The sequence below is a fragment of the Meriones unguiculatus genome, chromosome 11, assembly GCF_030254825.1.
Source record: "Meriones unguiculatus strain TT.TT164.6M chromosome 11, Bangor_MerUng_6.1, whole genome shotgun sequence".
NCBI lineage: Eukaryota > Metazoa > Chordata > Mammalia > Rodentia > Muridae > Meriones > Meriones unguiculatus.
This window is the reverse complement of record NC_083359.1, coordinates 9220636-9797351: the sequence shown is the minus strand read 5'-3', so window position 1 is coordinate 9797351 and position 576716 is coordinate 9220636. Positions and strand designations below refer to the sequence as shown.

At 44.9% G+C, this 576716-nt stretch overlaps 8 protein-coding genes and 1 long non-coding RNA gene across 21 annotated transcripts; 3 read left to right on the top strand and 6 right to left on the bottom strand.

Moving 5' to 3' along the window:
* Positions 1-15316: 15316 nt before the first annotated feature.
* LOC110549804 (GRB2 related adaptor protein) lies at positions 15317-33082 on the top strand. Of its 2 annotated transcripts, XM_060363574.1 has the most exons (5): positions 15317-15472; positions 21090-21187; positions 25072-25194; positions 30305-30473; positions 32073-33082. In XM_060363574.1, exons 1-5 carry the CDS (start codon positions 15395-15397, stop codon positions 32256-32258), a joined length of 654 nt encoding a protein of 217 aa, XP_060219557.1. In that variant the 5' UTR covers positions 15317-15394; the 3' UTR covers positions 32259-33082. The 2 variants fall into 2 exon arrangements, with proteins under 2 accessions (XP_060219557.1, XP_021494864.1); XM_021639189.2 differs by lacking the exon at positions 25072-25194.
* A 2-nt stretch (positions 33083-33084) lies between these two features.
* Positions 33085-80380, bottom strand: Slc5a10 (solute carrier family 5 member 10). Its single transcript, XM_021639181.2, has 15 exons — positions 80224-80380; positions 75969-76040; positions 75491-75595; positions 75109-75168; positions 74877-74981; positions 69405-69510; positions 69076-69156; positions 67589-67794; positions 64282-64417; positions 38588-38695; positions 36321-36471; positions 34119-34287; positions 33816-34031; positions 33514-33571; positions 33085-33402 (listed from the first exon to the last, which is right to left on the bottom strand). Exons 1-15 carry the CDS (start codon positions 80335-80337, stop codon positions 33296-33298), a joined length of 1794 nt encoding a protein of 597 aa, XP_021494856.2. The 5' UTR covers positions 80338-80380; the 3' UTR covers positions 33085-33295.
* On the top strand, positions 43600-69788 carry Fam83g (family with sequence similarity 83 member G). Its single transcript, XM_021639180.2, has 6 exons — positions 43600-43820; positions 44096-44701; positions 55353-55520; positions 61635-61759; positions 62441-63695; positions 67156-69788. The coding sequence occupies exons 2-6, from the start codon at positions 44177-44179 to the stop codon at positions 67516-67518; spliced, it is 2436 nt and encodes an 811-aa protein (XP_021494855.1). The 5' UTR covers positions 43600-43820; positions 44096-44176; the 3' UTR covers positions 67519-69788.
* Positions 80381-90793: 10413 nt separating the features above from the next.
* Prpsap2 (phosphoribosyl pyrophosphate synthetase associated protein 2) lies at positions 90794-125111 on the bottom strand. 3 transcript variants are annotated; one of them, XM_021639178.2, is made up of 12 exons: positions 124977-125102; positions 119904-119999; positions 119518-119668; positions 118577-118629; positions 115957-116023; positions 112082-112254; positions 108312-108427; positions 104145-104200; positions 97722-97870; positions 96124-96194; positions 92585-92731; positions 90794-91435 (listed from the first exon to the last, which is right to left on the bottom strand). In XM_021639178.2, the coding sequence occupies exons 3-12, from the start codon at positions 119634-119636 to the stop codon at positions 91277-91279; spliced, it is 1110 nt and encodes a 369-aa protein (XP_021494853.1). In that variant the 5' UTR covers positions 119637-119668; positions 119904-119999; positions 124977-125102; the 3' UTR covers positions 90794-91276. The 3 variants fall into 3 exon arrangements, with proteins under 3 accessions (XP_021494853.1, XP_021494854.1, XP_060219556.1); XM_021639179.2 differs by lacking the exon at positions 119904-119999 and having other exon boundaries at positions 124977-125111; XM_060363573.1 differs by lacking the exon at positions 118577-118629.
* A 12798-nt stretch (positions 125112-137909) lies between these two features.
* On the bottom strand, positions 137910-215814 carry Ulk2 (unc-51 like autophagy activating kinase 2). Its single transcript, XM_021639160.2, has 27 exons — positions 215113-215814; positions 213929-214021; positions 211967-212008; positions 207909-207941; positions 206441-206477; positions 200314-200487; positions 199598-199671; positions 196182-196283; positions 195132-195190; positions 193653-193735; positions 191891-191938; positions 190168-190256; positions 180467-180638; positions 171515-171575; positions 166507-166644; positions 161982-162127; positions 159587-159667; positions 157315-157601; positions 156855-157042; positions 156429-156532; positions 149572-149721; positions 146822-147030; positions 144287-144465; positions 143637-143755; positions 143209-143366; positions 141834-141969; positions 137910-140084 (listed from the first exon to the last, which is right to left on the bottom strand). Exons 1-27 carry the CDS (start codon positions 215200-215202, stop codon positions 140026-140028), a joined length of 3111 nt encoding a protein of 1036 aa, XP_021494835.1. The 5' UTR covers positions 215203-215814; the 3' UTR covers positions 137910-140025.
* Positions 215815-222079: 6265 nt separating this feature from the next.
* LOC132646283 (uncharacterized) lies at positions 222080-226708 on the bottom strand. Of its 2 annotated transcripts, none has more exons than XR_009584405.1 (2): positions 225097-226708; positions 222080-222557 (listed from the first exon to the last, which is right to left on the bottom strand). It is a non-coding gene; the product is annotated as an uncharacterized LOC132646283 (long non-coding RNA). The 2 variants fall into 2 exon arrangements; XR_009584404.1 differs by having other exon boundaries at positions 222080-222283.
* Positions 226709-234609: 7901 nt separating this feature from the next.
* Positions 234610-290236, bottom strand: Akap10 (A-kinase anchoring protein 10). Of its 2 annotated transcripts, none has more exons than XM_021639169.2 (15): positions 289950-290236; positions 282817-282864; positions 276946-277128; positions 275874-276422; positions 272731-272829; positions 267410-267494; positions 266510-266633; positions 262788-262924; positions 259524-259668; positions 256077-256250; positions 250756-250865; positions 247083-247165; positions 240399-240451; positions 239710-239805; positions 234610-237606 (listed from the first exon to the last, which is right to left on the bottom strand). In XM_021639169.2, exons 1-15 carry the CDS (start codon positions 290035-290037, stop codon positions 237601-237603), a joined length of 1980 nt encoding a protein of 659 aa, XP_021494844.1. In that variant the 5' UTR covers positions 290038-290236; the 3' UTR covers positions 234610-237600. The 2 variants fall into 2 exon arrangements, with proteins under 2 accessions (XP_021494844.1, XP_060219555.1); XM_060363572.1 differs by lacking the exon at positions 289950-290236 and adding an exon at positions 280105-280221.
* Positions 290237-319460: 29224 nt separating this feature from the next.
* On the top strand, positions 319461-570314 carry Specc1 (sperm antigen with calponin homology and coiled-coil domains 1). 8 transcript variants are annotated; one of them, XM_060363566.1, is made up of 16 exons: positions 319476-319577; positions 360954-361074; positions 384195-384364; positions 395332-395464; positions 465594-467176; positions 479438-479645; positions 483140-483213; positions 483583-483761; positions 496955-497100; positions 498509-498609; positions 504616-504694; positions 508680-508833; positions 513610-513712; positions 550472-550588; positions 556453-556512; positions 566652-570314. In XM_060363566.1, exons 3-16 carry the CDS (start codon positions 384218-384220, stop codon positions 566739-566741), a joined length of 3174 nt encoding a protein of 1057 aa, XP_060219549.1. In that variant the 5' UTR covers positions 319476-319577; positions 360954-361074; positions 384195-384217; the 3' UTR covers positions 566742-570314. The 8 variants fall into 8 exon arrangements, with proteins under 8 accessions (XP_021494847.1, XP_060219549.1, XP_060219551.1 ...); XM_060363567.1 differs by having other exon boundaries at positions 319493-319587; XM_021639172.2 differs by lacking the exon at positions 360954-361074 and having other exon boundaries at positions 319461-319577.
* On the bottom strand, positions 520570-521045 carry LOC110549789 (cytochrome c oxidase subunit 6C-like). Its single transcript, XM_021639161.2, has one exon. It carries the CDS (start codon positions 520934-520936, stop codon positions 520628-520630), a length of 309 nt encoding a protein of 102 aa, XP_021494836.1. The 5' UTR covers positions 520937-521045; the 3' UTR covers positions 520570-520627.
* Positions 570315-576716: the final 6402 nt, after the last annotated feature.

The window sequence follows — 576716 nt, the reverse complement described above, 5'->3', positions numbered from 1 at the left end:
TCTTCTTTCTCTCTTTCTGTGTCTCTCTCCCTCTCCTTCCTTCCTTCCTTCCTTCCTTCCTTCCTTCCTTCCTTCATTCCTTCCGGTAAACGAGATCCTAAGTAGTTTCAGAATTGTGCTGAACAGAAATACAGGCAGATAAAATCAAACCAGAGGACGCAAGAAAGGGAAGAATGCTAAGATACTGGTTCCAAGGGAGTGAAGGTGTATGTTTTGACCATAAACAAAGTTCATAGTTTCATTTGTAAAAGTCTCAGAAAGCTCCAGGCTTCCAACTGAGAAGGGATTGAGGTTAACGCAAAGATCATACATGCTTTTACATAAAGCATGACTCATTGATATTTAAGATACTTATTTGAAAATATCCCTATGAAAAAAGATTATTGTTTCTCTGGGCAATCTCCATAGGAAATTTTGCAATGGTGAGAAATTCTTCTCAGAGGGCAAGAGTCACAGGTGAAGACCCATAGGGGAAAGGCTCTTTTCCTTCCACGTTCCCTTGAGTTTTTGTCTAGCTAGAGGTCTGTCTGTTTTCTCTGAGACTTCCTAGCCTTTGCCCTCTGGTGCTGGGTGTCATTCCTAGGAGGGAGCTGTGAACAGGACAAGACACAGGGACCAGATGCACTGGCTGGAAGCCAGAGGTGGTGAGAGAGCTGAGGAAGCCAGGAGTGGCTAGAGGCTGGGGAAGAAGGCAGGGCTGCATCTCCTAGACAGACCAGCACCACCCCCCAACTTGACTTTCCAGAGAAACAGCCCAGGGAACAGCTTGTGGTATGGTAAGCCACTGTGCTATTGCAAAAATCACAGGAAGCCAGAATGCCCTGAGTCAGAACTGACTGTGAGAGGAGAGCATCATGAGGATGAAGTCAGAGGGAGGGAAGTCACCACCTTCCATTCCAGCAGGAGCCGGGCTGGCCTATGGGGAAGCAGGTTGCCATTTCAATGAGCTTGGAAGCTCCGTAGTCACCAGACTCCGTGACAACCTGTGCAGCAGCCACAGGAGGGGCTTGGCAAAAACATGGCGTCTCTCCGGACAGTTCATCTCAGTCAGCACAAAAGACAATAGGGACAAGTCAGTGGGTGTGGGGTGCTAACAGGGAGACACAGTTGTTTTGTTTTGTTTTAACTGTGTATGTATGGCGTGTGTGAGAGCAGAGGTGTGTGAGTGTTGTAGTGTGTATGTGGAGATCAGAGGGCAATTTTTAGGAGTTGGTTCTCTCCTTCCTCCATGGGTTCTGTGGCTGGAACTCAGCTCATCAGGCTTATGCGTCAATAGCTTTTGGCTGTTGAGCCATCTCACCAGGCCAGATATATAGTTTTGTTTTTTTTTTTTAAATGTGTGTGTAGGTGTACATGTTTGTATGTATACATGTTTGTGCATGCAAGTATTCATGAGCATTCATGTGGAGGCTAGAGGCCAAAGCCTGCTGTTTGTCTTAGCATCTCTCACCTTGCTTCTGCAGGAGGGTATATAATTACTTGTCTCTCTGAGGTGATAAAACACCTAATGAAATCAATGCAGAGAAGCGTTTATTTTGGCTCACGGTCCCAGGGGATACTGTCCGTGATGCTGGGGAAGGCTTGGTGGCAGGAGCGGAGGTGGGCTGCTCACGCCCCCTCCACAGTGAAGAGGCACAGCAATGAGCCTGCTCTCACTTCTTCTGTCTCTTCCTCTGTCTCACCCGGTTCAGAGTTACGGACCATCTGTTGAAAATTAAGTCTTGGGAGCAGAGGACCCATAGACACTATAGACATTACAGACACTACAACGCGTGGGCGAAGTGAAAGTAAGATGGCAAGGCGGCTTTCCTATCAGTGAAGGGGGCACTGCTTTGTTCCGGCAGCGAGCACGCGGGTCAGGAAATGGGCTAGACTCTTATCCGTGATGGTACTCTGTCTTTTCCCCACTGGCTGGGCTCTGACCTCACAGTGTCGGGAGGTTGTTAGTGCTAAGAAGATGAAGGATCCTGGGGAAAGGGCCCCCTGTCCAGTCAAGTTTTGAGAACGCCACAAGACTCTTGTGCAAACGTTTTACAAGCAGGTGGAGGCTACAGAGTCCCATTCCGAAGGTTCCCTTCCTGGGATCAGTCTTTTGATAGAAAGGCCTTGGATTCCTTCAAACAATTTCCCTAGACACCTCAATGAACCCAAACTAGAAAATCCCTCGTAGCAGCCCAGAGACCATCACCAAGGCTACTCCACATCCTGTCGAGTTGACAGTGCCAGCTAGCTGTCACAGTTTGAATTCAACGGTACATTTAGACTGGCTGGCCATCCATCCAGGGATCCTGCCGTATCTGCCTTCTGGGCGCCGGGGTTACAGGCATGTGCCTCTTTGTCTAATAGTTTTACGCAGGCTCTGGGGGCGGAACTCAGGTCCTCGGGCATGCGCTTTACTGACTGAGCCATCTCACCAGCCTAAATTATGTGCCAGGCTCTATGTGAAGTGTGTGTACAACAGTAAACAAACGCGCAAACAAAAGACTAAAACCCTAGTCTTCTGAGGTCCACTTCTGGCAGGCCAGCGTGAGGGCCTCTGCGGATCTGCTCCCCATGAAACTGGGGAGAACCGGGGTACATACTTAAAATCTTAGGGGGTTGCCATCGCCATGACCGGAAGAAAATGAAGATGCAGGGATGTTCCAGCTAGACAAACTCGTGGTAAGTTTAAAATGTCTGCAGTAAAAAAAAAAGCATTAAACCCACCCAAACAGCCTTAAACATTCACATTAGCGGAAACTGGGCAGGATCACCTAACTCATACTGTGTCACCCTTTTGTAATGACGTGTCGATTGTTTGCAGGATTCTGTTGAGGCACCAACAACAAAGCTCACTGTGTGTGGGGTCTCACCTTTGTGACTGTGGGCTGACTGGGAGCAGCTCCGAGAGGGCTTTGGGCAGCAGGTCTCTGGCCCGGAAAGAATCCAAAAGCCCAAACTCACGATGCAGTTTCTACTGGACAGATGTCCCGCTCACATACTGTGAAGCTCTAAACCATTCTAAGTTGGGGACTGTCTGCATTCGGGGGGCTGGGGATGTGCTCAGTAATAAGGCACTTGCCTAGCACTTATGACGTGAGGAGAGGGGAGGGCAGGGAAGGAGGAAGAGGAGGAGGAGGGGGTGGTGGAAGAGGAGCCAAGTATGGACCCCACCACACTCTTCCTTCAGAGAAGGCAGAGTTAATCTGACTCATCTGTGGAGCAGCTTATGACTCAGAGCATTCGAGAAATGGCAGCGAGTGGGACTCAACAGCTGCGTGCAGTCAGGGAAAGGGACAGGGAACCCTGCCCAAAATCACCTGCATCCTGGGCCACTGTGGGTCTACCCAAAGCTGGGCCTGCAGAGGAACGAAAAAATCCACTCACTAAATAAATAAATAAGAAAATAATAATAACATATTCTGGAGGAGGAAATGAACGCCTGGAATTATTGCTCCCACCAAAAATGTTATGAAACACAGAAAACAAAACAACAGGAAAGCCTGACCCAAACACAGACAGCGGAAATTGTTTGTGACTTAGATCAAATGCTCGGTTTTCAGGAACAGAGCTTCACGCAGCCGCTATCCTGGGCATATTGTCAGAACTGAAGGGTTAGTTAGGGAAGCATAAATAAGTTTAGGAGCACACGAAGATGTCTTTTACTGATGGAGAACATCAGTAAAAGAAAAGAACTTGTGTAAAAGAGCCAAGTGGAAATGTGGAGATGAAAATTGCAAATGAAATAAAAACTTGACTTGATGGCTTGTAAGTAGATTTGAACAAGCAAAAGGGAGAACATGTGAATTTAAAAAATTTAAAAATAGAGTGTCTCTGTGTAGCCCTGGCTGTCTTGGAACTGTCTGTAAAAGAGGCTGGCCTGGAACACAGAGATCACCTGCCTCTGTCTCCCAAGTACTGTCATTAAAGGCATGTACCACAACTACCTGGCAAGAACAGGTAAACTTAAGCATAGATTGGTGAGCCAGGAGCAGTGATGCATACTGGGAGTCCTATAGACAGGACAACTGTCAGAGAGAAAGAGAGACAGGCAGACAGGAAGTCATACAGACAGAGACACAAAGAACACAAATAAAGAACAAATGTGTAACACCATTCAAGATATCATCTATCATCCCATCCCTAGTTAAATTACCAGATGAAAGGGTAGAGAAAGGGGAAGGAGAAATAATCAAGAAATAACAACAGACAACTTCCCAAAAGCATTGGAGAAACAATAACCTCTGTATCAGGAATTACAACAAAGTCCAAGAACAACATGAGCTGCAAAGATAAATGTGCTGAAAAATGCTCAAAGTCAGATATGTGAATGCTTGGCCCCCAGCTGGTGGAACTGTTTGGGAAGGTGTGGTTTTGTTGGGCAAGATGAGTCAATGGGGGTGGGCTTTGAGGTTTGGAAAGACTGGGCCCATTCCCAGTCTGTTCTCTCTGTCTTTGTCTCTCTCTCTCTGTCTCCAACTTGTGGATCAGAATGTAAGCTCTCAGCTGTTTCTACTGCAATGCCTCTGCTCTGCCATCGCGAAAGCAAACCCTCTGAAACCATAAGCCCACATTAAATGCTTTCTTTTCTAAGTTGCCTTGGTCATGGTATTTTATCACAGCAATAGAAGTAACTGAGAGGTATATATTTTTCTCCTTCCTCTACTAAATGATGCATATAGCAAGGTAAACATTTGTCATTGTCACGCACACATGCTTGGGACTTAAACTGCGGAAGCCCAGTATATTTGTCAATAATAGCACAGAGGAGGTAGGTAGGAGGAAAGCCACACAGCTAAGGCAATGACATAAGGTGACAACACAGCATTGTATTGCTGAGGTTGTGACACCACCAGAAATAACAATACAAAAAAAAATACAAAAAGAAAAGGGAGTATTATTAAATGTTAATATTTCTAGGCATCACTGGTTGCAAAGAAACCAGTAGGTTAAGATGCAGAAGCAAGTCGAGTATGGTGGCTCATGCCTGTAAGCACCAAGGAGGCAGGAGCAGGTGGCTCTCTGTGTGTTTGAGGCTAGCCTAGTGAGTTCCAGAATAGCCAGGGATGCAGAGTGAGACCCTGTCTCAAAAAAAAAAAAAGAAGCAGAGGCCAGTGAGATGGCCCAGCAGGTTAAGGGGCCAAGCCTGACAGCATGTTTGATTTCTAAGACCCACCTGGTGAAAGGAGAGAACCAACCTGTCCTCTGACCTCCATATGGGTATTTGTGTATGTTGGAGTGTGTGTGTGTGTGTGTATGAATTAAAATATTGTGTTGTTTACATGACAAAGGAAGCCATAATGAATAGTAGAGAGGCAAACACTGAGCCATCTTGGAGACTGAGTAAAGTCTAGACACAGATCAGCTACATCAAGTGCTTGTGTGGTTTGATTTGGGTCTCACGCTGTGGCGCAGGCTTGTCTGGAGCACACGATCCTGGTGCCTCAGTATCCTCAGGGCTGTACCCACACCCAGTTGCATAATATTAAATGCTGATGCGCTCAGCATTACATTCAACCCCAAAGATTGAATGTAAATCAATCCAGCAACACACAGAACAGACTTTAACAGCATTAACAAGCGGGGTTTCGAAGGGCGCACACCCGTAATTCCAGCACTCAGGGAGGCAGAGGCAGGTGCCTTGTTGTGAGTTTGAGGCCAGCCTGGTCTTCAGAGTGAGTTCCAGGACAGCCAAGGCTGCACAGAGAAACCCTGTCTCAAAAAACCAACCAACCAACCAACCACAAAAACAACCAACCAATTTGGGGGGTTTCTTGCACGAATGCAAGGTTGTTTTAGCGTATGAAAATTAATTAATTTAACACATTGTGTTGGTACACTAGAAAGGGAAGGCTGGCCGAGTCACAGAGACGCTGGAAACCAGGGCAGCCTGTGCTCTTTCGGAGAGGTTTTAAGAACAGATGAGAAGGACTGGTAGGGTGGTTCAACAGGTAAAGACTTCTGCTGCTGCCAAGCCTGATGGCCCCAGCGCTCCCTGGGACCTACATGGTGGAAGGAACCAACACCTGCATGCTGTCCTCTGATCTCCCGGGACACATTGTGGCTGGCGTGTGTGTGTGTGTGTGTGTGTGCGCGCACACGCGTGAGAGAGCATATATAAACCAATAAGTAAGTAAGTAATACGTAATAACATTTTTTTAAAAAAGCAAAACAGCAACCATTTTTCTGGTCACAAGAGAAGAGGCATTTAGCAAACATTTTTTTTTTTTTTTTGAAATGATTAAAAGAACTAGAGTTAGAAGTGAATTCCCTCAGCACGACAATGGGCTTTTACAGAAAACCCACAGCGAGCATGCTGGGTGGTAAAAGACCCAGTTTCTTTTCTACAAGTCAAGGAACAGAGTTGCTTCTCACCGGTTCAACATAGTGTCGTGCTTGGAGGGTCAAGCCTGGGCAATTGAACATGAGAAATGAATAACTTTCTGCATCAACATTTAGAAAGACGCCAGATCATCTCCAGCCATAGATGCTATTCATTCACGTCTAGCTAATCCCGAGGCATTCACCGCAGTCATGAGCACTCTCCGTAAGGCCGCAGGCGGCGGGAACCCTGCGCACAGGTCAGGTTTGTTCCCACACACCCACAGTGAGCAATCTGAGTGGGAAAGCAAGAGCGTTCTGTCTGTAAGGGCGAGGATAAGACATTTATGACTCCGTCATAAAAACTTAAACTCTAGAACCTACAAAAAGTGTTAAAGTTCAAGAAGTTTGAGTAACTGGGCCTGACGGCTCAGCTCACAGACAAGAAGGCAAACACTCATCTCTGTCCTTGAGGAAGTTGGGGAGTTGGCTTTAAGATCCTATGGAATTAGGGGCTAGAGGGAGAGCCCAGTCAGTATTGTGCTTGCAGCACAAGGAGGAGGATTAGAGTTTGATCCTGAGGCCCATGTAAAACGCTGGGCCTGGGCAGGGTGTAATCCCAGTGCTGGGAAAGTGGAAGACAGAAGACGCCAGTGAAATCACAGAGGACCCAGAATAGCCACGACAACATGACAGTGAAGCACGATTTTGGAAGACATGCTTTTCCTAATTTTCAAAAGTAACTACAGCTGGCCCTGCCCCTCACCTGGGCAGCCAGCCCTGAGGATGAGATCTTGGGAGAGCTGGCCCCACCATTCATCTGCCATGAGGTGGGGTGGGGGTGATGCCCTCTGCCCACACCCAGCCACCTGCAGCAGCCAGGAGAGCTGACCTTGGGGTCACGAGAGCCGGAGAGCTGGCCCTGCCTCCTCACAGGTTGCAGCACCTGAGAGAGTGGGCCCGAACCTTGACGGGAGGCACAGTGGAGCTGCATCTGTAGTCCCGGATGTGGGTGAGGTGGCCATGAGGGCATGGGAGCAGGAGAGCTGACCCTGCTTCCTGCCGATGGCTGATGTTCACATTGGGTGGCCTGGCTAGGGCAGTGCTGGAGAGCTCGCCCTGGTGGTGTGGACAAGAGAGAGCCAGAGGGCAGCCCAGCTCAGTTAACACCCAGGCCCAGACCAGGGCTCTGAACTGGCCCATCCTAAAATCTATAAATCTATATCACCTATTAGCGGTTGGGACTTGTGAAAGGGCCAGCCTTCCTGTTCCAAAGCTGCGGGATCTCCGTGACACAGAGCAACCTGGGAGGAGTCCCGATGGGGATCCAATATTGGCGGTGTCACAGAAGCCAGAGATCTTAAACCAGACCGACGACTCCTTGCAACGAACATCTGCAAGCGAAGACGTCTGGACAGAGGGATGTGCCGTGGGGCGTAGCGAGACACACTACCGCTCCCGCCACGAGATGTTTTCTATGCTTGGTTTTTTGTTTGTTTGTTTGCTTGTGTGTTTTATTTTCGGGGGTGGGGTGTTTCAAGGGCGAAGGGCAGATACGAGGGGATGAGGAGGTGAGCGGGACCAGGGTGCATGACGTGAGACTCACAGAGGGTCAATAAAACGTTAAAGTGACCGCAGAGCCACAGAAATCAAAGCAGCGTGATGCCAACGCAAGCACGCACACAGTAAGAAACAAGGCGGGAGCCGCTATGGCTGGACCTGGCACACCCCATGACATCTCGTGTGTTGAAGGCTTCGCTGTAGCCCAGGGTGCTGTGTGAGGTGGAAGGAAACTCTGGTAATGGGGACATCCCCATGCTTAAATCCATGTTAAAACCTTTTTATTTTGGTGGGGGGGCTCAAAAGATGGTTCGGTGGTTAAGAGTGGGTCAAGCTCTCAGAGAACCTCAGTCCTGTTCCTAGCACCTTCTACTGCCAGCTCCAGGAGATCCAACTCCCTCTTCTGAATTCCAAGGGCACCTATACACACACACACACACACACACACATACACACACACACACACACACAAATAATTAAAACAAAACAAAATCCTCTCCCTGGGCCAGGGAGATGGCTCAGCGGTAGAAGTACTTGCCCACACCAGCCTGATGACCTGAGCTCAGAGTCCAGGGACTTGTGTAAAAGTCCCTCATGGTGTCCTGTATCCGTAAATCCAGCGCTCCTATGGAAATGAGAGGCAGAGTTAGAACTCTGCTCCCGCCCCCCCAGCCGTTGGGCCAGGTAGTCAGGAATACACAGTGCGTCCAGCTGCAAACAGAGACCCCACTTCAAACAAGGTGGAGCAACCCCTGAGGTTGCTCCTTGACCTGCATGCATGTGCTGTGACACATCTGTGCCCTCACACATGAGTGCATACACACACAAGAACAAACCCTTTTGTTGTTGTTTTTGGAGACAGACTTTCTTCATGTAATAGCCTTGGCTGTCTTGGACTCGCTCTGCAGACCAGGCTGGCCTTGAACTCAGAGATCTGCCTGCCTCTGCCTCCCCAAGTGCTGGAATTACAGGCACGTGCCACCATGCCCAGCTACTAAACCCTTTCTTAAACCCCAGCTTTGCTTCACACTGGCTGAGCCTGAGACCCTTTTCTGCTGAGCAGTCAGAAGCCCTCCAGCTTCCCCTGAGGGAGCCCTCTGACCGGCTTTCTCAGGCCACAGAGGTAGTGTCGTGGAGCTGTGTCTCTGGCTCCAGCTGCTTCTGACATGTCTAGGTTCTTGTCTCGGCCAGAGAATTCAGAGACACTGGGAGATGGTGGTGCACGCCTTTGATCCCAGCACTTGGGGAGGCAGAGGCAGGCAAACTCTGTGAGTTCGAGGCTACAGAGACAGAGCAAGTTCCAGGACAGCCAGGGCTACACAGAGAAACCTTGCCTGAGGAGGAGGGAGATAAATTCAGAGACAAAGTAAGGAATTTAAAGGAGGCACATACCCAAAGGGGGCATGCAGTCTCTCCAGGATCAAGAGGCCTCCTGGGATCCTAGATAGCTCATATTATAAATACATTTTAATGGAGGGAGGAGTATGCATTTAATTTAAGATGGGGAACTCCAAGAAGGGGTAGGGTTTTCCCCAATGGGGTTTGCTCCCCATTTCTATTCTTACATGGGGTTTTCCAGATGAATCATGGGTAAGATGTGCGGTGGAAGCAGGGGTTTTTGTTTTATTCTGTGTTCTTTGGGAGAAATAACCTTGGCTGACCTTGAACTTGCTGTATAGCTAAGGTTGCCCTTGAGCGCCTGGTCCTCCTGCAGCCGCCACCTCCAACTCTTGGGATTACAGGCATGTACCAGGATGCCTGTTTGCTTTGCTTCTCGTTTTTTATTGAGACATTCCATAGTCTCGGGCAGCCCTTGAACTCGCAGTGATGATCCTCTTGCTTCAGCCTCCTGAGTGCTTACTCCAGGGCGTGGCGAGGGTGGGCAGGTGATTTCGAAAGGGTAAAGAGGTAGGGATGGTATTAAAATGAGGCAAAGGGCAGTCAGCAGCCGGAGGCTATGTGGGTCTGAGCCAGCTCTGTGGTTACATCACCTTCCATCTGCCTTTGTGTCTGTGTGCTTGTCTAGCCAAGCTCATGTGTCAGGGGTGCTTCATTTCGTGGTTCCAGAGAGGAAGATGGCAGTCTGGTGTGCCATTTTCTGCTCTCCGTGGTGGTGGAGGGGAGCAGGGTGGGGAAGAGGGAGGTGCTACAAGAAAAGGATGAAGTGTTTGCTTGTTAGTTGCCTGGGAAGGAGAGGGCAGTCTTAGGGCTCTCTTGTGCAGGTATATAGGTGTTTGGGACCTCTTCATGGTCACGTGCCCATTTGTTCTATTCTGGGAGGGGGGTGTTGAGCTGTGACATCACAGGGTCACCGACTAGACCAGCCGGCTTCTGCACATATCTGTTGTCAATAGGCTGGTGCCAAGCTGTCCTGGAGTGACTTCTGGAGCATTTCCTGAAGGATAAGTTAAACCTTTTGTCTTTAAGGCACAGGCCATAGTCAGTTTCATGAAGATTCGGGTTATCGAGTCTGTGGGAGGCAAACTTAAGCCCAGTGCATCATGGAATGGTGGTAACCAGAGGTTTCAGGGCAAAATCCCAGACTCTAGGCAACCTCAACCAATCAGGCTTGGCCACCCATTTCTAATACAACAGTGGAAAACAGATTTATTCACTGTAGTCACATTTGAAAAAGGAGATGAAGAGCCCAGTGGCCTTGTCTGTTTCCAGGAGGCTAAGCAGAGACAGCAAGGGGACAGGAAACAACACCCATGTTAATCACGCAGCCCCAGTCAAGGCGTGATCATCAGTTCAGCTCTGGTTCTGCCAAGTAGAACAAGAAGTCGTTTTTATTCAAGGGGACGGTCATGCGTGGTGGGTAACTGTCCTCCTCTGGGGAGGGGGCATCTACCCTAGCTCACGATTGCTGGGGGCAATCCATTGTATAAGCATGTTCACTAACCAGTCCTGTTGTTCGAGGAATCCAGGGTGACTGTGTGAGAGAGTGGCCACCAGGGAGGGAATGGAAGACAGGAAACAGAGCTCAAGGCAGATGAGTGGATCTGGGCCTGCAGCTCCTACCCTCCTTGATACTCCTGATACCCCCAACCTGTTTCTAAGCTGTGCAAACCAAAGGTTCTACAGTATGTCTCTCTGAGAATTGAGCTGTGTTCAGCCTCCCGTGGATAGCAGATGCTCAGCCCACACGATGTCTTGGCCAACCAGTCGTCCGCCTGGGCTCCCAGCCTTCAACACCTGACTTCTGAGGGGGAAGCATTCTCTGTGTCAGATCGGGGCGGGCAGGTGGATGCAAACCGCCAGCCAGCTTTGTCGTTCCGTGGCTACCAAGCTTCGGCTGACACTGTAGTGGAAAGGGGCAGGTTAACTTCCTGCCACCGTGAGTCTGTGGCAGGTGGGCAAAGGCAGGGAGCAGAGGCAGAGCTCCTGAGGAGGCCCAGGGTGTCACTTGGCCCTTCAGAGCAAGCCCCTCACTCCATGCCGGTCCCCTTCTCTGCTCTTCTCAACCGTTCTCCCCTCCCCCACGACGTCCTTTGTGTGTGTGAGAGAGATAACTGTAGAGCAGCACACATCACACATTTTCACACAGCTTCAGAATACACGTTGTGAGAAGGAGCCAGGCCACTCAAGCCTCCTCCACCTGTTCGCCTGTGCCCACTGATTACATTTTTGGCTTTCCAACTGTCTCCTGCAGCTAGGTTGTCAGACACAGAAATGAATTAGTGAAGCCACATGCCAAATAGCCTCTTCAACAAATGGATCTGGCAAAACTAGATATCCATCTTCAGAACAAAATCAGATCCATATATCTCACCCCACACAAGATCAACTTAAACTGGATCTAAGAACTGGATTTAAAACCTGAAGCGAGGGGCATGGTGACGTCCACCTGTAATCCCAGCACTCGAACGAAGGCAGAGGCAGGCGGATCTCTGTGGGTTCAAGGCCAGCCTGGTCTACAAAGCGAGTCCAGGACAGCCGGGGCTACCAAAGAGAAACCCTGTCTTGAAACAAACAAAAAACAAACAAACAAACAAAACAGCGAGTGCTGAAGACTGAGTCCTGCCAATGTGGCTGCCTTCCCCTGTGAGGAGGCCCGTTTTGCTGGAGTGAGGAGTATGTGGGGAGTGTGGGGTGGGGTGAGGGGTGGAGGGTGAGTGTGGGGGCAGGGCTGTAGTTCCCATCTCTTGCCATAAGGATGTTTATTAGCCCATCCTATCATACAAACAACTGCAAATATTAAACACTGTAAAACCCCAAACTGACGATCACCAATGGGCTAATGCAGCACAGACATTCTCAAAGGAAGACACACAAATGGTCATTAAACATTTTTTTTTTTTTTTTTTTAAATGAGAGGCAGGAGGATCTCTGTGAGTTCCAGGCCAGTCTGGTCTACAGAGTGAATTCCAGGACAGCCGGAACTACATAGTAAGACTCTGTCTGGAAACAAAACAAAGCAAAACAAAAGTTGTTCAACACCACTAGCCGTCAGGGAAATGAGCACTAAAGCTACTTTGCTAATCCCACCTCATCCTATCCCCAACGGTCATCACCACGGAAGCTGGCAGCGGAGCTGGCACGGATGTGGGGAAAGGGGAATCCTTATCGGCTGCTGGAGAGAGTATGCAGCGGTGTGGCCACCAAGGAAACCAGTGTAGAGCTTTCAGAGCTAGGATTAGAACTGCTGTGTGACCCAGCTCCGACCCTCCTGGGCATGTACCTAAAGGACCTTGGCCTCCTACAGAGACACCTGCACATCCGTGTTCACTGAGGCTCTAGAATAGCTAGGAAACAGCATCAGCCTTAGCACTGCGGTGCTCGCACACTGGAAATCTGTTCAGCTGCAAAGAAAACTGAAAGGTTCAGGAAAATAAATGGAGTTAGAGAGTGGGACAGTAAACAAGGCAGCCCAAGCTTGGGAACCAAAAGCTTCATGTTCTCGCCCATATGAGGATCGGAGTTTGTAACGTAGACACGTGCGCAAATGACGGGAAATGTGGGTAAAGCCGAAAACACTAGAAAAGAAGTGAAGAGAGTGTAAAAAGAGGTTCTGAGGAAGGGGGGAGGGGTCGAGTGCAAAGAACACGTGTGATATGAAAGCAGAAAGCGGGGGTTGGAGGAGGGAGAGGGTGGAGATAAAGAAGGAGGGGAATTATCTATAATGCACTTTATTCAACAATGTCACCACGATGCCTGCATTCTGATTGAAAAAAAATGAATTAAATTTTAGAAGTGTCCTTTAAAAATATAAAACTGTGGCTGGGCGCAATGGAGTGCAGCTTTAATCTCAGCACTCTAGTGGCAGAGGCAGGGGGATCTCTGTGAGGCCAGCCTGGTCTGTGCCGTGAGTTCTAGGACAGCCAACGACACATAGGGAAACCTTGCCTTTAAAAATCACACACACACACACACACACACACACACACCCTTTCTGTCTGCTGAAACATTGATGAACGGCCAGGAAGCCAGGACATGATCACAGACTATGAGGACATGAGGATGAGGGGCCAGCTTTAATGGGAGCCCCAAAAAAGGGGCCAAGATTGATTACCGCAGAGATATTTACAGTGATAATTATGACCACGGACAAGAACACGGAGTCAAGAGCCAAACTCCCACGTAGTGAAGAGAACTTATATTTAGCTAGAATCTTGCTGTGTAGCCCAGGCTGGCCCAGGTCTCAATGTTCTCCTGCCTCTGTCTTCTGAGTGCTGCTCTGCCAGGCTAGGAAAATATCTCTCTCGCTGGGTGGTGAGGGCACACACATCTTTAGTCCCAGAGCTAGGGAGGCAGAGACAGGAGAATCTGTGTTTGAGGCTAGCCTGGCTACACAGAGAAACTCTGTCTGCACACACACACACACACACACACACACACACACACACACACACTCACACACACATACACAGTTTTGTCATATATATAATATTTAATATATATTTTTTTGTTTTTTCAAGATAGAGTTTCTCTGTTTAGCCTTGGCTGTCCTAGACTCTCTTTGTAGATCAGGCTGGCTTTGGACTCACAGAGATCCACCTGCCTCTGCCTCCCTGAGTGCTGGGATTACAGGTGTGTGTCATCACGCCCGGTTGAATCTATGTATTTAAAAAGTCTGCCTCTCTTCATTTTTGTGTGTGTGTTTGTGAGTGTTTTGCCTGCATGCACGTCTGTGCACAGCTTTTGTTCTTGGTGCTCACAGGAGCCAGAAGAAGGTAACTGAGTCTCTGGGACTGGAGTTCCAGGTGGCTGTGAGCCACTATGTAGGTGCTGGGAATCAAACCCTGGTCCAGCAGCCAATGCTCTTAACCACTGAGCCATCTCTCCATCTGCTAGGAAAACATCTTCATTAAAAAAAAAACAAAAACAACAACAACAACAAAAAACTGGCTTCACCTGGATCTATCTGGTTCCCATCCAACAGCCTAGGTTCTCTGTCGCTGTCCCGCTGGTTCTCTGTGGGTCCCACTGGAGAGCTCTGGTTCCAAATGCATAGCTGTACCTCTCCCTGCTGCACTTTGCCCTCCAATCCTCACAACATGGCTGTCTGCAGCAATGTCATAACCCTTAACGATCTCACGGAAGAGATTTCGTTGTCATTCCTGCAGACCATAAGCCCCATGTAGCTCAGGCGGTCCCCAATGTTTAAAACAGAACGTGAGCCTTATAAGTGAGGTTTTGACAGGGGAAAAGGAGTTTCCTGGGAGCAGAAGGAGGACGAAGGGTGGCAAGTGGGGAGGGGTAGTGTGCCCACCACAGCGGTTGGAGCCTGGGGTTTGCTTGCAGTGAGCGTGGGGGGACTAAGGGTACTGTGGGGGCCTCGCGGAGTGTGTGAGAGTTGATATGTGGAAGGGTCTTGCACACGGGCTGGAATTTGGGGTTGGTGTGGCAGGTGGTTAGGATCTCGAGAAGTGTCACTAGTGCTCTGGTTAGATTTTTTTTTTTTCAACTTGACACAAGCCAGGGTCATCCTGGAACAGGCAACTTCAGTTGAGAGTTGGCCTGTAGGCAGGCCTGTGGGGGCATTTTCTTGATTAATGATTGGTGTGGGAGAGTCTGGCTCAAGGTGGTTAGTTCCACGCCTGGACAGGTGGTCCTGGGTGTGTAAGAAAGCACGCTGAGCAAGCCATGGGAGCAAGCCAGTAAGCAGCGTTCCTCTGCGGCCCCTACGTCAGTTCCTGCCTCCAGGTTCCCGGCTCTCCTGATAGACTATAACCTGTAAGCCAAACAGCCTTCTCCAAGGTGCTTTTGGTCATGGTGTCATTACAGCAATAGAAGACCTGAACAGGACAAGACACTGGGATGCTGTGAGACAGAGACCAAGCACGGGACGTCTCTGCGCCAGCTGTAGTAGGGACACTGCGACTCCCCCCCAGCCCAAGTGGGTGTGTGAGCACACTCTCCCTGAGCTGTGACACGGTGACATGTCTCTGTTTCCTGTTTCTCCCCCAGCCAGGGCAGTTTCCGGCTCCAGCTTCAAAAGAACAAACACTCAAAACAGAGGAAGTGGTCCACCACTGCAGGAAGCAGGAAGCTGTAGCTGCTGAGTCCAAGGCAGAAGCCCAGGGACAGAGGGATGGAGTCCGTAGCCCTGTACAGCTTTCATGCCACCGAGAGTGACGAGCTGGCCTTCAACAAGGGGGACACGCTCAAGGTACAGGGGGCGGGGGCTGGGCTGAGTGTGCCAACAGGGGTGGCAAGGTTGGAACCAGGATCCAGGAGAGTCCTGGTAGTCTAGGCTGTGAGGAACAGGCTCAGTTTAGCCATCTCTGCTCTCCTCAGTTTCCCCATCTAGGAAATGGGAATAATATTTATTAGTGACTGCGAGAGTTTGAGATAGTTACCACAGTACCTGGTAGGGGTTGCTTCAATACCACAGTTTTCTGGTTTGTTTGTTTTGTTTTTTTAAAGAAGTTTAAAAGACAAGTTTTGAGATGAGTAATAGAATGGGGGAGAGAGAGAATGTGTGTGTGTGAGAAGTGAGAATAAGCAGACACCCTAACCTAACTGGGATAAAATAGCTGGCATTTAAGTGTCCAACATTAATGAGGGGAAAGTGGAAATAGAATGATATGCTGAATCGAAATGGTAGATGGGTGTGTATGTGTGTGTGTGTGTGTGAAATCTCTAGTGGGAATGCCCTTTCTGAGGGTTTGTGCACCACAGGAGAGCCGGGGGCCACTGTCAAGGTTTGGGGAGTGGCCATGCTGGATCATGGGCACTGGGATGCTAATAGCCTGTCCTGTGCCCTCCACAGCCCTCCCGGTGACCTGCCGGAGCCACAGGCACAGGGCTAGGTGGCTTCCACCCTGAGTCCCGGCCCCACAGTTCAAGCACGGAGACAGACTCTTTGAAGCCACCCTGTTCATGGGTCCCAGGCTCAGTTCGGAGTTCTTGGGTGTGGAAGGCCGTATGAGCGAGGCTTGGGGAGGTGATTGTATGTGCGTAGTTTAGCATGAACCAACCTCCTTTGCTTTAAAGTCTCAGGCTTTTCTTTGTTCAGTCCCCCTGGGTGTCTAAAGCTCTAGCTGGAGTTCAAAGGTTAGTATGAGTCTAAAGCAGCCCCATGCTTTGTGCGTTCCTTTCTTCCAGCTAAGGTGCTGGCACTTGTATTTACCTAAGCTTGTGTTGGCCCTGGGTCCTGTGCACACTCAACCGCTTTGGCCTGAGAAGGGCCTAGGGTGGGAGACTCCGTGGGGAATCTAAGCTTAGCTCAGAGCCTTCAGCTACTCTGGAGACCAGCCTGGGGTATATCCTCACACACATTTGAGGCTGGAGGGTAGTTGGAACGCCCAGGCTCAGAGGAACCAGCGAGGTCCCTGGGGTAACCGATGTCAAGAGTGACAGCCTCCTCCTTCACAGACTCCCAAGACAAGCAGGGGTGAGCTCTTTTTTTTTGTCATGTTTTGTTTGTTTTTTTCCAGACAGGGTTTCTCTGTGTAGCCCTGTCTGTTCTGGAACTCACTATGTACGGTCAGGCTGGCCTTGAACTCACAGAGATCCACCTGCTTCTGCCTCCCAAGTGCTGGGATTAAAGGTGTATGCCACTATGCCTGGCTTTAGAGGGCTCCAAGAAATAATATATATGTGTGTGTGTCTACATATATATATATATATATATATATATATAATATAAGTATACACACATATACATATACATACATACACACACACACATATATATATATATATATAGAGAGAGAGAGAGACTATAGTTTTGCTACTGTTGTGAGTCACAATATAAATATCTATGTTTTCCAATGGTCTTAGGTGACCCTGTAAAAGGGTCCGTTCAGCCTTCAAAGGGTCGAGACCTAAAGGTTAAGAACCACTACTCTAGATGAATATCTTGGAAATGTTTAAAAAGCTCTACATTTTTGCACTAAGAACTGGGGGTGGGGGGTGGCACATGCCTTTTTCCCCAGCACTTTGGAGGCAGGGGCAGGTGGACCTCTGTCAGTTTGAGTCCAGCCTGGTCTACAGAGCAAGTTCCTCAACAGCCAGGGCTACACGTAGAGAAATGTGTCTTGAAGGAAAACAAACAAACAAAGAACAGAAGAGAAGAAAATTTGCACAGGCCTGGTGGCATTTCCCTGTGGTTTCAGCACTCCTGATGCCGCTGAAGCGGGAGGATTGCCTGAGCCTAGGAGTTTGCCTGGACGGCACTGGAAATCCTGCCTCCAAAGGAATAAATGAAAAATAAAATAATCTGTTGTATGGCCCAGAAACCCTCTTCATAAGCAGACACTTGTCTTCCACCAGCCTGGACCCTGGAGCATGGGGCAGGCCCTAGGTCCGGGTCTAGAGCCTGGCTAAGCTAACAGCCAGGCAGATAGGATTGCCGCCTTCAGGCAGCTGGTGTTCAGGTGGTGGACACAGCACAACTTAGACACAACCGAAGTGAACCTGAGTGGGTGTGGTGGCACAGCCAACCATCCCAGCACACAGGAGGCCGAGGGCGGAGCCCTACCACTGTGGAAGAACTCAGCGCCAGCCAGGTGGGGGTGGGGGAAAAGCCCATCCTCCGCACCCCAGAGCACCTGGAATCTCTGAGGGGGGCGGAATTGTCAGGGCTGTCCAAGAGCAAAGTCACATTCTTTTATTTGCGTGCTTTCTTCCTTTTCGTAAAGTTAGGCTCATTTGCTCATTGTGTGTGAGTGGAGGCGGGGCGGGTGGCAGGCGCCACAGTGCACTTGGAGAGGTCAGGGAACAAGTCGGTTCTCTCCTGCCACCGTGTGGGGTAATCTCCGGATTTGGACCTGGGTCATCAAGCTCGGCAGCAAGCGCCTTTATCTGCTGAGCCATCTTCCCCGGCCCTCTCTCAGACTGGCCTTGAGTTCACTAAGTAGCCTAGGCTAGCCTCAAACCTGCAGTGATCCTCCTACTTCCCCTCCTCAGTGCTGGAATAGAGGCTCATGCATTGTAACGCCCCCCCCCCCTTTTTTTTTCATCCAGTGCTCAGGATGAACTCAGGACCTTGGGCACAGGAGGCATACACCCCGCCTCTAGGTTGCAGTTCAAGGTCCTTGCACTGGCTGTTCCTGTAACCCTTTTTCTGTCGATTTTAACTCCCCATCCTTTAGACCTGTTTTAGACTGGTGAGGAGACTCCACCAGCTGTCAGCTGCTAGCTGTGATGAACTGGATGGATACACGCTAACGGGCTGAAATGAGTCCATACATTAGAACTATCACACACCCATGCTTCCTCTCACCTCAGTTTGTTGGCACGTTGTGTTCAATATTACTCAGAACCTTCATTCTGAGGCTTTTCGGCATCGCTTTGAATCTGACTCCAGGGCGCTTCCCCACCTCACTGCAGTCTCTCTCTGCTGTCTGTAGCTTGGAAATATTACAGCCACGTGTACCGAAGCCCCGCTTCCTCTCTGGCCAGGGCTACGCTGTGTGCTGGTGCCGGGCCCCTCCGCTGCTGGGCTCCAGTGGGTGTCACCATGTCACGCCAAGTGGTGACAGCCTTCAGGTGGGACACGACTTCCTCTCTGCCACACGCACTCTCTCTGTGTGACTGTCACTCACGCGCATGTACACACACACACACACACACACACACACACACACACAGTTTCTCCTTGATTAGCTTGCTCCAGAGACCCAGATGAATATCTCCTTGGGAAGCCGATGGCACCCATGCACCCTGCACCTGCCCGAGTCCCCCCAGCTCTGCCTGGAATCTGAGCATCTCTCCCTGCCCCCAAGCCTCCCACCCCATCCCCCAAGGTGCAGCGCTCCTCAGTACTGCAGAGAGCAACTGCCTCCAGCAACAGCCAGACCCATGGCCTCCTTCTAAGGAGCTAAAGTTGGGTCCATCTCAGGACTTTTGCCCCGCCTCTTCCCCTTGGACACCATTCTCCCTTATCTTTTCACCATTGCTTGCTTTCTTTTCTTTTCTCTTCTTTCCTTTTCTTTCTTTCGGGGGGTGGAGAACTACAAACAGGATCTAACTATCCCAAACAGACCTGGAACGCCAGGATCTCCTTGCCTCAGCCTTTTAAGTGCTGGGGTGATAGGAATGGGCCACCAAACTAGCTGGGTTCTTTCCTGTAAATTGGGGCACCTTCAGCAAGGCCTTTCTCAGCCACTGTCTGTGCCCTTGTCCAGACAGTGGCTCCCACAGCACTCCTCACTGTTTGACACTGCCGTTTCTTTGTCTCTTGTATTCTTTGACACAGGCTCCTGTCACTCACTGCATCTCTGGGACTCCTTTTGCTGTCTGCACACAGAGGTGCTCAGTAAAGATCTGTTGGTGACTGCATCTGGGGACAGTAGGAAGGCCAGCATTGGGTAGGGATAGGGGAAGGGGGGAGCAGGCAGACAGGCTCTGAAGTGTGTTCTCTGGGAGGTTCCTGCAGCTCCAAAGGTCCAGGCTCCACTGACAGTAAAAATTCAGCCAGGTAGGCACAGAAGCATGCCTGGTCTCAACAGAGAGATGGGCGGAAGCAGAACAGCAGGGGTTAAGGGCACATGATCACGTGGGCACTACAGCATGAGACATTGCATGGCTGGCCACAACCGTTCCCTCTGAACAGACAAGGACGCTGGAGCCACAAATCGCTAGAGACAGCAGAAGTAGCCAGAGTTCCAGCGCACTGGCTAGGACTTCTTTCCCAAGCTCTGGCCACACTGGGGAAGTTTTGGTTCATTTGGGGTGAAAGTGGTCCTAAGCCAGCTACCTGCTTCCGTTTGTCCATCGCCCCTGACCTTTTTCAGCCAGGAAGGAAGGAAGGAAGGACTCAGCCTGGCTTCAGTGCCTCCCAGGGATGGGGGTGGGGGTGCCCAGGTCTGGGCTGAGGCACAAGCCCAGCCTTTTGGCTGCTCCTCACCTACGGATCAGACTTAGGCATGTCTGTCTCGCTGTTTCTATCACCCTGGTGCAGCTCGCTCTGCAGCCTGCTCCTAATCAGAGAAGGGCCTCAGGCCTGGCTCCAGGAACAAAGCAGGAAGAGAGCGGGGTTAAAGCCAGTGGACTGAGGCCCCTAAGACCAGCAAAAGCTCTATACCGACTGCAGGGCAGTCAATGCCACGCTGCACTGGCCAAGTAAGCTCCTTCTCTGAGCCCATTTATAAATCATCACTTGGTGACATCAGCTTCTTCAGGTTGCTCAGAACTGGAGTGACTGAGGGCAAACGTTCCCGGGGATGGAGGGTGCTTTCCACCTTTCAGTGGTTTATCCAGCGATTCTCTGCCCAGTTCTGGCTAGTCCACTTGGGGTGACAGGGCTTGGAAGGTGTCTGTGGGGCCCAAGCGTCTGGGCCAGAACCTGAGAACTGGCTTCATCAGAACACGGGCTATTTTACCTGTTCCCCTATTCCTGATTATCACTGTCACCCTGAACGCTAAATACATGTGACCCAAGATAGCCTGTTAGGGCTCCCTGACCCACCTGGGGGCCTCCAACTTCATGTCCCATCTCAGTGGTCATTGATTGGCTGCTCTGGGCTCCTGCAAACACAGCTCAGTCAAGAGCCAAGGAGACACATCTATTCCCTTTCCCTGGGGTGCCGTGGGGGTCTGGATGGGAGAGCATAGGGGTCAAAGTGCCCCATGCCCTGACCCCGAACCTGCCTGGTCCCAGCTGTCCCACCAGGAGTCCCAGGCCTCCTGTAGATGTCCATCTGCTGGTAGGCAGGCTTGGCCTGTGAGATGCAAAGGGTCCTCCTCCAGAGCTCTGGCCTCTGTGAGAGGCCCAGGAGCTGCTGCAGGCAGGGGGACCTCATCAGGTGGCTAAATGGCCATATTGCTTCTGCCTACAGATCCTGAACATGGAGGATGACCAGAACTGGTACAAGGCCGAGCTCCGAGGAGCCGAGGGTTTTGTTCCCAAGAACTACATCCGTGTAAAGCCACACCCGTGAGTAGTCTCATGCAGCTGGAGGCTATGCAACCCCACCTCGCCTTGCCAGAGCCAAGCCGCTTGGGGTGGTCCTGGGTACAACACACCCCAAGGAGATGGACCCTGGCTGACCGGTCTGGGACAGGGGTGGACTAGGAGCACAGTTTGGCCCAGATGTCTCGGGCCTGGGACCTAGGTCGGGTTCTTAGCAGAGGGCACTCAGTATTGCTTTCAGAAGGTCTGGTGGCTAAACGGGCCTTGTACACCTACTGGATACACTTTAAATGGCATCTGGGACATTGGTCTGGTTCCAGAGAGCCCAACACAGAGACAGGGGGATCAGCACAGTGGGACACAGAAAGGCAGGCAGCATCAAGGTGCCTCTCAGAAGGGGTGGCGATGAGTGGGATGGACGCTGAGGGATATATAGGAGTTGGCTGTGTAGACAAAGGCAATGGATTTTGGCATTTTCAGCAGAAGGTGAAAGAGGGGAGTAAGCCAGAATGAGCCAAGGAGAGCAGTGAGCAGATCTTTAGTCCTGGGACGGGCAGGAAGAGCTCAGGGTGCTGAGCCAAGAGAGCAGGGAGACACGGGGGTGCCAGGCCAGGGGTGGAGCTCAGTCAGCAGGTGGGAGCTGTGCTGTGTGGCTGGGTGGAAGGGAAGGAGGTGCAGGGTGGAGCCCAAAGGGTATTTCCTCTTTGTCTTTTTCTGCTTGTTTTCAAAGCTGCCGCCACCTCCAGCATCCTGTGCCGAGCCTGGCCCTGTCCGGGGTCCCCGTCCCCAGTCCCCGTCCCAAACCCACTCTGCTGGCCTTAATGCCAGGCACCCCCTCACCTGGAAGCAGGAGAAGGAGGACACAGGGGAAGACAGAAAAGCATAGCATGCTGCCTGGGAGCTAGCCAGGCGAAGTCTGGGGCATAAGGAAGAGGTTGGAAGGCTGTAGAGTCCGAACTGCAGAGCAGCCCTGACCCAGGGCCAGGAGGAAAGGGATTGCAAGGGCTGCAGTCCTGGGTCAGGTTGTATGGAGACCTTAAGGAAGGAGGGTCCATTAGGGTGCTCAGAATCAAGGAACCCAAGACCCTGGTAATTGGAGGCAGCTCTAACCCTCCTTGAACCACGCAGGAACATGATCAGGTGCTAGCCAGATCCTAAGAGGCCTGCATCTGGCCCAGTTTGGTAACCTTAGACCCTGCCCTGGCCCAAAACAGCTGAGGAGGTGAAGGCTCTGATTGTGGGGTAGGGGAGAAGGGCTGTAATCCTAGAAGGCTTCTGCCTATGCCCGACCCACTTTCTTCCTGAGGCCCGGGATGTCCTCTGCCTCTGGACCCAGAGACACAGACCCCGTATTCTCAGTGGAGTTGAAGGGTAGTGATTATAGGGCCAGCAAGGTCTCAGGAAAAGCCTAGGTCCCTGGGCCTGAAGGTTAGAATAGAAGTTTGCCAGCGATGACAGAGACAGGTCCAGGGATGTGTGGGAGGTGGGGTATAAAGCATGTTATCACAGCAGCAGGTACAAACACCTTCAGGTTTCTGTGTTCCTACAGCAGCCCAACTTCCCGCCTTTTATAGTCTGTCTGGTAGTGCGTTTAATCCCAGCACTTGGGAGGCAGAGGTAGGCAGAGGCGAAGGCAGACAAATCTCTGTGAGTTCGAGGCTAGCCTGGTCTACAGAGCAAGTTCTAGAACAGCCAAGACTATACAGAGAGACCCTCTTTCAAATAAGCAAACAAACAAAAACAAAAACAAAAAAAAAAAACCCATCTTACAGACCAGCCGAGGCTTAGAGAGATTGAGTTTCTTGTCCAGGATCACTTAGCCTGCAAGACGTAGGCTGAGATTACAGCAAGGTAGTGGAGCCAGCAGAGAAGGACAGAGAGCCTGTGAGAGCAACTCTGTGTGTGAGCGAACCTCAGACTTGTTATGTAGCATCTCAGGAGACCCCAGGCCTCCCTGGCTTTCACACTCCATCTCAGTATAAGACCCAACACAATGTAGTCAAAGACGAAGTGATGAGAACTGAGTGTTAGAACTTCCTCCAACTGTCCTTCAAGCAAGTGAACCCTTTCTCCATAGCTCACAGCCCGCTAGAACCATCATCCATGACCCCATCACCCTAGTGGTCCCACCTCTCACCTTTGCTGCTTGGAGATTATATTAGGATTCTCTAGAGTAACAGAATTTATAGAATCTCTTTCTGATCCAATTAATCTAACAACGGCTGACTATGAATGGAAAGTCCAGTGTCGCTCAGTCCCCAAAGCAGCATGTCTCAGCTGGTCTTCAGTGCATGCTGGAACCCTGAAGAAGTAGGCTCTAATGCCAGTGAAGGAATGGACTCACTAGCGAGGCAAGGAAAAGTAGGCAGAGAGCAAAGCTCTCTTCTTCCATATCCTTATATAGGCTTCCAGCAGGAAGATCAGAGGTGGGTTTTCCCAGCTTGAAAGTTCTGGATTGAAGGAGTGTCTTCCTACCTCAGGGATCTGGCTCAGATACCCCTGATCTTCTGACTTCAAACTGAGCAAAATTCCCTCACAGGCATGCCCTCTATTTTGGGGTTTTAGTTAATTCCAGATGTAGCCAAGTTGACAACCAAGAAGAGCCATCACAGAGACCAAGTTCCTAAGTGTGGAGTTTGGAGTCACATCCAGGCATGGCAGGCAGTTTTCTCAGACTCCTCATTACCCAGAGAATCCCCTCCTGGTCTAGCACACTAGCCAAGGATTCAATAAAATGCCCTGGGGTCAGTGAGCTGAGAGCCACTGGCTGGAAAAGCCCTCAAGGCCCAGCCACAGGAGCTGGCTAGCCCAGCAGACAGCAAGGACCCCAGGAGAGGCTGCTCCTGCCTTGTCAAAGGCTTAGCTGGTGCAGTTCCGTCTGTACCCAGCCTGCTCCTGCCTGGGAGGGGCACAGGGAAGAGGGGCCACTATTATGGATGTCATCCATATTTACTTGCGGTGCTTAGGACAAACATAGCCTTTCACACTCCAGGCCAGCACTTCACCCCTGACCGATACCCCAGCACGACTTTACACTTTAACTGTTTAAAATCGGCCCTGAGACAGTGGTTAAAGGCGCTCGCTGCCTGGTGACTTGAACAGTCCCCAGGCCTCAAATAAATGGTGAAAGGGGAGAACTGGGGCATAAGGAGGAGGTTGGAAGGCTGTAGAGTCCGAACTGCAGAGCAGCCCTGACCCAGGGCCAGGAGGAAAGGGATTGCAAGGGCTGCAGTCCTGGGTCAGGTTGTATGGAGACTTTAAGGAAGGAGGGTCCATTAGGGTGCTCAGAATCAAGGAAAATCAGTCATTGCAAGAATGAGGCTGTCCTCTGGCCTACATATATGTGGTATGTACATTCCTGCACGTTTTTGTGCCCACACAGAAATAAACAAATCATTTTAATGTTAAAAAAAAAATCAAGGCTAGCTGAGCGGTTAATAGTGCATTCTGCTCTTGGAGGGGACCTGTGTCTGGTTTCTAACATCCACATCAGGCAGCTCACAGCCACCTGTAACTCCAGCTCCCGGGGATCTGACACCCTCTTCTTGATCCTCATATACATATATGTATATATGTACACATATATGTATTATATATAATACACATAATTAGAAAAATAGTAAGAATACATTTTTAGAAAGAAAGAATATTCTGCCTCTACCAGGCAGACTGAGGCGTGCCAGCTGGTGGCAGAGCACTGGAGGCTGGTTTTTCTGTCTTGGGTGTGGGTTTGTCTGGCCTGGTAGGAAGCAGCAGGGACAGGTTGCCTCAGCTCTCCTTTGCCTTTGCTACGTGACCTTGATTCCCTTCCCCACTTCTCAATTTCCCCGTGTGTAAAATGGGCACACCGATACCGGGGAGCCAGGGCCAGCCCTGCCACCTGCGGACACGGTCCCCTCTCCCCACAGGTGGTACTCGGGCAGGATTTCTAGGCAGCTGGCCGAAGAAACTCTGATGAAGCGCAACCACCTAGGAGCCTTCCTGATCCGGGAGAGCGAGAGTTCCCCTGGCGAGTTCTCAGTCTCTGTGAAGTGAGCTCCGGGGTCAGGGCTGGGTGGGCCTGGCAGGGCTGATGGCTGGGCAAAGGGCGAGGAAGCAAGCAGTGGTCTGAGCCCTGAAGAGCACAGGGTCGTGCTAAGAGCCGACTGCTGCGGCCTCAGCTGGCAGTCCAAGAGGGCCAGGCTTCCTTGCCTGGTCAGTGAGCCAGCTGTGGAAGGCTTCTTGGTTAGAAGGGGGAGCATGCCCACTTGGGTGCTCAGGAAGTGCTGCCGACAATGTTGTCCGGAGGACAGACCCTGAGGCCAGGTACTTGTAATTCTGGTGCTGTCACATTGTGGCTGTGTGGCACAGGGCTGGTTGTTTAACCTCGCCGAGCCTGTTTCCTCGCAGGCAAAATCAGTCATTGCAAGAATGAATCAGTCTACCTGGGACAGAATGTCGGATTTGCTCCACAGGGAGGGACTCACACCTTGTGGGATAGTGCCTGGCAACACAAGCCAGAGCAGGGTCGTTGGACTGGGGACCATGTGGCCGATTAACACGAACACAGTAGCTCTTCAGCCTGGTACAGCAGACAAGGACCACTGGCAGCGGGGTCAGCCCCTGGCTGCCAACCCTGCCTTCTAAGTCAGGCCAGACTGGCTGGAAGCTGCGGAAACAGCACTAAAGGGGAAAAATGGCTTCACTGTGGTGACAGAAAAGGAAACACGTGCCTGCATCAGGAGGGTACCTGGGGAAGGCTGCTGGGGAAAAATCTTCTGCCTGGTACCCAGGGGAGACTGCTGGGCAAAGGGAGCTGCACTTCAAAGCCCCCAAGGTGGGATGCCCCTTTGTCTCGTGCAAGCACCCCGAAAGCCACGTGGTGGGAGCAGTAGGAGCAAGGTGCGGAGCCTGGCTCACCCCCAGCCGGGGGAGGGAAGCACATGGCAGAGGGTACAAAGCTCAGGACATGCTACTGTGCTAAAGGGAGGTGTGGCCTATATGTGGTTCTTCAAGAATGCTTGCTTCCGGGCCGGGCTTTCCACAACATGCATGCTGGGGATCGGGGAAGTAAGTGAAGACCTTCCTGCTCCTGCGGACTGCTGTCCTTCTCTTCTGCTCTGGTTACCCGGGGAGCTGCAGGGCCCAGCCCACGATGGAGCTACCGCTCTTGGGACACAGCCCTGTGCACCACACGTTTGGTCCCCCGCAGCTGCTCAGGAGCCACCCCAACTGTGCAGCAGCCATTGGCTACTCCAGGAGGGTCCTCCACACCTTCCTCAGTTTTCTTGCCCATCTGACACGGTGCATACACCAGGGTCCTGAGGCTGTCCTGTCCATCCCTGTCTCTTGGCTCCCTACTGGGCACAGCAGGAAGTGGCTCCTAGGGATGATACCTACCAGGAAGATAGCCTGGTAGAAGTGTCCCCGAGTCCCAAGGTCACCTAGCCGAATGGGCACCTAACACAGATTAGGCCTGGACAGAGAAGACACTGTCCTATTACACCCCTCTTGAGTTCTCCACAGACCCAGGCTGCCTTGGCAGCTCTTGGAGGGTTGCCCTGTCCAGCTGCCCTGGGACAGAGGCAGAAGCCAGGAAGCATGATGGGATTTACATAGACCCAGAAGTTTCACCACGGGCAGGTGCAGAAGGAAGTCCAAAAACAGGGGACACGGTCCCAGAGGGGAAAGGGCAGCAGAGGCAGGCCTTGAGCGTGAGTGGAGCCCTGCAGGGGGCTGAGGGTGCTAAGCGCTTGCGACAATCCAGAGGTCGTACAGTGAGGTCTGTTTGATGGTAAGAAGCCTGACTGGAAGGAAAGATGGCAGCGCTCGTGCTCTGGGACAGTTTTTCAGTAGGAGAGCTCAAAGCAATCCTGGCACACACCCCACAAGGCCCTTCCCGAGATGGACCGGCCAGTGCTTACACAGCAGGGAATGCAATTGCACCTGAGGCCACTAGGTGGCTGCCTCCACCCTCGCTTCCTCCTTGCTTGGGCCAGGGATCCTGGATAAGACTAAAATGTGCCCACCGGCTGGCACCTGTCTGCCTAACTTTCCCACATACTCCTATCCAGGCCACTGAAGACTCTTCTGTCATGGCTGATGGGAGATAGTCTCAGTTCAAGGCATCTTGCTTCCTTTCTGGCTATGGGTACCTTGGAGTTAACGCACACTTGTCTTGTCCACCGGACTGGTGCCGCTCTCAACACCTCCTGTGAACCAGGCCCTGTCCCTGGGGTCACCACAAAATAGGACAAAGCTCCTCAGTCCCTGAGCACTGCTAGAGTGATGAAGAGCACATGGTTAGGAGCTAATGGCACCTGGGGAAAAGGAGGCAGGGCTGTGGCTGCCTGATCCCAGTGTGCAGGTAAAGAAACCAACACTGAGAGGGCTGAGAAACTTGTCCAGACAGAACATTTCCTGAGACAAAGACCCAGCAGGGGACTCTTCTGCACCTGGTCCTTTCCAGGTCACCTCTCTTCTCCCTGTGCTGCAGGGAGGACTCTCCCTTGCTCTCCGGTGGACAGAGCAGCGAGGGCCAGACCCGGCCCAGCTGAGCCCCAGATGGGAGGATGGGAGCTTGGGCTCCTGCCCACCCAACCTTGGTTCCCCTCTTTGCTGCTGCTGCTGCTGCTGCTGCTTCCACTAGGCAGGAAAAACTTGCTGAGCGGGACTGGCCTGACTAAGACCTTGAGCTTTCTGAAAGCAAAGACCAGGTTCGGCACAGTCCCCTCTGGGGGTTGGGGTCAGGGTCCCAGAGCACTGCCCAGCAAGGGGTGAGGGCAGTGACCTCCGAAGAGGTGGAGCTAGGTAAAGTGGGAGTGTACCAGGACATACTTCAGACCCCTGGGGTCTGGTCCGCGCTGCCTCCTCTTCAGAGCCCAGCTCTGGGGCTCAGGGGCAGGGTGGGGTCCTGATGAACAGTGTGGGATGGCGACGTAGAGGGACTGATCCCTCTCAGACAGCTCGGCCTTCCTCAGCTGGGAAAGAGGGGCAGCTGCAGGGCAGGTTGTAGAAAAACAAGACATGCCACATACAGTCCAGACTGTCGACACTGTCCGGCCCTGAAGATTTCCCAGCGGACAGGTGGTGGAAAGGTCTAGAACTCTTGGCCCTGTGCCCTGTCCCCCAGTTCTCCCATGGGATCCAAGAGCCTCCCTCTCCAAAATTCTCCAAGCCTCAGGCTCTGAGCTGCTTATGGAAGAACAGGATTTAGGTTTCCGGAACCTGCCCTGCCCCGCCCCACCCCATCTAGTCTTACTGGGTCTCTGTACTCTTAGCCACACCAAGTCACTCTGTGGTTCACAATGACCCCTTCCCATGCAACTACACCTGAGGCCAGAGAGGCGGACCCACTGCTTCCCCCCCACCCCGCCCTTCATCAGCATCTGTATCTTAGCCACTGTGGACAATCTGCTGTCAGCTCAAAAGCAGTTTTGTGTGAGTCCTCTTGGGGACTGTGGTACCTCTGGCAGAAGCCTCCTCTTGTGGAAACTGGCCCTTCCCAAGGCACACAGCAACGCTGTAACTTGCTGGTAGGGCTGGCTCGAGGCCAGGTCACCTGGTGGCTACAGCCCGCATGGAAAAGCCCTCAGTGAAGCCTGTGGCGAGGGGCCCTGGGGTTGGCTCTGTGGTGAGGGCTGAAGGCATAGAGGGCTGGGGGAGGGCGCTCTCAGGGCAGCTCAGTCTCCCCAGTTCTGGGGCCTGTCTCAAGCCTTTGTGAATTTTGTGAGCAGTAAGGCTGTGTAAGGATGCAGGGACCAAAGTTGACCCCTGACCCCTGATGAGGGGTGTGAGATCAGCTCTCCAGAGGGGACACTTTCTCAGGGGCTTGAACATGAGTAGAAAAGCAAGAATTCTTTTCTGCTTGAAGGCCGAGGCCAAGAGAGAGGGTGTTTACGTAGTCTAGGCTGGCCTCAAAGTGGACTCCGGGGTTACAAACCCTGCCAGGGTTACAGGTGGGAGCCAACACCCTCTCCAGGCCTTAGACTGGGCTGGGCAGGGAGCGTCCTGGGATTCCTGAGCTGTCTTCATCCTAAATCTCCACTCTTAACCCTGTGAAGCAGCCCAGCCCCAGGGCTGAGTGAGAAGAGGAGCAGCAGAGGGTGAGGTGGGGCTGCAGAGCTCAGGAGGGGGTTGGTCTCTGCGGATGGCGCAGTCCCGGGAGCAGGTTGCATTTGGAATAATATCTGGGACATAATGTCCCAGTGGGAATGACAACCGCCATGGCCACCACCCGTAATCAATCAGAGAGCTAGCTCCTCTGATGGTCTGTGGGGAGAGGCGGCCCCACCCAGCCACCCTGTGGATTTCTGAACAGGTTGGTGGCTGCACTCAGGCCTCAGTTTCCCTCCTGCGCATCAGGCAGGGAGGCAGGACCAGCCACCCCGTGACAGGAAGGGGGTTTATGGGAATTTTCGATGCCCACTCACTCCCACTAGCAGGCTGTTCGGGTTGTGGGCTAAGCCTGCACAGGTTCCTAAGAGGATGGTCTGCTTTAGTGGGAGTGGAACAGACTTGGCACAGTTTGGTGGCATTAACAAAAAGGCTGAGCAAAGATTTAAAAAGAAAAGGGCCGTTGGCGTCAGAGAGGCCAACGAAGACAAGAAACCAGCTCTTGAGTCTGAAGAGTTGGATTCATCAGGAGGGGAACAACAGCCGGGAAGGCTCTTGAGGAGAAAGGAAGGAGGTGGAAAACCCAAAACACCAGGGTGCCTCTCGCAGGCAGAGTTAGGTGGGAGTCAGGAGGATCTTAGGACTCTGTCCCCAGAGTACTGTGAGGCCTGGGTAGGGGGAGGATGTGCAGGGGAGGAGGGAGAATGCCAAAGCCCTGAGGGCATGCTGAGGAGGTGTGAAAGAGACGCTCTCAGAGGTGCCCAGGGATGACACCAGTCAACACTTTCCAGCTTTCTTCTCCCAGGGAAGTGTTATCCCTCTGAGAAAGCTGAGGTTCAGAGACGTTAAATGACTTGCCTGGAGTCACACGGCTAGGAAGCGGCCTTGCCTGGAGCCCCTAACCCGAATCCCATATTCCGCTGCCGGGATGGCTCCCAGTAGCTCTGCCTCCTTTGACTCTAGAGCTCCCCAGAGCAGGGCCTGACTCCAGGGGGGGGGGGGCGGATCTGAAGTTCTGGGTCTTCCCCTGCTCCCCCCCCCCCGCAGTTATGGCGACCAGGTGCAGCACTTCAAGGTGCTTCGAGAGGCCTCAGGGAAGTACTTCCTGTGGGAAGAGAAGTTCAACTCCCTCAACGAGCTGGTCGACTTCTACAGAACCACCACTATCGCCAAGAGGCGGCAGGTCTTCCTGTGTGACGAGCAGCCACTGCTCAAGGTAAAGACGGGACGGGGAGCCCCGAGTGGGAGGGCTCTCTCCTCACCTTCCCGAAGTTCAGGTCCCCAAAGCGGCATGAGTGTGGTTCCCTAGCGGAGTTAAGCAAGGACGGGGCAGGGCAAGTATAGAAGGTAGGGGACGGTGCAGAAACCCCACCTTGCCAACAGACTGCAGTGTGCAGCAGGTGCTCAATAAATGCTTGTGCACCACTGAGCACCTGCCGAGTCCCACACGCCTAGGTGGGCTGTGCATTCCGATTTGGGTTTTGGTTTGTTCTAGGGCAGGGTATTTCTGTGTAGCCCTGGCTGGCCCGAAATGTGCTATGCACAACAGATTGGCCTTAAAATGCTCCTCCTAGCTCAGCCTCCCAAGTGCTGGGATGAGCCTGGCACTCTGCACTATGACACCCCACCGTTGTTATACAGATGGGGAAACCGAGGCTGAGAGTGAGCCAGTTCACGGGAGGCCCCTCCTGGTCTCTGCTCCCTAAGGAGGGGCGAGCAGTGTGATCCCTCAGGGACACCGCCTGGCTAGGCCCGTGGTGTAGGAGCTCCATCCACCCCTGGCCTTCACAATAACAGCAATTTGCAAGCAGCCAGCCCTTTCATCAGGGAGCCAGGAGCAGCTCTCACTCTCATTAGGGTGACGACACCAGCCGACCGGGTTATTAGAGCAACACGGTGTTTTGCTTAGAGGTCAGGACAAATCAAGACCTGGGCAGATTTGAACTTGAGCGCTGCCGAGAGGGAGGGGAGCATGACTCCAGCCAAGGCCTGGGGAGGGCTGACTCCACACAGTCAGGCTTTGTGTTTTTCTCCTCTTCCTAGATACCCTGAGGGCCACTTCAGCCCTCAGCTGGGCCTGGGTGTTCCCTGTTCATTCAATAGGATGAGCTGAGGGGTTTGCTTTATCAGGAGAGATACGCTGACTTCAGAGACCCCAGTGGTATCCACATGGCTAGAAGCTCCTGGTTTCTGGGACCCAGTGGCCCAAACCTTGGTCCCTCCTGCTCACCACCTAGGCTAGCCCTGCTTGGTAGAAGGGAGGGGCTGAGTTGCTATCTGCTCCCCTGTCCTGGCTCTGCCAGAGCCCTGGGGTTACCCATCGGCAGGGGGCAGGGCGAGCCTCTTCCTTCCTGGGCAGAGCCCACTGATGCTATCGTTTTGAAGTTTCTGCAGGTTCAGCAGATGCAGAGGAGAGGGCCTTTGCTGGGCACAGCAGGTGCCTGGCAAGAGCAGTAGGGAAGATAGTGGCACCAAGGAAGCAGAGATGAACTGCTTCCACACCCACGACCCAGACCTGAGAGCAGGAGCAAAGGTCCCCCTCCCCCAAGCCTGAGGGGGCTGTGCCAGGAAGCATTTCCATGCCTGGCGTCAGTTACCATGTTTGTGTGGGCCCAGAGGTAGGGAATAGGACCCAGAGAGAATCGGGGGCCTAACCAAGTTCCACCGAGGCCAGGACTTAAGTTCCACGAACTCTGTGAGCGGCAGAGGCCCCACAGCCCCCAGCACAAGCCCGATTCTCCCACGGGGCTCCCGGGGACAGAGAGCTCGCTGCCTCCAAAGGTGCCTGATTATTCTGCTTGCTACTCCTCCGCAGCCGCCCCGGGCCTGCTTTGCCCAGGCCCAGTTTGACTTCTCAGCACAGGACCCATCTCAGCTTAGCCTCCGCCGAGGTGACATCGTGGAAGTCGTGGAGCGTGAAGACCCGCACTGGTGGCGGGGCAGGGCCGGCGGGCGCCTGGGCTTCTTCCCACGCAGCTACGTGCAGCCGGTACACCTGTGACCCCACAAGACCAGAGGAGCGATGCTCCGGGCGCAGCTTCTTCACACTAACCAGGACCGGCGTCGGTCACCTCTAGGCTGGGAGCGCAAGCTTCCCCGCTTCCCTCCCGGTGGTCTCCGGGGTTGGTGATGTCACCCGCCACCACCGAGGCCCACCCTCTCCAGATCTGAGGACCAACTGCTACTGGCTGGGGCCCAGCTCGGAGAGTGCTCCCCTTGAGCAGCTGCCTGCCGCCAGTCTTCTAGAGGCCCTTCTTCTGGGAATGTGGCTTAGCCCTGGGCAACCATGATTTTCAGAGTGCAGAGCAGTTCCTCCTACTCCAATAAGACCTCCTGGCCTTACCCCACCAGCCCTGGAATGAGGCGATACAGAGGTGAATCCCATTGGAAGAGGTGCAATAAGGACAGATGCCATGCAGTGGGTTCTCTCCTGTTGGCTATAGGCAGAGACCAGCTTGGAGGCCTGGGCTATGCCATTTGGGGAGGAAGAGCCGGCATTGACTGAACTGAAGTCCAAGGGGGTGGTCCCTGGCCATGGAGGGACTCTGAGCTGCCTCTGCCCAGAGCCAGAGCAACCTTCAGATTTCGAAAACTGAGTCAGATTTGGCAGGGCCTGGCATGGTGAAGGGCTTTAGGGGAGACAGACAGACAGACAGACAGGTTGTCTTTGGTCCCTTGAAGAGCCCAGGCTACAGACACCTGAGGTTCTCCCTGAGTCCAGGGCTGGCCCAAGACCCTTTAAGCTGTGAGCTTGGCATACCCTATGCTTCCAACCTGAACCCACGTATTGAAAATAAAACATTAACCAGTGGACACCTAACAAAATCTTTCTCTCCATATCTGACTTCTTTAGTGCTGTTTTGAAATGATTCTCTGCTACACCGCAGAGCTCCGGGTCTGCTGGCTCAGCCAGACCTTTGGTACTGACTCACTGTATATCTGTAGGCAAATTCTGTTTCCTTGGGCCTCTATGTCCAACCAAGGAAGGAAGGTGGCCTAAGGACTTGAAGCTCCCGCCTTCCCCCCGGGGTGGGGGCATCAGGCGAAATAGGCGTAGAAGAAGATGTTGACACACATGAGGAAGATGGCGTTGAAATTACACACGCGGGTCCAGAAAGCACGTTTCTGGGGTGTTTGGCTGTCGCCTAGGGGAGGTTGAGATAGGACAGTGAGGGATGCAGGCTACACTTGGGTGTCTATACCTTTAGCCCCAGCCTGGGGAGGGGAGAAAAGCAATGCCAGGCTTGCTCACTTACCTGCTTTTGTTCCTAAGGACAGGTTTGGAGCCAGAGTCCACCAGGTGAGGTTTTCAATCTGCAGGGAAGAGGTACAGGACATATGGCAGGATAGAGTGGCCCCGGAGAGGGTGCCAGTCAGTTAAAGGAAGAAGTTACAAAGATAAAGGTCTGGGCAACGAAGGGTTAGGAGTCAGCGGTGAGAATGATTGGAGTCAGAGAGAGAGACAGAGACCTGGGTGTGAGTAGAGTCGGGAATCCGTCAGAGACAGGTCGGGAATGGGGCCTGCAGTCACTAGGGTCGGGAGACAGGGCCGCCTCACCTGTCTTTGCTGAGGCGGCGGGCTCAGCAGGCTCCCAGCGGCCACACCAGCACAGGTGAGGAGGAAGAGAGCAATGGCAAAGTGCAAGTAGTGTGCATTTCGGAGAAGGGCTGGCCGAGTGTCTGCCTGGCCGCAGGGGGGCTCCGGGTGCAGGAATTCCAGGACCAGCCTCAGGGCGCCCAGCAGCAGCCCCGCCATCAGGCCCCAGAAGGCCCCCTGAGGAAAGCGGAGACAGACGAACATCTCAAAGGACTCGCAGGGCACCCTTAAGGGTACCCCAAGGGACCTGTCTGTGCCACCTACCCGCTCATTGGCCCTCCGCCAGAAGATGCCCAGGACGAAGATGGCGGTGACAGGGGGCGCCAGCGAGCTGGTCACTGACTGCATGTAGATGAACAGCTGTCCGCTGTTGGAGCCCTGCAGGACGGGGATCCAGGCCACGCTCACGCCGACGAGCACCACGATGACCAGCCTGCGGGCGGCAGCGGCCAGCCCTGCCTCAGCTCTGCACCTCCCCTGCTCCCCCAAACCTGCCTCTGGTTCCCTCTGCCCGGCTCAGCTCTGGCCACCAGGAACCAAGAGCTCCTGCTCCTTCCTCTGCCACGACTCCCTGCCAGTCGCTCGGCTCTGCTCCTGCCTTCTCCTCTCTGTCTGCCCCCTCTGCAGGCACGCACATGCTTGGGTCCTGCAGTGTTTTCCTGAGCAATTCAGGCCTATGGGGACTGTGAATGACATAGTGGCCCTGGCGTCTGGGCCAGCCTAGTGGGACTTAGACCGCTCGCGGATTGTCTTCCTTCTTGGCGAAAACTGCACCATCCCAGCCAGCACATCCTTGGCTCTCGGCCCTCAGCCCTTGGCGGTTGACCCCCAACCTACCCACTAGCGACCCAGGGGTGCTTCGCTCCTCCAAAGACCTTGTTGGAGGCTCGCGGTGCTTTGGGGGCTGGCCTTGCAAAACAGATCCACCAGGGGCAGTGTGGGTCTGCGGGCCTTGGGGGAAACCCCGAGAGACTAAATATCCTAAACTCCTTAGATAATGAGTTTATTATCCTTAGAGGCAAAGGTGGAGCCCCTCTTCTAGAGCCGGAATCCCACTTGGCTGAGTCCTCTCCTGGAGTGGGCGACCACGACCACGGCATGCAAGACTGAGGGCTGTGTGCAGGTGGGTGGGTCCTCCCCTGGCCTCTCCTCCTGGCCAGGCCGGAGGCAGAGGGTGGCAGGAGGAGGAGGTGCCCCTTTGATTGAGGCTAATTAACCCTTAGACTGGCGCACAGCTGGGCGCGGCGTCTTCAAAGCCAGGTGGCCTCCACCGACACGCCCTCCAGCCCGAGGGTCTAGCAGCTCCTGGGCCTGGTGTGAAGAGTCTCGCCTCCCGCCATCTGCTCAAGCCAGGCTCCTAGATGAGCAGGCCTCTTCCTACAACAGCCTCCAGGGGGCGCGCACACACCCACTCTCTCCCAGGTGGCTGTCGGGGGAGGAAGGGCCTCTGAGACCTCCACGTTGCCCGGCTGGACATAGAACCAAGGCAGGGGGGACAGCAGGGAGGGGAGTAAAGGAGGGGTCATCACTGTGGATTCACAACACACCAACTCGTCTGCCTGTGACAGCTCTCTTGGCTTACAGTGAAAACAGGTATGAAGAGCCTGTTTCTGGGAGGCCAATGAGACAAGAAGCATGAGGGCCACAGGCCAGGCTACTAGGGCTACCACATCCTCAGGCCAGAGAATGGGGCACCCATTTTGGGACAGGGAGGTGTCCAGAGCAGGGCCTAGGAGGTGGGAGTCTGAAGGGACTTCTTTCAAGGAAAAAGCTGTCTCTCAGAGGGACTAGCCTCTGGTCACACAGCAGCCTCAGGGAGGCAGGAGCATACAGGTGGTCAGGAGTCACGTGACCCGGGCTGGTAGATAAGAACTTGCACTACTACAAAGGCCAGAGGCTCGCTGCCTGAGGATGAGCTCATGACATCCCAGTTCCCAGGCAGGTCCCAACAGGGCTCTTCCCACAGAAGCCAGCTGCTGGGAGAGCCCCTGCCCCAGGCCTGGCAGCCCCGCTCCAGGAAGAAGGCTGCAGTTAGCCCTTGATAGCGGGAAGAGAGCAGGCACACTAGGAGACCACTCTCCAATGCTCTGGACAATACCCTTCCCCCCACCCTACCCCCACACAGCCAAGCACTTGGGTAGGGCAGAAGTGTCCTGCAGAGGGCCCAGAAGAAACTGCGGGTCTTCAGAACATCCAGGATGTTGGCCGCCTGAGACTAGGGGCATCCTTGTGGCCTGGGTGTGGCCGATTTGAGAATTAGTTCTGGGATCCATTCAGGGGAGCTGGAGCAAACCAGAAGGCTCAGAAAGATCTCTGGCGTAGCCGGGGAAGCACAGCTTCTGGCCTCTTCCCTCCTTTCTCTGCTTAGCAAAATTCTACACATCCTTTAAAATCCCAAGTCTGGTGAGGACTCCACAGGCAGTTAGTCAGTAGCTCTGAAGAAGCCCCTCCCCGCCCCTCCCATACCTTCCCACCAGCAGCAGCTCCCGCTCTCCTGCGCAGGGCCGCAAGCGCCTCCAGATGTCCATCGTGAAGAGTGTGCTGCTGCTGTTAAAGATGGAGGTCAGCGACGACATGAGTGCAGCCATCATTACGGCTATCATCAGCCCTCGAAGACCTGAGGGCAGAACAGGGTCCCCCCGCTGTGACCCTGCGCTGCTGGGGAGGGGGTGAGGAGGGGGGTGGCAAACTGATGATACTGGAAGTGAGCGGGGACTCCAAGGACAGCCTACGGCTAGGGCTGTGGGAGACTTCTGAAAGGGCTGTGAAGCCTGAATTCCGAAGTAATTACCCAATGGCAGGGCAGGCTGTTCTCAGCCCCGGTGTCTACCTTTCGCAGAGCCTGAGCTGACAAAGCATTTTTTTCCTGCCCTGGCTTCCCTGGAGGGAGGAGGATCCAGTATGCCAGAAAGTGGGGAGCCCAAGACAGCTTCAGAGACAGAGGCAGAATGGTGGGGCGTGGGAAGAAGCAAGGGACCCTTGGCAGGTAGGTCACACCTGGGCAGACAGTGGCCTACTCTCCGGAGCTCCCTTCAACCCCACTTCCTGTACATAGCAAGTCCCAGCAGGCTTGGTGGATTCCTTCCCCTGTCTCTGGGAAAGAGCCTTGGTGGAGGTGAGGGCGTGAGAAATCCACCCTATTTCCTGTGCATGAAGGGTCCCCAGCCTGGCAAGGCAGTGTTTTGGGGAGTCAGGGGCTACAAAGGGCCCCAGGGGCTGTGGTGCTCAGGCTGATCACCTTCTGTGTGTCCCCTCCTCTACAGCACACAGACTCCTTGCCTCTACCTTCCACTCCTAGAAAGGGTGGTGATACAGCCTGACCTCACTTCTACAGTGTGACCTCTAGGCATCCCATGACCTGCTCGGCTCCCTACTCAGGCTGACTAGGATGGCGCACAAAGGAAAGTGGGTTAAGACATGGCTCCCCCAAACATTTCTCTACCTTCCTTGGTGTTTGGGAGGTGGGTTGGTGCTTGTTGCACCCATTTCTCAGGCAGGGAGTTCAAGACCTGGGAAAGGCTGGAGGCCCAACAAGTGTGTGCCAGTGCAAGGCTGAGTCCTTGGCTCAGTCTGGGAGGCACAGCCTGGGGTGGGAGTCCACAGTGTGGCCAGGCCCTGTGCCAGGCAGTGTCCCTGTGTCATTAGGCTTAATCCTGGCAACAGCTCTCAGGATGGGTAGACTCATTATCCCCAATTTATACATGAGGACATCGGGCTCCAAGGAGAGAAGGGATGTGTGCCAAATAACTCCATTGGCACATAGCAGAGCCAAGGTCTGTTCCCAGTATGTGTACCCACATCTGGGGTTGGCCCTATGGGCAGGAAGGAGGGAGGCAAGGAGGAGCCTCAGCATCCAGATGAGGCAAGACTGTAGGGCTCAGAGAGCCAGGCTTACGGTGAGACTTCCTCCAGCCCTACACCATTGCCTCTGCTTGCAAACCTCCTTGGCTGGGGAACTCACCACCCAATACCAGATTAGCAGGGCTACCACAAGAACCACAAGGAAAGCCTAACCCTGCCCCATGGCTCTTCTTACTGGCAACAATAGTCTTTGGGAGCTCATTCTTGTAAATATGGGTGCTGAGGTTCCTGGACTCCTGATCTCAAAGGAATAAGCAGTGGACTTCAGCTTGTGTGTGTCATCCTGGGCCTCAGTTTCCCCATATGAGAAGGTAGTGATAAAACGGTCAAGACATGGCAGTAGGTAGCCTTTCTCCAGAGGTAATATGCATGGTCGGGTCTGTGGCAGCTGACATGCTTGTGACCTTGCAAGGTCACACCTCACTTATCTCTTTTTTTTAAAAGATTGATTGATTTTATGTGTATGTATATTTTCTCTCATGGGTTTATGTGTATCACATGCATGTGCAGGGGCTCTCAGTGGCCAGTAGAGAGGGTCAGATCCACTGGAGCTGGAGTTACAGGTTAGCCTCCATATGGGTATTGGAAACCAAACCCCGGGATCCTCCACAAGAGCAGCAAGTGCTCTTCTTAACCACCAAATCATCCTTCCATCCCTAGGTTCCCCATCTTTAAATGAAGATGAGCCCAGCCGAGCAGCCTGGGGAAGAAGAAAGAGCTGAAACATGGGGCGCCTGGGTTTTTACTTATGGTCACTTCTGGCTGGCCAGCTGGATGGCACAGGGACTCCATACAGGATCCGGAGCAGATTCCCCACAGCTCCAACCCTCGCTCAACAGGATCTTTCAACTGTATATGACATGGGGACTCACCTATGGGCATCAGCTCCATGACCAGCTTTGGGTAGGCAATGTTGGAACAGCCAATCTCAGCCCCACAGGCCCGCAGACACTCGGATGGTACCACACAGCCCACGTCATCTGTGAGAAATAATGCCTGTGTGCGTTGTGCGCGCACACACACACACACACACACACACTCACTCACTCACACACACACATACAGGCCAGACTAGCCTGAGCGGCTGGCTTGGTGGCCCCTCTGAGTCCTTGCCTCAGTTTCCCAGAGTTAGTTCCTGGGGCTCTCATCCCCGGTTGTTCTCTCTGCTGATGCCCCTCTTGCTAGCCTTCATATTGATTGCTATTCTCAACAGCAGGGGTTACTGCTGTTATGTTGTGCCTATGACTCTGTGCAGGGGTTTGTCCCCTCTATGCCCGCCCACCCAACGCCAGCTCAGCCACTCTCCTTAAGATGGGAAGGAGAAGCAGGAGAGCAGAGGCCTGCACCATGCCCACTCAGCAGCTTGTCACCCATAACCTCTGTCCCACACCCCAGCTCCAGGACCATCTTACCTGCTTGTGCTTCTGTGCACACACCCTGCGCTTGAATGCCTCCATACCTCTGCAGACACAGGCCCTCCTCCCTGTGCGGCCACTGTCCTATGAACACCCTCGGCCACCTTTGTTTACCTCCTGCTCCTCCTCTGAGGCTCCTGACTGCCCCCACCTGTCCATCTGCCCAGAGCTCCTGAGGCCCAGGATTAGTTCCTGTTGTTTGTTTACTATGCCACCTTCTTCCATGCCCTGGAGCACCCCAAGGGCAGACACCAGTTTGAATCATCCCAAATTCCAGGCATCGCCCAGCCTAGGGCTGGTCCCAGAGGAGACAGTCTGAACTTTTGCTGAATGAAAGGATGAGTAAGTGAGAGGAGGGAGGAAGGAGGAAAGACTGAGGAGGAGAAGGGAGAAAGGTTCTCAGGAAGAGCCCCTCGCAGTTCTGGCACTTTCTCCTGCCTCCTAACCCAGGGAGTTTTATAGCACCGAAGAAGAAATAATTGCCTGAGACACACCGACCGACCCAGAACAGAGCCTGAGACTCTGTGGAAGGCTCCTGAGACCTCAGGGGCCTGGGACTCAGATTTGCATCCTGGCCCAGCTCTGCCGGTTCTGCCACTGGAGGACCCAACCCTCCTGGGAGGAAGGGACAGCATCCCAGCACATAATGACTCTTAAAGCCAGGTGAGGAGATTCCCCCAAGTTCACTGCGCCTAACCCAGACGCCTCACATGAGCTCTGTCTGCTTCTGGACAGCTGGGCTGGACAGCAGCCCAGGCAGACAGATCACCAAGACAGCCAGCTCTGGGGCAGTTGGAGCCAGCAAGGGTTCTGGCTTCTGTAGTCAGGGGGCTCTTGCTAGGCTCTGGCTTTACCAGGGTACCTGTCCATCCTGCAAGGTGCCATACCAGAGCCTGGAACTACCCCCACAACCCCTTTCCCCATGGCCAAGTCCAGCTTGGTTCCTGGGCACAGGATGTCATATCCCTACCGACCCTTCCATCTACCAGTCTGCCCATGGCCTATCCTGATCAACATCCTGGAAGCTGCCCCCATACTCCACAGGGACTCACAAGGCTGGGACTGTGCCAAGCCGTGACCCCTGGACCACCTTCATTCCCCAAAGCAGGCGGCGCACAGGTGTTCGTGGCAGCTCTGAACCTCTGCATCTGTCGTAACCTTTCCCTCCCCAGACACCCAAGGAACCCAAACTCATTCTTCTGAGCTCACAGATGTTTGGCTTCTCCAGGTCTGGTAGCAATATCCTCCTCAGCACCACTGTTAGCCTGCTCCCCATCACATTATGTGAAGGGGTCCCTGGGAGAATCCTGGGTTTCAGTCACGCCTAGCACAGCCATCATATGGCAAATGCTGCCTAACTTTTTTGACAGACTGAAGGACCTTCTGCTAGGGAAGCTGCCAGATGCACTCGGTGCCTTAAACGGTAACCAAGACCCTCACTGCTTCCCACCAGGCACATCCCAGCCTATCTGGGGAACCAGCCCCGATGCTGATGCTGTCTGGCCAGTAGGTGCTGGGAAAAGGCAGACTGGCCCCAGCTGAGAGTGGGTTTCCCCAGACCCTTGCTGTATGATGCTGAGTGATCCTTTAATGTCTTGAAGGCTGTTTCCTCCCATATAAGACAAAAAAAAAAAACTTAACCTCAACTATCAAACCTTCTGTAAACTTAGCTTAGAACTGGTCATAGATTTTAATGTGAGATATTAACAAGTGATCAAACTTTTGAGGCCTAGATCAAAACTTCTTTGACACTGCAGGGAAAGCATGATCTGTGACTAGTAAAACTGATGAAGTGGCACCATCAAAGTGTACATCCTTGGCTCAACGTGATACCTATAAAGAGGATGAGGAGACATGCAGCAGACCGGGAGCAACCACACACCCTCCACATGGAGAACAAAGGGTGCTAGAAACTCAGCAACAGAAGGGAAGCCATTAAGAAATGGGCAAAGCAGGCTGGAGAGATGGCTCAGAGGTTAAGAGCACTGGCTGTTCTTCCAAAGGTCCTGAGTTCAGTTCCCAGCAACCACATGGAGGCTCACAACCATCTATAATGAGATCTGGTACCCTCTTCTGGCCTGCAGGTGTACATGCGACAGAACACTGAACACATAATAAATAAATAAATCTTAAAAAAAAAAAAGAAAGAAAAAGAAATGGGAGAAGCTACAAACAGAACCTTACTGAAGAGCACACACAGAAGGCACGCAAACGCCTGAGATAATCAATGACTGTCCTGGCTAGTTTTATGTCAACTTGACACAGCTGGAATCACGTGAGAAGAGGAAACAGCCACGGAGAAAATGTCTCTCCATAAGATCAGGCTGTAGACAAGCCTGCAGGGCGTTTTCTTAAGCAGTGATTGATGCAGGAATGGTGAGGCCAGCCCTGGGCTGGTGGGTTTGTGTTCTGTAAGAGCGCAGGCTGAGAAAACTACGGAGAGCAAGACAGCCCACAGCACTCTTCCGTGGCCTCTGCTTCGTTCCTGCTCTCAGGTCCTTGCCTTGAGGCCCTGCCCTGACTTTCCTGGAGAATGGACTGTTACTGTATAAAACAAGCCCTTTTCGTTCCCATGCTATTTGTCCTGGTGTTTCTTCAGAGCAACGGAAACCCCCTGCCGAGACAACAACAAAAGCCATCAAGAGTACAGCCCAATAAGACTCCTGAGGAGAGAGTGCTTGCCTGCCACATGAAAGGCTAGGCTCCATCCCTGGCACTGCAAAATAAAGAAGTAATCACGGTAAATTCCCATACAGGGCCAGAGAGATGGCTCAGCGGCTAAGAGCGCTGTCTGCCCTTCCAGACGTCCTGAGCTCAATTCCCAGCAACCACGTGGTGGCTCACAACCATCTATAATGTGATCTGATGACCTCTCCTGGCAGGTGAAGAGCACATTAAAAAAAAAAAAAAAAAAGACATTTAATTTAGCTGGGCATGGTGGGTCATGCCTGTAATCCCAGCACTAGGGGAGGCAGAGGCAGGCAGATCTCTGTGAGTTCAAGGCCAGCCTGGTCTACAGATGGAGTCCAGGACAGTCAAGGCTGCACAGATCCTATACAGGTATGCAAATGCGTGTGTTGGCTGGATGGAAGACATTCACATTGTTGGTAAGGCTAGAAGATGGCCTGGGGTTCTAGACTGCACTCTGGGAGTTTGTTAATGACACTGCCATTTCCACAGGACCAGGAGAAAATAGCAGCCAGAGTTGGGGCAGGAACCTGGTTGTTTTAGTTCTAATGAGCAAAGTCTCCACAGTGTCACAATTCTGCTATTCCTAGTTGGCCTCAAACCTGCAATCCCGTAATCCTCCTGCCCCAGCATTCCAAGTCCGGGGATTACAAGTGTGCACATCTTGACGGTAATAGTTGTTACATAAATCCATACATGTGACAAGGCTATACACCACTGCCACCACCCCAGCACACAAAAACACACTCAGATACTGGTGAGATCAGATGCACTCTGTGCATAGCACCAAAGAGCTTTCTGGCCAAGACAATCATATCAGATGACATAGTGCTGCCAAAGGTACTAAGAGCTTCCCGGTCACTTTTTACAACTTGTGATTTGACCAAGAGTGGGTGTCCAGCCAGAGGGCCGGTTCCTTCACGAAGCCAGGGACTCTGCAGTGGGAAGAACGAGAGGAAAAACTGAGGGCCACCACTGACCTTCTCTGCTCCTTGGCATATGGGAGGTGAGGGGGGTGGTTCAGGTGTTGGGGCAAGGTGGGTGGGCAGTGGTGGGGAAGGGTGCCAAGCAGGAGCAGGTATGGAACCACAGTGTTGACATGGTGTAAGGCCCGATGTGGATGAGGGCCAAGGGTTAGGGGTGAAGGGCTTGGGCCTGGGGACCAATGCTGAGCATCCCAAGGGTGCTAAGTAGGCCTGGGAGGCAGTGGATGCAGGGTAAGGAGGCCTCACAGGAAATTGGGCAGTGACAACGTGTCTGGAGGGGTACAAGGATACCCTAAGCCAGTCCTCAGTAAAGGAAGGGTCCCCTAGGACTCAAACCAGCTCCACCTTGGCCCAGAGCTGGTGGGTAGGCTGAAAAGACCGCAGGACTGGCTTGGTGCCCCCGAGCAACAAGCTTCAGGAAGGAGCCGTTTGTCTGCAGGACCTAACAGGCTTCGCCAACCTGCACCTGACACGCTGCCCTCAGATGGGGAAAGCATGCTCTCCATCACTGGGGGACACCTAGCCAAGAGCTGAGTCTGAGCACAGCTTGATCCTCTTCAGCCTTCTCTGCCGCAGGGCTCAGGCATGGGGTGTGCACAAGGTCGTGACAGGTGTGATCCCAGCAGGCCTCAGTGTTCCGGACTTATCTGGGCCTGCTCTGTGCACACGGAGTGTGGACACGGGCCTCAGCTCAGCCCACGACCCAAGCTTCCGTCTACAACTGGACAGCTGAGCATCCCACCTGCGAGTCAGAACTGGGTTAGGGCTGGACCAAAATCGCCAGCAGAAGCGGGGGAAGGCGTCCGTGCGGCCCGAGGCAGCAAACTGTCCAGCCTTGCCCCGTCCGTGAGAGATGAATCAGCTTCCGGCCCCGCCCCCGAGACCACACGTGACCCCAGGAGAGGGCGGGGTGGTGGTGGGCGGGACCGCCTTTAGTCACCGGCGGTCTAGCCGGCTGCCACCACCAACGCCTGTACTTCCCCAGGTTGTCCGGCCTGCACGGCGCCACCTGCCAGGTAAGCAAGTCCCTCCTCCGGGCAGGCCTCCGGGTTTGCGAGCTCGACCCGGGCTTGCGCCCCGACTCTTACTCCAGACTGGGACGAGTTCCCTGGCAGCCCCAGCTTATTCCCAGGGTTCCGGGAACCTCAGGCGGATCCCAAGCGCAGAGGCGAACCTCGGCCCTGGACGGCTCCGGCTCCCTCCGCCCCTCCCACACTGCCACGCCCCTCTCCTCCGCCCCGCCCCCTCCCGCCCTCTGACCCGGACCGCGGTCTTCTGCTGGTTCCCTCAGGTGCGCTTCGCAGAGGCGCCGAGGCCCCGGAGCCCGAGAGCGCGGTGGCCGTCGGGCCGCGTCCCCGTAGCGAGGGCCGCCATGGCCTTCTCCCAGGTGCAGTGTCTGGACGACAACCACGTGAACTGGCGTTCCAGCGAGTCGAAGCCCGAGTTCTTCTACAGCGAGGAGCAGCGGCTGGCCCTGGAGGCGCTGGTGGCCCGGGGTCGCGACGCCTTCTACGAGGTGCTGAAGCGCGAGAACATCCGCGACTTTCTGTCGGAGCTGGAGCTCTCGCGTATCGTGGCGGCCATCGAGGTGTACGACCCCGGCTCTGAGGACCCGCGGGGCTCGGGCCGCCGCCCCGAGCTCCAGGACAATGGAGGCGCCGATGCCAGCGAGGAGGCCAGCGCGGCGGGCGGGCCCCCGGCCACGGCCGAGCCGCTGCCCTCGCTGGAGTACTGGCCCCAGAAGTCGGACCGCTCCATCCCGCAGCTGGACCTGGGCTGGCCTGACACCATCGCCTATCGAGGTGTGACCCGGGCCAGCGTCTACATGCAGCCGCCCATTGACGGGCAGCCGCACATTAAGGAGGTGGTGCGCAAGATGGTCAGCCAGGCTCAGAAGGTGAGGCGCCGTGGCGGGACCCCATTCACCCAACATGCGTGGGGACCCAGACGGCCGCGGGACCTCTGACCTCTTCGTTGCCTCCTTCTGCAGGCAGAAGCCAAATGCCCACCCCGTCTAGCAGGTGGCACCAGGCTTCCTGGGTCAAAGGGCTTCTGTGCCCTACTGGAGTGGTTCTGAGCGTCCCGAAGGCAACGCATGAGCTGTGTGGGAGGAATCTGAGCTTTCCCTCACCCATTCTCTCTTGCCTTGCTCTGGCAAGGCAAGAAGCTTGCACACACATACATGAGTTTGCTGGCAGGAGCCGGGGGAGAGGCATGGAGGCTGGTCTGGAGCGCTGAGAAAATCTGCCTGCTTCCTAGCCGTGCTGAGTGGCTGGCAGTAGCTGCTAAGTTTCTCTACGTCCTTTTCTGAGTGCTACAGTGGCAGCTGCTGTCCAGGCCAGGGTGTCTGGGTGAGCTGGGTGCCACCTGTTGAAGAGGTGAGGGTGTCTACTTGGGTTGTAGTTTGCCATTTAGAGGCTTCTCAGGCTTGTGTGGATCCTCTTATCTGGCACCCACTGGGCTGGCTGTACAGTGCCCTGGCCATGGGTGACTGCTCCACACTGACCCACTGACCCACATCTTGAGAAACAGTGGACACTGCTTTCACAGACAGCCAAACAATCCAACACTGGGTGGCCGGGCTGTGAGTGAAGGTGTGTCTGATTTGACAGGGAGGGTAGCCCCACAAGCCGTGTTATATCTGGAGCAGGTCCGGCCTCAGCTGGTAGTGAGAGTGTCTCTAGCTGAGTCTGACCGCTTCACTGTCCGGGTCCACAATGGGGCAGTCAGTGTACAAGGGCAGATGTTCACCCTGGGGACTGTCCTGGCTGAAAGGGCCTGGGGAGCTCTTGGGCGGAGAGACCAGAAGTGGGTCAGCAGCTGAGAGGTGGCGTGGCTCGGGTTTCCAGCAGAGTGGAGGAGGCTCTGTCCACAGCCACTAGCTGAGGGATTCTAGTCTGTAAGTACAAACCGCATCTCTGGCCATTGTGATGATGGAGGATTGGGTGGCAGGAAGTAGGAAGGACTGAATAATCCTCTGGGCACCTGACAGTAGTTGGGAATCTGTTGCCCCTAAAAGGGCCTGGGGTGACTCCCACTTGGGGCAGAGCCCAGTCCCTTGAGAGGAGGACTAAAGGCTCTGGCTGGGGCCTGGCTGCTGTATCCGCATTCTCACAGGAAGGAGGCAGCTTCCACTTTCCAACTTGGCCTGAGAACGGCCACAGGCTCTAATCTTCTGCAGACAGAATGACATAGGGATAGTCCGTGATAGGGACAGATAGGGGTGCCTGGGGCCAAGTTGTACCCTTAGGGTTTCCTGTCCACATCCTTGGGACCATAGCTGAGATGTATCCATTCCTTGCAGACTATAGCTTCTTCGTATGCACCCAGTCCCACTCTTCCAAGGTTACTGATGGCTCCTAAGGTGGCAGCCAGGAAGACACTGATCTCAGTGTGAGCCATATCTGTCTGTGTGGCACCATTGTGGGAGACTTCCTGTCACGGAGAGGCATAGCCCTCTGCTTCCTATACCTAGAGCCTGTTCCCCACAGCAAGGAGTCTTCGAGGGGCCTCAGAGCTGACAGAGGCCATGCCCGTCTCACAGAGATCAAGGTTTGTTCACGCCCCCACTGTGCTGTCTTGGGCTAGGCCCCTCTCCTGTGGACCTGTGTGAGTTCCTGTTCCCCCATCTCCGTCTTCTGGCCCACACAATACGTGGGAAGGCTGTAATAATAGCTTCAGTGGGGTATGAGCACTTTATAATCTCAGGTAGTGTTTATCTGCCTCTTTTTTCACATGTAGAAACCGAGGCCAGACCCATTAGTCGTCCTGCCCAAGGTCACTTAGCCCTGTTGCACTCCAGGACCTACCCTGGAAGTATGGTACCTGGCAGCAGGGCAGTGACAAGCAGGACCTGGGAGGGGCAGCTGACCTGGGTGCCCTGAGTCTTCACCCTCTCATTGCTGCCTCCCAGCTTCCTGGGGCAGGCCCAGACGCCAATGGATGCTGACAGAGCGCTTTGCCCGCCTCCTCCTTGCTCCTCCCTGAAGGAGTTCTTCTGTCTTATCTCTCACCATGAGTCACCTCTTGCCCCTCTGGCCCACCTCCCCTTTTCACCTTTCACCTTGTGCCAGTACTAGGGGAACCCCAGCCTCTTAGGGTCGGGATGGGGGTTTTGCTGATTAGCCCTTTTCCATGGGGGCTTCTGCAGCATGGCTGCAAGCACTGAGTCACTCTTCCAGCAGTCAGCACAACTGACAGACCCTAGGGCAAGGAAATGACACAGCACACACTCAGCTCACGCCACCTCAGTGTTCCTGTCAGGATAATTCTGCTGCATCCTCTCTTCCCTGAAGACTGTTATGATCTGACTAGGAAGACACAGAAGTGTGGGCGCAGGCCCTGGTGCTGCCTCCACTGTGGGATTGGACCAGCCCTGGCTTCTTGATAGGCTTTGGCCATTCTGTGTATGAAGTGGACACAGGCAATGAGGACTGTGGAGGGTCCCTTTGTTCCTACCACCTGCTGCTTGGATCTGAGACTCAGTTATGACAGGGAACAGAACGGTGGGATCCCACACTTGGTTGTATAGCCCTGAGATACCAGCTTATGTTCTCTGAGGCAGCCCCTGCCTGCCCTCTTCCTCTCCTCCCCCAGCCTTAGTCTGGGAGGAGCCTTCCCTGGGCTTCAGCCGCATACCAGGGGCCTGTAGCATCACGCCTGGCCTGGGAGGGATGAGAGCAAGTGTGGCTTCCAGAGGGTGAGGCTGGGTGGGGCTGGGCCTCAGTCAGAGGATCTTCCAGTGCCTACCCTGACAAGGACTAACCCCTTACCAGCCCCAGGGGCATCGTGTGTCATACTTTCCATAAGTTGCTGTGGAGAACACAGAAGGAAGCTGAGGTGTCAGGTGCTAGCCCTCAGCTAGGGCCAAATTTATGTCTTCCAGCCAGGGCTTATGAATGGAGACCCAGAAGTTGTGTTTCTCTCCCAGGGCCACCCAGAGGGAAGAAAGTGGACCAAGTCTCATGATGCCCTATTGACCTCCACATCTTCCTTGTTAGATCCCTGCCTTCATACTCTGGAGTCCTGACTGCTGCTTGGCTCCAGGAGAATAAAGGCAGCTTAATGAGGCATTTATTAAATACCAACTATATGCCAAGTGCTGAAAAGGCACTTTGCCTGCTCTGTGTAATCCTTGCTACAGCTCCATAAAGTAGGTGTTGCCTCTATTGTCCTCAGAAGAAATCCAAGGTTTGGTGGGGCTCAGAGAGCGTGAGCACCTTGCCCAAAGCCTCAGAACTGAGAGCTGGAGGATCTGGGCTGCAGGCTCTGTACAACCACATCCCATAATGGGCCCATTAGGCCTTGCTCCCTGCCTCCTTAGCTTAGGGCAGTGAAAGCATGTTTGTAGGTTCCTGGGCTCCTAGACACTAGGCTGCCAGAGGTGAAGGAAAGCTGGCCATGCTGGGCCTAGAATGGGGAGCCACAGTTATGCCCAGTCTCCCTAGGGAGCATATCCCTCAGCGCTGCAGGCTAGCACTGCAGGCTCGCCCAACACTGGCCTGCATGCCATCCACAGTATTGTAGCAGCATGAGTGCTGTCTACTGCTGCTGTTGCTGTCCGAGTTTGAGCACACCGATTCTGCAGACAACATCCAGCAGCATGCGCCTCAGGATGTGTCCTTTTCATTCGGAGGCACATGACTGCACCAAAATAGCCCCCAACAGAGGCTCCTGTGGGCCAGGAGCTGCTTTCTGCCTGCTGTGGCAGCTCCTGCCTTGGGCCAGGCCGCACCTGCTGGGGTGGGAGCCATCAGATAGCATAATCCCAGGTGTTGGCTCCAGACTTCTCCAGGCTCCCCACCCATGGCAAGCTCCTGCATCTTTTTTTTTTTCTTTTTCTTTCTTTTTGGTTTTTCAAGACAGGGTTTCTCTGTGTAGCCTTGGCTGTCCTGGACTCACTTTGTAGAACAGGTTGGCCTTGAACTCACAGAGATCCACCTGCCTCCTGGAGTGCTGGGATTACAGGCGTGTGCCACAGTGCCTGGCTAAGCTCCTGCATTTTAATGGAGAGCCGAGATGTGCCCCATCTGGAAGGAGCCCCTCTGCTGTTCCAGGAGGGTGCCCTGCCACCTGCTTATATCACAGAAGAGACCAAAGCACAGAATGAGATGGAGCTTTGGGTCTTTGGTGTGCTTGGGCCTGGTTCCATGGAGCTCATGGTCATGTTAGTTTGAAAGGTTACTCTGAAGCTGAAGGTCACCCTTTGGGTTGAGAGAGGCCCTAGATTGTCCACTTGGCCACTACTAGGGTTCACAGCTGACAACCGCTGAACAGGCCCACAGACAGGCTGGTGCCTCCCAGGGTACACTCCATGTGGGGTGTGAGAAGGACGGGCTTCAGTCTCAGGCAGAGTCAGATCCAAGCCCAGTTCTGTTTTGTCTCTGGCAACTCCCGAGAGCTCCTCACTTCTGTCCTGGGCTGACCTCAGTAAGACTGATACCTGCTTGTCAAAGTCCAGGTGAGATTTAAGTGACCATAAGTGAGCACGAGTTGTTCCTCAGCGTGTCATGTGGTCCCACGGTATGCGGTGCCAAGCTGCGTCCAGTAAATACCAGATCTCTTCCCTCACTCCCTCTATCTTCATATCCACCAAGAGACGCATAGGGCACTCTCTCACTGTCACCAACACCCTCCATGATTCTGCAACCCTGTTTTCAGCTTCGCTGAGCCCCTGGAAGGGAGAGAAGGCTGGTCTTCCCGGCGTTCAGGGAGTCTCAGAACAGCACCCACACCCCTGAGCTCTGTTCAGGGCTTGTGGAGTGAGCAGCATGGCTTCTTGTCTGTGACTTGCTGGCTGCAGCCATCCTCTAATTGGCTTTAATGAGGCTTCCTTCTAATAGGTGGGATGTTCCCAAGCAGCAGCTGGGTTTCAGGCTTGGCAAATGACCTTGTCTCCATCCCACCACAGCAAGTAGAGAAACAGTGCTGGAGTCAGTCGAGAAGTGACCCAGGAAGGCAGGGCAGGGCAGGGCAGGGCAGGGCAGGGATGGACAGGCTGCGGCAGGTCTTTTTCAGGATAAGATGGGCCCTTGGAGATGGTGGCATGGAATCAGAGATAGGAAAGATGCATGGTCCTGCCATGGGAGAAGTGTACAGTCCTGGACTGTGACTACATCTCTGGGAAGTGTGACACTCTTTGGTTCCCTTTGTGTGAATGTTGGTGGCCTGCAATTCTTTCTGTGGCTTGGATTAGACCCCTCCACCAAGAGGAGACTCCTTACCCCACTATGAGAACACAAGATAGGCAGGAGGCTCATCTTCCGTCTCCATTCTGTACTGTGACTGAGAGAGGGAAACATCGGGCCCCCACCATGGAGTTGGCACAGCCCCTAGCCTCAGTTTCTTCACCTACACAGGGGTGCTGCTGCAGTGCACAGCCTGCCAGGGATGAAATCCTTGCAGCTTTGTGCCCCAGGCATTATTTCATCTTCAGTTTTGAAAGTTCTCTACTTCTCGGTGGACAGCTTGTTTCCACGTAATGCTCAAAAGATGTTGCTCACCGTCTCCTCTCTCACTGACTCTGGTGGGATTGTCCGCTTGGCTTAGTTCTTCCATATGCAATGGTCTGTTTTCCTTCTGGCTATTCTTGTTTTTGTTTATTTGTTTGTGTTTTTTCCAGACAGGGTTTCTCTGTATAGCTTTGGCTGTCCTGGGCTCACTCTATAGACCAGGCTGGCCTAAAACTTATAGAGATCTGTCTGTCTCTGCCTCTCGGAGTGCTGGGATTACAGGCATGTGCCACTAGGCCCGACTTCTTTCTGGCTATTCTAAAGAGTCTAATTTGCTGATTTTGGGTGATTTGGTTCTGTGTGCTTTGGCGGTTTTCCTCCTGTCTCTTCTGTGTTCATTATTGAGTCTGTGGACTTCCATTCTTATGTGAAGAAGTAAAGTTTAGTGGCTATTTAGTCACCCATGTTTCTAATCCCTCTCACTCCATCCCCTGCAGTTAGCTGAGACTCCAGCTTCCCTCAGTCAGACTTCTTGTAGATTACTATGGGTGCTGATTGCTTCCTGTGTTTCTTCAGTCTCTTTCTACTCTGTGTGACATTTAGATACTTGTTGCTGCCGTGTCTTCAACTTCACTATTCTTCTATGATATCTAACTGACTACTAATGCCAACCCAGAACAGATTTTCATTTAATGTTGGTAGTTTTTTCTTTTTCCATACCTTTCTTTCTCTATTTTGGTAGGGTCTCTCTGCATAGCCCTAGCTTTCCTAGAACTCACTCTGTAGACCAGGCTGTCCTTGAACTCACAGAGATCCTCTTGCCTCTGCCTCCTTCGATTAAAGGTGTGAGCCACTTGGTCCTGCCTCGTCAGTGAGTCTTATTTTCCCATTTCTTTTTCTGTATAGTAATTCTCTACTGAGTACCAGAAACAAAGGATTTTGTGCTATAGGCTGCTGGTGTATGTTTGTTCTTTTAAGTATTTTAGAGCTTTGTTGTAGAATGCAGTAAAGTTTCTTGGAAACAAACACTTTTGGGGAGTTGGGTGTAGGCTGTGGATGGAACCCAGGTTCTCAGCATGCCAGACAAGCCTGTGGCACTGCTATATCAGGCCCCAGCTGAACACTGTGAAGTCTTGCTCTTAGCTCTTGTTAGGATGGAGTAGAACAGGCTGTAGGATAGGAGCGGCCCACTGTCCACACCAAGCCCACAGCTGCTTCACCACATCTGGAATACAGATGCTTTCCCTGCCATCCCTGTCACTTGTCTGCCACTGACAGACATGACCATTTGGAAGAGGGAGTCTAGGCTGTTTACATGTGGCCCTTTGCAGAGGTAAGCCTAAAATTGGTTCAGGACTTCCTTGTCCACTACCTAGGCAGTGTCCTCTTACAGACCATCCCCAGACCTCATGTGTCAGAATGTCTTCTGCCCTAGCTAGGAAGACAGGAGCCTTCCATGGTCCTGTATGAGGACCATCTTTTGCTTTAGCTGCCCCTTTGGGGACTTCTTCCAGCCTTGGATGTTTCCTTCCATGAGTGGGCTCCCTAGATGCCAGCAGATTGCTTGAGGGGCCCTGAAAGCTCTCCAGAGATGGGCAGAATAAGCACATGGCCTTGGAGACGGTCTGCATGGGACACTCAAGGCAGGATGTTTTTGGGAAAGGAATCAGTGGTGTCAGGATTCTCAGGAGAGGTGTGTCAGAGGCTGGTCTAGTACCCCAATAGTATGTTCAGACCAGCTGGTTGCTCACCTGCCCCTCCTCTCTGGCATTTGTGGAGAATCTTGTCCATCTATTGTCCCACAAAAATGCTTTACTCTAAGTGAAGTTTAGAGACACAAGAGGCCTAGAAGAAGCTGCTATGGGTGTTGGGAGCCCTGGGCTGGTGTCAGCACCTGGCAAGGCTGGAGCCTATTAGTCTCTTTGAGGAACAACTACTAAACTGTCTTTCACAGACTCTGTTGACATGGCAGGATGCTCCAGCCAGCTCACATAGGCTCCACTAGGCTGTGAGCAGTGCTCTAGGGTACATTAAGGCAGGCGTTTCAGCAAGGACATCAGAAGGGACAGGCTTTTATAGCTTATCCTCCACCCCATTTCATAGATGTGGAAACTGAGGGGCCTAAGATGGAAGGTGGCTAGTACCAGGCCTTGAACACTGCAGTAGCTCCAGGGGCACACCACATGTATCCCTGAGAGATGAGTGTTCCCTGAGAATTGCCCAGTCAGAACACCCCTTGATGAGCACAGTGTCACAGTGGAGGTAGGACATCCAAACAGGTAATTAGACGGTTGTGAGGCACGGTGCTTCAGGGTCCTCTCTTGTGAGAAGGGGGGAATCTGCTAGTTGCAGCATTTGTGAGTATCTAGAGGAAATGTTAGGAGCATGACAGACATCCTAGGCTGGGAGGAATGTGAAAGGCAGGCACCGGCTTACTTCAGCCTCTGTCACTGACTGCTTCCACAGTTCCCATCTACAGCTATAACTTAACATGTACCAAGAGCTCTCAAGGAACCTTTGTGGCCTGACCATGGACAGACAGGCCAAGATGTGAGGTGCTGTGTAGTGGCGGGAAGCCTTCCCCCAGCACTACCTCACATACCAGAGCACCATGAGCACGTTTATTTCCAACATCATCTTGGACTCTAGGAGCACTAGGCAGCCTTCCCTTTCAGCGTCACCTCATATCCCAGGAGCACTAGGTAGTCCTCCCTTTCAGTATCAGCTCAGATCTCAGGCATACGAGGCAGCCCTTCCTTATCAGTATTAGCTGATAGCTGTGTAGTCTTCCTTTTACCAGCCTAGGCGATAGGGGTAGAATCCAACACCTCAAGAGAGCTAGAGTCAGCCATGGGACCATGTCAGGGATCTACCTTGGGGCATAGGTCCCAACAAGTCCATCTTGGCAGCCTGTGATTTCTGGATTGGGTCCCCTGTCCTGCTGGGGCACATCTCAGTCTGCCACGGTGCCCACAGCTTGGAACCAGCCGTGACAGATCTGGGGTGCAACGTGCTGGAGAACCTCCAGGGAGCAGTGTGCCAGCCAGGTCAGGCCTCTTTCCAGGGCAGTCCGTGAAGCTGTTCGCCTGCTCAGGAGTGGCCTAACCAAGTGGACATTGGGTAAGAGTGGCTTCCAGTCTGTGAGGTCCCAGGCAAGACCTCTGGAGCAGCCACCCCTAGCACACACACTGCCACCCAGAGGCTGTCAGTGTCTTCTGTTGCCTCCTCACTTCCCCAGCAATCTGGCTTTTGCTGAGCCTATGCTAGGTGGGAAGTTCTTGGGTCCTCCCCCATCTCACCTCACCTACCCCACTCTGCAATGCAAAGTGCTTCTTCTTCCAGTGCTGACACTGTCCTCTAGCTTAACCCTGCCAGTATCAGCCTCGTGCCCACTCGCCACCAGACAGCCCCTAAGGGATGATGAGTTGTCCTCTGAAGACTCAGGGATGCCTAGGGCGCAGCCTCCTTTCTCTCTTCATTCTGAGCAGATTAGCACCATCAGGCCCTGATGACCAAGGATTAAAGGAGGACCAGACAAGGGCCCACACTGCTGGGCGTGGGGAGTATTGACTCTGCCTCAACTTTCCTCATGACTTCACCAGCCTCAGTTTGCCCAGCTGTGTGCTGGGATTTCACCTAGCTGCTTGTGAGAGGTTGGAGTGGGGTGTCAGAGGCAAGGCTGCCTGGGACCCCCATCCCTGGGGACCCCCTTGGGTTGGGGTCCTTGATATACATTGCCCTGAGTGTGCTTGCTTCTCATGAATAGAGCCTATTTTGCTGATGAGAAAACAAGAGCCCAGAGTTACTTAATTGTTTAACTTAGGGTCACACAGCAAATCTGCTGCAGGGCCTGTCTAGAGCCTCCTCCTCTTGCTTAGGAGCTTGGACTTTTGTGCCAGATTTGCAGGAGGCAGCAGCAGGAGCCAGAGGCTCAGGAGGAGCCCAAATGGGCCTGTAGGGGCTTAGCCTGGTGAGCTCACTGTGAGTGTGCAGACCTGTCCCCAGTAGGCTCCAGGTGGCCTCATGTTACCCTGTGTGTACAGATCTCACTGAAGGAAGATGCTGAGCTACACTTATGAGCTCAGCCCCTGATAGGCCTGGGTGGATTCCAGCCCTACTGTCACAGTGCTCCAGGGACTTGTGGGACCACTCTCTATAAAGCCCTTAGGCACTGTTAGCCAGTGTGAGGGAAGGGGCGTTGTGGGACCACTCTCTATAAAGCCCTTAGGCACTGTTGTTAGCCAGTGTGAGGGAAGGGACGTTGTGGGACCACTCTCTATAAAGCCCTTAGGCACTGTTAGCCAGTGTGAGGGAAGGGGCGGTAGGGAGCTGGCATCTGAATTCGGAACATCCCTGGTCTGTGACTGTATTCTGCGGGGGGGGGGGGGGGAGGACACAGGTCCTCACTGTGAGTGCTACATCAGTCCTCTGGTTGGCAGGGAACTGAGAACTGAGGCAATTGGTTGCTTGGGCGGACTAGGTGTGGACAGATGTACTTTGACCCTGGAGCCTCACCCTTGGGCTCAGGAGAGTGGAAGTCACTTGTGATGGGCATAGGTGTTGGCAAGAGACCAGAAGAGCACATGCTGATGTGGGTGCTGTTGGGTCCATATGGGTGTCCTGCTGAAGTCCACAACAGCGCAGCACTCAAGGAAGGTCCCAAGTTGGTGGCCATGTCATCTGCTGGCCTCTTCCCCACTGTGGCCACATTTGGTTTGCCTCAGCATCTTCAGGAGTCAGAAAGGGGCATGTGTCTTGAATTTGATTCAGGAGGACGTCAGTGGCAGCTTCCTGGGGCTGAGTCCCTGGCTGTGCTTACTGGACCTTCCTGGTGGCAGCACCAGTCAGTGAATCCTAACCGGGTTGAGGAAGGAGGCCCCAAGGACCAGCTGTACACATGGAACTGTGACAGACCTTACCCCTGATCATGGTTCACCAACCTTCTGCACCCTCCTGACATGTCTGCATTCCTCCCTGCACCTTCCACCGTGAGGACTGCTGGAACTAGGGTTTTCACAGGCTTTTGTGTCATGGGAACCGCAGGGGTGCTGCTCTCCTTGCTGTGCTTGTAAATCACCAGTGTCTTCCTGTTCTCAGGTGATAGCTGTGGTCATGGACATGTTCACTGACGTGGACATCTTCAAGGACCTGCTGGATGCTGGCTTCAGGAGGAAGGTGGCTGTGTACATCATTGTGGATGAGAGTAATGTCAAGTACTTCTTGCACATGTGCGAGCGGGCCCGAATGCACCTGGGGCACCTCAAGGTGAGCTGTCTTCCTTTGCTTGGGCAGCTGGAGGGCAGGAGTCATTCAGCCAGTCAACAAACATTACCTCGTAGACAGCGCCTTATATATATATACCAAACAAGAGTTCAGTCATCCTGGAGCTTTCTGCCAGGTGGTCACACAACTTGAATGCCCTGAGGGATAAGATATTTACTACCTCCAACAGACAGATAAGACAAACACAGATCTTATGCCTTCAACCATGTGCCAGAGTGCCTGCCAGGTACTGTGTTACCCATGCCACATAGTTTCCTGTCTGTCTGCATACCTCTGGTACAGGTGTGTGCTCACTGCATCCACAGGCAGCTCAAACCTCACCTGGGGAGCTCTGACCCCCAAGAAGGCCTTCACTGGGCTAAGCCCCAGTTTGTCGTCAGTTCCACAGGCTGGCATTAGGATCTGGCTCAGACACAGGAAGCACCCTTATGCCAAGGCCAGGGTTGAAGTGGACTTGAGATGCCTGAGCTGTTGTAGGATAAATCCTTTCGGCCAAGGAGGCACATTGGAATGGAGTTGGTAAGAGAAAGCCAATGCCTGGATCTTCAGCTTCCCATTGCTCTGTCTGGGATCTTGTTGCCTGCTGCTCTGGGCTCCAGGATTTCACTGGTCTGATGGGTAGATAAATCGGTGTGGCTAGGCTCTTCCGCTAAGACCCCTAGCATTTGGCGTCTTTCTCAGCTGTTAAGTACAGCACTCACATACACCCGAGTATAGAGAAGTCTACAGAAGCAGCTGGTGCTTTCACAGCATGCTTGCGACTGCTCAACACACTTTCCATGGTTTAACTTCCTTAAACCCCTGACAATTGGATGAGTCTGTCATTCCCATTTTGCAGATGAAGCAGTAGAAGCAGGTGCCAAGTGTCACTGCCAATAAACTAGAAATGAGGGCCAAGTGCCCCAGGCTGGAACACAGATTCCAGATGGTCATCACACAGGGCTGGTGACAGTGGCCGGGCTTGGAACCTATAATTTGTCAGCATTTGTCAAGGCCCCCTGTGGAGCCTTTCAAGTGGGTGTGAGTTCTCTGCTGTGCTACCAGTCTCTAATTTTCAGGGACTTCTTCATGTGGTCTCCAGGTAGGGTGACCCCAAGCCTCACACCTGCCTGCCATGTAATTAGCTCCTGGGAATGGTTCTGGGGTGGCAGACAGCTCATGCCAGAAAGAACCATTGCATAGAAGTTCAGAAAAGGTGACTTGGGACTTGGCTGCCCTGGGGGCCACCAGCAGCTCCAGGAGCTCCAGGAAAGTCTCCACTCCTTGCATTTTCCACACACTGGTGAGGCTTAACATGTATGTCACTCTACCTATCACCCTCATAGGAAAGGCAGACAAGAGCCGGGGCCTGTAGATACTCAGGGGCACCCTCACCCAGGCTGGCTGCTTGGAGAAGCTGACCCCACAGTGTCTGAGGGCCTGTCTCAGTAGAGAATTCTTGGTGGCTGCACAGTCTGGGGTTTTCTGAATTTCAGGACTTGAGAAGCAGTGGAACTTGGCCCTGTTTGTGGCTCTCTGCCTGTGGCTTTATGGGGGTGTCTGAGCCAAGGCACCTGTTCAGACTAGGTTCCCACAAGGAAGATAGGGAAACTGAGGTCTAGGGGAAGATATAACTTGTGCCTAAGAGCAAGCAAAAAATCGGCTTGACGGGGACAGTGCAGACCTGTCTCTCAGAGTTTTCTGGTGCTGCCCATATGGGCTCTCTGCCCACTGCCCAACGTGGACTTGGCACCTAGAGTTGCCTGTGGTGAAACTTCAGGATAGTAGCTGTGTACACACTAAGGCTGAGCAGGTGTGTGGCTGCTAACCCGGGGTTAAGGCAGGGACTGTGGGAGGCCTGTCCCATCCCACTGGTAGTCTGGGTCTGGGCCTGTTTCTGGAGCACTTTCTGTGCTGGTAAACCATGGGCTGCTCTCAGCCACCTACTGCCCTGTCCCAACCCTGCTCCAACCTGCTCAGAGCCAGCAGGCCCAAGTTACAGGGAGCTCTGGCAGGGTCACCTTTGTGACAGTGGGTATCGGGCACCAGACTGGGAAGACACCGACTGCCCTGCACCACACCATAAGCAGGTGTTGGCTCTGGCCTCCACTGCTTATGTGGAAAATGGGCCCATCTCCATGCCTTCCCTCAGGCAGGCCTATTTCTAAAAATAATCTATTTGTTTTGATTTTATGTACATTGGCGTTTTGCCTGCATGTATATCTGTGTGAGTGTGTCATGTCCCCTGGAACTAGAGTTACAGATAGTTGTGAGCCACCATGTGACCATGTGGATGCTGGGAATTGAACCTGGGTCCTCTGGAAGAACAGTCAGTACTCTTAACCACTGAGCTATCTCTCCAGCCCCTGTCAGAGCTATTGTGCAGAGCACAGGAGACTGTGGTGGGCATGCTTGAGACAGAGGTTTCTTTGGCCCTGTGTGGTTAGGGATAATGCTCTTAACATGCCCCAGCTTTGTTCTGAGTGCCAAGTTAGTAGTCTGGTAGAAGGCATCCTCTCCTGCCAGCAGTTATGTTAGTCTTAGGGCTGACCCTGTTCCCAGTCCCCACATAAAGGAATTCATGTACACAGCCTCTTCTAATGTGTGGGCCTCAGCTGCTTCAGGGACCACAGTCTGCTGGCCCCAAAAGCAGTAAGGAAAAGAATCCCCAACATTACAAACGAGCAATGAAAAGAGTACCATGGGCCTTGAAAAGGCCTTATCCCTTTGACTTTATCCCTTCCCAGGCAGTGACTAGGTCATATATGGGGTGACCCTAGTGCTGAGAAGTACCCGTGAACCAGTGGGAGCCAAGCCAGAGCTGTGAAAAACCCATCAGTGCGAAAAGCTCCTTGGCCTGTGCAGGCAAACTGGAAAAACCAGCAGCCACCTGAGCTGACTACATAGCTGACAAGCAAGAAAATACTAACCACTGACAGCCGTGGGAAGGCACATGGTGAGGATGCTTGGCTGGGCCAGCTCTCCAGTCTCCACTGGACCAAAGAAGGGGAGGAGAGGCTCAAAGCTGTGTCCTGCCATGCTTCAGCTGGGATTGTTGGGAGGTTGGGGGGTGGAGGTGGGCTAGGCGCCAGCCGCTATCTTTTCCTAAGTAAGCTCAGGCCCTTCCTTCTATGGTTAGGCCTGGGCCACTGATAGGTAAGGATATACGCCAAGGACTTGTATCTGAGGGCAGAGGGGTCCACCTCACTGCACTGGTCATGAGTCAGGGCACTATTGGCATCAAGTAGGTAAGGCAGGGCTGTTATTAAGCATCACAGTGTCTATGCAGCCGGACGGTGACCTAGCCCATCATGTCAGTCATCCTAGGGGAAGGGCTAGGAGTAATAACACCACAGCCTGGAACATGTGCACATGTGCCTAAGTCCCAGCTCACAAGGGCCTGACTTCCCACCGAATATCATGTCTGTCTTTGAGTCAGGGTCAGAGGTGCTGGGTGAGCTACAGTTCTGCCTCCTACCCCAACACATCTCCTTGCACTTCCTGTGATCCAGGCATGGCTGACTGATGCCTTCACCCCTGCTGAGGTGAGCAGTGTGATCTGCTACATCCTGTTGAAAGACTAAGACTCATCACCTCTCTTGCTAAGTCCTCCAGGCTGGCCACAAGTGTGGCTGACAGTTATGCTTTCCCTGGACAGTCCAGCTATCCCGGATGTGCTGCAAGTTTGTATCCCAGTGTGTCCCCAGTGAGAACTCAATCCCTTCTACAGCTCCCTGCAGGCCACTCAGCCCTCAAGCTGCAGCTAAGGGAGTCGAGGTGCAGAGAGGCCCAGCCAGTGTCTGGCACCATGTCTGGAGTCACATAGTCCAGAGTTTCAGAATGCCTAGGCCGGCTTGATGGAGACCAGCACAGTGTACCCCAGCCCTGTGTCCTCCACAAGCACTGTGGGCCAGAGCAGCCTGACTCACCTCCACTTCCTGTCCTGCCCCACCCAACTCCACTGTGCCTCATGGAGGTCTAAAAGAGTCTAAGGACCCTCCACCCGCCTGCCCATCCCCAACTAGGGGCACCCCAGGACCTGAGACAATGCAGCTTTGTGGGATCCTCCACCTCTGCTCACGCGAGCCCAGACACCTGAGACATTACCTCATCTGGGCCAGGCCCATTGGGTGAGGCTACCAGGAACAGGAGGCAGAGGGTGGGGGGCCTGATGCAAGCCCCTGCCTGCTGCCCAGCCCTAGTGGTAGATGAGCCGATGGGTTCAGTGCCAATCCCCACTATGTAGAAAGGGAAACTACAGCCTAGAAAGGGCTGTTTCACATCACACGGTAGGTCAGTGGCATAACACAGGCCTGCCTCTCACAAGGGTGAGTTGCTCCAAGGTAATGGCTTTCCGAGCCCTTCAGAAAGACAAAGCCAGCAAAGGGTGAGTAGAGACAAACACCAGCAAAAGAAGTGTGCAGGCTGGTTGCCTAGGTGAGGCACATGGCCCCAGCACATAGAGTGTTGGATGGTGAGACCACAGGATGACACAGGTCTGGGCTGTGGTTGGCACAGGTGACAGGGAAGGCTTCTAAGCTCTTTGTTCCAACCTCTGGTCCCTGAGCATGCAGTGTGTTAGGTACAAAGTCACGAGTGCTAATTGTCCTGGACCCTGGCCAGCTTCCTGCTGAGTTGGCTGTCGGCAGGCGGGGCCAGGTGAGCTTGTCCCTGGAAACAACTTATCTGCCTTCTAGGCCGGGCCTGACAACAAGACAATTGTTCACCCCACAGTTGGGTGGACATCATGTTGGGACCCACCCAGGGGCCACCCCTGCAGCTTCTGTGGATAGTACCGTGGGCCACCAGGGGAGTATGAGAAATAGGGAGACTACAGTGGGTGGCACTCGCTCAGGCCACCTCCCTTGTATTCACAGACTTCCCTGTTCTCTGCCTCCTGTGCACCCATTCATTCGTACATCCTCCCCACATGCTAGCTAGTACTGCTTTGGACATACAGGTCTAGCTTGTACTCTCTCTAACCTTCCACGGCTCCCCCTGCCCACGGTCGAAGTCACGTCCAGCTGCGCAGACAGCCTGCTCTTCCACTGCCCAGCCTCTGCATCCTTCCCTTGGGGTGCTTGCTCTCCTACACCAGCCTTTCCTGGGAACCTCCCAGCCCCTACCTTCATTCACTCCTCTGCTTCTGACCATTCCAGGTTGTTGTTTTGACTCATCTGCTTCACTGCCACCTCCACAGTAGCATCCTTGTTCACTGTCATCCTTGTCTGCCACTGAGGGCTGCAGCAGGGGTCAGTGAACAAATGAACATGTGGGCAGTCAATAAACCGGAACCATTGAGTGGGTGAGGGAACAGATAGGCAAGTCACAGCTCAGTCTGACAAATACTGTGTCACCAACCAGTGTCTGAATCCAGGGCTCTGACAAGAATGAGATTCCCACTAGACTCCCATCAGAGGAGTCACTGAGTGGAGCAGCCAGGAAGTCCTGCTGAGAAAGCCAGATGGAGCCTTGGTGCCTACATGTTCTGCTTTGGGAGCCTCCGCAGTCCCTTATGCCTAGATTTCAGTCAGGTTTTCCTTGCCCCCTGGGTCACCTGTATTCAGCACTGGGTCCTGTAGCACCTAGGCCCTGGATGGCTCTGGAGGTGCTGCGCTGACGAGAAAGGCCCTTTATATGTTTAGGACCAAGGGAAGGCCAGCAGTTTGTGGCTCTACTTTCTCTTTGGCCAGGACACTTTCCTTTCTGGGCCTCTGTGAGCTCTTATGGGCTCTGAGTGCCTTCCCCAGCTGGCTCTAAGCCAGGCTATGTGGTAGGAACTGAGGTTGACTCTTTATGAGACCATTCCTGGAGCCAGACTGTGTCCCATCTCCAGAAAAAGAGTTTTCCCTGAGTGCCTTCAAAGGAGCCTGCTCAGCAGGGTCAGTGACATGGGAGAGGCCTGTGGGTAGTCTTCCTGGAAGACCCTGGATGTGAGAGTGTAAGGCCCAGGTTCCGTTCCCCATTAGCCGGCCCCACAGTCCAGATACACTACCCTTCTCCACTTAACACCTCACTCCCTACAAACGGTCTCCGGGCTCTGGGCAGTCTGCCGCCCCTGCCTGTGAAATCAATGCCTGTAGTTGTCTAATTCTGCCTCCCTGTCTCCCGACACAGAATCTCAGGGTACGCAGCAGCGGGGGAACCGAGTTCTTCACACGGTCAGCCACCAAGTTCAAGGGTGTCCTGGCTCAGAAGTTCATGTTTGTGGATGGAGATCGGGCTGTGTGTGGCTCCTACAGGTGATTCTCCTCTGGGACTTGGGGAGGAGTTGCCTCTGGTTCCCAGCCCGTTTCTGCCCTTAATCCCTGCATGTGACACGCTGGTTATTCCAGTTCATTGCTCCCAAAACTGCTGAGCTATGTGCAGGTCTGAGTCCACCCACTGTCTCTGGAGGCAGGCAGGGAAGACTTTTGTCCAAGCAGGCTGTTGTTCTATCCCACACAGTCACTGGCCCAGGGCTAGGGTGGGCTAGGTCATGGTGAATTTGCTCAAGACCTTTGGGAAGTCACTGTAAGAGCCATCTCCAAAGCCAGAGCTAGCTCTGTACTGTCACAAGGCAGGGTAGATTTGCCAGTCACTCCGATCACAGCAAAGATATCAGTGACAGTTCTGGGTGGTTCTTGGTACCCGAGGCTGCAGTGGGCATCATCATGCTGTCTTCATGAGTCCAGTAGAGCCCCAGGGGCTTGCTGGAGAAGAGCCAGACATAGATTCCCAGACTCAGGTTTGATCCCCCTAGCTGCACCCCATCCCAGTGCCACCTATGTTTTTATCCTAGGGCCCAGTGGCCAGTCTGACAAACTCCAGCTGGAGTAGGTATGCACTGTAGATGTCCACTGTCTCTGGGGCCAGGAACACTCCATAGGTCAAGGAAGCACACGTGCCCTGTGCTGACCTCCTGTCTTGCTGTTGTGTTGCAGCTTCACGTGGTCGGCTGCAAGGACGGACCGGAATGTGATCTCTGTGCTGTCTGGGCAGGTGGTCGAGATGTTCGACCGGCAGTTCCAGGAGCTGTACCTCATGTCCCAGAGCGTCAGCCTCAAGGACATCCCCATGGACAAGGAGCCAGAGCCGGAGCCCATTGTGCTGCCGTCTGTGGTGCCCCTAGTACCCACGGGCACCATGGCCAAGAAGCTTGTCAACCCCAAGTATGCACTGGTTAAGGCCAAGAGTGTGGACGAGATTGCCAAGACTTCCTCTGAGAAGCAGGAGGTTGCCAAGCCTGCAGGGCTGCGGGGCCCTGCAGTGGCTGAGCGCCCAGGGGACCTCTCTGAGCTGCTACCACCTGTCCACCCGGGGCTGCTCAACCTGGAGAGGGCTAACATGTTTGAGTACTTGCCCACGTGGGTGGAGCCAGATCCAGAGCCTGGTAGTGACATCCTGGGCTACATCAACATCATCGACCCCAACATCTGGAACCCTCAGCCCAACCAGATGAACCGCATCAAGATCCGTGATACAGCCCACGCCAGCACCCAGCACCAGCTGTGGAAGCAGAGTCAGGGGCTGCGTCCATGCCCAGAACCCTGCCCTCCCCCAGCACCCAGGGAAACCCAGGGTGTGGTCCCAGCCGAAAATGGCTTCCCCCAGGGGAACCCCGAACCACAGGCCCCTGTACCTAAGCCCCGGACAGTCCCTGTGGCGAGTGTACTTGCTCAGGATGGTAGCACTATTGGTTGTGCTTTGGATACCCCAGAAATGGAGACACCCCCAAACGGGATGGACCCCAGACTATCCAGCACAACCAGCCAAAGCCAGGCCCCACTACAGCGACAGTTATCTGTGACCCAGGATGACCCCGATGGCCTGGAGACAGGACTCCCCAATGGGCTCGATGGAGAAGAGGATGATGACGATGACTACGTGACCCTCAGTGACCAGGACAGCCTCTCAGGCAGCTCTGGCCCTGGCCCCCGGCGACCCTCAGTGGCCTCATCCATGTCAGATGAGTACTTTGAAGTGAGGGAGCGGTCAGTACCTCTCCAGAGGCGCCACTCAGAGCAGATGGCCAATGGACCAGGCCACCCACCTCAACGGCAGCTGAGTGCCCCTCATGTAACCCGAGGAACCTTTGGTGGTCCCCTGAGTGGCCCCCTGTGGGCCCAGGGTTCAGGCAGAGAAGACATAGATGCATCAAGGATGCAAGCACAACGCCCCGTGGACAGGCAGGCTCAGGTGGGTCTGGTCCCTCATCCCTAGGTGTTCTGCAATCACCCCAAGAGCCCCAAATGCCCATGTCCTGCGCCATTGTGTCCCTGGCTCAGTGAAGCCCCTTGTTTCAGACAGAGATGAAACAAGATGGGAGACAAATGGGAAAGAGGAGAACCATCATGGGCCATGTGGTTGGCTATTAGTAGGTTGGGGACTCCCAGTGCTAGAGTCTCAAAAAACAAAACTTAAAAACCACACATTTCCACAGTCCCCTAACTCCCACGCACCCAGAGTTACAGGGTCTGATACATCCTACCAGGTGGAAGGTACAGACCCTAGTTTGTAGAGAAGGTGTAATGGGTGGTCACGGAGATGTTCCTTTGCACTCACAGGGTCACGCAGTTATAAGTTCTCCTGTCTGGACCTTATGCTGGACCACCTCCCTGTAGATTCCTTTGTGTTTGTAAGGACAGATCCTCCCTCTTCCATGTTGGGCAACAGCAGATCCCTCCTTTGTCAGCTAGTGGCTTCTGTAGACTAAATCCTTAGAGCCCTGGGTGCCCTGCTGCTGCTGCTGCTGCTGCAGGTGTGGACCCAGAGCCCATCCTACCTGGGAACAGTGCTCGGCTGATCATGCCTGGCATGATCATCAGGCCCATGGGCAGCATCTTCAGGTAGCTGGCTAGAATGGAGCCTGCCTTGGCATGGTTCAGGTTCCGGGCAGACAGGGACCGTTGCACGATGACCTGGGATACAGAGAGAAAGAGGAGGCTGAGCCTTGGGGATACCCATCTCAGCATCTCCTCAGTGGGCCTCATGAGGTGACACAGATAGATGCAGTGTTATCCCTATACTCACCTGAGATGACCAGACAGTGCCAGCGCAGCTGATGCCCACCAGTGTACTCACCCCTTCTGCTGGACTTTTCCCAGAGAAGCATGGGTTCCCTGATGTTTGTCAGAGCCAAAGGGGCCTGGGTATGTTGGATTCACACACATTCACACACACACACACACACACACACCTCCTGGACCCTCCTGACCCTCCTGAACACAGACATCCACATAAATCCTGGGAACAGAAGTTGATAATGACTGTATGACAGGCAGAGTCCTAGGCCCTAGACTCAGGGAAGCCTGCACCTCTGGAGTATTAATGGTTGCTACATGCTGCCTGAGACCACCAGCCCCTCTGAGGACCTTGGGCAGATCCTGATGGCCTCAGTTTCCAGATCTACAGGATGGGGTAGGCACATGAGTAGATGGCATTTGTGTGAGATCCCTCCTAGATCCAATATTTGATTCTGCTGTTAGTTTGAACATTTTTTCTGTTTTTGAGACAGGGAGGGTCTTACTATGTAGCCCAGGATGGCTTGGAACTTAACTTTGTAGCCTGTTCTGGTCTTGAACTCAAAACAATCCCTCTGTCTCAGTCTCCCAAATGGGATTTAAGGTATAGGTCACCACATCTGGATTTGGTTCTGGAGGAAGTGGAAGGTTGGGGTGTATCTCTGTGCCAGTGCCTTGCTGCCTTGTGGGGCCAGCAGAGCCTGTGGGTCCCTGTTTAGAGCAGGGGTTCTGATGGTGTAGCTTCTTCAAGGGGTTATGAAAGTGTAACTCTGGAATGTGTTTTTCCTGCGCTATTCCATTGATTGTCACCTGACTCACAAATAGGAAGTATGCTCGCTTCCTTCATGTGTGTATGCTAACGCTGGTCCTAAGCAGCTGGCCCTGTGACAGATGCTCCTGTTACCCCAGAGTATGTGTGAAATGAGAAAGGGACAGGGGTGACCCTCACTGCCCAGCTTGCTCGTCTCTCCTGGGGAGGCCTACGCTCCCATCCCTGGCTTGGCCACTTCATCTTCCAGGCCTGTGTCTCCTCATCCGAACCACCCAGCTACATATGGCCTCCTTGGCGTAGGAGCAGCTGGGCTTGGCTCCTCCAGGCCCTGGGTAACCAGGCACTTGCTGAAGTTCATAGCTGTTTTCATAGCTGTGGCCATGGCGGAGGATGTTGCTGACCAACAGGAAGACTGTCCACCTCTTGCCACATGTATCAGCTGTGCGCAGAAATCTAGGAGCCTCCTGCACTTACAGGATCCCAGGAGGCATTCCCCTCTGTGCACCCTTCTGCTTTATACCCAGGGACAGTGAGGCCTGGGAGGGTTGATGGCAGAGACCCACCCCTGTGTTTCATTTGCTATGGCCTTTTTTCTTTTCTTTTTCTTTTCTTTTTTCTTTTCTCTTCTCTTCTCTTCTCTTCTCTTCTCTTCTCTTCTCTTCTCTTCTCTTCTCTTTCCTTTCCTTCTCTCTCTCTCTCTCTCTCTCTCTCTCTCTCTCTCGACAGCATCTCATTATGTCACCCTAGTTGACCTGGAACTCTGTAGACCAGACTGTCCTTGAATTCACAGAGATCTCCTTGCCTCTGCCTCCCAAGTGCCAGGGATTAAAGGTGCGTATTACCACGCTCAGCCTTTCTGATGACAAAATGGTCACTACAGGTGGACCTGTAGCTAGGGAGAGGCACGAAGTTCAGCATGTGAGGTAGAGTTCATTGAGACCCTCAGGTGACAGTGAGCTCTATCTCTTAATACCAAGGCCTGGCATCCTATAGCAGACCCAGCCCAAGGTGAGGCAGGGAGTCAGGGCTGGTGCTGTAACTGCCTAGGGTTAGCAGGGACCGTCCTCAGTATCCCTGGTGACCCTTTCTAGGCCTTTTGGGCTCCTTATCTGCACTCATCCAGCCATGAAAGCAGGATGAATGCTGACTCATTGGCCTTCATGGGAAGTGCTTCCAAATGGCACTCTACCCAGAGATGTGGGGCTAGGCTGGGCCTGCCCAGTGGGTAGGGAATAGGTGGCAGGGATTAGGGGCCCATCTACTACCATAGCAGGCCTTCCGGGCTGCCTTTCACCCTCCTGGGTTGGCCTTCAGTCCTCAAAGGAAAAGGCCTGAAAGGCCTGGGCAGGAGGTAAAGGCTACATGAGAGCCTCTGGCATCTGGGGTCCCAGAGGAGTGCAGCCCTGCTTGAGAACCACAGGTTACCAAGCAGAAATGAAGGCCCTGCCTCCAAGTGCCTCTGTCACCTCCTAGTATGAGAAAGCCATGCGAAAAGTTTCTCTGCTTCTCCAGGGCTGCCTACAGCCTTCAGGAGGGGCTGGGCAGGCATTGATCGAAGAGAAGGGAAGTGGCTTGTCTGAGGTCATCTGGAGGATTCATGATCAGGAGAGGTCAGAATTATCTCGGTTCTCATCAGACATCCAGGCAGAAGCACAGCCACCCACAACCTACTCTGGTCCCTCCGTCCATGCACAAACCACAAAGGGAAGAATCATTCTATATTAGAGATGAGGAAACTGAGGCTCTAAGTGGCTAAGCCCTCTGGTGAGTGAAAGCAAACCAGGCTCTGTATAGTCTATACAACAAGAGTCCTGTTAGCCACCCAGCATGCCACCCAAGACTTCACTCTCCTTTATCTCTCCAGGGCCAGCAGTTCCACCGACATGGAGGTACTACCTCAAGGACCTCAGGGCCTCCACGCTTCCGGCCTGCTGCTGATGGTAGCCAGAGCTCTTCCAAGAAAGCAATCCCAGCCACAGCAGGTCCCCACCACTGGCAGCCCAAGGGTAGCCCAACATCCCGAATGCTGCCAGATCCTGGGAGCCCAAGGCCAACCCGAAACACTCGCCTACGAGCGGAGCTCAGGGCCACTGAGGAACGCCCGAGTCCCTTCGGAATCCCATACTCCAAATTGTCCCAGTCAAAGCACCTAAAGGCCAGGGTGGTTGGCAGCCAGTGGGCCCCATCTGACTCCAAGCGTAGGGCCCGAGACCACAAGGAACCCTAGCAGCCCAGATGGACCCCAACCCCGCCCCAGAGGGCAGCAGTTGGGGGAGGTGGGCGATGTTGGCCCTCACCTGGTCAGTGCACCAATACCAGGTGGCCATGATGGTCAGTCCAAAGGTCATCCCAGTCCACGGGAGGTCTCCTGTGGATGGGTCCCGGAACATATGCATGGCGTCTGCTCTCGGCAGGTGGCAGGTGGTATTGGGGATGGTCCTGGAGGGGATGGCCTGGGCATATGCTGCCTCCAGCTGCTCATAACCACCAATCTCGTTGAAAGCTGCAGGGGTGGGTGGAATGGGTTGGTTTTGGGTCGCCCTAACTCCCTGACTCCTACCCTCATCTCACAGATAACTTCATGCGTCAAACTGGAATCTCTACCTCACCTTGCCTGTTCTAGGAAGGGCTGAGGTTAAAAAAAAAAAAGGTGAAACAGAGTATTTTATTTGTATTTAAAATAATATTAAATGAGCATTTTGCACATGGGCCCACAGTGTCCTGTTGGCCAGCAGGAGTCCTGGCTAGTCTTCAGAAGCCTGCTGGCTCAGGCTGGGGTTCTCTGCCAGTCTTTGTACTGGCCCTTCAAGGAGGTGGAAGTGGTTTTCTCGGTATTTGAGTCATCTAGTATTGAAGCCATGACCTGAGCTTTTGAAGGCTGTGGCTTCCAGAGAGCTAAGACACTGCTAGCATTGAGGCCCCCTCCTTCCAAGACACAGGGAAGGGAGGCAGAGGCTCCTCAGAGCCTTACAGAAGGCCTAGCAGGTAGGGCTCAGGCCAGGGGTCTTTCCTCTGAGTCCAGAACGTGTCCTATCTACCTCAGGGTTGGGTGGTGCAAGGCCAAGCTCTGGCCTGGCTGTCTCTGTAGTTCCCTGTCCTCTCATCCAGCTGGTGTCTGGCCATTAGGCCCCTCACATGCAATAGGTTCTGGAGACAGGCTGCTACTCTGGGAGGAGCACACCTGGGTGTAGGGCAGCTTCTGACATCTCCAGGCCCCCATTCCTAGCAGGGTGTGGAGCTGGGAGCCTAGGGTCCAGGCTCTATAGGCCAGGGTCTATTTCACCAGGCATCTGTGAGGAGGCCCAGAGGTGGCCTGTGCCACAGGGTCCCAGGCTCTGAGCTGAGGCTTCATCCTTAAAGCCACCCCCCCTTGAAACCTCTTTCCTCCCTCCCTTCCCTGCTGTCTCCCTCCCAGGGCGTGAGTAGAACGCCCCTGTCTGTTTCTAAACTAGTGTTACCTGTCCAGCATACCTCCTTCCCTGCAGGCTTTTGTCTGGCAGGAGACATCACCTCCTGGGACAGGACTCTGACATGACTTTAAGCACTGGAGGAAACACCTCAGCACTTTTGTGGTCTGCTAATTGTGTGCCTGCCCAGCTGCCTGCTGCGGGACTGCCCAGCCCTGAGGGAGCCTAGTCAGTGCCTCCGCACTGCGCCCCTGTAGGCAGGAGGGGGCAGAGCCCGTCAGCCTAGGATGCCCGCAGTGGGGCAGATAATTGGCCTAACCTTAAGAGCTCCTCAGGGTGCTAGGACAGCCCACCAGCGCCCAGCCCCCAGACCTCACCTTTGACAGCCAGAATGACGGCGCCCACCACCATGATGACCGTCTGCAGCACATCTGTGTATATCACAGTGGCCAGGCCCCCTGCCAGGAACAAGGTGCCGGAATGAGTGCCCCCTCCCTGAGCCAACAGAATCTGATGGGCGTCACTAGAGCTGTTGGTGGGGCTCTGTCCTTGCAGGTGGGTGAGCTGCACCTAAGTACCTAAGCAACCAGTTAGCCAGGCCCCAGCTCCCCACTCACCACCCATGAACTGGCCACTCTCAGGGGGTGCCTGTGCTGCCCATCATCATCCTGGCTCCTTGCCTCTGCTGGGCTGTCAGGATCCGTACCTGCGATGGTGTACAGGGCGGTGATGGCGAGTGTGAGGATGGTGGACAGGTAGAAGTTCCAGCCCAGGCAGATCTGGACAAACAGGGCTCCCGCGTACAGGTCAATCTGGGGAAAGCAGAATTTGGCAGAAGTCAGGTGTTACAGCGAGATACAGGGCTCAGAGCCTGGGTGCTGTACTCACTGGCTTTGTGGCCTGGCCTCATCCATGAGTATGGTTGTTTCAGGGAAGAGGAATAGAGACCCCCCCAACCCCAGCTGTTCACTACCTGGTGGGGTGGCTGAGGGTGGGAGAGAGAACTGGCTGTGGGCAGCTGTGTGTCATGTTCAGATTATGGCAGATGTTACTGTCACAATAAAATTCTAAGTGGCCAGTGCCCACCAGAGAGCAGTGTTGTCATTGAATTTAGCCCCTACCCAGGGGACATTAAAGAGCCCTGTCCCCTCAGTTTCATATGGGACTGTGACAAGGAGGCACCCAACTTGACTCCAGAGACTCAAAGAGATGAATAAGCCTCAGAAACAGCTTCTTATGCTCACCTCCCCTCACACCTCTCCCTGATGCCTCCTTCCTACGGTTAAGAGACCTAGGCATCTGGAACTCTAATCTGGTCTTCCAGGTGACTGCTGATGCTTGCATTTGGGTGTGGGTGTAAAGGGGGCAGGGGGGGGGGGGCAGGGGAGGCAGAGCGTATAGGTAAAGACAAGGGAGAGGACAGCCTTCAGCTTGAGCAGAAATGCATCTCAGAGGAGAAAGTACTCTTGAAAAAGCTGCTTAGTATGACTGAAGAGGCTGAGGCTCAGGGAGGGAAGAGACTTCTCGAAGCCAGGTGCCTTCCGGATGTCTGCACCTGGCATCATCAGGTGAGGCTTGACTAGGAGGAAGGGCGGGTATGGCAGACCTCTGGAGAGCCAGCTATTCCTGGGGTCCCCTTCCTGGATGTGGCCACTCACTCCTAGCACTGTGCGACACCTAGGCCTCAGCTTCTGGCCCCCTGGGCCTGGGACTGTGCCCTCAGTTTCTCATCTTCCAGGCTCCCCATCCTGACCACAACACCACACCTCCTCCATGGTGGTTCTCCTGCCTTTCATGGGAGCACTTGAAAGAGATTGGGGGGCTGATGGCAGAGGTATGGGGTAGGACCCTGCTCATCATCCAGCTGGAGTCTCCTGTCCAAGGGAGACCCAGTGGACACTGGTGAGACCTGCCTGAGCACCTGCTGCCTAGCCTCCATTCCGACCTGTACCAATGGAAGTTAATAGCTGTGGGGACCTAGGGCTGTCCTGTGTCCTGTGTCTTATGCCTCTGGACAGGCCACCTCCCTCCTGGGACACCATGGCCCTTCTCTGTTAAGCAGGGCTCCAGGAGCAAACTTGTTTCCAGCAGCCAGCCAGAAACCCTCAGCCTTCTGTCCCTGCAGCCTCCCTGCCTGTCACTTACTAGCCCAGCATTAAAGGTCCAGAAGATGAGGGCCCTCTCTGGGACTTCCTGTCCTTTGTGCTGCCTTTACTTAGTGGTCTGGGGGAAGCCACAGAGTCTAATCTAATTCCCCCAAACACAGGTGGGGAGATGGAGGCCAAGAGAGTGGAGGAACTTGCCTCTCACAGCAAAACCCCAGAGACAGAGCCGAAAGGACAACATTGGCCATCTTTGTCCTAAAGGAAGGGCCACTCTCAGACCCAAGGCAAGTCAGGCCTCTGCTATTGCTGCAGTGGGTTCTGCCTGGCCCACACTCACCTGATCGCCATGCCCCCAGCCCCAGCCTTCCCCAGCAACACTGCCACACACCCCGCCAAACTCTCTCCACGGCTCCTTGCCGACAGCTGGGTTCTTGAAGCCCAGCTGTCCCCAACGAAGCCCTTACTGCTTTTCCTGCCTTGATAGCGGAGGCATGTTTGTGTGCAGGCACCATCCTGGCTGTCACGTACCTGGTGACTCCCCTAAAGCTCACAGCCCCCAGCAAATGATTGTTAACATGCCTTGCTTAAGGTTCCATGGTCCCAGGAAGCAGTTGAGGCCATCTTTTCCTGCTGCAGGACCCTGGACCTTCAAACTTCTGGGGGAGGAACCCAGTGGCTGGGGTAACACAGGAGGAGTGTGAAGGGGAGGGAGACCCTTGTGGGGGTGGAGGGGAGCTCCATTGGGCTCACAATTCTGAGTTGAGGCACTGTGTTGCCAAAGGAGCTTCACTGTGTCTCCACCCGGTGGAGAGTTGAGGAGGTGAAGAAGGCTTCGGTGACCCAGGCCCCAGGCCCTGGTCTGTGCCCTCTCCTTGCCACCCTTGTCCTTTTTTCTCTCTCATGTTCCTCCATGGAACAGCACAGAATTCCTGGGACCCCTCCAGGGGTCACCTATGTTCCCAATCCAGGGGCGTGCCCATTTTTGTGGGTGCCATGTCGGGTGGGTAAGGCAGCAGAGAAGAGAACCTGCTTGTCCTTGCCATACTCTGCCTTTCACCACCCCCTGCCACTGAGGACTCTTTCCAAATACCCACCCAATTTCCCCTTCCTGCCCCTTGAAAAGCCTTGCAGTCCTGCCTGAGCTTACCTGTGCAAGGAGAAAGCGAGGTGTCTAACCTGCTGGGCAGAGGGCTAGGCTTCCAGGCTCCGAGGCTGGCTCTCCTGTTCCTATTGTCCTCTACGATTGCTTCCTCGCTAGGATCCTGATGTTCTGTCTGTGTAAGGAGTCTGTCTGGAAAGTGCATGTGGGGCTAGCCTGCTCACCCACACCCAAGCACACGGTGGGCACACATCGAGTGGCATGTTTCCCTAGATCAGGGAATGGCACTGAAGCAGGACAAACCCATCCTATCCTGTGGCACTATTTCTCATGGTTGGCAGGACTGAGTCAGGCAGAGGCCATGGTGCCCAACTGATTTACTCTCTAGACCTTCATGAGGGTGTGGGGAGCCAAATCCTGGCTGTTATATCATTCTATTCTAAGGGCACTGTAAGGCACACAATAGCACTGGGCATAGCAATGGAGAGTGAAAATGGGATGGAGAATACACTCTTTTTGTTTGATTTATTCAGACAGGGTCTTACTCTGCAACCCAGGCTGGCCTTGAACTCATAGCAACTTTCCTAGCTCAGCCCTCAGATGCTGGGATTACTCAGCTGTGACTTCCTGAGTCAGTTATTCATGTCCTAGAAAATGTTAAAGGAAGGAAGAAAGGAGAGACAGTAAAAGGAGAGGGGGAGTTTAGACCTGCAGGGACAGGGGTGAAAGGAGAGATTTGAGAGTCCAGAGAGGTGAAGGTGTAGCATGCATTCCTCAGAGAACAGCGTCTGGGGGAGGCCATAGCAAGTGCTGAGGTCCTGAGGCAGAATCCCGCCTGGCGTTTGTGGGAGTGCGTGGAGGCAATATAGCAGTCGCAGTGTGCGACTCTAGGGGAGAGGAGAGGTAAGGTCAGCGAGGTAGCAGGAGCAGTATGATGGATCACCTTGTGGGCCATGGTTAGCCTATAATGAGGGGCATGTGGTATCATGCTTCACTTCCTTATTTTCCAGAGGTTAAATGCCTGGCCCAGAGCCCCACAGTGATGGAACCGCACTCGGACTCTTGGCTCTTGACACAGGTTGTGATTTTCCACACCTGCATGTAGATCAGCACGCTGATGCTCCTGTTTGAATAACAGCAGCAGGAAGGCCCTGTGACCTATGCCTGGACAAGCTGTACAGACAGGCAGGGCGTTCCTAGGCTCTGTGTCTGGGCCTAGTGTGGCCCACGCACTTCAAATAGCTCCACTCCGAAGCCAAGACCCAGGGCGGGCCCTGCCTCTCCCAAACCAAGCGCAGCAATTAGTGCCTCCACCTGATTGCTTGCTCGCTTCCCCTCAGCCTCAGAGGGCAGTTGCCTGGTGCTGAGGCAGGGCCTTGACAGCGACTGCTCCGCGTTTATAGCAGCTACCTCAGAGTCACCCACAAGGCAAGAGTCTGAAGCCACATCCTGGCTGTTGTGGCTCTGACAGAGTCCTGGATCTCAACTGACCTTGGCCTGGCCACCATCACCTTGGTGAAGGAGTCAGCAGCAGCTAGATGAGCTTGCCTCCAAGGCCCCTCCTATGCACTCTGCGTCCCTCTGCCGGAGGAAGTCCTGCCCAGTGGCCCTCCCAGTGTACGGTCTTAGGTGGTGTGAAGTCTTGGATGACTGGCCGCACTGCCTTTTTCCTCCATCCCCAGCTCAGCTGAGAGTTTCTGCAAAGCTGGCCCTGGCCACCTTCTGCTGATAACCCACCAATTCTGGAGCTCTCTGACCTCTCACAGCCTAAGGCTGCAGTCTCCTGTCCTGCCTCTTCCCTCCAGTGCAGTCTATCTACCCCAGAGCCAGATGTGGCACTGGGCTGTTTTTGTGAATGTTAGAACATGCCTGCCAGTGTGCCTCAGTCCCCACCACTTCTCATGGCTGACCTAGCTTCTTCTCACAGGTTCTAACCCAAATGTGTCCCTAGTGATGGCCCCAGACATCTCTGTGGCCCCGTCTCCTTCCTTGGTAACCCCCCCCCGACTATTGCATCCTTTGATCCATTGAGGCCCAGTCCTATCTCTTCCTCATCTGAGCCCCGGGTTTGCCTGTCTTATGTACCTGTACACACCCCACTGCAGAATAGACCCTAGGTAGGCCAGGACCAGGCTTCCTTCACTCTGCCTGGCTTCCAGAAGGTGGGTTTTGGGAGAAAAGGGGTGGAGGTGAGCGAAAGAGTAGGAGAGGGACAGTAAAACTCAAGGCCAGATCCCTCCAGATTGGAACAGGATCCCCAGAGAGAGGAAATCCATCATGATTCTCTGGGAACATCAAGGAAAGACTGTGGTAAGATGTTGCTGATGGCTCGGGAAATAGCATCTACCTCCCCAGGTCCTGAGACCCGGCTACGCTGCCTCCACAGGAGGCAGAGGACTAGGCTGGGCAGGCTCCCTCAGTCACTGGCTTGAGGTCACTGACTCACGCTCAGGCCCCTCTCAGGATCCTGCTGCTGCTGGAGCCTAGGCATTCCCGAGGGATTGTACCAGGCCTCCCACAGCTACTTGGCGTACCCCAAAGCCCACAACCTCAGGTTCCCTGACTATAAAACCAGGCGCTTGACCAGACACTCCCTGAGTTCCTGCTACTCAGACTGGAAGTGAGCGTCCTGCTTTTGACACTCCCAGGGCCACGTCCTAAGAGAAAGTTGTTGACAAGCAGGAGGCCCAGGTGGACTTAGAGCATGGAACTGTCAGCCACCACGAGGCCTTTGGCTCCCTCTACTGGTGAGTCCTGGCTCCCTCTGCATAGCCCAGACCTCATTCCCTACCCTCCGTCCTGCCTAGGTTGCCAGGAGATTCTGCCCAGGTTACCATTTCTCCCTGGCCCTCTGTCTCCCTAGCTGGCACACCCGTAAGTTGTCAGGTGAACTAGCACCTAAGGCCCCTCCCAGGTGCTGTTTCCCCCCAGATGCTGGAAGTTTCCAGGCAGAAGCAGGCGAGGGGCTGCTCACCGATATCTTGGTAAAGACAGACAGCAACAGGGACAGGACAGAGAGGTACATGCGAATGCGCTGGCCACCGAAGCGCCTCTGAATGTATTCAGGCAAAGTGACGATCTGGGGAGCAGAGGGGATGAGGGCTAAGTGAACTCAAAGGGACGAGGTGAGTATCAGGGGTGGGGCTGGAGGTCCTGCCAACTCGAGGAGGGTCCAGCCTCTGCCAGGGCCCCAGGCACAGACTCACCTCTGAAGATATGTAGATAGGTAAAAACACCCATGCCAGCGCCAAAAGCACATACGTGGCCTGTGGGAACAGAGGCATGAGAAGGCTGTGGGCCCAGCTCCCGGAAGCCCCGCCTGAAACACAGCCAAATGTGGCTGCCCCTGGGAGCGCTGGGACTCCCTTGGCCCCTCCTGCCATGCTGTGAGAAGCTGGGTGCTCGGGCCTCCTGTGAACCTCTCTGGACAGGTAGGCTGCCCAGAGCCCCTGTGTCTACGATCGGCTGTGTGTCACAGTGTGGCAGGCCTTGGCTGCCGCACATTGCCACGAGCCACCCTATCTAGAGGTGGTCGGTGTGGCTGTGCCCTCTGCTCCAGCCCCCAACAGGCCATCCTCTGCGACTCACATTCCACTCGAAGCCTGCCACAGCCAGGCCTCCAGCAGCGCCTGAGCCTGCCAGTCCCACAAAGAGGCCAGAGCCCTCACTGCTTGCAAAGAGCGAGGCTCCGATCTGCAGAGGGAAGGAAACTGGTCATTGGGAGCCCATTACATCAGTGCCTCATGACCTGGAAATACCTCCTCCAGCCTGGCATACCCACTTCACATATAAGGAGCCCAGGATCAGGGGTGCAAGTTGGGGTACCCATAGCTAGCCACAGGCTAAGAAAAACAGTTTTTTTCAGACTCAAAAGCTCTTTAACTCAAAACTTCTAGCAGTTTGTCCCTACATAGCCAACCTGGAGTGGGGGCGGGGGTCTCCTCCAACCCAGACTTATTCCATTGAGCTGGTCTCCGACAGGGACCTTGAATAACACTCATGAAGTGACCTCAGGGATGGAGTCAGCCCCGTGGACAAAGGAGAGGTGAGAAGGGGGTGAACTCACCGGCCACCAAGCCATGTCCCGGCCTGCCAGGAAGTAGCCGCTCACTGTGTTCCTGCTGGCTCGACAGGCAGACTGCAAGAACAGCAAAGGGCAGAAGCTTCAACAAAGGTGGGACGCTATGCCCCGCCAAATGCCTTGCATCTCCTCCATACTCTGAGCATAGCAATGCCATGTGATCCACAGAGTGAGGATGTGTACACACACACACACACACACACACACACACACACACACACACACACACAGAATGCTCACAGTAGCATTATCCAAAAGAGCCCAAAGTGGAAACAACTGGAAGTCCACAAACTGATGAACGCGAAAAATGAGGCATATCCATACAATGGAATGTTAATTGAGCAAAGGATCCACAGTTGTCCGGCTCCCAGTTGATTTTCTCTTTCAGAGTTGGGCCGTATTCCTTTCCTAAGACACAATATTCCTATTTGGTCAAGCAAAAGGGATTGGTTTTACGGATAGGATAAAAAAGGCAACAAAAACTCCTAGCGGGCTGCCAACTCCAAAGTGACTGACTGTCCTCCTGAGGCTGAGACTGGAGCAGGGCGGAGAACCCACGGCGTGGGACCCTGGGCTACTTCCCGTTTCCGGTGCCGGGAACGAGTCAGGGGAACTGCACTTCATCCTCCCAGCTGAAGCTGGCCTCATTGTGCAGGCAGTAGTGCCTCTTCAATGTGGTGTCTGGGAAGTGGAAGCTTACTGTGACTGACTCCACCTTTTCCTTCTTTCTTTCTTTCTTCTTTTTTTTTTTTTTTAGAACTGCTGTTTCTATTTTACATGCATACCTGTGCGCCATGTGCATGCCTGGTGCCTTCAGAAGGCAGATGGTGCTGGAGCCTCTGGAACTGGAGTTACAGATGGGTGTGACCCACCATGTGGGTGCTGGGAATTGAACCCAGGTCCCCTGGAAGAGCAGCCAGCGTTCTTAACCTACTGAGCCATCTCTCCAGCCCTCTGATTGACTCCATTTTGACTCTCAACCTGGCCTGTTGGGACTTCTAAAACATATACTCTAAAACAGTGGTCCTTGTCACTTGTTTATTTAACGTCTCCCCGTCCATCAAACCTTAGCATCAGTGGGAATATCTGGTCCAAACTCACTGCTCAGATCTGCTGCTGTAACTTCATGGTCACATGTGTCTCACTTGTGTGTGTGTGTGTGTGTGTGTGAGAGAGAGAGAGAGAGAGAGAGACAGAGAGAGAAAGAGAGAGAGAGAGAGAGAGAGAGAGAGAGAGAGAGGACAAGCTCTGCTCTCAGTCCTCATCTCCCGCTTTGTTGGAGACAGGGTCTCTGGCTGTTCAGCATTGGTAGATTCCAGATTCTCCTACTTGCCTCCCATCTTCCTGACATGGAAGCACTGGTCTCACAGGTGCATGGTTTAAAAGGGTTCTGGTTTTGTTTTATTTGAGACAGGGTCTCTCTGTGTAGCCCTGGCTGACCTGGAACTCACTCCTGGCTGGCCTTGAACTCAAGAGATGCACCTGCATCTGCCCCCTGAGAGCTGTGATTAAAGGCGTGTGCCACAGCCGCCCGGAGGGGTTCTGGGCCCCCTCGTGCTTGCACAGCACGGGCTTTACCTACCCAGCTAAGTCCCCCGCCTGTCACCTCTGCTCATTCCAGCTGATGCTTAGTGCATGGCTACATGCAAATGCTTGAACTTCTAGAAGGGACAGAGACCACAAGTGTGACCTTCAGGAGAACAGCACCAAGATGTGGTCACTTTAGCCAGCACTGGGCTTCATGAACCAAATCAAAGAGGCTGGTAGGGAGTCTGCTCGTTCTAACCAGCGGCCGGCTCCTTCACGCGGGCCTCTGAGCCTCTGCAATCCCTGGCAGTCTAGGTACAGGAAGCACCGGCACCAGGGTGGATTCCTCTGTGCTTCGAGGGCAGGCAGAGAGCCCATTGCATGCTGGGAACTGGTGAGCACAGTTGCTAGAATGCTGCCTAGGTCGGCTGGTAGGGGCTGATGTGCTCTGAGGCCCTCTGCAGGAGGTGGGCTTCAGGGAACTGGCCTCAAGGCAGTGCTGTCCTGGTTTGATCTGGCCCAAAAGGCTGTTTTCCTCGTGCTCCTCCTCAGCGACCTGGGGTCACACCGGTTCTCAGTCAGGAGCCTTTCCTTGTATCTAGAGTCTTCCCAGAGGAGCTTAATCATTTCTAGCTTTTGATTTGGAGCGAGAGAGCCTGGCAACCCTCGTGTTCACTTGAACACTTACAGGCCATGGCAGGTTACTAATTAGCCTCATTTCAGCACTGTCTCTCGGGAAATGGGCAGGGGAGGCATCAGGAATGTCCCCACCATGGAGCAGTCAGTGCACAAACTCCCTGTCATATGTGGCCCGTCCATGTGACTGATTAGCTTAGTAACCCCGAAGGTTACAGGGCTCCACAAAAGGTATAATCCTGAGAAGACAATCCGACATACTGTGAAAATTAGAAAAATGTGACAGAGTGAGAGCATGCAGTTGGAAAAATGGCACGAAAGACACGCTCAATGGAGGGTTGTTAAATTGTCACCTTGTAAACCGTACACACACACACACACACACACACACACACACACACACACCACACCACACACACCACACCCCCACCTAACACACATACCATAGGGCTGGAGAGATGGTTCAGTTGTTAAGAGCATTGACCGCTCTTCCAGCAAATCTGGGCTCAATTCCTAGCACCCACATGGTGGCTCACAATCATCTGTTATTCCAGTTCCAAGGATCTGACATTCTCTTCTGGCCTCAACCAGGGCATCAGCCAATCAATGGGCATCAGCCAGGCATGCACATGGTACACAGACATACATGCAGGCAAAACACCCACACCCATCCACATAAAATGAGACACAAACAAAGCGGGATCTGAAAAGTAAAAAAGGAGAAGAGTTGGGAGCCCAGCTCTGCTGACGGCCACGATGGGCCATTTGTCATTTGGTATCTGATCACATAGTTAACTGTAGTAGTGCTGCCACCACTACCGCCATCACCATCATCGCCACCACTGTGCTGGTGTGGTGGCTGGTATGGGAGGGCCCACACCATTATTGGGGCCACTGTGGGCTACGGATCCTAGGTTCTGTAAGAAAGCAGGCTGAGCAAGCATGGGGATCAAGCCAGGAAGCAGCACCCCTCCCTGGCCTCTGCATCAACTCCTGCCTCCAGGGTCCTGCCCTGCTTGAGTTCCTGCCCTGACTTCCCTCAGTAATAGGTTGTGACCAGAAAGCTATACGATGAAATAAACTCTTTCTTTCCCAAGGTGCTTTTGGTCGTGGTATTTTATCAGAACAATAAAAACTTCAACTAAGACAACCACCACCATCATTCTGCCGCCACCACCTCCACCACCACCACCTCCACCTTCACCTTCACCACCTCCATCGTCACTACCACCAACACCATTACCATCATTAGCACCCTTAAAACATCACCATTGCTATCACCACCATTAACGCCATCAACACCGTGTTCATCAGCACTAACCGCTACCAGTCCTCCTACTACTGCCACTACTCTAGGTCCAACGGTGGCAGCAGGGTTGTGTCATCCCCAGGCCTCTTTGGTAGACATCATCCTGTGAAGCAGATGCTGTCTGAGTGAACATGAGCAGTCTCCCACTCCCCAGGCTCTTATCTTGGGCCAGGATTTATAGAAGGAAAGAAAGGGATGATGGTTCTCCTACAGAGAACCCCTAGGCTCTGAGGCTGAGGCAAGGAATGGCCCTAAACGTGGTGCAATGAGGTGGGCCACGGCTGCTTTGTCCCACTTCCTCCCATTTAGGGGCACCCTAAAGATTGGCATCAAGATCACACTAAGGAGGGCCCACTTCCACTCTGTGGATCCTGGGTAAGTCTAACTAACCCCCGTTGCTTTGGCTTCTTATCCACAGGCAAGCCTGACCTTCCCTGAGGTTGGAGGTGAGGTAGGGATGGGACATGGGGAGGAGTCTGACAACTTCGCAGCAGGACATCTGCTGTCAATAGATCTTTTGCTGGGCCAAATCACCTGTCTGTCTGATCAAGGGAAAAAAAACTAGGTTCAGGAGCTAGTGAGCAGGGCAGGTCTAGCAGGCGCTTTGAGCCCCTGAACACCCTCCCACCTCTGGATTCTTTATCCAAGACTCTGGTACAGTCAGGGAATCACCACAATCCCAGTGTTCAGGCAGTAGGCCACCAAACAAGACCCGTGCTGACACCCAGCTCTGCCCTGAAAGCCCTGAGGGCCACCATAGGTTCTTACCCATATGCCCACAGCTACATTCAAGGCAAAATACACAGCGATGACAATGATGTCCGTGATGCTCAGCTGGGACCCTGGAGCATGAAGGACTTCTGTGGAGTTGTCTGCTGCCATCCTGCTGCAAGCACCACTGGGAGCCCAGGGACTGAGGAGAGGCAAGGTCACCAAGGGCTCTCTGAGCAGAAGTCATTGATCATTAAACCAAGTGAGAAAGTGGCATCTCTAGCCCATGGTGTGGCTGTGTGCCAAGGGACTGCTTCAAAGTGCAGATATATCCCCCTTGGCTCCCCAGTGGCAGGTGAATCTCAGGGGGCAGAAACTAGGGTGATCTGGAGAAGAGAGGGCAGAGGGAAAGGAGCCTTCTTAAACTCTGAATGGGCTGGGAGAAGAAGAGAATGGAATGGCTCTGAAGGGAGCCCCAGTTTGGCTTCCCCTAGATTTAATTTAGTTAAGTATAGAGGAATGGGATGGGATGGTGGCCTTACCTCTTGGAACATGTCCCTGAGGGATAGGTATGTCCCTGGATTCAGTTGGTTGAGTTGAATTCAAGATGGTGGCTCCTTACAATAGCAGGAGTGACCCTATGCAAGCCCTAAGTCCTATCATTCTTTTTCTTTTTTTCTTTTTCTTTCTTTCTTTTTCTTTCTTTCTTTCTTTCTTTCTTTCTTTCTTTCTTTCTTTCTTTTCTTTCTTTCTTTTTTCTTTCTCTCTCTTTTCTTTCCTTTCTCTCCTTCCTTCCTTTCTTTTTCTTTCTTTTCTTTTTCTTTTCAACCAGCAAGACAGACCTGTCTGTACCACTTGGCCACCCATTTACCTACCTCTTCAGCCTGGGCCAATAGTTGTCAAATACCAAGGACCCCTTCCTGTTCTGTAGCTGTTCCCATGTCACGGTCAAAGCCATCATGCAGTGTAGGTGATAGCTTAGTCTAGCTGAGGAAACAAAGGCTGAAGGCTAAGGTCCCCACCATTCAAGCGGCAGAGCTAGGTTCTCCTGCAGATTCAGATGTGGGTCTCGGTATGGTAACCCCACTGTGACTCCACCAAGGCCTTCCACCCACTCAGCAGTGACATTAGTGTGTCATGCTCTGCTCAGTCACTTGGCTCGTGTTCTTTGACACATTTGGAGTTTAACTGCACATGAAACCCAGAAGTGTTATGAGTGAGTGGCTGCTGCCAGGAACACACTGGCCTACAATCCCACCTCGTCTGCTACTTGGCAACACTGAGCAGAGACTAAAGGTTAACTCATCTGTACAGGACATGACTAAGACAGGAAACTGAGTTTCTACTGAGCACAGGCTTCAGCAGGCTTATATGGCTCTGTCTCCACTACACTTGCTGGCAAGCTGGCCTCAGTGGAAATGATTGCCTCTAGTGTCTGTGAACCAAATGCCCATTTGTACCATTCTAAAAGACCCACTGAGTGACTTCCAGATTTATTAAGTGTGGTGGTTTGAATTAGAATGACTTCCATATGCTTATATATCTGAAAGCTTAGTCACTAGGGAGTGGCCCCATTTGAAAAGATTAGAAGGATTGGGAGGTGTGGGCTTGTTGGAGGAAGTGTGTCACTGAGGTTTCAAAAGCCCATGCCAGGCTCAATCTCTCTTCCTCTACTTGTGGATGAGGATGCAGCTCTCAGCTACTGCTCCAGTGCCATGCTTTCTGCCATCTTCCCTGCCATGATGGTAATGGATTGACCCTCTGAAACTGTAAGCAAGCCCCCTAATGAAATGTTTTCTTGTATAAGAGGAGCTTTGGTCACGGTGTCTCTTCACAGTAATAGAACACTAAGACACTGAGCCTATTTCATCAAGATGAGTGGTCGAATCAACAGCCACTGGCACCTCCCCTCAGCAGGAAGTAAGGCACTGATAGATAACGTTGCCCACCTTTAATGAAAGAAAAATTTCAAGAAGAAAACTGATTTTCTAGTTCTATCCTGAAGGATGTGATCATGGGAGAAATGACAGCCCTGCTCCTGTGCCCAGCCATATCCATATTTACACACATGAAACAGGACATAGCAATTCTGGTTCAACTAGCCCAAGAAAGGTGAGGACTCCCCACCTTGTTGAGGAGCTATCTGCTTCTCAGTCCATTTTCTGTTACTACAACCAAATACCATAGACTAGGTAAAGAAAAAAAAAAATTCATGCAGCCCATTGTTCTGGAAACCGGACAAAGGGACACATCGAGAACGGCCTTCTTGTTTGTGGGGGCCCTAAAAGTCCTGAAGCAGGACAGAGAGGCATGTACCCCAGAGTGAACAGACAGCCTTTGAAAACAGACCCACTCTTGTATCTTGATCAGGTAATTACACCCTAATCACCTCTTAAAGTCTCCTCCCTTCTGACTCTGTAGTTTCAGTTTTCACTAAGTGAGATTTGGGGATGTGCTCAAACCATAGAACCATCCATCTGAAGAGGAAGTCCCCGGACTCTTTAGAACCGCTTTCTGAGTCTGTCATCAGTGCGGGGGTTGGGATTGGGACCAGAGCAAAACAAATGTGTAACCAGCACAGGGCATTGGCACCCAGCAAGTGTGAAGCTGCAGAGCACAACCAGGTCAACGGCTGTGGAAGGCCAGAAGCTGCTGCTAGGACTCACCGCAGAGGTGAGCTTAGCCACGTGGGAGCAAAGTACATGATCGCCACAGGTCACTTAGGAATACAGTCTCCTCTGGGTCTTCTCAGAGAGGGGCTGGGGGAGCTTTGGCTTTCTTAACCAAGCTGAGGTTGACTATCTTTTTGGATGAGATTTATTAGAAGCATTATTAACGTCGAACTATTAACACCACCAGGGCTGGCTGCTGCATGGCAGGAGCTCTGAGGACGACTCCCAAGGCAGAGTACAGGTCCCTTTTTACAGGAACATGAAGGGTGAAAGACAGCCCTCATTTTTCATGCACCAGCATGGCCTGGGCATTTCGTAAGACCACATGCAGCCTTTGTCTCTGCTCAGCTGGGCAACCCTCAGTCATGCTGGAAGGCCTCTGGGAGGCAGTTCAGGCTGGTCTAACTTCGGTTTAGAGAAGGCCCAGGAGTGTCTTGGGCAGTGGTGATGAACTCACCAGTCACTCATCAATCCCAGACTGGTGACACTTCCTAGATGACATTGCCACTGCCCACCTGTGTGCAGCATCCACATTTGCTGGGCCCCATGACCTCCTGGTGGCCCTTCTTGCCTGGCTTTCCTTCTGTTTGCTGATCTGGTGGCTGAGCTTTTGGGTGCTCAAGTCCAGGCAGCCACAATCCAGTCCTCATCATCCCCTCATCCCTGCCTCTTCTCAAAAGCTTCAAGGGCTCAGTAGGAAGGAACCCCGGGGGCCAGCTCAGGTCCCTGTCATCCTGATCACTGCACTAATACTTACCAAGTGCTCACTGGACGCCCATGCACTGCCTACCTCGGCACTGCCACCTCTCTGGTGGACGTCACTGTGACCAAACACCTGACAAGAAGCAATGCAGAAATACTTCTTTCAGCTTAGGCTCATGGGAGGGAAAGCATGAGCATGGCATGCTTGTTAGAGGCTGGTCACACTACCCTTCTCTGTCCCCCAGCTCGGCTTCACCTCTCAAGATGGCACTCCCAGCTAACACATGAGCCTGTGGAGAGCACTCCGTATTCAAACCGCAGCATCTGTTACCCAAGGCACAGAGACATTAAGGAACCTGCTGAGGATCACACAGCCTGGGTCCTTCTAACCCAAACCTGGGTGCGTCTATCTACTCACTGCCCTGGACCATCACAGGCTTTCAGTGTAGGTGCGAACAAAGGATCCTGTTGTAATGCTACGCCCTGGAATTTCCCAAGGAGTCTCACGCTGAGTAAAGGAAAAGGCCTGGTGCCAAATAGAAGAGGAAAGAGATACCCCGCCATTCTGACAGCTCATCATAGCCCAGACAATGCAGCAGTGACGGACATAACCACACCTGAAGTAGGATTTAGTTGTGCCTATCTCTTGCTTTCTCTTTGGACCCAAACCTCTGTCAGGCCCTCTGGAAGATGGACTTGGGCCAGAAAGTGTCACAAGTCCTTTTATTCTTCCTCCCAGTGTGGCCACACTAAATATACGCTTTCTACTTTCTCGAGTGTCTGTCATCTTGACCCACAGAAGATAGATGGGTCAAGTAGCTTGTTAGGTCTGTCCAGAATCAACACGACACAGCTGACATTTATGCACGGTGGTGCCTGCCTTTAATCTCAGCACGTGTGAGTCAGAAGGCAGAGGCAGGAGCATCTGAGTGAATTCAAGGCTAGCCTGGTCTAGAAAACAAGCTCCAGGTCAGCAAGGGTCACATAGAGTGCCTGGAGACAACACTGTTTTCATGGAGCTATTTCAAATAAGAATGTTACAATTTCATTAAGTGTCGTGTGAGCTATAGGGCAGGTTGGTGATGATGTGCCCGGCTTTAGTCAATCTACCAGGCAAGCAGAGAAAGGCAGAAGTGTTGATTCAATGCATTGGTCCAGCTGAGGTGGGAGGGCCCGCATGGTGGACAGGGGCTGGAAGTAAGTTATCTACAGCACCTGGGGGCCTGGTAGTCATCTCGAAAGCAAATGGGCCTAAATCTGAGTGGATAAGCTAGTCTTGTTAAAAATGTATTCTTGTTATATGTGCATATAGGATGAGGGGTGGGCTTGTGACAGCACAAACATGGAGGTCAGAGGACAACTTTGTGGTGTGGTTTTGGTTTCCTCTTTCCACCTTCACATGAGTTCCGGGGATCAAATTCGGGCATCAGGCTTGGGTGGGGAGTGCTTTTATCCACCACGCCATCTGACCAGCTCTGGCGATTTCTGTGAATACTTTCTTTCAGGTTGAGTGACTACCAACTATTCATGTTTTATTCTCAACAGTTCCATATATGCTGCCTTGTTTTTCTACTGCCATGAAAACACCACGACCAAGGCAACTCATAAAAGAAAGCATTTATTTGGGATTCCCGGTTCCAGAAGCCTGAGTTCGTGAACATCAGGGCAGGCATGATGCTGGACTAATAGCTGGGAGCTTGCTTCTGTTATTCAGGCATGGGCACGAGGTGGGACACTAACCGGGCCTGGCATGGGCTTTTGAAATCTCAAAGTCCTCCCCCAGGGACACATTTCCTCCAACAAGGCCATCCCATATGTCCTAGTGATTCCTAAATATTCCTCTCACCTCTATATGTGTGCTGTGACATGGCCACCCCCATCATATATACACATATAATAATAATTTTTTAACTAACGTATCCACTCAGACTTGGGCCCCACACAAATGGCTTGTGGCATGACTAACAGCCCCTCAGCTGCTATCGAGGACTTTCTTCCAGCCCTTCTCCACCACACAGGCCCTCCCACCTCAGCTGGACCAACGTATTTACTTGCACCAACTGGGGACTAAGTATTTGGATACATGAGTCTATGGGGGCCGCCCTCATTCACATGACCACACATGTATGGTGTCGAGTCATTTCCACCTCCACTGCCCTCTCCTTGGCCCTTCTTCCCGAGAAACCTCCCTTCAACGCCCGTGTCTTTCTCTGTGTCCCACTGAATTCAGCTGGGGCGGCTTGCAGGAGTGTGGGTGGTGGGTTATTGACCGAAGCACAGGTGCTCATCAGTGGGAACGCCACTGAAGAGGATGACACAGCTCCTTCCTCAGTGCCACCTTCCGGTACTACAAAAGCTGGCGGGGATGGCGCTTCCAGCTCAGTTCCAGCATACTTTCTGCGTTCTGTAACCACATGGTTGGTGACTTCAGCTGTAGTATCTTACTTTTTTCGGGGGAGCCTCTGAGACACTGGGCACCAAGAAACCAGAATTTCCTCAGGAATCTCACACAGAGGGAAGGAAAAGGCTGAAGCTTCGGTAGAGAAGTTGTCCTCCAGAGAGAGGCACACTTGTCAGACCACCGCAGAGGAAAGACTAGAGCCGAGACAAAGAGACATCTTGACCAGGCCTGCAGAGCTGTGTCTAAATCGGAACTCCGGGACCCTGAAGATGGACCGGGGTGGAGGGGGTGTCACTGGACCTCTTGGCTCCTCTTCCCAAAGTAGCCATGTTGAGTACACCTCCTCTCTCTGCTTTTCTAACTGTCCTATTGCAGGTGAGGGGCACAGCCCACGTTGTTGGGGCTGCCAGCAACTTGATCTGACCACATCAGTGTTTCAGCACCACTTTCAGGAAGAGGTGGGTGAGGGGGTGTTTGGTTAACACCTGGTGTCAAAGCCCTTCACTTCTCTGAGGCAGCTTCCTTGTCCCTCAGCCAGGGAGTGGTGAGAGGGCTAATGACGGGATAATGCCTGGCATACAGTGGCTTTCACTTAAGGGTGGTCATTTCCATTCACTTGTCACAGAAGTTAGTAACTTTCTTTGAACTTTTCAGTACAAGTATCAATTACCACCCAAAGGCTAGGTAGGGAGTTGGCTGCTCAACAAAGTTCAGATTCAGATCAAGGCAGACCAGCAAGCAAAGCAAGGCCAGGGGGTACTGCTGGGCACGCTCCAGCTCTGCTGCATGTGTGGTCAAAGAAGGCAGACCTGTGGTATGTCCATCTTAGGGTGAAGTGTTAATATAAGTAACATTCAGAGCCATCGGCATTTTACAGCTCTCACGGCGGGAAGGGGGTGGACACTGAGGTCATTTAAAATTATTTACATTTCTTATGTATTTATTTATATATTGTGTATGTGCATGCTCACGTACTTTCCATGCACGTACGCCATGGCACGAATGCAGCTGGAGGACAATTTGTGGAGGTTAGTTCTCTTTGTCATGTGGGGGCCAAGGATCAAATGCAGTTCATTCGCACCTTCACCCACCAGCCCTCTTGCTGGCTCATTTTTAAGTACACCGTGGACCAACCCAGTAAGAAAACAACTTGCCTAGTAATCAATGGAGAGATATGTAACAGGCTGAGTTATACTGAGAAGGATTACTGAGAATAAGACAGCACAGAGCAACACACCAAGGCTCAAAAAGCATCACAGACAAGGAGGGAGACAAATGCAAAACTGGGAGAAGAGGCGCGGGAGCTGTGAAGCACCATATTCTGGATCTGACAGTTCAGGGCAACCTCGCTTATGAGCTTCATAGCAGCTGCAGTTTTCTGAGCAAAAATCAAGTCAATAAAAACTTAAAAAAAAAAAAACACAACAAAAACAAAAACAACCTGCCTTATGCGCGCTCCCCAATCCAGTGGAAGAGTTGCTTGTCCACTCAAGGGAGAATTCTATTTGTCACTGACTAGTTCCCAACCACCACAAGCCCCACTTAGTGCCTAAGGGGAGCTTAACAACTACTACCTTATTCCTTGTCCAGGAGTCCTTAACTCCCATTAGGGGAGTAGGGATGGCTTGGGGTGATAGAAAGGGCCCACAGATGGGAAGACCTAGGCCCTAGAGTCTAGGGGGGGTTGGATGGGGAACCCATGTAGAAATTGGGAGGTATTTCCACAGTGGGTTCCACTAAACCATCAGGAATTTAATTTGCTCAAATCAAGAAAACTAAAGTGACCTGTTAGGCTGCTCAGTGTGAAACAGGAGTAATAGAAGAGTAGTCAGCTAGGGCCTAGGAAAGGGGGAAGCTGTGAGAAGCCAGCCAGAGGCTTTTCCCTGCTCAAACTTGGGCCTGTAGCTCTAATACAAGAAGAGTTGACTAGGAAGTCATTATCCTATTTTTAGGAAGAGAGAAATCCTAGCACTGGAAGGAACCAGAAGGAGCCAACAGGTCATAGACTGTATCAACCAGAAAAGCCATAAGCCAAATATCAAGGTCAGGCCACATGTCAAAATCCACAGGCTGAGGAAGAAAAGGATCTGCCATAGATCAGGTGAGTCAGTGAAAGCAGGTACAACCAGAGTAAAGTCACAACAGGAAGTCCTATTCACTGGCCACACCGTTATCTACCCCCATAGCTGTACAAGAGGGTTCTGCAGGGCCCAGCCAGGGCAGAGGGGAAGGGCAGGGATGGGTGAGTGTGGCCATGGGCTCCGAGTTTTGGATACAGAAAGTGTAGCTTAGAGAAGTGGATCTGCCCAGCACTCCCATAGGAGTCTCAGGACAGACTTTAAGAATGGTGAATTGGGCAGCTAAGCTGTTGATGACCAATGGTCACCAAAGCCACCTGAGTCAGCGGGTTCTGAGTTCACTGTCTCACACCCAAGAATAAGGGAATTCAGATGTATAAACAGAGTGAATATAAGAAATAACTCACAAGAGTGGGAGAGGCTCCAGGGGACAGCCCAGAGGCCTTTCTGGGTCTTATGGTGGGACCTGGATGAACATAGATCTTCACCAAAACTGGCTACTCTGAGCACATGGAGGGCCAAGCTAGTGAGTAGTCAACATGCCTTATGCTGTTCCCTGGCCCAAGCAGCCAAGTGGAGTTACTTCTCCATCCATGGGACCAACTCAAGACTCATTATGGACTCCACCCTCTCTCACTTTAGTGACTGGGCATGGAGGTGGGGACTTGGAGCAAAGAAATCGAGAGCCAGATGGTGATGTGGTAATGGCTGAACTAGTGTTTTACCTTCTAGTCATCATGGTGTGCAGTGAAACCCTGTATTCTTGATGCTGCAAATACACTGTTTTTAACACATTTGTCAAAAGATAGCATTACAGTCAGTATAAATTGGAAACTAACAGCCCACTTCTCCCACCCCTATGATCATCACCCTCCAACCCTGGACCATCCTAGGTGGGTCTGAATCTCACTAGATAGCCTAGGTTGGCCTTTACCTCTCAACATTCCTGCCTTAGACTCTTGGGCACTGAAATTACAAGCATGTGCCACCTTACAGCCTTTTCCGTTATGGAATTTCAGGGCTCACATCCATGTATGTCTTACTGTGAGTAGAGAAAGCAGTGTGCTTACAAGGCTTCTAGGAAACTGGTTGTAGAGGTCTCCCCTGGGTGGGTAAGTGTGGGGCTTGAGCTAACTGTGCCCGTCCTCCTTCCTGGAACTTTCTACCACACAGGCCCCTCCTGTTGCTCTAGCAGGGGCAGGCACGATGCTTCACACATGGCGTGCCTGAGCGTGGGCACACCTGCACGCCCTCCCTCTTCTGTTACCAGTTGGAGTCAGGGCCGTCCTCGTGTCATCCTATGGGCTCCTCTCGAGAGAACCTCAACCTCATGCTGCCCTGGAGCAGACACTGATGTCTGTGAGTTCTCTACCCACAGGCGACCGCAACCATTACTCTCCTCACGTCTCCTCTTTAAATGTTACTGCCTCATGGATGGCCCCTGGAGGACCGCTACAGCAACCCAGGAACTTCCTACCTGAAGTGCTGGAGAGATCACCCCCTCAAACAGTATCCACAGTGACCTATCCTCCCTTATCAGACAAAGGTGAAGGCCAAAGACCCAGCAGGAACCCACACACCCAAGCTCACTAGGAAGTGTTGTTCTTGTTCAAAGTGAAAGGCCAGTTACTTACTCCATTGCTGTCTAAAGGGAGGAGAAAAGCCACAGAACGGAGGGGCGTCCACAGCTGAAGCTTCCTCAGCATGGTGAGAACTGAGTTCCTGACTACGCTGCAGCTTCCTCACATGGTAACACTGTGTGCCCACAGCTCTTCCAGTAGTTGTCAGGGAGACATGTCACCACACTATCTGTTTGTAAAGACCAGGGGTCCTTCCTTCCAGGATCATAAAGGCAAAGATGTTGTATTTTCAAAGTGGGTTTGAAAACTCACGATTGAACACCTGTTTTTTTTCCTTAGTAAAATGAGGTTAGTAAGAGTGCAGGCCATGTGTGGGCATCAACACTCTGGGCCTAGACCTGCTCCATGCTATAAGGAAGATGGGCAGAATTATAAATTTCAGGGGCTGGAGAGATGGCTCAGTGGTAAAGAGCACCCAGCATGCTTGCAGACGACCTGGTCAGTTCCCAGCACTCACAAGGTGGCTCACAAACCGTCTAACTCCAATTTCAGGAGATCTAATACCCTCTTCTTCTTCTTTTTTTTTTTTTTTTTTTTTAAATTATTTATTTACTATGTATACAGTGTTCTGCCTGCCAGAAGAGGGCATCAGATCTTATAGATGGTTTTGAACCACCATGTGGTTGCTGGGAATTGAACTCAGGACCTCTGGAAGAACAGACAGTGTTCTTAACCTCTGAGCCATCTCTCCAGCCCCCAATACCCTCTTCTCACCTCTGCAGGTACCAGGCATGCATGTGGTGCAGACACACATGCAGATAAAACACACATACACATAAAAATACATCTTTAAACGTCAAAGTCTAAGACAGACAAACCTTAGTCCTACTGGCCCTCTGTGATGCTGCCCACCGCCCAACTTCCTCTCTCAGCATGACTTACTGCATTCTGGTCTGAGAACTGGCTCACGCTAACGAAAGGAGCAGACACTCGGCGAGCACCACTTCTGCTTCAACCAAGCAACTTTGCATCCAGAACTCACAGGGCTTCTGAGCACCTATAAGAGCAGGGACTGCTTCACCAGACAAAGCGCAGTATGCACAGCTCAGAAGCTGATGAGAAACAGCAGCGCAGTAGCTCGGGTCTTCAGTGGCTGTCCATTCCAGCTACAGAACAACTGTCCACATACAGAGATTTAAAAAACAAACACGAGGTTTTATTCGCAGAAAATAAATACAGCCACATACTCTATAAAAGCATTTCTAAAAATGTCATATACTGGAACCAACAGTAGCTTTTTGGTTTTATGACTGTAGGTGGTAGACAGGAGGTCATTTTATTTAATTTTTTTTGAACACTTGGATCAAGCAACTTTTTTAAAAAGGCTGAGCTTACAAATCTCATTCAAGTGAATTTTTTAAAATGGTTACACTAAAAACAATCAGGTTTTAACTTATTTTATTTAAGAGGAGGTCTTTCTGTTATAAAAATTATCCCCCAAACTCACAAAATTTAAACCAACACTAAAAAGTTGGTCCTTGTACCGTCCCAGGAATCAATGAGGAGGGGGTGGGGAGAGGGAGAGAGGGTCAAGTGTACCTAGCCAGGCACAGGCCCTCCCAGATGCATGCTGGGCTTCCCACTTGACCTGTGGGGCTTCTGCCACAGGAGAACTGCTCAGTCATCTAAGCCTATGTTTCTGAAAAGGTAGGACATGGACTCCCCGTTGTGAATGCGGCGGATAGCTTCTGAGAGGATCATGCTGATGTCCACGGTCTTGATCTTGGGGCACTGTAGCTTCTGGATTTCATGTGGGATGGTGTTAGTGACCACCACCTGTGTGTCACAAGAAACAAGAGCATCAGACACCAAGCAGCCTGGGCTGGGGTGTGACTCATGGTAGAGTACCTGCTTGGTGTGTGAAGGTCTGGGTTCAGGGCCAGTACGGCAAACAAACCAAATAGACCAGAAAACAGAACAGAGTAGAGCAGAGCAAAGACAAATCTGGAAACAAGAAACAAAGCCAGCAGTGTCCTGGCTTAGTCTGAAAAAATGTACCACAGCCAAGCCTGAGGCTCGCCCTATGGAAGCCTCTTGTCTTCCACAGCTGTTTCCATCAGGGCAAAGCTGCTCATGCTTTAGGGTCTGATAAGCTCATACCCATTAGAGCAAAGGACACTGACACACGCTGGGGAAGATCTGAGGAACCGGAAACCCTGCTCGCTGCTAGGGGGCTGGAGTCCGGGCCCCCCTTCACAGCTGCAGGGAAACCTGACTCCTGAGAGCGGTCCTCTGACCTCTACATGAGAACCACCTTCATATACACACACCACACACAAAACAGTGGATGAAAAGAAAATTTAAAATATGTAAACAACTCAAGCTTCCAACAACTTAGGAAGAGACATGATGTAGCACATCCCATTACAGAGTATTTTTCAGGCACAGAGACTCACTACACCTTAAAATTATAACCAGTCACAGATAACCACACAGTATGAAATGGGCACACAGGCAAATCCCCAGAGAAATAAAGCAATGAGGGGCTGAGAAGCAGTACGTAGTTAGTGGTTCACAGGGGATGTTTTCTTTTAAATTAGCTGGGCACCCAGCACACAAGTGGAGCATTCTAGCCATCATTGTACCACATACATGAAGAGGGTGAGTGACACAGTGCGTAAGTCATAACTCAGTCAGGCCACACCTCATTCAAATGGTGAATGGTGACTACACAGTCAGTGAAATGCAAGCACAATCATTTTTTTTTTTTAAGACATAGTCTTACTCTGTAGCCCAGACTTATAGTGAGCTCATGGCAAGTCTTCAGGCTTAGCCTCTCCAGTCCTGACATTAAAGGCATGGACTACCCTATTGGCTTACATCTTCTATTCCTTACTAAAATGAGCTTATACTTGTTCTGCTCTGTTGTTAAGGCTGCAGACAGCCAGTACCCAGGTAGCTAGCCCTCACTGCCAGCCCTGCTACCTCATCAATGGCAGACTCTTCAATCAGCCGGGGAGCATCAGAGGACAATAAGCCGTGAGTGGCCATCACAAAGATCTTATATGCGCCTCTTTCCTTCAGGGTCTCTGCTGCAGCAAGAAAGCTGTCCACATCATCAATGATGTCATCCTGTCAAATCAAAGACAGTACAAGAGGCACATCAACACTTGCAAAAACAGGCTGGACAACCAGAAGGAAGGAACTGCTAGGGCATACTATGGCGTCTATGGTTCAGCCTCAGCATGTTCCTGCCCAGGAACCTCTATGGCCCTCCCAGGCTTCTCACACAAGTCACCTCCTGCACAGCACCTAAGCACCTACCACTTGCAGAGCACTTCCCACCAGGCCCAAGGCCCTGGGAGGTAGGGAGGTGTGTAGGATGACTTTGAAATGCACAAGAAAGCTTTTTAGATGCTTCCAACTCTGAGTAATAGAACTAAGGCTTTCCCAAACACTTTTTTACTTCCTGTATGGGCAAATGTGTTGAGTTTGACTTGAGATGGGATCTTATTACACTGTCCAGGGTGTCCTGAAGTGTGGGCTCATGTGATCCTTCCACCTGTCTCCCGAGTACCTGGGAGTACACACAAACACGCCGCTGTGCCTAGCTAAGAAATGCCTTTGAAAAACTTCCAACTATATCTATTTGTGTAAGTGTATGAGTGCATGAGTACCATATCACATGTGTGGAGGTTTGAGGTTAAAAACAGTATAATAAAAGCTGGGCATGGCAGCTTTAATCCTAGCACTCAGAGGTTAGGCAGGTCACACCTCTATGTTCAAGGCCAGCCTGGTCTACAGAGTGAGACCCAGGATATCCAGGACTACGTAGAAAGACCCTGTCTTTAGGGAAAAAAAAAAAATATTTTTTTAAAAATATAATGGACATCAGTCAGTGTGGCAGTTCTTTTCTACTAACTTTTTTGTTTATTCATTCCTGTATTTTTGTACTGTGCGGGTATGCATGCCACAGCATGTACATATTACTACACCATGGTCTAGCAAGACAGAACGTCTTAGGGTTTCTATTGCAGGGATGAAACACCACGACCAAGGCCAGCCTGGGGAGGAAAGGGTTTACTTCAGTTTACACTTCCACAACACAGTCCATCACTGAGGGAGTCAGGGCCGGAACCTGAAAACAGGAGCTGATGCAGAGGCCATGGAGAGGTGCTGCTCACTGGCTTGCATCTCATGATTTGCTCAGCCTGCTTTCTTATAGAATCCAGGACCACCAGCTCCAGGATGGCTCCACCCACCATGAGCTGGGCCCTCCCCATCAGTCACTAATTAAGAAAATGCCCCACAGGCTTGCACACAGGCCAATGTAGTGGGGGCATTTTCTCAGCTGAGGTTCCCTCTTCTAAAATGACTCTAGCCTGTGTCAGGCTGACATAAACACTAGCCAACATATAGAGGAAACATGGCCACGAGCCTGTAAGACCTTCCTGCAAAGTTCTGTGTACCTATAATTACTTCAAAATAAAATGCTGGCTTTTAGGTTTGGGGTTTGTGTATGGTATGTTCGTGTGTTCATGTGTCTGAGTATAGGCAGCCTCTGTGCCAGTCAGAGGGCATCCTCAGGCATCGCTCCTCACATTCTACCTTGTCCGGGACAGGGTCTCTGGATGCTGCAAAGGCTGACTCATGAGCTTCTGGGCACTCTGTCTCTGCCTGAGATTCCAGCTGCACCACCTGGCTCTATGAGAGTTCTGGGATTCAGGTTCAGGTACTCACGTTGTGAGGTAAGCACTCCGAGCCATCTTTCCAGCCCTTTAATTTTTTTTTTTTTATTGTTAAGTGTGCACATGCACACGTGTGGATGTGTATGTACAGGTGCCATGGCATGCATGTGGAGGTCAGAGGACAATCTGTGGCATGACCTCTGAGGACTAGACTTAGGTCTCATCAAGCACCTTTACTTGCTGAACCATCTCGGCTCATTATTGTTTCATTTTTTTAAAATATACGTAAGCTGAGCCTAGGTTTGTAATCCCAGGTACCGGGCAGACTGAGGCAGGAAGACTGTGAGCTAAAGTCCTAACTGAAGGGAAGAAATAGTTCAAGACCAGCTTCAGCAACTCTGCCTCAAAATAAAATGGGCTGAAGATGTAGCTCAACGAGAGACACTTGTCTAGCACACAGAGAGGAAAAAGAAAGCACAGTTCCACTGTGGAGAAAGATTGCAGCTGCTGTGCTGGGTCTGCACCTTCCGCCACTGCACTGTGTCCATGAAACAAACTAACAGGCAGCTTAACTGTAGGACGCCACAGGAGATCCCTGAAAAAGGTACAAGCAAAATCACCAAACAGGAAAAATACAAGACACCAATGATGGGGTGTGGGAGCCTGTTATAACACTTTCAAACGCAGTGACTCCAGCTATCCCCCAGAAACTCGGGTATGGCATACCAGGAAATGGTGCAAGGATGTTCAACGCGGTGTTATTGGGGATTAAGAAAAGAAAGCCGCCCAATGCGGAGAACAGATGCATCAACTGTATGGGATCACAACACTCTCTCTAGCAGTGAAGACCAACGTAGTCTTCACTGCACACCAACCGCACATGACACCACTAGGTGGTTCAGCCCCAGCATGGACCAAAAGTCACCACGTGCACAGACACACTGCATAGAAACACTCAAGTCCTTAGTTTTTAAATGCGTATGAGTGTTTTGCCTGTGTGCATTGGATCCCCTAGAACTAGAGTTACAGACAGTTGTAAGCTGCCAGGTGGGTTCTGGGAACCACACCTGGGTCCTCTGCAGTAACAGCAAATGCTGTTAATCACTGAGCAACCAACCACTCCGGCTCCAATGCCCACATCTTTTTCATCTAGGAACAGCACTCCTGGTGGCCTGTGGAAGACAATCGGGCTAATGACAGCCTCTGGAGGGAGAGAGAAGAGAGCAGGAAAAGCCTGGGGAGGCCCTTGAACTCTGGCCTCATGCTCTCTCCTAGGGGAGCAGTGAGCTGCAGGTGTCTGTCTGATCCACTCATCAGGATACTGTCTAGTTTGCAAGTATGAAATGATGTTTATACGTTTTAGTGTTTGTGGTATTAGGGACCAAACCCAAGCCATCACTGGACGACAACCCTAACTGCCAATCTCTGTTTAAAGTATAATCAACTTTATCCTTTACTTTAACCATAAAAAGTAACTTCTCAAAATATGAAAACAAACAGCTGTACCATAATTCAGGTAACTACATAGACACTAATTTTTTTTCCTCCCGAGACAGGATTTCTCTTTGTAGCCCTGGGTGTCCCGGACTTGCTTTGTAGACCAGGCTGGCCTCTTTGAACTCGGAGCACTGGGACTACAGGCGTGTACCACCACACTCAGCTACTACTTTTTTTCTTAAACTATTACCATTTTTCTGTTGAGGCTGAAGTTAACAAGTTAACAAGGCACCAGCCAACATGATACGTAACTTGGCCATATTACCCATGGTTCTTATGCACACAATTACAAGTCAGTCAATAGAGTGGTAGTGATAACAATAAAGGAGAACTACATACCACAATGATGGCAATCCTTCCTCCGACGTCACCAACAACCGTGATTGGGGGCTTTTCTTTGGGAATCAGCACTGGTCAGAATGAAACACATACCTCAGTGCCTATGCTCAAAGGTAGAACAAAAACTTAAAAGGTTTGAAGTAGTTAGTGTTGCTGGTCATGGAGGCGCACCCCTGGTTATGGTCTAGTACTGTCTGCTTCCCAGTCTGCAGCCATGTGAAAAGTCACTGCCTTAAGCTCCTGCTCCATGCTTCCCTACAGGTACACAATGAAACCTCTGATATTGTAAACCAAACCTTCCTGCCCTTAAGCTGCCTCTGTCATGTATTTCAGCAGAATGACAATAAAGTGATGAATGCACACAGCGAGCCTGCTGTGGTGAATCACAAAAGCAACCAGGCTGGGGCTCTGGTTCAGCAGCTCAAACATTGCCATTAGGAGGACAATCATTAGATTCTGTCATGGTGAACCTGGCAAAAGTTTGAGAGAGCTTTCCAAAAAGATGAAAAGCACTGAGAAAAATTCCTACCATGCACCTTTGGCCTCCATGTGCATGCGTATCTGAAAACATGCTTGAATATGATGTGAACACACACACCAAAGAGAATTCATGGGCTGCAGAGGTGGCTCTGTGGTTAAGAGCACTTGCTGCTCTGCCATAGGACCAGAGTTTGGTTTCCAGCACCCTGATCAGGTGGCTCACAGTATCCTGGGATTCCAGCTCTAGGAGATCTGGTATCTTTTTCTTTCCTTTGAGTACTTGCACATGAGTGGCATACACATACATACACATAAAACCCTTTCTACAAGATGTGCAGGGATAAACACAAAGCAGATAGAGCAGAGACTGAGGGATGCCCAACCAATGCCTGGTCCAACCAAAGACCCACCCTATTGGAGAGTGCCAACTCCTGACACTATGAACAATACTCTGCTAAGCTTGCAGAAAAGAGCCTGACAGAGCTGTCTTCTGAGAGGCTCTACCAAGCAGGGCCTCAAAAGAGATGCTGAGACTCACAGCCAAACATCGGGCTATGTGTAAGGAGTCTTGTGGAAAAGTGGGAAGCAAGAGAAAGGGATCTGGAGGTGACAGGAGCTCCACAAGAAGAACAACAGGGCCAACTAACTGGGGCCCAGAAGGGCTTGCTGAGACTGAAGCATTAACCAAGGACCATGCATGAATGGGATCGAGGCCCCCTACAAAGATGTAGCAGATGGGCAGCTTAGACTTCATGTGGTAAGAGAACCTGGGACTGTGTGGGACGTGGACTCACTTGCTAGCTTTCTGATCACTTTCTGGCAGGACTGCCTTGTCAGGCCACGGGGGAAGAGGACACATTCAGTTCTATGCAACTTGATGAGCTGGGGTGGATGGCAAAGGGAGCTCCCCTTTCCCTCTGAAAAGGGGAGGGGGAGAAGAAAGGATGGAAGGAAGGCAGGAGGGATGGGGCTCCAACAAGGATGTAAATTAAAAAAAAAAGAGGAAAAAATCTAAAATAATAATAATAATAATGATAAAGAGAATTCATACTAAAATATCTCCTCCACAAATCCAAGCATCTCTGAGAACAGTGGCAAAGGTACTTGTGGGCACTTACTTGGGATCTCCAGGCTGGGGTGGATGGCAGCTACACTCCTGACCATGGGTGGGGAGTGCCGACCATCTACCAAGTCAGACTCAGCATCCTGTGCTTCTCCATGGATCACTGCAATTCCCAGACGCAGACGCTCTGCAAAAGACTGTGCCCTGCAAAGAACATCAGATACAAATAAAAACCACAGAGAGCCTTGGCCTGCTAATGTCTGGGCAAGACACTAAAGGACATGAGCAAACCGTCTCTCCCACAGGAGTAATTACAAAAGAGAATGACCGGGGCTGGAGAGATGGCTCAGAGATTAAGAGCACTGGCTGCTCTTCCAAGAGGTCCTGAGTTTAATTCCCAGCAACCACATGGCGGCTCACAACCATCTGTAATGAGATCTGGTGCCCTCTTCTGGAGTATAGACACACATGCAGACAGAACACTGTATTCATAATAAATAAATCTTAAAAAAAAAAAAAGAGAATGACCACCTGGAGATGCTTGTGCACACCTTTGATCTTGGCACTTCAGGTCTACACCTGAAGTGTAGGTGCATCTCTGAGTTTGAGACCAGCCTGGTCTACAGAGTGAGTTCCAGGACAGCCAGGGCTACACAGAAAAATAAAACAAAATATCCTCCCCCAAAACTAACCTCCCCCCCCAATAAAACCCATAAACCAAACCAAAAAAGCCCCACAAAAAACCAAAAACCAAAGCAAAGCAAAACCAAGAGAATGACCACTTCACACTCAGGAAGAGTGCAGAGCCCACAAGTGAGCTCCCGTTGCAGGATATTTGACCCCAAGATTGTGATGTGTAAAAACCCGTGTTGTGGCTCACTCCTAGCACACACCTCTAATCCAAGAGTTTTCTATACACAGGATTTAATAGTTTGTTCAAAAGATTTAGTAACGTTAACCCTAGGTCAAGAGGGCAAACTCCTTACCAGCAGACAGGGATTAAAGAGAAAGGAGGGACTTTGAGTTGAGGGGTATTAAAGATAGCTGGAAAAGAAAGGGCTTTTTTTTTTTGGCTTTTGGTTTTTTTCTTCTGGGATGTGAGCTGGGTAGGAAGGTCAGCTGGGTGCTTTCTTTGTCTCTCTGAGCTAGCAGGCTTTCACCCCAGCATCTGGCTCCTGAGTCTTTAATGGTAAAATCAAGCCACTAGGACTTTGTTTTTAAAAACAACAGAGCTGCTTCCATCAGCCAATCAGAACCTATGTGTTAAGGAACCTCCTTGGAGCTTCCAGTTTTCTTTCTTGCAGTTGCTAATACTTCCCTGAGAATTAACCATATGAAACAAAGTGCATTTGAGCACTCATTGAAGTGTTACATATTAATTCTGTTGTTGTTTTGCTTTGTTTTTTTGAGACAGGGTTTCTCTGGGTAGCCATGACTGTCCTGGAATGCTCTCTCTGTAGACCAGACTGGCCTTGAACTCACAAAGATCTATCTGCCTCTGCCTCCTGAGTTCTGGGATTAAATGCATGTGCCACCACTGTCTGGCTACACATTATTTTTTTAAAAGCTTTATAAAGAATGGGAATAAAAGAAACTTCACGCTTACAACTTCAAGCACACAACTTCACAGCCTCTGAGAGCTCATTATGCATTCATCACGTGTGTGCTCGACAAATACTTTCTTTTAATCTGGTAGATACATGCCCATACTGGCATCAGCTCAGTGAAGACAATAAACTTAAATACCTATTAACACCCAGAAAATATGTGATCCTTTGCAATTTCTCCTTTTGGCCTTGGCAACTACTGATCTGCTTTCTGGCAATAAGCTTAACTTAGTCTACTGAGTCACAGTATACCTTTACTGTCCTACTTTTTTCACTCAAAATACTTTGGAGATTTAGCCATGTTATAGTCTATCAATATATGAATATATTGCTGCTTATATATTTACTTACTGATGGGATATTATGTTGTTTCCATTTCTTCATTTTTAATTTTTTATTAGGAATTTTATTTTTAATTATATATACAGATGTGTTTGTTGTGGTTATGTAGACCAGGCTGTCCCAAAACTCAGAGATCCTGCTGCCTCTGCCTCCCAATCACTGAGCTTAGAGGTGTTAGGGATTAAAGATCCCGCATATATGGAGCCTTTATCTTACAAGCTTACTGAAGTGAATGTACCCTATGTAAGTGATCAAGCCACCTTGTATCCATACCCACTAATGGCTCTTACTTGCGCTATTCAGAACCTAAGTCCCTCTGAATACAGGAAAATTACTGGGAACAGCACCAGTTTTCACCACTGGGATGTCAGCTCTAAATTTTTACAAATCTTTATCTGATGAAAAAGTTCCCTGCTTTTCTTAGTTTGCTTAAGCTAGACTGTCAAATCTTTGAGTCATAGAATCATGTGGCTTCTCCATTTTGTTCCTTAATATGGTGACTGACATTCATAGACCTTTAAAAGCTGTTACATCAACCTCAGGCTCCTGGGATAAGCTCAAAGAGGATGATGTGTTCATCTTTTGCACACTGTTAACTCAGTTTGCTAACATAATGTTTTAGAACTCTACGTCTTTGTTCACGGAGATATCAACTATCAGGGTGATGAAGCCCTCAGAACAAGGTAAATGCACCTGTTGGTGCTTTATAAAGTTAGCATTTACTCTCCCATAAATATGTTTCAGAATCCACCATTTCCGCACCTAGCTGGGTGTGGTAACTTATGTGCACAATCCCAAGCATTGGTAGGCTGAAGCAGGAGGAATGCTTTACGTTCAAGGCCAATGTGGGTTACAGAGAAGGACTCTATCAAATAAAAATGGCTACAGTTTATGTGACTTAAATCATATTTTTAAAATTTGCTTACATGTTTGTCTGTACACCGTGTGTGCAATACCCGAGGAGGCCAGAAGAGGGTGCCGGGTTCCCTGGACTGGAGTTCAGGATGACTCTTAAATCCCTCTTCTGTACTTTTTTAAAGATTTATTTAATTTTACATGTGTAAGTGTTCTGCTTACAGTATGTATGTGCACACATTTGCTTGGTGCTCAGAGGACTTTTGTGAGCTGCCATATGGGTGCTGGGACTAAAACCTGGGTCCTCTAGAAAAAGCAGTCAGTGCTCTTAACTACTGAGCTACCTCTCCAGCTCCAACATCAATCATTTTAAACTCAACACCCGCTTTACAGCACAGAATGTCCACTCTGCCATCTCTTCGTGGAGTTCCTGGATGACCTGGTGTTTAGCAGCTTTTCTGTCTGATTCCTCAGAGGAATCTCTGAGGAAACACCCATTTCTCCTTACAACTACTGTATTTTGAAAGAAACTCTGCTACTCAGTTAATAATGATTACAATTACCACACTTCTGAAGTGTGGTAATTATGAGAAGACCTTCCTTACTCCTGTTTGTCAGATATTAAGATGCCACTTCAGGTTTCTTTTAAAGAATCAGTTTTCCATGCTATGTCACTGTCCTACTTTGCTTTCTGTTGCTATGATAAAGACTATGACCAAAACCAAGTTGGGGAGGAAAAGATTTATTTGGCTTACATTTCCTGATCACAGTCCACCACTGAGAGAAGCCAAGACAGTAACTCAAGCAGAAAACTCAGCAGATAGCTGTTTGCTGGCTTGCTCCCCATACCTAACTCAGGCTGCTTTCTTATACAACTCAGGACCACCTGCCCAATAGTGGCACCCCCACCACCACTGGACTGAACTCTCCCACATTAATCAAGAAAATGTCCCACAGACATGCACACAGGCCAATTTAATGGAGGCAATACTTCAACTGAGGAGTCCTCTTCTCAGGTGTCTCTAGTTTGTGTCAAATTAACAAAAATTACCCAGCACAGTCACATTGTCTTTCAACTTCAAATCCCACCCACTTCCACTCCTTGCTATGTACTTGCCTTACTAGGTCCCCAACCACACAGCATGTCCATCCTGGCTCCTGGGCCAGACTCCTGGGACTTTATGTCTTCCATCCTCTTATCAAGTACACAGGACCCAACAATTCTAGTCTTGCTTTTCCAACACCAGTAACAATTAAAAACAGGCTTTATCTGTAAGCTCACAAGAACAGCTAAAGAGAAACAAGGGGAAGGGAGAGTCTAGACCAACTCATCAGTACCATCTCAGACCCAGAGACTGCACTTAAATGATGTATGAAGAAAAAGGCCAGGAAACAGTTTCCGGGGGGGGGGGGGTAGAAACCTCGCCAGTGGGTTGGTCCTATCAAGAAACAATTTACATTTCTAAGAAAATATGAAGAGCCTTCACAGAAGCAGTAAACAAAAAAGGTGATCTGTATGCGTGTGTCTGAGTTCAGAGCAAAGGGGATGAGTCACAACAGGAAGAATATTTTAATAAAAATTACCAGATACCTCAATATTTATGACTTGGTAATGGGGGCTAGGGTGTGGCTCAGTGGCAGAGAACTTTCTTAGCATGTTTGATGCTGAGTTCCAATATCAAAATAACAGCAACAATAAATTAAAAAGCTGACATCACCTCAGCTGTCCCCAGTAGCCACTGGAGAGGCCAAGCAGACCCACCTGGCCTGTCACAGGTGCCACACAACACACAGAACAGGGTGCTGGGAGAAGGCTAGCCACAGGTCATTTACTTGTGACTGCAAATCTACAAAAGCAGACAGACAGGGGTGTCTGCTTCTGCCCAGGGTCAGTGTAAGGAGAAGGTTCGAGTGATTACCATAATTGTAAACGTGCTACAAAGGCCATGAACTGTGAAAAGACTCCAGTCCTTCCAGATTTTCAGCATCTGCATTGTGTATTCAACTTTTACCAGAGATTGAAAGCATACAGAAAACTGCCTGCCTCCATACTGACTATGGATACACTCGCTTCTTGCCTTGTTTCAGCAAGAGGACTACACTATTTATTACACTGTATTAGTAATTATATAATCTAGAGATGATTTAAAGATCATAGGAGTGGGGCTGGAGAGAGGGCTAAGCAATTAAGAGCACCTGCTGCCCTAATCCAGCTTCAGTTACACATGGAGGCTCACAGCCATCTACAACTCCAGTTCCAGGGCATCTGATGCCCTCTTCTGGCCTCCACAGGAACCAGGCATCCAAGTGGTGGTGGGCATGCAGACAAAATGCTCATATACATAAAATAAAATAAATCTTATAGAGAGAGAGAGAGGGAGGGAGGGAGATCATAGGTGGAGAGCCGGGTGTGGCAGCACGTGTCTTTAGGCCTAGCACTTGGAGACAGAGGCAGGAGGATCTATGTGAGTTTGAGGCCAGCCTGGTTTACATGGTGAGACTCTGTCTCACAACAACATCAAAACAACAAAACCCAAAAAAGATAGGTGGATGTGTATAAGTTACATGGAAAAAACATGTCATTTTTCCATACTGACAGTCCCTGGCCCTTCCATACCACTTTGCTTCTTGTGGCTGTTTTTAGCAACAGGAGCACATTGTTTATTACACTGTATTAGGAATTAGAAATATGTGATCTAGAGACCCAGTGAGCCAAGGTACCTGACTGGAAAGTAATTTTTAAAGAATCTGAATCCTGAATGTGAATTTGTGCTTTTCCTCTCTGGTGCAGTAGTTTTTCTAGAAAGTACTAGTGATTATTAGTATGTGGAAAACCTCTCAACCAAAATCCAGTTTGCAGTAGCTTATCACTAAGCTACCAGTTACCCCTGGCAAAACCTGGCTTGCTCTATAGCCTGTGAGCTGCCTCAGGGTGCTTCTGTCTCATAAATGCCATTTAATGGCACACATGCATTCGGCCTGCCAGCTGGACATGAGTCTCCTAACAAGTCAGTAAGCTCTTTGAACATGAAGCAATAAACAAAGTATGTCAAGTAGAATTTTAAAAAAATTACATTTATTGCCAGGCATGGTGGTATATGCCCTTAATCTCAGTACTCATGAGGCAGAGGCAGGTGGACTTCTGGGAGTTCGAGGCTAACTTGGGTCTACAAAGCAAGTTCTAGGACAGCCAGGGCTATGCAGAGAAACCATGTCTTGAAACAAACAAACCAACAAACAAATAAACAAGGACCGACCTCCCCCAAAACCCATTTAGTTCTTTATTTAATATGGGGTGAGGGTGTATGGAAGTCAAGAGAACAACTAACGGGAAGTGGTTCTCTTTCTATCATTTGGGTCATAGGAATTGAACTCAGGTTAAGCATCAGGCTTGGTGGGAAATGCCTTTCCCCTCTGAGACATCTTATCAAATCCTTTAAGCAGGACTTTACTAAGTGGTCTGGTGATGTGCATGGACACACTAAGTCAGTACTCCTCAGATGACTTTGGTTAGGAAATATGACTGGTAGTCACAGGCTGGGCTTGGAGAACAAAGAGCAAACTAAAGTATCTAGGTAACAGGTAGAGCTGACAGGACACTAACTTAATCCACGGAAGAAAAGGGGCCAGGGGAACCACCGCGGCCTCATCGCAGCAGGATGCAGTCCACCTACCTCTTGGCTGAGGCTGGAGACTTGGCCACGATGACTGCATTCCTATAATCCGGGATCTGTGACAGACAAGAAGAGGCTGAGGATTACTACCCTGTCTCTAAGAGGCTATTCCAACAACCAACACACACCAACGTTCTAACAGACTCAAAAGTATCATCTGGTCACTTAAAGTTTCAGTGACAAAAAAAGTTTAAAAAAAAAAAGTTTAAAGTAAAACCCGCCTTTGGGAAACAAAGATGAAATAATATATTCCAAATGTTCTCTAAAAAGTTAGGAGAGAACGGAGGTGCTCAGTCGGTAAATTGACAGTTGTACCAGCGTGATGAGCTGAGCTTGGCTCCCCAGCACCCACATTGAAAGCTGGATATGGCAGCCTGTGTTTGTAACCCCAGTGCTGGGAGTAGGGTGAGTAAAAAGTGGAGTCAGGCAGATCTCTAAAGGACACTGGCCAGGCAATCAATGAACTCCACGTTCAGTCAGAGACCCTCAAAAAGCAAGGTAACCTGAAGAAGACTCTGGATTCCACACACATGTGCACATACACACATATGCACACAAATGTATACTGCATATACACAAATTAAACAAAGCAAAACAAAAAATTAGCAGAGGCAAACCAGGCGTGGTGGTATGTGCTGTAATTCCAATTACCTAGAAGGCGGGTATGACCCTCTCTCAATAAGCAGACTTTTCATGAATCCCATACTGAATTTCATTTAACAAGCTAATGTCATATTCTAAAATTCTGTCATTCAAACAGGCGATGAACACACTGTAGTCATTCCATGCTGAGGAAAAACATTTGTGAAAGTACTAGCGTCCTTAAAACAAAAAACAAAAAAACGACGTTAAAGCTAGGTGGTGGTGGTAGTGGCATAGGCTGGCCTTTAGTTCCAGGCTGGCCTGGTCTACAGAGTGAGCTCTAGGACAGCCAAGGCTACACAGAAAAACTCTGTCAAAAAAAAAAAAAAAATATATATATATATATATATTCAACCAACCTTGAAACAAACAGGTATTATAGCAACTTTAATCCTAGCATTCAGTGGGCAGAGGCAGGCAGACCTCTGTGAGTTGAGGACAGCCTGGCCTACAAAGTAAGACTTATCTCTCAACAAACAAACAAATACCTAAGAGAAAAACCAAATAATGGAGCAAGGTGAGCTGGCACATATTTATAATCCTAGCACTCAGGAGGTAGAAAAAAGAAGCAGGAGGATCAGGATTTTAAGGCCAGTCTAGGTTACATAAGACTGCCCCCCAAAATAAAAATAAATAAATAAAACAAACCAAACAAAGAAAACCCAAGTACTAAACAATCAGCCACTTCAGGAATCTTTTCAGTATTGAAAAATTAAGTACTCAGTGCTGATGATGAATAGGGAAGATTTTGTCATCATCATGCTTGCATACAGAGAACAGAACCATTTTTAAGCTGAGCAGCAGTTTGCTGTTTCTGATTTCATTCTTTTTTGTTTTGTTTTTTGAGACAGGGTTTCTCTATATAGCCTTGGCTGTCCTGGACTCACTTTGTAGACCAGGTTGGCCTCAAACTCACAGAGATCCGCCTGCCTTTGCCTCCCTGAGTGCTGGGATCTCAGGCTTGTGACACCTCGCTGACTCCATCCTGGCAGCATTTTCAAAATAGTCTTGAAACAACCAATTCGTAAGTGCCATTGTTCTACTTAAGAACATTCCCATTGTTGTTCCTTCACATAACATGACTTTTTTTTTTTTAATTGAATTTTATGTGTAAAGGTGTTCTTTTTCTACATGTATTTCTATGTACCATTTCTTATGCCTGGTACTGCAGAGGTCAGAAAAGGACACTGGATCCCCCAGAACTGGAGGCCGACTCTTGTGATCCACCTTGTGGATGTTGGGAACTGGTTCTGTGGAAAAGCATCCAGTGCTCTTAACTGATGAACTCTCTCTAGCCCCAACACTGTCAAAGGTGGCTGTAGCATCCAAAGGCCGGCTAGACAGCAAGTACTCAGTAACTGGGCAAAAATGCTGACTGGACTTGCATGTAGAGAAAAGACACACCTACCCAATGTTCTCAGGGAAGAAAGCAGAACATGTATTCATTTAGGCACTTTGTTTTAGCCGGAACATTTTCTGAACTGTCTCATGCACTTCTTTGCCTCATCAAATAACATCACACCCTGCCAAGAGACAGTACAACAGCCAACAAAGCCATTAATAAAACCAAAGGACTCTAATAAAAGCAGGCTCATTGTCTCTTCAGAGGGCAAAAGAGGAAGTCTCATAAATACAAAGATCAAGGTTTGATAGATGAGAAAGAACCAAGAAGAAATGTAGCAGGAAGCTATTAGTCCAAATAAGCAGCTTAGGAACTGGCTAATGAGCAAAGCTGGGAGGAGAGAGGTTATTGCCCAAAACTCTGTAAGGATGCAAGTGTTAGACCAAGGCAAGGGCAGTAACTCCAGCCTGGCCTACACAGTAATAAGTTATAGCCAGATACAATGTGAACACTCTCCAGATTGAAGGAGGAGGATTACTGGATTCCCAAAGTTCAAGATCAGCCTAGTTAACAGAACAGAAGCTGATCTCAAAATAAACCAGTAAATAAAACAAACTGAATGAATGATTATTTTTAATTGGTAGTTTTAATGTATCTTACATATAACTCTAAAGAAAACATGCAGATGTTTGATACATCTTTTTCAACAACATTTCTAAATCATTTCACTATGAATGGCTGTGATGGTTATCTTCACTGTCAACCTAAGTGGATTTAGCATCATCACACCATTGGGTGTGTCCTAAGAGTGTCTTCAGAAAGGTCTGACTGAGGAGGAGAGACTCACCCTGAACATGGGTGGCAGTGCTGGACTAGGTCCTGGGCTGAACAAGGAGATCAGGCTGAGCAAAAGGCCTCATCTCTCTGCTTCCCGACTGTATGCACGTCACACTCCTGTCAACCACAACTTCCAGCATGAGGGACAATAACTAACACTGACTTAAGATAAACCCTTCCTTCTTCAGCTGCTTTGTCACAGTGGACAAGGACAGTAACTAATATCGTGCTTTTATTTGTTCATCAAACACCGACCGTCAGACTCTGCCAAAGAGAGGTATCAGCCAAGCAAGGAAAACTATTGGCAAAACAAAAGGACTCTAAAAAACCAGGCCCATGAGGACGGCCTGTATTGTCAACCAGAAAACACGCTTCAGAAATGTCTGAAGTACTGTCCTTATATACAGCAATGAGAAATGAAGCTCTCTGGAAAAGCTACTGCATAGAAACACTGTGTGCACTAAAACAGCTCCTAAAAGCAAAACACCAAAGTGTAGCATAAATTAAAAATGTAAAAGGCTTCTTCTGCTTTTTTGGTTTTTTGAAATAGGGTTTCTCTGTGTAGCCTTGGCTGTCCTGAATTCGATTTGTAGATTAGGCTGGCCTCGAACTCACAGAGATCCACCTGTCTCTATTTCCTGAGTGCTAGGATTAAAGGCATGTGCCACCAAGCCCAGTTGTAAAATGCTTCTTAATTAGCAGATGACAAATGTTCCTAAGACTAACAAATTCTGCAAACTTTTAGGCAAAATCATTGAATGGAATCTGGCTCTGTGTGATCCAACAAAGGGTCAGCTTAAGAAAAACAGATACTACTTTAAAGAGCTGGAGTTTTCCTTCAAAATTAACAAAGGGGGTCTGATGAAATGCAACACTAGTGGGGAAGGCCAGCAAAATGGATGAGAAACATGAAAACTGGATGAAAAAGTCAGCAGTGTGGAACTCATAAGGCAGTAAGTATAAGGAGGGGTGAAGAAGGATGACTGGCAATTAGGAGCACTGCTTGCTCTTCTAGAGCTGTTGGGTGCAATTCTCAGCACCACATGGTAGCATAGAACCATCTGGAACTCCAGTTCTAGATCTGATGCCCTCTTCTGGGCTCTACGCACACCAGGCACACAAATGATGTACATGCATACATGCATGCAAAGCATATAAATGAAAATTTGGGAAAAAAGAGCAGAGCAAAAAAATTTACAGATATAAAGTTTTAGAGACTTGCACTTATGAAGTATAATAGTTCTTTAATCAGAATACATAAAATTTTATTCCTTTAGGAAAAACTCAAATGAAACAGAAACTGTATCATCCCAGAATATTAACATTAAAACTTAGGGATAGCTTACCTCTTCTTGAATATACTGTAACAGGAAGGGGGAGGCTCTTAAATTATCCACTGGGATATTGAAGAAGCCCTGGATTTCCTTCTGGTGTAAATCCATAGTGATAAGATGAGTTAGGCCTTCAAATACAAGCAGGTTAAACATGTCACCAATACCACAGTACTCTACGACACCCGTATAACAGAGAAGGCACAAACACTCTCCTACGGTGAAAGCCTGGCACTGCTATTGTTTATAACTTTAGTAATACCAGACACATGATTTTCACTTCTATTTCAAGTACAGAAGTAGGGGTGGGGAGATGGCTCAACAAATAATTCTTGCAAAGGATGTGAGTTTGGTTGGTAGCACACAACCAGCTATAATTCCAGTTCCAGAGGCGGAGATCCTCTTTTGGCCTCTAGAAACCAATGCCCATGTGCACCACAGCCACACACATACACATAAATAAAATAAGCCCTTTGGCTGAGCAGTTGTGATACATGACTTTAATCCTAGTACTCAGAAAGCAGAGGGAGGTCAATCTCTGAGTTCCAGGCCTGCCTGGTCTACAGAGTAGAGTGAGTTCTAAGACAATTAGGGCTACACAGAGAAACCTTGTCTTGAAAAACCAAAACCAACAAACAAAAAAGCCCATAAACTACAGAGACAGCAGGTATTCTTAAGAAAAAAGTATTTCTGAAAGTATTATTACAGCAGATTTTATCTTCTGGAAGTTTCCTTAGCAGGGATGGCAAAACCCAACATAAGATACCAAGACCCCTTAACCCACACTGTGTCCACAAAGGACACCTGAAATGGTCACCAAAAACAAAACAAAACAAACAAAACAAACAAACAAAAAACAACACCACCCTGTAAAAAACACCCTGTGGGAACATTTAAGAAGTACTACTATCAAACAGAGTTAGATGGTGAACTTGTGTGGTCTTAAGGGAAAGGAGAAAACTTCCAGAAGACTCAGTGAGCTAGCCTGCTTCCTTTGTCCATGCTTGTCAGTGTCTCAGGGGGTTCAGTGGTTAACACTGTCAACTTGACAGGATGTACAGTCACCTAGGAGGTTAAGTCTTGAGACACATTGTGAGGTGTAGCTCTAGCATGCCTGTGAGGGTTATTTTGATTAAACTGGGGCAAGAAGACTCACTTTAAATGTGGGTGACACCACACCCTGGGCTGATGTCTGAGGTTGGTGTTGGCAGAGTCCAGCATTCACCACTCTTTCCTTCCTGACTGCAAATGCAGTACGATGAGTTGCCCCAAGTTCTGATCGCCTTAATACTATGATATGATGGAGTGTACCTCAAACTGTGAGTCAAAATAGGCTTTTTCTCCCTTAAGCTGTTTTTGTTTAGTGTTTTGTCACATCAATAATATAAGTAACTAATACAAGTTCCACATACCCGAGGTTTCTGAAGTTTGGGTTTCTCTGTATAGCGTTGTAGACCAGGCTGACCTTGAACTCAGAGTTCTTCCTGCCTCTGCTTCCCTGAGTGCTAGAATTACAGGCGTTTGCCACTGTGCCCAACTAAGTCTACATATTTTAAAGCTGTGTTTTATTTCTGTTTTCTTTGAAAAGCCACATTGGAATATGTATTCTGTAAGTGTCTGTACGAAGCAGTGACCTAGGGGAGCTTCATTCTTTTGTCTGCATCAACTTCTGTGATACATACTTCTATATTTTTTTTTAAGATTTATTTACTTATTATGTATACAATGTTCTGTCTGCATGTGTACCTGCAGGCCAGAAGAGGGCACCAGATCTCATTATAGATGGTTATGAGCCACCATGTGGTTGCTGGGAATTGAACTCAGGACCTTTGGAAGAGCAGCTGATGCTCTTAACCTCTGAGCCATCTCTCCAGCCCCAATACATACTTCTTATAGTCATATACACTCACAAGTACACACAGGCACAGATATCTGACACAATACAATGATAACTATGAAAGCATTTATAAACAAATACAAAATACTGTGGAATGGACAACCTACAGAACAGGAGAAAATCTTTGCCAGCTACATGTTAGATAGGGGTATTATGTAGAATATAAAGAAATGTACAAATTAAACACCTAAAATAAACAAACAAAATCAATCACAACACAAAAAAAAAAAAACAAAAAAAAAACCCAAAAAACCCTCAAACTGCCGATTAATCAGTAGGTGAGTGAACTTACCAGACAGTTCTCTAACAAAGTCATCCAAATGGCCAACAAATATTTTGCCACGTTTGATATCTTGAACCATCAGGGACACATAAATTAAAACTACTTTGAACTGTATGTGGTGAGGGATGCCTTTAGTCCTTTGAACTTTTTGGGGTGACTTTTCCTTACATTCTGTGTCTGTCTTTTCAACTGTTAATTCTATGGAGATATGTAAGTGCTGGCAGGATTTTGGTATGGGTCATCTCTATGGCCCATTCTATTTGTAAATGTCTGTCCTTCCACACCTGCCCAAAACATGAAGGGCAAGCAGCCCTCTTTGCCTGAAGGCAACCTAAGAGAGGTTTTGGAGTTATCGTACTGCTGACTGGCTATAATAAAGAGGAGTGACCAATATCTAGGGCAGGAAGTACAAGGGTGGGACTTCTGGGCAGAGAGAGGGAGCAGAAGGAGGGCTGCAAGCAGAGACCAGAGAGGAAGGAGACTGTGGTCGGGTTAAGTTAGAAGCTAGCTATGAGTCTGCCCCAGAAAAAGGCCTAAAGCTTTAAACTATACAGAAGTCTCCACATCTTTATAACTGAACCCCTAGCAGAATCCAAGACTGTTGTTTAAGGACAGCCCAGTCTACTTAGTAAGACCGTCTCAAAAACAAAACAAAACAAAACAAAAACAACCAAACAAAAGAGTCTACCCCCACATAACTACTTTGAGATTCTATCTTCCCCAGAATGGCAATGGCACCAAGAAAACAAATAACAATAATTGCTGCCAAGGACACAGGAAAAGAGAAACACTATTCACTCTGGTAGGATTATAAATGATACAGTCACCATAACAAACAATGGGAAGGCTTCAGACAAAATTCAAAAGAGAACTATGAGGGACTGAAGATATGACTTAGGGGTTAAGGGCACTGGCTGGTCCTCCACAGGACTTGGGGTCCCAGTACCCACATGGCAGCTGATAACAGACGTTATTGACAGAAGCTTTTCTTATTACTTCTGCATCTTAGGGATTTGGAAGCAGAATTCTCTACAGTTTTCTAATTGAACCAGTCCCCAGTTTACCTGTGGTATACTTTTCATGATTTCAAATACTCATGGTTCAAAAACACTTAAGGAGAAGCTCCAGTAACAAACAATCAGTAAGTTTAAACCTCATGTTACCAGCAATAATGTGACCAAGTATTGTGTTACCCCTTTCTCTTCCCTCAGGACTGTGTCCTGGTGCTGTATATGCTGCTCAGTGGGGATGTGAAATGTATCATCTCCATACAGCACTGGGGTTTCAGGAAGCTTCTGGGGGACCAGCACATCTCTCCTGGGAAAGGGAGCTTGCTGTATAAACTGTCTTTAAAAGCTGTTTCACTACTTGTACTTTCTTCAGAACTCTAGTCAAGATAATGCTTTGAAATTTCTGAGGTCAAAAAATAAATCTGCTGTGATGGAGCACACCTTCAGTCTCCTCCTCTGGAGGCAGAGACAGACAGCTCTCTAGAAGTTCAAAGCCAGCCTGGTCTACATAGCGAATTCCAGGACAGCCTGGACTACATAGAAAAACCCTGTCTCTATAAACATACAGACAGACAAATCAATCTGCCATTCTTACCAGCTTTGCACATCATGGAAGCCAGCAATTTTGAGACAATGGAGCCCCTCTTCCTCATCTTGCACTGCTTGCTATAAGGAAAGTAGGGGATCACTCCGATGATGCTCTTGGCACATGAGGTCTTACATGCATATATCATGATCAGGAGCTCCATGATGGTGGTGTTCACATCCCTGAAATCCATGGACAGTGTCAGACACTTAGTATGTTACTTAAGACTATAGCAAGGCTATAGCATTAGACTCAAAAAGACAAATCCCTGTTCTCCCAGACCTCCATCAGCTCCTGACCAAATGACCTCTGTTTTCTCACTGAAAGAGACTATCAGAGACTTTCCACACCACAAGCACTCAGCCACTGGGCAGCAGAGGGGATCTTTTCACTATACTCTGAAGTTACACTCTAGTCACCATCCCCTCACCATGCTCTGTGGATGACCAGTGCCGTCCTCATCACTCCTCCTGCCCCTCATTCCTAACAACCTGTGAACTTCTTCCTCATCATCCCAGTTCTTTGGCCCTCTCTTGAGATGTTCTACATCCCCACTCTCCTACCCTTTTTTTTCTCCCATACAACTCAAAAGAAGCTTTGGTCTCCAGAATAGCTCCCCAGCTTTAATCAAAAGCCTCCAACAATGGACTGGCTAAAGCCATGGCTAATCATGTCTTCCTCTTAGCCTTTCTGCCTCCTCTAAGGCAGCCGCTCATCTGTGCCTACAATAGGTGCACAATGTCCCTCTACCTCCTTCCCCTTCTTCTGATTCTTTTCTGGGTTCCCTTGCTTCCTGCCAAAGACACATTCGTCTTTTCTGTCACTCTTCATTTCTCAACTCTGTGAATGCTGGCCCCTCTCACAGTCCTATTTTCAGCCCAAGATCCCCTTCAAAAAGCAATCTAATCAGCTGTTGCTAGGTGTTTCCATCTGAATGTTAAAATCTAACCCATACTAAAGGAACTGCTCTTGCAAAAGCCTACATCATCAGGTAACTTGTGCCCACTGTCTTGCTGCCCATGTTCCTCAGGCTCCTCTGGACAGAGTTTAGAGGTACCTAGACTCCTCCCTTCACACAGCTTTGAATCTCATCACTACTACTACCTCCACTGGGCCTCCTGCTGGAGCCCTCAGTTCACACTCCAAACAGAGCAGCTTGTCTTTAAGGCGGAAGTCAGTGCAAAATCTCAAAGCCCTGCAATGGTTTTGCTCCATCCACAGCCAGGGCCCAGAACTTAAGGGGTACACAGTGGCTTCCAGGCCCCTTGATGATCTGCTCGCATACTCTTCACATCTTGCTCCACTTTACCACATGCTCCACCCACTCACTACTCTCCTCTGCACTGACGTCTGCTTTGTCTGCCCTCTTACTATCATCCCAACTCTCCAACGCTTTTTTTTTTTTTTTAACTTTTAGCAATGTTGAAGATTGAACTTAGGGGCTCTTGAATGGAAGACAATTTCCACCAGTGAGTTATAGCTCTAGCACTCTCCCTTCTGTGGTATATGTCACATAGCACTTACTATTTTATGGTTTACCTGATATCTATCCATCAAATTCTCTGTTTTCTTTGAGAGACAGTCTCACTATGCAGGGAGTGCCAATGTTTTGGCACTGTGACATGAAACTGATGTCTGCAAATGTGTTGGGCTACAGGGCAAATATACCATATGGATGATGCTACTCTTGAACTAATGATCCTCCTGCCTCAGCTCAGAGTGCTGGGATTATAGGCATACATCTGCTTGTCTGCTTTATCATGTTCTCTATGTGTATTCCCTCACTAGATCATCAACTGTTCCAAGCATGAAAGCATTTCACACATGTAACAGGCTCCCAATTATTGGAAAATTCAACAAATATTGTTAATAATTGAATGCCAACATTTAGATGAAAAGGTTCTATTACTATTGAACACGCTTGACCCCAGATGAACCCTAGAAAAGCATTCCTTAAGGAATGGTAAGGAGGGAAATGCGCAATGAGCTGAAAGTTACCCTGAGGCCAGCAAACCAGGAGTGCAAAACAGCTTACTACCATTAACTCGGATAAGCAAACATGACAAGAAAATGTCAGTTAACGGACAGAAGTTTCTGCACTTAAAATCTGTCTTAGGTTTTACTAGCTTAAACTAGTCTGTTCTAAAATGAAGCAAGGGGTGGGTGGTACTACAGTGCAGTGGTACAAGGCTTGACCAACAACAGGAGGCTCTGGGTCTGATTCCTACTACTGTTATTTAACCCATCAGCAAGTCAATCAACCCATACAATGAAGTAGCAGTTGAATGTGACACTTATCAAAGCCCCAGTCTATTTCTTGGCATCTCAGAAAGAGGATCCCGATGTGCAAGTTTTCTGCAACCTAGGCAAGATAGGTTCAATGCACTACATGGAAAGAGAAGGATCTGATTAAAAAAATAAGGAACTGACAAACAGGGACTGCTGACAACAGTCTACGCACAGAGACTAAGTGCCAACATGGCTCCTGATTGCTAGAGCATCTTTACAGGTCCTATCATTAAGAGCCTCTACTGCTTGCTACTTCCCTCATCAAAAGTACAGAAGAAGACGCTGGAGAGTTGGCTCAGTGGTTAAAATCACTTCTTATTTGTGCAGAAAAATCTGGGTTCAATTCCCACCAGCCATGTGACAATGCGCAACCATCTGTTACTCCAGTTCTCGGAGACCTAACATTCTCTTCTGGCCTCTGTAAGCACCACACAGATGTGGGACATGTACATACATGCAGGTGAAATATCCACACAAGTCAAACTAAGTAAATAAATCTTAAAAAAAAAAAAAAAAAAAGGCAAGTAAAAGGATGGCTAAGAACTGTCCCTAACTCCAGTCCCAAAGGACTCAACACCCTCTTTTGGTCTCCACAGGTATCAGGAATGCATGCAGTACAGTTACATATTTGCATGCAAAATATTCATACACATAAAATAAAAACAAATACATCTAAGAAAAACAAAACAAAAAAGTACAGAAAAGGAGATGCAGCTCAGTTGGTAGAGTGCTGATCTTGCACGCACAAAGCCCTGCACTGCACAAATCCTCAGCACTGCATAAAACTGAGAATAGGGGCACATGCCTGTAGTCTCCGAACTCCAGCAGGGGAGGCAGGAGGATCAGCAATTTATCATTCCTGGCTACACAGCAAGTTTGAGGCCAGAGATACATAAGACCCTGTCAAAACAAACCACAAACACCCAAACAAACTAATCCAGAGAAGGGCAGGCACAGTGATACCTGCCTAGGAAGGCCGAGGCAGAGATATCTCTTGGAACTAGGAGCCTTGGGCCGGTCTGGAAACATAGCAAGAGTTTATCAAAACAAAAGAAAGAGACGGAGGGAGAAAGGAACAAAAAGTCAGCAGTTTCACTAGAGAAACTAGCAAAAAAGGACTGCAGAGACGGCTCAGTGAAGAGCACTGGGTCTCCTAGAGTACATGAGTTTATGGTGCTGCTCTGGCTTGGGCTCCACTGGGTCTGGAGGCCGCCACATCGTCTACAAGAATGGCAGGATTCTCATTTTTCAAATGACCATTAAAAGAACAAACAAACAAAACAAACAAAAAACAACAAACAAACACCAAAGCACCAGCTCTTCCAGAGGACCAGGATTCAATTCCCAGAACCCGTATCAAAGCTCACAACTCTTTAACTCCAGTCCCAGGAGATCTGATGCCTTCTTCTGACCTCTGCAGACACCTGGCACACACACAGTACCTGACAGATAAACATGTAGGCAAGACACTCATTGAGGGGAAAAAAAAAAAAAAGACTAGCAAAAGCACACTCGTTCTAAAGCTATCTTCTCCTTTGAGGCCAGATGTTCAGACTCAAACCAGCAGACCCAAGAGGCAATTAGAAATCACTTACTTTGAGACAGTCTGGATGATAAATACATCCTTTCCTCTTACAGACTCTTGAATCTGAACTCTTGTTTCTAAAAGGAAAAGGAGTGAAAAACATAATTCAAAATTTTAAAATATACACCAAGTTCGCATTAATTTCCAACCTTATAAAATACAAAAATTGGGACTACTACCAACAACAAAACTCACTGGCATTAAGTACAGTGCCACAAATCCTACTTTTGAAACAAATCTAGGCTTCCCTCCTCACGTAAGCAGTATCTGCTGTGTCACACTGAGTACAACCAAGAAACGATGTAGTCAGCATCCAAGCAGCATCAACTGAGAACTGAGGCAAAAGCCTAGAATGTTGTGGGATAAGAGAAGACTGGTGAATATCCCTGCTCTTAAGCATCTGTGATTAGCAACAAGGGACAAATCCAGGATGGAACCCTCCACAGGGTAGGTCTGCAACATCACCACAAGAGGGAAAAGGCAGGGTGAAGTAGAGTTCTGTATCAAAAGAGAGACCACATCACCCATCACCTTCTGGGCATGGTGGTGCTTGCCTAGAATTTCAATAAGAAGTTGAGACAGAAGGATAAAGGAGTTGGAAGCTAGCCTGGGCTACAAAGTAAGACTGATTCATAAAACAACAGCAAACAAAAACAAATCAAAAATTAAAAAATAAAACTGAAAAACCCCAATCACTTGAAGCTGGAATCATACAAAACTACCAACAACAAGCCCCCCAAAATTCATAATTATAGCTAATGTGACTGAAATATTCTATTTCATGTGACTGAAGTATTCTATTTATGTCAAGAACTCATGTGGCCAGGATCCATTTAGGGATTAAGTGTCTTGATGTCTGCATCTTACTTTCAGATGTAACATATTTAAATAGCAAAATTATCAAACACACATCAATTTGGCCAGTCATGGTACTATTCTTTCAATTATCTCATATGTTTGAAAGTTTTCATTAAAAATGTCGGCAAGCTGGAGATGTAGCTCAGTGGTAGAATGCCTTGCTCAAGGCTCTGTGTTCCATCTGAGTACCAGCAAAAAAAGAACTGGGGGTGGTGATAACAGCATTTTAACAGCAGCATTCAGGAGGCTAAGGCAAGAGGATCTTCAGGTTGAGACTAACCTGGGTTACATAATTAGTTCAAGGCCAGTTTGGGCTACAAAGTTACAGTTTCTGGCTTCAAAACTAACAAAGTTACTAGAGAAAAATGAGTGTGTGCTTACAAAAAGGTATGATGTGATGCTACAAATGAGCTTTAGAGCCAAGAATCTGGATTTAAATCTTGGTACTGCTACTTATGGGACCTTGTACCTATCTCTGACCCAGGTTTTCAGTATCTATGAACAGTACGGAATACAGAAGTTAGTTCCTCTGCAATAAACCAAGGACTTTCCCTCCCATTACTCCTGAGCGTGGGAGTGAACAAGCCCGCCTTGTCCCACAGCCTGGTCCTCCACAGCTCTCTCCCTCAGCCAGTCTCCTTGAAAAGAACCTCCCCAGATTTCTATCATGCTTTGCCCTGTGCCACCCACCATCTTAGGAAAACTAGGGGAGACGGAGCAGTTGTTTTTTTTTTTTTAATTTTTTATTTAACTTTTATTAATTACACTTTACTCATTTTGTATCCCCCCATAAGCCCCTCCCGGTCCCACCCTCCTGATGGAGCAGTTTTTTAAAGTTTAAATACTAGACAAATTCCTGTAGTGAAAACAGACTGAATGAGTGTTTACTGAGCACCTACTATGTGCCAAAAGATTATGTCCAGTATAGAGATTATCCCACTTATTATTGGCCAAGAACAAGGATTAAAATTTTCATGTCCTTATAAGCTCCCACTACCCCTGCTAGAATACTCATCATTCTTTTTTTTTTTTTTAAGATTTTCTTATTTATTATGTATCCAGTGTTCTTCCTGCATGTGTCCCTGCAGGCCAGAAAGACAGCACCAGATCATTACAGATGGTTGTGAGCCACCATGTGGTTGCTGACATTTGAACTCAGGACCTCCAGAAGAGCAGCCAGTGCTTTTAACCTCTGAGCCATCTCTCCAGCCCAGAATACCCATCATTCTAAAGAAATACCAAAGATTAAACAACATTTCTTGCAACTATTTCCCAGCAACATTTTAAGGCATTAACCCTTGGCTTTAGAGGAAATAAAGAATAAGCAGCTGGGTTAGAGGTACAGATCAGTAGGTAGGCATGCATGAAGTCTTGGGTTCAATAATGCAGCACATATGAGCATGGGTGTGTATGTAATCCTGTGCATGCCCACATACCTACAAACTAAAGGTAGGCACACAGGACTTATGTTACCTACAGCAAAATAACCTCAACCAACAGCTAAACTGACAGGTAGGTACATACTTAGGCAGTATTTATTGAACCAGACCTAAGACCCAGCTGTCAAACCCCTACATGTGGCTTGCACAGGGATATTGCTGTACAGTACTAGTAAGGACTGAAAACTACACTCCTCCATGTGGCCTGCTGATAGCCTGCCTGCTATCAGAACTGACCAGATGACTGAATCTGTCTCACAGTCGAGGATAACTTGATGACCCATTATACCACATTCTGCAAGATCCACAATACATATGTCCAAGGAAGCTCACCTCTGTTAGGTTCCTGGTAAACCTGCACTTTGCCCATCTCCACCCCCAGCCGCCTAGAGAAGAGAAAGGGGGAAAAGCTGAGAAGGCAACAGAACAGACCCAACAACTTTACTACTAAAGATGACTTATAAGTTGACAAAACTTATTCTAATTATGAAATAAATGTTACAGCATAGCTATTTGTTGCCTACCCCTAACCTCCACCCCATGACCACCCAAGGTCTACGCAATCTGGCTGTCCTGCTTCACAGGCCCTCTTCCTAGTGCTCTGTGCCCCACTGCCCACGTTCGCTACAGGCACCAACACTCCCGGCTACGTGCCTCAGGCCTTGGGACTTGTTCTCTCCACATAGAGGGATGGCTCTGCCCCAACCTTCACTGCATGGTTTGAGTCTTTCAACTCTTAGACGCCCCTTGGTTTAAAAGGTGCCTGAGCACCTAAGCTAAGGCAGACCATTCTACCCCATCCCTATGCAGTCGCTGCCTTCTTCCTAGCATTTGTTACCACCTGAAATCACCTAGGTGTTTGTCTTAGCTTGCTTCTTTCTGGCTCCCATATTAAAATGTAAATTACATGAAAAGAAAGCTTTTAACTGGCTTGCTCACCATTAACTCATAACATCTATATCAAGGTTTTATGCATAGCAGATACTTGGTACGTGTTTAAGTGGTTTCTTAAAATTATACTAAACTACAAATTGTACACTATTCTCATACACTGCACACATCCCTGTTTGCTAGACTTAAATCTTTACCTACAGTTGTGCCTACCACACTCCCAAAGAGCTGTGATCACTCACACATGGTAGCCCTGAGTATATTCAGATGACATAGAGGTTAGCTATACCTGCTTTTGAGCTTGATAACCACCGCTACTCTGATTATCTCACTTAAAATATCACATATTGAGTATGGATGTGACTGGTAAAACTGAAACTCACTCAGCAATTTTCTTTGAAAGCTCCATACATGATGAATTGGAATTTGCTGAAAACAACACCAGACCTCCTTTGGTTATGTTCATCTTGGTTTCTAATTCAGGAGGCGCCACACAAAACATCAAAACCTTCTTGGTTTTCCAATTCTCAGAGCCTAGAAGAAAAGTATAGATAAAGGACCACTATATATAAAACACACCTGAGCGGATTTTTTGTTTTTAAATAAAGAATGACTTTAGCAGAAGGAAAATAGTCGCCACCATAACGGTGGCTTTTATCTTAAGGGAGATACAGTATGGGCAAGTACAACCCTTGGATTTTAAGATTGCAAACGGCACCACACAACTCCATTACTTTTCATACCCATTGGGAATAAATAATAAACTTACAAGAAAGGCGGAGCTGAAGAGCTCAGTGTTTTACTGTTTGCTGCTTAAAGTCAATTATGGACAACCTCCTGTTATTCTCTGACAAGAAAATTCTTCCTGGATTAACACAGAAAAATGGCAGAGCCATTAGCAAGGACATGAACTAGCTGATCCTTAAACAAAAATAAATGGCCCAGATCTTTCTATGACACTTGCTCCCCACCCCCACCCTGCAGCTGCTCTGCGTCACAGCTAAAATTCATCTGGGTGCTGGAGGTGGCTCTGGCATGAGCTGCTCTTCCAGGGCACCACATGGGGCTCACAGCCATCTGTCACTCCAGTTCCAGGGGATTCAACACCCTCAGCTGGTTCCTGTGGGTACCAGGCATGCATGTAGACATGTAGGCAAAACATCCATACACATAAATAAAAATTTAATAACAATAATAATTAAAAGACCCATGACAAGGTACGCCTTTAATCCTAGCACTCAGGAGGCAGAGGCAGGAGGATCTCTGTGAGTTCAAGGCCAGCCTAGTCTACAAAATGAGTTCCAAGACAGCTAGGACTACACAGAAATCATGTCTCAAAAGCAACACAAAACAGAACATACATAAAAATTCGTTTTGTTGTATTCCTTCCCCTCAACTGGGACAAGGCTGATCTGCTAATACCATTGTAGGAAAGAAAGCAGTCCAGAAGTGATAGACACGAGCAAGACCTAGCCTCTCTGGGCTAAGAATCCTCCTCTTACAGTAAGAGTGCCAGGTTGGGTTTAAGATGTGACTGTCCAAGCACACACATCCTTCTGTCTTCCCTGTGTTTGCTCAGCTTGGCTAGCTCTTGGGAGGCTGGTTTGGCTATGTGTTGTTCTGATTTAGTGGTTTTTTTATTTTATTATGCAAATTAAAACATTTATTATGCAAAAAACTACAAATACATTTTCCTAGTAAAAACCTAAGACATCACCACTAAGGCTCCTCTTGTACACCTTCCCTGGCAGTAAGGGTTCTTTCCGCTTGACAAACACACTACCTCAGGCCCTTCCTACACATCCAGAACTGGATAAAATATGGAAAAACACATTTGATGTTTCCAGCTCAAAAGAGTATCACTGTGAATATCAGTAATTTGCTTGTTCACCAAACAACTTGAGTTTGGGACAACCTATTCTGTTCTTCCTAACTGCCACCTGGACTTCCACAGTGTGGCGCTGCTGTGGTCAGTACGTCACCATCTATGACACATGCACTGGACACACCCAGTCTTAGGTGGCTCAGTGCAGTCTGACCAGCAGCATAGAAGAGCACATTTGTATCAGAGCTCCCTTTAAAGGATATTCCTAATGGGACGCCCAGGGTTCCAACACAGGCTATAGGGCAATTTCCCTTAAGCCTGCAAGCGATAGACAGAGATGTCTACACAGCCAACCAACTAATGCTGGTAAGGAGTCCACTGGTGTACACTGTAGAAGGTGGCTTGGACCAGAGGTCCACAGATCACTATTCAGTCAAGCCCAGTCCTTCCAAAGATTGCTTTCATAAAACACAACTCATGTGCTTACCAACTTGTGCTTGAGCACAGCCACAAAACCTGGAAAGTTACTGTGTTCCATCTGTAACAGTATTTCATTCCTGGCTTTCAGAGAATGCAGCTGGGCTTCAAAGAATGGGATGGTGGAAAAGAAACACTGCCCCGGCAGGGATGGAGTGATGGCTTGCAAGTTAAGAGTATTTACTGCTCTAGCAGAGGACACAGCTTGGGCTCCCAGCAACCACACAGCAGCTTTGGTTATCTACTAAATTCAGTAAAATACCTGGGCTGGCCACCTTTTACACCCTCTAAAGTTCAAATAAAAAGCGCCTAAATAACAATGTAAGACAATCCTGAGAGGACCTGGAACAGCATAAAGTATTAAGGGATAGGAAGAGCTCCTCCAGGAATCTCCTGAAGCCATCCATCCCTTTTGTGGTTCACACGCACACAGCAGCCTGCCTGCTCTCCTAAGCTCACTCGAGCAACAGCTTCTAAAGTCAAACGCTGACGTAAGGCTTGCCTAGTGTGAAGTGGGCCAAATCCTAATGTCTGCCCACCCTTGAACAGCAGAGGTAGGCAGGGTGTGTGCTTGGAAAAGGCTATCAGAAGGGTCACTGCCACGCTGTTCACCTGGAGGAGTTGCCTCTAGTTCCACTTTCCCTCCTCCTGTCAGAAATTCTAACAGTGTTTGGTTTTTTTTTTTTTTGTTTTGTTTTTTGATACAGGGTCTCCCTATGTAGCCCTGGCTAGCCTGGAACTTACTATGAAGACAAGGCTGGCTTCAGACTTACAGATACCCACCTGCCTCCCAAATGCTGGAATTAAAGTTTGATTGTGCCGCCAAGGCCAGCAGCCTCCCACTGTAATGTGCTTTTTGTCAGGCTCAGCGTCCCTACAGGGCAGGTGCTCATTAACACAAGTTTCAGTGTGAAATGGAGAGTACGGAGAATGCTCTTTCCCCCCATGTGCTCTAATTGCTTTCCTATTTAACCTAAACTTACTCTAGAATATGTGAAAAATATTTATGCGTGGGTGAAAATACATCTTTTCCAGAGAATCTCAAGACCTTTCAAGGAGCAACTCACATTCATCTGAGAGATAACCTGTCAGGTCTCATGAGTCAAGAGGCTTCTCCACACTGAACATCACTTGTTTCAGATGGATTTACTACTTCAAACCATCAGCATTCAACATTCATACTAGAGATGAGGCAGCTTCACAGTGTGTGCTGTTTCCCCTCTAAAGCACCCACTTCTAGAGATGGCTAGAGGAAGACGGCTGTGGGCTTTAGCAACAAGCCTAAGCCACATCTTAGACCTGTATACCTCCCAGACAACAAAGACATAGGCTTGATAATGGCTTCTTCACCAAAACTGAAGGTCCAGGCAGCAGAGGCTCAACCACTGTATCCTGAACAAAGCCTCATTTCAGGTACAATAATTAGCAAATAGAACTGAAAGTCATTTGTTGACAGAAAGTATACAGGAGGTACTTTTATTAGTGATGCCCCTCACTCCAGGAAAAGCTACCTCAGTGGTAGAGCAATTGCTATCATGCACAGAGCCTGGGTTCCAATTCCGGGGGAACGGTAGGGATTACTGGCACTGATGAGCGGGACTGGAAGTGTACCTTAGTAAAAAAAAAAAAAAAAAAGAAAAAAAGTGGATACTTTGTGCTCACACATGGTTTCAGCCACCAACTCTGAAAATAAAAAGTACAGCCAGACAGTGGTTGCGCCTTTAATCCCAGCACTTGGGAGGCAGAGGCAGGCAGATTTCTGAGCTGAGAACCAGGTTTACACAGAGAAACCTTTCCTGAAAAAAAGCAAACAAAATAAATAAATAATAAAGTACAAAATAAAAACAATATTAAGGCCAAGTGGTGGTGATGCAAACCTTAATCCCAGAACTCAGAAGGTAAAGGCAGGCAGATCTCTGAGTTTTTTGAGGCCAGCCAGGGCTGTTACGCACAGAGAAACACTGTCTCAAAATAATAATAATGTTGATAGCTATAGGGCAGAACTAAAACTTCATGACTCTTCCATACTCTGTGGTCCCTGGCATTTTGTGCACCTCCTATCATAGCTGTAAGAATGCTTTCTTATGGCTAATGCTATATTTTCTGAAACTTGTTTTTTGTGTGTGTGTGTGTGTGAGAGAGAGACAACTTGGGGGAAGCAGGAAACAGTTAAAATTATTTTAGAACTGGGTAAGTCGTTGTTTTAATTTTATTTCTTTAATGTGTAAAGGTGTTTTGTCTGCATATATATCTGCACACTACATGTGTGCCTGGTACCGGAAGAGGGTGCAAGATCCTGTGGGTTTGGCGTGAGAGGTGGTTGTGGGCTGCCACATGTGTGGGTGCTGGGACTCAAATCCAGTCAAACAACTAGCACTCTTAACCACTGAGGCAGCTCTCCAGGCCCCACAGCTGGGGAAGTAATTTTAGTAGGAAGACAAGGTTTGCCATTATTTTCCAGATTTTTTTCTGCCTCTTATGACATTAGTCCCTAAAGGGCAGTGCTTGGCAGTAGTCTGTAATACAGAACTGTAATACAGCTCCTTGCATACAACAATAGGTTGTAGACTCTCAGTCACACAGAACATGACTTGGCAACCTGATGAACTCCAGTCAACAGACTCAGACAAATTCTCAGATTTTGAAATGTCTACTGCATACATACCTTATTCAGAAAAAAAAAAAAAGATGCATATTAAATGCCAAAGAAAGAACATAGAACGACAGTTTATGTTGTCAAATTTTGGAATTTATCTGCAAGTTAAAAACAAAACAACTTTGTAGTCCTGTTTGGCTTGGAACTTGCTATGAAGACCAGGCTGGCCAGCTTCGCACGTGAGATCCTCCTACCTGCCTCTGGTATGAAGGGGTGTGCCACTAACCCCACAAACAGCAAGAGTACTCAAGAGCAGAAACAGTGGCTCTATGTTCAACCTCGAAGTAGCGAATGGACAGAACGGTTATCTATGCAAAAATTGGGTGATAACGGTACAAACCAGAGCAGCAAAGGATAAGGACCAGAGAGGTTTTCTATAGTGGGACTCAATAGCATGCCTTCATTGTTCTTATTTGTGCATTTAAAATCTTAAGCACTAGGGCAGGGGATGGCTCGGTGGCAGAACGCTCGCGCAGCCTGCAGCACCTGGTGTTCGGCCCCAGCACCGAGAGAAAAAAACGGAAAGAAACTCTCTAAGACCCTGCAAACTCCCACTTCCTCAGGCCTCATAGCCGGGCTCAGTATTTTCGCATCCCTCCTAAAGGCTAAACACCCACACTGTGCCAATATCAAAATAAGGGGGGAAAAAAAATCCTTATCAACAATGTAAGAGACTGAGGAAAAGCCTTTCCCGGCCGAGTGTCTTAACGCCGCTCCTCGTTTCTCCCACGTCCGAACGGAGCACAATCATCCTTTCCCCGGCCACGGAGGCCGGTCGAGGCGAACACGGAGCTCCGGGCTCGCCCGGGAGCAACCGGAGCCGCGGCTCCCGCCCGGCACCGCGCGGGCTCGCCGTCCGCCCGCCGCGGCTCCCGCCCGCCTACCTGGTCCCGACCCCAGCCCGGCCCGCCGCAGCCTCGGCTGCCGAAGGAAGAGAGCGCAGCGCTCCGCACGGCGTCTTGCAGCAAAATGGCGACTCCGAGCACGAGAACGCCGTCCGAGACTGCGAGGCCGGGGGCGGGGCCTGAGGGCAACTGGCTAGAGGGGGCGTGGTCGCGGAGGGGGCGTGGCCAGGCGAGGCAGGAGGTGTGGCGTAGCAGGAGCTGCCTTTGGCGCTGTGGGCGTGGCCCGCCGGACTAGGCGGGAGAAGTGGCGTGGGCGTGGTCAGACTCGAGAGGCGAGGAAGGAGGCGGGGCCAAGATCAGACACAGCATTTGATTGGGGCTGTGGGCGTGGCCCGCCCAGGGGGTGAGGTGGGGAGAATTGGAGCGTGTTGAAATGTATAGGTTCTGGCTGGGTTCAAGTCTTTACTTACCACGTCTTGCAAGATTGAGAAGTCTCCGCTTTGGCTGTACCCGCGTCTCCTGGGGTCGTGAGGAGTGAGACATCCTCAAACCTCTTCGCATGGTTCTTGGCACACAGTCGATGCTCATTCGCTGTTGACCTTCTTTCCTTACAGAAGAGTGGGCTCTGTGGTTAGGAGTGAATACTACTTTTCTAGAGGACCCGGCTTTGGTTCCCAGCACCAGTGTAAAGCGGCTCACAACAGCTGCAACTCTAGCTCCAAGGGGATCTGATGTCTCTGGCCTCCTCACGTTCATATACCCACACAGAGACATACACACATAATAATTAAAAATAAAAAGTATTGTTTTGAAAGAATTTGTTTTTGAGACAGGTTCTCACTGTGCGTAACCCTGGCTGGCCTGGAACTCACAGAGATCCACCTGTCTCTGCCTCCTGGGTGTTAGGATTAAAAATGTGGCCATCAACCCCAGCAAATTGGTTTCTGTTAATATCATTGCTGAATTCTTTATATCTGAAATATGGTGATCCATTATTATTTATAACACAATAACAAACATGTAGCACATGCCAGGTATCAGCGCATTTTAAACTTGACTTTGTAACTTTCTTTGTTCTGTGAAACTATAAAGAACTTCATTAAACTACTTCTACATTGGAACTAGGAATTTAGGGAAACCCAAATCTAAGTCACTCAAAATGGTCACTCAAAATGGCTCCAGAATAAACTACCTCTTATTTTTCTTAAGATGAAAGTTCTGTTTTTTCTGTCAACAGAGGGCAGAGGAGTAGAGTAATTAGAATGCTTCGGAGCTAGAGGCATCAGGTCTTCACTGACTAATATGTTATTTTACAGGCAAAGAACATAAGCCCTTCAAACTCTGAATTCTAAACTAGGTGAAGCTGATACTTCACAGGTGAGGTCCTTTGATATTCTTCCTGAGAAGTTTCCTGAGACACCTCTCTTGCATGTGATCCTGAGGACATATTAACAAGACTACACTGATGAGTCTTCTACAGGACTTTTAAAAAGTTTTACTTAAATTTGTTATTTAAGTAAACATTAATTAATCAATTAAAAAATTTAACTATTGAGATTATGATGTAATTACATCATTTCTTTCTTCCTTTTCCTCCCTCCAGACCCTCCTAGGTACTCTGCCTTGCTTTCTTTCAATTTCGTGACCTCTTTTCTTAACTGTCCTTACATGTGTGTATTCCTAAAAACATAAATACAACCTCTACAGGAGTTTTGATTGATTGATGATTGACTGGTTGAAACAGGGTCTTGCTGATGGTGGTGGTGCGTGTCTTTAGTCCCAGCACGGGGGTGGGGGGGAGGCAGAGGCCTGCAGATCTATGAGTTCTAGGTCAGCCTGGTCTACAGAGTGAGTTCCAGGACAGCCAGGGCTACAAAAAAAATTTAAAAAAAAAAGAGGGAAGGAAGGAAGGAAGGAAGGAAGGAAGGAAGGAAGGAAGGAAGGAAGGAAGGAAGGGGCATTGAGAGCTAGGGAAGGAGAAAGAGGGAGAATAAGAGGGAGAGGGAGAGAGAGGGAGTATCCAAGACTTAAGTTGGACTTTCTTTATAGCCAAGGATGACCTTCAACCTGTAATCTTTTTTTGGGGGGGGGATTTGCTGGACTTTGGTCTTCCTCACAACGAGGCTTTCAGGACACACCCTCATGGTGTGGAGGTTTGACTCTATCAAAGACTTGTATAGATGAAACTGGCCACTCAGAGGAAGTCATCCCTTTCAGCTCTCTAGTTCGTTCATAAGCTTGGGCAGCCAAGCCAATTGCAGCCTAGAAGCTCTGCACTGGCACTGCAGCTTGCTCTCTTTTCTCACATTCCGGAGCCACCACTGATTCCACACCAGGAAGAAAACCATTAAAGAAAGCTGAAGAGAGGAGGGAAAGGGGTGGAGACGGAGCCCAGCTGAGCTTACCCAGAATTCTGAGGTCAGCCTGCCCTGGACTGCTCCAAAGCCAGTGTGGGCTGGTTTCCAACCCTGTGGACACATAGCTTGGTCTTCCATTCCTGCCCTGAAGACGTGTGCTTCCTTCTGTAGTCCCCTGCCACACCAACTCTTCCTAACACTTTATTTCTGCACAGCTGTTAGTTTTTGAGTCTTCTCTAAACCACTCCCTTCCCAAATAAAACAATCTCTGGCTTGAGCCCAACCTAGTTGCTAATCATTCACATACTGAATAGCCCTTGTTGAAAATGTTTGGGAAGTGTTTTGCATTTCTGATTTTTGTCCTGTGGACTTTGGAGAATCTGCATATACACACACCTTAAGATAAGGCTCAAGTCTAAACATGGAATTTTCTTTTGTACTGTATTACAAATATAATTTTTGTGTGTAAAACAAAATTTCATGGCGTGAAAATTTCCATTTGTGGTGTTACCTCTGTCCTCAAAGTGTTTTTGGGTTTTGGAGCATTTTGGCATAAGGGGATTTGGTCTGTATTTGGACAATGATGGGGTAGATAATCAAACCTCAGCCCCAGGGGAATAGATTCTTCATCTCTCTTGCTAATCACTGTTTCACAGTGCCCAGAAATGCGGAGCACAAATATGTTGCCAACATAAAACACAAAGGCAATGGGATAGTTTCTTCTCATCTGAGCATGAGTGATTCAGTTGCCCTGATTAGCTGGACGTAGAAATGGTTTCATGACCTTTTTATAGTTGCAGAACAAAAGAAAGCCATAAATCAAAGCATTTACTAAACGCACCGTGTGATCGCCAAGTAAGAGGTGACACCAGAGAGGAGAAATCTCTTGTTGGCCTCACATGTTGTGTCATGGTTATTTCAGCTTTTGGCTTGAGGAAGCTGGTGGTCTGCTAAGTTCAGGGCATTGCAAAAGGCTTTCCCGGCAGTGGCAAGGATGTTGTTAAGGAGACTAAAGGGAACCCAAGGTGATTTGCTTCTGTTTTTCCAACATTCCAACTCTCCACAGTCATGAAGTGCTGGTTTGTATCAGTCTTGTAGACCCTTAAAACTACCCGGACCTTTCTCTTGAGAACTTCAGTTCACAGAGCTACAATGTCAAGTGTATGCCCTTCTCTCCATGGAAAAATTACAAAGTTGCTTTACAGTTGCACAACACAAGGCCAGTATTTCAGGAAAGTTAAAAAAAAAAATCCATTCACATAAGCCGGTGCAAGCTGGTTCCTGCCTATCACTGCTCCCAGGATCTCCTGTGAGAGGAATCATCCCTCCTGGTTCCTTTGTGCAAACACAACTGGACATTGTCTTTGTTACTAACTCCCCCATCCACCTTCCCTCTTCAGAACAGAAGCAATCTTTGAGAGAGCTAGTATCAGGTCTCTCAGTATCTTATTCCTGGAGTATGGGCCCTGTTGTTGTGGATCCGTAACAGACATCCATTGTACACTGGCTACCCCATGACAACAGCCCTGGCCACCAACAAGCTGAGAGGGCCTCCGCAACCGCTACTCAATCAAACCAGGAAAAAACTGGGAGCTAAGTATTACTCTGTGGATGAAGGAACCAAGTTTGGGGATACTTTGTAGCTGAGGTAATAAGAAAGGCTCAAGCTGGGCTGGGTTGTGGCTCATCAGCCTAGCATGTAAAAAGCCATGGCTTCCCTCAGAGAGAAGGGCAGCCAGAAAGGGGTAGCAGGGGACTGGTTCTCCCCTAAACACTGTTGAACCCAGGAAAGTATCTGTCACATGACAGAGCCTAGACCAATGATCTTAGGTAGACCTCTTCACTGATCCAAGTCTCCTCCCTGAAAGACAGTTGTTAATGAAGGAGCTGTGTAGGGTGGGATTGACTTGCACTGAAATGGTCACACAGGGGTCCAGGCAACTGGCCTTGGTGACTTTCTGTGTGCTAGGACTGTCCTGCCCATTAGGAAGGAAAACAGGCCTTCTGATTTTCTCCAGGCAGAGGGGGAATATGGCCACTAGTCCACCAGAGGAGTCAGCAGAGGCACCAACCAGCTCACCGATCAAGAGAGCCAAGTTTGTTTTAATTCTTTTATTTACTTATTTTATTGCACGTGCATGAGTTTTTCATGCACATGTGTCCCCCATGTGTACTTGGTGCCTGTGGAGGTCAGAAGGTGTTGGATTCCCTCAATCTGGAGTTACAGATGGTTAGGATCCACCATGCGGGTATCGAGAACCAAACCCTGGTCCTTTGCAAGAGCATCAAGTGCTCTTAACTGTCGAGTCATTTCTCCAAGCCCTTGATTACTGTTTGTGAGCATCAGTGTGTACGGGACACATGTGTATGGAGGTCAGAGGACAGCTTGTGGAGGTCAGCCCACACATACGCTATGTCCCCAGACCAGCCTCAAACACACAGCAGTCCTCGTGGCTACTCTTTTTTTTTTTCTCATGATAATTGATGATTTCATAAAAAAATAAAATAAACGAGAAAAAAAGTAAAATATTTGCCTTATCCCAGGTAGAGAGGTGGTAATCATACTTGGGAGATGAGATTACAGGCTGTGTCTGTCTGTCTGTCTGCCATGTTTGTGCAGGCTCTTGCAGAGTCTGAAAGAGGGCGCCCCGAACCTCTACCACTAGAGTTACAAGCAGCTTTGAGCCACATGATGTGGGTGTCCAGCTACCTTATGAAACTTTCATGCTTACAGTCCTGTGGATGGAAGTATCTTACTGTGCTCACTGTCGCTTGTGTGTGTGTGTGTGTGTGTGTGTGTGTGTGTGTGTGTGTACGTGCTTGGTGCTGAAGAGGGCCTTGTGCATCTAGGATGAGCTCAGGGCTTTACCACTGAGCTACATCCTGAGCTACAGTGGATCTTAAACTTAGCACACATTATAACCATGGATTGTTCAGATAGGATGCTGGGCCCAAATTCTTGGCTCATGTGGCTCCAGCCAAGTGTGAGGATCAGGACTCTGACAGGTCTGTGGAGAGTGTCCTGTGGCATTGGGGATCATACTCCAGGGGCCTCGGTCCTCAAGCTCTGCGTCTAAGGATGGGGAGTGGATGTTGGAGGAGTGTCATACAGTTGTCTCCTGAACGTCCTGTTCCACAGAGGTCCCCAAACTCTGGAAGGCTTTCTTCAAGCCTAGCTTTTGGACTTCTGCTCTGCTCCCATCACATGCATAAAATGACTGCACAACAGCCAGCCCCCTGCTGTGCAGGTCGTTTCTCTCCTGAGTCTGTGCACGAGTGACTCACTCAGCTTAAGATCCACTGTGGGATTTCTTGCACAGTGAGAAAGTCTAAGCAAGTGTTTCTGCTGTCCTGAAACCTTCAGTAGACTGAGTATAACATTACATTTTGTGGGCATTTTATGGAACATTTCTGATTTTTGATCTTGTAGCTTTTTAAAAGGTATCTTTTTTTTTTTTTAAGGTTCAGATTTTTTTCTATGACTTTATTAATCTCCTTGGTATAAGAATCTTTTTTAATTAATTAGAATTTATTCACTTTGTATCCCAGCTATAGCCCCCTTCCTCCCAATCCCACCCTCCTTCCCTCTTCTCCCCCATGCTCCTCTCTCCTAGTCCCAATAGAGGAGAACCTCCTCCCCTTCTATCTGACCCTAGCTTATCAGGTCTCATCAGGACTGGTTGCATCATCTTGTGTGTCCTGGCAAGGCTGCACCCTCCCCCAGGGGGAGGTGAACAAAGAGCCAACCACTGAATTCCTGTCAGAGACTGCCCCTGATCCCTTTACTAGGGCACCCAACTGGCAACTGAGAAGCCTCTGAGCATGGGTCTAGGTCCTCTCCATGCATGGTCCTTGGTTGGAGTATTGGTCAGTGTGGGTCCGGCTGGGCTGCGGTGTTTTAGCTCTGTTGATCTCCTTGTTAAAAGGCTCAGATTTAATGAATAATTTTTAGGTCTCAAAAGAAATGAACTGAGTTATGGGGACATAACTAAAATAAAAAATAAAGCTTTCTCAAGCAGTCATAAATTCTGATCCTGATGCCAAAAGCACTTTGCCATATTAAGTGGGGCCTTCTCCAAGAAGCCAGGAACTGGGCCTGAAGAGTGATTTCCATGTGGAGGAGCACTGGGCTCTTCATGGCACCAAGGGGCAGCTGGGGCCAATGCAGAGGCCGAAGGGAAGGTGGCTTCCCTTCAGGTCTGGGCTTTCTAAAAAGCCATACTGTGGAAGACAATACGCACACAAAAACTGGTCGGGAGAGGCTGAGTTCAGCTACACTAACAAACGAGTCCCAGATTGTTAGCTTACAGTGTATTAGTCAGCTTTCTGTTGCTGTCACACAATGACCTAAAGGAAGAAAAGATGTATTCATGGTTTCAGAGATTTCAGTCCATGGTCGCTGGGCTGTGGTGAAGTGTTGGGGGCACAGAGGTCCTTGCACTCACAGAGAACCAGGAACGTTCATCATGTAGGTGTGTCTCCTCAGTGGAGGAGACACAAATCAAATACTTGCATTCTATCCAGAAAGTTGAAAGTGAAGGTTGTTAATGACCTGGTGATCTCCTCCAAATTCCCCTGGATGGTTATTCCAGATTCTCCCTCCCTAAACCATCACCCATCCTTAGGAAAGATGTCACATGTACATTATGGCCTGCTGACCTCTATGCTATTGGTCAGGGACCACACTAGATTCTAAGCCTTTTAATTGTTGAACCCACCCTCATGGTCACATGTACTTCGTAAAGGATTTTCTGTGTAGTCGCACCTTAAGCTTTATTTTGTACTGGAATTGACTGACTGTTGCCTGGAAACCTCTTCCCAGATTGTACTGTGTTTAAAAAATACTGACAATGAACTGTCAGCTATTAGACTTCCCAAAGTCTGATCCAAGTTGACAAGTCAGTCTGTACCAGGTTTCCATTCTTATCTCTCTGTACTTACCTCTTTGTACTTCCCTGTATGACACCTGCAGGGACCCCTCAGCGAAGCAGTATGTCACACTATGTGGCAGAACAAAGCTGCTTATTTCAGAGTGGCTGGAAAGAGGGAAGGGCTGTACCCAATATCCTTTCAATGGCATACCCCAAAGACCTAACTTCGCCCTACCTGTCTCCATCACCACCATCAGCTAGAGGCCAAGCCTTCAACACATGAGCCTTTTTTTTTGGGGGGGGGACGACTCATATCCATCATAACATACACTACCCACAATAACAACAAAAACTTCCACCTGTGCCTCATGGGGGCATCAGCGGCTTCTGGGCCAAACCCATCACCCATGCTGGAAAGTTCAAGCTGGATGAAGCACACCTTAAATCAGATCCCTTTCCGCAGCAGCAGCAGGAGAACATTTTCACTAACTAAACAGTTAACCAAAAACAGTGAGGGGCTGGAGAAATGGCACGGCGGCTGGGGGCACTGGCATCTCTTGGACAGGACTGGAGTTCAGTTCTCTGCACCCACTTCAGCTGGCTCATACATGCACATGTGAACACTCCCATGCAGATGCACACACATAAGTAAATCTTTTTAGGCAAGAAAGGCTCTTTCTGACCTCTGCAGGTCAACTCCCCCACATATATAAAAATGTGTCTATACAGAAGGGAGGTCAAAGGAAATGGCAGGGATTTAGAAACACATTTGAGTACATCAAGGGCAGAATTGCAAGGCAATGGGATGACAGTTGTAGAGGAGCAACTTTTTGCTTGGTGGGCTTTTGCTTGCTTTTAAGTTAGGCTCTCATTATGTAGCCTCGCCGGCCTCAAAATCATGACAGTTCTGCCTCGGCTTCAACCACTAGCCTGATTGTACTGAATTTCTATTCTGTTTTCAGAGACAACTCCTTGGCTGCACAGAAACCTGATCCTGATTAATGAGGCTGGTTAATGAGGCCCTCCCAACTGAGAGGTGGTGAAGGCTGGGGACTGCTGACCTTCCTTGTACTTGGAATCTACTGAGATAATGTGCAATAACATTTAGCAGTTAAGTCTTCAGCATCTTCCCAACCCATAGCCCAGCTTGTGTGACCCCTGTTCTCTTTTCCAGAATAAATTCTTCAGACTTTGGGCTGGAAAGTGACTCCTGTCATTTCTGTCATGTCTTACCTTTGCAATAGGCTCCCAATTTTTGACTTATGTGTTTATCTCTACTGTGCCCAATTTCAGCAAGAACTCTGCTAGAACAGCTTAGGCAGAAATCCTATCCTTGATATCAGATTCCCCTTGAGATCCAACCACTCTACAGCCTCCTTCACTCTCCTGATAGATGTCTTGCTACCCTGACCTTCTATTAGGTGGGTTTAATGGCTGGCCCTCCTCACCCAAGCTTCTTCTTAGTCACTTCCATCCTTCACCAACACCTGCTCCTGATTTCAAATTCCTATTCAAATTTTCATTGCTTTGAGCTAGAGGCCAGAAGAGGGAATCAGATCCCCTGGAACTGGAGTTACAAGACCTGTGAGTATCCTTAACTGCCGAGTTCTCTCTCCAGCCCCAGTGATCTATTAAAGAAAAAATTGTTGTATATCAATGTGTGTATATGTGTATGTATGCATGCATGTGTGTATAAACACACACTTATGTTTACATGTATGTTGGGTCTCTCCCTGAACCTGAGGCTTGCATTTTCCTGCCTAGGCTGGAAGCCAGCAAGCTCCAGTGGTCCTGTCTTTGCCACCTTTAGATCTGGAATTACAGGCCTGTAGAGGATGCCCAGCTTGTGACGTGGGAGCCGATATCTGCATCCTGGCCCTCATGATTGCTCGGTAAGTGCTCTTAAATATCTGAACATCTCTCTAGGCCCAGGTGGGTCTTGACTTGACTGATGTTCTGTTATAGGAACTCCTTCACGGCAATGCCCGTGCACCTTCCTGTAATGCACAGAACACTTCAGGGTACACTAATTTGCAGTATGACAGGGTCTAGCTGCATTTTGCACATAAATATCCTTTATCCCCTGTAATATTTGGATGAACTATGTTTTCTAGTTCTTTAATGTGTAATGTGTCCTCTTTTGAATGATTTTGACTTGTCAGACTCAACTGACCACAATATTCATGTCCACTTTTGTACATGGCCTCTATCCATCGACTTGAGGCTTCTTCCTTTGTACCAGCACTACTCTTTGGATTACAAACTATTTGTGGTTTTGAAACGCTGTGGGACACTGGAGACCAGATGAAATAACTAATGTTAGTCGGATACACTTTCCATTAAAGAAGTCAAAGGGCTTAAAGAACAACATAAACAATACCCAAAGCCAAGTGCCTAGTGGGGAAGCTGTGGAAAGGTGGCCTTTCTGCAAGAACCAGACCTCTCCAGCAACTGGCCCGGCCATTCTGCATGTGGCTTCAGTGAGCCCTAAATCTGGGCCTTGCTTCAAACAAATGCAAAACCAAGTTATTTTTCACCCTGTCCTAAAACAAAATCAACATAACTTTTATGCTTCACAACACAGGGATCAGAGTTCTTACTCATGACAGGTACTGCTCAAATGACCTCATGCTCAATTTGTCAATTGTTCTCCAACCCTCCAAGGGTCCAACTCTTCCCCTACTTGGTAAGTCAGTTAAGATAGCTGCCCAAAGACACATAGCTGAACTCAGAGAAGAGCTGGTGTGTGGCCAGGGAGACCCCTAAGCTAAGCTGCAGACCTAAGCTGCAAAGACCCTGAAGAAGACGGGGAACGGAGTTTTCAGTACATAGTGTTTAAATTGCCATCTACCCATGCAACAAGCACAGGACTGTGGTCAATGCAGCATGGGGCAGGGGCTGAGAGGTGTACTCAGTTAGCTCAGGCTGAACAACCTCACCTAGGTATCTACTGAAGAATAGTCTCCAGGTCAGCCCAGGCTATGGAGCTCCTGGGAAAGCTGCTAACACATGCTCAATGACAAAGGTCTTTATGGCACAACTGACCCAAAGAAAAACAAAGCAAAACCCACAGCTGGAGAAATGGCTCAGTGTTAAAAGTACATACTGCTCTTGCAGTGGACCCATCCAGGTTCAGCCTCGGAACTCACAATGTTCCGTCACTGCAGTTACAGAGACTCAGTGCCCTCCTCTGGCCTCTATAGGTATTAGGCACTCATGTGGTGCACAGACATACATGCAGGCAAAACACTCACCAAGATAAGCTTAGAAACCCAAACAAAAACCAACCTACTTCTCACAGCATTCTTCCTTGGTACCACAGCAGTGCTTTATGGCCTAATCTCCTGTGCAGCCTTTACTGGGTGCTTCGTGGTCACTGTCGGCATAAGGTTATCCTGTAATTCAAATGCTGATTTCTGTATCCCCCATATCTGGTTGCAAACCTAGTTCTGAGAATGTCTTAAAGTTGTATAAACTCTGCTTCCCAATGGCTCCTCTGAAATGTCAATAAAACAGCTCAGAGCCAATCACTGAGCAGAGGAGGAGGGGTTAAAAGAGGAAGTAGGGAATTCAGCCTGGGGATTGAGCCACAGGAGATGTCCAGGAAGGAGAGCTGGAGCAGGAAAGCTACAAAATTCAAATATCCTGGAGAATACACTGGGAGAAAACCAGATTAGCCTAGAGGGTTAAGAGTAGAGTAATAAGAACTCAGTGGCCGGCTCTTTGACCACCCCCACCCCGATGGGGGAGCAGCTTTGTCAGGCCACAGAGGAGGACAATGTAGCCAGTTCTGATGAAACCTGATAAACTGGAGTCAGATGGAAGAGGAGGAGGACCTCCCCTATCAGTGGACTTGGAGAGGAGCATGAGAGGAGATGAGGGAGGGAGGGTGGGATTAGGAGAGAATGAGGGAGGGGGCTACAGCTGGGATACAAAGTGAATAAACTGTAATTAATATAAAAAAATAAAAATTTTATTAAAAATTTAATTTAAAAATAATAGAGTAATAACTGCTCAGTTCTTGTGTTGTGAAGCTAATTATAAACAAATATATAGTCTCAGTTATATGATAGCTGGGTTAAGAGTGAAACAGAAACCAACAGTTATGAAATTAACTGTTAACAGGTCACCGCGGCACCAAGATCACAGCCTTGTTGCTTTCTCTTGATTCTTTACCAGTTTGGTTTCCTCTCTGGCACAAATCCTATGATTTTTGTCCTGGATCATCACCAGTATCCTACAGGCTCTGCTTTTTAAATGTATTTCTAATTTTTATTTTAGAGACAGTTTTTTTTTTTTTTTCTAACATGCAGCTTTGGCTGTCCCAGAACTCACTCTGCAGACCATGCTGGCCTCGAATGCAGAGATCTACCTGTCCCTGCTTCCCCACCGCTGAGATTAACGGTGGACATCACACCAGGGGGCACTGCATGTATAGGGCCATCACTTCAGATCCAGTTTCCTGATTTACTTGACAAAAACAGTCTTAACTTCTTGATTCCTCACTCGAAGATAATATTCTCACAGGACTTTGTAAAGCCTGAAAGGGACTTGGGAAGGACCTAACAGTCTGCATAGCTGCTGATTCAATGACTCAGAACCCATAAGCAAAGCAGCCAAATGCCATCTAGAGCTGAGTGATGTAGGAGACAAGCTCTCTAGGCAGTAGGTGCTCCTGCCAAGTAGCTGTGCTACACAAGTGTCAGTTAGCACTGCGCACAAAGACAAAGGATGAAGGGAAGTCTGTCTCCTCCACCAGGGTTTCACTACTTGAGTATACAAGCTCAAGTATATTTTCCCCAACTCAGGTTCCTTTTCTTTGTTCTTAAGAGACTGAGATAGGCCATCCCTAATCATAGCACTTCCTGGTTCTTATGCTGGACTGTAGAATAGTTCCTCTCATGGGAAACAGTGAGCACTGTACTATGGAAAATAAGTCATTCATTCATTGAATGTTCCCAAACAAAATAATAAAAGTTAGCCAGTTGTGGTGGCTCATGCCCGTAATCCCAGCACTTGGGGAGGCAGAGGCAAGCGGATTGCTCTGAGTACTAGGCCAGCCTGGTATACAAAGGGAGTCTAGGACAACTAAGGCTACACAGAGAAACTTTGTCTCGAAACAAACAAGAAAAGTAATAAAAGTTGGGTACCAGCAATTTTAAGCACAATATCCCCAAGCAGGCCAGCTGGGTAGAAGAGGAAGCAGCAAAGGAATGAGTTGGAAGGCGAGATGCCATCATTTCTGACACGAAGTGCTGCAGGAAGCTGACCCTGAGCACCCGCTCCATGCAGACGGGAGGTAAGCAACGCAGACACGTCAGATGCATCAGTCTGAGGGACCTACTCTATGCCCTCATCTCTCCTGCATTCAACTCAACTTCCTCTTTTTACCCTTGGAAGACTGAAGCATCAACTAACAAGAGCTTCTCACAAGCTCCTATACCTGGTTCCTGTGAGGCCCATTACTCTTCCTAGTAGAGGAAAGGCCACATAAGAGGGCTGCAGGAGATAATTATGTCAAGAAAGATCTTCAACAGTTGATGGTTAAAGAAAATCCACATAGCAAAAACAAAACAAAATAAACCCCCAAAGAAACAAAGACAAAAAACAATTAGCAAGTTCACTGATAATTCTACTTACATTTGCATGACCAATAATTTTCCAGGTTATAATATGAATATAGGTGCTGACCCATGAATGTGTAAACTTGTCTATTTCCATTTTATCAAACACATGAAATAAAATACAGAAACATAAAGCGTTTATTTATTATTGCTATAATCAAGGCAAAAATCTCTTTAAACAATTAGCCTTGAAAATGGTAGTCTAACCAGAACCATTACACACGAGTTTACAGAGTTCTCTGCTGCTGAGCTGTCACTGCACACCACCTACAAGACATTTGTCATACAAGAAGAGCTTGAGCGTTACAGTACAGTCTCAAAACGTGGCTAGTTCCTCCTGCACACCCTTATCTTCTCCGAACCTGTTCATACAGTATTTTTAAAAAGTGGTAGAAGAGGAGGCTAAATCTACCTACTTAGAAAATGAACTGAGATTAAACAGGCTAATTAAGAGAACATGAAAGAATTCAGTGTAAAAAATTACATAGGACATTTAATCACTAATATAAGGAGGGAGTATAGTGCGTCTGCAGGAGCCTGCATGACAGCCACCACGAGTCTTGAATGCTGGAGCAGGACAAAGGATACTGATGACCAAGTTTCCAACCCATTCTCTAAGGAAGCATCCGGCTTGACAAGCCACTTAATACTAACCCAACTATAACCTAAAAACACTGTCAGTTTTATTTAACCTTAATATACATTTGTACAAGCAATTTAAAAAAGGCTATTACACAATGATTCAGTGAGTTTTAGCTAGTTTGAAGAATAATGCATGCAGTTACAAATGAGAGGTAGAAACACTGTAATAAAGACCTAAAACTACAAACATCTTATAAATAAATGTTCAAATTAACTACTGGAATTTCATACAGATAAATAATGTAAAAGTTACATTACTTTGTCCACCAAGTAAATGAGAACCATGTTTTCTCTGTTAACTTTAATCAGCACACTGAATTAGGTGTGATGCCAAAGAGCTTCTGCGCAGCTATCAGAGTGCAGGTTATTATGTGAAAGGACTGGAAAAAAAAAGGATTAAAACCAGTAAATGGTTTATTCAAGTATTCAAGCAGGTAAGTAAAAGAAATCAAATAATATACAACATAGGAACCGTTCTCGGAGAGATGTTGATGGTGAACTGTCAGGATTAACACTGAGAAGTACATTAGTCTGCAGAGAGCTGCCCATTTTTCTAAGGGAAAACAACCTCATTTCTTACTAATTTCATGTAGAAATTCCACATCACTAACAAGCCTTTATTCATCACTTTGATTTGGCCCTATTGAAATTATCAAGAGTACCTCTTGATTCATGATAGCTTTCTAATACTGCCCAAATAAACTTAGCCTTTAATAAACCTAGGTCACAGGTATCGATGCACATTCTGCATGCACAACAACAACAAAAAAAAATGCAAACAACCAGCAACTCAAAATACCACTGAGAAGATCTGTTGGTGAAGATAACAGGTAAGAAAAATGCAAAGGTTCACATGAATGCAAGTTCCGACCATTTAAAAGTTAAATGGAGATTACACATGAATTCTGAAAAGGGCATATGTATATAATCAAGTAAAATAGTTTAAACAAGTCCATTGTGCCTCAGTTAGTTTTAAACTGCAAAATCCAATACACATTATTTTAATAAATTAGTGCAATATGAAAGATTTTGGAAGATTAATGTATGTCCACATTAGATCAAGTTGAAGGTTTCACAATTCATCCAAGAATCACCTTTTGCTTCTTCTTAAGACTCTTCCTCCTGAGCTGTTTAAAAGCATGCTCAGATTCAGACAACCTTACCCCAAGCCTCAAACTGTCTGGATGAGCTGTATGCTCTCTTGCTTGCATATGCCTTAGCAAAACATGGAATTTCACATATTGCTCAGAGAGCTGAGTGAAGCCACTCGCTTTGTTTCTTGTTTACTTATCCACAAGAATAACTGTACTTATGATGCTAGTTCTAAGGTACATTTATTTGCCAGGTTCAAACTCGAGCCATGTGCAATACTCTTTTGCTTCTGTTTCTATAAAGAAAAAGGAAGGGGGGAGTGACTTCTCCAATAAGGCAGGTTTTCTACAAACATGTAGTAGTTTTGTATTGTTTTTCCTTCTTAAGTTGCTGCTTGTTCTTTGGCAGTCACCGCAGTTTCCTGGGATGGGTGACAGAACCAAGCTGTAATCCCACAAGGATCACCTCACGCTCCCATGCTGATCACAGACGTGCCTGCTGCTCACACAGCTGCAGTGCTGCAGCAGAGTGCCGACAGTCTTCTCTCAATGCTACACTTATCTAGAAATAAAATTTAAATTATATTAATAATAAAACCACCTGTGTTTTCTAACCCAGGGACAGAGAAACTAAGGGGGAAACCATACTTTCACCACCACGGTCCCTGCTCTGTCTTTCTACCAAAGTTAACAGCATGAATATGTGTTTTTTTTTCTCTGTCAGCAACAACTCAGACATGACCTGTAGTTTAGTGCTGTATTGGTAAAATTCAAATTAGCATACTACACAGAAAAGATTCAGATATAACAACTCTCTTGCTCAGAAGTGCAAGTAACTCCAGACTGCCACGGCCATTACACTGTGGCATCGCCATACATTGCAAGAGCAGCTCTTCCTCAGACACCAGGCACTAGGGATACATGTGTCATCATCCTGGCATCCCGTCAGCCTCTGCTCTGTTAGCTACATAAAATCTGTGGTCAAGCCCAGAAAGTTTAAAAGAGTTCTCTTCAGTCATAAAACAATGTCCTCCTCCATTCTTAAATAGGAACTTGACAACAAAATAATGCAATAAAAAAATCTAGAATAAAAGTAATTTATATTCAGCTACTCTAATCCTTACAGCATACAAGGTTTGCACTGTTATCAATATCTTACATAGACTGAGATCACAGATTAATATTTGTTCAAAAATTTTTTTGAGACAGGGTTTCTCAGTGTAGCCATGGCTGTCCTGGACTGGCTCTGTAGTCCACGCTGGCTTTGAACTCACAGAGATCTACCTACCTCTGCCTCCCATGTGCTAGGATTACAGGCATGCACCACTATGCCCGGCCTTTTTTTTTAAGACAGGGTTTCTCCTTGAACCCCTGGCTGTTCTGGAACTCGATATGTATACCAGACTGGCCTCCCAGAGATTTGCCTGATTCTGTCTCCCAAGTACTGGGATTAAAAGTTGTTCAGGTTTTTAAAAGCCAAGATTCATCTCAGGCAGGATGATTCCAAACTCAGAAGACAAACTGCAATTAACTAAATTCAGTACTTCTTTCTAAACCACAAAAGGTATGAACTATAAACATTATCAAGCTCTATCTGCAAGCACAGTACTATCAATACAGCATACCTCAGCCACTGCTACAAAGCGACTGATAAGTGGGCGGTACTCACATACAGCTAGCAGAGAACAACTCAAAGATTTTGGGGAAGAAGAGAGGCAAGAGGAAACAACAAACTGTTTTTGGAAAATATCTCATAATGAGGGTTGGAGAGATGGCTCAGCAGTTAAGAGCACTGGCTGTTCTCCTAGAGGACCTTGATTCAAGTCCTGACACTCACATAGCTGCTCACAACTTCAGCCCCAGGTGATCTGATACCTTTGTCTGGCCTCAGAAGGCACCGAGCATACACCGTGTCACACTTAGACACACACGCAGGCAGAACACCCAAGCACTTAACACTAATGAAATTAAATGCCATAATGATAACCAATTTCTTTTTTTTTTTGTTTTTGTTTTTGTTTTTGTTTTCAAAACAGGATTTTTCTGTGTAGCTCTGGCTGTCCTGGAGCTCCCTCTGTAGAGCAGGCTGGCCTAGAACTCACAGAGATCTGCTTGTCTCTGCCACCCAAGTGCTGGGATTAAAGGTGTGCATCACCACTGCCCAGATGATACCCAATTCTTTAAAAACTAAATAAACAAAGAAAATAAAAAACTATGGCTATCTATTTCTCAGTTTTCTATTTAATAGTCTAGAGCCCAGTTGTGGAAGTGGGACTGGGGACAAGGGAGCACTGCTGTATCAGTGACTTACATTTATGCACATTTTCAACATCTGTGGGGTCCTGCAGGATCTTACTTAGGCCTTCCAAAAGAAGGGCTGCCTTGTGGTAGCGATAAACAATGTCTTCAGTCTGTTGAAACATCTCATCCAGGGCTGCAGATTGAACCTGGAACCAATTAACAAAACGAGAAAATTTGCACCTTCAAGGATATACAAGCCCTAGGGTCAATGCGGCTTTAAAAAAGCATATTAAAAATCAATATAATTTATGAAAGGAAGAAAGACTCTGTAATGTTACAGTTAAATCCAGAAAGGAAAGAAGCAACATAATTCTTACTTTAAAATTCTTACTGTCTTAATGTACTATAATGTGTAGTTTAGAGCAGTAGAATATATTCTTGTCAGTTTACAATTTTTTTGTTTTTTGGTTTTTTGAGACAGGGTTTCTCTGTATAGCCTTAGCTGTCCTAGAACTGGCTCTGTAGACCAGGCTGACCTTGAACTCAGAGATCCGCCTGCCTCTGCCTCCCAAGTGCTGGGATTAAAGGCATGTGCCACTACTGCCCTTTGTCAGTTTATAGTCGAGAGCTATTTCATAAAATTATCTGCTTTAAGCCGGGTGGTGGTGGTGGCGCTCTCCAGACCAGCCTGGTCTTCAGAGTAAGTTCCAGGACAGTCAGGGCTATACAAAGAAACCCTGTCTTGAAAAAAACCTGTTTTGTTTTTAAAAAAAAAACATCCTAAAAAACAAAAACAAAAAATCTATTTTAGTAGCTGTCAAGGTAAAGCCAAGGGTATAGCAACAGCACAACTGCAATTTATTTAAATGGGACAGATCTATTATGTTGAAGAGGTAAAATAACATTAGCTCATAAATTTTCTCTATTTAAATACTTAATAACCCTATGTAATATATATATATATATATGTTATGTATTCCTTAGAGTCAAACAAATGGTGTCTATACTTCAATAAAGTCAGTAAGTTGAGCTCAAACACCTAAATTTTTGTGGATTAACAAAGCAGTATTTTTTCTAAATTTTACAGAGCCAAAATTTCTTAAATAGCAGAAAAGTGTTAATTTAATCTTTAGATAAAACTATATAAGGATGAGAACATAACTTTGTAAATGAAGTTTAAAAGGAAATATAATAAAATTTGTCAAATGTAACAACCATAAACTATAGTAAGTTTATTAAATAAGTTACATTATGTTAAGTACTCCTTAAATGTCAGGAAAGTCCAGTTACTTCATTAGGCAAAAAATCACACCACTTGGGACTTGAGAAGGGATAGGATATAAACTACTAAAGGAACAGATCATTTCAAGTAGGTGTTCAATTCCAAAGACACTTAGAAGGAAATACTGTAGTGTCTTAAAATGCTAAGCCTGGAAAAGATTTACCATTTCCACAGCACAATTATAGATGAGTTTCTCTGCAGTCACACTGTTGATTTCGTCAATAAATCTCTGTTTATCGGAGAAGAAGCGATTCAGCTTTTCTGTAAGTTTCTTGCACATGGTGATGCAGAATTTATATCGTTCATTCAGATTTTTAACCACTGAAACAAAGTTGAAATTGGAATTATCTTTAATTTTCTTCCAGAAATAACATAGCGACACGTGCACCTTTTCTGCTGCTGGGAAGAAAGCGACACTACACGGTCACCGAAGGGAAGGACTGGCAGCCAGAGTCTATGGTCTTTCAGTATGAAAAGACAGGTCCTGCACTTCTGACCTCTTTGTAGCAAGGTACCAATCAGAAACAAAAGATCAGCAGAGGCTCACTGTCGGGACAGGCAGGCACAGAGGCCCGCAGAGCCACACACTACCTTGTTTCACAGCCGTGGACGGGCTCAGTTTCCCAGACTTGATCTGAGCCTTGGCGAGATGCAGGGAAGCTGCCAGCAGCTGTGCTGCCTTCATGTACAACACCAGCTGCTCCACCCGCCTGCACCGGAAGACACAAGCAGAGAATTGTCCTGAACTGACCCACAAGACTCAGCATGCTAAATAGTAGGCTACCATCCAAACAGCTCTTCTAGGAAACTGCATCCTGAACCCCCTTCCCCCAAGACAAGATGCTCCTGTGACTCCCTGGCAGATCTCCACTTCTTAACCCTCCTGCCTTAGTGTCCCAAGTGCTGGGTGGGCACCGCCACCCTGCTCCTGCTTGGCTTTTCAGCATATGTCTAACTCCAAAGGGAGAAGAACTGGTATGGAGAAAGATATCCGAATATTACAGGAACACTGAAATAAAAATCTGTATGACCTCTTGGTCATCAAATATCTTCAGTGGTAAATTTTCAGAGAAAGGTGATGTTAAGGTTGTATAATAAACTCTTGGCTAACATCTCACACAATGAAACAACTCAGGTTTCCTTGCAGCTTTTCAAAGTGAGACATGACTTCTGGCAGGTGTAACAGTGTCCACAAGTTTATAGAAAACAAAGAATCTGGAAGTATGAGAGGAGGCACCTACCCCCAGTCTTTGCTTAGCTGGCTGATCTGGTCCACAACTACACTCTCTTGAATCTGGTACAAGGACACAGCAGACGTGCACAGCTCAGGGTTCCCACCCCTCACTGCTGTCAGGTCCAGCACGCACTCAGTAAACATTAACATCACGTTCAGATGGCGTAAGGTGTCTGTGTGTTCTTGCTGCAAAAGCAAGGTGTTTTATAACATTTTAGATTAATGGCTTAACTGTATTAATACATAGAAGGTTTTCCTATATTATGAATGTTGGAATGACCAAAGAAAACCAATGTTTTTAAAATTTCAGAGAGCTGTTAGAAAATAAATACAATCAAACCAAATATTATGTGTGGATATGTCTGCATGTATTGAAGTACCCACCCAAGTAGGCTACAAACAGAAGTCACTATGCTTTTACCAGAAAAGTAAAAACAAACTAAAGCAAAACATGAATAATTGAATCAATCTATGTAAAACAAAAACATGTGAAAATAGACATCACGAGTGTAAGGCAGGGCTGGAGAGATGGCTCAGTGGTTAAGAGTACTGGCTGTTCTTGCAGAGGACAGGGGTTCAAGTCCCAGCACCTACATGGTGCCTCACAAACACTTGTCACTACAGGTACAAGAGATCTGACCCCTTTCCTGACCCCCATGGACAACAGGCAGAAACATGGTACATAACATAGGCAAAACATTCACATACATTAAATAAAATAAAGTTTTAAAAAGTGAAAGATGACAAGGACAGGTCTGGAGAGATGCTCAGCAGGAAGAAGCACTTGCCATGCAACCCTGAAATCCTGAGCTTAATCTCCAGAGCCCCTGAGAGGGGACAGAAAGAAGGATGGCATCTGTAATCTCAGAACTGTTAAATGAGATGGGAAGTAGAGAGAGGAGAATCATCCGGAAACCCGTGGGCCAGCTATCTTGGAGCATACACTGCTGCAGAAACAAGAGAGATCCTGCTTCAACAGAGACTAGAAACAATCCCAAAAGTTGTTCTCTGACCTCCCATATGACATATGTGTGTCACCACACTCCCATAGACATAATAAATTTAAAAATTAAAAATATTACAAGGACACTTTTAACACTAAATTAAACTTTTTTTAAGACAATGTTCCTCTGTATAGCTCTGGGACTTGATTTGTAGGCAAGGCTGGCCTCAAACTCAGAGATTCACCTACTGCTGCCTGAGTGCTCGGACTAAATGTGTGTGCTACCACCACCCGCCCCTAAAATTATCTATCTATCTATCTATCTATCTATCTATCTATCTATCTATCTATCTATCTATCGAGATAGGGTCTTGCTATGTAATCCCAGCTAGTCTGTAACTTCTATCCTCCTGCTTCACTCTCAATATCAGGATTGACAGCTGTTGCCACCAAGTTCTACATTTCCTTATAGTTCGGTAAGCTTACTGATTTGTTATTTTAGAGAGTTTTAGATCTGGGGATGGTTGGTGATTGGATGCTAATGGTTGTGGTTTACCTCACCAGCCTTACATTTCTGAGACAAGGAGAAAAAAGCACATTTCTAAATGTCTCTAAGCTCCATAACAGCATATTAGACTATATTCACCAATGTATGCAGTGTTATCCTTAAGCTGGGGGTAAGGAACCTCTGGTTCTACATTTGTGCTTAGCATAGGGCAGATGACGTGAAGTATGTTTTATTCCTGTAGAGCTGGATCCACAGAGGAAAAGTACTGATCTATGAATGTAATCATCTAGTCTGCTTAAGCAGGATGTTTCTGTGCTAGTGACAAACCTGGTATTATGGCTAACTGTTACTCTTATTTTTGACATAGGGTCTTATTATATAGTCCAGGCTGACCTCAAACTCAAAATCCTCCTGCCTTGGCTTTCAAGTGCTAAAATTACAGGTATGTGTCACCATGCTGGCATAATTATTTTTTATTTCATAAATTAATACTTTTATTAATTCTTTGAGAATTTCGTATTTTGATATTACCACACATCCTTCCTAAGTCCTCCCAGATCCATTCTCATCTACTTACCTCCAAATCTTCATGTCCACTTTTTAAAAAACAACCTACCAAGTCCAATTTTTGCTGACTCTATGTTCCTGGGTGTGGGCCATCCACTGGCGCTATAGAGACCACATCCTTAAAGAAACGGACTCACCTTTCCCAGAAGCCAAACTGTCCTGGCATTGTTTTTAAATCTATGTTTAGATGCACTATTCTTACCTAATAAAGAGTCTACTGAGGATAAAAAGTTATGCTTCTAGAGAAAAAAAAATTTAATCCTACAAATAGAGTTGGGCATAGGTAATGCACAACAGTAATTTCAGCACTGGTGAATTCAAGGCCAGGCCAGGCTATATACTTTCAGGACATCCAGGGTTATGTAGTAAGACCTTGTTTCAAACAAACAAACAAACAAACAAACAAACAAACATGGGAATTTGAAATTTGAGAAATACTTGATACAGTTTGTTCTTTCATCATCACTGGAACACTCAAATCAGATCAACGATAGATTCACACATCCCTGCAATTTCTTCCCTACCTCCATCAGTGTCTCCTCTGGTAGTTCAGGAGCTTCAAAGGTGATGAGACCCTCTAGGCTGGGTGGTGAAGCACCATAAGGCACGTATCTTAGGCTGGGAGCTGCCTCTGCTCCTGGTGGGGAGGAGCCCAACCCTGGCCCAGGTGGGGAGCCCACATACACTCGGCCACTCGCAGAGCACAAGGAGCCTCCTGAGCTGCTGGACCCCACTACAAAGAAACAATGCACATATCACAGGTCCACAGCTGGCTTGCACACTGCCTTCTCTCATGTACTGAACATAACCCATTTAAGTGACAAAAAAACTACTTAGAGTCTCAGGCTCCTCATTCTATATGAATACACAAACATGTTCATACATATACATATATAAATAAAACAGAATCATCATTTCCAGTTTTCCCACACTCCATTTTAAACAAATTTATGTAACATACAATTTATACACTATTTCTTTCTCCCTAATAGACTTGGTAAGTATAAAAATGCACCTGATGCACAGTAATTCACTAACTTTACATATACAATGTGTATCTGGAATCATTTAAATTGCTGATTTTTTGCATTAAAATTACTACTAAAATCATTTTTAAGTGATTTCTATGTGATAAGTAGTAATGGAAATTTCAAGGTACAAACATTATAAACATTTTTTTTTTCTTCTGAGAAAAGATCTTTTTATATAGCCCTGGCTGTTCTGGAACTCTATAGATCAGGATGGCTTAGAACTCAAGAGACCTGCCTGCCTCTGGTTCCCACGTTCTGGGATTTAAGGTGTGCACCGCTACACCTACTAGTATATTACAGTTCTTCCCAGGAATAGCCACATACCTTTCTCAAGAAGTATTAGGTATGCCCACTAAACCACATCAGTCCTGGGCCTTATTAGCATTTTAAAAATGCTAATATAGGTAGCATTTTTAAAATGATACCAAGTGTCAAATGATACCTGATAGCAAGTGTCTTTAATTCCAGCAATTGGGAGGCAGAGGCAGGTGACTCTGTGTGAGTTTAAAACCAGTCTGGTCTGCATACTCAGATCCTATAAAAAAAAAAAAAGAAAGAGAGAGAGAGAGAGAGAGAGAGAGAGAGAGAGAACAAAAACGGAAGAGGAGATGTGGGAAAGAGAAGTAGAGAAAAGTAGGAAGAGAAAAGAAGAGGAGGAGGAGGAAGGAGATGAAGAAAGTATTAAAATGGTAGTTTTATATTTAGGATTTAAAAGTATTTTATTGTTTTTTTATTTTGTTTGGAGACATGTCTCTCCAGGAAGACCTGGCTGACCTGGAGCTCACTCTGTATGTTTGAATATTTGTAAAACAATACTTTAACTCTACCTTTCATTATCTTATCTTTCTCTTATTAACTTACAAGCACCTGGATTAGCAGTTTATTCAGAACACAAGAACCTAGAGGACACAGAACACAGCACTCACCATTAAGACCATGACCACACAAGTCCACTTTATGTGCACACGAGTGCAGGTGCCTGTAGAGGCCAGAGGGACTGGATCCGCTAGGTCTGACGCTACAGACAGTTCTGAGTGACCATGTGGGTGCTGAAAAGTAACCTTGGTCCTCTGGAAAAGCAGGCAGTGCTCGTAACCGCTGAGCCAGCTCTACAGCTCAGTCAAATACTTTTTATATTTTTAAACTTAGTCGGATGATTTTAAAAAACATAAAATTTAGTACAAACACTGGTTCCTGAAGTACAAAATTAAAAAATAAAAATAAAAAAAAAGAATAAGCCAGATCTGGTGGCATATGCTGTAATACCAATTACTTGGGTAGCTGAGGTAGGAGAATCTCAACTTTGAGGCCAGTCTGGACTACACTGTAAATTCAAGGTCATCCTGGGAAATTTGACAAGACCTCTTTGAAAAAAATCAAAAAGTTAAGAAAATGTGTAAGTGTGTGCGTGCGTGTATGTGTGTGTGTGTGTGCACGAGAGTTGGGTGAGGAACATTAAAGGAAGTCAGGCTAGTTAAGACTAATAGTGAAGATCCTGTCTTTAAAAGCCTGGGGGAAGGACTGGAGAGATTGCTCAGGGTTGTTAAAGAGCACCCACTGCTCTTTCAGGGGACCTAGGTTTGATTACCAGAACCCACACGGCAGCTCATTAGTGTCTGCAATTCTAGGTCCAGAGGATTTGATAACCTTTTCTACCTCCTGTACACAACTCAGACATAAGCTGCACATGTATGCATGCAGGCAAAACAATCATACACATAATTTTAAAGGGAGGCCTATTGAGGGTGTCAAGGCATACACTTCTATTCCCAACACTTGCAAGGTGGATGCCAGATGCAGGAGGATCAGAAGTTCAAGGTTATCCATATGAGAGGGCCTGGGGGAAACTGGGAATGCAGTTCAGTAATTTATCACTTATCTATCATGCGAGAGAGCCTTGGGTTTAATTACAGCACCACAACAGATACGTTAAAAAGGAATTTTCAAATAACTTACTACATGTACTAAAATAAGACATCAGTCTATGAATGAAGGAGCGCACAAACTGGATATGTAGCTTTCTTCATGCAGACATGTGTAAGTATACATAGAGCACACAGTGGTTTTACTTTACAAAGTCCTCCCCAACATGTTACCTCAGTTACTTCTGACATATAACTCTTTAAGGAAGGTAAACAGCTACACTCACTGTACCAGGACGGAGACCGAAGCCTAGAGAAGTGCTTTGTCTAAACTCACTATCAGAACTAGTCAGGTAATGCACTAGAAGAAATGTTTCTCACCTGAGGTGGTTCTTGTTCGGAGGACCATATGTGTACAAGTAGGGGCTGTGGCACTGTGTGGAGGAGACCCCACTGTGAAGAGGACAGCCCTGGCGCTTGCTGCTGCTCCTGCCGGCAATGCCAGCACAACACCACAGGCTCCTGCAGGAGCTACAACAACAAGTTGGCCAGATATTAGATTACATCCATAGTAGTCCTGTATGGTTACAGGTGTCCACCAAGGCTAGACGCGTCAGCATCCCTGGAGTTGGAATCGGAGGCAGCTGTGAGTGCACGTGGATGCTAATAGGCAAACTCGGTCCTCTGAAGAGCCAGAGGCACCTCTCCAGCCCCATTTAATATTACTTTCTAAAATTCTAATATTCACTCTAAAATTAGACTATTCCATATGATATTTTCAGCAAGCATATATTATTTTAGAGGTCAGAGAGATGAGTCAGTATGTGAGAGCACTTGCCACTAAAGCTGATGATCTGAGTTTGAGTCCTACGGTCCTCAGGGTAGAGAACTGCCTCTGGCGAGCCTGCAAGTCCACACACACATATACACATATAAAAAGTTTAAATGTAATTTAAAAGATATTTATTTGTTTGTTTGTTTCAAGACAGGGTTTTTCTGTGTAAACTTGGCTGTCCTGGAACTTCACTCTGTAGACCAGGATGCCCTCAAACTGAGAGGTCCCTCTGCCTCTGCCTCCTGGCACTGGAATTAAAGGTGTGTGCCACCTCTGCATGGCTGATGGGTCCCACTTTTAATCCCAACACTTGGGAGACAGAGGCAGGCAGATCTGTAGGAGTTTGAGACCAGTATGATCCACAGAGTGAATTCCAGGCCAGACAGAGCTACATAGTGAGACGCTGTCTCAGACAAAAAGTCTGTAATAAAAAAAATTTTAGAGTAATACCTCTGTCTCTGTGAATCTTCATACCAAAGCATACTATCCAAAGTTTTAGATAGTTATAAAAGATCTGAATTTCAAGTTATATCTGTTGATAATTGGAAAACTTAGACACTGAGAATTAAAATACAAAGGTAAACAACAAAGATTAGAAAAAGTTTAAACAAAGTTTATCTATGCCTTCAAACTAGACTCTCACATCTGTGAGGAAGTAAGCAAGGGGATAACAGGTGTTGATCAAGCTGGGACTGATAGGTTAAGCTTGGCTTAAATGAAGAGTGCATGAAAAGTCCCCATCTACCAAAGCTTGCAGAATCAGCAAGTTTACTTCAGAGCCTTTTCACACTCAGACATCTAAAAATTACTACCTCTATAGGACCAAATAATAAAGCCAAGTGTTTACAATACAACCCATAAACATGAGAGAAGCCACCTTATGACTGCGGGGAAAAGCTACATAAGCCTCCAGTTTTGCTGGCCTTTACATGACCATAGATTCCTTTTTTTGAAGTTATTTAAGCATAGGAGTGTTTTGTTCAAGTTTCATGTGTCTGGTGCCTATGGAGGCCAGAAGGGCACTGGATCCCCTGTACCTAGAGTTATGAGCAGTTTTGAGCCCCATGTAGGTACTGGAAACTGAACTTGGGTTCTAAGAGCAACAAGCACTCTTAACTACTGAGCCATCTCTCCAGCCTCTATAAATTGCTAATTGTGAAAGACTAGGGTAGCAGCAATGGTATATATACTTTACCTACTATGATAAGGCTGTGAATTCAATTCCTAACATTACAACCTGGTTGCATACTAAGTTTCAGGCCAGCCACAGCTACATAGCAACACAGTGTCGACAAAGAAGAAGAAAGCTGAACACTACATTAAGTCTCCCATTAACTCTGATGCAAATGACCTCTGACTGACGATGCCTAAGAAATGAACAATGTATATGTCAAACACTGCTTTATGTCTTTCCTTATTCTATATCTTAAGCTCCAAGGTTCACTATTTCTTTTTCTTTCTTTTTTTTTTTTTTTTTTTTTGTTTTTTTTTCGAGACAAGCTTTCTTTGTGCAGCCTTGGCTGCCCTGGAACTCACTCTGTAGACTAGGCCTGCCATTGCCCCACCACCATACAGCCAAGGTCAGCTATTTCTAAGAAAGTAACTAAGAGACATAAAATGACAACTTATTAGACACTGTCTTGATTTACAGAGCACAGAACATCCAGTAACTTTAGATAACACTGGAACAGGCATCATCTGGCACAAAAACACAACCTAATCTGGTTCTTTAACTAAAAGTGGAACTAAATTTAATTTGCAAGAAAATAATGTGTTTATTACAAAGACTGGCCTAGAAAAGGAAGGAGAGTTATGAAACCTGGATGCTGACTCAGCACATTGTTTTCCTAATCACCTCACTCTCAGCTTTCCCTTCTCTATATGAACAGTGAGTGATTGTACCGAGTTCCCTAAGATGTAGTTTAAACATTTATTTTATGCATGTGTCCCTGACTGTATTGTATGCATGAACAAACAGAAGGTCATGGAGGTCAGAAGAGGGAGTCAGATCTCCTGGAACTATAGTTACATTTGTGAGCCACCATGATGGGAACCAAGCCTGGGTCCTCTGCATGTGCAGTAAGTGCTCTCAACCACTGAGTCATCTTTCTAGGCCCCATAAGGTACAGATTTGAGGCCAATATCCTTGTCCATCTTCCAAGCTCCATAATTAAACTGATTTCTTTCTCATCAACTACAGTCTGAGTGCTGACTTTTAAGCAGAAAGCCTCCGGATCTAAGTCTAAGAACTCTGAATGAATTACAAAAGGAAATTATTTCAACGTTCATCTTATCTACAGGAGAGCACTACAAATTTAAAGAGCTCATAAATATTCTAGGGAGTAAATGAATAGTAAATAAGTTATAAAGTACATATCATTATGCAAGTTTTAGAAAATGAGGCCAATATTCTTATTTAATGTAATGTCTTCAAGATTTTTATTGTATCATGTATAAAAAGTAACAATGGGGCACCTATATTCTGAGCACTGATGTAGAGGAATTTTAATTTAGAACATGGCTGCTCTGGCAAGAGATCACATCCAAAGATCTTCTAGGTCTGTGTGATCTGGCTGGAATACAAATAAGCCTTTAATCCAGGAGACAGAGGCAGTAAGATCTGAGTTCAAGACCAGCCTGGTATTTCAAGTTTCATATAAAGAAAAGCTTAGATTTGGGCATGGGGTATATATATGCCTTTAATCCCAAACAATGAAGGTAAAGTTAGTTTGTAGAAGGAAGCACCCATGTTTGAAAGTCTAATTGAACGGCAGAAAAAGAAAATGACAAATCAAAGAAAATTTGACAGAATAAGATATACCCAACTCTCATGAATCGAGGAAAGGGAAGCTACTTAATAGGCAATGAAGAGAAAGAGAGCAGGCAGTTTTACCAGGACAGTAATAAAAGAGAGGTTGCAGAGAGAACAAGCTAGATTTGGGTGAAGGTTGAATGAGTCAGAGAAGGAGAAGGAGCCAGTAGATTAGAGCAGATTGCTGGAGTTAGTTTGAGGCCAAGCAGAACAATTCAGGGGCCGAGAGAAAAAAAGCCAGACTGAGTCAGTCAGCTGAGAGAGGAGTTTGAGCCAGAACAGCTGAGTTGAACCAGCCAGCCAGGGCTCCGTAAGAACAAGAAAGGGTGAGCTTACTCAGTAGTAAGTCTTGAGGCTGAAAAACGTCCCAGGCCTACAGTAGATGGTATGGAGGCTAGAAGCTTCCAGGACTAGGCCTAGGTTAGTAGACAGAGGCAGTAGAAGCTTCCAGGACTAGGCCTATGTTAGTAGGCAGAGGCAGTACACTGCCGAAAGAACAGTTAAAACAGGCAAATAAAAGTCCCTTCTACACACCTGAAGAGCAGAGACAAGAGGTTCAGGATTTTAAGGTCATCCTTGGCTACATACAAAAACAATGCCAACAATGTTTCCAAAAACAAAAGTAATTAAGGTGTTTATTAGTGTATTTTAAGACCCAATGATACTATATTTTTTGGAAGGCCTGAAGTTTACCTTATTATCAACAATTTTCATTTCCTCAAACTGAGACTTCATGGTTAAAAAAAGAGAAATGTATAATTTTAAATGTTAACAAAGTTCATATTCAAAAGAAAAAAAAAGAATATAAATTATTGAAATTTATAGCTGGCTAAATATCCTTAAGAAATAAATGTTTCAGCCAGACATGGTGGCTCATGCCTGTAATACAAGCACTCAGTGAAGTAGGCAGATCTCTGTGAGTTCGAGGCCAGCCTACAAAGTGAGTCCAGGACAGCCAAGGGTATACAGAGAAAGCCTGTCTTGAAAAACCAAAAATAAAATAATGTTTCACAACTAATAACTTGGACTGAAATTATAACCATGTTCATGTGGAATTATTATACAAGCTTGTTTATAAAAGAAAACTAAACATAATAGTTGCTGGTCAGATAAGCTGTCTTCAAAAAATTGTCCAAACACCTAGTTACTTAGATCAGCGATTTCTAGATTATTCACATGAAGAGCTCCTTCCTTCACAGACCTGCTCCTCATTAAAACTACGCTGGAAAAAATATTTTCAAATAACCACTTAATAAAATATCTGAAAATTGTTCAGAGTGTACATAAGAAAAGACATATTTGTTCAAATCATCTTAGTAAAACAACTATGTCCAGACTTCACTCATCGGGTTTGAAAGTAATAAATGTAAGTAATTCTGAAGTTTAATTGCTATTCATTCCAGCAGCAGGAAAGAATCACATGTTGTCCAGCCTGAGACACGAAGCATCCCTTTCTCTAGCACATCCTTACTATACATGCTGCACGCTCATCAGCCACTTACTAGTTGTCATTCTTATCAAAGTGCTACGTTGTTAGCGTGCTTCAAGAAACTCTGATGTAAAAAAAAAAAAAAAGAAAAAAAGAAAAAAGAAACTCTGATGTTACTTAACAATGACACCAAATGATAAGAGTAAAGACAATGAAGTAGCCTCAGCTGGCCTGAAACTCATCATGCAAACCACGCTGGGCTCTATCTCCTAAGTGCTAGGATTAAAGGTGTGTGCCACCATGCCAACTGAAGTGGTTTCTTTATGTACCATCTCATACCATCACAGCAAAGTTAAGTACCTGACAACTAAATGTACTTTTTAAGATTAACTGATTGATTATATGCAGTGTTCTGCCTGCCTGTGCACCTGCATGACAGAGGAAGGTACCAGATCTCATTATAGATGGTTGTGAGCCACCATGTGGGTGCTGAGAATTGAAGTTAGAAGAGCAGCAAGTGCTCTTAACATCTGAGCCATCATCTCTCTAGCCCCTGACAACAAAAACAAGGAAGGAAAAAAAAAAAAAAAAAGCACAAGGGATACCACATTTATACAGCTTCTACTCTACTATACTTCTATCACTGTTTTGCTTTATTAGTTAACATTATTAACCTCATACTAGACCTAATTTACAAATCAAACTTTATCATGTATATATAGGAAAAAACCCCACAGTGTATATATATATATATATGGTATTACAGTATCCATGGCTTCAGTTATCTGTGCTCAGTCTTAAAATGAATCTATGGCAAGTAAGGGAGGACGCTGTACAACAGCAGAAATCACATTCACTATAGAGACGAAACAGTGGATACATTTAGCAGAACTAAAGGATCCAGGAACTTAGAGATAAAGCAACAAATTATTCAATCAAAAGAACAGTTAGGTTTTTACTCTCAAAATTTACTGAGTCTTGCCAATTACTTAAGCTAATTAACATATTTTACAAAAATTTTAGACAGGCTCTTTCCACACAGCCCTGGCTGTCCTAGAACTCAGAGATTAACCTGCCTCTGCCTCCTGAGTGCTGGGAGTGCTGGGATTAAAGACATGTGCCACTATGCCCAACTAGCATGTATTTTGTTTAAAAATAAGTACAAATCATAATTTTTCATCTGTGATGTATGTTTACATGGGTTACATGTGTGTGCATACACATGTACCTGGTGTGGAGGCCAAAGGTTGCTGTCCAGTGTCTTCCTCAACTGCTTTCTGTCTAATTCCCTGAGGCAGGGTCTCTCACTGAACCTCAAGTTTGTAAATTCAGTTAGTTAGACAGCTTGAGCCAGGAATCCCTCTGTCTTTGTCTTTGGAGCACCAGAATTACCACAGGCAGCTCCACTCACCTGGCTTTCATGTGGGTACAGAGAATCCAAACCCTGGCCCTCACTCCTGAGCAGCAAACTCTTTCACAAAGAGCACTTGTCCAGCCCTATTTTAGTGACTCAGTGTCTTACTACACATTCCAGCTGGGCTTTGAGCTCACAACCCTCCTGCTTCTGACTATGAAGCACTGGGATTAAGGTTGAGGGGAACCTCACCCAGAAAATAAATTATTCAGTATCACTATAATTTCACTTTTAGGCAAATAATAATATTTGTACCTGCTTACTTGTATACATTGTGTGATGATCAAGTCGGATAATCAGCATTTTTCAAATAATTTCTGTGTTGAGAACCTTCTAATTCTTTTCTCTGGTTATTTTGAAATAGGAAATTAATTGTTAAAGGCTATGGTTAGGTTAACATGCTATAGGACAATGGAATATCTTACTGGCTTTAGCACTAATTTTCTATCTTCCTCCCCATCCTCTAAGGATCTCCAGTCTGTTTTCTCTGTGCGTTATCTTGAGAAAATGTGGTATTTGCCTATTTGTGCCCAAGTTATTTCACTGATCATAATGGCCTCTGGTTACTAAGTAAGACTTGTTTTGATGGATACTGAGAAGAAAGTTGAGATGACAGGACGACCACTATAACTACATAAAAATATATTTGTGTTGTTTTAAGGTGCCAAGCTTGTGACATTTTATATAAAGTAATAAACTATGCATATGCTAACAAATTACCTCTTGACAAGTTAAGAAAATTTCTTACCTATGTCCATTGGTCGTTCTGTATTTAAACTATCCGTGCTGCCCTGGTATCCACCTAAAGGTGTCTTTACTTGTTGGTCTGATAACTTCCCAGTACTGACAGATCTAAAAGGAAATAGTGATGTGACTAGGAAAGAACTCTTCAGAAATGGATGTAAAATGATTCAGGGTATAAATAAACTTCTCTAACCAAAATAAAAGAACTGGTTCAGTCAAGAAACTCAGAAAAAAATAAAAATAATGAAACTCAAAAGAGCTCTATGCACAGTTATAGGAAATACCTGTTTTTTAAAGAAATTTCAAATGAATATGGTTCCTATTATTAACAACATGGCATAAACCACCTACCAAATGAATGTCTCAAGAAAATACACTGATTTAGCGATTAATTTTCACGTTAAAGGCTAAAGAGGGAACAGTCTTTTACCTGCCAAACACTGCCTTGCTCTGCTGTTCAGATCGATGCCTCTCGCTTCCTTGTACTAAGAGGCAATGGGAACATTCCCGAGGGTCATTTCCATCTCTGGACTGACTTTCAGCAGGCCCATGACGAGTAACCAAGGCTAACAGGTTAGAAGACGCTTGTGTTTTGGGGATTTTGAAAGGAGCTGTAGTCTAAAGGAGCATATAATATAGACTAGTTAATATGATGTACAAGATGCTCAGAACTGACACGATAACACGGTACACGGACTTGGAACTTAGATGTGGACTCAAATACTGGCTTTTATTTATAATTTGTGTGAGGTTGGGCTGTTCCTTTAAGCTCTTTAAGACTCAACTTCCTTTTCTGAACAGTAACTGTTCACTAAAATTATAACTATTCTCAGGATGAATGCTTTCATAAAGTACCAGTTCATACACATAAAAGGGCTTAAGAAACACACCTTGGTAGGAGAGCCAATGATTGTTGGTAAAGGAGTTTTAAAGAACCAGTCAGAACTCCGTGGAGAGGACCCCACGTGCTTGGTGGGAGAGGTCCCAAGGCTGCCAGGCCGACTAGGCTGAGGCGAGAAACTGTACCCAGGCCCAGTGTGAGATGGACACACTGGGTCAGAGTGCTGCTTTCTGAGCTTCTGCTTGTTCTGATAGATATCGGTGAGGGTAGGTGCACTCTGCAGTCTAGCACCCAGTAGGAGTGACTGTGGTGCCTGGGTCTGTGGTACTGGAGAACCTAATAACAAAATAAAGGCAACATTAAAACCCACAGAGAAGTGCAGAGATAAAACACAGGAAATGAAGAAGGAGCACTTTGTGCACATGTGCGTGCCATGGCGTGCATGTGGAGGTCAGAGAGCAACCACAGGGGGTGTTTCTTGCCTTCCACCTCTCTGGAGACACACACAGAGGCAGGCAGACAGGCAAATAGGCAGGTAACACTTATACCTATGCCTAGGAGACTAGGCCTCTCTTTCCCACATAAATCATGCTGTTGCCAAGCAAAGGTCACCAAGACATTCTCTTAAGTTTCTTGCAAACCAAACTATTACTAATAACATTTTAAAACACACAAGTGTTCCTGGTGTTCAAAGTATTATCTTCTAAAACAGACACTGAAGCCAGGTTTGGTGGTGCATACTTGTAATCCTATAGTCAGGAGGCTAAAATAGGAAGGGTTTAAAACCACCCTGGGGCTACATAACAAGACCCTGCCTCAAACAAGCAAATAGCTCAATTTAATAGTAAAAATCTCCAAAACCTCCAACAATTACAACATAAAAAAATACAAACTGAAGGCCAAGCATGGTAGCACATGCCTTTAATCCCAGCACTCTGGAGATAAAGACAGAAGGATCTCCGTGAGTTCAAAGCCAGCCTGGTCTTCTACATAGTGAGAGTTCCAAGCCAGCCTGGACTAAATAGAGAAACCCTATTGTTTTGTTTTTTTTTTTAAACAACAACAAATGAACAAAAACAAGTGCAGCTTTTTTTCTGATTCATCTAGTTATTATTTATTTACTTATTTATTCATTCATTCATTTATATAGTGTTGTGTCCGCATGTACACCTGCAGGCCAGAAGAGGGCACCAGATCTCATTATAGATGGTTGTGAGACACCATGTAGTTGCTGGGAATTGAACTCAGGACCTTTGAATGAATAGCCAGTGTTCTTAACCTCTGAGCTATCTCTTTAACCCCTATAATTAAAGCTTTACTACCCATCATAACTGCTTGATTTCATTCCAAACCTGACATTTATTATTAAGAACCTCATTCTACTTTCTAGAGAAATAAACTTAAATAAATAGAAAAGTAAAAATTTGTGGTAAATGTCATGATCAGGAAAAGTTACTTAAATGTTACTTTAAAAAAAAAATTTAAAGCCGAGCATGGTGGGGTGGTACATGCCTGTAATCCCAGTATTCTGGGAGGCAAAGGCAAGCATATCTCTGTGAGTTCAAGGCCAGCCTGGTCTACAAAGCAAGTCCAGGACAGCCAGGGCTACACAAAGAAACCCTGTCTTGAAAAATCAAAATTCAAAAACAAAATAAATAAATAAACAAAAATAAATACAATAAGTTTTTTAATAACATGGGATTTCTCTAATTATTGAGCTCTTTACATGTCCATATGTCCATTCAGTAGAATTTGACTTATAAAAGTATGATTTACATGCACCTTTCTGTCAGGAATACACATTATCTAATACAACAATAAACCCACACGTACACATATTTTTTTAAAAGTTTCTCCTTTTTCTTTCTTTCTCTCTCTTTCTTTCCTTCTTTTCTTCCTTCCTTCTTTCTCTTTCTCTTTCCTTCCTTCCTCTTTCTTTCTCTCTCTCTCTTTCTCTTTCTTTCTTTCTGATGGTCTCTCATTTGCTACAGATCTGAGGATGACCTAGAACTTTTAATTCTCCAGAGTTCTGGAGTTGCAGGCATGGTTTTATGTGGTCCTGAGGACTAAATCCAAGGCTTTGAGCATGATCAGCAAGTACCTTACCAACTGAGTTACACATCCACTCCCTTGGTTTCTTAAGATTAATTATCATAAACATCTATGACTACAGGGAGACACTAGATATATGCTATTAAAAAGCATTAGATCAAAATTCTAAGAAAGTATAGAAGAGGGAATATTTCATATCAATTCTGTTGTTTTGATAAGACTGGAAAAATATAACTCAAATTCACTCATACTAAAATATATTTTCTTACCTGAAGAGTGTCTACTCCTGGCTTCATGGCCTTGAGGATGCCCACAGCAGCACTGACTAAACTGCTCAGGAATGGTACCAACTAGAAATGAACAAAGAATATTATCTAAAACTGAGTAAGGACAGAAACAGGCAACACACACACACAAGCTGCTCAGTCTGTAATGGTTTGCATAATTCTCATTAGCAAAGAGTTGATATACCCAATCAATGTTCTAGGTGCCAGAAAGGCTGAGATTTTAAAAGTATTATATAACAATAAAACAAATAAATGCCCCAAAAGTTAGGTATATAAAGCAGAAGTAGCAGAGTTTGGATAAATGTGGGGCTTGTGAGATTGCAGGATCTGGCTGACTCACAGACCAGCTGGAGTTCTTACGCATTACATCTGTGCTCTGAGGTCAGGCTCCTGAGGGCTGCGACCAACCACGGACAAAGCCAGGTCTGTTGACTAGGTCAAGAAATTCAGTCTGACAAACCAGTGCTTGCGGCTATTCTTGCAGTCTGGATAAAATATTTTAGCCTTTGCTAAAGTCTGAGACTCTTTCCTAATTTCCTTTCCTCTCAAGGCGTCAGATCTGTACCTTGTTCTAAAGCCTTCTATGTTTCCTCTTGACCCTCCCCTTGGCCTTTATAGGTGGTTCCCCAACCAACCTCCTACCTACACAATACTTTTCCATCCACGTCCCTATGAACACAAACTGGCACGAGCAAGGAAGTTTCAAGGTGTTTACGCAGACATAAGACATGTCTGCAAAAGCAGTGAGGTAACAGCTTTAATAAGGTTTGGATCTTGTCTTTGCAGATCCATGCTGCAGTGGCTCCTGCAGGACTGAAGAGAGGCCCAAGAGTTGGTTTGAAAAAAAAAAAAAAAAAAAAGATGGGTTGGAGGGATGGCTCAGAGGTTAAGAGCACTGGTTGCTCTTGCAGAGGTCCTGAGTTAGTTCAAGTCCCAGCAACCACATGGTGGCTCACAACCATCTATAATGAGATCTGGTGCCCTCTTCTGGCGTGCAGGTGTATGTGCAGACAGAACACATTATGTATATTCAATAAATAAATAAATCTTATAAAAATTCCGTTGTTCTATGTGGATGTCAGAACTAGGTGACCTCTATCACTCTCTCTTTTGAGACAGGGTCTCTCCCTGAACCTGGCACTCCCCAGCTGGCCATGGTATCTACTTGCTCTGTCATCGCCCAGTGCTGGGGTTCCAGATACATGCTGCTGTTACATGGGTGTTAAGAGATTCAAAATCAGCTCTTTATGCTTACATAGGAAGCACTTTACCCACTAAGCCAACTTCTCAGCCCCTAAACTTTTAAAAACACATTATCAGCAAGTTCCAACTAGATGCGGCCTTTCTGTACTGTCTCCTTACTGGCTCAGTACTTTTAGGAGATAATACAAACCTGGCTTCTTTTGACTTTCCTTATATATGCTCTGATTTCAGAATTGTGTTTCTTAGTTTCACTTAAAATGCAGTTTATTTTACTTTTGCTATGGTTTCCAGTGCTTTTTTTTGTTTTGTTTTGTTTTTAGAGACAGGGTTTCTTTGTGTAGCCTCAGTTGTACTGAACTCACTCTGTAGACCAGACTGGCCTAGAACTCAGAGATCTGCCTGCCACTGCGTCCCCCAGTCCTGGAATTACAAGTGTGTGCTACAGAACCTGGCTCGTTTTAGGCTTTCTTAAACAACCACCAGGTGGGAAGATCTGGAACAAAGCTACTAATATAGTCCTATTCTGAGCTAGAAAGTTTCTGGTGAATGTGATCCAAAGCTGTATATTTTAATTACTCTTCACTCACCTGAGTATTAAGTAGGTATTTTATGTATTTTAACCCAGGGCTAAAGGTAACATGAGGATGAGGACACTTTTGAGAGAAAAGATACATTATTATATTTCCAACAGTCATCATACAGATTGGAGGGGTTTTGTTGTTGTTGTTGCTGTTGTTTTTGTCCTTTTCTCTCACGTCTCTGTGTCTCTCTTGGTTACTCTTCCTCCTCATTCTTTGAGGCATGGTCTCTCAATCAAATCCAGAAGCCACCAGCTTGCTAGGGGGAAGCAGGAGGAAAATCTCCTTTGTCCAGTCTTACAAGGCTGCAATTACAGGTAGGTTACTACCAAACCCATCAAGCATTTCTGTGGGTTCTGGAATCTGAACTCCAGGCCTCATGCTCGCCTGACAAGCACTTGTTAAGCCATCACCCAGGTTCCAATGCAGAGATTTTTAAGGTGATATTGGGAGTAGGATACAGCACTAAGGATAGAGTATGTCCTATAATCAGCTTAAAAGAGCACCATTATCATGGTACAGTGTTCCCTGAGAATGTGCTCAATCTAATTACAGGGGAAAACGGGTAAAAAATGGCTGCCTTCAATTGTCCTCACCCAAAGGAGATGGTGAGTAAGGCCTGGAGGAACCTATAGAGAGTCTTCGCCCTCCTGTCTGCACTGTGTCTCCTGGTGCAGGGGAACAGGACCCAACACGGAGGAAGCCCATGGGGCTGGTGTTAGACCTTCGTACCACTGCAGATCTGAAAAGAAAAAGAGAATTAATTCCTATCTGACAGGTCCCAGGACACAACTTTCTGTTATTTTTTTCTGATAACTCCTGACAGTATTCCATGTAGTTTTAAAACACACAATACAAAATGGTTACAAGGAACAAAAACAAAAAATCTAAAATGAGCCAGGTGTGCTGGCACATGCCTTTAATTCCAGAATATCGGAGGCTGAGGCAGATGGAATGAATTAGAGGACAACCTGATCTACATAGTGAGTTCTAGGACTACACAATAAGATCTGGTCTCAGGAAAAAAAAAAAAAAAAAGAACACGAATAAGAAGGAGGAAGAGAATAGTGATAGTTTCCCTTCTTCTCTTTTTCTGCCCAACTCTCCACAGTTCTCCAATCTTACCACCATTCTCAGTTTTTGCTGTGTCCTTTCAGAGCTCACTAAAGCCCTGAGTGTGTAACGACATCACCATCAGCTTCCAACCTCTGAGTGAAACATGACATACTAATTATTGTCAGTCTGGACTCAGGTCTAGTCTCTTTTATCCTCTGAAAATCAACTTAGCCTCCAGGTGATTTTTATTAGCTTATATCTCTTGTTTGTATGTAAGCAAAGCTTTTAGATGAAAAAATAGATTATATTTAACCTAATATTACAAAAAGTAAATATATTTTCCAAGAAAGTAAATAAAAGGGAAGCACGGTACTTTACACTTCGGAAACTCTCTAATACCTTGCTTAATAGGAGACACTTGAATTTTCAGAATTACTTCTGCTGTCAAGTTGTTCTACAATATGCTATTTTGGGTGCAGTATGTAAAGATTATCTAAATTTACACAGGTGCATCCTAGAAAAGCAAAAATATCTTGGCAGCCTTTTCAGATAACTGTGATTACTCTTTTTTGACACTAAGCAAGTTGTTTCTAAAGAGTTAGACAAACTGTAAAATGATCCATGAATATTGCACTCTCATTAAAGTTCATTCTTCTGAAAAGTATCAGCACTTTGAATAAACCTTTAATTTGTGCAGCATTCTCCCCCCCCCCTTTGTTGTTGTTGTTTCTCTGTGTAGCGTTGGCTGCCCTGGAATTCACTCTGTAGACCAGGCTGGCCTCAAACCCATGGCCATCCCCCTGCCTCCGCCTCCCAAGTGCTGGGATTAAAGGCGTGGGCCACCACCATTGAGCTATTCTTAACACAGTTTGGACAAGACTGATTCGCTGAATTATGCAGATAATCCAAATGCTGACACATTACACAATATCAAAATGTCACCACTATGGGGCTGGAGAGATGGTTCAGTGGTTAGGAACAGTTTTTGCTCTTGCAGAGGACATGATAGCTCACAACCATCTGCAACTCCAGATCTAGGGGATCAGCACCTTCACTCTCTTCTGACCTCCAAGGGCATCTAGGCATATAAGTGGTGCACAAACATACATGCAGGCAAAACATTCACACACATAAAATAAATCTTAAAAAAAGTCACCAATCAAACAGAAATATGGGAGGAAAACTAACAATACCTGTTGGCATTACAGTGCTGAGTATGTTTTCCAGAGGTCTGGTTTTGTTTGAAACCTCATTATTGGTATTTATCCTCATTGTTTTCTTCCAAGTAGAAACACTTAGTTCATTTCTGACAAAATGGCTGTTCTACTCCCATACCACAGTTTGTCATTCTTTAAAATAAAGAGTGCTCAGTGAAAGGGGGGCTAGTGTGTCTGACAACCTAATCATGCAAGCTTTTCCTAAGGCAACTGTCTAATATACTATAAACATGCTTCGTTAGCATATTGGGTACCTAGCTCCCCCAGGTTGTGATGTTAAAAAAGTAGCTTTTGCTGCTTTGCTGAGGACATTTCCTTTGTATGTGGTGGTAAAGATCATAAATACTAACAGTGCACCTTGATTCTTGTTAAGACACAAGCAAGAGGCGGATATGGTAGCACACACCTGAAATCCCAGCACTCAGAGCCAGGTGGATCTCTGTGAGTTCAAGGCCAGCCTGGTCTACAAAGCAAGTCCAGGGCAGCCAAGGCTACACAGAGAAACCCTGTCTTGAAAAACAAAACCAAACAAAAAGACACAAGCAGTTTTATTTATTTTTGCTTTCTTCACCACCAATGCATACATTAACACAATGAGAAAAGCAAGACATAACCTAGTCTGTAGAGGAATTTTAATTCAGAATATGTCTGTTCTGGCAAGAGATCACATCCAAACAACTTCTAGGTCTGTGTGATCCATCTGGAATACAAAAGCCTTTAATCCAGAAGAAGCAAGCAGATCTTCGTTCAAGGCCAGCCTGGTATAGAGGAAGTAATCAGGTTAAGAAATAAGCTTTGGTCCAAGTGTGGTGGTGCACACCTTTAATCCCAAACAATGAAGGTAAAGTTTGTAGAAGGAAGCACCCATGTTTGAAAGTGATATCTAACTGAGTGGCAGAAAAAAGAAAGTGACAAGTCAGAAAAAAAATTGACAGAATAGGATATGCCCAACTCCCGTGAGAAGAGAGAGGAAAGAGAAGCTACTTAAGGGAGCAACACAGAGAATGAGGAGAAAGGCACCAGAAGATTAGAAAACATGGCTGGAGTTAGTTTGATGCCAAGCAGAGCAATTCCAAGGCCGAGAGAAAAAAAAAGCCAGATTGAGTTAAGTTAGCTGGGAGAAGAGTTTGAGCCAGAAGAGCTGAGTTGAACCAGCCACCTATGAGCTCAGAAAGAACAAGTAAGGGTGAGCTTATTAAGCAGTGAGTCTCAGGGGCTGAACACATTCTAAGGGTAGGTTGGATTGTACCTCGGCTAGAAGCTCCCAGGACTAGACTTCAATGAGCAGACAGGCAGTAATCCTCCAAGGTGCATAAAAGTTCCTTTTACACTGTCTTAATAGGAAAGAAGTTTTGACCTGTGGACTCTATGAAGGGATCCATAACTCACAATTTTCATTTTATATTATACCTTTGAAACTTCTCTGTTTAAGACTTAGCTTCCTTGCTCATTTGGAATAGAAGTTGCATAGCTTTCTTTTTTGTTTGTTTGTTTTTCCAGACAGTGTTTCTCTGTAGCCTTTGCTGTCCTGGAACTCTCTCTGTAGAGTTCACAGAGATCTGCCTGCCTCTGCCTCCTGGCACTAAAGGCATTTGCCGCCACTGCCTAGCTTACATAGCTTTCTATTGTCATAGATGGACTATAATAAATTAGTATGAAAACACTGGTGGACACTTGGCTTATTTATCACCTTTTTGATATCACAACATTTAAGCTATGTCTTATGCAAAGATTGTGTATGAAGGATATGGATCTGACTAAGTATAGATACATTAAGAACAAGTTGCCAGAAATGAAGTGCTATTTCCTCTTTCCATGCTACCTGAATTCTCTGAGATTTAGGCCTCTATGGGATGCAGTGATTCCCACTCTACCAGAATCCTGATCACATGCAATCTTCTGCTCTGAGGAAGTAGGTTTCCATCATCTTTGCTTTCTAGAAACTTAGTGAACTGTGTCACCACTCAACATCTTTTTATTTGCATTCCTGGAGTTGATCTTTACTATCACCTTGGGGAGTTTCAGATATAGAACAAGTACACAACACATAAAAGAATCTGAAGTTAGACACGGTGATGCATGCCTGTAATCCCAGCACTCAGTGGAGCAGAAGCAGGCAGATCTCTTGTGAGTTCCGGGCCAGGCTGGTCTACAAAGAGAGTACAGGACAGCCCAGGCTACACAAAGAAACCCTATCTTGAAAAAAGAAAACAAAAATCTGCTGAAACTGAAATTCTTCTTTCCTTCCTATTTTCACTGCTATGTATTTTAGAATTACCTTAGACTGACAATCTTCCTGCTTTGGTTTAGCAAGTGATTAGATTATAGTCATGAGCCACTATACCAGAAATATTATTTATCAAACAAGTTCTTCTCTCCCCATCCCCACTCCTGGTTTCATTTGAGATAGGGTCATACTATATGGCCCTGGCTGTCCTGGAGCCTGCTATGTAGGCTGTCCTTAAACCCAAGGGATCCCATTTGCCTCTTTTTGTGGGGAATGAAAGGTGTGTGCCACCACAACTGGCTGATTTTGTTGTTGTTCTGTGTTTTAGACAAGAGCTCAGGTAGTTTAGGATGGCCTTCAATAATCTATGTAGTTGAGGATAACTTTGAATTTCTGATCTTCTTGCTTCCATCTCTCAAGGGCTAGGATTACAGGAATGTGCCATGCTGCCTAGTTTACACAGTGTTTGGTCCTGGTAGGCAAGTATTAATAACTGAGCTACATCTGTAATTATATTTTTAGGCAAATACATGTGTGATGTAAAACACAATCTTTGACTGTCAGTAACAACAACAAGAAAAACCTATTAGACAAATAAAAAGAATGAAGAGACTGGCTTACCTTGGAGAACCATGTGGATTTGTGCCAGAGCTAGCAGTGGATATAAGATTCTGCTCTATGCGCTGATAATTCCTTACTTGAGTAGGAACTGGAATTGGTGCTGTTTCACTGTGAGGCGACACAGTAGCTTGACACTGCCTGCCACCATATTAAGAAAGAAACAACAGTCAGACTAATTTTCTTTCAGTTGACCTGTTACTGATACTTAGAAAAAAATCGAGAAAGCCAAGTGATCACTTTTAAATGTAAGAAATAATCCTGTTTAAAAAAAAAAAAAAGAAAGAAAAAAACAGAACACATAGAGCTGAGCATGCATGCACGCACACACACACACACGCATTTAACCCAAATTTGCATCTGTCAAGAACTTTTCTGGCAGTTATAACATGCTGAGGACTAAAAACTGTATCAAAGCTGGGTGTGGTGTACACCTTTAACCCCAGCACCAGGGAGACAGAGGCAAACGGATCTCTGAGGCCCAGGCCAACAACAGAAAAAGAGAAACCTATCTTGAAAAACCATGAAAAAGGAGGGGGTGAGGAGAAGGAAGAAGAGAAAGAAATCTAAAAGAGCTCCGCTACAACAAGAGGAAAAGTTCACCATTTGGGAAAACGGTTTCATCTACTCACATTCTGCTATTCAGTACTATACAAGGAAAAAAGGTTTATGCCAAGTACAGAGCAGGATATTCAAAAGCAAAGATGACTGGAATATTAACATTCCAGTAAGCATTCCCAACTTAAAGATAATTATGGAACTCACAAAGCACACAGCTGGTAGGAGGCCCACATTTAACTATAAGTACTTGGTTTCTTTAACACCTTTTTCCTCTCTTTCCATAAATTCAGAAATAGTAAGCCCTAAAGCACTTTCATTTTTATTGCATTTAGGACTGTACTGAGTTTTAAGATGACTTTACTGATTTTTCTGCCCTTCTATAATTCTAAAAGCCACATGAATCTCACCTCCCAATTACAGTAGAAGGTGACTTCATCATTCAAATGGTTATCGTCTGAAGTCACTTCAGAACTTCTTTTTTTTTTTTCAATGCAGTTTATTCAGGAACCTTGAACAATCATCTGACCCTGGGGAAAGCCAGCCCACAGCTTAAATAGCCTCTGGGTAGCCAACCCAGGCGTGCCACGTGTGCAATGCAGATAGGTCCACATACATGGAAGCAAGCCAGATCCTCAGCCTTAGCCAAATGTGGAGTTGTTCGTGACAGAGAGCACTCACCATCGGGAAGGTGGAAGGCGGAAACCAGCTCCATCTTTAGGGCGCGGCATTACGCAGCTCTCTACAGTTCCCCCTTTTTGTTTTACACGCATCAGGCAAGAGTAGAGGTCTGATCTCTGATATTAGAAATAAATTGGGACTTTGTACTGATGTTCATTTAGGTGTCATCCACCCAAATAGCATCAGACCCGTCCAATACCTTTTTCTCAGAGGCGGGACCTGGGGCATCAACCCGCATGCAATCAGACATGCTCTTCTCTGGGTCCAAAGCGGCTGACCCTGAGTGCAGTGCTTAGCCTCGCATCCTGAGCATAACATTTTAGCTTTTTATGGTAGCCAACCATGCTTGGGGAGACTGTCCTGCTTCAATGGCTGTAAAGGCCTGAATGATCATGGCTGCATTACGCTGTTGTGAGACTCTAATCTTGCATATACACCACAGGCAAACCAAGGAGAACTTCTTAAACCATGTATATTTAAATAAAAACCCACGGATAGCAGAAATATTAGTTACTTTTTCAGTATTAATTCACTTATTATTTCTTACTAATAGAACTCAAAATTGACAACAGCAGTACACTCAGCTAAACAGTATCGTATCTCAGACTTCTTTGTATGTCCATACATCTTTGTTAGCTGATGAGACACAAGTAAAAGTCTTTCTTTCATTTTCCTTATTTCTGCCTAGAATATGGAAATGCTTGCTCCTAATCCTTCCTAAGCAGTCTACCAACTAGAAACCAAACACTCAAACATAAAAGCCTATAGGGGCCATTCTCATTTAAACCAACACAAACCCCTTTTTCATAATCAGGAGCAGGTCAAACTAGGAATTAAAATTACAGGCCTTTACTTGCTGGTCAAAAGAATGGGCTTAGAGAGACATGACATCTACACTGCCAAAAAGTTCATAAAATTACTATCTAGCTGGAAGATTTCTGGTAAAGAAAGGCATACAATTATCCTTTCCCTTAAGAATTAATCCTGGATAGAGAGATAGCTCAGATGTTAAGAGCACTGGCTGCTCTTCCAGAGGTCCTTAGTTCAACTCCCAGCAAATGCAGGCAGAACACTGTATATGTAATAAGTAAATAAATAAAATCTTTGAGAAATAAAGAAAGAGAATTAATCCTGACCTGGCGTTTTTAATCTCAGCTCTCCAAAGGCAGGGGCAGTAGGATCTCTTGTGAGTTTGGGGAGAGCCTGATCTACCTAGTGAGTTCCAGGACCGGTAGGGCTATGTAGAAAGATCCTGTAGATAGACAGACAGACAGACAGAGGGATAGATATATAGAGATAAGGTTTAACCCAAGTGGACTTATCATTCACCTGGACAGGAACATGATACTTTAGAAAGTTTCCTGTTATCCCAAATTATTTTGTTTTTCAAGACAGGGTTTTTCTATGTAGCCCTAGCTGTTCTGGACTCACTTTGTAGACCAGGCTGGTCTTAAATTCACAGAGATCTGCCTGCCTGTGTCTCTGAGTGTCGGGATTAAAGGTGTGTACCACCTTAGCCGGCTCAAACTTTTTTTTTTTTTTAAGGGTAAGTATCTTACTGTATAGTCCTGGCTGGCTACCAAAGTGGTAGAAAGTAAGAACTCACTCTTGCAAATTGTCCTCTGACCTCCATATGTGTGTGTGTGTGTGTGTGTGTGTGTGTGTGTGTGACAGAGATAAATAAATGTTAAAAATAATATAAAGTATATTTTTACAAATCAAAGGAAAGATGGTGCTGCCCTCAGTAATCATGAGCAGACTTCATTAACCAAAAATAATCCTACAGCTCAACAGGTGAATTAATCTCTGAAGCCAACTATCTGCTGCTAACTATTGTAGTCTAGAAACTCTGAAGTTGCAGCAAAACTTTGACTCCTAAATTTCATCCAGCACAGTGATGGAGGTGGGGAAAGTATGAAGGCCTGTACAGATCTCAGCGCTATGGTTCCTTCCCACACTCCAAACATAGGAAGGAATGGCACCCACTCAGGGCATTAGTCACACCAAAAAGTATGATCTGGGGAATTTGGGGGCCCGGCAGTGAGAGAACATATCTAGAAGACAGAATGCATAGCTTAATGTAGCCAGCCAAGGCCTCTGATACATAAAGGTAAGTTACTAAAGTGAAGATGGCTCTGTAGGCACAGACACTTGTGTAGCACAGGCTCAACAGCAGCATAATCCATAAAGAGTCCACAAGAGCTCAACTGAGCTCCCCACCCCCACGACCGGCAGTCCCCCAAGGTCTGAGGGTCCAGAAAGGAACTGCTTTAATGCGTCATCTCTTTTTCTTTGCCTTTTGTGCACTGCCCCCACCCACCTTTTACTACACTTTTAATAGTTTAACATTATTGTAAACCAGGTGTGGTGCTAATCCCAGCATTTGGGGAGGTAGAGGCAGTCTGATCTCTGTGAGTTCAAGGCCAGCCTGGTCTACAAAGTGAGTCCAACAGAGCCAAGGCTACACAGAGAAACCCTGTCTGGAAACAAACAAACAAACAAAAAAGATTAATGTATTAAGAAAGCATTTTATAATTGGGCAGTGGTAGCACACCCTTTAATCGAAGCACTTGGGAGACAGGCAGGTAGATCTCTGAGTTTGAGGACCATCATGTTCTACAAAGTGAGTTCTAAGACAGCTAAGGCTACACAGAGAAACCTTATATAGAAAAACCAAAAACAGAAAGGAAGGAAGCTAGTTTTTTATATTTTCTGCATACATTCAAATTTTGCTCACATACTTTTTATTATTGAACAATGCACATACATACACAAATAAGTAAATAACTTTAAAAATTGTTATTATTATTATTTTTTGTTTGTTTTTATATAACTCTGGCTGTCCTGGAACTCAATCTGTAGACCAGGCGGGCCTCAAACTCATAAGAGATCTGTCTGCCTCTGATTCCCAAGTGCTGGGATTAAAGGCATACACCACTATTCCCAGCCAAAAAGTTTTAAAGAGGGGATTTACTGCCTATAAACTCTTTCTATGCTAAAGGAAAAATGTTTAAGTTGCAACTTAAGGACAGGAGAGCCTTTGGAGATCAGCAAGTAAGACTGGCTTATAAACTGAAAAGACACTAGACAGTAACATAAAGCCACAGAAAACAAATAAAGCTAGGCCTGGTGTGTCAGCACACACCTTTAACCCCAGCACTGGGGAGACAGAGGTGGGAGAATCACGTGATTGTGAGGCCAGCCTGGTTACCCGCTGCAGAGAGAGAAACCCTATCTCAATAAACAAACAAGATAAAAATAAAAAAGAGGGAAAGTCTATAAAGGTACAGGTAAAATGTAGGCAAACATACAATTCTGCATTACAGCAATTTATCAAAATGCTATCTCAAAATGAAAAAAAGTTGTCATGGGCTGGGCATACAGTTCAGTAGGAGTCCTTATGTAGTATGTCTGACATTCTAGGTTCTCAAAACAAGAGAACAACAAACCAAAATCCAAAAACCCTCAAAATAATATGTGTGAATTTTATACACATGAATGTATACATGTGTAAATTGTGAAACAAACTCAAGAATGGAACTTTAATAAGTCACAAAAATAACAAAATGTCAAAAATCTTATTTAAATTAAAATCTGAACTTCTGATCATCCTGCCTCCATCTTCCAGGTGCTGAGATTACAATGGTGTGCCATGGCACTCATTTACGTGGTCCTGCAGTTGAACCTATGCCTCTGTGCATTCTGGTAAAGCATTCTACCAACTGAACATGTCTCCCCCAATATGAAAACTCTTCTGGTAAAATGGACATACCCTCCACACATGAAGAATTCATTTGAAGCGCGTTTGGCTGCAGTCCCCATCGGCATATCATCTGAGAAGGAAACAACCAATCCCATTATATCATATGCTTTAAAGAATGGAAATCTCTTCCAACATGATGATTTAAAAATAATGGAATACAACAAGAATTTATCCCCCATTTGGTGGAGTTGGAAGGGGAGCTGTTTTAGTTTGAGACATGCTCTCTCTACATCTGACTGCCTTGGAACTCTCTCCACAGACCAGGCCTGCCTCAGGCTCATAAATATCTACCTGCCTCTGCCTCCCAAGTACTAGGATTAAAGATGTGTGTGAATATGCCTGGCTAATTCTTATGCTTAAATTTCTTTTTTTTTTTCATTTCTTTTTCATTTAGTTTTTTTATTATTACAATTTATTCACTTTGTATCCCAGCTGTAGCTCCCTCCCTTGTCCCCTTCCAACCCCACCCTCCCTCTCTCAGTCCCCTGATAGGGGAAGTCCTCCTCCCCTTCCCTCTGACCCCAGCCTATCAGGTCTCATCAGGACTGTTGCACTGTCTTCCTCTGTGGCCTGTTTGACCCCTGGGGGAATTCATCAAAGAGCCAACCACAAAGTTCATGTCAGAGACAGCCCATGATCCCCTTGCTAGGGAACCCACTTGGAGACTGAGCTGCCATGGGCTACATCTGAGCAAGGGGTCTAGGTTATCTCCATGCATGATCCTTGATTGGAGTATAGGTCTTTGCAAAGAACCCTGGACCTAGATTTTTTGGTTCTGTTGCTGTCCTTATGGAGCTCCTGTCCCCTCCAGGTTTTTCTATCTCCTCCTTCTTTCATAAGATTCTCTGCACTCTGCCCAAAGTTTGGCTATAAGTCTCAGCATCTGCTTTGATACCCTGCTAGGTAGAATCTTTCAGAGGCCCTCAGTGGTAGGCTCCTGTCATGAGAAACAAGTGAATACAGAAATCTGCACCTAGCTAGAAATAGGCTTGCTTTAAATACAAAAGAATTCCAATCATTTGATTTTATCAATAAAGACTCAGGAGCTAGATGCTGGGGGAAAACTTGCTAGCTCAGAGAGGCATAGAAAGTACCTAGCTGACTTCCTACCCAGAAGGAAAAAGGTCCTTCTTCTTCACACTGTCTTAAATACCCTTCAACTCAATGTCCCTCCTTCCTGTGTTTACTTATGTTCACTCCCTGTCAAGTGGTTGCTTGTTCAGCCTCTTGACCTTGGGTTAACTTCATGTAACCCTGTTTACAATAAACAGGGGGTTCTTGGATTAAAGGTGTGTGCTAGGGCAGAGCCACACAACAAGAAACAGGATTTGTTGTTGTTGTTTTAATTCACAATCCAGGAAAAACAGTGGGATCAAGTGTCCTGCACAACACAAGCTGCAACATTTGACCCACCCATCCCCTCAATAAGTAAACCTACAACTTTGTAAATTGGATCTCACTTGTAGACCAAGTTGGCCTCAATTTACAGAGACCCACCAGTCTCTGCCTCCCAAATGCTGGGATTAAAGAAGTGTGCCACCATGCCCAGCTTTCTGATCTTACTTTTCTCCTTTCTGGCTTTAGACAAATCCACCACTCAAGGTCATAATTTCTCTTGGCTGAATATGAACTGCAGACCTAGGAAAGACCCTCTTGTCTGAGTGTTCAGCATAGGCCATGGCCTTTTTTTCATATGTGCTGCTATGTTCTTCGCTGTTTATCATGTACAAAAACCTTATTTTTAAATCAGGTTCCTTTTCACAGATCACTGAGTGTTGAGTACTATGTTCCCAATATTATTCTGCCCGTGTGCTCTGTGATTTCCTTTTCCTTTTCTCATATTTATGTGTGTTTTGTATGTCGTGTGTGTGGTTCTTGTTTGTTGCTGAGATGTGTCTCATTATGTTGCCCAGACTTGAAAGTCAGACTCAAGAATCCATCTCAAAACATGATCTGCCCTGCCTTTCCTTCCAGCTGCTTCTAGGACTTCGGGCATAACTACACTAAGCTGAGCTTGCTTTTTCAGTGTTGGCTTTTGAGACAGAGTCTCTCGATGGGAATTTTGCAAATAATATATACCACACAATTTTGCACAAAATATATACATCACATTAGATCAGATCTGGTTATAAGACAAAGTGTAGCACAATAGAATATCAGAGCACTCATTCTTTTGTAGAATACCTGTCACATTTCGAATGCCTTGTCGAATAAAACACTGTTTTGTTGTTGCTTTGTTTGTCTGTTTTCAAGACAGGGTTTCACTTGACTGACTTCAAACTCACAGAAATACATTGCTCTTCTAAATATAGTAGGAGATAACACATGTCATCCTCATCTTCTTTTTTGTCGTGTATATAGCAGTTCCACACAGTTCAGAACTCAGGGGTCTGTCACTGTTATACACACTACATCCAGTATCCTATGTCAGTATATGTGATCTTAGGTAACAGTTGACCAAATAATGTATTTTATAAAATAAACCATGCTGCTAATCTATGCTCAAAAAGAAAAGGAAAGTTACAAAAACTCCTGTAAATGATTTTGAAAGGAAACTGATTATTGCAATATTTTGGCAAATCTCAGGTCCAGCTTTCACAAGCATATATCCAAAAATGAAAGAACCTAATATAATAATCTCAGGTAGTTATAAGGATGGCAAGGGAAACTAAATGAAGGCAATAGACAAAGAGTAGTGGAGCAGGGCAGCAGTCTACTTTAAAGACACAAGTAGACCCAGTGTGTAAATAAAGAAATTGGAAGAAGAACAGGAATGTACACTTGAGGCTGGAGAGACAGCTCAGTGATTAAGAACATCTACTGAGGAGCTGGAGAAATGGCTCTGCTGCTCTTCCTGAGATCCTGAGTTCAATTCCCAGCAACTGCATGGTAGCTCACAACCATTTATAATGTGATCTGATGCCCTTTTTAGGATTGGAAATATACATGTAGATAAAGCATGCATATACTTAACTTTGGGGGAAAAAAAAAAGGACATCTACTGCTCTTTCAGAGGACCCAAGCTTGGTGCCCACATCCACATCAGGTGGCTCACAAAGGCCTGTTACATTAGCTTCAGGAGATCCTGGTCAGGCCTCCCCAGGGACTGCATCCATGTGCACAACCTTCTCCCATTCACATATACAAATAATTGAAAATAAAATCTAAAAAAAAAAATTTTACTTTGTTTTTTAACTTTTAAATTAGAAACTATATGCAATTATAAAACAAAATTGAAATAAACAAGAAGTAATCCCTAGATTACTTGATACGTAGGAGCTTAACTACATATCAACTTGGTAACTTAATCAGAGTGGGATGTTATTTCAAATGACTTTAGGCCTCAGTAATTTGTATATCCCTAAAGACAAAAAACTCCCCAAAGAAGATCTCCAATAGCTTTTAATAATTATATTTAAGTCCTATTTATATTGTACTATGTTCACACACTAACATTTTGAAGCTCCACAGAGAAAAGAAAAAAAAGACCCTGCACAGGCAAAAAGAAAATATTACTGGCAAGAAATGTACAAAGACAGGACTTGCTTTGGTGCCATATGCTTGTGCCCCCTCCCCCAATGCACATACACACACTCAAGAAGGTAGGATAATCCTCTTGAGAATCTGCCACAAAAAGGAAAAAAATATTAAGAAAAAAAAAAAAGAAAGAAAGGGAAGGAGGAAGGGAAGAAAATAAAACTAAAGAAAAGAAAATCAGGGGGGCTGGAGAGATGGCTCAGAGGTTAAGAACACCGGCTGTTCTTCCAAAGGTCCTGAGTTCGATTCCCAGCAACCACATGGTGGCTCATACCATCTACAGTGAGAACTGGCGCCCTCTTCTAGTTCTCAAGCACACATGCAGGCAGAACACTGTATATGTAATAAATTAAAGTATAGCTTTAAAAAGAAAAAAAAAAAGAAAAGAAAATCAGAAAGCTGATGGGTAAGATTACATTCTTCCTCATCTACTTGACTGAAGAAGATGGAATGATTAGCTCAGAAATAAATCACTTGACATCATGGAGCCCTAAAAGGCTTCACCTAACTAGCAATACCTATACCTTTCAAAGTTGGACTTAAGGAAAGGTTATCTGAAAACTTATTTTAAAAAGACCTGAGATGGCAGGTTAGCTTAGCAGCTAAGGGTGCTTGCCACCAAGACTGTGGACCTGAGTTCAACACCCAGGATCCACAAGGCAGAAGAAGAGAACCGACTTTTGCAAGTTGTACTCTGACTTTCACAAGAATATACACATGCATAGATTGAAAGGGTTAGGCTAACTTTGTAACCTGTATGTCTTCTAAAGCCTATAGTTTTGAGTTTTAGGTTCAGGTTAAGCTAAAGCCTCTTAGTACCTTTCCAGAGAGTGAAGGAATGTGACCCTATCTATGAGGACAGATATAAAAAGCAAGCAAGCAATGACCTTCACTCAGCAAAAAGAAGGACCAGACCCTTGTCTCTGAGATAGTGTTTCTTAGCAACAAACCCAGACTTCTTCTGAGTAGCTTTTGACCTCCAGCCAAAAGTCTGTAGCCCCTAATCTTCAAGGATGAGCTAACCACCCCCACCTTAAATTGCAGCTGCATCCACACTTGGCAGGACTGGCCAAGCTTGAGCACCTAAGACTAACCAATTATCTTACTTTATAGCTTCCTCATCCAATCCTAAATTGCCAAAACTGCAACTTCAAATTTCCTGCAATTTTTCTTTTAAAAACCTAAAGGCCTTTGTCTGCCACTCTTTGCTGACCGGCAGGGGTGACCCCATTGTGTAATGGTTAATAAACCTCTTGCTTTTGCAATGAGTCATGGTCTGGAGGAGTTTCTGGGAAGGGCGTGATCTTGAACTCCTGAGCTGTGAGACCCCAGGTCTTAACAATATAAAATACAATAAAAAAAAAAAAAACAACTTAATGCAGGGAACGATGGTGCATGCACTTGGTTAAGCAGAGGCAGTCAGATTTCTAACTTTGAGGCAAGCCTGGTCTTCAGAGCTAGTTCCAGGACAGAGATAAACAGAGAAACCCTGTCTTGAAAACAAACAAAAATTGAAGTTAAAACATTGTAAATAATATCATAGTATAGTTAGAATTTTTGATAAATGAGCAGATTATAACTGTTTATGTTACAGAGAAAAAAATATCACTGTGAGAAGATGGTTATGTTTCATTATAATAGCCATTTTGTTAGGCATACCTACCACACAAAATATTCTATACCTTAAACATAACCTAGAATTTATTTCAAAACATACATAGGAAAAATCAGTTGAAGCAGTCTTCTCTCCAGTTTTCTGTAGATAGCAATGTCCGTCTAGAGCTAAGCTGGAGCCTGGGTGTTTATACTGGAGACAGAGTTAAACTGGTACTACAAAATGCCATGAAGAATTAAGAGTGCTACATCTAAAATGATTAACAAAGTAAAGTAACTGAAATTTTATACTATCTCTTGAAACTACAGGCATTTATGATACACTAAAATACTATCAGGATCTTATTTTTATGCGGAAGACCATGTCAGAGTAGCCTTTCACAAAGGAAACAATCCTGAAACGCCACAGCCATTTTTATCACCCAGTACAGACACTGAGGTAAGATAGCTTCTTTCCTTCCTTCCTTTCTCTTTGTTTGTGTGGGGTATCTATCTATCTATCTATCTATCTATCTATCTATCTATCTATCTATCTGAGACAGGGTGTCACTATGTAGCTCTGGCTGTCCTGAAACTTACTGTGTGGACCATGCTGGCCTCTGCCTCTACAGCTCTGGGATTAAAAGTGTGCATCACTATACCTGGCTGAAACATAGCTTTCAAACTGTGCATAGTGGTGCACGCCTTTAATCTCAGTACTTGGGGAAACAGAGGCAGAGGCAGGCAGAGCTCTGAGTTTGAGGCCAGCGTGGTCTACAAAGCCAAGTTCCAGGATAGCTAGGGCTACACAGAGAAACCTGTTACTCCCTCTATCTTTTTGTGGAAAGATTAAGAAAAGGAGAGCTTAAGAAAAGGAGACAATAATTAAAACTGGATTACTTGAGAAATTTAGCTGTTATCTGTGATTATAATACTTCCTGATTTTGTGAAAGATCAGTTTGAGATGGATGCTGTGAAACTTCAGCATGAATGACTTCATTTTGATTGTTTACTGAGCTCTAGAACACAGGGTAGTGTAAAGCAACAGCCTTCTATAATATTTGGCATTTTCATATGAAATTCTTTGTCCTTTCTTTCTTTCTCTTTCAAAATAGGGTTTTTCTCTGTAACCTTGGCTGTCTTGAAACTCACTTTGTAGACCAGGCTGGCCTTGAACTCATAGAGATCTGCCTGCCTCTGCTTCTTGGGCTTAGAGATACGAGCCATCACTACCCAGATAATGTCAGATTTTTAATGATCGAAGTTCTTATTTCATGGTGTGATACTTTGTTTTGCTGTATATTCTTGAGTAGGAGAATTTATGGTGGCTGAAGAGCTTGCTCAGTGATTAAGAACACTAGTTACTCTTTCAGAGGGCCCAGATTCTGTTCCCAGCATTCATATAGTTCACAACCATGCTTAACTCCAGTTCAAGGTGATCTAGTGCCCTTCTCTTGCTTCTGTGAGTGCCAGGCATACATGTGATACATACACATACATGCAGATAGAATTTATAAACATGAAATAGAAATAATAAATCTTAGAATTTTAAGTGTTTGAAAAGGATTATAGGTGTGTGTCACCATGCCCAGCTCATGCCAATTAAGATTTATAAACTGGGCCTGCTGCTAAAACCCATGACTTGAGTCTCCTCCTGGAGACCCATAAGATAGAAGAAGATGAAAATTATTACTTTGATTGCCAGGCATACAGGTACACATACTAAATAAATAATAATCATCAGATCTTTCCATTTATTTGATCTACACATTAATTACAGGTGAAGTTAAATATAAAAAAATAAAATTTTAGAAGGAAACTATTATTATACCATTAAGCAGTACAACAGAGATTACTGGTACAATTTCTTTTGTTGTTGCTTCTGTTTTTGTTTGTTTGTTTGTTTTGAGACAGGTTTCTTTGTGTAGCCTTGGCTGTCCAGGACTCACTTTGTAGACCAGGCTGCCCTCAAACTCACAGAGATCTGCCTGACTTGACACTGACATTTCACAGAGACATATTCTGCACTTACACCTTTTTTTTTTAAAGATTTATTTTATGTATATAAGTGCTCTATCTGCATGTACACCTGCACGCCAGAAGAAGCATCAGATTCCAGTATAGATGGTTGTGAGACACCATGTGGTTGCTGGAATTGAACTCAGGTCCTCTGAAAGAGCAGACAGTGCTCTTAACCACTGAACCATCTCTCCAGCCCCACTGCACTCACGTCTTATAAGGTACCCTATAATACATTTTAAATACTGAAAATGCAGAAACAATCTAGTATAAATCAGAAGGGAAATGGGCAACTTTAGTTGTACTGTAAAACTGAGACATTAAAATAAACTAGTCATAGCTAAGTGGTGGTGGCATATGCCCTTAATCCCAGCCCTCAGGAGGCAGAGGCAGGCACATCTCTGTGAGTTCAAGGCCAGCCTGGTCTACAAAGAGAGTCCAGGACAGTGAAGCCTACACAAAGAAACCCTGTCTCACAAGCAACAACAAACCAAAACCAAAAAACAACCAAAACAGAACAAAACAAAACTAGTTGTATGACTAGACATGCATCCAGGTACGTGTGAACACGAACACACACACACACACACACACACACAACCTATAGAAATAAACACTCTATAACATTTACTTTAACCAAGAAAAGGCAGAAATATCATGTTTTATATGGCTCCAGGTACAATCTGAAGGATTGGAATACTTACAGAAAGAATATATATTCAGGAGACTGAGAAGCACTAAGGGACTTTATATGTACTTGTATTTTCCTGTCTTTAGAAAAGTAGTTTAAAATAAATACAGCAAAATACTGACACATGCAGAAGCAGCATGTCATGGTGGGTAACTTTGAGTTTCTGCTGTAAAATTCTGTTTGAAATATTTCATAAGTTTTAAAGTTTAGTTACTTTTAGTAAAGAAAAACTACTATTCTACAGGATGATATTTAAAGGTAACTCCCTGGATTTTTCAGCACTGATTCTAAACTGCATACATACTTGCTGTGGTCCAAGTTTTCCTTTTCCTTCCAGTTGTTCAGGCTGGGAACTATGCAAATGCAAAGCTACTATAGCGCCTAGAACTAAGCAGGTGACAAGTAACTGAGCACACCTAATGCAGAGCTCTCCTGCACACAGGCAGTATCAAAGCTCCAGTTCCCCTGACCCTGACCCTTCACATCACAGCTGCTTCCCTGTCAACACTTCTGCCTGATTTCTCTTTTCCACGGGTTTTCTGGTACTCTTGACCATTCTACAGAGCTTTGGCTAAGTTTACTTAACTAACCTGGATTCTCTCCCGAAATTACTTCCTACAGATCTAAAGCTAAGTATGGTGGTACATACCCATAGTAATCCCAGGACTCAAGAGGCTGACACAGAGAGATAGAGAGATTTCAAGTCTGATGTCAGCATGGGGAGAATCCTGTCTCTCAGACCAAAAAAAAAAAAAAAAAAAAAAAGAAAGAAAAAAGACTGCTCTAACTCTTAGATTTTTTTTTTTTCCTCAAATGGGTTCTTCCTTTATGTCATCTCTTTAAAGATACTTGCTCATTCTGTTGGTTTCTCTATTTCTTTGTTTGGATGTAAACATACATGAGATTATTCTTTTAAACAGTTTTATTACCTTCAGAATTAAAAAATGCTATCTTATAGAAAATCACTAAGCATATTTTAGAAAAGTAAGTATATATTCTGAGAATTCAGAACAACTAAATATATGCCCATTTGTAAAGGTGACCCACACAAGTTGTAATACAGAGGTTTAAATTTAGTAAATTAAAAAAATATAATGTGTACAAATAGAAAAGATTCTCACATGAGTGGTCTGACGAGATGTTGTGTGGAACCAAAACAAAGTCATCCGTGTCACAAGAAGAGTTCTTGCTACTATTACTGGCAGAGTCTTTGGACACCTGTAGATAGTTAGGAGGAGCCAATGGTGGGGAGGATAAGTTTTCTTCCTGAATATGCTGCATATCTGGAAGGGACTAAAATTAACAACATAAAATTAAAACTGTCCTAATAAGCAAATGCAAGTCAGAATAGCCTAAAGGGTATTTCTTTTATAAATGTGGGAATAAGTTTCCATCTAAGATTGCACACACACACACACACACACACACACACACACACCTCTTTCAAAAATCTTTTAGAAAAGTTTAAAATGTTTGTGAATAGACTTCTGAAATGGTTCCAGAGTGACCCTTAAAAATGTAGCATTTATCACATGTACATATTTAATTTACCTGAAACGTTGCAAAATGTGAGTTTTTCATCATTACAACCTCCCTAGTCTCAGCTCATGGCCTTGCAAAGCAAAATTAAGTATTAACTTAATGACTAAACATAAAATGTCTAGTGACTTTAATACCATACCATGCATAAAAAATTCAAGACATACTGAAGAAAACATTGTACACAAAAAAGCAAAAGAGCATGTTCTGGAAAAGAACAGACATATCAATATGGGTAATGTCTGTTAGGCTACCAGTTTATGCTCACAGGAGGATTTAGACAACTGTACAACTACAGATGTTTCTTTTCATTTGTTGTGTTAGGAGGAGGACGTCATTTGTCTGAGGGAGACAGGACAAGAAGGGAAAAGAAGTATACAGCTACATTTAAAAAACAACTTAGGCATAAGCTGCCATGTTTTGTTTTGTTTTTTTCTTTTTTCTGGCATTTGCCTAGCTCAAAGACTCTGGTGATAATGCTACTGAAAAACTATATGATGGTTCTAAAGCAATTTCATAACTTGTGTTAAGTCTCTGTGATCTTTAATCCTGGTATTTCAGAAAAGGAAATAAACAAAACAATCCTACATCAGTGCTCTTTAAACCCAAGCCTTAGCTCCCCAATTCAGTTCCGCCAAGATTTTAACTCTATCTCTTGAAATAAGTCTCAAAAGCAGTTTAGCACATGTATATATGTGTGTAAGCGTGCACATCTGGGAATGTGTCGAAGGAGTGTGTGCAAGTGCACACGCACCAACAGGCCAAAGGTCAACCTCTGATGCTGTTCCCCAAGAGCCATTCATCGGCTGCTGTCCTGGAACTAACTACATACACCAGATTGGCCTCGAACTTATAGGTGTGAGTTTACGTGGAGACAGGATGGCTAAGATGGTGGGGCCCTGTGCTGCCCGGCACAAGTTGCTGGTGAATGCCTAGCGTGTCCCGAGTGTCCACGGAGCTCTGTCTGCCTCTATCTGAACAGATCTTTACTCTCCACCACCTGCCGGCAGATGCCATGGAGGACAAGGACAGGCAAAGGAAGCTGAAATCTGGCAAGACGAAGCTTGCTTGGTTGCAACAAAGAAAAGCTTAATATGATAGGCAGAATCCCAAGAAGCAGAGGAAGAAGAACAACAAAACTTCAAGCTATTTACAGCTGTAAACAAGATGTATACAGCTTAAATATTGATCAACAGAGTGATGAGACGTCCATAGGTAGTGCTCAGTGGGTAGAATTAGCTGGGAACCCTGATTTTACTAGAATGAGAGCTCATCCCATTGGGGAAATAACGAAGCACAGTCGGGTCTTCTATACTGAACCTGAAGGTGAAATTTCTACCACAGCAGATGACTGCAGCCCAGAGGTAAATAGCTGCAGTTACATGACAAAAACAGAAAAGCCTACACACTTCTTATGGGAAGAAGAAACAGGAAAGCCTACACACTTCTTATGGGAAGAAGAAACAGGAAAGCCTACACACTTCTTACGGGAAGAAGAATTTGGCACTGATGCTTCTTATTCTGAACAAGTTCAGTCCAGTCAGACACATCTTGAGATGATGGAAAATGAGTGGCTGAGAAACAGCATGATATTGAAGAACTATCTCAAGAACTGGAAGAAACACCTTCAGGACAGAAGGGCTGCAGCAGATAACAGAATTTGGAGCTGCCATTAAGTGAAGAGACGGCATCACAGCTCAGCTTATTGCTAACTTGCAACAAGAAGAGAAAAGGATGAGACAATGAGAGAATTTTTAGAGCTGGCAGAACGAAGTCATAAATCACAGATTCAATTCCAGCATGTACAGGCTAATGAAATGGTGAAACAACATTTCACCATTTCAGTGCTAAAGATTCACTGCAGACCAGCAGCAGTGCTAAAGATTCACTGCAGACCAACCAAATAACAGATCCTACTCATCAGCAACAGCTGGAAGAACAAGACCAAGATTATCAGAAAAAAGAGAACTTCAAAATGAAAATTAGTTTTTTCTTACAAGAGAAAATTAAAGTGTATAAAATGTAAAAAGACAGAAAAGTAGAAAACTTAAAAAAGAAATCCAGGACAAGCAGGCAATCACCTAAGCACTGAATACAAGAAAAACAGAAGAGGAAAAAAAAAATTAAAAAAAAAAAAACCTGTTGAGATAGTGAAAAAACAATTGCTGATAGATTATTAGGAGACTTGCAAGAACAGGTTGCAGAAAGGACCACGAGATCAAAAGCATGAAACTATAACTGGCCAACTCTCAGCAAAATGAATGGAAGTGTTGTGAGGAAAGTAAACAGTTAATGAGAACAGTTGAAGAACTACAGAAGAGTAACATTAACGATTTCTGGAAACTGGCACAGTCCAAGGAATGGAACAAGAAACACAATGGAAATTAGAGCAGCCCTAAAGCACAGCTAGATGGGATGTATGGGAAGCAGACAGTGCAAATTAAACAAGAGTTAAAACAAACAAACAAAACAGCACAGGTCTCAGATAGAGGACCTTAAATCCCAGTATAACGGAGAAATAGAGAACTCTTTAAAGTCACATTTGAATACTATAGTCAGTGAAGATCAATTCATGTTGGTGAATGTAGCAATAAATGAACTGAATTACAATATACTCATTCTCAAAATGAAAAACTCAAGGAAGAGCTCAGGGTAGCTTCGGGAGAAAACTCAGCTCTATGGACTCAATTTAAAGATCTTTTAGAAGAATTAAGCTTTAAGAGACCAGGTTCAGAAAGCTAGAAAGACAAGAGATGAACAAGAAAGTAAGCTGAGTGACATGTGTAAGTCCCTTAGCACAGTGAAGACTTGAGAGCCAAGATTGCTGCTGCCTCTGAATCCAGAAAGAAACTTGAGTTAAAGCACGGAGCAGAGGTTACAAATTACAAAATAAAACTCGAAATGCTAGAAAAAGAAAAAATGCTGTACTAGACAGAACGGCGGAATCCCAAGAAGACTAGTTAGAGAGGCTAGGATCACAGTTTCTCTTCAGGAGGAGTTCTTCATGAGGAAAAACTTTCCAAACTAAAAGAAGGTTTAGAAGTTGAATACAGAATAAATATTTAAAAACTTAAAGATAATTTGGGCATTCACTACAAGCATCAGATAGATAGTTTACAAAATGCGAGAAGTAAGAAGATGGGAAACTACGCAGTTTGAAACAGATAACTTGATAACTCAGCAGAATCAATTTTGTAAATTTCAAAGCTAAGAGAGTTACAGGAATACTCTGTTAATTCCAAATCAGAAGAAATGACTCTTCACATCAATGAACTTCAAAAAGAAGTTGAAATTCTCACATAAGAAGGGAAAAAAGTACTCTTGACTAGATAGATAAAAAGTTACAACTTAAAACTGAATTATTGGAGAAATAACTGAAGAAAAAAAAGGATGACCTTCAAGAAAAATGTATACAACTTGAAGCAGAGAATAGCATTCTTCAAGTTAAGAATAAAGTCCTTGAACACATGTTGAAAATTTATACTTGCCAGTGCTATGGTGCATTCAGCACTCCAGAAGGCAGAGGCAGGTGGATTTCTATAAGTTCGAGGACAGACTGGCCTATAAACCAAGTCCAGGTCAGCCAAGGCTACACAGAGAAACCCTGTCTCAAAACAAACAACAACAACAAACCAAAATGTACTTTCTTGCAAACCAAGAAAAAAGATTAATTGCTATACATACTAGCACATGCAAATCAGAAGACCACAGGTGGCAAAAAGAAATAGAGATACTTACAAAGGAAAAGAAGGGCCTCAAACAGCATGCATTCATCTAAATGAAGAGACAGAAAAGCAAAGGAATACATTTTTGTTTGCTGAAAAGAAATCTGAAGTTAACTATCAAGAGCTAAGGAAAGAATATGCTTGCCTTCTCAAGGTAAGAGACAATTTAGAAGACAGCCAAACTAAACAGGCGTTAGAAGATGAAAGTAAGCTTAAAGCTCAAAAAGTAAGCTTCAAGAACTCCAAATTGTGAAGAGGTAGTCCAGTGATGCAGAAGAGAAGAGTTCTGGCTTTGCTGATGAGGGAACTTTCCTATCTGAGCCATTGGAAGTCAGTGAGACTGTTGAAAAAGATACAACAGAACTAATGGAGAATCTGGAAGTAACCAAGCAAGAAAATTTAGAACTCTCAGAGAAACTCTGAACAGTAACAAGAAAAAAACAAAAGCAGCAAAAAAAACAAAAAAACAAAACAAAAAAAAACCTAGGTTATAGGAAAAACAAACAAACAAAAAACCCTGTGAAATTAAATCAACCTATATCCTATAAGGATGTATTAACATCAGAATGGAAGTCAGTGAATCCTTTGCATTGGGGACATGGATTTACTTATATTTCCACAGGAAACAAAAAGCTGTGGATACTATCAAAACTAATAAAGTTCTGAGTTAAACAGGGGAGGTTGTCTGAAAACCTTTGCCACTGACTCAAAAAGAACAAAGATGAGAGAACCTGACCAACCACTGCCTTTCCCTGACAGCCAGAAAAGCCTGGACAAGAAACGTTCCTCACCTAATCACTGATAGGCCAATGAGCAGGACTTTTAAGACAGACTATGCTGCAGGCCTAAGTCAGGGCTGCAATCTAAAGGTTCACAGAGCTGAGAGGAGAAATGAAGAGACTTCAACAAGCACCTCAAACACCAGGTGCTAGAAGATACAACAATCCAGGAGTATAGAAGACTCAGGAAGTGGTACCCAAGTTAGAGGAAAGAAAAGCATATTATCTCAGTTGTGAATATGCTCCTGAGAGATCAACAGAAAGACCACATCAGACACCTGAGAACCCTGGAAAAGACATTGGAAAGAATGGAGAAGCAAAAATCACAACAGTCGCATGGCTGCAGGGAGTGCCCACAGCAGCTTCAAACCTGCATAATTAGTAGCTAAAACAAATGCGGGAGGGATGTACTGTGATTTATCTTGTGTTTCTGGCCCTTTGGGAATTCTAAGCTGTTAGAACTGCTTGACCCTACGACCTTCAGTGTCAGTTACCTCTTGGATTTCTGAGAACAGCAGAGGCTAAGAGAGACTGAGTAAGGTGCAGGGAGAAAGGAGTTTATAAAATAGGGTTAGAGAAGGCAGATGATGCAGAAAAGAGATTGAGCAGAGTGAAAAGAGAAGACGTTGACCCAGGAGACACTGAGCTGAGCAGAAAAGATATAGTTAGGAAACAGTTAAGAGAACCCACAAATAACAAACAAAAAACAAAGTAGCAAAAAAAGACAGAAAGGTACACCATTCATACACCTGCCTCTGCCTCCACCTCCCAAGGGCTAGCACTAAAGGCATGCACCACTGTCTCTGCTCTTGCGCATCAAAAATTTGTTTTGATTTATGTGTATGTGTGCTTATGAATGAATAGTGTGTGCATGTGAGGGCCTGCAGAAGCCAGAAAAGGGTGTCAAATCCTCTGGAGTTAAGAGTTACAGGCAGCCATAAGCTGCCCAGCATGATGCTGGCAATCTAATTCAGATCCTCTGGAAGAGCTGCAAATGCCCTTTACTCTGAACCATCTCTCTAGCTCTCTCACCTTGTTTTGAAACAAGGTCTCTTGCTAGAACCTGTGGCAAATCTCCCTAGTCCAATGTCTTCTTTCTGTGTGTCTCACATACATAATGAAACATTCCCTTGTCACCCCTTTGAACACTCTGAAGGTAATAAAGTGAAAGGAAGATGAAGGACCAACATTGCAAGCATTAACTTATCTGCTCAGCTCTAATTCTACCTGTATTTTGAATTCCATTTCACAACTAGATGAACTAAAAAATAAAAGCTCAGAGGGTTAGGTAAGTTTCCTAATATCACACAATTGTGATAATAGTGAAATTGAGATGTGATCCAAGTACCTTACTCTGTAATTTCTTGCCAGTGACTTAGATGGAAACATTTAATTTCTTTCCCTGCTATTCAAAAGCACCTGCATCTACAAGCACTCTGACCTCCTTTCTTACCTTGTTTGAAATGATGCTTCCCTTGCATCCAAAGCTTATTCTGTATTCCAGAGTATTACTCTTACTCTAGCCTGCTCTGTATTCCATTTTTCCTTATCCTCAAGGTACAGATCAGGTCCTGACATTCTCTCTCTCTCTCTCTCTCTCTCTCTCTCCATAAACATGCTTTTATATAAACATGCTTCAGTTTTGTTTTTTTTTTTTAATCTCAAATCTCTGATTACTACCTTTTCTTTTTCCTTAGACAGAGCCTTAATATGTAGCCCTGGCTGTCCTTGAACTAAGTAGAACAGGGTGTCCTCAAACTCAGAGATCCACCTGCTTCTGCCTCCCAAGTGCTGGGACTAAAGGCATGTGCCACTATGTCCAACTTTTTGGGCTTTTTTGTGTGTTTGTTTGTTTGTTTAGCCCCCTCTTCTTTATTTTCAATTTTGTTTGTGCGGGGGTAGGGATAGAGCTGAGGGCCTGGTGCACACATGCCCAGTGCTCTACACTGAGCTGTAGCCAGACCTTTTCACTTTTAATAATATTTCCTGAAATCATTGATCATCGCTTATTCAAATCTGTCACCTCACACACTCTGAACTTGAGAAATAAGAAGGGCAACAAGCATCTGTTAAAAGTCACACGGTGTAACAATGCAAAACTGTTTTGAAAAACTCTCTCAAAGGAAAGAGAGCCTCCTGGATGTCAGTTCCAGTAGGGCCTTCTGTGAAAATATTTTCCCAGGTTCAGCTAGTCAGACACTTAAAGGCCATTACATCTCTGGTCTAAAGAGTACACTGAAGTTGGCATTATCCATATGGTACTGCTTTTCAGGCATGAATATGCAAGAGTGAATAGGTAATGGAGGTTTTGAGAAAGGTTTAAGAAAGCTGCTGAGGCCCAGGCAATACACAGAAGGATCAGATTCCCTAATGGAGCTCTGTGGCTGTGAATGAAGCCTTTAAGGTAAAGCTCTGATGAAGCCCAGATGATTCCCCCACAAACTCTAGATGAAGAGATGGAACTATAGGGTTTGACATTTGTCCTGATAGTTTCAGCCTTACTTTGGTCCCTTTTTCCTAGGTATCTTCCTGTTTCTCCTTTCTGAAGGGGAATGTTTACCTTGGCCATTATATCTTGGAAGCATCAAACATTTTTCTTCCATTTCACAGGGGCTCACAGTTAAGACTACCTTGAGTCTTAAAGACTTTAGAATAGTGTTTGAACATTAAGACTATGGGGATTTTTAGAGCTGGGTGAAGTGCATTTTGCATTAAGAGATGACCACGAGCCTATGGCAGAATGTTAGGGTTTGAATGTAAAATGTCCCTGATTGGCTAATGCTTCGATATTTGGGCACTAGCTGATGGCACTGTTTTGGGATGCTGTGGAAACTTTTGGAAATGGGGCTTAGCTAACAATGTAGGCCATAGGAATTATCTTATAGGTTATAGCTTGGCCCAAGGTCGTCTCTGCTTCCTGAGCTATACAACTGTGAACAAGTTCTTTCCTGCTGCCACAGCCTTAGGTGATTCTTGCACCATTATCTTTCCCATCAAGACGAACTGTATGGTTTTTAAACTGTGAGCAAAACTAAACCCTTCCTTCCTTCCTTAAGCTTCTTCTTCCAGGAATTTTATCACAACAGCAAGGAAAGTAACTAATATGTCTACTGCTTGGTTCCCCCGCCCCAGACAATACAGGAACATGCATTATTTCTCTCCTCTGAAATTTCCAAATTCATAGACATGTAATGTAAGCCTTATGAACACGTTGCTTTTTCTATTTGGCTTATGTTTGCAGGGTTGTGCAAGAAAAGTTTTTTTTTTTTAACTTTTTAAAATGTCCTTTTTTTTTTTTATTTAGGTGTATGGTGTTTGTCTGTCTAAGATCCATCAGAACTGGAGTTACACAAATCTGTGTACTACCATGTAGCTGTTGGGAATTGAACCCTGGTCTTCTTCAAGAGCTCTTATCCAGTGTTCTTATCCACTGAGCCAACTCTCTAGCCTTCACTTTTTTTTTCTATTTTATTTTTGGGGTGTGTGCATGTGTGCTTATGCCTGTGTGCCCTGTGTGTGTGCATTTGGAGGTTAACGGTTCATCCATCACCTTGGTTTTTGAAGCATGTTCTCTCTAACCCTAGAGCCCACTGTTTTGGTTAGAGTGGCTGTTCCATAAGCCCTTGGGGATCTAACTGTTTCTGAACTGCACTGTGTTGGGGTTATAGGTCCATGTGCCATCATGCCCAGGTTTTATGTGGACGTGGGAAATCTGAACTGAGGTCCTTATGAGTGCACAACCAACCATCTTTCTAGTCCCTTTTAGATGGTTTTAAAATTAAAACCCATTTCTAAGGAATGGGCTCTGCTTCTTATAGCTGTGGGATTGTGTTTCTGAAGAAAATAATATAATAGTTGTCACTGCCTGCAAATTTATTGAATGTTAGGTAAATAGTAAGAGCTTATGCTCTGTAAAAGAGGTAAGCTGCATTCATTTTACATATGAAGAAACAAGCTCAGAGCGATTAAAGCATTTATCCCATTACCATGTCAATATGGGATACAGGAGCTTTCAAGATTCCTTTTAAACTTTTAAGTTGCCTTAGCTGGCTAATAACACAGTTGCCTTCTTTTATGGCTCCCCTATCTTTCTGCCAACAGTCAAAAACTTCATGTCTACTTGGATACTTTGTAAAATACAACTGCTGAAATGAGAGCCCTTAGAGTCCCTTCAGCTGTAAAACATCTCAAGATTATAAGGCTGTCATAGAAACTTGGAGGAAGGGTTGGCCTAACATATAGAAAAGAACTAGGTAGAACAGAATAGAGCGGGAAGAAGAAGTGAACAGACTCAGAGGTCCTCAACGGTCAGGACTTGAACTGGAAAGGACACAGCCATGAAGGGATTAGCCGAGGGACTTCGAAAGACTAAGGGTTGAGTGGCAGGTAGTGGCAGGGCTAGTGACCACAGCGAAGCCAGGGACACCCAGCTCCGAGGCTGTCCCTTCACCCTCAAATCCTATGGAATCTCAACATCTACAGTAGACAGTAATTAGTTATTACTACCTACCTCTAATGAGCATTCTTTGTTTGCATGTACCACTAAATTCCCACCTGGCACAAGAAGGTGGTAGTAATAATCACTGTTGAGAGAAAAAGGGTCTAGAGACACAGCATTTCTTACTGAAATTACACAGCTAACAGAGCAAAGGGCCAAAAGCAGAACTCCTGCTCCAACTCCAATGTCCTTTCTCCTAACCCTCAGCTGCACAGTAAACATACCCACTAAGAGAACAGAAGCTTTAACTCTGAAATCATTTTCAATAAAGCCCAACTCACCGGTGGAGAGGCAAAGCGACAAGATGGTGAGCTGCTACAGGAGCTTCCAGGGACAGGGCCAGCATACACAGGCACTGGGACTGGGCAAGCTGGGGAAGAAAAACAATCAAAAAACCACATCTTTCTATAGTGGGTTATAAGATCTGTCTTTAGTACAAGCTTACAAGCTGCCAAAAAAAAAAAAAAAAAAACCACCTTGTTTTAAACAAAATTTTATATTTACATATTCATTCGTGGTTTCATAAATAGAACAAAAGAATCCAACAAAATATTTAAGAAAAGGGGAAAAAAGAGCAAAGTGGTAGTGTATGCCTTTAATCCCAGCACTTGGGAGGCAAAGGCAGGGAGATCTCTGAGTTCCAGGTCAGCCTGGTCTACAGAGTGAGTTCCAGGACAGCCAGGGCTACACAGAGAAACCCTGTTGGTTACAGAGCAGAGGAAAAAAGAAAAATGACTGGGCAGATGGCTCAAGAAGATAAAGGTACCTGCAGCCAAACCTGACTACCTAAGTTCAATCCCTGGAAACCATATGGTAGAAGGAGTGAACCAACTTGTCCTTAACTTCCTCATGTGTGCACATGCAGGAATACACAAACACAGATGATAAATGAATAAAACGCAAGATTAGTTAAGAGGGTTAGCTTGGTTTCCAGCTCCTGTATCAGCTGCCTCACAAACACCTGTAACTCCAGTTCCAAGGGATCCAATCGATTCTTTTGGACGCCTGGATACCTGCACTCAGGTGCACCTATCCATACACAGGCACAAAGACATACTTTAAAATAACAAAGATAAGTATATTTTATAAAGTTTAATTAAAATAATTAAAAGTTAGCAAAAAATGCAGTAGTTGGGCTAGAGAGATGACTTAGTAGGTTTGATCACCAGGACCCACATGATAGAAGGAGAGTTGATTCCTACAAGCTGTCCTCTGTATGTGAACACATACATACACATCATAAAAACAAATCTAAAATTTTAAATAAAATGCAATAGTTACTGAACCTTTTAAAATTCAAATTAGAAAAAAAATGTTGCATAAACACAATTGCAGATTATAGCTATCTAGGGAATGCTTAAGGAACTTTTGAGCAATACAATAAAAATTAATTTGGTACTCAGAATACTACTTTTTTTTAAATTTTAGATTGAATAGTCTCTGGAAGTAAAAGTGTAAAAATGGAAACTTAGAGCAGGGAGGTGATGGCACATGTCTTTAATACCACTACTAGGGAAGCAGAGGCAGGTGGATCTCTGAGTTTGAGGCCAGCCTAGTCTAAAGAATGAGTTCCAGGTCAGCCAGGGCTACACAGAGAAACCCTGTCTTGAAAACAAACAAACAGGGGCTGGAGAGATGGCTCAGAGGTTAAGAGCACTGGCTGCTCTTCCAGAGGTCCTGAGTTCAATTCCCAGCAACCACATGGTGGCTCACAACCATCTATAATGAGATCTGATGCCCTCTTCTGACCTGTAGGCATACATGTATAAATAATAAATAAATAATAAAAAAAAGAAAACAAACAAACAAAAAAATTAAATTACATGAGTTGGCAAGATGGTTCATCAGCTAAGAGCACTGGCTAGTCTCCCAGAAGACCCACATTCAACACCTATATGGCAGCTCCCAACTGCCTGCAATTCCACACAGACATGCACGCAGGCAGAACACCAATGTACATTAAAAATAAGTGAATCATTAAAAAAGTTAAAAATAGTAACTTACATTTTTTAACTGGAACTTGCTCAAGAAAAGGATGGCTGAAAAATGCTTCTGTAAAGAAACATGAGAACATAACCTTTAGAAAAAACATTTACTAGGGCTAGAGAGCTGTCTCAGCCACTAAAGACTTTATAAGGCTCAAAACTAGAATACATTGAATACTGGAGAAATTAAACAATGAGACCACAAAAGAGGCACAGAGAGATAGAAATGTATCAGAGCAAAAAAGAGATATGGAAAAGTATCTTCGATTCATATGAATATCAGAAATGGTAAATATATGTTAAGATGCTACATAGATATTTTTCTCCTTTCATTCCTTCTACAAGAGACAGAAGTCTGCATAACACAATAGTTAGTACACTGCCTTGTTTTAAATAACATAGCTGCACTGTGTGACAGCTACCGCTCATTACAGAGGGTGAAATGGAATTACAACCGAAAACAATTTTTCTATTAGTGGAATTCAACTATTATTTATGCAAAGTAGACTGTGATAAGATACCCATTATAATCCCTATAGCAACCATTAATAAAATAACTAGATTTTTAAAAATTAATAAAGAACTGTAAGTGGTAACCTGAAAGTACCATGATTGATAACTGTCACCCACTGGCTGACATGTCTAGACTTATCCCCAACCTAGCTCTCTCCCAACATTCAAGTGGTCTCCGACATCAGCACTCAGATACCCAGTGGTTATTGTAAACATAACACGTCTAATCGCAGTTCTTCTGGTCCCAGTTCTTCTGGTCCCGACAGTCCCTTCTATCTACAGCTTTCCCATTTCTGTTACGGGCAGGCCATCCTTTCCAGTTGCTCAGGCCCAAACCCGTGGTCATCCTGAAGTATGTTTCTTATTAAATTATCAGGAATCACTGAAACCCCTACCTCTAGAAAGATCCACCAACTACTTTACATATTCTTCACTGCTATCACCCCAACTTAAGCTACACTCTGCTCTCAAGTGAATTAATTCCTACCTTCTGATTTTCCTGCCATACACAGTCTGTTCTAAGAAATCGCCAGATTGATATTTTCCCCTGCTTAAAACCTTCTGATGATTTTCCATCACATTCTGTCTTCAAGTGGCTTCTTCGTCGGCTCTCAAGCTTTTCATTCATGCTCCCAGCTTAAAGCTTCAATACTGGTTTTTCCCTCTGCCTAAAATTCTCCCCCCACAGACAGCCACACAACACATTTCAGGCTGATTGATTCTTTGTTCATATACGACAGTATACTGCTTTATTTAAAATTTTAGTTCCCCATTCCATATCTCTTCTTCTTTCTATTTTTGCTTAGTACCTAGCACCTTGTAACACAACATACAATTACAGTTTATAATTTATTCATTATCTCTCTTTCCTTCTCTAGATTATATACTACATGAGGACACATGAAGTATATTGACACGTGTTTTACTATTCTATCCTACACTTCTGGTACATAGTAAGCACTTGATAAGTGTTTATTAAAATAGAGAAAGAAAAAAGACAAACAAGCTAAGAAGTGGTTGACGCCTGCAATCCCAGCACTTGGAAGGCAGAGGCAGGAGAACCTCTGTGAGTTCGAGGCCAGCCTGGTGGTCCACAAAGTGAGTTCTAGGACAACCAAAGCTACACAGAGAGACCTTGTCTCAAAAAACAAAAACAAACAAAAGCAAAATGGACTTTTTTCTCTGATATCTCTATGTAATCTATATAATCTTTTCAGCAAACATAAAATTAGAAAATATGCCCAGCTTGACTTGACACTATTACTTACCAAAGTCCATTCTATCCTTTTGATTTCTCTGAAGCAAACCCAAAAGGAGATTAGCCAAGTAAGGTGATGTTTCTCTGGGAATACTAAGTAAAAAACAAATGTAAGTGGTGAGTTTATATGTATTTAACTACATTAGTTTTGCCTTCATTCTGATAAATGAAAATGTATATACACTTTCACAAATATTACATTATAACAAGAAAATATGATAAAACTTCATATGTTCAAGTGAAGAAAAGAAAGCACTACACTAACTGTTGATAATTATCAACAACATGAACAGATCCCTGCCAGTGCAGAACACCGTTATTTACAAGTATCTGCTGGAAGAGAGAGCCTGAGTTTAACACAACTATTAACAGCTGCTATAAAATTCTCTGAAGAAAAAACCTCCTTTAGTTCTGTCTAGAAAAGGGCAAAGCTTAATTAAATACAATTAACAGGGCATACAATTTCTAAAAGCCTGCATTAAAACGGGAAAGCAACTGAAAATGAGGAACAGGAATATAGAAACCATGGACTACAAACTAATAAAAAATACTATGCTAAATAAAAATGAGTCAACTTTATTAATGAAGAGAATAATATAAATTAAGATAGCTAATTGGTCTTCTTCCCTTTGTGATGAAAGGTATTCTATTTACACTGCCACATCAAATAGGAAAGACAATTGAGAGGTACACCTTTTTGTCAGTTCAACAATTCTATTTCTAGCATTTATTCTAAAAAAAAAAAAAAAAGAATACACAGTGGTGTATAATCCTACACACTTTTACTAAAGCCTGCTTGTAGTAAGCAAAAAATGAAAACAATAGGAAAATAAGTAAATAAAATCGAACATTTAATTTTATAAGTCTCTGTGTAGCTACCAAAAAGGATGTACACCCTGCTCAACATCTAAAATACAGAATAAAAAACAAACAAAAGCTAGGCATGACGATCCATTTCTCTAATTTTGTCATTCAGAAGGCTGAACTAAGGTGAGCTTGCAAGTCTGAGCTACCTAGCAATCTAACAAAAAAGAAAGAAAAAACAACTCAAAATGTAATTTATCTTAAACTCTGCATGTGTGCTCGAATGCACACACACATTTTCTCAAGCGTGTGTAAAGAACTCCCAAAAGGAATATTTGGAAAAATACACAATAACTCTTACTATTGCTACAGAATGTCCACAGCCTAGGTAGGAATTTACTTTCTGCTTTATGAACCTGGGTTTGTTTGCCTTCACACAAGTAACACATGTAAGTTATGTGATATCTTCCCTTAAATTTTAAGCCAGGTGGTGGTAGCACACTCCCTTAGTCCCAGCACTTAGGAGGCAGAGGCAGGTGTATCTCTGAGTTCGAGGCCAGCCTGGTCTACAGAGTGAGTTCCAGGACAGCCAGAGCTACACAGAGAAACCCTGTCTCAAAAACAAACAAACAAACAAACAAACAAATAAACCTCAGTGTAGTTTAAATAAAATCCAATCACATACCTAGGCATTAAGCTCCTGTTTTTTTCATAAAACATCCTTAGGTCTTGAGGACTATTAGCCTATTTAAGAAAAAGAAAAAGTTAACTTTCTAAATAGAGAGGAGCAAAACTTCTGAATCCACAACTAGCACTCATGTTCCTACTGTAGAATGTACATGGATGTTGACCCTGAGTGCCATGGACTGCTCATGAATGGATTTCTGGGCACAAAAGACTTACAAAAGCTCTGAGATCACATGCAAATCCTGAGTATCTTGGTACAATATACCTTTTCCAAGGTCAGACCCTCAAAAGAACCTGAAAGAGAACAGCCGCTATTCTGTAGTTCCATGACCTACCCAATAAGTCCATTATCACTGTGTATAATCAAGGTTTGTAGGGACAAACAACACAAGTCTAAGCCAATACTGTCTCCATGGCAGCAGCCCTGCTACAGAAGAGTGGCTGGACTAGTGAACCTGCCTCTACATACAAACCACACTGAAAATGCAAAGCAAGTAATTTGACTGCATTACTAATCCCTTTTTGTACCACGCTGGGCAAATAATTTCATGTTGTTACAATTTTCAGGTTAATTTTAAAAAATTAAAGTTTGAAAATATGAACTTGAGATGCTGGCATATCTTCGGAAAGTCAGCCTCTTACTATGAAAAGGAGATGAGGAAGACAGATCCAAAGTCTTAATAATTATTCCCCTCTCACTCAGACAAGTTTTCTGTGACGCATCAGAACAGCCCCCCCCCCCCTCATCTGATCCCAAACCAGATTAGCAGGAAGAAGTCTGGTCACCATTCCTCACAAGCTGCTAGCCCTGACTACTAGTTTAGAAAACATCTAACAGACTTCATGGCAGTCCAACTACAAAGGGCAAGCAGATAAAAAGGAAAAACAAACACCCTATCCCCCCACAGCATTACCTGTAACAAAATCAAGTAAGTCACAGAGAAGCCTAAAACCTACTACTTTCAAACTATTTTTCATTTTCTAAATAGAAGGCAATTGCAAAACTAGAAGATCCTAGAACTGAGGACATAAGAAAAAGTCAGGCTACCTGAAAAGGTGGTTTTCCAACTAGGCATTGATAGATCACTGTTCCTATGCTCCATAAATCTGCCTTAGCATCATAATGTTGAGACATAATAACCTCAGGAGCCTGTTCACAAAAAGTCAAGAAACATGAACTGTTAGTTGCAGCCTTAATGTATACACACTGATTTACTGCTAATGAATCTCATACTACTAAGTAAAAATGTTAACATACTGTGATATCAACCTTACAGAATGATACTGCAATGAACTTAGAATTACTTTACAATGTTTATATATTATAACAAATACCAAATATAGTAAGAGTATTCAATTAATAAGGAAAAAATATATCAATTACAGGTCAGAAGTTCCCTCAGGGTGAGAGATGAGAACATACTAGAACAAGGGGAAGATACAAAAGAGACTTGGATTGCTCGAATACTTTTTCTTTAAAGAGAGCAAGGCAAAAAAAGAAAAATATTTTGTTTAAATACGGATGGTAGGTACAAATACATGTTACATTATCCCTTATGTTTTATGTAATTTAAAAATCTTTTATAATAATAAAAAACTATAATACAAAAGACAGTAAGAGAAACTATCTTAAAAGCAAAGACAGTCAGGTGTATAGGCACATGTTTGTAATCCTAGCACTTTGGAGGTTGAGGGTTCACAGATTTGAGAGACCCTGACTCATACAAAAATAACAACAAAAACAAAAAGCAATGGCATTTTAAGTGCTTTTTAAAACAATCAAGTATTTTATAAAAACAAAACAAAAACATACCATTGCTGAGCTTAGTGGCACACGCCTTTAATCCCAGCACTCAGGCAGCAGATCTCTGTGAGTTGGAGGCTAGCCTGGTATACACAGCAAGCTCCAGGGCAGCCAAGGTTTCATAAAGAGACCCTGTCTCAAAATAAAACCCACCCCCCTAAAAAAAAAATCAACCAAACAATTGATAAAGAGGTCAACTACACTTAATGTGAAACTATTTTCCATACATAACACTTCTTCCTAGTAAACTTAAATTTTTTCCATTCTTTTCATGTTTGTGGATGTTTTGCCTACATGTATGTCTGTGTGCTACATGCATGCAGTGCCCTCGGAGGCCAGAAAAGTGTATCCGTTCCCTTGGAAATGTAGTTACAGATGGCTGGAAACCACAAGGGGGTGCTGGAAACCGAACCTAGTCCCCTGCGAGAGCAATGAATGCTCCTGATTGTGGAACACCTCCTCTCTCTTTCTGGTAAATTTCTCAACTGAACCTTTTCCCTACCTGTGGTTCAGGTACTTGAACCCAGGGCCCGCACCACTGAGTGGCTATGTTCCCAGATAGCCACCTTTCTGTAATAATCAGCCAAAATACTCTGATCACCGTTAAATTAGTTTCCTTTTCTTTTTGAGACACAGTCTTGCTATCCAAGCACAGGCTTTAACTCTTGATCCTCCTTCCTCCACTTCCTAAGTGGCATATGCCACCAAGCCCTGCCCCTGACCTAATTTCATACTTAAGAGATGCAATTTTTAAAATTTCATTAAAGTATTGAGTTTATTTTATATAAGCAATGAAATTGTCATTTAAAAAGTAAATCTCATTGGGAAAAAAAAACAAAACAAAACAAAACAAAAAAAACCCTAGACCTTGATTACTAGTTCCCTTGATGTCAAAGTAGATTCTAAATGTTTTGTTTTGGCTTTATGAAACAGGGCCTTGTTAATCAGTCCAGGCTGACCTGGGATTCACAATTGTCCTCTTTCAACCTCTTGCAAACATCTGCCAATATTCACAGCTGATTTTACATTAGAGGGTACAAACTTAGACCTGAAACATGCATTTTTTTGTTTTGTTTTGAGACAGAGTCTCACTGTGTCACTACGTCACCCGGGCTGGCCTGTAACTTACTACATAGATTAGGCTGGTCTCAAGCTCACAGAGCTCCAGCTGCTTCTTCTTCCTTACAGGCATATTCATTTATTTAATCTAAGCCTGCAGCTTTATATTTAAGTTATTACATTAAATTATTAAGCTTAATAGTTTACATTAGTTCATAAGTTTCATAACCTACTATACATTATTAAAGGGTAATTAGCTAAGATTATATTTTAGCATAAAGTGTGGAGCTAAAAAAGAAGAATTTCTACAATGTAAGATACTTACTAAGACAAACAGCATGTAAAATACAAGCGTATCTTATAAAGGTATCCCAAAAGGCTCAGATTCTCTTCTGTTGTTTTGTTTTTTGAGATAGGGTTTCTCTGAGTAGCTGTTCTGGAACTCACTCTGTAGACCAGGCTGGCCTGAAACTCAGATCTGCCTGACTCGCCTCCCAAGTGCCAAAGTGCTAAAGGCATGAGCCACTACCAGCTGGCTTCTGTAAGTATTCTTAATTACTGTACATTAAGTATACTATAACAGAATTATATGAAATTTTACTTTCAGTTGAATCTAACAGGGTATAGTGGTTTGAATGAGAAATGTCCCCCACAGGCTCATGTATTTGAATCTTGGTCCCCAGATGATGGCACTTTTGGGGGAAATTATAGAACTTTTACAATGTAGAGCCTTGCTGTAGGAAATATGTCACTGGCAGGGGCGCTGAGGAATTATAGCTTCACCCTACTTCCTGCTTCCTCTTTTTCTCTCCTTCCTTCCTGCCCCCTAACTTCTTGGCATCCTGTCTTCGGACATAATGTGATCAGCCAGCTTCCTGCTCCAGTAGCCATGTTCATCTTGCCATTATGGACTCCCCTCTGGAACCATAAGCCAAAAGAAATTCTCCCATCTATAAGCTACTTTCAGTCATGGTATTTTGTCACAGCAATAACAAAATAACCTATATATAGGGTTTTCTACATAATTGATCTTTAAAAATAAAAAATAAAAATGAAGCCAGTCATGGTGGTACACACCTTTAATCCTAGCATTTAGAAAGCAGAGAGAGAATGGATCTCTGTGAGTTTGAGAGCAGCCTCTTCTACCAAGTAGGTTCTAAGCCATCCAAGGCTATAAAGTGAGCTCGTTTCAAAACAGTAACAACAACAAAATAACAGCAACAAAAAAAGCCACCACCACCACCAAAAGCCCCCCCCAAACAAACAAACAAATAAAGACAGAGAGCTGGAAGAGATAGCTCAGCAGTTAAGAACACTGGTTGATCTTCCAAAATATCCAGAATCAACTTCTAGCACTCATATGGCTTACAACTGTCTGAAACTCTAGTTCTGGAGGTTCTGATACCATCTGTTCTGGCAAACAATCAACCACAATAAAGTAAAAGAATTTTAAAAAGATTCAAAACCCAAATACAAATGTGGAACAACTTTTAAGTCCACCAAGCTAAAGCAAGATGCCTGCGTGATCACATTACTGCTAAAATAATTAGCAACAATATAAACCACTGTTCAGATCAGACACAGAAGGTCTTCTCACTCACCATGTACATTGGGGATCCACACAGTGTCGCTGCCATTGTGTTACTATGTAGGTAACGTGCAAACCCAAAATCAGCTGTTTCACAAAATTAAAAAAAAGATAAAACAACAAATGACAGTTTGCTCACACTTTATGCATATCATAGAACTCTGTAAGACACAGAAGGCACAAAAGAACTGTGAAAATTTTACTGAAAAGTCTCTCCACCAAAGAAAAACAAGGAGCTATCTCAAAAGAAGTTAAGAGTAAGTCTGTACTTTACTAGCTTTTCATGAAGGGTCCTCAATCTTCGCAAATGGAAATACTACTTGTAATATATCATTAAGTAACACAGCTCTCATTAAACATCAATACCACATTTATAATTTGAATTCTCTTTACAAATAAGGTCAAACATGCAAGAGCACTAAAAGCACTCAGCAAGGGCTGAGTAAGATCCTTTGGACATCTGTCTGAGAATCAGAACTGTAGAGTCAGGTTCATAACCTGTACCTATAAGCAGACTATTTCAGTTTCCTTCTCTAGGGAAGCAGACTTTGTGTTTGGCCCTTCTTAGACTTAGGAAAAAGATTCCCATATCTACACAGATCTCAGTGAACTCTAACAATTTCAAAATGACATCTGTAAAAATCTATTAGTCTAACAAATCTAAACTAAAATGATGTAAAAGTACTGTCTCAAAATGTCCTTTCCATGAAGCAAGACATGGTCACTTACCTATTTTGATACGAATACCACTGACATTTGACTTCCTTCTATTGGCGTAAGACAACAAGATATTCTGTGGTTTGAGATCCCTGTGGATTATTCCTTTGCTGTGCAGGATTCGCATGGCTGCTGCAATCTGATGAAGAAACACTCTGATAGTATCTTCACTGAGAGTTCCTTTAGCTGGCAGAAAAGGAGTCACATAAATATTTAAACAGACAAAAATCAAGTATCTTTTCATTCCATTAAGAGAATACAGCTGATAAGGAGAGAATGATATAAATTAAGAAACTAAGATTCACATATTCCTTGTTAAGAACTGAAATCTATAAGAGATAAACAGATTTCTCAAAATAAACAAACAAACAAAATGGTAACTGATCTGTTAAACAGAACTGATTTGCAATTTTGTTTTTGGTGCACACCTATAATCCCAGTGCTCTGGGAGACAGAGGCAGGTAGATCTCTGTGAGTTCAAAGCCAGCCTGTTCTACAAACCTTGGCTGGGACAGCCAAGGTTACATTGAGAAACTTTGTCTATATATATATTTTTTTTTCTTTCTTTCTTTTCAATTTTCACTAGTCAAGGTTCCTATGGTACATCTCTGAACACAAGAGGTGCTCAACAAATGCACATGTCCTTTACAGATCAAAAAAATAACTTCCCTTTCACACTGGTCATACCTAGGAAAAATGTTTAAGATTCATATCAAGCAGCTCATGAACACAAAGTAAAGACAAGGGAAATCCTCATGTGGAACCTACTGCCGTTTGTCAGTAGGGATCTCTGTGTAGTATTGTTTCTTTCCCCTCATAGCTCATGACCACACTACTCCTGCCCCACAAAGAATCTCTCGTAAGTGAAGAGACCTTTAAGAAGTCATGTTTCCACTCTGTAATCATTATTCAGTGACTATCACAGCACATAAAGAGGCTACAGGCTAATAGCATTGTGTGTATGTAGGGCTATCAAAATCCTAGCTCTGCCCCATACATGACTCTGGAAGAAGATCCATCTTCTGCAGAAATCTGATGAGACTGATTTATAAAGTAGCTGTGGTAATGCAAAACTATATACTTGACAGTGGAAATTTCAGAATGGCCTACCATATAATGTACACACAAATATAGTTAAATATGCAAATATAAATTTTCCATAGTAATGGATCTGAATGTCACAAGTGGAATCTCTTGACTCCACATGAAGGATTTAAATCCTTCCTGATGGGCTGGAGAAATGGCTAACTCACAGTTGAGAGTGCTTCCAGCATCAGGTTTAGTTTCCAGCACCCACATCATCTGACCTAAAGCTACCTCTAACTCCAGTTCCAGGGGGATCCAGTGCTCTCTTCTGGCCCCCATGAGCAGCTGCACATATGCGACACACATTCACAAAAACATGTTAAATATTTAAATCCTCTGAGATCATATTTCTGTTCATATAATTCTTACCAATATATTCTATAACTTTTACATTAATTAATGTTATTTTACATTAAAATTTTAAACATATGTAACAAGCAAAATACTATAGTTTTAAAATCATGTCAAGTGATCCTCTATGGTTTAAAATACTTTAATAACTTGTTGACATTATATTCTTAAAGTAATGGTGATAAACACCTTTGATCCCAGCACTTGGGAGGCAGAAGCAGGCAGGTCTGAGTTTGAGGTCGGCCTAGTCTACAGGGCAGGCAGAGCTACACAGAACTTTCCTCTCAAAAACAAAAACATTATGTTCTTAAGATCATCGAATAAAGTCAACTCCATGGCTTAAAATTACTAAATCCTTTTCCTATGAGGGCTGTTCTTATCCTCTCTTCTGGCTTTTGTTTTGTTTTTTGTTTTTGAGACAGGGTCTTCTCCACAGACCCTGGGCTGTCCTGGTATTCACTTTGTAAGACCAGTCATCTGCCCTCAAACTCACTGATCCACTTTGCCTTTGCCTCCCAGTGCTGGGATGGAAGGTGACCGTAAAAAATGTCAAAGTGCTCTAAACATATAAAGTAAGATCTCCTAGATCAGGAACACGTAAGAGTCAAGTAGTGCCTGTGTGGTCCCAGCACTCAGGGAGCAGAGAATAGTAGATCTCTATGAAATTGAGGCCACCCTTGTACAGATACAGTCATTCCCTGTCTCAAAACTAATGAGAATTTGAAGTCTTTAGCCAGAAACAGTAACAGATACTTATAATTCTTGAACTTGGAAAATAAAAGTACAAAGATCATGAGTTCAAGTCCAGTCTCATCTAATAGTGAGTTCAAGGCTAGCTACATAAAACTCTTTAAAAAAAAAAAAAATCTGATCCCAGTACTTGGGAGGCAGAGGTAGGTGGATCTCTGTGACTTTCAAGGCCAGCTTGATTTACACAGTGAGTTCCAGGACAGCCAAACAAGTAGCCCAAGGCAGCTCAGTCTCCAAGTAGATTTCCCAGTAATGGGAACAGGGGCTTTCTCTGATATGAACGCAGTGGCTGGCTCTTTGATCACCTCCCCTTGAGTGGGGGTGGGCAACCTTACCAGGCCACAGAGGAAGACAATGCAGCCAGTCCTGATGAGACCTGATAGGCTAGGGTCAGATGGAAGATGATGAGGAGGACCTTCCCTATCAGTGGAAGGGGGAAGGGGCATGGGAGGAGAAGAGGGAGGGCGGGATTGGGAGGGGATGAAGGAGGGGGCTACAACTGGGATAAAAAGTAAATAAATTGTAATAAATAAAAACATTAAAAAAAATCTAGGGGTGGGGGCTGTGGGCTGTAAAGATGGCTCCACAGTTAAGAGTACTCACTACTCAGCAACTAAAAACAAGGAAATCATGAAATTTGCAGGCAAATGGTGGTAACTAGAAAAGATCATCCTGAGTGAGGTAGCCCAGAAGCAGAGAGACACACATGGTATATACTCACTTATAAGTGGATATTAGACATATAATACAGGATAAACATAATAAAATCTGTAGACCCAAAGAAGCTAAGCAAGAAGGAGGACCCTGGGTAAGATGCTCAATCCTCATTCAGAAAGGCAAACAGGATGGACATCGGAAGTGGGAGAAAACAGGGAACAGGACCAGGAGCCTACCACAGAGGGCCTCTGAAAGACTCTACCCAGCAAGTTACCCATAGCCAAACTTTGGGCAGAGTGCAGAGAACCTTAGGAAAGAAGGGGGAGCTACAAAGACGTGGAGGGCACAGGAGATCCACAAGAAGAGCAACAGAACCAAAAAATCTGGTCCAGGGGTATTTTCTGAGGCTGATACTCCAACGAAGGACCATGCATGGACATAACCTAGAACCCCTGCTCAGATGTAGCCCATGGCAGCTCAGTGTCCAAGTGTGTTCCCTAGTAATGGGAATAGGGACTGTCTCTGACGTGAATTCAGTGGTCTGCTCTTTGATCACCTCCCATTGAGAGGGGAGCAGCCTTACCAGGCCACAGAGGAAGACAATGCAGCCACTCCTGATGAGACCTGATAGGCTAGGGTCAGATGGAAGGGGAGGAGGACCTCCCTTATCAGTGGACTTGGGAGGGGCATGGGAGGAGATGAGGAAGGAAGATGGGATTGGAAAGGGACGAGGGAGGGGGCCACAGCTGGGATACAAAGTGAATAAACTGTAATTAATAAAAATTAATTAATTTTAAAAAAGAGTACTCACACGGGTTACTATTCTAGAGGACTCAGGTTTGATCCCTAAATCCTACTTGGTGTATTAGAACCGTCTCTAACTCCAGTCCCAAGGGATCCAACACTCTCTTCTGGCCTATGGAGGTACTACACACACACACACGGTATGCAAACATACACAAGTAAAACAACCCAATCATACAAAACAATTACGGTAAAAATAAATTTAAAAAAGCTGGAACACATTCTTCCATACACACTTTTTTATCAACACTAAGATATGTGTTACTCTGTGTTAGTGGATAAGTCAAATCAATGTCTGGAGCAGTGGTTCTGTTTTCAACCTTGCTAATGCTGTGGCCCTTCAGGAGAATTCCTCATGTTTTAGTGACCCCCGAACCATAAACTTATTTTCACTGTTACTTCATAACTGTAATTTTGCTACTATTATAAAACATAATGTAAATATCTGACATGCAGGATATCTGATATGTGACCCCAAAAAAAGTCTTGGCCCGATTTGAGAACTGCTGTCCCACAGTCTTACTTTTCTGATATGACACTGTAACAATCGAAATGGACAGCATTTTTCCATTTTACTATTCTACACTATAAAACTTTTTAAACTCTTATTTTTAATCGTGACCCCTGGCTGCTCAATGAAATTAAACATTTTAATCATTTTATTTCTCTTTTGCAAACTGTCACTACATTTTGCATGTATAGCTACTGAGGTCTGTAGTCATTTTACCACTGTGTTTTTGCATATTTTTCACACTGGTCTCAGTATCATTAAAATAAAATACTTTAGAGAGGTACAGTGAATGCTTCTGAATATAATTATGGGTGTGTACATCTGCTTGTGTTTGTATATATAACTGTGCATACATTTGGGGTTCTAAATTTCAAGTGTCATTTAGTACTAAAATCTATCACAAAATAATTTCAGTGTTTTGGTTTTGTGTGTTTGTGTGTGTGTATGTGTGTGTGTTGGTGTTTTGTTTGTTTCTTTTTGTTCCTTTTAGAGACGGGGTTTCTTTATAGTCCTGGCTAGCCAGGAACTCACATGTGCCTCAAACTCAAGAGATCTGCCTGCCTCTGCTTCCCAAGTGCTAGGATCAAAGGTATGCGTCTCCAGCTGCCTGGGGAAATTTCACTATTTTTAATTCCTTGTTACATTACTTTTTTAATTATAAAAATGTTCATGTAAATATATCATTTGACTGATTTTTTTATATTTAATTTTCTGTGTATAGGTACTTTGTTTGCATGCAGGTCTGTGCACCAGGTGCACAGGTGTATGCCTTGTGCATTAGGAGGCCATAAGAGGGCATCAGATTTCCTGAACTGCAGTTAGATGGCTGTGAGCTGCCATGTGGGTGGCAGGAACTAACCCTGGTTCTTCTGGAACAGTAGCAAGTACTCTTAACCACTGAGCCATCATCTCTCATGCTCCACTGACCTGAAGACGATTTTTTTTTTCAAAATTTTATTAGCATATTTTAAATTTAAAATAAAAGTTTAAATGACACTGATGCATTCATGTATGGGCTTTATGTAGTCACTTAGCAGCAAGTCAGGGGAATATAGTCTCTCCTTTTACCATGTGGAACCTTGTTTACTGAGCTCAGCTTGTCAGGCTTGGCAGCTTTACCCACTGGGCTTCTTATTAGCATATATTAATTATACATAATAATGACCTTTTTGCATATGTACATAATGTATTTATGTACCTTATTACCTTACCACTCTCTTCCTTTTCCCAACTTACTCCCCCTTCTACTTTCATGTCTCCTCAAATTTTTTTGGTTTTGTTTTGTTGTTTTTTCAAGGCAGGGTTTCTCTGCGTAGCCCTGGGTTGTCCCGGAACTCATTCTGTAGCCCAGGCTGGCCTCCAACTCATTGAGATCCACCTGCCTCTGCCTCCTGAGTGCTGGAATTAAAGGCGTGCGCCACCACCCAGCTTTCATAAAAAAAAAAAAAAAAGGAACTAACGGCTCATGATGGCAGCCAGCTGGGCCTTTTTAAGGAAAGAAATTCTATTTGGTTTCTTTCCTTCTGGGAAAATCCCCTCCCCTAAACTCCTTCCTCAGTGTCAGAGAAAAAGAAGTCAATACTTGTATGAGTTTAGAAAATAAAATCCAGTTGGTCAGCAAAATAACTACAAGTTCAAACACACAACACGCACAAATATTTGAATGTTTCTACATATTTTAGGACACAGAGTCAGCATTTCAGAAATACCTCTCAGAATTAAACGGACTCCTGTTTACTGAGTATTGACAAATACATGATAAATTTACCTTGCAGGATTAGTGAGATGGTTCAGCAGATAAAGAAGTGTCTGCCACCAAACCTGACAACCTGACTTTGAATTCTGAAATGCACATGGTAGACTGGGACAATCTATGCCACAAATTTTCCTCTGACCACATGTATGCCGTTGTGTGAATACACATACACACACACACACACACACACACACACACACACATAAATGTAATAATAAAATTACCTTGCAAATAATCTGCCAGGTCGCCACCATTGCAATACTGATAAGTAAAAGAAAAAGTAATTAACTTCAAAAGATACTGCTATTGTGATTAAAATAAAGTATTTTATAGCCTTAAAGGTAGTATACTTCTTTAATCCCAGCACCTAAAGGGAGAGGTAAGCAGTCCTCTGTGAGTTCAAGGACAGTCTGGTCTATAAACTGAGTTCTAGGACATATAAGATATACGGTAAAACCTGTCTCAAAACAAAACAAAACAAAAAACCCCAATAACCATTTTGTTTAAAAAAAAAAAAAAAAAAAAGCCAGTTGTGGTGGCGCATGTCTGATCCCAGCACTGGGAAGGCAGAGGAAGTCAGATCTCTGTGAGTTTGAAGCCAGCCTGGTCTACAAAGCCAGTTCAGGACAGCCAGGGCTCTATTACACAGAGAAACCCTGTCTTGAAAACCAAACCAAACAAATAAGAAGGAGGGTCTTTGAGGTAACCCAGAAGGTAAGGATGCCAAGTGTGACTTGAGCTGAATCCCTCATCCCCACATGATGAGGGAGAATGGAGAGAACCAATGCTTGAAAGTCTTCCTCTGGGATGGTGGCACACACCTTTATGGTACACCTCTTTAATCCCAACATTTAGGAAGCAGAGGCGGGAGAATCTGTATAAATTCGAGGCTATCCTAGTCTATATAGTGAGTTCCTGGACCGCCAAGACTAAATAGAGAAGAAAGAAAAAAGAAAGTCTTCCTCAATTCTCCACACCAGTACCTAGCCAGTACCCTCCCCAACATATGGACATATAAGAATAGATAAAAATTTAATTTTTTTCTTTTCTTCCTTTTTTTTTTTTTTTTGAGAAAAGTTCTCTATTATATAGCCATAGCTATCCTAGAACTCTTCCTACATACACCAGGCTAGTCTCAAATTCACAGAAATCTACCTAACTCTGTTGGGATTAGAGGCATGTGCTACCATGCCCAGCCAATAAAATGTAATTTAACTTAAAAATTAACTAAAGTAAGACTATTGGGGGGCTGGAGAGATAGCTCAGTGGTTAACAGCATGGCAGCTCTTCCAGAAGACCCAGGTTCAATTCCCAGCAGCACATGGCAGCTCACAACTGTCTGTAACTCCAGTCCCAGGGGGTCTGACAGACAAACATACAGGCAAAACACCAATGCACATAAAAATAAATCATTTAAAAAAATAATATTGAGCCTAGCACAGTAGCACATGCCTGTAATCCCAGCACTCAAGGAGGCGGAGGCAGAGGCAGGCGGATCTCTGTGAGTTTGAGGCCAGCCTGGTCTACAAAGTTAAGTCCAGGACAGCCAAGGTCACACAGGGAAACCCTGTCTCAAAAAACCAAACCAAAACAAAATAAAAGTCATTTGTAAAATATCATCTTATGAAGTAGAATAAAAATCATTCAATCAACTTTATTAATACTTATTGTCAATACTGGTAGAATACCTACCTCCATCACCAGAAAGACAGAGTTGGGTAATTCCTAGAAAATGAACACAAACATCATAAAAAACTAAACACTAAGTTTAAAAATAGTGAGTTAATCAAATACTTACTGATTATTAAGCTAATAAAGTAAACTCACAAAATTCTTCAGAAAGCGAAATCAAAATTCTCAGGCCTGAGGAGCCTTTTGTTTTTAATCTCACTGCTCTGCTGGGGATGGGAGCCAGGGCTGTGGACACTGTGGCAAGCACCTCTACGCTCTACCTTCAGCTCTGAACTTCTCCACACAGTGTTTTAGCATCTGTTCTGCACGGCCAAATCAAATTCCGCCGACACTCAGGCAGTCAACAAGAAGTTCAGGCACAGTGGCAGAGACATGGGAGAACACGCTCAAGGTCATCAGTATAGCAAGGCCCTGTCTGCAAGCACCAACAAAAAGCATGGCACATGCACCATGCGGGGAGAAAAAGAAGCCTTTATGCGGTCCTCAGGAAAGCACTCCCGCTCTGAAAAGTTTGAGTTGGGTAGCAAATTGCCTATCCTCTTTCCTAACAACAGCATCAAACTCTGGTTTGGGGGGAGTTGTTTGTTTGTTTGTTTAGGACAATCACATCATCAGTAAATGAAATGTCTTATTATATCACACAAACATACATTTAAAGACTCAGGAGGCAGAGGTGGGTGGATCTCTGAGGTCAAGGCCAGCCCAGTCTATAGTTAGTTCTAGGATAGCCAGGGCTACACAGAGAAACCCTGTCTCAAAAAACAAACAAACAAGCAAGATATGTTTAAAGATTTAAGGAAATAATTTGAATTTTTTTTTTACAAAGTGTCACACTTATACACCTTCAAGTCTGCTGCATTAATAATTCAGAGACTAAGTATATGACAATTTTTATTCGATTTTTAAAAAACTGAAATGCTAATTTTGAACTGGCTCTATGGCTTAACATAAGCCAGTGTTGAAATGCTCTAATACTTCAAAGGCAGCAATTAACCACAACAAGATACAAAATTCAAAAAGAACGTGGTCCATGAAAAACAAGAGACACATCACAGAATGGGAGTGACCTGTTCTAGTCAGAAAATGACTTTACATGGTCCACATTATGCCTACCAGAGAACTGGAGAATTAACAGTAAGATTCTGAAAAACCTAAGGCAATTTTACAATTTTAACTCCTGAACTTAATAATATCAACTTTGATATGGGAGTGTACATCATTCACAAAACACTTGCCTGGCATGCCTACATGAGCCCTCTTCTAGCCTCCGCAATTCACCAGGCATGCACATGGTGCACAAACATACGTGCAGGTAAGACATTTGTGCACAGAAAGTAAATATATCCATTTAACCTGTCCAGCACCACCAGTTCCCGTTCCTGTATTCTGATCACGAAAAGCCTTCGCCTTGGTCCTCAAGCTCAATAGCTCAATCATTCTTCCTTTCTGTGGCCTTCACAAGGAAGCTCCTCGGGATGCTTACTTGCTATTCTCTCACCAACTCCTGGTCTAGCCTTCTCACCCATCTGTCAAATCATTTCTTCAGAGAGCCTTCCCCAGCCCCACCCCGATATCCTCATATAGTTCCCTCCTGAGCTCTACAACAGTTTGTCACATGTAGCCTTTGGCCTGCCTACAATTAGTAACTATTTGCTTAATGCCATCTTCCACACTAATCGCAACATCTTCCACTCAAAGCAAGAACTGCTTCTTTGCTTCCCCTTACCACTGTACTCTCTCAAGAGAATACTAACAACAATGAGATTAGCAACAAACACACCAGAAGCAGCAATGGGAAAGTCAGAAAAAAAAAAAAAAAAAAAAAAAAAACCAAAGGGCAAATATAACAAGATGACCCATTTACTAATGATTTATGAGATAATTTCTTTAACCTCAGGTATTTCTCTTCTAAAGAGATTTGTCAAGTATGTGTATAGTGAGGGATGTCCTACTGCTCAAAATAAATGTAAGTTTATTTTATACTGTAGTTCTAGGAGAACAAAATGGGTAATAAACAATTTTCATGCAGCTACCTTGAATTCAAAGATTGATAGCTTGCGTTTTGTTTATATTTCTTCTAATGATAGCTCATTCCACAATCAAAACCTGTACTAAAAAATGTTTTTCATTCTGAGAGAAAAGACATCTAAATAAAAATATTCTGAAAGTAAAATCTGCTCTGCGATTGCCAGGGTTTTCTAACTGCTCTAAGAACGGTGAGGACTCACTAACATTTAACATTTTTTGTACTAGGTACTGACCTGCACCACCCAGCACCCTCTATCCACAGGGTACAAGCGACACAAACAGCTGAGGAGAATGCACATTTCAGCTAGGGATGGTGACATGGAATTTGGTTCTGACTTGAGAATTTGTTTTACCCTTTCTTTCTGTATTGCTTTGGATTTCACAAAGGAGTGACTTATATCTAATCAAGCCAATATTCATATTGTCTGTGCATGGGGGCATACACTACAGACTTTTTCTTGTAGCACAATCATAGTCTATAATCAAAATCTGTATCATTGTTCATGGTATTTGAGCTGGACATCCCAAACCCCAAAGTCAAAGAAATTTTCAGAAGGGATACGTCACTGTCATTTCTGTAAAAGGAAAACCTCAAACATAGGGGAGTTAAGTCTCTTGTGATGTGATAAGCATGTGCATCAGTCCACCCTGCATCTTCCTCACACTGAACACAGCCACCAGGCCTCTAGCACGTAAACAAGGACTTTTAAAAAAGTAGCAGACGCCCTCTAAATGCAGCCAACTACTTCATCAGAAAACTACACTTTTCTCCAAAGTAGATCTCTTGAAAAGATTTCCAAGAATGATTCTGACTACAGTTTGCCTTAAATGACTTTAGACTTTGCCTCAAAAAAAAAAAAAGCAAACAAAAAATGACCTTAGAATCCAGATTTCCTATCTAAATAAAACACAGATCTAGCATATGCCGTGCTGACCATCACACAACCACTCATTCACTCACACACACACTCCATGGTAAATGTGCTTTTTATTAATTTTATTTCCTTCTACTTCTATGATTTACCACGCTGCTTTCATAAGAAAGTTTTAAACTAAGTTTTACGTAGGGCACAACAGTCTTTACACCTACTAAAGAAATGCTAGATTTGATATAAACCACAAGTTAACCTAAAGCAGTACACCCTGACAGCACATTCACAAATATTAATACATTTACTCATGCAACTTATTATTTATTTTAGCCTATTGTTCTATGTTAATTTTAAAAAATTCCTGGAGCTGGCAAGATAGCTCTTAGGGTAAAGGTACTACCAGTAAGCCTAAAAGATAGTCTGATTCCATAGACCCTCTCTGCCTTTCACATGTATGTCATGGTATGCATTCATCAACACACAAATACAATATACACATATAGACACATGAAATAAATAAATGCCATTTTATAAACATATTTCTTTATTTTTAGGTGTATGGGTATTTTGCCTGCATTAATGTCTGTGTGCTATGTGTATGCTGGGTGTCCAGGGAGGCTAGAAGAAGGCAATGGATCTTTTGGGACTGGAGTTACAGACAGTTGTGAGTCTCCATGTGGATGCTGGGAACCAAACCTGGGCCCTCTGCAAGAGCAGTCAGTGCTCTTAACCACTGAGCCATCTGTCTATTCCAAATAAATGTAATTTTAAAAATTAAAAAAAGAAAAAAAAAAAAAAACGGGGCTGGAAAGGTGGCTCAGTGGTTAAGAGCATTATTTGTTCTTCCAGAAGTCCTGAGTTCAATTCCCACATTGTGGCTTACAACCACCTGTAATGGGATCTGATGACCTCTTCTAGTGTATGTGACAACAAAGCACTCATACACATAAAAATAAAGATCACCTCTTTATTAATAAAATTTAAAAAACATTTAAAACATTTTAATATAATTCAAGTTGTATGTCTTTTCAACATGAATTAAGGAAATTTTAAATTTCCATTAAAATTCACTTAACTTCACAGGAAATAAACTTTTTAAAAAAAATTGTTAAAAAAAAAAAAAAACACCAAAAAAATAAAAAACCCAAACTAAAGTACCTGGACATCATAGAGCGCCACAATGTTTTCATGCTGGAGTTCCTGGAAAGAAAAAATTTCACTATTATTGTAGAGTCTGATGATTTTAATATATTCTACTATGCAAATACAACTCACTTCTGTATGCACATATACTACCTGTAGCACATGGCACCTTTACTAACAGCTTAGAACAAGTCAATCCACTACAGAAGAAAATAAATGGGTCTCATCTGACACCTAAGTATTTTTTACCACCATTTTTTTTTTTAACGTTTTGTCTTATTTGTTTATGTGTATGCGTATTCTTGCCTGCTTGTCTGTCTGAGCTCCGTGTGAGAGCAGAGGTCAGAAGGGGTGTCAACGCCCCGGGACTGCAGTTAGGCACAGCTGGCTGTGAACTGCCACGTGGGTGCTAGGAATTGAGCGAGGGCTTCTTGAAAAGGCAGGTACTTCTCCAGTCCCATCACTGTTCACTTCTTACACTTCTAATGAGTATTATTTCGTTTGCCTGACAAATGTCGTAATTAATGTGGGTGCAGACTGTCTATTTAGTCTCCAATTTTTAATGTTTCATATAGTAATAAAGACATAAAATCCCAAAGTGCTTTTAAAAAGCATTTTCTGCATGAAACATAATTCATAGCTTAGAGAATCTTTTTGTGGTCTTTTTTTTAACAATTTATTTAATTTTATGTGCATTAGTGTGAAGATGTCAGATCCCTTGGAATTGGGGATTGGTGTTACAGTTGTGAGCTGCCATGTGGGTGCTGGGAATTGACCCTGGATCCTTTGGAAGAACAGACAGTGCTCTTAACCACTGAGCCATCTCTCCAGGCCCCTCTTTTTGTGATCTTAACTGCTGCACCATTTCTCCCCTCCTAAGAACTGAAATTATTACCAAAAATCCTCCACAGAACATTTTTGAGGAAAGCAAATGCTGAATGAAGTTTCCGTGATCAAATAAGCACATGGGTTAAATAGACCAAATCCAGTAGAAAACTTCCCTTTCTTTAGTGAGCCAAATGTTTGTAACTATACAAATATTCAGTAAACAAAGTTTACCAAATTTATCTGACCATGGACTCTTTTATTTTCTCCCCCTGAAAGCATCTTACTTTGATGATGCTACAGGATGTAAGCTGATTTGGCTCAGCAGTTAAGGTGCTTGCTTCTCTTATGGAGGACCCTGCTTCAATTACCAGAACCAACATGGCAGTCCACAGCTGTCTGTAACTCCAGTCCAAGGGGATCCAACAAACATCTGGTTGCCCTGGGCACCAGGCACGTACAGAGTGTGTATGATACATACATACACATAAAGCAATAAAATAAACACATCAAAAGTAAATAACTATTAAAAAGTTAACTTCCACTTTGGCGATGATGGCACATTCCTTTAATCCCAGCACTCCTGAGGCAGAGACAAGGCAATCTCTGTGTGTTGGAGGCCAGCCTGACTTCAGCGTGAGCTCCAGGACAGCCAGGGCAACCCCAGAATACACAGATAAACCCTGTCTTGAAAAAACTAACTAACTAACTAACCAGATAGATAGATAGATAAAAATAACTTTCTTCTATTTATAAGGAGGAAAAGAAAGACAAGTTCTCTTGCTCCTCCCAAAACACATAAGGGCCTAAGGATAAATGATGTCAACAGAAGAGAATGATATACCAATTGCACCTGCATAGCATTCAAACAACAGCACAATAACTAGAAGAAATCATAATAATTATGATTTAATTAAATTACTTAATTCAGCTAGTCAAAATCAGTCTTCACAAAATCCCTCTGTTTGGCCAAGAGCCCCAAACATCTCTTCTTAAAAATAGCTTCAAAGAAGGCTGCAGAGGCAGAGGCGGCTCAATGGCTATGGGAACTTGACTCTTGCAGAGGACCCACACCCATCTCCGGGAAGTCATGCTCTTTTAACTTAGGGTACCTTTTAACCCAGAGTGTAACAGTACTCTAAAATAGCATACCTTTAAGATTTTTATTTCCTTTCCAAGCAGAATTTGTGATTTTGACAAGTTCTTTTTATTAATACTTTTAATAGCTACTTCCCAATCCGTTTTCTGAAAAGGAAAAACAGTGTTATGCCTGAAAATTATAACACAGAAACGACTTGACAACAATAAAAGCTGGGTAAGTGTAAATATATTTTTAGCAAATTAATGTACATGTAGGACTGGAGAAACCTGATAAATATCCCAAATCTCAAGCTAAAAAAAAAAAATGATTTTATAAATGATACAATAGCCATTAAAAAGTAAATACAAAGACCATCTAGCATCAGTTGAAAAAAAGTTTACAACCACATAGGAGTTAAGGAGAAATGTGTATATAAACTTGGGAAGTGATAGCGTTCAATGAAAAGTTATCTTGGATGGACTACACTGTTTTAATTTTTTAAGTTATTTCATAATGAATGAACAACAGACGACAGTCCCCTTTTAATAGGCCCTCCGGCATCAATCAGAACTAAAGCTTTTTTTTTTTAACTTCCATCCCCAATGTGCCTTCTCAAATTCTTTAGATTCTAAAACCTCCTGTGACCCTACTTGCGAAAGAGCAGTCCTAAAAAAAAACAAAAACAAAAAAAAAGTTGAGGCTTGGACCTGCAACACGTCGTATTATTAGATTAGGGTCTAACTATCTTCCCCACTTGCGTTCGCCTAACTCAAGAAGGTGAGAGACAGCACACGGAGGAACGCGACACCTCCGAGAAAGCCTCAGACTAACGGGAAACTCGCCCGTTTTCCGCTGGGTGTGCGGTCCGCCTTAGAGGGGACAGGCTCGGGAGAGCCTGAGGCGGGGGGAGAAGGGACAAAGGTCCAGCAAGCGGGAAGCAGGACAGGCACACGGGCCCGTGCAAGCCTGGGGGGAGGGGGGGCCAGTCGCCACTCGGGACCCGAGGCTTCTCGGAGCAGCAAGTCCCGGGGCATCCTCCGGTTACCCAGCGCGCCGACAGGGAAGAACTTCAGTGGCCCGGCGCCCGTCGGTAGGTGGAGCTCAGCCCGGCGGCTCCAGCCTCCAAAACAAACCCTGCGACGGTGACAGCCAGCACAAAGGCCGGCCGGGCGGCCCGGGGCGCCCACCCCAACGACCGGGAGCGGGGCGTCGGCTCACCGGCCTGGCACCGGGCCGGCGGGCGGGAGGCGCTCACCTGGCGGTGCCGCCCCCGGAAGACCACGGCGAAGGCCCCGTGTCCCACGAGGTCCCGCTTGCTGTACTCGAAGTCGCCCACCACCTCCATGGCCGCGCCCCCGGGGACATAGAGCGCTCGGGGTGGGGGGCGGCGCGGCGGAGAGCCGGGATCAGCACCGCGGGCCCGAGGGCCCCAAGCGCGCCCGCGGGCGGCGGGACGGGGGCAGCCGCGGCCCCGGGCCCGGACGGACACTCATGCCGAGAGGCCGGAGCGGAAACGGGACAGGCCGCCGCGCGGAGCCGGGGTCAGCGAGGCCCGGGCCCGGGCGCTCCTCATGGCCCGGGGCCGCCTTCGGCCGCGGGGCTCTGGCCGAGCGGCCTGGGCGCTGCCCGACCGGAGGGCACCGCCGCCGTCACTGGGCGTAGCCGGAGCTGCCCGCGCGCCCGGCGGCGGTGCCAGGCCGGGGCCGCGCCATGGCCGCAGGTGCGGCTGCCTCGGCTCGGTGCGCCCCGCGGCGCGGCTGGGTGACGGCCGCCGCCCTGGAACCCGCCGCACGGCCGCGGTGGCGGCTCCTGCCCGCTTCTCGGGAGCGCCCCAACGCACGCGCGCGCGCCGGCCGCTCCACGCCGACTACCGGCCCCGCGCGACGTCAGCGCGTCTGGTGGGACGGCGCGCCCCGGCCCCGCTCCCTCCGCCGAGAAAAGGAGTGCGCGCTGCGGGACGCGGCGCCGGGCACCGGAGGCTGGCCCGCGGTCGCCGAGGCCAGTGGGCGAGAGGGCGAGGCCGCCGCTGCTCAGCTCCCGGCTGCGGGCTCCAAGCCCGGCGCAGGGGACGGGCTGGAGCCTGCCACGCCCTGACCTGAAGCCGGCCCCTAAGGGGCGGGTCTTGAACTCCCGGCCCGGGGAATGCTGATGCCGTGCAGAATCCGAGGGTCCAAAGAAGGCAAAACCTCTTCGGGCTTTCGAATCCCGACGGCCAGCTGCCCCACTGCGCACTGAAGGGACAGCGTCTGGCGGGGACCTGCGCCTTTTGGAGGTCCCTACACCTGTGAGAGGCTCAGAACCTGCTTTCAGAGAAACTGCACTCTACAGTGTGCCTTTCTAAGGAGAACCGCGGTCGCCAGTTGTCCTCAGGCTTTTGTTTTTCTCTCTCCTCTTGTTTCGGTGGCAAATGTTTGTCAACTTTGGCTCAAGGAAGCATTACCAAACCGTGGTAAACAGTCTGTAATGAGTGACCCCATACCTAAGTGTATTTTAAGGTTTGGGGATGCTGCTGTCCAGTTTTGTTTTGTTTTTAAGGTTTTACTTTTATGAGTATGGGTGTTTTGCCTGCATGGGTATTATGTACACCACAGGTGTACTAGGTGCCTGCGGAGGACAGACGAGGGTCGCTCTTAACCACCGAGCCATCTCTCTCCAGCCCTGTGCAGGTCATCTTGACAACCAGGTAGAGACCCTAAAAACCCCTAGCTTTGAGAGGAGTCAGGAATCTGAAAGCAGCAGCAGCAGCTCTTTAGTCCATTGTCCATTGCCAGAACAAAACGCCCCAGGGTTGGCGCTTGATAAAGAAATGAGACCCGTGCAGTTCACAGTTCTGGAGGCTGACACCCCAAACAGCAAAGCACCAGCTCTGACACGTGGCTTCCAGAGAGATCACAAGGCAAAGAACCAGAGTGTGGGAAGGGACCGGTGTTACTCTTTCATAACCACTCACTCTGGAAAGAACTGGTGTCCAGGAGACCTCCATTAATCCCTTTAAGAAAGTTTGTTTTGGCTTGTAGCTCTCATCCACGGTGGAGGGGCTGTATCTGGTGACAGCTTTCTGGATGGCAGGGGAAGTGGTACCAGGCGTCCCAAGGTGAGATTCAGGGCATATTGAGGGGGACCTGAGCAACCTGGAACTTTTTTTCTCTCGGTGTTGAGGATCAAACCCAGGACCTCGCACTTGCTAAGCAACTGCTCTGCCACTGAGTTGTAACTCCAACACCTAACTGCTTTAAAAAAAAAAAAATTGTGTTTATTGTGTGTGTGCTTTTGCAGAGGTCAGAGGATAACTCACAGGGGTCAGTCTTCTCCCTCCACCATGTGGGACCTGGAAATGGAGCTTGGTGACGTGGCAAGCCCCCTTACCCTATCTGGTGAGCCAGCTCACTGACCAACCCCCGCCCCAACCTCTTGGATAGCACAGCTACTCCGAAGGCAACATATTAACCTAGTAATCTCAGGAGTGGATTTGTCTGTTCTTGAGAGCAGAGCCAGAATTACCTCTTAAATACCTGGCCACCCCTCTTCTCAGGGCACTCACATATGCTGCTGTGAGTTCCGGGGGTGGGGGGTGGGGGTGGGGCTAACTATACCCAGCCTGTAGCACCTTCCTTCCTCAGACTCTCAAAATGTGGGGCTTTGGATTTCTGCTCCCACGACTGGTCACTTCTATCCTTACTGCCAAAACTGGTTGTGCTAAACATGAAGTTTAGGAGCCTTAAAAAGCAGAGGTCACATTAAACAACTCTACGCTTGAATTTTTAAAGATTGTGCAGGTTCCTCATGTCACTAAAAGACTGCAGTTTATCTCTAAATGTGAACACACCATAGGATATAGAGCTAATATAAAGGCACCCACTGAATGGCAGGTCTTTGGGAATATGGAAGCTCTGGATTTGGGGACTTGCAGTCTCCTCGTGTATAATTTGGGGATAAGGACAGCCGCTACTTCACTGGACTGTTTAGAAGATTAAATAGCGGGAGCTGGAGAGACCACTCAGTGGTTAAGAATATGTCAGACTCTTGCAAGAAGACCCCAGCTCAGTTCCCAGCACCCACACACCATGTGACTCACAGCTGCCTGTCTTCAGTTCCAGGTGGATCAGTCATGTGCCCTCTTTTGGCCTCTGCAGACACCGGTACACACATGGAACACACAGAGACAAATATGAGGAAATAAACCCAAAGTATAAACTGCTTGGGATTTTATCTAGCACCTACAAAGTACTAAAGATTGTTTAAAAGTATCAAAACCAACTTAATGCGGCACTTCCCCAACACGGACCAGTGCCCTCAGGATTTTCCCTCTCTTTCCCAACCACTCCCTAGATGGTTTTCAAAGGAACTGAGCTTGGGTGTTTTAGCCTCAGGTCGCTAGCGCCACCCAGGGCAGTTAATAGATACCTGGAGAGTTCATGCCTATAAATGCTGCAGAAGCCATCAGCATGAGGTATCTGCACAACCGGAAAGCAATGGGGAGTGTAATAGCACTGCTTGTCAACCTGACAGGCTGTGGAATCACTTTAGACACCAGCGAGGGAGGTTCTTTAGGTTAGATTAACCTCCCTCTGGGCAAACCAGTGAGGGAGTGTTCTGATGAGGTTCATTGATGCCAGGAGACTTGCCCCAAAAAAGAGCATCACTGTTTCCTGGACTTCTTGAAAAGGAGGAAGGCAGCTGAGCAGAAACAGCCATCGTTCTCTGCTTCCTGACTGAGGATGCAAATGCAAGAAAGCGTTTCCATCGCTCCCAGGTCAAGGCTATGGTAGTTCATCATGGTGGGGAGGTCACGGCCGAAGGAGCCCAAGGTAGCTGCTCAGACACCCATGACATCCACACTGCAAGGCAGAAAGCTTGAACTCATATGCTCAGCTTGCTTTCTCATTTTAGTCAGTGCAGGACCCCAAGCCTAGGGGATGAGTCTGACTGTTTTCAGTCTGCCCACATCAATGCCTCAAAGGCAAGCTCAGCAGCCTATCACACAGGTGTTTCCAGAATCTGCCAAGTTGACAGCACCATCCATCTCACATTGCGTTCATCAGGGGATTTTACCACAGCAACAGGAAAAGCAACTAATAGAGGGCTGAGCCAGCAGCATGGCTGGAGTGGGGCTGCTCCCACGGTGTGTGATGGCATCAGGACCACAGGTCACAGAGAAGCTGCTGTGCACCCACAAGTGGTCAGCTTTACTGCTGTGTGCTGAGGTGTTTCCTCTGGTCTCAATACTCTGCAGGCGCAGCACACAGCCTTCTTGCTGGTCACCTAACGCCTTGCGTATACACATCTTTGTCTGGTTTTGTCTTGGGCTACAGTTCACAACCCCATGAAAGTCCTATCAAAGATCCTCCAAACTCCTGTGACAAAAACCCATCAAACAACTTCGAAGGACAGAGATTTACGTTTGGCTTCTGGTTTCTGAGGCTCCAGCCGGTGGTTGGGTGGCTCTGTTGTTTCCGGAGGAGGCAGAGCATTCTGGTGTGTGAAGCAAAGCTTCCTACTCTGTGCATTGAGAAGCACACAGAGAGGAAGGGGCTAGGGACAATCCTCACATCTGTGCTGTGCCTCAAGGGACCTCCTTGCTCCAGCCATCAAGTTCCTATAACTTAATACCTTCAAGTTGTAAAGTCATTGACAGGCCAAGCAATTGATTAGGTCAGAGGTCTTACCATCCTTTCAATGATTAGACCCAGCTGGGGACCAGTCCTTCAACACAGTTGTCTTTAAAGATGCTTGTATAGAATGTCACTAAAGTTATACTCCCACATTAGGACATTTCAAAAGTGTTAACAAGCTGCCTCAGGGTTCAGAATGTGAAGCTATGTCACACCTGTATCCACAGCCACGCACGCGCAGCTGGCATATAGGGTTTGACTTTGAGGCTCATGATGAAAGGGGGGAGGGTGGTAAAAGCAGGAGGAACTTTACCAAGGGACTGTTTGATTAGGACTACGGAGGCAGCAACTGACAAAGGCTGATTGTGATGAAGATAAAAGAAGGTAGCCCGAGAGGCAGCTCAGAAGGTGCGGGTGCTCCAGGCCAAGCCTGCTGGCCCCAATTCAATGCCCTTGAAACCGCAAGGAGGAAGGAAAGGACTGAACTGACTTCTTTAGGTTGCTCTTTGACCCCCACATGCATATGGAGGTCACATGCCCATACACATACATATACTCACACACACAAAATGTGTAAAATGAAAGAAAAAAAGAATGCAGCCAGTTATTGATAGCCTTCGCTCATCTAAGTCTGTTTCTCTCTCCCACCAAATGCTGGTGTAATTCCAGCGTTTGGGAAGCTGAGGCAAAAGGATCAGGAACGAGTTCAAGGCCAGCCTGGTCCACATGATACTCTGGTGCCCGTCCTCCCGCTGCTGGAATTACAGTTGAGAACTGCTATGCCCAGCATAAACAAATGATATTAATTAAAAAAAAAAACAAAACTTCAGATACAGTGTTGGGCATTGTATCTGTAGGGTATGACTTTTCTACTCAGTATGCACAGGACCCTGGGGCAAATCCCTAATGAAGCCCAGTACGGTAGCACACACCTTTAGTCCCAGCACTCAAGAGAGGCAGAGACAGGTGGATCTCTGGTCTCAGCCTGGTCTACACAGTGAGTTCCAGGACTACGTAGAGAAATCCTGTCTCAAATAAACAATAACAAAAAAACACCAAAGCATAAATGAACGAATGATTTGAGGATTTGCTCTCATAGTATGAGTGGCTTATTTTTACTGTTGCCATATTTGTTAGTTCAAAAAGTATCTGTTTCATAAGACATGACAATGTTTTCATAACGGCTTAAATGTTTGCAAACAAAAAAAGAATATTTGCAAACAAATATCGTTGATACATTTAAAAGAGCATATTTCCCAAATAAACTATTTGAAGTATCAAAATTTCTAAACAAAAATTAATGAGACAAAGAAGAAAATGACAGATGGATCTGCAAGGCCCAGAATGAAAGTTTGCTTACCTGAGCCCTGAGCTATGCAGAGACCCCTATGTGAAGCCCCTTTCAACAGCCTGTCTAGGAGGGAAAAACTTCCACCAAGACTTGGATAAGAAGGTGCTTACATTACATTCAGGTCGTAGGACAGGACAGGAAATGACAGCATGCCTCTAGAAACCCCAAACTCCACCCTCAAAGACAGAGAGTTCCAATCTCTGAAGGTCTGAGAATGGCTAATGATCCTTTAAAAGAACTGGGGATAGGGACTGGAAAGATGGCCCAGAGGTTAAGAGCACTGGCTGCTCTTCCAGAGGTCCTGAGTTCAATTCCCAGCAACTGTATGGTGTCCCATGGCATCTATAACGGGGTCTGATGCCCTCTTCTGCCATGCAGATGTACAGGAAGACAGAACACTCATATACATAAATAAATCTTTTTAAAAAACTGGGGATAAAGGGGGGAAGATGTGGTTGGTTTGTCAGGAACAAATGGGTCTATGTGGGGGTGCTGTCACTCAACTGTTCGATCCTGTTTTCAGCTTAAAAATGTTTATTTATAACATGATATTCAAAATGGAACTCAAGGCTGGCACTCTATACATGTGGTCATCTGGGTTCTAGTGCTCAGTAGTCATTACCCTTTCTGGTTTCACTGTGCTGATGGTTGGCAGTCAGACCACAGCCTCCTTTGTACTTCCCTCTCCTTTGAAATATTCCATGCGTGCACAGAGAGGCCTCTCTTTTTGAGACTGTGCATTTCCGTGTTTGTGGTGACCACTAAGATCCACTCCAGTGTGTTTAAAATGGTCTTCTAATTGGCCCTGGAGTTCTATTACAGCTGCTTCACTCCGCGGATATAACTTCAGTGGGTGATGGAAGATGCCGGAGAAACAAACCATGGAAAAATGGATTTTCCTCAAAGTGAAGCTACTTTTAAAACCTGAAAGTCTTAACCCAAAGAAGAGTTGAATAACATGATAGCAGAGACTACAAACTCACTCCAAAGAGGGTTTCACTGAAGGGAAAATATTTTTTCTGTTCTTCTTAGTTTGAGCATTTAATACCGTGTGCTCTGATCATATTAGCCTCCCTTCCCCACCTCTTCCAGATCCACCCTTCACGCCGTCCCTTTACAGCCAGCCAGCAGCTGTCAGCCACCAGTTGTTCCTCTGCTAGAACTAGGACCTCTCCCTACTTCTAGCAGAGGTTGTTCCTCTGCCCACCTCCCCTCTCCATGTCGGGATTTGGTCTCGCTTGGGCTTGCACAGGTCTTTATGTATGCAGCGGCCCTGCTGTGTGCTCACAGCCCCCTGTCCTCTTCTGCAATGATTCTGAGTCTTTGATGGAGGGGCATGACATGTGTGTTCCATTCCGGGCAGAACATTCCGAAGTCTCTTATTCTACATTGGCCAGTTGAGGGTTTCTGTGTTCATCATCATCACGGAGGAGGGTCTTGAGATGCCCTCACCTGAAGTGGAGCTACAGAAGGTAAGAAAGCATTTGAAAGTTAAGTCTGATCAGGGGGCTGGGAATGGTCGTTAAGAACATACGCTGCGCTCAGCGTTAGCACCATCTTCTTTGAAACTCCTGCACCGTGAGAACCAAGTGGCGGAAGAAGCGAATGCGCAGGCTGAAGCGCAAGAGAAGAAAGACGAGGCAGAGGTCCAAGTCAATAGACTTGGCACCACGAAGGCTGCAGAAGTGAAGGATGCTGAAGGCCAGGGCTCTGGTGCAAGTTGTTGGACTGTCTGAGCTGAAGAATAAAAAAAAAAAAAAAAAAAAAAAAGAACATATACTGCTCTTGCAGAGGACCTCAGTTTGTCCAAGCACCTACAACTCCAGCTCTGGAGAGCTAATGTCCTCTTTCGGACTTGTGAGGCATCATGCTCACATGCACATACTGACCCCACCCAACACACAGAAGTGCATACCCTCTCTGAAAAAAAATGTCTACAGTAGAACACTCTCCATTTTAATTTTATTTGTACATTTTGGCTTGGGATATAGGTTTCAAGAGACATCATACCAGTGTCATTTAAAAGAAACACTATTTGTAAGGAGAAAAGAAAGAAAAAAATAACATTTCAAGTAAAAAATAAGCATGTTATTGTTTAAAAAAAAAAAACATCTGGGGGTGAGGGTGGCTCACTCCTTTAATCCCAGCACTTGGAAGAGGCAGGTGGATCTCTGAATTCAAGGCCAGCGTGGGCTACAGATCTAGTTCTAGGACAGACAAGGCTACACAGAGAAACCCTGCCTTGAAAAACAAAACAAACTCAGTTGTCCAGCACTGAGCCCTTCTCCTAATGGCTGGGTGTGGCTGCTGCCTGGTGCTGAAGGCCGGTACTTGCAGCACAACTGTGCAGCAGCTCCATAGGGGAGCCCGGACAGCACATATCTGAGCCTACTGTGCCAACTTGAAAACTTCCAGGGCAGGCTGTAACTTTCCACCATGTCCATTAGTTCACATTAAATGTTTATTTTGTTGTTTTTCTTTCTTCCTTTTTTTTTTTGGGGGGGGGAAGGATCTCTCTATGTAAAGCAGGCAGGCCTCAAACTCCCAGAGATCCACCTGTTTCTGCTTCAGACAGACAGACACACACACACACACACACACACACAACTGTTAAGTAGAGCTTGATGTGGTTGTATACACTTGTAATCCCAGTATTTAGGAGACTGAGGCAGGGGGATTATAAGGTCCAGGCTATACAGAGCTATGTAGCAAGACCCCATCTCAACAACCCCAAAATTTGTTACTTTAATCATAATTTTTTAAAAGACAGATTTCTCTGTTTAACATCCCTGAATGTCCTGAAACTCACTTTATAGACCTCGAACTCATAGAGATCTTCCTGCCTCTGCCTCTGCCTTTGGGATTAAAGGCATGCACCTCCACTGTCCGACATAATCATAAAATTAATGTGGCTAAAAAAAATGATATGTAAAATTTACAATACTCAGATTTAACAAACAGCATTAAGAAGCCAGTTATTTACACTTACCAAACCTTGGCTGGCCTAGACTGAAGCTTAGTGCTTGAGCTCATGTTTCAGAAGGAGGAAACCTTAGATTCCATCCCCAGTTTCACACATGCTTACCACACATACACACATAGACAACACACATGCACATACTACACATACACAGATAAACAGATGCACACATATACGCATATACACTCAAATAACACACATACACACATACATGCACATACCACACACACAAACCCACATATACCCATATACATACACAAATATACATACACTACCACACACATATACACAGCACATATACACAAACATGCACCACCCACCCATATACATACATGCATGCATACATGCATACATACATACATACAATACACACCCACAGGTGCACAAAAGCATGGATTAGTGAGCTGATAGAACAACTCAACCTTCCCTTTAGTCATTTGGCTTTAGTATTCGGCTCCGGCACAATCACCACCACACTTGGCTAGCACAATGGTTTTCAACTTGAATACTGAGGAATTCTGGAGGTCCAAGAAGGTACCAGGGGTTTTATGAAGTCAGATATATTTTCCTACAGTATAGACAGATAAGCTGCTTTTTTTCACTGGGTCAGTATCTGAGATGAGGGTGTGAAAGAAGTGGCTGGTGAAAGTCCTGGCTCCTTGGCAGGACCCTGGGCAGACTGAACTGCAGTGCTCACCATTATATACTTCATGACCACGCCGGGAGAACATACCAGCCCGTTTTTACTGAGATTCTGCTGTACAGCAGCAACAATTACTGAGGTGGGGGAAGTCTTAGCTTTTCCTTTCCTCTCTGGGCCTCTGTGTCACCTTTAGAAAGAGATAATGCAGAGGCTGCCAGTGGCAGAGAGAAAAGTCTGATGACCTAAGAAAATTCTGGTGATAGAATCTGTAAGTCCCAATAATGCTTTTTAAAAAAGATGCTGCTGATCTGGTGGGCATGCCTGTAACCCCAGAACTTGGGAGACTAAAGCAAAACAAGTTTGAGGGCAGCATACACTAAGAGTGAGACATTGTCTCAGAGAAACAAACTGAAAGTAAATCAAGAACAAACATACTCACAAACACAGAGGCTTTTGAACAATCCTATTTCTTTTCTGTTGCTTTGTGCTCCCTAACCCCGTGTGTGTGTGTGTGTGTGTGTGTGTGTGCGTGCGTGTGTGTGTGTGTGCATGTGCGTGCGCGTGCACGCGTGTTGAGGCAAGGTCTCACTATATAGCCTTGGCTCTGTCCTGGAACTTGCTATGTAGACTTAAACTTACAGAGGTCCCCCTACCTCTCTACTTCCTGAGTGCTGGTATCAAAGGTGTCTGTCACCAAGCCAATCTTCTTTCTTCTTTTCTTCTTCCTCTTCCTCTTCTTTTGGTTTTTTGAGACAGGGTTTCTACATATAGCCCTGGCTCCTGGCTCCTGGCTGTGCTGGACTCTTTTTGTAGACCACCATGCCCAACTATAATCTTATTTTCTCTGCATGTATAATCTGCATTTCTCCTAGTGCAGAGCCAGTGGCTAATGAGGATTTATTTATAGTTGTGTAACTGCCAACAGGAGAAACAGTTCCCCTTTTCTTCCCACTGCTGATTCAGTGTCTTAACCCAACTCAAGAGGAAGTACGTGCTCTATCTTCACCTCAGGTTGCAAAGTAGTCTCTTCTGCTTCTTGGGGACTGGGTCCCATCCCTGCCAGAAGTCAGCCACACAATATCCTGTGGACATCCTACTTCTCCATAAGGACAGGGTGTGACCAGCCTCCCATGTAGCAAAACCTACTGGCAACGAGCACGGGCGGCGGGGAAATGGAGAGGGTTACCTTATGCTGAAGTAAGTGGGGCGAGGTGGAGTGTAGTTCTGTGGCAGAATAGTTAGCCTAGGTTGAGGCAACTTGAACCCTGCTGTGAGGTAGTCCTTCAGACATGGGGGGAGGGGCACTGGAGAGGATGGTGGCTCCAGGTTTCTCTGACAAGAGCAGGTCATGGCAGGACCCGGAGGCCGTGGTACACAGACAAGCTCCAGAGGTCCAACTTATTGATTCGTGAGAGAACATTCAACCGTTGAAAAGGTAAACCAGAAGTGTTTGAAAACCCAGTTATCTATTCATTAGATAAAACCCAAAAAGCAAAACACCTTGGCAAACTACAAGCGGGGAGCTCTCTTAACTGGCTTTTGTCACAATCCATAGACTATGGAGTCAGGCTACTAGGGGTGCTAACATGTTCATGGAGCACAACCAATGTAGCATTCTTTCTCCTCTCTCTGTGGATAGGTGTGTAAGTGTCTATGCTCACTCTGTGTGACTGTGTAGGTAGATTCAGAACTTGAGAGGCTGCCTGGGGTCGGGGCGGAGCAGTACAATTTCTCTACCCTTCCCAGCGCTGGAGCGTGCACCTGCAACACTGTATATTCTAGTGAGGGCTCTACCTCTGATCTACCCTCCAGCTCAGATTTGCTTTCAATTTAAGATTGCATTTCAAAAGACTTCCCCCCAGTAATCCGGATGATGCTGTTGCTTAAAACAAAACAAAAACCCTACAAATCCCCTTTGATCCAGGGGGGGGAAGTCGAAGCCGAGACCCTACGGTATCTGGCCTGTTTTCCCTGTCTCCATCACTTTCCTTCTGGTCCGCTTGGCTCCACCTCTGAGCTGTAAGTGGGTTCCTCTCTGGAGACCTTTGCGTGAACCATTCCTTTGAACCAAGGTGTCCTCTGTTTGGGGCGAGCACAATGTCACTTCTTCCAAGGCTCACCTTCCTGGAAGATGTCAACTTGTCAGCAAAGCTAGTCCTGGTCACCTGTTCTAAAATCAAACTCCCACTTTTATGCTTCCCATCCCCCATCCCAGATTTAGCTTTATCCTTAGTACATAAACTGGCTCACATCCATTTATTTCATTCTGCCCTTCTTGGCATTTGGGTTAAGATCAAGTGGACCCTCTACTGTAACCCTTCTCTTGTTTCCGGCTTGCTACCTTCAATACAGAATAAGCTCCCTGCAGAGACAGGCTTAGAAGCTTTGTTCTAGCCTAGATAATGCTGAGTCAGGTCTGCTGGCAATTTCAGCACTTGGGAGGCAGATGCGGGACAACCAGGACTTTGAGGTGCTGTGAAGAGAACATGACCAAGACAACTCCATTGGGGATGGCTTACAGTTTCAGTGGTTTAGTCCATTATCATGGCAGAAAGCATGGCAGCATGCAGGCAGACATGGTGCTGGAGGAGCATCTTGATCCGAAGGCAGCAGGAGGAGGCTGGATCATTTCACACTGGGTATAGCTGGAGATTTTAAGACCTCAGAGTCCCGCCTCCACAGTGACACACTTCCTCTCACAAGGCCACACCTCCTAATAGTGTCACACCTTATGGTCAAGCATTCAAACACAAGAATCTAGGGGTGGGGGGTCATTCCTATTCAAACCACCACAGGTTTGGGCTACATAGTGACTTTGTCACTTTTCACCAAAAAAACAAGACTAAGAGTAAAATCCTAGTGCTTGTCAGGTGAGTGAACACTGTCCAGCAGACCAGGGTGCTTAGAGCAGGTCAGCACATACCCTCAGCCTCCAAAGGCTACAGAGGAAGCAAAGCTTCCAGAGCAATGGAGGCATTGCCTGTGCCACAGCAAACAATATCTTAACCTGTACTTTCCACTGGTCTCATTCTACTTTTAAAGATGTAAAACTCCTGAGAAGTTCATGATAGTCCTTATTTTTATTCTCTAGCCTATTTCTGACTGGCTCATTCTCACTTAACACATTTCAACCTGAAGGACTTGCTGGCTTGGAGAAATGGTCTTTCTCACCAACATTTTAAATTTAAAAAATAGATGTCTTCCTAGTGTGTGTGTTTTTGGGCCCCACACCAGACAGGGCTATCTACACACATAATACATTGCTGGCGACAACCTTGAATTCCTGAGCTCCTGCCCCATCCTCAAGTGTTGGGATAACAGGTATTCCACACTGGACTCATTCTCTCTCTCTTTTTCATAACTTCCTTTCAAATACCGTGACTATTCTTTGATAGTACACTATAATTTGTCCAGGAGTGGTTTCTTAACATTAGTTATAATAGAGGACCCTGAACCAAACCAATCCTCTTTACACACTCTACCGGAATCTACCGGGGAACCCTGAACCTAACTCATACATGTTTTACAGTCTACCCAAATCTACGGGAGCCTCGGACTGAGCCAATAGAGTTCACGCTTTACCCAAATCGACTTTGTACTTTGAACAGAACTTACGCAGGCATGGTTTTCTGTACCACACACTGCTCACTAAGAAGGTTGTGGTACACTAGCTATGCAGACTTTCCGAAATTTGATAAATTATATTATACAACATCTAAAAAATCATATTTGTAAACCAGACCCGAACAGAAATATTTCAAAAGTTATAAAAAACTATGTTCATTGTGATGAACACTAGTTTTCCAAAGTCAGTGGGTTTACTTGGAAAGTCAATTTTCCACCTTCACAATAAATAATGCCACTGTAGTTTCCCCTGATGTGGCAGGTTTTCCTTCATTTTCAAGAAAATGTCTTTTAAATGCCAAGTCTGAATAGCTGGTTTGTAGCTGTCTTGTAAGTAGATTCTGTGACATCAGCCAAGTAATACCAAGAGGACTCCCTGGACACAGGGCATGCAGAAGCGGTCTGTATGCAGACTTCCCTTTCGTCAACATGTTAGAAAACATGCGTTTGATGGCTCTGACAAACAATCCATACTAGCTTCTTGTGAAAAGCTATTAGGGCCTCACAGGCCTCCAGGGAGAGTCTGAGGGATGCTTAGAATCCACAAAAGATGTGCTACGAATGCCTCAACATCAGCATCTCCTTTGGGTAAGACCTTTCCATGTAGCCCAAATCTTTGGTCACAAATCTTTAATCACTTTTTGCCTACGTACGGAATGCTGGGATTTCAGGTGAGCACCACCACACCAGCAGTGGAAGAACATTTTCAAACGTAAACATTGCCTGTGTAAAGGCAGGAGCTATCAGAGTTAACAAGAGAAGCTATCCAGTTTAAAGTTTAGAGATTGTCTTCAACATTAACACAGAACTTGGACTTTCTCCATCCCCTCAATCTTTTGAGCTAGAAAGTGGTAATGTCTACCTCCTGTAGTGACACCTCAAGTGGACTGCTTAAGTCTATGACATCCAGGGCTAGCCTGAAAGTCCAAATGAGAATTTGTTTTTAAATGTTCAAATAAAATAAAATAAAAATTTTAAAAGTGTGTGTGAGAGAGAAAGAGGAAAGAAGGGAGAAAAAAGGAATAGGGGAAGAGAGAAAAATTATGCTTAAAAAAAGCTTAATCAAACCCAATGCTGTGTATGCTAATTAAAATTTCAAATTAAAAATATATATAAAAGAAAAATCAACCCAATCCATATGTTTTTGAAAAATAGTAGTAACTAAAATATTTTTTTTGGTAATAGAGAATGTAGCCTTAGCAAAGCACAAGTGGTCATCATTATTACAAAGAAAAAAAAAAAGCTAAGTATACCGCCGTATGGACAAATGCTCAGAAAAAGATGTTTTCTTCCACTGTTCTTGTTTACACATCTGAGTGGTTCCACCACGAGCTCTAGCCAGTCTAACAAATACACCATAATAATAACAGAATACATAGAAGAATCACATTAAATAACAAGCCAGGCCATACACTGTAACTAGAACACCACACTTGACATATGCATAATCTAGCTTCTACTGGAGCTTGTTTTTAAAAGAGCCACAAAGAAAACATCCAGGACTATCTCTAGCTTTAAAATCTGAATATTCAGATAGTTCTAATGTCTTTCCTCATGTTATTAGCTTTCACTTGATTAACTTACATAGTATTTTGTTTTGTTTTTCTCCAAGACAGGGTCTCACTATGTAGTCCTGACCTGTCCTGGAACCCACATTGTGGACCAGGCTGGCCTTGAACTCACAGAAATCCCCCTGCCTATGCACCCCAAGGGCTGGGATCAAAGGTGTGCGTGACCACATCTGGCGTGTTTATCTAGTGTTATAATGAAAACGAATGTTACAACTTAAATAAAGATCTTTGGTCAGTTTGGAAAAGATTTTAAAAAGTAAACATAAATGTCAACTTTATGAGTACTTAAACTTCTAGAAATAGCAAGCAAATAGCCAGATGTCTATTTATAATAACTAATTTATTTAATTATACATGCTTATTTTAAAATAACAATATATAATACAATAATACAAAATATTGCTTTTCCCCATTCTCACATTGTAAATAACAATTTTCTTCAAGTTCGCCACAAGCATCTTATGAATCAACATCTTCATGATGCCCACAGCTAGTTTCTTGAAGCAGATCTCTCCTTGCACCTAAGGTGTCTGAGATACAGTGCTTTAAAGACACATCTGACACTCCTCCATGGGGTCTGAACCAAGCTGTCGCATTAGAACTGCCCTCCTCAGCCTTCCCTTACCCCGAGGGTGTCTTTGTAATCCACACCACAGAACCACGTGCTTATTGCTTTTGAAATAGTTCTTTGAAAGGTTGGTTTGCAAATGCACTCCTGTAGTAGAGAGGGGGGATGCTGCCCTGAAATGATTGATGACAAACCCCTCTACCCTGCCTTTATAGAAAAGCAGCACCCCTCCCAATCCATCCAGTACAAAAAAGCCACAACTACACAAAACGTGCCTTGCTGAGGCTAGTGTGGGTTCCACAAGCGCGAGGCAGCACGGCATCAGGGAAGGATGTTAGTCAGAGGGCTGTGAGAGCGGTGGGACTAGCTGCTGGGCAGTCATGGATTGTGGTATTTGTTTTTCTTTTCTTTTCTTGGTTTTTGAGACAGGGTTTCTGTGTGTCAACAGAGCCCTGGCTGTCCTGGGCTGGTAGAAGAGGCTGGCCTCAAACTCCCAGAGACCCAACTGGCCCCCTCCCGAGTGCTGGGATTAAAGATGGGTGCCACCTCGCCCATCGACTGTGGTATTTCCTGAGGAGCAAATGGAGCTGTGAAAAAAGCTGGGAGTGGTCTATCCAGAACTTTGGGTGGGGGGAGGGAGGCATCCCTCTATTCCCCTACACTTTGGAGCTGGCCAGACAGTAGAGAAAACAGCCTTCCACGCAGCAAGTGCCTGAATGTGGAGGTCTCACCAGCCAGGACCATGCTGATGCTGAGCCCTGGTCTATTAGAGGGTTTGGGAGCTGTCTGAGAGCATAAGGACTGAGAAAAATGGGATCAAGGGAAAGAGCAATGTGCAGAATGGGCAGATTCTAGAGAATGACTGAGCTGGTCAGAAGGTTGAGTGAAAACGTGAAGAAATCCACCTCATCTACTCCCAACAACTCCTCTCTCTTTCAAAACATACTACGTTGAACGGTCAATACTCCTTAGATTGTAAGGAAGGCAAGGCAGTAAGCCTGTCCAGGGTACTGCTGAACTGCTCAGAACCGGAAGAGCCCTGAAGAGGTATGTGCCAGATCAAGAACTGGAGAGGAACAGAGTGGGGCAAGGGAGAGTGAGATAGAAAGATGGTCATCAAAGGAGAACAGAGAAGGAAGCCTGGGAAGGACATCAGAGGGCAGCCAGAACCAAGGGGCTGAGACAGGAAAAGACTGAGTGGTGTTTGGATGTTCTCAGCTTTGATGAACATCTAGATACTAACTTCTCAGGGAGTCAAGGGTAGGAATTAAATCACACTTCAGTGTGGCATGGCACTTTCAATAACCAGAACAAAAAAATACTTATTTCCCTAGGTGCAGGGACGATTTTTAAGGAAGCGACTCTCGGCACTGTGGTCCTACCCAGACCTACCTAATCAGAAACCCTGGAGGTTTGCTAGAATAGGCAGCCTGTGTGTTAAGTCTCCCTGGAGATTTCATGTGCACATTAAAATTTAAGAATAGTTGCTTTTCAGGCTGGGAATGCAGTCAAGTTGGGAGAATGCCTGCATGCATGTCCAAAGACCTGAGTTTGGCCATCAGCACTACAGAAATGTGTTTGTACTGTCTGGGATGTAAGGGGAGATTAAGGCATTCCTTCCTTCCTTCCTTGCTTCCTTCCTTCCTTCCTTCCTTCCTTCCTTCCCTTCCTTCCTTCCTTCCCTCCCTCCCTCCTTCCTTCCTTCCTTCCCTCCTTCCCTCACCTCTTAAGACAGGGATGTCACAACCCAGCCTGCCCTTGCTGCACAGCTGAGAATGACCTTTAACTCTAGATCTTTCAGTTTCTACCTTCTAAGAGCTGGGATTACAGATACCACACCCAGCTTAAGTTTTCCTTTCTTTTTTTTCTTCTCGAGACAGGGTTTCTCTGTGTAGACCAGGTTGTCCTCAAACTCAGATATCCATATGCCTCTGCCTCCCAAGTGCTGGGATTAAAAGGATATGCTACCACTGCCTAAATTTTTCTTAACCCTTTGAACATCTGCTATACTAGTCAGTGTTAAGTAGTGGCATCTGTTATAGTGGGAAGGCCGCCTGCCAAGCTTGTGATCTGTGCGATCCTGGAGATGCCATTAGCCTTCCAGCTTCAGCTCCACTCATTATCATTAAGAGAGAAAAAAGTACTTACCTTCTAACTATCATAATATTCAGAGACACCGCTTAGTACATGGCAAGTGGTCAACTATGCTGTTTATCGTTATCATTGAAGATGATTCACAAAGGCCATCCATTTTACGGATTCCCAGCTAGGTTTTCCCAAGATCATGTTTTCGATCATGTGCCTGTGGTAAACTTATATTAGTCTTCATGTTTCTAGACTCTAAGAAAGAACATGTCCTAAAGCTCTGCAAAGAGCCTTGAGGTCAAGGTCATACCTACACTCTCTATTCTTTGTCCTGTTTAGAAACAAGTCTTGCTGATCAGACAACAAGCTGTTTATCTGTTCAATATATGACCAAATGCCCCAACTTATAGCCGTTCGGTAAGTAAATGAATGGTATAGTGCCTAGTCCCTGTGGAATGGTGAAAGTGGGAAGGTGTGGAAGAGTGGTGACTCCCAACAGGGCTCTGGGTGCTAGAGGAATTAAATCATGGGTCCAAAAGGCCACCCAAGTTCAAACAAAACAAAAACAACCTAGTACATTTTGTTTACTAGAGCTTGGGGTAAAACCTAGAGCACCAGAGACGCCAAGCAGGCATTCTACCACTGGAAAACATCGAGAACCAGTGTGCTTTAGATGCAACTTTCAACTTCTGCTTCCCTTTTGGTAGAATCTGAACTCTAAGGGTCCTAGAAGTTCATCTTATTTCCTCCCCTATCACCATAAATAGTACTTACAAAAACACTCACCAAACCAGCAGCTAATTAGAAGGAACAAAGGCTGTTCTTTGCCAAAGCAAGCAAAAAAAGAAAAAAAGAAACTTGGGTATTCCCGCTGAACATTGGGGGCTACCACTTGGAACTCTACCAGTCGGAAGGGCCAAATCTTGGCCAGGTGTTTCTTTCAGTTACGAACTATTTTCTTGGTTTGTGCATGTGAATGTAGGAGCACAGATGTGAGGGACCCCCTGCCTCTTGACTTAGAGGGGGCTGTGAGCCACCTGACGGGACAAGAGAAGTATGCACTCTTACTACTAAGCAATCTCTGCAGCAGCTGTTTTCAGTTTTGAGACTGGGTCTTGTCTATGCTGGCTTCAAACTTGTGATCCTTCTGCCTCAGCGTCCTATGTTCTGGGATTATAGGTGTCAGCACACCTGGTGGCTGACCTCTTTCAAAACCGAAAGAGGGGGAATTCTTACTATGATTCATGCAGAGGTCAGTTTGGGATCATTTGGGGACCAGCTTGAAGGCACGTTCAAAAAGTGGTCTTGGAAACCTGAAAAGCTGTTGTTGGAATCCTCTCCTCTCATTCATCCTTGGGAAACAGCTCTTTAACCCACTCCAAGATCACTTCGGATCTTCTACCTGAGCTTCAGTTTCCTTCGGTGTTGCTGTGTCACCGTTAAACAAGGGGCTTAATTAAGTTCCTGTTCAGTTATACAGCATTCTTAGTTATATCAAAGCAGGTCACTTTGCAAGCAACCAGAGATGCATGCGTAAGTCACCAAGGCAAGAAGGCTGGCCTTCCTGTACCTAGGCAGGCCCTCCCTGAACACATACCCTTAGCACCTTTGCTCACCCCAATACCTTAAATGCCCTTTATGGCCTCCCCACCTGTCCAGAGCCCACAGTACCATTCCTCCTACTCTGAGCCACTCCCACCCCTGCCCAAGCAAAGAGGCAGTTCCTCAGAGTCCACCTGTAAAAGACTCGGCGGGGAGGGCAACTATTAATGTGACCCCTCAAGTGGTAGCCATGAAAGGTTTTAGCAAGTAGCTTACTTACTATTTTAAGACTACGTGAAGGTGTGGAGGTGTGGCCTGGTGGGTAGATGTGCTCAGCACCTACAGGTCTCCTGAGTCACCACTTCTCCCCCTTCAAGAGTGTATGGGGCACACACTAGTTGAATGTCTTCTATTTCTGGGCGTGGTATGCAGCTAAGAGTGGGGACTGAGCTCATTCTTAGGCAGAGTTTGGGGAACCCTGAAGAGGTCCTGGCCTAGGAAGCATGAGTTTTGATGGTGACCATCCTGCAACATGCCAGGGGTCTTTCTACATCCTGAATAACTTCTCACTAAGAGGATTGAACATTTTGCATCTTGACAGTACACACAAGATAACAAAGACAAGCTTAGTACAGAGAAATGCTGCTCCAAAATGTCACAGCCATTAAGCATGTGCCAAACACACGGTCACTACGTTTTAGAGTTGTGGTAGTACTTTAACCAAGATCCCTTCTGTTGCATGTACTCACAAGTCACTGCAGGTTCATGTTTTTAAAAAAAAAAAAAAAAAAAAAAAAAGAAAAGAAAATTTCCAGCGGTAGCGCCTGTTATAATCCCAGCATTCGGGGAGGCAGAGGCAAGCGGATTTCTGTGAGTTTGAGGTCAGACTGGTCTACAAAGAGAGTCCAGGACAGCCAAAGCTACAAGGAGAAACCCTGTCTCAAAAAAACACAAAACAAACAAAAAAATCCAGATGCATTCTAAACACACCCTAAGGATGAATGAAGACCAAGGCAAGGATATAGGACTTGACGGAGAACCCAGTGAGGTCCTTGGGCTCGCCAAAGTCTTCTATCTTTCAGGCTTGTTCATCAGGACAGTTTTCCAGGTGATGATCAATATTTCTCCTTCATGCAAAAGCCTTAAACTACAGAATCATCTTCGGGCATTTCAACTAGCACATCCCTGGCATGCTAGAGAAGAGTGAAGACGGTGAAAAGGCCACTGAGGGTGCTGAGTGAGTCTCAACAGTGCCTTTGGGGTCAGTTGCTACATCAGGTGCTCAGTTGGTGATACTGAAACAAACCAGCAAAGAAGCTGGCATGGAGGCTGTGCCTATAATCCCTGAATTTGGGAGGCTGAAACCTTGTCTCAAAAGCTGAAAACAACAGCAATGAAGTTTATAATTGTCTACATACAGTTTAGAGCAAACTCCTCATAAAATATCTATGGAACAAGTCAAAAGCTCCAGCAATATAAACAATTTACATCTCAAAAAAAAATAAATTAATAAAGCCTTAACAAATACTGGAACCCATCCAGGAAAAAAAAAGTTGTTTCCTGTTTCTTTGCTCTTCACTGGACTTGGCTGACACCCAACTTTCATGTTCCTATTTTATAGGAATGATGAAATTCCTATAAGGCAAATTACAGTGCTGTCACTTTCTCATTAGTGGGTTGACCTTTAACAATCTGCTGACGTCAATGGCATGAAATTCAACTGCTTTCTCAGATTTTAAAAACCCTGCCAGGGAATCATTTTGGATCCATTGCATAGAACCTGGAACACAGTGGGGCTCAACTTTAGGTGAATCTTTTGAGGATTTAAAATGAGTACAAGGATCTAACACACAACTGGTCTAATTGTTTTGGGTCCCTCTACTTTTGTATCTCACAGCAGAGAGCAGAAAACAAAACAATCTCAGGCTTGCTCTTTCCTCTTAGACATAGCTTACAAAAACTGACATCTCCAGCTCAGAAACACAAAATGCACACAAAGAAATCACTAGAAAATATTTTAACAAACCCCACTAGCTTAAATATCTGAGAGTATTACAGAATTTTTTACTCTAAAACATGCAGAGGCAAAAGGAATCACTCAGAATCACATTTTACTCTATGACCTTTACATTGCTTTTCACTTAGAAGTTTGAAGCAGTGTGAAATGAATAGAAATACTTTGTGAATAGAACAAAATGAGCCACCACAGCACATACACCAATAAAAACCTCCCCTCTATGACTACATCCAAACACAAGGCTATGTCCAGTAGTGGGTCATGTTCCGGGGTTTTGTAAAGCAAATGGAAATATTAGGAAGATTCAATATATTTCAATAGAAGAGCCATAAATGCCCTGAAAGCAGGAAGTTGACACCATTTTAAATATAATTCATATATATATTTAAAATCAAACACAATTAAATAGAATATGGTTTAAGTACATGAATACTTTAGAATAACAGAGTTGGTACATAGTACCAAAAACTTTTACACAGCCTTTTTGCTCCTTCTGTTGATGAACAGTGTGCCTCTATACAATCAATATTGCAATGAAATAAATTTTCTATTCATTCAAGACTTTCCCAAGGACAGAGGTGATTAATAATTTTATATATATATACAAATATATATATATATATATACATACACACACAAACATATATTCTTTTGCAAGTTCTGAGCAAAAGCATTAACACCTAAGAAAACTTCCTTTCTCTCTAAACTGTCACACACAAGGAAGCACTGGCACCCTGTGGCCGGGGGAGTGTGCTTACCAAATGGTTGGCCCCAGCAACGGCTGGGCCACGGGTGCAAAGCAGAAGGGCAGAGTGAGTCTCCTGCTGTCTGAAGACAGGAAGGGAAAAGGCAACTGCACATTTCCCACTCACAGTGAAGACTTGGGGAGACACTACAGTGAGTGCTTCATTCCCCAGTTTATTAAAAATAAAAATAAAAATAAAATCTGAGAATGTGTTCCAAGTACTACATGGGAAAAACTGGAGTGATAATTTTTTTCCATGTGTATTCTGAAAAGGGAATGAAGCATCTGGAGCATAGTGTTCCTGTTGAGGAATGGGTCTTGACGCTCACAGTAAACTAAATTTGCACTTTGTTACCAGAGGAGGGACTAGCTTTAAGGATATAACATCTCAGGAGTGAGTGAGATGTGGAAACTACGTTCTGTCACCAAAGAGAAGGGTGACATCACTGAGCCTTGCCCATGGCTTATCAGCTTCTTTCTCAATCACTGCCTCTGAAGGAAGACTACACAAGGAGCCGTCGCCTGCTCCACAAGCTGCTGGCCCACACTGCCACTTGGAGCTGCGTGCTCCAGGTAGGACTGACTCACCTGGGAATTTGAGGACAAGAACAAAGCACCTCTGTTTCATGCTTTCTGACACTAAGGGTGGGCTCTGTCGCAAGCATGAGGACCGCACACCGACTCACGTTTCTTGGCCTCACATAGGATGTGGTCCCTGTCTACTCCAGCGGGTAACTCTCTCATAGTGGGTTATGGCCACTGGAAAACTAACTGTGGGGATTTCACCACTGTGTATCTCGTGACTCACTGTGTTACCATCACGTGCACCTATGCCTATATTGAACAACAGCTCTCGGACTGTCTCCCATTCTTTCTTGGAAACAACAGTGATCTAGCAGTGAAAAGAAATGCAGTGCTCCGTTTTCATCGGCTGTGTTGAGGAATCCAACCAAAGGGAAAAGTTCTTATTTTTCAAAATCAGATTTCCTTATCTCTGGTTTTGAGTCATAGCTGGAAAAAAAAAAAAAGGAGAAAACAAAAGAAAAAGGTAAGGTATATTCCTGTAATAAGTGACACATTATCAGCACAGATGAAAAAAACGCCCAGCATATCCACAGCCCTCCCTGTGTGCCAGAGCTTAGGGCACAACTGAAACTCCCTGTGACACAAAGTATTAATTATCCTCAGATATTCCTGAGTTAACAGGAGCTTACAGAAGCTGAGAACCCACTTTTATTTTTCTGTTTGGACAATGGTTAGGAGAATGAATGAAACTATTCTCTCTCTCTCTGTCTCTGTCTGTGTGTGTGTGTGTGTATGCATGTGCACTTGTGTGCACATTGTGTAAAAGCCTTGTTTTTTGAGACAGAGACTCTAGCCGGGAGCTCAGCAATTAGCTAGAGCAGTTATAAACAAATGCCACTGCATCTGGCTTCTTAATGTGGGTTCCAGGATCAAACGCAAGTCCAAAGCACTTCACCAACTGAGCCATCTCTATATTCTATCAATGTTCTCATTAAAAAAAAAAAATTTATGTGCACTGGTGTTTTGCCTACATGTATATCTGTGTAAGGGTGTTGAATCCCCTGGAACTAGAGTTAGATAGTTGTGAGCTGCTACGTGGGTACTGAGAACTGAACCCAAGTCCTCTAGAACAGACAGTGCTTCTAACCACTGAGCCATCTCCCTAGCCCAAAAATTCTCTTTTTTTAATTTTTTGACATGGTACAGGCTGGGAAGCAGTACAGCATTCAGGAGGCCCTGATTCAAGAGGCCTAGCAAGTTCAATTCTCTCTTTCTCCTCCTCTCACCACACACACACTCCCTCCTGCCCTTCTTCCCCTTCTCAATTCTCCTGGTTTCACGTTCTGTTACATACCAGTGCACTGCTGATTCTGAGACAGGAAGTACAAGACACCTCAACACCTCAAAGATAAGGTCTAGTAAGCTCAGTTTCTCTCTCCTTTCTCCCTACACCACACAGACATATGCACATGTTTACTTATCCTAAAAACGAAAAGCAAATGGCAACAAAATACAAGCACACAATACTCAAATGAAAAGCCTGAATCTTAAACATCTGGGTTCCAAAATGGCTTTTAAAACATTTCCTTATCTTCAAACATCTGATCAGAAAGATGATGAAGAATCACACCTTTTAGCTCACTCTTGACCAGTTTAAGTTTGACAAAAATAATCCCCCTCACACAGAGAAGAGTCTGCACTTTAAAGAGGAAGCAGGGCTTCGACCTGAAGCAGCTCAGAGAGAAGTTCACAGTTAAACAAGCTCTGTTCTTGACACTGCTAAGAAGGCCAGCTAACAACCAGCAGGGCAAGATCGATGCTGGACTTTGTCCAATTTAAAAGCATCCACATTGCTGAGGATGCACAGGACACATATAGGTCAGGAAGAACACCCTCCTAGCACGCCTGAGACCTGTGCTTGTTAAAACAAAAGACCCTTGCGGATAAATTTTTCCAAGATTTCTTTTTGCTTAAATGTGAACAGAGTACAGGAGTAGTAGAAAACTTTCACAAAGAATATGAACACAGCTGGGTGTACTGGCTCATGAATGTAACCCTCCTTAGAATGAATTCAAAAGGGGTAGCCTGGGCTACAGAGAGACTCAGGAAAATCACCCAACTTCGACACTGGGAACATGGCTCTGTTGGTGAAGTGGTTACTGTGTAAACGTGAAAGTTTGAGTTCCTATTTCCAGGATCCACATAACAAGCCAGGCACAGCAGAGAGGAGGACCCCAATGAGTTCCAGGTTCAAGCTGGAAAGACAGCTCACTGGATAAAATACTGCCATGTAAGTATGAGAACAGACGTTTGGATCTGCACAACAACGTAAAATAGAATGTAGCAGCAAAAATCTGTAATTCCAGCATGCCCGAGGCAAGATAGAAGGTAGAGACAGGAGAGTTCCTAGAAACACAGGCACCAGATAGCTAACCTGAAATGAAATGAAATGAAGAGGCTCAGAGGTCAAATACCCAGCAGTCATAAAAAGTGGGCACAGGGGACATGCTAGCAAACTCGTTTGGGGGCCAGAGAGGCAAACAAACAAACAACAACAAACGGCTAGGTCAGAACACAGGTAGTCCTCACCTTTGTAGATTTCTCTAATGGTTGATCATAGTGTGCCTGCTGCATAACATCACTCACTATCATTTTCGCAATCTTCCAAGCTAGCTCTTCTTGGGCCTGAAAAAAGTGATTCAAACTGTTGGTAATAACCATTCATTAGGAGGATCAAGATACACATAATCAGTCTTCTGAATATGCTCATCATTTGGATAAAAAGTACCTTCCCATATGTCAAAGAATCTGGGCACCTTTGGCTATGACATACTAGCACGACATTCACTGTCTCACAGGGTCAGCTACCGAGGAGACAACACCATGACTACTTTCCATGTCTGATGGTCAAAAGACTTTAACACTCTCATCTCTCAACGTCCTTAACTATTCCAAAGATAAGCTTCCCCAACTGAACTGACAAAAACAAAACAAAACAAAACCCTCAGCGTTTGTCTCTGCACTAATGAGCTGCTGTGGTGGTGGAAATCTGAGGCTATATTTATGTTTCAGTGGCCAGAGTTTTTCTGGACTGAAGATACTTTTACTGTTAACACAAGGTGCTTATTAAACGCTAAGAGGAGCCTTTCTCGTTACAGCCTGAATAAGAAAGCCAGCGCTGATGTGGTCTGCCGTCAAAGAAGCCACAGGAAGAGAATGTGAGCTTCCTTAGCCAAGCGTAGGCCTCCTGCTTCCATAAGAACATACTGAAGACTTACCTCATCGGTATTTCCTTGCACCCACTTCTTCATAGCTTGTGAGAACATGAATCCTAGTAAACAAAGCCAAAATGAATATGGATTTCAAGCGTAATCTTACATTACAAATATTTTCAGGAGTAACCACTGAGTCCTGCATATTCTTTCCCAGTGTGCTCCCATGAAAAACACCATTAATAAAAACAGCTTATATTGCCTCCATAACAGTATTTATAATAACTCCGTGAAACTTTAAAATGCTTCTGAAGAAACTGGTTCTTTCCTCCACCACATGACAACAAAGGTTGTCAGGTTTGGCCAGATGCCCTTACTCCCTGATCCAGCTCTCAAGCTCTACAAGTTTACTTCTTAAGGTTCAATAACTGAGATGAGCCTAGACTCACCGTTCATAAAAAATACAAAATTCAGATATTTTTCCTCCAGTAATTTTTTATTATTGAAGGTTTTGCTTTAAAAAAAAATTGCCAGGTGGTGGTGGTACACACCTTTAATCTCAGCACTTGGAGGCAGAGGCCAGATGGATGAGGCTAGCCTGTTCTACATAGTGAGTTCCAGGACAGCCAGAGCTACAGAGTAAGTAAACACCCCTCTCAAGAAAACAAAACAACAAAAGAGCCATTTATTTGTTACTATGTGTCTGTGCACATGAGTGCAGGATCCCCTGGAGCTACAGTTACAGGAGGTTTTGAGCCCCATGGGGATGCTGGAAAACAGATTACAGTCTTCCACAAGAACAGGAAGCATTTAACCACTGAGTCATCTCTCGACCTTCCACTTAACGTTTTAAATACTAGTCTGATCATCAATTATGCCAAGCAGAGGCAATAGGTCATAAAAAAATGATTAAAATCTCATGGGGCTGCTGAATTACCTACTTAACACGCTATTCTGTATCTCACCTGTGGACTTACACAGGTGGACAGTCTGCTTTGCTGACAGTCTACTGCTTTCCAGTGCCCAGGTATTTGCCTCCTTCTACCACTTCTTCAAGATAATACTGTCAAACTCCTTCATTAACACATACCCTTTGATGCACCTCATCCCCTCCTATGGCTTTAAACTTCCTCTATGCCAATAATCCAAGAACGTCCTCTTTTGATGCCAAATTTATACTTCTAAATGATCTATAAGCATCTAAGATCTAACATATTCTAACCAAGCTTATTGCCTCCTACCCAACCTTATTTGCTTCTGTCTCTTTTATTTAATACCATATATTTTTTTTTCATTCCAAGAATTCACATTAAAAAAAGTAACCTAAAGCCGGGCGTGGTGGCACACACCTCTAATCTCAGCACTCAGGAGGCAGAGGCAGACAGGTCTCTGTGAGTTTAAAGCTAATCTGGTCTACAAAGCAAGTCCAAGACAGCCAGGGCTATTAAACAGAGAAACCGAAAACCGCCAAACAAACAAACAAAAAACCCTGTAATGTAGGGAGGGGAATACTGTTCAGTGGTAGGATACTTGCCTATTATGCACGAGGATTTTGGGTTCATTACAATACAATAATGTTCAAAAAATAAAATGAAATAAAAAAAAAATCAACACCTCCCAGGCTACCTTCCTCATCACATAAAATTTCACCTTTAGAGTGCAATCTCTTGACTTTCAACCTTCAGTCTTGACTCTTCCTTCCAATTCCTGCTAACATCTTATCTCACTTCATTTCTTTCAAATTTCCCACCAAAGAAATACTTCTGGACAGCAGTCAGCTCTGAAACTCAATACCTACAAGTTAAGGAGTTTAATTTCCTTAATGATGCATAGCAGGACTCTCCCAAAAAGGTGTGTCGGGGTGAACACATGTTCACATCTTTATTATTCCTTCTTGGTATTATTTTAAGATTTATTACTATTGTTGTTTTGAGACAGGGTTTCTCTGTGTATAGCTTTGACTGTCTGGAACATTCTCTGTAGACCAGGCTGGCCTCAATCAGAGGCTTCTGCCTCCCGAATGCTGGGATTAAAGGCATGAGCCACCACACCTGGCTATTTTTTATTATTTTTAAATTGTGTATGTGTGTGCATGTATGTGTACATGCATGTGAGTGCAGGTGTGCACAGAGGCCAGAAGCAACAGATCCCCTGGAGTTGGAGTTATTGATGGCTGAGTCAAACCCTCGACTGCTGGGAACTGAACTGAAGTTCTCTGCAAGAGTAGGAAGTGCTCTTAACTTCTGAGCCATCTTCCAACCCACCCAGTATTTTTTTTTAAATATAACTTCTCAACTTACTTTGTTTGCCTTTAAATAAAAGTTCTCACATTCTCAAAAACCTCTAAGAGACCCACAAGCCTTTTTTTAATTAAAAAAAACTTAATATTAATTATTATTGTTATTACTACTACTACCACTACTACTGAGGGGCAGGGGCATGGTTATGCTTTGACCAGAGAGATCAGAGAGCAAGTCTGTGGAGTTGGCATGAGTCCTGGAGACTGAACTGAGGTTGCCAGGTTTACATGGCAAGCACCTTTACCCACTGAGCCATCTTGCCAGCCTGAGCAACTTTCTCTAAACTAACCAGGGTTTCTAAAGCCAAATCAGAATTACAGGCCAATAAATGACAAAAACCCCGTCCAGCTGTCTTTAGCAAGGAAGGCCGAGGAGAGTGAGCTGAACTATAAAAACTCTCGCCAGCTGCTTCAAGTTCCCTGCCATGAGGGAATGCACCCTTGACTGTGAGACAGAAGGAGCCCTTTCTCCCTTAGTTGCTTTTGTTAAGATTATTTTATGACAGGACACCCAATAATGTGCTAAGTGATTCCTAAAACCACAGTCTCCTTAGCCCCAGTTTCTTCATCTGTAGAAGGGTAAGCAGATACACAGATGCATCAACTAAGAACTGTATGAGCTTGAAACTTCCAGTAAGTACCCACGGTTTAGTTAAGCAATAAGGAAGAACTTCTTTTGAGTATCTGCAGACAAAAAGGTTATGCAGATAAGAAAACATACATGTCCGTGAAAAGGGCAACCAAGCTTAAAAAATGACTTTGTTCTGAAATAAAAAAGATACAGCCAGTAATTTTATCACTCAAATAATCACCAATTAAATTTTAAAAGTCATCTATCAACAAATGTTGATTAATATCTGGTAGGCACAGTTTTAAAAACAAGGAATATATTGTCAAATAAAGATAAGACAACACCCTTGAGTGCTACTGTTGCAGTTACACAAGAGGAAGAAACTACAACAGTAGTGCGGTGGGCAGGAAAAGCTTGTGTGAAGAGATAATGCTGAGATGAGGAGAAGCCAATCACTGTACATAAACCACAGCAGGGCAGCAACCACAAAAGGCCCTGTGAAGGCAACTCCAGCACTGCAAAGGATAACTCAATGAGAGCTTGGCTTGTGAAAAAAAGAATGGTTTACAGTAGCACTGCAAGGGCCAGAAGGGGTGATCACAGGCTACAGTAGGAAGGACAGATTTGATTTCCAGTGCGACAGGGTGCCAGAGGAGGAAGAGCTGGACGATGAGGCAGTGAAGCGCGTACATGCTGGGATTAAAGGGGTGCACCACCACACTGACAATGGACGGCCCTTAAGCAACACTACACACAAATATTTCCTACCAAAATCTGTACTTTCCAGTTTAGAAGACCTGCCATGGAGATTAAGCTGAGTAACATAATTAGAAAAATGTCAGGCATTAATTAGCCTGACATGTTTAACAAGTCAGAGGCCTAATAAAGGAACTAACTCAGAGAAAAACTGATCTGGCGTTTGGCATAGTGCCTAGCACTTAGGATGACGGAAGTATTTTCCGAGTGTAACACATTTAATCTTTATGCTCCTATATCACCAAAAAACAAAACAAACAAAAAAACATGTGGCTTAAAGAGCCATCTTGACAACCAAAGGAAGAAGCAGTGTATACAGATGTGCTTACTCAAAGTGCATAAATTCCTAGTCGTTATTTCATATGCTGTCTTGATTAAAAATTCAGGTAACAGGATGGAGAATTGGATCAGAGGTTACAAGCACCTGTTGCTGTTACAGAGGATCTGGGTTCAGTTCCCAGTACCACATGGTGGTTCACAATCATTTGCAATTCCAATTTCAAAAAACCTGAACCCTCTTCTGCCCACCATGGGCATCAGGCATGCATATGGTACACATACACACATGCAGGCAAAAACAAAAGAAAACAAAAAACCCTCACACACATAAAATAAAACTCCAGTTTAAACAAACAAAAACCATAATTATCTTAATGAACGGAATTGCTAGCAGAGACGAAATCCTGTTGCCTGACCTACCATAACACCAATCAAACTGCTCCCCTACTGTGCACCTAGCTCATAAGCACCACCACTCATCACTTAGGAACTGGCAAGATGCTTCTGCACTTCTTCTCTGAGGCTGCTATGATCTACTTCCAAATGGCTGCCAGAACGATTCCTTCATACAAAAGTCATGTCACGTCACGTCTCTAATCCAACATGCCACGAGTCTCCATCACCCTCTAATCTTTGCAGCTGTCGCCACCACCATCCGCCATTCTCTGCTCATTCTACTCCGCATACCAGCACTGGTCTTGTCCCTTGATCATAAGGTATGGTATGCTCCAATTTAGTCCTCTACTTGTTCCTTCATCTGAGCCCACGCTGGACCGAAACCTCTCTCTTCCTGGAACCTTGGCCCACCCTAAGCCAAAGCTAACCTTCCTGCAGATTACCTTTTAAATACTGCTTCCCACTTCTCTGACAATCCCTTACCTTGCACTTAGCTATGGCTTATAGCTAATTATTAAGCACATGCGTAAACTGTGTTTATCTGTTTACTGTCTCCTCCACTATCACATGAGTTACAGAGCTACATAGAGAAAACAGAGTGCCTGTTCTCTCCTATGTACTGAGGCCACAGGCACAGTAGACACTTCATTACTTTTTAGAATGGATGATATAAAGAGGTTGAATAATTAGGATGAGCAGAGACTAAGGAGAACTCAAAAACTTTTTGGGCTATGGGCGCAGCTCAGTAACAGAACACTGCTTAGCACGTACCAGAAACTTGGTGTGGTCCCCAGCACTGAAAAAAAATGTTTTACATTTTTCTTTATTCTCTATACTCTTTTTGGTGAAACAACTTAGACACCTCTGATGACACAGGAAATAAATGGATAAAGTCAACTAGAAAGCAGACCCTCTGTTCTTTATCGCTTCAGTAACTTTTACACTTTTTCTTTGAAAATGCATATCTGAAAAGAGCAAATCACTCATCAAAATATTTATCTAAATATGACTGCACTAAGAAATCGGGAGACGGCCCAGCATGAAGCACTGGCTGTGGCAGGGTGAGAGCCTGAATCCAACCCAGGACCATGGGACGACCAGGTGTGCTGGTGTGTGCAATCCTAGTGCTCCTATGGTAGAGTGGAGAGGAGGCACAGACACGCACTCACACACTGAACATTACACACACATTAAAAGGAGAAATATGTATCTATAAAATTGCATTTAAACATAGATAAAGCACCAAGGAAGGCGGTGCTTTTAAAAGAAGACTGCAAAAAGAAGACCGCAACATCTCCTACTTTAAACCTAACAGAGCAGGACATTTCCTTTTCACAACATCAGTACCATTTACTCAATACAATACAGTTGATCCAACCACAGTGACAAGCTCTAGATGTTACCTGAATGGATCCACATTTGTTTCCAAAATTTTCCTGGGAGAACCAACTGTTTAGAATTGGATTCAGTCACAAAGAATGCGTGTTTATGAGAAAAAGACTTGAAAGGAACAGCCAGGTGTGATGGTACACACATGCTCTCAGCATTCAAGAGGGCAGAGGCGGAGGTGGACAGATATCTGTGAGTTCCAGTCCAGCTAGGGCTATACAGTAAGACCCTGTCTCAAAAAGAATAAAAGGGGAGGGGGATGCAGAAGGGGGTAGACAGTCAAACTTGAGGGGCTAAAGAGAGGGCTCAGTGGGCAAAGAGCCTGCTGTGTTTAGATTCCCAGAACCCACATGGACGATTGGGTGTAGCAGTGCACATCTGTAACCTCACTGCTGGGGCAGGCGGTGGTGGAGACAGGCTGGGGTGGGCTTGATTAGTCAGGCAGTCTAGCTGAAAGCCAAGTTTCAGGTTTTGTTAGAGACCCTGTTTTAAAACAGTGAAGAAGTGATTAAGGAAAAGATTTCTGCATCAACCTCTGGTTTCCACCCATGCCTGTGTGGGTGAGTGAACTAAAGTACATATACCACACAGACCAAAAAAAAAAAAAAAAAAAAAAAAAAAGAAAAGAAAAATCTTTAGTCTAAATCTTAAGACCTGACCAAGGCACTCTTCTGTTAGAAAAAGGATTTGGATTTCCACTTATTATTTTCCATACACAGTTCACAATAATTTTCAGCAACTGAGGAAATTTAATAAACTAAAGGGTCACACTTAGATAAGCCACAAGGCCATCTTAGACTAGCTGTGTACCTTTAAATGAAAAGGAAAACAACATTTCTCCCACTGCTGTGTTTTCTGTAATGACAAAGTCAAGGTCAATAAAGGAAGAGATTTTGTAGAGGTATGGTACACAAAGTCCACACAGGAAGATCTATCTATAAACACAGTAAAAACCAGGCAGTTACAACCACTTTAAACCTTAAGTAATGCTTTACTTAGAGTTAGTATCTAAGGTGAGCAAAAACTTAATATGAAAACATAAAAAGCTGCTACATACAACCTTTTGATTTCTTCACATCAGGTTCAGGCTCAGACTCTCGGATGAACTGCCCCAAGTCACTGACTCTCCCAAAAGACATCTTCCTAAACAAGACAAAAAGACAAAGATCGTTTCTAAAATTCAGAACATGTTGAATAGCTCATCTAAAGCTCAAAAGCAGAAAGCACAATCCATAACAATTCAAGTTATTCAAAGTGAGGGTTTTTTGAAATAGAACCTCTTTTCATGAGACTAAAAGAATTTATAATTCAATGGAATTCCCTTTAAAATCCCAGAAAGGTTTATGAAATGTAACAGTTGGTGATTCAGTTATAAAATCCACATAGACTAGCCAAGACAATTTTGCAGAAGAAGAAACAAAAAAGTGTGACTTGCTCTACATGGTCGGAATACATGATAAATCTGGGATGACACCACAGCACTGAAGTACAGTGTGTGCTAGCACAGGTGAGGGAGACCCTGGCCTCAGCCCTCAACACTCAAGACAAAACCTAACTGCAACAACCAGCCGGGTGGGTAGTGGTGGCAAACACCTTTAATACCAGCACCCCGGAGGCAGAGGTGGACAGATGGTTCCAGGACAGCCAAGGCTAACCAGAGAAGCCCTGTCTCAAAAAACAAACAAACAAAAAACCCAAACCAAACCAAACCAAAAAAACCTAAAACAACTAACCCAAACCTTCCCCCAAACTCACGAATGAAACCACTGAACAGAACAGAGCATAACAGCAATTATCTCTTAGCAAGCAGTGGAAAGTGTTGTGACAGTTTAACAGTGAAGGGAGAAAACAACACCTCCCCTTCAACAGGAAGGGGAGAAAATAATCACTTGTAAATGATTAGAGGAGACAATAAGCCTATGTGCATTTACTGCAACAAGCTCATTTTTTATTTAAAAAACAAACAACAATTATTTATTCGAAGTTACAAGTTAAAAGAAGAGAAGACTATGTTCCTGGTTCTGTATTTTACTTTGGAAAAGCGATCTTATTTTAGAGATGCTCTTTCTAGGAGTCTCATATGGCATGTATGTACATCAGTACACCAACTGACACAAATGTACTTGCCTTGGAAAAAACTTTACTGGTACTAAAAAAATAAAACTAAAACTAACAATGAAACCATTAAATGTGACAATGAAAAAAACGATGACTTCTCTTTTCTGATCCATTTTATATATTATTTAATATGTTTTTATATGCAAAAAATTAAATGAAACATTTTGCAACTGAGACTAGGTGGGAGTTGTTTGTTTTTTTGGGTTTTGTTTTGTTTTTTTTTGAGACAGGATCTCTATGTGGTCCAGGCTGCCTTGGAACTTGCTATAGAGAGACATCTGCATGAGCCATTATGTTTGACTACCAATTGACTTTCTTAAGTTAGGGTCTAAGAAAACAAGCAATTTCATAAGAGTAAATTTTATCTTCAAGAAAGAGTTCATTTGGACATTGTCCTCTATTTTCTTTTTCTCTTTTTGGATGTATGTGTGTGTACTTGTTCAGTGCATGTGTGTGTGTGTGTTGTGTGCATGCGTAGGCCAGAGGCTGATTTCAGGTGTCTTCTTCAATCATTTTCCACTGTATTTATAATTGTTTTAAATTTGTATCTAATGTATTTATTCATGTAGTTAGGGGGAGCTCATACACCAAAGCACCTACACATAGAACAAAGGAAGGATGACTCATAGAAGTCAGTTCTCTTCTGCCTGTGGGTCTCAGGGACTGAGCTCAGGTGGCTTTTACCCAACGAGCCACATCACTGGCTCATCCACCAAACTTTTTGAGCCAGGCCTTAAACCTGACTGAACCTGGAGCTTGTTGATTCAGTTGGACTAGACAGCCAATGAGCCCAGGGATCCTTCTGCCCTTCCAGTTGGAATATGCAACTCTCCCCATCATGCCTGTTCTCTCATGTAGGCGATGAAGGTCAGACTCAGGTCCACATACTTGCACAGCAAGCACGCTGTCTACCTTATCTAACTATTTATTAATCTATTTATTTTTGTTTTTTCAAGAGAGGGTTTTTCTGTGTAACTGTCCTGGCTGTCCTGGATTCACTTTGTAGACTAGGCTGGCCTCAAACTCATAGTGATCTTCCTCCCTCTTTCTCCCTGAGTACCGGATTAAAGGTGTATGTCACCACAACTGGTTTCTGTCTACCATTTTTAAAAGACCACTATAATCATTAAACATTACTCAAAAGCTACACAGGCAAGATGGCCCAGTAGGTAAAGGTGCTTTTAGGAGCAAGCCTGGAAACCAGAGTTCAAACCCAGATAATGGTGAAAACGACAGAACCAACTCAACAAAGTATTACTCTGACCTCCACACATCTGCACCCATGACATGTGTGCTCACATATACACATCATATAACCACACACACACAATTACTATAAAGTTGGCACAGCCAATGTGCACTTTCATAGACAATGTGATTAATCTTTCTATTTTCCTAAAAGTTTTTTCTAGTCTTCTCAGTCATCCAAATGCCACTGTTAATTTCTGACAGAAGCATTAAATCCCTTCACAAATGCACAGGGTAAGTAATCAAATCTACATCGGCTTATGTGTTGAGTTGCACTTCAAGTAGGGCAATCACACACAAACAGAAATCTACAAGAGTTTATATAGTCAAACACACTTAAGCAAGAAGTCACTTATTTGTGTCTAGTGAAGTTCCATTGTCTTACCATTCTAGACTCAAAAGAATAACCAGTACATTCTCAAACACAAAGAAATACCTCAGTTTCCTAAGTATTAGCTCTATCACATAAGTAATGCTAGCACCTTTTTTACTTTATGTGTATTTTTGCTTTTAAGATCAAGACTTTAAAAACACTAAAATGGCCAGACATGCTGGGACATATCTCTAATCCCAGCATTTGGGAAGCTGAGGCAGGCAGATATCTGTGAACCTGGTCTATGTACTGAATTCTAGGACAGTCAACACTACACAGTGAAAACCCCTTTCAAATTTAAAAAAAAAGGGTCAAATGTGAACTGGATGGACTATGTACAGCAGACAGCCTGGACCGCAGTGCGTGACTAAGATGTCATCCATCAATCTGGAACACAGCAGTGGGAACGGTATGTCGAGATGCACCACGTACGTCCTAGACATTAGACACTGTTTTAAGTTTTTTTCATGTATCACTTCATTTGTGCCCTTAGTAAGTTGCAGTGTTAAATCTGAGTCACTAACAGGTTACGCAGAATACCGAGAAGTAGACAGAACTGAATGAAGCCTTCCAGAGCCTGACTTTAATTTTGTGTGTGTGTTGTGTACGTAAATTTACTGTTCTTATACTTGTGCCTGCTACATGTGTGAGTGCAGCTATACATGTGCCACAGCATGCTTTGGAGGCCAGAGAGAACTATGCTTCCACCATGGTTCTAGAACTGAATGAACACTGGTTCTCTGGGCTTGCTAGTCTCGGAGCCAGGCTTTGTTTTGCTTTGTTTTTGAGACAAGATCTCACTACGTAACCCTGTCTGACCTAGACTTCACAAAGATCCATTTGTCTTGGTCTCAAGAGCTGGGATTAAAGGTGGGCCATACGCCTGGCTTCCTAATATAGAAATTAACTATATTACATGGTATGTGAAAATGCTGGGCATTAAATATTTTCTTAAATTAAAAGATGCTATATTCTACATATAAGTTATGCTTACCCTGCATATGTCCGTTGATATAAAGTTTCTGGATCCAGACTTGCAGCATCCACAATTATTGCTTCATCAAAATTTTTCAAAATTTTAATACTGGCTTTTTTCACACTAGACTACAACAGAAATTATAAAAATTAGTACTATGTTATTAAAAAAGCAACCAGCCCTGAGTTTGGAAGATGAGAGAATAGTATAAAGTTGTTTCAAATATGCTTGTTATTACCCAACTCCTTCACTGAGGAACGCAATGGCAACCATTCTGAAACACTCTTTTGCAGCTACTACGAAAGGAAGAAAGCCCAAGACCAAAATATACAACACACATTTGTACACCAAGTCCAGCTTCCTATGTTGCAATGCGTATGTTATCCTCAGACACCATTTTTCCAATACGTAAAACTCAGCCAACCAGGAATTTATATGTTACCTAATAAACAAAAAGCTCAGTCTTTACTGGGTAAATGAATGCTCTCAATTTTCAGTGAGGCTATGTGACAAAAAAGAAGATAAAGAACCCTACCTACAGTGACTAAATACAGTCAGTTCCCATCTACCATTCTAAAAAAAAAAAAGCCAAAGCAGGTCAGCATTTTCTGAATTACAGAGCTACTGAGATGACTCAGAAATTCAAGCCTTAGAAATGCTGTTATGGATAGGCTCACATTCAAAATGACTTATATTTAATACCAGTCACTGAAGAATTGTTTAAAATACCAAATGGGAAGAGTAAGCTTCATGTCTAGATTAAATAAAATAACTGAACAGACAATATGCTGAGAAAGTCAAAATATGTATTTTAACTAAGAAAGGAACAGTAGCGTATATTAGAGGGACTGTATCACAATTAAGTCACTGTCAGTCAGTGATGCTAAAACTGTCAACTTGCCAAGATCTAGAACTACCTACAAACAAACCAATAAACTCCTAGCAAACCTGGGAGGGATTGTCTAGGTTAGGTTAAATAAGGTGAAAAGTCACCCTGCCATGGGCAGCCCCATTCCAGTGGACAAAGAAAAAAGAAGAAAATAAGGTGAGCTTAAGCATGCAGTGTCTTCCTGACTGTGGATCAACCTAATTTCTCTTTGTTTTATGGGTATGGATGTTTCGCCTGTATATATGCACCACATGCATGCAGTGCAAGAGGTAATCAGAAGAGGGCTTAGGGCGCCCTGGAACTAGAGTTACACACGGCTGTGGAGCCACCACGTGGGTGCTAAGAACTGACCCTGGTGCTTTGGAATAGCAGCAGTGCTCCTAACCACTGAGCCACCCCTCTAGCCTGGTCAACTGGTTTTGACAAGAGTGTTAATTATAAGACAATACAGTGGCAAAAGAACAGAGAGTTTTTGTTTTGGGAAAATGCTGCTGAGACACTGGATATCTAGTGGAAAGAAAATAAGGTTGGGTACTGGACATGATGGTGAAGAGCAGTTAGGTCTCTGAGTTCAAGGCCAGCTTGGTCTACATAGCAAGTTCTAATGCAAGCCACAGCTACATAGTGAGAATTTGTCAAATAGCAATAATAAACAATAATATTCATTATAATTATTTATTATTATATAAATTATATAACTTATTATTTTTATTTCTATAAGGTAAAAGAAAAAGTTAACCATTTATCTTACACCATATACAAAACCATCTTTAATGGGTCAAAAACCTATCATTCTTAGAATAAAGAAACTTGTAAGTCTTCTTTAATTTCGGCTTGGCAATGACTTTGTTTTTGTATGTATGTCTGTGCACATGCTACCTAGCACCCTGATAGGCCAGAAGAGGGTGCTGGATCCCCTGGAACTGGAGATACATACTATTGTGCGCCACCACGCAGGTGCTGGGAACTGAACTTCGGGAAGAGCAGCCACAAAGCCATCTCTCCAGCCCATTTGTTTAAGACAGGACCTCATGCTGAGTGGGGTACTTGCCTCTAATCCCAGCACTTGGTAGGCAGAGGCAGGCAGATCTCTGTGAGTTTGAGGCCAGCCTTGTCTACAAAGCAAGTTTCAAAACAACTAAGGCTGTTACACAGAGAAACCCTGTCTCAAAAAACTAAAAATCTAAAAAAAAAAAAAGACAGGATCTCTCACTATGTATCCTGGAACTCACCATGTAGACCAAGCTGTCCTGGAACTCACAGAAATTGCCTGCCTCTGACTCCTGGATGCCGGGATTAAAGGAATATGCCACCATGCCCTTCTTTACTTTCCCTTAAGGATTTATTTTATTTATTTATGTGTAGGTGTGTAAGGGTACCCAGAGACCAGAAGAAGACACCAGATCCTCAACAGCTGGAACAGCCAGTGTTAAGCTGTCTGATGTGCGTGCTGGGAATCAACTCTGGTCCCCTCCACGACTGAGTGTTCTTAACCACTGAGGCATCTCCACAACACTCAAATTTGGTAGTTCAGCTCTAAGGCAACCCCCTTGAGCCAAGTTCATCACTATCCTCCTCTCTGTCAGCATAGCTGCTGTCCTCATTGAAGGTACAGGTTAATGATTGCTATATGAAATTTATAGAGGGAGAGGGGGTTATTCACAACATCTACAGAAATAAAATTATACTTTATAAAATAAGGAAACTTATCCAAGGCTCAGTATGAAGTTACTTAATAGCAAAGGGAAAACTATGGGAAAATCATAAGTTTTTGTCATTAAGATAGGGACCACTCTACACTTCCTGTGTGCCTTTGTTAAAATCAGTTAACTCAACGTACAGAGTGGCGAGGGAGGGCTCTACCTCCCGAAAACAAGTGACCATCGAGGGTTCATCCCCAAATGTGACATCTGTATCATGACTCAGGAAAGCTTGCAGAAGAGGCACAAAAAGAATGGAAGAGCTAAAGGATGAGGAAGAAAGCTGTAAATGTTGTCTTCCACCCATGACTAGGGTGCTGCACTCCCGAACCCACAGCTGCAGTGGCTATGTGCAAGGCCTGAGCCATCACCATGCCACTGCCGATGGAGAAGAGGCCTCAAAAAGGAGTTGCAAGCGGGTTGAAGAAAGACGTGGAGTCCTGTTTCTCAGCGGAAACCACTGACATATTGCCTTCACTCAAGCAAATAGCCCTCCAATCCATTCTCATGTATGCAGCTGTGATTAAACAGAGTGGATGCAGCAACCAGCAAAAGGACACGAGACTAGGACTTAGGAAGAAGAAAGTATCTGTCAACTGGTCTTCAGTTGATAGACAATAAGTACATAGATGGATAGATTGATTAATTAATTATCTGAGAAGGAATGGAAATGGAGAAAAGAATGGGGCAGAGTATGGTGGTGCATACCTTTAATCCTAACCCTCAGAGGCAGTCAAGTGGGTCAGTGAGTTTGAGGCCAGCCTGGTCTACATAGCCCTGGGCAGACAAGACTATATGGTAATATCCTGTCTCAAAATTTAAAAGACACAACTTTACAAGGAGGGGAGAAATGAGAGGACTCTGAAATGTCAACAGAACACATAAATTTTAAAAATCAGTTACACAATTATTGTCTGTGTCCATGGCTGCATGCAGTGGGGGGTGGGCAACATGTCTCAGTGTGCCTCTGGAGGCCAGAGGAGAACTCGTCAAGCACATTCTTTCCTTCTACCTTTCTGTGGGCTTTGTGACGTGAACTTGGATGGCATAAGTGCCTTTTCAGACTGAACTATCTTCTGGCCCTCAGTTAACTTCTCAATACCTCCTTCTGATTGGCTGTCTTGGGAATATTCTACCTCCTATAAATTTTAGGGAGAATCAGGTAAGGTATGCTGTCCAACATTAAAACAAAAAAGAGTAAGTCATAACACAGCAGTCTAGTTAGAAACAAACCCAAAAGCAGTGAGAAAAACAAACAATGAGACAGCTGGTGAGGTGTAAGCGGTCACCTATGGAGGCTATGACCCACACCTGGAACCCAGAGTGGAAGGTGGGAACTGACTAATTCGAGTTAGCCTCTGGCTTCCACACTCACACTGTGACATGTGTGTGCCGGCACTCTATGCACAAAAGAAATGAAAACAATTTGAGTTTGCTAGTAATAAAATGCTTTTTCATCACTTCCCCTGATGGGACTGTGCTACCAGGCCACAGGGGAAGAAGACGAACTCAGTCCTTATCTTCCCCAGGAAGATGAGCTGGGGTGTCTGGGTAGGAGGGCTTCCTTATTCTGAAGAAAGGAAGGGTGGGGCTGGGAAGGGAGGAGGGAGGGACCTATGATGGAGATGTATATTGATTAATTAATAAAAAAATGTTTGCTACATTATTGAAATTTCTCAAGTTGTAAAAAGAGCTCCTGAGCGATTGATTACTGGACTGAGGAGAGATTAAAGCGCTTGCTATAAAAACCAGCACTCAGGAAGAGGCAGGCAGATCTCTTTGAGTTTGAGGCCAGTTCAGAATAACCAAGGCTATAAAGAGAAACATTGTCTCAAAAACCAAAGGAAGAAATAAATAAATAAAGAGAAAAAAAAAAAAGAAAAGAAAAGAAAAATGTAAGATCCACCCCCAGGACTCGCACTCAACCTGGGCATGGTGGAATGTTACAATCCCAGATGAAGTCCTGAGTGAACACCCTGGGGGAATGTACACCGTTGACATGAACATGACCACATCAAGGAGCCCAGTGCCTCAGGACCATGAGAAGGGTAGTGCCTTCCCTTGGTCCAAGCCCGGATGTTGACAGGTGTATGCAGAATACAACCATGACTGCTGCTTCCTAGGTGACTGCAGCTTAGACTGCTCCCCCAGAGAGGCCCCCTGAGGTTCAGATGTATATGATAAACCCACCTCCCCTTCAGCTGTATATAACAAACATGCTGAATTTCTGGGCTGCTAATGCATCTCCATTGGAGTGCACAGCCCACCCAGCCCAGGTTTTTCTGTGTATGTCACCGTCAACACAGTCAGGTCAATCCAAAAGACATGCAGGTCATGGCATTTGGGGAGGTGGAGACTGGACGATTCCTGGGCACTGCTGGCCAGCCATCCTACCCTGACAGCAAGTCCAGGGCCGGGGAGAGACCCGCTCACCAACACTAAGGTGAATGACTTCTGGGAGTAACAGCCTCTGGCCTCTGCACACTCTTGTGCATGCACACACACATACCTGGCCACTAAAACAAAAAGCCATGCTGTCAAGCAGATGCACAGCTTTAATGAAGAGCGTGAGACTTCATAGTACAGCGTAAGCTTAACCACTGGCAGCCTGACTAGAATTCATAAGCAAGCGGAGTTTATTATCTCGTATCTACTACCTAAAACGCCTGACGACGATCTGCTGCTAGCACGTGAAGGAGAGGCTCGCTGTGCCTCCCTCCCCACTGATGAAGATTGCCATCAGCTAGTACCTGAGCAGCGGCGCCATCGGAACCGCCTGAGTGAGACTCCTCAGGAAGGCAGGCAGAGCCGTGAGCAGCCAGTGCAACATTCCCTCCAAGAAATTCATCTCCCCGAACTGAATGGATGAGGTCATTCAAATATTTATAATAAAGATTGCTGGACAGAAAACCTGGCAAAAAGACCTGAAAGAGGAACAACATTTTAGAGATGAAAATAAAATGCACCTAGTACTTTAAATAGCTTTACCTAAAAGCCTATCATTAACAGCAATATTGGTACTTCTCCCTCTTATACTATATCCTTTTGTATAGTTTTTCACTGCCATTAAACATTTCACAGTGAGAAAACACAGTCTAGTCTTTACCACGCAGTGATTTTAGTTCTGAATTGACAAGAAGTGTGGGCTGGAGAGATGGCTCAGTGGTTAAGAGTTTGAGCGGATTTTGAAAACGACCCGAATTCTATTCTCAGAACCCACATCAAATGGCTCCTAACCACCTGTAGCTCCAGCTCCAGAGAGAGAACACCTCTGACCTCCTTGGGTACCTTCACCCAGGTATACAGACCCACACACAGAGATGAAAGATGATTGATTGCTAAGTTGAATTTCAACCTTCAAAAACATGACGAATGTACCTACCAAAGGGATGGTATCAATTTATATCGCTGGCAGTAGATTATCTGTACCCACACAAGCTTTCTGATGCTCATTTTCTTATCTGTTTCCAAATAACTAATGGCAGCATGTTTTTATGATCACTTAAGAATTATTAATGATGCTAAGTAAGTCCTCATGTTTATCATTTTCACTTTCCATTACAGACTTCCATTACAGCACTTTACTTTCCATTACAGCACTTAACATAACTGCTGATATGCCTGTCTTGTTTTGTTTTGTTTTTTGAGACAGGGTTTCTCTGTGTAGCCTTGGATGTCCTGGACTCACTTTGTAGACCAGGCTGATCTCGAACTCACAGAGATCCACCTGACTCCGCCTCCCTGAGCACTGGGATGACAGGGGCGTGCTAACGTGCCCGGCTTGATATGCCTCTCTATAATTAAAATGTCTTCTCGTAGACCTAAGTTCCAAAGGTCAAAAGCCCCATATGTTTAACTAATATAGAAATACTCAAAAGTATTTGTTGAAGGCTTCATTTCAGATCCTTTGCTCATCCACCTGCTAGGGTCTGCTACTGTAAACTACAGTAACCCTGTTACTGCAGGGTAGGTAGGTATGGTGGCTCGTGTCTATGTAGACTAAGATTATTGTGTAATTCCGATGCTGATCCCACATTACCTGGTTGCAAACCTAGTTCTGAGAATCTCCTGTCTTAATGTTGTATAAACCCTGCTCCCCAATGGTCCCCTGATCAATAAAGCCAATCGCTTAGCAGGGGAGACTTCCTGCCAGCTAGAAGAAGAGTTGGAAGAGGAAGTGGGGGATTCAGCTAGGGGATTCAAGTTTAACTCTTCTCCTTTTCCAATTTAATTATATCTATTGTTGTGCACATGCACGCCTAGTGTATGTGTAAGTAGGTGTCCACGGGCCAAGTCACCTGTGTAAGAGGACAACTTTCAAGGGTCAATTCTCTGCTTCCACCACGTGCTCTGGGAATTGCCTTGTGAACTCTGCCCAGCCCTTCCGTTTGTGTTTACTACGCCAGCGTACCCTGAATATAACCTTCAGGAACCTGGTCTCTATCACCAGTTAATCTCTACTGCCTGGCTGGTGAGCCACAGGGGTTATGTCTCTGCCTCCTGAGCGCACGGGTAATACAAATGTGTCCCACTCAGACCATTTTGAGTACCAGGAATCAAACTCAGGTCTTACAGTATCCCCTAGCCTTAAACATTTTATCTTTCTACCTACCTGAGATTGCAGGCTGAGTGTCACCATACCCAACTATATCTTGTTTTTCTCTATATTTTATTTCTCATTAAAAGTTTATATATTTTTTATATTTCTCAAGACTTGGACTTCCCTTTAAAATCAGAGATTTTTTTTTTTAATCATGAAAGAGTTACTAGCTTGGGTTGTTACTGATACTTTATTACATTATCTCTAGCTTTTTAATAACCTGTCTTTTATACTCTCTTTTAAATTTAGTTTCTTCTTGTGGGGCATGTGGAACTCAGAGACATATTTTGGGTGTCTTCCTCAGTTACCTCTCCACCTTATTTGTTAAGGAGCACCAATGTGCTGGATCCTTCTGTTTCTAGGTCCACAGTGCTAGGATTACAGAAGCCACCTGTCCATACCTGGTTTCTCAAATTATTGAAGGCTAGCCAAGCAGCGGTGGCAAATGCCTTTAATCCCAGAACTCTGGGAGGCAGAAGCAGGTGAATCTCTAAGAGTTCAAGGCCAGCCTGGTCTACAGAGTGAGTTCCAAGACAGCCAGGGCTATACAGGGAAACCCTGTCTTAAAAATAAAATAAATAAACTAAAATAATAAAATCCCAAACACACAAACAAAAAGAGAAAGAAAAGAAAAGAAAAGAAATTACTGAGGATCCTAACTCAAGTTTGACTGAGCTACCTCCTCTGCATCTAAGTTCAGTTTTTGTTTTTTAAGATATGGCACTTTAGAATAGTGCTTAATCAATCTCTTTTTACCTGGATAAGCATGACAAGTTTTAGTGACATAAACTCATGAGTTTGCCCTGGACTTTAGTAAAACTCCTGACAAATCTGTTCTAATTCATTAGAATAAATTATTCATAAATATTAACATTATGAAGTCATTAGTGATATCACAAAAAGTGATCAAAATAAATAAAATCAGTGTTTCAATTTTGATGATCAGTAGGTATTTGCCAAATACTTAGAAATTAATTTTATCTCATACTGATATATAGTAACAGTTAATCTTTTTTTTGATGTACCATTTTTTTTTTTTTATTTTAATCACAGGTCATTCACTTGTATCCTGGCCGTGGTCCCCTCCCTCTTTCCCTCCCAATCCCACCCTCCCTGTCCTCTTCCAAGTCCACTGATAGGGGAGGTCCTCCTCCCTTTCAGTCTGACCCTAGCCTAACAGGTATCTTCAGGACTGGCCGCAATGTCCTTATCTGTGGCCTAGCAAGGCTGCTCCTCCCTCAGGGAAGAAGGGGAGATTAGTGAGCCAGTCACTGAGTTCATGTCAGAAATAATCCTTGTCCTCCATACTAGGGAACCCACTTGGATACTGAGAACAGTTAATATTTTTAATGTGATGGTCATCAATAATCATTTACATCATTACTTCATTTTAACCCTGTGTAACTCTGACATTAGATGAATGAAGTCCAGCGAGAGTCTGGCCACAGCTGACAAAGGGGGCTGATGCACACCAGGTCGAGATTCACAGTCTCTGCTCTGCTGCGCAGCTTCAACTTCCCACTGCTTTGTTACAGTCTGTTTTCAGAGTTCCACAAGTGAAACTTCTCATAGTTTAGTATGTGGAGATCTTGGTTACCTTCTCCATGGTTGTCCAAGCCTGACGTAACGGAGTTGTGAAACAGTTAGGAAGTGGCCCACCTTCCCTGCAGATATTGGATTCAATCTCTAATCGCACAACATCATCAAATCCAAGGGGGTGTGTGGCTTGGAGGGAAAAGTACCTATGGCAGAAAGAGTCACAGTAAAACAAAATTACACACAAGTCTAAGCAGCTGTCTTATTTACACTCTTATCAGACCTTCAACTACAGAACTAGGTAGGAAAAGTGCTGACCGATTCTCACTTCCTCTAGGAAGGAAAGCTGCAACTTTTCACCTGTCTTCCAAAAACACCTTTAGTTGCTACCAAGCCAGCTGCTGCTATTTGCATTGTGAGTCAGGTTATACAGAGGCAAAGAAATCAACCAGCTACATGTACTTAGTGGGTACCTGTTTTCTGTCTAGGACCTAAAAAAAAAGTTTTTAAGAATTTTTCCTAAGACCCGGCCATTTTCCCTGAAAAATATCACCAAAGATCTGTGCACAAGATAATAGTGAGAGTGTACCACCATCCCATGAAGTAGAGTGATAAGCACCTGGGAATCCAAAATGAACAGGACTATAGGTGACGCAGATGAATTTAACTGGAGTAAACTCAAAAGGACCTGCTGATGATTTAGAGCAGAGAGGAAAAAGTAGTTACTGAGAACCCAAAAGAGTCTGAACAGTGGGACATAATGCAACTCGTGTTCAGTCCTCTGATGATAGATATACAAAAGCAGTACAAGCGAGGAAAAGAAAAGTCCACATTCTAGCAGCGGCTGTCTCCATCTATGACAGAAACACGAAAGGGGGGAGGATGTACAAAGGAACCAGGAAGGAACAAGCAGAACACTAGAAAGTCCAACCTGACAACCTTGACAAAACAGCTGCACCAACAGGATGTTTGGAGAATGACTCCCAAGATGAAAATGGGGCTGCCCTGTGCAGTTACTGTGCCCAGCCTGCAATGAATGCGGCTCCAGTATTCAGAAAATGTTCTCTCAGCAGAAAGCACCTTTCCTGTGCCGAGAGCAAGGAGCTGACACGTACTCTTCCATGAGTTCAACTTCCAGGCACTCCCGACCAAACTTCAAATTCACTTCTTCCCATTTCAACAGCCACCACTGTCCTCCCCTAAAACCTCCCACTAACCCACCACAGCAGTGCGCACGGGGCTAACCAGGAAGAATTAGATCTCTTCTACCACCACCTTGCCCTATGACTCTGAGAAACAATGTGCTCCATGAACTAGATTCCTAATCTGATCATTTACCAGAATTATCTAAAATGTTTTCAAAAAAATAAGAATTCCCGAGTCTCCCCCTCAAACCTGCTGAATCAGAATCTAACACACAGCACTGCAAGTGAGTTTGTAACAAGACCCTAGTGGAATTTTTTTTTTTTTTTAAAGATTCAACTTACTTAGGTGTTTGGGTGTTTTGTCTGCAAATATATGTGTATCACATGCGTGCCTAGTCCTTGTATCCCCTGGAGATGGCATTATAGATAGTGTGAACCAAAATGTGGGTGCTGGGAATACAACTTGGGAAGCCCAACGAATGCTCTAACCATTGAGACACCCCTCCAGCCGAATATCACACAGACAGCTTAACGTGACTCTGTGGTCCTGTGTTTAGCATCCACTGGTCTAGATAGTCCTGTCCTTTTCTAACAGCACATAGAAGTCTTGCTTTTATTATCTAATTGTGTGTGTGTTGTCTATGTGAATGTGCTAAATGCATAGGTGCTCCTTGAGCCAGAAGAGGCCGTCACATCCCCTAGAGATGGAAATACACTTATGAGCTGCCTGATTGGGAACAAGAACTGAGTCCTCTGAAGAACAAGTACCCTTAGCTACTGAGTCATCTCTCCAGTCTGTGAAGTTCTTTTAATCCCCAAGTCACACCTTTACATTTGTCTATGGATACAAACAACAAATTTCCTCACAAAAAAATCAAAGACAAATGTAAAGAATGAACCGAATTTTGCCAGGCAACAATACCTGTGATAGCGCTGGCCAGTCTTCTCACTTACCTTAGTAGATGCTTTTAATTCTATTTACAGTAAGATTTTTTTTCCAACTTTTTGTCATTGTAAGAAACTAATAAGAAATTGGCTGGGGTAGCCCAGAGGCAGAGGGCATGCTTAGCATGTACAAGGCCATGGATTCAATTCCCAGCACCAAAGACAAAACCAAAAAAAAATACTGAAAACAAAACAAAACAACAACAAACTAGTGTTTATTATCGATGCAGACTGAAAGTATAATACATCTCTACTCTTTCCAATATGTTACAATAAGCTTAGTGGACTTCCGATTATGTTCTCCAAATACCATTTCTATTATTCAAACCCAAGTTCACTTCGCTTTTCCTTAGGTCCTGGCTCCTAAGCAGAGGCTCTTCTGCTGGGCTCTACACTCTATCTGATCGCAGGCTCCCTTAATGCCACCTTTCTCCACTTTTTAAAACTGTGTCAAGGCTGTTGTTTAATGTTTGAGTTCAAGCTTTTGTTGCCTGGAAAAATTCAATTCCTCTTTCTCTCTTCCTCTTTTCATATGTGGATGTGTGTATGATCCCGTGAGTACAAGCACCAGTGAACACGCGCGTGTATGCACACGGGAAGAGGCCACAGGTTAAGGCTGGGAGTCTCCCCTAACGGCTCACCTACTTTCTGCTTGAGGTGGGGTTTCTGCTTCGTTTTTGGTTTTTATTTTAAGATGACATTCTAAGTATTTTATTATTATTATTATTTGTGTGTGTGGGCATCTTGCCTGCATGTATGTCTATGCATCACATGCAAGCTTGGTGCCTGAAGAGACCAGAAGATGACACTGAGTCCCCTGTAACGAAGTCACAAGTGCTTCTGAGCTGCCATGTGGATGCTGGACATGGAACCCCAGTCTTTAAGAGCAGCAGTGCTCTTAGCAGCTAAGCCATCCAGCCCCAAGAGAGGGCTTCTTACTCAAACACAGAGACATGGCCCTAAGCTTCAATTTACTCTTAAGGAGCCAAAAAAGTTTCTGTCTGCGAAGCCTTTCTGAGCACCACTCTGGTCTTGCTTGCTATATAAAAACCCTCAATTTCTTCAACAGGGACTTCTGTTCTCCCACTGGAGAGCTCTGTGTCTTCCACATGCAAAGCAGCTTTTATGTCCCGTGGGCTCGTTTAACAGTAGAAATGGACTTTGTTCAACGTTATTATCACTGTGTATAGTGAATGCTCAAAACACCTGCTGACATAGTGACCCAGCAAACTCACTTGTCATATAAAATCATGGCATCATTCTGTGCCTCCTGTCCATCATACTGGCCCTTTTTGGCAGCAAGCTGAGACTGGAAATTATCCGCTGCTAACCAGAACTGTAAGATATTCACTGCATCTTCTTTTTCCATGTACTAGGAAGAAAAACACAGAAGAGTGAGACAAGAAGCAGCTCTCTCACCACGTATAATTCACATTGTTAGCACTGAAGTAAAAAGGACCCCTTTACTCCACACCCTTCAGCAACGCATACAAACTTGAGGTAGACAAGTCTTAAATATTCTTTAAGGAGAGACAGGAATAAAGTTAACAAGGACAACAAAAACCCACACTGTGTACATGGAGATGCAAACTTCAGTGCACTGGAATAAAAATTAGACAAATCTGGACTCATACTGCTTCACCAATAATGACAGCGAACTAACTGAATTAATTCTTTCACATCTAGTCACAACTACCATTCCATTAGGATACTCCATGAGGACAAGCTGAACAAATACTGTTTTCAACCATTGGCCAAAAAAAGAAAAAATGAAAAGCAACTCTACTATGTGTTTATCACTTTTGCAAAAAGGCACAATTCAAGCATCTGTTTTGCAAGCGATTCTGGAGACGGTTAAACTAGAACCCACCATAGCAATCTTTATAATAGTCATTTGTTTTTGTTGTTTATTTTGGTTTTTTCGAGATAGGGTTTCTCTGTGTAGCCCTGACTGTCCTGGAACTCTCTCTGTACACGGGGCTTGCCTTGAACGCAGAGATCTGCCTTTTGAGCGCTTAGATCAAAGGTGTGTGGCACCACTGCCTGGCAATGGTTGTTTTTAGTTTTACAACACAAAAAATTTCATTTGCTAAAGCCTAATAAGCAGTTCTATAAAGCTGTATGCCTCACCTGCTGTGGAGGGATAATGCTGCTCCCAGAAGGAATAGGTTATTAAACCAAATCTAGGTGCCAGAGTGGACTATCTTTCTATAAGCTGTTGAGCAGGGAGGCCCCGAGGCCTTCAAAACACACTGCAGCCGTTTGCCCACTAGAACCAGATGGGAAGACTGCACTGCGGAAGGAGTCCCTCTAGTCACATGATAGAGCAAGATCAAGCTCAAGTGGAATGGAAGCGTCTTCCCTGCTGGCTAGCCCTTCTATGCAGCGTGCTGGGAGGGAAGTGTTGCAGTCTTACTTGACTGTCAACTCTGTCCAAGCACTCCTGACCAGCCAGGCAAAATGTGCCCACCGGTACAATAATGTCTGTTATGCAGCAAGTCAGCTTTTTTCTGATTGTATTGGATACCCACTTCAAGGAAAGGAATCCACATTTGGTACTTAGAACCCAATCAAAAGTTCATGGCTAAGAAGGTCACAAACCCTAGTGGGTTTATTGCTATTGTTTTGCTGAACAAATATGATGCACCTGTCAAGCTGCCTTCTAAGTAACATATTCATACACACAGAACAGAGCTTTTGTTAGTTTTGATGAGAGTTGTTGTTTTAAAACAGGTTCTCACTCTGTAGCTTTGGCTGGCCTGGAACTCAAAAAGATCCTCCTGCCTCTGCCTTTCCAGGGCCGGGATTAAAGGCATGAAACACCATGCCTGGCTGAAAAGCTTCTTTTTCTAATGCTCAATGGGGATTACACATACCCCATAAATAACTGTTGAATATGCTAAAAGTTTATAAATGGGCTCTCTGCATCACTCCCTCCATGGCTCAAGGAATATCATGGAGGAAGAGTCAGAAAGACTTTTAGAGCTGGAGGAAGGATGAGTGATCGTGGAACACTGAATTCCAGGTACAACGTGGCTGTTTCCCTATTGAACTCACAGCTGCGGTGATTATTTACAAAGTCTCTACAGACTGGCTCTTTCAACAACCTTGTTGTAGAAAAAAGGGCTCACCGGGCCATAAAGATCCCCAAAGATTTATACAATGTTAGTGATGAATAGTGGAGGGAGACACATTTTCTTCAGTGGTGAAGTCAATGGTAAGGTGTCCATGCTTCTGTAAAAAACCCTAATGAAACTCACTGGGGACAAGTACACACTCATACACAAAAGAGAAAGAAACAACTTGGGGGGCAGTTGGGAAAAGGAAGGGAATTGGGGGGATTGATAACAAGGTATTTGTGTGAATATAATTAAAATATATGACATCTATGAATGCCATAATGAAGCTCATTATTATGTATGATTATATGCTAATGAACTTTTTAAAGACTTCAATAAAATGAATAAAAAATACCACATATATCTCAAAGAGATTGACATATTTATAGTTTGCTTCAAATATTATACTTAAAAATTCTATTAAGTAGCTAAAATAAAAATGGTGAACATAGGAAAGAAAATTTTACTTTTCTTTTTTTCTACTGAAATCTGGCCTGCAATTACAGCAATGGAATGAACTAGTCAGTTCTATGGCTTTCTTATTTAGTGTGTGTGCATGCGTACATGAGGGTACCTGGGTTCAAGTGAGAGCACACGAAAGCTCAGAGACTGACATGAGATATGTTCCTTTACTGCCCACTACCTTACTCTGTGAGACGTGGTTCTCTCACTGAGTGCAAAGCTCAACAACTGATAGACCAAACAGCCAAGGCTCCCTGGAGTCCCCTGTCTCCACTTCCCAATGTTGAGCATGCCAATGTATGCTGCCATGCTCAGCTTTTCACACGGGTTCTCTGGATCTAAACTCACATCCTCATGCTTGTGCAGTGAGAGACCAAAAAATTAAAAATTGGTGGCCATGATTTTGAAGTTTAAGGCCTGAACTAAGGCTGGCTGGATGGGTGAAGTCTAGTAATGCCCTAAGAGGAAGATCTCACCTTACTGCATTCTTTCCCCACCCACTAGAGACACAGTTGCTAGGGAACTGGCCCATCCCCCTAGGGAGGGACACCAGATCATTAAAGGTTTGGGGACCTTCCTATAGCCAATCAATTCAAAATGCAACATCCCCTTTGCATTTCGACCAATAGATGCTTGCCAGGCAGGAATCACCCCTGCTTTGGGCATGCTGGGAAGAACCAGAATCTTTAAATCACCCAACTAACCTGAGCATGGGGCTCTAGGCTCTCAGTCTTTCATCGCTTCATCGGTGGGGTGTGTGAGCCCAAGCTGCAGCTTGTAACTTGTAATAAAAAAAACCTCATGTATTTACAGTGGAGTGTACTCATTCCTGGTCTTTTGGGGTTTGAGAACTGGGCATAACAGCAGCAAGCATTTTATTTACTGAGCTATCTCCCAAGCTCCAATTTATTTATTTCTGAGGAAGGGCCTTGTCTAGCCCAGGTTGTCCTCAAAGTCATTATATAGCAAAGAATGAATGACAAGAGTGCTGGAATTACAGGTTTGCACCACCAAGCTCAGTTTCATGAGGTGCTAGGGACTGAACCCGGAGCTTTGTGCACATTAGAAGAACACTCTGCCAGCTGAGGTATTTCCAGCCTCCAATTCTACGGCTTTAAAATATAAAACAGTTCAAAATATTTTTTTATAATGTATTTTCTTTTAGCATAACTAAAGTGCTTTTTTAAAAAAAATTAGGGTTATTTTACACTGAGCTTTTTCTTTAATCTGATAAACATGCTATTAATTTAAAGTACCCTTGCCATTAAGTACAAACTAAAACAATTGTTTTGAAAATGACGTCATTTTGTTTAGACAGAGCCCCAGCATGGGGCTGGAGTACTCTAGCAGAATATAAAAGAAAATGCAAAATTTACCTCTGAGAAATAAAAGAGGGCTGACTCACAGAAGAGAATGTCAGCCAGGTAAACAGTCCCACTGGTCAGCACTTCAATCTGGTATTTACAGAAATGGTGACTTCGCAGAAACTCACTAAAGTGCCTGCATGTGGACAAAAAGAAAATATTTGAGGAAAAGACCAAGGAAAGAGCACAACTGGAAAAAAAAAAAATACTCTTTCCAAAACTATTCCTAGTAAATCTTTGTTTTTTTTTTAATGGTTTTTTGAGACAGGTTTCCCTGTGTAGCCCTGGCTGTCCTGGCACTCCCGCTGTAGACCGCACTGGCCTCTGCCTCCCCAGTGCTGGGATTAAAGGTGTGCATGCACCACCACGGCCTGGCTCTATTCCCACAAAATCTTAAAGGCCTAGTTTAAGTCTACCTTATTTCCCAAGGTGCTGTTCCTGATCTTTTCAGCTCAATGAGTCTGTGGCTTTCTCCTGATAGTTGCCAAATGCTACCTCATATTACAGTAACCAAAGGACACGGCCTCTTTCTTTTATTAAGCTGTGACTTCCTTCAAGGCAGATACCACAACTATCTGTGGCCCTGTACAAAACATGTAATAAATACTGAGCGAAAGAATGAATACATAGCTTTCTAAAGGTACACAACAATGACCTTAAGTCTGGAGACAGTGCGTTATTATTATTTAGTTATAGAGCATAACCTGAAGGCAAAAACAAATGAGATGCCCGTCTGAAGACATGCATTACTAAATTAACAAATTCTTCGTCACATACTTCAGCCTCAATCACCCCAAATGACTTCATGCAGTGACTTAAATCTTCAGAAGTGCAGTGTTTAGTTGAGTGAAGTCTATTTTCCAACCAGGAGCCAGAATCCCCAGGAATGCTAACGTGACAATATGGACTTACTCATGCTCCATTGCACTAAAGACTACAGCCTGTGCCAGAACGAAACAGCTGGGATCCACCTGGCCATCTTCTCCACAAATCTTTGCTGTGAAAGAAATAGCAGTTGAATTTCTACTAAATTCAAGCTATACCCACTTTAAATCAAATTGGGAAATAATAGTTAAGGCATACACATGAGGTTTCCAATGGAACTAAAAGGTCTGGCAAGATGGCTCAGTTACACTTGCTCCAAACCTGATGATGTGACACAAGTTCAATAACCACATGCATTTGGTAGAAAAAGAGAACCGATTCCCACAGTCATCCAACCTTTACTTTGGCATCTGTACCACCCCCAAATAAATAACTAAATAACCGTGTAAATAAAAGAATGAGAAGAAAATATAGGTAATATCTTGGGAAAGAAAAAAATCTTTTGATGCATATGGAAAACACACCAAAACATTGAACAAGACAAGCATACATTAAATTGCTCCAAAAACAAAATGAAAAGGCAAATAAAATAAATGGGCATAAGACAAGAGATGGATCAGTGGTTGACAGCACATACTGCTCTTCCAGAGGACTCAAATTTGGTTCCCATGTCAGAGATATCATAACCACACATAATTCCAGTCACAGGGGCCATGATGACCTCTTCTGATTCCACAGGTACATGAACTCACATGTACACCCCTCATACACACACACACACACATAATTTAAATTAATAAAATCTTGTTTAAAAGTCAGGACATGGCTGGACAGTGGTGGTGCATGCCTTTGATCCTAGCACTTGGAAAGGAGAAGCAGATGGATCTCTGGGTTCAAAGCCTAGTCTACAGACTGAGTTCTCTAAAGGTTACATACAGAAACCCTGTCTCGAAAAAACAAAAAGTCAGGACTTTATGACAATTAAAAGATTACCATTAATTAATGGCTCACATCCCAAATAACAACTAAACCAAGGACAAGACAGATAATTCCAAAAGAATTAGACACCAACCTGCTTTCTTCTATTTAAAAAACATAACAACAACAAAAAAACCCATAAAATGACTATTATGAAGAGATACATAAACTTTTGAGTTATCAAATGAAGCAAAAGAAATCAGCACAAAACTGCTACAGTGATTATAGATACAACAAATATATATATATACACACACACATATATTAAATTCTTCAGCAATTATACATAAAGATAATATGTAATATATACATATATATATAATAATTATTATAATTATTTAATAGGATATGCCTATGCTAGCTAGGGCAGAGAAAAACTGATGACTCTACTAACAGTAGTGCATCTTCTACAGGGCATTATGGCAGTTTCTATATTAGCTCTTTTTTGGAGATAGGCATATGTAGCCCTGGCTGGTCTGTAATTGTTTGTAGACCAAATTCATAGAGATCCACCTACCCCTGCTTCTGGAAAAACAAAATATGTTTCATCAGCCATGCTATTTAAGAGACTGTGACCTAATGAATTACAGACTTGAAATTTTAGAAGTGGGAGTTATAAAGAGCTCTGACTAATAGATATCACCAGAAAAACTCTCAAACACCCATAGCGGTCAGGCTACAGGAGACTCAAGGGTCAGTCATCCTGATCCTTTATTCACCCTCTCCAGACAATACTCTGCTGCGATATGGATGTGTGTGTGGTCTTTACCAATTTCCTAGCAGTCAGCTTTTAAACTTCTTGGAGTCTCTGGAGTTATGAATCTTTAAAATATGCTTATGAGATAACCAGGAGTCATGAACTCTTAGAAAGCAATCAGAAAGGGGCCTGATCACCAGAATGCCTGGAGCTTATGACCACGGCCTGTGAGACAGCTAGGATTTTCAGTGAAGGGGACTGAAGGCAGGGTAATGACTAACAGCCAATAATCATACTCAGCTATGCTCACAGAATGAACTTTTATTAACATAAGGGACTAAGAAAGAGGAGTTTCACATTAATGATCATACAGACGTGGTGTACATGTGGAAAAAGCATGAAGCTCCATGTTCCTTCTCCTATTTGCCTTGTCCATAGCCTTCCGTTAACCATGGACCTGTATCCCTCCTAAATATCCCTTATAATAAATTAGAAAATATGAATATTCCCCTAGATTCTACAAGCTGCTCCAGCAAACTAATCAAACCCAAGGAGGGTAAGAAGCCCCAACCTTCTTAGAAGCGGGAAGTCCTATGGGACCAAGCACTCAATCTGTAGAATCTGAGGCTATTTCTAGGAAGCCAGTGACAAAACTGAATTGACAACAAAGACATATAAGGAGCATCTACTAGAGAATCATTTGCTTCACTGGTTGTCGATGGAGAAAGCCCACGTACCTGGGGTCACAGACCAGTCTCACAATTGTGAAATCATAGCAAGAGAAACTAAATGTTTCCCCCTCATGCATGTAACACCTCTTCTATTCTCTTTGCTGAGAACTCCACTTCCTACTTCACTGAAAAGGCCAGAGAATGAGATTACGTCCCTTTTCCCCCACAGGGTGCATTTGTTCCCATCACTACAGAAGAACCTTTCTTTCTTAATTATTTTATGTGTCTGAATATCTTGCCTGCATGTCTATAAACGTACTGTGTACATGACTGGTGCTCAAGGAGGCCAGAAGAGGGCCTTGCAACTGGAGTTACAGACAGCTGTCAACAGGCACGCGGGTGCTGAGTGAGAATTGAACTCCTGTCCTCAGTAAGAGCATCAAGTACTCTTTACCACCAAGCCACCCACACTCAGCCCAGATGAACCATTCTTGGTCCTATCTGAGCAACCTTCTACTCCAGCTCTGAAATTCCATCCTTTTTGCCTCTGCAAGGCTTTTCCATCAACTTTTGTTTCACTGCTATCTCATTTCCATTAGCCGCCTGAGGAACACTAAGCACATGCTCTGGTTTAAATGTGATAACAAACTTTAGTGGTTGCAATACATTTACTTTAAAAACGAAGCCAAAGATCTTGCCCCTTGACTTAACACACTTGTCACACCAATATGGCTCAGAAGAACTTTCAATACTTGCTGCTCCATTCTTCCAATTTTCTTTAAATATTTTCTTTTTCCTTTTGGGATGAGGATCTCACTATTTAGCTCTGGCCGTCTTAGAACTCACTACGTAGATCACGCTGGCCTTGAACAGAGAGATCTGCTTGCCTCTGCATCCTGAGTGCTGGGATTAAGGGTCTGTGCCACCATATCCAGCTCTGTAAAGACTCTCAAAATTAAGGTGTTTTTTTTGTTGTTGTTGTTTTGTTTTGTTTTAATTTTCCCTGAGACAGGGTTTCTTGTGCACCATTGCACCTGGCTTAAAATTAAATTTTATCTACAGTCTACTATCACTAAGATGAGGCGTGTATACAGGGCTGCCAAATCCTTTGAATTCTTAGTGTTCATCTTAGTTAGCCACCAGCATCATTTAACATCTTTCTCTCCCTGAAACTATTATTTTAATCTGTCTTCACCGCCCCAACACTGCTCTCAGAGCTGTTCACAGGCACATATAGATCTTCCCCAATTTTTAAAAAAATAATTTATTTTATGTGACTAGGTGTTTTGTCTGCATTTATTTTTGTGTACTACATGCATGCCTGGTGCCCAAGAGGCCAGAGAGGGCACCAAAGCCCTTACAACTGTGAGCCACTGTGTGGGTGCTTGGGATCAAACTCAGGTCCTCTGAAAGAGGAGCAGTGCTTTTATTTTTTGTCCCCTCTTTGGTTTGGTTTTTCAAGAGAGGGTTTCTCTGTGTAGCGGCCCTGGCTGGCCTGGAACTCACAGAGATCCACCTGCGTCTACCTCCCCAGTGCAGGGGTTAAGAGTGTGTGTCACCGTGCCCAGGTAAGAGCAGTTTTCTTTTTAAATTACTTTGATTTCTCTGGGGGGTGGGGGGTGTTTTACATGTGTGCAGGTAACCTCAGAGGCCAGAAGACACAGGGTCCCTGGAGTTGGAGTTACAGGGTACTGAGAACTGAAATGGGGTCTTTTGGTAGAACAGGAAGAGCTCTTAACCACGTAGTCCTTTCTCCAGAGCCTCTTCTCATTTTAAAAGTTTGAGCCAGAGAGAATCCAGCTATTGACATAGTTTTGTCTAAGCGTACATATGTATGATGGAAATACATTTTCGAAATGTTTTTCTCAACAACTCGGAAACACTGATTTTTATAGTCTAGTCTTTTTTGGGGGGTGGGGGAACAGGGATGTGAGGTCATTAAGAGAAGGCTAATGTCAACTTATACAATGAAAATACTGTCACAGAGAGCACAGTGGTTCACACCTTTAATCGCAGCCCTCAGAAGGTAGAGTAGACAGATTGCTGAGTTTAGCCCGGTCTACATAACAAGTACTGGCCTACTAGAGCTACACAGTGAGACCGTTCACAAACACAAAAATGAAACAAAACACAAACAAACCCTCCATGCCATATCCTTGAAAGCACCTAACTTTTCTCAAGCTTCCTCATTTATAAAATAGTAACTGTATTTATCACAGGAGATTCTTATTAAATACATTCATACATGGAAAGTCCTCAGAATAATGTCTGGGACATACAGAGTAGTCAATAAAAATGTTACTGTTGTGCTTGCTACTACTGGTCCCTCTCCAAGAATCTGGGTCAACATACAAGAGAGAAAGTGAGCTAAAATCAGATAAAAGAAAATTACCTTGAAGGGCTAGAGAGATGGTACTTACTGGTCTTGCAGAAGACATAGCTTTAGTTTCCAGCACCCACACTGAGGCTCACAATTGCCGATAACCCCAGTTCCAGGGGATCAAATGCTCTCTTCTGACCTCTGCAGGTGCATACTCAAGCAGACGCGCATGCATACACACACATATGCACACATGGACAGTACACAATCTTCTTAGGGCTGGAGAGATGGTTCAGAAGTTAAGACTACTTGCTGCTCTGGCAGAGAACCTGGGTTTGGTACCCAGCACCTACATGACCATACCCAACTGCCAGTAACTCCAGTTCCAGGAGCCTGACGCTTTGAGTCTGAGCTCTTGCACTCGTGACATACATTAATTCATGCATGCACACGTATATAGACATAAAAATAGTATTTTTTTTTTTTTTGGCTACGTATGGGGACACATGCCTTTAAGCCCAACACTCAGGAGACAGAGGCAAATGGAGCTCTACAAGGCCAGCCTTCTCTTCACAGAGTTCCAGGCTAGCCATGGCTATATAGTGAGACCCTGTCTGAAAAAAACAAACAAAACAAAACAAATTAAAAACCCCAATAATAATGACAATTAAAGAAAAAAAAATCACCTATTCAATAACCAAACTAGCCAGTTCTTTTCCCTATGATTTCAAGCATGACTTACCTATGATGTCATTTCTCATGGCTTCTGTAATTGGTATTGGTTTAGCAGCATCTGGAGATATATATTTGGTAAAAGTATTCACTGCATCTTGTTCTATGCCTGCAAGGGAAGAAGAGGGTAACTTCAAAATCAAAATGCAATTTGGATCACTGAAATGGACTGCATTCAGAACAGCTGGATACCATTACAAGTCAACTTCCACTGTAAAGCTATCCTTTCACTGCATGGTTCGTAGTGCAGAAAAACCTGTCACTTATTTCTTCCACTGTATAAGCCACTAAGCTTCTTAGGTACAATGATGCAAACATGTTCTCTGTGTCTTTTCTCTGGAGTCTCAGCCTAAAGTATCTACACAGTAATATAACCACAGAAGCTCAAAAATCTTTATAAATCTACATTTATAATGTTTGAGACATTTAAACACAGAGTCAAGGAGGAAGCATGGTCTGAACCCAATGAAACTGAGTCTAGAACAGACCATCTCTTCCTTAGTTTGTATTGTCAAGCACTTGTTAGAAAGATGAAAGCAAACGATTTGCTTCATCATAATTGAACTTTGGGAGGTAGATCATCTCTAGAGATTCATGGTTTATTTTAGTTTTCCAGTTCAGAGGAATACAGATATTTAAAGTTCTCTGAATTTCCTCAATGTCTGTTGTAATGTATCCCTTTTCATCTCTAATTTTAATAATTTGGATCTTCTCTCTCTTCTAGTTAATTTGCCCTAAGAACCAACTTTGTTTCATTGATTCTTTGTATTTCTTTTACGGACTTCAGCCCTGACTTTGGTATAAACCTTAACCTTCTCTCCAGCTCTCAGCCCTGATTTTGATCTCTTCCTGTCTACTTGTTTGGGCTATTGAGGATTCTTATTTTTCTGAGACCTTCCTGTGCATCATTAAATTAGAACAAAGTATCACACATGGTGGCTAAGCTTTCCTCTTGGCACTGGCTTCACTGTTCCTCCTAGATGTTGGCATGCTGTATTTTCATTTCCAGAAGTTACTTGTTTGTTTGTTTGTTTATTGGTTTTTTTGAGACAGGGTTTCTCTGTTTAACAGAGCTCTCCCTGGCTTCCGAACAGGCTGGTCTTAATAAAAACTTTCTTCTGAATTTCTCATTTCGCTGTACTTTGACTCAGTGCTGTTCAATTTGTATACTTTCTAGAATTTCTATTGTTGATATTCAGCTTTATCCCATGGAGATCATATAGAATACAAGATGTGAGTCAATTTTCTTACATTTGTTGAGACTTGTTTTGTGTCCTACTTTATGGTTTATTTTGGAGAAAGTTCCATTGGCTGCTTGGAAGAACATGTATTTTTTGGGTGGAATGTTCTATAGATCTAAATGTCCATCAACTGCTGAACGAAGCATGAAGATGTGTACATCTACATAAGAAAAGATTATTCAGCTAATAAGAAAAGTGAAATCTGCCAGTAAATGGATGGAGGAGGAAACAATCATTCTCAGTGAGGTGACCCAGACCGAGAAAGAAAACAGCACATGCAGGCTTTCTGTGATCTGTGGTTATTAGCTTTCAATCTGCATATATGTGTGTTTCATTTGGAATACCCAAATTTCAGAAAATGAATAAGGGGCCATGAGTAAGTGGTGCTTTTAGGGGAGAAGAGATGGAATATAGTGTTTTACGAGGTGTAACAGGAAGGGTTAAACTGGGTGAGTTAAGGAGGGAAGGGCAGAAAAGGGGATAGGGAGAGATGAGCTCCACTAAAGGTCTGTTGAAAAAGTCCTATGGAATACTACTACCTAGAAGCTTCCTAAAAATACATACACACACACAAAGAGTTAAAAGTGAGTTACCCTAAGCCGTCACTGGTGCACTCAGGGAGTGAGAGGCAGAGGCAGGTGAATCTCTGAGAGTTTGAGGCCAGCCTAGTCTACAAAGGGAGTCTAGGACAGCCAAGGCTACACAGAAAGACTCTGTCCTGAAAAAAAAAAAAAAAAAAGAAAAAGAAACAGGGAGGAAGAGGAGGAGGAAGAAAAAAGAAGAAGAGGAGGAAAGGAAGAGGAGGAAGAGGAAGAAGAGGAGGAAGAGGAGGAGGAGGAGGAGGAGGAGGAGGAGGAGGAGGAGGAAGAAGAAGAAGAAGAAGAAGAAGAAGAAGAAGAAGAAGAAGAAGAAGAAGAAGAAGAAGAAAGATAGGATCAAAACTGGAGTAAAGAAAACCAAGAAACTACAAGAAAAAATTTTCAAAAAATAATTGAGTGGCTGACAATGCTAAAATTATGGTCCCACCAGTCTGAAATGCAATCCCTGGAGCCTACCACGGAAGAAGGCAAACCTGAAAACCCTTTTGACCTCCACACACATGATGACATTAACAGGCCCACAACACACATACTTGTACAAAGAGTAAAATAAAATTTTATAAAACTTTAGAAACCTTCCAAGATGAAGTAACACACTAAAATTAGTAACCCAGACCTGTCTTTATAGAGATCCTATAAACTACAAACATCTGAAGCAAGTAACCAACCTTTGAGAAATAGAAGAGAGAAGATAAATAAGAAAGATAAGAAGTCTGGATAATGATAATTCTAAAGAGCAGTAATTCCAAAAGTGAGAACGTGGTACAACTTAACACAATAGGAGAGGGAAAAAATGCTGTTTTCAAAATGTCTGGGTTTAACTCTAGCTCCTCACTCACTAGACAACCTAGGGAAGCAACTTTGTAAACCAGCTTTCTCAGTGGTAAATGGGTTATTAACACCTACTTAACACAGCTGTCATGAAAAATGAAATCTAAATATATACTTAGTGCAGAACTCAAAAAATGGTATCTACCAGCAATCTAAGAAATAAAATGAAGAAAAATTAACCCCTAAGATGCAGTTAGACAGCAGTAAATGAGCGCTGAGACTGGGAAAAGAGCAGCTACTTGGACATGGCCTCGCTTCCAAATGTATAAAAATAGCACACGGCACTGCTGTTCCGGCCAACTGTCTGCACACAGCACCAGCGGCTCAAGACATCCACTGTGCTCCTTTTTCACACCCTAACTCCACTCAACCCCCCAAATCCCCCTAACGTTTAAACCAGAGGAGAAAAGATACTATTCTGACCCTTTCACTCCATGTTTTAAGTTCTGTGTTGTGATGAGACACAGGCAGCACATACTTACTTTTCATTAGTTTTCCTGATATTTCTCGCAATGGAGAAGAGGAACTATTTCTACTGGCTACTGGAAGTCTGGAAGAGGATTCCGGGGTGTCCATGGAAATTTGATGAGTTCCTGTTCTGGCCATTTCAAGATGGAAAGAATGGGCACTGTGGCATTCCTGGGAAAGCAGCAAGTGATTCTGAGTTCTACTACTCAGGTCAATTCCTTCTGACTGAGTCATAAGCAGCGAGGCCGAGCTGGAATCCCCCAACCTCCTGTCAAGAGACTCAGTTACAAATGACACTGTCGTTTCATGTTTTTTAGATGGAGAGACAGGCTCAGCCAGTGAACTCTGCTTCACTGTGTTTAGACTGTGTGCTCTTATTCGGGACCATGTCGTAGAGTGAAAACTTTCAGCATCTATCCAAAATTTCACCAGGTGCTCCATTCTCCGAAGTTCCATAAACTGAAGGAAATATGGGAGGACAACAGGGTCACGCAAGACTTGCTCAAGGGTCTTTGAAAGACTTGATTTGGTCTCTTGAGTTTGATAGTCCAGACAGGATCTTCCTAAAAGACAGACTCAAAGGAATCAGCCATTTGCTAACAACTTCCTATCTAAAGACAGCCCACCAGCTTTTCTAACAGCACAATCAGACCACACTACCAACCTGACTGCTTTCCAAAATGGTCTTCATTCATTTACACCGTTTACAACTAGGAGTGGCCACTTCCCTCAGCCCCACTTAACATTCAAATTAGCAAACTCTGTTCGTATTTCAGTATTTTAACTCAATATTTCAATTTGTATATCCCTGAGGACTAATGACATGAGGAATCTTTTTGTGTGCAATCTTATTAAGTGGTCAAATGCATCTCTCCTGTAAACTGTTCATTTTTTTATTGGTCCTGCCTATTATTTACATGAACACAATACAGCACTTCCTCATTACACTTGCACCTTTTTTTAAATGTATTTTTTTCAAAATATGTCTTTCAATGACATAGAGTTCAGTATCCTATCACTGAAACTTTATGTGTTTTATCATGTCTGTCCTTGATTAGGAGATAACAAGAAGTGGCAGTCACTTACCTAGGTCCCCAAAATGAGCAGCCTCCATGTGGCTTGGCTGTTTCTTAAGTGTTGCTGTCCTGCTACTTGAAAAGGAGTCCATGTTGGCAGAAATGGCATTGATTGCAACATGACTTGGTCCTGCAGCTTCCAGCAAGGCATGATTTTTAGTGCTTTTTTGTGGGGAATGTACAGCTATTGAAGCTATAAAATTTGAAAAAAAAAATGTTTAAAATTAAACACAATTGATGACTTAACACCCATGGCAGGCTTTAAGAAAACTTTAAAAATTTACATTTTCTAATACCTAAGCAACAGTCAAATAATAGTTAAGGGTTTAAAGAGCTAGCTGAGTAGCTGTTCTTCCAAAACACCCAAGTTCAAGCCCAGAACCCCATAAAGACTCACAAACATCTGCAATACCAGTTCCAGTGATCTGGTGCCCTTTTCTGGAGTCTGTGGGGACGAGACACAAACAAGATGCACAGACACACATGTTGCACACAGACAGACACACAAGCAGACCAAACACCCATACACATTAAATAAATAAAATAGGCGCACGCCTTTAATCTCAGCAACTGGGAGGCAGAGGCAGGTGGATCTCAGTGAGTTCAAGGCCAGCCTGGCCAGGGCTTCATAGCCCGCCTCCAAAAAACAAATAAATAGTTAGAGGTTACCAAGCAGTAGCAAAATGGAAAGAAGATACTCTATTATTTATAACTCTCAAAGCACTGCACCAAAATATAACTTAGAGAGATCTTTCTCTGAACACTTTGATCTGAGCTGAGTCTGGTACTCCACAACTGCAATCCCAGCAGGGAGCCAAGTCAGGAAGCAAGTCAGGTTCCAGGTTAGTCTGGACAACAGGGCAAAACTTGTCTCCCAAAAGGGTGAAGTATAAAAATCTAGAAAGCATTATGAAATTCGGTCCTTTTCAATTTCTTAATCTTTGCTTACTTCACAATAAAACTGAAATTTAGGATAAGTTCATGAAAAAAAATCAGAAAAATATTCATTATAATACTTTTTTAACTGAACAACAAAGTTTCTCCACCTAATAAAAGACAATGATGACTGAAGTTTAAGAAACTTAAAAATAAACACTCTTAGGCAGGACATAGTGTCCATGCCTTTACCCCCTTAACTTAAAACTAAGTTGTCTTAGTTTTTATTTCATATTAAATTGAAGAAAGTAAAGCCATTTTAGCAAGGTTATAAACAACAGTTTTGCTGTTTATCTGTTATTTTTGAGACATGGTCTGACTATGTAGGCCAGGCTATCCTCAAACTCACAATCCTCCTTGCTTTAGCCTCAAGAATGTAGGGATTATGGGTATGCACAGGGCCAGCTTTAGATTTAAAAACTTTCATTTGCTAGTATGTATATGAGTACATATGCCACAGTATACACATAGAGATCAGAGGTCAACTTTGTAGAACTGGTTCTTTCCTCCAACTTTATGTAGGTCCCAGGGGATCAAACCTGGGATCTCCAGGCTTGCACAGGTAGCAATTTTAGCTACTGAGCTGTCTCACCACCCCTGGTTAGTTTTCTAATACAGACAATAGCTACATAGAAAATTCTATGTGAGTGGGCTGTTTTTCATGACAGTTTCTCTGTGTAGCCTAGGCTGTCCTGGACTCGCTTTGTAGACCAGGCTGGCCTTGAACTCATGGCAATATGCCTGCCTTGCCTCTGCCTCCCTGAGTACCGGGATTAAAGCATGTGCCACCATGCCCAGCTTTCTAATTATATCTTAATTAGATGTCCATCATAATAAAAACGCTATGAATTCATTTGTGTAGTACTTTTAGGGGCTGAGGAGGTGGTATACCAGTTAGCACTTATTGCTCTTGGAGAAGACCCAGGTTCCCAGCACCCACGTGCTGGCTCACAACCATCTTAGCGCTAGCCCCATACCTTCTCTGGCCTCTATATGTACAATGCACATATATACATGCAGAGAAAACACTCAGTACCCTGCCTCGAATCCACCTGTTCCTTCTTACAGTCTCTTTCTTTGGTCTCCATGGAACTACACTCCCTAATTCATCTTGAATCTGTCCCTGTCACTCTAAAACCTATCTTTTAGATGTCCACTATCAGACTTTCCCTGACTTCTGTTAAGGATGTTCTATGTTTTCTTCTAGAAAGTACATTTATTCTTCTAGAGTAACAGTTTTCAAACTTTAAGCTAAAGCTCTTCTCCCTGCCCCAAATAAATAATACAAATCATACCCCATTATATCTACAAAACCAACAGAAGCAGGCAACAGCTAGGGGGAGCCTCTGCAGAGCCACTGGTGAGCCCCTGACCCGATCTCTCACCTGTCCTTTATCTCTGCTCTGCTCTTCTTTTCTTATTTATTGCTGGGAATTCCTACTCTGGTTTTGCCTCCTTGAGCCATATTTGTCTAAACGTAAAATATCACCTCTTCTAAACCAATTCTCCTTTCTAACTTCCCTGTCTGTTCAAATCCACCAGTCTACAAAGCTCAAAAACTTGGTCTTACTCTTTATCTAATTTTTTCTTTTGTTTGTTTACTTTCTTATTTATTTTCAACAGTAAACTCTTTTTCTATAGTACAAAAGAATTTGAGTCTCCACCTTAAAATCCTTCCAGATTACCCCTTCAAAAATAACAAAACAAAAAACAAACAAACAAACAAACCTTATGGTGTCAGCATTCTATTAAAAGGCCCACACTGGCGCCCTATTTTCTCTGATTCAACTTTTTTCTGTTGTTTTCTTTTCTTTAGGGTCATGGCTCTTTTCAGTTTATTGTATGAAGGAGTTACGCTAGTACAAGTTGAAAGTGGACCCCCAAATGGATAGATTTATAAGATATATTACACAAGATAGGAGCATTTTTTTAAATTGTGACAAGGGACAGAAGGGAAATTCCGCTCCCTGTAAGAAAATCCTCACTTAAGCCTCAGAGAGCAATCAGCACTTAAACGCAGGAACCTTCAGGTCACCATCTTAGCTAGTCTGATCTCTATCAGGAACTGGTATATGCTTTGTAGCTAAACTATTTCTCCATATTCTGGATGCTCAATTTCAGTGCAACGGTAGGCAACAAAGGAAAGTTTCTTAAATGGCTCACTAGTTTCTTTTTATTGTTAATAATGAGCAGTAATGAGTAGTAAGGGTCCTCCTGCCAGTGGAATTCTTACATGGATATGTAATCCTCAGAGCCAGCCGGAAGTAGGTCATCACCTTTATTTGAAGGTTCTGGACAGCAGGAATTTGATACAATCCTTCTCCTCAGTGGAAATGCCTGCTGAAAGCGGCTGCAGAAGAGGGCAGGGGTGGGGGTGGGGGTGGACAGAGGAGCATCAGGAAGCGACTGGGCTGGAGGGAGAGGCAGCTGAGTCCTTGGCAGCGACTCAGTGACTAGGGCCTCTTTACTGGCCTTTATGGCTCTGTATAACCTCATTTCAATCCTTTGGTAAAAATTTCCCTTCTTATCTGAAGGCCCCTTTGCCTCATATATCTATTCAAAAAACTTTAAAGGCCAGCAAGGACAAAAACTAATAATAAAAAAAAAAAAAAAAAGCTTCTCTCTCATTCAAATCCTCAGGCCTTATCATTTCCATGAATTGTTCCCTTTGTCTGCTGACCTTAACTGTTCTGGGCTCCTTGCAATATTTCACTTCAGCTCAGTATGTTAACTCTGGGCAGTAATCGCTACCACTAGAACACCAGGTGCTCCACTGCTTTGACCACGGGTTTTCACTTATGTTTGGGTCTCTGAACAAATCTTCAAGACTGGCATTTCCTCAATTTTATAGGTAAAGGTGAACACATAGAAACGTTAAATACTTTGTCCAGGTCTATAAACTTGGAAAGAGGCACTTCAACAGGCAGAATTCCAGCCCAGGTCACCTAGTCTCATACCTTTGGTTAAAACCTCAGACCCTAAAATTCCTAGGTGTGAAACATATGCAAATGAAGGACTCAAAAGCACTTCCCACTCAATATACGTCAACTGAACGTGTAATTTCCCAGCTGGTTTCTGTGAGGCCAGCCAGGCAGGTGGCAAGCTGAAAACCTTATGGCCATGTGTCTCACGTCTCATATTTAATCAATAACAAACCTCACTCATTTTACCTGCTTGACTTTCAATTTTGTCTTGATCCCTTTATTCCCATCACATGTTCAAGCTACCTGTAAAATTATTTAGCAAATTTTCCTCTCTCCTACCAACCCATGAACCCCATAAAGGCAATATCCAAGTCTTTCACAGTTTCTGTTACAGCCAACTTTTTAAAATACCAACAATTTAAGAAGTACTTTTTAAATGGTGGCCATTACTATTTTTGCTGGTGTACATCTAAGTAGGTCCTGTTTATCAGACTGCAACTTTTACTTTCACCCTTATGTATGTTTGTGTTATGTGCATATGTGTGCATGTTCATACATGCAAACGTGTGTGGGTACACACATGGCAGGGAGTGTTTGTGGAAATAAAAGGAATCAGGAATTAGTTCTCTCTTGCCCAAAGCTGTTTTACCCACTGAGCCTCTCAAGGACCCTCAGAGTGTAAACCTCTTGAAGAACTGTTTCTTTTAATATTTCTGTTATTATCCTAAAATCAAGATCTTAACTGCTAAGCAGAGATTATGAGTATGAAATTTATTTTACTTTATATATTATTTGTGGATTTATTATTGTGGGACAATTTATTTACTTGGTTTTTCTGAGACAGGGTCTAACTACGTAGCACTAGCAGTCCTGACATGTACTATGTAGGCCAGAGTGGCTTCAAACTCAAAGGGCTCTGCCTGCCTCTGTCTCCTGAGTGCTATGATTAAAGGCCTGTTTCACCTTACCCATCTAGCATGAAATTTTTAAATCTCAATTTTAGTTTAGAGAATTATAAACCCACTAGATAACAAAACAAGGACAATCTCCTCACTGTACAAGAATCTGAAGAAAGTTCCATGACTTTCCAAAGTTAAGCTACTAGTATCAGTTTTGAGTGACTGCAGTTCAATGGCATGGAGTTCTAGCCCCTTCCTTCCACCAGTTAGATCTTCATAAGCCTCAGGACCTTTACCAAATGCCAGTAACACCTGTCTTAAAGAGAGAAGTTTAAACTTACCTTAAATTATCAGTATCAATTTTACAGTAAGACTATACAGGCATTTTTTTTTTCTCTAATCTTGCAAATCTTGTAAATGTTACAATTAAACTCTCTGGCGAATTAAGCAGCCAGTAAACACTCAATTCCGGCCATGTTTCATAAAATACTAGCAAAGAAAAATCTAAGTAGCAGTCTGCATAGCTTTACAATGTTATACAATGAATGTTATATGTACTGGCTATGGAAATAACATTCCACTGTAAATTTTCTCATTCTAATCTCAGTACACTAGACATTGAATAAAAAAAGATGGTAACCAAAAAAAAAAAAAAAAAGAGAGATGATAACCAAAAAGAAGCACACTTGAACCCATAAATAAGAACAGTGTGTTAATGTCTACAGTGTACCATAAATAAGCTAAATGAAGACCATTGATCCTAAGTAATACAGTGAATACTGTACTCATTCACATTTCTGAACAGACAGAAACCAGCCTTGTAAATGAGTCTCTCTAGCTGTCACAGCTCAGTGTTTGTTTTACTGGAAAAAGCCAACTAATGAGTGTTAGGGACCAATCAAATGTGTGATTAATAAAAAAGAACCAGTTCACTTTAGGACAGCCAGCAAGTGCTCAGTAAAAGCCTGTTAAAATATACATGTTAAGAAGAGACATAAATCACAATTAATAATAATAATAATGGAGAATGATCACTGTCATCACAAAAGAGGAAATGAAAATCAGAGCACTTACAACCACAAAGCTCAGGCATCACCCTGAATACAAAGGAGAATCACTCACCTTTAATGGACTTGATGTCTGAGGTCTTCTCTTGCTCTTTACCTTTCACTAGAACACAAAAGGGCATCATGACCAACTTCTGCAGTGAAAGAGATCCATTCTATACATTGTCAACATCAGAGACACTTGAATCTAACAGAATGAGTATTCTGAGTTCCAGAACAGCGAATTCTGTGTCCTGGGGGAGGAGTCAGTTCTCAAAAAAATTCTCTGAGAAAATAACCTTTGAACAGCAATCCTTTGGGAGGGCTTCTGAAGAGCCAACCTTCAAAACATCTATATTCAAGTTCTGCCTCTTGCTACTTATCAGCCATGTAATCTTGGACAAGTTATTTTATTTCACTGAATGTTAATTTCCTCAAGTAGTAAAACAGGTCATTAATAAAACTTAGAGGGTTGCTGATGAAAAATAAAATATTTGCAAAAGGCACCTGAAATGAATTTAGGATGAATGTTAATACCACGAGTCACCCCTATGCTGCCCACAAAAAAGGAAAAGACCTCTTGGTTATATGTAACATCTTACTTCTTTTGTACGCCCTCCCTAGCTTTGGGCACAAACATCCCAAACTTACAACCTCAATTCCTAAGCTTAAGGTCTAACAAGTTGTCTCTAAAATGATTACATAATCTTTCCTTTATTACACAAAACAGTGAAAATTCTATAGCAGATAAGCTCACAACAGCAAGAAAGCTGCAAAGCTGCTCTAGGCAAGTGTGGATTCTATTATAAGACCTGACAAGAGGTTATTTTTAATCTTTACTTTTCTTGTGTTTGTCTCAACATTAAATTTCCTTGAACTCATCCTGAGTGGCTTATCAAAGTAAGAAATCTCAGAATGTGCCCAAGTCTCTATGTTCTGAAATACTATTAAAGTTGAAATGTCAGCAGCAAAAAGTAGCTAGCTCTCAAGTAGCTCCCTAACATCAACCCAACAACCTGAATCCCCCGTGCTTGCCAACTCGCCTACGCCAGAACACGCCCTTGCCTTCAGCAAATTTACTTCCAAGCATGTAGGCACCAAAACAGGAATGTAGCCACTGCTGTCAGGACTGTGTGACCGAGTGACCAGTATCTGACAGGAGTCCTCCTGCCTCAGCCTTCTAAGTGCCACGATTGCACCACCCCACCTCGGCCTATGTCTCTTCTGATAGTGAAGCCTGTGCTCGGGAGGGGATGGAATGACAAGATTCTCATTTCTCTTTTTCAATATTATCTTCAAGTCTATCACGACAATCCATATATTTTCACACAGAACTACCCCATAAAAACTAGTTTCTTAAGAGTATGTGTTTGTGTGTGTTCGCATGCACCACCAATTTTTAATCACCGTGATTGTTTCTGTCCTGTCATTTCCTTTGAGAAGTTGATCTCAGAGGTTCGAGCCCACTTCTTGCTGTTGCTGCGGGCTCGTGAAAAGGTAAAACAGGTAGGAAAGTGGTGGAGACCACGTACCTTGTGATAGTCAGGGCCAATATCATTTTTAACGTCACCTGTGTATTTCTAACTTTCAACTTTACAGCTTTGCTCCTTATCTAAGTCCAGACTGATGTAGCTAAGTGTTGGTCCACTTTTTTTTTTTTAAATCTCTGACAGGTTGACTTGAAACTCAACTTGGCCCATGAAGACTTAGCCTCAGGTTTTTAGTATTTACTCCCTCGGAATAACACTTCACTCCATCCTTGAAGCTATCATTCTTGCTCCGTATACCATAAATCAGCAGGTCTCTAAGGGATCTCTCCCAGTACACAACCTAAATTCAGCCAGTGTCATTACCCTTTTGACAACTAACACTGATTGAAGCAGTCACCTCGGTTTAGGCAGGGTGACTAAGGAAGTCCTCTGAGATGTTAACTGAATTTCAGCTTCAATGTAGAGAGGGAGCTAATTTTCTAAGGATGGAGAAAGCAGCAGTGTTTTGCTATCACCTTGCTTATGAAATAACAGGTTAACAGCTGAAAGAAAAAATTCCACACCTACCTCTTATTCTATATCTGCATCTATACATCTATACCTATATTAAAGGCTACAAACTTATTCTGAAAAGGGCCAGAGTATAAATATCTTTTAAACCTTCATTTGGGGTTGGAGAGCTGGTTCAGTGGTTGAGTACTAGCTGCTCTTCCAGAGGACCCAGGTGTGATTTCTAGCATCACATGGTGGCTCACAACTGACTGGAACTCCAGTTACAGGCAATCGAGTCTCTTCTGGTCTCCAGGGCCACAGCCTTTACAAGGTGCATAAACACAAATGCAGGCAAACACTCATACACATTTTTTTATCTCAAAGTTTTATTGTACTTGACACATTGTGTGTGTGTCTATGTCAGTATACATGTGTGGAGCACAATGTTTGTGAGTCCTTTCTCCTTTACTAGGAAGGGACTCCTTTCACTTTCCAGATTCTGAACTCAAGTTGTCAGAGTTGCCCAGCAAGCACTTTGACCTGCTGAGCCATTCCATTAGTCCCAAATTATAACTACTTTAAGTCCAGATGAACTCAGAGGCCTCTGTTTACACTATCAAACACTCAGACATGTCTGTTTCAATAAGACCTTGTTTCAAAAGCTGGTGGTGACTGTGCTGTTGAGATGGCTTAGTGGTCAAGATAATGTGCTGCTCCTCAGAAGACCAGGTTTGCTTTCCAGCACCCACAACGTGGCTCACAGCCATCCACAGCTACGGTTCCAGAGGACCCAACCTCCTCTTCTGACCTCCTAGGACACCAGGCACACACATGATTCACATACATACATGTAAGCAAAACACTCATATACATACTTAAATCTAAAAACAAACCCAAAAATTGGGTGGTGTGGGAGATTTGATGAATGGTCTATAGCTTGTCTCTGGAATAGAGAAATAAACTCCAAAGACTAAAGAGATGGCTTAATCGAATTCCATGAAGTATTTACCACAGAAGTTTGATTAACCTGAATTTGATCCACAGAGCCCATATTAAGGTGGGCGAAGGGAACTGACTCCACAAAGCTGTCTTTATCTTACATGCCCAATTACACCTGTGTACACAGACACACAAATATAAAAATCTCTACATAGAAAGCACAACATGTGAATAAAACAAAATCTGAAATGACTTAGAGGGAAAAAAAAATCTGACCTTAGGATAAAGAATGGTATTTAAAGAAAACAGACTGAAAAGAAGGCTCGGCATAAGAGCACACACTACTGCCTGTCATGTGCTCACCTCCAATCCCAGCACTTGGGCAGAAGCAGGTGGGTCTCTGAGTTCCAGGCCAGTCTGGTCTATAGAGTTCCAGACAGCCAGGGCTACACAGAGAAACCCTGTCTCAAAAAAACAAAACAAAACAAAACAAAAACCCAGTCAGGATCCCACCACTCATGTGGAGAGGCTTGCAACTGACTCTAACTCTAGTTCCAGGAGATCTGACACTCTTCTGCACTCAGGGCACCTGTATCCACCCCCCACACACACACACATATACAAACTCACACAATTTTAATGTAAAGATTTTTAAAAACAAGTTTCTAGAGGAAAAGGGCTCCATCCCAAATGCAGTTTCTGAATGTCCTGGAGTGGGCTGAAATTAGTTCACACATTTGCTGCTCTTGGGTAGGTCCGGCAAATGCAGGCAGGATCTTTGAGCAGCCCTTGGAGGTTGAGGTCACTGCACTGATGAAGGCACTCCCCATTCTGCTTGTGTCTTCTGAGTTTCAGAGTCATGAACTATTCAGCTGGTTAGAAGCGTAAGGCCAAGTGGCCAGGTGTGATAGTTTATGCTCTGGGAACTGTATCTTGGCTTCCCAGTGTACAACCGTGCCTATTAATAACAACATTTCAGAAAGGGAAAGCTGGCAACAGTTAAAATAGCACAGATGAGAACAGAGAAAGCATGGCCATGGTAATTGTTCTAACCACTTTGCATTTATTATCTCAGCCTGGTGATAGATACTCTTGCACAGCTGCATAAAAAGATACCTAATTAAATGACCGTCAACATTAATGTTTGTAAGTAAAAATTAAATAAATAGAAAAATGGGTAAACAAAAATACATATATAAAGGACTTACATAGTTACAATAAATTCTCAGCACCCATATGGTGGCTCACAACGATCTGTCATTCCAATTCTAGAGGACTGGATACCCTCTTCTGGCTCCTCAGGCAAAGGCATACAGAGTGCACATACATACACACAGGCAAAACACCCATACACATGAAATAAAATAAAAAAGCTTCAGTGTTAATTCCTATGAGACATTTCTGTGTGAAAGTAGAAATAAAATGATAGAGATCTAGTAGAAGATACTCTTAAAGACACATGAGAATCTTGTAATTCCATCCCTCCCAGGGCAGGTATACTGGAAGACTGGCCAGGCTGTGCTAAATTCCTGCAATCCCGGTACTCAGAAGCCTGAAACAGGACTGCTGTACATTGAAGGCCAGTAATGGCTACAGGTCAAGTTAATGACCTGAAAACTCAAAAAACAAATAAATACTCAGATACAAAATAAACTCTTAACAAGCCCAAGGAGGCCAGAGGAGGGTACAGAATTCCCTTGACCTGGAGTTACAGATATGTTATAAGCTGCCATGTGGATTCAGAGAACCAGGCCCTGTGCAAGGGCAACATACATCTTAAGGGCTGAGCCACCCCGCAGCCACCTCTTCCTGCTTTATTGTTGTCTTGTTTTTCTTTTTTTAAGATTTATGTATTTATTTATTGTAGGTGAGTGTTCTATCTGCATGTACACCTGCAGGCCAGAAGAGGGCATCAGATCCCTGTATAGATGGTTGTGAACCATCATTTGATTGCTGGGAATTGAACTCAGGCCCTCTGGAAGAGCAGCCAGTGCTCTTAACCTCTGAGCCTGTTTTTTTGTTTTTTTTTCAAGACAGGGTTTCTCTGTGTAACCTTGGCTGTCCTGGACTAACTCTGTACACTAGGCTAGCCTCAAACTCATAGCAATCTGTCTGCCTCTACCTCTCTGGGTGCTGGGATTAAAAGCATGTGCCACCACGACTGGCTCCTTTTCCTGCTTCTAGATTTACCATTTTAAATAAAATGTAACATAACAAACCTTTATCAAGAAAGAAAAAAGTTAAATAATGATGAGGATCTTTGCAAGCAGACTTTTTCAGAAGATAGTTGGTACCTGTTATCCAAATACTACAAGAGGCAGAAGAATGGCCACAAGTTTGAGGGCACCCTGTAAATGCTAAGGTCAGGACTACAAAGCCAGACTGTCTCACCTCCTGCTCCCCAAAATGGTTGTTTCTAGCTTCTCTTGCCACATCCAGTCTCCAAAATTCATGTGGAATAATCTTTTTTTTTTCTTAAGTGCAAGTATTTATTTTGTGAGCATGGACATACCACGGCACCTGTGTGGAGGTCTGGGGACAATCTGCAGGAGTCTCCCAACCCCCTCCACCACTGCGGTCCAGGGGCTCCAACTCAGGTGGTGAGTTAGGCTCCACAGCAAGGCCCTCTTTCTGCTGAGCCATGCAGCTCCAGAATGAGCTTTCTAAGCAAACAACCACACCACTCTTTTACTACCAGGACATCCTCTTCAAAAGTTTTACAATATATTCTCTGTGCGTTTGGACTAAAACTCTCGATAATGTGGTGTCTGCCCCCCTACCTCTCGGAGCCTCAGTCACAGCTGCTGCCTTGCCTTTCCTAAAAGGCACCAGCTCTTTATTCCCAGTACCTACAGTGTCTTTCCTGACCTCTCTACAGTTACATTCTACCCACTAGCCTTATGTTTCAAGGTTATATACTGAGTATGTAACACCCAACCAAAATAGGTTTCTCCTCATAAAGTACGCGCCTTCATTGCACATCTTTAAGTTTGTGAGCATATACACACTTCTAAATTTATTTTTTGCTTATTTATTATCTGCCTACAGCATCAATGAGCTCCATAGGTAGAGACTCTGTCCCGATGATTGTTCAATGACACCCTAGGACAGCGTCTGGCCGACCGGACACTTGACAGTGTTGAATAAACAGACAACAGTCTGTTGTTGTATAACATTAAATTAGTCCCCTTAAAAAAAAACAAAACACCCCGACGTTGTCAAACTAGGTACAGTTACCAACTCCAGAGGCATTAAGATACTCTAATGATAAAGCTTCCTCCCATTTACCAGTTTCATTCATCCATCACCTAGCATCAACCGTCGGCTTCAGTCCTATGAGGCCTTTACGAATCACCTGATTCTCAGCTGGGAGAAAAGTGGGTTAACTGGCTGGCTGTTCCAGGTTACAGAGTTTATGAAAAAAGCTATCATGTGAATGAAGTCTGATTTAGTGTAATGTTTAAAAAAGAAAGAAAAAAGAAAAAAAATGTTTGGTATATCTTCTCTGAAGCAACAAGAATGGACAGATAAAACCAACACCATCTAAAAAGATACACTTGTTCAATTTGTGTATGTATATTTAATGAAATGCAACAACCTTCTCCAGGATCAAAATCACCCTGCCTCTTACTTTAAAACTGAGGAAGCTTTTTTAAAACTGAACATCAGAAATCTAAGTAGCTCATTAATAAAAACAGCAACGATTCCAAGAATTAGTAAACTTGCTAAATCATCAAAAGCAGTAGTCTTCTGAATACGGAACTTCAGTAGTAAGAAATTTTATTTTGGGAATAACAGTGGGGCCCCTTCCGCTCTCCACCCCGGCTCCCCAAAGAGGAAACTAGAAAACAGCGCTACTTAAAGAAACAAGTGTCACGTGGTTTCAGGTATAAGCCCCTCAAAATTCGGAAAAGTCAGACTTCCTATAAGTAAAGGGATTTCCTTGATCTCGATCCACAGCGCGCGCGTGCACCCAGATAACACTCACATACAAACCCCTGGAAACCAAACACACCAGAAAAATCCATCCTTCAGCAAACAAGTTGTTAACTTCTATGGGTTTAAGCGAGCGCTTTAGCCCAGCGCGACAATGCCCCTCCGACCTCGCGCGAGGAAGCCACCTTTCACCCTGCGGAGTCCGGGACAGCACAGCGCTCCGCGGGTGTCGGCGCGAAGGCCGAGCGGCTCACCGAGAGCCCGGCGACCGCCCTGACCAAGCCCTTGCAGGCTGGCCGCCCCACCGCCGCCCGAGGCCCGGCTCGCCCCCCGCCGGCGACCCCTCGGCTACCTTTCCGCCGGAAGAAGGACATGGCGGGGCCCGGGTCGGGGCGGAGGGCGCGGGGGGACTGTCGCGGGGAGGGCCCGGCTCCCCTCATTCAGCAGCTGGCCGGGACTTCCGGGTCCGCAGGAACCGCTGCACTAGCCCGAAAACAGCCCCTTCTTCCGGGTGTGGGCGCCGCCGCCTCCTCGGGATGCCCGGGCAGCTGCTGCCGCCATGTTATCAACAAGCCACCCGCTTAGAGTTCCGGTCCTTCGGCGCGCGGGGCTTCACGGGAGGCCCCGGCCCCGCCCCCTCCTGCGCACCTCCTCCCGCGGGGCCCGGGCGCGCGCCCGCCCAGCCCACGTGACCCGGCGTCCTCGCGTCCCCCAGCCTTTCTTTCCCTGTGGAGCCTCCGGGATGTGTCGGCTTTCGGCTGAGCCTTCTCTTCAGAAAGCCGGGGCCAGCACCGCCGCGCAGCCTTTCCGCGGAATTTTGCTAAACGGTGCGGGCTGACTTGGCAGCTTTACCCTGCCAGGTCTCCCGGGGATGCAGGCGAGCCGGCAGGACGGGGAATCGAGGGCAGTAACCTGCTCTTCTGTGGATGACGCTCCGTCCCTCAGTGACCTCGGGGAGGAAGGAGAAAGAGTGCTAGGCTCATTTTCAGATGAGATCCCTGCAGATGCTCAAAACCCAAAGAGCCAGCAAACTAAAAGCCCCGACAGGGAACCATTTTTCTGTTCTTATTCGAATGCCATCTTCCTATGAATCTTCTGGTTTCCCTCAGCACATACAGCTTCCCCACCTTTAGCGCCCTGGGTGGCTGGTCACTAGGCTGCAGCTTCTGTCAGAAAGGAACCAGGAACTCATAATTTTTGTGTTGGATCACTGGTCTACATGAGACAGAAAAAGAAGCAAGTCCAGAAGAGGGAACTTGCCTGATTAATCCGAGTGTTAAAATAGGAACCAAAGCCTGGAGTCTTAACCGTATTATTAAAGCGGTTTAATAAGTTTGCCAGTTTTGCTTCTTGGCTTGTTTGCTAAAACATGAAAGACCACCAGAGCCAAATTTCTTTAAAAAATTATTTTTTGCTAGGGTACTATACTAAGCCTTCCGCGTTAGTAACAGTCCTTAAGCTTGTTCTTGGTATGGAGGAAACTAGGCACATTCCATCTGCCCAAGGTCATAGCTAACTAGAAGTGAAACCCAGGTTTCAAGGGCAAACCTCTTCCAGGTAAAAACATTTCTAGGAACGCTGGGCAGGAGCAGGAAAGGAGGACAGAGGCTTTGGCTGTCCCGTGTGAGGTAAAGGTGGGTGATTGTCAGCGGGGCAGAGATCTGAGGTGCACTAGGAAATGAACATTGCACTCTGGGAGTAGCCCCAACCCCACTCACCCACCGCCCACCTTTGCGCGGGCAGATGTCATGATGGCACAAAGCCTTTAATGCCCGCATTTGTAAGGCAGAACCAGGTGGATTTCAGAGTTGGGGAATTTTAGGCCAGTCGGGGATATATTGTGAGATCTTGTCTCAAAAAGATAAAAACAACACAAGTTGCTGAAGGAATGGCTTAGCAATTAGGAGCACAGTCAACACTTCCAAGGGCCCCGCTTAGAACATCTGCTCTCTTCTTAGGGAGAATGGGGGAGGGGGGTGCTTATCTTATTCCTTTCCCTCCTGGAGTTCCGGTCTTGGCAGAGATGTTGTATTTGTTGGCTGGTTAGTTGATCAGCGTAGGAAGAACACCAGACAGATGAGTGTGAAATATCCCTTGAATGATCGAAATGCCAAAGGGGTTGAGGATAGGGCCTTGGTTCTCTGAAGACCTCTTACTCATTCTCTCTGTCTAAACATATATCAGTGTTGAGGGAGTGTTTCGATTTAATTCCCAATGTGATTGATACCTTCGAGTCCCTTCTACCAGAAATTCTGGAGTCGCTCTTAGTCTCTGTAAGAAATAGACTGTTCCAGTCCTTTTATGGATAAGCAGGGGGCAATAGGCCTCCTTAGCTGGTGGCTGGTGGTTGCTTGTCACAGAACTAAGATGAAGTTACAGGTAGTCTGCTGCCTCACGGCTCATGGTCAGAAAGGGGGAGGGGCTTGGCTCAAGCCACAAAGTATTCATTAGATATGACTTTGTGTCCTAAACCAATAAAGTGAGGAATTTGGGACGTGGGTAAGTCCAAGCCAATGGAGACAAGGACAGGAATTGGGGGAAATTTAAAAACCACTGCCTTGTACCAAAGCATTGCACCAGCAATTTTTGCCTTTCCTTTTCGCTGGCATCGCTTTCTGTTTCATTTTCTTAGTTTCTTGAATGAATTATTATACTCTTTCTAGACAGCTAGACAAAGCAGTCACCAAATCATAAATGTCATTATTTACTAAGTACTGGTGATGTGCTCTCTCTGTGCCTAACACCTTACAATCAAGACCTCACTTAATCCTTTACATATGCACCTCTCCATTGCCATCACTACTATCTTAAAGAGATCCTGACATCATCATGTCCTGTTTATGGGGGATGGTCTGAAGTTCTTTGTAAAGACCTAAGGATGACAAGGGTAATGAGAAGTAGAGACAGGGAGAAAGAAGGCAGCAGGCCACACCTGTGTAATAAATATCTTAAAGGGGATTGACTAAACTTCAAAGGTTTTGGAGTGGTTAAAATGTTGCATAATAGAACCAAATTATCTTGAACTGTTTTTAGTCCCTTCTAAAGCTATCCATTGCCCACCCCTGGCTTAGCAACTTGTAACTACCAAAACCTTAAAACGTATTCTTAGCAGACTGCCAGCTTCCACGGATGCAAAAGCTGAGAAAGCCATCAGGTAGGTTCTGAAATCTGCAGCAGACCCACCTACAGGTGGGTAAATACTTTGGTTTACAACTTTATTTTGTAACTAATAAAAATCTTGTGTAACCACTTCTAGAAAGGAACATTGTATTTGGGGGGAAAACAGTCTGCATTCCTGGGCCATGATCACTTGAATTTTGCTCCAGGATAAACTCTTACCCCCTTTGATGTGAAAACTGTGCTTTTGGGGAGGACACAGTCCACCTCCAGCTGGTACTCCTGTATCTAGTATTCAAGAACAGGATGCCTTTTGATTACATGCAGAAGATGAGTGATAATAGCTGCCCAGGCGCTTCAGGTGCTTTCTGAATCATAATCATTGTTACAGTTTGGATCTAAACAGGCCACCCAAAGGCTCCAGTTTGAGGCTTGGTCATGAGCCTATGGTGTTACTGAGCAGTGGTGTACACTTTATCAGAGACTACATTAGGTCTCTGGGAGCAAGCCCTCAACCCTTGCCTTTGAGATGGACCTAGGGATCTCTCCAAAAGGATATGTGGCTAAAGGTTAGCGCTATGACCTCTATTAGTCTTTAACTGTTAAGTACTATTGAGAATGGCAATTTGTGATTGGTTTTTATTATAACCGCAGTTAGTTAGTTATCTAGTTAGTTGTTAGTTAGTTAAGCTAAGCTGGAAGAAATGTCAAGAATTCACCCTCTTGTGGCAGTTGACAGGCCTTCCTCTTTTGGGCCTGGCTGCTTGGAGCTGTCAGCCAGGCAGCCCCCTCTTTTGGTAGCCAGCAGAGGGCAGTCCGGCTGTCTTAAGCACTCCACAATCACTTGGGGAAAAATCACTCCAGCCACAAGGGCCGCACAACCACGGCTGCTGGTGAAGGTCTGCCTCCCACTTCAGGAAAACTTGCTGCAGTTAGAACCACTCTAGACAACTTGCACCTACTTCGGAAGGCCTTACTCCCGGCAAGACATGCTTAGGTGAACTGTAGACTGCAGCTTCTTAAATCGTGACCCATATAGGGCCACTTAACTGAACATGGAGGGCTACAGCAAAAGGTTTCTGAATGTACAATGACTAAAAATTAAAAATTAGGGTCTGGAGGGAGGGATAGCCCAGCAGTTCAGAGCATTTGCTGTTTAATCATAAGGAATGAAGCCTGGATCCCCAAGCTAAATAACAAGCTGAGTATCTAGTGAACACCTATATCTGAGATAGGGAGAGTGCTCCTGCTTGCTTGCTTCCAGACTCAGTGTGGAGAACTGCTTGTTGTCAGGCTGCTTTATTATTGAGCTCTCAGTGAAAAACACATTTTCGCCCTGGCCTTCACCTGGAGACAGGATTAGACAAGGTGTGTTGCCAAGTTCACCTCCTTTTGTTTGTGACAGTACGCAGGATGTTTTTGCCAAGTTCACTTCCTTTCCTTTGTGTGAGGATCACACAGACAGGTGGTTGAGGTAAACAAGTTTGATGTCTTGATGACCTTCATTGTATCAAGTGCTTTGCTCTGACTATAAAAAGGGACTGTAGAATAAACCAAGTGCCTAGTTTTCTACCAGAAGCCCTCTCCAACAGATCCCAAGTGTAGGGTCATCTTTTGTTTTTGTTTTTGTTTTTGTTTTTGTTTTTGTTTTTTGTTTCTTTTAATCCTCACTCCCCACTCAATAACTGTTGACTCTGCTGGCCGGCTCTGGCAATTCAGGAAGAGTCTCTGCCTCAAAATCAGTAGAGGAAGACATCTGATGCCCTATTCTGGCCTCTGCAAAAGACTTTGGAAAAGTTGTGTAACACAACAGTGCATGTGTTGACAGAAATATTCTTATCGATTTTTAATTTTAACTGGTCTGTTTGCTCATTTAAAAGTGGACCTGTATGTGTGGGTACAGGTGTGTGTCACATAAGTTTTGTGCAGTCTTGCTTCTGAACAACACAAAACATGATTCATATAGTATGACAGTACTTTCCTACCGTGGAACACCAATAAGTGATGCCTAGATCGATTTTGAACTACAGTGTTCTTTGCTGTACTTATCAAGTTTTCTGATGCTGTAGAAGCACAATGCCTTCACTGTGGAAAACAAAACATTTGATCTTTCCTACCACCATTCCTCAGCATGGAAATATCAAATTAGCATATCTTTAGATTTCACTGTTAGAATGTTTGATTTTCTTGCTTGAATTTCATACGGAGTTATTAACCTTTGATTAGGAGAAGGCCAGAGAAATTCCCAAATTTTCTGAAATAGCTCCAAATATACTGTTGTAGTATGCGTTTAGACAAAGTAGCACTGTCAGCAGTGACAATTATAAAGTCAAAATAGCTCTCGATTCTGATATCCATAATACTTTGTGTCCTACAGTATCCAAAAGTTAGCCAAGATTTAATCCTTTGTGTGAAAATAAACAAGTACACCCTTCTTATTAGTTTTATTAAAGCAGCTTTGCTTTAATTTTAAATGAGTGACAGGATTCTGCTTCTGTCAAATAATTGTTCTCAAATATCTTTCTCTGATTTATTATCTGTTAATATTGTTTTATATGTCTCTTTCATAGCTCGACATAGTTGGAATTGTGCAAATGTTTCTTGGGCAAAACATTTCTTGGTTCATTTTGCTTATCTATTTGACTGGATCAGGCAATGCCCCGGGTGGGTCTGTGAAAGTGTTCCCAGAGACTCAGCATTAGGGCTTTGATTTAACAGATTACTCCCTTGATGGATCAATCATTTTAAGGAATTTTTTTAGTGGTGATGAAAGGTAGGAGGCAGGGTATAGTTGGAGGAAGTATGTCTCTGGGGTCGTGTTTTTGGGGCTGTATATAGCCTCCTGGCTTTCTTCATGTTTCTGTTTGCTGCTGTCTGCCATTGAAGAAGCTTTCCCACACACCTTGGTGTTCTGTCCAAGGACATGAGATAAAAAGAAAGAAAGAAAGAAAGAAAGAAAGAAAGAAAGAAAGAAAGAAAGAAAGAAAAGGAAAAGGAAAAAAAAACAATCCATGAAACACAAGCTAAACAAATCCCTCTCCCTTAGGTTGTTCTATTCAACACTTTGTTTTCAGCGATACCAGCGTGGCTACACATCCATCTGCTGGCATGCATGCTCATGCCAACATACTTACAATACTTGCCATTGTTCACGGAATCCAATTAACATGATGCCCAAAACAATGCTCCAGTGTGCTGTTCTTAAAGAGTGTCCAGGGGCTGGAGAGGTGGCTCAGTGGTTAGGAGCACTGACTGCTCCTCCAGAGGACCCAGGCTCAGTTCCCAGAACCCACTTGTCTAACCCAGAACTCACAACTGTCTAACTCTGGTTCCAGGGGATTGGCACCTTCACACACACATATGTGCAGGCAGAACACCAATGCACGTAAAAAAGTAATAAGTAAGTTAGTTGAAAAAAAGGTGTCCAACCAAGGCTTCTTCAGAACTGCCTTCTGAAGTTCTGTATGGTAGCCACTATCCACCTGTAGCTAGCTATTCAGCACTTGCAGTATGGATGTAGTTCAGATAGCTGTAAGAACACAAATTGTCTTTCTGTGCACTCTAAACAGCAGCTGCCTCTGAGTCATCAGTATTCCTGCAAATAACCCACATCCATACTCCTGTAAGCAACCCCAGTAAACTCATTGGTTCACTACGTTGGACTTTACTTTAATGGTGTTGTCATTGCTTTAATTCCCTAACTGGGCTTGGCAGAATATCAGGAGATGCTCACACCTCCCCAGGGATAACGTCGTGTCACAAGTACGAGGACTCTTTGGCTCCATCTTTCTTTAGCACTGTCCCTCTGCAAACAAGTGCCAGACAGCTAACAACCACAGGTTAGAGTTCAAAGACTTTGGATGAAAAAAATATTACATTCATATTTTTGTGTCAATAACAATGTCTGCTACAAGGAAATGGCTACACAGTGGACTGATGCCTGAACTTGAGTCAGGACTCCGGAGGGCCAAAGCCTTCGCTCTAGGCATAGGACCAAGCAGGTTATCTAGTTACAAGCAGCTGACCGGTCTTGCTTTCCCACACCCTCCATGAAAGATGCTTGAGATCAGAGGCATTTTGGAGTTTGGGTTTATTTTATTTATTTGTTTACTTACTTATTCACTTACTTATTGCAGAGTGGATTTTCCCCTTAATACTTATACCATTTCTAGTGGTTTCGATGAGATGTCAGGCATTTGAACATTTGGTCCCTAACTGACGGTTGGGCAGTTTAGTGAAATGATCCATGTAAGGTAGTTACTAATGACTGTGCTTTTAATTAAACCAATTAAAAGTTCTGCTGAGTCCGATTTTATTGATGGGCTGACCAAGACTAGGCTCACGCCTCTGAAAAGTCTCTTGGTGCCAAAGCTCAGGGGTACAACATTTTTAAAGACAAAACGACAATTACATCAGTGGTGGTAGTGGTGGTGGTGGTGGTGGTGGTAGTGGTGGTGGTGAGGGGGTTTACGTTAGTGAGTTATCTGGTAACATCTGCTTTCATTGCAAGGCTCAGCGGCATCTTCCAGACTCTGCATAATACATTTAGACGATGGTCAAGGTCATGGACAGTCCCTGAAGTGCTGCCAAGGCAGAGGTGGTTGTTGGGGGAGTGGAAGGCTCAGAAGCTAGCAGGCAGCCATAAAGAAGAGTTGGGGCAGATGCCGTTACCTTAGCCATTTCGTTAGGTGGTGTGGACTTGTTGAAAGAACTGTGTCCTTGAAGGTAGCCTTTGAGAGATCATTCAAAGTGTTCACTCTCTTCTGGTTGTGAGTTAGGATGTAAGCTCTCAGCTTGCTGCTCCAGATGCCACATCTGCCACTCTCCAACCATGACAGACTCTTATCCCTCCAGAACCACAAACAAACTCTTCCTTCTCTAGGCTTCCTTGGTCGCGGTGTTTTATCGTAGCAATAGAAAACTAACTAAAACACATATAGTGATATATCTTGGGGATAGAACCCAAGTCTAAACATGAAATTCATTCATGCTTCTTATAACCTTATACACAGAACCTAAGGCCCATTTTAGAGTGCTTTTATGGTGACCAATAACATGAGGTCAGGTGAAGAATTTTCCATTTATGGCATCATGTTAGTTTCTTAAGAGTTTAGGATTTGGGAGCGTTTCTGCCTCTAGATTTTCAGATTAGAGATGCTTAAATTAAATTCTAGATGGCATGGTGGCACACGCTTGTAATCCTGACACTCAGGGAGTCAGAGGCAGGCAAATCTCTGTGAATTGGAGGCCAGCCTGGTCTACAAAGGGAGTCCGGGACAGCCAAGGCTACACAGAGAAACCCTGTCTCAAAAAACAAAACAAACAAACAAAAAAAGTTAATTGTTTCCTTCACTTCTTACACAGAGTTGCCTGATCTTTGATGACTCCATCATCCCCACTGACAGGGAGTAGCACTCTTACTGTCCACTCTCACCAGTGGAGGACTGCCACCATCAAGCCATGCAGGGAGTCTCAGGCTAAGACTGCTCCGGTCTGGCGTAGAAAATCAGTTCTAACTTTCCCTCCTTTAAGCCTTCTTACCTCTTCCTTAACACAACGTCAAGAAAATACTGGAAATACTTTTTTTTTTTTTAATTTCCTCTAGGCCAAATTACATTCCAACAATCTATTAGCAGCTCTGGGTATTCTTTTTTTTTAATTAAATTTTTATTTTTTAAATTAACTACAGTTTATTCACTTTGTATCCCCAGCTCTGGGTATTCTTGCCAGAGAACAGAATCTTGATTTGTGAAAGAAGGCCCCCAAATAAGGGAGCAGGTAAAGTCCTTGGTGGTTTCTAAAGTCTACCCCTGTAAAAGTAACTTTCATTTGCTTGATGTATGTGTTGTTTTGGAGGCTTTACTACCTCCAAATACTAACCTAGGTCTAGTCTTTCTGGCCTCCATACAAACTAATCTATGCCTAGAAAGTTTTCAACCTCTAAGACTTCCTGTTGAATAAGATCACCTTTTCTAGCTCTTTCTGAACTCTTTCTGGCTGGTTCAACTCAGCTGTTGGCTCAAAATTCCTCTCCCAGCTGACTGATTCCAACTGGCTTCTCTCGGCTTCTGACTGAATTGCTCTCCTTGGCCTCATACTGACTTTGGCAAGACGTTCTAATCTTTTGGCTCCTTTTCATATTCTGGCTAACCTGTCTTCACCTAGCATCTAGCTTGTTCTCTCTTCAACCTGTCTCTGTAAAACAACTTTTCCCAGTAAAATTTCCTCTCCCCCCACACCCCATGCTGCTTTCTCTTAAGTCGCCTCTCTTTCCCCTGCTGTTCTCGTGAAAGTTAGGCATACCTGATTCTGTTTCCCTGATTTGTCACTTTGTCTGCCTCTCAATTAGACACCACTTTTAAACATGGGTGCTTCGTTCTACAAACTAACTTTACCTTCATTATTTGTAATTAAAGGTGTGTACTAAGGGTGTGTCTACATTCCAGCCAGTTCACACAGACCTAGAAGGTCTTTGAATGTGATCGAAGCAGCCATGTTGCTGGATTAAAACTTCTTCTACTTACCCTGTACTCAATCCAACTGTAACTGAATACTGGATCTTTGTATTATGGTGAGTGCAAAACCCAAACACATATGTGTGATCATGACATAGAAGAAAGATGTGTCATGTATAGCAGGTAAGGAGAACAACTGAGCTCCTTCCAACGCAATGCTCTTCTCAAACAAAGAAAGCATGAGAGCTTTATTCAGGAAGCCTGTATGTATTCATATAGGAAAGCCCCTTAGGGATGGACCCTCACTGAGCATGCTCAGTGAAAAGAAACTTGATTTAAAGGCCATGATAAAAGGAGAGGTGAAGCTGTACAGTGGTGGTGCACACCTTTAATTCCAGCACTCCAGAGGCAGAGGTAGGTGGATCTCTGTGAGTTTGAGACCAGCCTGGTCTACAAAGTGAATTCCAGGACAGCCAAGGCTACTCAGAGAAACCCTGTCCTGAAAACAAAAGCAAAAAGAGGGGGTGGAGTGGGGATAGAAAGGTTTTGTTTGCTCATTTTTTTTTTCCTGTGTCATGCTTAGAGGTCATGGTGTACATGTTTACAAGCCTAAATCGGTGGCTAGGAATGAATCTGTTCATTCTCTTGCATCACAGAGTTTTAGCTTGGAGGGCTGGCAAGAAAATTCAGTAGGTGTCTCAGCCACTCTTGCTGAGAAAAGACACTATGACTAAGGCAACTCTTATAAAAGAAAGCATTTAATTGGCGGCTTGCTTACAGCTTCAAAGGTTTAGTCCATTGTCCTTATTATCATGGTGGGGTGTAACCTTCCCTACTTTATGAGTTCTTTTTTATTTCCACCCTTCTCCACCACCTTTCTTCTTCCCTTTCAACCCCCTAACACTAGATATAAGAGAAAAAAGAAGAGAGAGGAAAGGAAAAAGATCCCTGAATAAAGTCATCGGTCGAAAAGGGGTGACCTTATCATTAGACTACTTCCTGCTGATTAGGGATGTTGAGTTCCTTGGAGCAAGTTTGATCTTTGCAGTCAGGATATCTCATTTCTTCTTATTGCTGTTTCTTCTTTGCAAACAACTACTAAAAAAACTTCAACTAACAGCAATCAACAACCCCCCTCTCTGGGTCTTAGTATTACATATTATATACCCTCTGAAAACTCCCCAGAATTCCAAACATCACGAAATTGAAAAAAAACTATCTGCAGCTGACAAAATCATTCCCCCACTGGAACACAAGGCAAATCATAGTCAGCTGCTTCGAATCAGGCTCATATCCCCACACCTGGGATTAAAACAAAAACATATTCTTACAATATTTCTATGGTTTTTGTTTGTTTCTTTATTTGTTTTGTTTTGTGAGACAGGGTTTCTCCCTGTAGCCTTGGCTGGCCAAGGCTTTGTAGACCAGGCTGGCCTCAAAATCACAGAGATCTACTTACCTCTGCCTCCCAAGTGCTGGGATTATAGGCATGTGCCACCACGCCCGGTTTCCTTCCTTCCTTTCCTTCTTTCTTTCTTTCTTTCTTTCTTTCTTTCTTTCTTTCTTCCTTCCTTCCTTCCTTCCTTCCTTCCTTCTTTCTTTCTTTCTTTCTTCTTTCCTTCCTTCCTTCCTTCCTCCCTCTCTTTCTTTCTTTCTTCCTTCCTTTCTTCCTCTCTCCTTCCTTCCTTCTTCCCTCCCTCCCCCCTTTCTTTCTTTAGAAGCCAAAATTACAAGTTTCTTACTACAGGGGTGGGGAGCATAGCAGCATGCAGGAAATTGATGGAGCAGTAGCTGAGAGCTCCATCCTGATCCATAGGCAGAGACAATGGGCCTAGGAACTATTGAAACCTCAAAGCTCACCCCCAGTGACACACTTCCTCCAACAAGGCCATGCCTCCTAATCCTTCCAATCCTATCAAAGAGTTACACATCCTGGTAACTAAGTATTCAAATAGATGAGCCTATGGGGACCATTCTTATTCAAACCATCACAGTAAATAAAAATACTTACCACCAAGCCTGATGACTTGAGTTTGATATCTGAAACCCACAAGGTGGAAGGAAAGAAATCTTGCAAGTTGTCCTCTAACCTACAAACACACACACACACACACACACACACACACACACACTAAGTAAGTAAGTAAGTAAATAAATAAATAAATAAATAAATAGAAAAGGACACTTTGAAGATGTATTAGGGGAGCTGAGGAGGTGGCTCAGTGAGTAAAGTACTTGTCAGGCAAGAATGAGAGAGAGAGAGAGAGAGAGACCTGTGTTCAGATTCCAGAACCGGCATGAAGCTGCATGCATGTCTGTGTTCTAGTGACTTGAAGGCAAGATGGGAGCTGAAGACAGGAGGCTCCCTAGAAGCTCACGGGCCAGTTAGCCTGGTATATGCAGAGGCAATGAACAAGAGATCCCATCTAAAACAAGGTAGAAGGTGGTAGCAACGCTGAAAGTTTTCCTGTAACTTCTACATGCACATTGTGGGTTATATACAGCAGCACTTATATACACAAATACACACACACACACACACACACACACACTTCATTAGTTACTTTTCCTGTTGCTTTGGTAAAATTCCCTGACCAATGACCAAAGCAACTGTGCTGGCTTATTTCACATCAACTCGACACAGGCTAGAACCAATTGAGAAGAGGAAGCCTTGGCTGAGAAAATTTGGCCTCTGGGTAAAATTTGGCCTAACATACATTTTTGATTGACGATTGATGTTGGAGGCTCCATGGGCTGGTGGACCTGGGAGCTGTAAGAAACAGGGTGAGCAAGCCATGGGGGATCAAGCCAGTAAGCAGATACTCCTCCATGGATTCTGCATCAGTTCCTGCCTGATGGACTGCCACATGGAAGAGTAAAGAAACAAATCCCTTCCTCCCGAGTTGACTGCAACAGTAAAGCTTGAAGGTATAACTACTTAGAAACTCCTTTTCAAAGAACCTGTGACCATGAGAACGGGTTCTATAGCTAAAGATAAAGATCTAGCCAGGGAGAGTCTGAGACAAACATTCTGGGGGGTTTGAGTCAGGTCTGCCTTAAAAGGTGGGTGAGGTCTACTACAACAGATAGCAAAAAGGTCACCGGGTCATTAACAATACCCTCTCCCAGCTTTCTGAGTGGAAAACATGTGATTTCCCATTTGTGGAATGTGTGTTTAGCATTCCTGGTTCCCCAGTGCTCTGTGGACACAGGGGCCTTTGTGTCCCCAACACGTTCCAACCTCAACTAGCCTAATCAAGATAGTTCCTCACAGCCACGGCCAGAGGGCAGCCGAATCCAGAGAAGCCATCACAGGCATGCCCAGTGGCTGTCTCCTAGGTGACTCGACCCCATCAAGTTAATAATCCATAGTAGCCATCACATATTAGATAACGGGTAGAAGAGTTTGATCATACGGGGGCTTGATCCAGTTAGCATCTAATACAGCCGTTTCTAAGTCAACCTTCATACGTGTTACCCTGGTTTCTCCCACATCATAGTCTTTGATGAACATGGTATGTTCTACCCAGCAGGGACTGACTTCCTTGATCACCTGTCCAGTGCCCCAACTCTGATTATTTACCCAGACATGATCTGAAGGGATTGGGGTCTATTCCAGCAAAGCAAGTAGCAATCTGCATGGCACCTGTGTCTCCTGGAGGACTGGAAAGACTGGAGGAACTGGAAAATTCAGGCTACACAGAGTTCCACTCACTCATCAGCTCTGACCAGGAGCCTGGTTAAGAGCTTCCCTTCTGTCTCTTTTTCAAGTTTTCTGGTATTTCCATTAGATTCTGTGTCTGATAAACCACCAGGATCAATTCTGCAACAACTCTCTAAAGCTTCCAGAGAATTGAGAATGCAAGCCCAAGGGCAGAGCATGTCCTTAGCACAAACAAACTCCCAACTCAATCCTACCTCCCCTACCTAAAAAGAAAGAAAGTGGCTACAGGGGTAATGCGGCTTTCACTATGTGATCGGCAGTTGGCTGCTCTGAGTTTATCATCATCTAGTCTTTCAAAACATCATCACCTCCTACCTGTTAGAACCCACATAACAAAACGCCCAAGACTAATAGTTTACAAATAGCAAAAAGTTATAGCGTGCTGGGGGATTTAGTCTCTGGTGAGAGGAGTCCTTCTAGTGCATAGATGGCAGCTTCTTGTTGTGTCCTTGTGTGGAAAAAGGTAATAGGGTTTCTCCTCCACATTCCCATTCATGAAGGCTCCATGATTGTGACGGAACCACCTCAGAAAGACTCCTTCCTACCTTATAATCCTATTACAGTGGGTACTGGGATTTCGAAGAATGAATTTGGGTTGGGGACACAAATCATTGTACCTCCATAAAGCTGAGTACCCTAGCTGTTATGTGTCTCCAAAGCTTCATTACTCATCGCTGAAGGACTGATTAATTTTGATGTTGCTAATTGTGAGAGGTTATTTGTACCTCTGCTCACTAATCCTAACTTTCTGCTAGTCGTCTTGTTCTTAGATGCTAGTTAGTAAACTTTCCTGTTGTCATGATAAAACACTGTCTGGCCAAAAGCAACTTGGAAAAAAAAAAAAAAGAGTTTATTTCAGCTTATGGTTCCAGAGGGATAGAGTCCATAATGTCAGGAAAAGTATGACATGGTGACAGGAGCAAGATACTGGCTGATCATATTTTTTTTCCATACACAGGAAGTAGAGGAAGGGAGTAGGAAGTAGGGTGACCTTAAACTTTATAAATCATCATTTTCCCCTTCCTTGAATTGCTCACCTACCCACAATAATTCTTAATAAATTTGGATGGCAATTCAGCAATATTCCATTACCATTAGGGCCAGTTCTCAGATGCTAAGTAGCCACTAAAGGGACAGAGAGCGAAGTCTATCCTCATCAACTGTGTACCGCATGCTAGAAATGATCCAAGGAATTTTTCATTTCATTAAATGTAATGGTGCATTTAATTCTCACGACAACCTGGAATGGTAGATGCTATTATTTGCCTCATTTGGAAGATGGAGAAACGAGTCTTCTGAGAGATTAAATAAATTGCCTGAGATCTTGCGGTGGATAAAGGCAGAGCCAAGACTGAAACAGATTTCTCTTGTTTCCAAAACTTTTCTTCATCCCACACTGTATAAAGATTTGACTTGTCGAATGTGATGGTTAGTGAAATCTGTCCACGGGTAAGGTAACCTTGGAGAGTAGCATCTGTAAACAGAAAAACTCAATTATTTTCTACGTAGTGTTGCCTTTAAGAACAGTGTGTTGAGAGGCTGGAGAGATGACTCAGCCCTGATGAGCACTGGCTGCTCTTAACTCTTCCAAAGGACCCAGGTGACAAGCAAATCCCATCACCCACATAGCAGTTCACAACTGTCTATAATTCCAGTTCCAGGGGATCTGACATCCTCACACAGACACACATGGAGGCAGAACACCAATGTAAAAACAAAACAAAACAGAACGGTGTGGGGACTAGAGAGATGGCTCAGAGGTTAAGAGCGCTGGCTGCTCTTCCAGAGGTCCTGAGTTCAGTTCCCAGCAACCACACGGTGGCTCACAACCATCTATAATGAGACCTGGTGCCCTCTGCTGGCATGCAGGTGTACATGCAGGCAGAACACTATACATAATAAATAAATCTTAAAAAAACAAAACAAAACAAAACAAAAACAGTGTGTTGAGTCTGGAGAGATGGTTCAATGGCTATGAGCATTGCTGTTCCTGTAGAGGGTCTGGGTTTGGATCCTAGCACCCACATGCCAATTCACACTGTCTGTAACTAGGGCATCAGTTCTAGGGCATCTGATAACTTCTTCTGACCTCCTCACCAGGCATCCACCTGGTTCACCTACACACATGCAGACAAAACATTCATACACAAAAAAGAACAAGACAAGGAAACAAACATCAAAACACAGTGTTGTAAGTGCCTGGAACAGAACTCCGTTCTCCAGAATGCTTCAGTAACCAGGGCCACCAGGGCTACAGTGTTGCGGTGGCTTTGTTGCTTTTGTTGCTTATGTATATTGAAGATTTATGCCTTGTTACAGTCTGCAGGGTATAGAAGATTAAAGTCTCTTGCTGTCTTAATCCATGCGGACTCGCAGAGGGGACAGAGCCCTCAAGACGGAGCTGTGCTCAGAGGCCTGAGAGAGGAAAGGGAGTGCAACTTAGCCACCACTTGTCCTAATGATAGTGACAATCACAGAGTGGTCTCTTGGCTCCTCTGTCCAGTCTTTTCTCTTTAGGAACTAGCTTAAAGTCCGCCTCCTGTTGCCAGTCCTCCCAGACTTATCCAGCTTCTCCTGGCTCAGTCACTTCTAACCCTTCATATTTAGCACGAGGCGGCTATGGGTTGTTGAACACGTACTGGGTCCAAGGCACCCCTTATGCATTATCTCAAAAATCTCTCATACTCTCGAGAGAAAGGTATTTGAATTCCAATCTTACAGATGGGGAATCTGGGGCTTAGAGCACTATGCCAAGCTCCTACAGCTAATCAGCAGCAGAGCCAGAATTCCAATTTACACCTTAGTGATTCTTAAGTAGGACTTGGCGAATGAAGGCCCTCAGGCCAAACGCAACCCATTCACTGTCTACTCTTGTAAATAAAGTTGTGTTGGAACAAAGCCATATCCATTCATGTCCATTGCTGAGGCTGTTACTCTCAGCTGAATCTGTACTTCTCCAGGGCTGCAGTCTGTCAGTATCAGCTAGGTCGTGCCACTGTAACAAGCAAGTCCAATAGCTCAGTCACTAAAGACTAAAGTCACAATAAGGATTATTTATCATTCATCTTGTACTTCCAACAAAGGTCTATCCGCTAGGGGTTTTTGTTCACTGTGATATCCAAAAAGCAATCACAGGGCTATGACCAACTTCAAAGGTTACTCTAAGGTGGAATTCAAACAAAGCCAAGAAAGGCTTATCTTACCATGACTATGGGAGAAAATAAAGTATATTTGTAAGCAGTTCTGTGGACTGCCATATCTGCTCACGTCCTTCCTTGCCTCATCTAGAGGTCAGAGTGACAATGAAAACCTCTTCTCATACGGAACCATGTGAATTCCTGTAGGCGTTCCTAGAGTCTTCTCTGGCCCCAATAAAGTTTACTAATAAAATTGTATCCTCTTCTCTGGCTGCCACTGTGACTTTCTGCTTTCTTTTTGCAGACAGGATTTTTGTCATGCTTTCTAGGTTGGCCTTGACCTTCTGGGCTCAAGTGATCCTCCTGCCTCAACCTCCTGAGGAGCTAGGTGTACATGTAAGTGGTCACTCTGCCGGGTAGCCACTGCGAACTTAGGACTAATTCCTCTCTGGATATTGTTAATTTTGGTACATTTTGAATAAAGGGATTTTTCAGGGAATAGTTACACCATCCTGAGATGCTTGGGTCTTGGAATCCTGACTAGGGGTTGCAAAAAAAATGCCAGAAGGACAGACATGTAGACCGATGTAGAGAAAAGCTGGGTCAGGTCAGGGGGTGTATATGCTCTGAAGAAGTGGTCCCTACTTCCGCCACAGTGGCACCTACTACCATCTTCACCTGGGTGTGTTTATCCCCCCAGCAGAAGGGATCAGCTAGTGGGAGATCTCCACAGGAAGCTTTCCAAGGCTGTAAGAATCGGGGAACAGGAAGCTGCAGCTGCTAGTTTTGTCCACACTGGTCATGGCTTGCACTCAGGTCCCAGAGGAAAGCTTTGCCATCCATCTGAGCCTCACAGGGCTGGACTCTGCCACTCCAGAGAGACTCCTGAGGTACTCCTGAAGTCCTTGACATGTGTGTGCCTGTGTCAACAGCTCCCTCTGGACTTCACTCACTCTGGGCTTCTCCTGCTCTCTGCAAATGGTGCCTGTTCTTACCTGCATCTCTTCTCACACTTGGCTTTAAGAGACATATTAAAAAGGGAAGTGTGTTGTGTGATATTCTATTCGATCTTGACCAAGGCACTCATTTATTTGTATTTTTACTCTTTGGAACTGACTCTGGAGCTTTGTGTGTGCTGAACAAGCACCCTACTGCTGAGCTATATCCTTAAGACCTTCTCTTCTTCTTCTTCTTCTTCTTCTTCTTCTTCTTCTTCTTTTTCTTCTTCTTCCTCTTCTTTTTTTGTTGTTGTTTTTTTGTTTTGTATATTTAGAGACTCAGTCTTAAGTTGCCCAGCTTGGTGTTGAATTGCTATGTAGCCCAGGCTGGTCTTGAACTATGATCTTCTTGCCTTAACCTCCAGAGAAGCTGACATTCCAGTCCTGTCCCACCCCCAGGCTTGCCTGAGGAACAGCTGGGTCCAGTGCCGAACACCTACAGTCCTTGTTACTTGTGAGGCTGAGTCAAAAAATTCACTGGAGCCCGAGAGTTCATGTCAGCCTGGACCACATGGAGAAACCCTGTTTCTTAAAAAGAGGGGGAAAGTAGGGAAGAAAGAACGGATTGACTATAGTTAAGTGTTTATCGCTTATCAGGCCCCAGACGTATCCTCTATATCCATTTAATCCTCTCACCAATTCCATTGTTATCTTCCAACGCTGGATGCCTGGTGAACCAACAGCCCAACTCCGGAGCTTGGCCGCTGTTCACCCACCCATGCTGTAGAAGAGATTATACTGGGCAGCGGTGGACATGTGACCTGGCCTGCCTGGATCATACTCCACACGAACGTTTCAGCCTGGTTCAGCATCTCGCTGTGAAGAAGAAAGTGTTGCCTCAGAAGTGTTTCGTAAAGATACAAAACTTGATCCATCTTTAAATTATATCGTATTAAGAAACTGAATTCTGGAAGTGTGGTTCTGTGGTTCTGTGGGACCAGAGAGCCAAGGTGACCAGGTCTTTCTTTCCTAGGGCCACGGAGCATCTTTGGACCAAGTCTCCAGCTCAGTGGCCTCAGAGGTCAGTGCCAGGCTGAGTTTGACTCCACTGTGTCCAAGGGTTCCCTGAGAGGTCAAATATGGTCCCAGAGGTCAGTATGGAGTGGGGTTCTGAAGTCTAAGATGCTAAACAACCCTGCATGTCCCAGAGTCTATATTTCTATGGTCCCGGGGGTTACTTTGGGCCTTTGGCTCTAACCATAGCCCCTTGATAGTGGACTGGCTTCAGTGGGTGTGAAGTTTGGTATCCTGCCTTTGGCAGGTTCATAGAATCCAGAGGTGACCAAGCTTTAGACTCCATCTCCTCACCTGGGTGTTTAGTGGGAAGCCCACCGTTGGTCCTGTGTATACATAGACAAGTCAGGGTCACTTCAGCAACACACTGCATGGTCAGAACCTTGTAGCTCAGACCTTGTCGCTGAACTTCGTGCAGATACTACTCTAAGGGGAGCAGAAACCAGAGCTCCCAATGAGCTTGGGAGAAGAAGAAGTCAAAACTTCAGCAGATGTGTAAAACAGGGCAAAGCCAATATATCAGGAATATGACACAGCCAGCCACCAATTGGCCCAACTCCCCTATAAAGGAGCCTAAAATTACAGCGATAGCCAAAATGTCTGAGAAAGAATTCAAAGTCTTACTGTTCAAAAGAAATATGATCATGTAGGAGATTCAAACAGGTGTGTGAGTTAAGGAAATCTATCCAAGATCTTAGACAAGACAGTCTCCAAAGTGAATGAAACAGTTAATAAATTGGTAGCAAAAGTTCAAAATATGGAGCAAAAGTTTAGCAAGGAGATCGAAATAATCTAACTTGAAATGAAGGAAATGGTTTAAAAAAAGAAAGCACACTAGACTCCATTATCAACAGACAAGAGCATGCAGAAGAATGAATTTTAGGGACGAAAGGACAAAATTCAGAAAACAATACAAACATATATAAATATGGAAAAAAAATGGATGTGGAGGGATGCCCCAGTGGTGTAGAACACTAAATGCTTTTCCAGAGGGCCAGGGTTTGATTCCTAGCACCCCTATGGTGGCTCACAACCATCTGTAACTCCGGTTCCAGGGGATCTGGTGCCCTTTTCTGGACTGCATGGGGATGCCGGTGATGAACACGGCTCCTGTTCCAAATGCCAATCTTGGCTACATAGAAGGTCCTTGAGTTGTATAGACTTCGGTTCTGCTTAGTTTTGAGTGTGATATTTTCATTTATTTGCAAGTTTTGTTGACTTTTAGTGTAGTGTAGTGTTTTGTTTTGTTTTGAGACAGTCTCATTATGTATTCTTGGCTGGTCTAGAATTCAGAGATCTGCCTGCCTGGATCCTTTTGGGAGTTTTGTTTTGTTTTTTTAAGCATTAGAGTTTATAAATTTTTAAAGCACGTGTTTGTTCTCTGAGGTTCTGGTTAATCCCATATTAACAGAGACTGACTAAAGGCTAGTGTGCTCATCCGAGCTCTCAGATGCTTGGACAGGCTCGCTCTGTCTCAGAGAGAGTCTGTAATTTAATCAGCTCTTAAAATGTGTCCATGGACTGGAATATTATTAGTTTCCACCAGAAGATATAGATAAAGGCTCTTGTTCAAAACTCTAAGGAATTCTGCTTTATTTAATGAAAAGCCTCTAGCCATGGAGACTCTGAATTTTACAAATGGGGCCTTTAGGTGGCAGCAAAGTCCTGGATCTAAATCTGAGCTGCTGAGTTTATGTTTTGGGAGGGTGGGATGGGGAACGGAGGGTGTGTGTCTATTTGTTTGTTCTCTTTGTTGTTCTTGTTGTTTTATTTGTTTGTGCTTTGAGAGAGAGTCTTACTCTGTGCACCAGGCTGGCCTTGAACTCTTGGTAATCCTCCTGCCTCAGCCTCTCTAGAGTGTTAGGAGTATGAGTATATGCTTCCTGGTCCTCTTAAAAACTGATGATGACAATGAGAGTGTATTTATGTAATAGCTGTGTGTGTATATATATTACATAATATGCATGTTACATAATATATTACATATATATGTTTTGCAAATAGATAAAATTTTGAGTCATCTTTGATGTAAGTCTTTTTTTAATTGAATCACATTACTAATGTATTACTATTTTTTGTTTCTTTTTAAAGATTTATTTCTTTATTATGTATACGATGTTCTGCCTGCATGTACACCTGCAGGCCAGAAGAGGGCACCAGATCTCATTACAGATGGTTATGAGCCACAATGTGGTTTCTGGGAATTGAACTCAGGACCTCTGGAAGAGGAGCCAGTGCTCTTAACCTCTGAGCCATCTCTCCAGCCCCCCTCCCTTTTTTGAGATGGGGTTTCTCTCTGCAGTCTTGGCTGTCTTGGACTTGCTTTGTAGACCAGGCTGATCTCGCACTCACAGAGATCTGCCTGCCTCTGCCTCTCCAGGTGCTGGTATTACAGGCATGCACCACCGCGCCCTGCTTATTGTATTCTGAGGTTTTAGTTCATTCCCATGTGGGCAGAAGTTCTTCCCTAGAGATCTTCAATGATCTAGATACGTATATACACTCCCACATCAATCGTTAATCAAGGAAGTGCCTCACAGGCTTCCCTGTGAGCTAATCCCAATTGAGAGTCCCTTCCAAAATGACTACAGCTTGGTTCTAACCAGGACGTAAATATAATATTGTTAGATATAAATATTGGTACAAATAATAAAACAATAGATTTGATAAATAAATGGATAAAAACAAGTATAAGCTCTGGTATTCTTGAGTAGAAAAATAATTTATCTGAATGACACGAAAGCCATTCGTGAGGGTTCAAAAGTGGTGTTTAGTCTTGGGTGTCCTCAGGTACATGTGTTACATGCTTTGTCCCCAGCTTGGCGCTTTTGGAAGCTGCTGGAGCCTTTGAGGGGCGGGACCCATGGAAAGCATTCCGGTCATTGAGGGGGCGTGCACCAGCCTGTTCCTCTTTTCTTTTGCTTTCTGCACTTTAGGTGAGCAATTTTACCCTTCCGTTCAGATCCAAGCAGAAACGCCAACAGATCATGAACAGACAGCCCCAAAGCAGTGAGCCGGAATCAACTTTTCTTTGTAAGTTGCTTGTCTCAGGTACTTGGCGCAATCAACGACGCACAGGCTCATCAAATAGACCACAGGACCTTCCGGCATAAGCGAGGCGGTGCGGTCCCCGACACTGCCACAAGAGGGCTCTCTAGCAAAATGAGTCACGATTTAGAATTTGCCTCGCCTTTGCGTCGTGCGGTCCAAAACTTCGGCGTGGCATAACCCTTCGACGAAGAAGACGCCACAACCTAGGGCAACAAGAGAGGGATGGTCTCCCTGCTGCAGCCCTAGAAGGGTCAGGACCCACCATGATGCGCTTGCAACAACTCCTGCATGGTCGTTGTCACCGGCCGCAAGGGTGGAGAGCCTCGATCCTGAAGCGCCTTTGAAATGTTGTTACAATTACTGGTATGTGTGTCTGAGGCTGAGTGAACTCACGGGCATCCGCCTGCCTGTGCTGGGATTAAATGAGTGTGCCCCCATCGCCCGGCCCTGGTAGTGCTTCTGATAATTCCTTGATTTGGGGCTAAATTTGACTGCTCACCGTCTTTGCTTTGAATGGGGACACTTCCAGTGTTTCACCAAGGGCTGCGATGCTGCCTGACCACACACCCAGAAACAAAACAAAAGGAAACTTTCTTTCCAACGCTCCTTCCTCTGGAGGAAATTACGAGAGAGAAAGCGTCAGACAAACTAGCAACAGGTGGGATGGCAGTAAGTGCAGAGTGTCTGGTCAGCGGCTGTCATCTAGCTCGGTGACAGTTTTAGCACACGTGGTTTAGCACACGTGGTTCTTACTGACCGACTGGAACTCAGGGCTGAGGGCGTGGGGCTAGGTGGTGGAATGGCTCCAGTTGGCTTCAAACTTGCTGGTATGGGTGGGAATGACCTTGAACTTCCGATCTTCTGGCCTCTACCTCCTAAGTGCTGAGGTTATAGGGGTGCACCCTGTGCCTAGCCTTTTAGCGACTAGCGAGATGGCTTATCAAGGTGACGCTCTTACTGCAGCGCTTGAGGACTTGACTCCCATCCCCGTGAGCGTCAGGTCACCTTGGGGTCCTCCATGCACACAGGGCACAACCACCCACACAATACGGAAGAAAGTAACAATAAAAATTCTTAAAAGACGTATGATAGCTAGATTGCTTGTCTGGCTTAGACATTTTTTTCTTCAGGTGCTGGGTGTGACGGTAAGAGCCTTTAATCCTGGTGCTCAGGAGGCAGAGGCAGGCGGATCTCTGAGTTTAGGCCAGCTTCTTCCATGTAGTGAGGACAGCCATGGATGCAAAGGGAAATTCTGACACACAAGAGCATTTTCCCCTATGTTTGTGAACTCACTTTACATTCTTGAAAGACAAATTAAGCCGGGTAGTGGTGGTAGTGATGCCTTTAATCCCAGCACTCAGGAGACTGAGGCAGGCGAATCTCTGAGTTCCAGGACAGCCAGAGCTACACTGAGAAACCCTGTCTTGGAATTTAGGCAGGGATTTAATACTGTTATTTTATCAAATAACTTTGGGGCACCAAGTTTCCCTCTCCAACAGTCCATAAAAGAAAATAACACCAATTTTCTAATGGTGAGTCAATCTTGGCTTTGTACAATCTGTTTATTCAAAACATATTTGTGGACCTACTATGTACAGCCCTTGTTCATCACACTTGGGATGAGAAAATGAAAATAAAGGGAACACAAAGGTATATGGGAGTAATGCAAAGCTCAGCAGGCTTGTCAGAGAAAGGCAAGGCTAAAGTGAAAAAGCTGTATGAGTTATGCAAGGTGCGTTCTTAATGAAAAAAAAAAAGACAGTCTGCAAGAAGACAAGAATGGTGACTATGTGAAACCATAGCATGCTTATTTACGAAGCAGAACTCCAGGGCATGCACAATAGTGCTAAGAGAGTTTCGATTTTCTAAGATGACATCAGATGTTCAAAATACATCTAAAGATAGAGAAGGCCTAGATGGCGTGATTAACAAAATATTATGCAGGGGATTCTAACCCAGGACAGAAGGGCCTAGCAGGAGAGCAGAGAGAGAGACAAGGACAAATGAGCACCAAAGAATTACAGAAGGATCAAGAGACGCCGGGGAAATTGGATTGGGTTACATCATGCTTTGGAGGACTGCATCACACTTTGAGGACTGCGTCATGTAGGAGGCACAGCTGAGTGGAAGCAGGGAAGGAACCAGACTTGTTAAACATGTGGGCCTATTTTCCCCAAGGGAAGGAAATGAGGCCTGAACCTGGCAGGCTGGAGTGGATGTTGTTTATCAAGCTGGCCATCTTTCCGCTATTCTATGGAGCCATCCTTTCGGAATCCCTCAGAATCCCGAGCATTGTCTAGGCCCTAAGCCTGCCCTTTGCCTCTCAGGGAACAGAACCCGTCCTTATGAAGGAGGTCTCATGTGCTTAGCATCCTCCGTCAATAGGATCCAACTTTATACTTGTTAAAGGGCTCCGCGGGCCTGAGACTGGGGAACTTGGCGCCGGCAGGTTTTTCCTCTCCTCTTCCCACTTCCTTGTTAAACCATTAGGTTACGTTCCTAAAGCTAGCCACCAAGGTCTTTCTCCTGTTTAGCCACTTCCTCATGCCTGACTAAAACACCGGTCCCCTTCTCCGTAAAAACCATTTTTGCAGAGACGCCTGCTGCTGTCTTTGCCTGATCTAGAGGTGGCACCCCCTAACCCCCGCCCATGCCTGTCCCTCCAAGGTAATGCTCTGTGCTGAGAACTTGGTGTCTGGGTGTGTTCTGTGCAGACTCCGAGGCTCCTTCGCTTATTGCAAATCCCTCCTCCTAGGCAGTGCTTACTCAAGTTTCATTCTTCACCTCGCATAGACGGTTTTCCTGTTGGCTGTGACATATGCAGGGCCCCCAAAGTGTCATGCTTTGGAGGCCAGCAATTAAAAGCAAGAATAAAAAAAATGAAGGCTAAAGGTTGGCATGGTGTCACATGCCTGAAATCCTAGCACTCAGGAGGCAGAGGAGGCAGAGGCAGAAGGATCTCCATAATTTTGAGGCCAGCCCGGTCTCCATAATAAGGTCAAGGCCACACAGTAAGACTTAGTCAACAAATGCATAAATTAAAATTAAGCCCTCCAATAAACAAAGAACAAACAAAGACCAAGTTAGGAATGATGGCACTCATCCAAAATTCCAGTATTTAGGAAGCTGAGGCAGGGGAATTAGGAGTTCAAAGTCAGCTTTAGCTACACAATGAGAGAGACAGTATCTCAAAAAATTCCGGACTTGGTATATAGCTCAACGGGAGAGCATTTGCCTAACATGTACAGCTCTTGGGTTTTATCCCATTTACACACACACACATACACACACACACACACACACACCTTTATTTATAAAAATATTTGGCCTCAATACCAAAAAACTCGTCACACTTCCCAGTTCCCAGGATGGGGGCTGGCCGTTTTTAGTCTCCGCACACTCCAAGTCAAGGGATCTTCTGATGGTGAAATAATGAGTCCCAATTACAACTATATCATAGTGAAAACTAATCCAATTCATCCCCAGGTTAAACTGACCTATGCTTTAAAAAATCTACTGCTTGATTCAGTTTGCTGTTGTTTGTTTGTTTTATAAATTTCAAATTGGTATTCAAGTATGGAGTGAGCAATGACTTCCTTGTTGAATAGCTGCTAGTGCCTGGTTCTAGAATTAATATTATGCTTCTGTAATAAAACAAAACAAAACGAAACAAAAACAGACCAGGTGGCTTTTGTTCTCCTTTCATATTAGAACAGGTGTGTGCTATCCTTGTCTAAAGTGTGTGTGTATGAGAGAGAGAGAGAGAGAGAGAGAGAGAGAGAGAGAGTATGTGTTTCAAAGACTCTCCTTGGGCCAGCCTTGTGGTGCACCCCTTACTCCCAGTACTCAAGAGGCAAAGGCAGGTGGACCTCTGAGTTCAAGGTCAGCCTGGTCTACATAGGAAGCTCCAGGCCAGTCAGAGCTGCATACTGAGCACCTGCTAAAACCAAAACAAGGGCCATCGAGATGGCTTGCTGCATAAATGTGCCTGGTACCAAGCCTGACAACCTGTTCGACTCCAGAGACCTACATGATGGAGGGAGAGAACCCACTCCAGCAAGTTGTTTTCTGACCCCCACCTGAATGTGCCTGGTATGCACACATACCACACATAAATAGATACACGTAAAAGCGAAAGGAGACTCCAAGAACTGGTTTTGATGAAGTCGTGCTTTCTTTCAAAGCACGCAGACAGAGCCGGGGAACTAGCCCAGTTGATACGGTTCTTGCCTTGCTGGCACAGACCCGAGCTCCATCCCCAGAACCCATATGAAGAAGTTGGGTGTGGTGGCACCTAGGATCCCAGTGCTGGGAAGGGAGAGACAGGCTGGTTCGTGAGCCTGGCTGCCAATCAGCCTGGCCTACTTGACAAGTGTCAGGCCAGTGAGAGAGATTCTGTGTGAAAAGAAAGATGGATAGCACCTGAGAAACAACACCTGAGGTTGTCCTCCAGCCTTCAAATACACACACACACACACACACACACACACACACACACACACACACATACACACACAAATGTATACCTGCACACATATGTGCTCTTCACATACAGTCATGCACACACAGTTTCCAAGTGCATTTGTGTAAAGTTAAGCAAACTGACCTTTGTAAGCCTTTAAATTTCCCTCCAGTTTCTTCAGGTCCAAACCTCTCAAAACCCAGTTCAAGCTTCAGTAATGTCTGAAGCTAGCCGCACCTCTCTCACACTCTTGTCAAAGTTCTGCTTCTTTGAAGTGCCAACTTTATCGCTCTCTCCTAGTTATTTTATTTTCATTAAAAAAAGAAAACCACATTTGTGTGTGTTGGGCACATTGGTGAATGTCTGTAATCCAGCCCTTGGGCTTTTCTTTTTTGGTGGTGAGACATGTCAGTTCCTGGGAGCACCCCCATTGTACTTTAAAGAAGATGATGGACATTGGAAAACCTCGGAGTTTTTTCAATTGTGTCATGCTAGTGCTGGGTGTGGTGGCACATGCCATTCATCCCAGCACTCAGGGAGGCAGAGGCAGGTGGATTGCTGTGACTTGGAGGCCAGCCTGGTCTGCAAAGTGAGTCCAGGACAGCCTGGGCTACAAAAAGAAACCCTGTCTCAAAAAAAAGGCAAGCTAGCTCCTGGACAAAAACTGCCCTTTCTTCAACTGCAGACAGCATGCTGTCCAAGCTGTGGACAGGCAAGACAGGGAAGAAATTGATTGCTGAGCTTTGCCAAGACAAGGTAGGCAGTCCTTCATAGTTCCTGCTTCACAAGAGTCCATCATATGCTGGGCCTGAAGGCTGAAGATGATGCCCCTACATTGCAGAGAAAATTTCAGTGACTGTCTAGGCAGCCAGCTGTCCTTTCTATAGTTTTGGAAGCTGCTTGCTCTGTACTTCCTGGAAACTCAGGTAATATTTATTCCTTCTCAAGTCTCTGATGGGGTTGAAGACTAGATAGTTATAGTCTCAACATTAAGCTTAAGTTGTTCAGGATTTAAGAAAATGTTTTTAAAAGGTATCTTTGGGTCTAAGTAGATTTTTAGGTTGATAAAGTGCAAGCTATGATAGAAAATTATTTAAGTACAGAATTCTAAACTTACCAAAATAGGACAGATAATAGAGTACTTTTTTTCTAAGTTGCCATTATGAATATAATTGTGACATGATAGCTTTTATAATAGTTTCATACTTGTTCTTATTGCTTATAATTGATTATGATAAGAGAAAGAGCCTTTTATTAGACTGAAAGGGGAAATGTAGAGAAAAATTCTTGTCCACTGTTTGGAAGTGTCAACTGTCAATAAAAAGCTGATGGCCTATTAGCTGAGGTAGGAAATAGGAGGTGGGAGTTCTGGCAGAGAGAGGTGAACTCTGGGATAGAGTCAGAAGGGAGATTTGCCCTGGAATGCAAGGAAGACAGACACATGAAACTGAGGAGAGGTAACCAGCCATTTGGCACATATAGAACAGGATAAATGTTTGAAATAAGTTACGAGTTAGTCTGGGAATAAGCCAAAGCTTATGGCTTAGGCGTTTATTCATAAATAATAAAGTCTCTGAATTGTTATTTTGGGAACAGGGGTGCAGTTACAAGTTACTGTTCGACTCACAGAAGGGCACATGGTGGACCTAATTCAACTCCATGCTTACCGCCCATTTCACTGTCTATCTGGTTGCTGTATAAGAAAAGATTGAGTGGCTTAGACAGGGAGATGATTCTCAAGGGCCTCCAGGTGTTCAAGGTCAAGGCTGACTTGGTGTCTTGTGAAAGTTTATGTCCTGGTTAATTGACAGCAATTTCTTACTATGTCCTCAATGGGGAAGTGGGCAAGAGAACTCTTTTATGAGGGCATTAATCCATTTCCTGAAGTCTGTGCCCCATCACCCCTTAAAGGCTCCACCTGGAAACACTGAACATCATTGTTAGCGATTATCTCACAACATCTGAATGGGGACATAGTCATCCTGTCCAAGCACCCTCCATTCTCACTGCTTTACCTAGAAATACTCCATGCTACCAGGAACTCCTTTCTGGATTGATCTCTTTCTCTCTCTCTCCCCCCCCCCCCGACACACACGCACACACACACTCCTTCTCTCTTCTTTTCTAGAGACAACTGCTTTGACTTCCTTCCCTCTGCGAAAGGAAACCTTCATCTCCCTTCTTTTGGCTTCGCTCATCTTATAGCACAGGGACTGCTGCCATTCTGGCCAGGATTCCTTGCCTTTTCCTTTTTATACATGCACAATCTTCTGAGCAGTCATGCAGTATTAACTTTTCCTGACTGCCCTTCAGTGGTATCCTTTTAATAAATATTTTAACAGACTGAAGTTTCCCCCATCATGAAAACAAAGCAAAACACCAGCAAAGGCGAACCCAAGACACAAACCCTCCTTCCACAGCGTTTCCACCTCTATTACCAGGGCCTCTCTTCCTCTCCCCCTCCCCTCCAAAAGAACTGGCTAAGTTTCATTCTCACTACCTCAAATATGACTCACGAGCCTGCCATGCTGCCCATGCATATTTAACAGTGTAGATGGCATTTATGTTAATAAATATAGAAAATGTTCCTCAGTGCCTGGACGAAACATCCACTCCAATGGGAGGGAGAACCATGCTCAGAGACGTGACAGTCCTGAATGTGATCTTGACCTTGTTTGACTCCAGTGCTTCAGAGAAATCCTAGGAGTGTTGGTGGAGGAGGGCTAAAGCTAGGAGGAGGTCCGGGCCATGGCTTTCAGCCCTAGCACTACAGAAGCTGACGGTGCTGGTCAGAAGCCCTCACTTTAAAAACAATGTCCCGAGAGCTTGTTTGGAGGTTCTAGCAGGGAGTACAGCTGCTTGTGTTGACGCCTGCTTCGAGACGGAGCTGCAGCCATTTTTGTATTTAACATATTCAGCTTCCATTTTGTTTGTAAGGTGATATCAAGTTAAAAAAAAAACAAAACAAACTTTTAAACTTGCTACATACCTGACAATGACAACTCCCACCAGGGGCCCCGGTTAACCTATACTAACAAACCCTGCCAGAGTCGAGCTGACCTTGTATTTCACTATGAGTCAATGGTGTCATAACTCATACGTTGCTGTCTACACACTTGGCTACTCTCTGGCTGCACTCTTGTTATCTATACACCTGGTCGCACTCAGAACGTACTTTGGAGGACCCTCACTTACCTCACCTAGATCCAAACAGCTTTAAGGTTAGCTTATAATACTTTGTCTACTTAGCCAAAAACGTAATACTGCTTTGATATAGCTAGCCAAAATGCATTACTACCCTCCCAGTGTCTTTTATTCAGTTTGGTCTGGATAAAGACTGCCCTAAGAGCAGGTAGACGTCATAGTTAGGCTCCCGAGTCCTCACTATGGCCCTGACGGATCGGCTTGGAAAAGGTGTTCAAATTAGCCATCAATACTTAGCTGAGATCCGTGTCTGAGTGGTCTGTGTGGTACCTCTCGGGCTCTAACTCTTGAATACCCTTCACCTAAACTCTATGCACAGTTTCGTTAGGAACGCACATGGAGCGGTGAAGGAGGAAGGCTTGGCAGGCAGCGGTGGCACACACATTTGATCCCAGCGCTTGGGAGGCAGAGGCAAGCGGATCACTGGTGAACTGGTGGCCAGCTTGGTCTGCAGAGCGGGTTTCAGGACACCCAGGGCTACAACAGAGAAAAGAAGAAGAGCAGTGGTTCATAAGTGCCAAGACGGACTCTCGCTCTCCCAGCGAGATGTTCCATCATCGACTGCCCATCAGTAGAGTTTGAACTGGTGAGCTGACAGGCGATGCCGCAGGAAAGAAACCGCTAGACGTGGACCGAGGCTCCTGGACTACAACTCCCAGGAAGCCACGCGCTGGCGTGCGGGCGCCCCCTGGAGGTGGCTAGTGGGAAGGCGCCGGCGGGACCGCTGGGACCTTCCCTGGAGCATCCGTGAGCGCGGAAAGCCGCGGCAGCTGCAGGCTGCGGCGGCGTGGGAGTCCGGTGCGAGTGAACCACGGCGGGTGAGTCGAGGTGCGGGCCGCTCGGTCACAGGTCTGGGGCACAAGACGCGGGTGCAGGAGTCCTGGCTCGGGGACGCGGGGTGCCCCTCTGGGAAGACTGCTGCGGTCCCGGGTACCCGGGCGGCGGGCAGCGCAGGGACCGCGCTGCAGGTGTGCACGGCAGGTGGCCGGCTCTCCCCTCCAGCCCCGGGTTTGGCGCAGCAGCCCAGCACGGGGGCTGGGTGGCTCGGCCGGCTGTGGCCCTGGGGAGATCCAGCCCCCGGGACAGGTGCGCGCGCGCCGGAGGGACTCGGGGGGCCCCGGGTGTGCGACCACACAGCCGCTGAGTCCCGGTCCTGCCCGGGCGGTCGGCGGGGCTGGGCTGCGGGTCTGCAGGACGCCTAGGAGTGCAGGGAACTGTGCGGATGCTGGTGCGTGTGCCCGCGGTGCGCAGCCTAGCGCGAGCGCAACAGTGCGGCTCTCTCTTTCCTTGATGCCCTTGGAACAACATTAGTTTCCTGTGCTTATTTTCCTTTTTCAACAAGTTTGACACTGAATGACTTAGTTTTGGTTTTGTGGGAGCTGCATATGCCGGCACGCAAGTTTATATAATAAGCAGTATTACGCTTTGGGGGAAAAAATCCCATGAAGGTGCTCTTTCTTGCCCTCTATCGGATGAATTATGTCGGACTGGTTGACACGGGTGTCCATTAGTGACTGCGGTGGCTGGAGGCGAGAGATAAAGTGTTTTTTTTGAGTGAAGTCACGACTGAACCCTTTTGATCAGTTTTTGGCTTCCTAAGATTGGGTTATCTGGTTTCAAACACTGTTATTTGGACGCTTGGGACGGAGACGGAGGGTGGGGACGGGGGATCATCAAAGCTAATACTCCTAGGAAAACGGCTTTGCATGATTAACTCAAAGCCGTCAAGTTTAGCTTTTTGATTGTTTTGAGAGAGGGTCGTGCTAACTGTCTCTGGCTGGCCGGAGCCGCCACACGCGCGGTTATTTTGTTTTCTGTAAGTGTGCTCTGTTCATACCTGTTTCCTCGGAGTTTGAAAGTCGGGGAGAGCTGCGTCCCCAACCCTCACGCTTTTGCACGGCGTGCATTGATATGACCCTGGAGGTTCCCTTCTTTAAAATCTCTGACACATTGTTATTTGGCTGGATTTTCTCGCTAGAATCCTGTAATACTAAATGATGAAATTTTGGAGCTTATGTACGGTGGCTCATGCCTGAAATGTAATCCCAGCACCCCAGGCTGAGGCGAGGGCATGAGTTGGAGGCCAGCCTGTGGCTACCGGGCAAGACCCTGCCTCAAAAAAACGATAATAACAACAAAACGGCATCCGAAGACAAACAAGCAGAAAAACCCAGGCCTCCCCCACAACAGCGGCAAAACAGTACCTAAAATGCACGTTTGGTTTGTTTGGTAGAGCCAAACACTAGCATTTTCTTTAGGGCTGCTGTGAAGTTTTCCTTCTCCCTGTAATTAGGCCTGTGCTGTTTATACTGATCCGTTCCTTGATGTCTGGCAGGAGCTGCCTGCAGACTGCCGTGGCTGCTGCTGGCCTGTTCTAGGAAGCTGACCCAGCATCCAAATACCTGGACGCTTGGGCCCGTGACCACTGACTGTTCGCAGCTGGCTTTCATAATTTTCTTACATGTATATAATGCACTTTGATCACGCCTACCCTTTTCTCTTTTTTTTTTTCATTCACCAGCCAAAAATGTATGATCTTTAATTTTCATGAAACAAGAAAATATGTTTAAAACTTTATATGATGTTCATAGTCTAAGCCTTTCACAGAGTTTAGAATAACCCAAACTTATCATATGAGAAAAATAGCACACAGAATGGAGAAAAATGAATAAATTAAGTTCAACTCAGTTATTATCCATCTCCCCAACTCATACCCAAACTTAAATGAAAGAAATTCTCAACCAATAAAAAAATTATTCAATTTAATAAGTAGGTTCCACTAGTAGCATTTGTCTCATTATCACTGATTAAGGACTGGTAGGAAAACAAAGTTGCAGCTTGTCAAGGCTGTAAAGGATGTCCCAAAATGGTGTTTCCTCCTTAAATAGCCCTGATTATACTAATGTCATTTCAGTCCATATGTTATTACCCTTTTCTCTTTTTAATTAATTAATTTTTAATTATGTAATTAATAAACTGTAATGTTTATTCACTTTGTATCCCAGCTGTAGCCCCTCCTTCATCCCCTCCCAACCTCACCCTCCCTCCCTCTTCTCCTCTCATGCCCCTCCTCCAGTCCACTGATAGGGGAGGTCCTCCTCCCCTTCCCTCTGACCCTAGCCCATCAGATGGTCTCATTAGGACTGGCTGCATTGTCCTCTTCTGTGGCCTGGTAAGGCTTTTTTTCTCTTTTTTTATTGGTCAGGCTTAGTTATGATTGCTTCTTTTCTGAATCCTTTCAAAGAATTGGATTTTGGACTTATTGATCAATGTGACTGATCTGTACCTTCCTATGTTACTAGTTTCTGTTACTAAACTTTGTGATTCTTTCTACTTATTGGAATTTATTGTGTTCACTCTCTGGTATATTTTTAATTGAAAGTGTGAACTCTTTATTAATCATTTGGCCGTTGTGCTAAGCAGGTCCAAGATGTCCAGTTTTGTCATGTGACCTGAGCTGTATTTTTACCTTAACCCTTGGGATAGCATTGCTGTTACTGGCATGGTCTTCTAAGTTGGTGTTCATCACAGTTAGCAAGGCTGATGTTATCTACCTGTCTGTCATCCTCCACAGTCTCCATCCTGGTTTCCGTCACAGACCATCATCTTGGGACCATTTTCCTTCTCCTTTAAAAAGGACACTTTTTAAAATCTCATTCAGTCATGATAAGCTGTGTTGACAATATCTGAGAATACCTTTATTTTCTCTGCATTCTTGGATTTGGATTTTCCCATGTTTCTTTCTTAAACTAATTTTGGAGGGGTGTGTGAGTGTTGCCATTTTTTTTGTAGATGGGAGATTTGAGGATTTCTAGTCTGCCAGATTGCTAAAAGGAAAGTAGAGATAAACAGATACCATTTTGTAGTGTTATGAACCGGGAGTTTGGTGAGTAGCCATGGCTGTCCTGGACTTGCCTTGTACACCAGGCTGCCTGGAACTCACAGAAATTCACCTGCCTCTGCCCCCAAGTCCTGGGATCAAAGGCGTGCGCCACCACACCTGGGTGCTATTGGGTACTGTTTTCAGACACCTGCTTTGCCAGCGTTTATTAACGCTGTTGCCCAACCAATCTCTAGCACGCAGCCATCTTGAAAACCGAAACAGGAAGCACATCAGCCCTCCCTGAGCCGACACAGCTGTTCCTCTGTGTGTCCGTGACTGGATTCTAGGTGCTCTGTGTGGTATTTCACGTGATATGGTTCTTAGGGATTATTTTATGTAGCATGATTTCCTAAAGATGCCGTGTTGAACCAGGTGTCTGTCACAGAGTTCTTCCTATTAAAGTCTGAATCATCATCATCATTCTGTGTATGCCACACTGTGCTTCTCTATTGTTCTAGTCTCGTGTGAGTGGATGCGTGCCGCATTCACGTTAGCACTGTAAATGACCATGGGTCATATCCCTTCATAACCTGTTTTCAATTCTTTTGAAAAATGAATATACATAGAAGCTGGAATTACTTTATTTTTTTTAAAGTTTTTGATAGTTTGTTTCTTTTACATTCCCATTAGCCACATAGTCCTCCCTCTCTCTTGATAGAGCCGTCTTGACAGATACTTTTGTCTCTATATAGACAGCTTTTGTCTTACATTTTATTTATTTCTTGTGTGTATGTGTTTACTTTACAATTCATAACAGTAGCAAAATAACAGGTATGAAGTAGCAACGAAATAATTTTATGGTTTTTGGTCACCACAGCATGAAGATCTGTAAACAGTCACAGCATTTGGAAGGTTGAGAACCGCTGGTGTGTGTGCGTGCGTGTGTGTATGTATGTATGTGCGCGCACGCTCGGGCACACATGTGGCAATCAGCGGACCATAGTCATGGTCAGTTACCTGCTTCTGTTATGTAGGTCCTGGAGATGTACCTCAGGGCAGCAGGGGCAGCAGGCTGTGGTAGGTGCCTTTCTGCACTGGGGCTTCTCACTGGCCTCTGCTTTCATCCACCAATAGTTGTTTGACTATGGATAAGTTGGGTCTTACGGTTCTTCTGTCGCTTATTCTTATTCATTGCCAGTCTCCACCCCTTGTTCTCCCTGCCTGCTTTTTACTTGATTGAGGTTTTGTTTGTTTGTTTGCTTCATTTTGAGACCGAGTCTCACTATGTCAAGGAACTCACCGAGACCCGTAAGGACTGGGAATTAAAGTGCACACTGCTACACCCGGCTGGTTTGAGTTTTTATTCCATTTTTATCTGACTCCAGACTTGAAAGCTAAATAGATTTCTCCACTCTGTACATGGTTAGGCACCCATAGATTTTGTGGCAACTGCTCGCTGAGATGCAAGCAGAGATGCATGTAAACTGTAAGTATGTAGTTCAGTGAGTTTTAGTCATCAGGACCAGCCCTCAAAATCAGAAGCAATTTAGCTTATGCTCTAGAACCTTCTTCATTCCATCAGCATTTTGGGGTAAAGGAGGCATAGCTTCCTTCTGCACCTCAGCAGCAGCCGGAGGAATTCTGGACTTTCAGGGGCCTATCTCAGGTCGAAATCAGCATTCGTGGCTCTGATACTGAAAAATAATTTCAGGATCAGCCCTGGATAGTTTGTTAAAGATATTTTAACATAGGCTTAGGCATGGGTAATAAAGTCAGCCACACCCAGGTGTGGGTGGGGCTTCAGGGAGGAGAGAGCCCAGATCACTGTTTTTCCAAGTCGTCTTGGGATTATGGTGGGTTTGAAGTTACTGTCCTGTCACCACGTGGTTCCTGAGGGACACCTGACAGGATTGCAGTTTGATAAGGTTAAAATCTTGCCCGTGGGGGTGCAGGAAGGCGGCTTGTCTTCACACAAACAAGGCACAGTCCTGTTTGAGAGCCCGGCCTAGCGTCCTGTACGTTCAGGCCTCAGCCTTTGGCAGCATTTGCCACAGCGTTGTTGTTTGTGCTGGGATTCTGGCTTTCCACTGTTGACAGGTTTTCATCGGCCTCCAAGATGACAGGCTCCTTCCTCCTCTTGCAGCCCGCTCAGTGCAGCTTATCCAGAAGGATAGCCGATGTTTTGATTGCTAATACGGTGATTGAGTTTTGCCAGCATTTCTGCTCTTCCTTAGCAGAAACAGATAGTCTGTGCCCTTCCCCACCTGGCTGCTTCCCACCAGCAACACGTCGGTGCGATTTCTCCGTGTTCTTTAGAGAGGATGAGGTAGGTTTGTTTTCACTCTGTTGCTATATTGTCTTTCCCTAGAGAGACACTTATTCACCCTAGCTAGGGCACCAATGATGGACCAAAGCATGATTCCCCCTGAGTCCACCTTGAGGCATCAATGAGTTTATTGGGGTAACTTACAGTGAGGGGTTCCTTTCAGGAGTGTAGGTGACCCCAAAGCAGCTGGACCACTCTAAGCTCTGCCCTGTTATGGATGATGGCCTCATGGATGCTGCTTAATGGATCCCTGCTTTCAATGCTCTTCCCCTTCAAAATCACTGCAGCTTGAGGAGGGCGGGAAGGAGTAACAGGTGGACTCCCCAGTGAGGACCCGTGACCCTCCCTTCCTCCATCTAAACAGCGTGCTGGCATCTCCATTACTGTTACCACAGACCTGGCTATCCCTGCACTATTTTGCTCAGGTGTTGCCATGGCTACCAAGCCATGTTGTTCTCTGTTCCAATATGGCAGGCAGGTGAGCACATTGTGAGCAGAGGAAAAAGGCCTGCTACATATGTGTACACATCCATAAAATAATTAGCCACCCTCCCATGATTGACTTGGGTTGTTTACGGGTTCGGACCATTCCAGGTAGCATTGCGGTGAACATTCCAGTACCTGCCTTCGGTTGGATGAGTACATGCATTTCTGCGTGAAATGGATGGATCTGGGAGTAGGCCTCCCTGTTGTGGTTATGCCAGCAACCCCCACCATCTTCATCTCTCACTATGCTGAAAAACAGTAAATGTACGTGGTCTGGCAGTTTTACGGGCAGCGGTGGGCCAGACACTCACGCTTTTCTGATAGCCCTGGCTGAGCCAACCGGGTTCTTTATTTCCATTCTTTAAACAACAACAACAACAAATATTTGTGACAGTTTATCTACCTGTGCGGCTGTGTGTGGGGAGGTCAGAGGACAACTTGTGGGGGTCAGTTCTCGTCTACCATTGTTGTCCTTGGGATCAAACTCAGGCGGTCAGGCCTAGTGGCCAGTGCCTTTACCCATTAAGCCGTATTATTGCCAGCCCTCATTAAAGACAGCAACAACAAACTATTTGTGTTTTGTTTTATGTCTATGGGTGTTTTGGATGCATGCATGTCTCTGCACCACATGCACACTTGGTGCCCATGGAAGCCAGAAGCAGGCGTTGGCTCCAGGGGACTGGAGTTAGAGATGGTTGCGAGTCACCTCGTGGGGTCTGGGAGTGTACCTTAGTCCCTGGAAGAGCAGTTGGTGCTCTTAACTGTTGAGCCATCTCTCTAGCCCTTGAGCCGGAAGATGGAAGATCAAGCAGAACATGTCAGTATATACTGAGCTGAGCTGAAGCTTCAGGAACAGTGGGAGTCCTCTGCCTTTTTGGCCCTTGACACGCTCACTGAAGGGTCAGGTGATGGTGAGGTTGAGGTAGGGGAGTTGTTTGAGCCCAGGAATTCAAGGCCAGTATGAGCCACATACATTTTCCTGTCCCCCAAATTCAAAGCAGCAGCGACAAAAATACAAAACAACAGAAATCCCCAAACACATGTAGATACACAACCAGACAAATCAAAAACAGAGCAGAAAACCAACAGTATGTGCTGGGAATGTAGCTCAGTTTAGAGGACTGTCTGGCAAGTGGGAAGCCTTGGGTTCCACCCTAGTGTGGGAGATAAACAACCCCAAAGAAATTGTGGTAACTCTGAGTGTTTGTACTCTCGTTTTTGAGACTTTTTTCCTCCATCTGATGAGAAGCCCTAAGTTTCTAAGTTTATTAGTGATATAAACAGTTTAGCTCTTAAATCCTGCTGAGACCCTCTTTGAAACACTATCAAAGGGTCCTTGCTTTCAGATGGTTATATTGTTAACAGTAGTGTTTAAACCTCATTACTGTTGCTTTTCAGAGTTCCTTTGCTTTTTATACATTTGCCTGTGACTTGACCTGTTCTATCACAACACGCACGCATGCGCGCGGGCACACACACACACACACACACACACACACACACACACACACGAGTTTTCATTGGCCTCTTCCTCTTCATTCTGCTCATTTTCTTGTGTGTTTGAAATAGCCTTTCCTTGAACTTTGGATTTCTCAGTAGCTGCTGACTGTGCTTGCTGAGATAAATTATCTTGGCTTCCCCTAACGGTATATACATATCTAAAGCAGGGCTCAAGTGATCATCTGGGTTTGTGGTGACAAAGAGAATACTCTTAGGTTTCCGGATGGGGACTCTGGTAACCCGTGTGAGCTGTGAAAGACCCAGTCTGGGCATTGCCTTCCTTGCCTTCCTTTCACGCTGAGGCCGTTTCTGTCGTGGATTTTGGCTGCTGCCGGCCGGACTTGCGTGGAATCTTGTTCTTCACGCCTTGGTACCTACCGTCCCTGTCAGATTCTGTTACAAAGTGGAGAACACAGACCCAAGGTGTGTGTGTTGAGCAAGAGCTTGCAAGAATTGAAGCACAGACCCAAGTTGTCTCGGGGAGGAATTCAAGCAAGAGCGTCTCCTCTTTGAACTTGATGAGTTTTGCTTCCTTGCCTGTCCCGTGTGCTGGAGCCTCCTCTCGGTATTGCTGGGTTGTTAGATGCTGTGGAGTGAGCTCTTGCTTGGGGTGTACCGTGGGCTGCGGTGACTCAGGCTACGGGGGAAGGTTCCAGCACTCCTAGCCATCCCAGCTGCTGTTTCCTCGTGACTGGGTGGTTGGGTTCTGTCCTTGCCTCTCTTTCTGCATATTTGGAGCCAGGGCGGTGCGAGTGTTTTCCAGTGCCTGACAGCCTCCTCCCGAGCTCACTGTGTGGTTTGGTGGTTTGCCTAGATGGTCTGCTTCTGAGTACTCCTGACATTGCTGGAATACCTGAGGCATTTAAGTTGGCCCCTGGCGCTGTTTCCTGTCTTCTAGGATTATTATTGATTGTTTTTTAAAAAATAATACTTGTTATTCCAGGTGATGTGAAGCCACTTGAAAGGCAGAAATATATGCTTAGTCCATCGTCTTGGTCCAGTCTTTCATCTTGAGTTTATTTCTCCTGGGAGCCAAGGCCACCCGGAGGGTTGGTGATTCACTCACCACAGCTCACAGGACTCTGCATGGCCATACTCAAGCTCAGTAAGAGAAACATTAAAAGGGAAGCCGTGTCTGAGGGAGACCAGGGCCCATTTTCCAAGAGTCTTCGCCCCACAGGTCGTGTACGATGTGCTTAACTCCCCAGCGGGGGCTGTGAAATGGTGTCCACCCCCGAAGCTCACTACACACTCAGTTTTAAGGGAGGGTTTTTCTGGGGATGGGCCACAAAGGCTCCTGTCCCCCACATAACGCACTCCACCCCAGAGGAAAGTTGTATGTCCAGTACAGACCCTTGCCACTGCCATGGTGCAATGTACCTTTAGTCACTGGGAAGCAGAAGCAGCTGGCTCTCTGAGTTTGAGGCCAACCTGGGCTGCAGAGTGAGTTCCAGGACAGTCAAAGGCTACACAGAGAGACCTTGTCTTGAAAAACCAAAAAGGCCCTGAAACAAAAACACTTTTATTAGATAGGATGGCGAGAACTCAGTCCCACGTGCCATCCAAGAGTCAACTTTGCCTTTTATTTCTTAATTTGCATACAGTGTAACAAATTTCCTTATGTTGTTTTATATAGAACTTTGGTCAAAGCTCCCTCCACCCTGCGCCCCTGTCCTAGATTAAACTCTGCTGTCTCCTTATCTCCCTTCGACTTTGATGCCATATTTGTCCTCTAACTCTTGTAACCTCTTCTTTCCCCCCTTCTTCTGGACTCCTTAATAATTTCCTGGTGTTCACCACCCTCCACCCATTCCCAGTACCTATAGAAAAATGGAGAGCTAGGACTCATATGTGAAAGAGAACACATATATGAACACATATATGTCTTTCTGTGCCTGAGTTCCCTCACGTAGCATATTCTCTAGTTCCATCCATTTACCTGCGTGTTTTAAAGTTTCATTTTCCTTCGCAGCTGAATAAAAGTGCACTGCGAACCACGTTTTCATTACCCAGTTGTCAGCTGGTGGACACCTAGGCTGATTCCATTAGAGCAGCAAAGACGTGCAAATGTCTCTGTGGTAGGGTAGAGAGTCCTTGGGGTGTATACCCAGGAGGCATAGCTGGGTTGTACGGTAGGTTCTATTTGTAGTTTTAAAAACACTTTATTGTATGTGCATGTGGGTTTTGCCTGCGTGTATTTCTGTGCACCGTGTTCGTGGCTGGTGATTGTATAGGCCAGAAGGGAGTTTTGGATCGCCTGGAACTGGAATTACAGATGCATGCATTGAACTGAACCCTGGTCCTTTGGGAGAGTAACCAGTGTTCTTAACCACTGAGCCTAAAAACTCCAGCCCCTGTTTTTTGTTTGGTTGGTTGGTTTGTGGTAACTCTCCACACTGATTTGCATAGTGGATGCACCAGCTTGCATTCCTACTAACAGAAGAAAGGAAGGACTCCCATCTTCCTACAGCCTCAGCATCCTTTGCTGTCATTTCTTTTCTATGTTGATTTTTCTGCAAAAATTCTCTCCTATTTTCTTCAAAGAAACATGGACACAGGACACTTGGGAATGGCTTCTGGCACACTCGCTTCGGCAGCAGTATACTGAAAATTGGAAACGACTTCTGGCAGATGATCAAGTGTTTTTCATCCCAAGAAGAGAAAATAATTTGTGACTATTTAGGTGTAAACATTAATACTTACAAATATTAGGGCCTGTGCATAGGTCTGTGGTAGACTATTTACCTCTCCTGTGTGAGGTCCTGTGTTTGATCCCCAGCACAAAAAAAAAAAAAAAAAAAAAAAAAAAAAAAAAGCAAAACAAGACACAAACTATAATAATTAAAGAACGATTTCTTGACTTGGGAAAAAATTCCCTAGTATGCATGCAGAGCGGGGCGGAGCCAGGGTTTAAAATGATCTCCCCCTTTCTTCTCTACTGTCTCTTCAGGAGCATCACCCAGCATAGCAGTCTGAAGCTTTGGTCACCTCTTTTCCACAGTTTGATTGCCCCCAACCCCATCATGGTCTCTACCTGTCCACACTCTGGCCCTGTCTCTGGTCACGTGACGTCTCCTCTTCCCTTCTGTGGTGTATTAGACCTCTCATGTCTGAGTTTGGTTGCTCTCCACACTGGGGATCCTTGAGGACTGGGCAGCAGGTCATACCCGTTGAGGGCTGGGCTGAGCAACTGAGGCTTTCCCTGTGGCCTGGGGTGTATGGAGAAGGAACATCCAGAACCAGCAGCATGCTTGGCAGAGCTGGCACTGGCCTGGGTCAGGGCCTTGGGGGAGCCGTGACTTCAGATCCGGAGAACCCAGCTCTTCCCACCATATGGAGCTGTGGTTATCAGTGCCAAGGCTGCTTTATCTTCAGTCCGCAATGTTGTTGGGATGCTCTGTGCAACATTGTTTGTTCGGCTTTCACTGACTTGGTCCATTGATGATGTCTCTGCTGACCTTGTCCCACGTAAGATGTTGCATTTTTTTCCCCCCTGTGCCCAAGATCTTGCACCTTAACACGCTTGCTTGGCATAAAACATGCCTTGTATAAGACCTCCGGATCCCAAACTTACCTGTCTCTTTATCTTCTGATCCCCTGGTTCTCACAGGACCCTGTGACTGCTGGTCCAGGTCACATAGCTAGTGACACGCCCTGTGTCTTTTTGGCTAACAGTTGGTGCTTACTGATGTCAATTGATAGACGAGCTAGAAGGAAGCAGGAAGCAGTGCCCTCCCGTCCTGTCCCTCGTTCACCATACACCTGATTTTTATTTTGTGCTCAGGATGGTGATTTAAAGCTCAAAGCTGACACTGTCTGCGTAGGTTGTCTGGGTTCTGTCTGCAGCAGGTGGTATAATTAAATGTTTGTGTTTGAAAGGCTCTTTGAGGTCATATAACTTAAGTATGGGCTTAGCTTGTCAAATCATAATTTTTACAAATCAGCATATATTAATTGTACAAAATAGTGGTTTTTCTCCTCCTTCACTCTCACCATTTCTCTTTTGAGGCAGGGGCTTGATATGTTATCCTTGCTAGCCTGGAACTTGCTATGGAGACCAGGCTGGCTTTGAACTCACAGCCTCTCATACTAGTGATGAGTAAAATAGAAAGAAACATTTTGTAAGCTGCTGAACATTTCCCCTTCGTTTACTGCTTCATGTGCTTATGTGCTTACTCTCTCGAGTTCAAACCTGTTTTCTTCGTTTCCTTACCCGCTTCCATGTGGGTGTTCATCCTTCCGATTTACACTTTTGAGTTCTTTATGCCTGACATGCAGGATGCACAATAGTGCTGGGAAACTGTATAGCCTTGCCTGGAAGTCTAAAACAAAAGGGCCCTTTCTCTCACTCTGTACCAGAGTCAACTCAGAATGGATCCAAAGTCCTAAAGTAACCTCATACAAGGACTGTACGTGGAGAGGACCTAAAAATCCCTGCTCAGATGTAGTCCAGAGACTCAGTCTCCAAGTGGGTTCTCTAGTAAGAGGAGCAGGGGCTGTCTCTGACGTGAACTCAGTGGCAGGCTCTCTGATCACCTCCCCCTGGTGGGTGCAGCCTTACCAGGCCACAGAGAAAGACAATGCAGCCAGTCCTGATGAGATCTGATAGGCTAGGGTCAGAGTGAAGGAGAAGAGGACCTCCTTTATCAGTGGACTAGGCGAGGGGTATGGGGGAGAAGAGGGAGGAAGAATGGGGTTGGGAGGAGACGAGGGAGGGGGCCACAGCCTGCATACAAAGTGAATAAATTGTAATAAATAAATAAATAAATAAATAAATTCCTAAAGTAAGACCTGAAACTTCTTTTTTAATTTGCCTTCCATGTGTTGGGAGGTAATACCATCCAGGCCTCCCATGACTTTCTGAACAGGACTATTAACAGTCCAAGGATTTACAAATGGATATCCATCGAATTAAAAAGTTTAGCTAGGCTTTCTGGCACATGCTTTTAATCAGTGGGAGGCAAAGGCAAGCAGATCTCTGTGAGTTCAAGGCCAGGCTGTTCTACGCAGCAAGTGCTTGGACAGCCAGGGCTACATAGAGAGATTCTGTGGATAAAGGGAGAATCCCCTTCCCCACCCCAACCCAAAAGTTTCTGCATAGCAAAAGAATTAACAGAGTGAAGAGTCATCCTACAGGATAGGAGGAAATCTTTGCCCTCTGACCTTTGATGGGATTAATATCAACTTGACTTCCTGTCTCACTGTTCAGTTGCAGTCTCTGTCCCCAGGGATTTCAGACTGCAGACGTGGCAAACAGAATGAATTGTACTCTCCATGGGAAAGCTGAATGAGTCATATTCTCGGTCTTAGCAGTTTTCCGTTTTCCCTCTCTCTCTCTCTTTTTTTTTCTGGTCCTTTCATTCATTGATTCATATGCTTATTTGTTTCATTTTTTCCATCTGCCTCTTCCTTATTCCCATCCAGCTGACATTCTAATGTGTTTCATGTGTACATTTTTGTTGCATATATACTTTAAAAGGTACTATTTTATGTGCATGTATTTTTGTTGTTGTTATTGTTGTTTTATTTTTTTGAGACGCTGAGCGAAACTCACACCATCCTCTTGGGGATTTGTGTGAGAATCGCTGTGGGATTTTGACACAAGAGCAGTGTTGCCTTGTCATGACATATACCTGCAGCTCACCCCTCTGTGTCCATAGGTTGACCTCAAAGGTTCAACCAACTGTGGAAGAAAAACAAAAATCAACCGCCCCCCAAAACACAAAAACCAAAACCTTAAGACATCCTACCTGAGCTGGGCTCAGTGGCGCACACCTGTACTCTCAGCACTTAGGGAGGCAGAGTCAGGCGGATCTCTGGGAGTTCGAGGCCAGCCTGGTCTACAAAGCGAGTACAGGACAGCCAGGGATACTCAGAGAAACCCTGTCTCTGGGGAAGGCGAGGAAGACATTCTGTCTGTACTAAGAATGTACAGCTGTTTCCACTTATCTTTATTCCTTAAACACAACACTGTCTCTACAGCGATGCCTTGTACCAGGGGCAATCAGTAATCTGACACCATTTTACACGAGGATTTGAGCATCTGTGAACTTGGCGTGTGTGCGGTGGGGCAGCCGGGGTGGGGTGTCCCCCGTGGGTACTGAGGGACAACTGTGTGAATGCAGCCGGTTGCCACATTGTTTTCCAGGTGGCCTGCACCATGCTACCTGCCCGGGAGAACACACTAGGATTTTTTTTCTCCTCTTCTGTTGCTAAGGTCAGGGCTATATTTAGTTTGAGCAACCCTTACCTGAGCTGCTTTCCATGTTGGCGTATTTGCATATATGGGAGCTTTCTTGAAGACAGGAGCTAAGTCTTGAAGTTCATGTATGTTTCATGTGTACCTTGTTTTCATCACCCACAAGTGGTTTTCTATATTCTCCCCCCCCCACCCCCGGGTTGGTTTTTTGAGACAGGGTTTCTCTGTGTAGCCTTGGCTGTTCTGGACTCGCTTTGTAGACCAGGCTATCCTCGAACTCCCAGAGACCCACCTGCCTCTGCCTTCCTGAGTGCTGGCATTACAGGCATGTGTCACTGCACCTGGCAAGTTTTCTATGTTCTTAGTGTGTCTGTGTTTTGACTGTGATGTGCCACATAAGGTCAGGGTTGGGATTTTCCATGAATGGTATCATGTCAGTACTCAGAGAGAGAGAGAGAGAGAGAGAGAGAGAGAGAAGAAAGTTTGGATATTGTACTAGGGATGCCTAAACCCTATAATACTCTGCTAATAAATACACAGTAAATACCCACCATGTGGCAGGTGCTGAGATTAACACAGAGGATAAGACACAAAGGCTCTTAAGCTTAACGTCTGGGTCAGGAAACAGATGAGAGAGCAGTTAGTTACAAAGAGGATGAGAAGCCAGGCCAGGGTGAGCACAAGGCCAGGAAGGTAGGAGCTGGGAGCAGGCCATGCCAGATAACGCTTCCCAGAAGCTGCTCTGTGGGGCGGCGTTGGCAGGACACGGCGAGGCCTTTCTTGTACTTCACTTGCAGGGTCCAGTGTGGCTGGGTCCATCCTTCTCAGCTCTTCTCCAGCCTTGCAATTAGTCACTGTTAAATTCCCTCTACTGAACCGCTTCCTCTGAACAGGGTTCAAGAGGACAGCATTGGATGCTGCCTGATGTAGATAAAAACTTTCCCTGTGTGTTCACCGTTCATGTGGAGCACAGACACTGACGTGACTATAACCTGTGTTCATGCAATGCTTGAGAGCTCAGAGTTCCTCAGGGTTTGTGGTCTTGGGGGGGTGGGGATTGGGATGGATGCAAAGGGGACAGTGAGTTGTCAAAAAGCAGGGGTGTGATAGACAGTCCTGACACGGGATCCTGACCTTTACATGTTTGAGCTTGGCTATGACAGCTCTTCTGCTATTAAAATGTGTCACAGAATAAGAAAACACACAGGCATCGAGGCTGTTTATTGAGGAGCAATAACCCCGGTAGGAAGAGCAGAAGCCCGTAAAAGCGAGACACAGGCAAAGTTTCCAGATGACGTGTGCGCCAGGATGGGTTCAGCAGAATATCAAGGAGTCAGAAACCTGGACAACATAGATTCCATTCCAGAAATGGCAGAGTGTTTTTATATTAGGATGCATCTTACTTTAAATAAGAGGGGAGTCTCATAATCGTTTCTGGAGGAGCTCGAAGGTGCTGGATAGAACTTACTCGTCTCATTGCTGGCATCCTCAGCTAGTGGGACTCCCTGTCTTCCTACCCTCTGAGTTCTCAGTGTTCCCACAGCTTTATATTTTCTGTTCTTTCACCTCCATTCTCGTTGCCTTTGTGTAAGGCAGGTTACTCTTAGCCCCTGGTCTAGCCTGCTCTGTTCTTGCGTTTCCACAGGAATGTTCAGTTATCTCAGTACCCGGCATCTTCTGTCCGTAGCAGTTCAGCGCTGCAGCAGGCTCGGGGTACAGAGAAGTAAGACAATGTGCAAGTGGCAAGCTCTGCGCCCTCAGATTCTCTGCCCCCTCAGATTCTCTGCCCCATCCGTTTCTCTTTCCCCTACTCCCCTCTCTCCCCTTTTCTTCCTTTCTCCCCACCTCTCCCTCTGTCTTTCCCACAAATATTTTGTAGGCTCTCTTGTCAGTTCTTTTGGCAAGGCAGCGAGAGGCACCTGTAGGAGTTTGGAATGTTCTAGGAGGGGGAGGCCAGAGTATTTTCTTCCTGATTTTTGCTTTGGACAGTGGTGCTTAGGTGGTCCCAGCTACCGCTGTAGGACCGTGGCATGATCCTCATCACCCGTCTCTCTGTGAGGTCTCACTATGTTGCCCGGCTAACCTGGAATTTGCTATTTAGGCCAGGCTGGCCTAGAACTCAGACATCTGCCCATCTCTGCTTCCTGAGTGCTGGGATTAAAGGCGTGGGCTATCACATGGACCTCTCTCCTCTTAACTCTGTCTTTCTGCACATACAGGTGGTAGAGGGACCCTGCTGTGGCAAGTCTCTGGGTAGCTTGCCATCCTGTTGGCTTCTCGGTCCTTCTCCAGCCTCGCAATTAGTCACTGAGTTAAATTCCCTCTACTGAACCACTTCTTCTGAACAGGGTTCGAGAGGACAGCATTGGATGCTGCCTGATGGAGACAAAAACCCTGTGTGCTCATGATTCATGGGGAAAACAGACACTGAAGTGACTACAATCTGTGTCCGTGCAATGCTCCTTCTTTCTTCTGTATGCGCGCGCACGCGTGTGTATGCATGTGCGCATGCGCGCATACACACTGGTACAGACTCTAGAGGTCAGCCTTAGGTACCATTCCTCAGGTGCTGCCTGCCTTGTTTTTAAGCCCTGCCTCCTCCCAGCCCTAATTGTCCAGACGAGGTCTCTCATTGGCCGGAGGCTTTTTGATTAGATTAGGTTGGCTGGAATCCTGCTGTCTCTATCTCCCCAATACTAGAATTACAAACAAGTGCCACTTAAAAAAAAAAAGAGAGATTTTTAAAAATGTGTTTTAGAGTTAATTTGTTTTATGTGTGTCTGTTTTGCCTGCATGTGTGTATACATACCTGTTGGCCACCTCTCCATCTCTCTGTCACCTGAGCTATTTCTCCAGCCTGTGCCTGTTTAAGTGGGTTTGGAATCAAACCCAGGTCTTCATGCTTGTGTGCTGGGCATTTTACTGATAGAATTATCTTTTTAGCACTCTCTCCCTCTGTTCCTCTCTTTCTATCCCTCTCCCCCTCTGTCTGTCCTCTTCTCCCTTCCTCTTTCTTATCACCTCCCGTCCCACCACACACACACACACACACACACACACACACCTCTGAAAGTAGACTTTACTTTGGGCACAAGAATTGGCCAGACTGAGTCAGGCCAAATGTGGACACAGATGTGTACTGAGGGAAGATGAGGTGATGAGGGAGAAGATTCTAGCTTATAGGAAAACGTGTGTGTGTGTGTGTGTGTTTATTTGTGTATGCATATGGCTTACATACATGCAAGCCATGAAAAGGGGCCTGGAAGTTCTTTCCTATCTCTCACAAGAAGCCAGCTGGCTGACACCTTCATGACAGATTCCTGCCTTCCAGAGTTAGAAGAAAATACGTCTTGATCGCTTTAGTCAGGTCTTGGCGCCCTGTTATGGCTGCCCAGCAAAAGGATAGGTACATCCACGTCCCCACCCCCCACTGCTCTGCCCTCGAAGCTGCTCCTCATTCTATCGCTGTAGATTTCCTTATTGTGGACACGTCCTGTAGATGGAATCATGTTTACGTTCCCATCTGACTGGCTCTTTTCACTTGGCTGAGTGATGGCAGGGCCCGTCCGTGCTGCAGCATGGAGCAGCGTGCCACTGGTTCACTTGGAAAGGTAAGAGTCTGGCATCTGCCTCTGCTGCAGCCCCGGAGCATACCGCCTGTGACTAACTCCGCATCGGTTAGCAGACTTAACCAGACCACTGTAAATACCCACGTTCCTGGATGTCCGCGTATCCTCAACTTGGAGCAGAGGGGCTGTGTCCCATAGGAGCTCTGTATTTAGTCCTTTGAAGACCCGAGGGGCACCTTTTCAACGTGGATATGTCCTTTCACAGTCCCACTAGTAGTGAGTGATGGCGCTGATGTCTGCGTTTCCTCGCTGACGTCCCCAGCTGTACTGGAGGGTGGGCGGGGCTGCGGCATCTAGCCTTCGCTTCGAGAAGGAAGTTGTTGCTTCCTTCTCTCTCTTACCATTATCTTTTTTTCTTTTGAAATGGGGTCTCTCTGTACTGCCAGGCTGGCCTCAAGCTGATGGTTCCCTCACCAGCTGGGTAGCTGGGTAGACACATTACAACACCTGCCTCATTTGGTTTTGGTGTGTACTTCCGTATTTTTCTCACATCCTTACTGGCTGTTTATGTATCTATGATAGAAAACTGTGTATTCCTGTGGGCTTTTGCTGACGTTGGGCTATAGAAACTCTTTACATATTATATGTGTATATTATGCATTAAATATGTTATGCAATATGTTTATATATTTACGTATTATATAAGGGATATTAAGCCCTTATGAAATACATAATTTGCAAGCAATTTTTTTCATTTCTAGTTCTCTTTTGATTCTCCCTCTCTGTCTCTCTCTGTTTGTCTCTTTCCCTCTCTTTCTTTCTGAGACACGGTCTCATTGTGTATGTACTGCGTGCTCTGGCCTGGAGCTCCCCGTGTAGAGTAGACTGGCTTTGAACTCATAGAGACTTGCCTCTGCCTCTCACGTGCTGTGTTTAAAAGTACTACCATGCCTGGCTGTCTTATAATTGTAGCTCCTACAGGTAGTATTTGGTCCAGTTTGAACATGTGTGTACGATGGTTATTCTTGATAACCGATTTGATGAGGTCAACAGAGGCCTACATGAACAATACTTATCTGGGTGCAATGGGGCAGGAATATCCAGAGGCAGGAAGGCTCTGTCGTCATCAGTGGTTTAACTCATTGATGGATTGAAAGTTGGGTGTTTATACTTATGGTCTAGCAAAATCAGTTTCTCTCTCTCTCTCTCTCTATATATATATATATATATATACTCTTGATTTATATATATATATACTCTATATATATACTCTCTCTCTATCTATCTATCTATCTATCTATCTATCTATCTATCTATCTATCTACTCTTGATTCTTCATGGTGACTTCACATGCCAGATGTCTGATATGAGATGTTTTTTATGTGTGAGTATGTATATGAGTGTTTCTCTGTGTACAGGTTCATGTGTGTGTTTATATGTGTGTGTGTGTACATGTGTGGATGCCAGAAGAAAACCACAGGTGTTATCTTCAGGATCACCGTCCACTTCTATTCAGACACTGAACCCGAAGCTCATTTGGCTAGGCTGCCCATTGAGTTCCAAGGATCACCTCCCCACTTCCTCCTTCCCCAGGGCTGGGGTTCCTAGCGGGTACCACCACACCTGGCATGGATTCCAAGGTCAACTCAGATGGTCGTGAGGCAAGATCGTCACCGTCTGAGCTGTCGTCCTGGCTCCTGACTTTCTTAAGTCACAGGAATGATGTGGCTGTGTGCAGCCCAAACCGCATGAAGATGGCCTCCGTGTGTTCTTCTTACACAGTGACTCTGGTTAGCATTTTGGTGGGTTCTCACGAGTCTGTGTTCTGTGTAGAGGCGTGTGTCCTCCTCTCTGTGACCAGTTTCAAGTCCTCCTCTCAGTCTTTCCCTGTAATCTACAACCCCTAGAATCCCTTCTTTTCTCAGAACTTACTTCACCCATGCTGCATGCTTGGAGTAAGACAGCAGACAGCCTGGGACTAGGGGAGGTGGAACGGGGCATCTACAACTGTTTGCCCTTTCAGGGTGGGCTGGTCAGAATGGAGTTGGCATCAGTAAAAACAGAAACTACAGTTGTTGTCTTGGTCCTTGTCTCCAGATCTTGGTAATGCCAGCGGTTCCCTTCTGGATTGTTCCCAGGGACCAAAGACTGGTTTCTGTCAACCTCCCTATCCCAATCTAGCCTTTTTGCTGGGTATGAGGGTTCACTGTCTTCATGGGGGCATGTCTCTTTGCCAAGGCGGTGACTGCCAGGTCAGTGAGGTAAAAGCCGCAATCTCCAGCCACACTCCCCTTGAGACTCTATCCACTGTGGTCAAGGACCATCGGGACATCTCCTTGGAGTAGTCACTGTGCCCTCTGACCTTCACCGGTCTGTCCTTCAAATTCTCAGTCCCACTGCGCCTACTGGCAGAGAGGTAGAGTGGGCTATTACTTTACACTCCAAATCTATAGTTGGTTTCAGCTTGTTTCCAAGTCCCCAGATTAGAGTCAGGAGCAGGGATGAGAAGCGGGAACGGTGGGAGAGAGGGAGTGGGCGTCCATTTTGTTGGCAGGCGCTCCTGATATAGATTGGCCACACACGCTTAGCCAGACCCCGGTGCAGGCTGAATGTTCCAGTCATTTTGTTTTGTTTCTCCCTTTTAAAGAGTTGTATGCATTTTTATTTTATGCGCCTAAGTGTTTTGCCTGCATGTAAATGCACTCCATACATGCGGTGCCCTAGGAGGCCGGAAGCGGGCATCAGACTCCCTGGAACTGGAGTTACAGATGCTGGCGATAAACCATATGGGTGCTGGAAAGTGAACCCTGGTCCTCCTGTGCATGCCAAGTACATTCTCTACCACTGGACATTTTTACCTACTGTGTCATTTGTACAATGTTGAGGTTAACGTCTCTATCTTTGAGCTTTTAAATGACACTCTCGATGTCTTAGATAGTTCTAGGGCTTCCTAAATGACCTCTTCCCTGTCGGATGAGGCTGTCATCTGTCCTTACATGGAATTAGGCCATTTCATCCAAGTCATCGGAGACTTGCAGAGCGGCTTGCTCTGTTCTCTTGTCTTCTGGTACAGAAGGCTTAGCCTTGTGTTTCTCTCCAGTACTGGTAATCTTTATCATTATCTTTTCTCTTTCAGATGTTTTTCAGTTTTATTGGTTATCAAAGGATTAGTACTTTATCTCATTGATTTTCTTTTCTTCAGTTTCATTCACTTTAGTATTTTCTTCCATTTGCTTTGAGTTTATTTTGCTCTTTTTTTTTTTCCAAATTCTTGAGATGGGAGTGGGGATTACTGTTTGATATACCGTCTCTTTTAATGAAAGCATATCTGCGTTGCATATTTCCTCTGTATTGCTTTGGCCGTGCCTCCCCCCCACCCCCACTGGTATGGGGTATCTGAAAATTTTCTTTGAAGTCTGTTTTGTTAGTCACCAACTTAGCTATGTTGCTTTCTTCATGAATAATGCAGGATAAGGCTAGCATTCTTCATTTTCATTCAGTCTCCGACCAAAGATTAAAGTGAGTTTCTTGCTTTCTTTTTTCCCCTTTTTAAATTGTTTAGATTAGCAAGCAAAGTTTTTCCCAGAGTCTTCACTGGTATAAGCTGTTACTCTGTTTCACCCCCCCTCATGTGCTGTCTGCCCCACCCAGCTGCTTTCCCCTCTGCTTTCTTGCTGCTTTGCACCTCCCTCAAGAGTTCTTCCTTCTTTCATGATCTGATTTCTAGTTCACGCTTTGCAAACGCACACACATACCCATATACAGAATTTAAATTCAGTTTCCACATATGAGAGAAAATGTGTTTGTTTAAACATGTTTTTAAATCTCTTGTGCCAAGCTCTGTCTTTTTAGGTCATTTTCATGTACATATACTGACAGTTCACTCTGTCAGTTTCCTTTAATTTGAATATTTGTTGTTGGAGTTTTCATCTTACTATTTTAGTTTTCTTGCCTTCCTATGAACTATTTGGGTTTTTTGTTCATTTGTTTGTTTTGAGACACAGTATCATTATATAGCCCTGGATGGCCTGGAGGTCTCTATGTTGATCAGGCTGCCCTCCAACTCAAGAGATCTGCCAGCTTCTGCCTCCTGAGTGCTGGGATTAAAGTTACCTGGTCCTTGGGCATTTTAAAATTTTATTTGTATGGGTGTTTTGCCTGTATCTGTGCACTGTGTGTGTGCAGTGCCTGCAGAGGCCAGAAGAGGGCGACAAATCTCCTGGTCCTAGAGGTACAGATGGTCTCCGGTCGCTGAGACTCAAACCTGGGTCCTTAGAAAAGCAGCTAGTGTTCTTAAACCATTGAGCCATCTCTCCAGTCTGTACCTAAGTTATTTTGATGGACTCATTACACAGCATGATTAGTAGCTGCTGTGTCTATCTTTCCCTGGCACCGTTATTTTGTTATTTCAGGAAGTGTTGGAATTTCACCTCTGGTTACTTTCTCTATTTATAAAACCAGACATAAGTTTAGAAGAACATCAGAGCTGTGATTTTTCCCTCCCTTCAAGTTTAAATGAGGTTGGAGACTACATTGTGAATACACTGTTCCCTATCGTGTCTTTTTTCCATGTGCTCTTCATTGTTTCCTTCCCACGGAGTGGATTTTTTGTTTTGTTTTTTGTTTGTTACATGTTGGAATATAAGCGACAAGGTCTATGTACTCCCCAGAGCCTTCCCATTCTTTTAGGGTAGGTGCTCTGGCAGTCTACTCTGTTTTCCCTTATCTGAGATAGCCTTGATTTCCCTTTGATTCCTAAAGGACATTTTCACAAGCTCTTAGGGCTCTGGCTTGACGGGCCTTTTCTTTCAACAGTTGAAAAATGCTTTACTTCCTTCCAGCCTGCGGTTTCTGTTGACTGTCTGCCACTAAAGCATTGTTTGGTTGGGTTCCCCCCCCCTTGGTTCAAGCAGGTTTTGTCCTCACTGCTTCCATTTTTTTCTTGTTTTTAGTTACGGTATTCTTGAGTTTTTCAGGGCTCTGACCTCCTTGTCTCCTCTCTCCTGTTCCCTGAGGTCAAGTGTTAGATCTTTATTCTGCTCCCACCTGCCCTTGAGGCTGTTTTTCTCACCTCCTTGTTCCCCTCTCTCATGGCCTCTGTTGTTCATGGTGGATAAGGTCTATACTTATTTTCAAGTTCACTGATCATTTCCTGTGGCTCCCCATTCTTTATGTAGATCATCCTTAGAATTTGGTTACTGCATTCTTCAATTATAAAATTTTCATTTAAAAATACGTTTTTCCCCCTGAGGCTGTTTTTCATTTGTTTGAGTCACACTTGTAGCTATGAGGCATTTTTTTCTTTCTTTCTTTCTTCTTTTTTTTTTTTTTTTTTCTTTTTGAGTCTCACTATGTAGCCTTGGCTGGGGTGGAGCTCATTATGTAGAGCTGAACTCTTAGAGATCTGCTTTGGAAGTGCCGGGATTAAAGAAGTGCATGACCAGACTTAGTCTGAGGCATTTTATGATGGTTATCTCGGGATGTCAGGTCTCTGTGCTCTAAGTTGCTTTTTATTGACTCTCTCTCTCTCTCTCTCTCTTCCAGTTTGGATCTTTCTGGATCTTGGCATGTCTTTTGTCCTTGAAACTTGGACATTTTGAGAGTGAATGGGTTTTCTTTAAGAGAGCAGGCAAGTTTTCCAGTGACATGTCCCACACCTCACCTTGCAGTGTTTTGAACGCGACAGGAGGTTTCAGAGCTTGGTCTTCATCATAGTCCCTGGGAGCCCGGAATGACAGGCAGCCCAATGGTTTTGAGAGTCAGCTTGATCATAGCGTTCCCTTTACGATTAATAACTGAGCCTGTGGGGTGGGGCTTTGCTCTTATGTGAGCATGCTTTTCCACAACCACCATTCAATGGTTTTAGCCTGTCCTGGTGACTATGTGCAAGTTGCAAAATGGTGACTATTTTCCCTGATTCTATACTTTTCTTTACATCCATCAACTAATATTCTGTGAATGACATCCCCTCCTGAGATTTTTTTGTTTTTATCAATATGTATTTAAATAATTTATAATTTATTGTCATTATATTTGTTTTGTTGAAGTTGTCTCAAATTGGCCATGTTGAGCCCTTTCCTTTATTTCATGTTTATCCAACACGACCAGTCCGATCTTTGATAACTTCCTTCCTTCCAGGACTCCCCAAGATGTCAGTGATTTCTTGCATGTATTTCGCCTGGATCAGCTTCTTCCAGTGTTTCCTGATTTCTGTTAGTAAGGGGTGGTTTTAAAGGTATAGTTTTTTTTTTTAATAAGATTTATTTATTTATTATGTATACTGTTCTGTCTGCATGTACACCTGCACACCAGAAGAAGGCATCAGATCCCATTATTGATGGTTGTGAGCCACCAGGTGGCTGCTGGGAATTGAACTCCGGACCTTTGGAAGAGCAGACAGTGCTCTTAACCTCTGAGCCATCTCTCCAGCCCCAAAGGTATAGTTTTAATACTAGGAAAGAAAGTAGGCACTTTAAATGTTGGATTTAAGTAGCAATCCGAGGGTTGGTGAAATGGCTAAGTGGGGAAAGGGACTTGCTGCCAGTCCTGACAACCTGAGTTCAATCTAGTGAACTCACGTGGTGGAAACCCTGCTGTCACCAGCTGTTCTCTGACGTCAACGTGAACACTCTGGCGCAGCACAAGTATGCGTGTAAGCACACGTGTACACGCACACACAGAGTAAAATGCTAAAACCGTTTTTAAAGGGGCAATCCGGTCGTAATTATCATGATTTTCCCCGTAACTTAGGTGTTTGTTTAAAACCATGCAGGTGGGGTTTTAGTAACTTGTATACTTGGATCCCTCCATCCCCAGAAGTTTGTGGGAATCTGGGGGTGCCTTTTCCACATTTATATTCATGGTATTTAGCACTGTTCCTGGAGCACGGGAGACAGGAAAGGCTTATGCTTTATCAGACATGGTGGCACATACCTCTAATGCTAGAATTTAGGAGAGTGAAGCAGGAAGGTAGCCGGGCCACACACCAGCTAAAACACACACAAGCAAAGCAAAACCCAAAACAGAACAAACAAACCAGACTTGCATTTAAATTGTGATGAGTGGATTCTGCCCCATTTATGGTATGTTTGTTTTTCTGTCTCTTTGGTTTCCCTCCAATGCTGTTCCCCACACTGCCTTCTCTCTGTCTCTCTCTTTCTGTCTTTTTGGCACTGGGGAGCCAAAGGTAAGGTTTCGCACGTGGTAAGTACATGCTTCACCACAGACCTACATATTTCAGGCCAGTTATCTTATTCTTCTAATGACTGAGTCAAGGACAGCAAAGTTGCATGGAGATGGTCAGGGGCTGTGGGCAGAGCCCGCCTCTCAGTTCAGTGGGGAGCGTCTCATAGGCTTTAGCATCCTGAAGGAGGCTGTCACAGGCTCTCTTCACCCCAGGGCTGGTGAGGAGGTGTGATGCAGTGCAGTCTGCATGCTTCTTAGGGCAGGGTTCAAACCCCTGCGGCTCAGCTCAGTGGGGAGTGGTATGAGGTGGCAGTCAGCCTCCACGGAGGAGGCATGTCGTTTTCATCTGCTGCTTTATAACTTGAAGACAATCAGTTGTTCAACTTCTTTTCAGCATTTGTCACTTGAAAGAGTGTGACAGCATCCTAAACAAACCATACCAAGACACGATGAGCCATCATGCGGCCATTATCCCCCGTCGTCTGATGGGTGAATGTTGCATGGTCCCCCAATAATATAACCTTTGCATAAAAATAAAGAGAAGGAGTAATGGGAAAGGTGTCTGGCCCCGTGCTGTGCAGTGATTAAAGGAGAGCCAAGCTATGGTGGAGAGCTTAGTCCTTACGACAGCAGCGAGGGGCCTCACTCTCTTCCAGGGGTTGGTTTTTCAGGAAGGAGTTGAAGTGCTATTTACTGAGCATTCCAAATGAAAGGTTGGTCCTGGGCTGAGCCTGGGTCGGAGACTGTGATCACAATGGGACTGTCATGCTGACTTGTTTTCAAGCCCTAAGTGGTTAGGCAGAGGGCACATGACAAGCAGCTTCATTAACAAACTGCATTTGTGAGAAGGGATAGAACCCGTAAGGAAACACCAAATGTCCAGTGCTTCGCCTGTCAAGTACTACGTGTGCATGGGACTATGTGTTCGTGTTTATGTGTGTGCATGGGTGTGTATGTGTCTTTGTGTGTGGGCATGTGTGAATGCGTGTATGTGTGCATGTGTATGTATGTTTACATGCGTGTGCATGTGCAACTCTATTTGTCTTTCTGCTTATCTGTTTCAAGTGTGTACATGGGCATGTATGAGTGTATGAGTGTGTGGGTGCATATGAATGTGTGTGCGTGTATATATGTGTGTAGGCTCATGATCAGGAAGAACATGTTCATTTCGTCACTGCTAGTTTGAACATAAGGTTTAAAGGAAGACTTTGTTTCCTGTCTTAGTCAGGGTTTCTATTACTTCAACGAAACACCATGACCAAAGAGCAAGTTGGGGAGGAAAGGGTTTATTTGACTTACACTTCCAGATCACAATCCGTCTTTGGAAGAGGTCAGGACAGGAACTCAAGCAGGGCAGGGACCTGGAGGCAGGAGCTGATGCAGAGGTCATGGAGGAGTGCTGCTCACTGGCTTTCTTCCCCTGGCTTGCTCAGCCTGCTTTCATATAGAACCCAGGACCATCAGCCTAGGGTTGGCTCCACCCACAATGGGCTCCCCCCCCCCCCCCCCGTCATGAAAATACCCTACGGCTGGATCTCATGGAGGCGGTTCCTCAGCTAAGGCTCCTTGCTCTGTGATGACTCCAGCTTGTGTCAAGCTGACACACAAAACCAGCCAGCACAACTGACCCCTTGTCAACCTGACACACAAACATGTCACTACTAAGCCACAACCCTTACTTTCTTATTTATCCACAAGATCTAAATAACTTTGAAAGTCCCACAGTCTGTACAAATTCAAACACATTAAATTTCCAGTCTCTTTAAAATATCCAATCTCTTTTCAAATCTGAAGTCTTTTACAAGTCAAAGTCAATCAGCTGTGGGTTCCAGTAAAACACTTCCTTACTTCAAGAGAGGAAAATCAGGGCAGAGTCACAACCAAAGCAAAGCAAAACCACACTCCAACGTCCAGTGTCTGGGATCCACTCACAAGCTTTTGGACTTCTCCAAAGGGCCACTTCTCCAGCTCCGCCCTCTGCAGCACACCCAGCTTGTCTTCTAGGCTCTGGCTGCCTTCATCTCACTGCTGCTGCTGTTCTTGGTGGTCGCTCCAAAACGCTGGGGTCTTCTGCCGCAACTCGGCCGCACTTTCACAAACAGCCTCTCATCTTGGTGCCAGGCCTCAACTTCTCTGCGTGGTCCCTTCAATCCTGGGCCTTCAACTGCTGCTGAGGCTGCACCTTCAGCAGTGGCCTCTCCTCGCCTCTCACAGTGCCAGGCATCAGCTGCGCTCCATGACCCCTTCATGCCTTCAACACCAGTACCACCTAGGTGACTCTTACACACTGCCAAGTCCAGCTAACAAAAGGAGGCACAACCTTGGCTTCTCTTTCTCTCTCTCTGCTCTCAGGGAACACTTCCCAGAAGATTTTACCTCAGTGATAACTGGTCTCTCCTTACTCATCACTAATTTCTTAGCTCCAGTTAACCAGCGTCAATTGTCCCAGTAACAAGAAGGTTTCACTTCAGCCGTGGTGATTTCACCTCTGAAGCTACTTGGGAGATTGAGGCAGGAAATCTTGTAGGTTTAGGAGCTTAAAAGCAGTCTAGGGAGAACCCTGTCTCAAGAAGGAAAGAAGGTAATTCCTGCTTGGGGTTAAAAGCACAAACCTCCTCCCAGTTTCTGTCTGTTTTATTTCTATTTCTATTTTTTTTTCATTTATTTGCTTATCGCTTGTGTATGTGTTTGTGGGTGCACACTCGTCATAGTACATGAACAGAGGTTGGAGAACAACTTAGGGAGCTGTTTCTCTCCCTCCACTGTGTGGGTTCTGAGCCTCGGAGTCACGTCCTCAGGCTTGGTGACAAGTGTCTTTATCCACAGAGCCATCGCATCGGCCCACAGTTCTATTCTTTCAGATCTCCTTTCTTCTGCCTGGCCTAAAATTCTTTTTATAGAAAAAACTGCTCATACTAACATAATTGCAAGTTTTTGGGTCAATATGCAGATAGATGGAGCTACTGAGACCTCTCTCAAAAAAAATGATAGATGGATGGATGGATGGATGGTTAAATAGACAGACAGTAGATACTCTTATAGTTCTGCTGATTAGACACAGGGCCTCACACATGCTGGGCTTTTTTTCTCGAGTCAGGCCCTCACAGTGTGGCCCTGGCTGGCTACAAACAGCAGCTGTTCATGTGATCCCCGTTCCTCGTTGTGGTTGGTCTGCCTGCTTTCGCCTCCCAAGTGCTGGGATTAAAGGCAGGCACCACCATGTCCTGCTCTGGCTGTTTTCGATGACTGAATTTCTCACTTTGCCGGTGTCCTGTGACAGACACGTGCTTCTCCTTGGCTGCAGTTATGAACACTACTGCACACACCACCGTGTCTGCATCTGCCCACGCATGTGCTCTGGCAGTGGGAATCATTGTTGAGAGGATATTCAGGGCTTTCCCAGTTGTTTCCCTGACAGATTGACTTTGAGAGACTTCCTCATCTCAGACATCAGACTCAGACTCTCTTTCGTCCCTTCACTAAGCACCACGTCTTCCTGCTTTGCCGCACACGTCAGGACTCTGTATAAAAAATTGAGTGTTCCCTTTTGAAGTTCCCTTCCTGGTGCTACTGTCCTCCGTGTCTCTCCTTTCCGCCTCTAGCTGTTGACTGACAGCTAGTTACTTACTCTGTCTTCTTCTTCCTTGTGTGTATGTGTGTTGTGTGATTGTATGTGTGTGTGGTGGTGTGCACTCAGGTGCATACATGATCTGGAGGCCAGAAGTTGACATCACTTTGGCTGCTCTTCACTTTGTTATTGTTTACATTTTTAAGATTTGCTTTTTACTTTATGTGTATGAGTGTTTTTTTTTGTCTGTGTATGTCTGTGTGCTGTGTGTGTAGGCGGTTTCTGAAGAGGGCTGAGGAGGCCGCTGTAGTCCCTGGAACTGGAGTTATGGATGGTGGCGAGTGAGTTGCTGTGTTGGTGCTGGGAACTGAATCTGGGCCCGCTGCAAGACTGGTGAGAGCGCGCTTACCTGCTGAGCTCTCTTTCCTCGCTCCTTATTGTTTTGAATCTGGAACTCGCCAATTCAACAAGACTGAGCAAGGGGGGGTCTGCATGTCCCACCCTCACTCACCCCCAAGCGCTGTCAGTCAGTCAGTTTAGAGAGATCTGTAACCTGTAATATGTAATCTGGCCGTCAGCCTGTCCATTTCATCTTGTCCTTCGAGGACAGTCTTGGGGTCTGTTGTTAGACTGGAGCCCTTTTTTCCGTTTCATAGTGATTGGCTTTCCTTCTTTGTATTGTCTTGACAAAAGGGAGGGCAGATCAATGCTTTTATTTGCCAGGTGCTGTGGGCACAGGCTTATTATCCCAGCTACCCTGGAAGCAGAGGCAGAGAATCACAGGATCAACACCAGCCTGCGCTATCTAGTGAGAGACTGCTTCATGCTGGGTTTTAGCTGTTATTATTTTTTTTTAAAAGAAATTGCCGGACATGTAACCATAAAATTACAGTTTGTAACGAGTAATATATGATAGTCTGTAAAATTCTGCCTGTTCAGAACAGGACACAGGGAAATGAAGTTCAGCTTCTGTCCTGTTTGCAATCGCTTGGTTCTCATTCCTGGGAAGGGTGAACAAGCAGACAAGAGTGGGGGTGCTCCGCACTCCACTGGTAATGTCTGAGGCCAGCCACACATACTGCCGGGGAGAAATGGGAGGTCAGCTTCCTCACACTTTCAGCAGCCCTGATTGTGATGTAGCCTTGCCACGTGCCAGGCAGAATGACGTGATAACTCGACGCCCTATATTAAAGTGGGTTGGAGGTTGTGCGTGTTGAAGAGCCGCCTGTGTCTTCTGTGGCGTGTCTGTTTGCCGACTTCCGCACATTTTCCTGTCGGTGATTGTGTTCCTTCCTTTGTGTTTGTTGGTGCCCTCAGCACACAGGGGATCAGTTCTGAGTCCGAGGCGAGTAAACGGCGCTTGGCCCTCTTCATCCCACTGTGATCATCTGACTGTGTTTGTGTTCCATAATAAAAGTTCTCCGCTCTGTGGCTCTGGTGTTCTGCTAGTTCTGTGCTTTCTTTTCTCTTTTTCAATCTCTGGTGCTGCTTGGGTCAGCATGATGTAAGGGGGACAGAAGAGGCGTGACAGTGCTGCTCCTGGAAGCCCGCTCTCTCAGCGCTGTCCACTGGTGCTTTTGGACTGTCAGCATTAACTCGGACCGAACTCCTACATGTGATTGGGCCTAATTCTCGGTCTGATCCACTTTTTGTTTATCAATCCATATGCCAGTAAATCTGTTCGCTCCTGTACTGGTGTCAAACTGTCTCTAATTTGGGCTCTTTTGAGGATGGATATCAGGGCCTCACACATGCAAGGCAAATACCCCACCCTAGGCTTAAAATAAAGTTCTTTTGAAGAAAAGCTGTGTTGGAAGGTTCTAGTAACATCTCCACAGTGAGATGTTCTAGATTATTTTTTTTTGTGGGGGAGGGGTCGCACCACCATGCCCAGCCACAGTTGCTCCTTTCTTAAGTTCCGTCTTGAGCATTTCTGTTTCGCTCTTTTAGACTGTGATGTTTATATGAACATTTGTTTTAGTGCCTTTTCCCTCTCTTGATATTTCCACTCATTGAATTCAACAACCATTAAACGATACCTGCCCCATGATAGGCGGCGTTCTGGGTACTGATGTGTGCAGAGAACAAGACAGGTCAGAAGGGTGGGTACCCTAATAAGGGGAACAGGGACTGTTTCTGACATGAACTCAATGGTGGGCTCTTTGACACACACACACCCCTGCCTCAGGGAGGAGCAGCCCTGCTAGGCCACAGAGGAGGACTTTGCAGCCAGTCCTGAAGATACCTGATAAACCAGTGTCAGATGAAAGGGGAGGAGGTTCTCTCCTGTCAGTGGACTTGGAAAGGGGCAGGGAGGAGAGGAGGGTGGAAAGGTGGGGTTGGGAGGGAAAGAGGGAGTGGGATACAGCAGGGATACAAAGTTAACAAACTGTAACTAATATAAAAAAATAAAAATTAAAAAAAAAAAAAGAAGGGGACACACTCTCTCTGAACTCTAGTCTCAGGTTGTAATCAGTGCTGTGGAGAAGTGGAGCATCGTGGGTGTGGTGCCAGAGTGCCCTGGGTCAAGTCTAGCAAGGGGCTGATATAGTTAATCATCAGCTCTTCGTCAGCATCTCACACGTTATCATCAAGGCAGCCCGGGGAGGAAGGAAAAGCCTGGATCCTACTTATCCGAGGACCTGTTATCTCGGGTTATCTACGTGCGCGCAGTGTGGCCTTCGGCAGATTGCTAACCTCGGATCTCAATAGCCCACAGCGGGAGAATCATGTGTAACTCATAGTGACGTGTTAAGAATTCAGTGTGAGGGGCAGAGAGGTGGCTCAGTGGGTAGAGGCAGCTGCACTAAGCCTTGACTCCCAGACTCACATGACAGAAGAGCAGAGCTGATTCCTCCACCCCCGCACTTGTTCGCCGGCATGAGTGTACCCCCTCATGTCGACCACAAATAAATGTAAATACTGTATTTTTTTAAATAATTAACATAAATAATTAACATAATTGACAACATAAGCAAAAAAGAAAAAAAATCCTAGAAGTGTTAGATCTTAATGGTTACTTTATTAATTTTAGCTAAAATATTATGTTTAATTACTTTGTTCAGCAATTTTTAAATAAAAAACTTCTCCATGATTTCTGTAAGTTTAATATCAGGTGGCTAATACGATGTGACACTTTAAACAGCTGTTGATGCCGCTTGTCACTGTGGTAACTGCCAGGCTGGGGAACTGCTGGGTACCAGCATCTTCATATCCGTGAGTCTTCATAGTTCGATGTTCACGTCCTGTTGGCCAGACTTTGGTGCAGTCATGCGCAGCAGAGAGGTGCTACGTTTCTACTGAGCATTGTGTTAGAGCAGGCTTCAGAAGGTTTGGAGGTCACCAAGCGAACTTACATGTACACAGGCAAAGCATCACACATATCAAATAAAAATAAATCTAAAAAAAGATGTGGTAAAAGGAAACGTTGGGCGCTCGGTCATTACGGCATGATGGCTTCCTCTGCTCTTAATCCATCGCCTCTAGGAAGTAAAGTGCCAGGCAGGAAGCTAGGTGTCCCCTTAGCAGCCCGAGAGGGGGGTCTTCCTGGCTGCTGCGTTAGCCATGGTTCTTGAGAATAGAACCAATAGCATGTACATATACACACCACATACACCATATACGGGTGCACACACGCGTTTATTCAGTCGGCTTATGTTGACATGGCAGCGTCGGCTGCCTCACCTGAAAGGTCAACCACCCGGTGGTTGCTCAGTCCACGGGTGAGGTGTCGTAGCACTTGGAGGTCCCGCCGTGGCTCTTTCTCACTGGAGAGGCTGAGAGCCTGCCAGTGACTCAGTGCATGGACCTGTGCGCCTCAGCAGCCCCAGGCTGGCAGCTGAAATCCTGCAGGGCTCCCGGAGAGCTGCTGTTCCTTAGCCAGCAGTGCAAGCCTCGCTCTTCTGTCACGGAAGGAATCAGCCAGTGGCGAGTACGACAGTCAAGTAAGCAAAGGAAGTGAGCAAAGGACACTCGTCTTCCTCTCTGGCTCTTTATCTAGGCTGCTTCCAGAAGGTACTTCCCACACTGGCACTGGTCTCCCCACATTAACTGAGGCAAAAGGGACAATTCTTTAATCGAGGATCCCTTTCCAGATGATTCTAATTCATAGCAAATTAATGTTAAAACAAGCTATAACAGCTGGGACCAGGATCTCCCAGTGGCCAGTTCTGCCTATTGGGCACGTGAGCTTGGATTAATCTTCCAGGTCCAGATGAAGCCCAGGAAAACGCTGAACTTGACCCAGTCAGCAAGGCCTCTGCTGGGATTCTGACCCCCAGCTGTGAGATAATGTATATTTTGTTTTAAGCGGTCAAGCGTTGTGAGCCATTTCTTATGCAGTGATAGGTAACCATTGCAGAGATTGACAAATCTGTCCTCTTAGTCCTGGTGAATTGCACCAATACGTCTTTGCTGTACAAAATCCAACCTGTGGCCAGGTCCTGCTTCTTCCAGAAGGATCTGTTGATATGGCAGGAATCACTGTCTCTCCAAAATCTGCAGTTGGGTTTGAGGCTTGTGAGGGCCATGGGCTTGTCCCGAGGACAGAATTGCCTGGTCTTTTCTGACCAGGGCCTCCTGACTCTCTTGAGGCTTCTGCTTGCCCTCCCCACAGGGAGCTGTGTGGCTGGAGCTGTGCTGTGCTTGGCTCTAGAAACTTGTCCAATTTCCAAGGCTCTTCCCCTCTTTCTTTCTTTGGAATAGAGTTTGCTTTTTTTTCTCCTTCTGACTCTTCTTCAGCAGGTCACAAGAAGCCAGTTTTTAGGCTGCCCTATTACCTGGATGCCTCAACTTTTCAGTATTTAGAATCATACTACAAATCCAGGAGCAAACGTGGCCAAGAAATAAGAGAGAGGGAACAAATGTATTGCCTGCAGCAGGAAGGGAGCCCCCAGGAGTTACCGTCAGAGCAATGCTCTCAAGCAAAGGAAGCGTGGAGATTTTCCTGGAGGCCCCTACACATGTTCATACAGGAAAGCACGTTAGGGGTGACAGCATGCCTGTGCATACTCAGTGTAGGACAGACACGGCTGCATGCTCGTTTTAACATCAGGAACAAGATGGCCGGACAGTGACATGTTTGGAAGGTTGGACATGGCCAGCTGTGCCGTAGGGATGATAGAGGAAGGCCTCGGGTGTGTTCCCTTTTCTCCAAGAAACCTCCAAGAGGTTTCAGGGGAAACAAAAGGAAAAGACTTTTTACATGTGTGTTCTCTTATGGGTGTCTCCTCACTTAGTGGCTTCCAGTACTCTGGTGTATCACTTGGAGATGCATAGAAACGTGTTAGTTGGGAACAGAGTTGATAGAATGAGAGAGAGAGACAGAGACAGACAGACAGAGGACAGAGACAGAGACAGAGAAAGACAGAGATAGAGATACACACACACACACACACACACAGAGTGTATGTGTGTGTTCGTGGGATTTATATTCTAGTTTATAGGCATCGTCCGGGCAACCCAACAATTGTCTCTCATGGAGAGGCTGATGATCTTGTAGTTGCTCATCCATGATGCTGGGTGTCTCAGTAGTACCAATCTCCCACTGAAGGTTGGAGGATTCCTGGAGAAGTGCTGGTCTTCAGTCTGCTTTGGAATCCCGAAGAAGCTGGTTCTAACAGCAGCTTAGGAATGATGCAGCACGGGGAGCCATGAGCTTGCCAGTGAGAGCGAGGGCAAGCAGGCAAGAGCAGTTTCTCTCTTCCATGTCCTGTTATCTGGGCTCCCGTCAGAAGGTACCAACCACATTTAGGGTGTAGCTTCCTGCTTCAGATAATCTGATCGAGAAAATGTCTCACAGGAGTGTCCAGTGGTTTGCAGCTTAGTTGATTCTGGACGCAGTCACAACCAAGGTTAGCCATCATGACCTTTCTGGCACACATTTGAGTTCTGGTCAATAGAGATCTTATACATGCAAAGACCTGTATTCTAATTACTCTCAGTGTGACTTGTATTCATCATCAGACCACACTGTGGTCTTTCTGAACTGGTGTAGTACTACAAAATCAAGAGCTGAAAACAATTTTAACAAACAGGAGCACAGACTAATATGTAAATGCCAGTGAACAAATATTATGACCATATCATTTTAACTGGGCTGTAGACAAATGACCAGTATTTGTAATATTCTTTAAACTTCAAACCTAATAGTTATGTTAACAGTGTAGATGGCCCAGTGGTTAAGATCACCTGCTGCGTGCGCTTTCAGAGGACTTGGGTTCAATTCCCAGTAACCCCATGGGCTGCTCACAAATGTCCGTAACTCCAGTTCTGACACTGGTCTTCTGGATCCCATATGTAATGCATACACACACACACACATGCATATATATCATACATACATGCATACACACATGCATGAATACACACACACACACACACACACACACACACACGCAAAACACCATTCAAATAAAGAACACCAAATAGACACAAAAAGAACGTAGCCACATGGCGGTCCTTTCAAAGAGAGACAAAATTAAGAGACGGAATGCTTGGACAGGGATATGAGGAGAAATGAAGGTTACATGTAATCATATGAAGTTTTTAAGAATAATAAAAAATTTTAAAGAGTATAACAGGATCCCAGTGAATATAACTTTACAACCTAAATATATGAAGTACATGTGAACAAATTTGTTTCTTTGGAACAGAAATTCACATCGTAGTATTTATTATTTATTTATTCATAGTATTTATTAAGACAGACTCTCACTGTGAATCTGAGTATTAGTTACTTTTCTACTGCTGTGATAAAACACCACGACCAAAGCAACTTACAGAAGGAAGGCTTTATTTGGGCCATGGTTCCAGAGGAGCAAGAAGCCATCTTGGCCGGGAAGCAGGCTGCGGGCACATTGGCTGAGCAGCAGCTGAGAGCTCACATTTTGAACCACAGACAGGAAGTGGAGATTTGGGATTTCTGGGATTTTACTCTTCATGGAAGCTTGGTCGTTGGGGTCCAGCACCTGTGATTATTGCCTCTGAGTTTGTGCTTTTTAAGTTTATGGTACTCGTAGACCCACAAGCTGCCTATGCCAGTTTGGGTAGATGATAAGAGATATGCCTTGGGGCTCCTTATGGTTTCAGCTGCTATCTAGTGGTTGACAGCTTAGTCAGTCATTGCTCAGGATCCCTCGCCAGCAAGGCCTGTGAAGGGCTGGGTTTTGCTTTTTAATTATATATGTGTCTGTGTGTCTCTCTGTGTGTGCTTCTCTGTGTGTGTGTGTGTCTGTGTGTGTGTGTGTGTCTGTGTCTCTCTATGTGCGTTTCTGTGTGTGTGTGTGTCTGTGTCTCTCTGTGTGTGTTTCTGTGTGTGTGTGTGTGTGTGTGTGTGTGTGTATGTGTGTGTGTGTCTGTGTGGGGGTAAATTAGGTGCCCGTGGAAAATGGAGGCATTGGATCTCCTGGAAGCTGGTACGAGAGGCAGTTGTGAACCAACAGAACTCGGGTCCATCGGAGAAGCGCTCTGTGCTCTTTTGTGAACTGAGACTTTTTTCCCTAAGATATTGTTTGAAAGTTTTTTCTATTACTGATCATACAGTACTCCCTAGCATGAAGATCACTGATTTTGGTCTCACTTTTTTCGTTTATTCAACAAACACTGGGCAGGTGTGCAGTGTGCGGGGCTCTGAAGCAGGACACAGACTGGGCAGTGTGCGGGGCGCTGTGAAGCAGGGCAGGAGTTTTGTCCCCAGGCTAACATGTGTGTGTGGCTTTCACTCCGCACTTTATTGCTTTTTCTATCTCTCCTGTTTTTCATATCTACTGTGTTTCAGACCCACAAAGTACTTTCAGTCTGTGCCCTCATTTACGATCTTGTTCTCCAGTGTGAACACATAGTAACAACTGTGGCATCGATCCTTTCCATGAGAGTTTAAAAGTTCTATTTTGTTCCATCTTTTTTCAGTTTCGACACACAAAAACATCATTTTGTGAAATTCAAAAAACGCAGGCTGCCGATATGACCCAGTGGTTAAGAGCACTGGTGCTCTTCCAGAGGGCCCAGCTCAATCCCCAGCACCTACATGGCTGCCTCACAACCACCCTCAACTCAGTCACAGGGAATCCAGCAGCCCAGGCATACACATACACAGACACAAAAACACATCTCTGTGTGTATGTGTGTGTCTGTAAACTAACATGATAAATCTTTAAAATAAATAAAAACAATATAGGTCTTTTAAAATCAAATATAGAAACAGTGAAATATGAAACATCTTCAACACGCCCACTCCGCTGACTCCCAAGGGCCACACAAACCAGCTCATCAGAGTGCCTGATGCCTCTGTCTGTCTCTGTCTTTCTCTGTCTGTCTGTCTCTCTTTGAGACGGGATATTACTTTGTAGTACAATTTGGTCTGGGCCTCTTCATGTAGCCCATGATATCTCAAAGTCATGCCTCAGCCTTCTGAGTGCTAGGCTTATTGGTGTGCTTGGCTTAATAACACTTCGATTTCTTTTTTAAAGATTAGCCCATACAACAGTTTTTAAAGTGTGTTATTGCTTTAGCTGAAGCTTATTGGCTATTGGTTAAGCATGAGTCTGTATGCTTGGTAGCCATTTGAACTTTTTGCTTTTATATCCTTTGCCTTTTTTTTTTCCCTGCTGGACTGTTTGTTTCTTCTTGAGTTAATTTTGGTAATCTATGTTTTCATAGAAAATGATCAGTTTGGCTTGGTTTAAAATCTATGTATATAATTATGCCCTCCTCCTTGTTTCTAGTTTGGGTATTTTTTTTTCCTTCCTTGATTAGATTTTTGGGGAGGTAATCTCTTGTTAATCCACTTGAAGCAGCTTGTACTTCTGTTAATCTCCAGGACTGTTTTTAAAATCTCCCTCTGCTTTGTTAATCAGTGCCGAATCCTTGTTCATCTCTGCTCTTTTCTGAAGTCCCTTTCTTCCACATCCACAGGCGTGGAAGCAAAGGTTCAAGCACACCCGCCACAGACTGTCATTCTCTGTCTTTCCTCCAACCCTCCCACCCACCACCACAAACACACCCATAATCCCAGCACTCAAGAGACTGAGCCTGGGGGGGGGGTGGTAAGTGAAAGAAAACCTCCTGACCAACCAGCAAGCACACACAGGTAGTTCCGAATCAGCTAAGACGTGAGGCGTCCAGAGCCAGAGACATTGAGGTGAGACTGTTCCCTTGACTAGCGATAAGGTGGCTTTGAAAATAGTGACTGATCTACGACAACAAGCAGACAGGTTTTCCCCTGAGATAAGAGAACCCCGAGGAAGGTTGACCTTTCATTCCTACCTGGAGACCCGAATAAAAATAAATTAAACAAATAAAAAAACATTGGCGATCTCGTCATACTCATTTTTAAATTCTGTTTTTATTTGGGGTGTTTAGGCCTCTGCCTCCCTTCCACCCTCCCAACCCTAGGTAGGAGAGACCTCTTTAGCGGGGAGAGGGATCGAAGACCCTTTACTTCTCTAGGGCCAGTGGGTCTTTGAAGGATGTACCAGTCTCCATCAAGAGCAAACGCGGCTAGGAGTCTCCTCCAAGCCCCTGCGCCCCTGCGCCCCGAAACGTTTCTTTCGGTCTGTCTGCTCCAAACCACCACACTGTCTCTGGTCTCTCCAAACTGCCGCTAGCCATATGCCAACACCACACTACAAGGCTTGCTCTTTCCGGGTTCCCGTATTTATATCCTCAAAAAGCCCTAGACCAGGCCCCTTCCCATGATGCTTGAGGCGGGCTGTTACCAGCTGTCAAAAGCCACGCCCCACACGAGACAATTATCAGCTGTGGACAACTAAAGCCCAACTAAAACCCCACGCTTGGGATTAAAACAAAGGCCTATTTACATAACAAAGCTGAGTTTACAAAGAAACTAAAACCTCCATTACACGATCCCTGGTTGGTGGATAACCAAACAGGCCACGTTGGTAGAAGGATAAGCTCTTTGAGTTGGAGTCATCAGGGAAGGAGGTGTGTGAGACCAACAGCAGAGTGAAAGAACCAGGAAAGAGGGAGAAGCCAGAGGCTTCAACTCCATGTGAGCCAAAAAACGAGCCAGGCTCCGTTCAGGATGAGTGTGCTAATGGGGCTTGGGCGGGGCGGGGTGGCATCACATATCCTGGATCTTAAGGTCAGGAAGTGTGATGGATGATCGCGTCCCGAGTCAGGCTGAGGATGGGCCCTTGTAGTTTACACTCTTCCCCAGATTAGTTTGACGTCTGTTTTAGAATCCAAAGAAGTAGCTGACCTCCTGTCTCCGAAGCCAGGGACCGAGGCTCAGTGTAGATGGCAGGTGTGCGATGCCAGGAGCAGAGGGTGGCCCCTGCGGGGTGTGAGGACAGAGGAGGGTCTGTTTGTCCTTGGAGGCAAACTCATCTCACACCCCACGTGACCTTTGGAGGTTGTGCTACGTGACCTCAGGGAGTGCACTCGGCTGGCGTTACAGGGACTTGGGTGCTTTTGAAAACTGCAACCCTCCCGACACATGACGACTTGTCTGACTCGTCGGCAGACTCGTTCCTTGCTCCCAGTCATGTATTTAGGGAGAGAGCTGCGCCTACGCGGTGAACCTTGTCTCCTAGCCCTCAAACGTCGGCTTCACTAGCCGTCCCCTGCCCACTGTAATTAGTTCTCTCTGTATAATTTCCTACCATGAAATGTGGTGCTTTAGAATGAAATTAAAGTGATCTGAGGAGATGTTCTGGTTCACAGAGAAGGCAGGTTCCTCTTAGCAGGAACAAGTATAGACAGACATTATAGATCTCCCAGAGGGCAGCATCATATAATTGGATCTTTAAATGTCACCTAAAGTCTCTGGTGTGACAAGGGACCCTGAGACTCTTGTGTGACACTGTTAGGAAAGGGGGAACCCAGAGGTAGGGCATGCCTTAGAGAGGATAAGGAAGCCTCTGACTCCTACTCTTCCTCCATTTTGCATCCTGGCCATGGGAGGGCAGCTCCACCATGCCCCAATTCCTTGTCACAGGCTGGGGAGCCGTGGCCCCACTGACTACGGGTTGAAGCCTCCAAGGGTAAACCTTTCTCTCCTTTAAGTTGATTATCTCAGGTGTTTTGTCATGGTAACGGAAAGTTGTCCAGTGAATGCCATTCCGTACTTTGTCAATTTTCGTATTTTGTTTTGTGTAATCATTGTGACCTGTGGCCCTCAACCTGTGGGTCGTGGCCCCTTCCACGGGGGTTACATATCAGATATCCTGCCTATTGGACATTTACTTTATAGTAGCATATTCATAACAGTGGCAAAATTACAGTTATGAAGTAGCAATGAGAATAATTTTATGGTTGGGGTTCACCACAACATGAGGAACTGTATTAAAGGGTCACAGCGTTTAGGAAGGCTGAGAGACACTGTCTAACCCACTATCTGTTAATAAACGCTGGGTCTGTTTCTGGCTAGATGAAACCTGGGAACTCATGAAGAGTTTAAGGCCCCTCCCCAACTCCGGGTGTATGTCCTGCCATCCCAGAGCTTCCATTCTTCTCCTTCCCCTCTGCTGTCACACAAGAATCACCAGGACACTTTTTTTCTGGCAGTCCTTGTAAAATTAGTCCAACATCTGTTTGCTACTCATTCAGAATCACTTTCCTTTCTTGACTTTGTGCTAGTTATTTTTAGGGTTGATCAATTTATGCTCCAGTAGCAAAACAGAGCGTTTTTAAAGGTTTGGTTTGGGTGAGGATGGAGGGAATTCTTGTCCTTTGGCGATCTGAACCGTGAACTTGGCAGGCTGGGCCGCCGCAGTTCCTTCAGCTGCAGGGCGCTGGTCTGGGCTTGGCCTCCTGGACACTCCCCAGCCTCCAGATTCACGGATGCCTCTGAGTGGCACGATAGTCAGTTTCCTCACTCTGAAAGCGATGCCGGCGCTTGCAGAGGAAATGGACGACGGCTACAATTAAGAAAGCCCTCCTCCGTCTGGTGGGGCTTGCTTTCTGCAGTGTGAGCTGTGGTGTTGTACAAATGGCATCTGCTGCTGCGGGGTCCGTTAAGCAGCATCTTGCCAAAAATACAGCTTTCACTGTTAGGTAATGTTGCTGCTCCCCCTGAGCACTTACATCTTAGCAAGAGGCTAATGTAGTGGGTTAAAAGTCCAGTTGTTTATAAAGAGAGACAGGTAAAATATTAACATTCACTGTTTACACCATATTATTTTTAAGTGCAAATGACCATGAATACTGTCTTCTTGAAGACGTTTTTGGCAAAAAGAAGCAGTATCTATCATTTGTGTATTTTCTTGTTCTAAAGAAAGTAGTTGTCAGATGTGGTGGCACACACCATTAATCCCAGCATTCAGGAGGCAGAAGCGAGAGGATTTCTACCTCTGAGAGTTCGAGGCCAGCCTGGTCTACATAGTGAGTTCCAGGACAGCCAGGGCTACACAGAGAAACCCTGTCTCAAAAAAACAAAGGGGTGGGAGGGGAGAGAGCAGTTATGTCCTATAGATAAAAATATGTAAATACATATTATTTTATAGTGACCCCCAAGTTGTCAAATATTTACTGGAGTGTAGAAAAATTTTTAAAGCCTAAAGAAACTTACAACTTGTGTCACCTTATTAGTCAGTGAGAATCTTTTTTTGTTGTTGTTTTGTTCTTTGGGTTTTTATTTTTTTTTTTTGGTTTTTGTTTTTTGTTTGTTTTGAGACAAGGTTTCTCTGTGTAGCCCTGGCTGTCCTGGAACTCACTCTGTAGGCCAGGTTGGCCTTGAACTGGGGAAAATGCCTCCTGAGGGCTGGGATTACAGGCCTACACACCACCATCCAGCAACACAGAGCTTGAAAACCATTTTCAGTAAGTATAAGTGTGGGTTCTTATCATTTATGATCTGTATTTTCCAAAAATATATAGTCATTGGTCTGTATCACAACTTATTTCCAATATTACCTTTTAAATTAAGAGAGACTTCACTTGCCAAGTAATTCAGAGCTTAAAAAGATCTTCCCCTTTCTTTGTTTCTGATTCCTGAGCAGTGTCCGTCAGACTGTCCACACAGATAGGTTACGCTCTGCTGGAAATGGAACAGTTCCATTTGTGTGTCTTATGTGGCAGCTCACCACTGCCTGTAACTCCAGGTCTGGAGGATCTCTCGCCCTCTTCTGGTCTCTGTGGTCACTAGCACAAGGTGCACAGACACGCTTGCAGGCAAAACACCCATGCTTATGCAAAAGTAAAATAAATATGTATTTTTAAAAGCTCATTATTCACAGCTAAGGGACATTTCCAAAGCGGACATTTCCAAAGTGGGTTGGAAGTCATTAACAGCACTTGTTATTATACGTATTTGTGTGTGAGTGTGTATTTGAATGTGTGTGTAAGTGTGCATATGTATGTGTGAGTGTGCATGCTAACTCTGTGGGGGGCTGGGAATCAGAAGGCGATGCTTCGGATTTGGTTCCTTCCTTCTCCCCTGTGCTCTGGGGGTCCAGCTCAGGTGCCTGTCAAGCGTGGGTGGCCAGCGCCCTTACCTCCTGGCCGCCTTACTGGCTCTGGGATCCTGCTCTTGGAGGATACATCTTGACCCCAGCCCTTCTGTCCTCTGGTTTTCCTAGCTGCCGTGAGGAGCGCTGCTTGGCTGTGCCATACCACAGCACAGAGACAATGACGGGAAGCATCTATGGACTTCTGAAGCTCCGAGCCGGACTAACACATCTAGTGCAGGCGGAGGGCAAGGTGCTGTTTCTGACCATCGCACAAGGGTGAACTATCTGGACACACTGTGATGCGACCAGATAGATTTTAACCTGTTTCATTCATTGTTGTCTATAGTCAAGGTTACCCTGATCATGATCGTTCACACAGCTCTGTGTACATAATCGTTATTTTTGTCACGGCTGTGATAAAATGCCTGATAGAGGCGGCATAAAGGAGGAAGGGCCTGGTTTAGCTCTCCAGAGGTGGGTGCACTAGGAGCTCATAGCTGCCTCTCCGTCTGGTCAAGAGCAGGTGTTAGAGAAAGCTCCAGCTGGAACCAGAATCCAGTGTGACCGCCGAGGACCCACCTCCAAGTGACTCCAGTCAGGCTCCGTGCCCTAAAGGGTTTCAGAGCATCCCAAAGCGTCTGTCACCAGCTGAGGAGCACACGGGCCTCACCCTGGGACGATTACAGGGTTGGCCTGTGACTGTGTCATAGCCTGTAATTGCACCAGTGGGCGACTGCGCCAGAGATTGTGTGTGCATGCATGTTGGTCCCGTCCTGTTGCTGGCCTTGACATTTCGTTTATGGTGGATTCTGCCTCTTTTTCCCAGGCTGTTTTCTTGGTGCTCACCAGCACCGAGTTTCCTGCACATGCTTCCCGCACAGTGCCGCTGCCCCCATCGCTGCAGCTAGCGGCCACGGGGGCTTGTGGAGTAGTGGCAGGGGGCACGCAAGCCAGGTTTTAGGAGGATGGGCATATCATGTGGGAGCTTTCTGAATTAAAAAATTAAGTGTGAACCTATTTATTTTGGATGAAAAAAGCAATCAGAACAGATTCCTGAAGGCCGGGTGGTTCCCGGGCCTCTGAGATCTTTCGAGAGCTTCCTGGTTCCTGACTTCCTGTCAGCCTAGAACTCTCCAGCCAGCAGCTCTCATGGGGACCCTGAGGCTCGAGGGCAGACCCGCTTTGTCTTTTGGTTAGATGTCTCAGGGTATTTTGTGCATGCCGCTGTGGTTTGAAGAAGTTCCCTTTTATTCCTAGCCAGCCAAACATCTTTACACATTTTGGAGAAGTGTAAATAAAGTGCTTGGGACGCAGTCAGAGAGAAATTTGATTTTTGCATCATGTGTGTATGTGAACTTGTAAGTGGGGGGGGAAGGGAGAGCGAGACGGGGGAGAGCGAGAGGCTTGGGGAGCAGGGCCCGCCTGCTTCCTGAGCAGGCCTTGCCCAAGTGCTGCCTGAATGTGGTTTTCCTCTCAGGCAGCCGCTGGCTCAGAATAGTGCAGCGGGGTGTACCGGCTGAGGCCAGCAGCTCCCCGGAGGCGCGAGGAGCCCAGGGCTTCGCAGTAAGTACGGAGCTGGTTGTTATTTAAGGCTGCGGTGGAAGATCTAGGGAGATGGCTTCGTCTAGGGTAGAGGTCCTGCAGCAGCGGCAGCCATCCACTCTTCTGCCGTGCTCGGACTCCAGAAGGCCAACGCTGCACGCCTGCTTTGGGGCCAAACACTCGTTTGATACTCATGTGCTATCTTGGAAGGGAAACAGGCTTCTTGTGGGTCCCTTTTTTTTTTTTTTTTTCCGTCGTGCAAAGTCAGGATGATTCATGCTGAAGTTACTGAGTAAACTTCTGCCGAGAAACCTTCTTCCTGGGTGCTAGTGGCTAGGGATGCCCAGCACACGCCTCATAAGCAAGGTGACTAGAGCTGCCTGGTTCTTTTGGGTAAGGGGAGAAGGCTAAAGTCCTGTGGAGAAAAACCTCCAGCTAGAGGGGTTCTTGGCCTACTGAAGGTTCTAGAGTCCTTTTCTTCCTTGGAGGACATCAGCATTGCTTATCTAGCCGAGGGGTAGATTCTGCTCCAGGGTGCAGAATTTCAAAGTAATGAAAGGACAGTGGCCTTGGCTTTTCTAGGAAGCCCCGAATTCCTTGCTTTCTTCTGTGTCTCAATACTTTGACATATTTTCCAAAGGAGTCTGGATTTTTATTCTTAGTTTCTACTCTGTCTTCTGGGAATGCAGCTGGGGCTTTGATTTTCTTTTCCGGTCCACTCTAACTTTTTTTTTGTTTTGTTTTGTTTTTGGAATCGTTTAGCTCAGCAATGCATGGAGTTCGTATTGTAAGTTGCAAAATGCAGCCTCCCTTCCAGAATGCAAAGGTGAGGGCGTGTTTCTGCAGCTCCTGGATGACTCCTCCTCCAGGTGGCTCCTTTTGTCCCAGTTCAGTTCCATTCTTTTTTCTCTCTGTGTCATATGGGGGTCTTTTTTAGGGTAGCTGGGTTCCAGTTTTCTCAAATCTTCTTTTCACCAAGGGAGTTACTGTCAAGTGCCATCTAGACAGAAACCCCCAAAGGCAGAGGAGAGTGCCAGATGAGCCACACTCAGCTTTCATTTAAAACTCGGGAATTGGAAATGAACTCCTGCATGTAAGCTATCTTAAAAAAAAAAAAAAAAGCTCATTTCAGTTTTATTTTTCAAATGTTAAATGATGAAAGCAATATTTTGGAGTTCTCACCGTGGGACAAGCAAAGCTGTCATGTGTTTTGTGAGCACTATTCCATCCATTCCTTGCCCCTGAGGCTTTGTGGCCTCTACTTCACAAGTGAAGGTGGGAGCAAGGCAAGGTCAGACAGCCAGACAGACAGTGCAGGTGGAATGGGAAGTCTTGCCTTGACTTCCTGGTCCAGCTGGGCTCTGGTACGGCAGCAGAGAGCCATTTAGGTATTGCTTACTGCCTGCCTCCCACCCTTTGAAATTATTTTTGTTTTTTTAAGACCTAGTTTCTTTGTGTAGCCTTGGCTGTCCTGGAACTCACTCTGTAGACGACGTTAAATTAAAACAAACAAACAAAAAAACCAAAAAGCCAGGTATGGTGACTTTGATCCTAGCATTCAGAGCGCAGAGGCAGATAGATCACAGTGAGTTCTAGACCAGCCAGGTCAGTAAGACACTGTCTCAGTAATCAACCAATTGCTCAATTAATTCATTGAAAAAAAATTAAAAAAAAGTTAAAACTAAAGATTAGGTTGTTTTATTTCTTCTCTCTTCTCCCTCTCCTTCTCTCTTGTTCTCCTTCCCACTCTTTTTTCCTCCTACCCTTCCATTATTCCTCCCTTCCTTCTTTTCTTCCTTCCTTCCGTTTCTTGCATTATAACTAATACTTCATTAACTTTCTTTGGTCAAAGAATGTTTCCAGAGTTTATGGGCTGTATCTGTAAATTTGCCAGTGTGGGATCACTGGGTCAAAGGGTGTTCATACGTCCTGTATGTCACAGGCCTGAACAGAGAGCCTAGTGTGATGTGTATGCTGTAGCCCTGAGCTGCTCCAGGCCTGGTGCAGGCTTTTCAGCGGTGCCTGGCATGTGCTTCGGGGTTACTTTCCAACCACTGTGTGGGAGTGTTCGGTGTTAATTTTATCTGTTTGCCCCATGGAGATGACAAGGACTGAGACAGAACATCCTTGCAGCTTGTTTGACTGTGTCTTACAGTCTTGCACCTGTTTGCTGCTGATTTTCATGGGGTCCTAGTGGAATATAGGTAAGGTTAACCTTGGGTGTCAACTTGATTTGACGGAGAATGCTGAAGAGATTCAGAAAGCACACTCAGGGTGTTCTGTGAGGGCTTTTCTACAGAGGTCTAGAGGGCGATTCAGACTTAACCAATGCTTTAATCCAGCCACAGTTTCAGAATTGAGGAGACTTTGGCTTTGGTGGGAAGGTGGGAGGTGGGGCTGGTTAGAGGACTATAGTCCTGAGGTGTGCCTCTGTCAGTCCCCTTCCTGTTACCCTTGCTCTGGTTCCTTCGAGAGAGGGGCAGCCCCTCCCGCAGCCCTCTAACCCAATCATGGACGGAAGCTTTGAAAGAGAGAGACCCTCACTTCCTGAGGCTGTTTCTATCAGGCATTCGATCACAGCTCGATGTCTGTCATGGTTTTGCCAGTTACTTTTCCCAGCTCACAGTTAACCTTCTAAAGGTTTTTCGTGGATCTGGGAAGATGCCAAGAAGGTTAAACGCTGCCTGCATACACTCCAGGGAGCTCACAGCAGCCTGGAACAGTTCTCGGGTATCTGTCACCTTCTTCACCTTCTGGCCTCTGTGGGCACCACAACTCACCCCCACAGGCACCAGAAATGACCCCCTACCCCCATAATATGCATAATTATAACAACACAAATCTTCAAAGTTGAATTTGGTAGATGATTGCTTAGCCATATGCAAGACCCTGGGTTTAATTCCTATAATTTTAATCCCTAAAATCCCTAACGTAAGTAGGAAATAAGTAAAATAAAATGAGCCATTGGGAAAGCACAGAGGCCGTCATTCTGTGTTCTTTTCCACAGTTGAAACTGTTTTGTTTTTTCTGAGCCTTCCCGTCTAAGGTTTTCATTTCCTCCTAGCATTTACTCTGCTGGATGACGTGGAAGGTAGATTCAAGCTGACATTTTAAAACACACTAAACCATTTCCCTAATATTGTTTATAAGTAACCCCATGCTCTCTGATATATTTTTAAAGATTTTTATATCTGCGTATGTGCATGTGTATGGGTGTGTGTGTGTGTGTGTGTGTGTGTGAGTACAGTGGCTGCAAGAGGCCAGAAAAAGGTGTTGCATTCCCTGGTATGGTGATGAGTTGCCTGAGGGAGTTGCTGCTGGGAGTTGAAAGCTCAGCTTCCGCAGCAGCAGGAAGCACTCTCTCCAGCTCTGCTTTTTCATATTTCATGTCTTTTTGTTTGTTTGTTTGGTTTTGGTTTTTTTTGTTTTTTGTTTTTTCAAGACGAGGTTTCTCTGTGTAGCCCTGGCTGTCCTGGAACTCGCTCTGTAGACCAGGCTGACCTCAAACTCAGAGCTCCTCCTGCTTCTGCCTCCTAAATCCTATAACGACTTGGGATAATTGTGTGTGTGTGTGTGTGTGTTGGATTTCTGTCTCTTTAGCATACCACGGTAACTTATTCTTTTGTTATATGTAGGGAGAAAGGAATGTATACAGTAACTGTGTCAAAACAAGGTAGTGTTTTTTGAAGGTGAAGAAATAAAAACTACACTTTCAAACACACACATGTATCCATATATACATGTGTCTGGTGTACATAGGCAGAGTTTGCATGTTATTATATGTATGCATAAATGAGCATTGTGTATACTTTATGGAGTCAAATATGCAGTCCTTTGGGGCTTACAGAAACCTTGTATGTAATCTGGAGACGGGGGAACCGCTGCACCACAGAGGCAGGCGGAGAGAAGCGTGCGGAACACACTTGCTGCAAAGGCTGTTGTATAACGAGGAACTCCCCCGTATCAGAAGAAAAAAAAACAAAAACAAGAAGAAATGGTCAGAGTTTTCAAATGGATGATTCCCAGCGGAATACGGGAGGCCAACAAATACGTGAGGTTCAGTCTCGTAGTCACAGTGGGAGTGCGCATTCAGTGCGATGCGTGGCCATTCGGCAGAACACTGACGGGGATAATGCCAGGGACAGGGCCACGTGGCCTGGAGCCTCAGCAGCACAGCTATCAGGAGCAGAGATCAGTGAAGCGCTTTTGTCTGACCAGTTCACAAAGCGCATTAAAATGCAAACGATGCACACTGCACACCCCGCATTTCTCTCAGAAAACACCTTGGGCTTCTTGATTTAGCTTAGAAAATACCATGGTGGCACAGGCCTGGAACCCCGGCACTCTGGAGCAGGGGCAGGCAGATCTCTGTGAGTTCAAGGGCAGCCTGGTCTACATAGTGAGTTCCAGACCAGTCATCGCTACATAGTGACCCGTCTCAAACAAACAAACAAGGTAAAACCATACATTTTGTGTAGTTGTGCGTGTATGTGTGTGCATGCAGGCTTTTGTGCACAGGCATGCGGAGGCCACGGGTTAACAGCGCTCAGGTTTTTCCCTCAGCTGTGACAGGACCTGTCTGTACCTGGAGCTCATTGATGCGGCTAGCCCAGACAGCTAACAAGTGCCGAGACTGTCATGTCTCCGCCGCCCAGCACCGGGGATCCAGGCACTTGCCACCATGCCTGGGTCCTCATGCTTGTATGATGGGCACTTTAACAACTGAGCATCTTCCCGGCCCCAGACTGTCCATTTTAAAGCAAGACTATATGGTGCGATCAAATCTTGTCAAAATCCCTACTGTTGTGTTAGGAAACATTTTTATAGAAACGTGAGAATTCATTTTTAAAAGCACTAGATGTGCGATGCCAAGTGGCCTGTCATGGCTTTACCTCCGAACAGGGACATAGGCCACTTTCTCTTCGGGTGGGTATACTATAGTGTTGGAATTTCTCATGAGCCTGCATTTGTATATTTATGTAACATAAATAGATAATCAGGAAACTTCTCAGACCCTCGGGTGAGGAGATTCTTGGGGACAGGATCCCAGATGTAGAAACGGGGGGTTGGGAATGGTAGATGACAGATTGTAACAGCAGTGAGCATTTGGGAGGCAGTGGAAGCCTGGGTTAGGTTATAGAAAAGGAAACAAGGAACTCGTTGAGAAAGCTGAACTCTAAGTACCGGAGGACAAGCTACATGTGCCCGGCCAGCCTCTCCCCTGCTCCTTCCCAGTTCCCAGGCTTAATGTGCTACCTACTGAGCTCAGCGGCGCCCCCAGAGCACTGTCTTTTAATCTCTTCGTTTAAAGGCGGCCACCTGAGGTTCGAAATAACCCTACATCCAGTTTCTTAATCTGTTTCCTGTTGCTATAACAGAAGACGGGACGCCGAGTACTTTCTGTATAAAATAGCGGTTTAGCGGGTCTGAGCTCACAGTTTGGGAGGCAGAAGGACAAACTGTGCAGCCCCAGGCGTTCAGCCTCTACGGAGGGCGGGCATTCTAGCTAGATGACAGCATGGTGGACGGCCTCCTGGAGGGAGCTGATGCGTGAGTGTTCTTTTTATAACCATCTGTTCTCGCCTGAACTAGCAGCAGTCCCAGGAGTGCTGTGGTGATTGCTTCTGGAGGGCACCTCCAGCCCCTTGGCTGTCTTTAGTCAGGACCCAACGCTTTCAAATTTACCTTAAAACTCTTTCCTCCCCTCCTTCCTTCCTTCCTTCCATCCTCCTTCTTTCCTTCCCTCCTTACTTATTTCCTTCTTCCTTTGTTCCTTCCTTCCCTCCTTTGTTTCTTCCTTCAGTCCTTCCTTTCTCCTTCCATCCTTCCTTTGGGTTTTCCTAGAGAGGGTCTCACTGTTTAGCCTTGGCTGGCCTGGAACTCAACTTTGTGGACCAGGCTGGTCTTGAACTCACATAAGCCCACCTGCCTCTGCTTCCCTAGTTCTAGGATTAAAGGCCTGCCCCCTCCCCAGCTAGCCTTAGTTTTTTTAAATAAACAAATTGTATTGAGTCCAATTTGTACCCCTTACATATTCCAGCATGGGGCTCTTCACTGGAGCGTAGTTGACTGAGTCTCCTTCCCCCGGGGTCATCAACTGTCTCTACCACTGCTCACAGGGCGGGGTTATGCACACATGCACACACACACACACACACACACACACACACACACACCCGTGAACGTTGACTGGTGCAGGTCTGGTGCTGGGCAACCACAGCAGCCATGAACTTATGAGAGTGGCGGTCCTGTCACATCCCAGAGACTGTTTCTGCCCTCCCCGGTCTCTGGCTCCTAGAGTCTTCCCAAGCCCCTCTTTTGTGGTGATCCCACTTATGAATGGCTGTGCCCTTGCCATTTATCCTCTACACTCATATCAGTTGTTAACTTCTGTGCTAATGGTTATCCACCACAGAGAAATCTCTCTGGTGAGGTCTGAGAGCTGCACTAACATAGAGATGTAAATCTGGAGGGCAGCTTGATGCAGTGTCCACTGAGCAGAACGACTGTGGTGGACTCAGCCCTGGCGGCCCCTGCTTCTTAAAGTTTCCCTTCCTCAATGCTATTAAACTGGGGGCCCAGCTTGCAGCACACAGACCTCTGGAGGACGCTTGCAAACTGTACCTTCTAGCTAAATATGCAGCAGACACTAGTTCATAGTCTTCAGCATCTTGGTCAGGCAGCATCCTGGCCTGGGAAGATAAGGATGTGGTGGAAACACCAATCTGGGGGGTTGTTGCAGTAATCAAAGAAAAATAAGTGTTGGGCTATATATTATTATCATTAGCCCTAAAGTTAGTGTGGCGGTATTATCTAACCCGTTATCACAAATAATAGGACACAGATACCTGTTAGATTTCTAGTTGCCTTATTTACCTTGGGCCGGGCTGCTATTTCATCTACACTGTCTCAGTATCCTCACCATCCATCTCCCAGCCCCCATCCAATGCCATCTGCCTTAATCCTCCTCATCTGGACTACCTTCCATCCATAATCCCATGGTACTTGCTTGTATTCTTCATCTGGGCCTTTTCACACCATTATTGGAGTCCTTCCTCCCAGCCCATGTGGGTTTTTTTAATCCACACTAACCCATCATGGTGTCCTCCTTCCTCCTCTTCCTGTCTGTGTCCCATGATTCTCCGTCCTCCAAAGCCCAAGACTCTTAGCCACGCCTACCCTGTTCTGCCCTGCCCCGGTATAGGGTATTTAATTAACCAATCAGAGATAATGACTTAGGCAGGTTTCCACAACAAGGGTAGGTTTACTTGAGGATGTGTTCTTCCGATCAGGGACAAGATCTTAGGGGCCAGTAATTAACGTCAGACCAAACAACAGGGGGATTGGGCCTTGAAGAAGAAGGGACATATATATTGAAGAGTCATACCAGCAACTCTGAGTGTCTCTGTGAAGACACCCCTGAGATGCTGTGTGGAGGAGTTACAGAAGAGGGGGTCCTTTGGGTATGAAGCCAGGAGGGACTGGAAACTGTGCTGTTCTGGGAGGCTGCTGTAGGGTGTCTGTACCTTTACTGGGGACTCTCCTTGGCCAACATTCAGTCTCTTTTCACCCCGTGTAGTTCTTCCTGTTTCATCTCTTCTTCTGCTCCCGCACCAACATTTCTTCTCCGGGACCGCAGCATTTAGTCATTAATTCCTCTTGTCACCGTTGTCGCCACTGCCCGACACCAGGACTTCTGCAATTCCCTAAAACCAGCTCACATTATTAACAGACGGAAACGCCAAATTACTGTGTGAGAAACAAGGAGGGTGGAATGAAGCCAAATGTAACAATTAAAATGTAGAACGCCCTGTTGGGAAGGCGAAAGGCGGGGCGGGCTAGGTCGCAGAGCCACTGTTTGTAGGAAGGAAGGAAGTGTGTTAGGCTGAGACAGTAACTGATTGTGCTGTCAGTCAATTTGGTAAGAAAGCTGCTGGGGGAATGACAGAAAGAGAGGCTTGAGGATATTTGTTAATTCTGGGTAATTCTGAGAGTGCATGAGGTTAGCTAGTAATGCCTTACAACTTGGAGAGCAGGGGTCCCCACCCCACCGGAGGAAGGTCAGTGTGAAAACCATACCTGGTTGCTGCAGTAACGACCTCCTTGTGAGAAGGAGAAGGGCCTGAAATAGGCAGCTTTGCTTCAGAAAAAGCAGTGTGTGGCCTTTCCCACCTTCTCTAGGGGGATACAGGCAGCAGGGAGGGAGAGAAGGGGAGCTGAAAGGGTGGGATCTTGGGAGATGCTCTTAGATTGTAAGTGTCCTCTGAGTCCAGCATTGTAAGGACCTCTGGGGTACTCAGGCCCCCAAGGCACTGTGGGAAGTCTCCTTTTCTGATGAGTTAAAGAGAGTCCTGGCTCTATATGCTACAGAACCTTGTGGAGACCTTGCGGAGAATGGCCTGTGTGGGGAGACACTGGACCTGCTTTCGCTGCTGTGTGATTTGATGGTCTAGCAGACTATCCATGAGGAAGGCTATGTGCCAGGCCGACGAGGTGGTGAGCCTGGCCCTCCTGAGGTCCACTGGCAGCTCTGCATATCACCTGCTTTCGTCCTTCTTCCTGCCCTGGTGTCTCCTTCCTTCACGCTGCTGTCCCCTAACACCACAGAGGGTGTCACTCAGAGCCATTCCTTCCCTTTTTTGACAGTCTGTGTTTTCTGTTCCCTGTCTTGGACCATGACCCCAGGTGAGAGAGGTGGCACTGCTTTTTGCCTGTTCTTGTGCCCCGAAGCTGCTACGGTGCCTGAGGTACACGAGGTAGTCCTGAAATGCTTGCTAAGCAGCTGAAAGAACGAAGCGGTCTATGGAGCTGTTGTGCTCTTCTAGGATCCAACCGTTCACCTCCCAGTGTAGCACGCCTTTAATCTCAGCGCTCAGAAGGCAGGGGCAGGAGAATCTCTGTGAGTCTGAGGCCATCCTGACCTACAGAGAGAGTTCCAGGACAGCCAGAACTACAGAGAGACCCTGTCTCAAAAATAAAAACAAACACAAACAAACAGCTAAAAACAGAACAATGAAACCCAGAAATGTTAGTTGCTGAAGCACTTGCTTACGTTTTAACCATGTTTTCTTAAAGCGTGCATATTGCTGCTGTTGTTGTGGCATTTATTTATGTATTTATTTGTTTATTTTTTGATTGAGTCTCATGAAGTCTCTGCAAACCTGAAACTCAAGTGATCTGGACAGGGTCATCTTCTGTGGCTTTTAGTTTCCTGGAAGGATCTTTTGAAGAACAGATGCTTGTATTTTATGACTTCTAATCTATAAGGGTTTTTGTTTTAGTTTTCGGTATTTTGAAACAAGGTCTTATGTAGCCCAGGCTGACCTCACTGTGTGGCCAGTGTAACCTTAGACCCTGGTCCTCCCTGTCTCTACCTCCCAGGCACCAGGAGGATCCCACATTTTATTTTACCAATCATGCCTTTGGCCTTAAACCAAAGGAACCTAAGTTTAGCTTGTGGTCACGAGGATTTCCCCTTTTCTTTCGGATATTTTCTAGTCTCAGATTTCTACTCTTAGACTGTGATCCATCTTTAAAGTGTATTTCGGGGCAGAAGCCGGGCTTGGGCAGGGCTGCACCGCCACGGAGGCTGTCCCTCTGGGGAATCTGTGCTGTGGGTGGAGACCTTCCGGGGGTGGGAGAAGGCCTGGGGAGCTTGGGCGCAGGGCACTGTTGGGACCTGTTGTCTAAGGACTGTTCCCAGAGAAGGGAGTTAGGAAGAAAGGATGCAGGGAAGGGAAGTCTGTTGTCCTAGGGTTTAAGTGGCCTTAGGGGAGGCTGGGGTGTGGGTGCTGGTGTCCTTGCAACTGCTATGCTGGGGGTCTGTGTGCCAGGAGGCTGGCAGGAGTGTACAGAAGGGGGCCCGGGCCACAAATGGAACACTCAGTGTCTCCTACTCTGATTTCAAGAAGAGCTGGGTGGTTTTAGGACAGACCCGTGCCCTGCTCCCGGAAGGTCAGCTGTGATTCTCGCATAACAAGCCCACCCTTCGGAAGCAGGGCTGTTCTGTAACTGTCTGTGTCCCCACCACTCTGGGCACAGATCATGTCACTGCTGCTGTGCTTGCTGTTCCCTGTAGAATTACTTCTGAGGACTGTGCAAGGAACGGGTTGCAACCAGGCAATTTGAGGAGCAGCCGACAGAGTCATCCCCTGGTGTGTGGGTTACATGTATTTAAAACACAACCTGAGAAGCACTGGATGCCGGGATAGTGCAGGCACACGGAATAGGGTACTCTGCAGAGCACAGCGGTTGCTTTCATTAGCCAGCTGGCACTCCAGGAAGGTAGCTAAAGCCTGTGGGCTAGAAAAAAAGAGATTCAGGAATGCGAGAGCAAAAAAGAAATAGCTGTGTTGCTGATTTCACTTAATCCGGCAACAATAAAGAAATCCGGGGCTCCCGGTGCAGGTGAGAGTCCGCAGCCACCACCCACAGCCCTAAGCGTGTGTGAGGGCTGGACTTCCACTATTCACCAGGGAATGGTGGGTGTCCTCGCCACCCCAGCACCATGGTGACAGTGTAGCTCTAAGTGCGGTCCCAGGATCCTCTGTAGATCCTCTGTGGAGGCGCCAGCTATATTCTGCCTTCCCTCGCTGTTCCAGGTTGCTCCCAGGAGGGAGCTTAATTACCACACAGGCTCCACAAGGCTTTTGTTCCCACTCAGCGCACTTCCTGGGGTAGCTGCTGTCTCTGTGTCCACTGCACCCAGGGTCTCTGCTGTTCACGGTCCTGAACAGCCTTGAGGACCGCAGATGGGGGCCATCACCAGGCACGTTACCTTCGCCATGATCCTCTGTGGCTTCAAGGTGTTGGAGCCAAGTTGTCGAGGAGTCCCAGAAGGCATGGGGAGCATGGTGGGAGAGCGTTGACTCTCCTGAGGAGACAGCTTCAGTGTCTTGCAACCCAGCTGCTACCTCCCTTTCTAATCCTAGACTGAGTGTGCTCCTAAGAAGCCCTGTAGCCTCACATAGACCTGGACCACAGCATTTTGTGTGGCAGGGGTTCAATTGAGGCCTTCTGTGCTGAGCTCTTCAAGCTTACAGGACCTTGGGCTGTTTTGCTGACTACAGAAATGCCATTGAAGAATCATCTCCACCTGATAGGAAGCCTTCATGAATGTGTCAGACTTCGTGAATGTAGGACTCTGAAGGCATCACGTCAAAGAAATGGTCACCTTGGAGTAGGAGGCAAGAGGAGCCAAAGGCCAGTCCTGTGTCTGAATCTGAAGGGATTATAGCTGGGTACAATGGTGCACACCTATGCTCCCAACATTCCAGATGCAGGAAGACATCTATCTATCTAATCCTATTTATCTATCTATCTATCTAGCCATCCATCTATCTATCTGTCTAAAGACAGTTTGACTGTGTAGCTCTGGTAGCTTGAAATTCACTGCCATTTCCCTTCCTCTGCCTCCTTAGTGCTGGGAGTAAAGGCATGGGCCACCACACCCTGGGAAGGTAGTGATTCTGAGGTCAGCCTGGGCTACAAAGGTGGGATGCTTCTACAGTGTCCTGCTTCCTTGAATTGTGAGGTCTGTCTTGATGTTTTTTGTGAACTTTCCCGTGACCTTGATTTGTGGTGTATCCCGCACGAGGCAGGCATGTGGCATGAGGGCTGCCCATGCTGGGTCTGTGGAACTGGTGTCGGTTTCTCCACTGATGTCTTCCTGTGGCCAGAGAGGCTGTGGGTGTGTGACGCTGTGGAGCTCTGTGAAGTCGGTCGCTATCAAAGTCCCCCAAGCTTCTGAGTCTAAAGCTATACTTCCAGAATGCAGTTATTGGAGCTTTGCAGGGGACAGGTGAGGCCTGTCCAGTTGGCCCTTTTAAGGATACCAAACTGATGGGGCTAGAGAGATGGCTCAGAGGTTAAGAGCCCTGGCTGCTCTTCCAAAGGTCCTGAGGTCAGTTCCCAGCAACCACATGGAGGCTCACAACCATCTATAATAAGATCTGGTGCCCTCTTCTGGCCTGCAGGCACACATGCAGACAGAACACTGTATACATAAAAATAAATAAATCTTAAAAAAAAAAAGATACCAAACTGTGTTGTAGCCATGCTAAACATGTAACAATTATTCCAGAACATATCCAGCTAGCATGCTGCATACATATCTTAAGAGTCCACTGTAAGGAGAAACATTTCGTTCTCAAAAAAAGAAAGTTTCCGTTTTTCCTGTTTCCAGTAGTGAATATTAGATATTAGATACTTTTTCCATGGGGTCAGTAGCTACCTAAGTATACAATTGCAAGTGGAAAAGTAAGGGTCAGGAATCAGTTGTTTGCATTTTTCTATTTTCATTTATGTGTTAATTTTTAATATAAATGCCGGATGTAAAGTGTTGATGCAAGTCAAAATGTTTCAATGAGTGCATTTCAACAGTTCAGCTTGTAACAATTATAAACCAGCCTGTTCAATCTTTCTGGACAATGCCAGCATTTGAAATTTGAATTTAAGAAAAAAATAAGTAAGTTTTTTTCTCTCTCTCTCTCTTTCTTCCTTTCTTCCTTCCTTTCTCTCTCTCTCTCTCTCTCTCTCTCTCTCTCTCTCTCTCTCTCTCTCTCTTTCTTTCTTTCTCCACTCCATTTTTTTTTGAAAGAGTTTCTCTGTGTAGCCTTGGCTATTCTGGACTCACTTTATAGACCAGGATGGCCTTGAACTCAGAGATCCTGCTGCCTCTGCCTCCCTGAGTGCTGGGATTACAGGAGTGCGCCCCTGCACCTGTCTTTTCCTTTCTTTTCTTCTCTTTTCTAGAGGAAATCCTGGAAAAATGAGACATCATTAGCCTGCTGCCTCAGAAGCCATGCCTCTCATCACAGCTTATACAGGGGTCTCGGGAACTAAGGATGGATGAGAGATAGAGTACCCAGACTTGAAGTGTTGGTTCTGTAATCCTTGGTTACCAACAGTGCCCACATCTGCTTATATGAACTAATTCATTATATTCCTATTAAGACATTGGGTTATTACCTTCAGTTGGGCCAGCAAGGTTGCTCAGAAGGCAGATACCTGCGGCCAAGCCTGAGGACCGGAGTTCAGTCCCTGAGAGCCACATGAAAGAAGAGAGCTGATTCCTGCAAGGTGCCCTCTGACCCCCACATGCGCACCGTGGCATGCATGCATGCACACAGCAGATAAAGATATAATTTTAAAAAGAACCTTAAAAACCCCGTAAACCATGAATCACTGTTGAAATTATATGGAACAGTGGGTAATTTCGAGAGATTTGGCATCGAATAACTTTAGGAACTATTCTCTTTAAATATTTTTATTAAGTTTGTTTATTTGTGTGTCTCAGGAGGCGGTTCAGACTGGTACACCTGTGGAGGTCAGAGGTCAGATTTGGGGAATTGATTCTCTCCTTCCATCATGTGGGATCCAGGTATCAAACTCAGGTTGTCAGTTTTGGTGGAAGGTGTCCTTGCCCTCTGAGCCACCTTGCCACTATGGGTTAGTTAAATTAAGTTTTATGATGTATTGGTTGTGTATCAGTCAACATGAGTATTACTGCTGGTGGTGGTGCCAGAGCACCTGATATTTTGAGCAATGGGGTTCTTGTTCTGAGAGCAGTTTAGGGCTCTTTTTGGGTGATTGTTATAGACTTCCCTGAGGAAGTCCTTTCCTCTTTCAGAAGAGGCCTGCCAGTGCTTTCTAGTTCTGCTTTGTGCTAATCCATTGCTTCTGCACCACCTTAGTGACACTCTTCTGTGCAGGGCCCTGTGCCGGGACTTCTGGGGGCTTGAGAGCTGAGTGGGGCAAGAGCAGAAAACCCTCCCCTGCGTGTCCTCTTTTAGTCCTGTTACTTTTAGGTCTGTGGCAACCCAGCCCAGCATGATAGGAACACATGGCAGAGGGAGCTGTCCATTTATAGTGTCCAGGAACCAAAGAGAGAGGAGGGAGGGGCTGAAGTCCCAATATTCCCAACCAGGGCATGTTCCCAGTGACTTGGTTGTTTCAGAAAGGTTTCTCCATGCCCCAGTAGGAACACAGGCTGGAGACCAAGCCTTCAACACACGGACCATTTGTGTGCAGAGTTAGCACCATGGGATGGGATGGGGGGGGCACAGTGAGAGGTGACCAATGACAGGTAATGGATGGCAGCACTATTGTGGCTTGTGGATAAAAAGCTCTGAGGAAATAAACTGAGGGCTGCCAGCTGGGAGGGAGAGCTCTTGGAGCCTCTCAGAGAAAATGGCCTTAAACAGAGATGGGAGCCAGAATGAGCAGCATCTGTGAGGGAGGACATTTTCTTCATTAGTCATTGATGTGGGAGGGCCTCCCACTCCTGGGCCAGTGGTCCTGGGTTCTATAAGAAAGAGAGCAGGCTGGGCAAGCCAGTAAGAGTGCCCCGCCGTGGCCCGCTGTGTCAGCCAGCTCTTCCCTCCCGGTTCCTGCCCTGTTTGGGTTCCTGCTCTGACTTCATCAGTGCCGGACTGTTGGCTGGAGGTGTAAGCTGAAATAAACCCTTTCCTCCCCTGTGTTGCTTTGCTCATGGTGTTTCATCACAGTGATAGTTAACCCTAACGAGGACAGAGGGGAAAAGGTTTACTTTGGATCACAGTGTCAGAGGTTCCGGGCATGGTTGGTTGGCCACATTGCTTATGGCAAAGCACCATGGTTCTGGGCGTACGTGTTAGAGGCAGCTGGTGGGCGGGAGGTAGAGAGAGTGAAGTAGTGAGCACACCTGTGCTTGCAGGCTTCCTCTCTTGCCCATTCTGGCCTGGCGGACTCCCAGCCTCACTCAGAATGCTCTTCCTTCATTTGCTCTTCCGCGTGTCCCTGGAAATGCCCTCACTGATGAGAATGCCCAGGAATTACCCAGTGTAAGGGGTTTCCCCCCTCCCTTTTGCAGTGCTGGGGCTTGAATCCAGGGTCAATCACTCTACACCTGAGCCGTAGTCCCCCCCCACCCCCCCCGTAAGGGATTTACCGTAATACCCAGAAGAGCCTGAGACTGGAAATGAGGAGTAGCGGTGGCCGGGATTAGCTGCACAGTGGAAGGTGGCACTGCCTGGCCTGCCTCGGGGACTTAGCAGCCTCCTTGTTCCTTAGGGTTGATTTGTAAACTGTAGGTGTTGGTGGCTACCTGGCAAGGGAGTCAGGAACACCAGAGATACTAAGAGGAATGCTGATCATTGTGCCGGCTCATGGAGGGCTTTTGTTTGTTTGTTTTTGTTTTTGTTTTTTTGTTTTGTTTTTTTTTTTTTTTTTTTTTTTAGAAGAAAGTGACAGAACCTGCAGAAGTCTGGCAGGAATACAAGGAATGAAGTGTTGGCACAGGTTTGTGCCCATTAGAAACACTGTGCGGAGGTGGGGGATGGAGGAGCTGCTCTCATCCGCCCCTGTGTACAGCTGTGGATTTGAGATGTGGGAGCCCAGGGCAGAGTCCAAATGATACTGAGGGTTGAGTCTGGGTGGCTGGGAGAAAGACGATGCTGACCCAGGCCCAGTGGTGCACTCACTCCTGTGATACTTGGGGAGGCAGAGGCAGGAGGAGCTCTGTGAGTTCGAGGCCAGCCTGGTCTACAAAGTGAATCCAGGACAGCTAAGGCTACACAGAGAAACCCTGTATCAGAAAACCAAAAAGGGGGGGGGGCAAGAGGTTGGAGAGATGGCTCAGAGGTTAAGGGCACTGGCTGTCTTTCCAGAGGACCCTGGTTCAATCCCCAGCACCCACATGACGGCTCACAACTGTCTGTAACTCCAGTTCAACACCCTTACACAGACATACATTTAGGCAGAACACCACAGCACATAAAATAAAAATAAGTAGAAGGAAGGAAGGAAGGAAGGAAGGAAGAGAAAGAAAGAAAGAAAGAAAGAAAGAAAGAAAGAAAGAAAGAAAGAAAGAAAGAGAAAAGAAAAAGACAGATGGTACTGAAGATAGATGGGGAAGTTGGAGGGTGAGCCTGGTTATGAGGCTCTGTTAGATGGACAGACCCCACAAGGATGCCCTCTGGGTAGGTTTACAGGTTTGCTGGGCAGGTGGGTAAGAGGACAGACTGCCTAGGAGGCTTTAGGAGCCCCCTGTGGCTGGGGAAAGAGATTCTAGAGGGAGGAGACTTAAGTTTACTTTGGCAGGCAGTGTTTGAGTGAGCCAGCCAAGGGAGCTGGGCGGGTGTCCTTGGTTTCCTGAGTTTGTGCCATGCAAGGCCACCAGAGACATTGTGCTCACACTCCAGCCCCTCTGGTACCCTGTGGGGATGGGAGAAGAGGCTTCTTTAAAGGTTTTCCCCATGGCTGCATCCTCTGCATCTGTGTGGCATGTTAGATTTTCTCCTGAAGTACACATCTTCTGGATCCTGGTCCGGCTCCCTCTGGGTCCTAGCTGGAGGCTACAGGCTAACGGTGAGGTTCTACAAACCTGCCATGCCCTCATTCCTCTCAGCTCAGCTCTGTTTCCCAGCAGGCATTCCAGGCAGAGGTGGAGGCCTGTACCAGATGCCCCAAACCAGGACAGAACAAATATGACTCAGGATGCTTCAGCCTGAATAGGCATGAAAGCCGTCGGCTCCCTCTCTTCTTAGTCTCACTTTGTTCTTCTGCCATGTAGTCTCTAAAACGGCTCCCAAAGAAAGGGCTCTTGAGGGATTTTATTTCCATCTCCTTTTCCTACAGCTTAGTCTCACTCACTTCAAGTCTCTGATGTCAAGCCACATGATAAGTAAGGAAATAACCACCCATTAGTGGTCACCCCGCTCTGCAGGCCAGCCTCTTGGCTCAGCTCTGGAGCCAGAAGGACACCCCGGCCTAGCAGTTTTGAGCATTTGATCTCAATATAGCCGTAGATTACAGCCTCCTCCACCGCCTGCATTTCGTATTCATGACCGCCCCGCCTTGGTTTCTCATTTCAGGTTATGTCCTGTCTCTGTTACTTTTGGTTCCTGCCCTTGGCAGAGTGCCGTGATTTCTGGGTTATAACATGGTGTATTTTCAGGTTTGTGATCTGCCAGTGCTCAGATCGCTCTTGTGTGGCTTTTGTTTACAGATGGGACCAGGGCGTCCTGGTTTGTAGCTTCCGTTATGATGCAGGAGTGGAAATCTTTTCTTTTCCCTATTGACCACGAAGGAATTTAAGGCTACTAGGATGATTTCTTTCATCTCCAGGCCACAGGAAGTAATCATTTTGGAAGCATTTCCTGCAACCACTGCTGAAATGTCAAGGCAGTTAACAGTTGTGTGCTCCATGGGAAAGCTCAGCAGGTGCCTGTCCAAGTCCCTGTGACCCCGACAACGCTGACTCCACGACACTGCTTCCCCCACAGCATCACTGACGTTTTGGTCCAGATGCTTCATTGTCCTGGGATCCCTTTGGTGGGGAGGATGCCTAGTGGCACCTCTAGCCTCTAGGAAGTAGCACCCCAAGGTGTGGGGGCAGGGTTATCCCAAGCCTGGAACTGGCCCATCCTAGTGTCTGGAGCAAACTAAATGCTATCCCAATAGTCTTTGGCTGGATATTTTCAGCATGTTGATTCCTGGAGCTGCACTTCCTGTCAGGTCCCATGGTAATTGAGCTATGTGCACATTTCTACTTTCCTGCTTCTCCAGAAAGAATGCTTTAGCTTTCTGCTTCCGACTGCTGATTGTGTTTGCAGCTGAGACCTGAACGTCCTCCCACTCCTGAAGGCTCATTATTTTCTGTTCATCTAGAATGGTTTCCCAGTCTCTTTCCAGTTTTCTTGCCTTCAAAGGCCCCCAGATAACCTCAGCACTGGCTTGGAAGACCGCAGGTCCTAAACCTTCACTGGGTTACAGTACCTTTTTCCTAAAATTCACTGTCATGTCCCCACTCCTCTCCTCCCACCCCACCTCCATTTCTTCTTCCCTCACTACTCTGTACAGTTCATGGGGACAGTTTGTATGTAAGTCATACACTGTTCTGAACGGGAATGATGCTTTGGCATCAGAATTAAAATCCTTGAAACTTTAAAAAGAAAACATCCCGGGGGGGGGCATCCTTCATCCTCCCGTCCTTTCTCTCCGGTGAGTTCCTAGATTCAACTGTAATTCCTTAATCGATTTGACCCTTTGTCTTGTTTCTGAGGAGTTTAAGAAACCAGAGAACTAAGGCTAGAAATCCCCCTTTTTCTTCCTCTGGTTACCCACGCTTGGCCGGAGGCCACCTGTTCATTTTCTGTTAGTAATTCACATCCAGGAGAGAACCATTACTCAGCGAGTGTGCCCACCTGTGTTTATTTGTGGCAGCCCAGATTTTCTAAAACCAACCCTAAGACTGCAAGGCATCTGCCTCTGCGCTTCCTTCCCTCTCTGCTTCCCCCCCCTTCAGATTTTCGGATGAAAACAGGCTGTTCTGTGCGCAGGAAGAATACTTGCCCGGCGTATCTGGCAGCCGCCTGTTCTGAAGACTGAATAGACCCGTGGCTGTGTGCCGTCACTCTAATGGGCGGTGCCCTGGCTGACATAATTGAGAGAAGGCAGCTCCTGTGTGTGTGAGTGTGTGTGTGTGTCTGTGTGTGTGACTGTGTGAAGTGTCTTCTCTTTCCGCTTGTGACGCCATCTGATGGTGAGAGGCAGAGAGTTCAGACATGCCCAGTCACGGAGGAGCTAGGTCTGCTTGGGGGATCTGATCCACGGAAACTCTTGCTTCTCATGTTGGGCGGAGATTATCCAGATGTCCTGTCCAGCCTGGTTTCAATCTTGGCCACAGATGGGTTCTGTGATCTAGGCAAGTTGCTTGAGCTCCCTGAGAAGAAGGACATTTCCTCCTCTTCACAACAGAAGTGTTTCGGCGTGTGAGCACTGACATGGGCACCTTCTATGTAGCCCGAAGTAACCGCTCAGGGTGGTGGAGGTGGCAAGTGTGAGGTCAGGGCGGGCAGATTCAGTGTCTAATGGGGGCTCTCTGTCTAGTCCATGGAGTCGTCTCCTGATCGTGGCCCCACTTGATAGAAGGCCAAAAATGTTCCCTCGGGGCATTTCCGCAGGGTTCTGCTCTCCTGACCCATGTGTCCCACTTCCTAACACTACCACGCTGGGGATTTAGTAAAAGTGTGTGAATTTGGGCGACACATCAACACTCGGACTATTGCACAAGGCAGCCCCCCCAGCTCTGAGGTAATTCAGGGAACCCTGCGCACAGGGCATCTGCCAGCACCTTCTGTTCAAAGTGGAGTGGCATCGCTGCCAGCAGATGACCGCAGCCTGCGCGGAGCCAGCTGGTTCCCCGTGTGTGCGTGGGCCAGGACACGGGGTGTGCTGAGGGGGCTGGTAATAGAAGAAGTGGGAGGTCTTGAGTGGAAGCTTGTGGACAGGATGGGCCTGGAGTGCACTTGCTCCCTGTCCAGCAGGAGACCTTCCTGCAGGAGATGAGAGGGCGAGGCCTGTGCTAGACAGACAGCTGAGGGACTCACCTCACGTCTGTTTCGGAAGAGCCCATGGTCAGGAGCGGTCAGAGACTGCCAGGATTTCAGGCACACAGGGAAGACCTTCCTCAGGGTTGGATGAAGGTTAATAGGATGAAGGTTTAATAGGTTCCTAAGACACGGAGCCTGAGGGCCCACATTAAGGTTGCCTTATCCATCTGACAGCAGAGGGAACAGTCTTCCTGCCTTGCTTTTCTTCGCTGTGGCTGTTCTGAGCCTGCAGAGCTGAGTTGTCACCTATCTGTGTTGATGGTGAGAGGCCATTCCTAGACATCCCATCTGACACTTGCCATACCCGTGAAACAGAGAGTGATGGGGACTTCCCCGCCGTGTGCCTGGTTTGTGGAGCTAAGGCACCACACAAGCAGGTGTACGCCACAGCCTCCTGGCTGGCGTTTTAATTTCAGGGTAACTTTGGAAAGCACACACCTGGTGCTTTCATGAGGTGGTCATTTCTAAGTTGTTCTAACAGAATAACAGAATAAAAGGGGATACTGGTTACATGGATATTCTGTGTAAATGATCTCCACGAGTCAGCCTGACACGGTCCTGGTTGTCTCGAATTTGTGGGCAAAATTCATCGGTTCTCTTGAAGAATCACCCAGGCTGTGTTTGTCCGTTCTATATTGAGAAAGTACTAATGAAATTAGTCACTGCACAGGTCTTAACCTAAGCATTCTTTTCACTGTTGCTGTGGAAACCAGAAAGAAAAACATGGGTTGGAAAAGAAAAATAATCAGTACTAAACATCAGTAAAATACATTGGCAGTAAACTGCTTTTTTTTTTTTTAATACTGAATTTTTAAGAAATCACAAATCCCGGAACTAAGCTGAGAAGGTTCTGAGCAAATCATAAAACTGAAATCATGTGTCATTTTCCTCAGGGAAAAAAATTATGGAAAATAAATGGTAGTCTTTTTTTCCCCTTCTTTTATTAATGAATTCAGGTGTGTGTGTGTGTGTGTGTGTGTGTGTGTGTGTGTGTGTACATGCATGCGTTTCCGGCGTGCAAGGGATGGAGCCCAGCACCCAGTTCCTGCTATGCACGTGTTTGAGCAGCGCTACCCGATCTCTAATAAATTATTTTCACCATTAGCCGATTTCACAGAGCCGCAGAGAGCAGCAGCCGGACGGGACACGTGTTTCTAGCGGTCTAACCAGTCGCTTTGCTTCAACAGGAAGAGGGTCTGGGTGACTCTTGGAGAAGCAGATTCTTTCTGTTGGAATGTTTCTTCTGGTCAGGGAAGGGACAGGAGCGAGCATGGTGTAGCAGCCTGAGCCGGGCTGTGACGCTGTGTGTGTTTTATCTCAGGGCTCCTGGGATGCTCTGAGGCAGAGGAGACCCTCCGCTCTTAGCTCCAGCTACCACCCCTTACAGGAAAGCCAATCAGAGCCCCGTGCCATGAGGGTGGCTGCCGGACCTGCTTGTCAGCTCTAGTGTTCCTTCAAAGCGAGGAGACTGCGCTTTGGGTGCCTTGTGTGATACTGGAGCACACAAGGATAGACAGTGGTAGAAAGATGCCAGGAATTTTGACCCAGCTTTGTGATGCTGTTGGCAGCAGAGCCAAGGCCTGGAGGATGAACGTGATCATGAATGACGGCTGACAGCTGGACCTGGCATGCCCCCTCTTCTCTCTGCATTTGAGTTTTCTTCTAGGTGTGTAGCTGCAATCCACTGCTTTTTATTTATTTGTTTTTTCCCGAGACAGGGTTTCCCTACATAGTCCTGGCTGTCCTGGAACTCGTTGTGTAGACCAGGCTGGTCTTGAACTCACAGAGGTCCGTTTACCTCTGCTTCCAGGGCACCGGGATTAAAAATATACACACTTAGCCTTGCAGCCTGATACTTTGAACAACTTTTCTTTTATAAATTATTTAATGAGTGAAATAACTCTCTGCCTTAGAGTGTCAGGTCTGACCAGTTAAAATGTGCTTTATTAATTTTTAAGTGGTACCCATTTTTATCAAAAGGAGTCGTTTGTATTTCTGTGAAATCTAACTCTCAAATAATTCATTTATATCTGTTTAAAAATTAAGGAGATTGTTTTGTTTTGATAGTTCTAAATCTACAAAGCTTGGGGGCATTTATATCTTGATACAAGCTGCTGGATTGTGTGTGTGTGTGTGTCTGTGTTTTTGCACGATTACAGATGTGTAGTGTAACACATAGGTGCCTGTGAATAAGAATAAGCTGAAAAATAATATCAGAGTATCAATAACGTTGCATATACATTTTAAAAAATTGGTAAACATCTGTTCAGAGGTGTAAAAACGAGCGTCGTGCGAAGGCAGCATCTCAGGAACAGAACATTCTACATGTGGCTGAATCCTAACACTTGTTCTGAGGTAGCAACTGTGAGCTAGGTGGATGGAGCCCGCAAAGCTTTATCGTGTCACTCACAAGTATGGTTCTGGAGACATGTGTTTCCTTTCTACCCTTCTGCAGAGAGACGGTCTCCCCGGGACATCATGCGGAGTGCTGCCAAGCCCTGGAGCCCAGTTGCCAAAGCCGGCAGCCATGGCCCTGACCGCCCTCGGCCCCTCCCCGGGACCCCTTCTGGCATGAAGAGTTCCAAGTCTTCAACCTCACTGGCCTTCGAGTCCCGGCTTAGTAAGGTACAGACTTTCAGGGCAGGGCTGTGAGGATGCCCAGTGCCCTGTGTGGCGGGGATGAAGAGGGCAAGTAGCGAATCCCAGCAGCTCCCGAGGAGGGGACCCAGAGGAACAGCAAGTCCTGACCCAAGGGAGTGGAGTAAATAGGGGACAGCGGGGTGCTCCAGGGTGGAGAAAGGACCGTGTGAGAGGTTTAATGACACACTCTGTCTTGGCTTAAGTGGCTGCTCTGGCTCCTCTAGATGGGGGTCAGGGTCATATGTTACATCCGACTGTTTCATTACTTGACTCGAAGGCTGATACTGCCCTCCACCAAGGACCCTACATTCCGCTCTCATTTTCCTCCGTGCTGCTTATCCCCTTGGCTGCTAACAGAGGCCAGGCCTGAGTTTGGGCTCAGCTTTTTTCCCCCGTTATGTTCACGCTCTGTGTCAGGGCTCTTCCCACGAGCCTCTAGCCCTTCTTTCCCATGCGGGGATGAAATTCACAGACAGCAAGGAGGCATTTGCTAACCTCCTTGCCAACATGCTAACCTGAGTGCAGGGTAAAAGAGAGGTGTTAAGTATGCTGTGTTTCTTTCTATCTGCAATGCCCAAGCATGACTGTACAAAGGCCCTGAGAGCACCAGCAATACACCAGAAAGGCTGCTGCCGATGGGGAGGAGTGCTGAATGCTCTCGGCGTTTCCCAAGGCAGGGTGTATCATTCCTTCTCATTGTGATAGTTATGCTCTTACAGAGGTCAGGATATCAGGAACTGTGAGACAAATTCCTTGTCTTTGTATATGACATTAAGGCCCGAATGATAAGCCAAAGGTATCCCACACATGGGGTGTCCAAAGAATCTGTGGAAACTGGAGAGGGGGGCTTTTTGTACAAAGCTGTTGTCTGTATCATAGACCATGTAAATTCCCCATCCTGCCACATGTTAGTACCGGCTGCACATCTAATCCTGGTACCATCTAAAAGTGCTCCCTCTCTTTTCTAACACACTCCCAGATAACAGGGCTGTCCCCATCGGGAGCCATTTTCCGGTGACAGCGCCTGTTCTGTGGTTGGTGTAGATTTCCATTCGTAGCCCTGAGCCTTCTCACTGCCTTGAGTGTTGAACTGCTACCCCAGTGTAATGTCTCCAGGCCCGTCTGTCACCTCCCAACCTGCAACTCCTTGACCTACCCTCTGAGCCAAGTGAAAGGGTCCTTCTTCCCTTCGGGTTGCTTAGACCCGCGTCCCTGGCATCAGCCTGGAGGGCTCCTCTGTTCACAACCCACAGTGCGTCAGAGAAAAGCCTTTTCTTCTGCCCTATGAAGAGATCGTACCTGAAGCCACTTACTGTAGCCTCTCCTGTGACCTCCTGGCCAAGTCCCCTCCTTCCCTGCTCTGGCTTCCCAGACCACTGCTCCGCTTTCATCTTGGTACTCAACGGATGCCGGAGGGGTCCTTCCAACATATGCACCATGTCAAGCCACGAGGTTCTGGTGGCTGTGATGAGTGTCCCTTGGACCCTTCTGGAGAGGCGTATCTGCACTGCGTCCTCTCTCTGCGTAGAATCATGTTGGGGTCATCCCTGAGTACTCTGTGTGCCATGCTCCTTGACCCCACCTACCCTCCTCATCCTCCTCAGCATCCCCGGCAGCTCTTACTCCAGTGCACCTCTGGTTTGTTGGCGCCGGTGTCCCTTTGACTGGCCATGAGCTCCAGGAGGGCAGGATTGTGTGCTTTTGTCGCCGACAGCTCTGCTTACGAAAGTCCGTGCTGCCTCCGAAGCACTCAGTGTTTGTTACACGCCACATCCCCCTGTTCTTCTGGGAGAGTTAGGGCCACCTTCAGGGCGGCCAGACCAATCTGAGGCTGACTGCAATTCTGCACCTGTGAACTCTCAGGCAGGTGTTAGAACCACCTAGATTTGTGCCTTCCAGTCTTTGAACAGGAGGCAATGCCCAACCTGCCACGAGGAATTAATGTGGATCAAACATCTGACAACTAATTTCATTATTCTGTTGTCCTAGAATAAAAGATCATTTCTAGTATTTGTTGTTGTTTTTCAAGACAGGGTTTCTCTTTGTAATAGCTCTGGGGGTCCTGGACTCATTCTGTAGACCAGACTGGCCTCAAACTCACAGAGATCCCTTTGCCTCAGCCTCCCTGGAATTAAAGGCGTGCACTACCACCTCCCGGTTCATTGATATTCTCTTACTTGATATTATATTACATGAAAAAGAAATCAAAGAAAGAAAACATAAATAGCTGTACATTCTTAAAAACAAAATATAAAAGAATCACTCATGTCAGTTATAATCCTGTTTCTGCAACTGGTCACGTGGCCTTAGCTGTGTTTATAACCACCTTCCTCTGCTACCCATTCTGCATTTCCTCCACCCTCAGCAAGCAGGTAAAATAATGTTTTTTTTTCTATAGCCCCCAAATAATGACACAGAGACCTATTGCATTTATTAATTAGCCTTAAAGCACTACAGCTGGGCAGATCCTGGTCCGTTCTAATCCGATTATGCTGGGCTGGCTGCTTCCCCGCAACAGGCCCCATGTTACTTGCCCTCTTAGTCTTAGTCTTGCCTTGGCTGCTTCTGTTCCGGCTGTCTGTCCTCCTGGTGAACTCCTCTTCTGTCCTTTTTCTTCTCTGGTCCTTGACTGAGACCCTCTGATGAGAATAGAAGTCCGCTCTCCTGTCCTCTCTGCCCAGCTATAGGCTGATCAGCTTCTTTATTAACAACATTGAAACAGGAAATTCTTCACAGAAATGACGGTTCCCACGTCTGGACTGCAACCAGATCTCGGGGCACAGAAATCAGCATCTGAATACATAGTGCACAAGACCAACCTATCTCTCAACGTCATCAGGTCTTGGCTCTTTTCCTGAAGGAGTGACCCAGACCTTTATTCCTGATGGGTCTGTGCCCTTCGTCATCCTGCCTAGATTAGGCTGTTGTACTTTAATCACTTGACACCAAGAGACACCCTGGAGGCTCTCCTGCACTTCATACTTAAACGTTCCTACCCCTACTGTGGAAAAGCAGTCTAATTTCCCTGTGGTAATATGGACCAATCACCCTTCCTAACACTCCTTTCTTGGCCCGTTGGCTTAAAGGCAGAAGAAGCCCACAATGGCCAGGGGGAAGCCTGAGCTTCCAGTTCAATGGAATGTTTACTGTGCCTCCTGGCGGGAGTGCTCCCTGCCTCTGGAACCAAAACTTCTAGGCTAGCAGAACTTAAGTTCACAGGAACAGGAAGTAAGATTTTTCCTGGTGGTCACTAAGGGTGATAGTGAGTGGAACTATTCCCCTTCTCATCTCTTGATTCCTGGACCTGTGGATCCTGGCTATAGGAGAAACTATGCCATATATTGGATATTGATCCAAAGACTATACTGCCTTCGGAAGAACCCTGTCCCGGCTTTCTAGGTTCCTGCCACCTAGCTGGTATTGTAATTGTGTCTTCAAAACGCCATTCCATCTTTCTCTGAGGCCAGCTACTTCAGGATGGTAGAGAACACGGTAAGACCAGTGGATTCCACAATCGCTGGGCCCACTGTTGTGCTTTTCTGGTTGTGAGGTGAGTTCCTTAATACTGTATGAAATCCCATGATATTGAATAAGGCATTCTGTAAGTCCATAGACGGTAGCGGTGTTAGATACATTATGTGTAGAAAAGGCAAATCCATGACCAGAATAAGTATGTTCTCCAGTAAGGACAAAGCATTGTCCTTTCCACAGAGGAAGTGGCCAGCAGGACTCCCGGGGGATGGTGCCATCTCTGGGGCTCAGTGTTGGTTTCTGCTGTTGGCAGATCTGGCACTCAGTGGGAGCTATAGCCAGGCCAGTAGCAGTCCTGTTGTCTAGCTCATGTGTATCCTCCATCTCTACCACCATGACTATTCGGTCCAAGGGCCCATTGATCAGTGACAGGAATAGCTTGGGGAAAAGGCTGACCATCCACAGAATAGGTCATCTTATCTACTTGATTACTGACCTAGCTTAAAGGTACATCTTCCCATTTTGAAAGATCAAGATTAAGGGTGATTGTTGCCTACCTCAAAGGATTTACTTAAGAAAACAACAACAACAAAAACCATCTCAGGCTGGAGAGATGGCTCAGAGGTTAAAAGCACTGGTTGCTCTTCCAGAAGTCCTAAGTTCAATTCCCAGCAACCACATGGTGGCTCACAACCATCTCTAATGAGATCTGGTGCCCTCTTCTGGCGTGCAGGTGTACATGCAGACAGATCATTGTATACATAATAAATAAATGTTTAAAAAACAAAGAAAAAGAAAAAATGTCACAGGTGCATCCAACCACTTGGGTTTTAGTTAATTCCAGATGTAGTCAGTTGACAACCAAGAACAGCCATCATGGGGCTGGAGAGATGGCTCAGTGGTTAAGAGTAACCATCACAGCAGACCAGACTCAGCACACAACATTTTTTTTTTTTAATTTAGTTACAGCTGGGTATGATGGCACATGCCTTTTCAGGAGGCAGAGGCAAATGGATCTCTGTGACTTCAAGGCCAGCCTGGTCTACAGAGTTTGTTCTAGGACAGTCAGGGCTATACAGAGAAACCCTGTCTCAAAATACATTTAAAAAAATAATAAAACAATTAATTCTAACCCATAACAGCACATTTTAAAATCTCAATTTAAAAATGAATAACTTCATTCCACCAATAATAAACTGAAAATATTTGATATGATTTCCAATAATATTTGGAAGATATTGAATATAGCAGAGCCTGGCTATATAGGCCTGAACTTGCACCCTTCCTGTCTCGGTGTCCTCAGGACTGGGATTGCAAGCTTGTACCACCGTGCTTGATGCTCTTACATATGTTTAGAGCAGTTTTTTTCAAATTAAAATATTATTACCTCATTTCCCCCTTTTCTTTCCTCCAGCCCTTCCTTCCATTCCCCAACCCCACTCCCTCTCAAATTCTTGGCCTCTTTTTCTTTAATTTTATTGTTACATACCACACACACACACACACACACACACACACACAATGTAAATATAGAAATAGAACCTGTTCGGTCCATTTAGCGTCACTTGTATGCAAATGATTTCAGGGCTTACCAATTACTATTGGATAACAGTTAGGAAACTTATCCCTCTCACTCCCAGCATTCCGAGGTTACTCACGGCTCTTTCTCTGGCAGGGGGGATTGGGGGTGCGGCTTGAGATTGCCCCCTTCCATGTCAACATGTCTGTTGGTGGTAAACTTGTTCAGCTTCTGTTTAGGCAACCGTGAAACTTGAAGTATCACGTGTGCAGCTTCCCCAGCATTTCTAGGAGACGTAATCTCACCGTAGATTTCTTGATCCTCTGGCTTGTGAAATGCCCACAACCAGTTGTTCTCTGCATTTTGACTGGTTATGGTCTGTGTCTATTGCGAAGAGAAATTTATTTTATGAGGATCGAGAGCTATAATTATCTATGGGTATAAGGATGTCTTGGTTAGGGTTTTATTGCTTTGAAGAGAGACCATGACCATGGCTGCTCTTATAAAGGAAAACATTTATTTGAGGCATCATAAAAGACAGTGCTGGAGAAGGAGCTAAGAATTCTACATCTTGATCTACAGACAGCAGGGGAAAACTGTGTGCCACACTGGGCCTTGCTTGAGCATATGAGACCTCAAAGCATGTCTCCACAGTGACACGCTTCCTTAAAAAAGGCCACACCTCCTAATAGTGCCACTCCTTACAGCCAACCGTTCAAACATAAGAACCTATGGAGGCCATTCCCATTCAAACCACCACAAAGGATATACTTACAGGGCAATTAGGAATTCTGGTTTGGTAGCGTGGGGGTGGGATGTTCTTCTCTAAGACCCATGACTTCACCAACCCAGAGCAGGTAGCTAGGTTTATTAGCTTCCTGTCGGCTGTGCTTGCATTCCTCTGAGTCCTGTGTCTGAAGTACACAGTGTCTTCAGAAATAACACCTACCTTCAGTCTCTGGGAGTCAACCAAGGGCAAGGGCAGTAGCTCACATTGTTTTCAGAGTCTCCTGGACTCCCCTGACTGCCAAACAAGAAAGGGGGCTTCTTATGGCTGGTACTGGGTTTTTGTTTTTATTAGTCTGTGGCTCTTGGGCAAGCATTATCAGCCCGAATGGCATAACTTCATTTAAACTATATATATTATAGATAATATATATATGAATATTATATATACTTATATATATGATACGTAATTTTAGGTGGATGAAATTCCTCATGGCTTATTCAAACATCCTGCGGTGATTTGAGTGAGAATGACCTCCATAGTCTCATATGTTTGAATACTTGGCCCCCGGTTTGTGGAAATATTTGGGAAGGATTAAGAAGTATGGACTTGGGTAGAGAGGTGGCTCAGCAGTTAAGAGCACTGGCTGCTCTTCCAGAGGATCCAGGTTCAATTCCCAGCACCCACATGGCAGCTCACAACTGTCTGTAACTCAAAATCCTCCCCCAGTGTTCTCTGTCTCTGTCTGTCTGTCTCCATCTGTCTGTCTGTCTCTCTCTGTTTACGAATCTAGACTTGAGCTCTCAGCTGTTCCTGCCACCATACCTTTGTTCCACCATCTTGGACTCTACACTCTGAAGCCGTAAGCCTAAACGGAACATTTCTTTTGTGAGTTGCCTTGACCATGATGTCTTGTCACAGCAATATAAGGGTAACAGATACAAACCCTTCATGTTATTTCCCTTTTCCCTCCCTCTTCTTATATTGACCTTCCACCCTCCTCCTCAGTTAGACTTCTCACCACCATTTTCTCCTTCACATCACTTGTGTCTTGCTATTCCCCTCTCCAGCACTTCTGGCTCCCTCCCATGTACCTTTTTACTTTCTTGGTTTCTGCAGCTATTCTAGATTCTATACTCATGCCTCAAGGTTTAGAGCTAGGAATCTCAGATGGGAGACAACACACAACATTTGTCCTTTTGTGTCTGGGTTACCTCACACGAGATAATATTTTTCTAGTCCCATCCATTTGCCCAGCTGTGCCCAGGTGTGAGTTGCAGTAGACTGGGCTAGGCAGAGAGGTTGGGTGTCAGAACAGTATTTAAGAAAGATTATAAGAGTGTTTCTGAGGATGGTGTGACGCTGGCCATTCCAATGGCTTCAGAAGCTTCTTCCACAGGGAAGTGTCAGGGGAAAGCAAGCACTTGTGTGGCAGGCTTCCTGATGTCCATTCTGATCCATGAGCTTTTGTGGGCTGATATCACGAACAGGAGGTCTAGGGAACGGTGGTAGGAGGAACTGAACTGTGTCTGTACCTTCCCAGCCCTGTCCTTTCCACCTGAGGGTGGGCCGAAGACCACTGGAACTCCAATGAGCAGAAGACAGGGGGAGGAACTGGTGACGATCGGAAAAACACGTAGATTTCCTTCCCCAGTGAAAGCTTACAAGCAGAGAGGGAAGTTGGAATCTATAGTACCTATCCCTGCAGCCCTGTCTGGACTATATAGTCAATGTGATGTTTGTCTGAGAGTAAATGGGCATGGGTACTTTAACTGTTCACAAATAGGAAACTGAATCAAATCTACCCAAAATAGAACTGAATTCCTATTTCCACATGCCAGCTGTGCTGCAGGAGCTGAAAGAACAAGGCAGGGGATGCAGGAAGAATGGGCAGGGCTGCTGCCGTCAGTCCTCCTCATGCTATTACAGCAGGCCACATGGCTACCACAGGCCACATCACTCCAGCCACAGCGAGGGCCAGGGCCATGAGTCAGGATCTACTTAGTTACCTTCGACAAAACATTGGTTTGCATTTGTATGAACAGAAAAGAAATTCATGTCGTACCTCACTGTCTGCAGGCATCTTCTTCCAGGATTCCCATGGATGCCAGAGGCTGTGGGTGCTCAGGGGCCTGATCAGAAACAGTGTGGTTTGTTTGTTTGCGTCGAGACAGGGTTTCTCTTGTGTAGCTTTGGCTGTCTTAGACTCGGTTTGTAGACCAAGTCGGACTTGAACTCACGGAGATCTGCCGCCTCTGCCTCCCAGAGTGCTGGGATCACAGGCGTGCAGCCCGGACAGTGTGATGTTTTTCATAGGACCTGCAAGTCCTTCTGTGGGCCTTAGACTCTGGCATCTCTGGATTACTTATAATACCTAATTTTAAGTAAACAGCTATTACACCATGCTGTTTTAGGAATAAGGACAAGGAGAATAATCTACATCTTATATACAGATGCTATTTTTTTCTACTGTTTTTGAGTAGAGTTTGGCTTCACCCAAGGATGACAGTACAGTGATTCCCCAGATTCCCATACCTCTGCGGGACAAGGGTTAAAGAATGCATCTCAGAGAGTCTGGGCCAAGGACTGGACTCCTGAGCTGGTCTCTGCTCACCTCTGCCTGTTGCTTCTGGTGCCCAGCCTTGCCCACTGGACACATGAAGTATCTGGCTAGCCTACTGACCTTCTGCAGCTCTTGGAAGACCTAGTCATCTTTTTGTTCATTTTTTATTTGTTGACAGAAGGAAAGGAGAACAACGAAGGAAAACAAGGTTAGATGCTGGTCTTATGCTGGCCCTGCACAGAGGGCTGGACCCTGCAACTATGGACTGTCTGGGGATGCTTTCCCAGCGTCTTCTATAGCAGTATATCCTGGAAGGAATGCAGCCGTCCAGCGTGGGCTCATTGTCTGAGTCCTGAGACCCAAGCAGTATTCTGTGATAGTTCCCGTAGAACGCTCCCAGTATGATTGCCACGAGGCACCTTTGGCACTGGAGCCCTTAGAATGTGGCCGGCTCAAATGGAGATGTGCTCTTAAGCCAGGTTTAAAGAGCAAATACCAAAGATTGCAGGAGAGCTCACTAATAGACAGCCATGAACCATGAGACGACACTTCAGCCAGTGACGGACACACATGCAACAGTGCCACAAGATTACAGTAGAAGAGTTTCCAGCCTAGTGGTGTGGCCATTGTAATGTCAGAGCACAGTACCTTCCTCATGTGTGTGTGGTAATATGTTTGCATGCCTGCTTCGCCAGTCACGTGGGGGAATGGCACACCCAGCTGTCTGTTTGGTATGATAAAGTTTCAAACGCTGATAACCAGCTGTGTTTCTGGTCTCTGTGTGTTTGGTAACTATTCTGGAGCGCACCTGCTTACGGAGAAAGAAGTGTAGGTGCTGTTGACTGCATCTCCTGAGCATGTCCTTTCTCTTGAACTTGATTTAATCTTGTGTTGTTATTGTGACCCCAGAAAGACTATCTATTTTTACATATACACATATGCATGTTTTCCATATACTCTCCCCATGTATACCATATGGCTTATTGTGTAGTCATTTGTGGAAGCACATTCTATGCTGTTTACGCCACGACAGAATTACCTAACTCTGCATTTCTCAGACTATCCCCTTCATTAAGCATTTTATGTTGATCACGTATTGATAATATTTTGATAGGTTCATTTAAAAATAAATAAATTCCTTTTTTATATGTGTGTTCATTTGGGTGCGTGGGTGTGGGTGTGTATGCATGTGTGGGTGTGCATGCATGTGTGTAGGGAGGTCAGAGGTCAACATCAGACATCTTATTTGATTACTGTCTTCCTTATAGTTTGAGAAAGTCGTTTTAAACCAGGAGCTCACCAGTTGGCCAGGCTGGCTGGCAATGGGCTCCAGACGTCCATCCACCTGTCTCTGTTCTCCTAGGACTGTTGCTGTGCTTTTTGTGTGGACATTGGGGCTCTCTTTTTGTTTGTTTGTTTGTTTGTTTTTTGAGACAGGATTTCTCTGTGTAGCCCTGGCTCTCCTGGAACTCTCTCTGTAGACCAGGCTGGCCTTGAATTCAGAGATGAGCCTGCCCCTGCCTCCTGAGTACTGGGATTAAAGGTGTCACCGTAGACTCTTTATTTGCTCTAGTTTAATGTCGCTACCAAACAAGATAAATTTCTAAGCAAGTCCCACTTGATTTCTACAGACAGGCTGCTCTAAACATTACCACAGTCTCTGTAAACGCCTGCCTCGGCCTGGGGCCGCAGCAACATGGCAGTTGGTGTAGAGTTCAAGAAAAAATGCAGTCAGGTGTGTGCAATTAAATAAACGCTCGCCATAATTGATAGTTGCTTGCATTTGAGGACCACAACGGAGAGAGACCGGTTTTTGTCGCAGTGGCGGTGAGGTTTTCTCTCATCTCTCTTAAGTGGAGAGGAATTTCTTAGTCCCCTTAATCTGCGAGGTATTTAAACCTCTTCCTTTGTGAGCTCGGGTGCCCAGCAGCTTAAGTCCCCCTGCGTCCCTAGTGTGAGTACTTAGTACACATACCATAGCAACACCTGAGCTTACCTTCACGGGGATCTTCCTTAGCCAGGAACCTGGGTGGGTGCTGAGCTGCCTCTGGGTACCAGGAAACGAAGCCACAAACGGAGGAAGAACTAAGGCAGTAACCAGATTGGGTGCTTCCTCTACCCACACTAGCCATAAAATGAGGAGACCGGGCGCCCTGTTTCCAAAGGATGGCAGGTTCCTCAGCTGTCCTCATGTCCATCTTGGGAAAGCTTCAGTACAAAACAAAACAAAACAAAACAAAACAAAACAAAACAAAACAAAACAAAACAAAAAAACCGTTCTCATCTGGGATTCCTCACTGTAGGCGCAGGGGAAATAAGCATTCCCCTTGAAAGCTCTGCGGGCTGGTGGGAAGCAGCTCCGTTCACACTTTACGTGTGTGTGTGCATGTCTGTGTGTGTGTGAGATGCACGCATGCTTGTGTGACCAGAGCGTGACCTCGAGCATGGCAGAGCACACACAGCAGGCGTGTTTTAATGTCTTTAGCCCATGACTTTCTCGCTGAAGGCGGAGTGTGGTTCCTGCCCGGGATAAGCGTGGTTCTTCGCCTCTGTCCGCCATCAGCTGCTGCACGCCATGCGGGGCGGAGCCTTTGCCTCTTCACGCGGTCCCTGCTGTTCTGCCTCTGGTGGGATAGACTTCCTCACTGTGTCTTTGTCCTTCTTCTCTCTAGCTCAAGAGGGCCAGCAGTGAGGACATGCTCAACAAACCCGGAAGCGCCTCTTCGGGGACGGTGCGCATGAAGAAGACCTCGACGTCCGGGGCCATCTCGGAGCTCACCGAGAGCCGCCTGCGGAGCAACCCAGGTAGGAGGGACCTGGCCGTCCTGTCTGGTGGAAGCACTGGTCGGCCATGGATCGTGGAAAGGCCCATCTTCCTCGTGATGGGTGGTGATGGGAGCTGCGCTTTCCGCTTGCTTCCCACTTCACAAAACAGCACATTCCAAAGACACATTTTAATTTATTCAGCCTCCAGGAAGTTGAATGTGAACACTGAATGTGATTTTGGTTGTGGGGGGGAAAGGCCCCTGTCCCTATATGGTGACTTAGCTGTTCTGAAGACTGAATTCATACTGAATACAGCAAATGAAAGTAAAGCTTATTTTCGCCAAGCAAGCCTCTGCTACCGATTCCAAAATGAACAGATGCCATTAATTAATTAAAAAATTAATTCCAGCCTTATTCTCAATATTAATGCCAAAATGAGACATTAAAACGTTAGCAAATGCTGTCCAAGCAAATGTAAAAGGACGGGATCAGGCAGCACAGCCGTGGATTGGTGCCAGCTAAGACAGCCTAAGGGGCGTAGAAAGTGGCTCAGTGCTTAAGCGCTGGATGCTCTTCCAGAGGACCCAGGCTCAGTTCGCAGCACCCACGTGGTGTCTCACAGCTACCTGTAACTTCAGTTCCAAGGGATCCAGCACTCTCTCCTGACCTCCACAGGGACTACACACGCGTTGACACACAGACATGCCTGCAGGCAAAACATGCATACACACAAAATAAAATCGAATCTTTTAGAAAATGAGCCAGTGGGTGATTGCTATGGATATGTAGCCTGCCAGCAAAGCAGAGGCCAAAGAAAAGCCACGTGGCCGTCTGGAGAGATGTGGGAGATGGAACTGTCAGAATTAGCCACCATTCTGGTTTAGTAACACACCCTTGACTGACTATGGTGGAGGCGACTTCTAGCAAAGAAGTATGTTTCTGGCTTCATGTGACAACACACGCCTGTGCCCCCAGATACTCGGAGACAGGAGTGTGTCCTTAGCCCACAAGTTCAAGGCTAGTTAAGCAAGACAGAGGCTTCACCTCAGAAAATAAGCAAACAGCACTCTGAAGGTAGAGGCAGGAGGAGCAGGTGATCAAGGCCACCCTGGGCTACATGGTACCTTGACTGAAAGAAAAAAAAAAAAAAAAAGGATAGTTCTCTGATCAGTGACTGGTTAGAAAATATAATATTGGAAGAAATGATCTTATATAAGAAAGGACATGGAAGGTGGAAGGAACACTTAGCAATAAATTGAGTTATGCAAGAGCCTATATATTAAGAGAAATCTTTTTGAAGAACGCATCTATGTCTTTGTGAATAAATGGGAAGGAGATGTGTGGGTTTGGGACAGAAAGATTAAAATATAGTAAAGATTAAATTTGGTAGTGTTACATACTAAATGTAATAAGGGTGCCTAAGTATTTCCATCAATTCATTTGCATCCTAATTAACATATCAACGTGGAAGGGAGCGGACAGGCAGCAGCCAACCAGAGCTAGGACATTTTGGATGTCCTGACTGGGAGGTTGGCTATACTTCCACCTAGTGGATAGAGAGGACAGCCTGATAGAGTGGATAGAGGGTCCTGCCTGGCTCAGTAGGCCTGCTGCTGGGAAGGCTTGATCTAGTGACATCCCAGGGACATTCTGATGAAGAGCAGTCAAAGGGATAAAGGCAGCAAACAGCGGCAGCGTGGGGAAAGGCAAGTCCACAAGCACGTCAGGTATAGGGTAAGGGAGGTTTATGTCAAGTTGGAACCTGTTTGTGTGTGGCTCAGGATCAGGCTCTAGTTCAGCAGGTAAGAGGCCCTAAGCTCAATCTCCAGCACTGGAAAAAAAAAAAAGATGCTAAATAAAGTAAGTTAAATTAAAAGTGGATAACTCTGAAAAGTAAAATTGGATCTCATCTCATTCTCCTCACAAAAATAAGTCACAGGGAGGTGGGCGATGGTGGAGCAGGTAAGATGCTTGTGTGAAGGGTGTCACCTTACATGCTGGCAAGACTTAATGCAATTCTCTGAAAATTCACCTGTGAAGGAAAGCATTGAATTCTAGGAAGTCAGAGACTCCAAGTTAATTATTTTAAAAACTGTCATATACATGTGTGTGTGTGTACATGTATATGTACATGTGCATACATATATGGGATCCACATATATGGGATACTGTAATGGTTAGTGTTCATGGTCAGACATGACTGGATTGGAATAACCTGGGAAACACCTAGATGTGGTGGGGTCTTGAGCTGAATAAAAGGGGGGCAAGGAGAAAGTGAACTGAACTCCAGCATCCTTCCCTCTGCTTCCTGAATGCAGTGTGGCCACCCTGGGCACACTCCCATCAGTGTGCCTTCCTGCCATGATGGACTGCACCCTCAAACCATGAGCCAAAATTAGTCCTTCCTCCCTTAAGTTGCTCCCTGTCGGCCTCTTGTCACGGGGAGAAGGAGAGCCACTAACGGATGCAGACACCGTTCATGTGTGTCTCATGTGATCAGATCCCTCACTGGCCTATTACCTGCACCGCCCTTCATTCCTTTGTTTAGATTTGCCACACACTGTGATTCTAAACCCGCAACTAGCCAGTATCACAGCTCAAGCCCCTCTGCGTGCTCAGTCTTAACCTCAGACTCATATTTAACACCGATTCAATAATTGGCACGAGGCAGGTGGATGGGAGCTGCTTAGATTGGAAAGCATGAGCTGCCCAGAAGCCCCCCCCCTTTTTTTTAAAGACTGTGTCCAGTTTCCCCGGCACTCAGGCACTTCCAGAGTTCACTTTGACAATAATAAACAATGCAGCAACCATTAGGTTGAACCCGCCACCTGTAGCATCACCTGCTGCCCTGCCACCTGCTCCCCTGCCACCTGCTCCCCTGCCACCTGCAGCATCACCTGCAGCCCTGCCACCTGCTTCCCTGCCACCTGCTCCCCTGCCATCTGAAGCATCACCTGCAGCCCTGCCACCTGCTCCCCTGCCACCTGCTGCCCTGCCTGCCTCCCCTCAGTCACTGTTGTCTCCAACCTGTTGGTAGTTCTTTCTCAGACAGACTTAGTTAGGGCTCTATGCTGTTTCATGGGGTCTGAACCATTACACAGGCTGTGGTTCCTATCAGCCTTGCCCGTCTCATGTCCGCCTTGAGCACTCACTTTTGGACTTTCTGTTGTGGGTCTGAGTCTGCCGGGTCTTCTTCCTCTTCTCCCTGAGGTGCTCTTTATATGTGTGATGCAGACTGCAGAGTAAGGCATTTTTAGAGTGCTTGTGCCGTTCAAGTCAACTGGACGCAGGGACGATCCTGCTGTGGCAGAATATAGCCACCAGGTGGCAGCCTTGTCCAAAATACTGATATGCTGGAGTCTTGGTTCTGTGAGGGGCTCTTGACTTCAGAAATAATGATTCTTTAATAGAACAATCTTTGAACTCTTACTCCATGTTCGGCACTGTTCTGGGAAAAAGATTCCAGGACGGAGACTTCGTTGAGTCACCTGAGCAGGACTTGACCAAGGGAGAAGGATGGTGACTGGGCGGGACCACTGTGGCAGGATTGACAGCTGGAGCGCCGGTGCCGGCCAGTGTCCAGTATGGTGTGGGAGCAGAGGAGGGGGCTGCAAAAGAACCAGCAGCAGGGCAGGCAGGCAGGGGGGATGTGCTGGGATACGGACAGTCCCTAAGGTCTTTTCCCAAGGAATCCTTCGGCTGCTTGTTGACGGGTGGGATGGGGAGGCCAGATGGTTCGATGCTGTCATAAATGAAGAAGCAAATCCTTCTGCTCTGGGCTAGGCTGGGAGCTGGGAGCAGCAGGGGGGTCTGGATAGATTTTGAAGGGTAAAGCCAACCAGCATATACTGCCCTGGTTTGTTTCTTTATTTGTTTATTTCATTTCTTTTTGTTTGCTTGCTTTTCCTTTTTCTGAGACAGGTTTTCTTTGTATATTTCTCTGGCTGCCCTGGAACTAGCTCTGTAGACCAGGCTGGCCTTGAACTCACAGAGACCCACTTGCCTCTGCCTCCCAACTGTTGGGATTAAAGGCGTGTGCTACCACTGCTTGACTGTGTGTGTGTGTGTGTGTGTTTTTATTATTATTAGCTTAACACATACACACAAACATGATCTCACTATGTAGCTCATAGCTCAAGTTGGTCTGAAACTCAGTATGTAACCCCAGGCTTGCCTTGACTTTGAAATCCTCCTGTCTCAGCATTTCAAGGCCCAGGATTACAAGCATGCTCTACCATCCTTTAATTACATAAATTTCATCTTAAATTCCTTACCAGGTATAATGTTGGAGACCTTATCCCGTTTCTTCTGGCGTTGTCCACCGTGTCCGCTGTCACTGCCCACCCTCCCTTGTGCTTTGAGGTGGCCTGCTCCCTGTACCCACCACTCTTTGCCTTGGAGTTCCCCTGTGGGCAGAGACTCATTGATTCCCACTCCCAGGTACCGCAAAGGACGCTGAGCGAAACTCATAGCAGCCTCCCGAGTGCTGGGATTAAAGGCATGTGCCACCACTACACTCTGATCCTTTTTTAAACTGTACTAAAACACACATAAAATTATCTGTTATATGTTCTTTTTAAAACCTCACCTCGTATTCATTTATTTTGTGAACATGTGCATGCATTTCTCATAGCATATGTGCGGAGATGGAGGACAAACAATGGGAGTCAGTTTTCTCTTACCCTGTGGCTCCCGGAGATTGAACTCAGGTTATCAGGCTTGGTGGCTGGTGCGATTACCTAATGAGACACCTTGCTGACCCTCTTCTAGCTAATTTTAAGAACACCGTCCACCCCCTTCACTGATGTCATTGCAGTTGTTTTGTTTTTGCTGTGCCTTGCAAACTCTACCACCGAGCCCCCACCCCCCATAGCCTTAAGGTTAGTGAGTGTAGAGAGCCCCCACCCCCCATAGCCTTAAGGTTAATGAGTGTGGCAAACAGCTTTCATATCATCTTTCTCCGGGTCTCTTCATCATACAGAAGCCCCGCACTCATCAAACATCCAGCCCACCCAGCCCCTGCAACTCCCGTTCTGTGCTCTCTGCATGGACTATTCCGGTTCCTGAGAGTGAGATCACACAGTGCATGCTGCGGCTGGCTCGTTTCATTCTATGAGGTCCTCACCAGCATCCGTGTTGCCACATGTGTCGGGACCCCCTTCCTTTTAAAGCCAGGTATTATTCCGGCATAAGCTCTTTTTCACCTGTTTGCTCATCTATGGATGGGCACCCCGCCCGTTCCTTCCTCTCTGCTGTTTCGAGTTGTGCTGCTGTGATCATAGCTCTTTGAAGCCCTGATCCCTGTTCTGCAGAGTTATTTCCCTATAAGTGGGTGGGGTTGTGAGAGTCTCCTGGCAGGTTACACAATGCACATGGAGTCAGAGTTCTGCTTATGGTAGCAGTGGGGCTCTTGAGGAAAGGTCCTATGGGCTTCAGAGGGATGAGACGCGTGTGTGTGTGTGTGTGTGTGTGTGTGTGTGTGACAGAGAGAGAGAGAGAGAGAGAGAGAGAGAGAGAGAGAGACCAGGAGGGTCCTGTGCTCCTGTGCCTCTGACTGATGATCCCACACATCATACATGCAGGACTGGAAATAACCCCACCATTTTAAACTGGCACCAACACTTTCTAAAGGCTGAATAGAAATTAAGGCTAAGCACTGCTTCGATCCAGCTACACTCCCCTGCTCACAGAATCTTAGGCATCTTAGAGTTTTGTCCTAAAGGACAAAGTCATGATTCCAAGATCAGAATAGGCACCCCTTTAATCCTGGCGCTTGGGAGGCACAGCCAGGTGATCTCTCTGAGTTCTAGGCTACCTAGTCTACCTAGTGAGTTCTTGGCCAGCCAGCAAGGGCTAGATACTAAACCCCCTTATTTTGGTGTTTACATTTTAAGGCTGTTTCCAACAAGGTATCCATGACCTCACAGGACACATGTCATTAGTCTGTAGTGAAATGGTCCGACCCGTGATTCCTATCCTGGCTGACTGCATAGACACATACACACACACATGACCGGTGCTGGCCCCTCCCCCACAGCAGGTAGCTCTGCTCATCACCCCTCCCGAGAGCCTGAGTCTGATACTGGGGTTCTTCCTGCTGCAGGGTGGAACCCAAATTTTCTTCCTCTGTTGTAGATCCACTGCTCCCCATGCTGACCTGCTTACTGGGTGCTGTCCCCGTTTTTTCTCTACTGTAGTCCTATGAGGCTACATCCCTCTGGAAAGAAGGCAGATCGGAAAGACAGACAGGAAAGACAGACAGGAAAGACAGGACTCTTCATGCACATTCAGGAAGCGCTCAGACCCTCCACAGAGGCTTAGAGGGAACCAGAGCATGGTGGCTTGCAGGAGCAGGTGGAGAAAAAATGATGGTGGAGGTCTTGGGGGTGAATTGAGTGGGACGGGGAGCCAAAACCTAGAATACGCCCACGGGAAGAGCGGCTGAGGCAGGGATGTCAGCGGTAAAGAGCTTGGCTGAGGTCAGCAGTGGACAACAAGCAGAGGGACCAGGCCCTGCTACAGGAATGTGGAGAGTGGAAGGCATCCATCCCCTTAGCAGCCGGAAAAGAGAGCGGGATAGAGGGAGGTCGCAGGCCACCCGCGTCTCAGCAGCTGTGGCAACGGTGGCGAGTGCACCACCACCTGTGCAAACAGAGTTGCACAGGCACAGATCTGAGCTCAGCCCGAGGACGAGCCCTCAGAATGAGTTCTTTCTGAGCTCTAAGGGGCGCTGGTGCAGGATTGAGCGAACAGGGTGGGGCAGGTCAAAGGTCATAGTCCATCTGGAAAGTCTTCGAGATAGCAGTGGTACAAATGAGCTTGTTGTTTTCATAATTTCAGAAAGATCACTTATTCATGAATGTTATTATTGTGATAAAACATTGATTTCAAATTCAGTGTTTTCAGTTTTCTATACTTACTCGTTCAAATTATGATAAGACCATTTGACAGGATCTAAAATTCTTGTGACAGGATCTAAAATCACCTAGGAGACAGGACACACCCTTGAGGGATTATTAGGTTCACCTGTAGGCATTAGTGATCATCTTGATTGGCTAATTGAGTGGCAAGACCCACCCTAAAAGCGGGCCAAGCTATTTCTGGGCTTGGGTTCTGGACTGCATAAAAAGGGAAAACCACGGAACACAACCATTAACCCCATTAACCACTTTCCGCTTTTTATTGTCATTTTAAAAGATTTATTTATCTAACCTGTCTCTGTTTCTCTCTGGAGTGTTTGTTCCTGTATGTGTATACACTGCTAGGTCTTAACTGCTGGGCTGTGTTTCCAATCCAATACTTTGCTTCTTGTCTGCAGAGGCAGTGAGACCAGCTGCCTCCTCAAGCTCCTGCTAGCTACCATGGCTTCACTGACTTTGAATTGTCTCCACATCTCTTCCCACAATCCCTAACCCACCAGTCTACTTCTGTCCCCATCAGTATGCCATTCTAGCGTTTCTGAGGTCATGCTGTATATGTCCTTCTGCCATACCTTGACCTAATGTCCTCAGGTCTATCCACCTTGTAACCTGTGTCAGGATGTCCTTCCTTAATCTTAGGGAGAAAGAGGGCGGGAGGGCTACCTGCGGTGTTCACTGGCCCTAGCCTGTATTGTTCTTACTAGCCAGCTGTGGCTGTTTCCCAGGCATGACCTTCCATGAAGTACAGTCAAAAGCAAAGGAACCCTGGACCACTCTCTGCAGGTTCCTTGTATTGAGGCCTCACTGTGACACAGTTTCTTTCTGCATGATGGGCACTTTGTAAAAGCATCTTTTAATATCCTGAAGTGAAGCTGATGATTTCCATATGTGTGTCTGAAAAAAAAAAGTCAATCTAATGCCTTACCTGAACTACAGAAGAGAAAGAGCAGGAAGGCAGATGCTGATGCAGGAGCATGGAGGATGTGCAGGCACCTGACTCCCCATAGATCCTGTCTGCAGAAACTGCTGCGCGTGAGACGGACGGTGCCGGCCAGGGTAGCAAGAGGGGCTTCCTGAACTACCGAGAGCAGGTAGCTTCCCTGGAAGGAGTGCTGGCCTAGGTGATTCAGGGTAGTCGTGTCCTGCAAAGCTGCTCCTGTGTCTCTGTGTAGCTCAGACTGGAGTGTGATCTTGGTCATTAAAAACAGTCCCTCCATTCAGGGAACGGGGCGGGGCTCAGGTGCGGCACGCCCCAGTGCTTGCCAGGAGGCCAGCTCAATTTATTTGTAACTCTCTCACCGTTGCTTCAGTGTTGTAGAGAAACGGATCCTGCTTAAGGAATTTCAGATGACCTAGTAGGTTATAGACCTGATGAAGATTATTATTATTTTTTTTTGCTTGTTTTCATTGTTGTTAATCAACAGAGGGCACATTTTATTTTTATTTTATTTACTAAAAAAACTTTCTTTAGACAGGGTCTCACTATGTAGCCTTGCTTGGCCTAGGCTTCACTGTATAGCGCTGGCTGGAACCTGCTATGTAGCCTTGGCAGTCTAGAATTTTCTGTGTAGAATCAGCTGGCCTTGAACTCATGGACATTGATCTGGGAGTACATTTTATGTGCCAATTCTTGGCTTCTTATTTTTCTCTCTGAGTTATATTTTAGTATTTGCTCATTTCTGTCATTTTTTTCAACTTGTGACCCTTTCTGGTTCAGAAAATGTTTTCCAAAACACACACTTTTAGAATAAAAAACCAAAATAGATATGAATGTTGAGATATATTTCATATGTTTTTAAATCTAGGAAAAATATATTCCACATGTTACCTAGTTAAGAGTGCTTTGTGCCTCCCTTTTGCAATTATAGATCCATAGGCAGTTATGACAGGTAGCATGTGTGAGATCTCCGTGTCCTTTACCAGTTTTTCCCGATGTTAGCATTTTGCAAAATGATAAGAGTAACGAAGGCATTGACCCTGACATAATGAGGCCATAGAACACTTCCCCCAACCCGAGGATCCCTCAGATGACCCTTTCACAGCCACACCTTCTACTGGGCCATCTATCACCGTTTTGTTCTCTGTTTCTCTAAGTATGTTGTTTGGAAGATGTCTCGTGAATGGAGTCACACAGCATGTAGGCCTTTGGAACTGGCCTTTTCCACTTTGCATAATTCTCTGGACACGCATCCAGGCCGTCCAGTGTGTTAAACATTGTTCATGGGTTACTTCATAGTTTTTTGTAGTGCGAATGCTCCTCGGTTTCTTTGATTGTCCACTCACTGAGTCTGGGTTGTTTCTAGGCTTTTCCTATGATGAATTAAGCTGTTACAAACACTTGTATATACAAGGTTTGTGTGTGTGTGTCTGTGTGTGGGAAATCTCCCTGGTGCTGGAGATCTAACACAGAGCCGTATGTACACTCGGCAAGTTTTTCTGCCGCTGAATTCCATCCCCAGCCCTGGGTGGACATTTTGCAGACTTCCTGGGGGAAAGTGTCCAGGGATGTAATTCCTGGGTTGCATGTGTGCACCCCCAGTTGCTCCGCTCTTCTGCATCCCATCAGCGGTGTGCAGGTGGCCCAGCCTTTGTGCAGCCTGACCAGCAGGGTTCCTACCCTACTGCCTTAGAAAAGAGTCGTTTATTATTTTTTAATTTGTGCATGTGTATGCATACCTGAGTATATGTATGTGCACCATACATCCAGGGAGGTTAGGAAAAAAATGTCTGATTCCCTGGAACTAAAGTTGTTACAGTTCTGGGGACTTATTCTAGGCTCGAGCCAGAGAGTCAGACACTTCCTACCTCTTACCAGCACCCCCTCTTTTCATCTTTTATTTTGAAACAGGGTCTCACTCAGTTGCCCGGATTATCTTTGAACTCACTGTATAACTCAGGCAGGTACTGATCTTGAGGTTCTGTTTCAGCTTCCCACGCAGGCCGGAACCACTGTGGTATGGCACACACAGCCAAAGTTTATCATTTTGGCATGATCGACTTATTAATTTTTTGCTTCTATAGACTGTGATGTTGGTGCTGAATTTTAAAAACACTTTTCCTTTCTCTAGACCATTAAGATTTTCTCCTGTACATTTTTTCTAAACATGTCATGTATTACCCTTATGTTATGTACGTGAGCTATTGTAAGTTAGTTTTGTGTAAGTTGTGAGATGTGGGTCAGGGGTCACTTTCTGACTAGTCAATTGCTGAAAACATAGAGTTACTTTTCATCAGTAATCCGTTGAGTGTATTTTTATGGGTTTATCTCTGACTTTCCTACTGTCTACCTTTTTTTTTTTCTGTCCTTCTGCTGTTAGCTCTTGTAGTGTTGATTACGTCAGATCTGTCATAGCTCCGAAGATCAGGCAGACTCATTCTCCTCACTTTATCATTTTTCCAAAGTTGTTTTAGAATAGTTTTATTTATGCCTACAAAAAAAAAATCACCTCCATCTTGATAGGAATTGCCTTTGGCCTGTCTATCAGCTGATGGAGAGGATATCTTTTACTATATTTGATTTCTTTCATTAACATTTTGTAATGTTCAGTATACAAATTCTGTGGTTAGGCTGGCAAAATGGTTCAGTGGGTAAAGGTATATGCTGCCAAGCCTGGTGACACAGGTTCAATCCATGGATCCCACATGGAAGAAGAAAAGCACTGATTCCACAAGTTACCTCAGGACCCCGTAGGTGTGCTGTGGCACATGTACACACACGCATGCACGCATCCATACATACCTAAATGTAACAAATGTTTAAAACCTGTACTTGGTTATATTAACACCCGAGGGAGGGAAAATAAGGAAAAAATGTACACCAAATATTATTATAAGTATTTCTTTTCATTTTTAATTTTTGAAGAATTGTCATGGGTCCTGTATTTTGGTATGAGTGTGTCATTGCTAGTACAGTGAAGCGCAGCTGCAGATGGGGTGATGGCAGCTCAGGCCTTTAATGCACGCCTTTAATCCCAGGACTCAGGAGGCAGAGGCAGGTGGATCTCTGAATTCGAGGCCAGCCTGGTCTACAGAGTAAGTTCTAGGACAGCCAATGCTACACTGAGAAGCCCTGTCTTGAAAAACCAAAACCACAAAGAAACAAATAAAACCAACCAACCAACCAAAACCAAGACAAACAAACAAAGAAACAGCTGCTTTTCACACCTTGTCTTTGCCTTTGTTAAGCTTATTAGTTCTAGGAGGTTTTCGTCTATTTTAGATTCCTTGTAACTTTTATGTAAGGGATCATCAACAAATAGGGATGACTTTATCTATTCTTTTCTGATCTATTCTTATCTTGCTTCATCACACTGGCTGGATAGGATAGGTCCTGGGCCTGGTCTCTGGTCCCAGGCGGAAAGCATTAATCTTTAGGTTAGTGTTAGCATAGGTTGACTACTTTCCCCCCTAATCCAGTTTTCAGGAGATTTTTCTGGGAAATTTTCCTCTGTTTTCTTTTCTTTTCTTTTCTGTTCTGTTCTTTTCTTTTCTGTTCTTTTCTTTTCTTTTCTTTTCTTTTCTTTTCTTTTCTTTTCTTTTCTTTTCTTTTCTTTCCTTCCTTCCTTCCTTCCTTCCTTCCTTCCTTCCTTCCTCTTTCTTTCTTTCTTTCTTTCTTTCTTTCTTTCTTTCTTTCTTTCTTTCTTTCTTTCTGTCTTTCGAGAGGGTTTCTCTGTGTGGCCTTGGTTGTCCTGTCCTCACTTTGTAGACCAGGCTGGCCTTAAGCTCACAGAGATCCGCCTGCCTCAGCCTCTCCTCTGCTGGGATTACAGGCATGCGTCACTGTGCCTGGCTTTCTTCTTTCTTCTTCTTCTCTTCCTCCTCCTCCTTCTTCTTCAAGACCAGGTCTTGATAGATAGCCCAGGGTGGCTTGGAACTCAGTGCATAGCCTCAGCTGGCCTTGAACTTGCAATCTTCCTGTCTTTAACTCCCCTATGTGGAATTAGAGATGCACCACCTGGCCTCCTGTATTCCAATTTTTGTGTGTGTGTGTGTGTGTGTGTGTGTGTGTGGCCCTTACTGGCATGGAACTCACTATGTAGACAAGGCTGGTTTTGAACTCTCAAAGATTCTTTATTATATTTTTCTTCTCTTTTCTCTTTCTTTTTAATCTTCATTTTTTAAATTTTTTGCCTGTTCATATAAAGGATTATATTGAATTGTTTTTTCTAGTCTTGAACTTGCCATGCATATCTGTTATGATATATATTTTTTTCATATTGTCAAATTCTATTTGCTAATAGTGTTCGGTTTTTTATATTATTTTATGGGCATGGGTGTTTCGCCTGCTTATACATCTGTGTACCGTGTCATGCCACTTGCCTACAGAGGGCTGAAGAGAGTGATGGATTCTCTGGAACTAGAGTTACAGTTTTGAGCAGCCATGGGGTGATAGGAGTTGAACCCTGGTACTCTGGAAGAGCAGCTAGTGCTCTTAAATGCTGAGCCATCTCTTCAGACCCCTGATAACAGTGTTTTGGGAATTTTTATTTTCACCAGCTGGGCATAGTGGCTCATGCCTGTATTCTCACCACTAGGGCTAAGAGGACTGTGTCTATGACTCTGGCTACCTGATTTCCAGGCTGTCCTGAGAGGTGGGGGGATACATGTATCAAGATTCTGTCTCAAAAAAGCCAGCCTGATATAGTCATGTACGCGTGTAATCCCGGCACTTGGGAAATGGAGGCAGGAGGATCACTGCAAGTTAGAGGTCAGTGTCTCTGTACACACAGTCCCAGGCCAGCCAGGGCTACATAGACAGACACTAATTCAATAAAAACAACAGAAAGGATTTTTTTTACTATGATTCCTGTGGATCTGTATTTTCATTTTCTGAGTGGTTTTGGTGTCAGATTCTACTACTGCAGAAGATAAACTCTTCTATTTTGTGAAGAAACTGTGTGGCGTTCGTGTTAATTCTTTATTAACTATTTGGTGAATTCTCTGGTAAACCTTTTCATGATTAGAGTTGTTTTTCATTTAAGGAGGGAAATTTTTTTATTTTTTTTGATACAAGGTCTTTTGTAGCCCAGGTTGTCCTCAAACTCATTATATAGCTGACGATGACTCTGAACTTTTGATCTTCCCAAGTGTGGAGCTATAGGCACATAGCACCAGCGAGTTTGTGTGGTTCTCGGGATTGAACAAAGGTTTTGTGGATTCAAGGCCAGCTCTCTACCAGCTGAGCTAAACCCGCAGTCGGAGGGAAGCCTACTTCTAAAACTGCAAATGCAAACTCGTAGGACTGTTCAGATTACCCAAGCCATGGAGAGGAGGTGAGCTTATGAAGCTGCTTCTCCTTTGTTCTGTTTTCTGTGTGTGGAGTGCAGTTACTCATACTCATACCCCCTCACGCTTTGAGTCCACAGCGTCTTGGCAATGTTTTCCATTTACTCTTGACACTGATCATTTGTATTCTCTCTCTGTTGTTGTTAGCCTTGTTGTTAGACGGGGTTTCACTCTCGCCTAGGTTAGCCTGTCACTCACTATGGCGTCTCTCAAACTCAACAGCAGACCACCTGACTCAGCCTTCTAAATGCTGGCATTATAGACATGAGCCAGCAGCCTGACTTCTTTCTTAGTTTTAACAGAGGTTTACCAAATGTATTGACTTTTTGGTGACCAACATTTTCATTAATATCTCTATTACCTTTCGTTTGTGACTTGATTGATTTTTGCCAGGTGTTATTTCCTTAGCCGTATAATGGAGCATTCTGTGAGGGTTGAACGAATGGCATGCATAAGTGCTCAGCACAGAGCCTGAACATAAATATGGTGGTAACTGTGGTGATTTCTCCCTTTGAACTATTTCCTGTAGTAGAATCTCTCAGCTGAAAACCTGACATGCCTCAGAGTGCAGTACACCTGGCTGGGGTATAAGCTCTGCCTTTATAAGGTATTTTTCCCCGCACAAAATCACACTTGACTCGTGTTTAGATTTACATGTATACAAACTTATAACAATATTTGTTTGTTTGTTTGTTTGTTTTTCTATGTGTGTGGGTGTTTCGCTTGCACCACATGCCTGATGCTTTCAGGGGCCAGAAGAGGGGGCTGGATACCCTGAAACTGGAGCAGCAGATGGCCGTGAGCCGTCGTGTGGGTCCTGGGTCCTCTGTAAGAGCAGCAAGCACTGCTCACTGCTGAACCAGCTCTCCCAGCACCCCAAATGTATACAAATTTAAGAATACAAGAGTTGTTTAGCTTTATAAGCGCCCCTCGGCCCCCAACAGAGTGTTCAGAGAGTGTGAGCATTCAGGAATCACCTGCTACAACAGGAAGAAAAGAAAGAAAAGGGACGCCACTCGGGACACCGTGGTACGTGGTGCCCCCGGCTGGGAGGAAGAACCTGCTTTATCTAATCTAAAACCAGCTCGACATGGTAAATCATCCGAGTTATCTCAGGAGGCTCTTCCCAGGTGGCATTGCGTGCTGTCCAACCCGCAGACATTTATAGCATTCCGACACAGTCCCCGCTCATTTCAAGGGCAAAGACATGAGAAGTGAAATACTTAGCTGGGGTCTATGTGACGGTGTTACATGTGGATGGTCACATGTTTTGCTGTATGGATATGTGTACAGCATGTTATAAATATGTGTGTTATACACAGAATATTTATATATTACGTGTAATGTATTATAAATATTAGCTTTATATGTTAAAATACATAACAGTTACATGTATATGTTGTAAACATGTGAAATTCTTATAAAATATATTAACATAGATACGTTATGGAGCCATATAATTAATTTTAATACCATATGTCAGGTTCTTTCTAGCTTTGCCCCTGTCATTTCTGGGAGTGGTAAACACTGCTCCACTGTCCTCAGTTTGTTTGCATGTGTGTCTAACATAGCTATTCTCTAAAATCCTTCTACCAACTGCCCGTTCTCTAGCTTCCAAGCCCTACCCTGTACTTCCTCATGGTCCTTTAAACCCCTGTTTCATGCTTAGTAAGCATATTCACCCCTTCACTTGGGGAAGGGAGGGAGAGATGGGACCAGAGGAGAGATGACCTTTCCTCCCTCCGTGTCTTTTTTCTCAAGTGCAGAAGATTGAATCCAAGCTCTCATACATGCTGGGCACATGCCTAGTCCAACTAGGAGTGTTCCTTACATCATATATATTTCAGCCAATCACGTGTGTCTCCTGTTTGTTTGCATTGTCAAAAGCTGGATCTCGTGCCTCCTTTGATGAGAAGGCATTTCTCATAGCTGGAAACACTGACATATTGAAGGATGAAGGGAAAGCATGTATGTTTCCCTGTTCTCTCTGGGGAGATTGTAGACCTGACGTCTCTGCTTCAGCTGGGAGCTGGGTGCCTTTTCCTTGAACCCAGGGCATGTAAGAAGGGGCTATGAGGAATAGAGATTAAAACTGCTTTAAAATTCCCTCTCATTCTAGTCAGAATGGCCACCATTAAGAATACAAATGACAGCCAATGCTGGTGTGGATGTGGGGAAGAAGACCACACTGTTGGTGGGAATAGAAACTAGTGAAGCTAACATTGGAAGGTAGTCTGGAGATTTCAAAACAATAGCAATAAAACCCACCAAAACCTAGAATTAGAACCGTGGTCTGACTGAGCTGTGCCAGCCCTGGAAATAGACTCAAAGTCCTCTCTATACCACATCATAAAGACACTTGTATACTCATGGTCATTGCTGCTCTGTTCTCAGAAACTAGGAAACGTAATCAGCTTCGATGTCTGTCAAATAACAAATGGAAAAAGAAAATATGGTACATATACACAAGAGAATTTCATTTAGCTCCATAAAAAAATTGAAATTATGAGATTGAAGCCCGGCTCATGCCTTTAATCCCAGAACTCAGGCAGCAGAGACAGGCAGATAGATCTCGGTGAGTTCAAGGCCAGCCTGGTTTACATGTGCATTCCAGGAGAGTTCTGGGCCTATATAGAAAGACCCTATCTCAAAACAAACAAACAAACAAATAAACAAACAAACAGATTGGAAGGTAAAATGGATGAAGCTGGAAAAACTTCCATTGATTTCAGTAACCCAGGTTCAGAAAGACAAATGTGTGTTTCCTCTTATATATGAATACCAGCTTCAAATTTTTAGCCACATGTGTGTAACTTAGAGTGCCTATAGAAGCTAATGAACTATAGAGGGGTCTTTCGGGGAGGTGTCTCAAGGGGTGGGAACAATAAAACAATGTAAAAATGAAACTAGAGACAAAATATTTGGGATGAAGAGATTTAAGGAGGCAGGGTGTGAGAGAATGCAAGAGAAGAGGGGGGTAGAGCGAACTTTATCAAAGGGTATATGGAAGGGCTGTATGGAGACTTATTGTTTATTTGAGTGATTGGCCAAGGAGGCTCCAGAGGCTGCCAAAACAATACAGCCTTCTTCCCATTCTCCTTGGTTTCTCACCAGAGCTGAAAAGACCCTATTGCTGAAGACACCACGTCTCAGTTACAAGATTTAGAGAAACAAGGTGGGAATGATCTGGAAACTTCCCTCCTGCATTCAGTGCTAGGCTGCTGGGGGAGAAAAGACAGCCATGGCCTTACCCAGCTGGGGGAACCCTATGAATTTCCCTATCAACCTGCTTGCAAGATATACCCATGTTTTCGATAGCGGCGTCACTGTTACGGAGATAAGCAAGTACTCTCAAATGCCGCAGTAAGGCTGGCCATGCATTGGGGCAATAATGCAGTAAGGTTGCAGATGTTCTGGGTAACGCAGTGAGGGATGGGTGTGCACTGGAGTCATAGTGTAGGAAGGCCGAGGCGCGTACTGAGGTACTAACACAGTGAGGCCAGGGGTGTGCTGGAGTAATAATATCAGCATGCATGAGGCGGCAGGCACTGAAGTAATAATACAGTGAAGTATTAAATTAGCATCCCAGCACACCTTGCTGGAGCACTACACAGAAAGCTAGGGAGAGTCCTGAGGAAACAGTCCAGAATAGGGATATTGGTAGAATCATAAAGTAACAAACGTCAGGGGTGGAGATATGACCAGTGGTGGATGGTCGTGTTAGCTAACTAGCATCTGCTGATTGTAACGCGTGTAGGTGGGGCACTGTGAATAAGCGTGCCAAGTGCCATCATGAAAACTCAGGAGGTCCTTGTAGAACGTTGAGACCAAAGTCCTTGAATAGAATCTGCTTCTTTTTGTAAATGTGTATAGATTCGTCAGTTTGCCAAGACAGTGATGGTGAACGGAGCTCCTTCATTTGAGTTGGTTTGTTTTCTGAGCGTTGTATGGGGCCTGTTCTCCAGGCCTCATTATGGAAGAGGAGAAAACGGAGAATTGTAGAGACCTAGCGAAGAACCGGCTTTATATTCCAGATGGAAAGCCTTGTTTCCTGGGACTGGTTCAGAATCATCACACTGGGTGGAAGGGAAACTGGAGGTCTTTCCACTGAATTCATGGAATATTATAAAGTTCCAGCCCTTGAACTTGGCTGTGACCTTCTGAAATGTTCAAGGCCCTCAGTGGAAAACATGATCAGATCTGTGACCCTGCTTTTCCTGGCTGCTGTACACAGAAGATCCTCAGTGCTGTGTTCCCCCTTCTGACTGCTTATTTGATGACGGAGTTTCTATTAAATTGTCTTTAATTGTCTATTAATTTCCACTTCAAAAATTAACTTATGATCACAGGAAGTACTTTTCCTAAGCAAATTACAGTCTGGAAGGTCAGAGCAGAAGTGTGTGTGTTGATAAGGAATCTCTCTGAATCTCTCCTCAGTGGACTCACGCTGAGGTTTTCATAATGCTGTTGGGATGGGATTTTTATCCTCACTTGCTCAACCCCAAAATGCAAAGCCATAAAGGCAGTTTCATGTGTTGGGAAGTAGGTTTGGAACATTAAGCCAAGAGATCTATATTAAATTAAGTCAACACATCAAACAGTCGGTGTGCAGGGTGATCTGGCAGGAATCCTATTTGGGATTGATATCCGAAACAATTACAGTTATACGTTACCACGCCTGGCTTTACTTTTGCTATGGCAAATGCTAGCTCCACTCAAGATCAGCTTCCCAAGCCATTTCTTACATTTCTGCCAACCCTGATTCATTTACAGTTGTTTGTCGTATTTTCATGTTTAAAAATCTTTGTATGTGTGTGAGTGTGAGTGTGAGTATGCACACGCCACAGTACACACGCGGCTGTCAGAGGGCAATCTCAGAAATCAGTGCTTGTATTCCACCGTGATATGTGGCCTCATTTTGTTTGCTGCTGCGTGCACCAATCTAGTTGCCTGCACGATTCCAGGAATTTTAAACACACACAGACCTACAAATACAGATCAAGGCTGGAGGACTAGTAGCACAACCTTTAATCCCAGCACTTAGGAGAGCAGAGAGGTAGACAGACCTCTGAGTTCAAGACAGACAACACCCAGGGCTACGCAGAGAAACCCTGTTTGGAAAAACTGGAAAAGATTTTAGGGATCCTTCCATCTGTGCTTCCCACGGCACTGGGATTACAGACATCACTGCTGCACTTGGCTGGTCATGGGTTTTAGGGATTCTAACTTGGGTCTTTATGCGTTATGCCCACTGACTATCTCACTAGCTCTGTGTCGTGTGTGCACGTGCATGCACATGTAGGTATGTAAACATGTGTGCATGTATGAACATGCTTGCAGAGGCCAGAGGGGGACATCCCTTACAGCTGAGTCACACTGGCAGTTTGGGAAAGGCTGGCTGGCCGCTGAGGCCCCAGGAGCCGCTTGTCTCTACCACCCAATGTTATAAGCATGTTTGGCTAGGCCCAGCTTTTCTGTTTGTGCTGGGGATTTGAACTCAGGCTTGTGTAGCAAGCACTCTTACCCACTGACCCACCTTCTCAGCTCATGTTCATCTGAACACGTCAGGAACCGCTGGAGCAGTTACTCTGGATTCTTGGGGCTCTTCTCTCCTCCTTTTCTAGTCAGAACCCACATTACTCAGCTGGAGTCAGAGACACTGTTACTCCCTCCTCAGCCATCCACATTAAAACAGCCCTTGCTTCGGAGCCACAGTGGAAAACAAAATCCCAGCTTCGAAACTCTACATCTTAGACTTTGGAACATCTTACCCAGAAATCCTCAGGCTTTGCTTTCCTTCTTTCTGGTCTTTATTATTTTAAAGCTTTTGTAGGTTCACAATGATGTGGAGAGGGGGTTATGAGATCTCCCATGTGCCTCTCCTCACACATCCTCCCCTCTCCCATCACCAACAACCCTGCACAGTGGAACTCTGTGACACGCAGTCATCACCTGAAGCCCATAACTTAGGTTGGGGATCAAATGTCAAACGATGTGTCTGCCATTACAGAATGATACAGAGTAGTTCCTCTGTCCTAAAAATCCTCTGTGGTCCGCCGTTTGCTGCCCTTGACTAACTGGTGGCAACCATTCACTTACTTTCTGTTCCCATAGTTTCAACTTTTAAAGAATGTTGTACAGCTAGATCCACACAGCAGGCAGCCTGCTCAGATGGTCTGCTTTTACCTAATGTACATTTAAGATTTCTCCATATTGACAGGTGTGGTGGCACACACCTTTAATCCCAGCATTCAGGAGGCAGAGGCAGGTTTGATATCTGGGAGTTCAGGCCAGGGCTATGTAGAGACACCTCAAAAGTCAAAACAAAACAAACAAAATAACAACAACAAAACCCCCAAACCAGATTTCTCCATGTCAAGCCTGGAGAGATGGCTCAGTGGTTAAGAGCAAAACAAAAGGACAACAACAACAACAACAAAAAACCCGACGTCTTCATGTCAAGCCTGGCTCAGTGGTTTAGAGCACTGGCTTTTCTTTTGGAAGTTTCAGGTTCAATTCTCAGCACCTACATGGTAGTTTACAACCCCATGTTTCAGGGGGTCTAATGCCCTCTTCTGACTTTCCCAGATACCAGGCACACATGTGATGCACAGACATACATGCAAACAAGAACACCCACAATAATAAAAAGTAATAATAAAAAAAGATTTCTCCGTGTTTGGTAGCTCTTTTCTTTCTAGGGCTGGATAATATCCCATGGTCTGGATGTACAACAGTTTATCATGCATTTGGCTGCTTCAATTTTAGCAATAATGGAGAAAGCGACCTGTTATACCCAGGAAGTCTTTTTTTCCTAGGATTATTATTATTCACACTTTATCAACCAGGTCCTCCAAAACGAAACTTTTCCTGTTTGGTTCCCAGCATGAAAATTAGGACTAGATTTGGAATAAATGCATGGAAGAATTTTCTAGTCACTCTAGAAATTCAGAGATAGGAATACTGGAAATAAGTCCCCGTTACTGCTAGAAATGTCTTCGTTCTAAGGTGAAGGCTAGGGTGGTAGGCTTAAAAGATCATTTCTGTTTTTTACGGTTGAGGACCTTCTGTAGGTATTTTTTCTTATATCCTCTCATGTGGAAGACACATCTCATCCCAGCCCTAGAGTTCCAAGACAGACAGACCACTCCTGATGAATGAAAGCCCGTGCCTCGTGCCTCAACTTGCCCCTCTTAGACCTGAAACTGATTTTTCTCCAACTGTTGGCTGAAAATGACTCATGGATGTTTGACATCCGCATTCATTCACCCAAGCAGTAAGCGTCTACCCACCGTGTTCTCTCTGTGCATTAGAAACATCGGAAGTCCCTGTTCTGGTGGGCTACATGGCTTTTCAACATGTTCAAATTAAATTCCGCATCCTCATTGCAAGAGTCCCTTAACGACTTGCCCTGGCATCTGGGCTCATCCTAGTTGACCTGACATTTTAGTCCCCTAGATTAGTTCTGCAGTTAGCCTCAGCAGCGTATTTCCTTCCACGTGCAATTGCCTTTAGTGGTTCCACGTGGCTGTCCTTGTTTCCTTTGGGTTTCCCACGAGGTACTCACATGGCACCTCCCTCAAGCACAGGAACTTCCTCATCTCAGTTGCTGCTGCTACGGAACGGTTCTTTATTCTTCAACCATGTGTAATTGGGGACCATCTGGGGTCAATTAATTGGAAAAAAAACTTGTTAAATCAAGAAAGAAAGAGAATGGAGGGAGGAAGACAGAAAGAGAAGGGATGATAGACAGATGTTGAACATTATTTGCCATCAATTATTAACATGTGAGTTCATTTTCTGATCTTTAGTTAGGATCAGGCATGTTTTTACACTAGCCTTTTTAACTGAAGTTGCTTAACATCTTTCCACACTGTAATGCATATTCTAGAGTTTTCATCTGTTTGGCTTTTTGGTAGCAAGAGAAAACAGAGAGAACTGTAACGTTAGTGGGACCTGTTGAGAAATGAATGCTCCAATATCTGGCTCCTTGGAAGCAGTTGAGATTCTCAGGGTGCTCATCAGATATTCTGGTTCGAATACCGGCTCTCCTGGTGTCCACTGGTTCTCTTAGCTTCACTCTTGAAAGTATTTATTCACAAATGTGTGTGCTGCCAAAGAGTGATGTGATGACCTAAGACATGATTGTGAAGTGAGGAATATTTGTCCCCGAGAAGATAAAACCTGCAAAGGTCTAGGAAAGGGTTGTGATCAAACTTTCCTTTAAGTTGGATATTAGATTTAAGCTCTGCACTTAAAGATTGACAGGTAACATATTTTCGTTGATTTGAAATGGAGTCCCAAATGTTTTCCCAGAAGTCTTGAAATTAGTTTCCATATCGCATCAAATCAAAAACAAAACAAAACAGGGGATACATGCTTTATGCTATTTATAAGACTGTGTTTAGCCAGTGTGTAGAAATACATAAAAATGATTTGAGTTTGTCATACTTTAATTCTATTTGGAAGGAATTATGATGTGAAACATTGTATTGAGAAGTTGGTTGTCACCTTGAAGATACATGTTTTAGCTCATCCAAATGAGCAGCTAAATTCATTTAGATGATAAATCTGTAAACCAGTTTTTGTTGTCAATTTTTTGGGGGTGGAGAGTGAGAGAGCAACCATGCAGAGCTGGATGACCTGGAGCAAACTTGCAGATTAAGCTGGCCTTAACTCAAACTCTAATCTTGAGTGCTGGGATTAGAGCCATGTACCAGCATACCCAACCCAAAACTTTGTTTTTGATACCATAAATGACTTCTAACAGGTCACAAATCATAACATCTCACCAGCATTTTACCTTGACTTGGCCATAGAAAAGTCATGATGTTGCCGTAGGCTGCACCAACATTTTTAAAGAATTCTTGGAGCTGGCGATAACTTAATGCCTTTGTCCTGAGGAAATTTAGTCTAATGTACTATTCAATGATAGTTCATTAAACATGAGTTTTAGGCAGCAATAACATCCTATTCTATTAATTTTACCAGCCAGGGCTCTATCAGCTGAGATCAGGTTATGTTGTCAGTGGTTAAAGAAGATAATGTTACTACTTTATATAAATCCCTTGACTGACCTGTATCTTTTGTTTTTGTTGTTTCGTTTTTTCGAGGCAGGGTTTCTCTGTAACCCTGGCTGCTCTGGAACTTTCTCTGTAGACCAGGTTGGCCTGGAATTCAGTGACATTTTAAAAAGCTGTGAATATGCCATGTATGTTTAAGTACCCATGGAGTCCAGAGGAATGTGCCAGGTCCCCTGGAGCTGGAATTACCCGGCTCCTCTGGAAGAGCAGCCAGTGCTCTTAACTGCTGAACCATCTCTCCAGGCCCACCATAGTGCTATTATTTGTTCTCAATACCCCTAATAAAAATAGATTTGCATCATCAGCGCCATCACGTATTGCCTAAAGCATAACTTCAAACTTAATGGTTTTGTTTTTCAAACTTCTTTCCTATGGATTTTTCCTGTTTCTTCAGCTCAGCTGTATAGTGTGGTGAGACAAACTGATTTTTAGACCCCACCCTTCTCCTTTTAGGGCTTTTTTATATCTGCTACGTTCTCCATACATTGCTTAATAAGCTCACCACCCATAAGTGGTTTGATAGGTTTTAAATTTTTAAATTATTATTGTTGTTGTGGTTATACTATTTTCCACTCAGTATGTTAGCGCATAGCTCACTCTTAAAACAGAGATTTTGTCTGTCTTATAACTAAAAACACTGAGACAGCTTTAGAAGGCCTTTCTTCAGTTTTACTATTTTGTCCTTGTGAGATGGTCATGATACACTCTAAAATTGGTAGCATGATTTCCCATATGATGTCATTTGATTTTTTAGTCTCTGAAAACTTGTGTGCAAATTCCCTACAAGTTAAGCAGAGTGCCTTACCGTTTGTCTGGGGGAAAAAGTCATTACCTGTCTATGTTTTGTTGAATAATCGTCCTTTGCTTGGGGGGGCTTCTGTTTCCTTTGAGCCGCTGTGGAAGCCATATAGCTAGTGTGGTAGTCGCCAGCGCTGGAAGCAAGCTACAGGCTGAGCCTGTCCCCCTCCCCCCAAACATGACTAAGAATATGGCTAAGGTGTGGTGGTCACGCCTTTAATCCCAGCACTCGGGAGGCAGAGGCAGGCAGGTCTATGAGAATTCCAGGCCAGCCTAGTTTACAAAGTGAGTTTCAAGACAGCCAAGGCTACACAGGGAAACTCTGTCTTGAAAACAGTGCTCGCGTGTGCTCTCTCTCAAGGTTAATGTTTCATGTTTACAGACATCCTCTCACGATTTATAGTTACTGCAGGCAGGCATCTTTAGTGATAACGAACCTTTTCCATATAGTCAGTGCGTCCCCAACATACACATTCATTTTTCATTTGTTTATGTGATAATTAAGTTATGCAACTTCAGTACAACCTGTATTTGTCTGGGGACAAACATACCTTAGAACCCAGGGAGCCCGATGCTGGGGCGGCGGTGCACACGCATCTTTAAAGGGGACCTGCTTTCAGCCAAAGTGTTAACACACACTGCTGTATGTGTTAGCAGGCTGTCTTCTTGACCCGCACCCTTCCCCAAACCGCTGCTCCTGCTCAGAAGCCTTCAGGCTGTTCACTGGGTCACACACCTTGACAACCTCTTGCCTAGATACATGTGATCCCTCTGCAACCTTATCTCCTTCCCCTGTTGGAGCCTCGATTGTGACTTCTTCACAATCAAGCCTTTGTCCACCCCCCTGAACAAAGGAGAGCTCAGAGTTGGGCTTTGCTGCTTAGGATGCGGGTGTCCACGCCAAGTGCCTTCTCATCCCTCTGAGCCCTCCTGCTGCAGCAAACACAGACGGGGACACAGTTAGCTGAGAAGGGACCGGCTTGTTCTAGCCACCTCCTTCAAAGGGTCTTTCTGGAGCAACTCACAACAGGATGTGCTTTTTCCCTTTGAAATCTCACTCACCATATCCTGCCCTGCCTGCTTCTCCTTCCTGCTTAATAATCCTTGGTTGCTTTCAATAAAGTCCAGTTCTGGAGCCAGGCACCTCCTGGGTCAGAGCACACCCCCAATCCCCTTCCCTTCTCTCCTTCACTGCCTGCCAGACTTCAATCATGCTAATTAAATTCAGAGTGAGGGCCCAGCTTCTTTCAGCTAGAAAACAATACAGTCCTAAAGGCTTTTGCATTTATCTTACTTGACTTTTTTTTTTTTGGGGGGGAGGGGACACTTACATATCATAAAATTCATCTAAGGTGTGCAGTCGTTGACTTGGTAAATTGGCCAAGTTGTCAGTCCTCAAATCTCCCTCTTTCTGTTCCTGCCACTGGCTCTCGGCCAGCCAACCGTTCGCTGATCTGCTTTTATGAGGATAGACCCTGCCTGCCCTTGACCACTTTTCCACCGGTGGAGGATTTGTAGCCAGTGTGCAGGCGTTCAGCCACGGAGCCCCCTGTCTGTGGCAGCCACTTGGCTTTGCTGCCTTCTGCTCATCCTGAAGCATCCCTGCTTTCTTTCTGTGTGAACCTGGTCCTAGTTCAATGACGTGGCTGTGCTCGTTAGGAAAGCTGAGCTTTTTTCCCTTTTCCAGAATGGGGGAAACTTGAACCATGTGATGTACAAAATAAATACTGAAAATTATTTACTGGATAAAGGGACCCGTGGCCTTGAAGGTGTGGACTGTCTTACCTTCTAGGACATTGAGTGTGGTGCACATAAAGCCACTTTAGTATTTTCTTTTTGAGACAGGGTCTCTCTACATCTGACTGACCTGGAACTCACTGTGTAGATGAGGCTGTCCTTGAGATCATAGAAGTGGCCTGCTTCTGCCTCCCAAGTGCTGGGGTTAAAGGTGTGCACCACCAGGCACAAGTATTATTTTTTTTTATCTTGATAAGGTAAATGGCATTGGTTTTTATTAAAACAATTCACTCTTGATAGCTTGAACATTTTTTAAAATGTCTTTTTAATTATTTGTTTGTTTTGATATTTTGAGAAAGGGTTTTTTTCTGTGTAGCCTTGGCTATCCTAGACACACTCTGTAGACCAGGCTGTCCTTAGAATTTACGAGGTCCTCCTGCCTGTGCCTCTGAATGCTGGAATTGAAGGCGTGGGCCCTGCCATCACCATTCATCTTTATTTCTTTTTAAAGAGAAATATAACATAATCTAAGTACTACTGGGTCTGGGCATATGCCCAAAGAACTGAGTCAGGGACTCTAAGATTTGCCATGATGGATCATATTGGTGTAAGAAGTAGCAGGTGGAGATAATTCATGTCGATTAACAGATACAGGAATGAATACAATGTGGCATGATATGCATCCTTAAACACCAGACTATCTGGGGCTTAGCAATTAAGAACATGCCGCTTTGCAGATTTTTCTCTTCTAGGTACCTCACAGGAGTGGATCTATAGCACATCTGTCATTCTGTAAGTGGTTTGTTTCAACACAGTGCCTTCAAGGCCCTTCCATGTTCTAGATGGTACACACTTCTTTTCAAAAGTGTGTGTATACAGGTGTGAAACGGTGGTACATACCGTTAATCCCAGTACTCAGGAGGCGTCACCATGGTGGTGATGATTGGGTAATAGTGTAAGTATACTTCCCACCGTGAACTTACACATAATTAAAATAAACATTACACCCTTTTTTGAATTCTGCAGGCACTAGGCATGTACAAGGTGCACTTATATAGGTGCAGGCAAAACACTCACATACATAAAATAAAGTTTAAGAAGAGAGTCATAGGGAAACCCAGAAGGTGTATTTTTAACTTTTTATTGATTCTTTGTGAGTTTCACATCATGCTTGGCACTCCCACTCATCTCTCCATCCCCTCTTACCTGCCTCCACTCTTGCAACCCTCCCTTCCCCTATAAAAACACATTAAAAAAAACCCTCTATCCACACATCTTCACTTGCATATGTTTATTGCAATGAGTCATTGGTCTGGTTCCAGGCCTCTGGTTTCTGTGACGCCATCAATACTGGATCTTCACTGGGATTCCTCCAGGTTAGCTTGTTGGTGCCCTGCGCCATGGAGATCCTGCAGCTTTGGAACAGCAGGACTGGCCCTTTCACTCATCCCAACTGTTCACAAATGGTGTAGATTTGGGGTGGGCCAACTCAGAGCCCTGGATCTGGGTCTGGGGGGTAGCTGAGCTGGTCAGTGCATCAGCTCTCTCTGATTTGAACCGCCTGGGCGAGCTCTCCAGCACTGCTCTGGCTAGGCCACCCAAAGCCACAGGAGGCAGGGTCAACCCTCGTGTTCTCATGCCCTAGGGGCGGTTCACCCACACCTGAGCTTCCAGAGCCAGCTCTACTGTGTGGGGCCTGTTCCCCCAAGTGCTGTAGTCTGAGAGGGGCTGGGGTGATTTTCCAGCTTTCATACTCCCAGGGCTGGCTCACCCACACCTTAGACATCAGAGCCAGCTCCACCGTGTTGCCCAGGTGAGGTGCAGGGCCTACCCTCCCGAGAGCCGGCTCACCTGCTCTCGTGACCCTTGGGCCAGCTTTCCTGACTGCTGTAGGTGGCAAGGGGCACGGGGTGGGGACCAGAAAGTAATTTTCAAGTTAAACCATTATGTAAACCTGTTATAGTGGTGCACATCTTTAATCCCAGCACTCAGGAGGCAGAGGCAGGCGGATCTGAGTTCGAGAACAGCCTGGTCTACAGAGTGAGTTCCAAGACAGCCAGGGCTACATAGAGAACCCCCTCATCCTAAAAAACAAACAAACAAACAAACAAACCAAAACACCCCCAAACAAACAACAACAAACCAAAAACATTATCTGAAAAGACTCTTTTGGAAGTAATCAGTATTAAAATATGGTGATGATTTTTCGTATACCATCACAAACAAATAGCAGTTCAGTTTTCAAATCTGGGGAAGCCTCTGGTAGCTACTTTTTTGCTTTTTGTTCTTCTGAAATCATCTTTTCCAGATTGCATCCGTAAGTGAAATCACGCAGCATTTCTCCTTGTCTGACTTGCTTCACTCACTGTCATGTTGCCAGTGACACACGTTGTTTTTAATGCCAGGATTTAGTTTGTTAAAGGCTACATAGTATTCCACTAGGTTTTCTTTACCTCACTGATGGACAGTCATTTCTTGGCTGCTGTCAGTAAAGTTACAATGTACATGGAGCGTAGAAATCTCTTCAAGACATCAATTTCAGTTATTTTACATACCAGGAAATGGGATTGTGGGTCATGAGGCAATTTGATTTTTTTTTCTTTTGATGAACCTTGATACTATTTTAAAATGGCCATACCAATTACAACCCCACCAACAATGCATAAGGTTCTCTTTTCTCTGTATCCTCACCAACATCTGTGGTTTTTCACACTTAACGTTGTCCTTTTGGTAATAATCGCTATCTTCACAGATGTGCTGATATCTCATGGTTTTCATTTGCATTTTCCTGGTGGTTAGAGAGTGGAAGGTTTTGTTAAATGATGATTGACTACTCATATCTCCAGAGAAATGTCGGTTCAGATCCATTCCCATTTTCGAAGAACTGTAGCTCTATCCTGCATGGTGATAACATGCCTTTAATGCCTGCAGATGCAGGCAGATCTCTGTGAGTTTGAGGCCAGCCTGGTCTACAGTATAGTGAGTTCCAGGACAGCCAGGGTTACACAGTGAGACCTTGTCTCAAAAATAAATAAATAAAATTATACATTGATATTTGTCTTTTCATTTTAATAACAGAAGTTTTATGGACAACAAAGAGACAACAACAACAACAAACAACACCAGGGTTTTACTGTGAGCCCAGGATAGCCTTGAACACACTATAGTCCTCTTGCTCCACTCCACCCCCTGCTGAGGTTAGAGGGGCAGCCATCATGCCTAGTTCCATGTAATTCTTTAAAGCAGTCATCACGACCCTTTGAGGGGTTGAAAACTCTTTCACAGGGGTCACGTATCAGCTATTCTGCATATCAAATATTTTCATCACAATTCAGAACAGTAGCAAAATTACAGGTATAAAATAGCAACAAAAATAAATTTATGGTTGGGGTCACAATAGGACTTACTGTATTAAAGGGTCATTGCATTAGGAAAACTGAAAAACTTTTTTTTTTTTAATGGTTTTGTGAGACAGGGTTTCCCAGTGTAACAGTCCTGGCTGTTCTGGACTTACTTTGTAGATCAGGTTGGCCTTGAACTCACAGAGATTCTCTTGTCTCTGCCTCCCAGAGTGCTGGGACTACAGGGGTGTGCCACTGCGCCCGGCCTAGAGAAATTAATGGCCTAGTCAAATTGTGAGTAAGTAAATTATTAACCTGTGAGGCTAATCTTGGTTGTCAGTTTGACTCACCTAAGAAGAAGGAACCCCAACTGAAAAACCACTACCATAAGATCCACCCCGTGGACCTGTCTGTGGGGCATTTTCTTGATTGCCAGTTGATTGCTAGTCTTGCCTGGTTGGTACCATCCGTAGCTAGGTGGGCCTAGGCTGTATACAGAAGGCAGTGGAAGGTGAGCTTGAGAGCAAGCCAGTAAGCAGTGTCCCTTGGCGATTTCTGCTTCGGTCCTTGCCCGCAACGATGGACTGTGACCTGGTGGCATCAGTCAAATAAACCCTTTCTCCCTCCAGTTGCTTTTGTTCACTGTTGGAACAGAACAACAGAGGAGCAAACTAGGGAGTAACTGCATTACGGCGTATTGGGTATTGGTGATGCAAAGATGAATGAAGATCATTGCTTCTCAGAGAGTGATCCCAGTCCCACGAGGAACGATGGTTAGACTAGGTGGGGTAGGGATGTGGGGAAATGTCAGCATTTACAAAGTCTGTAAGTCCGGTGAAGGAAAGTACTGAATTCTGCCGAGGAGATGCCTGAGCAAGGATATAAAAGGTGCTAGTAGTGCCCAATTTATAAATAAAATTGTAAAATAACCAAATAGCACTCACCAAGTGGCTCAAAGGATAGAAATTAATTTCCCACAGTTCCGGAGGCCGCTCTAATGAAGATTCTTTTCTTAAGCAGGGTTACCTTCTTACTGTGTCTGTACATGACAGAGGAAGGGAGATGTCTTTCTCCTTTTAAAGCTACCAGTAAGAGGAAGATCCCACCATTAAGGCCTCATTTAACCATCACACCTGGGATCCCATCACAAGCTGGGATTTGAGCAGCTTCCTTTGGGGTGGGCACAGTTCGGTTCATTGCAAATGAGTAGGCACCTGCTGGGCAGCCGGGTCTGGGAGGGTAGTTACCACAAGCGCAGTGGCTTAAGACAAACAGGCTATGTTTTTAGAACTACAAATGGCCTTGGAGTTGCTGGAATATAAAGAGGAAAGCATGCCACACTTTTGAACGATGATGCTGGAGTTGAAGGAGTGGAATTGAAGTCCTAGATTTTCTAAGGACCTGTGTGCCTAAGAACTGGGGACCTTACCTTAAATATAGAGGGGAGTCTCTGAGAGCTTTTAAACAGAGACAGCATAAAGTCAGATTTGTATTTTTATTATTTTATTTTTAATTTTTAATATTAAACTTATATATTTTATTTCATGTGAGACTATTTTGCCCGCCTGTGTGTGCCTGTGCTATGTCCTTGGTGGCAGCGGAGGTCAGGAATAAGGCATTAGAGTCTCTAGGACTGGAATTCTGGACGGTTGTGAACCACCATGTGAGTGCTGGGAGACAGGCCCAGATCCTCTGCAAGAGCAATCAGTGCTCTCAGCAGCAGAGACACCTCTCAGCCCTTGCAATTTGTAAAAGTTGGAAGAAAGAGCAATTGGAGCTGCAAAGCCAATGCAGTCACCCTTGAAAGCCATGAAGGACTGCATTGAACAGAAAGCAGTAAAGCCAAGAGAGATGTAAAAGCAAGACACACGTTAAGAACATGAAATACAGAACTGAGTAAATGTTTTAGATGTGGGAGTTGAGAGAATCATAGGAAGCCAGGTTGGGCTATTGTCTGGTTTTCATAAAGAGGTTTGGTAATGGCGTGCTTGACATTTTACAGAATTAATAAAATGACTCATCCGTTTCCAGACTCTTTGGATAAGCTTGGGACTGCTCTGTAAACAGAAGCTATGTCACTCTTAAAATCCTTACAGACTCAGGTTTGTCTCTCCTTAGAGAATTATTTGGGGAAATTGGTTGTCTTCTCTGGATCCATTCTTCATCTCTTTAAAAATGGGTAGGGAGTTGGAACATGATTCCATGTGTATTTTTGGTTGAACATTGCCTTGGGAATTTATTTGCCTAGACCATTTATCTTAAAGCTCTCTAGGTTTTATAGATTACAGAAACAAGTGTGATGCTTGTCTTTGACAAGATGGTTTTGTTGAAGAAATCAGTTCTGGTAATACCACTAAGAAGAAATAATATATCTTATATAAGCAGTAAACACTAATAAAAGTAATGCCTGTTTAAGCAATGATTTGTGCATGGTAGAGCCTATATAGTCATTTACTTATTCATGCTCTCAAGACACTGAGTTTAGTGGGAGGATGATGATTAGTGTGCAGTGCCCGCCGCCATTTGTGGATGGGGACTCTTGCAGCTTCAGTTTCCTATAGTCAGCCATCACTAAAAAAATACAAAGTAGAAAATACCAGAAACTAACAGATGATAAACCTGAGACTTGCAATGTTCCAAGTCTCATACCACACAACCCCAGGGTGCGAATCACCCCTTTGTTCAGGATGTCTGTGTTGTATGCACTGCTTTCCTGCTGTTCAGTTAGCAGCCATCTTCCTTATCAGATCCCCTGTCACAGCCCTGCAGTGCTGTGTTTAAGTAACCTTTATTTTAACAACAGCCTGAAAACACGAGAGTCGTGACACTGGTAATATGGATATGCCAAGAAGACATCATAAAGTGCTTCTCAAGAACAGGGAAAATATCGTTTGCTACAGTTGTATTGTCAGTCTCTAGCTGTGCCTAAATTATAAATAAAATTTGTAATTGTGCATCCTGGAAGAAATACAGTATAAGTAGGACTTGGAACTATCTACAGTTTCTGGCATTCACTAGAAGTGAATGGAATAAGTGCTACTGTGCCCAGTGAGAAAGCGTGTCACAGAGATCCACAGAATAGGGGAGTGTATCTTCCATGTGATTAGAGCAGCCTCTCTGAACAGGAAGACTTTCAAGCCCAGGTCTAGGAAGTGAGTCATAGGATCTATGTGACAAGAGTGTCTGGAGGAAGTGCATTCCAGGAAAAGGAAACAGTAAGTATAAGCTCCATAGGTGGGCACACGCTCAGTTAATTTGAGGAGTGGTGAGGAGGCTCAGGAGTTGGGTTTGTTGCAGGGAATATGGAAGAATTATTTGTTTTGGCTAGGCTTAAAAGGCAGCACTTTCTTTCTATGCACAGGGGAAGATAAAAGAGAAAGGACACTGATTTGAAGGTGGTTACAGAAATCCTGGTTAGAGGGGCTGGAGAGATGGCTCAGAGGTTAAGAGCACTGGCTGTTCTTTCAAAGGTCCTGAGTTCAATTCCCAGAAACCACATGGTGGCTCACAACTCTCTATACTGTGATCTAGTGCCCACTTTCTGGCATGCAGGCACACATGCAGACAGACTGTATAAATAATATGTAAATAAAAAAAAAAAAAAAAGGATATCCTGGTTGGAGATGACAGAGGCTTGGACCATGGGGTAGTAGGGGTCTGGTGAGTCTGGAGACATGGTGGCTTTTACAAAATATTCAGTTTACATGACAGGATTTGCTGATAAACTTGAGACATGAGAGGATTTGAAGTTGTTGACCTGAGTCACTGGAAGAATGAAAATTTTAATTATGGAGATAAAGACAATACAAGAGACACAGGGCTATGGAAGAGAATTCAAACATTTCATTTTGTTCTGGTAGAACTGGGTTGCTCCTTGGACCTTTAAGACTATTTGTCAAGAGGTGGTGTCATGAAGGCAATGAATAGCTAGGCTGTGGTGGCCCATGCCTTTTTTTAATCCTAGCACTCAGGAGGCAGAGGCAGGTGGATCTCTGTGAGTTTGAAAAGGGGATCAGGCTGGACATACACTGATAATATTTAAAGGCTAAAAAGTTGGGAAATAAAAAGAGTGAAAGAGTAATCAGGTAGCAGAGCTTTAGAACACTCAGAGTCTAGAGGTCAATGAGGAGAAGGATCAACAGGGAGAGTGAGGCCACCCGGAAGATGCACCCTGGGAGAATACAGGGCCAGAAAAACAAGTGAATCGTTTTGAGATGCAGAGTGTGACGAGCAGTGCCCTAAGAGGTTAGGTAGGAAGAGCCCTGTGGCGGGGAACATATTATTATTCTTCTGCTAAAGTGTCCAGCTGCTCTCTAGGCTCATGTCTCTATAGCCATCGATTAGTCTGCAGCCCTCAGACCTCATCAGAGAAGCCTCTGTGCAGTGGGTGATGGGTAATGAAGAAACTCCAAACTGATCAAGAGAGTGTCAGTGGAGACAGACATCTGTGTCATACCCCGGTCCTAGACACAGTGATTCTAACAGAAGGAGGGTGGAAAGGTTCTCAGAACTGGAGGTCTGTATGGAGCACCAAAGTAAAACACTGTCTTCTGGACACGACAAAGCCACTGCACTCCTGAACTCATAGTACTGAGGTTGCCTACACACGATCAAGCCAGTCCACACTAGCATGGACAGGGAATGGTCCCCAACTGAGAAGCTATAGGTAGTTGATATAGACAGTTCAAGGGGAGGAAGAGCCATTTTCTTTAAGGACTGTGGCCCCTAAAGAAACACTACAGTGGATGGACAGACGACACCTAGAAGTATATGGAGTATGCAAATTGGATCTGATGGATTATTAAAAAAAAATACCAAAGAGAAGCTAGGAGGAGTGGGGGATGAGTATGATCAAAATACACTGAATGATGCAGACCTCCTGCTCAGATGTAGCCTACAGGCAGGTCAGTCCCCATGAAGGGGAGCAGGAGTTGTCTCTGACATGGACTCTGTTGCTTGCTATTTGGTCACTCCCCCTCCCTTCCCCTTGCCCCAGGCCACAGAAGAAGAGGACCCAGGCAGTTTGGATGAGACTTGATAGGCTATGGTCAGATGGTAGGGGAGGAGGACTCCCTCTTTCAGAGGACTAGGGGAGGGGAATGAGGAGGGGGAGGAAAGGGGAGGACTGGAAGGAGATAACAGAGGGGGCTACAATAGAGATATAAAGTGAATAAATTGCAAAAAAATTAAAATAAATTTAAAAATACACTGAATGAAATTCTCAGAGGATTGATAAAAATAAAAAGTAAATAAAACAACCAGTGTTTCCCCAGCGTGGGTAGCTCAGGCTTCTGGGGAGGCAGAAACAAGCATGTCTCCGAGTCTGAGGCCAGCGTGGTTTATATAGAGCGTTCTAGGACCGCCAGGGCTAGATACAGAGACCCTGAAAGAAAACAACAACAGAAATACCGAACAACCAAGCAGTATTTAGTGAGTCAGGGGAAAGGACCGGTCATTCTCTTCGTGATTTTGTTATTCCTAAGTATTCTCATTGTAAGGTTTAGTTAGGTCTGGCTGTTTCAACAGTAGGATGATGAACGATGTTGTTTCCGTAAGCTCGTTCATTTCTGACAACAACGGTTTCTGCATCTGATTGGCATGCATATTATTATTAGCATTGGATCGAAGGCAGGATTCTGTCAGCTTGGTTTTTTTTCCCCCTGTTCACTGAGAGCTGTTTGTTTCATGTTCATTCATTCGCTCCGTTTAAAGATATTTATTGAAGGTCTGCCTTAGGTTCTTGGGGCCTGCTTTAGGTTTTTCTTGTCCAGAGAGATCTGGTTTCTCACGTGCAGGGCTTCATCTTTCCTTTGGCACTTGGCTTGAGCCTTCCACAGTGGGGTTTTTCTAGCCTACCTTGTCCAGCTGCAGTTCTCAGCGTGGGCGGGTGGAGGCCTGAAGTCGGTCATCCCACAAAGGGCCAGGAGGGGCTCTTTGGACACTTGGAACGGTATGCAGATGAGGGGGGCGGGCCTCGGTTGACAGACACCAAGGAGTTGAGGAAGAAGAGCCTCAAGATGCAGATGAGGTGGGCGGGGCCTCGCCTGACAGACCACAAGGAGCTGAGGGGGGCGGGGCGAGCCAGTGAGGCGGGATGTAGATGAAGGGGGCGGGTCACGCCAGCCGGGTGTGGAGGATTCCCGAGGGGGCGTGGCGCATGCAGATGAGGGGGCGGGGCCCGCCCGCGGGCGCGAGGAGCGGCTCTCTGGCCGCCGGGAACTGGAAGGCGCCCGGCTCTTTCTTTGACTGGAGCGGACCAGCGGACGCGACCGCCTCACCAGCCCGAGCGGGCGCGCGCTGCGGCACGGCGGCCACCCGGTCCGAGGCCGGCCAGCCGGCGGCCATCGGGCTCTGCTGACCATGGGCAACCACTCAGCGAAGCTGGAGGAGCCCGAGCCAGGTCTGTGGGGGGCGGGTCGCGCCCCCTCCCCGCCGCGCCCTTCCCCCACCGCGGCCCGGCGCGCAGGGGCTCGCGGCAAGGTGAACTTCCCGGGCCGTGAGTCTCCGCTCTGGAATGCGCTCCCGGGGTTGTGAAATTACCTGCGCTCGCCCGGCTGCCGGCGGGGCGGGGCGGGGCGGGCGCGGCGGGCGGCGGGGCCGGCGGGGGTCCCCCCTCGGCGCCAGTGCCACCTCGGAAGCTAGGAGGGCATCTGAGACGAAAAGTGCCACTTGGCAGTGCTTTTCTGGCTCTTTGTCCATCTCGCTGTGTGTGTGTGTGTGTGTCGTTTGCACACCACACACTTTCTGGAGTCCCACGGAAGGTGGCGACCCGTCAGCTGATTGGTTACTCGTGCCCAGACCTAGGACTGGATTGTGATTGTTTCGGACCCCAAATAATCCGTGCCTATTCTAGGAGAACAGAAACTTCTCAGTTTTTCAACTTTTTATTTGCTTGGAAATGAAGCGAGCTCGGTGGGGAGTCCGCTGGGTTCCGGTTTTCATCTTCTAGGTTGCTCTGACTGGACTCCGCACAGGTTCAGATGCTGGTGTATTTAAAGCGCCACTACTGTCACGTGAATTAAATGGGATTTAATTTAGCTGCAAAAATGACATCCTGGCCTATTGCAAAGATTTGGTGGTAGGTGAACAGCCAGACTATTAAATGTTTTTCGAAGTAGTAGTGATTTTTTTTCATAGATCAAGCCATGTTCATAATCTTAAAAAAAAAAAAAGCATCCCATTTATATAGCTCCTGACTCTGCCTGTGCATTCAACATTTTTCCATTTTCTTCTCCTTAAAAAAAAACAAACCACCCATTTTGTGCAAATGGAACCTCTTTGGGCCCTGCTGACTTGTTTTCGATTTAGGTCTCAGGAGCAGGAACACCTCAGCGAGGGCACACAACACATGCAGATTTTGATGCTATTCTGAAGCCCAAGCTGATGTGTCAAACACTGGACCAGTCTGAGAGCCTCCAAGCAGCACCCCTAGAAAAGGAGAACTGATCAAAGCAGTAATAATTTTAAAGTGTTTAACTTGGAAGGCTGTTATGCTCCCCTACTGTATCACAAAGGCTGAAGCTTTTAACTCCGGGCAGTATTGAGGCTCTGAGGTGACTTGTCCAGTGACGTATTCTGTGACTCCAGAGTGGTGTTGCATGGAGAACCCCAGTCATTCACCTCCATCCATAGCTCTTCATTCACACCCCAGCCCCTTTGGATCTGGACCCATGCCATTGCCTTCCTCACACTTGTGGTACATCAGACTGTTAGACCAGCCATTACTCAAAACTTTGACAGCCACACTGGACTCTTAGGGGTGACAAAAGAAAAATCATGGAGGTGAGTTACTGTGTAGAGTACCTAATGGTCTCATAGTTATCCAAACTTCTTTGTACAGAATAACCAATAATTGCAAAATAAGAATAATCTATTGTTTATTCTGAGAAAAGTTTGGATGAGCTAGATAAAGGGTATGTAACATTTAAAAAACACCTGTCAGTGCCAAAGAATTGTGAGAAACCATGAAAAAAATTAAGAGGAGACTGTCACTTTTGTTGATCAGTTGTTTGGTATTCCAATTTCCAAATGCCTGTATGTTTTAAAACTTGCCATGACTAGGAAGTCAGAAGACACGTGTAAGCCAGTGGCTTATTTTATCTCAGTGTTTTCGTGGCTCAGATGGAACTGGGGCTTTGCACATGCTAAGCACATGCTCCACCACTGAGCTCCACCCCAGCCGTTTGTTGTGGGTCTTCAAAGTGAATATAGTTTCAGGATGGGAACACATTTCGACTTGCCGCAAGTGAAGATACTTGGGAATCTCAGGAAAGGCATTAGATGTTTAACTCTTGGTTGAAAGGATGAATGTAGTCCTAACAATGCCTTCGTGAAATGCTGTGAAACTTAGCAGTGAGATTCTGGAAAGTAGAGTTTTTCTGTGCAGGGTGAATATGCAGTCGTGCATTGAACTAGGATCTGGACAAGGACTTCTTGAAAAGATGAGGGTAATGGTGGGAGGGAAACAGGAGGCCAGAAGAGGCAAGAACACCTAAGTCTGAATCAGGAAGTTTCTCTACTGTGCTAATTGTATCCTTTGGGAGCCGACATCCAGGAATGCATGAGGTTTGTTACAGGAAGTAAGACCAAAGGAAGACAGAAGAAAGAGGAAGCAGAAGTGATGAGGGAAAGCCCTCAGGCAGTAATGGAGCTTCAGGGAAAGCCTCGGAATCTTGCTGATCTAATGACGTCTAAGCCTGCAGATGGGTTTAGCAGTGAAGCTGACCAATGGAGGAGATTAAGCTTTTGTTTGTTTGTTTGTTAGTCCCTAGTCCTGCTGTGGGTGGTCATTGGCTAGAAGCTGTTGGGGAAAGGGGATGTGCCTTCAATGCCAAAAGCCAAGTGGAATCCTAGGATCCTAGTGGCATTTGAATGATGTGTTCTTTCTCAGATAGAGATTTTAGTGATGTCCCTTCAGAGCTAGTTGGCAACTGTACCTCAGATGTTTGGTCAAGGAGGTTCTATTTAAAGAGTAAATGAGGGTAAGAGAGATGGCCCTGTGGACAAAAGTGCTAGAAACCAAGTCTTAACAACTTGAGTCAATTCTCTAGAATCTACGGGGAGGAAGGAGAAAGCCAGTTTACGCAAGTTGTCTTCAGACTTCGCCTCCACCACACACAAGTAAACAAATAAATGTAATAAAGAGTAAATGTATGACAGTCACCCTTCTCTCAGACCCCTTCTGAAGGCTTGAGAGGGCTGCTTGTATAGGCACATGCTGGTGGTGGTCCTAACCCCTCAGGGGAGTGGTTAGGTAGAACCCAAGTTCTAAGCTGCTGTTGCTGATGTTTTTGTAGCTCTGTGGCATCCACAGTGGCAACAAGGTTCCTATGTCTTTGGTCTTCTGAGTTAGTTCATTGTAACTTACTGTTCTTGTAGGATAGTAAGAGAAATGATCAGGTTAAAGACAGAAGTTCCATCTTCACGGGCAGTTATAATTAGAGGAGTGTGGTGAAGGCTACATGCTTTACTTGCTCCAGGGCCTAGTTAACCACTTTTCAGTTTTTAGGCAGGTTGCCACAGGGCTACAGCCTGTGTACTGTTTAAAAGCGTCTGAGTAAAATGATGGACAAACCCAGCCAGCTTGGAGTTGTATTGACCCAGAGGGAGGGGTGCCATTTTATAATTCTTCCTAGAAGGTGAACTGAAAAGGCTTTTCCTAGTCATAGTACTAGCTGAGGTATATATTTAATATTTGTTTTAAATTTGCATTGATAGTTTAAAAATTAGTATAAATGATATAAAATGAAAGAAGTTTCTTTTTGTAGAACTTTCCTTAAGGATGAAAGTGGAATATGCCATTTCTACCTGTATACAGTGTGCCAACCCTTTGTTTTCTGAAATCTCTATGTTATAATTTATTTCAGTTTTCCTACCATCTGCATTTTATCATTAGAGGTTTGTAGTTTAGGACTAAGTTGGGAAGGAAGAGGAATTGTTTGAAGGATTTGAGCAGAGGCAATGTTTTCTCTTGTCAGTGGCTTTCAGTTTCAAGGATTCATCAATTTTTAAGTATTTACTAAGAGGAGATGATATATAGTCTGTGTTTTCCCCAAATATATTCTGTTATAGAAGAATTTCACAGCATTCTGAGAGGCACATTTTGGTAAAGCACCCTTTGTGATTAAAATGCCTGTGTCAAAGATCAATGGTAAAACATTGTTAAAAATAAATAATATCAAATATATTTGTTACTGTAATAAATATGAATGATACAAATAGTCCATTCTTTTAAAAGCCTTCAGGGCTGGAGAGATGGTTCAGTGGTTAAGAGCGAGTATTGCTCTTGTAGAGGACCCAAGTTCAGGTCCCAGCACTCACTTTGGGAGGCTGACAATCACCTGTGAATCTAGCTTTAGTAATCTGATACCTCATACCTCTGTGGCCACCCAGAGATATGCATATATCTAAACACGTGAGTGCAGGTGCACACACACACACACACACACACACAGACACACACAATAAATAAATACATACTTTTTATAAAAAAAGCCTTCAGATTTCTGTTTGAGCCCCTTTTGCTTTGATTGAATATATTTGGCTCTTATTTGATCACATACAGAATGAGCTGTGCATGATAAATTTTCTGAGCCTTTTTAAAAGATATCTATATTTTGCCCTCACATTAATTGGTATTTTGTCTGGGTATAGAGTTTTAAGTTCAGAAAAATGTAAAACTGTTATAGCACAGACATCAGTAGTTAAAGAGGTAACATGATGTTTATATATCTAGATTCAAATTATATTTTTCTTAATTCTGGTCATTATTTATTTATTTTGAGACAGCGACTCTTTATTCTGTAGCTCTCCTGGACTTGCTGTGTAGTTGAGGCTGACCTTGAATTCACAGGGATAAACCTGTTTCTGTCTGCAGAGTGCTGGGAGGCTTATGCCACCATTCTCTACCTACCCTGGTTATCCTCATAGTCAAGTCTGCATACCACTTGATTAATTTGTACTTTTTTGTACTAACACTGTCTAGATATTTCCCCACCTAACTCCAAAGGCCTTTGACTGGACAGATTGCCTATTCTTTGTATGTTTTCTGAGTCTTTAAATCAGTGTCTTTCCTGATAGTAAAGCAAATGTGATTTTTTACTTAACCGTGGTTCTCTCTTAGCTTTGTCTGACTTATAAAGTCATTCCAGTGAAATAATTAGAATGAAATAATCAGTTAATGACACAGGATACAAAGTTCCCCAAGTGAGAGGGGTACGATTATAATCCTAACTAGTACACCAGCTGACAAAACACTGGAAGAATTTAAGCATGTGTCATATGCAAACCATTTTTCCAGAATGTTCATAGAATCGTTAAAACATTGTTCTCTTCTAAAGACAGAAAGAAAGCATCATTAGAGTCTTTAAGGGAATTTTTACTGGTCGCTCTGTGATCATAATGTAATAAAATTATAAATAATAAAAGTTGAAAATTTTAAAACCATTTGGAAATTTTAACTCAAAATAGAAGTTGGATACTATTCTTATGGATCATTTAGGGAATAATTGAAATACCGATAGAGTTACAAACAATAAGCAGAGCCATTCTTTAGAAGGTTTTATTATCAAGTAGGAAAGGATGGAAATTAGTGAAGTCCGTGCTCGATGAGAACGTGAGAAAGAGCCAGCAGACCAGGTGTGGTGCTGCAGAGCGTGTGTGCCACCTAACTGGGGAGGCTGAGCAGGGAGGACCACTCAGCCGTGGACTTTCAAGCTAGGCTGGACAACAGAAAAAAAAGACTGTCTTTTCTGCTTTCCTCTGTCCTGAGCATGTAGCATGTGGATGATACTTAATGTTTGTTGAATAAATATGAAAGAACAAAGGAGAAAAGAACTGAGTGGAAAAATGCAGAGGTGAGTTTTTGTTAAAACAATGAAAACTACATTTAGATTCACCGAGAAAACAATACCCCCAAATTGACTGTATAAAAATACATGGCTGGAGGCCGGAGGAGGGGGGTCAGCCAGTAAAGTGCTTACTGAGCAGCACTACAGATGCCTGTGAAAATGTGTGCAGGGCTGTGCGGATCCCTGTGGAGGCTACAACAGTGCCTCTCTCAGGGTATGCTCTAGCCTCTTGTTGGTCTCCTAACTCCCTGTGGCCATCTTCTGCCTGCCTTCACCTTCACCATCTACTTTGCACGGATGCCAAGTTCCCAGTTGTGTCTTAATCCTCCGCACAGTCCTTTGGGTAGAGCTCTATTGAACTCATGGCAACTCTCCCTCATATTCGTAGGAAAAATCTGAATTCTCAGGAAATGTAGGTTTAAGATAGTTTAATGTGTTTGGCCAAATGTTTAAAATTAGGTTTTTAAAAAAATGTTTTAGTATTATCAATTTCTGAAAAGCTTGTGCATGGTAGGTCTTCCTTATTTTGGCACATGTAATTTGCAGCTGCCTCTTCCTCAGAGGACACCTGTTTCCTGGGTTTTGGTAACTCATGCTGGTCATAGATGCTCTTTTATCAGTAGCTTCCTCTGCTCATTTTCTCTTACTTTAGAACAGTGAGTGTGTGTGTGTTGAGACAGGGCCTTGTTCTGTATCCCTAGTAGCCTGTTCTTACGTATAGACCAAGCTGGCCTTGAACTCTTAGCAAACCTACTGCCTCAGCCTACTAAGGCTGGGGATTGTGGGCATGTACCTTCATGCCCAGCACAATTAGTCCTTTTTCATTGATCCTCCTCTCATTTCCACCTAGTTGTCCCAAATGTAACCTCATTGTAGGCAAATATTAAAAATTAGGGGTTGTGATAAATCTGGAAAAGTAAAGTCACAAATTTGACCCAGACTATAGCCAGTAAAGAACTAATGCCAGTGACCTTCAAAGCCCTTGAAAATCCTCTTATGTTGGCACATAAAACATCCTCTCTTTTCTCTGATGGATCCTGTGTTTCTCCCTAACATTAATAGCCAAACTGAAAAAAAAAAAATCTTGGAGGTCAAATTATCAGCAGTTTAACCTTCTGATCTTGAAATAGATAAAACAAAGAGACTATTCACAGTGGTCATAAAAGTATTAGGAAATTATCTGTGGATAATTATATTCTGCTCTCTCCTTTTCCTTTAATCTGAAAACATTGCAGTGTGCCAAAGTTTCATGGAATTATGTGTTTACAAAATTGACCTCAGATTAGTAAAGAAAAAGTCTCTTTGTAGGTAAACAGTGTTTGTGGAAAGACACATGTCTGTCTCTGTGTATGTGTATATATGTGTGTATATGTTGATTTTGTGAGTGTGTGTGTGTGTGTGTGTGTGTGTGTACATGTACATGCCTACCTCTCACCACTTCTTTGACTTGTTCATTTTCTGGGGCATTCTAGTTCTTGTGCTTTATGCTTTAGTTAGACTTAGTTTGTTTTATTTTATGTGTGTGTGTGCCTGCATGTGTGTATGTGCACAGGTGGCCTGCAGAGGTCAGAAGAGGGCATCAGATCCTTTGGAACTGGAGTTGCAGAAGTTGTAAGCTTTCTGATGTGGGTGCTTGGAATATTTATCAAGTTACGTCATTTATATCATTGTGGTATCCAGAACTTTGTGCTAGCCATTTTGGTTGTAAAATAGTCCCTAAAGTACTGCAAAATTTCTTTTTTAATAAATATTTTTTTTCTTTCTTTTTGTTTTTTGAGACAGGGTTTCTTTGTTTAGCCTTAGCTCTCCCACACTCATGTTGTAGACCAGGCTGGCCTCAAACTCACAGAGATCCACCTGCCTCTGCCTCCCGGAGTGCTGTGATTACAGGTGTTTGCCATCATACCCGGCCTCATTAACTATTTTTTCATCACCTTTAGGTCATCCTTTTTTTTTTTTTTGTTTGTTTGTTTGTTTGAGACCAAGTCTTTCCATGGCTGTCCTGGAACTGGATTTGTAGAACAGGCTGGCTGGGAGTTCACAGAGATTTGCCTACCTCTGCCTCCCCTAGAATTAAAGGCTTGAAGGACCAAGCTCAGCTAGGGTCATCATTATTAATACTAATTCTGCCACTGGTCTTGACTTGATGCTCTGAGCGCCTCCTGATGCCTGGAGTCAGCCCTTATTGCTTGTCAGCATTCTGGGTCTTCCTCACCTCTCACCTTCTGCTTTTGATCTCTTCCTGGTGCCTGGAAACTGTAACGAAACCTGCCAGACTGTGTATACAACCGTTGTTGCTTCTCATATATGTATATATATATATATAGCTGGGGTGCAACTCAGTAGTAAGTACTTATCTAGCATGTTGCTAAAATTCCTTCCCAGGGGGAACATAAGCAAAGCGTATTCCGTCTCCTAGAACTGAGGTCCCAATGACAAACTGAAGCATACTTCTGCCAAAGTTCCCTCAGAGGAATGAACAGAACATAGGTGAGGGGTTACTTACAGGGGTGTGGGCGGTCCTCCCCACAACAGGCCATACTTGGAAAAGCTCCTTCCCCCATCAGCCACACAGATGGAAACGTCCTGCCCTTAATCATCCTCCCTCTGTTATGCTCTAGCCCCTCCTCAAGTGTGGGATTAGGCTGAATTGTGTATACCAGGTAGTAGCGAACAGCTGGATATTCAGGTGAGGGTCCCTATTCACGGGCCCCTGCCCCTCAGTGAGACAAAGTAAACACAAGCCCAGCTGGGATAATCCTTTTGCAAGGGGGTGCCGTTGAATTTCCCAAGATGGTAGTTACTTGGTTTAGAGACTGTCACTTACAAAGAGCCCTTGTGAGGCCCTGCTTCTTAGCCTTAGTACCACAGTTAAAACACACACACACACACACACACACACACACACACACACGGTGTAATGTTTAGGGCACAGACTTTTTAACTTTTTTGGAGACTTTTTTCCTGTCCCTGGCTTGGATTAGCTTGTGTAACTGCAATGTCATCCCTTAGAGATATTGCACCTGGTCAGGCGCCATTCCTGTCTTAGCACCCAGGGAGGATGTTTGGGCTGCCCGTCTGTCAGGCCATACTCTACTTCTCATTTCCAGGAACCTTTATAGCCGACCCCTCCACAGGTCGACAACTTAGTTTTCTCCGTACACTGAAAACAGTTATTCTTAAAGAGGCAAGCAGGCAGCCAGGTATAGTGGGATGCACCTTTAATCCCAGTCCTCAGGAGGCCGAGGCAGGTGGATATGTGAGAGTTTGAGGTAAGTCTGGTCTACAGCCACGGCTACATAGTGAGACTTTGTTTTAGGAAAAAAAGAAAAAAGGCAGCCAGGTGCTGGGACATGGTTGAAGGAGAGGTAGTGAGCAGGTGGGGTGGAGGGATTGCCCAGAGAGTCTTTAGGCTAGGATCGCAGGAAGGCTTAACAGTGTGCTCACTTTCATGCTCCCTGGAGGAATTTTAGTCTGCTCACCACCCCTCAAGGCTGTAAGAGTCAGACGTGCACATTTGGGAAATGGAATGTGGATTAGCCTGAAGAGGTGCGTGCTGGGGGAGTCTTCTGGTAAGGCGGGAGAAGAAATGGATTCAACTGAATAAACAAATTCTGTTTTCTCTAGGCGATAGGTTGGATGAATAGGCAAAGCCCTGGGCTCAGACACTCTCAGCTCATTTCTTCTTCTTACTTCAACTTGATGGTTTTTCATGTTGATAAAACAAGGATCTGCGCTACACGTACATCGTAAAGACCCTTCTGATTTTCAGAGGAGTATGATTGTGTTGTATGTTTGGGGGAAGCCAGATTTTAAAGTGTTTTGAACGTCTAGGTAGTACTGTTGCAGCCCCATCACGCCCCTCTGACAATTGCAGGCCAGAAAGGAAACTTCCAAATAAGGCTCTATGAATCTGGGGAACAAAAGGGAAACAATAACTAAAAAGCAAGTTTAGCCTTTGCCCTGGAATGAAAAGAATGCAGTCTGTTGGTTGACCTAAAGGTTTCTGTTTTACTTCATATTTAGGTGCAGTGGTCAGCTCTGACCATGTTTTCCAAAGAAGTTTCTTTTAAGATTTTAAAATATTTGCACTATGTTAAAATGATTGTATTATCTTTTCAGAGCTCTGGTCAGTTTTATTTATAAAGCTAAGTGCTGGGAAACTAAATTCAGAGAAATGAATCTAGGCTCACAAATGACCATGGGGAACATTTGGTATATACTTTTTTTTTTTTTTAGTATATGCTTTTATCTAATAGAAGCACAAACATTGCCAGGTCATTGCATGGCATTCTGGACATCTAAACTAAAAGAATGGTAAAGTAATGTTAGCTGCTCGACTCACTGAAAATGTGCACACTGCCATTTTAAACAGTGATTCTCAGGATTATATCCAAGAATGGGGAAATCCTTTACAGTTAAATGAACAGGGTGGACTGCAGAATGAGATATATGCTCATTTTGTTCATTGTATGTCTGGAAAAGGGTAACCCAGAGAACACAAATTGGCATGGCCTGCTGTCTTACAGAAGGCTTTGCTTTTTTGAATGAAATCTTTTTTTGGGCTTGAGGTCACAGCTCTTACCATTTACTTGGTTCTTTACATAATTAGCCCTTTACAGTTATTTGCCTGTCTGGTTTGTATACAGTTGATTTTCTAAAAAAATGTATTTTTTTATTTGTGTGTGTATCTGTGTGTGTGTGAGAGAGGGAGGGGAGGTGTGTGTGTGTCTATGTATGTATGTATATATGTGTGCATGTGTGCCAAGAGCACATGTGCCATGGTTCACATGTAGAAGTCAGAGGACAACTTTCAGGAGTCACATTTCTCCTTCATTGTGGGTTCTGGGGACCAAACTGTAATTGCCGGGATTATACCCAAGAATGGGAAAATGCTCTATAGATAAATGAACAGGGTGAGCTCCCATCAAGTGCTTTTCCTGCTGAGCCACCCTGAAGGCTCACATTTGAACTTTTGACTTCTGATTTCAAACCTAAAACAAAGGCTAGAGGATCAGTGGTTGAACACATATGTAGCCTATGTACAGACCTAGATTTGGTCTCTAGTACCACAATAAGTAAAACAAATAAGAAATTGAATTCTAATTAAAGATGGACTTTATTTTTTTAATGATTCATTTATTTTATGTGTGAATATTTTGCTTGTATGTGTGTCTGTGTTCCATATGCGTGTCCATAGATGTCAAAGGAGGGCATCAGATCCCCTGAAACTAGAGTTGTGGATGGTTGTGAGCCACACCATGTGTGTGGCTGGGAATTGAACCCAGGTCCTCTGTAGGAGCAATATATCATGAATATATAAAAGAGGTTATAATTGATCGTTCTAATTGCTGCCTGGGTAAATAGGTCTTGAGATTCATATTTATGACTATAGGAGCAGGATATATGTGTTGGTGAAAGAAGCAGGGAAGGCTGAGGTACTTAGCCCCCTTGTCCCAAAAGAAGTCAAGCCAGGACAGCTCTTTAGTGTCCCACTCAGAGTCCAGGTACTCAGATTCTTCTACTCCCATCATTCAGCTGTGTAACTTAGGTGTTTATGGAGAATTTGCCTTTTCTAGCAATTATTCTCTTTATTTCCTTTATGAATTCTGATAGCCTCAAAACAAATTGCTTTGTTTTTTCAGTATCTTCTTTTTTATGAACGTTTGCTCTCAGGAAGTTAGTTCTATGGCTGACCACAGGTCTTACCCACATGTGGCCTAGCTGACGCAGGAGGTCAGGCCTGGGTTTCACTCATTCTCTTCTACTGCTTGCTGTAGACCTTGCTGATTCCAAGGGCCTGTTTCTTTGGACCTCATCTGGCCAGGCTTTTCTTCCACCTCTTTCATGCAGATGGCAGGGTGGGGAGGCCACGTCATAGCTTGCTTTAGAGGGCTAAATGGAGGTCAGTGGCCTCACAAATAGTCGAGCTTCCCCTGAGTCCTTCTGTTTATCCTTGGAGAGGCTGATGAGATATGAAATGAGAGCTTCTCTGTCTCTTATATGACTCATTCACCATGGCCCTACCACATTTAGTCTGAGGCCCCTAAATAGGAGCTAGTCATTCCTATGCTCCTGGATCTGGTACTTTCAAAATATCTCCTTTGCCCAGAGATCATTTGTTCTAAGCCAGCACAGTACTTGGAACACAGCCATTTGGTGGCATGTTTGAGTGCGAATCTTTTTTGATCCCTTTGTCTGGTACCAATTAGTGACCCTTTAAAGTTTAGCACTTTCTACAGAAGACTTGAGCTTTTTTTCTTCTATTGCCTTTTCTTCCCTGCATATGTGTGGGCTTTTCTTATCTTAGAATTGCATCTTTTCAACCTTTATATTTTAAATTAAAAATATTTTTATTTCTCAATTCCTTTAGGGAAACTCTGAGTGAATGTGTCTGTTGGTTAACTGGATTTTCCATGGTGTTCAGTATCACATGTGATCGATGTTTTGCGATTTTTGTTAGACGGGTTTTCGTTCCTGTCACAGTGAGCTTATAAAGAGCAAAGGGTTGTTTTAGTTCACAGCTGTGACAGTCCCGTCCGTGGTCATTTGGCCTCTTTGCTTTTGGGCCTGTGATGAGACCGTGTATCATTATGGGAACACCTGGCAGAGCAGAACCACTCACCATAACTGGGCACGAAGGAAGGGAAAAGAGGAAGAAACAAGTATCTCACAAGTGTCTTCAAGGCCATGTCCTCAGTGACCTAAAGGATTATCACCAGTTTTTGCCACTTAAAAGTTCCACGCCCTTCTAGTAGTGTCAGACATGGCACCAATGTATCCACCTATAGCAAGGCTGAAACAGTCTTTCCTAAAGTTACATTTCAATTCTTACAAACCTACAATTAGGTAAGAAACTTTCAGAAAGACTGTGTCTCAGACTTATCTGTTTTGGAGCCATATCTGTTTTGCATCTTGAGATTAAGTACTGTTACCTGTCTTTTGTCTGCCTCATCTTCCAGCAGCAGTCCTGATACCAGTGAATAGATATGGCTGCCAGGACTTCCTTCCGCCCTGCCAGGCTCAGGCCCTGCTGCAGGCTGTGTACTGCAGGCCAAGAATTTGGGGCAGAGGTGTGATTATAGAGTATAGAGGAAGAGACCTCAGTGCATGATAAGCCTGAGTCTTGACCTTTTCTTCTGTATCACATCCCAGGATTTGAATTCAGTCATGAATTCCACAGCTCAGGAGACAGCTGCACTGAATAGCAAAAGCACTAATGATAAATTTGGCTTTTTAAAAACTACATTCAAGGGGCTGGAGAGATGCCTCAGTGGTGTAGAGTCCTGGCTGCTCTTTGGAGAAGTGGGTTGGTTCCCAGCATCTCTACATTGCAGCTTACAGTTGTCTGCCACTCCAGCTCCCGGTGATCCGATCCAGGGCCCAGCAGACTCTGCACATTCATGTTACACTTACATACACGCAGGCAAAAAACTCATATATATAAAATAAATCTGAAAAAAAGATTACAGCCTCCTTAACTGATATCATGGGCAAGTTCCTGCGAACCCTTCAATCATACATAAGCACTCTCTTCTTATTAGTTAAGAGTCTGTTTTTGGATTGTTGTTGCTACTATTCTTGGGTTATTATGTTGGCTTCCTTATTTACTAGCTGAAGGGTCTTGCACTAGTTACATATTTTCTTGCTGTGAAGAGGGGCAGACCAGTGACATTACTTGAATGGGGTTTTTAATGTTTTTGTCTGATGACATAGCAATACATGCTCATTTTCCAGAAAATGGAGAAACCAAAGAAACATGGTGGTGCAGCCTTTAATCCCAGCACTGGGGAGGCAGAGGCAGGCAGACCTCGTCTCTGTGAGTGCAAGGCCAGCCTGGTCACAAAGTGAATACAGGACAGTCAGGGCCACACAGAGAAACCTTGTCTCGGGAAAAAAAAAAAAAAAAAAGATACACCAGGAAAAATAAAATTCCTTATAATCCTGCCACCCAAAGATAATGACTTAGTGTTTATTTGTATTTCCATTTTATAGATGCATACGTACATACATACATACATGTGTATATACATACATACTGTAACATAATTAAACCATACTGGGGGCTGAAATGATGGGTTGGTGGTTAAGAGCACTGGCTGTTCTTACAGAAGACTCAGGTTCAATTCCCAGCACCCATGTGGCAGTTCACAACTGTCCATAACACCAGCTCCAGAGAGTCGGGCATCCTCTTCTCACCTTTGGGTAAACCACTCATAAAACACAAAAATAAGTAAATTGTAGTGTGTGTGTGTGTGTGTGTGTGTGTGTACTGTATATTCAAGTTCATTTTTTTAATTGGAGCAGTGTATCATAACATTTCTTTTTGTAAATACTCCCAAATAGTCTTAACACCTCCATATCATTCTAGTGTATATAATATTATCATATTGTAATCGTTCTAGTGTTAAATCTAATGTGTTTCTACTTTAAATAATACTAATGCAGAAAATGTGCTTACATGTTTAAACATTTCCTTGCGATAGGAATGTGTCTCCTTTATTATTTTTCGGAGCCTAAGACTAGACAGAAGTATTCCCCTACATCTAGGAGAAGAGCTCAGGAGCTAGTTCATTCACGTCAAGGCTCTAGAATGGAAGCTTCTAAGTCTTCCTCTGTGTGAGGATTTATTTGGATACCACAGACCAAAGGCATATTTTTGCAGGAAACAGTATGTTTCACTCTTAGGGGAAGGTCCGAGTTTGGAGAGGTAGGATGGCGCTGGAACCCTCATCTCATGTTTGCCAGAGTACAGGAAAGTAGGGTTCTGTAGGGACTGAGAGCACAGCACACATCTTCTGTAGCTAGCCGTATGAGCCCGCGCTCCTGCAGCCGCAGAGGCTGATCGTGGCGCATGAGGGAGAACAGGGTTTTGAGTGATATGATCATTCCTTTGAGAAAAAGGAATTGTCAAGAGGGCTGGAGCGCTCCTGGGTAAAGCCATGCAGCCAGTGCTGCATATTCATGCAGAATTGACCCAAGCAGAAGACTCAGTGCTGCAGGGTCACAGGTGGTGCAGTGTGTACCACTGCAGCTGGCACTGCGTTCCCAGGGCCTGGGTCTGTTATGCACCAGGATTTTGATGTACTGAAACCACTACTGCTGCAAGTGAGCATTTCCTACCATCGTCCTTGCTTGGCAGCCTTAGTTCCTAGAGCAGTTCCTGGAACAGGTACAAATAAAGGTGAAGAAAAGGGGCCTTCTTGGCTGCCAGAGGTTACTGAGCTAGAAGACAGCAGGTTCAGCTTATTTAATGGGAGGTGGACTCTGCCTTCAGCTGAGATTTATGAGGTGTCGGAGGTGGAAATCACAAACAGGAAGAAAAAAGGTTCACTAGATAATCAGTTGTCAGACATCAGATACTCCTGCCAAGATACTATTCAAAAGAGGTCTTTTTAGACATGAAATTTTATCCCAGTTGAAGAAATAATTAAACATCAAATTAGATATTGGGTATTGGATCAGAATAGAAATATAAAATTGAGAAAAATGAAGAATGTAAGAAGGCTGAGCAATGACCTTTGCAGCAGGAAACACTAAGTTGTGTAAATTATATTTGCAGTAGCTGAAATGCAGATGTGGTATAAAGTGAGGAGTCTTAAGAAGGATGGGCCTAGAAGGGAAAAGCCAGGTACTGGACTGTCTCAGTATAAGGGTGAGACCACACCAGGTCTTGGGATGTAACGTTTTCCTAAAAATTCTCATTTTTGTTGATGGGCTTGGAGATGGGATTGCTAAAAGTATGGCTATGACTGTTAGGAATGGCACATTCTTAGCATAGCATAGGCTAAACCTCTCCTACCTGAAAATAAAAAATGCAGGACTGAGCCCTTCTCAGAGCATTTCAGGTTTTAGCTTTTCAGATGAGGGATGCTCAACCTGTAAAGGTTTTTGCAAACATTTCAGAATCCAAGAAGTCATAAAGTCTGAAGCACTTCATGTGTTTGAGATAAGGGACACTCAACCTATATTTCCCATATGCCAGGGATTGACTATGATAATGAGAAGTCCAGGAAAAAACATACCAAACCGCAAAATGAAGGGAGGAAAAAGTTGAACTGAGTTAATAGGCAGGAAGTAAAATAAAGTGAACAAAATAAGTCAAAATAATTAGTATTGTTATGAATATTCTTAAGCAATATCTACCTGTAAAATAAAAAGCAACAGTATTAGCACCAGAAGAAGCCAAATGCAAGAAGAACTGAAGCTTTGAACAAGACAAATAGAGACATTAAATACACCATATACTGATTTAAAAAAAGCCCAACATTTTAAAATCTCATGCACCGTTGTTCTGATGTATGTGGTGGGTAGCATGAATACGTTGAAGCCAGCAAGGATGGACGGAGTCTGCATAAACTGCACAGAGCATGCCTTGCCTAAAAGTAGGGAGATTCCTACATTTTGAAGCAAACATTTTCCCAGACAAAAACTTGCTGTGACTTGTAGGTCGCCACTTTCACTGTGTGTACCAAATGTATTTAAAACACAAAAATATGGACAGTATAGATAATATACTCAATATGTTTATCAAGCAAGGAGTAGACCTTTTGTCTTAGATCTAAGGGGTTTTTATAGAATTGGATCATGTACTTTGTCACAGAAAACAAAAATAAAAATTATGATTGTATGCAAATACCTCCTGTCTTAATCCAGTGAAATCAGTAACAAAAATGATTATGTAGAAAGTACCTTGGCATTGAGAGACACTTTTTTTTTTTTTTTGAGACAGGGTCTATGTAGCTTTGGCTGTCCTAGAACTCACTGTGGAGACTAGGCTGGCCTTGAACCCAGATCTGCTGGCCTCTAGCGTGCTGGGGCTAAAGGCACGTGCCAGCATGCTCAGCCTAGAATTAAGAGACACTTGTAAATAATCTGTGTTCTAAAAGGAAGTAAAGTAGGAGATCCCTTGTGATAAATTGAAGAGTTTGTACCAAAATCTTCAGAAAGAAACCAAAGCTGTGGTAAAATGCTTACTTATAGAGGCATTTATTACTCTAAGAAAGACAGTATTTATGAGGAAACTATTCAGTTACAAAACAACAAAACAAAAGGAAATTAATAATAGAAAAAACTTAAAGAATACACTAGAAACAAGAGGATAGAGAAGCAAAACCAAATACTACTGATTGAAAAGCCAGGGATTGAAAATTATCCTCAATTAAAAGAAAATATTGGCTGGGTAGTGGTGGCACAAGCCTTGGATCATAGCACTCAGGAGGCAGAGGTAGATGAATCTCTGAGTTCAAAGCCAGCCTGGTCACAGAGCAAGTTCTAGGACAGCCAGTATTATACAGAGCAACCCCATCTCAAGAAGAAAGAAAGAAGGAAAGAAAGAAAGGAAGGAAGGAGGGAAGGAAGGAAGGAAGGAAGGAAGGAAGGAAGGAAGGAAGGACCAATGAATATCTCTGTGGAAGAAATAAATTAAGTTTATAATAATTTATTTGGAAAACTTCAGGAAATAGTAATTTTCTTTAAAGATATAAATTCACAAAATTATTTCTAAGATGGCCATGGTGGTGCACACCTTTAGGCAGAGGCAGGCAGATCTCTGTGAGTTCAAGGTCAGCCTGGTCTACAACATGAGTGTAGGACATCCAGGGCTATACAGAGAAACTGTGTCTTGGGGGAAGGGGGAAGTATTTCTAAGAAAATATAAAGCCTGCAGTATAGTCACATATATTGCTTTATTTTTCCGTTTGTTTATTTTGTGTGTGCACCCATGCATGCATGCACATGTGCATATGCTACAGTGCACATTTAGAAGTCTGAAAACAACTTGTGGGAGTTGGCTCTTCGTTCCCACCACGTGAGTTCCAGGAATTAAACTTTGTTTTGTTTTTGAGACAGGGTTTTTCTGTGTAGCTTTGGCTGTCCTGGACTCACTTTGTCAACCAGGCTTACCTCGAACTCACAAAGACCTGCCTTCCTCTGTCTCCCTGAGCGCTGGGATTACAGGTGTGCGCCGCTGAGCCCAGGGAGGAATTAAACTTGAGTTGTCAGATTTGGTGGTGAGAGTCCTTACCTGTGGAATCATCTTACTGGTCCTTATTACCATTATTTAACATTATTTTTATATTGATGAAGTAAAATTAAAAAAATTGCTTAAATCATGAAAAAGGAAACTCATTCTGAGAGTAAGAGTTTGTAAGCTAAGTCAAAATAAACATAAAAATACAAATAGCTTTTTTTTCTGTTCTAATTGAGTATACCTTCTCTAAAGTGCAGTGTTTCTGATTTCAAATTGTGAAATCCATAAGTAAACTATCTGGTAAGCTGAGTGTGGTGGTGCATATCTGTAATCCCAGTACTCAAAGGCTGAGGCAGGAGGATTGGCGAGTTCAAGGCCAACCTTGGCTACACAGTGAATGAGGTGGAAGGCCACCCTAGGCTACATTGGACCTGGAACACACAAATATACTTCTACCAGGTAAGAATTCTTAATCCATAACCCACTTTGATTTTGGGTTTGGGGTTAGGGATGTGCTCCAGGCAGTAGTGGCAACTAGCACGGAAGGGGAAAAATTACTTTTACAAATCCAAAGTGAACTTAACATTTAACTAGAGGTTACACAATATAAGGTTAAAAGTATTAGAGCTGCTTGTGGTCCTAGAAGAGCTGAAATAATGTAGAAACTACACAGACATGCAGGTTTAATGTCCCACCATCTTTCCAAATGGCCTGATGTAAGACTAATTTCTTCTCAGATATTTTCATTAGAAAGGAAAAAAAGCTCTTAATAGTCAAACCTCAACGGAAAGTATCCTTTTTCAGTTGAGCCTCTTCTTTGGAATAAAAAAGTAATATTTAGGGAAGATGGGGTGGGGTGGTTGGGAAAGCAACTGTATGTCTGGATTTTAGAACTTTTGTAGCGAACACTTGATAACATTGATTCAGAAGGAAAGAGAGAAATTTCAAACAAAGTTAGCAGTTATTCCCCGGGATCTCACTCACAGTTACGGTGTTAGCATGTGAACTGAGGTTTTGAGCTACTGTATGGCAATGCAGTCAGTGTTTACCCTGCCCCCACCAGACAGGGGTTTTCTATGTAGCTCTGGCTGTCCTGGTACTTACTTTGTAGACCAGGTTGGCTTTGAACTCACAGAGATCCACCTGCCTCTGCCTATCAAGTGCTGGGATTAAAGGCACTCACTACCATGCCTAGCAGGAAAAATTTTTTAAATCAAAACTGACCTAATTATAAAATTGTACTTGTGGTTTAATATAAGATTTTGAATGACAATGTTATACTGTCCGTGGAAACAAAGTTGATAGTTTTCTGCAATTTGGAATAAGTAGCTTAAAAGGTCTTAGTGCTGTTGAAAAAAAAGAGTATAAAAGATGCAAGTGGATTTGGATAAAGTGATCAGCAGTCTTAAATGTTATATATATATATACATATATATATGTATATATATGTTATATGTATACCTTATGTACATATTGGTAAATATATAAAATATGCAATTTGATATATATTATATAACAAACATAGGTTAAAGCAGGATTTGGCTATTTATACCAACAAAAACTTAAGCAAATAAAAAAACTTTATTTTGATTCTGTTTGGGTTCTCACTGAGAAATGACCGTCACCCTGTATTCAGAAATACATTTTTAGGATTAAATCTGACTGCAGGTGACAACCGATCCCCCACAAATGAATGGCGTAAAAAGAGACATGCTTGCTTCTCTTGAGGGTTTGTGCCTGTGATCCAGGGCAAGTGTGATACCCAAAGGTGCTGAGCCATGGCCCCTGGTGCCCTCTTGCTCCACCACTGTGTGAGAGTTTGAGGCCCAAAATGGGCTATTTTGGACAACGAGGATGAAGGAATGGGGCAAGGAAAGAAAGTGAACAAAAGGAATGTGTTAATACTGTCTGTTGAGGTCCAGCTTCTGGAAAGTTCTATCCAGTTGGCCAGAACCATCTTCTGGCCACATCCAGATATAATTGAGGCTGAAATGTGCCACTGGAACCATGTGCCCAACCAAAAGTTATGCTGTTGAGGAAGAAGGAGAGAAGCATATACATGGCAGTAGAGTGTCTAGAGGTAAAAATAACTAACTATACATTTCAGAAAGTTAAAGCATGAAATTGTTTACCATGAAGAAATAATAAATGAGCCAGAAGTGTATAAATGGATATATGAGATATAAATACCTAACTTGACTTAAATATTACATACTATATCTGTGTCTTAAAACATTACATTCCCCATTAGTGTGAAATTTGTTATTTTTATGTATCAGTGAGAAATAAACTTAAATTGTAAAAAGAGAAGATGATATAGTACAAGTAGTCTCTATTTGACATATGTAGCACTTTGTGGATAATATGAAATTCCTTTATAGGAACAAAATTTATAGCTAAAACAGATGTTAGAGATCAATAGGCATTAGTGATGAACAATTCAAATGCAGAAGAAATGAAGGGGCGAATGAGATTCAATAAAGTAGTCATGGGTGCCTGGGAAAAGGCTCAGAGATTAAGAGCACTAGTTGCTCTTCCAGAGGTCCTGAGTTCAATTCCCAGCAACCATATGGTGACTCGCAACCATCTATAGTGAAATATGGTGCCCTCTTCTGGCGTGCAGGCACACATGCAGGCAGAACACTGTGTACATAATAAATAAATAAATAAATAAATAAAGTGGTCATGGAAATTGGGACTGTTGAGGGGATTAAAAGGGACACTCCTATTCTCTGCCAGTGTCCTGTGAATGATTGCAATCTTTTTTTGGAAAAGCTATCTGGCAATAGCTGTTCCAGTTGAAAATGGTCTGGGTGTGACAGCTCCTGCCTTTAATCTCAGCACTGAAGAATCAGGGATGGGAAGATCTTTGTAAGATCAAGGCCAGCCAGGGCAATAGAGTGAGACTTTGTTTCAAAACAAACAAACTAAAGCAGACAAAAACCAAGCAAAGAGCCACAGTTCATAAAGCATACTTACAACTGTATGTCACAGGTGTGTGTGCTGTGTTCCCAGATGTGTCACGTTTATGTCAGTTTTTGAAAGTCTGGGAAGAATGTATTTTTCTAGAGCAGTGGTTCTCAGCCTGTGGGTGCAACTCCTTTGAGGGTTTATCATGAGCCTTTCACAGGGGTCGCCTAAGACCGTCAGAAAACACAGATATTTACATTATGATTCATGATAGCAAAGTTACAGTTATGAAGTAGCAACAAAAATAATTTTATGGTTGAGGTCACCACAACATGAGGAAGGTTGAGAAACACTGTTCTAGGGTGTTTTGTCTCCAGGGAGGGGATTTTGGTTTCACTTTAAAATGAGGTATTATTTTTGTATGTAAAGGTGAGGAGTTTTGTGATTATGAGTGAATTTAGGAGGTGAGTGTGATAGCACTGGTCATTAATCCCCACATTTGTGAGTATAAGGTAGAAGATCAAGTTTGGGTATAGCCTGTGCTACAAGAGACCCTGTCTTTTTTTTTTTTTTTTTTTTTAAAGGGGGAGTCGAAAAAGATACGAACTTTTGAACCTACATTTTTCTGGGTTTGAATCCCAATTCAAAGTGTGGATCTTTGGATGTGTTATCTGACCCAAGTGTGTATGAGTTTTCCCCTTGGTAAGATATGTAAAAACAGTAGCTGCTTGCATAGGGGTTTGTTGTTGGTTGCTTGACTGGTTCAAGATATTCTCAAATTTCTGAGCTCGAGTGATCCTGCTGCCTCAGCCTTCCAAGTAGCTGCGTCTGCTGGCATATGCCACCAAGTCTGGCTGCAAAGAGTTTTGAATGAGTGAATATTTGTAAAGGTATTTGGTCCGGTATAGATTTTTACATGAGAAAGTTATATTTATGTATTTAACTTTTTTGAAATATTACTAAGTCAGAGGTTGAAGAGAAAATCACTCAGTGTATTTTTTCAGTGGTAAAGCGCTAAACATTGTCATTAGTTTGAGAGCTTGATTTTGAAGAATGCAATGAAACACAAAATTTTTCTTCATCCTTCGTTTGCCTCCTTGGCCCTGGAGTGAAGAGAGGGCCCAACTAGCTGTAGAATACAGATCATTGCTTATCTTGTGTTCACCAGGAGGGAACTTAATGGCAGTTCTTATTGCATCTGTGGAACTGTCCAGCTGTTGACAGTACTCGCATCTGCTTCCATGTCTGGATATTTAGTGATTCAGACATCATTCTGGGAAACAGAGGCAAAATAAATGTCCACTGAAGTGTGACAGATCATTTTCCAGAGACAGCCATAATTCTGTCTTCCACTCCACGTGCTTTTCCGTAGTGTGACTTCACCACTTCTTCCATGGAAAATGTGCATCTGGAATCTGGGCCGGCTTAGGACTGTCTGAGTTGGAGAGATAAGTATGGCAGAAGTGATAAGCGTATCTGCTGAGACTGGCTGTGAAAGGCCATGCAGCTTTCTGTTTGCAGGAGCTCTGAGCCATTCCGTAAGGACGGTATTTCCTGGGAGATCATACTGGAGAGGTCACTATGACAGCCCAGCTGCGCTCCGTCTGACACCATCCATGTTGGTGAAGGAGGCAGGATGTTCTAGCCTAGCCACAGCTCCACAGGCCAGTCAACTTCAGATTGAAGTCACATGAGCATCTAAGTGAAACTACCTAACCAAGTTCTCCCCAAATTAAAATCATGAGAACATACGGTAGTTTTGTTAAGCTGTGAATTTGTGGGTGTGTTCTCAAACAGTGATAATAGATGAGATGTGTAGGTTTAGCAGTGCAGCTGTGGTAAGACCATTCACTCACATTGAAAGAACCTTCATGGACAACCCCGCCAGCTGTTCCTTGCACCCAGAAATGCTGGCCTAATCACAGTCCTAGCAGTCTTAAAATTTACCCTATTTAACAATGTCTTTTGATTGTTTTGTTATATGCTAACTAGCCTGTATAATATTCCTTTTCAACTGTTGCTTAACGGTGTCTGCTAAGGTGCCTGTAAATTAGGCATTGTTAAGTTACACTGAGCCTAGTCAACTTCTTACGGTCAACCTTGGTCCATAAGTACTCTTGAAAAATCACTGGAAAAAAAAAACTCAGGCAGTTGGTGGCGTACACCTTTAATCCCAGGGAAGCAGAGGCAGGTGGATCTCATGAGTTTGAGGCCAGCCTGATCTACATAGTGAGTTCTAGGACAGCCAGGGCTACACAAAGAAACCCTGTCTCAAAAAACCGAACCAAAACAAACAAAAGAAACAAACAAAAAACAACATAAGTTTTAGTTGCTCACCATGAAATTCCCCATTATCTTACTCTGGTGGACCTGGGTGTTAGTTATTCTCTTAGCCTCCTGTTCATCACTCAGTCTACATCTTGGTTGTCAAATTCGACACACTTAGAGGGTGTCGAATAACCCTTACCTAGGAGCCTAGTGCTGTCATGGTGTCCACATCCTTCACCTCTCAGTAATAATTTAGGCATTGTATTATCTCAAGTCACCAAGAGAAGGCGGAGTATAGTATAAGATTTTGAAAAAGGCCCCATTCACACAACTGTGTTATCATGGTTGCTTTATTATTGTTCATCTCTTAGTATGTATAACTTACAAATAAAACCCTATTATAGGACTATAAGTACATGGAGGGAAGCATAGAATTGAGTATCTGTGGCTTCAGTCACTCACCAAAGGTCCCCATGGCTAAAGGGAAACTGCCATATTACCGTTAGTATACTCTAATAGAGAACTCATTTGAATACTTGTTTGATTTCCTGGCTTCTACTTTACTCTCCCCAGGGGCTCTCCTTGGATAACTCAGGGTTTTCTCCTTTCAGTGGGTAACACTGAACTTTGGCCTCAACCTTAATTGTTTAAAGGATGTCCCTGGTCTCAGAGAAACTTGGTGAAACTTCAGGGGACACCTTTGTTCCGTGGATGTGATGATGGTTATGATGTGTGGGCCTTGGTGCTTCTGGAACTACATCTCTGCTGTGAGGACCTGCAGTATACTAACACAGATGACTGAAGGAGGTAGGCAAGTGCGAGAGACAGAGCAGACTCAGTGTGTCCTGATGCTAGGCTTTGAGTTGACCAGGTAAAACCTCTTTGTATCTTTGGAAGCTTGAGTTACGTTTTCTGTTGTAAAAGATTTCCAACTCAGAAAGACTGTATCAGAGGTATTTTAAGGTTCTGGCAAGTTGAGGGATTTTAGCAAATCAAAAAAATCTTGAGGCAGTTTGTTCAGTGAACTAATGTTGGGTCCTACAAGGCCTTTTGGAGAGAATAGGAATGTTTTTATTTGACTGAAGGATAGATGATCAACAGGAAACAAAACTGCCTCCACAAACCCAGAGGTCATGCGGAAGAGTCAGTCAGTTTATTCTTTGTGGTTCCAGGTTCTTTCAGAACTGGAACCAGTGTGTACCATGATAGGGGAGACAAATTTCAGCTTCAGATAAAGAACGATTGTCCAACTGTGATCTGGTCAGCTCTGGATGAGCCTTGTATGTATGTGTTGGGGGAGGGATGGGGGGAGTTCTCTTTCATTCAAAGTACTCACTCAGTGGTGACTGAATGGTTCAGCAAATACCAGAAGTTAGATGCATTGATACTACTGTGTATGAAAAAATGGGGCTACCAACTGGGGTCCCTAGTAAAGGGAGCAGGGGCTTTCTTTGGCATGAACTCAGTGGCAGGCTCTCTGATCACCTTGCACTGGGGAGGAGGGAGTGTGCAGCCTTGCCAGTCCACAGAGGAAGACAATGCAGCCAGTCCTGATGAGACCTGATAGGCTAGGGTCAGATGGAAGGGGAGGAGGATCTCCCCTATCAGTGGTCTAGGGGAGGGTATAGGGGGAGAAGAGGGAAGGAGGGTGGGATTGAGAGGAGCTGAGGGTGGGGGCCACAGCCAGGATACAAACTGAATAAGTTGCAATAAATGATAATGATAATAAAAAGAATTTTTATTAGAAAAAAAAGAAAGAAAAATGGGGCTACAGCATTTCTGTTTCTTCCAGTTCTAAACATATATGATTTTATACTTAGGTATCAGAAGATTTACTGTGTGGCCCTTAGGCAGATGGTGAAACCTCTTAGATCCTTGGTCTTATTATCTGTAAGATGATGCTAATAATGCTTAAAAAAAAAAACCAACCTAAAACTGGGCGTGGTAGTACATGTCTGTAATCACAGTTGCTGGGGTAGCTGAGGCAGGGGGATTGATTATTATACATAAAAGTTTTGTATAAAGGGCCAACCTGGACAGTTTAACAAGATCCTGCCTCAAAACAAAAACAAACCAAAAGATGACCTTCTGTCAGCTGAATTTTATGAGCTTTAAGTGTGTGTGTGAAAATGCTTTGAAAAGCAAAGCACTGGTCAGGGGGTGTAGTTCATGGTGATCCTGACGTAGGAAGGAAGCTACTTCGAGCCAGGCATAGAACTCCACTGTGATCTATTCTAGCTAGCTCTGAGTTGCATGGAGCATCAGAAAACTGGGGGTCAAGCTTTTCCCATCTCCTTAAATGAAGGCTGCATGTGCAGAGGCAGATCTTTTCATTCATTAAAGTACCCCCCACCCCCAAACACACAGCCCCGTATTCTTGATGTTTGCTGCCTGGAGACCATGTGCTTTATCTTTACACAATGCTGAGGGATTTCTGTTCAGAGGCGCCAAGCTTTGGAGTCAGGCAGTGAGGATTTCATCGGCCTGCACAGTGCTCAGGGGTGGCTGGACTTCACAGAGTGAATTCTGGGGCCAGGCGCCCTCTGGCCACTTCTGCTTCCGTGGAAACTAGGCGCCTCTGCTTGCTTTGCGCTTTTCAGACCTTTGCACGTTGGTAGCTACCTTTCCAGAGTCATTTTGCATTTTGGCTTCTGGAGATGAGGAAGAGCAGCCAGTGTGTGGGGTGCCTGTGAGAGCGCTCGCACCACACCATTATCTTTCCTCACACACTGCTGCTTTGTGTGCTCCTGTGTCTTGCTGTAACCCAGCACAGAGCAGTCACTGTGTCCTCTTCAGATTGGAGCCCCCTTTTGAGGGCTAGGGGTCTTTTGTTCAGAAGCTGTGCTGCCCCCCCTTTCTGGAGTGCTGGTCATAGTGGCCGTGCCGTAGAGTGAGCTTTGGGAAAGAGGAGGTTGTAGATTTGCAAGTGCTTTAAATTCTAACCCAAGTTGCTTTGTAAGCAGAATGAGTGAAATTAATTTTGCATTCTTAAAAAAGATTCAGTTATCTTTTTACAAAAACATCTCTAAACATGGAAGCTTCTGTTCAATTTTAACAATGTGAGCAAGTAATTCAGCTGTTTTGGATGAATGTAGAGCTCTTATATTTTTCTTACTGTTTGATTTTCAAAGCAGTCTCCACTAACGTTACTTGGAGAATGTGTGTCTCTGGAAAGAAAGCACTACACCAAGACTCCTGAAAGACAGCCTAGCTCAGGAAAAACCCTTCTTACAAAGTTAAGGTGTGGCTGCAACGTGATAACACATAGTTCCTTATAGCAGTGTGTCCGCTGAATTGTCTCAGACTTTTTTTTTTAATCCCATGTGTTCTAAGTCCAAAGGCTCAGTGCTGCCTGTAAAACCAACAGTTTTTGATTGCCTGCCTCCACACTAGATTGTTCAAATTGCTTTTCTTAATTTGATTGTACTGGTGGAATATGCACAGGTTGGAATGAAAGAGGACAGGAACTGATGAGAACCCAGAGCAGAGCTGCCTTATGTCTTGTCCTGCACAGAAGACAACTGTTCGATCATGCTTATTGCTGTCATTTAAAATACATACACAGGCAGCCAGAGGATGGCTCCGAGTGAGGGCCCTTGCCACCAGTCTCAGTTGAAGGAGAGAAACAACTCCTAAAATTTGTCTTTTGACCTCTACATATGTGCTATAAATAAATATTTGTAAACAAATAAATATTCATAAATAAATGAATAAATTAAACAAATGTATACATAAAATTTATTTTTGGTTCAGTTTTAAGCACAACACCTCCTGCTCACATATGGATATAGTTTCCCATCATCAGCACCCATCACTGACCGGCATTATCACTCAGAGTACGTAGATTACACTGGGGTTCAATCTTGGTTCTGTGTGTTCATGAACAAATGTAGAATAACATGTATTCACCATTTTAGCATCATGCAAAACACTTTCTGTACTTTGCTATTTGTCCCTCTTCCTGAGCCCTAACTGACCTTTTTACTGCTGTCATAGCTTTGTGTTTTCTGGAACATCAAATATGGCAGCCATATAGAATGCAGCCTTAACAGATTAGTTCCTTTTACTCACTAATACATCCTCACAAATTCTCCCATGGCTTTTCTTTTTTAAGATTTGTTTATTTATTTACACAGTATTGTGCCTGCATGCCAGAAGAGGGCACCAGATCTCATTATAGATGGTTGTGAGCCACCTGGTGGTTGCTGGGAATTGAACTCAGGATCTTTGGAAGAACGGCCAGTGCTCTTAACCTCTGAGCCATCTCTCCAGTCCCCCCTTGTCTTTTATGACTTCTGTTTCATATTTGGCTGAAGTGTCCCCTAAAATTTCCATGTTAAAGGCCCATGTTAAAGGCTTAGTCCTGTGAGAGTGGAAACCAAAAAGGTAAGGCCTAATGGGAGGCCTTCAGGTGATGGGATGTGCCCTTGAAGGAGGTTGTGGGACCCAGCTCTCTAACCCTTTTCCCCTTGTTTCTGGCTATAAGGTGAATATTTTTGCTTGAGATGTGTATGTTTTTAGGCTGCCATGAGCCAAAAAACCAATTGGCTGGACCAATAGCCTGAAGCCTCAAAAAGTAAGCCATGGTAACTCTCTTAAGAAGTTGATTATCTTAGGGACTTATAGTGACAGATTGCTGACTAACAGCGCAGTAGCTTTTCTTAAGCATTATATAATATTCCATAACATACATTCACCCACTGAAGGACATTTTGCTTGCTTTGCAGTTTTGGTCATTATGAGTAAGCAACTAAAAATATCCATGTATGACAGTGGTTCTCAACCTCTTGGTCTTTGTTGGTTCTTAACCTTCTTAGTGCTGTGACCCTTGTAGTATAGTTCCTCATGTTGTGGTAACCCCCAACCATAAAATTGTTTTTGTTGCTACTTCCTAACTGCAATTTTGCTATGTTTTGAATTGTAATGTATCTGTGTCTTCTGGTGGTCTTATGTGAACCCTGAAAGGATCATTTGACTCCCAGAGGGATTGTAACCCACAGGTTGAGAATCACTGATGTATGAGGTTTTGTGTGGATATAACATTTCAACTTATTTGGTTAAACAGGGAGTGTATTAGTGGGTTATGTAATGTAAGTATCTTAGTTAAATACCTTTTGCAAGAAAACACTGAAGTGTCCACCAGCAATGAGAGTTCCAGTTGTTTCTACACTACTTTTGCCAACTGACACAGTCTAGAATCGCTTAAAAGAGAGTCTTAATGAGGGACTGTCTAGCTCAGGTGGGCATGTCTGTGGGAGTTTGTTTTGATTATGTTCCGGCCTAAAAGTGGGCTGCTGCGTTCTCAGGGGTTGGGTCTTGCTGTATAAGTGCAGAGATCACAAGTAGGCACGCCTTCATTCTTGCTGTTCTTGACTGGAAAAGACAAGCTGTTTCAAGTTCCTGCCTTGGCTTCCCCACAAGGATGGACTGTAACCTAGAGTTGGGAGCTGACATAAACCCCTTTTCCCTTGGCTTGCTTTTCATCAGGGTGTTTTTATCACAACAGAAAGAGACTGAAAAGTCACATAGCCTTGCCAGCATTTGGTGTTTTCACGCAGAATGAAAACGTTGTAATTCGCGTATAATGCTATCCCATTGTTGTTTGGGGTTTTTGTTTTGTTTTTAAGACAGGGTTGCGCATGTAGTCCAGGCTGTCTTCAAACACTTGGCAGGCATCCTGTGTCAGTGGCCCAGTTGCTGAGGTTATAGGCATGTGTACCTGTGCCTAGCTTTCACTGTTTTTAGCTTGCAGTCCACAAATGATGTTCTGTGGAGCTTTTCAGATGCCCATTTTCCACCCGTGTGTCTTGGTTGGTGAGATGTCTATTCAGAACTTCTGTGCCTTTTTAAGCAGGTTGTTTTCTTATTATTGAGCTTGAAGAGTTCTGTATATACTGTGTGAATAACGGTCCTTTATCAGTTTTTAGTCTTTGTTGTTGTCACTTTTAATAATGCATTGTATCTTTATTTCTAGTGATGTCACCTGTATGTAGTATCTTTGACTCTGTTAGTAAGGGCAGTGTAGATGTTAATGCTACTTCTCCTCCCTACCTGCCAGCTCTGTGTACCTTGTCATCTGTGGCTCCGTTTCATCTGTTCTTTAACTTTTTCACCTTTAAGCATGATGATACTCAAATGATTTTGGAAGTAATCTCTCAAGCTCCATGTATAGGCATTTTATGTAGTGTTGATGTTATTGTGAACTCGGATTTCATCATCCCTGCAGGATGAAGTCATGGGTTATAGTTTTTTTCCCTGTTTATATAGCTCCTCATGTTGAGTGAAGTTTTTTGGTCTTTCACTGTTTTTGTTTTATCTTAATTTTTTTTCATCCCTTCATATAAGTAGATGTTCTGTAAAAGAAACTCCCTCTCTGGCACTCTGACCTCTTGAACTAGTTTAGACATGTCTTCCGCACTTGCTTCTGGGCATCTGTAGTAGTTTTTTTTCTTGTGACTGTTTTGTTGCCTTTTTTTTCCTCCCACAAATACGTGGAAAAAAAAAAGCAGTTTGAGGGAAGAAGGATTTATTTTAATTCTAGCCTTGGCATCTAAACTTGGGACTGGTGATATTGTCACAGCAGAAGGGAAGAGGGAAAGTGGTGAAACAGAAGGAAGGGCCATGGCAAACCAGGATCGGCTATATAACCCAAAGATTGTCCCCAGTGACCTACTTCTAGCCGAGGCACACCTGGTAAAGGCTCCACAACCTCTCAAAGCAGAGCCACCAGCCAGGGCCCTAGTGTTCAAACACATGACACCGTGGGAGGCATGTACGCAATGTGTTGTTTTTACCTGTAAACCTTAGCGCTCCACCCCTGGCCCCCAGAGGCTCCAGCTAGCTTATTATACAGATATGCTTTCGGTTCATTTTCTAAAGTCCCCACAGCACAGTTTTGACACTGTTCAAAGGTCCAAAACAAAAAACAAATTACACCTATTATACAAAGCAGTGAGTAAATGTCCTTATTCTAAAAGGGAGGAATTAGGGGGGCCAGGGCACAGCAGAGAAAGACAGGATCAAAAGACCCCAAAACCTGTAGCTTTATGTCTTGCATCTTGGGTTTGTGATGGCATCCTAGGGGCTCCAGTGGGCTTGGACAGCCCCACCTCTTCAAGTCTGCTGTGGGGGGCTGGGAAGGACATGTGATCTCTCTCCTACCCTGGCTTTCCTCAGTGAATTTTCCATATTCCTGGCATTTACAACATCCTGGAATTTCTGAAACTTGTGGCGTAGGCTTTACTTTCCCAGCTTTGCTCACAGCCTTTCTGGGAGTGCCATGATGGAGATTTGACCCTGCTGTACATTAACCTGCCCCAGCAACTTTCTGGAATCTCAACACAAGCCTTCACGATGCCCTCTTTCTTGCATTTTGCATGTCTGCAAAACTAGCACCACTTTGATGATGACAAGTTCTGCTTACAGCTTAAGGTGTAGCTTAGCTACTTGGGTCCTCATGGCTAAACCTGCCAAAATGCTTTCTTAGGCAGCCATTTTCACCAGGGTGTCCTGAAGGCTCTTTCTTGGAACTCTCAAATAAATTAACATTATGCCCTAGAGCTCTCAATAGGTGAGGTCAGGCTCCTCCCATTTTGTCCCAGCACAAAGCCAGAGGCTTCAGTTAATCTTTAACAACTATAACCCCTTGTTTTTCCCCTCTACTTTCTACTCTCTATACATCTGGGTAGGTGCAGTGAGCAGTAGCTGTGCTACAATCTGAATGCTATGCTCTCTGGAAATATCTCCCACCAAACAAAATAGTCCGTAAATTTTGAATTCAGTTTTACTCAGATTTTCAGGATTCAGGCAGATTGCAGCCAGGTTCCTTGCCAGAATGGAAAACTAATGGTTTCTAGCCTAGGCCCTAACAGAATCCATGTTCCCTTTTGAAACCTCTGAAATAGTTTACTGTCTGCATTTCTTTTGGTATTGGTCATCTAAACTTCCTTTAAAGTTATCCATTGATCGCTAACTGGGTTCTTTCTAATGCTTCTCATTAGCCTGCCATTCCAAACTCTTTTATGTTTCTTCCACAAACCAGTTCCAAAAGCTTTTAAATGATGTGGTCAGGTTTATCATAGCAGTGGCCCTACTTCTCAGCACCAGTTTCCCACTAGTCACTTTTCATACCACCGTGACCGAATACCTAAAAGAAGAACCGAGGGGAAGGGCCTACCATAGCCCACAGTTCTATGGCTTGATTGTTGGGACTCTTGATGCAGGAAAGTAGCTTACATAACAGCTACTTACATAACAGTGTCAGATGGAAAGCAGAGGCATGCTCAGGCTAGAACTGGGACCAGGCCACAAACTGTAAACAATAGTGGACCAATCTCTCTTGACTATGACAGGTGCTGCAGTGAGCCTAGGCTGAAGTCTTTTTGGACTGTCAAGGCCAGTTGAGGATCTAGACACTAAGGGGTCACTTGGGCTTGAGAGGAAACTCTGGCCCTTCTAACCTTTCTTTAATCAGTTGTTCCATATTTGTGAGAGTAAGTAAAAGGTTCTGCTTGTCCCAACTGTGGCTTCCCTTGGAAGGAGTGAGGAAACTTTTCCTCCATGTTGAACCTCCTCTTTGTAGACTTGACATTAGCTAGAGTACAAAGGCTTCCCAGAACAAAAGAACAGGAGATTCTACAGTTACAGGACATTTCAAGAGATGGCTTGCAGTCCCCTGGAACCTCGTTGACCTTAGGAGGCAAAAGAAACTGTTCTTCTCTTTAGTCCCCCTGAGCACATTACTGTGGCCTCCAAGTCTGGTTCTTGAACAGCCAGAAGATCAGTTATGCCAGTCTGGTACTTTTCACTACTGAGTATGTTTCCATAACTAACCATTTCTAAATAAACTTTGAGCCAGTCCTTTTAATTGTTGATCTTTGAAACTTTAATAACCATGTACAACATCTCTAAGTTTCATCCTTCTGTACCTTAAATAACTCACTCAGACTTTTATAATCTGTGTAAACTTTTTAGTTTTCCATTCTGTAAACATCTAACCATCTTTATTTTCATATATAAAAATTTTTCTCATTAATAAAACAGTTTCCATTTTTCTCATTAATAAAACAGTTTCTAACATTTCCTTTTATTTACTGGTTTCCTTTCTGAATACCTTAAGATATAATTTACTATTTGTTGTGAAAAAAAAAAATTCTCCCAGTCAGGGAGAAGGAGCTAAGCAATGTGTGTGCCCTTCCATAAAGACCCAAAGACAAACCAAGGTTCGGTCTCATCAGAGTTTTACCCCAAGGAACTGACAAGTTTATTGGACTTACTGAGTGTGGGTGAGGGACTACTGTCGGGACTCTGGGTACCCAAAAGCAGCCACACTGGAAAGTCTTTGCCCATGTACAATGTTGAGGATACTGACCTGTGTTACCTGGGTATATTGAGAGTCAAAAAGAAGTGAATGAGGTTGAGTATCATGGTCAGAACAGGTCTGATACTGGCACAGACTTGGAATAAGAAACAGATTCTGGTCTGGCATTATGGCATATTCCTTTAATCCCAACACTGGGGAGGCAGAGGTAGGTTGATCTCTATGGATTTGGGACCAGCCTTGGCTACATAGCCAGCCAGCGGTATAGTGAGACCCTATCTGGAAACAAAACAAAAAGAAACATAGATTCTGTGATCGATATAAGGATATGATGCTTAACTGATTGTTCAGTTTGTCCCAAAGGTCTGGGTGACTGGAATCAGAAAGACCTGAGAAAAGGAGGTCTCAGAAATTTAGGTAGGGTATTCTAGGTTCAGACCAAAATAAGAGGAAAGTAACAACCCAGGAGCATTTCTAAAATAGTTGATAAGATTTGCTGGCCAATTGCTTGGTTGCAAAAAGAAAAGAGGAGGGAGAATTTAAGTATGACTTGAAGGTCCTTAGACGTAGAGTTGAGAGAATGCAGAGATACAGAAAACCTTAAAAAAAAAAAGAGCAGTGTAGTATTAACAAAGGAAAAAGAATAGATGCAACAAATATTTGCATTATACATTTCACAACATACTGGGTGCATTTCATAAATGAACTTTGGTTTGCTGTTAAAATTTTTGAGAGGTTTATACAAGGCACAGATAATAATTATTAGGAGAACAGACAAAACTTTGGCAGCAAAAGGAAGGAAAAGCAACAAATGACGAAAGGTTGAAGGAGAATGGGGGGAGGAAGGAAGAGGAGCCTCATTTAAGTGATATTTGAGGAATGGCAGGTGCTGTTGTGATAATCCTATCCTGTTGTGATAATCTGCAGGCTTGCCTGTTGGACACAGTTACTGTGAAACATGAGTGATCTTCCGGTCTTTAGCCTGGCTCTCTCCAAGATGACTTCATTCTAGTGGATTGGTATTACAAAAACATTTTATGGCTGAGTGGTTGCAATCTTCATTTTATAAGAATAATTAAACCTTTTCTTTATTGAGTAATTTAGTGTTATGCAAGCTAGTTAACTAGATGTGTACAAATTTTAGAAGTCTGTCACAGTACTCAGTGTCTGGAGAGCACAATTTAAATTTCTTTTTAGATTTATTTATTTTATGTTTATGAGTGTGCATCACACGAGGGCCTAGTGCTCTGTTTGCAGAAGTTAGAAGAGGGTGTCAGATGCCCTGGGACTGGAGTTACACATAGTTGTGAGTCACTTTGTGGGTACAACCTGGATCCTCTGCAAGAGCAACAAGTGCTCGCCCATCTTTCTATCTCTCCATCCCTCCCTCCTTCCCTCTCTCTCTCTCTCTATCTTTCTGGCTTTTTGAGACAAGGTTTCTCTGTGTAACAGCCTGGTTGTCCTGGAACTGGCTTTGTAAACCAGGCTGGCCTTGCAAAGATCCACCTGCCTCTGCCCCACTGAGTGCTGGGATTAAAGGTGTGCACCACCATGCCCGCCCCACGAGAACCAGGGTTTCTGCGTAGTGGCTGCCATTGCTGCCCATTGTCATTGTCATGCTGAGGTTAGCTGCTGCTCCCTCTTTTGGCAGTCTGGGTCAGGCTGGACTCTGAATCTCTGAACACCAGGCTGTCACCAGTGAAGGGTAGATTCTACACACCCTTCCTACACTGCAGAAAGGGAGAGACGGGTCATCTCTGGGATCTTTCCTGATTAGAGAGCAGGCTACAGCAGGCAGCCCGGACTCCAGAGGTCTTTACAATTTTTAAGTAAGTTTAAGCCTAGAGTCTTCATTTCCCTGTGATCCCTGTGTGAGCTTTAATGTTTTTACTACTAGTTATTATTGATATTATATATAATATAGCAAAAAATATGAAAAAACCCTTGCACTTACATTTCTCGTAATAATATTCTAAATTCTGTATTATTTCCTGGTTTTAACAATCTCTTTAACATTTGTAGCTATTCCACATCTTTGTGCCATTTGTTTTTGTTTCTCTGTTTTATTTTCTTTGTTCTTTTTTTTTCTTTTTTTTTAATTTCTTTTGGTTTTTCAAGACAGGGTTTCTCTACAGCCCTGGCTGTCCTGGCACTCTCTGTGTACACCAGGCTTGTGTCTAGCTCAGAGATCAGCCTGCTTGTTTCTGCCTCCCAAGTGCCAATTCTGTTTTCTAGTTCCTTGTCAAAGTCCTCCCTTCCCCCACCTCTTCCTTGTTGAAGGTGGAATTCTGGGTCCTGGACATGCTAGGCAAGTATGTTACTACTCAGGCCCAAGCCCCTCTTCCTATCCCAAAGTTCACTCATTTAAAATATGTCCTTGGGAAATGTAAACAAACTTAATGTTTTATTTAGTTTTCAGCACTGTCTGTATAGCTGTATTAGGCTGCACGTTATAGAATACCTAATTCAGAGTGACTTATAGGAAACATGTAAATCAGCTGTTCCAACAGCAAGGCCAGCAATAGGCCAAGCTTCAGGGTTGAGATGATGCCATTAAGAATTTGGTGTCCTTCTTTCTGTACCACAGACTGAGTCTTAGCCTTGTCATAGGATGGCAGAGTGGTTGCCAGCCATATGCTTTTCTCCTAATGGCTAGTGATATGTAGCAGCCCACTCCTGTGCCCCTCCGCCACAAAAAACCGATTTTTTTCTAGTATCCATAGATATTTAATTTTTTATATAAAAATATTTTTCATACAGTATATTTTGATCGTATTTGTTACCCTCCCAGCTCCTCCCAGATCCCTCTCAAAAAATAAAAAAAAAAAAACAACAAAAATGGAAGACATAATAGACAAGCAAACTTAAAAAAACCAGTAAGACAAACAAAACAAAACAAAATAAAATGTAAAGGAAGAAAACGTGGAGTTCATTTTGTGTTGGTGTGGAGTCCGTCCTGGAGTGTGATTGATGTGCCCTGTAACAATGCATTGGAGAAAACTAATTTTCTCTTTCCCAGCCGTTATCAATTGCAAATAGCTTCTTGGTTAGGGGTAGGGTTTTGTGCCCACTTCTCCTTTTCAGTGCTGGGATTTTGTCTGGTTTCAGTTTGTACAGGACTTACACATGCTGCCACAGTCTTCGTGAGTTCACATGTCTGTCAGTCTTGTATGTGGAAACACTTTTCTTGGAGTCATCTGCTATCTCTGGCTCTTAAAATCTTTCCATCTCCTCTTTCATATAGGTTCCTGAGTCTGAAGGAGAGGGGTTTGATAAAGAGATCCCGTTTAGGGCCGAGTACTCCAAATTTGCTCACTCTCTGCACACTGTCCAGTTGCAGATCTCTGTTAATTACCATCTACTCCAAGAAGAAGCTTCTCTGATGAGAGTTACGCATTTCTCTGCTCTGAGTCCCCAGCCTAGAGTGGCAGCTTTGGCTTCTTGGCTGTGTCCATAGATCTTAACTGAGCTATGCATTTAATTGAACCACCAGCTGCGGTGGGGATAGGATTGTTCTGGATTGTTCAGGCTTACTCAACTACCTGGAAGAGGGAGAATTGGATGAAGGGTGACAGCCATACCATCCTTTATGCCATATTTTGAAGACATTTGAGTTTCATTATAAAAATGCTTGCTTGCTTTTTTTGTTTATTTTTTCTCAATGTTTTTATTCTCTTTTGTCTTTAGGGACTGTTCCAACAACCAAACGGACAGGCATTCCAGCTCCACGGGAACTCTCAGTAACTATCTCAAGAGAGAGGTCTGTGCCACGTGGTCCCTCCAGCTCAAAGAAGGTGGGCTCCAGTCCAACTTCCTCCTGCAATCCCACTCCTACCAAGCACCTAAGGACCACCTCTGCAAAACCTAAGCAAGAACATGAAGGTTCAGAGAAGGCTGTGCTTGAGTCCCAGGTTCGGGAACTTCTGGCGGAAGCCAAAACCAAAGACAATGAAATCAACAGGCTTCGGAGTGAACTAAAAAAATGTAAAGAGAGGTGGGTCCTGAGCTCTGAGGACCCCTGTGCTTCAGACCCAAGTGCAGAGGGCACATTGGCCCCCGTGGGAGACACAGAGCCTTTGATAAGAACCCTTGAGGAGAAGAACAAGACCTTTCAGAAAGAGCTTGCTGACTTAGAGGAAGAGAACAGGGCCTTGAAAGAGAAACTGACTTACCTTGAGCAGTCACCAAACTCAGAAGGGGCAGCAAGTCACACTGGTGACAGCAGCTGCCCAACATCCATCACCCAAGAGTCCAGCTTCGGAAGCCCAGTTGGAAATGAATTGTCCAGTGAAATGGATGAGTATAGAAGAGGCATACATGGAAGTGCATTGCGGACCTCAGGATCTTCAAGCAGTGATGTCACTAAAGCCTCTCTGTCACCAGACGCCTCAGATTTTGAGCATATCACTGCAGACACCCCATCTCGGCCCCTGTCAGCCACTAGCAACCCTTTTAAGGGCTCCAAGTGTTCCCCTACTGGGAGCTCCCCAAACAATGCAAGTGAGCTGTCCTTGGCATCTCTCACCGAGAAGATCCAGAAGATGGAGGAAAGTCAGCACAGCACCGCGGAAGAGCTTCAGGCTACTCTGCAGGAACTGTCAGATCAGCAGCAGATGGTGCAGGAGCTGACAGCTGAGAATGAGAAGCTAGCGGATGAGAAGACCATTTTAGAGACTTCTTTCCACCAGCACCGAGAGAGGGCAGAACAGCTGAGTCAGGAAAATGAGAAACTGATCAACCTTCTGCAAGAGCGAGTGAAGAATGAGGAGCCTAGTGCCCAAGGAGGAAAAATCCTTGAGCTGGAGCAGAAGTGCACAGATATTCTTGAGAAGAGCCGCTTTGAAAGAGAGAAGCTGCTCAACATTCAGCAGCAGTTGACCTGTAGCCTACGGAAGGTTGAGGAAGAAAACCAAGGAGCGATAGACATGATTAAGCACCTGAAGGAAGAAAATGAAAAGCTGAGTGGGCTCCTAGAACACGAGCGGTGTAATAATAGTGTGATGGCCAAAACTTTGGAGGAATGTAGAGTTACCTTGGAAGACTTGAAAATGGAGAATGGGTCCTTGAAGGCTCATTTGGAGGCCGATAAACAAGAGGCCCCAGAGGCCAGCAGTACCGTGGGGCAGATGGCAGAGAACTTTGAGGTCCAGGAAATGCTGAAAGTGGCTCGGTCTGAGAAAGATCAACTGCAACTGTCTTGCACGGAGCTCAGACAAGAATTGCTAAAGGCAAATAGTGAAATTAAACACGTTTCCAGCCTGCTAGCTAAGGTAAGGAGAGGGCTCTCAGCTAGTATTTGTTGACATTTCTCTTCGAGACCTTAACAACATGGAGCAAAGAGAATCAGTTGTTCAACTCTATTTGTGAATCCAGCATTCCACTTTGAAAATCTGTTAGAACTTAGACAGGTTAGTACTGGGGATTCTGAAGTAAAAACGCTCAGATTTTTATACAGATAGTTCAAAGATTAATGGAATTGTATCACATGGTATGATGTAGTGATGAAGAATATCAGGGGTGGCATGTGCCTTGGTGGGAGGATGCTTTCATAGTATCCTTTGAGGCTTTAGATTTGATCCCTAGCACCACACAAAAATGGGATGAAGTAAAATTTAGAGCCATCCGGGATACATTGATTGACTTTTTGATGCATTTAGTACTTTTCTGAGCATATTCTAGCACTGGCTCCTTTAAATGTTGTTTAAAATGCCATCTAATATTTATCATATAACTGTTTTATATTCACTAGTCCACTGTTATTGCCATGTGTGTATTATTAGTTGTTTATGTTCTTTCTGGTCTAAGGATATTAAAAGTAAATTTTTATGTATCTCTGATTATTTCTTCAGGAAAAATTCCTAGACGTTGACTTAGTGAGTCAAAGAGCATAAACATTTTAAAGACTTTCAACACATTTGGCCAAATTGCCCGCCAGAAATAATACGCCAATTTGTTCCCACCAGTTCATGAGAGTACTTGCTTCCTTGAGCCCTTGCCAAAACGTCGTACTAAATTATATCATTCAAATCTGTTAATCATTTCCTGAAAAAAAATTTTTTTAGCTTAGAGCTTAAGATGAAATAAGCGATCGTGGCTTTCATTTTTAAAATAACTCTTTGATTTGGCTGGAATGTTGCTGTGTGATACAAGATTATTGGTGGTGATTGTGTGATCGTTGTCTGCCTCACAGGGTGAGTGCTGGCTTCTGGTTCCTGTCTTTCTAGCTCTGGGTCCATGATTTGGGGTGCTGCTGGGAGTGGGGGAGTGAAAGCATCTATCGTTGTTTCAAAAGGCAGTTAGTTGTGCTGTGGGCTCGTTGGGAGGTTTCTACCAGTTGTGCGTCTGTTTTAGGGTGGGTCAGCAGCAGCCCAGTTCTGTACTCGGCTGTCTTCTGTCTCGGTGGTAGGTTGTCTGGGGAGATTTTATCTTTGCCTGTGTTGTAATTCACAGGCATTTTATTGAAGGAATGGAAGCATTAGTGGTTATGAGCCAGCTGCTCATTTGAGTTGTATGTTGATAAATGAAGCTTTGCATTAAGTCACCTTGTAAAATAAGAATGTTCTCTTTTGTTGTTTAAAGTTCACTCATTACTTATTTTGCAAAATGTTTAATCTCCCACCCAGATGGACCTTCATTTAAAAAAAAAAACAACACTTTTTTTAAGATTTATTTTATCTTATGTGTATGAGTGTTTTGCCTGCACGTATGTGCTCCACATGCTTGTCTACTGCCCACATATGCTAGAAGAGATCATCAGAGCTCCTGGAACTGGAGCTACAGATGGTTGTGAGCCACCATGTGGATGCTGTGGAAAGTGCCTGTGTCTTCTGCAAGAACAGTGCTCTAAATCACTGAGGTCCCCTTGGACCTTCTTGAAGCCCTTCTTCTGGCTGTCTCTGGCATTTTAAGGAATTTGACATCTCAAGTAGCATATTTTTTCCAGTCAAAGGATTGTATATTCATTACAGAAGATTTAGTAAAATACAGAAAAGAAAATGAGCACTGCCTTTAATGCTACCACCAGAAGGAAAATCTACCAACATTTTGTTATATATATCTTGGACATTTTTCTCAGTTGATATAATCCTTGGTTTGCTTACAAACCCATATAATAGTTCATCTTTCTGTATAAGAGAACAGAGTATGTGTGGCCACAATATAAAAATACATTGAACCAATTAGATTACTGTACAAGTTCCACTTGTAACCTTTTTTTCCCCTTGTAGAGATAGGGTTTCTCTGTTTAGTGCTGGCTGTCCTGGAAGTAGCTCTATAGACCAGGCTGCCCTCTGCCTTCCAAGTGCTGGCATTAAAGGTGTGAGCCACCACACCCAGCCTAAACTCTTTCTTAATATATTTCTACAGTTATTCTTTTTAAAAGAATTTTTATAGTTTGTTTTCCTTCCTGGTTTCTTGAGTAAAATTCTTTAACTTTACCCTCCCCTGGTTGGATTTAAAGGTATGAATTTGCCCTTTCTTATAGCTTAGCCAAAATAAAGACAATAAAATCTAGAGTTTTCCTTGTATACATTTAATCTATTTGGAGAAAATGGAAAACGTATGTTTCTTATAGAACACAACACACAAATACATACTTAAAATCAAATTGCTTTTAAATAGTTAAACTGTTAATCACATAGTCCCATGTGTTTACTGATTTTTCTGCCAACTAAAATTATTATGTACTGACTGTAGGAGTCCAGCCACTGTTTAGTTAAGAGTCTAAGGGGAAAAATACATGAGGTGTAATGCTACATACACAGGATTTCTTTTATAGGTATTAAGACTCCAGGTCTGTGATTTTGCATTGCCTGTGTACAGAGAACACATTTATATAAGTCATCAAATTGAAGAAGCAAATTCCAGACCTCTTAAACTCTGTTTTCTGTTGCACCTGACATCAGGTAATTCAGAAGAGAAATGGTTATTTCAAGAGAGATTCAAAACAGAAAGATATTTGAGCTGCTAGTTCAAGATGTTGGAAGTGTAAAGTCAAGCGTGTGTGTCTGCTGAGGGCTGGGGTGTTTCTACTCATGACAGGGTGGGAAGAATGAACTACCTCATGTGAGAAGGCACGGGGGAGAGGGTGAGTGGAGGTGCCAGCTTTCTTTTACAACAAGGCCCTTGCTCTTTAGTCCGCTGAGCAAGAGAGAGCCCATGAGACTGCACCCATATACTCTTTTTTTAAAAAATAGAGTTATTATTATTTAAACAGTATTCTGCCTGCATATATGCCTGCATCCTAGAAGAGGGCACCAGATCTCATTATAGATGGTTGTGAGCCACCATGTGTTGCTGGGAATTGAACTCAGGACCTCTAGAAGAACAGCCAGTGCACTTAACCACTGAGTCATCTTTCCAGGTTACCCATGCACTCTTAAGTAGCCTCCTCCTGCTCACTTCTAAAAAGCCTTACACCAGTATTCATTACTTCTCTCATGGCTGTGTCAAAATACTTACTAAATACTTAAGGAAGGAAGGATTTATTTTGACTCAGTTTTGAGGGGGAAGCATGGCAGTAGGAGATGCGTCAGCCCTTCACTCTAGTCTGGAAGTGGAGAAGGGTGAATCTTGCTTTTCCTGTACTCAGTCCTAGACCCCAGCCCAGGAGACTGTCTGTATTTAGGGTAGGACTTCCCCTCTTCAGTCTTCAGTTAAACCTTTCTGGAAGTTCATAAGATACTCCAGATGTGTTTCCATGGTGATTCCAAATCTAGTCAAGATTAGCCATAATTCCTCCTCATACTACCACACTGGAAATAAAATTTCAACATGAGTCTGGGTACAGACGAACCATATCCAAACTGTAGTACAGGCTGACGGCTCAGTGTATCCCCATGGCAGAATATCAACTAATCCCCAACAACCGTGGATTCCAGTAATGTTCCTGAAGGAACCCACCCATTCTTAAAGGACAGCAGGACAGGAGCTCATCACATGCTTTCTGGAATGTGCCTGCTTCCCCCAGCAGGTCTCTGATCTTAAAGCCCTGTGAAAAGTGGTGGACCCTGAACTGCTAGACGGACTAAGGAAGGATGGTCAGTGGGAGCCAGATCCACCTTGGGCCTCTGCCCCTGTGCTTCCACATGCTTCCGCTGGAGAGTGCTACCCTGTACATCAGTTTTTTTTCTTTAACCTGCTTTCCTTGTGATGGATTTATTTCCTTCCTTAGATGTGTCATTACCTCTAGTGAGGTAAGGCCACAGCACCATTCTCTTCCTTCAGCGTGACCTCAGAGCTCATCTGTGAGTAGCCGTGATGCTCCCATACCTCTGTCCTTTGCATGTTTGGGGGCAGCACCTGTTGTCCATGTCCTTCCCAGACACAGCCCTGCTTGGCTGCTCACTATTAGCTCCCAGTGGCAAAATTCAAATACCTAGCTTCATCTCTGGCTCTGAGTTTTCTATAACCCTCATAACCCTCATCCCTTTTTTTAAACAGCAGAGGTGTAAATATACCAGAGTAACTCCATCCTAGGCAGAATAGCATTGAAAACACACACACACACACACACACACACACACACACACACGCACAGATTTAGGCCAATGAGTATGCAATATGGCCACCTCTGTTTTCATTCAGGAGAATATAACAGAATGAGTTCTGCAGTAGCCATGAGGTCAAAACAAAACCAGCAAGTGCAGCACACTCCCAGGCTGCCGTTCTTGTTCTTTACTGGATGTTTTGTACTCTCTTAGCATGGTGGCCTTTTCTATGTATTAGCTATTTAGTAAATGTTGTCAAATGGGTGAATGAAAGTTTATCGTATTATAATAACAACTAATATTTTAGTATTCTTGTATGTTCTACATACCCTTGGGAATATCTTTTTTTTTTTTTTTCTTCCCATCATGGCTAAGAGTTAAGTGCTGGATAAAGTTTGCTGGAGAAGAGTGTTAATTTTGCTGGATGTTGGTTTCAGATACTTCTTAAATGACTAAAGCTGCTAAGAGTTGGTAAAAATGAGTAGCTCAGCTGCTTGACTGACAGCTTGCTTAGCAAAGCAGCAGCTCAAGGTTCGGCAGAGACCAAGGTCAGCTGGTGACCACCACTGTCAGTTGTGATGGATTTAGTGTCTTCCCTTGTCCCCTTCCCAATAACAAAGTGGTACTCACCCTACTGTGACAAACCCCTAGTCATCTAACTATCTTTCCATTTCCACCCTCCCATCCTTGCCTGGTCAACCCTTTGAAGCCAATAATCTTTGGCTAGATAACTTTTTTGACTGTAAATGTGATCTGATAATAATAACAGTAATAAGTTATTATTGCTATTGTCTTTTTGAGACAGTTTCACTGTGTAACCCTTGGCTGTCCTGGAACTCACTCAATAGACCAGGCTGGCCTCGAACTCAGAGTTCTACCTGCCTCCTGAGTGCTGGGATTAAAGGTGTGCACTACCAGCACCCAGTTTTTTTTTTTCTTTTTTCCATAATTATTTTTTCTAAATTCCTCAGACAAAGCCATCATTAAGCCAACACAGTGGGTAAAGGCATCTGCCAACAGCCCTGACCAGAGTTTGATTCAGAGGACCCATATGGGGAGACAGACTCTGACCTTTACATATAAACTGTGGTACATGCACCCAAAGCAAAATAAATAAGTTAAATTAAAAAAAAAACACCTCAATACAATTAAATTGATTTCATAAAATAAAAACGGAAAGTATGGGCCTCAAGGGGCATTATATAAGAAAGTAAAACCCTAATGTACAGCTGAAAGGATAAGCAAAATGCAGCATATCTGCGCAGTGCGCTATTAGCAGGAGAGGGTCTCAAGTCCTGAGACATGCCACAGATGGATTTACCTTGGGGAAAAACAGGCTAAGTGAAGAATGACAAAGACAAAAGGCCAATGATGAATGATTTCTTGAGCTGCCTGGCAGAGTCAAACCTAAAGATCCAAAAAACAGACTGCAGACTGCCAGGGCTTAGGAGGGACATGACTCGGGGAGTTGACTGCTAAAGCGTCCTTCCTCGTGGGGTGTTAAGAGCTGTCAGTCAGACTGTGGTGATGGCAGCATAGCCACAAGGACATACTAAAACCCTAATCTCCTCACTTTGGAATTATAGCTCAATAACCTGTTTTATAAGTCTCTTCCCCTCCTCTCTTTTCCCTTTCTCACCCCCCCTCCTGCCCCCATTTTTTGAGACAGTCACTGTTTAGCTGGCATCAAATACACAATCCTGTCTCAACCATCCAAGTACTTGGGGTTACAGGTGTGCACCATCATGCCTAGCCAAAACCACTTTCCTAATGGTTCTGTATTTTGCTGCAAAGCTCTCCACCTTATCATGAGGGAGTAAAGTTCTTCTAGTAATGAGTCAGGCAGCTCATAACAGGCTAACTACAGCTCCAGGGGATCTGGCACATACGGCTTCGATGGGCACCTACACTCATGTGCATAGACATACACACCTATATAATTAAAAACAAGAAAAAATAATAGCTACAGTTAAATGATCTAGAGTTTCTGACAGTACTTTTACTCATCTGGGACAGAAATCGGGAGCAGGAAAATGCAGCTCCCTTAATGTCAGAGCTCGGGGCTGACATCAGCGGTTCAGGACTCTTCAGAGTACTAGGTATGCCCTGAGTGTCAGGAGCGCAGCATCTGCTGTTGGGCAGGCCTCAGTCCAGAGCTCCTAGACCTTGGGCCTCTCTGGAACTCTCCACTTGCTACCCTGCAGCTCCTCTATAATCCTACTCTTCCTCCTTTGCCTTTCTCAGTTTCCTATTCTCTACAGTATTTCACCTTGCACAGTTCTCAGCTCTCCTCTGCCCCGGAGTTCTTTAGACATTCTCTAGCTCCCGGGTATGCTCAAGACTACCAGCCCATGATGTGATCTGCTCTTAGCACAACTAGCTCAGCCTGCTCTACCCAAGATAAAAATCATGAGTAGGTTATAAAATGGGTGGCTGTAAACATGTTTGTGCTGTTTCCTGAGAGGGCACAGAGAATCCAGACGTGAGGAGAGCTACCTGGGAGCAGGAATGACATTCAGACCTGCTCACCAAGGCTTTCATCTGCTCCTGTCGGTCAGTCACTGACTGATATTGATGGCTGCTCGGCTTCTAGACCAAAGTGCTTCCTAGGTCAAGACTTCTGTCTCCCTTAGCCCCTCCTTCCCTTTAGAAACAGTAAACCTGTATCTAATAAATGTCCCGATACACGTTCTGAGGTTTATAAAGTTTAACTCTGTTGGAGGAGACACTACTGAAATGGATAGAAGGCCTAGCAGTTAGGAGCACTGGCTGCTTTTCCAGAAGACCTGGGTTTGATTCTGAGCGCCCACATAGTCCTTACAACTGTCTGTAACTTCAGTTCCAGGAGATCTGATGCCCTTTTCTGCCCTCTGTGGGTAATGGGCATGCTCATGCTATATAGACATACATATAGGCAAAATACCCATTTGCATAAAATAAAATAATTTTTAAAGAGGAGATAAGGGTAAGGAGAACTCTTAATGTCTTTGACTGTTCTCTGTTCTTAATCTTTTTTTAATATTTAAAATTACTTAATGGACAGTATAGTAACCAAATTTAGTAAAATGACCAACTCTGGCTGGGCATGTTGGACAGTGGTAGGCATATGCAACACCCTGGGTTCATCCTCAACACTGCCAAAATAAAGCCTACATGCTAACGTCTTGACACAAGAAGCAGCAGCTTTACAAGGCAAGCTTCTTCCTCGGGGCAGTACTTCCTCCCTGTGCTCATTCTGACAGAGTGTGCGATGAAACTTCAGTGTTGCTGAAATTCGTTCAGAATTTATTGCAGCTACCTAGCTCTATGCCTGCCCTGGTCTTTGTTATTGGTGTGTGACTATTTGAATAGAAGATGAAATGATTTCTCAGAGGCAGGGCCTGATTTTCCAAGATGCTATCTTTGCCATCAGAAACTACTAAACATAGCTTCAAACTAAAATATTTAGATTCCATTTTCACCTCACACTGTGCTTTTAGTTTTAATGTACTGGATTTTGCCTCCTTAAGTATTGGTGATATAGTTGTATTGTCTATAAGTTTGTTTCCTTATTTGCTTTATTCAGCATTCTCTGTCTTGGGGCTAGTTTGTGTTTGATAAAGCCTTGGTTCATAGTTGATATGTAGCTTGATATCCTTTGTATTGTTGTTCATCATAATAAACTAAAAAAGATTGTATGGATTTATCTTGCAGAAGTTGTTATTCCCTATAATCTAGTCACCCAGTGGTAAAGCCTTCACAGGCTACAGATAGGTAAATGGTGGCACAACCCTCTAATATCTGCACTCAGGGCTTCCATGACCAAAGCACTCTTTTCTACTCCAGCTGTTGGGGATCAATGGCAGCTAACAGCACCTAACTGGAGCCCCTTCCAAGATGGCCTTCCCTGGGTGGTGCTTCACATGGCTAATGCATTGGGAAAATAAAGACCAGGGCCTTTGCAGCTGGGGCAGCATAGAAGGAATGCTTGGTGTGGCCCTCTCCCTGAGGGGTCATGTATGCCTTTGTGAGAGAGCTTCACTGCTCTGCTGCTCTGCCAGTCCTGCCTTGATGGCTTTCTCACAGTGAGGACCAGGAGCACTCCTCAAGATACTTCCTGTGTGCACATGTCCTTCTCCAAGTATTGCCAAGGAAACTGACCTGAAATCGTGCTGTTTTCTCAAGTTCAGTGTCACAGGCTTGGAGGAGGTGATGACGCTTGGTAATATTCTAGCCTGTTCTGACAACAGCTCAGAAGGTTGCTCCTGGGTTTGGTCAGTGTTGGTGAATCAGGGAGGACTCTTGATGTCCTCTCTCTGAGAAATCTTATTGATCTGTTTTTTTGAATATGACTGAAGAAGTTAATTTTTAAAGATAAAGATACTTGGGGTGCTTGGAAGTGATTTTCCCTCTAAAGGAAATACCAAAAAACAAAAACAAAAACCAAACAAAACCCCATGTTTGGGTATCTGATAGTGGAATTCCCAAATTAGAAAAACTAAACTCAAAAGTTTGCTTTGCTGGGCAGCAGGAAGTCCAGCATCACAAAAAAAGGCATCTTAGAACTCTGGTGGTTGTTTACAGGACTTTGTTCTCTGCTGATTGGTATGCTGAATTTTCTAAAATCATTTATTTGTGTTTGTGTGTGGATATGCTACTTGTGTACTTGTAGAGGCCAGAACAGGACATCAGATCCCTTGGAGCTACATTCTGGAAACCAACTTCACTATATGTGCTCTTAGCTACTGAACCATCTCTCCAGGACACAGTCTTCTTTTTGAATAATTTCTCTATATATGTTTGTTAATGTATAAAACAAATATAACCTGAAAACAGTTAGCATCTTCTTGTCGATTTAGTGAGTGTCCCAATGAGAGGAGATGGTAAAACTACTTTTTTAGAAAACAAAGTATTTTTTGGATGGGTATAAAGGCACTCTCCTTTAATCCCTACCCTCCGGAGGCAGAGGGGGGTGGCTTTGCCTCCAGGACAGCTAGGACTACGTAGATATGGAGAGAGACACTGGCTCAAAACAAACAAACAAATAACTCCCCCCCCCCAAAAAAAAAAAAAAACCCAGCAAAGTTCTCTGGCATGTTTCCTTAAACTTGGAGGATGCATTTCATATCAAGAACGAAGTGACCCACTGCATTGGAGACTGATTTTCAGGCTCCCCAGCTCTCACAGTCTGCACTTCTGTCCCTGCCCCATGCGTGGCATCCCTGCCCCATGCGTGGCATCCCTGCCCCATGCGTGGCACTCTTGGCTCATGATCATGATGTATCAGTGTTTGGGAAATGAAACCAGAGCCTCTAAGGCTCAACAGTCTCACCTGCATTCGGAGGCCTCGGGCAGGACGCTTAGCCACTTTCCTCATCACAGTCCCCAGATTTACTCTGCACCCACACTGTTTCCCACTAGTCACACGTATATTTCTGGCCTCCAGGTGTCGTGCCTCTGCCTGAGAGTCCAGCCATGAGCCCGCAAGACTCAAAGTTTACCTTCCACTGCGGCCTTTCAGACATCAGCTTTCTAGCATCTAAAATGTAGTGCTTCAGGCTGCAAAGGTGGCTCAGTGGTTAAGAGCACTTACTGCTCCTCCGGAGTACCTGGGTTTGGTTCCCGGCACCTGCACAGTGTACCATAACCATCTGTAAATCTTTTACAAAAGGGAAAAAGGATATTTTTTAAAAAGGTCATTTTCTCTGTATTATAAAGCAACCATTGATTAGCTAGAAAACTTGCCTTCTCCACCTCTTGAATGGACCTGTATTACGCGATTATTCACATAAGACTTAAGGCCGTTGCAGACGAAGGGAATAGCTTTTATTGCGTGGTCACTATGTAAGGCATAGTTAAACTGTATCAGGCACTAATAAACTGTAAGTACATTATCATCAAACCGCCTCCATTGTTGAGAGGGGGAAACTGAGGCAAAGGGATTAAAGGAACACAAAGTTCAACTGTATACAGTATGCCATGCCATAATCCCAGAACTAGGGGCCTGAGGCAGAACAATTTTGCACCCTGAGCCAGCTTGAGCCACATAAAGAGACCCTGTCCAAATAGCAATCATAAAATTAAACAGACAAGCAAACAGACAAACCCACAAGTCTTGATTTGGTAGAATTGGAATTTAAGCCCTGGCAGCCTAGCTTCAGACTCTCTGCCCTAAGCCACTTTGGTATACACAGTGCAGAGCCGAATGCTTTTGCAACTCAAGGGCAGTTTTTACCTATCAGTGCGCACCCTTCACTCAGGCTCCGTGATCCATGATGGTCCTGAGGTAGTTCTTCTTACTCCCATCCATCCACTCACCTGTCCGTCCACCCCACCTTCCCAAGTGGAAAACACTTCAGGAGTGCCTGTGGTACATCATTCACTCATTCATCAACTACACAGTCAGTACTTTCTCCGTGCCTAGTGCTGGGCAGGTGCAGAGGGCGCTGTGTGCTGGGTGAGTAAAGCAGGCCAGATCCCTGTTCTGCAGTCCCCACCCAGAACTGCAACTGAAAAAAAAAAAAAAAAATTGGATGTGAAGACCCCACCAGACGTAAAAAAGAAGGTAGAAATCTATTACGTGTCAAGCTTATATTGCCTAGTAAAATATATGCCTATTTATTAATATCAATTAAATTTCTATAGAAAAGGGGCAGTGTTTATTATAGCATTTTAAAATAATAATAGAATGGTGTTTTTTAGGCAGTGGGTTTTCAGTGTATAGTAATTAAAATAATCTAGTGCCAACTAGGAGATGGCTCAGGAGATGATAAGATATACTAGATAATGCTTATTACACTATTTTGACATAGTTTTAAATGTTTGTATATGCAGATTGGGACATACTACAACAGGTTATTTGTGTGTGTGGTATGTGCGTTTTCTCGTGCATGTGAGCACATGTATGGGTGCATGTGGAAGCATGAGGGCCAGAATCTGGACCCCTGGTGCCCAGGTGAATGCGGAGCAGGCATGGTAGCCTGTGTATAATGAGTGCTCAGGAGGCAGAGACGGGGCTTCCCATAGCTAGCTCTGGTTCAAGTGACAGATCTTCCCTCAGTATCTGTGGTGGAGAATGAGCAAGGAAAACACTGATATCAAACTCTGACCTCTGTACATCTGTGCCAACAGGTACAAACTCACCCCCACATACACCCACATACATGTGAAAATGCATACCCCATACAAATAACCTGTTGTGATGTGTATCAAGTCACATATATGAACATTTAAAATTATGTTAAAATAGTGTAATAAACATTGTCTAGAACAAGACAAAAGCATATTACATACTGCAGTGCAGTGCCTCCAAATCAACACACACACAGCCAGTTATGGAAAGTTCTATAATATCTAGAACAAGCCTATGTATCATCAGGGGCTTATACACTTACGTAATAAGGGCGAAAACCCTTCAAGGAGTGACTAAACACCAACTTTAGAACAACCTCTTTTACTTGCTGAAATTGAAGGAAAGGTTGAGTCATTAACACATTTTATTGAATTAAGAGGTTAATTTAGCAAATTAAATATAGTTAGCAAATATGGCAAAATTAATTAAGTCTGAGTGCATCATTATCTTGTTTTTACTATGTGCGTAATTAACACTGAGCAGGTGAAGTTAATGGGTGGTCTCTGTTTTCAGTACATTCAGATTTTTATGTAGCGTGTCTTCTGTCACGTGTAAGTTGTTTTATTCTTCCAAAGGAACAAAAACTGTTCTAAGGTTGCGACTTCTCTGGCTCAGGCCTGAGGGACATTGAGTCTCACCAGCAGAGGGCGCTGCTCTGCAGAGAATATGAGGTTAGTGCGGTCCTGCAGGTTTTCATCATTCCCTGTTCTGCCCTGGTAAGGGACAGTTGCATATATTAGGAGCCCTCTTCTGCTTGTAAAACTCAGCCCTTTGGACACATGTGTCTTTTTTAACATTTACAGCCTTGGGTGTTCTTAGACTGAAAAACAGCAAGAAGTAGTCAGAGTATCCTGCCAGTCTTCCTGCAGACATGGGGAAGTGTTTTTTTTGCTTTGTTTTTGTTAAACTGACAATGTTCCTTTCTTCTCTAGATGGAAAAAGATTATTCTTACCTGAAGGAGGTCTGTGATCATCAGGCAGAACAGCTGAGCAGAACCAGCCTGAAATTACAAGAGAAAGCTTCAGAGAGCGACGCAGAAATCAAAGACATGAAAGAAACCATTTTTGAATTGGAAGATCAGGTGGAACAGCATCGAGCTGTCAAGCTGCACAATAACCAGCTCATCAGTGAGCTGGAAAGTAAGTGAAGGCCGGCAAGGCGCAACAGGAGGAATTTCTAAGGACGTGTGTGCTGGCAGGGCTGTCCGAGGAGCCTGTCATCTCCCTAAGAGAACAGCACTTAAGAAACAAGCAGTGATCTCTGAGGTTAAGTAGTAAGCTGGGTGATAGAAGAAAGGACACATGACTACAGCTCTTACAAGAGGGCAGGTGTGTTTTGGAAGTATTAGATGTATTTGCACAGCACCCTGAGGCTTTCGTCTCTAGACAGCCAAACCGACTTTGAATTCAGCTGTGACTGTGAGAGGTTTTTGTTTCCCCTTATGGATGGCCTTCAGGATCTAAGAGTAAAATAGAGTGAATTGCTGCCTTTGTATCAACAGTGTTGTTTTCAGGATCTAGTGGATGAGAGCTAGGTGGTCTCCTCAGTGAAACAAACCATTTCTGACCATAGTCAAGTCCAGCCTGCTTCCCATTGATGGAGGACGTGGGAGTTCTCACAGATGTTAGCTGCTTTGTTTCTGAAGATGCATCAGTGTATGGCTTTTTGAACTCACTGCTTTGAATGGGAAAGGGCAGTTTTAAAGAGACTAAACATCCTTTGCTTTTGTTCCAATAAGCCTTATCAAATGTCACATCTAATGAGCTTTGCATTTGTAAGAAAGGACTTAATAAACAAAGCTTTTACAATACTAGTTACTACTAAAATTAGCTTAGTTGCCTGAGAAGTTTTCCTACCATGTACAGCTAGCCTCATTACTCACAGATTCCGTATTCCTGCTCACTAGCACATACTTGTAAGCCAAAAAGTCAGAAAAACCTTTGTTCTCAGCAGAGATTAAGCTCAAGAAATCTCTGCTTTCTAGTCTGAATTCTGATGCTATGTACAATTGTCTCTTTTTTTTATTTAAAGTGTTTTTTACATTTTATTTATATTGGGTGTAGAGATCAGAGGACAGCTTGTGGGAATTGGTTCTCTCCTATCACATGGCTTCCAAGGATCAAACTCAGAGTCGTTAGGCTTGGTGGTATGTGCCTTTACCCACTGAGCCATTCCACCAGCTCACAAGTGTTCTTTATACACTATTCTATTTCAAAACAAAATGAAACGAAGCTCTTTGTACTTGTTTTTTTGTGATTTTTTTTATATTTGAAATGCTCCCAGTTATGATGCTAAAGTGTTGTCTACTGTCCCTTAGTGCAAGAAGGCCGTGACACATCTACAGACATAGGTGTGTTACATAACCCTGGTTAGGCCCAAGCTTTGTGATGGTGAATGTGAGTTCAGTGTCAGTCAGCAGTCCATTAGATCGAGATAAGGGAGAAGGTCATCCTTCAATCCCAACATAAGGCTTCTCTGAAAAGTGCCCGGCAGATACATGTTATGCACAGTGATACACTGGTGTTGAAGCTATGGAAAGGGTAGGAGAGGAAGGACTCTTGTAGATTCATGGAATGAAGACCAATAGCTGACAGTATTGTGGACAACAGTGTCGAAATGCCAGAGACAAAAAGTTCATTGTAACATAGTCCAGGGCCAGAAGAACATTAAATCCTTGTCCTTACACACTGATAAGGCGTAAGGGAAAGGATGTTTGCAGGCAAGAAAGGCCACATAGGTCAGAAAGCTACAGGGAAAAAAAAAACATGTTAAAAATAACCATTAAGTATTGAAAAAAACTTTTTAAAAAGTCAGAAGAGATTCCCGATGCATATGGAACTGGCCTGTTTTACAAGGATGCTGGTGTGCAGAACTATCTCATGCAAATAGTATTTCAGATGATGAAAAACATGAGCAGAAACTTATAGGAATCCAATACTGTGTTTCCTTGGGAAGCAACAGCTCAGTATTCCCTAGTTGAGTGAGCATGGCCATTTCTGTGAGGGGAGCTGATTGTGCCTGGACTAACTGACTAATATCAGAGTGACAGTGCCCATGGCCTTTGTCATGGACTATAGAGCATTGACACTCAGTGTCACCCAGGTTCAACAGTAATCCTTGAGAATGCAATTAAACATTTGGCCACTGTCTGCTTCCAAGCAGACCTCTTTCTTTGTAAAGAAAGAGGTCAAAGGAGACAAGCACTGTTTTGTTTTGCTTTGTGATTTATCACTGTGGAGTATGTGGTTGTATTGTCCCTAAATCCTTAAAAGTCAGCCCAGACACACCAAGAAAACAAGTGTATAATTAATGTCCAGAGCAAATTTCGGGCCCACATCTAGTGATTATATCATAATATATCTGAGACTGAAAATAACACAGACCATTTTTTGAGAAGCTTTTAAACTCCTGGCAGGGATATCAAGGTATTATTAAAGTATATTTGTGTCAAGAAGACAGTGACACTCAAATCCAGCCTTAGATTAATCCCTTCCTGCTATGAGATCCTTGAGAGAGACAGACAAAACAACAAGAATTAAAGGAGGGGGCTCCTGACTCTGCGGCATTGACCCTAAACACAAACTCCAGCCTCACAAGATGATTCAGAGTATCCTCTGGGGCAGAATGTTCTGTGTGGATTCCAGCCTTCTCTGGAGAGTCTACTCATAGCCTTTTTGCCTTTTCTTTTCTTTTCTTTTCTTTTCTTTTCTTTTCTTTTCTTTTCTTTTCTTTTCTTTTCTTTTCTTTTCTTTTCTTTTCTTTTTTCTTCTCTTCTCTTTTCTTTTCTTCACCTTTCCTTCCCTCTTTCTTTCTGTTTCTCTTTTTCTTCTCCTTTCTTTTTCTTCTTTCTTTCTTTCTTTTTTTTTTTTGAGTCAGAGTTACTTTGTGACTCAGGTACTAGGATTAAAAGTATGTACCACTCTATGCCTGACTTGATTCATATCCTTAATAGACAACTACCTGGAATTTTTGCTTGGTGATTGACATGTTGATACTTAAATTTAAATGGCTCTGATAGCTGTATGGAGAGAACTGGAGGCAGGGAGAACAAGGGACAGAAATTGTTCTTAATTAGGGAGAGATGGTTGTGCCACCTTGGAGCTGTCCTAATATATATGGGTCTAGATCCTGGCTGTCTTCAGAGATGCTGGGTTCATGTGCCTTGAGCTTATGCTTATGTACCTGCGCCACATGTGTCTCTCAGGGTTAACCGTGGTTAAGAATGGTGACCCTAGAGACGCATTTCAAAGTCACAGGAGTAATAGCCAGAGAATTCTCTCTTACAGCTAAGCCCTCCAGATCTCAGAAGTAAAGGATGCTCAGGAAGCTGTGTGTGACTGGCGGGGAGGCCTGAAGCAAGGGTATAAGTTGCGTGGCTGTTGAAGCCTCCTCCCACGGTGCTTCCTGGCAGTGCCTACAGCTTCCTTCTGAAGTTATAACTAAGCAATATATCATCCAGTTTCCTGTCTTGGAGGACTGCGTCTTGCTGTGTTCTCAGAGTCTTCACAATGTAACTTACTGTGGAGGGGCGGGATTTAAGCGTCCTATCTCCAGAGCCTCCCCCTTGCTTTGCAGCTTACCTTGTGCAGAAGCCTTGCAACTTTCTAACTCTGTCTAACTCATTTCCTTTTAGGCAGTGTGATCAAGTTGGAGGAGCAGAAGTCAGACCTAGAACGGCAATTAAAGACCCTCACAAAGCAGATAAAGGTAAGCCCCAGACCAAGAGCCTCCGCTTCCTCCTACTGGACATCATTCCTGTCTTAGGTTGGAAATACGGGGAAGGTACCCTGTTACATTCTCCAGCCGTCTTTTCCCAGAACATCCCCAGGCTCTTACCCTGAGCCATTCTTTTCTCTCTGGCAGGAAATGAAACTAAAGCAATCATTCGATTTTTAGTTGAAGAGCTCTGTGACATCAAGGAGCGACCTCTTGTGCTCCAAGAACTGAGACACCATTAAAGCCCTGTCTTTCTGTTTAGCCTTCCTAGTGACCAAAACTAGGATTCGGGAACCCCTGCATAGAGACCCCAGCACACCTGCCCAGTGTTTGAGGAAATGTGGGTTCTGTCTATTTTAGGAGGAAACTGAGGAATGGAGGCGGTTCCAGGCAGACCTGCAGACTGCAGTGGTGGTGGCCAATGACATCAAGTGTGAGGCTCAGCAGGAACTGCGCACTGTGAAGAGGAGGCTGCTGGAGGAGGAAGAGAAAAATGCCAGGCTGCAGAAGGAGCTGGGGGACATACAGGGACACAGCAGGTGGGTGACAGAAAGAGCCACACTTCTGTGAGTCTAATGGGCACATAGCCAGTGCTGTGCTTCTCTCTTGATCGGTGTGTGTGTGTGTGTGTGTGTGCGTGGCGGGTAGGCAGCTGAGTTGTGGAGGGATGGAATGCTTTTGTGTCTCTCTGTGCCAGGTTTTGTTATGTCTTCTTTAGGGTCACTGTACCACTCACTGCCATCATCACTACACAACTAAGGACCAGAAAACACTCTTCACTTATCTGTGAAGGAAAAAAAAATCTAGCCAAATGTCATCGTCGGCTTAAAGAAGGGGCGCCTGTCAGATTTTAGTATAAAGCATAGAGAGAACACACTCATAGATGCTCACTTGCCTAGTTCTCATACATCAGGAAAAGCTAAGATGATTTTATGAAGGAGAACTGCCACCAGATAAAGGAGCCATTCCTACCAGCCCAGGGATGTGCTTCCCGATTGCCGATCTCACAGGCTATTTCAAAGAGCCCTTGGGGGCTGAAGAGGTGGCTCAGAGGTTATGAGCACTAAAGTTCTTCCAGAGGTCCTGAGTTCAATTCCCAGCAACCATACTGGACAGGAATGATGTCCAGTATGATGGTGGCGGAGGCTCTTGGTACAGTGGTATAGGGATAGAAGCAAGTGTGAGACCAGCATGGTGTAATAGTGAATCTAAGCCAGCCAAGGCTACCTTACATCCCTGCCTCAAACAAAAACAAAGAAACAATGAAAGTCATGTTTCTGCTGGGTCCAGTGGTGACTAACACCTATAATCCTAGCACTTTGAAGACAGAGGCAGGAAAATTAGGAGTTCAAGTCATCCTCAGATACATACGAGTTCCCAGTACCATATCAGGTGGGTCATAAAATGTTACCCCAGTCTTGTTTAAGAGGAAGGTGCTCCTAAAGCAAACTAACAGTTGATTATTATATAAAATTTAAGTGGGGAGCTGGAGAGATGGCTCAGCAGTTAAGAGCACTGGCTGCTCTTCAGAGGACCCAGGTTCTTTTTCTAGCCAACCACATGGTGGCTCACAACCAACTGTTAACTCCAGATCTCATACCTTCTTGTGTTCTCAAAGGGTACCAAGCATGCATATGCACTGGCATGCATGCAGACTAAATACTCATACCCATAAAATAAGTAAAATTTGAAATTTAAGTGAGATTTACAGATAAAATTATAAACAGCATTTTTGGCATTCAGTAATGTGGTATCCTCCCTTAATGGGAGTCAATATTCTTAACTTTGAGAATTTTGAGTGTTCAGAAAATTTTTTGAATTTCTAAACATCTTTCAAATATGAAACACTGTCAAATTTAGTGGGTTCTAAATATTAGCCCATGGAAGCTGCCTCAATCTTTCTGTTTTCCAGGATTAGAAGGGCTGCTTATTAACTTGTTTTTGAGCCTTAGAGTCTGATCAATGATCATGAGTTTCGCAGCATCGGAAAAGTTAGCTTCCTCTCACAGGTCTGCTTCTAGGATTCTATTGGGTTGTCCATCAGATCTGTTCCAGTTAGGTCTCGTTCCTTTGTTTGGCTAGAGAAGAATTCAGGTGGTCAGCTCTACAGTTCTCTCTTGGAAAGTCATGACCATTATTTCATAGTCATAACTTTACTTTCTGGAGACCAAAGAGGATGAGGATTTTTGTTCTGTTTTCTAGTCAAAAGGAGAATAGGAAATTAAAGTTTTCTGGTGTCCCCTACTGAGATGGTCACATGGTCCTTCTGTTTGCTTTTGTGTCTGCTTTTATTGTCTGTCTTGCTTCTACATTGTATGCTGGGAAGAGAAAGCCATAACTTATAACTTGCATTCTTTGCTATTTGCATTATTTATTTTAAAGGTTATTATTTTATAAAAAACAGGATCTACATTTCTATTGTGACTGTACATAGATTATTGGACAAGGTGTTGCATTTACTGCATAGTTTCAGATCCCTGATGAAACTCTTCTGTAACAGGAAAACTTTGCCTGTGTCTGGAAAGTATAGGGCTCCATATGCTACATTCTGTCCCCTTAATTTTTCACATACCAGTTTTTATTTTCCTGAGCATTTTAAACCAATCTCCCAAACCTAGCAACTTACCACAAAACCTTTCAGAACTTTAGGACTGATGACAATCAGAGCGGACGCGATACTGAAAACCGTTAGGCTTCAGAGTGTTTGCCTGTCATTGCATTTGGCAAGACACGGGACAACTGCTGCCGATGGGTTCTTACTTGATTTTATACTTCCACAAGCTGCCTCCGTGAAGAACTGACTTTTTGAAATGACTGGTTGATAATTCAGCTCCCTCTTGAACCTACCATACAAGCAAGAATGGAAACCAGCCCACACCCTCAAAGCTCCTGCAGCAACTTAGTGCTTCCATCTTGGTGGAACAAGTTCTTGTCTGACATTCAATTTGACTTTGACAGTCATCTCATAAGAACCCAAGGGTCATTCATGAAGGAGAACAGCCAGAGAACTTGCAGAGGATTCTCTGATGAGGTCTTCCAGGCACAGCTGAGAGAAGACAAGAGCATCCATAAGGCAGCACGACTCTAAGATGGGGCTAGCAGTTCAGATTCTCTTTCTCGGTGTGTGGGTATTTAAAGGAGTCCTGTGCATTTGGGCTGATAGCTGAGCAAAACAAAGTAGGATTTTATTTAACCCCTTGGTAATCTTTAGTCCTATTACATTTTTAAATGTGTGTATGTGGTTTTTTCTTTTTAATTTCTGTGCTTCGAATGGTTTGGGAGTGTTTTGTTTTGAGCTCAGGTAGTTCTCCCACTTCATCTTTCCAAGCATTTAGAACTATAGGCACATGCTACAATTCCCTACTTATGTTTTATTTTAGAGTTAGAATAATTGATCTTATTCAGGGAATTGCCAGGTATGCTAGGGATATCTGTAATCCCATCACCTGGGAGGTAGAGATAGAGGATAGGTAGTTCAAGATCATTCTTGGCTTCATAGTGAACTTGAGGCCAGCATGAAGTACGTAAGAACCTATCTTACAAAAAAACCAAAAACAAAAAAGGGGCCTTAGAAAAATGGCTTACTTTGTAAGCATGAGGACCTGAATTTGAATTCTCAGTAACCACGTAAAAAAGCTGGTCATGGGCACGAATGACTGTAACCCCAGTATTAGAGGGTTGCAGTTAAGTGGATTCAGTGGCTATCCAGTCTAGCTGAAACGGCAATCTTCAGGTTCGTTGAGAGATCCTGTCTCAAAAGACTAAGGCAGAGAGCAATAGAATAAAACACTTGACATCTTTGGCCTTTGTTCATGCAAGCATAGGTAAGCACACCGTCACACGGGTATACATATACTAATACAGCTACCCCTTAAATGTGTGTGTATATATACATATATGTATATTCATGTCCCCATACAACTTAATATTTTAATATTGATATACTGATATTGTTAATTCATTCTCTTTTTATGATGCCAAAGGGTTTAATTCATGAGCTAAAGCTCTTGTGACTATTCATGCATGAATTATTCCAACAGCAACAGTGAATCATAGAAACAGAAATTACATGAACTATAAAGAGAAATATGCAAAAGTCATGGAGAGGAATCATTCTCTGTAAACTCATTCTTGCAACCAGCTGGCACTGTCCCCTTTCCTGTGTGGTTCTACCCTCTGTTTAAATTAGGAACTATGAGTAGGCAGGGTTTCTAGGTGCTTTCAAGCTCTCCATTCTGAGGCTGGTTGGTCAGCTGGCCTTTCTCTGTTGAGTTACAAACGTAAGAACCAGCCCTACCGTCTCTCCCATGCAGTCCTTGGAACTTCAAGGATGACCACCTCCAAAAATATCAGGCCTGATATATTTCTCCCAGAATTTGAACAAGCTGATGTGTTTTTAATAGACATGAAAATGTTCTTTGCTGGACATGTAAATTAATGAATGAAAGTGTGAGACATAACTTTCTCAGTCATGACTCCTTCTGTTTGGACAGTTAGGAGATAGGCATTGAAATAAAAACTCATTCAAATTAAAACATCAAGTCTGGGATAGGGTGTACCTCAGTGGTACACTGCTTGCTTAGCATGTACCAGGCCCTGGGTTTAATCCCCAGCACCTAAGATCAGATCTGTTTCCTGAGAAGCTGAGTGCTGGAGTTCAGCAGATACAGGGAAGGACATCTGGATTCTGTGGGACCACATACAGCCCTTCTCAAAAGAATTGTAGTGAAGATTATTTTTTGGGTGCTCACTCCATTCCTACAGTGTTTGTCATAATAATATCAACAGGCACCCATCAAAGACACCTTCAAAAGAAAGACTACTAGAAACACTAATTTGCTCCTAATCAACAGCATTAACTTCCATAATAAAATGTTTCAGATTCACGTGTGTTGGTCCTTGAATTTCCCCCTGGATCACACACTGTCCTCGGTGCACATGTTGCCCTCACCTAAGGGAGCAGCATGGTAGCCTGCCCTGTCCAGGCCCTGCTAGAGCTGGCTTTTAACTGGATGTGCGCATCTGCGTTGTGCGCTAGTGTCCGTCGTGTGTGCCTGTGCTGCCCTGTGTCCTCAAAGCTCTAACATTTCACAGCCTTGCAACATGTGCTCTTTCTGTAGCTGCTGCTGGAAGAGACGTGCATGTGATGGAGGAGTAGTGGTTTTGGGTGACAAAGATGGCACTTGGAACTAACTGTGATACCACTGAATCCCTGGTCTTAGTAGAAAGATCAGTTCCCATAAATATACGTAAGCAGTTTCCTATTTACCTTAGCATTTCTGGGGCATTTCATTTGGCCCTTAAAGTAGAAATTGGTCATCTCCTATGGTCTTCGCGACAAGCATAATTTAGTTACGTGCACATATTTTCATAGCTAAAATACAGTTATGACTTTAGACACACAAGTCTGTGATGTTTCAGCGTGTGCGTGTGGTACTGAGGATCAAGCCTCAGACCCTGCACATGCTGCCCAGTGCTGTCCCTGAGTTAACAGCCCAGTCAGTAAGCTGAAGGGCTGTGTGTGCCTCTTCCTCCCCGGCCCTCTCCTTACAGAGCTGTTCTGGAAAATATAGCTATATTCTTCTTCCCTCGGTCTTTAGACTTCATAGGCTGGGATAACAAAAGTCTTCTTTTGTCATTGACGAAGGAGCGAAGCATGAAACCCTCTACAAATGTCAGGGGCTGATGTGCATTCTGGGTGTTGCTACTTCACCAGGACAGGTCTTAGAGAAGTTCTGGTGGAAAGCACTGGCTTCCAAAAGCTTTTTTTTTGTTTTTTGTTTTTTTTTTTGGGGGGGGGGGTAACAATTGAAATGAAAACCTAGCAGCCATATTCTGAATATTAGTCCCCCTCTGTGAGACAGATAAGCTGGTAGCTCTTGTGTTTGTAAACAAAGATCCCATTGGCTAATATAACTCCTTTACCAGCCTTCCCTCCCATTTCTATCTTCACAGCTCCATGGTCTCTGTCAGCTAGCAGAGCATTTGGTGGAAGAAAGACAGCCCAGCCCTTGCCATGATTGGAAACTACTGCCATTTCTATATGAAAGGGGGAATCGGTAGAGGAGATTACTACTGTGTAAAGAGCTCACTTGTCTCCTATGCCAGTCACTCTTCCACACAAAGTCATCACAGCCAAATTTTCTTTAGCTTCCTCCTTCACACTGGCAATCAACTCACTGCATGATCACATGTTCAAAAATGTTTCCCTCTTTTATCTCAGAAAATTCATCTCTATCCCCCCCCTCTGGAGAATAAAATGAAGTTCTGAAAAATAAAAATACAAATCTTGTGAAAAAGATTTATATGTAACTAGAATATACAAAGTGAATAGTACATAGCAAGCCCCAGGCATTGTGGATGCAGCCCATATGGGCTCTGCTCTCTGATGTCTACTTTTATGCTGCCCAGTTGAATATACAGTTCAACAGTTTTGGAATTCAAGCCACTTATAGCAAAATAAGAAGCCATCTGCATGGTGCCTTAGACCGGAGACGTTAAAGTTCTGCTCCTAACACTGAGGCTTCCTTGAACCTTTTAAAAGCTGCAATCTCATTTCATTACTTCATCTGAAGCAAGCTGCCCCTGAGCTTTGTTGGTTTCTAGAGTCTCTGATGGACTGACCATAAACACATTTGGCTGATGAAAAAGGATGTAGTTAGGTGACAATGCCAGTAGACATTGGCAACAAACTAATGACAGACATCTTATAACAAAAGCCTTGCAAATGAAACTCAGCCCTGGAAACTTAAAGACTCTCAATGCAGAAGCACACTGCTCAGAGGAGTCTGGAATGCAGCAAGTGATTTGACTTTTGGAAATGTATGTAAGCGTGAAGACCTGTATCTGATTCAGCAACTCCATCAGGCAAAGACCTACTGCACTTCTGTGAGGGGCGGCTGCAGTGAAAACCTCCAGCACTTCTCATGTGAGGGGCAGCACCAATGTTCCCACATAGAGCTTCCAGGCAACCACGTCATGGTAGAAGACATGAGTTAATCTCTAATAAAGAGGAAAATTAAGATTGGGAATTATCCTCAAACTCAGGAAGAGCTATTTATGAGCTATTAAATTCAAGAGCAGAGATTTCACTTAAAACAAAACAAAACAAAACAAAAACAAAAAACGTAGCTTGGCAGGAGAAAGACAAGGCATTGATATCTTCTGTAAAGATAATGTAGAAACTAGCAGGGCTTGTCCAAGCAGGACTGGAATTTGTGTTCTGAAAGATCTTTTCCTCAGATTGAAAATTTTAAGATGACTTAAAATTCATGTGCCGAATTTTTTCATATGTAAACAGCAAGGAAAAGGCAACCTCAATTTCAAGTGCACAACTATATTTGCAGTTGTGTATTGATCTGTCTTTACTCTGGGTACTATTGAATGTTTTTATATGTTTATGATGTGCTAAATAAATGTTATTTAGAGGAGTCTGTGGTTTGAGTTTTAATTACTGGTTGCATTTCTGCAGAGCCTCTTATGAATTTTGTTTGACAACTGCCTGAATATAATTTCAGAACCTTTCTTGTTTTACAAGCTGGGAATGGAAACTTGGAGACTATGTGTATAGCAAGCACTCCACCATTTCAAGTTCTTAATACTTTCATATAATAGAATCTGTTTGTATTTTCCTTTGTTTCTTGGGGTTTGGTTTGTGTTTAAGATTTTTTTCTACTCCAGTATTTGTAAATACTCTATTAAACTTCTCTATTTCACACACATGTGGACGTTCACACCCAGACATTTGATTCCCTTGTGTTTACTGAATCTGATATAACATGCAGTCCCTTTTCTTCCATAAAAATAGCCAGTCAAACCAGCACAGTTTATTACCTAAATAATTCTTTCCTACTGAATGGAAATGTCACTTTTCATTGTTTATTTCACCTGTGCTTCCTGTGCTCAGGGAGGCCTTTCCAAACATGCCCTCCTTTCATTTTCTTTTGAGTTAGTTCTGCTTCAGAATATTTTAATGGGAAGATTATACTGTGTGTGTGTGTGTGTACACATATTTAAACTCAGCCTTTTATTTAAAGTTATCAGCTTGCTAGCCTTGATACTATAGCCTTGTAAATTCAGCCCTTGGGAGGTAGAGGCAGGAGGAAAGATTATCCTTGGTTACCCATTAAGTTTGAAAGTGTAAGGCCAGCCAGGGCTACTATCGAGAGAGAGAGAGAGAGAGAGAAGAAAGGAAAGAGAAAGGAAAAAAGAAAGAAAAAAGTCTAAGTAAAATTGTTTATTTCACCTTTTTTCTATTTTAGGAAATTTTACAGTAGATATAATCAAGTGCCTCTTTCCTTTCATAAACTTATGAAGGACTATTCTCTCCTAAATGTGATTCTTATTTTATAGAATCTGACTTTTAAGGTTTTTTTTCCCCCATTTTTAAAAATATTTTTATGTGAAGAGATGTTTCTGTTCATTGAAAACTCTTTGCTTAAAAGCTATGGGTATGTCAAGGCCTGACCTTTGTGCCGAGTATCTGTAGATTATGCCTGGGTGCCACCACTTTGCCTACCAATACTTCAAGTTATCCACTTTATCATAGACTAGAAGAAAAGCCTCAGAGTAAATTGAAGCGCAAATAGTGTGCAGTGTGAGAAGGTACCCAGTAAGAGTGGTGGCAACAGTGGCAGAGGCAGGTGGATCTCTATGATTTCAAGGCCAGCCTGGTCTACAGAGGGGGTTCCAGGAGAGCCAGGGCTACAGAATGAAGTCCTGTCTAGGGGGAAAAAAAATATTCCTTGGATGTAGTTTATTCTCTGGAGAACCTGGATGTGGAAGCCACTGGGTCTGCTTTTGCTTAGTCACTGTCTGTGTTAGATAGAGCCTATAGCTTTTCCTGACCTGTGCTCAGGATTGTCCTTCTACGGACTCCTCAGATAGGGCTCATGAAGGCTGTGCTTTATGTTCTTGGTTTCTTGCTCCTCTCGAGCCCCGGCCCTGTAGGATAGAGGATACTAGCAAGGTTGACCCCCATTTTTATTCTCTTTGTAAGGTAATTGGGAGAAAGCTCTTGGTAACCCCCCCCCCCATAAATATACACACTTAATCTATGTAGCCGAGCGTCTTAGAGTTTGTTTTTTGAGACAGGGGCTCACTATGTAGCCCTGTCTGGCCTAGAACTAACTATGTAGATCAGGCTGGCCTCAGATTCTTAGAGATCTGTCTGCATGCCTTTAACTCTGACTCCTGAGTACTAGGATTAAAGTTTAAGCTATGGAAATGCTTCCCTTCCTTAGTTTCCATTGCTGATGGAAGACACTTAACTGCTTTGATTCTTCTTGAAGGGATTTAGAAAGTGAGCTGTGTTTAAGTTATCATTTTACCTGATTTTCCCCCCTTATTCTGTATGCTATTACTGAAATTAGGAAGTGAGTTTCAGAAGATACTGTTTGATATCTGGGATCAAATACTTTATAATTTTTTTCTTACAATAAGAATAACAAACTTCTTTTAGATTTGTTTAAAACATTAGCTATTTTTGAGAAAAATGACATTCCAGGTAAGGGCAAAGAATGTGCAAAGGCATGGAGCTAGGGGTTGTGTGTGTGTATATATATATATATGAACAAAACTTCAGTGGCTGAGCTGAAGCCTGGAAGCTGGGTGGACAGAGGGGTGTCACGGAAGCCCACACTGGCACTGTGAGAAGCTTGGAGCCAGGTTTTATTCTCTTGTTCCAGCTCAGCAGGTGGAAACATATGGTCGATGGGGCCACTCCCCTTTACAGAAAATCTGCCAATTGTGAAAGCATATCAGTGGTGTGATCCGACAGTTGTCATGTAGAGTTAACATTTAACGTTAATAATATCATCGTAATACACAAGAGCTCACCTGTACTTGGACCAAAATAGACAGTGTCAACAAGCGGTGCAGAAAATCAGCACTGTTTCACAGCCAACAAGGTAAGTAGCTGGTTACAGAGGCTAGGGGGAGATTTGGAAGGAGAGTCATCGCAGATGGATGTGTACATATGTTAAATTAAGACATAAAAGAAGGCGGACCTACAGCCAACCAGCATTTCAGGTGGAACTGCAGTGATTGATGGGAAATGTTGCCTTTTGACAGACATACACAATACCCTTTGCATTCATGCACCAGGGCATCTGGCCTCTGACCTCTGGCTTTCCATTCTAAGATTATGGGCTGCCAGCTTCTTCATGCAGAGAGTGCAAAATGAGTATCAGTAGCCTTTTTTACTTAGGTATATTTAAAATAAAATGTGTGCACCTTTCCTAGAACGTTTGTATACTACAGAGAATGTGACAAAAGCACACCACTCACAGAGTTCACTTTACACTCCAGATTCACCACTTATATATCATGAAAGCCTTTGTCAAGGTCTCCCTCAAAATTAAATAACATAAGGGATTTCATATAAAATTAAGCTTGGCAGTGGTCTCTGTGAGTTCAGGGCCAGCCTGGTCTACAGAGTGAGTTCCAGGACAGTCAAGGCTACACAGAGAAACCTTGGCTCAAAAAAACAAAAAAGTTAAGCTTTCAGATTTTCCTTCCTCAGCCTCCTCAGGGCTGGGACTTAATGGTTTGTGTGGCACACTGCGTTCCCTGGAATATGCAGTAGAGGTATATCATGTGTGTTCATTTTACTGAAGTTACTTACTTTATAGCTTTATATGTGGTAGCAGGCATGTTTTGTTTCTGTTTTAGATGTGATTTCTAACCAGAAGGTAGCCATTTCCTGCAGGATATGGCTAAAGAAAAGGGAAAACTACGAACTGCTCTAGGGAAAACTAATGTGTTGGACTTACTAAACACTGGAGTGTTTGTGTTCATATTTTGAAACCAAAAGAAGCTATGCTTTGGGGTGGCTTACTATTTCCAAGGCATATTTTACTCCACATGCTGTATAACCTAGGGCTATAACTGGCCTTGAACAAATGCTTAGTCAAGTGTGTTGTTTTGCATTTCCCCTTTATTTACAGAATTTGCTAAGCTAGTCCTCATTGTAGGATTAAATATTTCTTAATATCTATATACAGAATTCATATTTCTCTTGGGAATGCAGGAAGTATAATCATTCATTTATTGGTTGGGCCATAACAACTCTGAGACAATCTAGTTCAAGGACTTTTAGGCTTTTTCACAATTAAACTATGGGTCAAATATTCTCTATTTGATTGTTTTAGGATTTTTTTTCCTCAGTTTTTTTTTTTTTAGATATTTGCATATGTATGATAGATGTCTGGGGGATTGTGACCCAGGCCACCTCCTCAAATTCACTGATGTTTCATATATATTTTACATAGCCTGAAGGTAACTTTATATTATACTTTTAGTGTACCCACAACCTGACATATGGGGTCAAGTATAAAGTTCCACTAGTGGACCATATTGACATTTAAAAGATCATGTAATTTTTAAAAAGAATATATATACATACACACATATATGAGGTTTTTGTCTGTGTTGTATGTATATATATCACATGCATTCCTGCTGCTCATGGAAGTCAGAAGAGGGCGTTTGACCTCTCAGAACTCGAGATATAGACAGTTGTGAGCTGCTAAGTGGGTGCTCTAGGAATCAAATCTGGGTCTTCTGAAAAGGCAGTCAGAGCTGAACCGTCTCCCTGGTCCCCAGTTTGATCATTTGATCATTTCGAATTTCGGGTTTTCAAATGAGAATATTCAGACTTACTCTTATGATTAAAGCCAACTGTGAGTGTCACCTTTAGATATGTGCAAATCGACATTCTTTACGTCAGTTCTTATTGCTATGTCCTTTCGAGGACTAAATAAATCTTCCCACTTATCATTTGATCTTTCAAACCACTGGGAAACTTAGATACCTAAAAAGAATAACTTGCAGAATGTAGGAGCCTGCGTTTTCTTCCCGTTAAATTGACAAGGAGTGACATTTAATGCTTGGATGCTCTTTGGCAATAAGCCAGTTAAATGGATGGAAGGTGGCCACTGTTTAAGGTAGCTTGAGAGTTGCTGATGTGGGAATAAGATTTTTTTTTTCCTCCATTCAGATCTGATCTTTTACCCTGGTTTCATTTTCTTCCTGCATAGCTCCCAGCTAATCTTTCTTTTTTTTTTTTCTTTAATTCCTTTACTTATTTTCTTATTTGAGATGGAATCCTTCCATTTTGCCCAGCTTGGCCTCAATCCTGGCCAGAGGTCACACGATCACACTGGCCCAACGTTTGATTCAATACCATGTGACACAAGGTGGGGAACGCTGCAGCACCACTTTGCAGCAAACAAAACAAAACAAAAAATAGCTAGACAGTGGTGGCTCATACCTTTAGTACCAGCACTGGGGAGGCAGGGGCAGGCGGATCTCTGAGTTTGAGGCCAGCCTGGTCTACAAAGTGAGTTCCAGCACAGCCAAGGCTGCACAGAGAAACCCTTGCGGGTGAGGTTTCTCCCAAGGAAGTTTTTATTTTCTGATTTTTTTTTCCATTCAAAAAGAACGGCCGTGCAGTTGAGAGTGTAGGGAAGTAGTTTAAGTGCTTTAATTTAGCCTCACTTAAGCTTAGCCTATTTGTGTTGATTAGCAATAGAAAAAAAGCTAAGAGAATTAAGGACAAGTAAACTCTCTCATAGAAGCTTATGCATAGCTAGATTAGTTTCACAACATGGGGAGATATTTTAAACCTTCACTGACCTTATTAAAATATATTTCCAGAAATATTCCTTTTGAGCCTTTCTCATAAATTAGTCATCTTGCACAACAGCTGTGGCAATATGATATAATAAAAAGTGTAGTGATTTAGCAATAGGGAGATTGGGAGTTCTCATTTTGGCTCATTCACAAGGAGATTAAATGACATCCTAAAACCCTCTAGATAAGGAAGCCACACATGAGAGCAGAGTCATATGATCTATCTTTAATAGTCTCCCCCTATGAGTCTCTGCTGGTGTTTAGAAACCACAGAGCGTAGAGAAAATTTGCATGAGAGTAGAAGCTTCACACAGAATTTCTATTTTTGCTCTCAGAGGGCAAGTAACATATGAAGAAGGACTGGTGTATGTAATGGTTGCACTTCAGTTGGCTTAAGCAGAAAAGTATTAAGTAACTTGCAGAATTGATGAGAAAAGTAAGCTAACTAGATTATAGACTGAGCTTCCAGGAACAGGTTTCTGAGGTTACAACACAACCAGACTACTGGAAGACCTGCTGCCTTCACCATGATGGGAACACTAAACCAGGAGGTTGCCCGCCTATTTAGAAAGCTACAACCACAATTCCTAGCCCCAGGAGCTTTGTCTCTGTTACAACCTGTGTTAACATAGTAAATGTCTCATGTCCTGGCTCTCGCCAAGTCTCTGATGAGGATCCTAAGTCATATGAAACCTTGGGTAAGCTAGAGTCTTAGGATTCACCTCTCCAACCTCTGAGTGTGCCACATGAGGTTTGGAGCACATGCCAAGAGGTCAGTCCACTGTATACTGCTGACAGTTATTTATGGTAAATAACACTAGTATGTTTCTTCACATTTGCAGATATAGTCACGTATTTTTCACTTAGAGATACTATTCTACTTACAGATATATTATTTCTGACAATTTCCTAAGAAAGTATGAAAAATTGAGAGCAGTGTTTTCTTAATTAACTAAAAAAATTTGAAACAACTATTGAAATTGGGGTTCCCCTTCCAGCTTTGTATATTTTGTCCACATTGGTTTTGTTCCCATCTATGCCTTTTCCCCACTGAGGACACCCTCCACCTTTTCAATTTGATGTGCTCTTTGCCATACAGACCTGCGAATGAAGAGTCAGAACCCTCAGATGTCGATGCTGCTGGCCGGTGGCGTGGAGTCTATGTCAACAGAACATCTCCAGCTCCTTCAGACTCTGCAACCACTGTAAAGTCCCTGATCAAGTCATTTGACCTAGGACACTCAGGTATTTCACAAAACTATCCATTCAAACCCTACATACCAAGCCTACTCCTGCCACACTGGCCCCAAGCTGATAGAACCACGGGCTCACTTTAGCTCATGCAGGAAGCCTTGCTGAGGCTGTGAGGCCTCAGGTAATACTGAGGTAGCCTCCTTTTAATGCCTCGTCCCCTACTTCCACATCCCGCCCTGCCCCCTTCATCCCTTTCCTGCCTCACAGAGCCATCGCTTTCAGGGTCTTCTTCCTGTGTTCTGGAGACCCAGCAAGGATGGCCAGCGGCTTCATCTTTCAGGAAATGAGCATCACCTCTGTGTATCTGGCTCCCTTGTTGGGAGTCTCAACATCCTCACTTGCAGTGTGCTATTATTAGACCTTTTTTCAGCATGGTGGTACATAGGAGCTTTTCTACTGGTGTGTCTGTCGCTTCTGATCTTGGGGTTGTTGCCAGCTTCTTCTGGATTAGTCTGACTGACTCAATATCCCTGTGGTTGTGCATCTTACACATGTGAGACAATTACACATTCATCCCTTAAGCATATTCGCCAATATAGTGTGTTGAAAAATGTTGTCCATGTGTGCATAATAAATATAACTTCCTTCTTCTGAGTGACATAAATGTGCATTGTTTTGGAAAACTGGAGCAGTGGCTAATTCTAAGATGGACTGGTTGTCTCTGCTAAAATCATTTCCAGATTACCTAGGTTAAGACTCACTGGGAGGCTTGGATAGCTCTATTGATAAGGCTCCTAAGCCTGAATCTGAGAGTCCAGGGTTCAGTTCCCTGGAAGTTTACGAGTGGCTCAGACTGTGGCTCAGAATTCAAACAAAAGAGAGCACTGAGAAAAATAAAATGGGGCTGGACAGTAAAGGCTAGGTTCACAACCAAAAACATAAGAAAAATAAAATGAAAAAAAAAATTGGACTAACAGTACTGAGAGAAAGGAAAACCCAGTGAGTCAGTCTGTAGATAGAGCATGATTCATCACTAAGGGTTTGTGTGTTAAGGTTCGTGTTGCTTCCCCCAAGAGAAACCTCATCACATATTTCCTTTCCTCTTCCTCCAATATTGACCTGTGAGACCAACTTTCACTCAGCTAACTCTTCTGCTTTTGTTTCCCCACTCCAGCTCTATTGCAGAGGAGAAAAGGATAATAAAAATTATAGCTAACATGTGCGAGTTTTGTTTTGAGACAAGGTCTCTCTGTGTAGCCCTAGCTGTCCTGGAGCTCACTCGGTAGATCAGGTTGACCTCTGCCTCACTCCTGAGTGCTGGGACTAACTTATGTGCCACCACACCACATCACGAGATTTTTTTTTTTAAGTTGCCAAAAAAAAAAAGGGGCAAACAGATCAAAAACCATTATTTGCAGTTTTTAAGTGGATTTAAGTATTTCCGATCTGTTCTTGGCAGGTGGAGCTGCACAGAATATTTCTGTCCACAAGACTCCCAGAAGCCCCCTGAGTGGAATCCCAGTGAGGACTGCTCCAGCAGCTGCTGTCTCTCCAATGCAGGTACAGAAGAACCCAGAGGCAGCTCTTTGAGTACCCTCCTAGGTACTCTTTACACATGAGCGTGTGTGCCTGTGGAGCAAGAGGACTTGTAAATCGGGTATATGTCACTCCTGTACTCAGTTCTCTTTACTGTTGGAGCCTAAGACCTGTGACAATAGAGATAATTGGTGTTTTGCTCTCTACTTGATCTCTTGGCCAGAACAAGGGGTGACAGTAATCACATCACAGTAGAGCTCAACGAATTCTGTTTATCAAGTGAAAGAGTATATCAAAGGAACTTCAAATGTTAATCTCTGGTGAAAGAGTCATTCTTTTTTTTTTTTTTTTAAAGCCACATCTACATCTTGTGCAGGTACTCAGTCACTCTTGATGGATGTTCTGGTCATTGTGGACTTAACTTAGTACAAAAACAACACAGTGAAGGTCCTTGTGCAAACTTTTGACCTCTTGAGGAACTATTTCTGTAGGAGAGCATATCAGGATTCATTTCAAAATGTTGGAAATTGCTCTAGTTAGCAGAAAGGAATTTAGTTCAGAGGCTTTGGTACTTCAAGGGCTAGGAGAGGTGATGAAAGCCTTAGAGAACTCATGGGAAAGGTTTTATAGCATCTCAAGTTGGCCCTTAAATGCGCTTCTGTTTTCACTTGATCCAGAGCATCTTCCCCTAAGTGCTTATCTAGAACCATGGCCTCCATCAACACCTAAGATCAGCTTCAGGACCATAGTACCACCGTGCATCCATGGCAGCAAAACACGTGCCTCATCATACCCACAGAGCTGTGAGATCAGAGCGCCTCTGCAGCAGGAGAGCAAATGCATCCACAGCCAGCAGCATCAGAAGGGCAGCTGCACCCTCCTGGCCACTTCCTGAGTTTTGAGAAGGGGCCCGAGTGACAGGATGAACCAAGCTTTCAGGAGTTAAGAAAGCATACGCTTTAGTGTTCTAGTCTCTTGTAACAGTGAGCAACTAAGTGGAGTTGAAGGAGCTAGTCCTTAGAATTCTAGAAAAGGGATGTGCATTACTAAAGAAGGGAGGTGGACTGGCTCTGTCCTCACCTATTGAAACACTTGGCAGATGCATGGCCCTTCCGTGTACTCTTTGCTCACAAAGAAAGTGCTCTTTCCCGAGAGCTTTAACATTCTGTACACATGCCAAGGATTTTAGTAAGTGAGGTGACACTTGGTTTCGCATTTGTGAGTTGTGTACATCTTCATACATGACTGTAATGTTGCTTTCTATCTTCCATGTATATACTTGCCTTCATGTTGACCACTTTTCTCTGTGGTTGCATTTTTTTTCATGTTTATAAGACACTTTGATGTGTTCTCCTTAACTTTTGTTTTATACAGGTTAGGAGCTGGAGAGATGGCTCGGTGCTCCAGTTTAGTTTCCAGCACTCAGAGCCTCACAGCTGTCAGAAACTCCAGCTCCAGGAGTGTAATGTATCTGGCCTCTCCAACAGGCTCCTGTGTTCATGTATATACCCACATACATACATACATACCCACATACATACATACTTAAAATTTTAAGAAAAAAATATTTTAAAAATGCAAGATGTCTGACTTTTTTTTTTAAGCTACTGTTTTTTTCTTAAGACGTCATAATTACCTTTAACTCAAGAGGTGGGTTTTGTTTATTTTTCTTGAAATGTTTCCTCTGAAGAGAACATTGTTATGTGTTTTCTTTCATGACTTTAAGGAGTTTTGTATCCTGGTTTAAATATCTTTTCATTAGCTTATTAAAATATTTTTCCTTGCTATCATAGAAGCCTTTTATTTTGTTGAAACATTTTTCTCTTTTGACAGGGTCTCTCTATGTAACCCTGGCTGGCCTAGAACTTCCTGTGTAGATCAGGCTGGCCTTGAAGTCACCGAGATCTGCCTACCCTTCCCCTCGAGCACTGAGATCAAAAGCATTCCCAAGCCAGGTGGTGGTGGTGCACCCCTTTAATCTCAGCACTCGGGAAGCAGAGGCAGGCAGATCTCTGTGGGTTGGAGGACAGTCTGGTCTACAGAGCCAGCTCCAGGACAGCCAGGGCTGTTGCACAGAGAAACTCTGTCTCACAAAAACAAAACAAAAAGCAAGCAAGCAAACAAACAAATAAAAACCTTCACAACCATGCCTAGCTTATTTGTTGAGTTTTAGGACACACATAAAAATGAGTTTGGGGCTAAGTGCTCTTCCCCATCTTCACCAAAGCCTTACCTTAACAGTTGTTTGCTTTCTTTTTGCCTTCCTTCCTTCCTTCCTTCCTTCCTTCCTTCCTTCCTTCCTTCCTCCCTTCCTTCTTCCTTTTTCCTTCTTTTTTCAATACAGCGTCTCTCTCTGTGTAGCCCTAGCTGTCCTAGAGCTTGCTTTGTAGACCAGGCTAGCCTTGAACTCAGAGATGCACCTGCCCCTGCCTTCTGAGTACTGGGATTTAAGGTAGGAGCCACCATGCCCAGCCTAAGTCATGTAATTTTCAATGGGTTCTTTTTTTCATAGTTGTTTTTTGTGCTGCTAGAGACAAAAAGAAGCACTCTAAGACACTCAGAGCAGAACCTCTGGGGTCAACGGAGCCAGGACAAAACTGCAGCTTTTCCATAAAGTGATGGAAGACAGAAGACAGAGTAACTGAAGGAGAGCAATTGCTTCTGGGGATTCCTTTTGACCTTTGCCAGTACCCTAACATGATGGCATACACATACAGACAGACACATGTACCTAAATACAAATAAATAAATCTTTTTTTAAATCTCATATAACGATAGAAAATATTATAAATTATTACTTTTTACTGATAATGTAGAAAAATCACAAAACGTTTGTTTATTTTAATAGCCTGGAGTTTAAATTATTCCTACAAAGGAAACTCCACACTCAAAATGCTTAATAACAAAATCTGAAACACTGAAGGAAGGGAGTAACATCAATATTAATCATAAATTCAGACAAAGACTAGAAAAAAGGGATAAACTTTTCAACTCATGAGCCAGGGTAGTTTTATTATTTTTGTTAAGAATATTAAAAGAGAGGGCAATTAAAAAGGTCAGTCTCTCATGAACCTCCATGTAAAATTCTTGAACAAAATTTTGTCAAACCTGATTGAGCAATATAGGAAAAACACCATGGCCTAAAGTAACTTGGGGAGGAAAGGGTTTGTTTTATTTCATCTCACAGCTTGTAGTCATCACTGAGGAAGCTCAGGGCAAGGCAGGAACCTGGCAGACGTCACATAGGAGTGCCGCTTACTGGCTTGCTCCCCTTGGCTTGCTCAGCCTGCTTTCTTATACCAGCCAGGACCACCAACCCAGGAATGGCATCACTCCATGGGCTGGACCCTCCCACATCAGCCATTAATCAAGAAAATGCCCTTCAGGCTTGCCCACAGGCTAATCTGGTGGGGCCATTTTCTCAGCTGAGGCAGCAGCTTCCTGAATGGTGCTAGCTCATGCCAAGTTGACACAAACTAGCCAGCACAGTCAAATATGTAAGCTGTGTTTTCTTAATTGTGACATGCAGGTGCCAGTGTTCATTCATGTGTTTCTCTCTCTCTCTCTCTCTCTGAATGGATATTTTCCCTGAATGTATATATTTGTGCAATGGGCATGCCTGGTGCCCATAGAGTGCCAGAAAAGGATATCAGATCCTTTGGAACTAGAGTTTCAGGTGGTGGAGAGCTGCCATGTGGGTGCTGGGAATTGAATCCGGTTCCTCTGGAAGAGCAGCCACTGCTCTTAACCACTGAACCATATCTCCAGCTTCCCTCGTTCTGGGAATTCTTTATCTGATTTATTGTTAGTAATCGTACTTAGTGGTGAAATTTTGGATGCTTTCCCATAAGACTAAATTGTTAGGGATCTTTTACTTCACATACTGACTTCAAAAACAAGATTTTAAAATGTTTTTTGAGAATTGTATTCTACAACAATTTTATTTATGAGGATCACTGGGAGCCATAATTTCATGCTTAATATCAATTAGAGTGGGACCCCTTAAAATAAAGAATTCTCTTGTACCGTGTATACAGACAGTGTTCGTAACACCGGTATCAAGGTCAGTACAGTTCATGGAGGGTGGGTCCACTGAACTATGGAAACAATAGTAGCTAACCCATGAGATACCGTGTGCCAGGGTCTGCTCCGATCATTCTGAATGGATTGATTGTTAGTCATAAACACTCTCCCAGAAATCTCCAAGGCATTATCAATGTCATATCGCTTTCTACCTAAAGCATCGAAAGTGCAGAGAATCACATGGCCCAAAGGCATGTGGCAGTTGGTGGCGATCAGGCAGCAGAGGCCCTCTGGGTCACGTGGTCACTTAATTGCAGTTCTCATGTGAATCTGTTAGGGTGGTGGATACAGCCGGGCAGAGTCCAGCACACCTCCAGGCCAACATAGAATGAACTCCAAGACGTATTCAATAACAAAGCCAAATGATATTCAATAAGTATAGTGGGGTGTGAACATTTGTGTTTTTATAGACGAGGTGGGTTGGTATGTATATATATATATATACACACACACACACGTATATCTGCACTTGTAGGGACAATACTAAGTATTTAATTCAAGTCTCAAGTGGTGTAGGATATCTGTGCTCTTGCATTTTTTGGTTCAGCACAATATTGCTAACTATAAATACAGTGTTGTCTTGTGGAGCACCAGAACTTTTCCCAGAAGTAGGACAGACTGCCATCCAGCAGCAGCTGCTGAGCAAGCATTTAGGCAGTCTCCATCTCTTGGCAACTGTGAATATGTCACAGTCAGCATGCGTGTACAAATATCTCTTGAAGACCCTGATTTTAATGCTTCTGGTTAAAAACCCAGAAGCAGAGTCATATAATAAACCTATTTTGAAATTTTGTTTTATTTTATTTTGGAGTCAGTGTCTTGCCACATAGCTCTGGCTGGATATAAGCTCACCACATAGTCTGTCCTGGCCACAGACCTACAAAGATTCATCTACCTCTTCCTCCTAAGTGCTAGACTTAGATTTACTACACCCAGCTTTATTTTGAATTTTTTTGGAAGAACCTGTATTCAATTTTCTCTAGAATCATTCTATGTCCAGCAATAGTGCACAGAGATTCTAATTTTTTCAACACTTGCTACTTTCTTTCTGTTTTTAAACAATGGCCTTACGAGTTGGAATGGCCATGAAATGGTTTCCCACTATTTCGATTTGTGTTTTCCTGATTGGTGATGTGGATAATTCTTGCATATAATTGCTGACCGTTAAACATGAACACATGTGTGTGTGTGTGAGTATGTGTGTGTTTGTGTGTGTGTGTGTGTTTGTGTGTGTGTGTGTGTGTGTGTGTTATACATGCCTGTACAGATGTTAAGATGTGCATGTGTGGAGGCCAGGGGTCAGCAAGTGTCTTCCTTGTAGCTTTCCATTGTATTTTTCTGAGACAGGGTCTTTCCGTGAACCTGGAGCTGACCGACTGGCTAGATTTGGCTAGCCAGCAAGTCCTCCCTTTTCTGCACCCATCCCCACTGCTCCATGATTCTCCCGTCTCTACTTCCCCAGCGCTGATCATAAGCATACTGTTCCACTTTACTTAAAAACAATATTTTTACCTATGTATTTGAGAATATATGGACATTTCCAGAAAGGATCTTCATAAAACAGATTAATAACAGTTGCCTCTGGGAAAAAGAAATAGGGGGTGGAAGTGAACTGGGGATTATCTTTTCATTGTTTTCTTAAGCCAGTTGGGCCTATTACTGTTCGAACAAATAATTTCATATTCCAAGGCAGGGTTTCTCTGTGTATCCCTGGCTGTCCTGGAGCTCACCCTGTCAACCGTGCTTTCCTGGAGCCCCCCCTCCCCCCGAGTGCTGGGGATCAAAAGTGTGCGGCACCACTGCCAGCATGAATAACTTATTTTAAAAGCCCTCTAGGGTGTTATGATGTGATTGATAATTGTGTACAGGCACAGGCAGTGTGTACTTATGTTCTGCTCTTCTTACATCACAAACTCATCATGCTGATGTGCCCTTTGGTTTTGACAGAGACATTCGACTTACAACATGCGGCCAGCCAGCAAAGGGATGGCTCAGCGCCTGGATTTGCCAGACCTTCCCCTCTCAGGTAATGACTGAAAACACAAGTACTTATGTTAGTAGTGTTCATTTTTCATTGCATGCACTTGGAAAAGTAATTGGTATTATTTATTTCTGCTGATTTCATCCTCTCAGGGTATGCACTATGCCCATTAGAGCCAAATGTGCACCTAAAGCTAGAAGAAATATCTCCTCCTTGCTGCCCTCCTCAGCATGTGTGGATGCAAAAATGATGACAAATTGCTTGGATTTGTTTTTTTGAATAAGCTGAATCTCAGGCACATCTTCTTTTTTTTTTTTTAAAAAAAGTAACAATGTTATACATACACCCTTGTCTGGTTTTGTGTTTGTCCACTGATCCCACAGGTCTTTAAACACATCACTTTTAGGTCTTGCAGCCTCTGAGTATCATCCCTTTCTCTTGTTGCTCTCTATCCTTTTCAAATTCAAATCCTGACAGTACTGTGGAGGTTGTAATTAGTGGGTCTCACAGGCCACATTCTCTTTCCTGCTGGGCCTAGTAAATGTTAGTGTGTTTTCTTCAGGCGTAGTTCCATCTCTCCCACCAAGATCATATCACAATGAAGTAAGACACAAAAAGTTATGCTTACTCTGTGTTGTAACTTAAATATGCAATAGTGTCTCATCTAAAAACACCCTTAGCTTGCTTAAATAATAATACTTTTATTAAGTTGCCTTCAGCAACTTAGCATCTTTTTTCTGACAGAGGGTCTTCCTTGATGTTGATGGCTACTGACTTAGGTCAGATGGTGCCTGCTGAGATAATGGTGGCAATTTTTAGAATAAGACACCAGTGATGCTGACCACCTCACCTCACCTTGACTTTCCCAAGGGCTTTCTCCAACATAGCACTTCTTTCAAGGTCAGAGTCACTGCCGTCAGAACGTGGCTGGGCTTATGTCCTGCTCTGAACCCTTTGTTAGCATTTCAGACGTTCACAGCCCTTCACCAGGCAGAGACTCTGCCTCAAGCAGTAGCTTTCTTTGCTCCTCCATGAGGGACAACTCACCACCCACTAACATTTTCTCCTGAGATGTCTGACAGCAGTTCAGTCTCTCCCTTGGGCTCCATTGCCAGTCTAGGGCCTTTGCTGTTTTCATGCCTGTAGTGATCCCCACCACTGATGTCTGGGACCCCTCAAAGTCATCACTGATGGCTGGGATCAGCTGCTTGGATCACCACATTCCTCGTGACATCTGGAGCCCTGCATCTTTCCAGAAGCGGTCTGTTTATTTTGCTCAGATCACGGGAAGAATCATCATCTGTGGCATTACTCCTTGGTTCATAGGCTAGGGAGTGGCTGATATGTCAGGAGGCATGCCAAGAACATTAGTTTTGTACATCTCCATTGGTGTTCTTGAATGACTAACCAGGTGCACGGGCAGTGGGCAGTGAGGGTGGTGGTGTTGGTTTTGTTCATTATTACTGCTGCACCTATGTATAATGAATGTGTAAATAAGCATGTACCACAACACATATGTAGAGGTCAGAAAATAACTTTGTGAAGTTGGTTTTCTTCTTGCTGCTTTACATGGCTTCCAGGAATTGAACTCAAGTCATCAGGTTCATGCAGCAACTTTACCCACTCACTGATCTGTCCTGTAGGCCCTGGGCAGAGTGTACTATTATCATTATTATTATTATTATTATTATTTATGCATATGTATGTGTGTGTGCCTTAGTGTATAGGTATGCAGTGCTCAGGGAGGCCAGAAGAGGATGTCAGACCCTAGGGAACTGGTACAGACAGCTGTGAGCTGCTCTGTGAGCACTGGTAACTGAATTCAGACCTTCTGCAAGAGCAGCCAGTGTTGCTAACCTGCGCCATCTCTCCAGCTCCACACAGAGGTTTCAGAGGGGATCTTTGCACATGTGTGAGAGCAGTAGGTCTTAACTGTGGGCCTTAAGGACCTCATACAGAGTGTTGTAAGGAGATGCACTGCCACCCAGTCTTGGCTGTTCCATTTACAGAATATAGGCAGAACTGATTTAATACCATTCTTAAGTACCACAGGGCTTGGTAAATGAGAATGGCTGCGACCTAAAGACATTCAAGTCTGAGCACCTCTTCCCCAGAAATGGAGGGTGGAGCCCAAAACCTGTCTGGCTTAAATCTGTACATTATTAGGTAATATCATAGCATCCTCATCGTGCAGTGTAAAATAGGGAGTAGCTTACGTGCATGAGCAGTACTAGGTGAATTTTTTAAATTGTGGTAAAAGCTATATAACACAAAACTCACTATTTTACTGTACTCCTTGGGAGATCACAGTTTTTATGTCTTTTTCGGGCTGTCCTACCAACTTCCAAGTTTCTTTATTATCTAAAGAACCATTCTTCTGATTGACAAGATAAATAGTAAAATTGAGACCACAATTATTGGTGGGGAGCTCACTTGACTGCTCTCCTCCTTTTTACCCCCCAGGCACCTGTCTCCGGGTGATGATTCTATTTACTATAATAAAGGACTACATAGTGAAAATCGTTTGCTTCCAGCCATTTCCAGCAACTGCTTGTCAACATTGAGGTCATCCTTAACTGCAGATTAATGTTCTGTTTTTGTTGTTCTCTTCAGTGATGTAGACCTGTTTTTCTCTGCTATTTAGACCTAATTGGCCTCACCCCCAACATCATGCCCATAATTGATGGCTATTAGCTGAAGAGGTACTGTTTTCTTCAGTGACTGTGGCGACAGGAGGTGGCCCCAGCTGTCCTGTGATGTCCAGCTAATCACCCGAGTCCCACAGCTCCCGCTTCCACTGCATATAAGCCAGTCTTAAATATTTTCTGCCCGTTTCTGCTTTTATGATCCTTTGAGAAATCTGAAGAATTCAGCTCATTTTTTTAGTACCTGTTTTCACTAATGCTAATATGACAGCAAAAAGGAGTCTTAAAAAGAGCCTTTGCTCAGTTTTTAGTGAACTATAAGCCTGTTATTGTAACAACTTTATGTGGGCTATTGTTCTTGGTTGCCAGTTTTTTCTCTGCTGCACCTGATATGTTTCCCTACCAGCTTTGTCTCTGTGCTATCCACAGCGTAAAGCAAACACACCAGCTAGGGACAGGGCTAGGAGTGGGTGTCCTAACTGGGTAGTTGCACAGGCCCTTTAGAAGGCTCCCTACTTGACTTAACACTCTGATAACTGCCTGAAAATTTATATTCACTTCTGAACAAAGGGCTGCTTTGGCTCTAGGCTCTTTCTGCTTATTTCTTTTCCTTACGTATATGGGTGTTTTGCCTGCAGCTATGTTTGTGTACCGCTTATGAGCCTGGTGCCTATAGAGGTCAAAAGAGGGTGTTGTATCACTCAGAACTGGAGTTACAGATGGTTGTGAGCTATCTGGTGGGTGCTAGAAATTGAACCCAGCCGGTGCTTATAACCACTGGTCATTTCTCCAATCCCACTAGATCCCCTTTTAAAAATATTTTTATTTTTATGTATTTATTTGTGGTGTGTGTGTGTGTGTGTGTGTGTGTGTGTGTGTGACTATGAGTGTGGATGTGCACATCTGTGAACTTAGGAGGAGGCCAAAAGAGTATATTGAGTGTTCTTATTCACCTTTTGAAGAAGGAGCTCTCCCCTCGGTCTGAGGGTCTCATTTTCTTGGCTAAGCTGTGTGCTAGCAAGTACCAGAAATTATCTTTGTTTTCATTCCTGTCAGAGTTGGGGTTTCAAATGTGCACAGGACACCTGGCTTGCTGGGATCTAAACTCATGACTTCACAGTAAGCTCTCTGAACAACTGAGCCATCCACCCTGCACAAGGTTTTACAGAGTACGTAGGTAGTCCTGCCTGAGAACTGTTTCTAGAAAATATGTCCCTATTTGCATTTTTTTATTTTTCCAGAAAGGAAAAAATTGTGTGCGCAGGTATATGTATGAGCTTATGCACATCGCTATGTAGATCTGTCTTCTTACTTGAGAATAAAGTGTGATAACCAGTCACATTTCTCCCCCTTAGAGATAGCTGACAGTGTTGTTATTCACACAGATCTTCTGAAGGGAAGGGCCGAGGATCGGAAGTCGGACCCTTACCTCCGAAAGAGCCCCTCACTGGAGTCCCTGAGCAGACCCCCCTCCCTGGGCTTTGGGAACAGCAGACTGCTGAGTGCATCCACCGGGGGTCTGAAGCCAAGCAAGCTCAGGTACTGCATTTTAAAGTTTGAGAAATGAGATGAAATCGTTCTATTTATACTGCCTCATCCACAGTCAGCTTACTTCTGAATGGCAGGGGTTAAGATGTGAAACCCACCTTCAGCAAGTCTGATAAGAAGACACTGCATAGTGTTTGGGACACAATCAAATGAAAGACTGTTCCTTTTTAAGCAGGGGCTCTGAGATGTATCAGTAAATACAGGTTCTTGTCATGCAAGCCTGATGACCTGAGCTCAATCCCCAGAACCCATGTGAAAGAAAGAACCACCGCCACAAAGTTGTCATCTGACTTCCACAGCATGCATTGGCACACATACATTATACACATACACACACAAACACAAAATGGTGAGGTTTTTAAAAAGTTAAAAGTTTAAGCCAAGTGGGGCTGGAGAGTTGGCTCAGTGGTTAAAAGCACTTGTTGTTGGACCCAGGTTCAGTTCCCAGCACCAACATCAGATGGCTCTCAGTTGCCTAAAACTTCATTTCCAGGGGATTCACTACCGTCTTCTGGCCTCCAGAAACACATGCATGCTTGTGGTACACATATATACATTCAGGCATATAAATATACCCATAAAATCAATCAAGCTTTAAAAGTTTAAGTTTAAGTATTTAAACTTAAAGTTAAAGTTTAAGCAAAAGTATTTGGGTGTTGTTGGTTGGATCAGGAACTCTAGAGAGGAGGGGATTTCTGCCAGTAGCTGTAAAGGTGCCAGGGCGAATCAACAATGGATTTCAACCTAGGGCCTCAAGAAGGCTCTGCCAAACATACAGAAGCCTCCCAGCCAATCCAGGTAGATGGCTAGGGAGTTACAGCTGGAAAGGCAGGTTGGAGCCCTGTTGCAAACAGTCTGCATTGCTAAAAAGGAGCTTCATACTTATTTTGGTAAAGTGGTGGGGAACCACTAAGTCTGTGGGATTGTGTTTTTGTTTTTGAGTAGTGATTAAGAGCAGACCTGCTATTTAAGAAAGATTATTGAGAACACAGTGGCATAGAAAGAGGATTAGAGAGACGTTTTGAGATCAGTGTTTAAAGGGGTGTTAGCGAAGATGTGTAGATGCAGCAGAAGACAGAACGAACAGTGAAGCCGGCAAGGTGGTTGCCAAAAGCCCATTCTTGCATCCATGCCCCTCCTTTCTGCCAGTGCCCCTGGACACCAACATCCCAGCAAACTTATTTCACCTGTTTCCCCTCTCCCCGGAGTCTTCCCGTCTTTTCCAGTTGTTGGTGCCCACTGCAGACCTCTCAGAAGTATGATCCAGTCATCACACTCCGCATCCTGCTCTTGTGGGTCTGCACCGTTTAGCTCCATCCCACTCACCTATGATGACTGCTTAGCCTTCACCCCAGGGTCAACAGAAGACTGACAAATGTACCATTAAATATAGTAAATACGAGATGGCTCAGTTGGTAAGAGCATCTCCCACAAAAGCAAAGGACCTAAGTTCAAATCCCACTTGGGTATCTTTCACTCATTTAGGTGTATAACTCAAGCACTTCTTTTATAGTGTTAATTAACTTGCTGACATTTCATGGGTAGTAAATATTTCATCCTACATTTGGGTATCTTGCCTTGCCTTATGCTCCACAAACAGTTCACCCATTGACAAGGCCACAAAACCGTCTACTTCGAGGCTGAGAGCCTTACAGTGGGTACTATAATCATCCATATGTGTCTTGTGGGAAAGTTTGTGAATTGAAATACATTCAGATCCTGTATCTTTGGATGTAACCAATATCTAATTCCAAATAGGTAAAGTCAGATGTTTCAAGAAGTTTATAAAAGTTCCAGGTATAGATCATCAGGCTTGTCTGCAGATTAACTAATAGAAACAGCTTTCTATTAAGGACCATAATCAGGATTACTTTCAAATCAATGCTGTAAACACACAGGAAATGCTATAATATTAATGTCCTACTTATAGTATACTTTTCTTCATAAAAAGTCAGATTAGTCATTTTAACGTCTTATTTCTTTTACATTTATGTTATAAAGATTAATCTGTGACAGAATAAAATTTTTTAGATTCTTTAAGTTACACATTTATCTTTATTTGTCTGTGTGTGTCGCAGTGTACATGTGAAAGTCAGAGGTCAGCTTCTACCACATAAGTATCAACAAGGTTTGAAGTCACATCACTGGACTCAGCAGCAAGTGCTTTTACATGCTGAACCATCTTGCCAGCCCTGGAATTGATTGCATTAGAAATTTAATCTGTAGCTGTGCATAGTCACACACACCTACAGTAAGAAGCTGAGGTAGGAGAAGCTGAGTTCAAGGTCAGCCTGGGGTACATAGTGAGTCCCAGTCTCAAAACAGAATAATTTTTCAGCCTCTATTACTAAATATCTTGTGTGAGAAATAATTTAATAGTGTAACTTTGGGTGTTCTCTTGCTCTCCACTTTATTTTTTGGTACATGGAAAAGCAGTCATCAAATTATACAAGGAAGTTTTTATGCATATTTCAAGTACTTTCCTTAAAACCTCTCTACATTAGTTTATATTTCTGAGATCTAGAATCATCTATTCCTCTGTTAAAATTATTGAAAAACATATTAAGGATCTAGAGAGATGCTGTGGCTGGTAAAGTATCTGCTGTACAAGCCTGAGGACCTGAGTTTGGTCCCCACCCCTTGCCTTGTCCATAACCCTAATGTGGGAGCAGAGGGGTGTGGCATTACAGTGGTGGGTCCCCAGAGCTCTGGCCAGTCAGTATAGCCAATCAGTGAGCACCAGAGAATGGAGTGAGCACCGAGTTCAGAGAGCAGTTAATGAAGACAGTTGATACCAACCTCTACCCTCCATATGCATGTACATAGGCATGTGCGTTCACGCATGTGTTCTCTTTCTGTACACATACAAAATGTTTTATTACGTTTTCTTCTAAAGGCTTGATAGCTTTTTCTTGGGAAATAAGCTGGCAGTAAATTAACAAGAAAAATATACAAAGTGTTGTTAATGTGCAGACCATAGGAACCACGTACAAAGTGTGAGATTGAATGAAAAAGTCGACCGGTTAAAACCTAAATAGCCTCTTCAGGGCAGAAGGGAAAGGGGCATCAGGTGGGTTTTAGGACAGGAGTACATTCGTTTTTGAGGAGGCAGCTTGGAACATAGCTCCTCCGTGCTCTAGTCATACCGTCTGACCCAGGCTTTCTTCCTCTGTTGATCTGGTTGTTAAATGAAGGCTGAAGGCAGCTGTATTGGTCTTTTCCTGGACCTAGTCAGGTACAGGCGAGAACTTTGCAAAAAGTCTGTCTCCACTCTGGGAAGGGGAAGAAAGGATGGACAGGAGGACCTTTTATTAATCAGCTTTCCATCATATAACCTGAGATGACTAATCTATCCAGAGAAGATTTGTTTTCACTCATGGACTAAAGGTTACAATCCATGATCTTTTGGCCCTGTTGCTTTGGACCTGAGGTAAGGTGAGGTTATACAATATCATACTTGCAGTAATCTTTCATACTATGGAGCATTCCATGAGTGACTGGACCTCAACTTATTTGTTTGCTTGTTGGCATGTAGTTGGTTATCTTTTTACTATTGTTAGAGTGTTACCTTGAGCTTTCTTGGGTCAGTGTCTCAATTATATCTATCTACCTTAGGAGTGGATTGATAATTCCTACCCCATTCTAGTTTTTGTTGCCCTTTGGCGAGTCTTTCTTTCTCTGCTGTCCTATGGATGGTGTTTGGGAAATAGAATACAGTTCAAAACTCCTATAGCAGTGTAGTTCTGACTCCATGACCCCATTCTAGATGACAATGTATAATCTTAAATCTCTTCTTAACATTTGAGTAATTTTGGTTAGCATAAAAATTAATATCAGTGCTGAGAGAGACAAGGATGAGCTCTAAACACTTGCTCTTAGGATGCTAAGATGCTACAGTAATGATATAATTTCAACTTTGACTCATCCTGTGCTCATATCCGTGGTCCATAAACTGGGGAAAGACTCTGAGTCATTCATTTTATTTTACGAATTTTCCCTTCCTCTGTACTTTCAGCAAATCCTGTAACAGCTAGTCTGCTGTTTCACTAAGCCCTTTTCCTTTACTTTTTGCATGTTAAAGTCTAGCCACATATAGGCATCTTATACTCCAATGATGTTGTACAAAAGGCTAGATGAATAAACTTTAAAGATTTAAAAATTTTCTGTGTACATGCCTGTGCCTGCATGTATGTTTGTGTCACGTGTATGCAGGAGCCCTCAGAAGTCAGGAGAGTATCAGATTCTCTGAAAGTGAAGTTACAGGCAGTTGTGTGCTGCCCTGTAGTGTTGGGAACAGAACCTGTGTCCTTGTAAGAGCTCTTAACTGCTGAGCCTCTCTCCAGACACTCAGTGGATTAAAAAAAAAAAAAAAAAAAATCCTAAGATTTATAGTTGTCAAGAAGTACAATTTAGCTTTTTCTTGTATAACTTGACCCGTGTATTTTTAATATGACTAATTTGGCTGTTTCTTTAGAGTACAGCCAAATTAGTTTAGATATACCTACACTTTGGCTTTTTTCTAGTCTAGTTTTTTTTTTTTATATATTAGAGGGTTTTTAAAAGCCAGCATCTTGCCAGATGTGGTAGTACACACCTTTAATCCCAGCAGTTGGGATATGGAGGTAAGAAGATCAGGCATTCAGACTAATCCTTACCTATTGAGAGTTCAAGGCCAGCCCGGGCCATATGAGACCTCATCTCAGAAGAAAAACAAAACAACCACCCCACCAGCATCCTCCGTAACTGTGTGTTCTTCTTTGTAATCAGTGTTGAAAGAAGAGACCCTCTGGCAGCCTTGGCCCGGGAGTATGGCGGCTCTAAGCGTAACGCACTCCTGAAATGGTGTCAGAAGAAGACAGAAGGTTATGCGGTAAGGAGCGGTGCTGCCAGTTGGGCATCCGTGGTCCTGTGCCAGGACATGTTCCATGTGTGCATGTGCTTGGTAGCCCAGTTTGCATATAATAGCACCTGTGTCCCCTCAGCCATGACTTCCAGGGAGGGTAAGATATTTGCGTATTGTACTGTGCAAAGGCCCCAAAGGAGGAAAGGAGAGGGTGGGGGCAGAAGGCGACGAACTGTATCTGTACATAGTCACATGTGCTGTAGGAAGGGAACTCTCTGCCTCAGTTCTTCCTGGACAGAACTGTTAACTAAAGCCTCTTCCCAAAGAGGGCAACTCTTCCTAATTTGCATAAAGGCTTTCAAAGTTTTTCCAACTTTTTTTTTTTTTTGCTTTAAGAGTTTTCATTTAGGTTAGTTTTGTTTGTCTAGGATGGTGTTTACTTTCTGAGAAGAGCAGACAAGGAAGTGATACCTGATATAGGTTGAAACTTTTATTATGAAATAACATACACAAAGATAAAAGTGCATGGATTAGGGTGTCATTAATTATTATGAAATGGAAACCCCACACAGAAGCAGCGTTTCCAGTTCCCTCAAGCTTGTCACGACTTTCCAGCCAGAGCCTCTTACTGCGCCCCGAGGTGCCTGTCTGCTTCACTCCTTCTCCTTGCACTTGTCTGTAAAAGTTTGAGTGTTCAAGAAGTGCTGTGTTTTCTCAGCTTTTCAATGAAAGGAACAAAAAGCTATATAGTTGCATTTGGATTTTCACACAGTATTAAGTTAGTAAGATTTGTCCTTTATTGCTGTAACTTATTTTCCTTACTATTTAGAAATATATGATTTTTGTCTTTACTTATGTACTCTGTTGATGTTCTTATCTCTGCTGGACATGCATTCAGGAGTGTATCAATGGACCTTGCTGCAAGTACATATTCAAATAGAGTAGATGAGGCCAAACAGATTTCTAGGTGACTGTGTTGTTCATCCTACCATCAGTTCATGGGAGGTCTGTTTCTGTGTGTTCTCACTGAGCATTCTGTTTCCTCACCCATGAACATTGGGATAAAGGTGTAGTGGCATCTCATTATGGTTTTGAGTTTTGTTAGCCTGTTGGATAATGAGATTGAGCATATGTTATCTGGTCATTTGGACAGTCTCTCGGTAGAGATTACCTAATGGGGCCTTTCTTTCCTGCCCATATTTAAAATCATTTTCTCTTTTTTTTCTTTATTGTTTTTAAAGAATTCTTTGTATGGGTTGGAGAGATGGCTCGGTGTTTAAGAGCAGTCATTGCTCTTCTAGAGCACCCAAGTTCAGTTCCCAGCACCCACTTGATGGCCACAACCATCTGTTCAAGGGCATCTGGCACCTTCTGATACACGTTCAAACACGCAGACAAAACAGTTGTATCTAGATAAAGTAAAACAGAGACAGAGGAATGCAGATCTCTGAGTTCTAGTTAGTTCTGTTGAGTCAGTGAGTTGAGAGGCAGTGGAGGGGAACTGAGTCCATGGCAGTTCAGTAAGTGGAATTCAGAGGCAGTTTTACTAGGAGTTTTACAGAGACAGGTTGAGGAGAAAACAAGCTAGACATGGGTAAAGACAGATGAGCAAGAGAATGAGAAGCCAGAAGATTAGAACAGATTGCTAGAGTTAGCTAGAGGCCAGTGAGCAATTCACTCAGAAGCTGAGAGAAGCCAGTTTGAATCAGTCAGCCAGACAATTGAGTTGAACCAGCCAGCCAGATTCAGAAAGAGCTAGAAAGGATGAGCTATTTAGCAAAAAAGTCTCAGAGGCTGAAAACATTCTAGGCCTAGATAAGATTGTAGAAGCTTCCAAGACCTAGACCTAGGTTCACAGATGGAGACACTAAACCTCTGAGACAACAATTACATCAGGAGAATAAAAGTTAATATTACAATATTCCTTGGTTCTTTTTCTCCTTTTTGCTAAAACTTTTGAGGATTCTTACATATAACACACCTTTCTAGTCTCAAGCTTTTGAAAGTAGCCAGGACCAAAAAAGAAAGAGGCTAGAAAGAAACCATAGCTTACCTAAGTCCCAGCACAATTGAGATGCAGAACTGAGATTCTCTTTGTGGTGTTAACCATACAGTAGTTTAAAATCAGGGTCCAACCCATAATAATATTACCTTTATCTTGGTATCTTTTGAATTCTCCTTTTATATCACAAAACTTAAAATGTAATCATATTCATGACCAATAATAACAAAAGATTCCAGAGGACATACTTGCTTATAGCCCATTTTTGGTTTACCTGGTGGGTAAGCGCCATTCTAAGGGATGGGCTGTGCCACAAATGGAAACCACTTCCATGACAGCATCCCTTCACTTGTCTGTCATGTTGCTGAGGAGATAGAGAAGCAAGAGAAGCAAGAAAACCTGATTCTTGTGTGTGGTGGGGGTTAGCATCAAGAAAATACAGGAATAAAAAAAATGGAAGAAAACAACAAAAAGGATGATCAGGCTTGCCTGTGGCTGGGCCCAGCACGGTCATCTCTGGCTGGATGCTATCATTTCTCTACTGCAGAAGTGAAACTGGGGAGCAGCTAAGAGGCATTAAAAGACAATTACAATTTTCAGAAGAAATTGGCTCTTTGTGGTATGATGTTATAATTAGATGGCAGGGAGGAGATGAGAGTATATTTCCAGTCAGTTGAGAGAAAAATATTTCCTGCTCTAGGAAAACTTTTTTGTTGTTTTTGTAAATATCATGGGTTAATTTTTCAAAATACTTTGTTTGATGAAACCCACAACTTACTGTGTCTGAAGAGTATTTTTCACTCATCGTTAAATGTCTGTAAGTTCAGAAAGAAGTATAAATCACTTATGCGTCTGCCTTTCATAAGCTATTCTCTAGCTAGACCCGTTCACAGGGTTCTTTGGAGTGCTCTGTACTGACTCTCAGAATTAAGAAGACACAACCAATTGTCAAAAGTTCAGATGGTTTTGTAATCTCTTTCAAGACCAGTAACCATACGGGTTTTACTTTAAATACACTACCTGGCCACGTGTTGAAATGGACAGTGTGGATGGGAGGTCTTTAAATACCAGTTCTCTGGCCCTGGGTCCTGCCTGACAGTCAGTACATAGCATTAAGTACTAGAATGCTGAGGTGGCTATCACATGCTTTGTGGGTGCTCTGTAGTGAGGTTGATGACTGCAGGTGCTACAGCCAGCTGGGCTGAGGACAGTGTGCTTTTCCTTCTGCCATCCTTCACCAACGGACCTTGACCTGGATTGCATGGATCTCTGCACAGCCCTCTGTTACCTCCTAAACAGTGCCAGGCATAGTTGTGTCACATGCACCTTGGCTGTGTTCCTAGGGCTCTGCCATGTCCTGGACTCTGGTGGACATTGGTGATTCAGTCCAGGTCAGGGCAACGATAGCAAGTGTGACATCTGCTAAGACTAATTGACTTTGGAAGCTGGTTCTTCCCAGAGCCTCCAGGTAAGAGGCTGCCCCCAGTGTGGAAACAGAAACAGAGGAAGTTGCTAAGCAAATGCTGTTTAAGCTACTCCATCTGTTGTCAGGTCATACACAAATTTCACCGCTCCTTCCTCAGATTTGGATGTTTACTTCCGATAAATAATGGACAAGGACAGTCTTTTCTTCTAGCAATCAGTATTCCTGCCATTCATGTACACTTGACTTCTTTTTCAGTATGCACACTCTTGGCATGTTGAGGTACATAACTGTCAAGAGTACCCTTTAGGCTGGGGTTCTCTATGCTGCCCATATATCTGAATCGCCTGAATATCTGCCCTAGCCCTTTCAGGTTGCTACAAAAAAAAAAAAAATACCACAGATCAGATGATTTATAGACAATAGGAAGTTACTTTTCAAAGTTAAGGGTTGGAAAATCGAAGATTAAGGCAGATCTGTGATGAGGAAGCTCTGTTCCTGTTTCATAGGGACACCTTTGGCTACATCATTGCATGGTAGAAAAGGGTAAGACAATTGTCAGGCTCCTTTTGGTAAGGCCCCAATTTCCATCAGGGAACCCAACTTGAGCTACAGTCACAGCCCTTCTCCATATCTGTAGTGGGGTAATTTAAGATGCCTGGGGAAGGGTGATTGAGTAAGAAAACCCATCACCGAGATCATTTTCTCCCAGAGCCGTCCACCAGAGTCATTGTGGTTCACATTTTAGCTTCCCATTTTCACCAAGGCCCAATCAAAGTTTACAGCTTATTTCATAGGGACTGAGACCAGAGAAGAGTGAGATTCTTCATACTACCACAAGCCATGTCAAGGCTGTGAGAGGAGCAATAGTTAAAAACTGAATGCTGTGCTCTAGGTTGCGTGCTTGTCATATGTAAGACCCTGAGTGTGGAACCCAGCACCACACCCCTGGGCGGGGATCAGAATGCTGCTGTCAGCATAGATTAGTGTTACAGCAGCAGCAGCAGCAGCAGCAGCAGCAACTTCTAATAGTTTTGATTCATGGCAGTTCTGGGGGAGGCGGAGTATCATAAGGGTCACTTCCAAAGCTGACCTCAGGCAATTGATTATTGAACATGAAGTAAAGAAACTAGTTTTAGTCTACAGTTAAAAGGTCACTGGTAATTATTCATGCTGTTTATGGAAAAACAAACAACCCACCACCACCAAAGCATCACAGCTCTCACCTCAAAAGGAGTAAGAGATCACATCTCAGGAAACGCAGAGCTAGGTTACCCCAGGTTCCTGTCCCAGGGTAGAAGCAGTTTTTGTGGAGCCTTATAGTAAAGAGCAAAGAGCACCAAGGCATTTAAAATACGTGGTGGAAGCATGAGAGAGGAAGTTAGAGCAGGTCCTTTCCTATAGCACGCAGATGCTATCTGATAACATTCTTAGCTTTTCGACTTGGTGGAAGTCATAATTTCCAAAAGGTTTTTGTCTGTTAATCCCAGGATGTTAGGTTTTAGGAGATGGCCAAGGAATGGCTATTTCGTGGGGTGAAGCTAGCCCAAGAGGAATTTAGGTTCTGGGCCCACGACTTTCCAACCTCACTGCAGTTCAAATCACAGTCAGCCTTTGCAGGTGTGGTATGGAAGGGAGCCTAAGCAGGGGGACAGTTAGTACTTAGGGCTTAGGCAGGAAGGAGCAGAGGATAATGTTTGGGGTAATGAGCAGGCAGGAAAGGAGCAGGTGGGATGCCACTGAGATGCTTTTTTCTGCTGGAAGAGCAGCTAAGGTTCCTCAGTGTAGGCAGCCTCATTCAGAGAGAAGGTAATTGGCCTTTGCCGTGTCCCAGCTGGAAAGTGGATACGGAAGTTATGCATACCTTACTTGTTCCTTTCTTTGCATTCCCCACTTGTCCTCAAGGGAAGAGAAGCGTGAATCCTGCCTTCCAGAGGTTTTAATGTCTGCTCTGTAGCAGACCCCTGAGAACCACCTGTGGCTCCAGATCCCTGAATGCAGTAGAGTGAACTGCATATAAGTGGCTTCTTTTAAATCTCTAGCAAGCAGGATATGGCATTACACACCTTTAATCTCATCACTGAGTTCAAGGCCAGCCTGGTCTACCTAGGGAATTCCAGAATAGCCAGGGATAGTAGAGAGCTACTATCTCAGAAAACAAAACAATAGGGCTATACAGAGAAACTCTGTCTTAAAAAGTCAACAAAACAAAACAAAACAAAATCTCTAGCAGGAGATAGAGGATTTTCTCAGTTGCAATTTTTGAGGACCTAATTTCCATACATAAAAACAAACTAATAAAATAAGTCACAGACCTTTGAAGTAGTGACAAGTACTCAAAGATGCCAACATTGTGTTGTTTACCGGTCTAGTTGGTGCTGTGTGAACCTGGGAGAGTGAGGCCCAAGACTGAGGTGGACTACAGTCTCATGCAATGGCCAGCTTTATTCAGAGCATCAGACAGCGGGTACTGAGTAAAGTGTACGGCCACATGGCACAAGTATGTTTTTTCATAGAGGCATCTAAACAAATAACAATAGCCAGATGTAGTGAATAATCTAAAATAAATTCGCTTCTGTCACTGCACCATCCACAGAAGCACATTCCAAGAACAGTCCTGTGTTTTGAAGAAACTGAAGTCACAACACTCTTTTCTTGTGTTTTTGGAGTTTTTCCACAAGCACTCAGAATTCTCAGAGGGCTGCATTCTTGGAATATGTTTCAACATTGTGTTTTAAGCTAAATGTTTGACTAAACAATGGGCATCAAAATAGTACAGTTGGAAGAACAGGTTACCGTTTCTTTATTTATCATATGGGAAGCGTCTTGTTTTGTCTTGTTTGTGTAGCCCTGGCTGTCCTGGAAATCTCTCTGTAGACCAGGCTGGCCTTGAACTCACAGAGATTCACTTGCCTCTGCCTTCTGAGTGCTGAGACTAAAGGTTTTTGTTGTTGTTGTTTAATTTATTTTTCAATGATGATAAAGTCGTCAGAAAGAGAATCCTACTCAAAGCAGATGAGTACCAGCTTTGGGGAAGAAGTTTAGAAGTATGAATAGGTATTGTAAAAATGAGTATGACCGTTAACACAGAATTATACTTCATTCCTAGGTATTTATATCAAAGAATAGTCAGACATGACTGCAAAGATATAATAGCAGATTTATTGTACTTTCATTTATAATTACTTTAGAAATTGGAAATGATAAAAATTGCTTACAATAGGGAATCAAATAAATTGTGGTATATGTGTGTGACAGAATATTATACAGCCCTTAAACATTATACTCTGGGAAAATCTAAAGGTACAAGGAAAAAAAGGGGCTAGGACGTAGTTCAGTGGTAGAACATTTATGCAGCATGTTCAAGGCTGGGCTTGAATCCCCAGTACTGCAAAAACAAGAAAAAAACAGATTCTAAGAGAATTTAATTTTTTTCCCTCTTCCTTTTTCTTCTTGCCCATATACTTCTGAGAGAAATTATTCCTTAGTAGCCCACCACATATTCATGTTTCATAGTTCAGGAACACAGGTCAGTGAGAACATCTGTGGGGCTCAAGCCAAAGAATTCTTTACATTCTGAAATCACTGCACTCTGAACGATACCAGCTTTCCTCGTCTCTTCAAAATCTTTCACGGAATCATAATTTCTGAAGAAATCTGCATATGCCTTCTTTCTTGGTTCAGCTGCACCAAACCTTACAGGAAGCTGCAACTCCCAGGGCCAGAATGAATGAGCCAACAATATGAACGCATCTACAGTGTGAACCCGAAGATGCCTGCCCATAAGACCACGCACCTGAAGTTTCCACCACGCACTGGAAGTCATGGTAGTAAATGTCCTTCACACCAGCGTCCTTTCAGTTCTGGGAGAAATGGATGGTGTTCCAGCAGCATGCAAGCTCACAGGTGCATGGAAGATTCAACAACTGTAGCCAAAGGAGCTCACTTTTTCTTTTTAAAATAAAATTTTATGGTACAGTCTAGGTTGGCCTCGTACTTGTGATCCTCCTGTCCTGGACTCCTAAGCGCTAGTTTATAGGTGTGTACTATCACACCCAACCTAAGATAATCTGACAGTACTTCAGTTTATAAAAGAAATTATATGTATTATCAAGGTTATCCATGGATATTTAAAAAAATCATTCATGCTTAAAAGGATCGTTTTTCTAAATGAACATATGTAAAAGAACTTTTGTTATCCTGTTTCAGTAGTCATCTGGAAGGATTACTGCCTGCTTCTGCTAACCTAAGCCCAGTCCTGGAAGCTTCTAGCCTCCATACAATCTCACCCAGGCCTAGAATGTTTTCAGCCTTTGAGACTTACTGCTGAGTAAGCTCACCCTTTCTTGTCTTACTAAGCTGTGGGCTGGGTGGTTCAACTCAGTTGTCCTGGCTCAAACTCCTCTTTCAGGTAATTTATTCAATCTGGCTTTTCTCTTAGCCTCTGAGTTGCTCTTTTCGGCCTCAAACTAACTCAAGAAATCTGCTCTAATCTCTTGGCTTCTTATTCTCTGGTTCATTCAGTCTTCACCTGAGTTCTCTCTCTGCAACCTCTCTATTACTATCCTCGTAAAACTGCCTCTTCTCTCTCTGCATTGCCCATACACACAGCATTTTTACTAGAAAATAGTTTTGTAATTTTTGCTGTTGTTGTTTTTCAAGATAGGGTGTTTTTGTTTGTTTGTTTGTTTGTTTGTTTGTTTGAGACAGGGTTTTTATGAATAATAGCCTTGCTGTCCTGGAATTCTCCTTGTAGACCAGGCTGTCCTTGAACTCATACCCACAGAGATCCACTTGTGTCTGATTCCAGAGTGCTGAGATTAAAGTCATGCATCACCATGCCTGGCTAACAGTTTTTAAATGGCCTCCTTTTGGGTTTTGTTTTGTATTGTGCTGAGGATTGAATGAGGGCCTCACATACACTGAGCCTAAGTTGTACCACTGGGGGCTGAAGTCAGGGGCTTTGTCAGTGGGCTAAATAAACCCTACCCCCAAAAAATGTCTGTTTTGAGTAAAAGAGTCAGACACAAATGACATATTATGTGATTCTGTTTATATTGAATTTCTGGATTAGAAAAGTTCATAGGAATGGAAGATAAGTTAGTGCTTGCAAAGGGAAGAGGACGGGGTCAGCAGAGTGACTGCTGATGGGACTGGATGCCCTTGGATATGAAGTCAAGTCCTGGAAGTGGGGGTGTGCGATCAGCACATGAATCTGCTAAGTACTGCATAGTGCTGCTTACTTCATGGTGTATGGTCTGTCTCAATAAGCTGTTCTGTCTTCAAAATTAATGCAGTAGAAGAGCTCAGAGTGGGGTCTGGGAGATGGTGGGTGAGAGAAGGTTGGAACAAGATAGGAGCTATATTGTAACATTCTGAAACCACAGCTATCACAAATGTGCACGTATGTCTTTTTCAAGGATTTATTTATTTATTTATTTATTTATTTATTTATTATTTTTGAGGCTGTAATTTAATTACATTTCACTCTTCTCCTCCCTCCCCCTCCAGCTTCTCCTTCCTACTCTCCTTCAAATTCATGGCCTCTTTTTTTCATTAGTTGTTATTGCATGCATATATGTTTACATGTACAAATATATTCATAAATATAGCCTGGTAAGTTCGTATTATGTTACTTGTATTTATGTTTTCAGGGCTGACCAGTTGGCCGCTTCTCCTGCTCCTATTGTGTAGGGTTGAGGCCTTGTGGGCTTTTCCCAACAACCGTTGGCATGTTTGTTGGTGTCCTTTTTCAGCTCACATTTGGGCAATCATGCTGGTGAGATTTTTCTCATGTTACTAGGAGACACAAACTCATGGCCAAAGATCCTTTGGCTCTTACAATCTTTATGCCTCTTCCTTAGATGTGGGAATGCTTTCTAGATGCATTCATTGAGAACCCTCCATCCTAATTTGCATGGTGGCTGCACTAGTTTGCAATTTTACCAACAGCTATGAGGTTCCCTTTTCCCCCACATCCCCTCCAGCATTTCTGTTGGTTGTTCTGTTGATCTTTGCCATTCTAACTGGGGTAAGATGAAATCTCAAAGCTGTTTTGAGTTGCATTTTTCTAATTGCTAGAGATGATGAACAACTTTTTGAAATTTTTTTAGCATTTCTTTTTTTCTTCTTCTTTTTGGGTACCAGGCTCATTTTTCAAATGGGTCATGCTTTTTAAACTTTTGAGATTGTTTGTTTTGGCGGGTTTGTTTTCTATTGTTGTTCTTTGTTTGTTTTGTTGTTGATTTTGAGTTCTTTGTATATTCTGGATATTTAACCTGTTGATGTGTAGCTGGCAAAGATTCTTTCCCATTCTGTGGGCTTCCTGTTTATCCTCTTGATTGTTTCTTTAGCTGTGCTGAAGCTTTTTCGTTTCATGAACTCCCACTGCATATATATCTTTTCAAACATAAGTGAAGTAAAGCAGGTCAGGAATTGGCAATCTAGATTTCTTTAGGAGGTGGGTTTCACAAATATCATCTTCTTATTATGATTCATAATGTGAATATATTCTTTGTATTGAATGTTATAGTATGGCATGTAATTTAGGGATGGGAAATAGGAGGGAAAGGCCATAGAAATGCATTACAGTCAATAATTGAACCAGGTCTTTTCTGGAAAAAAAAAAAACAAAACTCAAAGTGGAAAACAATTTCTACGGGAAGCGTGTTTTTCTGGAACTACAATGCTCAAAATTCACTTTAGAATTCTGTCGAGTTGCATCCTTTCACACCTCTGTTCTTCCACTTCCAAGCAATGAGGCAGATAAGCTAATAATTTCCTTTTAAACTGTATCTTTTAAAGTTAAGACAAAAACTGTGCTATGAATCTTTAATCCTAGCACTTGGGAAGCAGAGGCAAGCATATCTCTGTGTGTTTGAGGCTAGCCTGGTCTACATAGTGAATAACAAACCAGCCAGAGCTACATAGAGAGACCCTGTCTCGGAAAACAACAACAAACAAACAAATAACTAATTAATTAAAATTAAGATATGGACATCAAAGTTTTGATAAAGCATTTTTTATAAAAAGACTTTAATGTCTTTCCTCTGATTTGTACATGCTGTGTGTAACCTGGTTTGCTCCTTTTTCTTATAGTCCTTGATTTTAGAAAGACAGTGAGCAGAAACTTTTTATCATCAAAGTTCTTACCGTCTTAAAACGTAATAACATGAGGCTGATCCTGGTGAACCTGAGTGGAATCTTACCTCAGGTGAACGAGCCAACTCTAGCCCACCACATGTTTTTGTAGGGGAGTTCTAAGGGAACTCAGGCCCATCCTCTAAAGCACGTGTTGTCTCTACCTGCTTTTGTTGCAGCTACAGGGTCACAGCTAAACCAGAGTTGTCTCCAACCTGGGCCTTTCCAGAAGTGTACTGACCCTTGGCTTAGATAAAGCCATGAAAGCTCTGTTGTTCAAATCCTATTTGGTTCTTGCATTTCAGACAACAAGGAACAAGGCTTCAGGTATCTAGGATTTGCTTGAAATTTTACCTGAATCTATTCTGATTCTCGTTTTGTATTATTAGGAACTAAGAAGCAGAAGATGCCTACACAGTCATTGAGAAACAGACAGACAGGCTTGAGCCCGGTTTTGACTTGTTAATTAAGGTCTTCATCTTCTCCTTTTGGAGAAAAAAAAAAGTCAGTCTGGAGACATCTGGTTTTGAATCTGGACAGAACACCCACGTTGCAGGCAGCTTCCGTTATTCTGTCCGAGTTCCCACAGTCAGGCAATGCTGCATGCCAATCCGGTAGCGAGCAGCCTATGAAATATCAGGCCATTTTGAGCTCTGTGTTTTCTTTTTTTGAGACAAGTCTCTTGAGGGCTACAACTCAAAGAATGTAAAACGTTCTGATTTATTTATTGTCTTCTGGGAGACTCTTTTCTTGACTTCATTATAAATATAGATTCCCAGGGGCCCGGAGAGATGGCTCAGCACGTAAAAGCTACTGCAGCTTTTCTAAGGGACCCAGATTTTGTTTCCAGCCCCCACTTGGAAACAGCTCACAACTACATGTAGTACCTCTAAATCCAGCACCCTCTTCTGGCCTCTTTGGACACCTCTAACACACACATACCTTCTCACATACATAAATATAAATAAAAATAAATCTTAAGAAGATAGATTTCCAATGGAAAATGACCATCATCATGGCCATCACACAGCCAGAGAGCTGTATTCACCCATTGTCTGTGGTCTGCGACAGTGGGTTGTGAAGACTTGTAGAATGGTCCCGGGCTTTATCTTAAAAGCTGAAGCAGCAGGAGAATTGTTGAAAAATAAAGGTAAAGAGAAATTTAATTTCTCCAACTTGTGACAGGCAGTCACCTCCCCACTACTGTGTACATGGCGCATAGGTGAGACTTGGAGTTTTAAGAACTGCATTTGGAACAAAGCTGAGGCAACAGCTGTGTCCGTAGTTTGCACAGCAAATGTGGAAGCTGTGCCCCCCCCCTTGTCTGTGTGAATCCAGAGACGCAGCCACGACATTCTGCACCCATCAGTCCTTCCCTGGAAATTTGGGAGATTACTAGAAATTATTCTAAGGTATGGTATGGAACCTGGGGTCTGTTGGCAGCCATAGTTTTGCTGCTGCAGAGATGAGTGACTGTAGCTGACCCAGAACAGCTCTCCTTAAAGACTCCTTACAAGATGGCCCCAGGCTGGCACTGGGGAGCTTGGGTTTCAGGAGGGTGCATCCCACCCCAATGGATAAGGGCAGCTCATCATGCACTGTTCTTACAAATACTGGTTCATGTTGAACACTGCCTTTTCTTCTGAGTACCTGCAGGGTAGCCTCTGCAAAGGATCCTGTGTGACCAGGCCCCAGAAAAGCCCTGAGCACGGTACCACTTGTGAGATTCCTTGGCTGGCAACATCACAGCACATTGCTGAAGGGTTAAGCCTGTCTCTGGGGATGCCTGCTTTCCTCTGGACTTGCCCATCAGCCTTTTATCCCCTCTGCTCATTCTGCTTTGTATTCTTTTAGTGCCATGCATCTGTGATTAGGAGCCAGGTATAGTGACTGGTACATGCCTATAATCCCAGCACATGGGGGGCTAAGGCAGGAGGATTGAATGTTCTAGGCCAGCATGGTAGGCAGTGAGGCACTTGTCTCAAAAAACAAATCAATAAATAAAAATAAAAACAAAACAACCTTGTAACTAGAAGTAATTGTGAGTGGTTGGAACTCTGTTCAGTCCTGAGTCCTCCTGGTGATCCCTGACCCTGACTGTGTGTTTAGGTATGTTAAGGAGTGAAGCACCAACACGGGCCACAGCATGAAAGTACCGTGAAGACATTATGCCAGGTGAATTCAAGGCAAGTAAAAAAAAAAAATCACATGTTATGTGATTGTGTTTACGTGAAAGGTCTAGAATAGGAAAATCACAAAACGCATTAGTGGTTACCAGGAGCTCGTAGGGGAGGGGAAGAGGGTGAGAAGGAATACAGAGAGTCCTGTTGGGGTGGGGAAAAAAATGTTCTGGAATTAGATAGTAGTTATAGACACTAAATTACTCATGAAAGCTACTTGGTATTGTGGGTTTTTGCTTTAGATTTATTTTTACTTTATGCGTATGATGTTTTGTCTCGGATGTCTGCAACACATGCCTGCCTGGTGCCTCCTGAGGCCAGAAGAAGGCATTTGGTCCCCTGGAAGTGGGGTTACGGATGGTTACAAACCACCGTGTATGTGCTGAGACTTGAACCCATGTCTTCCTGAAGAGCAATAAGTGCTCTTAACCACGGGGCCACCTCTCCAGACCCTTGAAACTAATTTTAAATGCTATTTTGTATTTTGAATTTTACCTCAAATTTTAAAAAGCCAGGGTAGCCAGATGCATACCTCGGATCCTAGGACTCAAGACGCTGAGATGGGAGGATTGCTGAGTTTGAGGTCAGCTGGGGCTCCTTGTTCCCCCCAAAAAAAACTGTTTGAAGTGTTATGATGGTGTTTATCATTTGTCATCCCTTTTTATGGTTATGTTAAAGCTGAAATCACCCTAAGTTTTAGTCAAGTAAGTTCCTAGGTAAACTTGCTTTCTGAAGCGTCTTCTGTTTTGTCCATTTGGACATATATTGTCATGTTACTATCCTGTACAAACATTCCTGTCACATTTCTTCAAGACCACACTCTGGCAGATATGTATGTATTTGCTCTATCTGCTCAAGCTGAGAAATTGACACTGCTCTTAGTTTTTTTTTCTTTGCTGGTGGAAGTGGGCATCTTTGCTGGGTTTGTTAGTCCTTTACGAATTGTTTCATTGAGTAACTGGAATAGTTGCTTGACAGGGTAGAAGATTTCATCTGGTCATCTTTTTTTCTTCAAAATTTGTAAGAGATCTTTGTGGTTTACTCTCCATTTTCATGTCTGCCAACATTATACACACCTATAGTAAGGTCTGAAGAAGCCCGCAAGAACAAGCATGCAGACCGCCCACAGAGCCACTTGCCACTCCCAGACCGCAGTGCTGTTGGGCCGACGCGCTGGCTCTGTGGGATTCACCTTTACCTTGCCACGTAGCTCGCTTAATTAAAGCTGGGTTTCTATGATAGTCGTACTCTGATCTCTTCCTAGGAAAGATGAGAACTGATCTCTCTTTCACTACTCTACAAAATCATCTCATCCACTTGCAGTTTTATAGAGGTCACACTGGAATGATAAAAATGTCTGGTGATACAGGCCTGGAGTCTGAGCACTTGGGAAATTGAGGCAGAGGTATCAGATCAAGACCAACTTCAGCTTCCTAGTTAGTTCAAGGCCTGTGTGGGCTACCCCAGACCTTACCTCAACAAAACAAAGCAAAATGATAGGAATTTAATTTGTGGGCTGCTGGGTGCAGCTCCTCGGTCAAAGGCTTACCGAGCATCCTGGGTTTGATCCCCAGTACTGCACCAGGCCTGATGACACGGCCTGTAATCTCAGCATTCGGGAAGGAGAAGCAGGAGGATCAAGAAATTCAGGGTCAGCCACCCTCAGCTGTGTAAGCCTGGGATGCAGGAGACGTCGAATCAAGGAATAAAGAGAGGTGCCTTGCAGATAAGCTGCACTCTGCAGCGCTCGTGCCATTCTCGTCCTGTTTGGTCACTGTTCTGCCCTACCTGCCCAGAATTTCACTTTACACCAGGCTTCCAGGAAAGTCCTCTGTCTCCTACCATTTTGCTGTGGGAGTACTTGGATTGCAGTTGCACGCTGCTGTGCCTAGCTTTAAATAAGTTAACTAAACAAAAATTTTTAAAAAGTAGTAAGGATGACTGAAGAAGACATCCAAGGCTTCGGCTTCCACACAGACGTGTGTGTGGATGCACGCACACATACACCACACACACAGTAGCTGTTCATTTACCTGCTTTTGGAAGGACACAGCACACTGTAAACGTTAGCCCAGCTCAGTCTGGTGAAGGCCTCATGGCGGGTGGCATCACTGTATGTTTCAGGAAGGAGGAAGGAATTTTTTGTTGTTGTTGTTGTTGTTGTTTACCTCACAGAAAAGACAGCCATTTGAGGAGGTGGATACGCTTTTCATGATCTGAGCACACAGAATACGTCAGCACTCTATGATAGGCATCACATAAGTAGCTACAGGACTTAAAAATAAAATGTAAATGCTACGTGTGGTGGTGCTTAATCTCAGCGCTTGGGAGACAGAGGTAGGCAGATCTCTGTCCAGTGAGGTTCAGGACAGTCAGGGCTACTCAGTGAGACTTCGTCTCCACAACAAACAAATAAACAATCACTAGTGTTGCTGAGCGTGGAGGCTTAGCCCTGTAATACCACCACTTGGGAGGCAAGGCAGATCAGGAGTTCAAGGTCATCCTCAATTACATAGGTACTTCTAGGCTAACCTGGGTACCTGAGACCTTATGGCAAAAAAAAAAAAAAACAGTAAAATTGATTTGCTGGTGAATTTTTCTCCATGTATGGAAAAGTTTGGATATGATGCCAGGCTAAAGAGGAGAAAAAAGTATTTAAAACATCATTGGGTAGAGAGGTGGCTCAGAGTCACTTGCTGTTCATCTAGAAGACCCAGGTTCAATTCCCAGCACCACGTGACAACTGACAACAGTCTGTAACTCTAGTTCCAGGGGATCCAAGACCCTCTCTGGCATCCATGGGCACTGTCCACACATGGTACAAAGACAAGCAAAACACCTATACACGTAAAAATTTTAAAAATGGAAGAAAATTTTGTAACAAATGCAATCTCCTAGGAATTAAAGTTGATTCAAAGTACCTTCACTTTCATTCTTCCCATGGCCATTTGTCTTGGAATTAGTGGGTCAAGTATGTTGCTCATTGTTATGTAGCATGACAAAGACCAGAGGCCTTTGTCAGTGAGAAAGGGGTCTTGATCCTTGTCACTGTTCCCTCTTCATTCATTTGGGGCTGTTGCTCTCCTGGAACATTTTTTTTCCATTTTCTTACTCATGAAATGTTTGTTCTGGGAGGGAAAAAATGTCTAGCCGCAAGAGGCTTGTGATTCCTGAGGTTCAATTTTTGCCTTCCTAAGGTTGAGAAGATAAACTTTTGTTGAAGATTATCTATTAGTATAAGTTAAACTTGGTCTTGAAATTGAGTTTCTTAAAACTCTTTTGCTGTTAGTATTATTTTCTTAGTAAGCACATCCAGAAATATAGAAGAGCTGTGTGTTAGTGTCATTTCTGTTGTGATAAAAAATACCTTGATGAAAGCAACTTAGGGGAGAAAGGGTTTGTTTTAGCCTCTAAGTCCCTGTTATATAGGCCCTCTTTACAGGCAAAGTCACAGTGGCAGGAACTCAAAGCCAGTCATGTCACATCCACAGCCAAGAGCGGAGAGCAGTGAATAAATACACGCGCTGGCCGGCTCTCTTCTCCTCGCTCTGTCCAGGGCCCAGCCTGTGAAATGGTGCTACCCACACTCAAGTTGTGTCTCTCTACTTTGATTAACCCAATTAAGAAAGTCTCACTCTGGTGGTGGTGGTGGTGGTGGCACACACCTTTAATCCCAGCACTGGTGAGGCAGAGGCAGGTGGATCTCTTGTGAGTTTTAGGCCAACCTGGTTCACAGATCGAGTTCCAGGACAGCCAGGGCTACACAGAGAAAACTTGTCTCAAAAAAAAAAAAAAAAAAAAAAAAAGGAAGGAAACCTAGTGCAGTTTCATCTTGATTACAATCCTGTGTGTTCCATATTGTGTCACTTTTCTTATTACCATGATAGGATGCCTAAAAAGAAGCTGCTTAAGGGAAAAAGGGTTTATTTGGCCTCACAGTTTGAGAGGGTACAGTCAGTCTGTTGTGATGGCCGTGGCCACGGGCTGCTCATGGTGGTAAGAATTCACAGCTCTTGCCTCCTTACATCTCTGTGGAACAAGAAAGCAGAGGAAGGGACATGCCGGTGCCTAGCTGACTTTCTCTGTCTCTCCTTTTGTTGAGTCCGGGAGCCCAGCCCACGGCACAGTGCTGCCCATGCTCAGAGTAACACTTCTTCCCTAAGTTAGTATTCCCCAGAAACATCCTCATAGACACATCCAAAGGTGTGTGTCACTGATGCCCTAGGCATTTCTTTAGCCAGCAGGTTGACAGTCAGAACTGTGCACCACACATATGCACCCCAGAGATACAGAAATTAAGGCTTAAAAGGTTAAGCAGTCGAAGTCACCAGTGAATGACAAAGCTTCGGATCCACTGCCCTAGCCGCTTCTCTGTAGCATTTTATCTCTGTGTGGTGAAATGACCTACCTCTAGATAAACATGCAAAACATGCTAGATGGCGGCACTGGTCTTTATCTGCAGTGTGTCTGATCCAGTAGCTGTAGGGAGATGGGGCTCTTTTTATGTAGTAATTTCAGGGAATTAGTGACCATTGTATCAGCCAGTGTGAATGGAAGCAAAAGAAAAGATTGGATTGTGTAGTTTTCAGACCCTACCTTTAAGAAGCTCTTCTGCAGAAATGGTAGCCGGAGGGATAGGTTCCATAACTAACCATTTCAAAACCACTGATACAACCCAGCCATTTGGTAAGAGACAGGAGACTGAAGGCCAGAAATAGTGAGTCATCTTCCTGGAGTCATAGTCACACCACTGCTTTTATGACAAAGGAAAGAGGTCACAGTCTGAGTTGTTTTTTCCCTCATTTAGGTAATAAAGGAAAGAAAGAGCAGGCCTAGACTTTAGTCTCCTGGGTTTCCAGAGCCGTGTAGGGGACTTTGGCAGTGACTTGCTCATTCTTTGAGGGTAGCCACATCTTGCCCCCTCTGTTTCCCAGACTCCAGTATGTCTTGTCCTGCCTACTCCTTTGCATCTGCTGCACAATACAGGGACCTGTATGTCCCTCAGCACTTTATACACAAAGCAGCCAGTTACAGCTCCAGACACAAGAGCCACGGGCAGATTCCATTCTGTGTGGTTTGGACATAAAATTGTCCCCAAGGGCTCAAGTGTAAATGACTTGGACCCAGCTGGTGATGCTGTTAAATGATGATTAAATTTATAGATGTATGATCAAACTCATAGCAGAATGAGTATTAGGATGTGGGACCCAGGGAGAGGAGTTATTCATGGGTTGGGCCTTTGAAGAGTGTCTTTTTTATGTATAATTTATTTATTTATATAATATTTGTTAATTGGTATTCTGCCTGCATATAAGCCTGTGTGAAGGGGTCAAAAGCTGCCATGTGGGTGCTGGGAATTGAACCCTGGTCCGCTGGAAGAGCAGATAGTGATCTTTGCTGAGCCATCTCTCCAGTCCTGAAGGGTGTAACTTGTTTTTACCTTTGACTCTCCTCTTCATCCTGACTTCCCGGAAGTGAGTAGCTTTCCCTGTGCCGCAGGTTAAACCTCTTACAGATAGCTGAGAGCCCAAATGAATCTTTCTTCCTCCAAGTTGTTTTCTTGGGTAGTATGTCATACCGTTAGGGTGGACCGGTAAATACTCCCAGCCTGAAGAGTTAGTGAAGATTGTTCATTAGATTCCTTTCCCATTCCTTGTGAATTAGTCAGTGTAGATAAACCTCAGCTGGAAGGAACTGAGGGATTCTGGGATGCCTGAGCCTGGAAGGTAGATACCAGCACAGTTGACAGATGACCATGTGCTTTACTCTGGCCTCACACTTTGATGGGACAGTCCATCATGGTGAGGAAGACAGGGCAGTAGGACCAGAAGCAGCTGGTCACATTGAATCCGAAGTCAGGAAACAGAAAGGGGAGATGCTGCTTTTGGCTCTTTTTTGCCATTTCATTCAATCTAGGGTGCCAGACAGGAAATGATGCTGCTCAGATTTAAGGTTGTCACCTTCCCTCCCCAATTGGCCTACAGATTTGTTTCCATCGGGTTTCTAAATCTGAGTTCACAATCAAGATTTATCTTTATAGTAGTAGAGGAAGGAACTTTGGGGGAAGAAAATTCCAGGCATCTCTGGAGGCATAGCCACGGTCTAGCCTGGGGATTCCTTATAGGGAATCGTTAGGATGCCATAGGAGAGGGCAACCGCTGCGTCAAGCCCTTCCTTCACCGGGGTTGGCTATGCAGAGGCCAGCACTCCTGCAGCTACCACAGGGAAAAGCGGTTCTGGCATGTGTTTGGACCAGCCTCTTGGGTCTGGAGTTATTGGACAGCAGGGCCTAGAGCTTGCTTACTCTAGGGTGATAAGCTAGTGTGAAGATGAGGAGGCCAGAGAACCTCAGGAAGGAAATGTGGGTGGAGTCTGTTGTCTTTAAGTAATAAAGGAGGAACCTGAAGAAGAAGCAAGAACACTGAGTCTTGTGTTGATCCTATTGGGTCGCTTCATTAGAATACCAGCCACAGTGTCATTTTTAAGCCATGGCTTATTTGAATCACAGTCTAGAAGCGGTTGGGTGTAAGTGCACCATGGGAGCGTGCTGTGAGAGGCTTCTTACTGAAGCACCCCACAGAAAAAGGCAGAAAAGCAAAACTCCCTGTGCCACAGAGCCCAGCGGGAGTCAGGTGGGCACTGATCTTTGCTCTGGCCTTCTTAGCGTTCCAGAGATTCAGGTGGTGCCAGTCTGTGGTGAGGGAAGATCTCCACTCACAGACAAGTCTCCTCTGAAACACTAGGAACTCTCAGATTATAGTGTAATTCCCACTGGTTCATTGGGCAAACTTCCACAAGTTTGGCTTAGCCATTTTAAGCCAGCCACTCGGCCACTGTTTCCATCTCAGGAACAGGTTGTACAGTATCTCCCTGAACATCTCTAGTGGCAGGGCATCCCCAGGGGAGTGTTCCCTCTCCACAGTCCCTGGGTTCTTTCCTTGTAAAGCAACAGGCGCCCCTTCCTAGACTGACTAGCAGTGCTCAGAGGTCCAGGCCTCAGAACAAAGACTGAGGAGTCGTTTTAGGACTTGTCCAAGATAATCTCTAACCTTTGTGCAGTTTTGATAAAAATCCCAATATAATTTCTTTCACCTCAAATTTAATAAAATGTATTTTAATTTATTGGGGTTGGGAGGGGGTGGCAGCTAAAACAGGCTGGTAAGATGGCTTAGTGAGTAAAGGCATTCACCAGCAAGCATGGTATTCTGAGTTCATTCCCTGGAGTGAGCTGATTTTTACACTTTCTGTGGCACACAGGTCTACACATTCATACACACATAAATAAGTTTTTAAAAAGAATGATGTCCAGACACGGTGATGCAGGCAAAGACAGGTGGATCTTTATGAGTTTGGTCTACAAAGTGAGTCCAGGACAGCCAGGGCTACATTACACAGAGAAACCCTGTCTTGAAAAAGGAGGAGGAAAAGGAGAAGGAGAGAGAGGAAGAGGAAAAGGAGGAGAAGGAGGAGGAAAGTAGACTTGCCATACTGGGTTGTACTTACACCATGGGGCGGGGGGGGAGATGGCTCAGTGGTTAGATCATACGTTGTGCAAGTCTGAGAACCAGAGTTTGGATCCTCAGAAGCCATGTGAATGCTGGGTAGGAGAAGTGTCCTGCCTGCAGTTCCAGTCTCAGGAGCTGAAGATCAGGGATCCCCAGAGCAGACTGACTAGCCATGTCTACGAGCTCTGAGTTGAACCATGAGTCTCTTCACCAATGAATAAGGTGGAAAAGCATTCAAGGATGATTCCCAACATCAGCTTTGGGTTTTTACATGTGGCGAAGTCGAGGCTGCAGAAATGTAGTCAAGGAGCCGGTCATATCCACAATCTAGAGCAGAGGGAATAAATGCATGCATGTCCACTTGTCTGCTCACTGTGCTCAGTGTGGTCTTCTACTCTTGCACAGTTCAAGGACCCCTGCCAAGGTGCATCAGGTGGGCTAGATCTTCCCACGACAGGCCCACAAGCCAACCCCGTGTAGATTAGATCTTACTGAGATTCTCTTTCTAGATGATTCTATGCTGTATCAACTATTAAAGAAGCACAGTGAAGGTGTTCTTCTAGCCATCATTGCTAAATAACAAACCACCTAAAACTTAATGGATTAGAATAACAACAAATGTTGCTAATATTCATCCCCCCACCAAAAAAAAAAAAATTCCACAATTTAGACTTGATTTCCTTGCTCCACGATGTCTGGAACCTCACATGGCCAGAGGCTGGGACAGCTCTGGTGTGCTGTGCTTCTCCGCAGAAGTTCCCCATCCCTAGGAGACCCAGGGTGAGCTTTCCTTGAGTGTTGGGTAGAAACTTCAAAACTTCTTAGGACCTGCCTGGGAAGTCCCAGGAGTCACTTCCCACATATGCAAACCAATTACTTTAGGCCATTCTAGGTCCACAGAAAGAGACGTTGGGCTTCTGAACTGCTGGTTTCAGACCCTGCAGCCATGCCTGAGGAGAAGCATCTTTATCCCTCATGAGGCTGAACATCACTTCCTGTGTTTTACACAGCATTCTCTCTTTGGTGTATCACTGGCTCGTTATCCTGGCTTTCACTTGACCTATCACTTATAAGGATGTATTCTGGTTATTAGTCACTTGCTGCATATACAGTTTTTAATTTTTGTCATACAGCAACTTGATTATGTAATCAAATTCCTCAGTCCTTTTACATGTTTCAATTTTGTGCTCTTAATGGTTTACTTCCCCAAGATTATTAAGCTAATGGTTTTCTCCTAATAGGTTGAATTTTTTTTTTTTTAATTTATCCCGACAGCTTGCTGCTAAACAACAAGAAGAGACCCTCCTGTCTTCCTAGCCAGTTTCCATACTGTAGCATTGAGAGCTGGCACAAGAGCCAAACAAAATAGTGGCAGAAGAGACAACAGCCTGAGGGGCCAGCTAGACAGCTCATTGTATAGGCATGACCCGCCGATGGGAGAGAGCCGTGCAGAGAGAGTCCTGAAGCCTGCTCATAGGTGTCTATGAGTCCATGGCGAAAGGCTCTGCCATAGATAGCCAGGGCAGGTTCACTGCAGCTCCTCCAGATAGACCGAGACTGAGGCAGAGAAGCTGGAGTGGAACGGGTACATACAGAGGCAAGGACTGGCTTGCTGGCATACATGCAGGGTAGATGCTGGAGGCCATATTTGTTTCTCTTCTACTGGAACCCAGCCATTTGTGCTTACACCATCTTCTTACTACATCTTCCAAGTAGGGTCATCCTCCCTAAACTGTCTCTATGTATGCTCAGTCCCAGGGAGGAATGAACAACTTGTTTGTTTGTGTTTTTGAGTCAGGTGCTGTGTAGGCCAGGCTGGCCTCGAACTGGCAGAAATCTGCCTGCCTCTGCATCCCGAGTGCTGGAGTTAAAGGTGTGCACCGCCACCACCCAACAGGAATGAACAGTTTCATCCTCTACATCTATAAATTGTTAGTTTTACAAATATAGTATTTGTACAACATAGGATAACTCAGCCCGATATCAGGGTTGTGACTATAAAGTTCTGTCTCCTTGAGACATCCCAGAAGTAGGGGCATTTGGATCACCATGCCTGGGACAGCTGGCTCCTGAGGAAAGAAGGAACAGTGTGCGCTAACCTGCCCCGCCACGTCCCCAGGAGCTTTGCTCTTTTCTTTTCATCTATTTTTCAGCTTCAACACGTAATGGCCCACACAGTCCACACAAAGGAATCAAAGGCAGGAGCTTCGAGCTCCTCAGAGAAGATGGAGTGGTGGGAGAAAAGGTCATTGCCAAACCCAGCTGTGTCCTCAGCAGAATTGAGCTCAGGGCACATTTCAGTCATGTTCTGTAGATCCTTTCCCCTGTGGCTAGTGTTTCCAGCAGATGTTTCTGTTTCTAGGCAACACAGTGCAAGTAAGATGAATCTTGTTGGAGCATGCAGTCTGGGTGGTAGGCTTTTGCTTTGTTTCTGCCCGCTGTGTTAAGAGTCCCTCCTGGAACTGTGGCCACACTCAGCTGCTCAGAGGCAGCCTTGGCTATTCAGCAAAGCTAGGGGCTTAGCCTCTTGTATACGGTCCATGTGCTCATTTTGTTTCACTGAGAACAATTCTGTATCTTATAACATTTTTTAAAAGAATCCCTAGCCAACTGGTATTGGTACACACCTTTAATCCCAGCACTTGGGAGACAGAGGCAGGCAGATCTCTGCAAGTTTGAGGCCAACCTGGTCTACAAAGTGAGTTTCAGGACAGACACAGCTACGGAGAGAAACACTGTCTGAAAAACCAAACCAAAACCAAAAAGCACTTGGGAGGCAGAGGCAGGTGGTGGATCTCTGAGTTGTGGGCTAGCCTGCTAGACATAGGAAGCTTCATGCTAGCCAGTCCTACATAGTTCCTAGCTCAAAAAATAAAAACTGGACTAACCTCAGAAAGCCCAGTGTGGTAGTTTGGATGAGAATGGCCCCCAAAGGTTCATGTTTGGATGCTCAGTTACCAGTTAGTGGAACTGTTTGGAAAGAATTGAGAGGTGTCCCTGGGGGCAGTCTTCAGAAGAGTGATTCCTAGTGCTAGGTGATTGTGGGTCAGGATGTGAGCTCCCAGCTGTTCCTTTGCTCCACCGTCATGGACTCTAACCCTCTGAAACCAAATCGATCAAATGCATTTTTTATAAGTTGCCTTGGTCATGTTCATCACAGCAGTAGAAAAGTAACCAAGACACCCAGGTCTTTTGCTCCTTCCTTCCTGCTCAGTGAGGACCACCTATTCCTGTCCTCTGCCCCCTAGGCCTCTCTGAGATCTAAAGCTCGCAGCGGTCTGTAGATGAGTCCACAGGGAACAAGTAATGTAAGCCCTGTGGCTCTTCCAATGACATAAAGGGAAAACATCTGACAGAGCATATATCAGCCCACCCATTTACATAAACAAAAACCATGAGCATGAACAAACTGTGCCATACCATACCATTCCACACCATTCCAGGGGCCACCTCAATTCACAGAAACCGGCCTCGGTGATTGGTAGTGATGCCACTTTAGCAATAATCACAGAAGGCAATTCTTGAGATGTGTATGGCTTTTCACAGGCTGATGGTCATCTTGTTATTAAATGTCAGCTATTTAGCTAGTATGTTGAATTGTTCATACTCTTAGTATTCAAATGGAACTAGAGACCATTTTAGGACTTGGGGTATAAATCAGTGGTGGAGCACTTGCCTACCATGCATGAGGTCCTGGGTTCAATATCCAAACTGAAGAAAAGAAAACACAGAACACAAACAACAACAAACCACTTCCTCAGTTCCCTTAAACCTCTAAGAGCTAGGACCATTCCAAACAGCATTCAGGGAGGACTGAAGCTCTCTTGGTAATAAAAAGGGCGAGGTTTCCACTTGACAGTTTAATGACCCTGAAGTGGGTATACATACTAATGCACTCCATAGCTGCTTTGCCTCCCTCTCTACCAGTGTCAGGGCAATAAAAAGCCCTAAACATGGGGAACAGTTTACATGTAAGAGGAACATCTCCTGGCCCCTGACTTTCTGACTAGATTTAGAATTTCTGAAACAAGCCCTGACTTCAGAGGGTAGGGATGCTCTCATCTTCTCACATAGTTTCTATGTGCACTTACGTGCTGCGGATGCGTGTCTGCAGTAAAATGTCCATGTTTGCTTTTTCTTTTCTTTAGAGAGGTGAGCAACTCTAGGGCCAGAACCTGGGGACTTGTACATGAGAGGCAAGCTGTTTATCACTAAACTACCCCAAATCAGCCCAGTCCCCAATGCAATCAGTTAACCAATCCATGAAGCAAAATATGCCTTGTCTCCCCAGGAGGGGTCTGCTGGCCAGTCTATTTGGAACCATCTTCACCAAAGGCGATTTGGTGCTCATGAGCTTTAGTCCTAATGTATTACTCGCTCATAGTTATAGATCAAGAGCTGTTCTTAACTGGGACTTCATTAACCTAGTGTTTGGATGACTTTGGGCTGCATTTGTCTCTCAGAATGCTTCTGAAGATTATGCCAATAAAGGAAAATGAAGTTCATATTGTTGTCTTTCAAAAGACACAATTACAACAAATGTAATTATAGAACTAATTTATTTTTGCTCAGAGCATCCTCCACTCTACCAAACAGAGCAAGAGCCCCACTGGAAGACTGATGGTTGTGTAAGGTAGAAACAAGGAAACAGAACCAATGTAAACAACACAGCTCATGAACTAACAGGCCATGCTTTGGGGTACTTTTTTTTTTATAGGTCTGAAAGCCAAAGGGACTGCCTTATTTTTCTAGGATACCCTTGAGTGACTGTCTCCTTTTTTGCTTACTCTTGCCTGCTGGGACCTAATATAAGTGTTTTATCTAAACCAGCGACTTTGGTTTACTTCTGGAAATAACAAACTGAAGAGATCAGTGGAAACAGTTTTTAATATGCAGTTCTGCAGGAAGGGACGACAGCCAAGAGAAGGAGCAAAAATGGCTGCTGCAAAACTAGTTTCTAAAGTCTCCAGGTTTGGAGAAAGTCCTGTCCTTTTCTCATAGTGCAGGGCTTGGCCCTTTCCAAAGTCCCCGCCTCACTGGTTTAGAACGCAGCTCCTTGTCTCAATATTTGGTGCTTGAGGCAGCCTCCTTCTCTGATCATGGGCTCAGTTGTGTAGCTGAGTACCTGTAGCCTTCCCACTGTGAGCTCTGAGACAAGCCAGTGCCAGCCACCAGCTGGGCCTCCTGTTTATCTGTGACCCTGATGAACTGTCAAACAGCTCATATTGAAAATGGACCATCTATTTCTTACATCACAGTATCATAAATAGCATAAAATACATGTGACTAAATGTAGCATTTTGGGAACAGAAAGATGTACCAAGTTTATTAAAATGTAGGTATAAATTGGGGAAGGAAGGAGGGACGGGCAGAGGGAAAATCAGGTCTCTTTGGACCCACATGGTCCTCAGCAAGGTCAGCTTCAGCAGAGCTGGACCATTGCGCTCCACCACTCCAGCTGTTTCTGGTCTCCAACCGTTCTTACTTCTTTAGCTCGCTCTAGACTCTCCCCTATCTCCACCTTTTGCTCACTTTCGCCGTGCACTTGAGTAGCCTGCTGGGTGTGCTTCCAGTGTTGTCATAGGCAGGGTTCCTGGAGAGGTCGTCCTGCCCCATTGCCCTGCCCACTGCTGTTTTGCAGGGTGGTGTCCATAGCAAATAATTTCAGACTCTCATGGACATGGAACTCCAACCCTGTTCTGGCACTGGCAGTCCTTCTCTGTGCTGCGGCCTTGTGTGTATAAAATGGGTGTGATGCCACTTGCCATATACGGCAGTTCTGAGGGGTAAAGGAGAATGTGCTCAGTGGCAGGGACTGTTCCTAGTGTGATGCCCCCATTTACTCTGATGCCAGGGCCATAAATAATAAGCAAGACGTCTCCTGAAAAGGAAACCTGGCTTTCCTTCCTCCAAGCCATAGGCACATGAGACATGGGTGTGGAGATGTGGCCTCAGGCACCTGTGCTATGGAAATAGGAAGACAGACCAAGCTTGAAAAGCTTCAAGTAGGTAAGGCCCTGGTGGCACACACCTTAATCCCAGCACTCAAGAGACAGAGGCAGGCAGATCCCCAGAGTTTGAGGGCAGCCTGTCTACAGAGTGAGTTCCAGGGCTACACAGAGAAACCCTATCTTGAAAAACAAACAGACAAAAAAGACTTTAAATAGCAGCTAGAGAATTGGCTCAGTGCTCATGCAGATGATATGGGTTTACTTCCCAACACCCAAATAACAGCTTGTAATCATTTGTAACTCCAGTCCCAGGAGATTCAAAAACCCTTTTCTTGCCTTTAAAGGCACTAGGCATGTGTTCAGTACGCTGAAATACATACAGATAGCTCATATACCTAAAGTTAATAAAGTAAAATTTTAATGTTTTGTTTTGATACAGGGTTTCTCTGTGTAGCCCTGGATGTCCTGGAACTCACTCTGTAAATGAGACTGGCCTTGAAATCAGAGATCCATCGGCCTCTCCTCTGCCTCCCACGTTCTGGGGTTAAAGGCGTGTGCCACCACTGCCCAGCTAAAATGTAAATTTTAATAAATCAGTAGCCTGCTGGGTTAAAATAAACTGAAACTTATACTTATACTTAAAATAAACGCTTTAAGTATAAAGCTTACCTGGCTCAGACTGCCACCGAACATTGTGTCAGCAAGATGGCTTAGTGAGTAAAGGCACTTGCTGCCAAGCCTGATGATCTTGGGTTTGATTCCTGGAAGTAAGATAGTAAAAGAAGTAATTTAGCTCTTGCAGGTAGTGCTCTGACTTCCAGATTTGCACATGACGCATATCTGCACCCCCACAGACACACACACACACTCAAACTAATAAATGGTAAAAAATTTAACTGCATGGCCAAGAAAAGAAGGAAGAGGATTTGGCTGTGGTAGTGCAGTGGTGCTCTGCCTTCCCCAGGCTGGCCTGTGCCTGTGTGTCTGTTGGCACTTCCCTCCTGAACGCCGCTGCCCACATGCAGGGCGAAAGTACCTCAGTCTTATGAGCAGATGGGCAACTGCTACAGCCTGTTTCTTGCCTCTGCTTTTGTAGCACGTACATTTCTTCAGAAAATTTAAAATCCAAGGATTTTTCAGACTCACTGAACTGAGAGAGTTGTGAAAGACAAAAATCCAAATTCTCGGCTTCCCAGTGGCCGTGACTGCTACACAGTTGCCCTGAAAACTGAGATGGGCCTTTCTAGACGTTTATGTAGCACGGATGCCCTTGGATGCCCAGCAGCTGTTCCAAGGCAGGAGTGCCTGAATCATAGAGACCAACATGGAGAGGTATTACCATGGCAGCCTGTTGCTTTCAGCCAGATGTCTGTCCCAGCTGAGTGTAGTTGCAGGGCAGGCTGGAGAACGCTCCAGTTCAGCTCTCCAGGGCGGTCACAGCGGACTAATTCTACCACTGCCTTTGGTGCAGAGGAGGCGGGGCTGCCAGAGCCTACTCCCTCAAGAAGAGCTACCATCACCTCCCTCTTTTGGTCTTTGCCTGGCTTTTTGGCCCAGCTTCTCTGGAATTAGGGTGTTTTGAAGGGGGCCCAGAGGACCTTCCTATAAGCCCTAGTGACTGTGGAAATCCTAAAAAGGACCCCACACTTGCCTAGTCCTTCCCAGTGTAACTGGGAAAACTAAGCTTGCCCTGTGTTCTTAAGCTCGGTAATAAAAGAATTTACAGGCTCGGAAGGAAGCTTGAGGACAATTTTATTAGTTTCAGAGGGAAACATCAGTACAGGCAAGCTCAAATCCTGGCCCTCACCAGGAAAAGCAGAGATGGAGACAGACAATGCCTTTCCTCCATGGAGGTCAGAGAAATATTAAGAAGTCCAGACTGTCTAGAAAAGCACAAATGGGAGTGCTGAGCAGAGGATCTGAGTTCAGAGAGCACCCAGGCTCTGGGCCCTAGTGTCCCAGAACAGAAGACTGCAGTAAGGCCACATGATCAGCTTCCTGAGAAAGGAAGAGCACTCCCCAGAATGCACACAGGCTGTGAGCTGGGAGGAAAGCCAAGCGAGCACCAAGGTGGTTATAGCCTCTCTAGGGCCTTTATAGCCCCGCCTTTCCTGTGTGTTTTCTGACTGTATTTTGGGGTGTTTTGCCTCGTTAGATAAACCCAGGTCAGTGAAGGCTTCCAGCCTTGTGTAAACTTCGTTCTTTCATGTTGACATGGATGTTGCTGCCCCCCGGTCCCCGTTTGCCAGCCACAGTCCCTGCACACTCCCGCTCCAGAAATGTGGTCCCCAGAAATCTTTTTGATGAACAGAACGGTGATGATCAGTCAGTTGTCTGTAACTGCTTTCATGCTGCTGACGGTCGTAGACCCGGCCTAAAAGAAACCGCAAGGCTTGTTTTCTATTTTATCTGTTGGTTAGAGAACAGACTTTGGATTTTCAGCTAGAGTTTGGATTTTCTAGAATTCCTGTGTTCCAGGGAGTTTAGTTTAAAATCCTTGTGTGTTGTGGAAGACTCATGTTCTACAAGAATAAAATACAAGTTTAAGTCAGTTTGAGATCCTGCCAACTCATAATCTCATGAAGGGTGAGGACCAGGAAAGCCATGCCATGTTCATCCCAGGAAGGCATCCTCTGTAGCTTGCTCTTAGATTAATTTAGAGAAAAATTGATTAAGAATGTGGTGAGATGAAAAAGAACAATTTTAAGAGTGAATGTGTCTGGTGTGGTAGTACACGCCTTTAATCCCAGCACTTGGGAGGCAGAGGCAGGTATATCTCTGAGTTCGAGGCCAGCCTGATCTACATAGAGATTTCCAGGATAGCCAGAGCTACATAGTGAGACCCTGTCTCAAAACAAACAAAAAGAATGAATGGGATGGCGAATAGATTAAAAGGAAGGTTTGTGTGAGGGTGTAACCATTGAGAACCAACAGCATCAAAAGGAAAATAGAAAATCAGAGCATGAAGCGAGGTTAACTCCTGCCAATACGTTTACATAAATTTACCTAAGCAGATTTACATAAATACAACCTGTCTTTGTATGGTAGCTGGGTGGCCGCAGTTGCCTTACCTGGTATTTCAGTAACTCATATACAAGATTTAATAGGAAAGTCTTTTTAAACCCTGCATTGTTGCTTGTCGTATTTTAAACTTTAGTTTACCTTTTTCTTTTTTATCATGCCAGTCTTTTTTTTTTTTTTCTTATACTTTTCTGCTGGGTGTATAATAAGACCATGTAGATATCCCAAAATTACTATTTCTAACTGTTAAGAACAATTGAGAATCTGGGCCTGGGGGCGGGGGTCACTGAGAGTTGGGAGGAACCTCTGGCTCCTTTCATCCTTTCTTTGCTTGAGCAGTTTGCCATCGGCTGGGCAGAGTCAGGGTCTTGCTGACCACGGGCCTTTCTTTGGAAGCGCAGCCCTCTGGTGACTTTCCTCCTTGCAGAATGTATGCTGGTGAGAGTCTGCCGTCCAGCTCTCTGTGGCCTCTCTGATGTAGAGGACAAACAATTCTCAGAGATGCTCAACCCCTGCAACCAAGCTGACCTTGTAGGACAAGGGCCAAAATACTGGTCTCCTTTCACACGCACATCCGTCTCCCAGTACCAGTACGGCTGTTGAATACTCAAAAGGCCCAATAGCCAGTACTGGAGAACAAACCATACCGCTGTTGTATAGCGCCTAGATAAAGGCTGACAGGGACAAATGTTTGAAAAAGCTGGTGTAAGACTCTTTGCTAAGGAGAAACCTGACACGTTTAGTAGAAACTAAATGTGATTATTTTGATAAAACATAGAAATCCTTTTTAAAGCATGCAAAGAAAGTTGAGCACACAGGGCCGCCTCGAAGCTCAACCCCAGGTGCAGGCAGTCTGGTGTGTGTGTGAGTCTTAGTCTTCCAACCAAAGCCCTCATGTAGTGAGCCGATCCGTTCCCCAAGCCGCAGGGACGTCTTCGTATCACTTGTAGATCAGAGCTGTCAGCCTTGACTAAGACTGCTTATCTGACTCTTTGTTTTAACTTTAATTGCTTTATGCCCTAAAAGGAATGGGAGCTAAGTTGGCTATTCTAATTAACACAACCATTTACTGATAATCTAGCTTGGTACCATGTAAACTTGGTACCATAAAAACTTATAAATAACGTAAGCGCAGTCATATAAAAAGATAGCATCTTTATAAAAAATACTAAGGATTAGCCAGGTGCACTGCTGTAATCCCAGAACTTGGAGAGGCACAGGCAGGCGGATCGCTCTAAGTTCGAGGCCAGCCTGGTCTACAAAGCGGGTATAGGAGAGTGAAAGATGCACAGAGAAACCCTGTCTCAAAAAGAGAGAAAATACTTAGGTTTTGTTTATATTGGCAGCTTTAAGATAGACCGTTGTTTAGATCCTATTCTATAAGGCAATGAGCAGTTCTTTTTTTTTTTTCCTGTTTCTAGAGTTTTCTGTACATTTTTTCTTTTTTAATTAAATTTTTATTTTTATATATTAATTACAATTTGTTCATTTTGTATCCCAGCTGTAGCCTCCTCCATCATTCTCTCCCCATCCCACCCTCCCTGCCTCATTTCCTCCCATGTCCCTATCCAAGTCCACTGATAGGGGAGGTCCTCCTCTCCTACCATCTGACCATAGCTTATCAGGTCTAATCAGGACTGATTGCATTGTCCTCCTCTGTGGCCTGGCAATTTGCCGGCAAAAGGTGGGATCTAGAAAAAATCATCCTGAGTGAGGTATCCCAGAAGCAAAAAGACACACACAGTATATACTCACTTATAAGTGGATATTAAACATATAATATAGGATAAACATACTAAAATCTGTACACCTAAAGAAGCTAAGCAAGAAGGAGGACCCTGGGTAAGATGATCAATCCTCACCCAAAAAGACAAATGGGGTAGACATTGGAAGAAGGAGAAAACAGGAATAGGACAGGAGCCAACCACAGAGGGCCTCTGACTGACTCTACCCAGTGGTGTATCAAAGCAAGTGCTGAGACTCATAACCAAACTTTGTGCAGAGTGCAGTGAATCTTAGGAAAGAAGGGGGAGATAGTAAGACCCAGAGAGGACAGGTGCTCCAAGGAGAGCAACAGAACCAAAAAAATATCTGGGCCCAGTGGTCTTTTCTGAGACTGATGCTCCAACCAAGGACCATTTATGGATATTACCTAGAACTTCTGTTCAGATGTAGCCCATGGTAGCTCAGTATCTAAGTGGGTTTCCTAGTAAGGGGAACAGGGACTGTCTCTGACATGAACTCAGTGGCTGGCTCTTTGATCACCTCCCGCTGAGGGAGGAGCAGCCTTGCCAATGAGCAATTCTTAATCCAAAAGCTGTACTTTTTTTTTTTTTTCCTTTGAGAAAGAATCTCAGTATATGGCCCTGTCTAGCCTAGAACTCTCTAGATCAAGCTGTCCTCAAATTCACAGAGATCGCTGGCCTTTGTCTTCGGAGTACTGGGATTAAAGACATGCTGCCATACCTGAAATCTATACTTTTAAAAACATAATGTGTATATAAATTAGAAAACCAATAACTTTAAAGACATAGAGCTTAGCTGGATTCTTGATGAAGCTTAAAGCAGGCCAAGCAGACACTGTTGGCTTGGTTTTAAAATTTAAAACTTTTTAAACCTTTAGTTTAAATTGTACAAGATAAAAATCTTTAAAAACCCCATTTTTTGAAGGTAGAGATTAGAAAGGCAGCAGTTTGTTTTTGTTGTTTGTTTAAAATAGCAATAATTTTTTGTTAGATTCACTTATTTTAATTTTACATGTATGAATATGTTGCCATTATATAAATTACTGCATGCATTCCTGGTATTCTTGGAGGCCAGAAGAGGGTTCTAGACCACCTGAAACTCCAGTTACAGGCAGTCTGGTAGATGCTCAGTGGGTGCTGAGACCCTAACCTGATTCTCTGCAAAAGCAGCCAGTGCTCTTAAATATTGAGCCATCTCTACAGCCCCAGAGCAGTGAATTTTAAGCTCAATGTTATAACTATAAGTTAAAGTTCATCTTAGCAATGTGTTATTATCATCTTAATGTTTAATAATACAGCCATTATAATATATATAAATTTATACAATGCTACTGTTTGTTGGTATTGTATCTCCTATCATCCCCACCATGAAAGTAAACTTATGAATATTTGGCAAACATTATCATTTTTACATATATTACAGCTTTAGTAAAAACTTAATATTTAACATGTAAATCTTAATGTTTCTGAAAAAGAAAACCATTAGAATTAGTCCAGCACGTACTTACAGTGTTCTTGACCCAGGACATCCCAACATGAAACATTTTTATGTCCTATTATTTTTCATTACCTATGACTATTACACAAATGAAATAAAATTAATAATATTTTAAAGAAGTTTGGAGAAAGGAAATTTATTTAAAGTCTGTGTATCCAATATCAGATTTTATAACCTAATGAAACTTTTCTCTTATGACTCCAATAAAAGTTGTTTTAAATAAGCAAATAGCATTTTAAGACTTTATAAAACATTTAATAGGCTCAAAGATACTCTTTTAATGGGTGTTAGGAAGTAAAGTGAATGCCTTACTTTATAAGTATTTACTTTAAAGGCCTTGTAATATATCCCCCAAACACTCACATTCACATACACTTTTAAGGTAGGTTATATTCCCATGTCTCTTTTGTCACAGGTCTGTCAGTCTGTCTTCCCTTTGGTCATCTATCAGTCTGCCTCTAGCCTGTAAGGTGGTTGTGTCTGGGATGAGTCCTTCAGATCCATGGAACCTGAGGCTCTTGAACTATTGAACATTCTTAGCTAATAGCTGTTTGTGTTTTAGAAATAATTATTTAAGGAAAAAAAATAGAGCAATAGGACTTGTATAAGGAAAAAGTTGTATTTGTTCAGGAAGGCAGTAAAAAGGACAGAGTCAGGATTTGGAAGTCTCCATAAGACAAGACAGAATCAATGTGGGAGACAGGTAGACACACCCATTGTGTGCTAGTTTCCTGGTGCTGCTTCAAGGGTCCCCAGGGAAGGATGTCACTTTTTTTTTTCTTGCTGAAAGTCTGTGATTGAACGTGCACTCTAGTTGTTCCAGAATGTCCAAGCATTCTCCTTAAAGGCATGCTGTAAGGACAGATAACAAGGTGCTTGCATTATAGCGTGCCCTGCGGTACTTGGCTTTCTCCTTTCAGAGAGCCACTGTTGTACAGGACAGTCGCTGAGCCTAACTGCCTCCATCTCCTTGAGTTCAGCTGTGCCTGCAAAAGATCCTCACAGCTGGGCTTGTTGGCCACTGCCTTTCCTTTATAGAAGGGGGCTGAGGGTGTGTAAGGGGAGAGTTAGGGGACACTTATTGGAGTATCTAGCCACTCCTCCCAACCAGGTGTGTGCAGGTCTGCCTTAACTGCACGTGGCATTAGGGAGGGGGCTCCGTTTAGATGGCCATAGAAGAGTTTTCATTTTCACTGAGTGCTGACCTTCCAGTGTGGCTGCTTTAAAACTGCTCATTCTCCTGCCCACCACCCTTAAACTCACTGGTTTCTCAAAATAAGCGTTGATATGTTGGTAGAATTGCACCTCTTTAGTTTGTCATTATGATCTTTGGCAGAGAGTTAGTCATTGCTTATATCTCCTCCAGGGAAGGAATTTTACCAGCAGCCATATTGCCTGTTATTTAAGGCTCTTTAGGTCACTTCCGGTGATTTTCACAAAAGCAGGCCCAGCTATAGGTTGATCTGAGCGTTTAAGATTTTATCTTTTGGCTAATTTCACCCCCTCCCTATTTGTATTGAGGGCAGACAGTATTACAGTGGGATATTTGCTTTTTTTTAGATTCTCAGGATCAAGCATCCTAACTCTCTACATAGTCCAAGGAAACAGAAGGCAGATTTCCCATAATGATATGTCTTAGAGTTTCCATTGCTGTGAAGAGACACCGTGACCCGAGGCAGCTCTCATAAATGAAAACATTTAACTGGAGCTGGTTTAAAGTTTCAGAGGTTTAGTCCATTATCATCATGGCAGGAAACATGACAATGTCCATGCAGACATGGTACTGGAGGAGGAGCTGAGACTTCTGTGTCTTGAGCCATAGGCAGCAGAAGGAGACTCTATCACTGGGCATAACTTGAGCTTATAAGACCTCAAAGCCCTCCTCCACGATGACAAACTTCCTTCAACAATGCCACACCTCCTAAAGAGTGCCACTCCCTATGGGCCAACCATTCAAACACATGAGGCTCTGGAGGCCATTCCTATCAAACCACCACATGACACAGAAGTAGATTTCCCATAATAGAGACAAGTGCTAGAAGAGCCTTTGGAGTGGAGGGAAAGAAGTGTTCCCTATTGCCTTCTCCAGGCCCTGCTTTCTGTCTTCAGATTCTCTCTGCAAGGATCTGTGGAGGTACATAAGGATGTAGGTGCAAAAAGATTAGAAACACTAATTTTATGGGCTGGAGAGATGGCTCAGTAGTTTAGAGCCCTTGTTGCTCTTGCAAAAGACCTGGGTTGGATTCCCAGCACTCACATGGTGGTTCACAACCATCTATAACTTTAGTTCCAGGGATCATACTCCTCAAGGAAATAAGAACTCTCTCCTAAGAAACTCTTTAAAAAAAATGAAAAGAAAAAAATAACAACAATAAAACAGAACAATTTCTGAATTATGAAGCTACAATTTTGGACAAGAGATGATTTTGTGAATAAATGACTTTGCCCTTTTTATTTTAAATGGCCACACAGATTAGAAATGCATGTGGGTTGAGGTTTTTCCTTTGAATCTGATGCTCAGGAGAAATGCCTTATCACAGAGGAATCATTTCCATTACCATAGAGGCAGGTCTGTTCATAGTAAAAACGGCAAAGAAATGAGAGTGGTTAGGACATAAGAGAGCAGAAGGAAAGGACTTATATATCTAAGAGAGTCCCTCAGGACACGCTCAGCCTGGCTTTTTATCATTTCAAGCCGTGCTCCTGTGATGTCTCACTCTCGAACCTTTCAGTCCATTGGGTTGGGATCCCAGACTTCAAAACTCCTGTCTCCACTGCTGTTATTATATTTAGTGTGCCACTGCCTATGTGTGAAGAGCAGAGGACCAGCTTTCGAGCATCTTTCTCACCTTTCACTGTGTGGTTCCTGGGCATTGAACTCAAGTGGGCAGGCTTGACTGCAAGTGCCCTAACCCACGATACTAACTCCCCGGCCCCTGAGCATCTTTTAAAAATGGAATCTTTGGGAAGATAACCTTGTTTATCACTGTGTGTCAAGCAGCAACCCCAATGAGTGACCTGCCCTGGGGGAGGAGCCTCACCCGCCACTGGAATGATCCTTGCCTGTTCTCTGTGATAGCTGGGAGACTGTTGAGCTTGAGTAAAGCTGGACTGTTGGATATTTTGTGGGCTCCTTTTTATCACCCTTCTCCACCCTTATTTTACCCTTCCAAGCCCCAACACTAGGTAGGAGAGAAAGAAGGTTAGAGGGAAAGGGGGCGTTGATATCGTTAGACTACTTCCTGCTTTGATCTTCAGCATCAGGACACTCAATTTCTTCTTGTTTCTTTGCGCATGGCCATTTGACAAACAGCAGCCAACTACAACAGCAAGCAGCAGCAGAAGCAGCCACCCTGCAGCCCCTCTTTGAGCTCTAGCATTTTTTATACCCTTTCACGAGTCCCCAAATAATAATTTAATAATAACTAAATAATTTATAATTATTTTTTAATAATTATAATTAAATAATTAGTAATTTAATAATAATTCCAAACATCATACACTTGCATTAACTATCTACAGCTGGCAAATTCATGCCCCTGCTAGAGCACGAGGCAAATGGTAGTCAGCTGCTGTGGACAATCTGAAGCAGCCCCATATCCCACACCTGGATAAAAACAAAAACATATTTCCATAACATTTCTATGTTCTTTAAAGAAACCAAAATTCTCACTACACCTGAGGTTTCTCTCGCCCCTGGGAAGTTGCTCTATTTAAGACAGGGACTATAGAGCAGGAGCAATTGTAGCTTGGGCTCTATGCTCTTGTTTTATCTGATCTGTTTGTTGTTTAGTTATATGGTGATAGTAATAATGGTGATGATAGTGGTGGTAATGATGGTGGTGGTGGTATAATGATGATGGCCATAATGATGGTGATCATGATGGTGGTGGTGGTGGTGGTGATGGTGATAGTGGTGATAATGGTGGTGGAGGTTGTAATGGTGGTAGAGGTGAAGATGGTGATGATGATGGTAGTAGTGGTGATAATGATGGTGGTGGTAGTGATGATTGTTCTCCCTTGGCCAATAAGTCTGGGAAATGCTGGATGCACAAAGTTCATTTGGGTAGTAATTTGAAACAAGATTTATATCAGGCTTTAATGGCTCCCCAGGGGGTGAGAATTCCCCATGATCTCATCTTCACCTACACATGTACCTACAAATGGATGTGGGCCACACCAGGCCATTTCTGCTACCAAAGTTAAACACACTACGTGAAAATGTAGTTCCTTACGTTGCCTTACCCAAACCCAGCACATTGTCTGACTCTTGTTCTTGGCAGTCCAGTGGGGGTTAACTCTGGCTTTTCTCTCTCCACAGAACATCGATATCACCAATTTCAGCAGCAGCTGGAGCGATGGGCTGGCCCTCTGTGCTCTGCTGCACACCTACCTGCCTGCCCACATCCCATACCAGGAGCTGAACAGTCAGGAGAAAGTAAGTCAGTGTCTGTGCCACCCCATCTCTCCCCCAGGAGAGCCAGCTTCTACGGCAGAGCATTACTGGATGGGTGGGAAGGCTTAATAGATCTGGGACCTCAGGGCCTCCCCTGGCACAGGGGATAGGATATGACTGCACAGTGGGGTCCTATCCTCAGCAAATAAGTTTCAGCTGCCTTTCTCAGTCATGCCCTCTGTTACCAAGTAAAAGAGTGAGTACCAGTTTACTATAGTTGCTGACAGGATCCTGTCACCTGTTTCCTAGAGAAAACCCTGTTTTATCTGTGACCTTCATTTTTCAAAGTCTCTTCCAATGCTAGGAGTAGAGATAGGGATGGTAGCAGAATTCCCTTCTCATCTCTTAAAGGAGGTTCATCTTTATTCTGTTGAGCTGATTGGATTAGACTCATCCGCACCCCAGAGGGTTGTCAGCTTTATGAGAAGTCAACAATGGAATTGTTGATGTCATCTAAGTCCACCAATGGAATTGTTAATGTCATATAACTGTATAGACCAGACTGGCCTCAAACTCACAGATACCTGCCTGCCTCTGCCTCCTGCCTCTTGGGTCAAAGACACGTGCCACTATGCCTTCCCTAATCTCACCCTTTAAATACCTTCCTAGAGGGCTGACAAGATGGCTGGCTCAGTGGGTAAGGCCACTCGCTCCCAAGCTTGACAACTTGAGTTTAATAACAAAGAGCCACAAGGTAGAAAGAAAGAAGCAACTTGTTGTCCTCTGATCTCCACACATGAACACACATGTACACACACACAATTAATAAATAAATACATGTGATATAATTTTAAATAAAGAAATAATGTGTGGCTAAATATTTGGATACCAGATAGCCAAGTTGGTACAAAAAAAATTAGCCATCACTGAGTATCTTACAGAACTGGCAGTGTGGCTCATGGTAAAGCAGTGATCCAGCATGGACCCGACCCTGGGTTCAATTTCTAGCATTGAGAAAGTAATTTTCTTCAAAGCATCTCCATGCAGAGTGTTTTATGAACTGTCAGACATACCAAATAAGAGTATGTAATGTTTAGGAGGAAAAATATGCAGTGAATCATGTTAAGTCTGAGATGTCTAAATTATTCTTCAAGCGTTGTGTCAGGCAGGTAGACAACAAATCTGGAGTTCAGATTGGAAGTCAGAGCTAGAAGAATGGATGTGGGAGGAATCAGTGAAGATTAGTGCTGTGTGGTAGCACTTCCTGAGATGAAGCAGCAATTTGTGTTTGTACTGTCCAATAATGTTGGAAAACTAGATAGAGATGGTGCATGAAGCCTTGAAGATCAGCTAGACCCCTCATCTTAAGGGAACTATCTTAAGCAACTTTCATAACTATAGCAAAGTAACTGAGACTGTGTATGTTGTAAAGAAAAGAGGTTTGTTTAGAGATTTGAATGCTGGAAATCCAAATTTGGGGCAGTCATATCTTTCAACCACTCAGGAGGGCCTCCTGGTACATAGCAATTACAACAGTGAGACCATGTGCCAAAGAATGGTTCAGGGTGAGACAGAGAGCCAGAAAGGTGCAGAGACCAGGGGTGCTCTCACAAAAAGTAATCAGTATCTCATGAGAACTGCACTGAACTCTTCAGAAAGTAAGGTTCCCAGTAACCTGCTTTATCCACACCCTAAGGGTTCCATTACTTCCTATGCTGCTGCCCACGCTTTCAGCATATGAACCTTCGGGGACACAGTCAAGCCCTGTCTATAGCACAGTAGAGGCACCCAGAGGGGAATGACCCAGCAGAGGGAACCAGAGGGGTGCAGAAGTGGGGACCATCAGCCATCACAGAGACCCAGGGCACAGCGGGGAGTCTGGTCTGGCATTCCCTCCCCCACCCTCTTGAGTTTCCACCCCCACTTCCTCACTGGTGTGATGTTACAGAAATAACTATGTAAATTGTGAGCATAGCAAACTTCAAAATACTCAGCAGTCCTTCCTAAAACGGTAGCAGGTTAAGCTTGAGCATCTGCTCACCCACACACTCTAAAGCCTTCCTGAAAGTGACGTGTTATCTGTAGTCAACAGGCCTGACTTCTTTGTCCTGGAATCACTTCAGATCTGTTCAAGAATAATGGGCCTGCAAGTGTTTGCTCTCACACTTTGTATCATGAGCATTGCTTCCTGGTGACCAAAACCCCTTGCCTCACTCTGGATCCCTGAGATTCCAGTACTCGGCACCCTGCCAGCTGCCCAGTTGCCTTCTGCAGAAATGTGCGTCTGGGCAGGCTGGCATCAATATTCTTGTTTCTGTCACCCTTACAGGACAAGGGCCCTTATTTCCTACACATCTGGTGGAGTTCCTTTTTCTGATCTTTGCCAATGTCATCAAGGAGTACCAGTGGTGAAGGACCACTATAAGGCAAGATTAAGGAGGCAGCATCACATACCAGGACTGTCAAGTTCAGATCTGTTTGGCTTCATAGCCTCCCTGTCAACTCTAGTTGAGTTTGAGTTCCAGCACCTAGGGCTCTATCAGTTACCACTGGCCCGCTCCTCCTTGAGAAATATCTGGCCCCATTCCGGCTGCACCTTAAGTGGAGAAGCAATGCCTACGGCTCAGGATGTAGCCATTGAGGAGGGCTGGGGTACACTGGGAGAGGTCTGATCCATCTCTTCCAGAGGAGGGTTATCAAAAATGACGAGCCCATTAGTACAACATCAACTGAGCATGTGTGGAACTTTTGATGAGGGTAATGTCCCTGAGGCCACAGTACTACTAGGAAGGTTTCCCCAGAACGCACATGTTTGAGGTTGGGCTTCAAAGAGAACATGAGCACAGACCCTTCTGAATGCGTGAACATGGTCCAGACTCTTGCCTATTAGTCTTGTGTGTTCAGTCTGAAGGAGTTGTTGTTTGGTTGGTTGTACTTTGTGGAATACGCAGCCATCAAAAAGGGCACTAAGAGAAATATAAGAATGTGAGACTATTAAAATTAAAATATAAAAATAGTAGATAAAGAATCTGGGCTCAGGGATAGAGCCTATGCTTAGCATGAGTGAAGGCCTGGACCTTTTCCCCAGACCAAAGAAAATAAGTTAGTTCAGAATTTGAAATCAGAACCGGGCACAGTGGTGCTTGCTATAAACCCAGCACTTGGGAGGTGGGAGCAGAAAGATCAGGAGTTCAGGGTCATTGTTAACTACCCAGGAAGGTCAAGGCCAGGCTGGGCTACATGAGACTGTGTCTCAAATATGGTATTAAAGGGATATGCAATCACAGGGTGTACATTACAAACCCTGGAAGGTTTGGGCAAGGTATTTTGTTTTCATTGGACATACATTGTTTTCAGATGTGAGCCTGTGAAGCCCTTGCACACAGCCCAGAATCAGGTTATAGAATGGAGAGTGATTATGTTGGTATCTGAAGCTGAGTACGAGTGTGAGTCAAATCCTTTCTCCCACTTACTTGCAGAAAGATGCTGCATCAGTACGGTACTCCCAGCCAGGCTGCATCAGATAGGAACAGAAAGTCCCAGGCTCACACCACCCCACACACGGGGCAGGCACTGAAGCATGGCCTCTCTGTCCTCACCTGTGTGGCAGAGCTTCCGCTGAGGCACAGCTCCCGGTCTGAAGACTCTGGATCCTCCCCGGCCTCTTTACTGGGCATGCTCTCTTCTGTTCTCTGTCCTCAGCACAGCAGACACAACAGTGTGCAGTGAAAGTGTATTAGCATAATGACACCTGGTCACTGGTGTCCTGCTACCATCAAAAGGAGCAAAAAATCATTTTTATGAACACAAGAAAAATCACCCCTATCACGTTCCATGCTATGCTATTTCAGAGCATTCTGAGGCAGTTCTCCAGTATGGACTGTGTTCAAATTATGCTTAAAAGACACTTTAATTTGAATCATATTACAGAGTCTTAGCAGAATTCTAATTAAAACATTTCATTGATAAATGCCTTCTCTTTAGACCTTATTAGTAACCCAGCAATGCAAATTAAAACAATAAAAGACCATGTTTAGCCTGACACATTTGGCAGGTCAAGAAGGATGGTTATTGGAGCTAAAAACGGTGTGCCTTTTTAGGAAGCAGTTTGGCATTGCAATCTCATGAGCCGTAAGTACTGTTTGTCTCTCAGCCTCCTGAGCAATGTAACCTAAAACGTGGCTTTCAATGTTTAAATTTAAATTAAGAACAAGGGCTCCATTAGCACCAAAATAGGGATTGCTCCCCGCTTTTGGGTTAGGAGGACACGTTTACCAAGTCTGTTCTGCAGAACAGCAGTGTCTGGGAGACAAGGGTCCAGTTCTCACCCGTCTATCTCTGCAGGTGTCAGGGAAGAAGGCTGGTGGACTGGGCAGTATCACCATGGATTAGCAGCTTCCCAAGGCTAAACCACAGGCTAGAAGAAAGCACGAACGGACATGTCTGCTTTTCCTCTGACTGCGTTTATACAGCCGCAAGCTGACTTCAGTGTCAGGCGAAACTTTTGGTCTAGGGCCAGATATTTAGATAGGGCCGAGTGTAGACCATGGGAAAATGGAAAAATAGAAAATTATGTATACACGACCTTTCACTCCTAGACTCCAGTGATCTTCCCTTAGCTTCTTAAGTAGCTGGGGCCACAAATGCATTCCCAGCTCATGTATAAAATTTAAATATGACTGTGGTAAAATGCTTGTCTAGCATGCACAGGACTTGGGTTCACTCCCTGAGGAAGGAAAAGAAAACTAAGTGCATCAAGTTGCAAAATTATACATAGAACATGAAGTGTGAACGTGCTTCTCAATTATACTAAAAGCATCTAGTTATATTTCTAAAACTTGAGCTGGGAGTGGCGGTGCATGCTTTTAATCCTAGCACTTGGCAGAGGCAGGTGGATCTCTGTGAGTTCGAGGCTAGCCTGGTCCACAGAGTGAGTTACACAGGAAAACCCTGTCTCAAAAACAACAACAAAAAGTTTCTAAAACGTAACAGCTTTCACATAAATTATTGAGGCAGGATGGCATGACAAGTGATTGAGATGATGTGTACAAAGGGATGTCAGAGACTAGCCAGGAAGAGTCTCAGAACAAAGCTCCTAACTAAGGCTCCGTGGCTCTAGGGACCGGTGCTGTTAGTGTCTAAGGGGAAATTATTTCGGCCTAGAATCCTTTGTCCTCCCACTGTTACCGAGTATGATGGCAAAAAGAGGACTTTTCTGTATGACTGTGTCTGGAAAGTGTTCTCCATAGCCCGTCTCAAGAAGACCGGCTGAGATGGGGTGTACCCCTACAGTGGGTTCTTGGGGCAGAAAGATTTCTTTGAATAATTGAACAGTAATAATGACTGAGAGCTTCAGAGTGTGAGATGTAGAAAATGAGGAGTGAGTGATCCAAGGACTCCTACTCCAGATGTGAGGCAGACCCTCCCTGTGAACAGAGAAAAGCAGCAGGCTGCCAGGAAGGAGTTAGGAATTCCACACAAGCACCAAAACGAGTAAGACATCAGATGATGAGGGACGGTTCTCTAATGAGAGAAGTCTGGAGCCTGTAGAAACTATGGGGAGCAGGGGAGAACAAACTTTAGAAGAAGGATTGGGACCAAAACTCAGCAAGTTGTCCCCTGACTGCCACAGGCCGGCCAAGGCCTGGGTGCACACACAAACAAATGAATTCTAAAAAGAAATGGTGGTATAAGAGGATTGCAGTCACCAAGAGATCACTATAAAAAGTAAAGACACAGTAGAAAGCAGTTCTCCTGACGACTAGGATTGGGGGAGAAAACAGTTTTTCATTACATTATATTTAATTTCCTTCACTATTGACTTTTATAATTGTGTCTGGTGAATAGTCTGTAGGGTGTCGCTGCCATCCCTTCTCTCAGCCTTTCTCTTTCTCTTTGTAACACAGAAAAGGAATCTCTTGTTGGCATTTGAAGCAGCTGAGAGTGTGGGCATCAAACCCAGCCTGGTAAGTATCCTATTTGGTATCCTTTTGATATTGTTTTCTACTTTATGAGGAAGAACTTCCTGCTACCCACTGGACAGATCCATGACACTCAGATGATCCGTTTGCAGACCTGTTACTCATGATTCCTCGTATGAAGTTATCCATTTGGTCTGAATGGGATTTAGACTGGGCAGGGGGGTATTTGTTTGTTGTTATTCTTTTGCCTGCATGTGTGACTGTGTGCCCTATGTGTGCCTGGTGACCATGTAGGCCAAAAGAGGATGTTGGATCACCTGAAGCTGGAGTTAGAGGTGACTGTGTGCTACTGGTGGGTGCTGGGAATGAAACCTGGATCCTTTGAAAGAGCAGCCGGCGCTCGTGACTGCTGAGCCGTCTCTCCAGCTCTAGACTTCGAGTTTTTAAAACTTAAGATTTCATTAAGAATAGATTTCAGTTCTGGCAAAACAGTGAGCTAGATTATCATTAAAATCCTCTTGTGAGTTGAAATCTCAGTGAAATGTTGTTGTGTTTGTTTTTTCTTTTTGAGACAGGGTTTCTCTGTGTAGCCCTGGGTGTCCAAGAACTTACTCTGTAGACCAGGCTGTCCTTGAACTCACAGAGATCCACCTGCCTCTGCCTCACGAGTGCTGGGATTAAGGGCTGCTCTACCACCAACAATGTTTTCTTTTTAATATCAGCTGGGCATGGTGGTGTACACCTTTAGTTCCAGCACTTGGGAGGCAGAAGCAGGCAGCTCTTTGTAAGTTCAAAGCCAGCCTGGTCTGCATAGGGAGTTCCAAGACAGCTAAAGCTATTTAGTGAGTCCCTGTTTCAAAAACAATAAAATAAAATAATTTAAAAATATCAAATGTAGAGCCATTGGGATGGCCAGCAGGTAAAGGCACTTGCCTCCAAGCCTTTTGACCTGAGTTCAGTCTCTGGACTCACCTGGAGGGAGGGGAAAAAAGTCCCAAAAGTTGTCTTCTGATGTCTCCTCACATGCCTTGGCTGCACAAAAAGAAAGTGTCAAATACTGAGTCCTCAAGAAAGAATGAAAAGTAACTAGATACCAGAAATCTAAAACAAAGTGAAAAGGAAGCTATGAGGTACGAACTAAGACATTGTAAGAACTCCACCTGCTCCTGGAGAGATGAAATTTGTCTTCCCCTTTGAGGAGGGTTGGGGGTAGGTAAAAAGGCCAGATGAGGTTTGGAATACAGATCTCTACCTGGAGCACTTAGCTAAGCTCTGTGATGCAGGAAACTCCTGATGTTTAACAGCTGCTGAAATATGCACAAGCCAAAATTACAGAGCAACCCTTCCCCCCCCCCAAAAAAAAAAAGGTTGGCTTGAGCTACCCCTCAGGTACACCAAATGAAAGGATTACCTGCCGAGATGCCGGGGGAGGGTAATAAAGATAACTATTTAACCCTATCAAGGAGATCAGAGGCACCAGCACTGGGGAGATGGCTCAGAGGGTAAAGGGCAAGCATGAGGACCTGAGTTGAGAGCAATCCTACAGGGTAAAAAAGCCAGGTGCGTAATCCCAGGGAGGCTCCTGCCCGTGACCTCCAGGTTAGGTGAAAGTGGAGAGGGACAAAAGGAAAACACATAAAAAGGAAGACACATAAAAAGGAAGACACATCAATGTTTGGCCTCAACTCACCAATGCACCCACACACAACACAGGCACACATACTAAAATACCTAAAGAGAACATATGTGGTGGTTCAGAGCTAATCCTAGTTTCTGGGAGCCGAGGCTCAGCTTGGCTCTTGAGTTCAAGCTCAGCCTGTAGTGAGACTCCCTCCAGCTCCAAAAACAAGGGAGAGAGAGAGAGAACAAAAAGGACATAGTGCTCTCAATATAAAAGAAGAGAGATTTAGGAAAGATTCAAACCTGGTACTGCAGTTGTTAGGAAAAGAGCCTCAGTCCTCCCAGCCCCAACAAGCTAAGCCAGTTAAGCAGAATGACCGTGAAAGCAGGGAAGGGAGGATTTACACAAGGTGGCCACACTAGGAACAGAGAGGCCCAGGGACCCCTGCACAAACACCCACTCCCTGTCCTTCTTCAGGGCCCTGACAAGAGGCTTAGGCTTAGACAAAGAGCAGGAGATGTGTAATAAACAGCCCTGGAGCGTCCTCCTGCCAGTCCTTACCCATCACTGTCTAGTCTCAGGTCCCCACTTCCAGGTGGGCTCACAAACAGACAGAACTGTATGAATAATTCACAGAGATGAATGAAACTCCTCCTCCTGCTGGAAACAGACTTCATCCTTCCCATATCCCAGCAAGAGGTTCCTGGAGAAATCACTTCTGATTGCATGTAGTTTAAAAATGCCAAGGGTGCCAGGTTGCGTTGGTGCATGCCTTTACTCCCAGCACTCAAGGGGCAGAGGCAGGCAGATCTCTGTGAGTTCGAGGCCAGCCAGAGCTGTTACACAAGGAAACCCTGTCTCAACCCAAAAAGAAAACAAAACCCCCCCCCAAACAGAACAAAACCCAACCAAGTGTACCCAATGCAGTACGTGTGTGTGTGTGTGTGTGTAGCCAGGCTGGCTTTGATGTCACTATGTAGTTGAGAATGACCTTGAATTTCTGCTCCTCCTGCCTCCACCTCCCAAGTGCTATGTTTAGAGCCGTGTACCACCACCATGCTTGGTCAAAATTGCTTTTGGTTTTAACCCACATACACTTGGGTGTGGGGGGGGAACAACGAGGAAAATCTAAGCTGAAATAACAGTGAGGTACAAGTCCATAGCTCTCCAAGGGTGCGAGGAATCAGAGAAATGAAAAGTGGAAGAGCTGTGAGAAAGCAGTGCTATGAATGATGTCATACCAATATAAATTTGAGGCAGAATGGACAGTTTTGTAGAAATACCAATAGTCTTCAAATAGTGAATATAAGTATTTTCTCCAAATCTTACTCAAAAAGTAGAACACTGATTACTTAAGAAGTGGAGTCCATCTGGAGAGAGGGCTCAGCAGCTGAGTGTACTACTCTTGGAGAGGACCCGAGTTCGGTTCCCAGCACCCATGTCCGGCAGCTCACAACTGCCGAACTTCAGTTTGGGGAATTTGACACCAGGTTTTGGCTCTGCAGTCACATCGTTCTTGTGCAGAAACCCACACATGTACACATAATTAAAAATAATAAAAACAAGCTGGGCATGGTGGTACATACCTTTAATCCCAGCACTCAGGGAGGTAGAGGCAGAGGATCGCTTGCTTGAGTCCAGCCTGGCCTAAAAGCCAGTCCAGGACAGCCAGGGCTTTTACACAGAGAAAGCCTGTCGTAAAAATAAATAAATAAATAAATAAATAAATAAATAAATATAAATATAAATAATAACAATAATAGGTCTTAGAAATAAGTTTTCATGTATCCATATCTGTTTAAGTACATACACAGTTTGGGAGTAAAACAGATAAAACAAGGAAGATCCTTTCAGAGTCGTGGTAGTGTGCCCCAAGCTCTAGCACGCGCTCCCGATCAGCCACCATGAAATGGGCATCTTAAGTGCACGCCACAGTCCACACAGAAAGAATGGGCAAGTGTTGCTGGCATCATTGCTGCTGCTGCTGCAGGGCTGCTGTGGCGTGCCCTCCAGGACTGACTGACTGTGGCTTGGCGAGGGTTCTCTATGGCCTTAGTCATTCAGTCCACGACACGCTTGCTTCCTCAGGGCACGTACAGGACAGTCACTGCACAAAACCGAACTCCCAAAAGCAGGAACTCCAAGGGCCTTACCCATTGTCTCTCTAAGGATTTGAGAGTCCAGCTGGTGATGTCAGTTGCTTTTTATAAGTCTAACCATCATCTTAAGTGGCGTGAAGTACCTTCGCTCTGTGGTGCAATCATTGCCACTCTCCTTCCGCAGAATTCTTATCTTGCAAAATCGAAACTCTGAGCCTGTTAAGCATTAACTGCCCATCCCCACCCTGGGCCCGGCAGCCACTGTTGTGTTTCTGGACTCTAAGAACTCACCTGTTTCAGACTCCCCACGTGAGCGCATTTGCTCCACCATAACTATGTCACGTTTGGCTTGTGTGGCATAGCATGAGGTCCCCAAAATTAATCTGTTAGACTTCACTTCTTTCTTCAGGTGAGTTAGATGGTTTTACCACATTCTGCCCATCTGTTCATTCATGACTGAATGCTCAGGTACCACCATAATTTAGCTCTTCCGAGCAAATGCCACTGTGGATGGGGATGCACAGGTGCCTTCTTTTTTCATCACCGAAGGCCCTGAGAACAGTGCCAGGCTGTTGGTAGCAAGTATGTGCTAGCAAATGAATAAAACAGGAAACTGTAGTCCATTTCAGGTGGATTTATTTTTAGATTCATTTATTTTTATTTTATGTGGATGAGTGTTTTGTCTGCATGTGTGTATGTGTGCACCACACATATGCCTGCTGCCTGTGGAGGCCACAAGAGAGTATCAGATACCTTGGAACTGGAGGTAGAGGTGATTGTAAGTTGCCATGTGTGTGCTGGAAGCATAACCCAGGTCCTCTGGAAGAGCAGCCAGTGCTCTTGACCACTGAGCCATTTCTCCGGCGCCTGTGGTGTACTTCTAATGTTCTTCATACGTTCATCAGCACCAAGGTACTAAAATTCTTAGCGAGTATTTTCAAAGTCAGGTTCATTTTCATTCTGGCTGGGGAAACTTTGTGTTCCTTTTTATTTGTTCTGTCTGCTGCATTCCATTAATTAGGTACTTAAGCCATAATAGTCTATCCCTAGATTATTCACACCAAACTACATAGGTTTGTGTGGGGTTTTTGTTTCTGTTTGTTTGTTTTGCTTCAGAGCAGAGGTACCAGTTGCAAAGGGCTCTTACTCTCAGAAGGTACAGGAATGTCACTGAACTTATCTCTTCTGTCGACTGAATAACCGATTCCTTTAGCAAGAAGTCTCCCGAGAAGCTTGCCTTATCCTTAGGAGCGGGAAAGATGGTATCGTTCAGATTTAATGCTACCTGGAGCTCCTTTTTATTTCCTCTTCAAAAAACATCCCCATTCACACCTGTGGTACACAGACATCAGGCTTGCTACCAAGCCTGATGATTTGAGTCCTGCAAGTGTTCTCCAACCTCCACAGGTATGCCATGAGATGCATATGTAACTCACACACACAGGCATTGGGTGAATGACTGTCTTCTGGTAGAATCACAGTAATTACCCATAAATGATATGACCATTTTATTGTACGTTTTTAGGTAAGAGTGTTTTGTCACCTGCATGCAGTAATGTCATTGTCGTCGTTTAGATTTGGATGTTCTTGTAGCACCTGTCTCCTTTTTGTGTTTTGTTTTGTGGCCCAAGTGGGTCTTCGAGGCAGTTTCACTGCATAGCCAAGGCTGGCCTTGAGCTCCTGATCCTTCTGCCTAATCTCAGAGTGCTGGTAACTCTCCAGAGGGCATGGCCACAACCCTCTCTGTTGTTTTAATGTGCATTTCTCTGAAGGAAAACTATGCTGAGCTCTCTTTTGCCCATAATTCTTTGCTGGCCAGTCATCTTCCTTAGTCCGGGGTCCTTGTCTCTTTCTAAATCTGATTGGTTTTTTATTGTTGAATTTTAAAAGATTTAGATGTATATACATACACACATGCTGGATACAAGTCCTTATCCTACTTGATTTTCAGATATCTTCTCTCAGTCTGAGACTTGTCTTTTCATTCTCTTAACAGTATCTTTCTCAGAGCAAAGTTTTAAATTTTCACCCAGTTTATTAGCTGTTTTCTTTCCTGATCAGGCTTTGATGTAATTAAAAGCTCATTACTCAACCCAAGGTCACAAACTCGGACTTGCTCTTGTATCTTTCCTAGAGCCTTCAGAAGTTTTTATTGTGGTCTCTAATTGGTCGCTGTGTGAGCTGTGAAGTACGCATTAGTTGCTTGTTTGCGGGTTTGTTTTGTGTATGGCTATCCAGGAGACCACCCTCACCTTGCCCCTTCCCAGAGCTGCAGCTTCGCCCTTTGATGTGCTTCGAGACTGCTTGGTGTTTTATGCATTCATAAATGTTAGAATCATTTGTCAATATCTACCACAAATTAAGATTTACTGAGATTTGGATTGGAATTACATTATATATATATTTTTTTTTCAAACTGGGAATAATTAATAATCTTAACAAAGTTATCTTTTAACTCATAAAAATATGTGTATACTCATTTAGATACTTGCTTTCTGCCATGTTTTATAGTTTTCTGCTTATAGAGTGTGTACGTGTTATGTTAGATTTGGGCTTTAAAACTATGGGTTGGGAGGTGGAGAGGTGGCCCAGCAGTCAAGAGCACTGGCTGCTCTTCCAGGGACTCAGGTTCAGTTCCCAGCACCCACATGGCAGCTCACAGTGGTCTGGAATCTAGTTCCAGAGGATCTGATGCCCTCATCTTGGATATCAGACATACATGTGATTGTAGTGAAAATTCTGGAGTTTTGGTTTCTTTAAAAAAACTAAGCAATAATATAAGAATATGTTTTTGCTTTAATCCCAGGGGCACGGGGGCAGCTGCTTTGAAGCAGCTGACTACAATTTGCCTTGTCCTCTGGCCAGGGTGTGGTTTTGCCAGCTGCAGAGTTTTCCTCCAGTGTGTGATGTTTGAAATTTTGGGGACTGCGCTAGATGCCTATAATCCCAGCACTCAAGGAAGCAGAGTCCAAGGCCGACCTGCTCTACAGAGTGAGTCCAGGACAGCCAAGGCTACACAGAGAAACCCTGTCTCCTAAAACAAAACAAAAAAAGAATTAATTAATTAATTAATCCTGGGGACTTTTCAGAGGATAAATGCTACAGCCTAGAGAGGCAGGGTTGCTGTGGTTGACTGGTTGGTGGTTGGATGCTGATGGTTGCTTTTGGTTGCTGTCGCTTGCCATTTGTCAGGCATGTGCAAAGAAACCAGAAAAAGAAATTAGATATCCTGATGGTGAGGATCAAACTTGCCCCAAGGAACTTGACGCCCCTAGTCAGCAGAAAGTAGTCTAACGATAACATCACATAACATCACACTCTCTCTCTTGTATCCTTTTTTTTTTTTCCTCCTGCCTACTGTTAGGGGACTAAACGGGTAGAGAAGGATGGAACAGAGTAAGGAACCCACAAAGTAGCAAATGCGGTACATAGACATATATGCAGGGAAAACACTCATAAAATTTGGGAGAAGTTGTAAGTAGGGTTTTTTTTCTGATTAAAAATCCCAGTTTATTAATTCCTGGCACACAGGAAGGTGTCTGGGGTCTATGCGACTGTCTAATGGAACCATGGTAATCTTGTGAGCAGACTTGGTTTTCAACCTCTGCAATCCTGACATCTGCAAAACTGGTTTTATTGTCTCCTTTGTAACCTGTGTGCTTTTTTATTTCTTTTTCATGCCTTATTATATTAGCTAAAATTTCAACTACTGTATTAAACAGAACCAGTAAGAGAGTCCATCTTTGTCTTATTCTTGCTTTGAGGGAGAAAGCATTGCCAATTAGGTATGATGTCAGCTATTGGTTTGGGGGGATACATAATCTATATTCTGTAAAATAAGTTAACTTCTCTTTTTTGTTTTTTGAGAATTTTCTTTATCATGAATGGATTCTGAAGTTTTATTGATCATATTTTTCTCAGTCTATTAATATGTATTGAACTGGGCTAGAGAGGTGGCTCAGCTGCTAAAGGCTAGGCTTATAACCAAAATATGGAAACATCAAACCAGCTTTGCATAGCCTCAGTTGATCATGATATATTCTACTTTATATATTAATAAATTCAGTTTACTAATATTTTTTTTTCAATTTACTAGTAGTTTTGTGTCTATTTATCTAAGAAACTGATTCACAGTTTTCTTGCCGTGTCTTTGACTAGTTTTGGTGGTAGGCTAATCTGGCCTCCCAGGATGGGAAATGTTCCCTTTTCTTCTGATTTTGGAGACTGAATAATTGGTATTAGTTCTTCTGTAGGTGTTTGGTGGAATCATGTGAACCTGGGTTGGTGAATTGAACCAAATATCATATGTGGTGAAATTATTACCAGGACAACCTACATTTTCCCTCCAGAAATGTGCAAAACGTTTCTTCGGAGGTTTTCAGTTTTCAGGCTTTCTCTGTGTAACAGTCCTGACTGTCCAGGACTCACTTTGTAGACCAGGCTGGCCTCGAACTCACCGAGACCCACCTGCCTCTACCTCCCTGAGTACTGGGATTAAAGGCATGCACCACCACACCTTGATCCAAGATGTGATTCAGTACTTGTTGGTGTGAAATGATCTGAGTAAGACTGTGACTAGTAACTATACTTTGAAATCATCTGAAACTGAAGATGGTGTCCTCTACAGCAGAGGTTCTCAACCTGGGGGCCGCAACCCCCACAGCAAACCTCTCTCTCCAAAAATATTGCTATTACAATGCATAAAGGTAACAAAATTAGCTTAGTGGTGGTGGCACACTCCTTTAATCTCAGCACTCAGGGAGACAGGCAGGCAGATCAATGTGAGTCCAGCCTGTTCTACAGAGTACGTTCCAGGACAGCCAAGGCTACATGGAAAAACACTGTCTTGAAAAAACAAAAACAAAAAAAATTCACAAAATTGCAGTCATGAAGTAGCAACAAAATAATGTTATGGTCATGGGTCACCACAACATGAGGAACTGTATTAGGAAGGTTGAGAACTGCTGCCCTACAGAAAGGAGAGTTTGCTGTCTTTCTTGAGTTCGTAGGCATGTCAGAGCTGCTCTGCCTGCAGATTAGCACAGCCTTTAATCACGTCCATGCTGCCATTAGCAACCGCTGCTGCATTTTTTTTTCTTGGAAGAACTGTGTAGAAGGTCCCACTTGCTTTGTACCCTTCCCAGTAGATTGTGACATACGGATCATTTTAGCATGACTAAGGAACACAGCAGGAGAGAAATGACCAGGTGCTGAGTCAGTGGCTGGTGGAGAGCTGTGTGTCATCACCCAGGTGCAGATGTGCTCAGCTCAGCCTCCTTTTCCATTGCATCTCTGCTTCTGGCTTATGTTCTGTTACGGACACAAAAGACTCAACATCCAATCCCGACGTTAATAATTAAACATGTTCTAAAGAGGTTGGCAGAGGCCAACCTGCCAGGCACCTCGCCCTCTCACTGTCTCGCCACTGTTTGGCCTAGCCCTTATACATGCTTGTTAAGCAAACTTACTTGCAAAATTAGCCCCCAAAAGAAGTAAATTAATAAGACTAAAATCAGTGAACAGGAAGGAAGGAAGGAAGGAAGGAAGGAAGGAAGGAAGGAAGGAAGGAAGGAAGGAAGGAAGGAGAAAAGAGTGAGAAAGTCCCAGATATTAAATGGTAATGACACTAGTAAGACACACAGTTTAAGTTGGCTCAGGGCATCTGTGGGAAACCCATGCAAACTTCAGGAACTAGTTTGCAGAAAGAGAGAGTCCTAGAAAGAGAGAGTGCAAAGCGCAGTGCAGTGGAAGCGAAGGGAAACTCCGGACAGTGCACACCAACGGGAGTATAGCCATGTGGGAAATTATACGTGAGAATGCCCACCGGAAAGACACAACGTGTAAAAACATGTCCACTCTGGTGGGAGCCTAGGAGACTAGACACATTCACACGCACATTAGAACAGTAGAAACCATTTCCTTTTTGTTGTTGGCAGTGCTGGTAGTGGTGGTGGTTTGGTTTTGTTGGTTTGGTTTGGTTTTGGCTGTTGTTTGGTTGTTGTTGTTGGTGGTTTTTGTTTTTGGGTTTTTGGTTTTTAAGACAGGGTTTCTCTGTGTAGCTTTGGATGTCTGGAACTCACTCTGTAGACCAGGCTGATCTCAAACACAGAGATCCACCTGCCTCTGCATCTGCCTCCCAAATTCTGGGATTAAAGGTGTGTGCCGCCACCACCACCCAGCTAAGCCATTTTCTAAAGTGAAAGTGCAGCAACTGTTTCTAAAGAGTCATAAAGGTGTTTAAAGATGGAGAGGCTAGGAAGGCGTGTCTTTGGCCTTTGAAAGGAACATCCCTCCCAGGGAAAGCTGCTGAAAAGCCTAACTCAGCACTTGATCATGGTCTGTGTGTACCTGCACCTTGGTTCCTGTCGGTGCAAAGTTTCCTGTCAGGACGAACCCTGACCTGTATCAAAGTCCCTCGGTAAAAGGAGTCTGAGATGTCGCTCTTGACTGCCCCCTCCCTGCAGGAGCTCAGTGAGATGCTGTACACCGACCGGCCTGATTGGCAGAGTGTGATGCAATATGTGGCCCAGATCTACAAGTACTTTGAGACATAAACAGCCCCAAGCCCAGCAGCTGCCACTTGGCCTCAAGTTTGTTCTGGAAGCACCTGCTCGCTGTCCACCACACCTGCTGTGCCAGCCACCTAGCCGTCTGGATTTCCAAGGAAGGCTCAAGCCAAGTGGACCAGCACTCAACGGAGAAGCAGAGCCAGCTCCATCGCGTCTCCATCTCAGATGTCTGGAGCCTGTGCTCAGGAATCGTTGCTCCCAGTGGGAAGTTTCTAGAGAGGCAGACCCCGCCTCTCACCTCTTCTGTGAGATTCCAGAGTGTTGCCAGGCCCATTTACTACCCACACACGGCCTACATGCTGACAAGCAGCACTCCAGCGGGTCTTTCCTTCTCCCTCCTCCTTTACTAAAACAGCTCTGCCTTTGCTTCATTCAAAACTTTGTCCTTGCCAAATGCCTAGCCCCTTCCCCCAAATATAATAGCACCCTACAGAACAGAAAAACAAAAGCAGCTTTTGCTTCTTAGCAACCTGGAAATGCACTGATTAGGTAATAGTATACTCAGCTCTAGGTAACCGAGGACTGGTTACACTGCACAGGTCTCACTGTCCCTATTTGATTCCTCGTGTGTGCAAAGGAGCCTGTGGGTGCCTTGCTGAAGGTCCATGGGAAGCCATCTGGCACACACATTACCCACACTGCCTGAGTACAGCGCTGGTGTCTGGGTTGATGGGCACTATGCCCATTCTCCACAGCACCTTCAGCCCCACTATTTGTTTACAGTCCCACTCACACACATCTGCCCAACACGTAGAACTCAACAGAGGTCACTTATGTGTGTGAAGCAGCCTGTGCTGGTGAGCCCATTGCACAGTTGCACAGTTCCACAGGCTTGGAGGACAGAAATGTAAGCTGTGCTTTAGCTCTAAACAGAGTTGGTCCTTGGTACTTGTTGGGCCTTTTACATTTGCCTAATGAGAGAAGGTGTTTGTCTGCAGCAGGACAAATGCCCTTTCCCCGATACACTGCTGGTTCCCTAGGACGCAGCATGGCCCCTGCCTGAGTGCTCAAGCCCAGTGGCTCTAGACCCTAAAGTCTAGAGGCTCTTGTCTGTTTTTCTTAGACAAATAAATATGCACTTCATAGCAATTGAGGGTGGCCCCCTCTCAGACAGTTGGGTGTGCGCAAACACCCATTACTGTTCTAAGTGCCAAATAGCCCTGTGCTGGTCCTTTGAGAAAGGACCATGCTCACAGCAACCCCTGAGAATGACCACCATAGTTATAGTGAATCTCTGCTTATCTGAGCCACTCTGCTGGCCCAGTCCTTATCCTCGCAGGACCTGGGTTCTGTCCCTCCCTCCGGTCCATCCCTCTTAGGGTGGCAGCTGGGTGTAGCAGCACTGATTCTCAAGCTAACGTAGCCTCGGGGGCCATAGGCCCCACCTGTCTTCAGACTCCGTGTGTAGTTTTTGGCTGTGGCTCTATCCACTTCCCCTAGGACTCCTCTAGGAACTGCATGCCTGAACCTTCAGCTCCGGCAAGTCAGAATGACTGGACTGGAGCCTGCACAGTCTCACAGTTCTCCAGAGCTGATGAACAGCCATGCAGAGGGGCAGGATACGTCCCCCACCCCACCCCACCCCCATGCTTCCCACAGGAACTCCTGAGAAACAGCTTAGGGACCACCATCAGCTGTCAAACGAGCCCTGCTATGTCCAGGTAGGCGTTCAGGGCTCAGATCCTCCTTTCTGATGAACGTGTCCCTCTGAAAGCTGGCGCTCAGGCTGTGTTGATGTTGTATTGACGTAACTGACGAAGCGCCCTGCGAGGAGAAGCGCTGCACCACACAGCCGAGTGTTGTTTCTCCACGAGTAATCTCCGGAGCCGTGTAGGGAGTTTAGTCTGTCTCTGGGCCTTCTCAGGGTGCTGTCTGAAAATCTGGGAGCTCCCAGCAGAGCAGTCTGCAAGCTGGTCTCCAGACACTGTAGTTTCCTTGTAAGTGGAGGCGCCGAAGGGCCCAGCCTCCCCGTGGTGGGAACCCAGGTCGCTGAGGACTAGCCAGCCGAAGCTGTTCATGCCTGTAGTCTCCTTTGGCTTTCCCCTGACTGCCACAGTTCTTGCCAGGGGTGTAGAAGAAGAATGACATCCCTCCCAACAGAAGCAGGTACGACTGGGGATGGGGCGAGGCAGAGGGCAGGCGTGGCCAACAAAACCCCTGTTCTCCATCATGGTGTCACCCTGCTGCATGTGGGTCTGGGAAGAGCTGTAGGGCACAGAAGTGAATATGGAAAACTGACCAGATAAGACACCAGCACAGGGGGTGCCTTACATTTTCTTGTTCTTTTTGTTTTTGTTTTTGGTTTTTTTGGTTTTATGTTTTTTTTGTTTTAGTATGGGGTGGTTGTTTGTTTGCTTGTTTTGCTTTGTTTGGGGTTTGTGAAAGAAGAGCTCATGGAGCCCAGGCTCTCCTTGAACTCCTGATCTTCCTGCCTCTGCCTCTCAGGTACTAAGATTAGATACCATATCCAGCTTTGGTACTTTTTTTTTTTTTTTTTTTTTTTTTTTTTGCTGTTTGCTTTTCTTCTCTACAAAAGCCTCCATAGTCATGATTTTTGTTTATTTGTTTGTTTGGTTTGGTTTGGTTTTTGGTTTGGTTTTTTTGTGTTTTTTTTTTTTTTCCATCTGTCCTCAGCTAAGCACGAAAGAGAGCTGTGGAATACAAGACCCCGAGAAGTTAAGAAGTAGGAAAGTCTGTGGTTCTTGGCTCTGAGTGGTGTCTGAACTGATGATGGATGGCAGTGCTGAGGCCACTGCCCACAGGGACAATGTTCTGAGGAACAGCCCTCTCCCCAGTCCCTTCTCAGCATCCATGCTTGTCCTTAGCTCTCATTTCCATCCAGTTGCTCCTCAGCTTGTGTACACCATCCAGAATACAAGCTCTGCCTAGGAGATGGAAATCCATGCCCTGCCAAGCACAGAGCCACCATGTGTGGCTTCAGCTATTCTGGAGATGGAGGCAGGAGAATCAGTTGAGCCTGGGAATTTGGGACCTGTCTGGGCAGAAGAGACTCTGGGGGGGGGGGGCTATCCCTAAACAATCAGCTTTAGCAGTAGCGAACATCTAGCATATTCGCTTCCTGTTTCCCTCACGCGCCAGCCACATGCCTGGCAGTCTCGGACCTTTCTCTCCCCTGCAGCCTGTCACTGGCCTGTGGAAACAGCGCTGAGACCCTTAGGGACAAACCCACCCACCAAATCCAGCAGTTCCTAAGTATTCCAGTTTGAGGTGCCCCACCACCAACACAAGTGAAACAGGGAACCCCCAGCCATTTGAAGAGAAGTGTTTCCAGCATCTGCTAAAGCCGCTGGATGTCTAGGTCCTCCGACCGAGGTTGGGGTTCTGAATCTGGAACACCCCAAGTAGCTTGCTGACTATAACTACATTAGTTGAATGCACTTGATACATTTGTGGCCTCCTTTCCATCAAGAGCACACTAGCTAGCGCCAGGCTCTGTCCAGATGTGACATACTGTCAGGGTGGACAAGGCTCCTAATGGAAGTGTCAGTTGTGCCGCTGTGTAACATTTCTAATAAATATATTTTGTTTCTGTCTCAGTTTGGTTCTTTCACCTGGTGACGTTTATCAGCATTTTTTTCAAAGCACCAAACTTGCTTTGAGTCTGCTTAAAGCCATCCTCTCCCCACATGTTCCCTGTCATGCCACGGTCCCCACCGCATCTGCTTTACAGGTGGTACCTCTGCCCTTCCTGTCTGCAGCTGTCGTGCTGTGGCTACAGGCCGTTAGATGGATTCCAGCACCTGGATTCTGCCAACCTGTGCCACTGGACTTAGGACAGGAAGTGGGCTACCTGGACCCTGGAAACCACACACAAGTTTGAAGAAGCAAGTGAGTTGGGTTTTTTGTTGTTGTTTTTTGTTTTTTATGTAACTAGTAGATCTGGAAGCTGCCATTCGTAGGTTAGCCAGGCCGCAGAAGAGGGGCCCCCTAGAATCATCATTCCTCTTTCAAGTGAGCCCCACTGCCTGGCCTTCTCCTGAGGCCCTCCACAACATCTCAGGGTAATGGTCGATGGTAAGACTTATAAAACGCTGGGTAAGCTCCCGGGCTACCACTTCCTCCTCAGTCTAGAGGGACAGGGAAAGCTGTGCCAGGAGATGCCAGGTCTTGTCTGCTGAACATCTGATGGTCCTGGACCTCCTGAGTGCAGAGTGCCTTGCTGTGCGCATGTGTGCATCCCTGGTAGCTCACACACACGCATAGTGGGCCTTCCGCAGATGGCCGGTGTCTCTGCACTTGGGAATCCTCTCCATATTTGCTGGTCTTTGAGGCTTATCAGACAAGGTCTGTCCTATGGACCTGGCTCTGCACATGAATGAAGCAAGCACCCTCCATGGGCATTCTGTGTCTTGGCCACCTTTGCATATGCATTTTACAGGGAGGGAAAACTGGGTTTGGAGTGGCCACCTGATAGCACTGAACCCCAGGGCATCTTCCTTTCTGAACCCGGATCCCCCATACAGATGGCAGTTCCTGTTGGTACAACTTCATACTTACAAACTGGGTACCTTGTGAAGAACAGAGGTTTATTGAGTTCTCAGGTTTGAAGTCTGGACCCGAGAGCCCATCACTGGTGCCTGGTAAGATGTTCTTGCCGCATCATGACTTGGCAGAGGGCATGAGGAAACAGAATTAGCATGCTGACCCTGGTCACTTCCCCTTGTGATGCCACCAGTGCTATCATGGGGAGCCCAACCCTCATGACCCAATCCCTTACCTCCCAAAACACCTCCAAAGCCTGCTAACGCTTGAACTTTGGCTGCTAAGTTTCTAACATGAGCTTTATATTCAAGCCACAGCTTCAGAGGAAGGGAAACAGCTCATGGGTTAGCCGAATTAAACGAGAAGCTCCCAGCAGCCCTGTGCACGGAGCCCTGGGCCCACGGCCACCTTCCCTCTGCTGAGTGAGAAGGCTCTGCTGTTAGGCTGTGTCAGCTTCAGCCTGAGCTCCTCGAGAGCCGAGTGCAGACTTCTGTGCTCGTGGAGCCGAAGCCTAATAAGTGGTGGTTACACAGAGCACTTGATTAATTGTCCAGCTGCCAATTACTTGCCCTCTGACTTGGAGGTCAGTTCCGGGAAAGAATACCACAGCATCTAGCCTGTGGTCCTTCTTGTGAACAATCTGTTCCAGCGTTTTCCATCTTGATGATAAGTGGGAAAGGCCCCGGGGAGAAACTTGAAACCTGACCTTCCCAAGGCCTTCATCATTTTTCCTTTTTCCTTTACTGGTATTACGTCTGGTCCCGTGAATGAAATGACCTAACACATTCCCCTCAGAGCTTTGGAGTCTTCTGGGCTCTTTAAATGAATTCGTTTTAACTCATTTCACCTGCTTCAGTGAGATTTTTCTAGATCATGAAAAAAAAATCCCATAAATAGGTTTGCCTAGAATGCTTTAGAAGGCTGGCCAATGGGCTTGTCAACCTTCCCATCTATCCATCTGGCTTGCTATTTATATCCCTCAGTATGGCCATTTCCCTTGTATCTGAAAAATGAGACAAAATAGAAAGTGCGACATGGGAAAAGTTTCCCTGCTACATGCGACCTCCAAAGGCCTGGCCACCATTCAAGAAGGCTGATCCTAGAAAACATCTGGCTGGAGATGGACCACATCCTGAGAAAGGCAAAAATCTCACCACCCAGAGCATCTGAAGGCAACAGGGATGGGGGCGCGCAGTGACATGGAAGTCTGTGTTACTCAGCCTCAGAAGCCTTTCAGATCCATCTGCTGTGCCCACAGTGAGAGCTGCTTTGGTTTAGAGGAGAGGAAGAAGAGGCCTGTCTGGAGCCATGTGCCCAAAGTGAGCAAGTGGCTGTTGTGTCCCCCTCAACAGTCCTGTGGGTGGCTCAGTGTCGGGTCACGCAGCCTTGATTTGGGATAAAACATGGCTGTAACTGCAAACCAACTCTGTCTAACATCAGCCCATCTTGGTGAGCATGTGGCTATGGTGGGTTCACTTGAAGGAATTTGTAGACATTCACAGCAGAGTCTTTAAACAAAAGAGAATGTCCAGCTTCTTCCCTGACTTCAGATCCTGACTTCTTAGGGGCAATAAGTTCAGGTTTTTGGAGCCGGAAGAAACAGTTATTCACTCTTTTCCCTTAGGCTGGAGTCCAGGGAGTACACATCACATGACTGCTAGGCTGCTGGTCTTTGTATCTGTTGTTCGTTGCTGCTGAAACAAATTACTATGAATGATTGTTGTCTTACCCTTAGAGAGTTTAGACACCAACCCACACAAGACTTGCTGAATGCTATACTTTGGGTCTTGAATATTTCTCAAAGGTCAATAGGTTAAAGACCTGTTCAGCAACCTCTTTAAAAGGTAGAGCCTAGTGGGAGGAAGTTAAGTCCCTGGGGATGTGTCCTTCAGGGAGCTACTGAGACCCTGGCCCTTTTCTGTGTATTTTCCAGATGCTATGAAGTAAGCAAGCCTCATGCACCACACACTTTTGCCATGATGTGCTGAACCACCCACCCCATGGCCAAAGCAACAGGGCCAAGTGTCTGTGGACAAAAACCTCTGAAGTCTTTCATCCTGTTTATTTTTAAGAATATTTTGTTACAGCCATGGAAAGCTGACTGATACCTGGAGCTAAAATGACCTCAGCAGGTAGGGTGCCATTTCCTTTTGGAGGCCCTGGGGGAGAATCTGTTTTCTTGCCTTCTTTAGCCTCCCTGCATGCTTAGATCATGTCCTCTTTCTCGGTCTTGTTTGGTTTAGTTTGGTTCTTCAAAACAGGGTTTCTTTGTATAGCCCTGGCTGTCCTAGAACTCGCTCTATAGACCAAGCTGGCCTTGAGAGGTCCACCCGCCTCTGCCTTCTGATTGCTGGGATTAAAGGCATGTGTCACCACAGCCCGACTTCTTTCTCTGTCTTAAAACCAGTGTGTGATGAAGCTTTTGGCCATTCCTTTAAGATGTCCAGACCAAACCTTTTCATGGCATATTTTTAGTAGTCCAGGAAAACCTTACTGAAGAACATCACCAAATTGGTGTTGTTCATGGCTACGTCTCCCCCGGCTCTCTGCAGCTGGAGGAACTCTGATTTCAGAGCCAGGGCTATCTGGGCACTCTATTAATGATTCTTCCCATCCCCAAACTCCTACTAACCTTAACCACATGTACAGTCTCTCTCAATGGGAGGAACATCTAACATCTGTGCCAGGAACCAGTGCATGGCAGCTCTGCACACCACAGTCATCGCTTCTGCCTCTTCTTATTAACAATTGTAGAATCTTTATTTCCTGGCTATAGTAACCAAGCTATATTAGAGTTCCCTAGAAGAGCAGGACCACTGGAAAACAGATATGGAATGGGATGGTTAAGGGACCATAATGGAGGCTGACAAGTCCCCCACACTGCCACCAGCAAGCTAAAGACCCAGGGAGGGCTATAAGCCAAGAGACAATGGTGCAGACTCTAGTCCAAGATCCAGGAGCACCAACAGTAGGACATGAATGTCGTAGTTCAAGTGGTCAGCACAGAGAGCTCTGGCCTTCCTCTGCCTTTTAACACCATCCAGGCCCTTACCCACACTGGGCTGGGATCTGCTGTACGCATTCTATTAATCCAAATACCCACTTTATTCCAGAAATAGCCTCCCAGGTACACTCAGAAATGATGTCTGGTAAGGTTGACACATAAAGGTAACCACCACACTAGCAGAAGAGCCAGGCTGCTCCACTATTGGGCTTCTCAAACCTACCTGTGCCCACACGGTTTTCCTAGGAGAGCTCTCCTCAGCTCGGTAGCCAGCTAGTGGTTGACATTACTCTGGCCATGTGCCTCTCCCTGACCAAGCAGCTGAGTAGGATAAGTGTGGCCTTCTCCTTAAGAATAAGCCATGTTCATGCATCCTAGAACTGTCTCCCTCTAAAGGCATTGCTGCATGATGATGCATTTTCTGGGATAGGATTTAGCCTCCTAAAGAACCTACCTTCATGGGGATACTAAGAGTGACTGATTTGAATGGCTTGGGACACTGGTGAGCATGACTGATACTAGAGCATTTGACAAATGAGCAAGCAGAGACATACAAAGGTTAAATAATTTGTTTACAGAAACTTAGCTTGGAGGAAGCAAAGCAGAAAGTTAAACCCAAGCCATCTGGTACCAAAGCCTGTCCTCCTGGCCACTCTCATATTCTGCCATGATTAGGTAGGTACCCGTGGTGATGGAGGCTTGCACTGGAGGCAGTAGCTGCTATGTTATATGCCTTTGCTCTGACTTGTTAGAAAGCAGGTGAGTTCCCACCTCGTGATGTCTAGAACTGAGTTCTCACATTAAGATCTCAGACACATATTTAGCCAGCATAGATTTGGCTTCCTAGTGGCAGAATAAACAAGACTCATGGGATTTATGTTCCCGAATCCTCATCACAACTCAGATGCCTTTCTCAGACCCAACCTTCAGCCCTTTGGGTTCTGTCACGTTGATCAAGACAGCATCACATGCCTTCCCTAACTTAACCAATCATTGGCAAAAGAAGCGGCAGTCTGTGCTGCTCTCATTACCTAGCTTGGGCTAACGAGTAAATGGAGCCCACCTGCCTGACACGGGAACCTCCCACTGAGCAGAATCCCTCCATTAGCTTGGAATATTGTGTGGTGGTTGGTAGGCAGCCAGTGCATCTGCCCCAGCGTGCATGTGTAAATGTTGGCCACGTGAACAGAGCGTCCAAGCTGACCTTGATGCCGGCAGTCCTTCAGGAGCTGAGTCTCCTTGGAGCAGGCACAGGATTAGCCTGGGAGAAAACAGCTTCGGGAAACAGGTGCAGATCTGGAATGGGGGCTCCTCCAGGGCTTACTAGCATACAGTGCAGTGCCCTCTGTTAGGACCAACCCCTCAGGGCCACTGGCTACTAGCAGCAATGCGGTGCCAGTCAATCAGATGCTGACACTAAGTCATTGCCTTCAGCATCCCCATAGCTCTGCAGCTGAGTCCAGTGGCCAGGCCAGGTTGGGATGCGATGGGGGAAGGGCAGCCAGGTGATACTAGGGCACCAGAAAGAAGGAAGCCTCCCAGGTGGTCCTCAGACATGGGTGGTAAGTGAGGGAAGGGGTCTCTCTGACCTCAGTTCAGATCTGGTGACCTGAAGCTCTATTGAGCCTCGGAGGCTGGCCCCTGCTCTCTGTACCCACAGGGCACCCATCCCTGGGACAGCATATCCTAGGGCACAGAGTGGACAAGGATGTGGATCTTCAGTTTGCTCCTCCCCCAGGAATGGGAAGAGACCCGTGCTTGAAGACGTGATGGTGGCTGTAGCTGCCGTACAGTCTCCCCCTGCACTCTTGCACTGAAATCTTTCTCTCCAGGGTCACCCATAACCTCTTGTTCCTGAGGCACCACTATCCACAAGAAGTCACCATGAGAGGCTAGAGAGATTAGTTTCTGATTGAGAGCACTTGCTGGTCTTGCAGAGGACCCAGGTTTGGTTCCTAGCACCCATGTGGTGGCTTATAACCATCTGTAACTCCATTTGCAGGGAACCCAGCATCTGATTCTGGCCTCCTTCAGCAACTCATGCACATGGTGTACATATGTACATGCAGGCAGAACACTCACACAAATTGTGTGTGTGTGTGTGTGTGTGTGTGTGTGTTTAGGAAAAAGAAGTTTCTGTGACCTCTGCCTGTCAAGGCCACAAGTCAGTCTTTAGTCTTAATCCAACTCTACCTCTTCCTCTTTTGGTGGCTGCCCTTCCCTCGACCCTGTCCCCACCCCTGCACCAGCTCCTTTCTTTTGTGTTTCCTTCCCCCAAACTCCTTTATGGCCATGAGGACAGATGCAACACACCACCATAAACTGAGTACTTTATGACTTAAGCAAATTTATTTCTCATTTTAGATTTTATTTTTTTATGGGCTTCGTCATCTTTGTTGATTTGGTTTTTGTCCCAGGGTCTGGTATGCTCTAAGCATGTTCTCATGCACTGA

What these genes read in the sequence shown, in the direction of transcription:
- LOC110549804 (XM_060363574.1), top strand. Translation starts at nt 15,395, where the DNA reads ATGGAGTCCGTAGCCCTGTACAGCTTTCATGCCACCGAGAGTGACGAG. An exon ending in ACAAGGGGGACACGCTCAAG is followed by an intron (nt 15,473 to 21,089) that starts GTACAGGGGGCG and finishes TTCTGCCTACAG; the next exon opens with ATCCTGAACATGGAGGATGA. An exon ending in GAGTTCTCAGTCTCTGTGAA is followed by an intron (nt 25,195 to 30,304) that starts GTGAGCTCCGGG and finishes CCCCCCCCGCAG; the next exon opens with TTATGGCGACCAGGTGCAGC.
- Fam83g (XM_021639180.2), top strand. Translation starts at nt 44,177, where the DNA reads ATGGCCTTCTCCCAGGTGCAGTGTCTGGACGACAACCACGTGAACTGG. An exon ending in TGCACCTGGGGCACCTCAAG is followed by an intron (nt 55,521 to 61,634) that starts GTGAGCTGTCTT and finishes CTCCCGACACAG; the next exon opens with AATCTCAGGGTACGCAGCAG. An exon ending in GCTGTGTGTGGCTCCTACAG is followed by an intron (nt 61,760 to 62,440) that starts GTGATTCTCCTC and finishes GTTGTGTTGCAG; the next exon opens with CTTCACGTGGTCGGCTGCAA.
- Slc5a10 (XM_021639181.2), bottom strand. Translation starts at nt 80,337, where the DNA reads ATGGCAGCAGACAACTCCACAGAAGTCCTTCATGCTCCAGGGTCCCAG. An exon ending in CTATCTACATATCTTCAGAG is followed by an intron (nt 74,982 to 75,108) that starts GTGAGTCTGTGC and finishes TCTGCTCCCCAG; the next exon opens with ATCGTCACTTTGCCTGAATA. An exon ending in GGTATTGGTGCACTGACCAG is followed by an intron (nt 64,418 to 67,588) that starts GTGAGGGCCAAC and finishes TCTGTATCCCAG; the next exon opens with GTCATCGTGCAACGGTCCCT.
- Prpsap2 (XM_021639179.2), bottom strand. Translation starts at nt 119,636, where the DNA reads ATGTTTTGTGTGGCGCCTCCTGAATTAGAAACCAAGATGAACATAACC. An exon ending in TTACCAGGAACCTAACAGAG is followed by an intron (nt 116,024 to 118,576) that starts GTGAGCTTCCTT and finishes TTTTCCTTTTAG; the next exon opens with AAACAAGAGTTCAGATTCAA. An exon ending in AAGAGTCTGCCATTGATGAG is followed by an intron (nt 91,436 to 92,584) that starts GTAGCAGGGCTG and finishes TGTGACACACAG; the next exon opens with GTGGTGGTCACTAACACCAT.
- Ulk2 (XM_021639160.2), bottom strand. Translation starts at nt 215,202, where the DNA reads ATGGAGGTGGTGGGCGACTTCGAGTACAGCAAGCGGGACCTCGTGGGA. An exon ending in CATCTCGTCAGACCACTCAT is followed by an intron (nt 171,576 to 180,466) that starts GTGAGAATCTTT and finishes TTTCCTTCTCAG; the next exon opens with ATGATATGCCGATGGGGACT. An exon ending in CAGGAGTAGACACTCTTCAG is followed by an intron (nt 157,602 to 159,586) that starts GTAAGAAAATAT and finishes TTTTGTTATTAG; the next exon opens with GTTCTCCAGTACCACAGACC.
- Akap10 (XM_021639169.2), bottom strand. Translation starts at nt 290,037, where the DNA reads ATGAGGGGAGCCGGGCCCTCCCCGCGACAGTCCCCCCGCGCCCTCCGC. An exon ending in AGACATCAAGTCCATTAAAG is followed by an intron (nt 277,129 to 282,816) that starts GTGAGTGATTCT and finishes CAAATTTTATAG; the next exon opens with CTTCAATAGCTGTACATTCC. An exon ending in TGCTCATTTTGGGGACCTAG is followed by an intron (nt 276,423 to 276,945) that starts GTAAGTGACTGC and finishes TCTGTCTTTTAG; the next exon opens with GAAGATCCTGTCTGGACTAT.
- Specc1 (XM_021639172.2), top strand. Translation starts at nt 384,218, where the DNA reads ATGCGGAGTGCTGCCAAGCCCTGGAGCCCAGTTGCCAAAGCCGGCAGC. An exon ending in GCTCATCAGTGAGCTGGAAA is followed by an intron (nt 479,646 to 483,139) that starts GTAAGTGAAGGC and finishes ATTTCCTTTTAG; the next exon opens with GCAGTGTGATCAAGTTGGAG. An exon ending in CCCTCACAAAGCAGATAAAG is followed by an intron (nt 483,214 to 483,582) that starts GTAAGCCCCAGA and finishes TGTCTATTTTAG; the next exon opens with GAGGAAACTGAGGAATGGAG.
- LOC110549789 (XM_021639161.2), bottom strand. Translation starts at nt 520,936, where the DNA reads ATGACTTCCAGTGCGTGGTGGAAACTTCAGGTGCGTGGTCTTATGGGC.